At 45.1% G+C, this 576,716-nt stretch overlaps 5 protein-coding genes, 2 long non-coding RNA genes and 1 other non-coding gene across 18 annotated transcripts; 6 read left to right on the top strand and 2 right to left on the bottom strand.

Moving 5' to 3' along the window:
* Positions 1-11,265: 11,265 nt before the first annotated feature.
* Positions 11,266-25,372, bottom strand: LOC106740373 (uncharacterized). Its single transcript, XR_001373874.3, has 3 exons — positions 25,167-25,372; positions 24,317-24,421; positions 11,266-18,343 (listed from the first exon to the last, which is right to left on the bottom strand). It is a non-coding gene; the product is annotated as an uncharacterized LOC106740373 (long non-coding RNA).
* Positions 25,373-25,406: 34 nt separating this feature from the next.
* On the top strand, positions 25,407-45,849 carry GPR157 (G protein-coupled receptor 157). Of its 3 annotated transcripts, none has more exons than XR_001373872.3 (5): positions 25,407-25,846; positions 32,418-32,631; positions 36,793-36,987; positions 38,120-38,398; positions 44,707-45,849. XR_001373872.3 is itself a non-coding variant. In XM_014610407.3 (5 exons), exons 1-4 carry the CDS (start codon positions 25,473-25,475, stop codon positions 38,339-38,341), a joined length of 1,005 nt encoding a protein of 334 aa, XP_014465893.1. In that variant the 5' UTR covers positions 25,407-25,472; the 3' UTR covers positions 38,342-38,365; positions 44,707-45,849. The 3 variants fall into 3 exon arrangements, 2 of the variants coding, with proteins under 2 accessions (XP_014465893.1, XP_014465894.1); XM_014610407.3 differs by having other exon boundaries at positions 38,120-38,365; XM_014610408.3 differs by having other exon boundaries at positions 38,120-38,384.
* Positions 45,850-47,410: 1,561 nt separating this feature from the next.
* Positions 47,411-68,777, top strand: LOC102558086 (solute carrier family 2, facilitated glucose transporter member 5). Of its 5 annotated transcripts, none has more exons than XM_014610373.3 (12): positions 47,411-47,676; positions 55,063-55,161; positions 56,276-56,436; positions 57,209-57,333; positions 60,808-60,960; positions 61,049-61,174; positions 61,728-61,915; positions 62,222-62,332; positions 63,152-63,253; positions 63,761-63,836; positions 66,061-66,188; positions 66,285-68,777. In XM_014610373.3, exons 1-12 carry the CDS (start codon positions 47,623-47,625, stop codon positions 66,519-66,521), a joined length of 1,560 nt encoding a protein of 519 aa, XP_014465859.1. In that variant the 5' UTR covers positions 47,411-47,622; the 3' UTR covers positions 66,522-68,777. The 5 variants fall into 5 exon arrangements, with proteins under 5 accessions (XP_014465859.1, XP_019349597.1, XP_019349598.1 ...); XM_019494052.2 differs by lacking the exon at positions 47,411-47,676 and adding an exon at positions 51,373-51,780; XM_019494053.2 differs by lacking the exon at positions 47,411-47,676 and adding an exon at positions 53,810-54,146.
* A 5,516-nt stretch (positions 68,778-74,293) lies between these two features.
* On the bottom strand, positions 74,294-95,004 carry CA6 (carbonic anhydrase 6). Its single transcript, XM_014610372.3, has 10 exons — positions 94,916-95,004; positions 94,711-94,803; positions 92,910-93,092; positions 86,903-87,051; positions 84,435-84,530; positions 83,707-83,773; positions 80,998-81,155; positions 78,346-78,469; positions 77,802-77,900; positions 74,294-77,305 (listed from the first exon to the last, which is right to left on the bottom strand). The coding sequence occupies exons 2-10, from the start codon at positions 94,787-94,789 to the stop codon at positions 76,692-76,694; spliced, it is 1,569 nt and encodes a 522-aa protein (XP_014465858.1). The 5' UTR covers positions 94,790-94,803; positions 94,916-95,004; the 3' UTR covers positions 74,294-76,691.
* On the top strand, positions 87,058-89,475 carry LOC109284728 (uncharacterized). Its single transcript, XR_009456203.1, has 2 exons — positions 87,058-88,166; positions 88,799-89,475. It is a non-coding gene; the product is annotated as an uncharacterized LOC109284728 (long non-coding RNA).
* A 19,031-nt stretch (positions 95,005-114,035) lies between the features above and the next one.
* ENO1 (enolase 1) lies at positions 114,036-132,062 on the top strand (the record flags this gene model as incomplete). Its single annotated transcript, NM_001287269.1, is given in 12 exon segments — positions 114,036-114,074; positions 118,770-118,863; positions 121,486-121,581; positions 124,619-124,677; positions 125,665-125,734; positions 126,415-126,548; positions 127,200-127,422; positions 129,086-129,283; positions 129,690-129,891; positions 130,468-130,576; positions 131,005-131,063; positions 131,581-132,062. Coding segments are annotated over 11 exon segments (1,305 nt in total). The 5' UTR covers positions 114,036-114,074; positions 118,770-118,778.
* Positions 132,063-159,435: 27,373 nt separating this feature from the next.
* On the top strand, positions 159,436-538,245 carry RERE (arginine-glutamic acid dipeptide repeats). 5 transcript variants are annotated; one of them, XM_059716439.1, is made up of 22 exons: positions 159,436-159,568; positions 289,580-290,050; positions 318,714-318,784; positions 365,160-365,265; positions 367,308-367,404; positions 372,676-372,780; positions 405,129-405,177; positions 411,718-411,842; positions 412,772-412,871; positions 432,733-432,831; positions 465,028-465,108; positions 514,346-514,508; positions 516,799-516,891; positions 517,656-517,855; positions 519,216-519,377; positions 521,783-521,896; positions 522,784-524,174; positions 525,119-525,341; positions 526,713-527,433; positions 532,914-533,060; positions 533,521-533,701; positions 534,835-538,245. In XM_059716439.1, exons 2-22 carry the CDS (start codon positions 289,726-289,728, stop codon positions 534,866-534,868), a joined length of 4,587 nt encoding a protein of 1,528 aa, XP_059572422.1. In that variant the 5' UTR covers positions 159,436-159,568; positions 289,580-289,725; the 3' UTR covers positions 534,869-538,245. The 5 variants fall into 5 exon arrangements, with proteins under 5 accessions (XP_059572422.1, XP_059572420.1, XP_059572421.1 ...); XM_059716437.1 differs by having other exon boundaries at positions 159,437-159,568; positions 526,710-527,433; XM_059716438.1 differs by lacking the exon at positions 159,436-159,568 and adding an exon at positions 246,217-246,493 and having other exon boundaries at positions 526,710-527,433.
* Positions 255,063-255,204, top strand: LOC132244696 (U4 spliceosomal RNA). The gene has a single exon (XR_009456435.1). It is a non-coding gene; the product is annotated as a U4 spliceosomal RNA (small nuclear RNA).
* Positions 538,246-576,716: the final 38,471 nt, after the last annotated feature.

Below are 576,716 nucleotides of genomic sequence, written 5' to 3'. Positions count from 1 at the left end.
CTCGGTGAAAGTCAATGGGCCTAAGCTATCTAAGTCATTGCAGTGCTTTTGAAGATGCTGTCTCCTGTGCAGTGCCTAGGCCACATCAAGGGGAATTTCTTGAAGACGTATCTCTTCTAGTTCCTAGGCAATTACATGCTGACACCCCACCTGGTATCCGAAAGTAGTGCTGGGGTGGGGAGGTGCGTTTTAATTAGAGGGGCTCTGAGAGCTGCTCTAATGAAAGCGCCCAGAGTGTCATGTATCAGCATCCCCACGCTGAAAAATGACAGCGGGGGCACTTTTAACTAAAGCTTGTCGAACGAGCTTTAGTTAAAGTGTCCCTGCTGCCATTTTTCAGTATGGGGATGCTGATACACGTGACGCTGGAGTCTGCTCTGATGCACATCAGAGTAGCCCCGCTGCACGTGTATAGGCGCCAAGAGCATCTCCTTCCGGTGAAGGGCTGCGAAATGCAACTACAGCGCTCTGTAATCAGAAGGCTTCAAAGTGGGGGTGGGTGGGTGGGTGTTTGAGTAATAAAGAAAGGGTTCTTCCTTGTTCCTTAAAACCCAGAGCTGTTATGAGACACTAGTGCACCCCTTTCTAACAGAACTCATTGGGTTAGGTATTAAACTGCTGTGTCCCACATAAAAGGGATACGGTCAGATCCAAGTCCATGAAATACCAGTTGGGGGGGTTGTATTTTGAAGGTAGAATGAGTCACCTACTGGTGACTAGCAGGGACCGTCTCCTCAAGCAACTGGAAGGAGAGTTAAAAACACGGAAGCCATTGTCTTGCTTCCTGTGCGAGTATTTTGGGTGAAAGGGCTCTCGGAGCTGTGTGACTCATGCGAGGCATTTTTTTCCCCCATCTTAATGTATTTTAGGAACAGAGACCTGCATTCCCAATGATGCCCAGCCAGTCTGAAGCACCCTGTTCCCTGAGCTTTGGATCCCTCCCTCCACTGAGAACAGGAGACCATGGTAAGAAAAGTCCTGTTGCAAGATAAACCCAACATGGTTGGGGTTTCTCTCTGTTTTGGTTCCTCTCTTTATAAGCATTCTCCCCCGCTGGTGTTAGCATTATCCCCATTTTTCCACGTAACAGGGATTACAAAGTTCTTGGGTCTTGCTCAGCATTATGCATTGAACAAGTGGCCGTAAATAGAACCCAAGGGTTCCTTGTTCCATCAGCGACGTACATTTGAGAGGATCAATCAAGTCTTCAGATCCCATGAGAAGGGGAAAACGAGACAGCCAGTCTCTCTCATGTGCTGCAGTTCCAGTGGTATTTCCTTGAGCCCTCCGTCCCTTTTAGAAATGCAGCTAGCCCATTCATTCTCCTCCCTTGCTTGTGCCTGACTATCCTCCTCTTGTCTCTTGTTGAGCCTGTTTTCTTCTGATTTTTACCTATGCGAACATGTGTGCAGGGGGATGGGAGAAAAGCCAGTTTCCTGCACTCTAACCTCATACCATAGCTCCCAGCACACACCCTCTGATTTTTCTCACTCTGAAGGGTAGCACTAAACACTTGGCTGCTATATTGTCCCCTCTTCTCATCCAGTGGTGTTGGGGTTGCTGCTGTTATGTTTGGTCCTGGTTTAACTTGCAGTATCTGCTAGGATGCCAGCATACTCTGCTGCTGTTCATGGTTGGAGGGGAGCATTTTTGCTGTCTTCCAGCTGCTGCTGTCTGTGTCCCAGATAGTGCTGCAGTATTGATCCAGGTGACTACCAAAGCGGGGTGCTGGGTGCAGGAGCACAGTGTTTGGTTTGGCATGGCATAAGGAGGACATTGCTGGGGGAAGGGGCATCCACAGGGTGACTTACCCAGCAAGTCTTGGAACAGCCCTTGCCCTGCACTGGGCGCTCTCTGCCAGCACGTCGTATGCTCCTCTGCACATATGCAGGGGCCAGGCCAAGCACAGGGGGTCTACGTGCTTCCTGTGGCAGTGTGTGGTGGGCATCTCCCAGCAAATATGCTCTGAAATTGGTGCTCACCTGGGGCCCGCTCTTGCTAGCTTCTGAAACCCTCTTGCTGTGAGAGAGTGGCTGGCAAAGCTGCCCGGCTGGAAACGGGGCAAGTGGCTTTTAATGCAACCCATCCCAAAAGCAAGGGGAGAAGCAAAGTGGAGGATGGGCCCTGTGTGGCCACATCTGCATCTTGACTGGAGAATGGGCCAAATGAGTTACTCTGAGGTGGGTTAGCTTGGGAGGAGAGCTCTGGAGAGACCCCTTCATGCATAAGTACAGCGGCAAGGATTTAACCCAGGCAAACCCAGCGGGGGTGGCTCTGACCGAATGGAGCTTGTGCCGTGGGTTTGCGTGGTGCCTCGCTCCAGCCTCAGCCCCGGCAGTGTGAGTCAGCAGGGATGTGGGTGGTGAATTCATTGACTCAGATACAGTCACACATCCTGGGGTCCCAAGTTTGCCGCAAGGCTGGGACGGAGGTGAGGCTGCCGACAGCTATTGACTTTGGGCTTATTGCCTGATGATAACTCCCTTGCAGATTGCTTGGTTAATAAGTCACCGAGGCTGAAAGTCCTCTCTTGAAAATCTGTAGCATGCTGGCCTTGGTCCAGGCCTCTCCGGGGATTCGGAGTTGCCGCAGGACCCCTGAACAGACTGGCACTCGCTGCGCGCTTGGCAGTTGGAAGAGGCCGTAGAGCCGAGCCAGCTAGGAGAAGGGATGAGCCTGCTTCCAGGAGACCAGGCAGGGTTACATCCTCGGCCAGCAAGCATCTGCTCTGTGGTGGGAGTTTGCAGGGGCTCCTCTAACACATCCCCATCGGTCAGGGCTGGGTCTGCTTCTGCTATGTCTGTGCTGCAGGCAGACCCTTTAAATGACTGACCTTGACATTGCTGATAGTGTGCTGTCGCAGCACAGAGCTCTGTGTGGTACACAAACCCACCTGCTCTCCTAAGGTGGGTTTTGCAGCCCACACCAAGCTCTGCTGCTTTGAGACATTCTTCTAGGCAGAGCTGAGCAAGCTAGTGCTCAGGCAGGATGTATTTACATTGTGGTCAGGTGTGGTTGTACCATTACTTCCCCATAGCCTGTGTCAGTCAAGATTGCCAGTACCTGCGTGCATGCACACACCTCTCCTTGGGTGAGTGTGCTAGCCCTGTGCTTAGGACCTCCTGGGTTTTCTTCACCTTAGAAGGGGGTCCAGAGCAGTTCTGTGCTGCTCAGACATGCCAATTTTGGCCATCATTGGCACTGAGACAAGGCTTGCAGTGAATACCCAAATGGATGAGAAGATAGCCATCCTGGCCAATGGACTAGTTCAGATAAATGGGCAGGTATGTGGTAGGGCCTCAGCTGCACTGTAAGGCTGCTCTAGTGGTGTTCCCCAGCCTTCTATGCAGGATGCAAGGGAAACAAGTTGCCGGGTGCTTGACGGTGCCATGCGAGGAGTGCCGAGTCCTAACTTTGGTCCCCTTGCTCTTGGTATTCCAGGGGCTGAGACTGGGCAGACCGATGTCATTCCAGGGAGAGATGGCTCTGAGCTGTGGGTACTGCCTGGCCAGCCTGAGCAGGTGAAACACCTTGCTCATGGTTGGTAGGGCAGGGGTATACTCTGCTAGGCACTCAGGTGCTGCTGGGGACTTAGTGCCTCATCAAGCAAAGTGAATAATCATGAGCAGACTGGGCTGTAGGTGGGAGTGCAGCCTACCCAGGACAGCTGAGGAAAGCACTGCTCCATGGGCCCTGTCCTTCCCCCTCCTGCCCTATGGGCTGCTGGCTGGTTCTTCACATCTGCCTGCAAGATGCATTTGCTCCCTGACTGCCTGTGCATGTGACCTCTGCCTGCAGCACAGATCTAGCCAGTCCAGAAAGCACCAAAGGGTGAGGCTTGCAGCAAAGGAAGCAAGCTGTACAGCAAAGGAAGCAAGCTCTGCAGCTCAGGAGCGGGTGCAGCTGGCTCCATAGGCACTTGGCCTACTGAATGGAAGCTAGCACTAAATTTGCTCTACTCCCACAGACTTCTGGTCCAGGCTCTGTCTCTTGGGCTCAGCAACAGGGATACTTACTGACCTGCTGTGACCTCTGACCCCTAGAGTCACCTGGGGCATTGGGTCACTGGGATTCTTGCACTCCAGACTGCATGAGGTCATCGGAGAATTCGGCTTTCTTGGGATAATGCAGCCTATGACAGCATGTGGGTTTTTCTTTCCCCTGTTTATCTGGTTTTCTATGCCCAAAGCATTTACTTTGGCTTGACTTTAAGCCTTGTGTCCCTCCATGTGTTCATGGAATAATAATTGGCATGTCTGCAGTGTTTCTGCTTTCTAAGCATTTTGCAAATGTATTCCTGCCTCTAATTCCTCCAGGAGGTAGGTCATAATGATTCCTTTTTTTTTTTCTTAACAGATGGGGAAATCGAGGCACGGCCAGGGTAAGTAACTAGCCTAGGGCTGCAGGGGGTGAGTGTTGGCAAAGAAATGGCTTCAAAGTTGTGGTGCGTGGCACATGAGACCCCACTCCGCTATGAGCAAAGATTGAAATTCTCTCTTGGGAGCTGTTGGATGTCTAACCTTGGCTGGAGGCCAGTCTGCCTCTTGTGGGGCAGGGGTGGAGGGAGGTAGCTTATCTTGACAGCTCTTTCATTTAAATTTCACAACTAAACAACCAGTTAAGTCTTCTTAAAATGAGGGATCATTGACTTGTCTTAATTTACACAGTCGGTATCATACAGGGCCTGATCTGTTGATCTCAATGGGGTCTGGAGATCTTTTCACCAGTGATTGCAACAGTTTGGATCAGGCTATTGGTGCCAATGAAATGTAGCTGCTATGGCAAATAGAGGCTCGGTGAATGTTAAACAGATGCAGCTCCAGGTGCAGCAGTATGAGATCCTGGACACCCCCACACTGGTTCCCACACTGTCTCAACCTTGACTGTAAGCAATGTCGTTTCTGGGGTGAGTGGTTTGGTTCAGCATCCATAGCCCATTCGAGCCTTGATGCCTTTACCAATTAGTTTCAGCTCTGGTGGGAATTGTAATGATGTAGGCACCCTGGGGATTGGCCCGAGATAAAATAGAAAATTTAGTTTCATGTAATTTCAGAGCTTTGTCATCATTTTGGAGTTTATGCTTGTTTTTAATAGATATCGCTATAAAACATCCCATTTGGAGAACAAATGTTTCTGGTATCTTGTAAATAAAGAGTTGATTTTATGCAGGGGTTTTGCTGAAACTACGTTGTTCTTCAAGAATCTGCGCACGTGAATGGAATTGCCAGTGGATCTTGGGGTGGTGGGGGGGTGGGAGGCTTTGAGGCACCTAAAAGTAGGCACGTTTGAATAAACACATTTACAAGTACTGCTTGGACAATAAGATGACAGACTTGCAGTTTGAAGTCAAGACATGACAAGGCGAGATGTAGAGCAGAGGAAAAGTGTATCCAGGGAGCATGCAACAGTGGGAAGTGGATGCAGATGCATTGGCTAGTAATCATGTACCTTGAGGATTATGTTAAATATATAATGTATAAGGCTTATTATTAGTGGAAGATGAGGGAGATTCTGCTTTTTAGGAGACACTTGAAAGAAAGGCCTGGGCATGTCAGGTCTGGTAAAGAAGGACGGGACCCGGGCTTCCAGACACAGAAGTAGCATCGTGGCAGGCAGCAAGCATTTGCAAAAGGGCCGGGTGTGGAGCCGAGTTGTGCAGCCTGTGGAGGGAAGCAGCTATGGAAAAAACATTTTCACGAGAGTTACAGCTGTGCACATGAAACCTCAGCCTTGTCTTGCTTTGATGTGGAAATATGATTTCTGCCTTAGCCAGTGATGTCAGAGGTACTGGGGACTGGCTGGCCCTTTACAGTGGATGCTTTCTGTGCTATGTATGCAGTAGACTTTAAATATAAAGCACCTGTTAATAAGTGGAGGATGCAGCCAGTCTGGTTAGTCTCTCTGGTGTCCTTTTTAGAGACAACTTTATTGGTTATCTTGGAAAGGACAAGCCCCTGGCCTAGCTGAGCAGGACATGTCTATGTTGCTGGCTTAATGTGGGTGATATGCCCCTTGGGCTGAGCGCCTGCCATGAACAGCCACAGTGCAAACTCATGCTTCAGTTTTGATCCTTGCTGGTGCTGTACCTCCCCAGCTGTCAGTGCTGTGAGGGCTGTCACCCATGGTCCTTACTGGGGCATTATGTTTTACCAGTGAACTGTAGTTGGGGGCACATGATGGGAATTGTGGGAAGACGTTGGAGTGCCTGCAGGAAAAGTGGGTGGGGGGAGTGGCTAGTGGGGGCCGAACTGACTGCACCTGGGGTGCGGCCAGCATGATCCTGGAGCTGCCCTTGGCTCCTTTTTACCACTGTGCCTTCTCCCCCTGACACCTGCTGTCAGGCTAGGACAACTCTGCCTCCTCTGAACAGCAGTGCCCATGTGGGCCAGCTGGCTGACGTGCTGGCATGAGATGGCCCTCCTCAAATAGCCACATGTGGGCAGAAATGCCAGCAGAGATTGTGGGGCTGAGACCCTGCTTCACACTCTGCTGTAGTCTCCCTTCCTTCTGGGCTGCCTTTCCCCTGTTCCTACGTAGGTCCCTCCTTCATCTTGTGCCCTGCAGGCTTTGCCCGCTTCTGCCTCCCCTTTCTTTAAGTGCAATCAGACTGGTGCTGTCCGTCTCCTTTCCCTCTGGTTCCGCTTTATTTTAGGCAGTCAGTGACTCACTGCAAAGGTATCTTCCCTGTTTGCATATCCGCTGAGAGCTCTCCCTACAGGAGTGGCAACTGGGCAGGGTGAGGCTGTTGCTGGGGTGGGAACGTGGACAGCCCCAGCGCAGCAGGCTGAGACGGAGCTGGGCAGCAGGTGGATCCAACTCTTGGGAGCTACCAGTGAGCATTTGAGTCCCGGAGTTGGGAGAGTGGAGATTAGATGGGAGTCCAGAAAGACTTTGCTCAGCAGCTCCCAACAGGAGAGAGACAAATCTGAAGAGCCCAAGGAAATGGGTAATTCTCTTCTAAGCAGGGCCCCAAGAAAGCAGGTGCCTTATGGGGGTGGGAAAATCCTGCTGTGGGTTTAAACAAGTGGTGGAGGGGATGTGAAAGTTTTGGCTTATTTGTTGGGAATCGTCATTTTTTTTGTCTTTTTAGTAGGCCCATTATTTGAACACGCAGCTGGGAGAGAGTGCTGGGACTCTTGCATATCGTGTACCCACTGCTTGCAAAGCCTGACTCTTTGTGGCTGTTGTAAGAAGCCCAGGAAAAATGTTTTCCGCCTGCCTGCCTGTCTGGTATATGGGACTGAACTGCCAACCTCTAGGTGCATGTGGAGGGAGATTATAGGGAACTTGCCTTACCTCTTGCCTTTCTTTAATGAGGGAGTTTTGTCTTGAACTTATTTTCAAGCAGAGTGTGCCTCTATAAGATCTCTGTGGTGCTGAAGTAGAAAAAGGATGGCTTAAAATGGCAAGGTTACCACTGCTTAGGTGAGTCTGATTCTGGGTTTCAACCCACAGACCCTGGGCTGAGGTAAGTGTCCTAAGATTGGTGAGTTGACTGGAAACGGGGAAGTACTTGGAGACGCTTGAGCTCTTCTTAAGCTTCCCGCAGGACCTGGCTGCATCTTTGGAGAAGCATCTGCACTTGTTTGCCTTGGAAACCACTGAGCTTCACGCATCGCTGCAACAGGTCTGGAATTCCCCTGTCATTTAAACTGGTGCTGGTTTAATCGTATGATGCCCCAGATCATTTTTAGACAGCGGACCGGAAGTGACTCTGGAACAGCAAAACGGCGGGCCAGCGTGCTGCAGACCGGAACTAACTAGCCTCAGCCACCCCTTTTTTATACTCGGTATAAAAAAGGGTTGGCTGCCGGTCCACAGTATACTAGTCACTTCTGGTCCAGAAGCCAACCCTCCTACGGACCGGCAGTCAACCCTTTGTGCCATGGCCCAGGGGTTGGGAACCTCTGCCCCAGATCATCCCCATCCTGACTTCAGTTGAATGACACGACCCTGGGAATGCATTGTTTGGTTAAATAGAGGCTTACACCCATAGAGGTATATTCTGGTTGGCAAAATGCCATTACTGCAGATCTTGTCTGAGCAGGTTCCCCCCCCTCCGCCACCCTCCCCGCTTCATTGGAATATGTTCTCTCTAACAGAAGCATCTTTTGGTAATAGCAAGTCATAATTAACCTGGTCCTTGGGGATTCATCTGTTGTTGTGACCTGATTGTTCAGGTAGCTCCCTTCTGCTCGCTGTACTGTTATGGCATGGTCAGAACCCCTCATCTTCATCCAGTATTTCAGCTGGGTAGGCAGAGTACAACAAAGACAGCAATACACTGGAAACAAGATTCAGAAGCAGCATGAGCTGGTGTAATTTGAACCCACAGGGCTCTTTCATCTTGCTCTGTCTTGCGTGTCCTCCCCCCACTGCAAGTCTTGGTGGGCTGCTTTTCCTGATATAAATGCTACCTTCCCGCTCCTCTGGGTTTGCAGGTTCCACTGGTTCATGTGCACAGTTTAACTGCGTGCAGCTGTCGCCAGCACGGATTGCCTCTGTCAGTGCCGGGATGCTGATGGGCAAGATGCTGAAATTCTTGCTGCCCTTGGTTGCAATGCAAAGTATGCACCAAAGCACAAAACTTTCCATCAGTATGTGACCATGGAAAATGTGGACTAGTGAGAAGCGAAACTACTGCTAGACAAGGCGCCAAAGGGAAAAGCCTCTAAAATTACTCTCGGGGAGCACCGTCTCCAAGCAAGTCTCTTCCAACTGTTACTAATTCCGTCAGATTTTTCTTTTCCCCTTAAGACTTGAAAGCTGCTCCTGAGTGGCCCGCCAGAGATAACCTCCGTCTGGCTGGAAATGAAAGAGCAAACAAATGCCTCTCAAGAGCCAGACCCTTTTTTTAAGCGTCACAAATGCCTGCCTTTTCTGCAGCAGCACCAGGGACTAATCTGTCTTAAATGAGCCTGGCTGTCTGCAGAGAAGATGCTTTTCCTTCACCCTGTCAGATAGCATTTTAAATCTCCATTGCAAAGCTTAAAGGCTTCCCCGAGTGACTGTTAACCTGGTTAGGCCCCATTTTGCAGTGGTAAATCCAATCCAGGGTCCTTGGAGGAGGCGTGTGTGAGGAATCCAGCTGTCCTAGTCTCATGCAGCTAAAACCTTTGTGCCACAAGATATGATTGTGTATTCTCTGAAGAGATAGATGTGCGTGTGTGTGTGTGTATACTCATTAGTAGTCTGTGGCAAGGTTCCATTAATAGCTGATAATGGAGATTGTGGGTCCAGCTTTTATAGACATTAAATCCTAATGGTCTGAGAGAAGAGTCAACATGCAGTTGTGTGCAGAATGTCTTGAGTATTGATATTCATTTGGAGATTTAGCTTGCAAACTCTTTGGGCAGGAACACTATCTAACTACGTCACTGAATGGTGCATGAGCTGATAGGGCCCAAGCTGGGTTGCTGTGGTTAGGTGCTACCATCAAACAACTGTACTGTAACTTGAAACAGTTGGCCTTTTCTGTCTCTAATGGTGGAAGATTGTTTGTTTCCCTGTATTTATAAAACTTGCCCACTGAACATGGTATTTTTACATGCTTTTCCTTTGGATGAAGTGGCTTGTACTCCCCCAACTGATTTTTTTTTTTTCTTTTCTTTTTCTTCCTCCTCTGTAGCTCTCTGCAGTCCTCACCTACATGTAATTGCATGCCTGTGTTGTGTCTCTGTTCTATGTGGAACACTTTTATGGCTAGTTTCCCATTTTATGGTGCCTTAAATGTAGCACCTTTTCTATTTCTGCTTCAATGAAGGTGTTAATTAGGGCTGTGTGAAACAGCACTGTTCTGTTTCGCCTTGTGTTTCGACGGTTCGACAGAACAGTGTTTCGTCTCGAATTTCATTTCGAGTCAGAATAGCTGTTCCGTTCCATCCCGTCAAAACAGAAAAGCTGTTTTGACACTGTTTCGAGTTTTGCTAGGGATAGGGAGGCAGCCCAGCTGGACTGACTTCCCATCCCCAGCCTATGGTTGAAACGTTTCGAGGCCATTTCAACAGCCTTTGTTTCGTTCCAATTTTGCTGTTTCAACCTCGAAATTGGTCGGAATGAAACGGCCGGTGAAATTTTGCACAGCCCTGGTGTTAATCATGGCATATATGTAATATGTCTTGGGGGATGGAGTCCAACATGTTGAAGTGGACTGGCTTTGCCAACCCTAGGTCCAGGCAGGGTAGGGGTTTTCCCTTCAAAGGTGCAAAGGTGTTTGGTTATCTGTTGCTTTCAGTTTTTCCTGGTTGCATTATCTATAATGTATTTGCTTCCAGTGCTCTTGGCAACAGCACAACCCCCAGCAGAGATCCCTCTCTGACTGCCAGGAGCTGGACTCTAACTGTTTAGACCTGATTGAGGGAGTAAACTGGGGACAAGTTACAGTCAATTTGCAGAGGGCTACTAGCACTTGAATACTAAACAGCTGAGTAACACTACACACATACAGACACACATGTAGACATGCATGCAAGCACTTGACTGGGCTGCCCTTCTGGTGAGGCTTGAGTAGAAAAGGTGTTGGGGGCCTATTAGGTCAGCTAATGCTTTTCTAGGGCAATAGCAGAGCTGTCTCAGCTGGATGTCTGTACCATCTTGTGACGGAGAACCTTGAGCTTTGCAGATGGAAAATATTGTAGGTGAGTTAAAGTGTCTGGAGAAGTAAAAGATCATTATACTAGTTAGTGGAGATAGGAGATGCACTGCATCTCCTACCTTGCCTCGTTTCCCTATCACTGTCAGATTGTCTTCTCCAGAGCTTTGTCCTGTCTAGCTTTCAGTGGGACCTTGCCATTGCCCCAGAGAGGCTACCGTAGAGTCCCTTTAGCTCTTGCCGCTGGGAACAAAAGCAGAGTGTGCTTTGAGGACATATCGTTACCCTTTTCTGTGTTTGAGTGCTTGACTCCCCTTTATTGGTCCTGTCCCTGAACTATTTATTGCTTCTGAGATAATCTGACTTGCTCTGATACCACAGGGGAATATTGAAGTACTGATTGGGTCATTGTTGAAACAAGGCAGCCAGGTCTACAGCCTGGCTCATCTCTGTTTGGGGAAGGTTTGATCCTTGGATTGCTTGCTGGAGGACAGGCTGCACAAAGAAAGGATTGGTTAGTGGACAGTTGTTGCCTTTTTCCCCTGGATGGAGGAAGTGAACTCCTCATTGGTGTTGATCCTACCTTTTCTCCTTCCTGGTGTGCCTCCTTGGCTAGAAAGTATCCAGGTTGTAGCCCTATTGGTCTAGAGAAAAAAACAATTGGGGGATCATGGTAAAAGTGATATCTTTTTATTAGAACAACAAGATTTTTGCAAAAAAAAATTCTTTAATTGCAAGTTTTCGGACACACGCGCCCTTCATCAGGCATCGGAGAAAAGATTATAAAAGTCCTCCTGGGTAAAAATGAAAGAATACACTTGGCTAGAATATACTCACAGCCCCTTATTTCTCCTTCCAGGCAGCCTCCTCAGACACTTCCTAGCATTTAAGGCTTGAAGGGGCCATTTATAATAATCTGGTCAGGGCTCCCGCATAATCTAAGCCCCAGCATTTCCTTCAGTGACTCTTGCATCAAGCCTAGTCCCTTACTGAACTACAGCACATCATTTAGAACCGACCCAGCCTTGAAGGGAAGAGCCCCAAGCGTGGCAAATACAGCTCAGCTGGGCTGATCTGGTCCAAATACTAACTACATCTGCTGTGCCTATAAAAGGTCTTATTTCTGGCTTGGATTTTTTCTTTTATTCTAGCTTTTAGTTCATGGATCTTGTTCTCCTTCTGTCTGTCAGGCTAAAGGCACCACTGGCATTTGCCCAAAGACGAAATCCAGTTTCACTGGGAACAGAACTGGGTCAGGAAAAAAGGCATCCAAGCTTGTATTCTGATATTTCCCCTAACCTGCCCTCTGTTCACATTCACACTCACTTAGGCATGATGATCCTTTTTTTTTACCTGGGCTGGTATAGAATGGATGGGAAACTTGCACATCTCACAAATGTGTGACTATCCCTCCAAAAAAAAAAAAAGGACACTTTTTTGGATCTCAAGAGAAGCCTCTCTAAAACAAAGGCAGCACCCCATTGTGCTAAAAAGATCCATGAATAGATTCCCTGCCTTACAGGGCTAAAACCATGAGGGTTAGACCTACATTTTAACTTTAAATTTGGCTTACCACATTCATGTGACTCTGGGAGCCAGGGCTTTAAGACTGATATCACAAGAACTAGCAGTACTGCCTCCCTGAGGCTCTCTGGCTGTGTAAAAATACGTTAAAGTAGCCCGATCATAAATCAGAATTGGAGTGCTTTTGCTGTCGTCTGCAGGTGGATCCGTTCCCAGCGAGTTCTCCTCTGATCCTATGCGGAGCTTGGGAGTAGCACTGTGCATACAAGCAAAACCACCAGGAGTTTGAACAAACTTGCCTCAAACTATTTATTAGGCATCTGGAAGCGCTTTGTCATCCCCACTATCTATCTGAGCAAGGCTGTTTGGACCTGGAGGAGCAATTTAGATAAATATGGAATCCAGACAAGTAAGCTGGCTTCTTTCTTAATATTAATTATCTGTAAAGTTTAGAGGCCTTCAGTTGGATTGGAGGAGGGGGGAGGGTGCATGGGAGGGCAGGGGAAAGGGTGTCTGTTGATGTATAGTTGGAAATCTCCACCTTGAGAGCTGATTTCTTATTCTTATGGCTGTTTGACTGTTGCTTTGTTCCCTAGACTCTTGCCTCCTATAGATCAGATGGAGGAGGAAGATGGAACCAACCTCTCATCAGTGGATGCCAGCTGTGAGTGTTTCTTTGGCAGTGTCTTAGCTGGTTGTTGTGAACAATAGACAAGGAAGCAATCAGCAAGTATACTGCCCTAGAAGTGCTGCACATTGTTGGGCCTGCATCTCACCTTGTCTTGTCACCGAGTAAGCCTCTCGGTTGGAGCCCTGCCCGCCCCTGCCGGTCTCGCCCCATGCCCTGTTCTGAATTGGAGGTCAGGGCAGCAAGTGCTTTTGCTGGAGGAAGGGAGAGAAAACGAGGAAGGCTGTCGGGCCTGGATGACACCGTGACTTGCTTCATGCAAACAGATGAGAGAGAAGCCAAGCAAGCTGCTGCTCACTCACTCCACTTCCACCCACCTGTGCATTTGTGGATGCAGCAAAATAACATTTCCAGCCATTGACCGCAAATGTCAGGGATGTCGGTAGCACTTTTACCCATGAGGAATTATCTGGGCTCGAGCCTTGGGCTGGTAACAAGGAAACACTGCTTGTGGGTTTTTTTTCGCCATAGGGCCCTGGAGTGGGGCAGCAAGAAGCTTTCTCCTGTGGCCGCTGCTGCTTCTAGGCTGTGTTCAGCAGGGGAAACAGGCGACTGTGCATCGAGGAAGGTGCTGCCAAAAGTCCCCAGACCTGACTGGTGCCCAACCCACCAAACCTGTTGAGCTGCAGGGTTGTGCGAGTGACCTGTTGTGTAAGAGCAGGCTGTATGGAGACAGGCTGACACAACCTGCCCGCTGCCTTCCTCGGGCTTTTAGCACCGGATTCCGGGAGTGGAAGCTGGACAGCTGTGGCCATGCCAAGTTACTGCCTGGCTGTGTGGGTGGGAGGTTGCTCCTCCCCCTGGCAGTCTCTGGTACTAAACCTCCCCCCCTGCATAGCGGTTTTAGGGTGTTACCCAGCTATTTTTCCCCAACACTTTGGGCATTGATCCTTCTGGGGATGTTTGTGGGGTTCTCGTGCCACACTGAGGCAGGTGATTTGCTCTCCCACCTGCCTATGAGGGATGTGGAGAGGCTTTAGGAAGAGTAAAATATAGGGTGTGGGCTGAGTAGCCCTGAGGAGGGGAGCACTTAGAGCAGCCACTTCTATACCTGGGTTTAAGCTGAATAAGATAAAGATCTTGTTACACTTCTGTGATTTTTTTTTTTTTTTTTTTTTCTTTTAACCCCAGCAAGGGGATGAGAGTGCAGGTTGGGAAAAGCTGTGGCTCCTGTTCCTGTTCAGTGGCTCTGTCTCTGTGATCTGCTGAGTCCTTGGCATCTCCTGGAGATGCCTGCAGGATTCTTGGATCCATGCTCTCCGCAACAGCGCTAGCATTATAACCTTGAGCAAGTGACTCAACTTCCCTGAAACTCATTTTCACTCCTCTTGACAAGGAGGATAATGCACCAAACTATCTGGCAGAGAGGCCTATAAGGCTAAATGCCATGATGGTGGGGAAGCACCCTGTGTTCAAGATGGTCTGTAGAGTTCAAAAGTAGCACAGAGCATCTCTACAGATCCTCTTAAGCTTGGAGTCTACCAGTCTCCAGCCTTCTCAATGCCTAAGGAGGCATTTTGGGCTGGCACATCACCTCTTTATTAGCAAACTGCCCAGAATTCTGCTTCTCTGAGTCCTTTTCTGTTGGCAGAGCAAAAACTGCATTAAAACTCTTAACAAAGTGACAACGGAAGCAAAGTAGTTTTACAGAAACTTGCTGGGGAATGAGGCTGCTGTATTTCACTGCTCCCCTTCTCCCCCCCACCAGCACGCTCTCCCCATGGCCCTGCTGTTCTCTCTCCCGAGTCCCACCAGGCAGGGTGTAGGCTGAATGGAACTGATGAAATGTCTGGAATGTGGGTTGGGGTAAGAGTCAAACACTTTGTCTGACTCTCCCTGTGCACTGCAGATCCCTAGTAATGCCACATGCTTGAATGGGGTTGCACTGATCCTTATACACTAATAAGTGAGATCAGCTGTTGCTCCTCTGTGTTATCCCACCCCCCTGTAACATAGGCCCACATGAGGATGCTTTGTAGGAAGAATGCAGTGGAAGTAAAATGGCCCTGTAAATTAGCTCCTCCTACCTTGGAAAATCTGGGAAAGCAGAGGACGCTGCTCCTTCTAGGTACAGTGTGGGCAGGTGCAAATGTGGGTGGAGCTGAGCTGTGCAGGATCAGTCCTATGTGCTGGTACAGTTGAATGCTCACTAGCCATCCCAGATTGGAGAGGTGTTAGTGGAGACCTGACTCAAGTCATCTCTTTCCCCACATCCCTGACCTTGAACACATACTGTGATGTCTCATTTAGAGGAGAACGAGAGGAGTTGGGAGGCCATTCACCTGCCTCCTGCTCTGGCACAGAAGTTAGGAATTCAACAAACCGGCAAATGTTAAGGGCAGACATGGGACTTGCATCTTTAAAACCAGTCACTCTGCGAGTTCTGCACTTGCGTCCCATGCAACTGCTCTTTCTAGCTTGGCACTTCCTCATCAGTGTGAAATAACCTTGCTGCGAGGCAGTGCTCCTCAGAAGCCAGCAAAGCTGACATTGCTCGACAGTCATTTTTCCTATGCTAGTGTCATCGCTGCATAATTCATTCTTTGCCGCCTTTGTGCTCCTATTTCATCTGTGTTTAAACTGTATAGGAGCCAAACAGTGGAAAGTACCATCAACAGCTAGTGCTACAGAGAGTAAAAGTTGCACAAGAAATTGCCTCTTAAGATATTGCATCCTTCTACATCAAAAGGGAGCGATATTGCGCTTAGAACATTTTATCAGGTGGCCGAATCTCTCAGGCTGTCTTTCTCTACTGCTTTTGTACGTTTTGCTGTAAATGCATAATGATAGCACCACTCTTTTATTCCATAAGTGCAGCAGGAAGGGATATCCCTTACCAATCTTCTCTTTTAAATTTGAAATGGAAACTATTGCAACACTGGGAACATAGTTTAAATTGCTGATTGTGCTGGCCTAATTCCAGTGGCGGAACTAATTACATTCTGTTGGCATAAAATTCCCTTTGTCGCTGATGGGGTTTTTTGTCACTTGCTGCTCGGATCGGTTGTGTCGTCTTGCTGCAGCCTTGCGATGCGCGTTTGATGCTAATGGAAACCTCCCTAAACGTGATTAAGCATCTCTACTTGAGCTGTGCTCACTGGTCAGACTTTATTCAGTGCTGGGCCCATTAGACAGCCTGTACCTTGCATTCAGTGGACTTATACACCTGTCCACCCATGCTTGGGTTGTAAACTAGATTTCATCCAGAAGGTGAAAAGTTTTGCTATGGGATGATTGAGTTTCCACAGTAAAGACCAGGTCATGTGACCTAATAACTTGGAACACCCCCTAAATGTAACGTCTTGCAATATGATGTATTCAAGCGATCACATACGAGTGGCCGAATGGAAAGGACCGACATGTGAAATGGTGACGGACCCAACCCTCAGAGCTGTGCCTGCTGGGCTGAAGGGGCTTGCAGATACCGAGTGCAAAAGCGTGGTGTCCCAGGAGAAACCTGTCCAATCCATCCACAAGATAATGCAGGGCCCTGGAGTGGCTAATTAAAGCAGTTTGTTCACCTGCATTGGAGATGGATTAGACTGATGCAGAGTCTTCTGGCTGTTGGAGAAGGAAAGTGTAGGAAACTCATTCACTGGTGTCATGAGAGTTGGCCAGAGCCCATTGCTTGTGCAGCCACTGTATTCGGTTAAATACTGAACAACGCTGACCTCTGCCCAGTCCTTGGCATTAGCCCTGCCCTCCGTGGGCTGGAGCTGGACTCAGGGTTTTCTTTCAAAGTGCCTGAGCCTACCTGGTGGAAAGGGAGTGCCTGCACCACCCCGTGTTAACCCTTTTCCTTCCAGCAAAGTGATGCTGCTGGCATCCATGTGCTGGGGGACTTTTAACATGCACCCTGGCGGGCAGGCCCTGTATTCTGTTTTGGTTTTTTTCCATCTTACCTGAAAGGTGCTGCTTCTAGCAGGATGGTGCCTTGACCTCCTTACCTGCTTCTTTCTGCAGAGGAGGCTCTTCAAGTTAGATGCAGCAGAAAGAGCTGTGCCTCCTGGATCACAGCCTACCACTCCCTGAAGTCCTGGGGGTTTCCTTTTCAGTTTCCATCTGAGTGCAAGCCTTATCGTATGCCTTATCGGATTAAACATAAAACTGCAAACACTGGAAAGAATACAGACTCCTTACAACTTGTTGCCCTGGTATGATGCCTCCTTGTTCCTTTGGAAGGAGAAATACAAGCCTCTTGTCTCTGCATGTAGCACAGATGCACATGTGACATGCATAACTTCTAGCATGACCCTTTGCCTCGCGTTCGGGTCTCATCTGCAATTTTGACCCCAGTATTGACAGCTAAATCGGCTTGTTCACACTTAGAAGTACATCTTTGTCTTCTAACTAAATACCATACGTGAACTGGCTGTGACATCCACTCCCTGTATCTTTTGGCTGCTGCTCACAATGAAGAACAAATAAGAATATTCCCCCACTTCAGAAGGGGAACATGCCTAAGACTCTCCATGGTCATTAAGAGCTTCACTCTAAGGGTTGAGATTGGGGGAGGGCTCACCCCTATTCAGAGAGCCAGACTGAGTCTCTACTAGCGACATTATTCTCTCCGTAGAGCCTACAATGTTTATAGCCTTAACTTAAGTTAGGACTACTGGAAGGGCAGATCGCAGTGCACACACCACACTAACTAACACCTACCATAATAGCAGAGGAGGCACAAATGCTGGAATTGCCACATCCAGCGCAGTGCCTGGCCTAGCCTGACCTGTGACTAATCAGCTGCCTCTCAGCTGATGCTGTAAAGCCAGGGATCAGGTGACAGCTTGAAGATCACCTGGTTCTCATAAAAGCCAGTTGCTGGGAAGTCGCTGTCTTCCTCCTGCTAGAGTCCCTGAGCCAAGGGGAGAGGATCCTGTTTACTTGTGACATCCAGGCAGCTGGCCTGCATAGCATAATCCTGGAGGGTGGAGACAGACCCTGCAGAAGACCTTGGCTCAGGTTGCAAGGCTGTGAACGATGGGAAAATATGTGGTGTGCTGCAAGAATAAAACCGAGTCCTTGAAGCCAATGGACTGAAATGGGGTGGCTGGAGGAGGGGATGCTTTGTGTACAGATCTGACTTCCTGCCAAAGAGCACAGCAGTGCTGATCAGCAATCAGCCTCTTCTGTTAACCACCAGAAGGGGTGAACTAACTGTTAAAGGCTAGTTTCCATAACTCCTGCATGGAGGACTTGTCTTGCTAGCTCCAAGAAGGCTATGATTGGAGTATGCCTCATGGTACCTTGTCAATGGACTGGGAGGTTACAACACAAGCGGAGCATGCAGGCTGTCAAGTGTAGGCATCTTAATAGGCCACCCAGCTCCTTTGGCTAGAAGCTGGCACTCTGGCACGCAAATGCTTATTTAATGCACTTATCTGAGGCCCAAAGCTGGAAAGCACTGGAGCATGGTCTCGCTGGCAAATGCTTCACTGCTGTCCTGGAAAGAGACACTTTTCTGAATGAAAGTTGGTGACCATCATGGCAACTGGTTGTCTTCTGTTGCTGTCTGGGTTTGTAGACTGGGCTCCATAAGGCTGTGAGTAAATGCAGATGCATAAATGTTACTGCAAGTAAGTGTCAAAGATTGTAAAGTAACATTTATTTTAGGATTCAAGTTAAGTCAAGTCCTCTAACTTGGTGTGCATGTTTTTGCTGTCTCACATGTGCATCCCATTCCCATCTATTGGATTCTGCTTTTTCCCTGAAGAACTTCTCCCCCGCACCTCTGCAAAAAGTCAGCTGCATGGTTTATTCAGCTTCTGCATGTAGCAGAGCTGGACAGAGACAATTGGTTTAAGAACTTCATTGTGAAAACACTTTTTTTGCCTTAATCAAAATGAGCAGCAGAGTGAGGCCTTTGTTTTGCAGTCATCCATCAAGGCTATTTATCAGTATTTGAAAAGGGATACTTCTTGGGACAGACTAGGATTGCACTCTCAGCTGAAATAGTAGTGACATCTTGAGGCCAGCGAAAGAATTGCTGATCTGAGTTCTAACTAGGCGCCAGGGAAAATCTTCAAAATAATTGCGACAGAATGATTTGTGGTCTATGAGAAAGGCAGGCAGCATCCTGAGTCCTGTTCCTGGTAGTCGGGTACCTGCATCACAGAAGTATACTGCTTTGAACTGTGCTAATTCTAGTGTCCTCCATTATCTCACATGCTAAGGGTTTAATGAGCTGGGTGGGCAGGCACACTCTCTCCTTCTTGCCTTTAGAGAGATCCCCTCTGAATAGGCTTCGAGCCTCTCAATATAGCAACGTGGGATGAAGGGGAGCTCAGATTTTCTCCTACGCGTCATCACCATCTAAAAATGGAAGCCAACTGCTCCTTCACGTCCTATCTGGCAATTTTGGTTAAGGTAACACAGTTGGTAGGACTCCCAGATGGACCCATCTTTTCATCATAAAATCAGCAAATAGACTTTGAACTGTGATTTGCAGTGGCCCGAAGCAAGTTAGGCCCTCGGTCTCCTCCGGCGCCTTTGAAAATGGCAATATAAAAGCTTTTTTATTGTGAGTGTAGCTGTTATTAAAATAAAGAGAAAATCAGAAGAAATGCTATTGCAATAGCTAACCCGTCATACTGTTTTTTCTCTGCTTTACTGTATGTATAGGTCTCTGAAGGGGGAGGCTTTCAAGGGGAAGTTTGACCTAATCTGCTGATTTATAGCAGATTACCCCATATTGTCTTCTGTCCGAACACAGCTAAATAGAATGATGCCTGTCACTTATTTTTACTCAGGTTCCAAATATTTCTACTCATCTGAGGACTGCAGCATTTCTTATGCCTGAGAGTAGAAGTGTGTAGTTTGGTCAAAATAGCTGCACATCTCCCGGGGTCAGAAGATAACAACATCAAAGTTAGAAATGAAAACCAGCTACCTGGATATGAAATTTTGCTAGCTGGGAGACTGGGGTAAGAAAGGATATTGATAATCCTTTTCTAACCTGATTGTCAGGCCCGGAGGGGGAAGATTAGATTGTCCCAGCCCAAATAATGTAAAAACACCACAATCTTTGAGGAGAAAAATCCTTGGAGGACTCTTAGCTTTGTTAGACATTTGTAGCCCACAGGAATGGTTGGGAAGATGAACAGAGAGCGGGTTTCCTAACAGTAAATGCAAGAGTCTGAGCTTTGGTGTTGCGGAAAGGACTTTAATTGGCAATGGACCAATGGACTCGGCGTGACTTGGACTTGCAGATCAAGATCAGCAAGAAGAGGCCAGATGCTTCCAGAGGTGATGAACTTGGCTGTGGGGCTTGAATCTTTTCTTGTACAGTGCACCGCAAGAGGAAGCAGCTGCTCTGTAAGTGCTGCCCCGTGTCTGATAAGCAGGGTGGGAAGGGGAATTCTGATCTGATGTGTGACATTTTGGAGTGATTAGTACAGTGGGGGGGGATTGTCCATTAAAAGGGCTGTTATACACACAAGGTTTGCTAAGGTAGAGCCACACAAATGTCATCTGATCTCCCTTCTTCTGGTCAGAAAGTGGGGAGACACCAAAGCAAAGGGGTCAAGCTTGGAGGTACAAGGTCACTCCACAATGTTTGGTGAGATCTGGGTAATAATCATGAATCTCTGGCTCTTGAATGTGTACTGTGAGATGCGTAATAATAAGGGATGCTGGCTCCCTCGGAGCAGTTACTAGAGCAGCTGTAGGGAAAAGGCCGAGCCAGTGAGGAACCAAACTGACCATCCTGACTGGTCCTCGGTGTGCACGGGGACAGGGAATGTGCACCCAGCCAAAAAGCTGGAAAACTGGGTTAGCAAATTGGGCCTCTGGAATGTAAAGTCAGAAATTTGGGTACCTGAGAGAAGGGATTTCTGGGAAACTGGGGTCACTAAACAAATTGTCTTGCATCCAGGGGCAGAAAGCACAACAAACAGCTTATTCATGTTTCTAGGAAAGGAAAGAGGGGGAAGCTTGTTGTGAAGCTGGGTCTCAGGGAAATGTTTCCTGCTTCCAGACACGTCATTCTGAATCGGGAACAGATCCCTGCTCGTTGCTCAATGTTTCCAGCAAACAAACAGTAGGGAAGGCAACCACAGCCCATACAGTGTGGTTCTAGTAAGTGAAGGAAAATTACAAAGGAGAAGACGGATTAGGTGAACTCCTGGAGCTTCAAATGGATTTGTTGGGGCATAGAGCTGTATGCTTAAATGAGGAGGCTGAATGATCTGAGAGAGGCACACAGATAAGCATCAGAAGGTGCTGTGCTGGTCCCTGAAGGCTTGATGCTGCAGGGAAACCTATTAAAGAGTCATTCTGTGGCAAAGGAGTACTTTTCATCCCATCCGGCAAGAGCACACACCAGCTGCTGAAACTTCCTTAGCCGGACAAAGGGTTTTTGAACCCAAAAGCTTGCTTAAAAGTTGTTTTCCAACTATTGAAGTTGGTCTAATAAAAGATATCAGATTCAACCAAAAAACCTTGTCTGCAAAGGAGCAAGAAGGCATTGAGGAAGTGTATTGGGGAAGAGTGACTGAGTCTTCAACCGGTGCTTGGGCCTCCGGTTCTGGTTGAAAAACCACCAGCACCACAGTGCTGCCAGAGTTTGTGTAGACTACAGAAAATTAACTGAAGTTCGTTTAGGGTATGTAATTATCTAGCACACCGATAGCTTCTGTGCTGGCTTCTGTAGCAGGCTGTTTATCATCACTGTAATAATTTGTGTTGCTGTATACCTAGGAGCCCTAGTCATGGCCTTTGTGCCACTCGCTGTATAAACAAAGGACAAAAAAATGGTCCCTGCCCCAGAAAGGTTTCCATTAAAGTGAGACAAGAGATTACATGGGGAGGGGGATGGGGGACCAGAAGGAAAGGGTAGTACAGACTGGTTTTGCACTGGAAGTGTTAAGAGTGGATGCTGGCAAATGGAAGTAGATCCAAAGGTCAGGAGAGAGGCTGCTTCTACATCAGGACTAGGTGTATGGCAATTTCCAGAGGTAACTTCCAGTTTGGGCAACTCCCCAGCCATGTTGGAGAGGCTAATGGAGAGAGCATTGCTTGGCATGTCTGTCTCAACATGTGCACTGTGCCCACATGTTGTCCTGGGGCACTGAACAAGAACTGATTTGGTTATAAGTGCCCTGGGAAACCCTCCATGCTGTCAGCCTGAAACTGAAATCAGAGAAACACAAATCATTTCCAAAGGAGGTGATTTGAGCTTGGGTGCAGTCAGCCAGTGTGGGGAGGGAAGCAAAATAGCACTGCCTGGGCTGGGTGAGAGAGGAATGATTTTAATCTCAGCAAAGTATAAATTAGCCTTTTTAAAGTTGGGGGAGAGACTTGTGACTCCACCTGTGTTGGCATCCTTGTGCTTCAGGGCACAGAAGTGAGATGTGAGCGCTTATGGGTTTGAGGACAATATTGGGACAAGCACAGAAACGCTAGGAAAGGGTAGGGCCTAATTACAGCAGACAGAGAGGACTGTATCGCCCCAGAATAATTCTGGGTAGTGCCTAACTTGGAAAAAAATTTCACCCTCTTCGTATAGAAGGAGGTTTGTGTTCAAGTCAGACCATAACTCCCTGTGGTCTTGGTTAGGAGAAATCGTGCATCTTGAGATTCAGGGGTCCTTAGTGGCAGTTCTCCATTTAGTTGGACCAGTTGCCAGTGCTTAGCGGGAGAGCCCTGAATTTGTTGCTCAAGAGAAGGGCCGCTCTAGGGAACACATGGCTGTCTTCACTCTGCTCCGAAGTTGCCGAAGTATAAATGTTGCCTGATTCATCTATTGAAATGATGGATGTGGGGTCATGGGGATGGATTCCAGAGCAGCTGCGGAGAGGATCTTGGTGTCAGCGTAGTGTATAAATGGGGAATTGCTTGGTCAGTGCAGCCACTTTGAAAGGTTGTCTCACCTCAGGAGACTTCAGTAAAAGCTTTCTGGTCACAGTGTGAAAGCTTATAGTTTCATAGTAGGTAGGGTCAGAAGGGACCTAAGGAGATCATCAATTCTGACCCCCTGCCATGGGCAGGAAAGGATGCTGGGGTCAAATGACCCCGGCAAGGTGTTCATCCAGCCTCCTCTTAAAGACCCCCAGGGTAGGAGCTAGCACCACTTCTCTTGGAAGTTGGTTCCAGCTCCTAGCCACCCTGACAGTGAAGTAACGCCTCCTGATGTCTAGCCTGAATCTACTCAGTTAACTTATGGCCATTGTTCCTTGTTACCCCTGGTAGTGCTTGGGGGAACAGGGACTCTCCCATTGTCTGCTGGTCCCCCTTGGCCAGTTTGTAGATGGCCGCCAGATCCCCTCTCAGCTTTCTCTTGTGGAGGCTAAACAGGTTCAGATCCTTTAACCTTTCCTTGTAGGACCTGCCCTGCTGCCCCCGATCAGGTGGCCCTCCTCTGGACCCTCTCAGTGCTGGCCACATCCCTCCTGAAGTGCAGCGCCCAGAACTGGACACAGGACTCCAACTGCAGCCTGGCCAGCTTCGCACAGAGGGGGAGGATCACCTCCTTGGACCTGTTCGTGATGCATCTGTGGATGCATGACAAGGTGCAGTTATCCTTCCAGACCTCATCCCCATGTTGGTGGCCCGTGTTCATCTTAGAATCGATAATGACTCCAAGATCCTTTTCTGCCTCTGCACTGACGAGAAGGGAGTTCCCCACCTGTAGGTCTGCTGGTTCCTCCCCCCCAGGTGCAGTACCCGGCACTTGTCAGTGTTGAAACCCATCCTGTTCTCATCTGCCCACCCCTGTAACCTGTCTAGATCTAGTTGCAGCCTGTCCCTCTCCTCCAGCGTGCCCACTTCTCCCCACATCTTAGTGTCATCTGTGAATTTGGACAAGGTGCTTTTCACCCCCTCGTCCAAGTCGCTGATGAAGATGTTGAACAGCACAGGTCCGAGGACTGAGCCCTGGGGGACCCTGCTGCCCACATCCCTCCAGGTCGAAAAAGACCCATCCACCACCACTCTCTGGGTGCGGCCCTCCAGCTAATTTGTGACCCATCTGACTGTGTAGGCATCGATGCCACAGTCCCCTAGTTTTTTAATGTGAATGGGGTGAGAGACAGCGTCGAAGGCCTTCCTAAAGTCCAGAAAGACTACGTCCACTGCAACACCTACATCCAATGATTTTGTGACATGGTCGTAGAAGGCCACCAGGTTGGTCTGACAGGACCTGCCTCGAATGAACCCATGTTGGTTGCCCCTAAGCACGATCTCCCCTGCTGGCCCCTTGCAGATGTGCTCCTGGATAATTTTCTCAAAGAGCTTCCCCAGGACCAAGGTAAGACTAACTGGCCTATAGTTTCCTGGGTCCTCCCTCCTCCCTTTTTTGAAAATGGGCACCAGTGTAAGCTTGCCTAGGAGATGGGAGAAACTAGAAAGGGATTAATTCAGCCAAACACTATGTCCACATGGTTCACGTGGCAGGATCAGGGACTGTTGCTTAATTTTAGCTAGAGTAACACAGGTCAGGTTTCACACAGTTGCTCTTCACAAAGCACATGCAATCTGAAAGCAGGAGTGAGATGGGCTCCTTAGTTTTTCCTTACCTTTAGAAGTGCAAAAGCTGAGCTGTTTGTCTTTTCCCCTTGGGCTGAGCATGGCTGATTCGGACATTTGTTTTCAGGATGTTGGTGCCTTGTGGGACTTGGGTACTACAACAGGCAGTTTTGATGTGTGGTAAAATAAATAAAAAAAAAATGAATATGACTATAAATGAGAATAATTAGAAATTTTAGGATGATGAGCGACTAGGGAAAGTTAGCTGGAGAAATAGTGGCTACGCTGTATTTTACCCATTCTTCTAGGGGGATTCATGTCAATTATGTATCAAGGGGGCGGGGAAAATCCAGCAGAGTCCCCTCCAGCCTTTCCTGTGCTGTGTTGTTAAACGCAGTCTTTCACAATCAGATTTCTATAGTCACTTCAAAGGTGACATCCTCCTTGAAGCCTGAGTCTGAAGCAACTGGGATGTTTGGGGGGGGTTTTGGGGAGGAGTTGGGAAGGCTCCGATGTTGGTTTTGACTTTTTGCAAATGAGTTTCTAACTATATGAGCCCTGAAAACGATCTCAAGTCGCATAAGCAGCTAACTATATTGCTTTTTGCAATCCATACCGCTTTTGGCTCCGAAGCAGACCTATTCAGCACTTCTCTGCATTTCTGAATGTACAGATGTCGAGGGAGACTGCAAGACCGGGGGGTTTCCCGGCTTCCTAAATACCCGTCTCTCTGCTCCCCTGGGCAACCAGGACCCCGTGCACTGCCAAAGTGTTAAAACTTTGCGCTGTTAGTAAAAAAAAAAGCTGATGAGAAGGGCTGGCCGAGCTGCCTAAACCAAACCAAGCGGAGGGATTTTTTGGAGGGGGGGGGGGGGAAAAGATTATTTCTTTATTTCTAACCTGTTTTTGGACACCTGCGAGCTGGGGACGCCTCGGGAAGGGTTGCAGCAGCGCTGCTCCCGGGGGCAGGCGGGCTGCTTTCCTCCCGGGGTTTCCTGCCCGCCTCGGGGGTTTAGGAGCCGGGGGCGGCGCCCGCCGGGGAAGGCGGCACTTGCGGGAGCGGGGGTGGGACGGGACGCGGCCCGGCCCCGGGGCAGCCGGGGCGCGGAGCTCACATGATGCAGCGAGGGGCCGGGCCGGGCCGGGCCGGCAGCGCTCTCCTCCTGCCCGCCCGCCCGCCCTGCGGAGCCGGCTGTCCTGTGCACCATGCCGCCCATGCCCCCGACGGAGCTGTACCCCTGGGAGCGCATCACGGTGCTGAGCTCCTGCGCGCTGTCCTTCCTGGGCTCCAGCCTGCTGGTGTGCACCCATGCCCTGTGGCCCGAGCTGCGCACGCGGCCCCGCCAGCTCCTGCTCTACCTGTCCCTGGCAGACCTGCTGTCAGCCGCCTCCTACTTCTACGGGGTGCTCCAGGACTTCGGCACCACGTCGTGGGACTGCGTGCTGCAGGGCGCCCTGTCCACCTTCTCCAACACCAGCTCCTTCTTCTGGACCATGGCCATCGCCATCTACCTGTACATCACCATCGTCAGGGGCGCGCCCACGGGCACCGGCCTGCTCTGCTTCTTCCACGTGGTGAGGTGGGTGAGTGCTGCTTGCTGCCAGGGGCCGTGGACAGCCACCCAGCCCGAGAACCAGTGGCAGGTCCCAGGTGGCCGGTGGGGAGAGCAAAGCGCGGCCTGCTGTGACAGCCTGCCAGGCTTGTGGGAATCCGCCGCTCTTTCTGGAGGATGCTTTGCATTTTTGTAGCTTTGCTCTTCTTTGATCTTTGCTCCCCACCCCTTGTCCTCTTCCCACCGCCCCATATCCCTGTAGGGGGAAATGTAATGGGCTAACCTCAGGAGAATGCGGCTCGAAAGCCAGGAGGTTGCTAGAAAGACGGTCTGATGGCTGCTTGGCATGTTTAATGGGAAGCGAGACAAAGCAGCCCACAGTGCAGCCCGTGTCTGAGTTTTGACTATTTAGCAAGCTGATTTTCCACATCATGTTTAATAAAAGCCTTCATTATGCAACCCAAGCTTGTATAATCATGTGCCACCTCCAAGCTGAGAATAACAGAGTGATCTTTTAGCTCTGTGTATTGCCAAGTTTTCATAATCGCTTATGTGGGGACTAATCTAGTTTGGGGGGAAAAAAAAGGCCCTCTGGGTAAGCTAAATTATGGCTTTTCAGGTCTTTTTCTTCGCCAAATGCTCCAAACTGTCATCTCTCATTTTCAAGCAGTGTCATTTGGAAGATGACTGAAATGCTGTGTTGTGTCAAAGTAAAAGACAGGCCAGAGAAGGCATCAAGCCTAAGTGGGAAGCAAGGGAAAAAGTGGGTTTTGCCCCAGCTCTTAATGAGTGGGACATCTACCCGGCCACCGTGGGAGTTGGAGCGCTTGGACAGTCCTGGTGGCTCCAAGTGTGTTGGTGGATCTTCGCTGTTCGTAGGCTGCAGTGTTTTGGGGTCTCTTTCTTTCTCTTTTTTTTTCATTTCCTCTTCAGGCAAAAAGCACAAAGCGAGATGGGGATATGGGAACCACAGAGAGTGGGTTCCCAGGCAGTAGCAGTCACCTACTGGTTAGGAAACGGGAATAGCAGCCAAAATTCACAGAGCCTGATTCTGCACGGAGACGCGCTCCATCAAAGCGCTGTAAGAATGGACAAGTCGCTGCAGACTCTGGCCCCTTGTTTTTTTCCCGTCCTTATCAGTGACTTACTATGTGGCCTCAGTTTCTCCATGTGCTTAATACTTTCTTACCTCACAAGGCCATGGAAGAGGGATGGGGAGGTTGTGAGGATCAGTTAAATGTTTGCAGAGCACTGTGCAGTGCTATCAACTAGTTAAGCATTAAAGGCACCCCTTCCCCTTCTGAGGTGTGCGGAAGGAGTATACAGAAACTGAACTTCCTCTCTCGACTGGCCCTTGCTGGGTTTTGTTTTCAGGCACTGTATAGTCAAAATCTTGTACTACGCTCTCTCTGCCCTGTTAACAGTCGCCAAGGGGTCTTGGGCTGGGTGTAAATGAACTAACTGCTTCCCTGTTGCTGCAGTGGCAGGACCCTGTCTTGACCTGTGGCATGTTGTAGGGCGGTCTTGATGTTTTGGATGTTGTTCCTTGTAGCTGGGGGCAAGGAATTGAAGTGGTAATTTGGGGGATTTCTTGGGGGATGCTGGTGAATACAGGTTTTCAGCTCCAAATTCACTGGATTCAGGTTTGATTGTTTTCACCCAAACTCTGCTTTTAGCTTCAGCTATTTAGAGGACTTGGCCTCTTTGCACAGCCCATGTAGTGCTCTTACTAGCCTTAAAAATCTTGAAAATCCACAGCGGAAACCTGTGCCGCAGACACACCAGTAGGGACTTGTTCTCTGCCCTCCTCAAGACCTCTCCCTTTTTTCCTCCTCCTCCTGCCTGCGTTCCTTATTGTGGCTTGGGAACCCGATGGTAAAAGCTAAACTAAAGAACTCATGGTGGGAGACACTGTTTTGGGGGTTGTTTTTCAGCACTGTTACCCATGCTGAATTGTCTTCGCAGCATCTCATCCAAGAGGACGGGTCAAATCTGGAGTAGCTACAGCTATTCACAGGGGAAACAAGGGCACATAGTTTAACTAAATGGACAAGAGGAACACAAAAAGGCCTAGATAAAAGTTAAGTGATACAATCAGGATTTAAAGAGAAGATGAAGTCATTGGGATCTTTGTTGTACAACAGGGGGTAGGTGTAGATTAGATAGCAGCTAAAGAATCTTTGCTTCTTTAGTGAGAAGCCTTGATCTTGCAGAGAGCTCTCCCTGTGAAGACCCATTTACGTGGCTTTCTGTGGTGCGTGGGATGGGTCTTTGTGCAGGATTAATTAACCCCAGTCCTGACCTGATTTGTGGTTAATTAATCCTGATACAATGACATGCTTTTAATAAAACAAGTGGTCCTTCCTGTGCTGGTCATATCCTTTCTGATGGAATAGAAAGGGACTGAAAGTCTCTTTTGACATTAAAATGAATCGCTACGAGCCTTGATTACTTTTTTTAAGGCACGCCAGGCTTGGAAGTTTGTGCCTTGGGTTATCCTCTTAGGTAAATCAGAATGTGTCAAGCTTTTCTTTTTTTTTTTTTAAGTTGAAACCTGCCAAACTGGTTTGCTTCATAGGGATTCAAGTGGTAACATGTGCTTTTGTCTTAAGAACCGTTCTTGGGAGTTGCATTGGGCCTGTTCTGTTTTATTTTTAAATATGACTATACTGGGCCTTGAAGCGATGGTGTTAGTTTTGAGAGTCTTTGAATACTTGTCCTGGGTACAAGTCCCTGTAGCCTGAGCACAAAAATCCAAGTTCATTTTGGATCTCTAAGCACAAGGGGATACAGTTTGCTTCCTGTCCTAAACTGTTTAACACCAGCAGCCACCTTTCAGTGATGAGCGATGCAGCTGGGGGCATGTAGGCATGTATGGGTTTGCTCTCTGTGTGGACATGTCTGCAGACTGCTCTATGCTTCTTCCAAAAACAGTGATTTGCACGTTGGTAGATATATTGGTGGAAGGGCTTTTCTATTAGTATGAAAGGGCTCTTCTATTTGTGTAAAAGCACTGGTGACAAATGTGAGTGGTGAGATTTACCTATAAGCTCCCACATGCTACTCAGCAAAGGCAAGAATCTCTTGCAGTTTGGCTTTATGACGCATAGTTTACAAAAGGCTGTTCAAGGCAGCTTAAGCAAAGTGCAAACACTTGGTGGTTGGTTCACTAGCTTGTAAATATGGTACTTGCAAGCCAGGGAGGGTGCTCTGCTGGCAGTGGCACGCTAGATATGTTTCTAGACCTAGCATAGCTGGACTCAGAGACTGTGCTATAGCATCGTCCCCTACGATTGCTAGAAGGGATGCCTATGGAGTGGCCCTGTCATAACGACCACGTTTCACTAATATACGTGCATGCATGCGTATAAAATAAATAACTGACTCTTCTCAGGCCCATGCAAGGTAAAGGAATGCGGCTGTCATCATTTTAAGAATAAGGCGGCTGAGAAAGAGAGCATTGTTTTCACAGGGCCCAGCCAAACCCAGTCTCCATTGGTTTTCATTTAAAACTATGCTTGCCTTTTTTGAAGATTGGATCCTTGGGCATTGTTTCCCTAAAGGCTGTGGAGGAGGGAAAGGGAGTGTCCAAACAGAATTAGCACTTGGGAATTGCTGGCTTTGAGGCCTGTCCTCTGATCCTTTTGTTTCTACTCTATTAGTGCGCACCTTAGCCCATGGCAAACTCATCAACTGCCTGAGTTAAGGGGCATCCCTGTAGCCTATGAAACAAGACTGCATGAACAAGTTGCTTAAGCATGGGTCAGCAAACCACCAGGCTTCCTATCTGAGAGCTCCAGCCTTGCTCAGCCCTCCATGTTCGTTTGCCATTGAGCAGCAGGGAAGCTCAGGAGTGCAATAATACTATACTGGACATTTGAATCGAGCCAGATTTGTAGTCGGAGCTGGCGGAGCTATTAATTGTGAGGATACTCATGAGTTTTTTTCCCCCCATGTGTTCATGAATCCATCTTGATTTAATTATTTTTTTTTTTACATAAGTATTTTATCATTTTTGGGGCCAAACAACTAGTCAGTCATTGGGGTGGTTTGTGAGCTGTTCAGTGGAGGTCCATATTCCCAGAACGGGTTTGGCTGCCAAAGTCCTGTGGGGCTGTGTTCGCTTCCTGTTTGAGTGATTTGAAAAAATGACAGAACGATGAGCAACAAGTGACAGCCTGTGCCAAAATGTGTTTAAACTTTGGAGATTTGCAAACATTTTTGTGGCTTCTTGGCCCTGGTCTGCATATTTTTGAGACGCTAGTTTGGTGGGCCCCCTCTGGGATAATAGCAAGGAAAACATTCTCAAATGGGAGCCTCGGACCAGCTCAGCGAGTGCTAACGCTGATTTGAATTTCTTACTGAAATGTCCTGAATTTGGCATCTGATGTTAGTATTTGAGCATAGTCTTGTTTGAGACACAAGCTGAACATGTTACACAGTAGGGAGTGAGCCCAAGCATGGTTTGTGGGTGGCAGGTGAGGTCCTCTGAGACTTTGCAACACAATACTATCTTGAATTATATCTGGAAAGGAAAAAGGATTTCGGGGGCGGGGGTGTAGAGAAACGCTCCGTGGTTAATACCCTGAATTTCAGACTGAAACCATTTGGGTTCAAGGTCCTAGCTCTTCCGTAGGTACCATGGACAAATCTCTTAATCTTTCTGTGTTTCAGTTTGCTAAAACTGAATGACAGCACGGGAGCACTGTGATAGGCATCAGGCACTTGGCTGCTACTGTCATATGCTCCAGAGAAAACTATATGTTGGAAACATTGCTTTATCCACTCAGATGCATATGGTAGTTATTATCCCTGCCCCCAACAGCTGTATAAAACGCAGGCTGGCTCGCTCAGAAGGACGAGGGGCGTGCGATTGATTTCAAGAGTGGCATCCCTTGTGTATCCTCTGCTGACTGCAGCTGATCCTACGCAGCTGCAAAGGAGGAGCATGGACCTAGGAAGATAAATACCATTGCCTTTACCAAAGACCAGCCCGAATCAATGAAATGCTGGCTCTGGACACCCCAAACTTCATTTGGACTCGGGTTGAAATTTCCTGCAATTTTGGGCTCATCTCTGCTTCTTCGCTATTCTTTCTGTTTGCGCCTAATATTTTTCCCTTGAAGAAATAAGATGATTGGAGCCCTGAGAACCGCACCCCTTTCCAAAATGAGTGCTTTGTGTCCAATTTTTCATAGGCCTTGCCCAGATACGCAGTGGGAGGTGCGGCTCCTTTCCACCATGGGTGCTTGTGTGCTAAATACCAAGCGGGAACCGGACCATAGGATTCAAGTGCTCATGTCTGCACACTGGGTCCCAGCTGACTTGGTTCTGAATTGTCTGTCTCTGAGGAATGTTTCAATTCTAGGAAGTCTTCAGACCAACAGACTGCAGGCAGGCACTTACATGTGGCATGGAGAAAACAGGGAGGACGATACAGCTCACTGCCATTTGCCTGTGAAGAACCAAGGGTGTGTCTGCAAAACTATTGAGTTTGGGCTGGAAGAGAAATAGAGCATGAAAGATTATATTGCTGATCCCCTGCAGCGTGGTATCAGCAAAGGACGGGTTCCTGCGTATGACCATCTTCCTATTTATAACTTGAGTAGGGTGAGTGTTTGACATGGCAGATGGCCTTCAAGTAGCCAATGCTACCAACTTGGAGCAGTAGAAAACTTAAGGGTACGACTACATTGTGTAGCTTTAAATGAGCTAGCTCTGGTCCTGCGAGCAGTGTCGCTGTGGCAGTATAAGCTCATTGTAGGCTGCACAATCTACCCAGGAAATAAATAAGTACTTAGGCGATTAGTCTGAGCTGGGCTTGGTGCTGTGGTGGCCCCCTACTACCATTATCTAGTTAACTTAAAGCTAGCTTGGAAAAACTGCGCTACGCTTGTGGCTAGACCGTCAATTTAAACTGAGCTTTCCTTGTCCAAGCATCTTCGGCTTGGCCCCTGAACACTAGAGTACTGAATGGAGAAATAGCAGTAAGCGTGGTCCACCCTCCCACATAATGTGGTTCTGTGGCCATTATGGTTGTAGCCTGCTTTCTGCACTATTGTTTTCTTATCCACACTTGGATTTCCTTCCTTCAGACTAGGGATGTGCTTTACGTGCTGGCTGGACTTGGTGAATCATCGTTAAGTAGTCTCTAAGGAAAAGTGGAAGCATCAGGACACGGTCACTGCTCCATCGCTGCTTTGTGACACAGGTGCAGCATGGCTTCTTGGCATTCAGCACTGAAGGGGTAAATCACAGCATGGCAAGTCTTGCATATGCCTTGTGTCTTCCAGAGCAGAGGGAGCCCTGCTCCTAGACAGGATTTGCTGGGAGGTCACCACCTGGTCTGCAAGGGCAGAGCTGGAGTTTAACTGGAAACGGTTGTGTTGTCTACCCTGCTGCCTCTTGGGGCTCTCGGGTGCCTTGAGGGCAGTTCCCAACCAGCCCTGTGCTGGAGTCGCCAGCTGGTCATCCCAGGAGACATCCAGTGTCCTCACAATGAGGATTTTCTTACTGCCTGACCTGTTCCCTGCAGCCTGCCTTTGACTATGTGGCATCCTGCCCTACCTGAATCTCCCCTCTTGTTCTTTCTCCTCAGCTGGGGAATCCCACTTTGCATCACAGTGGCTGCCGTCGCCTTGAAAAAGATTGGTTATGATGCATCAAATGTGTCTGTGGGATGGTGCTGGATCAACCTGGAAGCAGAGGATCGGGTCCTTTGGATGCTGTTGGCAGGGAAGATCTGGGAGATTCTGGCCTACCTCATCTTGCCACTTCTCTACATCCTCATCAAGAAACACATCAACAGAGCGGTAGGTACCCTGGCTGCTTTCATTTTGCAAGGATATATTACACTTGCATCCTTGCATGCTTAGAGGACCTCAGGAAGCTATGTAGACAGGAGCCCCTTCACTTGTTGCTGAAAATGTAGCCGTCTTTGGGGAGCAACGGAGCAGCTGATTTAACAGGACACAGCAGTGCCATACAGTGATTCGGCACGGGATGAGTGCAATAGCCATCTATAAGCTCTAGAGGATCCAGGATAGAGACAGGTAGAACATAAGTATTGGAATAGGAATTGATCAGGACTTTGAGGGGAAAATCTGATCTTAGTCTAACTGGATCCACCCCTGGACAGGCAGAAGTTGGGATGCTTCTCCCAACTATTTGTAAACTGAATGCCCCCTCTGCTTTCAAGAAGGCAGCTTTTCTGGCATAAGCCAGGCATCGGCTGGTAATGTCTGTGTTGGAAATAGGTTTCCAAGGCTGAGAGAGAGAGAGACAAGGAATCAAAATGGGTTTGCTGCTGCCAATCACCAGTCACCCGTCTGTAAACTAGAAGGGACTCTGTGTTCCAACAGCTGTCAGATGTCGGCGTGACCGTCTGGAAACCCAATCCGCACCACCACCCCCAGGCCCTCACTCCTGTGCTCTGTGCCAGCGATTTTCAGCCACTCTCTCCCTCTCATGCTCTGGGCTCCGATTCCTCTGCAGGGACAGAGCTGAACGGAGGCAATTGTCATCTTGGTAACTGGGTTCAGAGAGTCCACACGGAGCCAGCTGGACTGCACGCTTGCTCCTCTCCCCTCCCGAACCTTTTCCAGTTGCATTGCACCTTTGAGCTGTATTGAGGCTTGAGCCCTTTTATGGAAGCCCTTCCCTAAAGGGTGCTTAGAAGCAGTGGTGAATGCCTGTGCTGGGCCCGGAGCTGTTTGGAAGCCAGGGTGGGTTTACCAGGCAGCTCCCTCCTGGTGTGTGGTGCAGGTGGCATTGTGAGGGCGGCTTGGTTGTAACAGAAGGCTTACTGGGTGCTTTTCTCCTCACCCCAGCCCTTTCTCACCTCCCACCCCCCTGAGGTGGCAGGAGCTGTACAGGTGGTTGACTCCTCGGTGCCATGTCATCTCAGCTGCACAAACTTTCCCAGGGCAATGACCTGATGCGGGCAGGGCTGCGACTGTGGAGATGAGCAGGGCAGGCTGTAATGATAAAACTGCGTGCTCTGCAGGATGGGGGAGGCAGGCCTAGGTTACAAGGGAAAGAGCCACATGGTCTTTTGGGGTATTCAGTACCACTGCCCATTTTAGCTCATCAGACTGTTCTGCAGGCCAGATCCGTGTTCCCCGTGTTCAGTGGGTGGAGAGACAAAGAAGGCTTGAGCAGATGCCTACACCCACAGAAAGTAACTGCCTCTGACCTGGGGGTAGGCAGCAGGTATTGTTTATTGGTTCTTTGGACACTTGTAGGTACTGAAAAAACAGAGATTGTTTTAAAAGGCTGGGGATTCTTGCTGCCTCTTGCATGCTGAGGGTCACTGGCTCAAGCCTTTCTTGCCGCCAGTTTGTCTAGGCAAGTACCAGAAGCAGTCCGGCTGCTTTAGTTTGGAGCTCTGTCCAGAGTAATTAGCCCCCTTTAGAAAGAAGGTGGATTAGCTTCAAACAAACACCGGGATGCGTGTCTACTGTTTCTGGCACCTGAGCTGCCGCAGGTCTCTCTCCATAGTGCTGCACCCAGAGAGCAGTGGTGTGAGACGCACGTAACGTGCCTCGAAGTATTTCTTCTGCCAGAAACTGGAGCACCAGAGGTGCAGTAGGGGAAGAGGGCAGGTGTGGGTGTGTGGAGCGTGGATCATGGTAGGAGCTAGGGAGGATTCAGATGAGTTTAACCAGGGTTAGAGACTCCGGGGTAAGGAGAGGAGGGGCAGTGGTTGCAACTTGCCCTTGCTTGTTGACTCAGGCGGGTATTTGATTAAATCAAAGTGACTCTATTGACTTGATTTTCTGTGGGTTTTCTATGGACATGGGAGGAAGGGGCACAGAAAGGCTGAAGCCCTCCCATTCTCAAATAGTGGGGGAAGGGCGGTTGGTAATCATGGTTCTCGACTGGGTTTCAAGAGGCTGGATTCAGTTTCTGGCAGTGCTGTACAACTCCAAGAGCAGCCCAGCCCTCTGGAAGATGGCATGGGCAGTGTTAACAGCGCTCGGAGAAGGTCTGGCTTCCAGCTGCCATGTGATGTCAGTGTACGATCCTGCAAAGCTTTTCCAGGGTAATGACCTGATGCTGGCAGGGCTGCGAGTCGCTTCGGGCCAGACTTTCATCTGATACAAATCTGCTTGTGTCCACTGGCTTTCGTGGATCAGTGCAATTTACACTGGGTGAGAATTTGGCCCTTAATATCTCTGGCTGCTTGCAGATGTTTCAAAAAAAACCCAAAACCCCACAAAAAACACTGTGCTTTACCGAAAGCAGAAGCATGTTAGTTCAACCTGGCTCCACAGCATCTGTAGTCAATCGGTTATTAGATAAAAGAACCCCCACCAAAGAAACCCCACTAAAGCGCTCGAGCTATACAGATGTCAAGACAGGCCGGGTCCATCTAACGTGGTACCTCTGCTGGGCACATGTTGGGCTCAGCTCAGGAGCGCATGGAATTAAACCCACCCCCTGGCATTTTAAATGTCTGCAGCCAGCATCCATGCCTCATTTACCCATCTGCAAAAGGGGAGTAATGCGTGCTGGCAGCATGTGGGATGTGTTTAGGGTTCTTGTGCTGCAGTGGTGGTGATCAAAAGCACTTGGATAGGCAAACAGCCCTTTGGCAATGGTGTAGGCAGTAATGTAATGCTTTGCCCTTACCATGTGCTCTTATCTGTAGGTATTGGCTTCACCAAAATGGGTTAATATTACCCCTGTTTCACAGGGTAAACTGAGGCCTCCCTCTAGGCATTACATTCATGCCACAATTTACCTGTTCATGGTGGCATAAATAGGAAGGGTGCTACATGGGAGCCTGATTTAAGGTACTGTAACATTTCCACATGTAGAACATTTTTGTGACTCATTTGTATGCTACTTTAAATGTAACATGTGGCCAGTGGCTGACTGTCACCTGATTTGTTGGCCAGGGTGGAGGCTGGGCGGGTGGGGTAAAGCCAAAGGGCTTTCTCCCCTGGGGACTTTAAATCCTGCACTGAGTCGCTCTGGCTGAACTGTCTAGCACCAGGGAGCAAGCTTCTGTTGGGGGAGAGGGCAGGTAGGGAGCTTTTTGCTTCCCCTGCCAGGGTACATTGAGGAGCTCTGACTGGCTGGGTCTGGGGACTGCACCCGTTTGAGATCTTGGTGAAATCCCCAGACCCAGCTGACAATCAGCTGATTGTGGGCCTAGCTGGAACCATACCAGGGCTGGTTTCAGACCCTGGTGTGGTCCCTGGGCTAAGCTGACAATCAGCTGATTGTCAGGCACCCAGTTTTCAACTCGCTAGTGCAGGGGGAACCTGGTATCGTGATCCCAGGCTCACCTTATACTGGCCAGTATGGTGCAATTGTTGGGATAGGGTATCTGATCCCATCACACCTTTAAGTGAATTCAGTTTCTGGCTGTGCTGTACAATTCCCAGAGCAGCCCAGCCCCCTGGAAGATGGCATGGGCTGTGTTAACAGCTCTCGGAGGTCAGGGGCCTGAGGCTTGTGGAAATTAAAGGTCTTGATCTGAGGCCATGCAACACCTCGGTGGCAAACTTGGTCCTGGAACCCAGGTTTCTCGGCTGCCAGGAAATCTGTATGGAAAGCATTGCCTATATTTACACGGCCCTAGCAATGGCTGACCTTAATTGTGTAGCACCATAGGTGTATGCATGCTCTTCCTGCAAAAGACCATGTATCCCATTTTGTGCCTCCTTCACCTGGGAAGTTCCCGTCAGTTGCTTGTGTCCACGAGGGCTGAATTTGGCGTTCTCTCTCTGCTCTCAGGAGCACAGAGGTAGCTCAGCTGGAGTTACTGTGCCTTTCCAGTCATCCTGAGCATGCCTCTTGATTGATGGTCAATGCATGGCAGATTGCAGGGAGTTAGTTTGGTTTGGAAAGAAGACACTGGTTTAAGTATGCACAAGCAACTGGTTAGTAACTGGATATTGGACCTTTTTGACTTTCCATTACATTCTGTTTTGTTCACTTGTGGCTGCTCCTTTCCTTCAAAGCATGCGGCACTATCTGAATATCGTCCCATCCTAGCGAGAACACCTGCCTTTCAGCCCAGGACATCCATTGCAGATAAGAAGCTGATCCTTATCCCTATCATCTTCATCTTCCTCCGCATCTGGAGTACCGTGCGGTTCATTCTGACCCTCTGCAGCTCCCCGGCCGTGCAGAATTCCCTCCTGGTGGTCCTGCATGTGAGTGTTGCCCAGCTGGTGCTCTTGGTGGATGGGGCGTAGAAGCTGAATAAATCAGAGGTGGTAGCTTTGGGCAGGGAGGCAGGTGGGGCTGTGTGACTGACTGGTTAAGTTGTTTGAAATGGGTGAGACTGTCCTGCCCTGAGCAGAGTTTTTCCTGTAATGCAACATACAGGATTTGCACCGTTCTGAGAAGCTTGAAAAGGGATTGCCATGAATCGGCAAAGCCTTCACCTGTCCCATGGGAGTACGGAGCAGCCACTCTGCAGATATTTTTGCTAATCCCTTTAATTCAGGTGGCTGCACCACTGGTAGGCACAAGGACTTGGGCGACCTGTTGTGAATTGATTTGAGGAAGCAAAGCAGCAAACTTGATTGACACTAGAAGCTGCTGATTCAGCTGTCCTGCTCCGGATGAAGTGAGTCTGGTGTCTAGTGGCCAGAGGAAAGAGCTGAAACCACCATTGTGTTCCTTTAGCCCCAGTATCAAGGAGGAAATGAAGGATCTGTCCGGGGTCAGGAAACTGTGAAGCATCTCACTCAGACTAGAATAGTTGGCCTGTGACATGAGGCACCGAAGAGGACAGATCTTTTAGGAAATATGACTCGTATCACTCCTTTAGCTTGCCCTTCCCGTGGGAGTCCATGGTGCCCACTTATTTTGGGGAGAGAGAGGTTCCCTTCTGTCTCATCAGGCTATAGTAGAAGTTGCTCTCATCTGGAGCTGATGAGTGATCCCCGGTACAGAGCAGCTTCTGCTGCTTTGGTTCCCTTTGTCACGAGCCTTCCTCATCTTCCCTTTTAGGTAATCACAAACCCCTACCATGGCCTGTCTGCCTGACAACAAAGTCGGAGATCTTCCTCCACCTTCATAAACCAGGTCTCCTGGTTAGAAAAGGAGATAGATGGTTCTTCAGGAACTTCATCAGGGTGGAATAGCTTTGCATTGAAATGCATCATAGGTGGCACTGGCTCTGACCCTTGAGTTCTTTCAGGTTCAGGAACAATAGCTTCCCTGCCCTGCCAGTGCAGCAGTTGCCTTGATGGCCTAGGTCAGTGTCTGATTTTAGGGGCTAGGGAGAGATGTGTCCGGGATTCATTTGTGGCTAATGCTCTCTGCCTGCCCCGGCAGGGAATTGGGAACACGTTCCAGGGAGGTGCCAACTGCATCATGTTCGTGCTCTGCACCCGGGTGGTACGGACGCGGCTGCTCTCCTACCTCTGCTGCTGTCGCTACAATGCCTCTAATCAGCCTCCGCAGAACTCAGACGGGCATTACCAGCAGACCGAACCCCACAAGAGCAGAGAAGTGCAAGAGACCGACCGGAGGAAGGCTGTGTTCTCCAGTACCTGAGCCATGGATCTCCAAACCTCAATGGTAGCGTCTGTCTTCCTTGGTAAACATCTAATTGTGAGTCCTCTCTATTGCCTGGCCTTTGCACACCCTGGGTACTGTGCTTGGGGTGACAAGGCCCTGGCAACCTGGAGGCAGAGCAGCTGCTGGTGTAGGAGAGGAAATTCTGCGCTGGCTGGTTCTGCAGGAACCCTGTTTCACAGCCCTCCTGCAGGGTTGCAGCACGTGGTCCAACATGAACAAATTGAACCCACTATGCCCCTGTCAGGCTGGGAAGCCATGGGATTCCCCTCTGTAAAATGAGGAAGCTGAGGCAGAAATAGACCCCTTATCCCCTTGCTCCCAGACTTGTACTCTGGACACTTGGTTGTGCTTTCCCTTAGACCAGTTGTACACACAGCCACATGTAAAGAGGAATCTGTGGTGGGTGCCAGTGTCTGCTGAGGTTGGACACGTGTGTGGCCCCATGACTGTGGTAGTGGTGAGCCTCACAATTCTTAGTCACTTTATCCTCACAGCACCCTTCAAAGTTAGGCACATCTTGTTATCTTCAATTTGCAGTAGGGAAACTGAGGCATAGTGGAGCTAAATGATTTGCTCAAGGGTATACAGGAAGGCTAGGGCAGAGGAGGGACTTGAACCTAGGTTTTGGGGTTCCAGGCTGGTACTAAACTCTCCTCTCTCCTGACTGTCAGGTTTTTCATGTGCAGCAAGGCTTACATAGCCGTATTTAAGAATCCAGTGCAGAGCAGGCAGGGGCTGAGACTTTGCCCATGTAGGAGTCCAGTGGGCCGGAGATGGAGTGAGGTGGAACAGATCACAAGAGCTTTCTGCCTTTATCAGGCAGACACTCTGACGTGCCATGGTGCTAACGCCCAGATTGAGGTGAACTGCCCCAGACTGGGAGCTGTAGTCTCTCTGCAGGGACAGGACATAGTATATCTTAGCCTGCACCTCTGCCATATGTTTCTACTTCTCATTCTGCCCTGATGAACGGAGAGTCTGAGAAACCAAAGGGGGATTTTTTTTTTTCTTCCTCTCTACAATTTTTATTTTCTTTGCATACTCAGCTTTTGCACAAATTAGTTCCTCAGGTGCTGTCTGGGGGCAGAGGGCAGCAGGCTGGCGTCTCTTGCTCCATGCCCACAGCTGTTCAAAGGCAGCTCTCGTTAGTGTAACTAATATTAATACTAAGGACATGCTGGGGTCGAATGATGTAATGGACTCGGCATGGGACCAGGAATAAGCAACTTCTGATGCTAGTCTGAGCATCTCACCCTTAGGCCCTGTGGATATTCTCTTTGTTGTCTCTCCATTGGCATTTTAAAAAAGAAATTGGGGGAGGGACTTGGAGATGCAGTTATTTGGTATTACTGTGGCACAGTGAGACAGCATATGGGCTCTTGCAAACATGTAGGAAGGCAAAGGTCCAGGGAGCTGCCCATCTCGCAGGGTCAGCCATTATGGGCAAAGCACCTGGAAGGCAAGTGCTGAGTTTTATGTAGATGTTATTTGCTGATGGCTTTGGGAGCTTTCTTCTATTGCACATGTCAGCTAGCTTGTTAAGACGCCAGCACCATAGCCATGGACAGACCTAGGATTTTGAAAAGCAGGGTATAGACGGTGTGGCACATTATCACATATAACCCAACATATTTTTCTCCAGTTAAATAGCAACTAGAAAGTTCCCTAATAAGCTAGGAGGCTAGTGCTGTATTATTCAGTTTGCAAACAAAGCAAAAACAAATATAACTATTGGGATGTGCACTACTTTGCTAGATTATACATAAATTAAAGAAAAACAAACCGCACAGCAAACTAGGCAAAAAAGTCAAAATTATTTGTGTCATTAATGCCACGTTCATTGTAGTTAAATGTACGTTCCGTATTCGGATTCATAAAACAAGACCTAGCCCTCTTGGGTGCCTGGAAAGTGCCTCCAGTACTTTGCTGTCAACCTTTTCTACAGATTGAGTTAATATTATCACACCTGAGGTAAGGTTTTTTTAAGAGCTAGAACTCAAACCAGTCTGCAGGGCTTGTAAGTAGAAGAGAGACATTACTAGGAATGGCTAACAGTCAGCAAAATAGCAGAAGAAAAGATGGCATGGATAGTGCCAAGACTATTAAATGGACAGAGGGTTGTTAACACCTGTGAAGGGGAGAGGGATTATTAGGAATCAGGGAGACAATAATGAGCCATGAAGTCAATTGACACTGCCTGAATAGAAATGCCACTGCCCCGCCAGGCAGTTGGTTTTAATGTTTGAGTAGAACAGGAATTGGAGGGATGCAGCTGCCCTGGATTCACCCCAACCGTACTTGAACCTCACATTGTTCATAGTGAACGTTGCATGTGGGTTGGTTGGTGGAAGCTGCAGTATCAAAAGCCTTCATAGATTTCATAGACATTAGGGCTGGAAGGGACCTCAGAAGATCATCGAGTCCAGCCCCCCGCCCAAAGGGCAGGACGTCAGCTGGGGTCATAGGATCCCAGCAAGATAAGCATCCAGTTTCATCTTGAAGGTGTTCAATGAAGGCGCTTGAACAACCTCCGGAGGCAGGCTGTTGCAGACCTTGGGGGCTCGGACAGTAAAGAAATTCTTCCTTATGTCCAGCCTGAAACGATCTTGTAGTAGTTTGTGACCATTCGTCCTCGTCATCCCTTGGGGCGCTCTGGTGAACAAACGTTCCCCTAGATACTGGTGGTCACCCCTGATAAACTTGTAGGTGGCCATCAGATCACCCCTGAGCCTGCGCTTTTCCAGGCTAAAGAGCCCCAGGGCTCTCAGCCTGTCATCGTAGGGTCTGCTTCCCTGACCCCTGATCATGCGCGTGGCTCTTCTGTGGACTCTCTCAAGCTTCTCCACATCCTTTTTGAATTGTGGAGCCCAAAAACTGGACGCAGTACTCCAGCTGCGGCCTCACTAAGGCCGAGTACAGGGGGAGAATGACGTCCCGGGATTTGCTTGAGAAGCATCTATGGATGCAAGCCAGCGTTTTGGTCGCTTTACTAGCCGCAGCATCGCATTGCAGGCTCATGTTCATCTTGTGGTCAATGATGACCCCCAAGTCTCTTTCTTCCATAGTGCTAACCAACATAGCACTGCCAAGCCTATAAGGATGCTGCGGGTTTTTTTTCCCAAGGTGGAGAACCTTGCATTTATCGGCGTTGAACACCATCAGATTCTCGTCCGCCCACTTGCTGAGCCTGTCCAGGTCAGCCTGGATCACCTGCCCGTCTTCTGGTGTGGATGCTTTGCCCCAAAGTTTGGTGTCATCGGCGAACTTGGCCAGTCCGCTTCTGACTCCAGTGTCCACATCATTAATGAAGATGTTGAACAGTATGGGTCCAAGGACAGAGCCCTGGGGGACCCCACTGGTCACAGGACACCACGATGAGTGACTTCCATCAATTACTACCCTCTGGGTCCGACCCCGGAGCCAATTTTCCAGCCAGTGGATCGTGGGGGACCCAAGGTGATAATTGGCCAGTTTCTCCAAGAGACGATCATGGGACACCAGATCGAAGGCTTTTTTGAAGTCAAGATATATGACATCAATCTCATCTCCCTTGTCCAGGTGATAGGTCACCTGGTCGTAGAAGGAAATGAGACTGGTCAAGCAAGACCTACCCGCAACAAACCCGTGCTGGCTATCCCTTAAGATGTTGGCGTCGGCCAGTCCATTAAGGATGGCCTCCTTAATAAACTTTTCTAAGATCTTCCCCGGGATAGAAGTCAGGCTGATGGGCCTATAGTTAGCCGGATCCACTTTCCTCCCTTTCTTGAAGATAGGCACCACGTTGGCCTTCTTCCAGTCTTCGGGCACTACACCAGAGCGCCAAGAGTTTTCAAAGATCCGCGCTAGAGGCTGGGCTATGATGCTCGCCAGCTCCTTGAGTACCCTGGGGTGAAGATCGTCAGGGCCGGCTGACTTGAAGGTATCCAGCTTCTCAAGATGTTCCTTCACAAAGTCAGCATTAATGGAGGGCAGGGGATCACCCTCACCCGGACTTCCCGGCCCTGTAGCAGGCACGGGCGTCCCATGGGGCTGATGAAAGACCGACGCAAAGTACCTATTTAATAGGTTGGCTTTTTCCTGGGCGTCAGTTGTCAGTTGCCCCATCTGGTTCAGCAGGGGTCCAACGTTGCCCCTGCTTTTCCTCCGGCTCCCCACATATCTGAAAAAGGACTTTTTATTGTCCTTGATGCTCAAAGCTAGCTGGAGTTCAGTTGCAGCCTTGGCTTTCCTGGTCTGCTCCCTACAGGCCCGGACCAGTGCAGAATAATCCTCCTTGGAGGTGACTCCCATCCTCCATCCTTTGTAGGCCTTTCTTTTTAGCCTCAGGAGGTCTGCTAGGTCCCTGGAGAGCCAGGGGGGCTGCTGTGCCCTCTTGCTGCCTTTCCTCCGAGATGGAATAGACTTAGTTTGTGCATTGAGGATCGCTCCCTTGAGGAGCAACCACTCTTCTTGAACTCCCCTCTCCCTGCGGTCACAGTCCCTTAGGGCCTCACTGACAAGCCTCCTGAGCTTGTCAAAGTCGGCTTTCCTGAAGTCAAGGACTTGCGTGTTGCTGACTGACTTGCCAGCTTTTCGGCGGATGGTGAAGGTGATCAGCTCGTGGTCGCTGTCACCCAGCTTCCCATCGATCACTAGGTCGCCGATTAGGTCCTCCCCAGTAGCCAGCACCAGGTCGAGCAGCGCTTTGCCTCTCGTTGGCCCATAGACTTCTTGAGTCAGGTAGAGGTCATCCACGCACGAGAGGAAGCTCTGCGACCGCTCAGATTTTGCTGAGCGATCCTCCCACGAGATGTCTGGGTAATTGAAGTCACCCATGACAACCATGGTCCTGGAGCAAGCTGCCTCAGCCAGTTCCTGGGCAAACTCCTGGTCTAGCTCAGGACTTTGGGTGGGAGGTCTGTAATAGACTCCCACCATTGTGTCCCCTGTGCCGTGTTCCCCACGGATTTTAACCCAGAGGGTCTCCAGCCGTCCACCCTGGGTGCCAATATCGGCTTGCAGGGACGCGTAGCTTTCCTTAACATAGAGAGCTACACCCCCGCCCCTTTTCTCTACACGATCCCTCCTGTACAGGGTATAGCCATCTATCCCCGTGGTCCAGTCATGGGTGGAGTCCCACCAGGTCTCCGTGATCCCTATGACATCGTAATTGTTTGCACTGAGCAGGAGGATGAGCTCCTCCTGCTTATTCCCCAGGCTCCTGGCATTAGTGTACAGGCAGGCAAGTGCCCCCTGGGGGGCTCCTTCCTTGCCCACAGATTTTACCAGGGCTGGGGCTGGGGCGGGCTCCCTTGAGTGCTGTGATCCGCTGGCTTTGCAAGGATTGTTCAGCGGGCCAGCAGTGGCGGTCGTCCCCCCGTCCCCCAGCGGGCTTAGTTTAAAGCCCGGTGGAGCAGGTCAGCCAGTCTGGCTGAGAAGAGCCTCCTCCCTAGGGGAGAGAGGTGGAGACCATCTCTTCCTCCCTTTGTACGGGAGGAGAGCATAAAGGTAAAGTTAAAGCTGTGTGCAGCCCCCACCCTGAGAAGAGGAAGTAAGCGTTTTGACGGTCACCTCCGAGATGCTTAAATAATGGAACAGCCCCAAGCCCCTTGCTCTCAGTTCCTCTTTCCTTGTGACACCAGAGTTGAGAGAGACGCCCGGCTTTCTGCCATGCAGGGCTTGGTGAGTGCTAGTCCTGCTCAGAGCTGGTTTGAAAGGTGTGGCAATTTAAAAAGATACTAGGTGTTGTGTACGCTGTGAATCTCCCTTGACAGGCTGCACCAGCACTGACACGAGTGAAAAACCTACCCCGGAAAACCCTTGTGTAGGGAGGCCAGAGAAAGGAAAATGGCTCCAGAGAAGCTGGTGCAAGCAGCTTTAGTTCCTTTTGCTGCAGCCAAGCAGGACTTTAAAATAAGCAGCTGGGTGGCTGTGTGAGAGACCAAGGAAGAGGAAGGTGCTGAGCTAGCATGCAAACAGGTTGGCAGCTGCTAGTGCTTAGTGCTTCCCCTCGGGGACTTCAGTGGAAGTGGGGGCAGTTGCTGATGGCAATGCTCCTTGAAGCTCATGTTGTCTCGGTAAAGAGAGACTTGGGCCACTGTCTTTCTGAGCTCATGTAAAAGTGGGAAGCTACAAAGGGAACCACAGAAAGAGCTGGGGTGGCACAAGTCCATGCTAGGGAACGTGGCCACCTGCTCCAAAGTTAGATTCAGTAGATTGGGACATTCAGTAGGAGCAATGTCATGATGGAAAATGCTCGTCTGTCTGCCAGCATTGGGTGACTTTACTTTGTACACAGCAGCCCCCATGCTTCAGAGTCCACAGCATTTTGGATTTTAACTGTGCGCTTTTGTTGCAAACAGGTATTTGACTTGCCACCACGTGCCTATAGAGGGAGCTAAAGACTGGAAGAAAAGGAACATCGAAGGCAGGCCACGTCGCAGGACAAGCGCCCGGCTGGAAGTCCTATCCCAGCTGAGGCTGCCCTGGCTCCTTTCTCAGGATCTTCTGGAAGATGTTACTACATCATGCTCCAACTTCATCCGTCCTTCTTGTCTCATAGAAACTTAGACGTTATTCTTGGGGTTTGATTTCCCTTTTTTAGGAGGTGGATTGCTCACTGTATCCAGGGAGGAGGAAAACCACGATGATCTGAAAATGCTGAAGCTTCTGAGTGGACCTGTCTTGGGCATGTGATAGATTTAACTCCTGGTGCACAAGGTCTTGAAAGGCACCTTGTCCAGGCCCTGGTCCTCCTCCCTGGGTGGATGGAGACAGTGACTTAGCAATGTCTTCTTTTTTAAAATCCTTGGGTGTTTTCCTTTTGGTGTTTTGTCCCTCCAGCAGGGCAGGCAGCAACTCATCTGCCCTCCTAGATTTGGGGTGTGATGAGTTTGCATTGCCTCTTGGGGAAATTCACAGCTGTGTGGGCAGTTTGTTGTTGAGGGTAGCTAACTTGGGGCGATTACCGAACATGCTCCATCCAATGGGAACAGCCTGTGAATGGACGTGTAGATGGGTTGTGTTGTGTATCCTCCGAATCCAGGGTTTACTGCTTCCAAAGTATGATCTGTTTTTTTTGTTTAATGCTTCCTTTTCCCTAACTGGCATTTTAAAATCACAGCTTGAGTTTTTGGAGACACTATCCTTTTAAGAACGTGTCCTGTTTACAGCTCCTCTTTTTCTATGCACTTTCTAAACCTTTGTCATTTTAACAAAATCTTCTCCTTCCTAGCATTTTTTGTACACAGATGTTGTCATTCACTGTTGTAACAACAGACAAATGAGCCTATTGACCTCTCTCTGCAACTAAGGGTGGGGTGTAGCAGAGAGACAGAAACTGTGCAACAGTGTTTTTAAAGATGACTGGGGTGTCTGTAATTTAACAAATGACTGACATTTTACGGCATGTACAGGAAGACGAGTCACCCATGCTGTCTGTATGTGGGTTGCTCTTCCCTATTTTTCTACGGGACTATAAAGCTCTCATCAGTGTTGTGAGAGAACCTCCTCGGCTCTCTGTGTTTTTTGTGTCGCTTGAAATGCCCACCACCCCCTGGCATAAAACTGAAGGGCCTGTATGAGCTGAGTGGGTAGCATGCAGTCCAGTCCCTAGCAGGCAGGTGCACACACCATGGAGCTATCCCCACAGCTGGTGCAGCTACTCCGGCACACTGAGGATGGGGTGGGCAGCTCATGGCTTCCTAGGACGCTGATACAGGGAAAACATGGCTCAATAAAAAGCAGGTTAACTACCACAGCACTAAAGGACACTCAGCCCTTAGTACAGGCATGGACAAGTGCGTGACATTTTTTCAAAGGGCTGAGAGGCTTAGGTCCTTATAAAAACTTGACCCGTGTGCTATCTGATCATCGTGACTAAGCCTTCACATCCTCTCTGACACAGGGATTCTCCACTGGGTGAGTTAACATGTTTAAAATCTCAAGGGAGGCAAGGCCTCGCATGGATTAGGGTATACATCTTTGAAGGGGACTTCGGGGCAAAGCTGGCAGCATCATCTGCTAATAAGATTGTGCAACGTTTTCCATTCTAAGTGTCAGTTTCTATTCCTTATTGTAACCGAGATGAGTTTTAACCACTTGGCCTGAAATTTTTCATGATGGTTGACTTTTTTTTTTGTCTGACTAAGATGGACTGAGGCAAGGAGACACAGATAGGGAAGAGAGAGATATAATTGGGGCAGCTGGAGAAAATAAGGCAGGGGGAGTCGAGAGCTAAGGGAACAGGGCGATTTGTGCTGGACTAGAATCTATAATGTGTAAGACTTGGCCTGTTTGGGGTTTTTTTGGTTGTTTTTTAACTGTCATCAAATATGTATGAAATCTGTCCTCTCTAGTGCTGGAGGATGACCGCCTACTACTCCTATCAGTTACCCTGTTAGCAACAGTGGCAGAGATCTGTTCGGTGGATCAAAAGCTTCCAACCCTGTGAATGAATCTCAGGGGTGTCAATGCAATGCCATGTGATGGAATTGGGTGTCAATGCAATGCCGTATGATGGAATTGGGTGTCAAAACCTTAACTGAGCCCACTCGCACAGATGCATTATAAGATTATTTTTTTATATAAGCACATTGTTTTTTTCCATAGGAGCCTGTGGGGGGTGGGGAACAGTGCTGTGTTATGAATATTGGCAGTGCCTACAAGGCACCTGCATCATCTGCTGTGCAGCTTTGAAGATGACAGAGGGAGGGTTTGCAGGAAGAGAGGACATTCTCCTGAAAAAGGCAGCTAAATGCTGCTCCAGCAATCTGAACTCTATCCTTGCTTTTACCTGCTGCCACCTCCTCTTGGAAACGTCCTTCTATGAGGGAGAACTGGTCAGATGAGTTCTCTAGTGCTGGCACCCATGAGCCGAATTTGCTTGGAGAGGTCCTGGCTGGTGATACTGGGCACTCCCCTCCAGAGCAGGGTGGATATATTTGGCATCTCCACCTGCTGTATTGAATTCCATGTGACATCTGATCCTATGTAGCTCTGGAGTGAACTGCAGAAATCAACCCTGTGTTACAGTGCAAACACACACGCCCCTTCTTGGGTTCCAGGCACCTACCAGGCAGAGAGACCGCACCAGGCTTGGCAAAATCCACACTGGGGGCAGACGGGCAGATAAACCCACCAGGGTCCAAGAGGACAGTGTAGGCAGTTGGGCAATCAAGTGCTTGTTCAGAACAAAGTGCAGGGGGAGTTTTAATGTCCCGTAGTGTCTTGTCTCCTTGCTGTTTTTTGCCGTACCATCTCAGCTGGATCGTGCAGCCATGCCAGCGAAGAAGGAGGCAGAGGGGTCACAGGGCAGCTTAACCAGGAATGGGGTAAGTTTGCAAGGCTGAGAAAAAGCTCTTTCTGCTGTATTGAAAGGAATGCATGGAGTCTTCTCTGAAGGATGGGGGCTGCCGGCTTCTTGATGGTTAGCCCTGCTGTAGTGCCAGGTCCTGTTCTAACCTCCCTTTTCTTCCACTGCTCTAGTACTGCTGTTCCCATAATAATACCCTCTGGGCTGATTGTGCCCCAGAGTGGGCTCTGTAACTTTAGGGTGCCCTTCACCATAAATATTACATTCTCCTCAGCTCCCAGCTTTGTGGCCATGGAAGTGGGATTAAATGCAAATAGCTCCCCAAACACACATCTCCCACCACAGGCTGCTTAGAGGGTGTGGGAATGCTATTGGCAGCTGAGTTGTAGCAAGCATCTCCAGAGAAGTTCTCCACATGGATTTGAGAGCAGGGATAGAGCATGAACACAGTGAGCTTTGATAGATTGATGTGCGTGTTGGCTGGGAGGAAACTGAAATACCTATTAGGCAGACATCTCTGGTGGTAGATCAGTATTAAGCTATATGCAGTTGGTAAAGGGAATGAACACTGAAACCACAGAGGTAATAGCGGTGCCTGGGTACTTGTGTCAGGACGGCATCTACCACTCTTGAGCAAAACCAGGACTCTCTGCAACTAGGGGCTGATAACTGCAAAGGACCTAGGGACTGATAATTGTAGAGTCTCTGCCCCAGGGATTTTTGCAGTTTAAAATTTAAACACCTGTAGTCTGTGAATGTCCTTCCTGCAGTAAATGGACCGCATGCGTGTGTGTGCGCACGCGCAATGCATGTGTGTGTATGAATAGATTCCCTGTGGGGGGAGTTAGTGCTGTTCACGTGCGAGTCCTTGGCACTCTCCTGCTCCTAGTCAAGGGATTAAGGGAGTCTTTCCGTCCTTGTGGACAATGTTTTGTGTTGCTGAAACGGGGCTGAGAGGCCCATTCGCTACAGGGCTGTGAAGCACCAGGTGAGATGACGGGGGATGAAGTCCTAGGCTGTTGCAAGTGGTGCTATAATAGTGTACCTGGAGGCACCTACAGGAAGCCGCAAATAACAATAAGCTTCTAAAATGTGTTGGCGTCCTGAGAGAAGAGAGGTGGTATGACATTATCAGCCGAGGAAGAGATTGGGTGCTAAGCTATGATACGTTTGGGTCGCTGTTGAGCAGCCCTCCCTGCATCCATGCGTTCAAAGTTCCTTCACCTGCTACTTTCTCCTGCACTGCCTTATGGCTGATCTTCTTTGGCTGCTGATAGGCAAATCTTTGAGGAACTGTTCTGATGCGATAAGCAAATATTTGCTGCTTCTTGAAGGACTCCTGATTGCATCAGACCTCATTGCACTGATTTTTTTTTTTTTGTCATATAACATGGTTAAGTTTTTTTTTTTTTTCTTTGATTAAAAGGAAGGACATGAGGTCCCTCTGATAACTCTGAACTCCCTCCTCCTGTTCTTATCCTGTGTCTCATTGACTTAAAGGGCAAGAGATCTCATTTCTTGAATGGTGTGCAGCAGCAATTCTTTTTATTCCCACCCCACACAGTGAATGAACAGTTTCTGCCCAGACTTCCTCTGAGTCCAGGAGCTAGGAATCAAACTCGAGTCTACTCTCAGGCAGGTCAGGGCATGTCATGGTGGCAATGGGATGGCTTGTGTGCTTTCCGCCCAATGTAAAGCCAGCATCTAAAGGTGTTAATTAGCTTGGAATTTGTTCTATTGCATATGGACTGTCTCTAGTGGTTAGAGAGCCAAGAAATGCTCAGAAGATTGTTGCAACTAATGTTCTGGCTTGTATCTCTGTTTTAATTAATGCTGGTAACAGCTGGCAAAAGCTCTGGGAACTCCTTGAGAGTCGCTGTCGAGTTCTGGGCACTAAACTTTTTGGAATCATATTTCGTTAGGGAAAGATCAACAAAGCATTATCACATCCAGGCTTGCCTTAAAACAAGGTTTTTAAACTGAAGATTGTTCAGATCAAAGGACCATCCTCTGTTGTTTGAACTGAAGTAGCACTTAATCTCTCTATAGGCCTGGACAGACTGTCACCTTTTACATTGGTTTTGTACGCCAATTAAATTCAACCACCAAAAACAGTACAGTCAAAAAGGCCAAGGCTGAATCAATTCAGTCGTTGCAGGTTAGTTTAAGTTGCAGAGCTTAAACTGAGAAACGCCTGGACAGACATTCACTTTTGATTTGGAAAATGCAGCCACATGCCTGCAGTGGCTCAGGCCAGAAGCCAGGGGGTGCTAAAACACAGCTGTCTGGCACACAGCCAGCATGGGCTGTGTGTTTGCTTCCTCTTCCTGCTGCCCCCGGATTTGCAGTCCAGACTTAGAGCAGCAGGACTCTGCAGGGTTGCTCATCAATCATTTCCTCTTCCTGCTTCCAGGTGCCTTTGGGATTTGTAGTCCATAGTTGCAGCCAGCAGTAAGTTTTAGTAAGGCAGCTCTGTACTGGGGGTGGGGGGAGTTTAACCCCCCTCCCTGACCCCAGAACCCAGCTGGGGTTTGCCTGGGAAGGGGAGCAGCCCCACCCCCCACCCCCTAAACACTTCTCTGCTTGAGCAGACAGCACAGCCCAGCCCAGGGCTGGAAAGCATGCCAGGATGCTGGGGAACTGTGATTTAACTTGAGCCAGGAAGGGGTCTGGAACAGAAGTTTCATAAACTGGTTTGACTCAAACCAGTTAAGTCTGATACTACATTCAACCAGGTTTATCTGAAACCATTTTCAGCTGTTTTGAAACTGGTTTACGTGCATGAATTTCTGGTCTGTTACAGTTTTAAGCCAGTTTCTAATGACTTAAACCGGTTTATGTGTAACTTCTGTCCCTAGCCCAGAAGTGCACTTACCATGGCTACCCCAGGATAGAGGTAGACAGATGAAACTTAAACTCAACTGGTATCAGTTATAACAGTTTATCCCGGATTCTTTCAGGGACAGTTCTCCATAGGGTTGGGCAAAATTGACTCGATGTTGTAGGGGTTTCCATCCTCTGTCTGCTACGTTGTTTGTGATTGTGTCGTCTCTCTGTGTACTAATTCTGCTGCACCCGAGAGCTGCTAGCAGTAAAAGACTGTTCTCCAGTGGCTCAGCTATTGCAGTGGGACACTGCATGTTGTTTCCAGTGTTTGCACGTACAAGGTAATTTCCAACGCTGATCTGGTTTTGCTGTTGGAAGGAATTCAGCCTGGAAAATCAGCTTTTCTGCTTACGGGGAATGAAACTAGTTAGGAATTTGTCTGTGATTATGAACCAATTAATCCCCTTCCCCAACCCTTCGGTGCTGGGCACTTTCCTGTAACGTTTGTTCCTTGAGATTTTCCTCTTCCCTCCTTATCTTTTTTCCAGTCGTCTTGCTTGCCTTGCATGTTGTGGCTTGTATTGCCTTCAGTGCACCCCCAGTAGCAAGTAGTATGTTGAGCACCCTTTATATATAGTCTGTACAATTTTTCTAAGCAGCCCTGGGGCTGACTGCCACATGCCAGGAGCTGAATGCCACGGGCACCCTGACCTGCACTATGTGTGGATGCCCTCCCCTCCCACTGCGGTACTGTGCATGTTCTCATGCCCCTCGCCCCCACTGATGGGGGGTGTACTCCCTCCGCGCACCTCCTGCCTCCATAAACCAGGCCTTCCCTTCAGTTCCCCTTCCATGCTTTGCTGCACAGGGGAAGGCAGAGGAAGCAAAGGGAGCACAAAGACTCCTGTTGCTGTTACAGCTGGAACAATGATCAGGCAGGAGCCTGGGGGCCACAGCTTAACCCTTTTTGGGCTGCCAATTAGCCTTGCTTTTCGTATCATTATACCCTCTGCTTGCAAAAAGCTCTTGCATCCATCACATGCACTGTGCAGAATCCCCTGAGTTCCTCGAGTTTGAAATGAACTTTAAGTGAACAGTGACAAGGCTGGCAGTTGTTAAATCAGCTGTGTCCAGAACAAACGCTGAGTGGTGTGTGCATGGGGGACAGCCTGGCTCCAATTGTCATCTTGTTCGCATGACTTCAGTTTGAATGCCGTGTGACTACTTTTACAAGCTGCAAAACAACCCTCAAGAAGAACCGCTTCCAGATGCCAAAAATAGTCAAGGACAGGGAACGGTGAGTGTAAATGGGCGATTCTCAACACTGGGGGGCCGTGAGAGTCATGCGATGGTAGCACCGATAGGTGTGCAAATATGATTCATGAGACAACCCCAGAGATTTCTAATAGGTATCCATAGTGCTAAAAACATTCTGACCTGCTGATCTTTCTGCGTTCTTTGCATCAGAAGAATTGCTCTAGTATCTTTTCAGTCAAAAAACGAGTGAAAACTAAGAGCTTTCATTTCCCAAGGGGGGCCCTCGAGTCTAAAAGGTTGAGAACTGCTGATCTAATCCTTGTGCTAAGCACCTTACACGGGCAACCATAAAGCAGTCACTTGGGCAATCAGTTGGAGGGTCTAGGAGGACAATTTTATTTCATTAATGCAGAGTAATAAAAGGAGCATGGACAAGAATAAAAGTGGTTGTTAATCTAGTCCAGTTTATGGGCTATATCTATGAACTTTGCATATCTCTGATTAACTTGCAAGGGATCTTCGTTAACTAGTAACCAAGTGCTTTGAGAGCCAGACTGCAGAGTAGAGAGCTAGCCCCCTGCCAGCCACAGGTGGCTTGACCCTTACCCCGGTGATAAAAGATCCAAGGAGTGAAGAGGTTAATCTGTTGGGGTGTGTAAGCAACAGGCCAAAGACTCGAGCAGGAACAGCGAGTTTCCCTGAGTTGCTGTGTTCTGTAGGAGGGCCCTGAGCTGTCTGCTTTTTGCTCTGGATTCGATTCCTGGTAGGGGAGCAGGGAGGCAGGGTGCTTCCCTGACCGTGTTTAAACCACATCCAGGTCCCATCCCTGCCAGGCCTGGTGACACCTGCGCTGCAACAGTCGGGAGCTGCCCCTGTCCTCCCTGAAGAGGGTCGATGCGGGATGAGGCTGTTAGGGGAACGTTTTGTAGCCTACGTGGCCCTGAAGAAACGCAGCCAGATGCTCGCTAGGCCCCACGCCAGTCCTCTGTAACCCCTGGCCATGCTGCTGTCTGAGCCCTGCCAACAGCTATTATGTTAACACATAGCAGCTCCTTCCATTGTTTCCCTGGGCAGCCCAAAGAAAGGCTTTCTCCTGGATGAAGGATTCTGACAAACCGGAGCTGACTAATAACACCGCCTGCTTGGCTAAGGTGCCCGGCCTGGTGCTTGGCATATGGAAAGCCTGGTCTTTGGAGATGCTGAGCCCTTGCAATGATTGGGGGCACCAGACTTCAAGCAGGGTTGGCATAACTGGCCAACTCTCACAGGTAGCAGCCTGGGGTGGCAAACTGAAGGGGGTGGCAGGAACGGTGTGCTCATATGCACCACCATGTGCTCCCTTGGGGCAACCCCAGGAGTGTGGGCATGTGAAGAAGCAAGCAGAGCAGCTCCAGTGCAGTTAGGCTGCTGCTCCAGGGCTCTGCCTGGTGCCCACCCTCATCCGGTTCCAGGTACGTTACAAGGTTGGGTGGCAAAAAGGCACCGCTCCTGGCTCCAGAGCATGATGCATTTTTCTTAGTGCCCACCAATGACTCCTGTGTCCAGCTGAGCCCTATCGCATCCTCCAGAAGTGGTGCTCGGCACTGCAGTGGCACTATTGCTCCATGTGAGCTGAGGAACCATTGACAACGCGTAGGGGATGCACATGCACCCCCTGACATCCGCCATGCACCCCCTGGAAGCACCAGTCACGAAACTGGAACTTTGGGCGATCGGCCGCAGAGTGACCCACCCCCCTCGACCAGTGATCTGGTGCCCCCCCGGACTTGGGAGGCACCAGCCGCCCATGTTAGGATCCCTGGGTAAGAAGGGCTGATGGTGAGTGCCAATAGCCCTATTTGCAAGTAGGGAAGCTGAGTCCCAGAGAAGTGAGATGAAATTGCCCCTGGCCAGAAGCAGGCCAGGAGCTCCCAAGTCTGTGCTCCAGTCTCCAGACCAGTGAGAAGCTGTGTGTTTCGCTCCTCAGCATGATCTCCATCTGCAGGGGCAGGGCATTGTGGCATAGGCTGTCTGGCAGCATCAGCCTGCTGCCATAGGCTTGTTGCAGCTGTTGTGAAACCTTGGCAAAAGTCTGGTTTGGCTCAGGGTGTCCTGACTGTCCTTGACCAAGGAAAGGAAAAGCACGGGCACAAGGGAGCCAGGCAGAGCCCTGCAGAGTTTCCACGCTGAGCCCAGGAGGGTTCAGAGGACGGATCATGTATATGGGGCAATAAACAGCACTACTGTGTGCACTTGGGCACACCCTGGCTGTAGCCGGGTTGGGGGGGGGGGTCCTTGCTTTGGAGCCCTTCCCTCCTCTCCTCCTCTGCTTTAAAAGCCCAGACTCTGCTTTGTGCCTCACACGTCACCATGAAGCCAGAAAAGGAGACGCAGGAGAGTCCCAACTTGTGCAAGAGGAGAGAGGGGGTGAGTTTGCCTGGCTCCTTCTTGGAGCCACACAGAGGGATTGTAGCGTCTTTTCAGTGAGGCACCGCAGTCTGGGCACGGAGCTGGGAGCCTCACTCGGGCTGACCGACTCCCTGACCTTGGGCAGTCACCGGACATCTCCCTGTGGGCAATTAAAATCTCTGAGGAAGCTTGAATGAATATTGGGTAAACCAGAGGTCGCTCTGAAAGATCTTCTCATGAAAGAGCCTGTGTCCTCACAGGTGGCCTAAGGGAATCGGGCAATGAAAAGGCTTCAAGACAGTGAGGTTAATGACAGCTGGAGGAAATAATGTGCGCGTGAATGAGAATGGGATTTGATTGCCTAGGGTAGCAATGTAGTTACGGTAGCGAGCTATAAAAAAAGAGCTTTGTCAACAGCGGCACAGCCGGCTCTAGCCCGAGAGCGCGTACTCTAGCGTACTCGACTCGTCGCTACGACTAAGGACCCTGTTCCTACAAACAGCGCCCATTTATCGTCAGGCTGAGTGGATGGAAAAGTTCTTGATGGAGTGGGCTGCTCATTCCTCAAATGCAGATGATACTTGAGTAAAAATGGAACAAGCAAGAAGGGAGGAGACTTTTTGGTTTTTCTACCAAATCTATTTTCCTTTATGTAAGGTTCTGCTGTGTTTCAATGGCCAGTTGGAGAAAAGAGGGTTGGGTTAAAGATTGTAGTTCAGGGACTGTCATTCAGAACTCAGAGATGTGCCACAACGTGACGGGAGACCCAAGCGAACCGCTGACATTTCCAAGGGGAAATCCAGAGGAAGTGGTGCCTACTTTTCATAAGCAAAAGAGGGCAGGAGTCCTATATTTTAAAGCATCTTTTGGAGGTCCCCACTAATGACAGCCTGAAAACCATTCCCAACAGTGTAACTCATCTTCTTCCCTGCAGAAACTGACTGTTTTGCTCGCCTTGGTGACACTGGTGTCCACCTTCGGATCGTCCTTCCAGTACGGTTACAATGTCTCCGTGATCAACTCTCCCGCTCCAGTAGGTAGCAGGTAACAGCCTTGAGAGAAAGGATAATGAGAAGCAGACCCCTACCACCGAAGGGCACGTGGGTGTGCATGTGTGCGATGCACATTCCTATGTGAACAAAGTCTAAGCTTGATAAGGAGGAGTCCTCCAAGGAAGGCGAGGCACGTGTTAACGCTGTTCTCTGCCTAGTGTTTACTGCGTGCAGTGATTTCAGGGGGTTAGGCTGAAACACGATTACAGGATCGCGTTGAACTGGGCTCTGGCGGTGATCCTCCCCCTCTTCCTTTTTGCCGGTATGTCTCTTCGTGCCCTTTGCCTTCCCTGCTCCACCATCCACCACAGCTCTGTACTGAGGCTCTCCTTATCTTCACTGTTACCCTTCTGCAAGGACCACAACTCTCTGTATCTACTCTTGACCCTAAATTCCTATTTTCCTCCACTATCTTTATGTCCATCAGTCCACTGAATGCCATTATCTGCAGGACATTGCCAAAATTAATTCCCTGATGGCCCCGACCTCCCCATAATGAATCCCTGCTCATGCACAAGCTGTTACTACCACCTGTCTTGGTCAGGGGTGCTCAACCCCTGGCCTGTGGGTCAAATCAGGCCCTCAGTGCCAGGTCATCTGGTCTGCAGGGCTCCCCTGATACCAAATTTCTGGACCTCTGGGGAGCCCCACAGGCCAGATAGCGTGGCCCTGCACACAGAAGCAGGCAGGTGGGGCCGATCCTGGCACATGTGGACAGAGCAATGCCTGGTCCTGGCACACAGGGCTTGCACCAGGTGTTGCTAGGCCAGGCAGGAATGGTGCGAGACCTGATCCAGGTGCAGAAGGCCTGATGGTGCCGAAAGATGGAGTCTTGACTCGAGCTTGTCCTCCTGACACTGCTTGCTGAGGCCCAAGAGGCGCAGAGCCCCGAAGCTAAGCCAGGCACCCAGAAGAGCCAGTCTGTCCTGGGCTTCCTGTCCATTTCCTCCCTAGATCCTGTGTGCCTCAACTTGAAGAAAATATAGGGAATTTGTGCTGAGCATTACTCTGTTTGTTCCTGTTGGGCTTTTATAGCAGGAATAAAGGTTTCCATCGTGTTTTCTTGCTCCTGAGCCTCTCTTGGATCTTTTCTAGTTCATGCAAAACTTCTACAACCAAACCTACATGGACAGGTATGGCACCTACATGGACAACAACTTCCAGACGCTGCTCTGGTCTCTCACCGTGTCCATGTTCCCACTTGGAGGCTTCTTTGGGTCCCTGCTGGTTGGCCCTCTGGTGAACAATTGTGGCAGGTAAGTAGCAAGGGCTCTTTGGTGCCATCTGACCAGTCAGCAATGGAGCCTGTTACCCTGTTTTGAATCAAAGCGGTCCTGCAGGTCTGCCCAGCTCCTGGCCACATCCGCTCTGCCGCTATACAACCAGACTAATAGTCACTAAGCAGACCAGGAAGGGATCCCACCTCCTTTTCCCTGTGTGGTTGCTGGTCTGATGGGCTGGGTGCAGAGGGCAGGTGGGGGACTTGGCTACATGGGCCATCTGGACAGGGCTATTAGGCCTTGCTCTCTCACGCTTATATGACCCCTCATCTTAATAATAATCCTTTCTGTTCCATCTATGTGGGGAGCAGCTTAATTTGTCAAAGGTCCATGTGGTTCATTTCCACTGTTTGTATTTTATGTCCTTACCATTCATGATCGCCACTCCTCTCTCCTCAGCCATGTGCTCTTGGGTGTGAAATGATGATCAAGAAGCCTTCAGGAGGGCAACAAAGAAGGGGAGGGTCACAGAGGAAATCCTGGGCTGGCCCCTGGGTTTGATTACCCTGGGTTAGATGCTTCACCTCTCTATGCCTTTGCTCCATACCTGTAAAACAGGATCGTAACACTTCCTTTCTTGATTTTGTCTGTTTAAAAGATAAGATTTCCCTTGGGCTGGGGCCACCGCTATGTTTGCACAGCCCCCCTCCTGACACAGCTAGACCCCAAACTCAGCTGGGGTCTTTAGGTACCATTGTAGTAAAAATGATAATGACCTATAATTGTCACCCGCTTGGTCTCTTCGCAGAAAGGGCACTTTACTGATAAATAATCTCTTCTCCATTGTCCCCGCAATCCTCATGGGGACCTCGGAGGTGGCAAAGACCTTTGAGGGGATTATCCTTTCCCGAATCATCATTGGAATAAATGCAGGTGGGTGAAAAGCTGGATGGACTCATAGGACAAATGGTAGGTTTCTCTGGGCCAGGGAGGGGGGGACGTCACATCAGGTGGGTACATGAGCGGCATATTAGAGTGATATTGTTCATGGTAGTGCTAGGTTTGCTTGTGGTAAAATACTCCATTCAATATTTGACTCTGTGCACAGCAGACAGTATTGATGAAGGTGATCTTGGTGAACAGAAGAGACGAGGCTGGAGCGTGAGCTGTGTGGCAGCATCTCTGTTTGTACATGTAGCTATGTTCTTTAATAGATGTCTCCTTTTTAAGATGGGCTATTAGTCAACAGCTCATACAACCTGCTGCTCTCTGAGTGATGATCCATTTCCTCATATTTTTAGGCCAAATTTATATTCCCTGTTTGATTAAACTAGCAACAGAACACCTCTGCCAGTCTGAAGTCATTAGAGACATGGCCATATGCAGATGTCCATCCCAGGATCTACCTATTTTGACGACATTGAAAATGGCCTTGTTATCAATGCAGGGTTCAGGGCCACTGGGATCTATTATAGTGGCTAGCTATACTTCAGGCACTGTAACGTAGTGTAGGCTAGCCCAGGCTGGCTTTAAATGTGCACCAGCAGGTGTGTGATGATGGTGATATGGAGCTTGGAGTAAGTGCTTTATATTTAGCCAGCTTCTCAGATGGGTTTTGTACTGTGAGAAGCTCAGTGCTCCTGGGGTTTTACTGATAACAGTTTAAAGGATGCTGCAGTTACTGACAGCCCAGGTTACATGGAACAAAATACTGTTTATTACTGTCTACCTGTTGTACAGCACCTTGAATGCTTGCCGCATCTGGTTAAATAATAGTCCTTCTGATCCTAACTGTAGTCACAATCCAGTCACTGACTCTAGTCCAGCACAACCACAAATCTGCTCTGTAGTTTTATTAGAAAACTTGGCTGCTCTGCAAAGAGATGACAGGTAAACAGGGTAGCTAGGATATGAAGCCAATGACTCTGCAGTATAAACCCATCGAAGTCAGTGCATTTGCAGTGGAGATTAATCTGACCCAGTATATTTACTGACTCAGGAAACCTGGCAGCAGCTTTAACATTGGCTCTCAGCAAGTAAATATTCAACGCTGTGCTCTCTGCTCCTCGCTTCCTGTTATTTATAACTCTAAGGCAGAGCAGAGGAGACTCTAACCTGCGTTCCTCTGCCCACCTGACCTGGCCTGAACTATGAGGTTTGCCCAGAGGATGTGGCCAGGCCTGGGCTGGATTTGATTAATGTTGTGCCTTTGCAAACATCAGGCCAGCTTCATTGGATGGTAACGGCAGTAAAAGCCCTAGTGTAGACAGGGCTTCAGGGGCCTGAAGGTATTGTACAGCAGCGGTTCTCAACCTTTTGCATCTTGCGTCCCACCAACCATTTCGTCAAAGAACCCTGGTCCCACCATGATAAAAAAAACCCCACATAAAATTGCACTGCTCGAGATCTGTTGATTCATCTAGTTGAAATGCAAACAACTGATTTTTTTCAATCAGACAATGAGTTGAAGTCCCACCTACACGAACTTCATGTCCCACCCATGGCACGTGTCCCACTGGTTGAGAAATATTGTTGTACAGGATCTGAGTAATCCAGGTCTAGATGACAAGATGCCCTGCCCACTTATAAGCTTTTCTTCCGAGTCCCAAGGATTGGAAATTTACTTTTAAAGAAAAAGAAAGAAAGAAAAAGCTGAATTCACAGCTTTGGGTAGTCACATGGCTCCTGGAGCTGGGGTTTTATTACAAGGTGAAAAATACAATGGTAAGAGCTGGCAACACTGGGTTTATACTGATGAGGCCACAGGGTGTGACATGCCCAAATGACAGCTAAGTGCCCCCTGTGTCTCGATACCTACTCTGGCCCACCACTGGCAGAGATGTATCCCAAGCTGTAAAGGTACAGCCCAGACTGCTTAAGGGCAGCTGGTGGTTCAGAAGTTTTATCAGGGAGGGAATGCCCTCAATCAGATGCACACTCTTTCAGGTCGGGGCTTAGTTTCAGGGCATCTTGCCCTCCAGGGGAAGAAACTGTATCTTGGGTTTTGTTCAGAAGTTTTGTGATGCTTGCTACTGGCCACTGTCCTGCTAGGAGACAGGCGGTTGTTGCATTTGAGAATGTTGCTGTTAGATGCCAAGATTTTATTTATGTATATTATTATGTGTGTATGTGTATATGTATGTATATATGTATGTAACTGAGGCCTGGTGGCAGGGCAGGGCAGGGCAGGGCAGGGCAGGGCAGGGCAGAAGAGTTTCATTTACATATATCAGTTAAGTAATGGCCGTCAGTTAAAAATCTTGTAAATCGTCAGTAAATTTTATATATATCTTATTAGATTGTCAGTAAATAAGATATTTTTATATATAATATTTACTGACAATCTACAAGATTTTTAACTGATAGCCATTATTTAACTGATATATGTAAATGCAACTCAAGTTTATTTTTGCAGACTTTTTGCTGACCGTCATTTTTAGCCTGACACTTTATTGACAGTTGGCAACCCCGATCACAGGTTTGACTTGTCTCCATCCTGCTCTGACTCTGAAGAACAGCTTTGGTATTGAAAAGATGGTGGGCCCAAACCAAGCCCCTCGAAACTTAGGACCCAAATTTTGCTGCTTGAGCCCACTCTAGTGGTTCTAAATGCCCACAGGAAGCATCAAACTTCTCAACTTCATTGCCTTTTTGCTTTTCAACTGGAACCTATCTGCACAGCAGAGAGACCTGGAAACAGCAGGGTAAAAAGCCTATGCAGACAAGACAAAACTATTGAACTATTGTCCCTGTCAAGGAACTAAACCAAGTCTGGGCACACAGTTAGACCCCATCTACACTATGATTTGAAATCCAGAGTGGAACCAGGCCTCTTGACTCAGTTTGAAACATAGTGTAGAAGGGGGTCTGACAACAGGCAAAATTCACGTTACTGCTACCCCAGCAGCTAGTTCTATCCTACTAGAGAGTATCCTACTAGAGAGCCTGGGCAGCAAAAGTGAGCTTTGCTGCCCTGGGGCATACTTTCTGAGGCAAGATTGAAATTCAGCTTCCCTGTCCTTGATTGACCCTGATCCTTTCTGCAGAGATGGACTAGTAAGGGCACTGGTTGTGATGATGGATTTGGTGCCAATGACATCTTCACCCTAGCAAATGAGGTAATGCCAAGCATTCAGGTACTTAGTCACAAGAGGTGGGGGAAAAAATACTGCCAGGTCTTTGGACATGGCTCAAAGTGATCATCATTACATGGCAGTGACCTTCTAGCCTGAGCCCACCTTGGCTAGCCCAGAATAGGTGACTTTGAGGGGGAAAGTAAGCTGCAGGCATCTTAGCTGCTCCTGATCTACTGGACTTCAGCTTGCCATCATCCAGAAAAGCATCCTATCAAGTCAGCCAAGGTAGTGGGTGCTCACATGCTGGACTTATCTCTCTTTGTCTAACTAGGTCTGTCCTCTAATGTTGTTCCCATGTACCTGGGAGAGATGTCCCCCAAAAACCTGAGAGGTGCCATTGGAGTGGTGCCCCAGCTCTTCATCACCATTGGGATACTTGTAGCTCAGATCCTTGGTCTCAAGAGCATCCTAGGAAATCGTGAAGGTAAAGCCACAAGCCAAGGCTCCGGTCCCCAATAGTTACACAGGTGGTCACCGCTCTCATCAGCACCTTGTCCTTTGTTCTCTTGCAGGCTGGCCGGTGTTGCTGGGGCTGACTGGCATCCCAGCAGCTGTGGAGCTCATCCTATTGCCCTTCTTCCCGGAGAGCCCCAGGTACCTCCTGATACAGAAGGGAAATGAAGAACAAGCCAGGAAAGGTACAGCAGCTGCTGCTTTATGGTCCTAGCTAGGTGAGAGGAGGGAGGGAGATGGGTGTCAGCATGGTCTGCATCCAGGGGTGCAAGCTGTTGAGGAGCATGGTGAACCAAAAGCCAGGGTAGGATGCTCTGGATTAGTGGTACCAACAGGAACATGCTACCCAGTTAGCAGCCGGCTGAGGATCTGGAAGCACTTGATCAACAATAGTTAGTGGAAGCATCCCTGACAGTGGATACCTAGCAAGCAACTGATTTTTGCCTAATGCTACCAGGATAAAAAACCTTTCCGGGAGAGGAACACTGGTCCATATCACTTCCTCTATTGGCTTATTTGTACCAGGACCTGCTGACCTGTCCCCACTGTGGGAAGATGACTGCCAACCACCGCCTACCATGTGCTTGCCAGTCGCTCTGCTTTTCCCACCATGCAGAAGTGGCCAACAGGCCCTGTCTGGGACACCCCAAGTCATCTCTTGTGTCTGTTACTCCAGTCCCCTCCCCTTGCTGTGCACCCCTGGGAAGTCCAACTTTTCCCTTCTCTCCTCTCACACAGCACTGCAAAGGTTGAGAGGCTGGGACAATGTGGATGATGAGATTGAGGAGATGTGTCGAGAAGACCAGTCAGAGAAGCAGGAAGGGCGTCTATCTGTGATGAACCTCTGCACCTTCCAGGCCCTGCGGTGGCAGCTCATCTCTATCATTGTCATGATGATGGGCCAGCAGCTCTCTGGGATCAACGGGGTAGGTGGGGGAAGAAAGGCCACCCTAATGCACATGGAGTAGGACGATCCTGGAGCCTATTTCAAATGGGCACACAAGTCCAGTCTAGACCCTGGCAATGGATAAGTTAGCCCCATGTCAGGGAGCTAACATTTGGGAAGATTGGGGTTTGGTCATCGGTCATTTAATGGAGAAAGGAGCTGACCACAGCGACTGGATCCAGATGCACACCTCTCCAAAGCATAGGGGAGTTTGGGGTCTGGTTAAGTGGGGGTCTCCCCCTACCCTGTATGGCCATGCATAACCACAGCTGTGATCTGGGTTCAGGTCTTCTACTACGCAGACAGAATATTTGAGTCGTCTGGTGTGGAGAAGAACGCAGTGCAGTACGTCACTGTGGGGATAGGCGCCGTCAACGTGGTCATGACCTGCCTTGCGGTAAGCGCCTCCCAGAGCCCTAGAGCTTCTAATTCCCTCCCTGTTCCCTTTTTGGTTTCAGTCACAAAATCCCCACAAGCTCAAATCACCTCCCCCACTGCACAGCAAATGGCAAATCAGTGCCATGGCAGCCCAAGGTGGGGCTGCAGCTCAGATGGAGCTTTAAAACACCTGGCCCGAGCACTGCTAGTAATGCAGTGCCTGCAGTATGAAGGTGAGTGCAAAAGCTGTCTCAAAAGCTAGGTCAAATCCTTGGGCAAGCCCAGGGCAGCTAGCACAGTTAGCCACACCTGTGCTCAGATGAAGCTTGCTCTGGTGCATCTATCCATGCTTCAGGGAATGTTTATTATTTACATGGTTTCCAAAATAGGGGGTTTTGTTGCCATGACACATGATTGCCATGGGAACTTCATTGCAGAGAGACCCTAGGAGATTTGATTGAAAATGAAAACTTCTCTATTTAAAAAACACCAAACAACTAAACCTTCTGGAGAATTTTTTGGACACGTCTATCCCGATGTGGACTCCTCTGGGATTGTCTTGGACAGTCCTGTCAAATGGGAACCTCTTCCTCTATTACCATTACCCTATTCTGTGGGGCTTAGAGTAATTCCTGAAGTACACTTCTATACAACTTTTGAGAACTTGGTAGTTTCCTTCCTCTTCTAACTTGAAGGACTCTCACCAGAGGTTGCACAGGCCTTGGCTCAGCAAGCACTGCACTAAGCTGGCAACTTGTTGGCCTCGACCTTGCTTTGGGAGAAGGCCTGGTTGGCTCTCTCAGGGTCTCCCTACTTAACCTCTTGTTGTGTCCTCCAGGTTTTCATCATTGAGCTGGTGGGGAGGAGGATTCTGCTTCTTGTCGGCTTTGGGATGTGCTGCGTCTCCTGCGCCGTGCTAACGATGGCCCTGAACCTCCAGGTGTGTAGCTAGACAGCTTAGCCAGTGGCTGCCGTGTGTTTGTGGACCTTGGAGGGGATGTGAGCAGGGCTGGCATTTCAAAAGCTGCCTCCCCACTTTGCAGGGAGAATATATAAGAACTCCCCTGCACTTACGAGCAAGTAGCATAGGGGACTAATCATTCTGCTGGAAAAGCAGGGAAACACTTGATTACATGGATGGGCTCATTTTGGTAAGAGAACTCAGCAGCTTGCATGCAGCATGGCTGGCTCTGGCTTCATAATCTCACTTGATGAGCCCACAATGTGCATTTCTTGCATCTGCTCATGCAAACTGAGGTTCCAGCCCAGCCAAGGCACTGGGTTCAGATACCAACACTGCCAAGTCCACACTCCCCACCACTATGAACTCTGCCAAATAGGAAACATTCCCGGGGGCTAGAGCTTTCCAAAATCTCATGGCAAACCCTAGCCTGGGTTTGTTGCTTTAGATGTGAACTGGCTCTAACCAGTGACTCACTTTCCTCAGACCAGTGTTTCCTGGATGCCATATATCAGCATAGCCAGTGTCATCACCTATATCATCGGACATGCCATTGGGGCAAGTAAGTATGCATGGACCGGTCTGATCTCCTATGTCAGCACAACTGGGCGGAGGGTTACTTGCAGTGTTAACAGCAACAAGGCGTGTGGACACATGACATATTTAAACCAGTGTAACATACCTTGGGTATCCAGGGCAGGACAGACCCCCAGCTTGCCTAAGGCAGCTGTCTGGCAGTTATAAAACCTCACCACTGTGTGGGATTTTGCTGGCAACATCTTGCATTGATCAAATGATGCCCTGAGATTAAGAGTATAGTTCCTCTTGACTTGGCTAGGGGTAACTTCATCTGGGAATAGATTGATCTGCATCTGTGTAGAGCTGTGCATCTGCTCCGTATTTATACCTGCATAAAGGCAGACTGCCCTGATGCAAACATCATGCGTCCATCCTGGGGGACTGATCCATAGATCTCTGAATGGCCACGTGACCTAGAAATATTGATGCAGACTGCATCAGACAGGGTGAAGCACCTTGCATTTCAAATAGGCAGGCCTCTTAACCCTTAAGCTGAAGGAGGATCTCCAGAGCATGTGTGGATAAAGAAGATCTAATTTTTAGAGGCTCTGCAAAGACCTTGCTATGAGAAGGATGGCTCCTACGGCTTTGCAGGAATGTGGCTCTCTTGGAGTTATACAGCACAAGTAGGGTGATGAGAAGCTCAATGCCTGCCTGCTATAAACCTCATTGTGTGCCTGGCTGGGCTGTGAAGTGGGTGGGAGCAGTGTATGTCTAGCTGGAAGCACAACTTGACCTCATGGTTTTGGTGCACTTGGTGCCTGTTAGCAGGAGCCTGCCTGAGCCATTCTGAATGCTACAACATGTTGTTTTTGAGCTCCAGGAGGGCTTCACTGGCAAATGGAAACTGCTGCTGCCTCCTCCCTCCTGCTCCCCTGGTGCAGTCGAACAGGCCTGGAGTGCCAGCTCAGTGCAGAGTGCAGGGTTGCTGGCTGGGTCAAGTGCAGGATCTTTTCTCCTCTCCCTCCCGATGTATTTCTTCCTCAGCTGTGAACATTCAGTGACTTCTGGCCAGCAAACAGTTCCATCTGCCCTATTTCCCTTTGCTTCCCATTGCTGTTCGGGAAATACATCACCAGGCTAGGCTGGCACTCAGAGCTCTGTGTGACCAAGAGTCTGTTCCATCAGTAGACAGGAGCAGTGACCTTCCTGCCACCTGGCTGCCCTCAAGGAAGACAATTTACCCCATCAGATAGGTCCATGCTGAGTGTGAGATGAGCAATAGAAAATGACCTGCTTTACCTCATTATGCAGCAAAGGGGAAGTGCAGTGATCTCTCGCACCATTTCCCAATAAGTATATGCAAGGGCTAATTTAGATCTGAAAAACAAGGGCTGCCTCGATAATACCTGTAGGAGTTTCTCTAGACCCGTGGTTCTCAACCAGGATGCCACACAACCTTGGGATACCTTTAAATTGCTTCAGGGATGCTGTAGAGTGTCACACAATGTTAGCAGTGTTAGGTGTGCAAACATGATCCACAAGAGAAGTCCAGAGATTTCTAATAGGAATCCACAGTGTCAAAAACATGCTGACCTGCTGAGGTCTTTCTAATTCCTTTGTAATAGAAGAATTTCTCTGCCTTGTTTTTTTCTGTAGTTAAAAAGCAAGTGAAAACTAAGGTCACATTTCCTGAGCGACCTCTTAGGTTTATGGAGTGGTGCCTTGAGTCTAAAATAAGTTGAGAACCATTGCTCTAGAGACCTGCAGATAGCAGTTGTCTCCTAAATGGTACTTGGGCAAGTCTCCTAAAGGCACACGCTGTGTGTTTGTTTGTCTGAAAAACGGAGGTGATTAACCCTGTAATGAAATGGCTCATGTGCACATGACCCGCTGCCCTCCACTGACCAGAATCACAACTCCTCAGTGTACTGAGAACCACAGGAGCCAAGCCCATCTGGACCAGTTAAGAAAGCAAAGTTGGCCACCAGGGTGTTACAGCCCATGGTCAAGTCTGAAAGTGCTCTGTCCAAGCCCAGGTGAAGGCATGAAGTCAGCTCCAGATGGGGACAGAGGTGCAGCTAAAGCTGTAATGGTGATAAGGTCTAGTTACTGTCATCACCATCTACTTTTATTAATCTAATCCTGCAGCTGGGTTATCCAGGCTGGTGGTTCAGCACCTGTTGTCCTCCATCACGCCAAGCCTTCTAGGGATTTAAGCGATGAAAACTGCTGTTCAAACCTGCAAACACTTCCTTTCCCTTCAGGCCCCATCCCTTTTGTACTGATCACCGAGATGTTCCTTCAGTCATCCCGGCCTGCAGCATTCATGGTGGGTGGATCTGTACACTGGCTCTGCAACTTCACTGTGGGGCTCGTGTTCCTCTATATGGAGGTGAGTAAAGCCTGAACCCCAAAGTCTCATGCCTGCATGCTACTGAGCCCCTCTCTCAGCATCACCTGACTTCTCACTCTGGCTCTGCTCTTTCAGCAAGCACTTGGGGCTTACAGTTTTCTCATCTTCTGCGTCATCTGCCTGGCCACCGTCATTTACATCTTCTTCATTGTTCCTGAAACCAAGAACAAAACCTTCATGGAGATCAACCAGATCATGGCCAAAAGGAATGGGGTGGAAGTAGCATTGGGCAAAGAGGAGCTCATGGATATCAACGCTATCCCAGGGACTTGGAATGAGAAGAAAGAGGTCACCGTGAACAGTAGCGTCTAACCCACCTCAGCATTTGCGGACCCCGTGGTGACCAAGGGTTCTCTTCAGTGGGGGAGCAGGTATCTTACCGGACTTGTGCTTTTCCATTTAGACTGTCTCTGCACATCTTCTGCAGCAAGAGTATGTCCAAAGCAGGCAGCGAGCTGTCTCTTTAGCTATCCCCTGCCAGCACTAGCATGAATGTTGCTGCTAGTGAATGATTTTTGAAAGGTTAATCTCTTTCCTCTGTGTTGGCAGCTGACTCAGGGCTCCAGAGTCAAACCCTGCAATGTGTCCAGCCCCTGGGTCCAGAGGCAGCACTTCCAAGATGCTATTTAGACACTGGCTATCCATCGTTCCTGTGCAAGAGGAAAAAATAGCGTCCATCTCAGAGGCAGGGAAACTGAGGCAGGGACGTGGCTGGTCCAAGTTTACAGAGCGAGTCAGCAGTGCAGCCAGAGTTAGCACGCCGAGACCCCTGACCCTCAGCCTGCACTCTGGCCCATAAAAAATGCTGCTTCTCGCAGTTTAATATACCTAGTGTGGTTGCCTGCACATACCAAGTGCCACATATAACAGTGTGGGGACCAGCCAGAGACCAGAGCCAGAGACGCAGGGTTTAGTGAAATCCTAGTGGCAGATGGTCATTTTGCCATTTGTCATGGAGCCAAAAACAAGGACTGTGGCCAGAAAAGGTAGCAAGACCTCAAATTATTAAGTGAAGTGGGATAACTCCGCACACCCAATCTGCTCTGTTCAGAGCAAGGCTTCAACGTGTGTGTGTGTGTGTGTGTGTGTGTGTCTGGGTGGCTCTAATGGAAATGGAGACCAAGAGGACTTGGTTTTTCAGGCAGGTCTTAAGGCTGAGCCTTCCTTCTAGCACCAGCACCTATTTCCATGTGCAATTTAAATATTTTGGGCATCTCTTTTTATAAAAGATGGTGCCCAGGTGCTTGAGCACCTTTCCTATTGGTGCAATCCAGTATTAGCTCTGCCAAGGTGACCTGCATTGAACCCACAAAAATGAGATCCTGAAATCCTGGCCCAAGGGGACATCCAAAGGACTGGGTGAGAATGAATCTGAAACCATCCAGGCGATGCAGGAAAGCAGGCATGCCCGGGAGGGAGAATGGTGGTCTGTGACCATATTGCTAAAGCCACAGTCGATCTTTGATAGACTTTTTGTCTTGGTGCCATTCCATAGGTCCTAACTCCCTTTCATTCCTTCAATTCATTTGCATTATTCCTGATTTACATTGGTGTGAATGAGAGAAGAATCAGACTCATGAAGTGCCAGTCCCCTGAATCAGCAGCTTTCTACAAAACTTCCTCGGTCACGGTAGTCAGAAAACTATTAAACCTCTGAAATTGCCCATGGAAATCAGTCTCTTTCAGTAGAGGTTGGACAGATCCTAAGATTAGTCTTTCTACTTGTCTTCACACCAAATCCACCAGACAGGAACAGCTGCAGCCGTGAAGTGTTTGACATCTGTTTCCCTCTTGGTGGCACTGCGCAATTGTGTTTTTGTAACAAGGAGGCAAAATAAACCCCCTTTGCTTCTAACAACACAGCACTTCTGGGAAATCCAGCGTGTTCTCCAAAAGCGTGACTGATAATTGTAATGCTCCTTTAGTATCTGGAGGAAAAGCCATGACTTTATGAAGGACCCAGAGGACAATTCTCCATCATTGCTTGTTTGCAGTTGCTATTTGCTTAAACATATATATGAAGCGCATCTCAATTTTGATGTTATGTGCAAACAAATCCTTTAAGATGGCGTGTGGGTACTGATGGCTGCTTGCTGCATCGTGTTTCTTGTCTCTTTTTACTGCCAGCATAATGTTGCTCTTAAGCTTGGAAAATGGGAGAAAAACTGTTTCTAATATGCAGAGGGTGAGTTTGGACTCGTGTGCATGGGGGTAATTCTAGAACAATGCCAGGGGGATCTGCAGAAGGGAGAGGAGAATGATAGCGATATATCATATCCCTATGGTGTGTAAGGTTGCTTGTGAAATATGACATCCCGGCTTTGAAGAAGAGAGAGGAGCTGAGGACCCAGTCAAGCTGATTCTTTTTGTATCAACAGATCCATTCTTGTATGAACTTAGACCTGGTGGAAGAGGTCAGACTGGCAGCCCCAGAGACACAATCCCCAACCAAATAGAGCAGGAAGGACTTAAACTCAGGTTCTCCCCATCCCAGGAAAGGAAACTCATTGCTGGTTTGGGCATTTGTCCCTGCTGAAGATGTTGCTGCCCTTCACTAACTTTAAGGTACAAATGAAGGGATGTGAAATGGAGGGACTGCAGTGCTAAGAGCACAAGGGCGGTGGGGAAACTGGCCTTGGGCAAGCTAAAGGATAGTGATATGGCTGCTAATCTCTACCGGTAGTCTGCTGTTTACAGATGCCCAAACTCTAACCTTTCAAAGAGCCATTGTAAAAGACAGGCAGGTTTTTAGGTGTTTAAGCAGCAAGCAGGGGTTTTGGGGAAGTGCTTTGGGATAGTCAGGTAAAAGCCAGGATGCAATGGAACAAAAAGTCCGGGATTAAAATGCAGTAAATGGAGTTCTGTCAGCGATGCTGCAATGGAGAATGAGAGCAGGGTCATGCCCACAATGACCTTTCTCATCTAAGAGAGAAACACTCACCAGTGAAAGGGCAAGATGAACGCTAGCAGGACATCCTTCAGTCCCTGTGGTATCTCCCGCCAAGCCCAGCTCCCTGGGTCCCCCCCATCACAAGTGCCCCCCAGTAAAAAGAAAATACATGGTCTGTCCTGTGGGGCAGGCCATAAATTAATGGCCTGTCCTCTTGGAATGGAAACAAGGGACTTAAATCTCCAGCTTCTCAATCAGATTTGTAGCTTTTCTTTCTGTCCAGAGACCAGGCCGGGGAACTCCACATGCTGAATAAACCTGTTGTTCGGTATCGGTATTATCAGGTAGCACAATTGTAGTTTCCTTCCTTCTGCTCAGCACTGTGCTCTGCTTTGGGTGACGGATCTCACTGCGCCCATCCAGAGGGCAGATACCACTCAGTGTCTGGCTGTTTGGTTTGGCTTGTGAGAATGTATCGCTCCATGTGCCTGCACACAAGTGTTCATATAAGCTGCATTTTTGAATTTCAGCTAGAACTAGCCAAATACTAATTTAGTGCCTTATATGCATCATCTGATGGAGACAGAAGCCTGTGTTGTGGCTGAGCAGAATTCTGGCCGCTCTTTCTAGCAGCTGGATTGCTCTCATCCATGGATGCCAGCTGCATGCACACACCTCTTCGGCTGTGGATTTCAAAGTCTTTTGCAAAGGGTAGGGAAATGCCCCTCCTTCCACTGCTGGAGAAATGAATGGGCTGTCTGCAACAAGCTGAAGAGGGGTGCAGTTTTACAGTGCACTAGTTACTCTGTTCTCTCTCCCCGCATGGATGCTCTAGTCTCGTGTGCACTGCAAGCAGTTCCCTCTGCTCTGAAAACAGAGTAAACTCCCTCTCACCTACCAAGGGGAGTGAGCATGGAGTGGTGTGCATGTACTGGATTCAGTCCTGCACCTCAGTAAGAGATCCACACAGGTCACAGCCTGCATTGGACGCAGCTGCTTGTCAAAGTACCAGCCCTGTTACTTGGACTCCAGCCCTAGGAGAGTGGTAGGTAGCAACCTGTGGTCTGTCGCCTACCATTCTCTGTGCTGTCTCTTCACAGCAGCGGTGTCCCTTGCTGTCCAACTGTGTCTTTGGTCCCAGCCAGGCTCCTTTTCCCATCCCAAAGCTTCGGCTGCCACCTAGCGGTACGATCAATAGGACAGTTAGAATGAGCATCACAGAGCTGAGAGGGAATTTAAGCATAGGTGCCAAGTACATGGAGGCCTGAGGGCAGAAGGCAGGGTGACCACGTGTCCCTAATTGGGCAGGACAGTCCTGAAATGGGAACATCAAGTCTTGGTCCTGGATGGCATGACTTTGAGACAGAATCTGTCCTGGATTCCTAGTATTGTGCAGGGATCCAGGTTTTCCGTTCACCATGGAAAAATGCAGGAAATGGCAGGTTTCCCTTTGTGGACTGGCAGAGCTCCAGCCTGCAAGAGGCTGCCGGGAGCGGGATGCAGGGGGTGCCAGGTGCATGTGTGTGCACGCATACATGCACGTTGCAAGGAATACAGCCCTAGGCAGCGATGGAGAGCAGCTCCCCCAGCTGCCTGCAGGTAAGTCTATGGGAGGGGGTAGATTGAGGCCCCCACAGTGAGGGAGGAAGTAGGGCAGGGACTGGGCCTGGGGCCTTGCCTACCCAGGGTGGTGTATGGGACCCAGGGCCAGGGCAGGGAGTGGGCAGAGCCATGGGTAGTTTGTCCAGGGGGCAGAAGTGGAGAAGAGTGGCTCCCTGCCATGGCATGCACCCCCAGGGAGGAAGGTATGGAGGGTGAGGCACATGCCCACCAGATTTATGCATAGGGCAGGGGTGGATGTGGGCTGCTTGCTACAGCCTTGGGCATCCCCATCCTGCTGCCCTCTCCTGGGAGCCCCATGCTGGCTGTGCCGTCATGGCAAGGCACCCCCTGCCCACCTGGCAGCAGCAGGGGTGGCGGCGCTGAGTTGTGCTCCCTGGGTAGCAGGGTGGGGAGCCCACATCCACCCCCATGGGCTCCACTCAGCTCTGCTCTGGCTGCACCATGGCCGGGGGAGGCGGCGTCATTTTAGGCCTCCCACCCAGCAAAAATAAAAGTCAGTGCCTATGACCTCAAGATTCATTTAGGCTAATCTCTGCATGGACGCGGGCCACTCCGTTTCTTAGGTATCCCTGGAAAATGCTTCTCCAGCCTTGTCAACACCTCCAGTGAAGGAACTTCCCTGGGCAGCTGGCTCCATCATCCCGCTGTTCCAAGAGTAAGGCACTGGTTTTCTGAGACCACATCTAAGTCTGCTTTCTGTTGCAACGTAAGCCCCTTGCTTTACATCTTGCCCTCTGCAATGGAGGAGAGCTGCCGTGCTTCCTTGTCTTTAGGGTAGCCTTTCAACTGTGGAAACTGCTCCTTTCTTCTCCAAACTAAACAGCCTGGTTCGCTCTGCCTCCCCTTGTACAACTGGCATGTTAGCCTCTTTGCTGCTCCCCTCTACATCTTTGCCACTTTTTCTGCATCCTGAGTCAGTAACAGCAAGGAGTCAAGGATTTATTTATTTTTATATATGTGTATATGTATATGTGTGTATATATATATATATATATATAAATTTGTATCCAAGGTCAAACTAGCCAAAACTAATTCCAAATCCAAGAGTCCAGAACCATAAGTGGCCCTACTACTGGCAAACATCCTCCACCTGCACCTGGGGCTTCAGATGTTTCCAAAACCTTTGGCGGGCATCCTCTGTGTCCAAGAAGGCAGTTTTCCTGAACCACCTCACAGAACTGCTCTTCTAACGTGGTTCAATACTGGTCGAGGTGCAGCGGCTTTAAGCGCAGTTTATGGAAATGGGAGGCTCCTCCCTTGCTTGCTCCAAGGGCCTTATGGCTAAGGCCAAGCAAAACTAGGGGGCATGTGAACCCCAAGCCTCCAGGCGTGAGTCTGCAAGCAAGGAGTTAGGGATGAGCTAGTAGTTGACTGATTGCTGCAGCTCCTGTCATTACTGGAACGAGAATTATTTCCCTCTCTGTAGTGGTTTTTCATCCAAGGATCGGCAAGCTGTTTACACCCATGAATAGATGAATGCTCCCATCAGCCCATGCATTAATTACCAGTACATCCACTCTTTTCAGATGGACAAGGGCTGTCCAGGCTGTCAGGCTTAGAAAGTTGGAGAGCCTGACTGTAGCTGGCACATGGCATCTATCACTGCAATGGGAATTAACCCACTTCTCCATCATGCTCCTATGCTGTAATCTCCCCACTCCTCTTATTGGCAGTCACTCATTTGTCTCTGCCAAGAGAGCGAGAGGAAAAGCACAACTGCACACCCAAGTCAGATGTGGTCTCCTCCAGAGACTTATGACTTGTGTCTAGTGAAAGATGGGCCTCGCCTCCAACCAGTGCCACTGTAAGCAAACTGACCAGCGAGGTGCAGATCCTTCAGGGTGTTTACAGAACTCAATGGGAGTGAAGTACCTGCTGGTGAGGGTCTGGGCTGAAAATCCTTCACATCCCAGATTCACAGAAGTTTTGGGCTGGAAGGGACCTCATGAGATCATTGGGTCCAGGCCCCCTGCTCTGGGCAGGAAGGACTGCTGGGGTCAAATAACCCCAGCAAGGTGTGCGTGCAGGCTCCTTTTGACAATCTCCAGGGTAGGTGCCTGCACCACCCCTGCTGGGAGTCTATTCCAGTCTGGTCACACGAACCGTGAAGAAGTTTTTCCTTATATCCAGTCTGAAACCTTCTTCTAGGAGTTTATGACCATTGCTCCTGGTTTTCCCCTGGGGTGCTTTGGCAAATGGCTGTTTGCCTAGCCCTTGATATATCTGTAAGCTGCCATCAAATCCCTTCAAAGTCTTCTCTTTTCTAAGCTGAGCATTCCCATATCTGTCAGCCTTTCCTTGTATGGCTTGCTCTTCAGTCCTCTGATCGTATGAGTGGCTTTTCTCTGGACTCTCCCAAGCTTCTCCACATCCTTCTAGAAGTGCGGCGCCCAGAACTGGACGCAGTACTCCAGCTACGGCCTCACCAATGCCGAGTAGAGAGGGAGAATAACTTCCTTAGTTTTGCTTGAGATGCATTGGCTGATGCATGCCAGCGTACTGTTTGCTCTGCTAAATGTAGCATCACACTAGTGGCTCATATTCATTTTATGTTCAATTATGACCCCCAGGTCCCTTTTGGATGTGGTGCTAGCTAGCACCACACTAGCCTGTGAGTTTGTTGCAGATTTTACCTCCCCAGATGGAGCACTTTATACTTTTCAGTGTTGAACAGCGTCTGGTTCTGGTCCGCCCATCTAACTAATCTGTCTAGGTCCGCCTAGATCATCTGCCTACCCTGAGGCTGATGATCCAGTGGGAAGGGATGAACAAAAGGAATGAGCAAGTGAATAGGATCATGGGGAAGGAAACCTTAATTACATTTCCCTCGGACTCTTGCTCCTGAGGGACATGTTCAGGGAGGGAGCTGGAGTGACAGAACCAGGAAGGGAAATTCCCACAGGACAGGGCAGGGTATGCTATGGCAGCAGCACTGCAGACCTCCCTGCAGCCTCCCCTTGGACTAGGGGGATCCCTATACCCCCATGAACTGGATGGTGCAGAGACTGCACTCACTTTGGTCTCCTGGGGAGGGAAAGCAGCAATGCCAAGTGGGGAGTTTGGACACCCAGCCGCCAGTCCACCAAACAGCTCCGGAGGCATGAGAGCATCACCATGATTTGCCAAGTCGCTACCCTGCAGAGCAAGAGCTGCAATGACCAGGACCCTTGAGGACTTTCTCAGTCGTGCATATGTGCTCATACATGCGCACACACACATGCTTTGCAGCCAAGACACTGGATGTTTCTATTTTGCCCCTGCCAACAGGCAGTCCAGGCATTGGCTGCTCACCCCTCATCAGTTCCCCTTCTCAACTGCAACTCCTTTCCTTCTGCTGCTCCTCAGCCCACATACTTCAGGCTTCAAACTCAGAGGACAAGTCTCTGCAGGAGTTGGGCCTGGCTTCCCTAGAAGACGCTCTGCTGCAGGACAAGCCTCTGGTTGAGAAGAATCCCAGCAAGACAAAGAAATGCATCAGTCCTCAGCGTGCGGCGTCCCACAAACCCTCCAAGCACATTGTGGTGTTACCTCAGCCTGACTTTGATGACACAGAACCAGCAAATCCATGCAATGCTTGTCACAAATCCAGAATTTATTGGCACATGTATTTCATATGCATAGGATACAGCAGCGTCATTCAGCTAAGGAGTCATGACAGGCCTAGTATGTTGGTGTGACAGACTGGACCATCCAGCTCTGTCCAGCTGTCAGTAGTATTCAAGAGGCAAGGCAAATAGGCAGAGGCAGTCCCGAGTATTCACTCCTTCACAACCGCTGCAAGGCTCAATTTGACATAGGGATCCTCTGTACCCAGTCAGCCCACCCTGAGCAGTTCTCCATACCAGCGCTGTGCTTGAGTGTGCAGGCAAAGCTAGCAAGGGCACAGCACTCAGCTAGGGGGAGGTGGCTGGTTCCTTCATTTTAAAACCCTTTTGCTTGAGGGCACAAAAAGCTCTTCCCCCAGAAAACCGCTCAGAAACCACCCTAGTATAAGTCATGCCCACCTGGACTTCTCTACAGGGGTTTCAGGTGCACGCACAGTGCCACACTAATGCAGCCGTGCTGCTTCCAGCTTGGGAGCCAAGGTGCGCCCGAGGAACAGATACAGCCTGTCTCCGCACGGCATCGGTTTGTCTGAGCGCAGCAGAGCGTGGGCTCGCAGGACAGGGGGCAGGGCAGAATGATGGGAGCTTTTTAGCACATTTACTAGACTAGGTTTTGCACAGTCAGTTATTGCACATTTGGAAGCTGTCGTGCAAAACTGAAAGCTTGCCCTTGCTACCCATCGCTAGCAAACACCACTCAGAGGTCAGAAGTGAAGAGTGTGTGTGTGTGTGTGTGTGTGTGTGTGTGTGTGTGTGTGTGTGATTGCTAGCAAACACCACTCAGAGGTCAGAAGTGAAGAGTGTGTGTGTGTGTGTGTGTGTGTGTGTGTGATCGCTAGCAAACACCACTCAGAGGTCAGAAGTGAAGAGTGTGTATGTGTGTGTGTGTGATCGCTAGCAAACGTCACTCAGAGGTCAGAAGTGAAGTGTGTGTGTGTGTGTGTGTGTTGCTGCCATCTGCTGGAAAGAAACAACTAATCCTCGGTAGCACTCATGGGCTTGCTGGTTACTGGTGGAGACAGGCCTTTAGCTTAAGTGCTCTTATATAGCTAGGGAAGGAGAATCAGAGTCCTGTGTCTGCCTTTGCAATGCAAAATGGCCACAAGATGGCCCTGACATTTCTAGGAGCCTGTGAATTTGTTTCAACACAGCAGCCAGTGATTCAGGTCTCTGCAATGCTCTCTGACTGCTCAGTTTTCCTTTTTGTCACTGATTTCCATTCAGAGGAATGGACAATAAACTAGAGAGAAGAGTCTCTGTGCAGCCTCTGTCCCAGCAGGTCTTTGACACCATTTCAAAAAGTCCTTCCTTGAGGACATAATCTGGCTTGACCCATTAGCCAGTGCCGAGGGCAGGTAGGAAAGTTGCTGTGCATGGAGCAGAGAGAGGATTCAATGCCAAAGAGGTGGAATGGGATGACTCTGTAGGTGTGAAGAGGAAGGAGGGTTTAATCCCCATGAAAACATCAATGCAGAAAGATTGGGTCAGTTCTAGACACAAGGCAGGTGGATACCCTGCACAAGGATGCTGGGACCAGAGAGAAGAGGGAGCTGAATGCAGGTAACAAGGCAGGAGGGGAAAAGTAAGCAGTGCATGCAGCAAGAGGGGCCCTGACGCATGGACAGAGGATGATGCCATGTATGAAGCTGCCGTGGGATAGAGTGTCTTTTTCTTCCAGAGACCAGAGAGACATTAGTCAAGTCATACTCCTGGTACATGCTCCTGGACAGGTGTGACATTTGAAGTGCTCCAAAGCACTCCAAAAACCAAGGGTGAAGATGTGCGTGCTTGCAGAAGCATTTCAAAAATGGCCAAAGTGCATCCTGAAATGTCTATGTGGCTCAGTGGTCCTCCAGCACCCCACAGTGCACCACTCCCAACATGCCAGCACTGCGGGAGAGAGGGAGGAGCAAGGTGGACAGCCAGTGAGCACTCTCCTGTCCGCAGGGACCGCTGGAGCCCAGAGGCGTGTGCAGGGATGCCTGCTCTCTGGCTGGAGAGCTGCACTGTTTCATGTGTTCATGGCCATTTTAAAGTGCGTCAAGGGTGAGGGGCGCGTGCCTACACAGCGCTGAATTTGAAGCGCTCGGAAATGCCAAGTGCTTGAAGCGTATGCCTGTCTATGGCAGGGGACACTAGACTGCACTGATTTCTTTGCATCTGGTTTCCCCACCAGCACCCCGATGACAGAGGGTTTAACCCCTGCCTGGCCCTTGCAGAAAGCAAAGCGAAGCACTATGACAAGTGTTTCATGAAGCTAAAAGCAGGAGGTAGAACCACCAGTGATTCAAGAAAAGTAATACACTGTGCTTCCCCTGTTTTCATGAAGCCGGGACCACCTCAACCAGGCACTTGAGCAGAGGATCAATGGCAACTGGAATCTGTCTCCAGCACCACTCCTCCTGAGACACTCATGGGGGTCTCCCCCCAAGCGATGACGTCTCCTCTCAGCTCGTTGTGTTTGCATAGAGCAAGCGCTCGAATGTCGGCGTGACTAAGAACCTTGTTCCAGAGGTTCACGTGGCTCATCCGGCCTATGAACCTGTTGGAGAAGATCCCAAGAAGATTGTCTCTGTCCTTCCCGAGGACAAGAGTCCCTCCGGCCTGGGTCACGTACCCCTTCTGGATACTCTTCTCCCTCCCTACTGCTCCATTAATCCACAGATCTGCTGTCCCAGAGTGGGATGTCCAGGATACACAGTAGTGGAGCCACTCCTCAGACCTATGGTGCAGGAAGAAGTTAGTAAAATGGCCCCCAACCCACAGCCCCACGTCTGACCCCACGGTCACCACCAGCTCATTGTCACTCTCTGGGGTGGAATAGGAGAGAACAGTCTGACTCCCAAGGTTCTGGGTTTGGATCCAGAAGCACAAGGTGAAGGAGTGGAGCCTCATGACATGGCGGGGCCGGACATTCACGTAGCTCTCGATGTTGTCAGCGGGGAAGAAGAACGCTGGGAAAGCACTAGATTGAGCACCTGAAATAACCGAGCAAGGGGCAGTTATTACATATCCTTAAAGGCTCCCTGTGCTACGAGGTATTTTAGGGGACAAGACTAGGGTCTGACCTACAAGCTGTCAGGAGGGACAGTCTTGTGAAAACGTAAGCCAGTGACTCAGGAGTTGTATTCCTGACTGTCTTGCTGACTTGCTTTGAGCAGGTCAGTGAGCTCCCTCTGCGGTTGATGACAATTTATGCTATAGGGATGCCGTAAGTTTTAATTCTTTAATGTTTGCAAAAACATAATGTGCTGAACTTTGGAGACAGAAGAGCAGAGCGTTGTTGCTGTCTCTCAAAACTTCATCTGCACCAGACGAAGAACTGGGTTCTACTCTCAGATGTCCATATAGTGTCCGCTGACATTTAGGCGTCCAGGACAAAGCAATTCTTAGGTCCTCAGTTCAGGGACATAGGGAGTGATTTCTTGTGCAAATGAAGCTCTCAGAAATAATAAGCAGGTGCTCATTTCTTACCCCTCAGGTGCACTCCCCCCAACAGATGCTTCTTCATGTCCTGGAGCTGAGCCTGTATTTGCTCCAGTTTCAAGCTGAGTTCTTCTAGGTGACAGATTTCTAGAGCAATGAAACAACAGCATTTGCAACCAGATCCACAGGTAACAGGTGGACGTTTGTACGTGCCACAGGGACACTTCTTGGCCTTCCTAACGCTGGAAACACTGGGGAGTCTCTCTGTTGCTCAGGACCTGTCTCCTATACAGGGCATGTTGGGGAATCGCACTGGGGGAACAGAGCAGTTGCTGACCACGTGGTCTTTGTCAAATTTTAAGGGAACTATAGTGCAATAGCAACCATGCAATGGGAAGCCAATTTCTGCTCCCACCGATGTTGACGAGAGCCTTGCCGCCAGTCTTCCTGGGATCACAATTTGTCCTCTTGCCTACCCTGAGCCCATGCTCCATTGCCCATTGTTTCTCCTTTTGCATGTCTGCATCTTTCTGTTCATTTCTTTCCTGGCCTCAGCCTCACCTGGAGACACCCGCCCCCACCCCGGTATTACCTTGCTCCACTTTAGCTTTGAAGGAGGATTCCACCACTCTGTCGTTGAGGGGCTGCGCGTGCCGATAGTCGTTTCGCAGGGTTTTATTTTGCCAGTCCAGCAAGGTGTTCTCCAGCAGCTTAATCTTTAAGCAAGACACAGCACAGGAAAGAGAGGGGAAATGAACAGATGACTTTTAAAAAGCAAACTACCCTCATCAGACAAGTGGCTCATGAGCTGCAGATCAGACCCAACGCTTTATTGGCAGAATTGAATGGGAGCTCAAGCCAGAATTGAGACATTGCATGTCAGGATGGAGTTGCATTAGCAAGGCAAAGAAACAAAAGAGTAGAACAGCAGGGAAGCCAGGAGCTAAATCTGCCACTGGCTATAGCAGCTGGAGGAGGAAATTGTTGTGAGCACCTGCCCATCACTATCCATGGAGGGGAATTTTGCAATTCCTCCTATTGTGTTGCTTGACCACAGCTGTCTCTGTCTCTCAGCTTCCCCCCATTAGAATGAACAGCCCCGTTTCAGATGCAAATCCACCTTGCTCACCACCAACAGAGCCCTTCACTCATTTTTTCCTGCTTTAAAGAGGCTGCAGGCAACATTACTCATCTAAGAAAAATGATGACCCATCAATCAAAACCCGCTTATTCTCTCTCTCTTTCTTTTTTTCTTTCGTTCTTTTTTTTTTTTTTTTTTGGTTTTCCTTATTTTGGGGTCTCTGTCCTTCACTAAATCCTTCTTTTTGGACCTTGGTGAGGTACAATGACAGGCAGAGGCTTGTCCTTTCTAAGAGGTTCTGACTGCTGTTTGAAAGGACAATGCATCCATGGTCACCCATGGACTTTCTTGTGTTCGGGATGAGGGACCTGGAACAACTCCGGTCATGTCTAAGGCCTGGGCTAGAGTGTAGATCAGTGGTTTTCAACCTTTTTTCATTTGCAGACCTCTTAAACATTTTAAATGGAGGTGCAGACCCCTTCAGAAATTTTGAATGGAGGTACAGACCCCTTTTGATTTGTAAGTGCAGGTATTCATATAGTTTTGATTGATCATAGTCATCTTTTGTGGACCCCTTAGATATAGTCTGCAGACTGCCAGAGGTCCGTGGACCACAGGTTGAAAACCACTGGTCGAGACCCACCACACAGCCAAAGCTGGCAACTGGCCATTAGCTGAAATTAGCTCATCTATTTACACAGTGCACATGCAAACAAGAGAAAATGGATTTTCCCAAAATACCAGTCATTATTCTGTAATTACCATAATCTGGTCAGAGGCTTCATGACGCTTCTTTTCTTGTGGTAAAGACTGTCTCAGCAGCTTGGCCTGCTTTAGTCTGGGCTTTCCTGCCACTTTATTTTTGTAGGGCTCCTTCACCATTGCCTTTAACTGAACAGGGGCCTTATCAACAATGGCAGCTAAACTCTGGAGCTGCAGAGATCTGAACTGAAACCCCTCTTGCTGCCACGCATCTGCAGCCGCTACTGTGCATTTGGGCAGGGAAAGGGAGAGAACAGGCTCTGCATTCCTTATATCAGACTTACATTTGGTCTACAAAATTCAAACTATAGAGGACGTTGCCATTACCCTAATGTCAGGGCTGACTTGTGCTATGTGCACATAGGGCTGGCAAAGCTCACAGCAGCAGAGGGAATGACAACAGACAGTCTCTGATTCCAACAGGGACAGTCAGGCCATGCTATTAATGGTGTTGCTGCTGAGGTTCGTTTCATTCCCACCTATAAATAATAAATCAGGGGAGCTGCTCTGCCTGCTGTAGTCAAAATGAGGGTTAAGAACATTCAGCCCAACGCTAGTAACATGGTGCAGGGCTCAGTGCCCCCACCTAGCACTGCTCTCAGATGCTTTGGTGCTTTTTCTAACTATTTTACAGATAAAGAAACTGAGGCTCCAGGAAGTAAAGGCCTTGCAGGGAGTCTGTGGCAGAGCTGGGACTAGATCCTGGAAGGCTGGAAAGAGTGATTCTCTCAATGCTCCATGAAGCAGGTAAGCAGTTTTACCGTCGTACAGACTGAGCAACTTAGGTGCACTGGGCAGATTTCAGTGCTGGTCAAGATGCCCAAAGCTGAACTTGGCCCCGAGGGAAATGTCTGCTGCTCTCCCAAGAATCCAGGAGAGTGGGAAGGAAGGAAAAATGCTGTATCCACTTATATGCAGCTACAGCTAATGGGCCTGGAGTTCAGCCCACAATATGGGATTAGTGGTGTTCTAGCTATGGTGCCAGTGCTATGGTAGCCAGGCCCCATGGCAGAGACAGCCCCACTAACACAGAAGGATACTGTGATCTTGGGCACATTATTTACCCTCAGTGCCTCAATTTCCCACCTGTAAAATAAAGATGGCACTACTGCTCTGCCTTGCTCAGTTTGGGGTGGTGAGCCTTAACTCACTGCTGCCTCTGCAGAGCTTTGACTTCCTTGGCTGGAAGGTCGTACAGGAGCGAGCATCATTTTATGGCATCACCGCTCCGTTGAGATTCTCTGCGATGTCACTCAGTGACCAAATGCCCAACAGGCAGACGCCTCCCCGTGACCCTGCTGCATTGAGGACACTTGGGAAATCACCAGAAAATGGAGAGGGGAGGTTGGGGACAAATGTGAAGGAGGAGAAGTAGTTCTTCAGCCACCAAGTGAGCTTTACCTGTGTGGGTGACAGGATGATGGGAGAATCAAAGACGGTCCAGATGACGCTCTCGGAGCATGGTGGTGTAGTCAGTGAGCCTGGGTATCTGTAGAAGTGTGAGAGGTTTTCTGGCAGCATGCCCTGGACGTCCAGTGATGTGAGCCTCATCGATTGCCCTGGGCGGGAGACGTGGAAACAAGGTGCAGATGGTGAGTGCCGGAGGAAAAGCACAGCAGGGCCAGAGTGCTTCCTCACAAGGTAAGCCTTGGGAAGCCGCTTCCCCAACTGCCAGGAGATACTGCCAAGGGCAATGGAGAGGGACTGTCCCTTGTTGTCAGTTCTGTAAATCACCTGGAACAGCGAGGCTAAGATCTCTGTAGAGATCTCCACACAGCACATCGCAAAGCCCTGCACACAACCAAGCTAGCTCAGGTGCCGGCAGGACAGACAGGCACGTGGCCCTACACGTGAGAGAGTGCACACAGGTGGGGGAGTGCCACATTCATGCAGCTAAGCTGCCCCTGGCACCTGAGCTAGCTCCTACTTTACAGGGCGCTGCCTTGTGCCATGGTCCCTGTGTGCTGCCGTACCGTAAACCATTCTCAGTAACAGCACTTGACAAGGATGGGCTGCAGGATTAACACGCCTTCCCAACTCTGGACGCCTCAGTGATGACAAAGCACCATGGAAAGGCCAAGTACAATCAAGAAGAGAATTTTTTTCTATGGTTCGGGCCATCCCAGCTCCCCCAGCGGTTTCCCCCATAAATAGCCCAGGATGGATTTTATGTGCACTGAGTGACACTTGCATTTGCTGGAAAGACACTGCGACTTTGTCTGCCTGGGGGATCCGCAGCAGAGCCGGCTGCCCAGCTGGAGAGTCCAGCTTGGTGTGCTCAGGGTTGCTTAGCACTTGCAGTAGCCAGGTTTTTTTGAGATGCTTCAGGCAGAGTTTTGGTAGACTTTAAATGCCCAAATGGCTTCTACCCTGCTGCACAACCAATGTTTCTAGCATTTACAGATTACAGTCCTGCTCCACATGTGGAGGCATGAAGCAGTCCCCATGACTACTGAGCACGCAGAGCAGGCTGCGTGCTGCCGAGGCAGGTATGTGTCCCCATACTCGCATGCTCTGGGCAAGCATGTGTCATGAAATTATGCCCAGCAAAACCCCTGACTAGCGGGTGGAAGATGATGGATGGCCAAAACCCTCCCAAGTTTAGCTCCAGTAGTGAGTGCCCCCAAGGCCTCCCTCACTTCATCTCAGCACCCAGACTGAGCCACCTCCCCAGCTGACCTCAGGAAACTTGCCCTCTCTGCAGCTGAAAGAGAGATGTGGGCCCAGGCAGCCAAGAGCTAGCTGCAGGTGCATGGTCTTCAGTGTGGGGATTGCTCCTCTAGAAGGGAGAAATCCTTGGGGTCTAACCCAGCCCCTGGTTTCCAGTGTGGTAAAGGCTTCCCCATGGCTCTCCGCCCATTGACTCCAGGGCAAGATGCAGTGGCACAGCTTCAAGAGGAAGGCTGGGGGAGCAGATGTGTAATGCTTAATCTAGGGTATGATGCCTACAGCACTCTGCTGAGAAATCAGAAAGCCACAAAGTCAAACCCTATTGGGTGCAGAGGGCCTAGACCCTGGGTGTCCTTCTTCTCTAACCATTCAGTTAGTGGGTAAAACATGGGGGAAGAGGTCCTGGGTTTTTCTGGGCCACAATTTATCGTAGAACTAATGTTCAGGCACATGCAGACAGAGCCTGCCCGACCAGAGTGCAGCCTACTGCACATGCTCAGGAGCCATTTGCACACTTGTGTGTCCTGACTGCATGTGTAAGAGGATTGCAGACTCTGCCTAAGTGCAGAAGCTGGCCATTATGTGGCTGGGTGAGTGCCATTTGGGCATGTGAAATGAAATGGGGTTCTGCCTTATATTTTCTCCGATCCAAGAACTGAGGATGGAGGGGGAATCTCCTTGTTTTACTGCCTGCAGCGACTCTTGTGACAAGAGCAGGGGCATCCTGCATAAGGATCCTTGTTTCTGGGGTCCACAGGAAGGAGTGATGCCTCCGAGGTGCAGGGATGCAGCATGGCTGAGGATGCCTAGTTATGGAGCACTGCTTTGGTGTTAATATAACTGCAGCAAGCTGCCCAGCAGCCCTCACTCTTCTCAGCAACCGCCACAGCATACAGAGTAGTCGGTGAGCCGACAAATGGGGCTGCCTGAGGCTTATAAAGTGCAAATGAACTGGAACAGCCTTAGCAGCTGGGGCTTGCTGGCTGAGTCAGGGCCCCGACGCTGTCATGCAAGAAGAGGACATGCAAGAGCAGGCTATATTTGGATGTTTCAGGGACTGCCTAAGCTAGTGCCAGCTGCTGGAAAGCTGGGGCCTGCTGCTTCGGAGGTTGTCTCCTCTTGAAATGGTCACTGTGCCCATTCTTCCAAAAAACATGCTCTGGCAGAGCTAGGAACTAACTGAAAAAAATCGGAGGGTATTTTCCTGGGGATCAGACCAGGTGATTTACAGTGGTTCTTTCTTCGCCTTATATTTCTGAGACCCGACATCTAGGCAAAGTACCCCAGCATCTCAGACCATTTACCAGTCAAGCCTGGTCAGGTCTGACCCTAATCAGTCCTCTCTTCTCTCCTTCATCAGTGCTTGTCCCATCCAGCGTTCATGGGCACTGGCATCCCAGACCCCAGGAATGGAGGAAGAAGGACGGCGCAGGGACTTACCTGCATATCTGATTTTGGCCAGGTTGGAAATGAATTTGCTGTAGTAGGTGTTCTCAAAATGTCCATCCTAGAAGGAGAGGAGGGGCGGGTGAATGATGTGCGTTCAGGTCTTACCCTTGCACTTGGACAGTTCAGCTTGGGAGATTCATTGCTGCTGGAACCCATTTGAGCATGAGGAAGGGAAAACTGAGGCATAAAGATGCCGTAGCTGATAGTTTTAAACTTGGGAACCTGAAGTTGGACATGCACGTAGCTAGCTATATGTATGTGCCTAAGTGAGTGATGTGGTTGTCAGAGGTACAGAGCATCTAAGTCCCTGTTGGCTACTCTAAAGATTTTGTGGGTACTCAGCACCTCTGAAAAATCAAGCCCATTATTTCAGTGTTTCAGAGGTGAGTTAGAAGCCCACCACTGGGAAAGCCTGATCTGAAGTTGCACGTTTTCTCTTGGCCTAAATAAATCACCTAAAATCAGCAGATGGACTGAAAGGAAAAACCCAGGAGGAACCCCACTCCCCTCCCAGAAGGGGGAGTAGAAGGAAGGATCATCCCCACCACTGTTCTCTAATCTGTCATGAAAGGGGAAAGCTCTTAAGGACACGAGCTGCCTCCTTATGATGTGTGTGAACAGCATCCAGCACCAAGGAGCTCTGTTCTCAGTTGGGCCTTGCAAGAGCTACTGCAATACGAACAATACAGCCCCATGCCTGTTCCCTCCCTGTGACCTACCACGTATAGGAAAGCAAGCACGGCCAGTCCATTCGGCTTGTCTTTTGCTTCTTCAAAACTTGAGTAGTTGCCAGAGTTGTAATGGACAATGTGCAGCTGCGGGGACAAAATGGGGTCAGTCAAAGAATTGGGACTGATGCCTTCACCACCACCAGCTCTTGAAGGAACAGTCCCAGGCTGAAGAGCTCATCGGTGCCCCAGGCTCTCCAGTGTGCCTGCAGCTATGTGAGCATGAAACCAGGGTTGACTTTGGTTTGCATCCTGCTTGTGTGATGGGGCTTGCACAGCTCTGGCTGGAGAGGTGGTATAGTCCACAGGGGCCATACATGGGTTTTTGGCTTGGCCTGTTGTGTGACTTTGGCTTATTCACTTCATCTCTTCCGTCTCTTCTCTATTTAACCTATAAGCCCTTTCAGTCATGACTTGTATCTTTGTGTTTGTACAGATTATGATGAAGTGAGTTCAGGCTCACAAAAGCTTATGCATCTTGGATTTAATCTATAAGGTGCATTTCTACTCTGCCTTCTGCCTGACTTTAGACTAACATGGCTAAAGTAACTACCTCTCTCTGCACAATACAATACTTGCTTGGCACAATAGTCTCTAGGTTCTACTCAAATGCAGATCTTAGCAGCTGGGCCCATATTCTTCTGCCTGTTCCTCCCTTTCCTCTTCTCCACCAAAGCTGCTAGCTGAAGGTACAGTCCAACTGTTAATGCCAAAAGACCCTTCTGTGTATATTGCCTGCTCAGCTAAAACTCGTGAACAGCTGCCAGCAAGACTGTGCATAGCAGCAAGCCTGAATTTGGTCTGAGTCCAGGAAAGAGAAGCCCAAAGGTAACCATGATTCCCTCTTTGCTGTTAAAAGAGAAAAGGGGGAGGAGAGGCGGGGAACAGATCTGACACCCCTGGGTACAATGATGTATGTTAGCAGGTGGAGGAAACAAACACTTTGGGATTGAACTGAAGCCCATGGGACTAGATAGGAGCTTTTTCTTTAGTTTAAATATTAGGGAGGGAAAACGAGCTCCTGTCAATCAACCCTTGCTAACTGTGTAGCTGCAAGTATCAGGGAGACGAGAGCATTTCGTGTCCCTTTGGCTTTCTAGGGGCAGGTTCTCTGCTGCACGTGACCCGATATGACAGAGTCTGGCCATTCCCTTCTGTCAATTGAACTGTAGCTAAGTGGACCCCCAGGACAAACTGCTTAGGTGGAGGTGCATTTCTTCCACATCCCAGAGCACGCACGAGCTTTAGGCTGACAAGCATGGGCAAGGAGCAGCCAGGCAGAAGATGGTAAGTCTATTCGTCAAGGAACCTTTGATGAATCAGGGATGTTTTATCATCCGTGATAGGGTTTTCATTGCTAAGCACAGCCTGAAAGAGCTCTGAGCAGTGAAATACTAGAGCTTTTCACTCCTCTGTCTCTCGTCTTTCTTGCAAGAACCCCCAGGTCAGTCCTCACCCAATTAGTCTGTCGCAGACAATGGCTTGGACTCAAACATCAGGCCAGACTCAAAGCTGTGCATTGCAACAGTAATGCCAACTCTCATGAAAAAATCCCAGGACTCCTGATTTCCAAGTCAAATTAACTCTGATTCGTGATCTCCTGATAAGAAAAAATCCTGAGATTTGAGCTCTCTCTGGTGCATGTAGAGAGTGGCGAGCTGGTAAGTCTGTGGGAGGGAAGGGGCGGTATCAAGGCCCCCCATGGTGAGAGGGAGTGGGGCAGGGGCTAGGGTGAACAGGGCTCTGGGGCCAGGGCGAGTCACGCAACAGAGCTGTGTGCGGCTGCCCTTCTGTGCGGGTGTGTGTGTCTGCCCCTCACTCCCAAGCCACAGCCTCCCAGCCCTGCTGCTGACCCTCACTCCTGACCCACAGTACCCCACATCCTGCTAGGGTGCATGGGGACCTCCCCTCCACAGGCTTCAAACCCCACAGCCTCCTACACCTTTACAAATGAGGCCCCCCCCCACACACACACTTAAAAATAGCATCTCATGATTTACACTCCAAATCTCTTGACTTTTTAAGAGTTTCTCTCATGATTTTGCACACGGTGGGGTTGGCAATACTGTTGCAAGCTTTGAGGGATTTCTGCCTTGACTTGTCTATTTTCCCCAGAGTGCAGGGGTAGAGCAAGCTTTTTTATGCCCGGAAATAAAGGCAGCAGGCCAATTCTTGTCCCAGAGAGCGCGGAGTATTGGAGTTTATTCTTTGCCACCTGAAACTATTTGTAGCCACCTGGGCGAGATGGGCCCAGAGCAGAATTCGACGCTTAGCTTGCTCTCCCCTGGACTACCTGGGACAGTCAGATCTTTTGATGTCAGCAGTTTGCTGGGTGCTGTGTTTGTCAGCATTGGTTTTCTAGCAAGGGGATTTCCTGGATTTTTTTTATCCAAGTGGAAAAGGCAACCCCGCAGCCAGTCCACTTGTGGGGGGCAGCGTGTCTGCATCTAAACAGGTACCTCTGCAAAGTATCTCATGCCGTCTATGGTGTGTTCAGAACCACTGGTCTCCAGGTCCAGCCCGCCCCAGTGAAGGTGCATCTGGACAGCAGTGAAGAGGCTTGGGAGTCCTTTGGTGATGCGCATGGTGGGCGGCAAATCAATCTGGACTGCAAGGCAGAATCAGGGAACAGCATGAAATCAATGGAAATGGATGCAGCTGGGCCGGGGTGGTAGCTATGTACTACAGGGTGTTGCCCCTTCTGCAGAGAGCATCTCAACTGAAGTCAGTGGGCTTGCTCAAGGCAAGATCTTCAGCCTTCAGTAAAGCACATAGATGTGTGATCAGTGCTGGTGAAGTCATAGGACTCCCTGCAACCTGTTAGGTATGGGTTTAAGCTCTTCCCTTGCCACAAATCATACAAGTGTTGCTAAGAGCAATTATGTGAGCAGCTTCTATTTCTGTTAAGCAGTTATGTGAAGGAGACTAGCAAGATCAATTGTGAGTGTGCAAAGCACAGTAGGAAATTCCTCCAGTCACCATTAGCAACTAAGACGTGCCTAAGGGCCTAGGGTAGAGGAAGTGACCTCTCCTGTATCTGTGATGAAAGGAGTTGTTGGTATATCAGCCTGGCATGCCTATGGGATAGCAAGTACTTGATCTTTCTACAACAAACTGCATAAAGTAGCATTAGGGTAGCATTAGGGAACCTGAGAGCAGAGAGGTTTCTCCTGAAATGCTTTCTACCTAATTGCTGCCAGCCTATTCAGAGCTTTGGCTGTCTGAAGTATGTCCTAAGTTTGGGCTCTGCCTCAGGGAAGCACTATCATGATGACAGTGACTCTGGATTAGAAGGGAAAGTCTCTCCTTTACAAGAAATCCTTTCCCCAGCCTCCCTCATAGCAGCAGGACTGCAGGCCACTTGAAATCCCTGTAGACAGGTTCTTCCCCAGGCCTTAGTGATAATGAATTAATCCTCAGCCCTTACATGCACCTTTCATCTTGTGGGGCTCCTTGCAGTTTGCTTAACAACAGTGTGTCCATTTTACAGATGAGAAAAGGGAGGCACAAATGAATGAAACAGCCTCGCCCCTGATCATAGCGGGGAAAAAGGTTCATTCCACCTCTTGCAACAGTGTACGAACTCAAGGGACCCCATCCCACAGGGCATGATAAGCAGAAATAAATCAATTATTCTGAGAGATTACAAAGAAGAAGTTTGCGGAGACCATTTTGGATGGTTGAAAGAGGATCGTTGGAGTGCCCAATACAGGAAGCACACTGGTAATTATTATACCACACATTACCTTTGCAAAAACAGTATCTACTGAGAGACACAAATCCTAAATATTTGCTTTCCTGTTGAGGTACCCGGCAAGCCAGAGGGTCACATTGGCAATGTGTGTTCTTTGTTCTGTTTAGGTCAAGCAGAGATCCCCACCTTGCTCTCCCTAACAGTAAATCCCAGCGAGTTACAAAAAGCTTTTCATTCCTTAGAAATAAACACAAGCCCCGATTCATAATGTTATGTTTTGGATGCAGAAGGAGAAAGGGTCCTTTGTTCAGGCAGACAAGCTAAAAACATGGCTCTTTCTAACATGCCCAAAGCATCAATATTGTGTTGCAAACAGCTCCATTGCTTATTGTGTAGACACATGCTAACTCTTGTTTCATAATTAGGGGTATTTACTTTACCAGGGAACTCATTATAGGTTGTTCACTCTGCAAAGCAGGGGGAGAGAGCAGCTGAGAACATGTGCTAGGGATAAAATCCTGTCTGCCGTGTAGTTGAGAATACACCGCTAAGACAGTGTGAAAATACCTGAGGGCTGATTCTCCTGCAGCCATCACCCAGTATAGTCTTTTACCTCTGAACTGGTAGAGCCTCACATCTCCTTTGCTCTCATTTGACACAGAGAGAAATCAAGTTGAGTGGACCATCTATACCCGACTGCAGGAGCTCCAGCATCTGGGCAGAGGTCTTACAGTTTTCAGACTGCCACACATCACTGTAAAGCCTGAGCTCAGACTAGGCATGCTGTAACTTGGGATACTGCCCACTACAGGATGAAAACTTGGGGCTTTGTGTGCCTCTACAATTGGTCTCCACAGGGGACAAATATCTTAACACTACTGCTAGCTAATGCCGATTCATCTTCAGCATGAATTAGCCTCTGCAAAATAAGTCACTCTTTAGACTGCATAAGAATGAGCTGATAGGATTTAGGTAAAATGCTTGTAATTGTGTGTGGAAAGGTAGTGTGTGTCCTGGAAGAAGGTGGAAGAGGTATGTCAGCTGGGTGCTGAAAATTTCCCAGCATCAGGTCCCATCCCTCAGAGTGCTGACTGCCCTTTATTCCCCTGGATCAGCACGGAGAGGGATCATTCCCTTAAGAAGGCAAGAGCTAAATGCCAAAATGCTTACTGCAGGGATTCCTAGGCAAGGGAATGCTAGGATACTGATGCCTTGCATTGAGGCCAATCCCTGATGCATGCACGCTGCAGTAGTGCAAATGGACTTTGCTGTAGTGAAATGTGTCCCGGGAATTATACAAGTGAAAAAAACCAATAAAGTCACAGATAGTACTTTGTACCATTCAGGTCTACTAAGGTCCTATGTGTCCAAGGAGAACCTTTCTTCCCCCTGCATTTCACTCTGCTGAGTCTCTCTTGATGTTGCCTAAGGAAAGATTTTCCAGGAGAAAGATAAGACAAGCCACTCCCATGGAGGGCTGAAGGGTGGCTCTAGAATTTGGCCTGCGTCCCTGATTTAAAATGCCCTGGGTGGTGAAGTGAATATCTGCATGTTGACAAGAGTGTAAGAAAATACAACTATGCAATCAGAGCCTGGAGAAAGAAACTGGGAAGAATTAATTTGCAAGTAGAGAAGCTGATAATGCCAGCACCAGAAGCTTCAACAGGAATAGTTGGGTGATGAACAGGAGCCCTGGTTCATTAATGATTCTTAGAAATACAGTCACAGCTGCCTTTCTTTAGAGACAGCATGTCTCACTGCTCTCTTCTCCCCACTTCATGTCTCCAGTCTTCCTTTGAGCAAAGAGGAATGAAAGAAGATAAGATAAGAGTGCTCCAACCATCTTTTATTAATAGACAGATTTTTTTCCCCCTCAATGCCAGGACATTCCTTACTAGCCACTCACTTGTAACCCAAGCCCATCCTCTCAAAGGCCCCTAAGTGATGCATCAGACAGCATTTTACAGTAGGCCAAGTGCTGGGCTGGGCAAGAAGCCAGGAGTCCCTGAATTCCAGCCATAGCCCTGAGCTGGGGGGTGATCACAGGCAAGCCACTAAATCCACTGGGAGCTTCAGTATCTACCCTGTAGAAGTGGGGACAGCAATATTTACCCACTACCAGTGGGGTTATGTGATCTGTTCATGTTTGTAAAAGGGCTTCCAGGACTGCCTTGTCCTTTATGTTGTTGTTTGCACCTGAATCCAAATTACCCCTGGATTAGAATTTTCTACTTAAAGCACAGATGGCTTTGACTCGCTTACCGTGGGTGCAACATGAAGACATAAAGCTCAACACAGTCAGAACAAGGCCCACTAAGTACTAGATAGTATGAGAGGTCTAGCAACATTCCTAGGGGCTGCTGGTCTTTAGGGCTAGGGACAGAAGTTGCGCATAACCCAGATTAAGTCATCAGAAACTGGTTTAAACCTGTAACGAAATAGAAGTTCAGTGCATGTAAACCAGATTCAAAATGGCTGAAGTGGGTTTAAGATAAACCTGGTTGAATGTAGTATCAGACTTAAGTGATTTAGGTCAAACCAGTTTGTGAAACTTCTGTCCAAGACCCCTTCCTGGTTCAAGTTAAATCTGAGTCCCTCAGCATCCCAGCATGCTCTGCAGCCCTGGGCTGGGTTGTGCTGTCTGCTCCAGAGAGTAGGGCTGGCCCCAGCCCTCTACTTCCTAGCTGGAGCATGCAGGGGCTGGCTCACTGCACCCCCGCCCCCCCAGGCAAACCCCAGCTGGGGTCTGCGGCCAGGGAGGGGGGTTAAATTCATCTTCCCCCCGCCCCACAAGTACAGAGCTGCCCTGCTGGCTTACTTTGTGCTGGCTGTGACTGTGAACTACAAATCCCAGAGGCACCTGGAAGCAGGAAGAGGAAGTGATGAACAATCCTGTGGAGTCCTGCTGCTGTGATTGTGGACTGCAAATCCCAGAGACCTCAGGGGCAGCCGGAAGAGAAAGCAAATAAACCACCCATGCTGGCTACATGCCAGAGAGCCGTGGTCTAGCAGCCCCTGGTTTCCGGCCTAAGTCACTACAGGCATGTGGTTGCATTTCCTGAATCAAAAGTGAATGTCTGTTCATTTGCATATTGTTTCAATCTTTGCAGCTTAGATTAACCCGCAAAGACTGAATCAATTCAGCCTCAGACATTTTGACTGTCTGTACTTAGCCTAGGAATGATGATGTACATGCCCTTTTGAGGAATAAAAAGCTGCATCTTCTTTCTGTTGCTTATACATATGCTGCTGACAGGGTTTCCCACCGGTAGAGAAAAATCAGCAAAATTTGGAGAACAGAATTAAATGAGGTTACAAAGTGGAAAGCTCAAATAGCTGAAGTGAGGCGAGGGAGGCTTGAAAAAGAAAGACAACATTGTGCATGTCAGTAAAAATAAAAACAAACCAAAACTTCCAAGTGTCAAAAGGTTACCTGCATGTATACACACTGAATAATCCTCTAAAAGTGTTTGCTCTGCAAGGAGAAAGAAAACTTCCTATCTGACTGGCAGGAGGCAATGCTGCTGCCAGCCAGCTACTGCGCTGGGATGGGCTGGAGAGAACTTACCTGCTGCTCGGCCGTCCAGAAGAGGGATGCAGGGTGTGTTGGCCCAGTAAGGAATACCTAACTATGACAGGATGCCTAAATTAATCCAAGGTACATGTACCTCCTTATTATATTACTGCCTTGTATTGGGTACTGCATTACAGCCGTATCTTCAGTATGGCAGAAGACCTAGAGGAACTTGATTAATTCAATGTTATGTTGTCCTGTGTGTACAGAGATAGACACAGGACCCATATCTACATCTAAGCACACAAAGTAATAAAACAACTGAATTCATACAGTTCTTTGATCTCTTCTGCTTGTGCTGAAGTTGCTCTACTACCTCCTATGCTGTATAGTTCAAAGCCCCAGTGGATGTAGCCCAAGCCCTAATTGTTGTTTCAAAGGTAGGACAGCGCCTGGTTATACAATCACTACCAGCAAAGTTACCCAAGGCAAGGTTTGCTGTCCCTTCCACCTTGCTACAAAGGGTGAGTCTGATCCTGCAGGATAATGAGTCCCCAGTCACATCAGTGTAATATGACAGTCAACAGATCTGGAGAAAGTGGATGGGGGGTTCAAGAGGAGACTAGTTTAAGTGACCTTGAGGTCTCAGGAAGGCAAAGCGGTGACCATAGGACCACTGGACAAACATTGTCCTAGGGCATGCTCAATAAAGAGCATCTCCTTGGCCACTCTGATGCTTATTGCCTTTGAAATGATGGGGGGATGTGAGCGCTCAGCCCTGCCCAGTCATTCTTTTGTGCAGGCAGGCAGGGGCCTGTGCACTACTTAAGACCACAAAGCATAGCTTAAGTGCACATGGGTCTCTGCACAGGATGCCTTGTGTGACAGAGCCCACTGTTTCCTCCTCAAAGAGATGGACAGCCTCACCCTCACTATTCCCAGCACAGCCTGCAGGAGTTGTGGGTGCTCAGTATCTTCCAGGATCAGCCCCACAGAGCTTTGCCACTGACTTCGGTGAGAGCAAACCTAGGCTATACTGATTACTGAGGCAAGTCCATAGAATACCAAAGGTGAAAATATCCTGTTCACAGTTAATACCACAGAGCCTGACTAGAGCTAGTGGTAAAACTGACAGTGAATATGGCAAGCGAGGTGCCCCAGGTCCCATCTGCCGTTTCAAGGCATTGGCCTTCCAGTTCCTGACCTCATCAGCAATGATGCCTTCTTTCAGAGTAACTGCCAGGTCCCTGCCACTTACCCGAGTGCCCATTGTTGGTCATGGTGAAATTCCCTTGCAAGGGTCCGTCGTAACCACTGAGCTCCAGCTCCATCAACTGCGGGTTGTACCTTACCTTCCTCTTCTGAATGTCAATGGGAGATTGGTGCTTGCCAGCACAGTCGGCAAAGTGTCTTCCCCAGTGCTCCTCATCCAGCTCTCCTTCTGCAAGGTGGAGGGGAAGAAGAGCAGATGAATATCACACAGCAGGGAATACTGCTCCACCAGTGATGATGAGGAGGGTTTCCTGTCTTGCCAGCAAGGCAGCAAAGCCTCCTGATTGGCCAATTATGACACAAGGAACTGGGGCTGGTTAAAACTGTAGGGTCTTGTCTTTGTCATCATTACTCCCCCTACTTCTTTTCTTTAAGATGTTTAATAATAAATGCATAATGAATATAACTTGGCACTTACTTAGCACCTCTGTTTCAAGGACTTCTGATTTAATCAATTGACACCCATTATTAATGCAGGTAGGTATCTTTAACCCACTTTGTTCATGTGGGTAACTGAGGCACGGAGAAGATTCTTGTGCAAATCATCCATCGAGCTAGAAATAGATCCCAGGCGTCCTGGGTCACCAGTCACCTGGTCTAAGCTGCTGATTTGACATTCCCTCTCTTTTAACATTTTAAATGTTGATGTCAATACATTTCAGCTTTGGTTCAATCTAAGCACTTAACATTTGCTCCCCTCTTTTTCCCAAAACAATTGTTATCCAAATAGTGAAGCACTGCTTTAAACTTTCAAGGCCATTTGCCTTGCCTCTGTACTCCTATATTTAGGACTTTATGGCTAAGTAGAGCTGTTGATGACATCTCTATCACTCCTCCGGCTTAGAATCAATGTGGAAATCCATCCCTCCCCTTCAACGGCTCCCTTAAAATTTACAATATATTGATCCATTTTGGTCTTTTCTTGCTGAGAAACAGAATACCAGAGTCAAGGTGAAAATCCCAAGGTACTGCTGAAATATTTGACTGTGAAGGGTTATTGCAGCAGTTCAAGAGATGATCTGTTTAATCCTATTAAACATTGTTCTAAGCTCCTTCAGCATCCTCCCAATTTATAATTACTGTCACTGCCCCATTAGAAATCCATTTAGCATTTACCAGACTTTTTCCCTTTCGCTTCACCTCAGGCATGCCAGTTTGCAGGCCATTCGCCTGGTCCCTGACATTCATTCTGGCACGGAGGCTCCGCGATTCCAGAGATAACAATTGCTGGCAGCCCAGTGCCGTAATTGCAATTAAAGAAGAAAAAAATGTGTGCATTTTACTGCCTCTTGGGTGGCAGCAGGAGTCAAGACCCACCAAAGCAGAAAGACTCGCAAAATACTAAGAATTAAGCAACATTTCACCAGGGCGAACATACAAGCAGGCAGGTCTTGCCTCTGGATTGCTGTTCCACACCCTCTGAAACTCAGAGTGAGCAAGCAGTCTCTAATGGGAAACCTATTCTTTTCTTTTCAGGACCAACAAAAGGTCAGCTATTTTTTTTTTAGAGCCCTGCAAAGATTTTTCTCCATTGTTTGCCATCTATTGTTCTGCCTGACAATATACCCCAACAGCACAAAGGAATCAGAGGGGCTGACACTGAAAAGAACCGCGTCCAAGATTACACTGGCATCAATAAAGGGAAATAAATTAGCTGCCGTGTTGCTTTTTTTTTTTTAAACAGAAAAGAAGAAAAGCCAAGCGCTCAAAAGAACAGGACTGCCTTAAGGAAGCCGGCGGAGCCAGTAGCAATTCAAAAGCAGTAGTTTCTTTTGTGGGGTTGTTACCTTTGTATGTCCAGTGCGTGATGTGAGAGGAGCTGAGATGCATAAGAAGCAAGTGGAGGACGGTGCCTGTAATCCTCATGGCTCTTGCCGTCTCTGAAATCAGACCCACGTTGGGGAGCGCATGCCTTTAAAAACCCCTGAAAGCGTAAATAACAATTTACTCAGAGCCTGGCCCTTCCAGTCTCGGTCTCACCCTTCTCCTCACCCTGTCAGCAATAACAGCAGACACCACCACCGCTATTACGCTTGGGCCGCCCGCTACAACTGCTAGCGGCGGGTTATTGATCCGCTGTCAGAGGCTGCCAGGTCTAATGGAGCAGAAGGTCACACAGCTCATGTCCTTCAAACCACCTTGACACGTGCTTGATTGATACTTTTTTGCTCCCTTTTGCTCTCTGATTGTTTCTTGTCAAGGGGGGAAGCGCTGGTGTGAGCTTCCACACAAGCGTACCTGATTGTTTCCTGAAGTGAATGACTTCGTTTTTCCCCAAGCGAGCTTTGGAGGCAGAAAGAGGTGAAGGGGCTCATTTTCAATTGCTCGTATCCACAGCAATATTTGAAATTGGTGGGACCCAGTAGTGGTCAGGCCCTAAGGAGCAGGTTTTCAAATGCTCAGCACCCCAAGGAGCTCCATTTTCAACATGCACCTAGTCTACTGAGCGTGTTTGACTGGCCTTACTGTAGGGGCCTGAACATTTTGGAAAATCCAAGACCAATGGGCTGGATTTTTAACTCTATTTAACACTAAAGATACGGGCAGAAGCATAGAAGGATTTCTGAAGTGCCTAGATGCCTGACCTCCATTGAAGTCAATAGGGATTAAGTACCCAGACTATAGCTTTAGGCACATGAATATCTTTAGAAATCTGGCCCCAAGCAACAGGATTAGGGTCAAACAGCAAATGAGAGGCAGATCTGGAAAGTAGGTTCCCTGTCTGCTCTTCTGGTGTCCTACTACCATCCTATTATCAAGGCTTCTATGCCACTAATATCCTTTTCTGCCTAATATCCCAGCTAGGAGGGAAAAAACAAACCCCTATGGTCAAGAATCAAATCTAAAAGCAAAAGTAAAATAAAACCCTAATGCAAGCAGCTCAAGCAGGTAAGGAGGTGGGAGATCTCACATAAACCCACCTTCTGGGGTTTATATCAGGCTGCAGATAGATGCCGTTTTGCTTTTCAGCTTATCTTTTGTAAGTGAACAGTTAATTTTACAAGCGGCCTTTCCTGAGTGTGTGTCCCACACACTGTGTATTTAAAGTTTGGGAACTGCTCTGCTGTTGAGTCCCTTAACCCAACATGTATTTTCCCCTTTCCTCTAAAGAAGATATTTATTCTGACAGCTGCACTGAACTGTGTAGGGACTGAACTAATCAAACATGCCCTGCAATGTCTTTCGTAATCCGTGTGTATCCAGTTGGGTAAATAGTCCTTGAAATTAGCTGAGGGAGAAATTTCAGGGGTTTATACCTGTTTACACTCCCAAATTGCACACACCACTACACTGAGTGTGAACAGGAGACAAGATAGGAGGCTACGTCTGCATCAGTGTCTCTTCTGTCATCTTGGTTGGCTTGAAATTACTATGTTTGGCTGGATAGCGTGTAGGGACAATCAATTTCCCTGGTCTGTGGCTCATTGATCGGCTCCCATTCCAAGCTACCGCCAATGTCAGGAGAGCCAGAGATGGGGTCAATGTGTATTCATGTCCCAGGGAGCAGTCCCCTGACATGTCAGAGCTGAGAGATGTCATTAATGGCATGGGCCTCTGTGTCTTGCAGGTTGACCTGAGTCATCATCACACTGCTGGCAGTAATATTGAAGATGCTTCCAGTTGGGCACCCAGAAGCAATGGTCTCTTCTGAAGACAAAACTCCATTCCTAGAAGTACCTTGCTTCTTGTCCTCCCTCACAACCCTCCCATGCACCAGGGATTACACTGGCTGCAGCTTCAGAGACTATGCTCTGAGGATCACAACCTCATTGTCCGGCAGAGCCCAGTTGGCGTTTTTCAATGCTAGTGTTTGTTATGGGCCAGATTTGCATCTGGCATAAACTGGCATGGCTTTCAATGACTTGAATAGAGCTACAAGGATCTCCAGCTGAGAATCTAGCACTCTGGTTTTAGGAGCCTGATGTGCCCTCCAGGGTAAGTGCCATGAAGTTTCCAAAAGGTCCATGAGCATTCAACAAGCACTCAGATGGTATCTGTAAACTGGCCCCCTTGCACTCACTGCCTTAGAGATGAGGCCCTGTGTCACCTGCAGCCTCGAACCCAGGGCTTTGGCCAATACAACAGCCTACCCCAACCTGCCATCCACATTACTACTTCTATGGGTTGGATGGGGTAGGGTAGACCTCCATTGATGCCCAAGACCCCATCCACTCTCTGGGAGCTAAGTGGCTGGTTCATAACACCTGACCAGCCACTTCCCCTATTTAAGAAAAAGGAGAGCAACAGAAAGCATCTGGGCAATAGGTTTCTTCTAGTTTCTAGGCTGTGTTTTTGGGGAATCTTGGTTCCTGGCTCAGCTTACTTCTGCATCTGGATTGTCTCCTGGTCCTTCGGGTGCTGACTTGATTTGTTCCTGGATTCTGCTTGCCTGCTCCACCTTTGGCTTTAATGGTATGGTTCTCCAACCTTAATCCCTGATTAGCTACCCAGCTCTAGCACCCACATCCCAGCGCTGACGGTGAGTTGCTTTACACAGCAGTACAGAGAAACAAATGATGCCATACTCTAGCTCCATACATAAACCATTTGCTTTGCACTGATGCCCTAATTAAGAACAGAACAAACCAATTTGCAAGGGTACATGATAAGCATATTTGAATCTCGAGCCCAAGGGGTTGAGGTGTGAAGTAAGGGCCATGGAAGGAATCTTTCTCAAAGTAAATACATCACAGGTGGGCAGGTGCAATATGTGGCCTTTCTACCCTGCTCAACAGCAAGCCTGTTACTGGCAGGGTGCTAGATGATGTGATGGACCAGTGAACTGTACTGCTACAGCAGTGTAGGAGCTAGTCATTTTAAAAAAGAACAATTGGTTCCCAAGAACTACTCTGAAGGTAAGACATGGTTTCCCTGTCTGGGATGTAGCACACAGAAGCAAAGGCACTTGATGGCACACAGGCCCCCATCTGCACAGTTTGGAGCCTAAGCTTCAGGTCTGGTTTTGCAAGCCAGGCCTGTGATTCAGATGTACAGTACGTTCCCTATCAGTTTTGGATGACCTCCAATAGCTGATCACAACAGCTGCAGCGAGACAAAAAGGCTTAGAGGTTCACCTGGGCTATGATCACTGCCCTATTTTGTAGGACGCATCCCTGATTTCTGAGTTATGTGGCTTAGGTAAGGGTTTTGGTGATGAAACAGTTTAGCTGATGCCAGCTAGTTTACGTATAGGGTTACCCGCTGGATAAGAAGCAACAGCTCTGCTATGTGGCAAGTCAGCAAAACTATCTGTAATGATGACAAATACAGTGAGGCAGGGAGACCTCTGAGCTGCCCGGGCTCAACCACAATTTGCTGTGGTGGAGCAGTGCATCTAGTTTAATTAACCTTAATTTTATGGGGAAAACTGTTGCTACACTGGGGCTAGACACAATGGGTCAGGCTTTTGGAGTGACTACCAATAACCTGCATTACTCCATGGGCATGTCATGGCATAGGCAGGCAAATCAGGTCCTTCTGCGGTCCAGTATTTGAACTTGGAATTCAGGCCTCTTTTGGGAAATTTAGCCCCAAGCTTTTAGTCTCCTCCTCGTTTTTAGCTGCTCTGCCAGGTTCATGGAAGTTAGACGTAGAAAAGCCATATTGCATGACTTAACATGCTTCCCCAACCCACATAATCTCTGCAAGACTGATTCTCTGTATGCTATAGTATCATGTGCTTGGCCAAATTTTGCTTTCACTGATGTAAAAACTAGGGAAATCTACTGGAGATCCTGGTCACTCTGCAGATGGACAAGATAGAAAGTCAAAGATCAAATAATCTTACAAAAATATTACTCTGAGCAGAATTTGTCTGGTTTTAAAGAGTGACTGGGCATCCATCACTTCCCGCTGGAGACCATTGCACCATCTAATAGAGCTCACTACTAAGTAACTGTCCTTTATAGTCAACCTAAATGTTCTGTTGCTCGGTTTCTACTCATTCCTCCTATCTGCATGCCCTTGGACAACCTCAAAATGCTCCTCCTCTGGTGTTTATACTCTAAATTCTCATAAACCGTTATCACAACCCCTCCCCCCCCCCAGCCACACAAATGTGCACTTAGTCATCATTTAGCCAAGGATGCAGAGAGGATAATGTGATGCTATAAAAAGAAAAGTGATAAAAGTACTTCTCCATTTCCAGGAGAGCTAAAGATTTCCAGTAATGCTTTGTGCTATCTATGGGTCTGATTGCCCAAAAGATGGGCTTACATTGCTGCAGAGACCATGTCTTTCTGATCCCTCAGTTGAAGATTTAGCTTAAAAGGAATGCGCTGGGGTATATAGAACTGCTACCAAGAGGACTATGGGCCATGCACAGGATTGAAAAAGTCCTTTCCACCCTCTCTCCCATGGTAGGGGAGGGGAAGAGTAGGGGTGATGTGACAGGTGGGGTAGGTATACATTGGGCCATGGAGTCCAGGGGTGGGTTACCAGGAGCTCCTGGCACCAACCTAGCAGAAGGTTGCAGAGCCCTCCAAAGGAACTCCCCACCCACACCCCTCTTGCAGCCAACAATTGCACTGTTTGGAGCACAAATACTTGCACTCCAGAACCCACATATTGGGCTCACAGGTGTACAGAGCCTGGTAGCAATTACCTTGGCAGCATTCCCTAGCTCCTGACCACTCATTAGGAAGGCAATGCAGAGTGAAACAGCTTCTCACCAGCTCTCCAACCCTGTCTGTGTTCCCTCTCCCTTTTTCTGTAGGAGGGACAGGAGGGAGGCAGTCACAGCACAGGAGACTTCCTGTATATCTACCTCTCCTATCCACAAGGTCCATGCACCTATTTTCCTGCCAAGCACCTTACCCATAGTGTGCATGGAAGGTGAGCCTTATGTGGCTATACTAGGGCACAGGTTCTGGCTCTTGTCTCTGGAGAACTCCCCCCTTGTTTGTTCTAGGCTGGGAGACAGGTTTCTCCTTCCCACGCCGTAGAGTATTTGTACTTATTGCTTTTAAAAAGGGCCTCCTTGTACCAAAACTGGGTTTTGGTAAAATTATTTTCCCCAGAACTTGATCTGGAGGTTGGGCTAGTGCCTGCCCATTATGTTCCCTCTCTTTGGGGGCCAGAGGTAGATTCTACTCTTCTTTCCCCCTAACTGATGTGTCTGAATGAAAGTCACTGTTACCCTGTCTGGAGAGATCACTAATGCATTTACGTACCACCTCCAGGTACTATAGCTGACTCCTCATTGGATCCACCATGCAGAGAAAGTGTGCTTACTATTCTGAGTCAGATCAATGAAAGCAGACTAGCAAGAAATGCAAGCTCCACAAACCTCATCACAAATGCACCTTCCATACAAACAAACTCTCTGAGTTTGCTGCTGCTGCTATTCCATTGTCAGATAAGCCCTTTCTCTCTCTCCCTCTCCCTTTTTTTTATTTCAAGTCCACTGTATGTTGAGCAGCTGTGACATCCAGTGGCCAAATACAATAGTTTGGCTTTGTATAGACTCCTTCATACACAATAACAATACCATAGCTCTATATAGCACTTTTAATCTGCAAAGTGCTGTGCAGACTTAATTAACCCCTGCCAAAACCCTGTGGGGTAAATGAGTATGGCCAGCCTAATTGTACAAATGAGAGGTGAGGACAAATTACTGGGAGGTGCGGGAGTTGGCTCATTTGCTTTTTAGACAGGCAAAGAGGGTGACTGGTTGAAACAAGAAATTGTTCAGAGTAGGGGCAGATTAAGGTTTGGATTAGCACATAAATGGTGGAGTCAGAGATACAGAACAAAGCAGATACTTTAGGCTGAAGGTGGAACTCAGTCTTTGAAGCATCTAGGGGAAAGTAACTAAGTGATGGAAGAGCACAATAGTCAAAGTCAAGACAAGGCAGGTACAGGGACAGTAAGAGGATCCAAGACCAAGGCAGGGAGAACAAGGGCATACATTTGATAGGGAAATCATGTCCTGTTCTCCTGCTTCAGCTCTGTTCCTTATAGGTTTGGTATCCTCAGCATGGGCCTATTCTGTACAGAGGAGAGATTCTGGCTTCTGTTGGCCTCAAACTGACACTTGCGCTATAGTATCCAGTCTCCTGCTGGGCTCCTTCCATTCACCTGTAGGTTGGCTCTTCTAAGTTTCATAGTTTCAGAGTCGGTAGGGTTGGAAGGGACCTGAGCAGATCATCAAGTCCGACCCCCTGCCATGGCAGGAAAGAGTACTGGGGTCAAACGACCCCGGCAAGGTGTTCATCCAGCCTCCTCTTAAAGACCCCCAGGGTAGGAGCCAGCACCACTTCTCTTGGAAGTTGGTTCCAGATCCTAGCCGCCCTGACAGTGAAGTAGCACCTCCTGATGTCTAGTCTGAATCTACCCTCGACCAGCTTGTGACCGTTATTTCTTGTCACTCCTGGGAGTGCTCGGGGGAACAGGGACTCCCCCAGTGCCTGCTGGTCCCCTCTGACTAGTTTGTAACAGGCCACTAGATCTGCCTCAGCCTTCTCTTGTGGAGGCTGAACAGGTTCAGGTCCCGTAGCCTCTCCTCGTAGGGCCTGCCCTGCTGCCCCCTGATCATGAGAGTGGCCCTCCTCTGGACCCTCTCCATGTTGTCCACATCCCTCCTGAAGTGCGGCACCCAGAACTGGACACAGTACTCCAACTGCGGCCTGGCCAGTGTCGCACAGAGGGGGAGGATCACCTCCTTGGACCTGCTTGAGATGCATCTGTGGATGTACGACAAGGTGCGGTTATCCTTCCTGACCGCTTCCCCGCACTGTCGGCCCGTGTTCATTTTGGCATCAATAATGACACCAAGATCCTTTTCTGCCTCTGCACTGATGAGAAGGGAGTTCCCCAGCCTGTAGGTATGCTGCTGGTTCTTCCCCCCAGGTGCAGCACCCTGCACTCGTCAGTGTTGAAACCCATCCTGTTCTCATCCGCCCACCCCTGTAACCTGTCTAGGTCTGATTGCAGCCTGTTCCTTCCTTCTGGCATGCCCACTTCTCCCCACATCTTAGTGTCATCTGTGAATTTGAACAGGGTGCTTTTCACCCCCTCAAGTCAATAGGCATTTTGCTACCTGGCTTGCAGTTTGGCTGCCTTGAAGCAATCAGCTGTTCCACGACCTTATTCTAAGTTCAGTATAGTAACACCCCGATGCCCGTCAAGCTCTCTCTCTTTTCCACAGCCCAAGCGAGGTTGCACCCTGCCTGGGCAGCAGCCAACTGTCTGGTTAACTCTTCTCTGACCAGCACCAGGCAGGGTTCTTAGACCACCCCCCCCCCCCCAATCACAGGTGTTCTCCGCAGGGAAGACATGTCCTCGGTTCCAGATCCCCCCGGGTAACGTGGGGCCTCTGCAGGACACGCTAGGAAATCTGGTCATTGCACCAGATAGCAAAGCTAACTTATTTAACAATTTCTTTGCCTCCATTTTTCTGAGCAGGGACTGGGTCACTCCCCCCACCCCCACCACCGGGACCCCCATAGGTCCCAGGGGAGGCGCTGCCAGGCCTAGGGTCAGTGAGGACCTAGTCAGGGCACTTCTGGAGGGACTGGGTGTATTTAAATCAGCTGGTCCTGACGATCTCCACCCCAGGGTGCTGAGGGAATTAGCAGAGGTCATTGCGGGACCCCTGGCACGGCTTTACGAGCACTCGCGGTGCTCTGGTGTGGTGCCGGAGGACTGGAAAAGGGCCAATGTGGTTCCCATTTTCAAAAAAGGGAGGAAGGAGGACCCAGGAAGCTATAGGCCAGTCAGTCTTACCTCGGTCCTGGGTAAGCTTTTTGAGAGTTATCCTAGCACATGTCCGCGAGGGGCAAGCAGGGGAAGTTATGCTTAGGGGCAACCAACACAGGTTCATTCAAGGCAGGTCCTGTCACAGCAACCTGGTGGCCTTCTACGACCAGGTCACAACATCCTCAGACGCAGGTGTCGCAGTGGACGTAGCCTTTCTGGACTTTAGGAAGGCCTTCGACACTGTCTCTCATCCCATTCTCATTAAAAAACTAGGCGACTGTGGTGTCAACACCTACACAGTCAAATGGGTCGCTAACTGGCTGGAGGGCCAGAGGGTGATTGTGGACAGGTCATTTTCGACCTGGAGGGATGTGGGCAGTGGGGTCCCCCAGGGCTCAGTCCTCAGGCCCGCATTGTTCAACATCATCAGCGATTTGGATGGGGATGTAAAAAGCACCCTGTTCAAATTCACAGATGACACTAAGATGTGGGGGGATATGGGCACGCTAGAAGGGAGGAATAGGCTGCAATTGGACCTGGACAGGGTACAGGGGTGGGCGGATGAGAACAGGATGGGTTTCAACACTGACAAGCGCAAGGTGCTGCACCTGGGGGGGAGGAACCAGCAGCATACCTACAGGCTGGGGAACTCCCTTCTCGCCAGTGCGGAGGCAGAAAAGGATCTTGGAGTCGTTATTGATTCCAAAATGAACACGGGCTGACAGTGTGGGGACGCGGTCAGGAAGGCCAACCACACCTTGTCGTGCATCCACAGATGCATCTTGAGCAGGTCCAAGGAGGTGATCCTCCCCCTCTATGCGATGCTGGCCAGGCTGCAGTTGGAGTACTGCATCCAGTTCTGGGCGCCGCACTTCAGGAGGGATGTGGACAGCACGGAGAGGGTTCAGAGGAGGGACACTCGCATGATCGGGGGCAGCAGGGCAGGCCCTATGAGGAGAAGCTACAGGACCTGAACCTGTTCAGCCTCCACACGAGAAAGCTGAGGGGGGATCTTGTGGCTGTTTACAAACTAGTCAGAGGGGACCAGCAGGCATTTGGGGAGTCCCTGTTCCCCCGAGCACTACCAGGAGTGACAAGAAATAACGGTCACAAGCTGGCTGAGGGTAGATTCAGACTAGACATCAGGAGGCGCTACTTCACTGTCAGGGCGGCTAGGATCTGGAACCAACTTCCAAGAGAAGTGGTGCTGGCTCCTACCCTGGGGGTCTTCAAGAGGAGGCTAGAAGAACACCTTGCTGGGGTCGTTTGACCCCAGTACTCTTTCCTGCCATGGCAGGGGGTCGGACTTGATGATCTGCTTAGGTCTCTTCCAACCCTACCAACTATGAAACTATAAAGGACCAGGACAGAGCCTTGAGGCCCCCAGAAATAGAGGAAGGAAAAAGAAGGTGTAAACCTTTATCAGAGCTGTAAGCACAACCTTAAGTGTATCTGATACATGGGGCTTCAGAGTTGGCAGCTATTGTTCATCCTTGTGCCCAGAATTCAGTAGACTAAACTATAGGTACTTGCCAAACTCTGCAGAAGGGCTTGTAAAGCCCCTGACAATCAAGCATCACACAAGAGAAACCAAGAGAGAATTGAATGTAGGATAGACTGGATACTAGCCCCAGGTGCAATTCAAAGTGGGGCAGAGCTTTCTACACCATCTCACCACTCTGAAACCCAACTGTGCTGGTAGTGGTACTTACAGAGTAAAGCCTGGTGCATTTACACATGCATGCAGAAGCCATTATAGAACCCATCAAAGGTAGGCAGCAGATCCAATGCCTATTGCATTTTGAGCACCAATTAAACAAAGCATCTGATTAAATAAACCTTAAAAATGCTTTTGAGGAACATAATACAAAAATCACTGGCCTGGTTACCATGATCCATACAGCTCCTGACCCATCCTGACTAACTGGATAATGAACCTGAAAAAATGACTTCCACACCCAAAGACTAATCAAAACTGCATTGAGGTCAGTGGGCGCTGGATATAACCACAGGTCTGAATGCCTTTCAGTCAGCTTAGATGGCAGATTGAGGTCACTGCCATTGCACAGGGTTTGTGTCTGCTTTTGTAACTATAACAGGATTGATCTGTTTCTGGAGAGCAACTTCTGGCCTGCACACAAACACGTGGAATCATAATGCATGTGTTTGCGTGCATAGGTGCGCATGTGCACCTATGCACAGCCCCTCTCAATCACTTTTATATTGCACTCATTAACTTCCTGTCTGAGCGCTCGTGTGACAGCTGAAAAGATCACACTTGGTTTAGGATCTTCAACTACAACCCTGCTAATTATGCCACAGGTGAGAATTTGATTAGATGAGTAAACAGTCGCCCTCAGGCAGGGCATTTCGAGGTTTCAAGGGGATGCAAAGGCTGGAAAAGTGCCTTCCTGTCTGTCCCTAAGGAACCTGGGTGAGGAACAGCATGAGTTACAAGAAAGGTGAAAAGGAATTTGCAGGACCATCATCCTACCTCACTTCACAATTCCTGTGCATCAAAATCCACATGCTACAGCCAAAAATGAGCAAAGGCTCCAAGATAAAAGCCTCCAAAAGCATGACAGCCAGAGGAACCCAAGTGATTTGACACAAGGAGTCAAGGAGAGGTGGGTACATAAATAAAAGAAAACCTCTTAAATAGTCCTATCAGAAGCTTTTACAAGCAGCCTATAAACAGTGTTAGTCTAACATGCAGCATTACCTTTCTACCACAGTTGCTTGCCCCAATCCTAATGCGGGAGGCAACAAGGGGAAGAAATCAGAATTGCCGTGTGCTTCATGCTGTATCCCTCATGGTGTTCCTCCAGTGACCCCAGACGTAGCGTGTGATGATGAGATGGGCCATGAGATCAGGAAGTCTTGGTTACAAGGATGCTCAGCCACAGCAGGAACTCTCAGCTGAAAAGCAGCAGCACTTCTGTCCAGTGGAAACCATTCAACACGCAGGCAGGCTAGCACTTGCAAGGAGCACTGTGGGATATGCTGGATGACCGTGATACATAAGTAGGAATAAAGTCAGACACATCAGCTCCTTAGGTGTGTGGCGATGCCCACATGCCTGCAGCATTCAGGGAGTGCCTCCAAAGTACCAGCCGAGCTCACACCCTGGAATGCATGTCGTGCTGGCTATATTAACAAATTGGCAAACAGGTCCTGATCTGGACAGATTGCAGGCTTGTGCTAGCATGCTTGGAATACTTACCTAGCCTGCTCCTGTAGCCTTATGGCTGAGGGCAAGCAAAACTCGGGGGCATCCGAACCCCAAGCCTCTGGGCTTGGGCCTGCACGTAGGATGCCTACCAAAGGATTTGGAAACATCTGAAGCCCCAGGCGGGGTGGAGGATGTTTGCCAGTAGTAGGGCCACTTATGGTTCTGGACTGACTCACGGATTTGGAATTGATTTGGCATGGAATATTAAAAATTCTCTTTAAAAAAAAAAAGCATGCTTGGAATACTTACCTGGCAGGGGAAATCCCACAACCAAGGCAATACAATTAAAATGGTACTGTGTAGTGGAGGGTGCACCCTTGTCTGCACGAAGACGGGAATCCCTCATAGTTAGCTTCCCACCGGCCAGCTTCCAGTGGGAGGATCTCAGCTACACGCCGACTTTATGGAAATGGCAGATTTTTCCCTAGCTTGCTCTTGCAGCTGTACGAATAAGGGCAAGTGAAACTCAGGGAAATTCAAACCCCAAGTCTCTGGGCTTGGGCCTACATGTAGGATGCCTGTCAAAAGGTTTGGAAGTATCTGAAGCCCCAGGATGAAAAGTTTGGGGTGGAGGATACTTGCTGATAGTAGGGCCACATATGGTTTTTGAACGATTCAAAGGATTTGGAACTGATCTGGCTAATCTGACCTGGTACACAAAAACATTTCCTTAAAAAAAAAAAAAAAATGCTTGGAAATCTTCAGCAGGCAGGGATATTTGAAACTGGCTCTCAAAGTAGGGGACCAAATCCTTGAACTGGAGCCCATCAAGACAGCAGAGCACGGGGAGAATAAAGGCGAGTAAGATCCTGGCAGCCTGTATGACTCATCAAATGGGCTGCGTCTTGTTCCTGGGGTAGGCAAAATTCCCAATTGCTTTTAAGAGACTGATGCAGAAAGAACCCACGAGTTAAATCAAATGTTTCTTCTACCAGACAGTGAGATGTGGGAGGCAGGGGATTTTGCCTGGTGCCACAGATACCGTATGTTCTGCACCAGCAACAAAGTGAGGCGGTGGATTCGCTCTCATTTCAGCCTCTGCTTCAATACCTCTGTGCAAATCAATACCTCTGTGCAAATCAATAAGACGGAGTGCTCAGACTGCAGAGGAATCAGAGGAGTGTAGCTAAGCAAATGCTTAGATCATTTCTGACAACGTGCATGGAAGGATTCTGCGGGGGTGGACTGATGTGAATTTAGTGCTAGCGGCAGATGCCAGAGCAAGAGGACAAATTGCTTTGTTTAGCTATCAGTGTGTTGTGGCCTCATCGGTAGGAGTTTTCTCGAATGGCTCTGCCCCCCTCCTTGATCCTGACCTGTGGGGACCCCCTTCTGGAACTTCTACAAGCCATTAGCCTCTCTCTCCTGCTAATCTGAAAGCCAACAGCAGTGATGGCTTTGTGTTCCTGTAAGCCCTCTGTTCCCGCTGCCCATCTCATCAGCCATCCAGCTCTCCATGAGAAAGAGTTCTATTATTTTAAATGAGCCTGTGGACTATTTCATTAATTAGCAACAACCCCGCATTCCCACGGAAACCTGTGCCAGTCAGATATCCCACAGCCCCATCGCTGAGGTGCTTAGCTAAAAAAATAGAAAAAATCAGGCAGAGATACATGATTGAGCAGTGACGTTTTCACTATCAGCTCTGACTTTTAATATGTTCTGAATGGAACAGTTAGAAAAAATCTGCTGATCTAGGAGAAAATTATACCAACACCTGAATAGTGCCAGGAATCTGAACACGGATGCCTGCCCAACGCAGCCTCTAGCTGTGCAGGAAGGGTGTCTTCAGCTGCCTCTTCTCACAAAGAAGCATGAGTCAGTGGAGCAGATGCTGTCCTTGGCACAGTACTAGGGGATGGGTTGATAGGGGAAATCCATATGGCTGTGATTTGAACCATGCATGTACAGGGGGACACAGGTTCTCAACGCTCTGTTTGCCATTCGCACTTCGTTGTGTGGATTTAGCTTCGAGCTCTGCTTTGGTTTGTGGGCATAAGGAAGGAGAGGCTTGGACAAGAGGCAGTCTGGGACAGACTATATTAGGCACCTGTAACTTTATGGGCCATGTCTTATAGTCACTCTTTACTTAAACCTACCTGTTGTTTCGGTGGGAGCAGAGGAACTGCTGGATGAGGCCGGATGTTATCCATAGACATTACTCACTTTTCCAGGACTAAATGATTGCTTCAGACAGCACCTTTGTTCCCACCAGCCACATTCTAAACCCTAAAAAAATGCTTTCTAAATCCAAAGAGACCTACCATTCTAGCATGGTCAGGGCTTTTGGGTAAGAGCAAGCATATTTCCCTCAGCCCCACAAGCTCTTAAGCCGCATCTGAATGCTTAGTGTTTATAATGCAACTGTCCATCTATGGGTTTCAAAGCACTTTATAAAGGTGTGCCAGCATTTTAGCATGTTACACAAGTGGGGAAACTGAGGCATGGCAAGGTGTGCTTTGCAAAATCCAGATTGGACCTTAGCACCCAGTCCCACCCAGTCCTATGGACCTGATGAATTATGCTGTCTGGCATCCAGCTGGGAATTCAGTCCCGCAAGGTGCGGGGCCCTGCCTCAGCACCTGCAGGCTCGGATCCCAGGAGCAGCAAGGAGCTGGCACCCAAGGATGCAGAGACTCCACGCAATATAAAACACAGCTTAGGGATTTTCAGCAGGATAAATTATAATTTGCCCATAAATCCACGTTTTAGTTCTGCGGGCCTTTGCTAGCCAATACAGTTTCAGCTCCCAAACTGGATGCAGCAATACAATCCAGTAGCAGTTAACACAACAGCACCCAAAAGCAAAGCTGAGTCTGTAATTCCAGCTATGCACTTTCCTCCAAGGCAGGGGGAGCAGAGAAAGCTTCATGTAAGACTGCAGGGACCCTTCTTGAGGTACGCTGGGCCTAATCCTGTTCCCAAAAGACCCATTCTCCCCAGCAGGAGCAGAACTAGCTGACTCAGGGATGAGGCTACGGCCTCCAGATGGTGCTGTGCCCAGCTTTGTTTGGCCAAAGGAGAAGAGCAGGTCAGCACAAGCTGACTGACTTTGTTTTGAGGGAATTTAAAACTTGCCTCGGTGTTAGGCTCACTGCTGGGATAGAGCTGTCCCCAAAGCAGATCCACCTTGACAGAGACTCAACCTGAGTCAGCTACAGAAGTAATCAGTATATGCCTGAATCTTCCAGCAATTGACAGGCTTCGCACCCTGTCTTGAAGCCAAGCTGGACGCTGTCAGACCGATGTGGAAAGGCTGTTCCAGAGTCAGGGATCCTGATATGAGGACAAGGAGCTATAGTCCTGCACCAGTTGTGCTAGACACAGGATCCTCTTCTGGGAATGCCCTGCCTTGCATCACATCTAGGGCTTTAAGCAAGAGTACAGCTACCAATTTCAAACTTCCCAGCATACGGAGGGAGAAGCACTGTCCCAGATAGCTAGGGCTCATGATGAGAGGAAAATGGGAGAGAACAAACTCCCTAGAAATAGAAGAACTTAATGGGGCCAGAATTCTTCATGGTATTTCAAGCCCAAGGGAGCATCAATCCCTATACCGAGCTGCATGTTTCACATAGCAACATAGGAAGTCCTGATCCCAACAGGTGTGGTAATATAGCAAAGTGGGAGCAGAGAGGGTGAGAACAAAGGACTTCCTTTGTCCTTCCCTAGATTGCTGTGATCCCGGCAGTGTGACATTATCCACTTGTCTCATTTTAGCCTTGTGAAGGGATCTCTCTAATCAAATCATCTTCTCATCCTGTCCATAGCAGTTATGCTGGGCCTTAGCATAGCTTTGTCCTGTGTCCCCTGCATTTTAGCTACAGGTATGTGACCCGGCTGACCTGATCAGAACATTAAATGTCCTTTCACAGCATCTGATGAAGTGAGTTTCAGCCCACAAAAGCATGTGCTCTCCATACACACTTTAGGTAGTGTATCACAGGGGTGGGCAAAATGTGGCCCGCGGGCCGGATGTGGCCCGCCAGACCATTGTATCCAGCCCATGGGGCCCCTACAAAATTTAGAAAATCAATATTTATCTGCCCCGGCTGCTTGTCATGCGGCCCTCGATGGCTTGCCAAAACTCAGCAAGCGGCCCTCCACCCAAAAAAATTGCCCGCCCCAGTCTATAAGGTGCAAAGCTACTCTGCCTTATATTTGACTTCAGACCAGCAGAGCTATCTATGTCTCTCTAATCAGAACAGCCAGTCCAACAAGTACCCTTGGAAGCAAAGTAGTTGGAAGAGACTGGCAGCTGGTAGCAGGAAGAGACTCTATCTTTGCTTATGGATCAGGGTATGTCACAACTTCCGCAGCTCACACTGGCTCTGGCCATAGACTTTTTGGCATGTCAAGCAGAAGCTTTGAGTCCAGTAAGGCTTTACTCAGCTGTGGGCTGGGAACAGCTGATAGTGCAAGATGATCAAGTGAATCCTAGGGGGGAAAGTATTTCTCAGCGGCTTTGTCAATGGGGAGTGACTCGCACAAAACATCACATTCTTATTATACACCATGACAAGGGATCCCCACTGACTCCATAAAAAGCAAGCTATTAATTTCCAGAGCTGGGACTCTGCGCATTTTGTGCACAGTTCAACATCACATGCCTTTCAAGTGTTATCCCAGTAACAAGAAAGAGTAAGTACAGCTGAGTGAATCAGTATCATTGAAAAGTTATCTGATTATTGTGCTTGTCACAAAATGTCCTTGAATGGAGCACAGTTTCTTTGGAAGTATTTATCACATTATTTTGACAAACAGTTTTGATTCCATGGCATGTGATACTAAACTGTCCTGGGAGATCACTTGGCCCTTGAAATATGCTCCTTCAGAATTGCTGCCAAGTTGCAATTGGTTAGATAAATCAGGTGGTATTTTATAGGTGTCCTCTGTCTGTTTGATGCATGAGCCCACCATGAGTGCACATTTAAAATTAATTTATTATGAACACACACACACGATTTGGCTTCCAAATCAGCCTTCCACAAGCATTTGTTGCTTTTGGCTGTTGACGGATAGTGAACCCAAAAGAGATGCAAGTGCTGTTGATATTGATTTGTTCCAAAATCCAAATGCATTTCACAGAACTTGTTGAAGAATGTCTCAGGGATGTATGTGGTAGCCATGTTGGTCTGAGACAAAAAGAAATGCAAAGCTCTAAAACTCTTGGTTCAGAGATGATACCTTTTAACTAAGAAATTGCAAAAATATTATCTTTCTTTGTAAGCTTTCGGGCACATGTACCCTTCTTAATTTCTCCTTAGCCTAAAGAAGGTGCATGTACCCGAAAACTTCCAAAGAAAGATATTTTTTTTGCAATTTCTTAGTTGATCTAATAAAAGCTATAAGCTCTGAACTCCAAAGTTCAGGGTTTTGCATTTCGTTGTGAAGAATGTCTTGCATTCAGAAGCTTGTCTAACTATCCCAACTACAGTTGTTCCAATAAAAGATATCAACCTATGAAATTCTCACCTCTCAGAATTTATCATGGTTCATCAGACAAGGTTCTTTGGGTGAATCTGATATCTTTTATTAGGCCAACTTAAATAGTTGGGGGGGGAAAACATTTAAATAAGCTTTTGGGTTTAAAAACCCTTCATCAGGCTGAGGAAGTTTCAGCAGTTGGTGTGTGCTCTTCCTGGATGGCATGAAAAGTAAAGAAGCCAGAGGCTGGTCTGGTCTGCATGCAAGACAGACAGTCAGTGAAGATGTAAATTGAGGAGTCAGTGGGAGAGAGAGAGGCTGGGTTGGGGGGAGAGACCATGCTTCAATATTTGTTCCTCATCCATTTTTGTGTCTTTATTTCATAGAGAAGTAAGGCTGAAACAATGTACCAAAGTATTTTCTTTTGTCTCTTAGGGACAGTATGTGTACAGGCAACCCTCAACTTACAACGTTTCGAGTTACAACGTTTCGCACTTACAACTTTTAGAAATTGACACCCTGTTTCAACTTTCTGACCTCAGTTTCAACTTTACAATGCTTGATCCGATGCGACGCCATGCCAGTGAACAAGTTCAAGACTTCAGGAAAACCTTCAGCCAAGACTCCTGAGAACACTCCAGCTAAGAGCCCTTCAAAAAGTCCAGCAAAGTCACCTCAAAGAAGTCCTTCCGAATCAATATGATTACTATTTACAGTCTAAATACATTAATCTAGCTATATTATGCATCTATAATTGATTGAGTACAAAATTCTCGGTTATTTTTGGTGAAAATAGGGTATTGGGCCTTGGTTCAGGAACCAATCCCCCATTTATAACATTGCATCCTATGGAAAAATCGGTTTCAAGTTACAATGTTTCGACTTAAGACAGGGTTTTCAGGAACCAATTGTGTTGTAAGTCCAAGGACTGCCAGCAGTCCGTTTTAAGCATTACTATCAGCCCCATCTTGAAAACACACAGCGAGTACCAATAAGTATTTCAAATACCTATCCATTGCAAAATATATATTTTTAACTGGCTGCTCTTGTTCTCACTTACAGGACACAGGCCTCCTAATCCAAAGCAGACTGAAATGAAAAACTTCCCTTGGCCTAAATCCAGCATTTTTTACACATCCCAAATCCCCATTGCTAACAATGCAATGGTCTCTTATCTTCAAATACTTAGGCACGAGCAGTTTTGCAGAGCACGTGCTCCCCATTTGCTAACAAAGAACAGCTCCCCCCTTGTCTTCAGAGTGACCATTTGGAGAATGGAAACATAAACTGTTCAGGGCCATTTTCTTCAAAGACCTTTTCAATTACTTGGCAGTTTTTGTGTTGCCGAAAGAAGATGCTTGTATCTGATTTGTGTTTCTGTGATGCTGCATATTAAAGGGTTGGGTTGGCACATGAAAGGATGCTACATTCACTGAAGTTCTGGTGCATTCTCTGTGCAATATGAAAAAAACCTGCTTTTCAAAGCTCTCGTTATGAGCCAATGCAGCATGTCATCTCTAGACAGGCAGTTTAGTACACTCCTGAGGTGGGGAGGAGGGATTGAAACCTGGCAGCCACAGTGAAATTCCCCTTGCCCATCCCCCTCGCAGCCGCATTCCACCCACCAAAACCTTATGAAGGGCTAAATGGCACTGCACGTGTTAGCTGCACAGATCAGTGCCTTATCTTTTGACCCTAAGGCCTGCATTTCATAAGGGGATAATAGAAGTGCAAAAATTCTTGCCGGCGCCGTGACAAGCTAAACTCACTGAATCCTCGCCGCTTAGCACCTAGCTACATGTCTCCAGCACCCCCCTGCCTTTCTTCTCCACAACTGCTTGCCTACGCTTTGTCCTAGCCTCTTCCTTCATCTTTCCTGCAGCCAAAAAAGAGAAGGGAATGGGACTTGTTGCAATTTCCTGATTTCGTCCATGATAGTGTGGACCAAACTGTTGCTTTTCCAGTTTCCTGAGCAAAATGAAAACCCCGAACGACTTCATTTGGGCTTTTCTTCCATCTGAACCAAAGTGTCAGCTTTTGATTTCAGGGTCCTCACCCCAGTTTTTACTACGAGTAACTTTAGGTAAATTTTCTGAATGAAAATCATTCCAAAAGGCAAAATCCAAACAGAGAAACCTTTCCAATTTATTATTATTTGATTGTTATGAATTTCTGCCCGATGCTGGGCTGCATTTGGGGGATAGTTGCAAATCCATCTGGAGGCCCGAAAGGACCTTCCCCAGCAACTTCGTAGTCCCAGAAAGCCAGGCCTGGCTCCAGTCCCGCGGTGGGCTGCCCTGGGGGCTGCTCCTCCGCTTTACCCGGGGCATAACCCTGCTGGCAGCACCCGGCCGCCAACCAGAGGCACCCAAAAGCACCTCTTTTAAAAAGGGGGTTCGGATTTGCAGGCATAGGGCACCCCCGCTCTTTGGGGCGCTGCTAAACCTGAGGGGGCTTTGCTGTGTGCATAGATGTGTGTGTAGGGGTGTGCATGTTTGGGGGGACACAGGGGTTAACCCTTGGCGGCGCGGCCCGCACGCGGCGCGGGGTTTTTCCACGGCGCCTGCACGTCCCGCACGAGCGCAGGGGCGGGGCGGCGCCAGGCCCCGCTGGGCCAATGGGAGGCGGCCGCCGGAGCCGGACGGACCAATGGCGTGGCGGGCCGGGCGGCGCATCTGCATGGGGCGGGTATAGGCGCGCGGGCGGCCGCTCGGCCCACTCTCTGCGAGCTGCCGGCGGAGACGGTCGTGTCGGGTCGTGTCTGGGCGCTGCCACTGCTGCTGCTGGGTCCCGGTGCGTGCGGGCGGGCGGGCGGGCGGGCGGGCCGTGGGGTTGCAGGGAGCGGGGGGCGCTGCGTCTCTCCCCCGCCGCGCCCCGGGCAGCGGGCCGGGCCGGGCCGGGCCGGGCGGGAGCAGGACCAGGACCAGGGCTGTGCGCTGGGCAGGCGGCTTCCCTGCTCCCATCGTCGTCAGCCCCTTCCTCGGCCCTCCTCCTGCTTCCTAGTCCCCATCCTTCCGCTTCTTCCAGTACTTCTTCACCTTCTTCCTCTTCCCTCCTTCCATTTCCTAGTCCCATCCACCCGCCCCCCACCCCTGCATCTGCATCCTCCTCCTATTTCCCCCCTCTGCATCTTCCTCCTCCTCCTTGTTCCTCCTATTTCCCCCCTCTGCATCTTCCTCCTCCTCCTTGTTCCTCCTATTTCCCCCCTCTGCATCTTCCTCCTCCTCCTTGTTCCTCCTATTTCCCCCCTCTGCATCTTCCTCCTCCTCCTTGTTCCTCCTATTTCCCCCCTCTGCACTTTCTACTTCTTTTCCCTCTCTCCATTTCCTTATCCTCCCCCGTGCCCTGAATCCCTCCCTCCGTCCTGGGTTTCACTCCCCTGCCCGTGCAGGCACTGTTGGGTGCAGAGCCAGGGCAAGGGCCTGGTGTTGAAACCGGAGAGCAGAGCAGCCCTAGCAACCCCATTCTGGGCTGCTCCCCTGCCTCGCATACCAGCTCCTCATCTAATCTGGGCAGAGCTAGGGAGTGATTTGCAAGGCCTGCAGGCCCCTGGGTCATGCTGATATCGGCCAGGCCAGGCACGCTGTAGCAGTCAAGCACGTGCTCTTTGCAGTGGGAACTAGACCTCTAGAAACGGCCTCTTATGACTCAGCCGCAGTAATATATGCAGGTTACCTAAGTCCTCCTTTTCCTATGACGTTAGTAGTGCTGAGTAGGAGTGCACCTCCCTGTAGTGAGAACTGAGTCATGCTGTATCGATGGAAGGGAGCAGCTTTCAGGGTGCGTATTTGTGTGCTGTTCTGCAGCCTGCTTCCTCAAAGACTAGATAAAATGCCCCTCTTAATGATTAACGGCCCAAGTGACAGTTTGTCTTGGATACTGCTCAGTCCCCTGGACCTTCTCCTCTCTTGCGACAGTAGCTGCCCTTCAGCCCTGGTTCTCAAATATTGAGTGTATTGCTCGACCAATGTTCTCTGCTAGCGGCTGTCACTGAAATCTGACCATGAAAATAATGAAATGTCCCATTGCTTTTGGAACAGGGTGGGAGGTAATGGCTGTAACCTGATGGGACTCTCCACTGTCTTGATGCACTAGTGAAAAAATGGTGCAAAGTCTCCTTTTGACTGGCATTGGGTTGGTGCAGGTGGTCAGGAGAGGAATTTTAGTCATCCAGACTTTCCGTTAATGGCTACGCTGAGTCACAGGGCAGGGATGCAGGCTTTGAGCTGTGCAGGAAGGAAGCCCTTGTTTCGCTTCCAAAACCACAAATGGAGGCAATGCAGTCCCTGGCCTCCACTTGATTAAAAACATGGACTCCGAACAGTTGGGCATTTCCTGACTTCTGCATTCCCTGCCACACTGGGTGCCAAGCACGGTCCTAAGGGCTGTTGCATGGAAGGCATACAAATGAATGAGCCACGTGCTGTATGTCGAGAGGTGGGATCTGAAGGAGTCCTTGCTAAGGTCATACTCTGACTGCATCTTATCTTGTGGAAGCGATGTGTCAGGACCTCGCCCTGCTGCATTTGCTCATTACCTGGTGTAGGTGAGGTTGCAGACCTCCAGGAAATCCTGTTCAGCACCAAGTGGAAGTTCAAGCAAACTGCTGGTGGCTGTATAACAAAACCTGGGCCCTGCAGAGAGGCAGGACTCTGCCATGGACGTGCCCTTGCGCTTTGGACTGTTTCATCGTCCTCAGCAGCCTGTCATATTGAGCAGCAACGAGTGGCTGTGTCCATCTTAGACCATATTTCCTTACCAGAACAGGGGCGTTTGCATAATGACTTGGCAAGTGTGAGTTAGCCACAGAATCCTTCCCTTTTTTGGCAGTGAAGATGTGGCCTAAAAGTCTCTTCAATCTGTTTAATCCTGAGGTTGAAATTGGCTTAATTTCCCATGCCAGCTGCTTGTGTGATGTACTGTCCCCATACACCAGAATTTGGATGGGACATAAGACATCTGAGAGGCTTGATGCGACAGAATTCGGGATGCTGCAAGTCCCAGCCTAGCGTGTGTTCCCTGCCTGCCTTTTCCTGTCTTCCTAATAGGAGAATTGACCCTGCTCATAGATCAGGAGCAACTTAGTTGCTCAATGTTTCCCTCTTTTTTTGTAACTACCAAGATACAAAGCTGCAGCTGTGCAGACTTTATATTCATGGCTCCATCTCCAAGCACTGAATAGACTCCAGGAACATTTCTGCTTTCCAAATCCTTTTGTAGATGTTGGCTTCTAGAGTCTTTTCTCCCTGGCATGCAACCAGCAACATGAAGTCAGGCAGGCAGGAGCATAGCTGGGTTGAGGTGGCTCTTGTTCTCCTTTCCCCTTCGTGGCTGAGGTCGAGTGAATCGGAGCAGGAGGCACCTGAGCCATGTCGGGTCAGACTATCTGGCAGACGGCTCTGTGCAGTTGTGTAACGCTGCAGCGCTGGAAACTGCATGGCTGCTAAGGAAGGGGAGGGGCTTTGGGGAGGGCATTTTGTCAAGGACGTTGGAGCAATGTGCCTCCTTGTCCGGGACCTTATGAGATGGCCACAGTGAGGAATGCTTAGGAGAAATAGTCTCCTGCTTGTACAAGGGAGAAGTTCACTGCTCCATTTCCTTGTGAACTGACATCTCTCTTGGAAGGTGGGACATCATTTCTTTGATTGCACTGCAGCCCTGAAAATGAAAGCAAGATGCAGCCCATAGGAGAGCCTAATGAGCTCTGCTGTTTAAAAGCAGCCTCAGTTGGATTATAGGGATTTGGGCACAGGGAAAGGAAACGCTACATCATATCAGCAATCAAACATCATGGGAGGGGAGTGTGGGCCCTAAGCTATCCCTGGGAAAAGGCAAGGGAATATAGAGGGGAAGGAGATGCAAGTCAGGATTGTCACGCTGCAGGACATTTTTGTGCAATCACATCTCTACTGCAGATGGCTGTGCAGTCAGACTGAACTTTGACAATCTGTGGCTCTTGCAACAGAGCAGAAAAAGGTGGGGGTTATTTTTTCTTTAAAAAAACCCCCACAAAACAAACCCCCAACAAAAAAGGCTTCTTGTCCCCTTGCTCCTCACTCCCCCATTTCAGAATGAGCCAGACAGCTCACCGAGTTAAAGGGATGAAACAAAATGGCCTCCTTGTGCTGGAGCAGAAGTCGGGAGAGAGGTGATCCCCTTCCTTCTCTGGGAACCATCAGTTACAGCCCTGATCACGGTATTTTAGCAATCTCCTTAAGGCTCTTTGTCCGTTCCCAGAAGCAGTGACCCCACCCCACCGGGATGCAAATGCTGCTAGATAAAGAGTCCGTGTAGAAACTAGCCTCGTTGCTTAAACCATTGTACACGGTTGCTTCCTGGAGTTGGTTTAAAACCTGTCCAGTCTTGCATAACTGCAATAAATGGCATTTATTCTCCTTTAAAACCTAGGCTGAGGACAAGTAATAGGAGCAGAGCCAATCTGCCATTGTCATGTTACTGACAGCACTGTGCTCCCCAGCACTAGCAGATAATCTTTAAAGATTTTTAACAATGAAGACTGGGAGATTTCCCTTTCCTTCCCCCTTGTCAAATGAATTACTCTCTCCACTGCAAGGTTTTCAGCATCCCAGCTAGAGCAGTGTTACTCTGCAGGCTGCTTGTTATACAGCAGGTAGCTTTGGTCCCTTAATAGGTTGAGACATGCAAAGGAAAAGCATGCCAGAATATCTTCTTTTTTTTGGAGGCTCCCTTTGAAACACAGGGGAGGGAGACCTGAAGGGTATATTCACTGTAGTATGCCCTAGTTAATCTGTGCTGCTAGCTCTCTCTAGGTGGCTGGGTACCAGAAGAGCTTTAAATAGAGACAGATTTTAGAGGACGTCATGGCTGATTTAGTAACTGGAGTAGAAAAGGCACTTACCAAAACTGATCTCTTGATCCATGTAAATCAGCATTTGTATACGGCTGCCCATTAGTACTGTTCTGTACAGTTAGGAGTGAACGAGTGATAGGTGCTTGATGGCAGGAAAACAAATGGGGGGACATGGATGGAGAAAATAGGAACTTATATTCTCTGCACCTGCAAATGAGACCTATGCCATATGGAGTACCGATGAAGCGGCTGTTAAAGTTACTTGCCCTTGACTACAATGAATGGGATTGGCAACCTCTGCATTTCAGAGCTTTTCCTTAAGGGGGCTTTACCTACTACCTGTGTGCATCAAGGATGCTTTATTTTTCTCTGGGCTGGTATTTTTCAAAGGAACGTTTGCTTAAATCATTTTGCCACCTTTTTGAAAACTCTTCGGGCCAAATAACCAGTTATGCTATTTGTGAAACACAGAGAAGAAACTTTTTAGCAAAGGAAAAAATACCTGATCTGTGCTTTTTCTTGTAATTTGTTCTTATGTCTGCTAAAGAAAGTGAGTAGCAATATTGACTACGTTGGTGCCACTTAGTGATACCACATGCTTCTGTTTTGTGTCTCCCCCTCCTTAATATGTACTTTTTTTTTCTGTTTTTTTGCAGGTATTCAAAATGTCGATTCTCAAGATCCACGCTCGTGAAATCTTTGACTCCCGTGGGAACCCCACTGTTGAGGTAGATCTCTATACCAGCAAAGGTGAGTTTTCTTTTTCTGAACTCAACTTGAGCTGTTTCTGGCCAGGAGTGTTGCACACCTGCAAGGTGGTCTTCTCCATATTCCAGGGTCTCTTGGGGATGTGAAACGGACTTACATGGAGAGAGATTTAGGAGGAAGAGCTAGATGGTATTCGGTTGGCATATAAAACTTTTTATGCTGTTACTGTTATCTGAGCCGTTCTGGGGGAGGGGGAAGAGAGAACCCCTGAATCTTATGGCTTATTTTGGAAGATGTACACTCAGAGTTTCTCCCTCCAACCCTTTGTGTCTATTTCTGTGATCATTTTAATAGGTTTCTCTGTAGCATGGAGACTACTACACAGGAACCTATCCAGGGAGAAGCTCTGGTTTCAATACCTATCTAGTAGTAACTGGCAGACAGACCAGAGGTTGGCAAATTATCATGGGGTCTCCACTTTTTAGTTTCAAGCCCTCCCAAGTATGAAAGGGTGCTAATTAGTATGCCACAGGCGAGGCTTTCATGTGTTCCTTCTGCTTTACTACTACTCATGCTCAACTCATTAAGCTACACTGGCTATTGAAGCCCAAGGAAGAACTTCCATCCAATTTCCCCACGATGGACTCCGTTGGCCTAATTAAGCTGAGCATGGACAGTGGGGTTTCCAGTGAGTGTGTGCCCATGGTCACGTCCTGTGCACAGACCTGAGAACCTCCCTGTCCTGCAAGCTTTGCCAGCAAGTGATGAGTAGAGATTGGGAAATTGGACTGACGGGGACAAAGCACACTACCAGTGTGACTATTGCTGCCCTGTGCTTGGGTGTTAGAACAAGCTGATGTGCCCATTAATAATGCTTTCTCTGTCCAAGCTGCTGCCTAATGAGTTTGGAAGAGCTAATAATTTTCTCTACGTGTCAGAAAAGTGAGCACTAAACAAGCTTGCTTTTAGTTTGCACAGCTTCCCTTGCAGTCTTTGTGGTTACCAGCAAGTCTGAAGTAGACCTTTTTTACCCATGTCTCCTACAAACCTGCATGGGAATTTCTGAACTTGAAAACAGGGGCTCTAGGAGGGCAGCTTTTAAATGCACTGCCTAGCCTCAAGTGGCCCAATATGCTGTTGCTGGTAGCTTTGTATGCGGCCAGTGGAGCTTACCCTGCCTGAAACAGGGATGAACTTCACTGAGCACTAACTGGGGCAAAGCCCCCAGGTAAGCAACAGCCTTTGGCTCCATGCTTCAACAGCCACAGTGGTGGTTTTAGCTTACTCCTCTGCTCTGCCTCGCCCTTGCCCCTCCCTTTTAAGGTGTATCTCAAGTTCAGCTCTCTAGCGTTTTGACTTCCCTTCAGAAGTGCTGTCTACCACTTCCTGTAGTTGAGCAATCTCTCTTCCTCAGCAGTTAGCTGACTGTAGGCCCCTGGCTGCAATGCAAGCCTAGGGAAAAAAAAAAAATCTATCAATGCCTTTTGCTCCAACACTGCTATTTCAGTGTGGGATGTTTCTAGACTGGGGTGGGCAAAATGCAGCCTGTGGGCTGGATGCGGCCCGCCAGGCCATTCTATCTGGTTCACGGGGCCCCTAAAACATTTAGAAAATTAATATTTATCTGCCCCTGGCTGCCTGTCATGTGGCCCTCAGTGGCTTGGCAAAACTCACTAAGTGGCCCTCTGCCCGAAATAATTGTCCACCCCTGTTCTAGACACTGCTAGACGGCTTCTTTGCTGTAATTGGGGCTGCATAGCTAACCCCTTTCATCTCCCTTGGTCACTGCAAGGTCAGCTCATGCTTCTTAGTAGGTTCTTTTTGTTTAGTGCCCCATATCTGATGAGATCTGACACTTCCATTGTGCTGGTCCATACTAGGGTGGCTTGGTGGAATGAGCACTTACAATAGCTGTAATACATAAATGCTTTCTCTTAATGAGATTTCCCAGACTAATCTCCCTGGTGTAGTGGGATGAGGACAGAAGATCAGTGGGATCCAAGTGGACTCCTTATTTCTAAAGCAAGTGCTCCCTTATTTCCCTACATAGAGCGATCTCAGCAAGGAGGTGGAGTGCCTGGAGCTTATGCTCAGCCTGAGAGGACAACCCTTAAATGACTAGAAAACAGTTCTGGCAATGGGTGAATCCACAGCATGACCTACCCCATCGGGACTAGTCTGAAACAGTTCTTCTGCTTCTGCTAGGAGCCAAAAACTGTATTTGCATTCTCTGTGTTGAGTAAACCCTGGCAGGGATCCTCTTTAATAGGAATTAAGTGATGCTTCTCTGGCTAACTTGAGGCAATTGCCAGTTTCTGCTAGATGCCTCCATTGCTTAGTGACATATGGGTAGTTTATCCATCTGCCTGTGAGTCATGGAGAGCCTGTGTCTGCTGCAGACATAGAGGAGGCAAACTCTTGGGGTTTGTTTGGTTTTTTGGGGTTTTTTAGTTAATCCAGCCTATCTTCCACAAGCCAAGCTGTCTTAATGGGTTAATCATATAGTCTGAAGTTCTATTAGGGAGGAAAGTTTCCTGATTCAGCAAGGAGATCTTGGTGTGAAGAGGATATCTCTAGTGATGTCGCATTAGTGGCCCAGGCACAGGAGGCTCCCTGGGATCTAATTCCCTGTGAGTTACACACTTTTTTTTCTGTTTTAATCAGGTCTGTTCAGAGCTGCTGTTCCAAGCGGTGCCTCAACTGGAATCTATGAGGCTCTGGAGCTTCGTGACAATGACAAGACTCGCTTCATGGGAAAAGGTAAAACCCCGAATTCACTTATTTCTCTGCAGTGTCCAGCCTGAGCTGATGTGCAGGACATGTTGCTGCCAATATGAGAGCGCCAGTTCTTGTGCCAGCTGCCTCCTGTTAGATCACAACAGAGCTGCTTGACCCTCCATCCCATCCTCCCTGCTGTGCATTAACATGATGGTTACTGGCCTACATGAAGTCATTTTAACAGCCAGTTGGGTTGAATCGCTGCATGGAAATGCTCTGATGCTGTGTTCTCAGAGCTCTAGAACAGCTAAAACTGGCAACAGCAAGCCCCTTAAATGCTTGTACTTGCCTAGGTGAGTATACAGAGCTCAGCCGCTCCTGTTTAGCTGGTCCTGGATATCAAGGTATGCAATAGGCTATTTCATCAGTCAGCTTTTGTGTTGCCTTGCATGTGACTTGACACAAGAGAACACTTTACAGAGCACAGAACAGGTGCTGAATGATGGGGATCCAAGCCACCCAGTCCAAGAGCTCATTATCCAGACTTGCTAGCTAGTGGAATGATCGCTGTATAGAGCCTGGAGAGAGCTTGTGGGCTGAGTGCTGAAAACGCTGTCCCCGGAACCATTTGGTAGCAATCTGTGCAGTCTGGTATCAAGTTGAGGAAGAAAAACTAAAATTTCCTACTGATGGCATCTGCAATCCAAAGCAGCTGGTGGGGATGCTGAGCTAATCTTAAAAGGAAGCTTGCCTGTTGTGCTCCAGATTCTCTGCAGATGTTGTCCAGTTCAAAGAACAGCTGCATTTAGTCAACTCCATCTTGTTTGGGGCAGGAGCTTATCTTGCGGGGAGGGCAAAGTTAGCTTTCAAATTGCAGTCTTTAGGATGGGCCTGCAAAAAATACGACCATGAGCTACTGCAGTCCTGATCATGCTGACTTGGAGGGAACTCTTAAGTGATAACTAGTTCTGTCTATAAACAAGTGAAAGTGCCCACAACCATGAAACACTTGGTTTATAAACCATCTGCTTCAGAGGTGCAGAGCTGTTTCTTTCCTGTTGCTGTAAGTAGCCTGTCAATTGAGTAATTAATGCAATCACTTAACATTATTTGCATTGGTGAGGTTTGTATGTTGATATCTGTTACTTCCATTACTCTGGGGTGGGGGGGATCACACATATTTAAAAGCTTTGAAGGCCTCCATGGTGCTGTATATTCTACATGTAGTCAGGTATTCCTGCTGTATATCAGTCGGGAGTGATTAAACTGTTGTTGGTTTTCACTTGAGTGGTGGTTACTGTCCAGGGGGAACTAGATCCAATATAATGCAACATCCATATTGGGAAAGAACAGGGATCTTCATTGGATTATGCCCTTCAATTAAAATAATAAAAGAGCTTAGCCCAAAAGCATAACAATAAACATGGGAATGCAAAAAATTCCCAGCTGGTCAAGACCTGGAGCCCCTCTGGTAGAACAGAAGGACTTGATGTCTCAAATTTAGCCACATCAAGTGCTTGGAAGCACTCCTAGACAAGGAGGGGAAGTCAGATATTTCTCTGTGCAACTAGGATTTTGAGGGCTTATCTGTTGCTGCTGGCGATTCTGTATATGGAGCCCCAGCCCTCTGCTTGAAATTACATCAATGTTCATCGGTAGCAATCCTGTCTGAAGGCTGTTTTGTATCGGGCAAGGAATGAGATGCAGGAGCAACAGGCTCTCAGATCTCCAATAAAGAATGAAGGGAAATTAACTGAAGTCTGAAGCTTTCTGAGCAGATGGCAGGCAAGAGCCTCTGTTAAATAATGCAGGTTGAATCTGCCTTCACTATTCTTAGCCAGTTTTATTTAACCGACTTGCTCAATGTCCTCTGAACAAAGGAGCCTTTTGTAACAGCTACTAGCTTGCATCTTGTTTGAGAGCCCTTATCACAAGAGAGGGGGGTGTGTGCACTGCTGAATTTTTCTTTATCCTATGCTGATGGAGAAAAAGCAGTCTATCAGGGTTTTGGGGGACTGATCTCTTGTAATGGCAAGCTGTGTATTTTGCAGGCACAACTGACTTGCTGGGTTGTTTTGATTCTGGGTTGAACAGCTGGGCTGATCCTAGCTGTGTACAGAAGTAGCATGGCTGTGTGTGCTGATCCTGCATCTGTCCTTCTCCTTTCATTCGTTTGTTCATTAAAGGAAAATGTTGGCGCATGGGCAGCATCTTGTACTGGCGGGCAGCTGCTTCAGCCAAGGACAGAACTCTGATACCTGCACCCATGTTCTGAGGACATGACCTGGCTGCAGATATTTAAACAAATGCAAATTGGCCCTTTTCTTAAATCCCCATTCCCTTGCCTCCTTTCCCACCCCTGCTACTTAAAGAACCTGAAGGCCTTTCCTGAAAGTTGTCATGATCAGTCAATGAAGGCCTGAAGTGCTGCAAATTTCCTAGTAGGTTCTGGAACTGGGCAAGATTCCTGGGGGGCATAATCAACCAGGATTGGCTGGAGAAGAATAACTTGCACTGTCTTGTGACCTCTTTGCTTCTATCTGCTGCTGAGGATAGGGCATTCTGCTAGCCTGAGATGGCCTGCTAGCCTGAGAGATGGCCACAGTCCTTCCCAGGCTTGCCTCTGACCTTTTTTTTTTCCTCTTCCTCCTTCTGCACGGTCTGCTTTGTTCTTCTATGGGCTTTCATCTCTTCCTTTACTCTTGTCCATTTCACTCTGTCAGGTGTATCCAGAGCTGTTAAGTATGTTAACGAGTTCCTGGCGCCAGCATTGTGTACTCAGGTAATGGATGCGTGTTTCATTGCAACCTGTCACATGGACAGATTTCTCCAGTGCATGGTCTTGCAAACTAACCTTCCAGCAGGCATTCTTAGATGATGGCTATTTTCCATGATATAACTTGCCACACACCTGAGCTCATGACCAGAAAGCATTTAGATTTGGCATTGAAAACCAAGGTTTGATGGGTGGAAAAGAATGGCATAGGGTGGTTGGGGTGGGATTTCTCTCTAGTGATCATCTATTAATGCCTGCTTGGCCTGTGTTTGATCAGTGATTTGATGTGCTTGTTCCTTCCAGGTGTCTCAAAAGCTGTTGCGCACGTCAATAAAACAATTGCACCCGCACTGATTAGCAAGGTAGGAGCATTCATTATTTAACTAACACCAATTAATGCAAATGCAGCATTTCTCAGTAGTAACTGGTTTTGCCCCCCCTAAATGGTCCTTTACTGATAAGTAGCTGGCCTTTGTGCGAGTGCATGAGAACAAGCTCCCTTCTAAGGACAATAACAGCATCCACTCAGTGCAGCTATAACCCGGAGTTACCCAAAATGTCCTCTGACTTAGTCTGTGGCAACATCTCTATGTTGCAGCACACAGATCCACCTTGTGAATGTTCAGTGCACGCTCACTCCTAATGCCAAAAACTCAAAACCCATCTTGTGTAAAACTTGGCTCTTAAAAGCTTAAAGACTGGGATTTCACTTTCAGTGTAGTTTATCAGCCTGGCCTGATTCAGAGTCAGTTATCCAAGCCAACTTATTTTTAGTGGCATCCACAATAAGTGGTATAGTTGCAGTGGCAACAACCTCTGGAGACAAGTCAAATAAGCTTTCCCCCTCCTAACTTTTGATGGGTGTGAAAATTTGAGTGAACTAGAGTCAGTCACCCTTATTTACAGTCTAAATGAGAAATGTGCAGCTGTACTTGTCCCTCTCGTGGTTTGGGGTAGAGATGGAGGGGGAAGGCTTACTTGACTATAAAGTGAGGATTAAGAATTTCCTTCAGAGCTTGGAAGTAATGCATTTGGGGCTCAGCAGGGGTGGGGGGGTTTTCATCACCTGCCTCTTTGAACTTATCCAGGTCTACTTGATTACAGTTTATACCTAACTAGAAGCCAGTAGCCATTCATATAGTAAAACTAGCTTCCCTGCTCTGCCATTGCGTACAGTGTTGTCCTCCTGGGATTGTAAATGACTGGGAGTTGCAAACTTTGCATCTCTTTAGGCCTCCAGCTAATAGCAGCCCTTGAAGTTGAAGTGGTGAAGAAATCCACAGGCTGGCAGGTGACACAGTATGGTTTTATTTCTCAGTGGGGTTTCACCTTGTCCTTCTCTTCTGTAGAACATCAGTGTTGTGGAGCAGGAGAAGATTGACCGACTGATGCTGGAAATGGATGGATCGGAGAATAAGTGTAAGTGGCTTGCTCTGCAGACTTGCTTGCTTGGCAGCAAGTGTGTCCTGGATTGTCATGTGAAGGCAATGCAGTTTCTGAGCAGTAGTCAGAACAGTGTTGTATATGTGCGTATCCCCTACCTGGGGGAAACAAGCTTAGCTCCTTGCAGAGGGGCTGTGAGCAGTGGAGGCTCAAACCCAAGTCTTCATTTATCTACTTGGCTCATCTGCTTATCTCTTCACACTGTGAGGCACCCTTTAATGGAACTTGTGGTACTTCAGGGTGCTCTGGCACACTGGTTGGGAATTGCGCTCTGCACCATGGCCCTCATTACTTTTACCACGATCCCTGTTGGCCCAGAAGAATAGTTATTGATAAAGGAGGTGCCTACTCCCTTTACTAGTCTACCGATAGGATTGTGGGCTCTATGTGCTGGTAGTTTGTTGGTCCATGGGACAGAATTTGGCATGTTCAGAAATAATGAAAGCCCCTCAGTAAATGGAATTGAACCAAGTGAGAGTGAAGAAGGGAGCTTGGGTTTGAGACTACCTAGGTTGTGGTCAGTGGCTCAAACACTGGGTCATTTATAGATTATAAAATTAAAGCCATAATCCCATTAACATAGCTGACTTCCTCTGAGGTGAGGTGGTTTTGAGCTGTATAATACACCAGGTAACAGTTTCCCTGTTCTGTTCCAGCCAAATTTGGTGCTAACGCCATTCTGGGCGTGTCTCTGGCCGTGTGCAAAGCTGGTGCTGCTGAGAAGGGTGTGCCCCTCTACCGTCACATTGCTGATCTTGCTGGGAATCCTGAAGTCATCCTGCCAGTTCCTGTAAGTCTTTAGTTTTGCTGCTTTCCTGATGTTCCTTTCCTATTTTTTGGTGGGAAGGGATTTTCCAAAATGCCAGAAGGACCGAGAGTGTGGCGTTGCAAGATTATGGGACTTCTGCTTCTCGTTGGCTTCTCATAATCTACTCCCCCCCACCCCCCACCCCAAATGACACCAAAGCTGCAGCAGGGTGCATATCAGCACAGTACTGTTGACTTTGGAGAAGAGTTCAACTACTAGCTTGGTCAAAAGGTCCCTTGCTAAATCTCTTTCAGAACCTAAGCTGTGGTTGAGGGTGCAGATAAAGCAGACAGTGTCGCAAGACTTGTGCTGCAACGTTCTTGGTACCCTATTTAGGAAAATGAGTAAGCCTTTAGTGCAGAGTGAGAAGTGTCCAGGGTGAGTGAACCAATAGCTTGGGGGCTTGAGGGCAGGAGTAAGGTCTGTGAGTCATTACCTGCGTTGGCACTGACCTTGGTTAGCCAAGAATTGGACCCAAAAGAATAGCTGGTTTGGACAGCAGACTGTTCCCTGCGAAGGGAAAGGAGCATCATACGAAACCACTTAAATTTTATATTGGTTGTGGATAAAAATGGGAAATACAGTGTTCCCAGTGGAGAGCTGACCCTGACCTCTATTCCTTTCCTTTCGAAGGCTTTCAATGTGATCAATGGTGGCTCCCATGCTGGCAACAAGCTGGCCATGCAGGAGTTCATGATCCTTCCTGTTGGTGCTGAGAGCTTCAAGGAAGCCATGCGCATTGGTGCTGAGGTCTACCACAACTTGAAGAATGTCATCAAGGAGAAATATGGAAAGGATGCGACCAATGTGGGTGATGAGGGTGGCTTTGCTCCCAACATCCTGGAGAACAAAGAAGGTAAAAAGCAGAGTTGAGCTTGGAGAGTCAAACTCTGGTATCACATATTAGTGGCAGCAGGGCTGGACTTGCTTTGGCAGAGCACAGGCTCTAAATCTCTTGGACTGTTGTCACAGTCTCTTTGACTATTGTCCTTGCTGTTCCTTTTTAATGGACTTTGAATGACATGTCAGCTAGTCCAATCTCCTACAGCTTTCTTGGGACAAACTTGATGTACTGGGTACTATTTACTGCCACTTGCACAAGACCAAGCTTCCCACTATCGGAATCTTCCCGGGCTCTGCCTGGATTGTAACTAATAGAGCCATCCCGTGAACTTGTGCAGCTGAAAGGTAGCTTGGATTTTAGTGACTTGCTGCAACTTCATTCCTGTGTTGCCTTCATGGAGGACAGTCATGTCCTGCTCAGGAGCATTGGGGTGGGGGGGGGTACTAGAAAGGGGTAAACATGTTAACATCCATCTTAGTTGGGTGTGAACACTTGAAGAGAATTTGTTGTCGCTGGTCTGCCCTCAACCCTGCCTCCCTTGTGGTGGCGGGGATGTCTTAAGTTACTTTTTGGCAGCATGCAGCCTGACAAGCAGAGTGAAGGAGTGGAACAAACCGACCTCTGTTCCAGTGCCGCAGTTGCTGAGGCAGCACAAGTCTCTGGGAGCAAAGCCGCCTTTCCAGTTATGTGGAAAGTGCCTTCATCTGCGCCTAGCAGCATGCAGCAGCCATCTGCCAAGCAGTGAGGAGGGGAGCCACTTAGCATCCAGTAGGGTGCTAAAGATGTTTCTGTACTACCAGAAAGCTGTTTGCAGTAGAGTCCACAGTTGCCCTCTAAAATGGTGTTCTGCTGAGGTGCCTGAGCAAACATCCAGGGGTTCTCTTTATCTCAAAAGCTGCCATTTCTCCTTAACACTAACTGATAAGATCAGTGCATTTTAACTTTATTCTTCCCTATCCTCCCACCTTTTCTTCCCCTGCCCCCCTTAAGAACTGTGTTAATTATTAGAGTCCTCTTGAATTGTTAAATTCCATCTGGAAATCAGTACTGCTTCTGGTTAATTCTCTTACAGCTCACTCTAGATTACCACCAACACCACTTTACTCTTATCAAATACAGTGTGAAACTTGTTACTGTAAATAATCAGGTGCAGCTGCCACTTGGCTCAGTGTCTGGGAGGAGTGATGGGAGTCTTATTTCTGTCTCATGATGATCACCCAGCAGTCCCCTTTTCAGGCAGCCAAGTGGTGCTGTGTATCAAAGGGCTCTGCAGCCAGGCCTCCTGTCAGGAATAACTGCTTGTATTGCGGGGCTGGAAGGGCGGGGAAGAGCACAACTGCAGCCCTTGGGTTGCGAGAGGAAGGAGGGAAATAGAATCCTGTTTTGCCCCACCACAGAGCAGGCTAAATTTACCACTCCAAACTGCTGCAAGTGGCATACTTTGAAGGGTCTGGGTGCTTGCTGCCACCTACTGTAAACCACCTGGATCTGGAGGTGGATCTTTCAAGTGCAAGTGGGTTTTCACATTCATGTCCATGCTCAGTAGTGTTGAAGGCCGCCATGCGGCTTTCTGTAAGTGGAGCATGAGTCCTCTTAAAGTTTAGATGCATGCACAATACTGAAATGAGCATTAAAGTTTTGGAGGATCACACTAACCCAGGCTCAAACTTTTCAGCTCTGGAGCTACTTAAGAATGCCATCAACAAGGCTGGCTACAGTGACAAAATTGTCATTGGCATGGATGTGGCTGCCTCTGAGTTTTACCGTGATGGAAAGTATGACTTGGACTTCAAGTCTCCTGATGACCCCAGCAGATACATCACTCCTGACCAGCTGGCTGACCTATACAAGAGCTTTGTCAAGAACTACCCTGGTGAGTGGTACTTAGTGGATGGTGATCTGATAAAGGAGTTGCCAAGGGAAAACTATTGGGCCTATGTGCGCTATATTGTAAGACTGGCAAGGATAGAACTACACCAATATTGGAAGTGGAGTTTAAATAGCTCAAGAGAATTGCCTTTCATCTTCTGCCTGGGGTTGGGTATAAAGCCACTAGTTGGGTCCCTTGTGGATCCTGTTAGATGGCTTGTAATGCAGACTCATGTTCAGAGAAGTAGGAGGGGTGGGGAAGAGGCGCATTAGCAGAACCATGGGGCATAACTCAGAGCTCTGCCTCTAAGCTACTCTGCTTTCGTAAGCACCAGGCCTTGTTCAGTGGTATTCCAAGTGGCTGTGGATTCACTTACTCTAACTAAAAGGCAGACTTTTTCTCCTCTCAGTGGTGTCCATTGAAGATCCTTTTGACCAGGATGACTGGGCAGCTTGGAAGAAGTTCACTGCCTCTGTGGGCATCCAGGTTGTTGGTGATGACCTGACTGTAACCAACCCTAAACGCATTGCTAAGGCTGTGGACGACAAGGCCTGCAACTGCCTGTTGCTCAAAGTCAACCAGATTGGCAGTGTGACCGAGTCCCTGCAAGCGTAAGTCACCCTTGCATTTCTGCCCCTGTTCTTCACCCAGAGGAAACAAAGAGGAGGGTTATCCAGTAAGGCCTACAGGGGTTCTTGGCTAATAAAAGCCCTGAAAAGGACAAACCTGCATAGATTTCCTCTCGTTGGCACACTGCAGCTGCTGCTTAATGGAGTAGAATCTATCCAAGCAGTAGCTGAAGCTGTCTTGTTGATGAGTGGAAATTTAAACCAACTTATCCTTTCTGGTGCTAACACTTTTTTTTTTTTTTTTTAATGCAACACAAGTTGCAGACTAACAAATGACTTCCCTGGGTCCTGATAAAAGCAGGATTGAAGTATATTGCATGAAATGCTTCTTACAGCTGTTCCCATTCCACGAGTCATTAAGTGATAGTGGGCTAGACAGTCTCTTCTCAGAATAAGAATAACTATTGATAATTAGCAGTTCATTGTAATGTTTGGGGCAAAATGCACCAACTGCATGGGAGAAACTATTTGTTTGGCACTCATAGCCTCTGGACAAATGTAGACTGTCCAGCAATGGCTTTGTAGCACAGGCTCTTATTCTTATCTTACTCTCTTTAGCTGCAAGCTTGCCCAGTCCAATGGCTGGGGTGTGATGGTGAGTCACCGTTCTGGAGAGACTGAAGATACCTTCATTGCTGACCTGGTGGTTGGTCTCTGCACTGGACAGGTCAGTACCTAGACCTGAAATGACTTTCCCTGTGATTAGTAAGTAAATGGGCTATGTTAGTAGCATCTGATGCACAGACTCTTCCACTCCCACCTCCCCCACATTAATCTTGTGTATGGAGGCCTAACTAGAAGCTCTAAAGAAAAATACCAGAATTCTTCTTTCCTCATAAGCCAAGAGATTTCCTTGTGGCATCACTAATAAATCTGTGACTACTTCATATCAGCTGCTGATTCACTAATTCTTTAAGGCTTGTCATTAGTCTTACTACTAGTTTATATGGCAAAAAGCAGGGGCAGCTTAGCATGGTGTCTACAGGAATAAGATTCCCCACATTTCTAGCATAAGACAGGAATTCAGTCCTGACTTTTCCTGGCAGGCTCTTATTTAGCCCAGTAGGAACTAACTTCCCAATGCTTGTCTTTCAGATCAAGACTGGTGCCCCTTGTAGATCTGAGCGTCTGGCTAAGTACAACCAGATCCTGAGGTGAGGATGGGAAGGGGCATACTGGACAGGGGCTGGCTGGGGGCAAATAAAAATCTAGGTAGTGGCCTTGTTTTAGGAACCAGACATAATGTTCATGTGACAATTGGGCCTCTGGCTGTTCTATGCTACATCTCTGCTGCATCTCTCATGGTTCAGGGAAGCAAGCCATTACAGTGGCAGAATAAGGGATGTGCTAACACAGGCTGAGAACTCCTTACTTAAACTTTAGGGGCATGTAAGAGGATGCTACCATTGATGCAGATCTCTACAAGTAAGCAGTTAAGCACTGGGATGTGGGCTTGTTCTGAAACCACCTAGTAGTGGTAGCATATGCTAGGTTGAATGTGAGGTTTGCAGCAGCAATGTCACAGGAGGAATTTGGACACCACCTGCACAGCTGAGGATGTTAGTCTTCCTAATGCAGCACTGCTGTCGGGGAGGGGGGCTTCACACCAGTTGTACAGGTAGGCGTGCCATATTCTCTGCTTGCACTCAAACCTGTTTCTATCCCAAACAGAATTGAAGAGGAGCTTGGCAGCAAGGCGCGTTTTGCTGGCAGGAACTTCAGGAACCCCCGCATCAACTAAGCTGAGCTTGTCAGGCAGCCGCTGTTCCGGATAAAAGCACTAGTCGCCTAATTAGCTCACAATTCCCTGTACTAGAAGGAAGGGCAGCTGAAGGAACAAGACCTGTTTGCAGGTCCTCTTACCCAAGACACCCTAGATGACTTCACCTAGTATGTTTTGTTTTGTTTTTTTCCCCAGCTCTGACCTGTTGTTCTTAAGCACTTCTGCTTTTGTAGAACAGTCCTTGTGGGGGAGTTTCTGTATTAAAAACCCTCTTGGAACAATGTATAAAGGCTCCGCTCTGACCTCGCGACTGTGGGCTTAAAACACTTTCACCCCCATCTCAATGTGTGGAGCCTTGTAACTTGGCAGTGCAGCCCCAGGTACCTGCAAACAAACTGTAGTGTTCTTGTGAGGTAAAATAAAAGCATACAACAGTCCCAGCAAGGTGTGGCTTCATGTTTTGTTTCATAGAAAGTCTTTCTAGGGGTAGGGGAAGAGATGCATTATAACTCGTGCATGCACACACTCTGCTGAAGGTGCTTTCCTTGGGTATCGGCTCAAGTGGGGCTCCTGGCACTTCTTGATTCTAGGTAAAAGACTGCTTTTACCCTCCATATTCATGGTTGTGCGGTGAGTTCTCTGCCTTCCTGTTCAGAGTTCACTTTGACTCAGTCACTCCCTGTTCCTGTTGTGGTGAAAGACTTGAGACCTCTCTTCTAATATCTTGTATGCCATCTTCTCTTCTTGTCTCTCAATCTGGCTAGTGGCAGTGAGCTGGCATTTCTCTCAAGCACTTGATCCAAGTGGACAGCATGCTCCCAGGTCATTGGCTATTGTATGCCTTGGCTTCTGGGTTTTGTTTCAGTGGGGTCCCTAGATGGGAGGGGGGAATCTCACTGGATGGAAGCTGCTGTGATTTTAGTGGGAACCTCTCCTCTCAAACATGCTGCAGTTGCTTGTATGGAGTTAAGCACTGTTTTAACACCAGAAGGTAACCACATCCACTGCACCTGCCAGCATGGACTGGTGTTCTGCATAACAGGTTATTTTAATGCTGCACATACTGCATGACTTAAGGTGGTGTAGTAGTGTTTTCTTTTTCTATCCACTGCATTTTGGGATGGGACTCAAATACCCGCAGAGGGGAATTGTAGCAACAAACACCCATTCGTACTCCAACCAGGATGGGTGTCTGGTCCTAACAGACAAGGTTGTGAGCCTTTTACTGTACAGGGTTGTTGGTTGGTTGTAGCTGTGTTGGTCTAAGGACACAGGCAGATGTAAAGAACCTTGTTCAACTGTAAAAGATGTCTGTAGCTTTCATCCACAGTAACAGACTTAAGCCAAGGTCTGCCTTCACTGAACTCTGGGATGGGATCCCTTCTTAACCATTATGCTGATTAACCTTTAACTTTTACTTGGCATTTCATGCATATGAATGTTCACAGGGGAGGGCTTGTTAGGGTAGTATCTTTTTTTTATTAGACCAATTGTCTAATTGGGATAAAGTTAGACAAGCTTTCAAATGCAAGACATTCTTCACAGATAGACTTGGCCTCCTTTTGTCAAGCCAGTTTCCTGCCTGGGAGCATTGAAAGCCTCCACGCAACAAAAAAGAAACAGCTACTCAATGACTCGCCCTCTATCTTAAGCCAGGATCAATAAGAAAAAAGCACTTCCACAAGATGCTCTTATTTCCCTTCCTTAGATGCAGGTTGCTGGCCAGGACAAGACTTCTGAGGGTCTGATCTGTGGGTTGTGGGGGACACTATGGGCAAATAAAACTTCTTTAAGCCTGTTTTAGTATCCCGTAATCTGTACAGAAGGTGTTTGCTGTATAAAATGTTTACCTGTAAACTTTGAAGCAAAGAGCCATGCTGATATCAGATCAGCTACCAGCACATGCAAGCCTTTTGTTTCACCCTCAGTAAGAGCTGCCATCTTACCCAATACCAAAAGTCCAGAGAGAGACTCGCTGGCACCTTTTTTTGGGGTGGGGAGGAGAACAATTTGGCTATTAAAACTGGGAAATACCGGTATTAAGTATCTTAAATATTAAAGGGACAGGATGATAACTGGATGGGCATGTGGAGCTAGCTCAGCACTAACATGTGCTGATCTGATTGGCAGGAGCTGTAAGAAATATTAGCAAATTTGCCTCTGAATTGATCTTCCTGGCAGGCTGCTTACTTTCTGGGGGAGACTGGGAGGAAGGGAAATAAACCCTTCTCCCACATTTGGCAACTAACAGTTTAATGTTTTAACTGCTGCTGATTTTCATTTGCCCCATGTGCCTGGAATCTGCAATGCCCTTAAAAAGGGGTTTTACAGTATTACTCCACAGACCAGCAAACTGAAGCCAGTGCACAAAAGCTGAGCAATCCTTGCTACTAGTAGTTTTTATTTTCTGAACTGACTGGGATTGCAAGGGGAAGATTAATCTCCTTCAGATTCACTTTTAATGACTGTTTCACTACTCTTAATGCCAGCAATTTAAAAAAGAAAAAACCCAAAACTCATCACCTAGGTGGAGGGCAACAGTGCCCTCCTGTGGATAGTTCCATTGATTATTGCTAGAAGTCAGTTTTGAAGTAGAAAATTACCTGTTTTTCATATTAAAAGATAATTGGAAGACCATAGACGCACACAATTAACAATGTGTGTTGGAAAAACTGAAAGCACTAATGGTTTATGATAAATGTTTTTACCTAAAAGGCTAGATTTGTGTGCATCTCTTCAATGATGGGTAGAGAAAGCAGCCTTTTAGTAATTGCCGTATAAACCAGGGCAGTATAAAGACCTATAGAATGAGGATTAGAAACATCCTCATATGGGGGACACAATGCATGGATTGTAGCAGCCACCTACCAGCACTATCTAGGTGTCATCCAGATACCTCTGCAGTATTGAATCTGTTTCTTGGTGGTGTTCTCTCTGGGGAGGGAGGCTAGCATAGTCCTGGCTTCCAACTCTGGCTTTGCCGCTGACTTCCTGAGTGACCATGGGCAAGACATTTTACCTCTCTCAGCTCCAGTTTCTGTGAAATGTAGATTATAATCTCTCAAACTACAGAAGCATTGTGAGGAATGAGTAGTGATAAAAATTCATCATTCCTCTGTTTTGCATGCTAATGCTTTTTTGGCTGGAATGTATGTCTCCATTCCACTGTTGCTGCATGCTTGTACCATGACAGATTTCATAGACATTAGGGCTGGAAGGGACCTCACAAGATCATTGGGTCTAGCCCCCCGCCCAAAGGGCAGGAAGTCAGCTGGGGTCAGATGATCCTAGCAAGATAGGCATCTGAGTGGGGTTTGTTTTTTTGTGTTGTTTATTTTTTTTTGGGGGGGGGGGGGTGTTTTTTTAAAGTAGCTAGAGTAGGTGCTTGCACAACCTCTGGGGGGAGTCTATTGCAGGCCCTGGGGTCTTGGACAGTAAAGAAGTTTTTCCTCGTGTCCAGCCTAGAACAGTCTTTCAGCATTTTGTGACGGTTGGACCTTGTCTTGCCCTGGTGAGCAGATTCTCCCAGTTCCCCGTGCACCCCCCTGTGCCTACACTTCTCCAGGCTGAAGAGTCCCATGTCTCTCAGCCTGTCCTCATAAGGCCTGCTTTCTTGTCCTCTAATCATGCACGTAGCTCTCCTCTAGACTCTCTCAAGCTTCTCCACATCCGTTTTGAATTGTGAAGCATAGGACTGGACAGTATTCCAGCTGTGGTCTCACCAAGGCCAAGTAAAGCAGGAGGATAACTTCCCAGGTCTTGCTTGAGATGCATCAGTAGATGCAAGCCAAGTTTTGTTCGCTTTGCTGGCTGCGGCATTGCATTGCTGGTTCACGTTCATCTTGTGGTCTATCATGACCCCCCAAGTCTCTTTCGGTTGTGGTGCTAGTGAGTGTTGCACTGTCAAGCCTATAAGTGATGTGAGTTTTTCCTCCCGAGATTGAGAATGGGAGGTGCTCCGTGTTGAATGCCATCAGGTTTTGATCCTCCTACTTTGTAAGCCTGTTGAGGTTGACCTGGATTGCCAGCCTATCCTCTAGGGGAGGGGTAGGCAGCATTTTTTTGGCCGGAGTGCCAAAGGAACGACAATATCTATCTTGGACAGTGCTGGAGTACCAATGTGCCGGAGCAGCTGTTTGCAGCCTCCCCGCTACAGCCGGCCCAAGGAGCCCAGTTGGCTTGCAGCCTCCTAGCCACCTGCTGAGAGCAGCCTGGGCTCCGTGGCTGGCACTAGCTGCATAGAGCCTGGGCTGGCAGTGGTGCGCCAAGCAAAATGGCCTTGTGTGCCATGCTCAGGACGTGTGCCGGGGGTGGGTGACCGCGCTTCCCCATAGCTTGGTGTCAACAGTGAACTTGGCCAGCTGCTTTCGACACCAGAGTCCAGATTATTTATAAACACATTGAAGAGCACAGATTTGGGCCCAAGGCATGCCACTAGTCCCCACACGCCATGCTGATTCGGTTCCATCATATCACTCTCTGGGTCTGTCCGCGGAGCCCGTTCCCCAGCCATGGGAACGTGAAATTGTCACGGCTGCAATTCCCCAATTTTTTCATCACCTTGTGATGCCCATACCTGGGATACTACAAAGGAAGGGCGAAGGCTGATATAACTGAATGGCTTTGGGGATAGCTTCCCCTGCCGCAAATATAAAATGCATCCTGGAACCTTTTAAAATGAAAACAGAGAGAATGTAAGAGTTGCAGGGTTTCCACACACAAAACTGAGACTGCTACTATCCCCTACAATGAAGAGGAGGAACTGATTGAAGAGGAAACAGGCCAGACAGGTGTGAGAGGTCCCATGGGAGGGTAGAGCTTGTTTAGGAGAAGGAATATTTCTACTGGGATCTCTCCAAACTGGGACATGGATCTTCAGCTGGGGTAAATTCAGATGCTCACTTCAGTCTGCTTCTTGCAAGCCCTGCTGATTGGTGCTGTGTTAGATGCATCATGGCAGTGAATGCATATGCACCTGACTCGGACCAACTCTTCCCTGCAAAAGCACAATAGCTGAGGCAGGAAATAGCTGGCAGCTTTGCAGGACACTCCTCAGCAGCCATTTCTCCTGAACGGGTTTATTTCCTCAGACCTATTAAGTACTGCATGGCCCAGCCTAAGGCCAGTGCCTCTCTCTTGCAGCCTTGTTCTGTCAGGTATTGGTTGAGGCTGGTTGCTCTCTGAGTAGATTTGAAACCCTGCATGCTTTTTACAGGTGGCTGATCTCTGAATGAGTCCTGGTAAATGAACAAACCAGCTAATTACACACCAATCTTAGCATGGGATTTTTCTTCCTGTCAGAGGCAGTCTCAAGATGCAATGGGCAAACTGGGTGAGCAAAACTTAAATGTTAAAAGAGTATGCCCAGCTGGGGGAGGTGTGGACTGTTCATCACCGGCTACCGAGGGACACTTGCAGGCTTCCTTTGCAATGCACTGTGCCTATGCGCTAGGGCTGTGTGAAGCTTTGGGTGCTGATTTTATTTGGAGGAGATTCAACGTGATTCGATGGCCAAATCTCTGAATCCAAATTGGATCGGGACCAATTCAAAGGTCTGAATTGATTTGGAAAAGATTCGAAGAGCTTTGATGATTTGGGCAGTCCCTGCCCACTGCAGCAGGGAGCTGGACCCAGACTCCGAGCTGGTAAGTAGGGGGCAGGGGAGTGGGGGGAGAGGACCATGGGGGGCCCCTGCCAGCCCCTGTCTGCTCCCCCAGACCCCTCGACCCTCCCGCCCCGTCCACCCTAGGTGCTGCCCAGCGGGGGGGCGATCCCCACATCCCCCACCATGAGGGGCTCTTCCACGAGCCCCCTTACTCCACCCCAGTTACCCTACCCATGGCTGCCCTGCCTGCCCCAGCTCTGGCCCTTTAAAAGAAAAAACCCTCTAACTCAACAACCTCCAAGCCTCCGGGCATCCAAGCCTGCCAAAGGATTGGGAAGTATCTGAAGCCCCAGGCTGGGGTGGAGGATACTTGCTAGTAGCAGGGCCACATATGGTTCCTGAATGACTGAAATGGATTTGGACTTGATCTGGCTAATTTGACTTGGTGCACAACAATTTTTTTTTTTTTTTTTTTTTTTTTTTTTAAGTATGCCACTAATAGGGTTTTTGGTATTGGGATAATTGCACTCCCGCTCTGAAAGCAACAATTGTCTTCCATCACCACAGCTGTGCCCAAGCCAAGGGTTTTGTTGGCAGAGATATACTCCGCACTTCCCTCCCTTCCTTCCTTCTCTGCCACCCAGCCCCAACAACAGCTGCCACCATGACCTCTCCCTTTGCCTCTCCCTGCCCTGCACCTGCCCGGGCCTGTGCAGGTTCCCTCCCTCCCAGTGGGGAGGGAAAGTTTAATTTCTTCATGCTTCTTGCCTACATAGCTATTGCCAGTGAAAACTTATGGTTACACCTGCTCTGAGAACAGCAGGTGGCCTTAAAAGAAGTCCTGAAATGGGAAAATGGGTGAAAAAGGCAAAAGATATATGGAGTGACGTACATGGGGAAGCTATGCAACAAAGGGATCCTAGTAGGATAGTCCAAGGTTTGGTGCAGACAATGTCACCTTGGGTGTTTCTGTTGCTCTTTGCAGTGGGAAAGGATGGGTCTTGCTCCAGTAGTATTAATACAGAGTGTGTCTAGCTTGCCTTGACCTGCTCACAACCTACACAGGCAAAAGGAAGGCTCTTATCTCTATCGTGTAGATGATTTCATAGACATTAGGGCTGGAAGGGACCTCTGAAGATCATCGAGTCCAGCCCCCCACCCGAAGGGCAGAAAGTCAGCTGGGGTCATAGGATCCCAGCAAGATAAGGAACTGGATAAGCTAAGTGATGGCTAAGGTGAGGCCAGATGTCCATTATAGAGGCACAGTTTGAATCCAGGTGCCCCAGTCACAGCCTGTGGCTCTAACACCAAACCATCCTCTCTCTCAGTAAACAACAGTTAGTTTTATAAGGCCAGAAGGGACCATTATGATCATCTGTTCAGACCTCCTACACAGCCTGAGCTAGAGGACTTCTCTGAATTTTGTTCCTGTTTGGATCAGAGCATCTGAGTCTCGCATGGGGGTCAAGAACCCACCACAGTACCAGGTGAGCTCCAGGGGTCATTCCTCTCACTGCCAAATATACGTTCCTCTTATTTCTAGCCCGACTTTGGCCACTGGACCATGTTAGACCTCTGTCTCCTAGAATGAGGGGCCATTATTGAAGTTCTACATCCCAATTGCTCGGAGACTGTGACTGATTTACTTTTTAGTTTCACCCTTTTCTCTCCAGATTAAGTTTCTGGAGTCTTTTCCTATAAGGCAAGTTTTAAAATTACTAGTATGGCTGTCCATTAATTTGTCAGCCTCCTTGAACTGAGGCTCAGAGACATGGCACTCTTCAGCCTGAAGAAGCATAGGCTCAGGGGTGACTTAGTGGCAGCCTATAAGTACATAGGGAGTGTGCACTGGGACTGGGAGAGCGACTGTTCACCAGAGCATCCCATGGGAAGACTAGGTCCAATGTTCTAAACTCTTAGAAGACCGCTTTAGGCTGGACATAAGAAAAAACTTCTTTACTGTCCAAGTCTCCAGGGCCTGGAATAGACTCCCCCAAGAGGCGGTGAGGGCACCTACTTTGCTTTCCTTTAACAAACACTTGGATGGATGCCTATCTTGCTGGGATCATTTGACCCCTGCTGACTGCCTGCCCGCCCTTTCGGCAGGGGGCTGGATCCTATGGTCTTGCAAGGTCCCTTCCAGCCCTAATGTCTATGAAATCTATGAAACTGCGGATAGCTGAACAGGGCACAATATGCCAATAGCAGTGACAGCGATACCACATACCAAGGTATAATACCCCCTCCCAGTCCTACTCAATGTGTTGGGATGTCTGACCTTTATCCACCGGGTTGCCTTGAGAGGTCCTGTTCAGCTGGTTTTCCGCAGCCACCCCCAAGTCCTAGGCAGTCCCTGCTTTCCAGGACAGAGTTGCCCATCTGTGAGCATGGCCTGCATCCTTAGTTCCACTTTATCTGGACCATGCAATTGGTTTGCTGGAGCACAGTTCCCTGAGCCTTTCGGGCCTGACTTCTTATTTAACTGGCCTCTTCCCCAAGCTCTGTCATTCACAGACTTCATCAGTGCTGATATGTTTCTCTCAGTTACTAATTAGAAAATATTCAATAACATGAGGCTGAGGGCTGATTCCTACTGGACCTCCTTGGATCCACACCTGCTGGGCAATAATTTCACTTTCCGAGACCTGCCAGGGAGCCAGGTATGATACATTTAATGTGTGCCCTATCCATTTCATTGCTTTTCCTTGCCCTTGCTCTCAGTGATGAGGCCGAACCATCGAGGTACACCAGGCAACCCCTAGTATTGGACTGAAACTACAGAATGAATTTGCTTGTGGTCCCGCTTCAGGCATCCAGCAGAAACCTGAGCTGTTGCACTCTTTGCACTGACTGCTTATGCCCTCTAGCGGGCACGGAAAGGGATCTCCAGTAAGTCTAACTCGGCAGGGGTGAAACCATGTCTTTGAAGAAAATTCATTGACTGCAGTTTCTTGTCAACACCCACTCACTCATTCTCATAGGCAGAGATGCATCAATATACATCCCTGCCCCACTCCAGACAAAACAGGGGGTTTCCCTTCATCTCTTTGAAGACAAAATTCCTGCTTTGGAGAACAAGGGGATAGGATTATGAGGCTGGCTCTTTCTTTTTTTTCTCCTAGGAGTGATATTTTTTCCTTCCCCGCCCCCCCTGCCTATTGCTATTAGTGTACAGTGAGGACAGGTGAGATTTGGGAAGGAGACACATCTCTTATTCAGAGAGATCCCTGGATCACAGGAAGAGGGAGAAGTGCTCTCTGCATCCAGATACCCAGGTTGTAGCCACATTGGTCTAGGCTGAGGCAAAAGCAATCAGGACTCGTTGTAGAGGTGATATGGTAGGATGCAGAGTTGCCCCTACATCCAGAGCACTTGGTCATGCAACTCTGGAGCCCAGGGATTCTCAGCCAGAGTGGTGCAGCATCCCAGGGTGCCAGGAAATCCATTTAAGGGTGTCACACCATGTTAGCACTATTGAATGTGCAAACACCTACACGTGATTTGCAAGATAAACCCAGAAATTTCAAATAGGAATGCCTAGTGGCAAACACATTCTGTCCTGCTGTGGTCTTTCTGAGTTCTTTGCAACAGAAATTATTATTATTAATGTTTTATAGTAAAAAAGCTAGTGCAAGCCAAGAGTTGGGATTTTCCAAGGGGGACCCTTCAGTCAAATGAGGCTGAGAATGTAGTGCTCTAACCAATCTCTCCAACTGGGCTGTGGCTGTAGCCATTTCTTGTGCCAGGATTTCTAAGGGCTTTGCTAGCTATTTAAAGTTTCACAGCCCATCTTGGAAGAAAGTAGTATTATCACCCTTTTACCCATGGAGAAATTGAGGCACACAAAGCTTAAATCACTTGTCTGCTCACATGGGGATGTGCTTTCCTTCACTGGCATCCTCAGAGTTACCGTGACAGGGGTGTGGACAGTTCTGGATAGCTAAAGGAGGTCAATGCCTGATCACCTGATGATCTGAAAGTAAAATCAACCTGTACCTTGAATTCCCTAGGGTTTTGCAGAAAGAAGGTAACTCATGTCCTTGGAAGAAAAAACATACCTCTTAATTGTAAAGATACAGCTACTGACTGTAGATGGAGTCCTGAAGGAAAAGAGAAGATAGCAAGCCAGATACAGCTCCTGCCTGCCCCCTTCCTTCCAAACAAAGATTTGATGCGTGGAAAGGATGCAGTGACCAGTTAGCAGGGATCCTGGACTTTCTCTGATTTAAAAAAAAAATAAAATTCTCAATTCTTGCATTTAAAAGAATGACCCAAAATTCACATTTTTCTGTGATTAAAATTAAACCACATTATATATAGTGATGTTTCATTTTAATCATGGAAAAATGTGGACCTTGGTGGGGGGGGGTTATATCCGAAAATTGGGGATTTTTTTTAAATCGGAGAAAACCAGGATCCCAGTCACTAACAGCAGGGTTGGTGCATCTGTCCCGAACACAAGGGACACAAGTGATTGTTCCAGGAAGCGTCTGGCTTGTCTCCTGTATCCCAAAGAAATGGGTGTGGGGATTGACAGGGAATGGCTCTACTTGGCTGAGATCCATAAAGCCTGAAGCCAAAAGCAGAGCTCAACATTTCTCCCTTTGCCTGTTCTTATGCTCCTTGGAGTGGCTGTGCTCTTTGCCCGTCACCCACACCTGCTTGGCCTCTGCTGGCCCCTTCAAGAGTTCAAATAGCAGGTTGTGTTCTGCCTCCTTGTTAGCACAGAGATAAGCTTTTGGGGCATTTTGTCTGGCTCTCTGCATTATCACTGCTCAGGGTTTTCCCGGTAAAGTCTCATTCTGCTAGCAGGGGTGGCGAAACAAAGAAGCATTGTCGCTTTGTGCTTTGGCAGAAGGGAGGGGAGAGGGAGCTTGGGGAATTTCCTCCACCAGCCAAATTGTTTTTGTTTGTTTCTTTTCCCCTCAATTTGCAGAACAGGCAGCATCCTTTCAGCCACAGACACTAAATCAATTAGGTTTTTCTCAGGAGTGAAAAGAAACTTGTAGGGCAAATTTCCATGTTATGTGGCTAGGAGCTCCAGAGGTCAATCAAAATAGGAAACACTGCGGTCCTGCATTTATGCACTCACACACCTGTGTGCAGAAGGTGTCAAATGCTCCCCTATCACAACACCAGCTCTTTACAAACACCTTTGCAGGATGTAATATGCGGACAACCAGGTGACCTTGTGAGGTCCCTTCTAGCCTACTTTTCTCTGATCCTATGACCTCAAGGTGGAGGACAATGGGAACCTGGGTTTTGTAGAAGGGGGCTGAAATTTTCATTCTAGCTTTTTGTGGGTCCCAATTCTGATGGGATAAAGAAAGCTGGAACAGGGAGGAGGCTGAGACACTGGGCACAGGAGAGGTGATAGGAAAGAAAAATTATAAGGAAGATGATAATTGCCAAGTAGAAGCCACCTGTTTGTGCCAACCTACTTTTGGGGAAAGCAGTGATCTTCGGTTGATTATACATTGCACAGGCTTCTCTCTGTCTAGAAATATACATTAAATTGAACAATGGAGGGAGGGGGATTATGGGTTTAAGTTACAAGGGGCAATCAAGGTTCATCAACACATGCTCTTTGCAAACCAACAAAATCGACAAGGCCCAGGAGTTCTCCACCAGCAAAATTACATCCTGCTGACAACGGGTGTCAGCAGCCTGTGCAGCTGAGCTGTGCTGACTGCCACAAAGCCTTAACCACAGTGTCTATAACCATGCTGAACATGACGGGGCTGTGCCTACGCTTGCAGTCAAACCAAGTTCAGCTCTGGTTCAGCAGCTTCCCTTGCTAACGCTTCTTGTCAGCAACAGGCAATTTTATCAGTGTAACAAACTGTACAAGGTTAACCAGGGAGTTCAAAGAGTGATTTGCAGGGAGAGAGCAAAGGCCTTATGCAGAGCTGTGAGGGTGCATCTTTCCCTCTGAAAAATGATTTTTGGAAATGCACGTTGGTTGGTGCATTTCAAAGGCAGTTTGCTCTTCTTGTGGACTACTTTGTGAGTCAGGAATCACAATTACAAGACGAGGCTGACTTAGCCCCATCCAGACAGTGTTCAAACTCCATTAGAGAGCAGCAACTCTCCTCCCCACAATTGCGGTTCAAATAGGTCAGATAGAAGCACCTCCTAATTGGCAGCAACACTTAGTTAAAGGCCACAAACTGAAACATTTTGCAAATTCAGCAAGTAATTTCAATAGAGAATGCCTGAATTCTGAAAATATCAAATCTATTTTTTTATTTCTTATTTAAATCTAAGCATTTTGTCTTGCTTCCAAACCAGTGTTGCATTTCAAAATTTTCCTACATTTAAGTGTTAAATAAATAGTTTAAAATAAACACATTTATTTTTATATTCACACAAACCTCTTCCCTGAAACAAAATGTTCCAAGTCAAATGAAACATTACCCTCGCAGGTTTTAATTTTTGGTGATGCAAAACATGTTTTAAATTATGTACTACAGAAATGTATATTAAAACACATCAATTATTTGCACAGCTCTTAACTAGCAGCACTGAGCAATTCTGAGCCTTCAGTGAAGTCATTGGCCCTATTTAATATTTAGTCCCTGTTTCTTAGCGAGCGTTTTACAATTATGCTCTTTAAACTGAAATGTCATCCAAAAGCACAGGTGACTTCTATAGCCAGGCTTGCTTGAAAACAGTGTCACTCATTAGGCCATCAATGTATGAAAGCAGCCACATTTATCAAACTAAAGGGCACAGCAAAAACTTCATGCATCACCATGCCAATACAGCTGCGAACGGTCTCTGTGGACGTTTTCTGTGTCTCATTTTAAATACCCGTTCCTCCTTTTCGAAACTCTCCTGCTTTGCAGGATGTTTCAGACTGAGATATATGGGGTTAAGGTCAACAGGAGCAGGAGGTGAACTGAGTGTCAATTCTACGAATCTGACTGTGTGAAAAGATGCCCTTTTAAAGGGCACCGAATGAGTTATGATGCATCACCTGAAGTTTCAGCCACTAAAAGCCTGGGTGTGGAATGGGCAGCCAGTGAAACATGGGCAGGATTGTGCCAGTGGGACACTTCTTGACTGAGCAGTGATTCTGATGGCTGGACCTGGTGTCGGCTTTTGGTGGGGGTGCAGAGAATGCTACTTGTGTGGCATCGTACATGGGGATTTGTTTGTAAAGTCTATTTAGAAAAGACTAGTTTACAGCCGTTGCGGAGAGCTGGTTTTAAATGACTGCAAGTGGCCTGACACCTTCCTGCTTTACCAGTTTAGATTATTCATGGAGATCTAATGCATTTTGATTGAACTGGCTGGATTAACATCCATCTGCCTCAAATGCACCTAACCCAATTTTGTGCTAAAGCTCTGATCAAGATCAATAAGGCCCTAAGGGAACACTGTGATCTTCCAGGATGGCTTCCTGCACTGAAATCAGGTTAGATCAACCTGGTTAGACTATAATATGCTTAGTCTAGACGGATCCTAAAAGCTGCCCGAACTTACTTAACTGGAAGCTATTGTACCATTTTCTCTTTAGTAGTGAGAAGAGGAGTGCAATGCAGATGAAAGGAGAGCTTTCTCAGAGAAGGAACCCTCCTATTCCTTCCTTCACTCACTGCATTGTGATGGGAGCCAGAGACTCTACTAGCCCCTGTATTCATGTACAAGGGAGTGTCTTGAGGTGGGGACTCACAGGCTGAATTTGCTAAACTCCATGCCAGTTTTTCCTCAGTGTCAAGGATGCCCTGATGCCAACCTCTGGGTAGCACTGAGTAAGTGCAGGCTGGGCTCTGGGGTTTTATCACTATATCATAAAAATATACACTAAGCAGGACTTGGGTGTCTTTAGAGGTGGGTATCTGAGGGCAAAGAACCATGCCTTCAATTTACTAGCCATTATACATGGGGCCTTAAAAGGTCAAGGGAATGCCATTAAAATTAACTGATGATCAGAATGGAGCTGTGGGTTGGTGGGTATTTAGGGGGTCATGAAGCTGGTGATTTTTCCATTTGTTTTCTTACTCAGTAATGGCTCACTGAGTTAAGTTCTTTTTTGTTTTTCTTCTGTTCGCCTTGCTGGTTTCAATGACCTCAGAAGAACAAACACTGGTTGACTGCAGCACTGCTCTTTCCTGACTGAAACTGTTGATCCATCCCCCACACACCTGCTTTAAATTAATCCTGGCAAGTGGGATTCACAGCTCAATAGTATTTGGCTTTGCATCCTATCAATAAACAAGGATTGGAATATGGCAAGTCTCAGCTTCTATATAATATTTAATTTGGGTGCTAGAACACTGGTGGCAAGAATGGCTGAATCCATAGTCAAAAGGTCTACTGCACATCAAGGCTAGGGACAGATATTCAAAAAGCCTGAGCCTGAATTGATTCAATCTTTGCAGGTTAGTCTAACTTGGCTATGCTAAAGCAGTTTTGCAACCAGACAGGAATCCCAGAAATGCAGGCACATGCCTGCCATGGCTCAGGCTAGAGCAGCCCTCCCTTCCCTTCGACAGGGCTGAGCTGAAGTGGGGGAGGAGGTGTGGCCAGGCCCCGGCAGGACGCTGTGATTAGGAAGGGGTCCCCTCCTCCTGACTAGCCCAGCAAGGAATGTTTATCACCCCTAACTCAGTGTTTATCAGCCCATTAAGAAAACAACAGAGGGACATTACCAGCTACCTGTTGATTCTGCCTTTGTCCCATCTGCCACAGCTTGGAGGTAGCCAGCACATGGTCTGCCAGCTAATGCTGAGAGGTGTCTCTGTCTGCTTAGCAGAGGGGGGGTGGGGAGGGGAGCAGAAGCCAAGCAGACCTCTGCAGAGACTGCTGAAACTGTAGGCAGGGAGTAGAGGGGAGAGGCCAGCTCTGCTGTGGAGCAGAGACCCCCCCAGCCCAGAGAGCATGCTGGGATGCTGGGGGAGTCTGATTTAATTTAAACCAGCAAGGGCTCTGGGACAGACATTACATAAATCAGTTAAGTCTGATGCTATATTCAACCAGGTTTATCTCAAACTAGTTTTAGGCATTTTGAAACTGGCTTATTTGTGCTGAATGTCTGCTCTGTTTTAGATTTAAATCAGTTTCTGATCACTTAAACCAGTTTATGTGTAATGTCTGTTCCTCACCCAAGACCCAAGGAATGTATGTTCCCTGGTGTCTACAAATCCCTGTAGGCCACATCTGCACCATTAACTTGGTGTGCTCCATAGCACTGTCTCTAAGCTTGGTGCATTGCTTCAAGTCAGCTGATTTCTAAATTGGATACAATGATCCATATATACTTGTGCTAATTAGCATGGGTGTGTGCTAATTTGGCACTGTGCCTCTGCAGGGTATGGCTTTAGCTTCTTTACAGGAATACATCTTTGGAAAGTCTCTTTTGCTAGTTTCTTCATCACTACACAGAGCTAAGTCATTTTGCCATGGCTGCAATGATCAAGCCCATGGGAGGAAGTGGGGAAGACTGATTAGTTAATATTGAACAGTGCTTTGAAGGTATCAAATGCTAAGGGAAAAAGGGGATAGTTATGGAAAAGGTGCTTGAAATGGAAAATGTCCCCATTACCATTGCTATTTTTTTTCCTTTTCTTTAAAAAAAAAAAAAAAAGTATATGAAAATGTTTCATCAAAGGTATCAGTGCTGCAAGGCTGGGAAAAGAGCAACTACAATGGAAAAGTGAAAGCCAAAACCTCCCTCTTCAGAAACAGACATATAGGAGAAAGGACAAAAATGCAAATCTTCAATCAGTCTCTCTCTGTCTTGCACACTTTGGCCATTTATAGGAGTTTAAAGTAAAGTTAGTCACTGACGACAAGGAGGGGGGAGGCTTGTAAATCCATTTACTACTTTCCACACTAGAAGGAAAGCAGTGAGTTTACTGTGGAAATGCAGTAAGTGTGCAGATGAGATGTTCCACATCAGCAGTAAAGGACAAAAGTATCAGAGCAAACCTTTGAACAAATCGCAATTGTGTCAGCTCTAGGAGCCAGCAGTGCCAAACAGCTCGATGAAATAAGTCTCTTTCCATTGATCTGGATCCCAGCAGGTACATCTACATGAGGCATTTACTGATTAGCTCCGCAGTAAAGTCTCAGCGTCTATACATGTGGCTCTATTAAGCCACAGTAAACTAATAAACACTGCCATAGTAAATACAAGTACTATCCTACAGTAGTGTTATTACTGCACTGCAACACGCATGTAGATGCTGATGGGGCTGGCTGAAGCATGAGGGTGCTTCGATGCATGGGCTGCCTGCTGGCTAGCCCCATACTGGAGCCACTCTCATGCCCCAACCAGCCCCTCCCCAGCACACTGAGCTGGGTTGGAGCAGTCCTGGGCTGGCAGACTGACCTGGCCCAGCTCAACATGCTGCAGTCCCAGGTGCACATGCAAATGGTGCACGTGAGGGCGATACAATCCGGCACAACCCCAGAGTTTATTTAGCCATGCTAACTGCAAGTGTAGATGTGCCCGCTAGTGTGCCCCAAAGGCCAGGAAATACCTATCTGGCACCTCCTATTCTGTTTGCTGTCCCATTTCATTGCCAAGGAAGATCTTGGCATCTCCTGTACTTAAACATTTGCTCTGCACATGGGGATGGAAAGCTATCTCAAAAGATTGCATAGAGTCTTATTCCCTGCTGCCTCGTATGATTAAACCCCTGGGGGCAGACCCTCAGCTGGTGTGAACTGTCAGAGCTTGTGTGACTTGCACTGTCTTCTCAACAGTGTGCGAAAATCAGTCAGTTCCTCCTTTCTAGCATAGAGCTAGAAGCATTTCAAGAAAAAGGCCCTCTATCACTCAAAATATGTGTAGGAGAAGGACCCCGGGACAAAGATGTCAGGAAGAAAACTTTGCTCCCTGAGAGATAGAGGGAACAGAGATGTTGTACAGGACTGAAGAGGAGTTTGGTGGAAGTCTGAGTAACCGGCTAGCCCCAGAAGAGGAAGTGTCATAAGGAAAAGTTGATCCTCTTCACCTCTGCCTTTCCTGGGATCAAGCTTATGAAAGGATCTTTATGATCATAGGAGGTTATAATAAGGCACGATTCTAAAGAGCCTTTCATGAACTTAACACCAGGAAACCTGGATATAAACAAGTCTCCTTCATTTTATTGGTAAGTTATCCTTTCTTTATACAATCCTACTTCAAACAGATCAGGGTTTCTGGGTTGTTAACCCATTTTAGATGTTTGTGTTTTTATGCAAGAAAATTATATTATACTGTAAGTTGTTTATAGTAGCCAGTTTTACAATAATTTCAAAGTCAAATAGTCCTTAAATACACTAAGTCATGAAGAGTCAAATAATATTAGTACAAGAAATACGGACGGTAATAGGCTGCATATGTGTGTCTGCCTCACCTTCGTTTACACTACGGCTCTTTTACAGCACTCTGGCAATGCAAAAAAAAGACTTAAAGTGAGAGTAAATTGCTGTTATACCCACTTTAAGGACACTTTATCATGCCAGAGCAGCTTAAGGGAGTCTTCATATGTATAAATATATTTAATCATACTTCCTTTCTGTGGACTTGCCTTGATTAAATAAAATGCTTCAATAGACTAAGGCAGTGGTGCCCAACCTTTTTGCCCTGTGGGTGGTACGTGTTATGTTCCACGGATTGCTGTGTTGTCATCTAACCGGAGGCACAACAGGCTCAAAACTTCAGAAACAAGCTGTGTCATAACTGGGACTGAACTTTTTGCTCAATCAGAGTGGGATTTTTTTCCCCTCTATGCGTGGCATACATCCTGAACTTTGATAAATGAGTCTCACTAATCATTATGGTAAGCCAACTTTGGCTAATACTCATTATACAGAGCCCTCCAGGAAATCATCTGACTTGGGGAAACCTGAAGCCTTCAAAAAGGGAAAAATAAAATCACAATAGCATGTTTTTCTAAGGAAACGAACTTAAAACATTTCCAAGATTTTTAGCATGCTTTCAATCAGAAATGACTGAAGTAGGATTTTTTGTAAATTTTATTTTCCTGTGCAGCTGTGTCATTAAAGCTATTATTTTATGGAAAAAGTATAAAGATCAAAACACATGCAAAAGCTGCCAAAAAATTCTCTCTTACAGAGCATGGACAACATTTTCAAAAGCACCTAAGTCAATTAGGAGGTTAAGTCCATTTGTGGAAAAAACAACATTAGGCTTGGATTCCAAGTCATGCAGTTTAGGACATTTTTCCTCTCTCTAAGGTTCCTGTGTTTCTTATCTTTGCTTCCTTAAGAATCCTTATCTGGGATTAAAATTTACCAAACAGCAAAGCACTTGTACGCCCTATGAAGCATTTGAAGGACCTTGCTCAACTGTGATGGTTGTTATAGTTTCACAAAACCATTCTTAGGTCTCTGTTCAGCACAACTTTGAAGGCTGTGCTTAAATCTTGTTGACTTCCATGGAACTTGATTGCATACTTAAAAGTTCAACACATGTTTAGATTGCTTTGTTAACCTGGGGACTAAAAAATTAATGTTAAACTGTGGAATAGTAACAAGAAATCCATATATAGTCACTCCTGCTCCCGGTGCCTCTTTCAAATGATTTTGTTACATGATTGCTAACTTTGGCTGAGATCATTCTTTGTACTACTTTTTAATTAATTTCATATGCATCTGTACCCCTGTCATGGGCTGCAAGTGGAAGGAAAAGTCCCCACGTGCACGTCATAAAGCAAAAGCCATGCAGTGAAAGCACGCCTGTGTTCACAAAGGGAACAACAGTCTAATTTTAACGCCCTGGAAGAACAATAATCTTGAGGTTGCTTTTTCCACCTCTGTGGAAGGCCATGAGTTTTGCTTAAGTCTTTTCTTAGGACCTCTAGGGATGAATGCATCATTCCTAAAAACAGAAAATGCTATATGTTTTTTTTTTTGGAGGACAAAGGTGAAATATTATTTCGTTCATAATAATATCACCTGGCTCTTATTCACAGATCTTAATGCACTCCACAAACCTTAGCCTTAAGCCTACAGATTTTATTTTAAAGGATACTCCTGAGGAGAACACAAACTCAATTCTGTTTTTGGAGATGGGGGAGACAGGCCCTCTGTTAAAAAGCCTCTCGAATTATAGATAGATGAAAAATATACCCTGTTTTAATAATCAGTTTACTGGTACACAAAAAGCAGCTGATGGACCACACAAACCCCTAAGCCAGGGTAAACTGTCTGATATGGTTGGGAACTGTCCCTGAAAGAATCAGGGGGAAAACTCTGCTAATATAAGTTACATTGGTTTTGGTTTTGTTTGTCTGTGTGCGCCATGGGGACACTGTATTAAAGATAATTAGACAAGATGGAGTAACAAGCACCTACAATGTGAGGTACCACAAAAAAGAGAAACATCCATCCATTCCTCATCCAGGTGTGACTTGCATCGGTGTACAAGCCCCAGGCATCAATTACACCAAGGTCTGTGCTTCTCCATGAGTTCAGAATATTAGTTTCTAAGATGAGCAATGCATTTGCCTGTTTCATGAGAGTCCATTTGTTATTTCATCGTGAGGTTAGAACCTGACTTAACTGTCACAGTCAAGGGCTGATTTTTACTTTCAGGATTGCTGAACAAATTGTCTGTGGGTGTTTCTTTGAACTGGTTGAGTTGCGGAGATCTTGCATCAATTCTCAGGGTTCTGGCAAGGGAGGGAAGGGGAGAGGACAGGGGCTGGTCAGATTTTCCCCTCATTTTGATTTATTTCTTTGGCAAATAGAGATTACTGGAAAATAAGTGACATTTAAAAATAGAGTTCAAAAGAGAGAATATTAAAAGAAAAAACCCATGTATGTATGCAGGCTTACATATGTGGCTTATTACAGAGCTCACAGCTAATAAGGAGGAGGAAAGAATTTATGTATAAACTACAAAGAGCAACCATTCATGCCAGAACTAAGTCAATTATCCATGTAATAAACCTTCATGGCTGCTGACTGCAGAGATAAGATCACAGTCTGTATAATAAAGTGACAGGAAACTTTGTAACTCAAGTAAAGCATCAGGAAAGCATGTGAAGGAACCCAGCATGCTTTCCATTTACCCTAAGCATGTGCTGAAACCTGACAGAGGGCCCTGGGTGGGTGATGGCTTATCCAGCCACAGATGCAGCTTGATTCAAAGGGCAACAAAGTGAGTAGTTCTTCCACTGACGTCAGCGGATGTTGGATTAATGCTGGTAGGAGTGACACTGATGGCTTCTCTGTGCTTCCCCACTGTCTCCGAGTTGAGTACAGGCAAGAGCTGGGGTTTTGGGCAGAACTCAGCAGGGAGCTGGGCACTTAGATGGACTGAGGCTCCCTATGAGTCGCACAAGAGAGAGCTACCAAAGACTCTGCCCTCTGAGAAGAACATGGATCAAGCAAGCTGAAGTTCCTTGGCCATCGAAAGACTTACGGGATAACTTGGGCAATGGGCCACTGAAAGAGTGGTAACACAGAGGTCTCCTCTGAGGGGTGGGTCTGAAACTCCACCCTGCTCTAGGATTTCCTGTGGGCTGCAGGCAGGCACCTCTTCTGCTTGGGATGTCCTCTGCTGACATTAGGCCCTTAAACCCTCTGTTTCAAGACCCAAGAAGGGGTCAGTCCTTTCGGGCATGCCAGGAAGCAGAACTTCAGATGCAGGGAGAACTTTAATGTTGAAAATGGTGGTACTTATGGACCTTGGGTATCTCCAGGATGAGGTAGAGAATCTGAGGATCTATATTTTGAGCAGAGGTACCTACAGAGGCCAGCAGAAACCTAATGCCCAGCTTGATCCCTTGTGGATTTGGTACTTGGCCTGTTCCGTACTTCAATTCTTCATTTGTAAAATAGGGATAATGGTACTCTACCAACCAAGGGAGTTGCAGGGAGATTATGAGGGTATAGGTTGTAGCCGTGCTGGTCTAAGGACACAGGCAGACGAGGTTCTTTGGGTGAATCTGGTATCTTTTATTAGACCAACTAAATAGTTGGAGGCACTCAGGTAATAGGATTCTTATAAGTATCTTAGATGGATCATGTATTAGGCCTGCACGAAGCGGCTAGTATTCGCTTCAGATTTGGACGATTTGGGGGACAGTGATTCGATTCAGTCATTTGAATCACTGTCCTGATTCGAATCCAGCGAATCTGATTTGGAGATTCAGCTGCTGCCAGGCCCATTCTCAACCCACTCTCCCAGCCTGGCAATGACTGCCTTGCCCACCCTTGCTCCCAGCTCTTTGGGGAAAAAAAAGCCACAGCTCACTGGGTACTGCCAGGTGGGGGAGTAATCCCTGCTGCCCCACACTGCATGGGGGGCTCTGCCACGAGCCCCCCAACCCCCCCTCACTCCCATAGGTGGCCTGCCTGGGCCAGCTCCAGCCCTTTAAGAAAAAAAAACAAACCCACTCACTGCTCCTGCCGGGGGCGATCCCCACTGCCCCCCATTGCCCCACACCACGTGCAGAGCCCCCCATGCAGCGTGGGGCAGTGGGGGCCAGCGGGGATCGCCCCCCTGCCTGGCAGCACCTGGTGAGCACTGGGGCTTTTTTATTAAATACTGGGAGCTGGGGAGGGTGGGGCAGCCATGTGTGGGGGGGGGTCAGGAGGGCTGACAGGGGTCCCACCATGGTCCCCTCCCTCGCCCCTAGTACTTAGCAGCTCAGAGTCTGGCTGCAGCTCCCTGCTGCAGCCACCAGGGACTGCCCAAATCATCAAAGCTCTCTGAATTTTTGCCGAAGATTTGGAAAGCTTTGAATCAATTCGGACCTTAAAATTGGTCCCGATTCGATTCAGATTTGGAGATTCGGCCACCGAATTGGGCCGAATCTCCTCCGAATCGAATCAGCACCTGAAGCTTTGCACAGCCCTATCATGTATATTTAAATCAAACTTTTACATGTAGAATATACTCAGATATTTCATTGTGGATTCCACTTCCAGTGGGAAGCTGGCTGTAGAGTTGTGTTAACCCTCAGTAGAGAAGTAACTTTCTACACCTGCAGTATTTGTGTTTCCCTTGTTCTCTCTAGTGTTGAGAAAACCTAGTATGAGTTAGTCTGATGAGAGGATTACCACATAAGGTATATAGCTCCTTTTATTATTGTCCACAGTGAATACCCCATCTGTGCCACAGAAACTACTTCAGGTGTTATTTCTATAACAATCCACTGACTTTCAGAACAGATTGTGGATCATCACCTACTTCTCCATATGAACTTGCTGCCTGAATTTCCAGGTGTATGCAAGAGCATCATAAGGAAAAGCCCACAGATATGCAAGTTTTTGTTTTACAGAAAGCTTCCTAACAAAATGCTAATATTGCTAGGAAATACCTAGCAATCACGTACAAGCAACATGATCATCAGAGAGGGAGAAGAGCTGTGATGAACAACATCCCAATATGAATAAATGAAAACTAGAGATAACTTTTTAGTTGTCTCCGGTTTTAATTTATTCATATTGGGATGTTGTGACATATGACAAAGAACCCAATTCCTTTGGTGCACAGATATCAAAACTACTTGTGTTCCTCCCTATAGGATATACAGGTCCCATTCCACTCTGCTAAGGGCAATAACATGAACAGCTCCAGCTATACCCAATTCTACTATCAGAACCAGCCATCAAGACAGTTTAAAGGAACAGGGAGAGCACACAAACACCAGCAGGCTCTCCTGGTGCCTGAAGAAGGTGTCGGTGCCTGAAAGTTTGCAAAGAACAATTTTTCCAACTATTTAGTTGGTCTAATAAAAGATATCACATCTACCCAAAGAACCTTGTCTGCCTAAAGGAACAGGAAGCACTCACACAAGTAATTAGAGGCAAAATCTGCCATTAGGTAGGTAGCCTAATGCTTTAAAAAAAATGTAGTAATGCACAAAATTTCTCGGATCACTGCAAAGAACGTGCAGCTTCCTTTATGGCCATGTGATTGATTTCACTGGCCCACATTCTTCTGTGGATGAGGTTAAGGTTAAATAGCCAGTTTACTGTATTTATGGCACTGGTACCTTAGTGCTATCTTTTGTGACTATGTGATATCTCAGAGTTGCAGAGTCTTCTAAATCCCACTGTGTATGTGACCAGCTGTAGTATTAATCACTGTGCAATAGTTCAGAGTTTTGCTGTTTTGACAACTTTCTCACCAGTACCAAAGCATCATTTGACTGAGTGATGATACACAGCATTTATCTTCAATCCAACAAAGCACTTGAGTGCAGTCTTAGCTTTAGGTATCCGAGCAGTAATGTTGGCAGTAATGTTCTATATTAAGTATTTTAAGTCTAACTGCTTTCTTGGTTTCAGGCCTCAATACAAGCCAAAGACTTCCAGATAGAGCGGTAGTAATTTCCCTTATTAGTTTAATGCTACTGAAGATAATTCAGACACGTTTTTACTGATAAATAATTATTTATTCATGACACAAGAACAAGTTCCAACTTAGAAAAGGAACTTGAATACATGAGGTACCTTAAACATACAACATTATATGACCACTGTACAAACATAATAGACTGATTTCAACTGAAAGTTACTTCCAAGCCAAATATATCTCCATGCTAGTCCCTGCATCTTCTCCCCAGCTCTTCATCTGCGCACCATTGGGCAGGGCCAGCTCTGTGCTACCCTGTGTGGAGGTACAAATGGAGGCACAGGGCTTGCCTGGCCTGATGGTGTGCAGGAGCCATAGGGAGCCGTGGGCCATTGGGCTAGGCTGGCTCCTCACCTCCACATGCAGCTCCCTGCTGGAGTGCTGGAAGCCCCACATGGAGGCATGGAGCCAACCCAGCCCGATGGCAGGTGGCTCTAAGCTACAGTGCCAGGAACCCCATGTGCTGGCACAAAGCCAGCCTGGTCTGGCTCGAAGATGCATGCCAGCAGCTGGACCAGGCAGCAGTGGCTCCACATCATATGCACCAAGTATCATATGCACCTCAGTTTACCTGTTTAATACCATCCTGCCTGACTGCAAAGAAGTAAACCAAGGGAGGCTGTTTCAGTGAGAACAAACAGGAAACAAAACAATACCAAAGATGAGATATGGTCCAAAGGATACTAAAGGTCCTTGAAGAAACAACTGAAAAGGTATTAGTAGTCTAGCTCTGCCATGTACCACAGCTCATCTCTGTGGTTACTACCAAGCTGCAAGATTTCCTCATCTAAACATAAGTCTGGGATCAAAGGAGAGATATCTTAAACATGCTGGCCAAGTGAGAGAGGGGATGACTTGAATGTCAAGCATGGCTGGAGTTGAGCTTCTCATAGAGATGAGGAGGGAGAAAGAGAGAAGTCACCATAACTATAGTTTGTCTCTTCCAACCTAGGGATGGAAGTAATTGGACTGAATGGAACTTAGTAAAATTAGTGAGGAAAAATTTGGCATTAGCTAAGAGGAAATGTGATCCCAGGACTTTATTATTTTTTTACCCTTTGCTTTCCATGTTACATACTTCTGAGGGAATAGAGTGCTTTTAGTTTGAAGCAGTGGCAGCTATTTTAGTTGTGTTAATCACATGCTGCCACAGTCTCCTGAAAGAAAAAAGATTACAGGTAGCAAACACAGTTAGGCCTGTTGTGTTAATATGGATGGTAAATGGAGTAATGTGGGGTGCTTCCCTCAAACCTAGTCTAACTGTGGTGGTGGTGGGGCATATGATTCTACCATGAGAGGTATGTAAATAGCAGAACTCAAGGGGTACGGTTAAGATGGTTGGAAAGGGGTCTAATGTGGGGGCTCAACAGACCTCTCTTATACCAGCATAATTGCTGACAACTTTTGTGCACAACTACTGAACTAACCTATGGAACTCCAGATACACAACTCAGAAGTCGCATCAAAATCACAGCATAGGTAATCTTCTGCAGCTAACTTCACCGTCTAATACAGATGTATCTATCAGTGAAGACAGCCAGAGTGCGTGTAGATAATTTCAAGTGGCTAGGGCCAACTTGGAAAAACTATGGCATGTCAGAAAGCAGTTTACCAGTCAAACCTTATTTTTTAACTTGTGCATGTGAATGATGGGAAATGAATAATGCTGTCAAGAAAAAACTATAAACATTTGAAATGTGGTGCTTCCAAACTCTCTTGTGTATCTTCTGGATTGAAGACAAATACTTGTATTTATGTAAGTTTGGGTGCAGGTGGAGGCAGGGGAGAATCCCATTCTACTGTTGGAAATCAGTAGGTGCAAACTTGTGTACAGTGGTTACATAAGACTTAGAGATGTGTGCTCAAAGATTGTGAGGACATGTTGTGCCACAGTATCACTCGTATAGTTAAATAGATATTGCTTATTGCCAGTGCCAGGTGGGTTGTATAGGTGTGTAGCTTAATTCTTGATTTCCTGCTTTTCAGACATCTAAAATTTGTGTTACCTAAACTCTATGTCCTGGAAGGACACAAGGCAGCACTACACAACCTTAATTATGCATTGACTGACTGTGGGCATTTAATTGTTTCTGAGTTAAGTCTAAATCCAAGGAAAGGGAACAAAGTCTTATACACTAGCTCTAGGTCTGTGCGCTCTGTTGAAGGTGGGGTAGAGTCTGCTCATTCACAAATGCAAAAAAGCCCCAGTGTTGCCACTCATAGTAAAATGAGCACATTATATAAAAAGCCTGTCTGTATTGCCTCTTACATCCCGCATTTATCAATGTAGGGCTGCTGATCTGAATGAATTTCATGGCTGCTAACACTGGAAAGCTATAAATGGGGACACACATTTAACTCCATTAGAGGTAGGAAAGCATTCTGAAGAGAGAAAATGGAAAAACAGCAAACAACGCAGCATATAAGGCAGCAGTTTAAAACCCTCCTGAGAGTAAACCCATTCCACATATATGCTGCCAAACCCAACAACATAAGCGCAAAAATCTTTGAAAATGACATGAATCATAAAACAAGGGTGTGTTCTATTCATAGCCTGCACACCCCACACAACTGAATGAGATGTGACATCGATGAATATGACCCAGAACTCATCCATACTGGTTTCCTGTGTTAAAAACACAGATACACCAAAAATTACCTATGCAAACCTGGGGCAGGAGGAGTGAGAGAACCACCATTTTCTCTGAAACCTATTTTAGCAATGGCTTGAATTATACCTCACCATATCTGACATATTTATGGGAAACATTTTTACTAGGATTGTATTTAATAAGACGTACTCCTTGTTGTGGTAGTGCTAGAGTGACATTATAGCCCTGATGGTCCTGAAGAAGTATATTTCAGGGGGTGGTATTTCTTACAGGACAAACTGTGTGGCTGGGGGCTTATCTGAAATCTCTCAACTATGAAGCTGGTTGGATAAAAGAGGTCAGCTCCCCAAAAAATGCCCTCTAAAAAGAGGGGCAAGGATTTCTTAGGGTGATCTTTTATTGGGCCAACGATGTAAATAGAAGGTTGACGACGTTTGCGTTTTGAGTGCCGCAGTTTTTATTTCCTTCTGTGCTGCTGGCATGCTGCCTGTTAGGTGGCTCTTGTTGGGATAGCTGTTTCAATTCTTTCTTCTTTTGCTGGATGGCCGTTATCAGGCATTTCCGGTACTGTAGTATGTTTGTGTCTGCTGCATAGTAGTTGGCCTAATGAAAGATATCACTCTAAGAAATGGGGATGAATGGACTAGAGTGGATAGAAAACTGGCTGGATTGTTAAGCTCATCAGGTAGTAATCAATGGCTTGATGTCTAATTGGCAGCCAGTATCAAATGGAGTACCCCAGGGATTGGTTTTGGGGTCAATTTTGTTCAATATTTCCATCAATGATCTGCAAGATGGGATGAAGTACACCCTCATCAAGTTTGCAGCTGACACCAAGCTGGGGGAGTAGTAGATATGCTGGAGGGTAGGGCTAGGATTCAGAGTGACCTCAAGAAATCGCAGGATTGGGCCAAAAGGAATCTCATGGGGTTCAACAAGGACAAGAGCAAAGTCCTGAATTTAGGATGAAACAATCCCACGCACCAGTACAGGCTGGGGGCTGCCTGGCTAAGCAGCAGCTCTGCAGAAAAGGCCCTGGGGATTACAGTGGACGATATAAGATGGATATGAGCCAACAGTGTGTCCTTGGGCTGCATTAGTAGGAGCGCTGCCAGCAGATCCAAGGAAGTAATTATGTCCCCTCTATTCAGCACTGGTCAGGCCACATCTGGAGTACTGTACTGTGTCCAGGCCTCCACTACAGAAAGGATGCGGACAAATTGGAGAGTCGAGCAGAGGGCAATGAAAACGGTTAAAGGGCTGGGGACTGAGGGAACTGGGCTTATTTAATCCGGAGAAGAGAAGACAAAGAGGGGATTTAAGAGCAGCCTTCAACTCCCCGCAGGGTGGTAGAAAGAGGATGGAGCTGGGCTGGTCTCAGCGGGGGCAGACGGCAGAACAAGGAGCAACGAGCTCAAGTGGCAGCAAGGGAGGTTTACATTGGATGTCACGAAAAACTTCTCCCTGGGAAGGCAGTAAAACACAGGAGCAGGTTGCGCAGAGTGGTGGTGGACTCTCCATCCTTGGAGGTTTAAGACCCGGCTACACAAAGCCTTGTCTGGGATGACGCAGGTGGGGCTGGTCCTGTTTGAGCAACGGGTTGGACTAGATGCGGCCTCCCGACGTCCCTTCAACCCGATTCTTCTGCGATTCGAAATCCTGGCCTCTGGCGTCGCTTCCAGCCGGGCAGGGCCGCACCCCAGCCCCTCCAAGACCGCAATCGCCTTCACCCCAGGGCTGCCGACTCCGAACCGATCCTGGGAGGCATCCACGCCGCGACGCACGCATCCATCCGAGTGACACCTCCGACAGAGCAGCATCCGGATAACGGCGCGTGGCCGTGACACCCTGGCTGTGACACTTGAAGGAAAAACAAGCCAACCCCCCCCAAATCCTTGGAACCCGGTGTGACCCCGGGTCAACGCGCAACCTGGGTTTAGCGAGGGCCGCTCAGCACCTCCCGGAGGTGTGCACCGCGCTGTGCCCCGCCGCGGGGCCTGCTCCCACTCCCGCGCCTCCCCCGGGGGCTCCCGACCTTCCCCCTCCTCACGCTCTATTCTTTTAAATCACTTCCATCCACTCCCCTGATTGGCCGCAGCCTCCTGCCGGGTCCCGCGCCGGGGCCAATGGGGAGGCTGCATACTGGCAGGTGGCGCCGGGCGGCTGCGCGCCGATTGGCTGCGCCCCATAGGGGGCGGGGCTACCCGCCCGGCCCCCCGCCCCCCCGGCGGGCGGCGCTAGGCCCCGCCCCCCCGCCGCCGCCGCCGCCGCCGCCGCACATTGTCTGCGCTCCCGGCTGCGCCGCGTCCTCCCGCCGCCGCCGCCGCCCGCTCCTCCCTTCGGCTGCTGCAGCGCGCCCGGCCCATCCATGCTGTAGCGCGCCGGGGAAGGTAGGTGCGGCGGCGGCTGGTCCCTCCCGGGTGCGGGGAGCCGCTGCGAGGCCAGGTGCAGCTTCCCGGGCAGGGCTGAGGTGCGGGAGCGCGGAGCACCGGTCCTGGCCTGGTCACGGCGGGGGAGGGGGGGGCTGTTGGTTGCCTTGTCTGTGCAGGAAGGGGGGGGCGGGGGGGTGGTCAACCTGTGAGGGGGGGGGCTGCTTGAACCGCCTGCCTGGCTGGAGAGCCGGCGCTTTGTTGGGGTAAAAACCCCCAAAACCCGAGTGGGTTCAGTCCAGAATGGCATAATGTGAAATTTGGCACGATTGGATTTTGTAACATATCTCCTGGCAGGAAGTAAGTGTGTGTGTGTGTGTGTGTTGTACACCCCCTCCCCCCCCCTTTCCATTTCTCTTTCTAAAGTGTGAACAAGAAGAAAGGCTCAGAGCTGGACCGAAAAGTAGTGGGAGGTAGACAACATTGCAGGTTTCGTTCCTGCAAGTGGCAGCTCAAGAAATCACTGGGAAGAAAACAATATGATTCATTGTTGAAGTGTTTCTTCCTTCAGGTTTATTTTTACCCACTGGTTGCAGTTATTTCTGATGTATTGCTTTCTTACGCTGCTGGGGTTTGGCCTTGGTTTTTTTTGGTTTTGTTTTTTCCCCCACTCCTGTTCTTGGAGATCAGAAGGCGCAGGACATTGGAGGGGCCGGGTGGGCTCGCTCCGGCCGGCCGGCCGTTGCGCTGTAAACGGGGAGTAACGCGCTGAAGTTAGCGAAGTTTTTTGGGTCGGGCGCGCGCGGGGGTGATCGAGATCAGAATCCGATCCGCTGGGTTTCAATGTTCGCGTTTTTAGGCAGTACGCTGGGTTTTGAGAGAGACCTGAACGAGCAGGGTTCAACTAATAGACGCTTGCAAAATAAAAATAAATCTGATAACTCAGTGGGAGGGGGAAGGCAGGAGGTTATAAAATACGGATGTGGTAAATAGTCGGATTACCGTGCAATACACTAAAGCTTTGAAGCTTTCACAGCTTTCGTATTGTAAGAAATGTTTTTTATGTTTTGTGTACGTTGCTTCCTCCAAATTAGGCAACCCGTGGTGGTAGGGAGTGGGAGAGGGGAAAGAAGATGGGTATAATAATAAAAACATCTGTGGATAAATATTTCATGTTTTGGCTTTGGCTCCCGAGTTTGCCCTGTAAATGACGAACTGGGGTTGATTTTAATGGCTTGGGTTGGGTGGATAGTAGCTGTGCAGATTTCTGTGTTGTTAGTTGGTGAGGCCTGGAGGGAAGAGAGGGAGGTAAACACCACACACACACACACGCACACACACATACACACAATGCCCAGGCTGGAGCTCATTGTTCTTTCTCATGCACTCTCTCATATTTGGGACCGTGCTCGTACACAAACACAGCTTTTCTTCCTTTTCTTTTGAGCAAGGGAGGATCGGGAGAGCACTTTCGCCCTCCATCTCCTCCCCCCCATCTCTGGGATGGCCTTTCTGTAACCTTGCAAAGGTGAAAGAGTAAATCGGAAACTAAAGGACACCCAAACGTTCAAGCTGTCTTCCTCCCTCCTCCCCTCTCGGGGCTGGCTTCTGTTGGGTGGGGGGAGGGAGTATAAAGATAGGAGAGTGCACTTTATATTCCCATCTCATGCACTGCTTTCTTTTTGCATCCCACTTCACCTTCCTTCCCTTCTACACATACAAGACCCCCGAGCTGTTTCTTAGGTGGTCTTTTCCTAGACTCATGTATCAGAAATTAAGATTTATTTGGAGGGAGGTGAAAAGTGAGGAGAAAAAAGAAACATACTTTTGTTCAGGATGATACTTAGGGTTAACGTAGGAGTGGGAAGGAATAAAGAGCAATGGAATAACAGGAGGTTAAAAGGTGGTCTAGGATAGATGCATGTCTTGCTTTATTGGTTTTTTATGGTGAATTTGTGTTGCTTGTTGAATGGTTTGTTTTAACCATGGTAATCGTAAACGGATTATAGTTCTAGGTGTGGTGTCATGATATCCTAGGCTTGCTTCATGGGGTCGGGCTGCACAGCAGATTGGGGTATTAAATCTTTGAATGACTCACCTGCACCTTCCACTGGCTGACAGCATTGAGGTGTACAGATGAGAGGTAGGAATGTGTGTGCATGTGTGGGTAGAGAGGGAGAGATGCTAGTGTACTGGATCCTGTGAGAGGACATATTGAGAGTAGGCAGGCACTACTGTTAACAGCTTTCTGCAGGGGGAGGGGGTTAATGGCATGATGGCTAGAGCACAAGACTTCCATGTTCTGTTTCTGGCTCTGGTTCTGACCCTTCAATGCGAGTCTAGGCCAGGGGTGCACAATTTTTTGGGCCCACGAGCCACATAGGCAGTTCTGGGAAGCTGCCGCAGGCTGGTCAGCACCTTCCCCATCCCCTAACGCAACAGCCAGGAGCCCACATGCCCTGCGTATCCTCCCCACCACTGCAACAGCACGCAGCTCTAGCCTGCCCCACACCCACTCTGGACTTGCCCCGGCCAGAGTGGATCAGCCGGAACCCGTTCACAGAGCCTCGACCCCGGCCCACCCTGCGCCTGCTCTGGACTGCTCACCCGTGCTGAGCAGAGGCAGTGATCAGGCAGAAGCTGCTGCTTGGCACTGTGGGGGGGTGAGCGACCCCTCCCCCTTACTGCTGCCAGGCCCTGCTTGCTGCAGCTGCCTGTGCCCAGGCTGCCCTGCGGCTCCTCTCCACCATCACCTCTGGGCCACCTAGCAGAGCAGTGGTGTCAGTGCAGAGGAGCTGCAGAGCAGCCCAGGCATTGGCTCCAGGTGGCTGCAGCAAGAAGGGCCTGGCAGTGCTGAAGGGGAGAGGCTGCTTTTCCTTGTGCGGAGCAACAGCTTCTGCCCAGCCACCACCACTGCTCAGCGTGGGCAGGCGAATCCAGAGCAGGCGCGGGGTGGGCCAAGATAGGGGCTGCGTGCGCGGGTTCCGGATGGTCTGCTTGGCCGTGGGTCAGCTGCGTCCAGAACGCAGGACAGGCTGGGGTTGGGGCTGTGCTTGGGGGTCCCCACCAGTACCATGGGACTGGGGCCAGCAGTGGGGGCTAGAAGGAGCCACTGCTGCCTTGGCCACCTAGGAAGGCAGTCCAGCCACAGCCCTGCTGCATGCCTGGGGGGCAGCGGGACGCACCATGGGCTGGACAGCGCCTGGGTCAGGCAGGACCAAGGGACTGTTGTGGGCCAGACAAAGTCCCTTCATGGGCCAGATCTGTCCTGTGGGCTGTATTTTACTCACCCCTGATCTAGGCCAATTGGGTTCACCACTGTCACTGTCATGCCAGTCCTAAACTTGGCATTCAATAGAAATACTGTGCATTGCTGTGTTCTTCACAGTTTTCCAGTTACTGGAGTTGTACTGGTATTAGAACAATGGAGGGATGGATGACCTCCTTGGAGCTGCTATGGTCTTTGAGATCCCTGCTTGAAAGATACCACACAAATGCCAGCAGTTACCAATGCATGGCCTGAAAAGGCAGTTGGAGTAAGGAGAGGCAAAGTTGCTGTAGACCTTGATTATGAAATTGAAGCAGATTGCTTTGCACCTAGTTCTGTTGATTTCACTGGGGACCGACCCTTCACAGATTCAGAGCTCTATGCGTTCAGGTCTGATTGTAGAGCAGGGGCTTGGAGATCCATATGCCAACTCCCCAACCCAAACCCATCTTCTGATTACTGCATTTCAGGGTAGAACCCACGTGATTCATAATGCTTTTATTCCCAGTTTCAGGCTTTGCTCAAATAACTATGTATACCATTCCTCTGCTGTTGCACTGTGGTCTATTACATTAATATTTTTCTTAATTATTTTGTTCCTTTACCGGCTTGAATGTGAAATTTGTTTGTAGAACCTTGCAGTAAGGTGGGGAGGTATCTGACTGTTTAAAAAATAGCTTGCCATGGGCATGTAAAATTATTGCAAGCTTGCATTACTCATGCTAACTTCTCACCAGAGCTGCTTACGCATTAAGATTGCCTAGGGGTGGCTTTGATTTCATGGGCTGACTGACTTAGAGGAGGCCATGAGCTTCAGTTATGTGCCTAACATTTTCTTCGTAATGTGGTCATGTAAAGGCAATGCTCATTTCTCAGTAATCCAAGTTGGAATGAGAGAAACAGACTTAGCTGGTTATATGATAAAAGCTCTGATCCTGTGGTGAGATGTGTGGGCAGTCCCCTACGTTTCTCTAAATGTCTGCTTGAAGTTCACTTAAATCATTATTAGGCTCCCTTGTTTCTTTAGTGCTTTTGGGGTTTGCTGTTTCTTTGCAGTATGAAACTAGTTATCTTTTAAATAAGACTTGGGGATTATTATGTGTTCTGCAGATACCTGAAACTTGGTCCCTATGATTCTAATAATACAGTAGAATAAGAGAACCAAAATATTTTTTGAAGCAGATTTTTTCATAGCAAGTGTAACTAACCATCAAAAATATAGACCAATGGTCATCGTGGGTTTTCCATCACTAGAAACTTTAACATAAAAAATGGATGCTTTTATGAAAAATGTGCTTTAGTTGAAGTTTATTTAGCAGTCTTCAAGTAATCATTCAGGGAAGTTCTATTGTCTGTCTTCTGCCAGAGCTCTGACTTGATGATGATGATAGTGGTCCTTTCTGGTCTTCAAATCAATAAATTGCTTTCCATTGTTTCTCTTGTTTGATCTCTTTTACTTCATTAGAGTAAAAACAGATTAGCTGGCTCTGCATTTTAAATTTCAGGTTACTTTAACTTTTTCTTTTAACTGCCATAACATGATGGGGTTGCTCGAGTGTTTCTTCAGAAATGGTGACATCCAAAATATCGCACTTCCTCTTTTGATTTTATGGGAATAAAGAATATTTCCATAACCAGTACATTTTATAATTTGTTGTCTTCTAAATCTAGGATCCAAACTTAAATTGATTGATAGGACTCTTCTAGAATAGGACATTACTAAAATGTATATAATGCCCATGTATGACGTTCTTTGAACCATGAGTGTTGATGATAGAATAGAAAACAAAAATCCTATTAATAATTTCATTTGCTGTTTTTGGGGCTGTTTCTATCAGGTCAGCTTGAAATTAAGTTTGAAGTCCAATGGCTGCAAGTTTGTCTATTAAAATGGAAAAAATTGGAAGTCAGCTGTGGGGGTAGCATCCTTGGAAGAGAAGGTCTAGTGAGAGTTAAGGAATAGTTGTGTGATAGGCTTTCTGGAAGATGGATCTTATTATGTCGCTGGTAAATTACTAAGAAAAAGAAAGAAGTACTATTTTGGGCAGAGAAGAGGTACTTGGGAGAAGGAACTGTAACAGAGTATTGTACTCCTTATACTGGTTTGCTAGTGGCACTTTACACAAGCTTTTATGTTGTTTGGTAACTGTGTCCTCCAGCTCTCTTCAGAAAGGCTGACAGTATCTCTTGCCTTAGAAGCATACTGACGTAAGGGATTACAAAACCAGAATAAAAAATAAACTGAAATATTAATTGACAGTTCTCATTTCATTTGGATATTGAAATAAAACTATCTGCTCAGTTCATTGAGTGTGCAGAAGAATCGATTGACCAAGAGAAAAGCAAAAGCAAAGCTTGGGTAGTGCCATGCATCAGTCTTCTCTCAGTGCAAAACCGGGATAATGACACCTTCTTTGTGAAGTGCTTTGAAATTCATGCATGGTATGCCATGTAAGACTGAAGTGCAGGTGGCTTTGTGAATTTTTCGACATGCTTTCTTGAAAGTGCAACTCAGGAAATGTAGAATAACTTGTGCGCTGTGCATTTATGAAGAATTGTTTCAGAGTCACTTTGAACCCAAGTTACCTTAGAATCATTAATTAGTGAAAATGTTATAGAAGCAGCAGGTAGCCTACTAACTTTGTGCTAGCTAGTTTTATCTTGTTATAAAGTTTGAGGTAAACAGGAAAATCTGACGCTGAAACAAATGAGCACTAAAATAACCTGGATGTGAGCTTCAGTTTGTATTCAAAACCAGTTAATATTGTTAATGCTACACCACTGTCTAGTGCACAAAATGTCCAGTGATAAATGAGAGAACAAAGTCACGATGTTGTCCAGATCAAGAAGGTCTCTTGAATCAAATTCAGCCTATTTTTGGAGTGTAATAGTTCCTTTGAATATTTCAAGTGATGAATTCCTGTGGCCTTATTCACTAGACACTGTTAAATTGAAATCTGTTCAGTAAAAATGGAGTGGTGAGTGGGGGGGAGTTGAATCCATTTGCTCCTGAGATTGCTGCTATTTTTTTTAAATTAATATTATTTAACTTAAATATCTTTCTCTTCTTTTTTGGAAAGAAACACCCACAAAAACAAAAAAACTACTTACCTTAAGTCTTGCATTTGGATTCATGGGGTTGATCTTTGTAGAAGAATGGAAGTCCTTTTGATGTTCGTGGTAGTTGATGTTGGGTGAAAGGGTTTCATGGTAAGATCAGAGTTTATTAGACTGCATGGGGAGAATATAAAAGTGACTATCTGCAAAACTCTGTTAAACGAGCAGAAAAAAATAAACGAATTGAAACAGGCAGAATATTTCAGTTTGTTTCATCTTACTGGTAGGTATTTCGTATAAAATGGTAGGCCCTGGGCAAAAATGTGTGGTGTGTGTTTCCGCCCACTCCATTGACATTGTTTGTCGTTTTTAAATTTTTTGGTACAGCCCCCTCTAGAGCATTTTTTTTTCATTTGTCTGTAGCCGACTTGATTTATCTTGATGTACTGGAAGAATGAGAGTTGATGAAATGTGTTGACTTCGCATTTGATTCCAAAGCGCCTCAAAAGTCTTAGCATCAAAAATGCTAGCTAACCTACTTAACGCTGTCATTAAATATACAGCCTCCAGTCCTACAGTCAAGAGTTGCGTGGGTGGAGTCTAATTGACTTAACTGTTACTTTGTATGCACTTGCAGGGCATTTTCTTTCTTCTTATGCTTCAGATTGTAAGAGATACTTGTGTCATTTTGACTTGTATATCTTTTCACTGATGGTGACAAGAAGCTGATAAATTCTGTAGCTTCTGTCTTAGCTAGTATTTCTTCCATTATTGTGATGCTGACAGGAGGGGCACTAGTGTTTTCTTAAATGCCACGTTGTCTGAGGCTGCTCAGAGCAGGTCTGCACAATGGAGTTGTTCAGATGCTGCAAGTGAATGGTAGTCTGTCAGCATTAGTTCTCTCGCTGTAATTACCACTAGTGGAGCAAGTCCTGCAGTGGTGGGGAGATGGTAATTAATATAGCGGCATGGTTTAGCAGAGCGGCTTAAGTAGGTTGAATGACAAGCATAGATAGCATCCTTTGCTAGATCAGGATTGCGAAGCAGCATGGTTTAGGGCAGTCTGCCACAAGGTTTGGCCCCAAGGTAAGCCTCACACCCTCCCTGAGCACCATTCTGATCTCCTTGTGCCTGATCTGCTGCTTTGCTTTCTTCTCCCTGCTCTATCTGCCACTGCCTTCCTGCTTCTTCCCCAATCTGCTGTGTGCCACACACGGGCTGCCTGTGCCACTTGAGGTTGGCCACCCCTGGTTTATAGAACTGCATGCAGCGAATGGAGCCAAAACTAAGCATGGAGTCCCCCCCCTCATACTGTGTTGCTTTCCAGCTTTGGGCCTAGTCTGTTCCCTGTTTTAAAGCTTAGGGTAATCATAACCAGCATAATGGAGCAATGGGTATGGAGATGGAGGGGCTGAATATTAGTCATAAAACATGTGTTTTAAGATAGAAGACTTCTAAAAAGTGCATATGTGACTTCAGCTGCTAATTTGGAAAGCTAGACAGGCTCAAGATACATGATGCTGATGCCAGAATGCTTCTTTCCCCTTTTCTCTGATTTAGGAGTTTTTATCTATTCACGCATGTTAATATGAAAAATGGTTTGAATCTGAATGAGGAAAGCGACAGTGCATCAGAGACTTCAAGTGCTTTAAGGGCTCTATTTCTCCAAGGAAATGCTCCCAGTAAAAATTCATGGTGGTTGAGCATGACAATCTGCAGATTTGTTTCTAATTCATAAAGAACAGTTGGTATGTGAGTAGGCCCCAGCAGCATGGTTGCTTTAGGGCCATGGCAGAGACTTTCACATCAAACAAATATAGCTGTGGGGAGGAGGGGAAAGACACTTTTTAACTACAACATAAGTTTGCATATCTTTGAGTACTGAAAATGGTGGGATGAAAGGAGGTCTTTCCCCTCCTAAACTTGCTTTTATATGTAATGTAATTTCTTTCTAATCTCCCAGCGATTCTTTTCTTTACATATACTTGTGTTCCTTCTGCTGATCCATGGCAGGTTTCTTCTCATGCTCTCCCCCCGCTTCCCCCCTTTCCAAATATATAACTAATCTCCCTCCAATGAAATTCCACCTGGACTCTTGTAGTAACTTAATTCCATGCCCCCTTTGTTTGCAGTAGTTCAGTAGCTGCTATCCCTCCTTCTGTCCTCTCATTGTGGTGCCATTTTAAGAGTGGACTGCAGAATTTAGGCCAGGGTTTACATGTTAATTGCCCCCCCCCCCCCCCCCCAGCCTGATAATTGAGAGCCATTATGACCTATAAGCTTAACCTCATCTTTGTTTTAAATTCACCTCATCTTTTCAAGTCCTCAGGCTTTTCTAGGTGAACAAAAGATGCTGTGGAATGCATAATTTAAAGATGTTACATGCCTGACGAGTTGGCAGTTAAATGAGACTTGTGGGATCTCTGCTGTCCTAGAATGATGCATCTTCAGTAATAAAATTGCCATATCTTTATCTAGCACAACCCGTTTGAAGATGCTAGGACACTTTGAAAAAACATGTTGAATCCTCATTTTGCAAATGTGTGGATTTAAATCACTTGTCCAAGATCATTCAGGTACTCTGTGGAAAAATATAGGAGAGGCCAGGCCTTTTCTGCCTTTGTCCACAGCTCAAACCATTGAACCATCCTCCAGGCTGGCTGTAGGGAACTGGAGAGCCAGAGGACTTTCACAGATGACAGATAATCTTAAAACGATTTTGTGAGTAGAATGCTGAGTTGGTGAGTACAAGATGGGTCTGAGCTTTAAGATCATCTCTAACTTCCCTCTTCTACACAGTACTAAGAACTTGATTCCGGCATGTTTGTGCCTGTGTTATGTTCCATCATGGCTAGCATGAGTCAGGTGTTGGTGTCACAGGTTGGTGTCACTAGCCAAGGTTTTCCTGCCTTCCTGAATAACTCTTCCTGAGTTGCAGAATCATCTTATTTTGCCTTGTGCTGTACTTGTAAAGAACTGGGAAAATCTCTCTCTATGAATGCTGAGTGACGCAACTTATTCAGTTTTGCTTTACTAGTTGCCAAACTGCTGGACTTAAATCCACAAGAGACCATTGAAGGGGAATGTACAGGCAATGAGACAGTGGTGAAGATTAGCTTGACTGAAATGGGAGTCTTATGCTAAGGATGGGAAAGCTGTTTGTTCAGGTGAACAACTTCTATCTGGCTCCATCTAGGCTAGAATGGGCTATTCTTCCCGATGGTAAGTCTGAGATCAGAAAGGTTTATAAGACTTCAAACATCTTAGAAGATGGGGTGCATTTGGGTAATCTTGGAAAGGCTTCCTAGTAAGCTTGGATAAGGCTTTCCCAGCCAACCTCGAGAAGTAGAATTACTTTATTACACTAGTAGTGATGGGGAGAATAAAAGACTCTGCCTGGCCCAGTAGGGGCAGGTTTAAGTAAGGCAGTGTGCTTATAGGGTTCTGTTCATGTATACTTTCCCCTGTGTACTTCATACTTTTGGGTGAAAGAATAAATATTACTGTGTTCCAAAGACCTTATTTTTGGGGTCACTTTAATCAGAGTTCGACCTGTGTTTACAAGGGAAACTCGACAGTGTCCAAACCCCAGTTTTACCTGCTCTAATAGTCCTAGCTAGTACCTGGTAAGAAACAGATATCATTAAGAGTAGGCAGACTGGTAGAATGCACGCAGTGGCATCCTGAGACAGGACAGCAGCACTGCTAGTCCTGTATTTCCTCATGAGCTTGACTTATCCTTCATCCAAGGTGCTGGACTTAAACTTCTTAATTAAGTAATATTTCTGTTTATGCTTCCTTCGTTTTATACCTTTGGCCAAACCCTTTTGAATTTTTTCTTCCATTATCCCTAGATCCTTTTCCCGTTCAGTAATGTGCATGTTTGATGGTGTAGTTCCGTTCTGCAGCTTGTCATGAGCCAATTGTGAAGTGTGCATGTGGGCAGGGGTGTTTTTTTGTTTTTTTTAAATGAGTTACATGAGCTTCTTATCTGTTCATGCTTCTAGTCAGAATAAGTAATTTGAATTTTATTTCCTACCTCTTTTTTATATTCACTGCATCTTTAGTCTTGTATCAGGAAATGTCAGCCTTTTGCACGCTCTTTCCATGTTAGCGATTACATGAAGTGAATAAAATTGGTCGCAATACTTCTCTGCTTGCACGGTACTTCACTAGTCACTCCTCTCCCTGCTGACTTGCTTCAGTTCCCAAGAACTCAGTTTTCTTACTTAAACTAGTAATTCATCAAATAACTACTTTTATCCCCTTATCCCACTCTCCATGCTGTGCTTGCTTTTCTTGTAAGTCCATCTTCTGTAAAATAGTGTTTCTGACGGCCTGATAACTTATAACCATGCTTTTTCCTGGTAAGACAGTTTTTGAGGCACTAACAAATAGATGTCTTGGGTGTTGTTTCAGAGAAAGTAAGCCCAGAAGGGATCATCAGTTCTGACCTCTTGTATACAGCATGCTATTACCTTTCACCTGCATAGCCTAGCTAAAGCCCAAAGACTTTAGCTAGGCTACATTTCAATCTTCCAAAAAGGGAAAAAAGTAGACAACAGATAAGATGAGGGAGACTCCCTGTTTGTGAATCTATGACTAATCCTTCAAACACTCCCTTCACCACCCCCCGCCATGCTGTTCTTGATTAAAATTTCTAAGTTTATATGGTTTCCTAAATCTTCATCTGATTCATCTTCAGTTACCATCTCTCCAGTGACATCTGTTATGTGGCCCATTGAGGAAGCAGCAGGATCAACATCTGGGACTTGGTGTTGGGAGATGAATTCTGTTGCTGGCTCTGGCAATGGTTTGCTTTGTGTCTTTTTGGACAGTTGTCTTATTTCCTTGTGCCTCAGTTTCCTCATCTGTGAAATGAAGCTGGTGATATTTTCCTACCAATAGTACACCTTAGAGCTATTTCTAAAGGCAAGTAGTATGGAAGTACAAGTTTTTAATATTGACCGGATACTGTTAAGTTGTCCACAGATTACTCTTGCTATTCTTCGTCAATAAAAATCTAGGACAAACTTGGCCAGTAATTCAGCTTTGGACTCTTGCAAAAAATAAAATAAGCCCAACCATTTCACTGTATTTCAGTATTTAATAGGTTGTAATCACAGTGTGTTTTGTGTAATGAGTTTATTCCTGAGCAGTATATTGCATTTTCTTTAGGTGACCAGTAGGCCACACAAATAGTTTTGGTGATGAGGCTATCGAAATACATGAGTTTTATTGTAAAACCCAGTATTTGGCAAAGCTAAAACCAGTGGGGATGTGCAATTCCAATGTGAGAGAGTGGCCCCACTTCATGTGTGTAAACTTGAGCAGCCAGTCCTTCCTTTTAGTGTGGTTTTGCACATTTATCTGTTAAACATTTGTGATTTATACTTTCTAGGTGTTTTAATACATTAACAAACTGTTTTAATCATATACAGTAGAAGAGGAGGGATGGAAGGTTGTATCTGGAAACTGATTAGTGCTTTAGCATCATCTCACTACTTGTATTCATGCTGAGAGATGGAAATGGATATATTTGGAAGTGGTGTGTATTTGCACCCCAACACCCATAAGCTCACTTTACATCTGGTTTCAAATCTTCATTGCTTGGCAATTATCTTTAACTTAAAACAGACTAGCTTTCTTTTTGGTTGGCTTTGAACTGTAATCCTCATGCCACAGTTTGGATTTTTTTGGCCATGTTTCTGTGAAATCGTGCAAGTGATTCATTGCTTTAGACCCCAAGATGTAAAGCGCTAGCACAGTATTATGTGGCTATACCAAATTAGTTATGAACCCTGTGGTAAAGGCTGCTATGGAAAACACCTGGCTCTTTGAACAGTGTAGAGCTGGGATAATTTTGTTTTGGTTTTCAACTGTATTTGGGGGAAATACCATCCCAGGGACTTGTATCTGTCTTTGCTTCTATGGTCAAAATTGGCAGGAGTCACCCTTACAACGTATTTTAAACAAAACAAAGCAAAACAACTTCCAAGATTTTTCTTTCCATGCATGTCAGAGATTTATTTAATTATTAGTTTTTTAACTACTGGTTTGGTTGAGTTTGCCTTTGGGGGGTACCCTTTTGTATGAATTACTTTAACCATTTTTCCCCATTTTAATTGCACATATATGCTATCGGTCTGCAGTAGCAGAATGGGAGCCTTTGGGTTCTCAAATAGAAATATTTATACTCTTTGACTCTCCTTTATTACATACTCACCCTTTATTCGATTAAACTTATTCTTCGCAAAATGTTTGAAATACTGTGTAAAACTCCTTTTTTCCTAGTAAAGTTACTGGGATCAGGATTTTGTTTACTTAAAGGCAAAGATGAAGATATAAATGTTAAATGAGAAGAAAGGAGTTACTTTATAGAACTAATAACCTTAGAAAAGGCATGTGGCACCTAACTGTGTGTGTGTGCGTGCGCACATATGCACACATGTGCATATGCACATAGGTTTTTTTTAAACGGACAGCTTAAACTAGTCTAGAAGCCACTGAATTTGAAATAATTCTGAAGCAAATTCATCTAATTGGGGTGTAGTCCAGTGTGTGTGGGTGGGTGGTGGTGGGGGGGCTAGCATCTAATTAAGCAGATTTGGAGGTGAGGGTTGGGCTTGAGAGAGTATATACTTGCCACACATAAAGCAGATTGTTTTTAGCCTTTCCTACCCAGTTCATTGCTGTCTGTTGAAATCAAGTTGTAAGTTGTTTTTTTTTGTTTTTTTTGTCTTCAACCTGGAGAAGCTGGTGCATGTGCTGAACTCCATGGGTGTGAACAGTCTAATTGACTTCAATGGGAATAGTCAGCTATTTAAAACTAAGCACAGGAACAAATGTTGACAGGAGCCTTGTTCAGAATGTGGGAAGTAGAGCCAGAGTTCTTGGTACAAATATGAGCTATGATGTTAACCTCCTCCAGTGCTGTAGCTCTTATCTGGAGGATCCTCTTTTCCAGCAATGAGAGGTTGATTCAGTCTTCAAGGTAGCCAGACTTATAGACTATTGCTCCTGAACAATCTAAGTTTGGCTCCTGTGAAAAATAGTAGTAAAATAAAAATCTTCTTTTTCTTTCAATCTGTGTGTTTATTTTCTTTTTTTTTTTTCTTCAGTTCTTATTATGTATTCTAGGAAGTTATTTAGAAACCAATTATTATCTGAAGTGGGGCTCTGTGCACAAAGTGTTGGTTCCGGGGCATGCGTATCTCAGGAAGGGTTGTGTCATACAGATCTCAGCTATGTTGAGATTTTGGTTGGCAGCCGGAAGGGTTAGGAAGTCTGACTTCCCTTCATCTGTACAATCCATAACTTCACTGTCTGCTAACAGAAGAACAGCTGTGATGTGCCCTATTGCCTTTGAACTGAGACCACCACGTAGTTATCATGTGATTCAAAACTTTCTTTGTTTAGCCCAAATATGAATCCACATTTTAGGTTTAGAACTTCAAAGCTTGTGGGGTTACCCAGCTACATTCCAGGAAAAGACCGTGGAAATGATTGGTGAAATCCCTGAGGCTTCTTTGGAAAAACCTAATGTTAGAAACCCAGTGTCATTCAGACCACCACCAATCCACAAATGATTCAGTTCCTCCTTTCTTTTCTTTTTCCCCCCTCAAACTTTAATTTTTTTCAGGTATTTCTGGATTTTTTTTTTTTTTTTGTCCGCATCATTTTTCTGTGTTCCTTTGCAACCGTTGTTTCCCCTGTCATGTTGGGAGTTAAGTTTCATTGGTATTTGTCTTATTCAGCCCTTTCATTTAAATTAAAATGTCTTCCCTTTAGTCTTTTTGATGGTTCTTTTCTCGTTACCGTTCCTTTTCATGTCTGATACTTTTGCCTCTCTACCTGAGTCTCTTGTTTCTTTGATTTGTAGTTTTTCATTAAAATGCCTTTTCTGTGGTCTTTAATTAGGTTTTCTGTTCATTCAGCTCTTTTGAGGGAGATTGAATATGGTGCTGGAGTCCAGGTCAACAGGTTCTTCACCGAGTAAGGGCGCAGAATGCAGGTTTCCACTGTTCCTGCAGAGATCTGCTTCTATAAGAACTCCTTGGTGGCCTCGGGAAATTTTTTTCCCAATCCCCATGCAACTCCGAGAGCATGGTTGCTATCATGTACTTTTTTTCTTTACTGTTCATCTCTCTATAGGATTGGATTGCACAACCTCTTGGAAGACACTGGTTTTGATGATTTCCTCTGTAATTTATCCAGTCTTTTGGTGTAATCCTTTTTAATCAGTAGTCGGTTTCTTGCCTGGTGTTTCCTGCAGACAGCATGAATTGTTTTGCAATGGGTATCCAGGAGCTACTTGAAACCCGCTGAATGTCTTTGTCTGATGTTTTCATTTTCGTTGCTATAGTATGTTGTGGCTATTTATTGTACGCGAGCAGTAGCCTGTTTTTGAAGCACTCTGCCAAGATTGCATGTCTTGAACTTAATTTTGCAATGGATAGCAAGGTATCTTTCATGGCTCGTTTAATCCTGGTAATTTTGCGTTTAGCTGCTTATCCTTCATGCGCCAAGTTCTTCATAATTGGGACAGACACAAACAAACACAATCCCTGCAAGGAATGAAATGGAAGTAATAGTCAATGTAAAGACAGCTGATAGGTCAGCAGATGTGCTCTTCCCTTTCACTGCGTACAGTCGACATCAGCTATAATCCATTTAAACTCAACCAGTCTCTTGAGAAATCTGCACAAAACCTTAATCTCAAATATAACAGAACAAATTATTTGAAATTGAGGAAGCATAACAAGAAAATGGTATCCAGAAGGATGACTACACTGAGCCCAGCAATAGCTTGTGTTAGTTAGTTACTATTCCTTTTTGATGGTATCACCATTGACACAAAGCTAGCAGGATGGAGAAATTGAGTCCTGCATTTTTCTATTGCCCTTGGAAGTCTTCAGTTCTCTCTGCTTCCTCTTCTGAGGTTCCTTTTCTCCCTTTCCCCTGTTTTGTGTATTTTTTGTTCATCTTGGGATCTCTACTGTATCTTCAAGTGTAGATGCAAATGTTTTTTTAAAGCATGCATTTATACATTCGCTCTGTGCTTAAGATATTTACAATAAGTATCAGCTACGGTGATAAAGAACTGGTGAGCTCCTAAAAGCCTCTAACTGGAAAAATCTGTATTCAAGTCACCAAAAAAGACTTTCAGTTCTGACAGTAATGCTGTTCTCTGTAAAAATCCATAGGACATCTTTTCCAGATCCTTTAAATTTCTTGCTCTTGCCTGCTTCCTAGCTTCCCAACACTTACCTTGTTTTTTGTGGGGGGGTGTTATGTTTGGTTGGTTTTTTTTTAAGGTCCTGTAGTTGTTACATTACCAGAAATAGGGTATTGTAGGCTAGTTTTTCATTAAAAAACATCTGTTTTTTACAGCCTCAAAACAAGGTCTTAGATTTCAAAAGAGAGTGAAGCTAGAAGTATTCGAGTCAAAGTATTTTCAGAGCATCACATGTAATTGATATGCCTGCTGTAGTGATCTGATTGCCCAGGAATTGAAACCTTTCAGACAGCTATTGTCAAGGTGGGCTTCTTCAGATGATGTCTTAGAATCACTGGACTGAGATGTAGTTTTAAAATCCCTACCATCAAAACCAACCTCTTGCTCCTTTGTAGTTTCTGCAATTTTGGTTTGACTTTTTAGGTTGAAGATAAAATTACTTAGAGAAAAGGGGCAGACAAGTTCTGACATTCTGAAGTAATGTTGAGCAGTGAGGAAATGGGAACCTGACTTTCTGTTAATTCAACTACAATAAGAATACTTTCAGTGTGTAATTTTAAAAGCTGCCATGCAACAGGGTGTACAGTGCCTGTACTGCTCTTTCTCCTTGTTTTTCTTCCTCCCTGAGACCTGGCAACAGTTAACTGTTCAGATGTTTGGACGGATGATTGGCAGAATCATCTTGATTTGAATATTTTCCAATTAGTAGTAAGTATGGGTTACGTAACCTTTGGCATTTGATGGGGATCTAGTTAAGTTTGCCTGCTTAATGAATAAATATAAACATAACCAAATGAAAGTGTCCTGGACTTGGAAGTCATTGGAGGAAAGCTATGTAAACATTTGACTGTATTGGCACAACAGCTTGTAGGACAAGTTCGTGATCTAGATCTGTGGAAGATGTCTGAGAATATTCGTGGTCCTTTTAGGAAGGACTTCAGTTAGAGTTGATGTCTGATGGTGGCATTGGTAGATAAATGGGTTCCAGTACCTCCAGTAAGTAGTTCTGAATAATAAACCTAGATATTTGAGGGTATATGTCGTTCCACACAAGAAGTGGAATCATCTTCTGGTTTAATTTGCATGGAAAGGTAACTTAAGGCAACTGTCACACAATGTAGCATTGAAAAAGGGTAGCAAATGGTCAGGAACATAGGGGTTAGAACAGGGACGGGCAATTTTTTGGGGCAGAGGGCCGCTTACTGAGTTTTGGCAAGCCATTGAGGGCTGCATGACAGGTAGCCCAGGGCAGATTAATATTTTCTAAATTTTTTAGGGGCCCCGTGGGCCGCATAGAATGGCCTGGCGGGCCGCATTAGGCCCCCGGGCTGCATTTTGCCCACCTCTGGGTTAGAATATGGGTTTCAATGGTGTAACCGGTTTTACCTAACTGGAAGAGTTCCTCTGGAGTGTTGGTTTGGGCAAAATTATAATAAATGTGTGTCTAATTGTAATCTTTGTTATCAGAGGAATCCTGTATTGTTACTCTGAATTCAGATACTGTGTGTGAGAGAAGGTAACTTTATATCAAACTAAAAAATAGGTAAGGAAGCAGGAAACTGAAAAGAAGCTGAACTCCTTCAGATTATTATTTTTTTCCCTTGGCCCCCCAACTGCTGGTAATAAATTTGGATTCCAAAATTTCTTTGCTCAAAGTTGCAGCAACAAGTTCATCTCTTCTTTCTCCTTGAAAATATCCAGGCAAGGTATCTTTCATATTTTGTAAAATCGTTTTATTCACTGTTTTGCATCTCTCTCACTTTTTGAAGTTGAAACCTGTTTCCTTCCTGAATGAAATTTATAATTAATTTGCTCCTGTTAGGAAAGCAAAATGACTTGCTTCAGGGCATTTGATTACTGCAGTATTCAAGCAAGAATTCCCATCTTTCCAGCACCGGACTAGATTCCTAACCTGTTTATTTTAGGCATTGTTTAAAGCATCCATCACCTTGTCATCTGGGCACAGAGGATTCTGAGTTTTTTTTTTTTTTTTATCATTTGCAGATATGCAAGTTGCTTTGATTGTTGTTTTCCTGTGATTAATGGCCATGAACAATTTCATAGTAATGAAACAAGATGACCAAGCTGTCTACTCAAAAATGCATTCCTTAATCGCTTGAGCTGTAGGAAAATTTTCTTTGCCTCCTGTAGCATTGGGGCTTGCGGCACAGGGTTGAGTGGGTCTGACAGGCTAGTCAGTAGATGGCAGTTGTAGAGCTCAGTGATCAAAATTAGCATCCACCATTATATAGTTACAGGTACATTAAGACTTTCAGTGCTGTCTGCAGCATCAGGTGTTCACTTATGTCATGGAGGCAAAATAACAGATTTGAAGGACTTGACCCGAAATATTTTGTTTCTATTCCTACTGTGTGTTGAAAGGATAATGCGTGTGTATTTGAGAGAGACTTTAGTTCTCAAAATTACTTCCTTTTGGAGAATCTATATCCATCTGTTTCTTGGCTGTTCATAGTAGGTGAATATGCGACTGAAAAGACCAGTGTGGAAAGAGAATTTCTTATTCCTTTCTAAATGCTTGGTAAACTTTTGTTTTTCTTCCTTTTCTGGGAAACTAGAGCACGGAAAGACCCTTTCCTCTCCTCCTCCTCCATTAGATTTGTTTTTTTATAGCTGAGGCTGAGATCTTTCAGCTTCTTGTAAAAGGGGAAAATATGGTGTAATGCATTTGATCCTCAGAGGCAGAGTACCTGAAACATGTTTTAAAGACATTTGGCTTACAGTTACCATGCCAAGAACTGGCATCTTCTAATCGAGGCATTTTGTACATTGTTGGAACATTTCATATGTGGTTCTTCTTTTTTCCTCTTGTTTTCCCTTCTCAGCTACAAAACCTGAGGTTGATATCTACACTGAAAAAATAAAATCTACTGTGCTGTGTATTCCTTATTGAAGGCAAGGTTGAAGAAGTGCACTTAGCACTGAAAACCAAAGAAATTAAGTTTATGGTATTGGTCTTTGAGTCACAGGAGTTCATTTCATAGTCCTGGACTGTCCCATGAGAGAGTTTGTCTTCTGCAAAAATAGATATTTACTTTGTGATGGACAATTTTATTGTGTTTAAGCAACAAAGTAGGCAACTTTTTAAGAGCTTTAGTTAGTCGTATCCTGAGCCGAGTGCATTGCGCACCTAGAAAACCAAGACAGATTTTTTAATTTGACTCGACTGTACTCAGCTGTGTGTCCAAATACACTGAGAGCTGGCTAAGATGAACCGTTGTAATTCTTACTGGGGCATCATTTCTTTCGTTGCCGTATGGTTTTGAAAATCATGTTAGCTTGATAAGTGTGTTGGTTTTTATATATATATATAATCAGTCAGGCATGCTGGAGCTTTGTTTCTCATTTCTGTCAAAAGAACCGCACTCGGCCCAATATCAGCTCTTCATACAATTTTGGAGTGCGCTCAAATTTTGTGTTCTATAGTTTAACATTGAGTTGATTCTGTAAAGACAGGCATTTAATCCACCTTTGGAGCTGGACAGGAATGAGGGTTTTATAGATTTAAAGAATGTGTTCCTATTGATTCTTGTGATATCTGATCTACTTTTTTCAATTTGTTCACTTCTTGGAATACTTTTTTGTTTTGTTAATTTAATGGACTTGAAAGAAGATATTGTTGTTTTGCCCAGAAAGTGGCACAGGTTCTTTCACCAACTCACTTTAAATCTCTGAAGTATTCTTTCCTGGCACTGGGAAAGGAAAAGAAAAAGAACCAGATTTACTCTCTCTTTCCTTGTGAGCCACAAGTATGTGTTATACAGAAAGACAGCTTAATGCTTCTGGTTTGGGGAGAATGCATTATCAGTGATAAACCATATGAAATCCCTTTTAAAAATAAGTGATGGGTGCAATTAATTTCTTGTAGGGCCTCAAACAACTCAGTGGTGCAGTTTTACACCACCAGAATGTAGGAAAGACTTGACGGACCTGTAACAAAATCCGTTTTTAGAACAGTGTTTCTGTGAGGCAAGTGTCTTTTTTTTTTTTTTTCCTGACATAATGGTTGAAGAAGGGTGCCTGGATTAACCTGGCATTATGGTAACTCAACAGGTTCCCTATTCGTTGGCAGTTGTTCTATATTTGTTTTCTGGCAGTACAGCTTCTATCGCATGGGTGGTAGAGTAGAGTGGTCATGGATACTGAAAGTATGCTTGAAAAATGTTGCTTTTCCTTTAGTTGGAGATTTCTGTGCATTTGGAACATATTGCTAAAATTTAGCTTTGACAGTGGGGAGGGAGGAGGACTATTTAAATAGGCAGTCCAGTTTTCCAATTTTTGAAAACTTGCTTTTAGATTTTTTTACCTACTTAAACCTACCAGAGGGTTTTGGAGAGCCTTATATATTTGATGAAGGCCAGGAAACGTAAATAAAAAGGGTAAGAAAAAAACATTCATGTTCCTACTTTGCATTGTGATTTGGTAAATCTTTTTTTTTTTTTTCTTCAAGGGTAAAAGGAATTCAGAGCTTTGATTATAATGCTGTCACCATTTAAATGATTATAGGACATGGGCTTAAAAATAGCAAATGCTTCTTTTTTACATACAGTCAAGTAGGGTTCTTGGCTTAAAATCCAAACTAAAACTGGTGATTTTTATCTGACAGCCAAGTGTCTCAACTTCTGCTTTTTTGGGAAGGAAAATTGCTTTCTTGTATTTAATCTCATGGTAGTCTGATATAGTGAAAAATGTTTATAGTGAATGTTCCTTGAAATAGGGGAATGTACAACTCTATAAACATGTTTCAGTTAACTTAAAAATAGTATTTGATGATTAAAGTTAGGCAAATTATAATTTGTGGAAACTAATTTTTCAGTGTGAAATGGTCTGTCGAACACTTCCTCCGCTCATTACTGTACACTCCAATTTGTCAGATTAACAAAGCCATAAATAGCAGGAGCTCTTGCTTTTTCAGCATGAAAGAATTGGTAAGCGCACAACTATATATAGTCTTGTATTATCATTAAACTTGCACTGCATTTATTTGGTATTTCTAGTTGCTTCTTGCAAGATCTTCATAGAAGGTTTGGTGGTGGTGGAGTGGAAGAACTAGAGGCAACGTTGACGTGGTAGTTCAATTATGTATTGCACATACAACATTTGGTCGTGCTGTTAATTTGCCAGTAATAGCATGAGACTAAAATGTGAGATACTAGTTTGGGGTGGGTTGTGTCTGATTGGAGAGTAAGCAACATTTGGGATTATTTTCTCTAGTGGGGTATAGGGTTAGATTTTATGTGAAGAAAAATTGCACACTCGCCACACATTAGTTGTTGATTTGAGTCTTGTCTTGATGGGATGACACTGTTCTTCAGTATTAATGTAACAGTCTGAAAAAAATGTGTTTCAGGGGAAAATGCCTAGAAAAATGTTAGCCCACAGAGGAGATAAAGGAACATGAAAATTTAATGGCTGGATTATAACAATATAGCTTCCGTTACAGTAGAGATTTGCAAGTCCCCCGTAATGGTCATTTACTTTTATATTAAGTATGTCAGTGGAATTGTATGCTTAGATAAATAACATGATGAAATCTTGCGCTTAGTATGATTGTATTCAACTAGATCTGTTTAGTATTAACTGTGAAATATGTTGCGGCAGTAATAATGAATGCAGTGGATGCCTTTCTGCTGTTATCAAAATCCATTAACAAGTTTTGCTGTGCTTGAATGCCTTTCATTGTTATGCTTTATGGTTCATACTAAAGCGGTATAAGTAAATGACATCCATTCTGTGCTGATACAAACAGTTTCTATATGCTTTACAAACAATGATGTTGCATTTTGAATAAACATTTGTTTACCTTCTAATAATGGATACTAGGGAGGTTGTGTAATTGAAGGTATTCCCCCCGACCCTTTGTTTTGTTGTTTGTAGAGAGTTTTATCTGGAGAGAGGAAAAGCAAATAGATAAAATATTCTGGGCCCATTGTAATGTCACCTGGTTACGTGAAGATTTACTTTAGAAGCTGAGTCTGCTGTGGTGAACGGTAAAGTGTGTGGTATCAGTGTCTTGTGGCTTTTTTGTAATTTATTAATGGAAAAGCTAAGACCCGGATCCCATATGCTCCGTAGCAGCAGAAATCCACTCCTTGCTGCATAAATCCTTCCCAGGCTCTTGGCTTTCCATTTTGCAGCATTTTGATTGTGAAAAGGACGTTCCACATATGAACAACGTAAATCAATACAGTACAGTCTGCTTGAGTCTGCAAACATTCTGAATTGCTAGCTGTAAGGCAGGTAAGCCACCCCTCTTATCTCTAGGTGATGGTGACATTAACTGTTTCACTGCTCATCTGCTTATCCCACAGTTGCATAGGATCTCTTACCTTGTATTTCATTGGCAAAAATCTGATCACCTGTTCAGTTAGCACAGGGGTGGGCAAAATGTGGCCTGCCAGGCCATTCTATCCAGTCCACAGGGCCCCTAAAAAATTAGGAAGTTAATATATATCTGCCCCTGGCTGCCTGTCATTTGGCCTTTGATGGCTTGCCAAAACTCAGTAAGTGGCCGTCCGCCTGAAATAATTGCCCACCCCTGAGTTCGCAGTACCTTCAGCTTCCCATCAGTAATGCATAGTGCAGCCATGTGCTCAATACAAAAATTTGCAAATTACTGAAAACTTATGAGCCAGGCAAAAGCTTCACTATAACAATGAGAGTGACTCCTAAGGGACCAGTATTCCCTTCTGCAGTTAGTTCATGAAGTACTTGAGAATTTACCTTGAGTAAATCTCAGCATTTCCAGTTTGAGAGGATCAAAATCAGAGGCTTTGCCACGCAACTTCTGAACAGTGAGTCATCATGTGCATCCTTTCATAGGATTGTTATTTATAATGGTCTTTGTCATTCTTCCATGTTTAAAAAAAGTGGTGGGTATAGTGGTGCCAAAATGTCTTAGTAGGTAGGGTAACTGATCCTCTCAGAGAGGAACTCTTATCTCTTGGAAACCAGATTTGCCACTGAAATAAAAGGGCACAAATTAGAAGTCAGTAATATTTCTCTTGATTATTTTGGCAGGAATCTGAGTCAATGGGTATATGAGATCTTGTTAAAATAACAAATAACAAGATGTTCCATCTTCCCTAGCACAGGTCTTATCTGAAAATATAATCTGATGCATTATTAAGGATGTGCAGTTGCTCCCCTCCCCTCCCAATAACATCCCCAACTGGTTGACTTGAGTTCCTTCCTACAAATAGATGGAAACCTTTTTGGCTGCGCTTTGCACGGTGCTCTGCCAGTATGTTACATGAGCAAGGTAACTGCTTGAATCTCCAGCAGGTCTTGCTGGTGGATAGACCTTCTTGTATAATATTTTGACAGAAAGGTCTCATATGCTATTTTTCTTTTTCTTTAACCTCCTTGATCAATAATATTACTTCTCAGTTTAAGATAAACGTGTGTAAGTGTGTGCAGTATCAGAGTTACACTAAAACACTTCGTGTTTGGTATGCCAGAGGAACTGAGAGCAAAATTACATGTTAGAAGGGAATATCAATAAATTAGAACCGCCTTTTGTTTCCTTAATTGAATGTTTTATGTTAGAGTTCCACATCAAGACTTTTAGGATATTTGAATGCTGTTTTTCAATAATGAAGGATTATGGAGGTTTAGAGAATTTCTGGGGTTTTTAAAATATATGCTGTAATTGATACATAATGCAGAAAGCAAAAATTTGGATGCTTAGGGTAAGAATATAAAAATGGAATCAGCTGCAACATTGTGCCACCCTGACTAGGCTTTGTTAATATATTTTAGTAGTAGATTACATATTGATACCTCTTCTCTCTTTCTCCTCCCCAATCCAGTTTGAAAGCCCTTCATGCTGTTTTAAAATCTTTTGTTGGAAGGCTTATTCAAACTTTTGTGACTTTTTTCCTAACCTTATACATATGATCAAGTACTGATGGCACAGCTGAGTACTCATAGCTTTTATGCAGAGGAGAAAAAAGGTCAAGATAATTATTTCTCTAAGTATGGAAACCACCATCTGTGTTAAGTTGAGCTGTTCTTTTAGGAAGTACGTAAGAAACAATTCTGTATGAATTGGAAAGTCTGGAATGTCTTGTGGATGATGCAGAATGGTACCCAACCTCAAGCAGGCAATATATAAAGATCATCTGGTGAGACGCAGAATAACTGTAATTATAATAATAAAAAAACAGATGTTGGGAACCTTGAGATTATTACACTTGATTTGCAAATTATGTAACAATTTGATATTTGCTTGAGCCATATGTTAAAATTGGCTATCACCTGTAAATATTATAAACTGTCGAGAACTGTTCTAGAGTGCTGAGAAGTGTGTTCCACACGCATTTTTATCTTTGGGCTAGGAAAGTGGAAACGCAAGGAACAGATGTAAAGAAATCAGAAAGGTCTACTACAACTGAAATGGTATGAAGAGTGCTTCACTTTTGTAATGCAATCTGTGGTTTCCCAAAGAAAGCATGATTATATACTGTGAATGGTGGAATATGAGGGTGTTTTGCTTGTGTGTGTTATGTCTTCGGATGGAAATGAGCTGATGCACTGTTTTGATTTCCTAATCGCTGGCTTGTGAGCATCAGCAGCTTTGTGCAGTTCCTTTTATGAGCAGTTGGTCTTTTCCTAGATTTGAGGTGTAGAAGTTTGGAGCACCCAATAGATCAGGCCCACAGTGAGTTGAAAATGATACAGTAACACATGGTAGTTGAAGTAGGTTTTCAAGGATCATTAACATATAATTTCAGACCAAAACTTAGGTTTTGTTTTCTTTCTCTATTAAAATATAGTGAAACAGATTCTACAATCTGGTTATTCATGACTTACTACAGCAAGTCATGTTTAAAGCAATGAAATATTGTTGGAAATGAACAGTAGGATTTGACCCAATCCTAAAATGACTGAAAGTTAATAAACAGGATAGAAGGATTTAAATTGTAGTCTTTTCTCATAATGGTGTGTGGTGGGGGTCCTCTTTTTACTGGTGTGTGTGTGCACGCACATGTGGTGGGGGGTTTCCATTTTTTGCTGCTCTGGTGGGTTGAGTTTATCCTTTTTTACTGCGTTACTTCTGACAAGCACTAGCAGACACCTGAAGGTTCAAGGATTTGGGTATGTAAGATTTAAAGGACAAGCTTTTTTTTTCCCTTTAGTCTAAAAGTCGTTGGAGGACCTGAAAGGATTAAACTGTTTTTAAATGAGCCACTTGTAGTGGGCTTCTTCCCCTTTGTCTCTAATTTTCTTTCCCTGATGCTGTAACACACTCCTTCCCATGCAGAAAAGTCTGAGCATTTTTTCAGTATTCTTAAACTAAGGCTTTCTTCCTCCCCACCCAACCCCGGCCAGTTGCCTCTAACATTTGGATACCCAGTTCCAATTAATGCCGTTCTGTTACTGAAGTCCTTTATGGTTTGTTTACCATGGTGTAAGGTACGCTGTGAACTTGAACAATTATAATTGTACCAGATATGTGCGTAGTCTCTAAAGACCTAGTTGTTTTGAATGCAAAGTAAATGGTCATAGTTTTGAATCTTGCAAGACAAGTTGCCCGAGACTGGTTTAGTTTTGTACGTTCTCAACCAGAAGCTGCATTGTGGGCACTGACCCTGTTACCTTAGTTCTTTATTTTCTGTTCTAAAATTGTTTTTGCTCTTTTTGTTTCTTTGTGATGTAGAAAGAAGTTCTGAAAGACTTTTTCCCTGCTTGCTTTTTTTATGTAAGGGAGGGCACTTGGATATAAACTTTTGCTGCTCTGTAATTTTTGTTGGAGGACTTGTAGGATGTCTTTGATCCTTGCTTTGTTGAGTCCTGTTGATTCTTTCGAAAAAAGTTAATTAGTCACTGAAGGGAGCTAATAAAAACAATCGACTTTCAAACTGCAAAATCAGTGCTGTGTTGACATATTGCACAATATCTTACACATTGTATACCAAATCTCAGACTGTAATAGGTCAGATTCAACTCTTGTTGCAGCTAAAAGTGATTGGTTACACACAATGCAGTGGAAGCAAAGGATGCTATGGTATATATTCTCTCTCCTCCCCCCCCCCCCACTGTTTTTCCAGATAACTGTATATGCAGCTTTTCAATGTGCCTTAATAATTGCCCTCCATATCAGTTGGAGGAATCGTAGATTGCTAACCGCTGTCCGCAAATAACTATTTTTACAGCAGCTCATCTGCCATCCAAATTGACCAGATTTTCTGGAATTACTGAAATATCTTCTGCTTCCCTTCTTTTATCTTCCTGCTTCGTGTTGCAAGCCTTAGATCCTTAAGGGTCTTGGCAACTTCCTGGCTGGCTGGTGAGATATTCCAGCAAGCAGATATTACAGGCATTGGTGAAGAGAAAGTAAATGATCATTTACATCATTTTTGATAATTAAACATTAAGAAGCAACAAAGTGATCATTGTCATGAGATCATTTATCAAATAAGGCATTGAAATGTTCTGGGAAGCCCATTGATGACATATGAGTTGGATGCCCTTTCTTCTATGATGCACTAGGGAGCATTGCATATTTTTTCAGGATGCCTTCTTTGAAAACATATAGCCAGAAGATGATCTCATGAATATGTACATGCCATAATTGACTTATTAATCATACCTATACTTTCAGATTTCAGATGCTAGATTCTGAATTATTTTCAAAACTTGTCTGACCAAAGGCATTATTGGACTTGGAATAACTAGTGACAGTTAAAAATGAAAATGTTAATCCTTCTTTCCAGAATTTCTTTCAGTGACTTCTAGGTAGTAGAGGAGAATTGTAGTGTGCATTATATCAGTGATTAAAAATGTTACTTCCTGTGCTTTGTTGGCATCTTTGTATTTTCAATGCAGCCAAAAGACTTTTTTTCCCTCCTTTAATACCATTAGTGTATTCTCCTCAAAATGATACTGCTCTTGCCAGATGCACGTGATCTTTTTTCTAAGGTAAGTTCATAATAATGTTTGGGGTTTTTTTCTTAAAGAATGAGAACGTAAATATTCAAAGAGTGTCTCTTGCTAGTATTAGAAATATCACTATCTTTGTAGATTTCTGTTGACAACTTTTTGTTGCCGTAACCTTTGGAGAAATTCCAAATTTCTATTTTGGTAGACTTTCTTTTCTTTTCAGGGTACCAGTTATACAGGTCTTGCCATTTGGACAAGTTTTATTATCTTTTCAAAAAGTACAGGAATTCAAAGAAGCGAATATTCTTTGTACTTGAATTGAAATGCTTAGTTGAGACATCTGTTTTACTTGTAGATCTTTAAACGGAGATGTCAAAAGGTAGTGACAGTTTAAGAGTTTTAACTCTTACTTTAATCCAATGTTATTTTAAATTGATGAACAAAGCGCTTTACTGTTTCAAATTTAAGCCTGCTGGTAGGATTAAAAAAGGGCCAGGCAGGTGCTCTGCTCTTGAGAAAGGGCAGCTGTTCACAGGAATGAAATCCTCTCACCTCTTGAAACTGTGACCCTTTATGCTTTGTTTCAAGCAGCAAGAAATGGATGTACTGCTGTAATCATAAAGTAATTTAATTTGGGACAGTACCTTACAATTAGCCCCTAAAACAGAAGACTCGGACTGCGAAGTGCGATAAGGGAAAAAGAGCATGTTCCAAAACCAAAGTGTACTTGCAGCGGACATGGCAAGACTCCTAACCAAAGTTTTCTGTGCGGGTGTTCAGTGGTCACACTGGAGTCTCTGAAAAGCTTTTTGGGTAGAATTTAACTGAATGCTGAAATGTTTTAAACTGTTTGCATTTTAAAAAGTGGTCGTGACTCAATGGTCACCAGTGCAGCCTGAGGTTTTAACACCTCTTTGTATGGGGGTCAAGATACACTAATATATAGCAGACTCTTTCTAGAGAAGGATTAAAATGCAAAAGAATTGGAAGTAGAGACATATGGTTGTTCCTTTCCCCTTTCTGGAAAGGTGATGGCTGCTTAAATTTCTTGCCCTCAAAGCCATTGTGGCACATGCCACAATGAAACTAGTGTATGTTTGACTGGTACAACAGGTAGCTGCCTCCTAGTGCTCCTTTGCTGAAGGCCTCATGGCTCATTTATTTATCCATTTATAAAGTACACTTGACATGGTATCAGACAAGGCTGTATGAATTTTACACAAATAATTAAAATGGAACTGGGCCTAGTAGCCTGGAAAAAATCAGCCAGTGTGCTAAAGGAAAATGGAGAAAAAAGACAGTTTCCAGGAAGGAGATGTTCAGAATGGTCAAATTCCTTTTAATAGGAAGATGATCAATGCATGTTAGAGAAGCAAACTTGAGAACTGGTCTTCTTGAAGAAACATGGATAATATGGCTGCTGTTGACAAAAATAATTCTATGCAAATGACCTCATCTGAAAATGATTTAACCTGATGCTTATTTGAACTGTGCTTTATAACTACTTTCCAAACCAGAGCTGCGAAACTCTGCAAAAGTTACCTATGCGACACAAAGTATGCTGTATTTAGCCGATGCCCTAGGAGGGAGAGAGGAAGCAAAACGGTTGGAAGATTCTCCCTAGTCTATGATGATACATTTTACTACTGGTATAACCCTACATTTGCCAGCCTTTCAACCTGAGTATGGGACACCCTTCAGTTGCTGAAATGAACCCAGCTAGATCTAAAATTTTTAGAAATCTCTTCCAAGTCATAGTCTCAGCGTGTCTCTCATGATCAGTGATCATGCTGTATGAGTTGGGATGACATTCAGAAATTTTAGGTTCCGTGTGTCAGCACCTCCATTGTTGCTTTGATTTCAGGGAGGTTAGGAGAGGGGTTAATTGCTTCCTCATGGTGTGGAAACTGATGCTACTCAGAGTCCATACGTCTTTCATCTGGTTTGCCAAGGTTTTGCAGTGGTATTGTGTATGTATTCCTCTTCTATAAGAGTCCTGTAATTTTTTTTGAAGGAGGACAGTATTAAAGCCTTTCTTCATTTTGTCAAAGAGGCCTCTTGGGTGGTCTCTTGGATTTTGTCATACACCCTAAGCCTCCCCTGTAGAGTTGCAAATATGTAGCCTGCTTCTAAAATTGCTAAACCATATTGCTTCTGAACAAAAGGAAGCAAATGACAAGAAGAGCAAAATGATTTTTGTTCTTTTTTTAGGAGTAAAGGGTTCTTGGAAGAATAACCTGTCATTCCCGATGTTGGCTGTGATTTTCTTGTTTGTGAGGATTCATGCAGGAGGATACGAGACCTTCTTAAAGTTGGACATGGATTATTAGCATGACAGTTTCTCTTTTGACCACTATTGTGATATGGGCCAGCATGATGACAACAGTAGGTTCACACTGGCTGACATGGTTGATAACATTTTTTTGTCCTGAAGGAAGCTTATGTTCTCTGATTGCTTCATGGCTTCCCTAAAGATAAAAATGTAGAAGATATACATCATAAACCTTGATTAGATGGTACACTTGTTGCTCGAATTACCAGTTGGCAAGGGACTCTGAGTGGGGATTAGCAGTTGGATAGGAAAATGGATCTCGTTTCCCAGGGTCACCTGCTTGTCTAGCTGGAACTGGTTCCTGTTAATGATATGGGAAATGAAGAGCAACCACACTCTCCAGATGCTTGGTTGCAAAATCCAGGTGTAGATCATGGCTTGGGTTCTCATCCTGAAGAGAAGCATAACATACAAGCCCTGGCTGCTCATTGAAGTATGCAGCAGTCCAACACCTTTTGTGTGTTCTGCATAGTAGCATTGCTGTGGGTGGGCGAGAGGAGCACCTGCCTAAGGCACCAATTTAGGAGGGGTTCTGGAATCACTCCCTACCCCTGGAGAGTCCATGCCCCAGCAGCATGGCTGTACTGGGAACCCTAAAACAGTTCCCAGCTGCTGTTGTTTTAAGAGCAACAGAGCTGGGGTGGGCAGAGCACGCGAGGCCACATCCTTAGCCCAGGATAGTTTCGAAGTTTCTGGCATCAATATGCCTATTATCCCTCATTCCCATCCACTCCTCCCACTCTCCCATAGGATTTGCTCCAGGCACTAACTTGGCTTGTTACACCATTGGTTCTGTATACCCAGACAAGTGCTTCCAAACTCTGTTATGTGAAAACCAAGGGAATTTTGAGTGGGAACGGAGATACCAGCATTCATGTCCATTTCTTCACATAACATAGTGAAGAGGTGTGTGTTGGACTTGGCTCCCATAAAGTCCACCACTTCTGTAGTTTTATCAGGGACTGCTTTGGGTTGTATTGATGTTTTTCTGGCTACCAAAGCTTCCTGCTGAATTGGATAATGTGCCCAAATGGATTCTAGTTATGAGGCCATATTGTTTTCTTGACTTATCCAGGCATTTACCGCTGTGCATATATATAAGTTCCAATTGAAAGTGATTGGAAATCTATTTTTAATCTTGTCAATGGACTATTTGGTAGTTCCCTATGGGTTCTTTCTATTGCCATGGTCAGATGGACTGAAGATAGACCAGTTGTTTGGTCTGGTTAAAGGGGGAAGTGTTGGCTCTTCTGAATCCTCCTAAACAGCTGTTCCTAAACATTTGAAACCATGTCATGAATTCATTGGCGGACTTCATCATTGGAAATGGAAATTGCTTTGACCTGGCTAACAGAAGCAGATCTTGATGTTACATCGACATTCAAGGCAGGACACAATCGGCATTCTCCACTTTTAATGAGACTTGGCAGCTTTTGCAGTGTCAACTAAGGATAAAGCTCGAAGAGCTTTTGTGTTCACAGCTTTGCTATTAATAAGTCTTCTGACCTCTGTAAACCCATAGGGTTTTCCATATATTCAGCAGATTTCTTTCATAAATTTTTGGAGACCCATCCATCTTTTTTTTTTCTTTTCTCATTTTAATGGCTGTATGCATCTTGCAAATCCTTTATTGGTTACTGTGGAGTATCACAGTGACTGACAAGTATCTGCATGTGGCTCAGTACAAGCCCACCAGAGAGAAGGTTGTTCAGGAGAGGAATGAGAGGTGTGGGACAGATTAGATGAATCCGGACTTGCCCTTGCTGCCTTTCTTTATGGAACATTTTGTCCATTGACATGGAAACAGAAGAGCAACTATCTACTAGTGGCTGGCCTCTGCAGGAGCGGGGGAAAAAAAGTGTGAAGAGGCAAAAGAATTGTAGAGTCCATAGCACTTACTACATTTGGCTGCATTGGGAAGGGGAAAATGCCACATTTTCTGGCCACAGAAATTGCAGGGTTGAGTTTGAGCATGGGAGTTGTATACCTCTTTGAAGTATTGGTGCAGGACTGGTATGAATAGGTATCTTGCATTGGCTTGTATTTCTGCATCTATAAGTAGGGATCTACGCAAGTCACAATGAGGTGAAGCGTTTTTCATGGCCTGCTCCTGGCGTGCAGAACCAAATTAATGGGCATTTTGCAGTGGCTCTGCCCCTTGCCGCTGATTGGGAGAAGGGTCCATGATGACCCCTCCCTTTCCTGCTGATTGGCGGAGGGCTCCTTCACTCAGTGTACATCACTACCACTTTTTCTTTGAGCTGATTTTGTGGGAAGTCACGCTGGATTTCCTGGCAATTGCAGGCATTGTTGCTTTTGCAGTTTCTGCGAAACCCGCAAAACCGTGATTTAGATAGGGACCTATCTATAAGGGCTACAAATGTACATCTTTAAGAAAGCATTTAAGGCTTGGGAAGAATTGAAAGGAAGTTAATTGTGGCTCCTGAAGCCAGCTGAGGTCTGACCTACAGGTTGAAGGACCCTGACCTGGAGCTTGGGACAGGGAATTGCAAGTCCAGGGTTGTTTTTTAGTCCTGGCTTGCTGTTTGCTTACTGTGTGTGACATAAGGCTTAAATTGTGTGCATAGGTTTGCTCATCTATAAAATGGGGGTACTTACCTGCCTTGTAGGAGTGCTGAGGCTTGCTTTATGTGAAGCACCTAAAACTTCTGCTTGTAAAGATGCTAGGTGAGCAAAATATAATTTCAGAGTAAATTACTACGATAAAGTAGAATCTGGATGTCTTTGTATCCTAATAACCCGATTAAGTCACCGGGGGTTGCTGAATGAGGGGTGAGCCACTCAGCTGACTGCTGTGGCCCTTATTTAATTTCAAAGGGCTTTGCTGAGTTAATCGGCTGGAAATCATCACAGCCCCCTGTAGACGATTGGAAAAAAGTGCCCTTTGAAGTAAAAGCCACAGCAGTCAGCTGTAGCACCTAGTTCTACACAGCTTTTCGTTGCAGCCAGGTATATACCCCCTACTAGTTGGCAGCCCCTTGGCTAGTTTGCAAACCCTTGTTGTTTTGGCGGGAGGTTTTTCTTTCCCTTTCTTCTTTGTTTTTTCAAGATGACTTTCCCCTTCTGGTTTAGTGTCTTACTGAAAATGGTCTCCTTGGCTTTTGCAGACCTGGACAGAGTTTATCATTAAATCTTAAATGGAGTAGTTCAGTTCTTCCATAACTGCTCACCATCCTTCCTTTCAGCGATATTGGTTTATTTTTTTCCCCCCTTTGAAATGACCTCTTTCAAAAAAGTAAGTCAGGATGTCCTTAACTATCTTGGGTGTTCTATTTTGCTTTTAATTAGGGTTTTTTTTAAGATAACATGTCTTAATATAATTCCTACCCTATTTCTCACAAAATATAAAAGCTATTGCTGTAAGAGCATCAGTTTTCCATGACTTGAACTTGAATGCCACTGGACTTGTAAATATGGCATGAGAACTGCTATTTATTGGTCATATTATAACTCCACGGTGTCAGAAAGTAGATGCTTATGGGGAGGGTAAATGGGGCATGTCCAGAATTGTTCAGCCCTGCTCCTCTCCCACTGCAGCTTCTAGCATTCAGAGGTTTAGGACTGTCTGATTCAGAGGCTGTTACCCCTATTTACCATGTCATGTTTAGCACCTACTGATCAAGCTTTCTTCCATGAATTTGTCAAAATCCCCTTTTGAACCGAATTGAACTCTGCCTTTGCACTAATCTGTGGCAGCGAGTTCCACAACTTCAATTGCATGCTGTGTGCAAAACAACTTCCTTTGGCTAGTTTTAAATGTACTACCCAACAGTTTAATTTCATGTCCTCTTGTTCTAGTACTGAGAGAATAAAAAATGAATCCCCATTTACTTGCTCCACACGACTTAATATTTTGTAAACCTCTATGATGTCTCCCCTCAATTGTCTCTTTTCTAAGATGGACAATCCCAGCTTGTTAGGCTCTCCTTCTATGAAAGCCTCATGTGACGATGACGTTTGGGTTGTCTGTGCTGACTGAGTGCATTTTTAAAAAGAAGTCAAATGACCAAGTAGATTCTTGTGTTTTAAATATAGATAGATACCGACATAAAAAAACAGGGCTTTGTTTCACAGATCATCTTAGTGACGGTGACTATCCCTTGCATATTCAAATCAGTGGCAGTAGGTTTTGGATCAGACCCTTGGCCTCTAACGTAAAGCAGACCAGCAACAAACACTTCCCAGGAAGTGGGCTAGACAAGCACATTGCCTCTAGATACAGTAGTGATATAGAGTAGCCTTACCATGTTGGTAATCAACACACAAACCTTCTAGGAAAGAGCAGGCTCTTTCCTTGCCCTTATGCTGACAATAGGGCACGATCAAAAAGAAAAATTGCTTGCCTCTGGTTAGTGGGTGAACAGAACTGTGCAAAGCTGATCTGAAGGATGGCTTTATAACACTGTTACAATACAAGTCTTGAAAACAATCCTTGTCCACTCGATTGAGGGGAAACTGTACTAGATTCTTGCTAATTAAAGGCAGTTGTTTCTAGCATGGCTTGAACTGTGGTGTAACCTGGCCTATATTGTGCTGTTGCAGTAGGAAGCACTGAAATAGCAGTAAAAGAAAATAAAATGGAAAGTAAAGGCCACAATAGTACCAAATGCTTCAGGGGGATGGATTGATGGGGTTTTTTTGTCCTTTAAATGAAATACCTGCACTTCCTGTTGTTAAGCAGGTGTTAAGCAACAAAGTTGACCTACAGGAAGTGCAGTTTTTCAGAATACTTTTTAAAATAATAGGAAATCCCCTTGCTGTAGCCAATTTACCAAGTCTTTGGACTGCACTGTACAAACATCTGCAGTGGTTAGGTGCTTTGATTTTCATTTTTGGCCTAATGGCTTTTGATCATGTGGTATGTTGGCCAGTTACACAGCTGATTGAAACTGGGGGGAAGGGTGAGAAACACCAGCAGTTTATTTCTTGGGTATCATAATTTTTATTTTTATTGCAGTATTTATTCAGCAAACAAGAGAAAATGAGAACTAGCTGAATTGCCGGGGATGTTCACGCTGCACCAGTTTATTTTAACCCGCTAATTTTATTTAACTAGGACAGAAATGTGTTTACATGGGTCACCTGCCAAGTTTGACACTTTTTTTATGTTTTGAATTGGTCTGAATGGCAAAAAACTTGACTACTTCCTTGGTTTCATTACCACAGTTGGAAACAGGGAAGGAAAAATTATACACATATATAATTTTTAATGAGGGAGTAATTTGAGTTTCAGAAATACTAAACCAAAGTGAAATTTTTCCCCTTACCTTGTCAAATTAACATGATTGCACGTTTTAGTCCTTTATGCTAAAAAGATCCCAATTTTCAAAGAGAACTTTCAAAAAGACTTACACATGTGGCCAAGCAGACTAATATTTTAGAAAGTATATTACCAGTAATAAAAAGGACAGAATTATGGTAGTTTGCATTAATTTTAATAACTTTTTTTACAGCTCTTGAGCCAAGATGTGAAAAGCTAAAGGGAAATATGGTTCTCATTTTGACTGTGTTGGATTTATATCTGATGTATAATGCCATCTCCCACATGCATATAGACAAGTTTCTTCAAGCCTTGTTGTGAAGTTTGCTGTAATGATACCAAGATTAACAATGAAATATTCTACCTACCTATCACTTCAAGCCATTTTGGGTTTCACATAATGTTTGCTTTCAGTTTGAGGGGTGAGTGACATTATTCTTGAACTAGCCAATTGCCCATCAAGAACGACAGGGGGAGGGGGAGCGGGCGGGGATGAGCCCCGTGTGGGCCCCCCCCCCCCCAATTCAGGCCCCCTTCCATCCTGCTGTTTGGGGTCCGAGGCCACTCCCCACTTCCCTGCCACGGCAGTGGGGGGAAGAGAGAAGCAGGCCTGGGCAGGGGGTGTGCAGGAGACCTGAGGGTGGGGGAGAAGCTGGCCTGCCATGGAGGGTGGGGAGCAATAGGCCTGGGCCCGGGCCAGGGCCAATGTGGCAACAGCAGAGGAGAAGGAGGAATGGGCTTGGGGCCAATGCGGGGGAGGGGGGAGTAGTGGACGAGGCCTGTTTCTCCCTTCCCCTCCCCTCTGCTCCCCCCATTGCCACGTTGGCCTCCCCCCCCGACCTCGGTCCTGCTCCTGCACCCTCGCTGCCACATCAGCCCTGCAGGCGGCAATGATGGGGGTGGGGGGCGAGGCCAGTGCTGGTGGCCTTGCCCCCCCCGCAGCATCCCGACCCCACTTCCTCCTGTGCCTGTGCCGCTGCCGCCGCCACCTCAAAGCAGCAAGGGCGCACGGCAATGCCAGCAGTGCTGGCCTTGCCCCTTCCCGTTCCATCTGCTCTGTTGCCACTGCCTCCAGGGAGCAGGGCAACAGGGGGTGAGGGGAAGCCAGAGCTGGCCTTCCCCCCTCCTCCCTGTCCCCTGTGTCCCCACTATCCATGACAGTGCTTCGCTGGGCCGTCACCTCCTGGCCCAGCCCTGTACTTGCAGTCTGATTGGTTGTTTTAATCAGCCAATCAGAGTTCAAATAAAGCATTATGGACAGACAGACAGACTAAGGCTTTTAAAATGTTAGAATGATAAAACTTCTCTTGCAGATGTTCTGCCTTTTGGAGGTAGCCCAGAATTGAATTGTTTAATTTTGGGCATGGATGATTACAGACCACAGGGACTTGACTTTGACTTTACGTTCCTGTAGAAGGGGGAGACGGCATGGACTGAAGGTAGGTCATTTTTGTACTTCTTGATATAGGCCATTGCCAGCTTCTGTATGCACCTGTCGATAACCTCATGTAAGGTCACGTGCCTGACCGAAGGAGGAGCAGCCAGCAGGTGTCCTTTCCGTTCTGTCTGGGTCTGTATGTTGTGATGGCAGCTGGGCATTTGCAATCACCTGTGCAAATTTAGGGCAGTTTCTAAAACTTGGGCCAGTAATAATACTGTGGTCTGTCTTGGCAGTCTGAAGTCTGTGGGTGAGTGTTGACTGGGCTTTTTGGGGCAGAGTGAAGGTTGGTGTGGAAATTGCTGCTAACTTACCAAGTATTAACCCACTATAGTTTGAGATATGTGTTTGGGGTGAGTGGGGTAGTAAGATTTATTTTGTATCTGAAAAAAACAGAAAACCTATTGAAAATTATGACTTTCTCCGTTGCAAAAAATGGGGAATGGGGAGGAAAAAAGTCTGTATCAGTGTGTTTTTATAAGACCCTAAACCATCTATTATTTCTTTGGCATAAGCAAAGTTACATTTACTGTCTGTCTCGCGTTAGTCACTGTTTTAACAAGGGAAGAAATAACATCTTTCTAAACAAATACTTGGGGGTGATTTGATTAGCTTTGGGTTACATCCATGAGATTTTTAAGATTTTAGATTTCCATAGTAGTGCAGTTGACGTAGAATCCTCAAGAAACCCCAGCGCATATGTAACATAATTTAATTGACTGGTAAGAAAGATTGAGACATAGCATGGGAGGCCTGTTGCTGGTGCTGGTTGAGCAGTAGCTGGTGGGTTTTGTTTTGTTTTTTTAACTCCCTTTTCAACCTTTTGTATCTAAGCGATACATTACCCAGTAATACATATTTTTAGGATTTCTGAAGGCTTTCTGAATTTGTCCAAAAATGTTGTTGTGGTTCATGACTGATGTACATGTGTGAAATGTTGGCACCAGCTTATGCCCATCTGTGGGCTTGTAGCCTGCTACTGCCTTTCTTTTTTCTTTTTGTTTGCAGTTATACATTCCTTGTACAATTCAGTGGCATTCATTTTTGTTGTATGCAACTAAGCTTCTTCAGAGAAGATATCAGTTATCCATCTAGTGCGTGTCTGTGCTTTTTGGCTTCTTTTCTTCCAAAGGATGTGAAAAATAAAAACAAACGCAGGTCTCTGGTTTTTGTGGTTTTGCTTAAAAAAGAAAAAAAAAAGCGGGGGAGGAAAAAATGGTGTATAAATAGAATTCTTAATAGGTTCCTGTGAAATGTCAAATTTCATTTATCATGATAACCATCAATAATGCACCAGATGTTTTGACTGGATTTAGGTTTGTATTAAATTAAGCGTAGCCAGGGGCCCATGAAGTCCATCTGTAATGCTGCCAAAGCTGGCACCAATGACAACTGCTTTTTGTGCTTTTGGTACAGCTTGTAACTGTTATTTTTGCCAGTGTTTTGCAGTAAGGAATTGCTGCAAAATAACAAGATGAGTTGGCTTCGTGTAATGAAGCTTACATACTGTAAATGAACAACGTTTTGAACAAAGAGGGTGTGTGCGCGTGTGTTTGCACACACGTATGTGCACAGGCACTATCCTGCTAGCTAACCAGGCACCTCGTCATCCAGTATTAAGTGTGTTTGGGAACATGGTGATTGTTTATCAGATTTGGGTTGCTTTACTGATAGATACGATAATGATAATGACACAAGCAGGAAGAGTGTTTTTTTGTTTTGTTCTTAAATTTAATTTTGTCTCTATTACATTTATATAAAAATATTATAGTCCCAAAGGGTTCAGTTATAGCCTTTGTGATTGCCAAGTTAATGCATCTTGAATTTGTAATACTCCTTGTATCAGAATAACTGTGAGATTTGGTATCAGCTGCACACCCACGAGTGAGGGGGGGGAAAGTAGATCTGCAATATGATTTTTAGAGACATGTGGAAGCAAGAGGATAATTAAGATGGCAAACCTTGTAGATCTAACACCCCCTCCCTTTTTCCTGGAAAATCACCTACACATCACTGAAATTAGACTTGAAAAGCATGCTGTAAAGCCAGAACAAACACCCTGAAATTTTTATCATAATGTTGCTTTTAAAAGTCCTAAATGTCCTCTATTTAAAATGAAATTCTTTTGTATTAACCTGCTTTCATATGCTAGCTTTCACCAGACTGCAGAATTGCCTGATTTGACTTTCTAATGTAACTATAATGAATCTTCTGGGAAACGGAGCGATTGAACACACATACTCTGCAACTCCATTGTAAAATATTCCGTCAGTACTGTCGATGTTTCTGATTTTATAAAGGGGGGGAAGGATCCCTGTCATGTATTAAGCCTAAAACCAAACATACTCTCTTGGGACTCTCCAGGACTCATATGTGCCACAATGCGCAATAGTGCCTTGATTAAATATATTTTCAGTATCACTTACATAAATATACTAACTTGATGGTGTGGGGAGGGTTGGGGGGAGGATGGACACATTGGATTAAAATGAGCTAGGTGTAGGGCAATTATGTTGGTTTCCAATACAAGTATTTTGAGGGAACACAGTGCATTGAGAAACTATTAGCAAAGAGCCTTGTACCAGGCACAAACAGAATTATAATGAACATTATGTGTGAGTCGCCAGCATGGTGAAATATCTAGTAGCCAATAAATGCAGCATCTGTATCCGTGAGACCATGTGGCCATTTCTCTTCCTAGACCTTTTAATAATATGAGCATTATTAAACAGCTGAGGAATCAAAGACTAAAAACCAGGGATTTCCATGAAGCAAGTTTGTTGTTGCTGCTATATCCAGAGTGTTTTATAATTGTGGTGATATAATGCTGTTCTATCTACGTGGAAAAAAAACACTGGAGTTTAATAATTAAGAATTTATTAGTTAAAACCTCATGTTATAATTAGCCAGATGGTACTGTATTGAAAGGCTACTGGCATTAGCATTTTTAAATAGAAGGATCATGCATTTAATACTGTGTAGCCTTGACTTTGAAGATTTCAATCTTTAAGACCTTTTGAAGTCCAATATAGAAAAGGTAGAGTTCCTTTTATTATAATGAAGGACTGGAACCGTATTGAAATAACAAGCTAGGTAAGTGAATCTGAACCTTTTGATTCTTTCTTTCTTTCTTTCTTCCTTTCTTTTTTTTTTTTATACTGCATTGACCTTTATATTTCATCATAAAACATCTTTCCTGAAAACGTTCTAAGGAAGTTGGGGAAACGAGGACTGTAGCTGAATTAAACATTTAATTTTTAGGGAGGGAGGATTTGGTCAAACATGGAAACCTCCGATGATATTTGTTTAGGTAACTAGGCTGGGTATTTGTGCGTGTGTGTGTGTGAGAGAGAATATTACGTGTTTTTTGTCAGGGGGAAGCATTTTTTAATAATAGCAGCTTGAGTGGTGTGATGAAGCATCCGATGGGTCCTCCCAGGAGAGGGTGATTATACTGGAGAGATATCAAACTATGAATCATTTACGCTAACCTCTCACTGAAGCACAGCTTGCATTTTTAATGAAGGATGATTGCATTTCATAAACAGACCTTTAAAAATTAAAATAATATTGATCCTCTTTCATTTAGCTCTATTAAAACATCATACTATACATCTCTAATAGCTACAGGATAGATTATTGTTAAAAATAATATACACACATACACCGGCTTTAAGCAAAGGGTGTATTTGTTTCCATGCCTTCTCCTGCAGCTAGTTTCATACATGGGCTGACATAAGTGCATGAAGACCCTTTGAAAATATTCTCCTTCATGTATTTAATGCATGTGAAAGCAAATGTTTTTCAAATTCTGTGATGCTCAGAGTTTGGCACCTGAGAGCCATTCCTTACATATTTTTATCATAAGACACAAAATGCCTCTTATTTGCACTCTGAGCAGTCTGTTTCCTGGAAAGAGAATGTGCAAAGTACACTCGCATATGGTCTGAATTTGTACATTAGAGGCAATTGGTATTATGTGTAGTCTTGCTATTTAAAATGTATAGTAGTAATATATAATTCTTGGTGCTTCTATTGCGTCTTCTAAGATGACTATCTTAAAAGGCCTTAAAACGTTAAATTAATTTAACTGCATGATGCCCTTGGATGTAAATATTATTCCCACTTTTAGAGCCAGGGAGCTCATGGCAGTGAAGTTTAGGTTTCATCTATACTGTAAAAATTACCCTTTGATTTTTGTGATGTCTGGGAATAATATATTTGCAGCTTTTTTAAGAGAGGTGAACTCTTTGTGGTGCATAATCGTGTCTCTCTCATCTTTCCATGAATATGTGCTTCATTCCCTGTGGGGACTTTTATATTTTTAGTTCTTGAATATTTTTTGGGTGTCTTTTTCTAATATCTCAAATTTAATCATCACTTAGACTTGCTGAGGTGGGCCTAACCTTGATTCAGGAGCAAGAGTTAAGCTACATTGTGGTACTGCAAAATCCAAAACGAAGCAAACGAACAAAGTTAATGTTGTAGCAACATTTGATAATGGCTAACATGGGTGTAAGGATGGTGTACATCTCCATAACAGGCTGTTTCCAGATCTCTTCTACCCTGTGACCCTCTTCAGTATTGTTACTTCTGGAGCTCTCAGATGTGATGTCCGGATCCCATTATTGCTAGAGTTTAGATAGGGTTCAGCAGGGATATCAGTTGTATTTAACAAAACCATTTTCTTGTGCTCGTTCATGGTCCAAGTGTGCAGATTTTGGCTTACTATTTCAACACAGGTAAAGAGAGCGACTGGTGCCTGTTCAGAATTCAATCAAGGTGCTAGTGTATTAATTTGGGTGAATTGATTTTCACATAATGAGATTTATTTGCAAGCCTGTTGCTAGTCTGTACGCTGCGCACCGAAGAAAACACTTTTGTTGTCTCAACTTCAAATTAGTATCTCTGTTTTTTGTCTCATTACATTTTACAGATGGTTTGGGCGTGGTTGGTTTCTGCTTCTGCTGCTGAAATGTATTTTAACCTAGTTGGGTGGTCAGCCTTGTTGCTCAATTATTGAAGTGTAAATGGTTTCTAGAAAGTGGCTCTTGGAGTGGAGATAGGTTGGAGGGCATACTGAAGCAATTGCACCCAACATTTCTGTGCAGCCTCAGCAAAGCAACCGACCCCCTTCCTTGGCTTTGAGGGCCTGCTCATATAAAAATAGGTCAAGCCACCAGTGCAATGGCTTCAGCCAGTATTAAAACCCATTTAATGGAATAAGTTTGTAAACTACCTGGAAGTTCTTCATAATAGCCAGTAGGGCTGTGCGAAGCTTTGGTCCCTGATGTGATTCGGTGGCCGAATCTCCAAATCCGAATCGAATCAGAGGACCCTTTAACCTCTCCGAATGGAGTCAGAACCCTCTGAATCTATTTGGAGAGATTTGGAAAGATTTGGCAATTCAGACATAGAGACAACTTTAAATGTTTTTTCTACAAATGTTTTTCTAGGTATCAGGAGGCTGTGTTGCTGGGGCTCATGGACCATCCCTCAGCAGTGCAGGGGGCTCCCCAGCACGCTCGGCAGCAGACCCAGAAGTGGACCAGAGGCACTTCCGGGTCCATTGGAGAGTGCGCTGGGCGCCTGCCTGCACCCCCCCCCCCCCCCCCCGGCTCAGTGACTGGTGCCTCCTGGGTCTGGGGGAGGCACCCAGAGTCCCCCTGCGGCCGATTGCCAAGCCAGGGAGAAATTAAAACTTGAATTAAATTAAAACCCATTTAATAGAATAAGTTTGTAAATTACCTGGAAGTTCTTCATAATAGCCAGTCTGTCAATGGGCAGCATAGGACCCTATCTCTTTGTCATAGTTCTAGAAAATGGTTAAAACATTCAGGTTCAGCGTGTCCTACATGTTGAAGCCATGGTCAGACAGTGCCTGGTGCTACCCAATTGCTGTGGTGTCTCCGACACGGTAGTCAATTGCCGTGTAGCTGAGACCTTATTTGATCTAACAGCCTGTGCCAAGACATGCTCTCCTCCCTCTGGAAAGGCCTAACTTGAGCTCTTTGCCAATTAACATGTTTGGCTGAGATTTTTCTCCCTAAACGTTAGAAGATGATATTCTATCTGAAGGATATTTACAGAGTCCTGCAGAAAAAAATATAAATATTGTTTGCAGAGTAATAAGGGTGGAGAACTCCTGTTTAAAGCACAAGAAAAATAATCAAAGGAGGAAGGATTCTTTAGACTTCCATGCTGTTTGAATCTATAGTTTATTGTTTACAGCATAACTCTGTCAGTACAGATAATGTTGAGTAACTGTTTTAAGGCATATTTGTACAGGCAGGACTGACCTCTTCCGTGCTTGTGTATACACATTTTTGGTGGTGATGGGGCAGCCCTTGTATTTGTTGTGATTCTGGGGTTACAGTTCATAAAACTTGGAGATTTGGTAGCTGTGCACTTCAGATTTACGTTGCCTTCTGAAACCAAGGATTTCATCTTTACCCCACATTTCCACTTTGTTCCTGGTTCATTCCCTCCCTTCCCATTTGGTGCTCAGTTCACTGCATCTTTTACTTGATCCCCTCTTTCCATTTGCCGCTTTCTGAGGCTAAAGTCTGTGGTTTCCTGGTTCCTTTCCTTCTGTGGCATCTCACTCCTGCTACTGGAAGAACAAGGAGGGCGGTGACTCTTTGGTATGGCTGGATGTTGCATGTGGCTCCCTTTGAATGACACAACTTTAGTCTGTCTGTGTGTGGGGTATTCTTTGCACAAGATATAAGTATGATCCCATGGCTCTCTTGGACTTTGCTGAGATGGCAAGTGAAGTTAGTCTCTGAGCTCCTGATGGCCTAGCAGTGGCGCCTTCAGGCAAATGCTTTTTCTTCCCTTTGTTTCTTCCCTTCATTTATCTCAAATGCTCCATTGCGTCGTGCGGTTGCTTTCTGCTTGTGCTGGTAAACTGATCTTTATTTCTGATGCTACCTCCTTCTCTGTGTACCCTTTCTCCTCCCCACCCTAGTAGCAAAACCAATGGGTTTCTGCAGTACAGCTGATGTGTTCCCTAGTTGTGTGAGCAGCTTGTGCAGTTTAAGAGCAGTCCTTCCTTTGGAGGGACCCTACAGGAATTTACTTTTTTCTTTTTTATTTTTTTATTTATTTTTTATTTGCAAGGGTATCTGTAATCCCAGAGCACACTTAAAACCATGTGTGTATTTGGGGGAGGGGGAAGGTTGATAACAGAAGAATGAGGATGTTCTCGTTTTTATTAAAATTGTTGCCAAGCTCAAGTTTTGTGTTACACTAGCATTTTGAGAGCAGTTAATTTTGCAGCCGCGGTGGTGACCTCTCCTGGGAGGTCTTGCCCATTCAGTGAAGGGCTCCCGGTGCCACACTTGCCCAGCAAGGCAGCAAGATTCCAGCTGACACATTTGTTTCGAGCCCTGCTTCCTGCTATTCCCACTTCTCCAGGGCAGCTCTGATGAAAGTGGCAGTTGACAAAACTAGAAATTGGATCCAGAATAAAATGCTGATCTGTTCCATGTTTACTGAAATGAGAATATCTCTTCATGAGCAGAAGGCCTGATGGATTTAAGCCTAATGTATAGCAAACAGCTGAATTTCACTACATCTTTTCTTAAATTGCACCTGCTAAGAGAACATACAAGCTCTTTTTTTTTCCAGAAGTATTTTTAGTTGTGACTGTTCATGCCCAGGGTAGTAGGGGAAAAGCTGATTTAGTCAACCCTGGAGGCAGCATGGATTTGGAACCTCTCAACCTGGAGACTTTCAGGCTTGCTCATAGGTTTTTATGAAACAAAATGTTCATGGATTGCAATACTCTGAAACTACAGAAACATGAACTCTGACTGGAAATCTTATTAACCTGGGAGCATTCCCCAGCTGACAAATAGCAAAGATTAATTTCAGAACGAAAAAAATGCAGATGCATCTCAAATACAAAAAATATTATTATAAAATTGTAGCTAGGGACGTGGAAATGTTTCTCCATGTCAGTCGGAAATAATAAACGTAAAAAAGAATGTCTCATCAGAGGTAAAAAGGCAAACAGTGCTGTTTTTCAGTAAAACAATGTCTTTCTGTTTGTAGGAAGTGTTTTTGCTTCCTTTGACACACGAATATAGTACCTGTTTAATAGACGAGCATTACTAAAGCTGGACTCCGTTCATCTTGCCACATGCTACTGAATTAACCTTTATCTAATTTATAAACAAATAAGCTAATAAAAAGACAGCAGGGATTTTTAATTTGGAGGTGGTGCGTGAAGCCAGAGGAGGTGTTCAGGAAATCACTTTACTTGCTGCTTAAGTGCGGACATCAGCTTGTAAGTTGAAGATAGATACAATGGAAAGAGAAATCTAAAATAAAATGTCTGGTTCATCTTAAACACAAGTTTTCTAGATCCTCAAGGGTCTGGGCTATGCAAAAGATCATATGTGCTGATATAGTCATGTATTTTACATGGAGGTTGTGTATTTTCTATCAACAGTTGAAGTGAACGGATTAAAAGCAAATGGTGCAGAGGTATTACAAATATCTATGCTGTGGATTTGTCTCCATCTTGTTTCATTCCCTCTCTTGCCCCTCCCCCCCCAATCTAATTTCTCAGCTCTCATTTTAGCAGATTCACTTGTAGCCTCCTGTCTCTCAAATGAGTTGTAAGCAAATCCGCTTCCCTTTAACATGTTTCTAAAAAGCAGCCAGCATTAGGAGCCAAAGGCTTTAAAACCTGTGATGTGTGTCACTGTTTGAGGGTCTGTAGGATTTGTTTTGCTTGTCCCTGTGTGTGAGCATGTCTGCTGTGTGTATCTATAAATGAGATCTCCTTCTCGTTTGTTGCCATTTTACATTCTGTTTTTTGTGATAGTCTTATAAAATGGCTTTATTGTTCACTGATCAGGTGTATCCTGACATTAATAAAACATTGGCAGTAATTGGCTATGACAGATTCTCAGTGCTCCCTCTTCTCTCCAGTGTGTACAGCCTTTGACAGTTACAGAGGGTGTCTATAGAGCCCCGTCCTTGCATAGTAAAGTCCCTGGGGTAATTGGCTTTGATGGATACTGGTTGCTGCAATAATACTGATCCATGAGCTTGTGTGAGCTGCATAATGCCTGAAGGATTCTGTACCCATCAATATGTCCTCAGCTTGCAGCATTTTTTTTTTTATATTCTTTCTGTGGCAGTTTATTAAAAGAAATACTTGCTACATTTACTGTGTGTTTGGTATCTACACAGCCTCAGCTGTCATGGTAGATGAAAACGCTATCCTAGAATTCTGTGCATAACACCAGTGTTTGTTTGAGTCAGCTCAAAGCAGCTGATACAAAGAAAAAGCTTCCTGAAATGGGTGCAAGACACTTTCATTGCACATCTCTCTCTCTCTCTCTCTCCCGTATTTGTGTAGGTACCACAGATGTCTTTTGAAATGATCTGTGCTATTAGTACATGGTAGTTGGTTGGCAAGAGCGTGATTGCTTTTGTTTGCAAAAAATTAAGCTGAGACACAAAAAGGGAAAGAAACCTACAGAGGGAGAGTGGTGTAAATTGGAAGCAAAGAGTGACAGTTTGTCAGCTACAACTGCAGGTGTAGGCGTGATGTCCTATTTGCTACCCTAACTAATAATTCAGATTTCTTTTGTGGTGGCTGCTGGAAACGTCTCTTATTTTCAGTCTTTTTGGTCTCATTTGATCTTATTATTAGGACAACTTGAGAAATAATAAATTGCAACAAATCCACCTGGGCCAGATGGCATTCATATGAGAGAGGCCTGCAGGGATTAAACCAAGTAGGTGCTCTAATTAAACAAAGCCACACACTTTGCATTTTTGTAGTGCTGCTTTTTTGTCTTAGTTTATTAGACCTCACAACCCTGCTGTCAGAAATATGTCAGACCCATCTTAGACGTGGGGACAGCTGAAGCATAGAGAGGTTAAGTGACTTTGCTAGGGTCATACGCTAAGTTAGTGACAGTACTAGAAATAACATCAGGGCATCCTGACTCGTGTCTCCATATTATACTTGCTAGCTATCTCTGCTTTTCACAGCCTGATTGAAGTACCCAGGGCCTGTTGAGTTGTCATTTTTGCATCCCACCTGTATATAATGTGATTATTAAAGAATCCTAGTGAGTCTTGCTTTGTGACTGTAAAACATGTGTCTATAATGTTTTAAGATATTAATTCTTCCCTGCCTAGATGGAGATAACCTGTTAGAATTTTTGTAAGACAGTATATTTTTGGGGGAAGGCAGCGGTGCTCCTTTAACAGAGCGACAGAGAAAGGAAAATAGGATGCAACTAAATGTGAATATTTAAAGGGCTGTAAAGGAAACTTGTTCAGCAGTGGGTCAAAGGCAGAGTTTGGTTGTAGATTTAAAAACCAGGGAACCAGGAGAAAGCATAGAGTAGGAGTGCGTGACCATTCTCAGCATGGAAAAAGGTTAATAGTACAGTGCCCGGGGATCTCTATTAGGACACTGGTTGAATATATTTAGTTGTGACCTGGCAGACAAGGTGAATAGTGAAGTGGCAGATTTCTTGCTGATGCCACAGATTTATTTAGTTTGGGGAGTAAAATTTGAGAATTGCAAGGAATTCCCTGCAGGATTTAGCAGAACAGAGAAATTGAAGAACACTGTGGCAGATGGATGCAGAGGTGCAAGGTAATACAGTATGAGAAGGAACTACTTAAACTAACAGTTCACACAGATGGAGTCTGAATTAGTTCTACTATCTCAGGAAAAATCTCTGCTGCAGTGTAAGACAATTCATAGGAATATAGGATAAGACTAGAGAGCATGGAGAGCTTTCTCTGGCCATTGAGTCCTGTTCTCTGTGCTATGTTAGCACCCAGAAATCTAAAGAGTCCTAAATATTGTCCTCAATGACCCCTCACACATCACAGCTGCAATTCACCCTGCAAGCTAACAAAGCTATACTATCCCACAGGCAGAAAGCAAGGGAGAGTAATGCACTGCCAGTGGCTTACTACTGTGATATTTGTTCTCTTTTCTGTATGGGGGAAATTGAGGCATGAATGAAAATGCCTTGGTTAGTAGCATGCAGTTGCAGATTCAAATGTCAAAGTTTCTTTTTCTTTGTAGCCATGTACATATTATTGTTCAGAAAGAGAGATGAGATAAGATTATGGCAGCAATAAAATTGTAGAGGGAAGATGTGTCTGGTGTACTTGCTTACCTTGTTCCCAAATAGAGAGAGGATTCTCTAAACTTAATGGTAAAATGGACAGATTTCTGTACTTCTGAAACAGTTTACCTGCAGGTCTCCCAATAGGAAATGCGCACAGCCCCTGGAATAATACATGTGCATTGCAGCAGTGGCAGAAACCTGATTAAAACACTTAATTGTACTTAAGAGGTATATTACCAAATTAACAGTGTCTGAGCCTAGTGCTATTGAGTCCATCAGTCATGCTGAGTTTAAAAGCTTTTTATTTTTTTTTTAACTTGTACCTCAGACTTTTTTTTCTTCTTGGCTTATGTTAAGTGAAAGCAAAATTTGAGGAAGTGAGCTGCAACTTAATGTAGTGACTATTTAATAATGAATAGATACCCATCTTGCCAAATATTTTGGTAATTTTGCTACAATAATAAGATTTAATATTTTAAAGCACTTGCCATTAGTCTGCTTGGGAATTTCAGCTTTCATTTTTACATGTGTTTGTCTAAAGAGAAGAAAAGTCTCTAATTCAAATGTACAGAGAAGACCTTGAAAATGTGCATCACAAATGCTTAGAAAGCAGAGGACCAAGAAAAAGAACCTGGGCATTTTTTACTTTTGAAGATGACCAGGTCATGACTTTTTGGGACTGGGATCAAGATTTTTGAAGGTTTGGGCTTGGTAGTCCTGGCTACCAAGTGTGTAAATAAGCTGATCTAGCGAAGTCATCCTATACTAGGTCCTTCTGGGCATTTGCCACTGCAGTAACCTCTCCCAACCAACAACTAGACATACTTGAAGGCTAAAAGTGTGCCTTCTTGAAGCAGGGAACAAGTGCATGGGGCTTTAATCATAGCTGAGCGCCAGCTATTTCATGCATTGCCATCTGTTTGGGCCTCCACGCATCCTTGCTGTTCCTTGACAGAGGAGTTTGGTAAGTCACCACAGAGCAAATGCCTTTTTTTATGGCTGAATAAATGTATTCTGGGATTCTGAGAGCAGCTATTCCTTTACAGTGCCCAGCACTGTTGCAAGGTCAAGGCCTTTTGAGTAATTTCCAGGTGTGAACTAGTTTACAGTGAAATGAACTTGGGAGGACAAGCTGAACTGGTACAGTTGCACAATATGCAGCTTGTGGTCTAGCTACAGCCAGGTTCAGGGTACAAAGCACTTGTGATGGCTGGTATATGTGTGCAGATGCAAAAGGTTGCATGGTCGTTCCAAGAAAAGGTTTATTTAGCATTTTCAGGGCCTTTATCTGAATCTCTGATTTAACTTCAGGGATTTTGGTTTACCCTGAGATGTTTTCTTTTTTTTATATTGGGACAAGCTATTTAAAATTTGTAGCACACATAATGTTCAGTAGGCACAGCAAATGATTAGAGGGTGAATTTGTTGTAATTCTTTGGCTGTGAGCTGGTCAGCAAACATCTTAATGCCAGGCACCTAATGGCTGTTTAATTAGGTTGTTAATAATTGTGTTTGATTTGTTTTGCTCCTAATGATCCACATACCTCTTGTGTACATCAATAATAATTAATATCAAAACCAATCCATCCCTGACAAACAGTCCATTAAATTCTTAGACGAATACACGTTATGTTATTTAAGTTGCTTAAAAAAATCAAATGAGGTTTTCAGTTTTTGTTCAAATGAATCTAGCACAGCAGTTCCCAGCGCAATGCCCGTGGGTGCCATGGCACCCCCCCCCGAGGTTATTCAGGTGCCCGCATGGGATTGATTGGATTGATCTAAATACTTTAATATCTATTGATCGCTAAATACTTTACTATTCATATTGGTGCCCACTGCTTTTTCTTTTAAATTCAAACGTGCCCTTGGGCGCACAAACGTTGGGAACCCCTGATCTAGACGGTCTGGCAATATAATGTGTTCCTGCGAGGTGGTCCGCTCCTGGGTCCTGTCATTTGGGTGTGGACTGTGTTTTTGAAAAACAACTTGTGCATGAAGGATGCTTGGTTAGTGAAAATCCTTTTGCTAGTTGAACTATTGCTTTAGCTCAGTTAAAAAAAAAAAAATAAAAAAAAATTAAAAAGATCCATTCTCACACTTCCAGGGTTGAGGTAGCTACTTGTAGGTCATCTAGAATGAAATTTATGTGGCCAGTCAGCCAAAGAGAGTGGTTACTCTTCTGCCGTCACTGTACTTCTGTGAGAAATACCCCATGATTTCCCCACCCCGCTTTTCCATTAATTCAAGATCCTATTCTTAGGGGATTCATATGGATAAAGGAACCAAATGGCCCAGCGGGGAACCCTATTCTTCATGCTTTCTGGTGCAGAGGTCATAACGGCACTTGGGGTGCAGCCATGGGCCCATCTGATCCCATTGTTGAGACAGTCTAAACTTGTGCACGTTAAGAACGGCTGTGCACCTAAGAGTAGAGTCTGTGTGAAAAAGCATCTCAGAATGACAGTTACTGTTGGGAACCGTGCTTTTCAGCTCCTCCATCTGCCCCAGACCCTCTGCCAGCCCTCTTGTAGCTTTACAATTGTATTCTTTTCTATTTTAATGTGGATTTTCTCCGCCTTGTTGCTGTGTAACAGGCCCACGCAAGCAACAAAGGTCACCGACTCTCCAGGGGAAGACGTGGTAAATGGGGCCTGGGTATTCGGTAGGTCTGGTTAAAGTACTTTCCCTTCTCCTCCTGCTCCAGTCACTTTCAGGTTTAGCAATCTTATGACTCGCTTGAGAGACATTTTACCTAAAATTGTTACACCTCTCTGGACCTAGCTCTGTGTCTGTTAATGTTTTTCCTTCTTACAAGGTTATTGTTACCGTGCAATGATCAATGTGCGTGTCTCTCTTTCTGGCTCAGATTCCCATACAGCTCTGATTTAGCTCGACGAGTGTACCATGCAACTAAAGAGAATGTTTTTAACGACTGTTTTCCCTTTTTATGAGCCAGTCAAGTGAAACCTCAAAGCAACACACTTCTCCTGTGATTTACTTACAGCTTTATTGTTCTAAAGCAGTGATACTCAACCAGTGTGCTGCGGGGTCCCACACAACGTTAGCACTGTCAGGTGTGCAAACATGACATTTACAGGATAAACCCAGATATTTCAAATGGGAATCCATAGTGTTAAAAACATTCTGACCTGTTGGGCTTTCTGAGATCTGTGCCCCAAAAATGTTCTGTTATTTTTTGGTAGCTAAGAAATGAATGAAAGCTAAGAGCTGGCATTTGCCTTGGGTCTAGAATGGTTGAGGACTACTGACCTAGAAGGAGAGACGAGCAGGAGGCAGTCAAGTTCAGGGGGGAAGTATTGGTAACTGTTGACATTTTCCAGCGAGTCCTCAGCACATACTTAAAACTTCCAAGATGGGATTAATTTCTTTCCTAGTACTTGATTTTTTTTCCAGTGAAGTCTTCAGCACATACTTAAAACTTCCAAGGTGAGGATTAATTTCTTTCCTAGTACTTAAGTTCGCTGGCAGAGTTGTTGCAAAAGTGCAAATGGCACTTAAGCCCCCACCTTTCATTCATCACTTTGATGATTTTCCCCTTATGTTGTTACAATCCAAAGTAATTCTTTTTACTCCACCCTGCTTCTGTGTTGCCAAACAGTTAGAACGTGGCACGCTGCGGAGCTTGTCCCAGGGTCCTGGTAGCTTCTGTTAATGGCAACTAAAGCATTTTGAGAGGGACTCAACATGGTTGATCAAAACGGTAAAATCACTTTCAGTTGTATTGGTATTGTTTTGAAGTAAACCTTAATTTAAAAACATATTGGCATTTAAGGTCATTCAGCCTCTTTTGTATTGCAGTATTGATTTTTAGAGCCATGGTACACAGAATATTGCTTTTTCAAATTAACCCAGCACAGCCTTAGGAATCAAAATCATATTGCAAAATGCTATTCCAGGCTAACGATTAATGTAATTACATGTATATGTGACTGAGACTAGATTCTGCAGCATTAGCAATTTAATTACAAAATGCATTATGACGGTATGCATAACGGAAAATGTGTAGCTGATAAATGTAAGCTGCTCTTTCAAATGCCACTGGTGAGAAAGAGGCAGTTTGGTTCCTTCATGAACTGGTTTTAGAGTTTGTTTGTGGCTACAAGTGAGATTTTAATTTGAATCAGAATGAAGCTTGCTTTGCAAACTGCAGCACAGATGCAAAACTGCTTAGAAAATTTTGGCTTGCATTTTAGTTAGAGATTTGGGCAAAGGAGTCCTGATTCCTTAAGGGTTTTTAGACTCTGCTTGCATTCTAAATAGTTTTAAAAAATCTAGATTTTTAGATGCCTTATCATGTGGTAACTCCACTGCAGGCAGTAGGTGTTCCCGTCTTACCTGTCACTTGGGAACACAGAAACCATCTAGGCCAACTTTTTCCCCCACTTGTTCCTACTTCTTGCTAAAGCAGTGGTAGTAGCTGACAGCTCTGCACACGAGTCTCATCTTGCTCTGCTGCTTCAACCCATGTCCGGATTAATATGGACCGCAAATAAGACGGGGTGGGAGGAAGCAGGAAGTGCCCATTATGTAGCAATGGTAGGAGTAGGACCTGTTTGTTTTTTTTTTACTGTAGGCTCTGGACTTTTTTTGTTTCATTCAGACAAGCAGCTCCTGGAGTGTGCACAGGTCAGTACCAGTCAAACGCTTGTTGCTTCTGAAGCAGCAATTGCCTAGGGGGAGTTGCACCAGTTTAACCAAAGATGTAAATTCAGATAAGTTTGTGTAGTTTAGCCAATGCAGGTTTTCTTGTGGATGTTCTTATTTTGGTTTAACAGTAAGTTTATAAGAATGTCCGTGCAGGGGCCAGGCCCTGGCTAAGCTTTAAAACTTGTTTGCTTTAACACTTTGGGTTAAACTAGAGCACCTTACCATCTGGGTAAAGGCAGTAGGCCCTTACGCATCCATTAAGGAGAAAACCCTTTGCTCGCTGGTCAGAGAAATATTGTGAGAATGGTACTACCTGTAGCAAAAGTTTTTTTCAGCAAGGTCCTTGCTAGTGCTTCTTACAGAACTTGAAGACACATATATATATATATATGATCACAATTTCTATTTCCCACAGCCCTGCCCAATAACACTGACAGACAGTTGCCCTGCAGAGGTGATGCACAATTTGTTTAGATCAGGGATGCTTAGCTCCCAAATGGTGAGCCATATCTGGCCCCAGTGCAGTGTCATTTAGCCCATGGGGCTCCCCATGGGTTTGGAAATTTGGTGGCAGGGAAACTTGTGTGCTAGATGAGGCATCTGATTCCAGCGCAAAGGGCAGCACTGGGCTGCCTGGGCCCGACCCAATCCTGGCATGCGTGGCCTGATCGTGGTGCATTGGGTTTGATCTGGAGCAGCCCTATGCCTGTGTCTGGCCTCTGGGGTCAAAAGCTTGAGCACTGCTATTTTAGTTAAATTCCTTCTCCTGCACCTTTACTCCTGTTCTCAAAATCGGGGTGTTGGTGCTTACTCAAATAGCTTTTGTGCTTGCGAGTACACTAATGAAGTCATGCCACTTCTAACCCTTAACCTCTGGAAATTATGAAAGTGTTGTGCCAATGGCAATGATGCTGTTCCATGCCATCATTGCTCCATGACTGCGCTCCACCCTCCTTTGTCATTTGCTTAAGCGTTGCCTATGTAACCTAGGGCGTAAATTGTAAGCACAGTGCTCGCTCCATAATGGACAGCCTTACTCCGTACAAAGAGCACTTTTGTGTGGTTTGGCATAATCCACTTTGGAACTATTTTGAGGTAACTTGCACAAAGGCGCTTTTAATGCGGAGTAGGAGTGTTCATACTGTTGTGGGTCATTTTCCTGTGCAGGCAGGCCAAGCCCTTTGTCTGTTTGATTGCTTTCTTTCACTTTGCATAACAGAATTTTCATGGTATCCCTTTGCCAATTTTGAGAGTTACTCATGCACATAAATACATTAATTTAGTCTGGCATTTCCAAAATGATCTGAGTTGAGGGGCCCCGTGTAGGTTTATTGTGCCCCTTTTGCAGGAGTTGACTTGCAATATTTGGATTTTAATTATGAATATACTTTGTGCTGTGGTACTTACCAACCTGCACATCTCCAAAATCCTACTTATACTCTGCTTTTCCCTCTCTTTTGTTTTTAATCACCCTGTCATGTAAAAGGAAGCCTTTGGATGTTTAGTTTTGAGCTCAGGGTTTGCATGGTCTTCCCTTTAGTATTGGGACAAGCCATCCACATAATTTTTTTCTGAATTTTAATGCGAGTGTTTTGTTTTCCAGTTGCTTTTACTTTAGGTTCATGTTTGACAGTGCACTTGCATGACTGCTTCCTGTTGCCTCCCATTTTGTCCTGTTTTAATTTGGAGAGAATTCCAAGTGTGCCATATTAGCTTTCCAAAAACTGCAGCAAACCCCCTGGTAATAAGAACCATTTTGGCTCTGACTCTTATGTATCATTGCATACTTGTTCTGTCCTGGTTGTGTTGTATGCACACGTGCGCATCTTTACAGTAAGCCCTCTGAGGGAGGAACTTATTTTGCCTCTCATACAGGTCTCCATGCATTTACAGTGCTGGGTAAGTAACTGGCACTTCTTTCTGCACCATCTTCATGCAAGAGAAAGGTACTTGATAAATAATGATGAGCAGTGGATCATAGCCTGTGCAGTGTCTTTACTGCAGTGTACTAATGTGGAGGGTTTTTTTGCAGTAGCCATTACTCTAGTATTAGTATTGGTTATTATCACTGTCAGTAGAGGTCACCGTCTTGCTGATCCGATGTGAAAGCTACACAATCTTGTTAGCAGATGCTGCCGCACGATTACAAAGTGATAGTACTTCCTAGTGCGCTCCTTTTCTAAAGCGGGACAGTTTATTTTCAGCCATGTAAATAATGGTGTAGAGGACGTAACAGTAGCTAAAAGTTTTAAAATGTGGATACATATAATGTAACACTTGAAGGATGCTTTCCTGAAGAGCCTCAGTAATGGTCAACAAGCTGTGTCTTGGTTTAAGAAGATTAAAGAATTAATGTCAAATTACAGACATAACTGCAAATAGCAGACACTTGCATGCATTATGGAAGATGAACAGACAGTTGGCAAAAAGACTATTTTAAGGCTTGGCATAGTACCTTGAGCATTCTTTTTATCGAGAGAAACATTAACTCAGACTTTTTGTATGCTTTGAAAAACAGAAGAGGTTTAACTGGCCATTGAGGAGAGGTGGTTGGTTGTTCTGTGAAAACTTGGCTAAAGATCCAGGCAGATCAGCTCAGTAATTGAAGATGTCAGTTGAGTTTTACATCAGGCAGTTTTCTGCACACGTAAGCAGAGTCCCAGAGAGCTACCAGAGTATGACAGTTTAGGCGTACATGTCGCAGTGGGTTAGTTTTGGGTTCAGATGGTGGCAAAGTGCTTGGGAAGACTGTTTGCGTTGCATAATGATTCTGGAATTATGGCTGGATAAAAAAGTTGATGCAAAAGAGAGCGAAGATGCACAGATTTCAGCTGTGGGAGGCATAGCTGGCTATTGAATGTCATGGTATAATATTTGATTTTCATTACTGGAGTAAATAAACTGGAAATCCTTTGATATACATAGGACTGTAAGAACTGGCTGTTCCTCTTGAAATGGAATGTGATCTTTGGGTACTTGTAACCTTTAATTCAGAGTAACTGCAATGTGGTGGATCTCTTTCTCTCTTGTTAAATGATCATAACACTTAAAGCAATTCACAATCCCTCTAGCTGTGCTTTACCCAGGAAATGTTATGATCTGAATAATAAACTGTTTGTTCACTATCACTCATCAGATGACAGTCATTAATGAAAAGTCAAGTGATTTTTGGGGGTATTAGATTGGGCATGGAGGGATAGTTCAAAACCTGAAATCTGAAGAGGTTATAGACTTGGTTTGGAGATATGTGTATATTGGCTCAGGTGCTTCTAGAAACCAGCCTAACATTTTTGCAGGATTCCTTCTTCAACAACACTAAAACATTAGCGCAGTGGTTTTTAAACTTCCTAAAGTCACAGAACCCTTTCATATTGGAAACTCTTTCATATTGCAAAACCCCTCACAACCTATTGTGGAACCCCAGAGTATTGTGAAATGCCCTTTGATATAGTGCTTTAGGGTATTTGCAACATGATTGTCCTGTGAAAAGCCAAACTATTTGACATGCAGAGAAATCAGTGTTCTTATACTGGCAGATTTTTGGTTTAAGGTACTGTAATTTAGGTACCATTCACAATGAGAAGCTTTTTCTGAATGTGTCAACATACTCTGTTAAAAGTATAGTAGCTATATTTTATATGTGGGAGGCATGTGTATGCTGCTGTCAAGGAGGAGGCTTGATTTCCTGAGCACTGGAGGATGCTATTAGTATGTTACTATTTTGCAAGTTCTTTGTGTAGGGAGAAATAAGCCTTTGTTCTGCGTCATGCATTATCTACAGTCCAGCCTCTTTCCCTGAGTGATCAAACCTATAAAACGTACATGTTTTAACTTCAGTCAAACTGCTACAAATGACTTAAAGCATGATTTTATTACTTTAGCTGCAGATGGTTTACTTTCACCTTTCCTTTACAGCCCAGAGGAAGGGATGGGTGGTAACCTGTAAGGAAACTTTGCAAAGCTTAAGTATAGATATTGATGTCATTTAAGTACATTGAATCCTTCAGCTGCAGGTGTAATACCTTTAAGTATCCGGTGGTTTTCTGTTCTGAGTCTGAAAGCAAAAAACAATGTCTTTGCAAAACAGCATACCTTTAAAAATAATAAACCAGATTCGCTGCCCTGCTTTCAAAAGGGAATCTGTCTTCAGACAGATACCAAAGATTTGAAGCTCAAGATTTGAAGCACACGCTTTTTAGATCTGCCTTTCCTTACAATAGGTGCTTTCCTTAACCCCTCTCAGGGTTTTGTTGGGGTTTTGCTTTTTTTGTGCTCACCTGCAAGTACATCTCTTAAGGATATAAACTTGTCTGCATCAGACCTGGTTGCGAGTAACTCCTCACACTTGCAGCTGTTAGTGGTTTACAGTTTTTTATGAGGTGACAGAAATTAAAGTGGTGTGAGCAAAGAAGTGCAGGTGTGCTAGCAAAGGTTTGTAGCTGTAGCCCCCTCTTTTGCTGAACAGTTAGAGACATCAAGTAGTTGCTAGAATCAAAATAACTAAAAATACTAATAATCCAGTAATGTGTGTAATTAGGTTTGTACTAAAGCTACTATGTTTGTCAAAACAGATTGCTAAAGGTCACAGCTTGAACTGCCTTATTTAGTGGCAGGAGTTGAGTCTGTGTTATGGTACCTTGCACATGTCCATCATGCCTTTTTGTCTTGTTTTAAATTTTCCCCAGGATAGTTGTTCATACGGCGTTGTGTGCTACCTTGATCAAGTCCTGGAAGCGACATCCAGGACTCGGAGGAATCATGTGTGGCTCGAGCTGGAGGTTGAATAGACAGCTATGTTGGGATTTCAGGAAGATGTTTTTGCAGTTGGAGTAGCTTAGTTTTCTGTATTGTATCCAGGCACTTAGTAGAGCTTTTTTACTCTTCAGTAGGTCTATGCCAGCTAGGAAAAGACGATCATCGTTGTGAAGTTAAATTTCGTAGATTTTGTTTAGCAGGCACAGGAATATCAAGCTATTTTTGAAGACTTTCTTGGCAACTAGTATCCTTCTGTGCAAAACTTTCAGAGCATATATGATGATGATCTTACTGTTGACTAACACATTTAGACCCTGTCAAATCCTTCCAAAGGACTCCAGTTTGCATCTGTTTTTCCCAGGGCCTAGTTCTGCTGATTGCCAAAATATGGTTCAAGACAGTGGTAAAAAATAAGTGTTTTTTGGTTCTGCCAGTGTCTGCCACTGTCTTGCTGAGCAAAAAGCCCTATTTTTTTTTAAAGAAAAAGGCTATTGGGGACTATCATTTATAGTTCCTAGGAACGAACTGGCCGAGTGCAAAAATCTCACCAACACCCTGCTTCTGAATCCCTTTAAAGCAAGCATGAATCTCCTCTTCTTCAAAGAAAGATTAGAAGGATAATCATAGATTGTTCTGAAACAGAAGATAAACCTTTTCCTTGTCGGAGGTCTCCCATGTGTGATACCTCAGCGAAGCTCAAGAGCACAGGAAGTGAGAGAGCATGACCCTCTGTTTTTTCCAGTTTCTCTTAGTATAAAATATGACTTCTGGCCAGCATTGGAAACCTGCAGGAAAAAAGTACCTGCTTTTTTGGTTGTGAACTCAAATAATCTCAACAGTGGTCTAGAAAGGTCCAGATTTGTGCAATTTACCTTCCTCTGAAGAATAAGTTCCTGTTAAGAACTGAATGCAGGGCTATCTCTTTTCAGGGCCCGCTGCAACAGTGTCTTCATGGAACTTCTCTGTCATGTAGGCAGTTTGACTTCATCATAATGATCTGTACGGGGCCTTACAATAGTGAGTCTAATATTCTGACTCCCATGATGCTCTGTGAGGTAGGTGTTTTCTGGTGTCAGTGTAACTTTTTTTTTTTCTTTGGCTTGCATCTCTGTACTTTAGGGGAAAACTTTTAAAGCAATGCTCAAAGGTTTAGTCATGCATTTCCACACTCTCTCAAATTAGCATTCTGATCAAAAGTGGAATTGGGCTGTCTCGCACTAGCTTGACAACTCATTGGGGTTTTCTTATTAGGAAGCTGCCAACTTTATGCTCTAGATTCTTTCCTTTTAAAAATAATTAAGCCTCCAGCTCTTTCGGTCATGACGAAAATCTTTAAAAAATGTGAACCATGTAAATGACTCAGTAATGTCTGCCTGAGTCAACAGACAGCCTGAAATACTGATTTGGGAAGTAGCAGCTTCTTTGTTTACCTCACTGAAGTGGGAACTCTGAAGCCTAATGAAGATTATTTTAAATTTCAACATATAACTAGTCAGGTGGATCAGAGCATGGCAAGAAAGAAAGACAATGATATTATGAAGCCTTCACAACTTACTCCGAATAATATCTCATTTTGGCATCTGTGGCACTGGCAGACTTTGAGAGAACATCTCTCTCACCCCCACAACACTTGGACGTTCTCCTGAATGATTAGATGGCTGGACTCTGTTTTTGCAAATAAAGCTGCCAAGGAAATGGGGCTAGTGGTGAGAGGGCCTGCTTCTTGCTTCAGGCAAGCATCCATGGCAGCTCTGAGCTCACTGTGCTGCTCCTCTCTTCTATCCCACAGGCAACGAGGGGGGGCCTCCAAAATGGAATTGGACATGAATCAGGATCCAAAGGTTGGCATCCAAATCCCTGGATGAAATGTAAAGGTTTCACTCTTTGTCAGGTTGCTCAAAATGATTCAGCAGTCATGGAAGACTCAGAAAGAACCCATGATCCCAATGAAGAGACACCTCCTGCCCTGAAAAGTGGTCAGTTTAGGAAAACTGGAAATACTGCTCTAAAAGAAGCGTGCGAGAGGGCTTCAGACACTGCTTTGTGCTTTCTTTTCTCCAAAGGAGTCATGGCTTGGTCCAAGGAGTTCAAGGAACTCCTGCCCATTAGATTCAGGATAAAATATGCATCCTAGCCTCCTTATGGGGAGACATTCCAATATATACTATTTAATTTTCCTCCAGGGCTATGGGGACCAAATGCAGTCTGCAAGATCATGTCTTCATTCTGACTAAAAAGCTGACGTGCCTGGCAACTGCTCTTTTCCAAGGCTTCAGATTGAACAAGAAAAACATCTCTGTATAAACTTGTTTCAGAAAAATCAGAGATGACATGGAATTTAGGAGCATTTTGTCTCATCTGATTCTACAGAGGAAACTCAATCAGTCATTGACCAACATCTAGGAGACCTTCAAATTCTGGAATAAATCAGTCATGTAACCGGGGAAGTTGGCATCAAGGGGGAAGGGCAAAAGAGGAGAGGACAACCTGGGAACTTATCCTTCTGTAATTTTAAGGAAAGAAATCATTCTGGTGCATCCAAAAAATGGAAGGTCCTGTAAACTCAGAGCTATCTGCCTTCCTGTGCATCTGACAAATTAGCCCTCGAAACAGTGGGAAAATAATGGTTCCTATAATGAATTGGACTTCGAAGTCTGACTTAGTTATTCAAGTCCATTTTAAGGCAATTGACCCCTTGGATCCCAAACTGTTGGCATTTTGGGACTTCTGTGGGGAAAAATGTATATTAGATGGCATCCTTCTTGAATACAGAAGGATCAACTTGAAAGAATTCCTCAAGAACTGCACCATCAAACCCATGATATACTTAGATGACATCTTTATCATTTGGACTGAAAATCTTCAATCTTCGATTTGATTTTCATCACAAATTTTCATCACAAATCATCACCCCTCCATCAGACTCTCTCTTGAATACTCCAGCATGAACACTTCCTACTTAGACACTATGATCAATATCCAGAATGATAAAATACATACCACCATATACAGTAAACCCATGGATTAACATACATATCTGCACAGAACTAGCAGTCACCCCAAAGATGCAACGAAAGCTGTAATATACACCCTAGCCCTCCGATACCACCAAATTTACACTGAGGAGAACACCTGCAATTGTCACCTCGCAAATCTCAAAAGGGCTTTCACTCAACAAGGACACTCTTCTGGAGGGATAGATGGCACTTTTGGAAGAGCCGCCTGGATACCACATGAAGAATTGCTGCAGTACAAAAAGAAAATCCCCATGAATCACACACCGTTAGTTGACATAATATCTCTCCCTCGAACCTATATGAAAAATCCTCAAACAATTGCAACTCATACTAGCAGACCCAAATCTTAAAGAGATCTTCTCAGAACCACCCATCCTAGCCTTTAAACAAGCACCGAACCTCGCCAGTCTCATCACCAGAAGCAAACTTCCTATGGCCCGAAACACACTGAATAGATCCAGCCTGGGCCAGGATAGGAAATGTAAAACCTGCCAACATATCTCCCACCACTCCCACAATAACGACATCCCACAACAAAACTATCAGCATTCCTGGATCATACATCTGCACCTCCAGAAATGTAATACATCTCCTCCAGTGCACCAAATGCCCTGATGGAATATATTTAGGAGAAACCAAGCAATAACTGCGTCCCAGAATGAACACACACCAAAAATCTGTCAGACACAAAAAATTCCCCATTACCTGTGGGTTCACACTTCTCACAAGACAACCGCTCTCTCCAATCTCCCAGGTCAAATTTTCAAAGGGAATTTACAAAAGACCTTTCACAGACAAGCCTACAAACTTCACTTCATAAATCTACTGGATATAAAAAATCATGGACTAAATATAAAGGAACTCTCATGGACCCAGAGGAACAGACATCCACCTTGAGTTTCCTGTGTGCTAAATGAAATTTATTTTCTACCTAAGAGGACTTTTATGATCTTTAATTTTTCCTAAGCCTGAAGAAGGGTGTGTGTCTGAAAGCTTGCAAAGAAAAATAATTTCTTTGTGATTTCTTAGTTGCTCTAATAAAAGGTATCATCTCTGAACCGAGAGTTTTAGAGTTTTGGATGACTAAATATAGACATTGGATTTATGGCACATTATAACCTGCCTGCTGTCCAATAACCCCAGATAACCTCTTCACATTTTACCAGCTACATTTACCAGGTCAACATTTACCTTTCCTTCTCCCCTTTCCTTTCCAGGTCTGACTGCCTTGCACTTACATTTTCAAGGACCTTCATTTTATATACTGGCTTGTATTCCATCCAGGAGAGCACAAAATAACAGCACTGTCCCTGTGCCTGAAGAAATGGTGTTTGTGCCCAGAAGTTTGCAAAGAACCATTTTTCCAACTATTTAGTTGGTCTAATAAAAGATATCACATTTACCCAAAGAACCTTTTCTGCTTATGTCGTTAGACCAACACAGCTACAACCAACACCCCCAAAGGATAAGCCCTTAATTCTTGGTGGCTGTGTCATCAAACCACAAGGTCTATATCCCATCTCTCTACATGGAGATTGAAATGAGCTGTAGAAATATAGAGCACTGGTGGCATGCAACAAAGATGCAAACGGAAACATGAAGCTGGAGCTTCCATCCTGATTGAAGAACTGTTTAGAGCTCTTCAGCAAAACATCCTTGTATTTTTATGTTAGCCGATTAAGTAGGTATTATTCTAACTGGTAAAAAGCCAAATTGGGAACACTTCTCATTGGAGAATTTTGTGCAGTTTGGTGCTAATGAAAATGATACCGTGGACCCTGTACCGGTATGTGAACTCCAGCATTTGGTCCTTTCACAAAACCAAGACAGAAAGATCCTTTTCTTTTGGTCTGAACTTCAACACAAAAAAATTCTTGGTAACACTCTCTTGGACATGGCAGGTTTTTTTGAGGACCATAGGACTGAAAGCTGGGTTTTGTTTATAGTTCTGCCATTCATTTTTATGGTATTTGCAGCATGATTGGCTCCCTTTATGTTAACTCATCCTAGATCCAAATATTTCAAAGAGTGGAAGAGTCTTTCAGGAGGTGGACTGTAAAGATTGCCCGTGCTGGAGGAGCTTGCCCAGATTTGGTCTTTCCGGACATTGGGCTGTGTCTTGAGTTGGTTGGAAAATGAGGAATTTTCCTCAAGTGAAGCATTTTGAAACTAAAGGTCTTGTTGGTTTTTTTTCCCCTCCCTTGTATAACTTTGGCATACATTTTACATGATAAATGTTTAGTCAAACCTAATTTCGACAGGAGAGCAGTATGCTTTCCTACATCCTCTTCGGGCTTGTTTTTCCCTTTAATTGATTACAAACACGTTAACTACCTCAAGTTAATTGCCAATCAATTAATCTGAGGCAAACAAACTCAGAAAAACCCTGTAGACATAACCTGAGGGCTTGCTTACCTAGTAAAGTTTTTATCAGATACTGTATAGTTATTCTAAAATAAGAGTGCCTGTGTAGGGATAATACGAGTTAGTGGTTTTGTTTGGCCTAAACTAGGGTGGGCAACTATTTCAGGTACAGTGCCACTTACCCAGTTGAGGCAAGCTGTTGAGGGCCACAGGTGCCCTGCCTCCTGGTCGCCATCTTATGACTGGGAGTCCCGCCTCCTAACCCCTGACCTTTGACATCAGAAGTCCCTCCCTTTGCCCCCCTGGAAGTACTCCTTTCAGCAAGGGGGTTTGCTATCTCGGAACCAGAAAAGTACCATGCTATATTCTAAAAAGCAAACAACTAAAACAGTCATTAATTTGATTTCAACAAGAATTTTTTTTCCTGGTTTACATGCATTTGTGTAGTATACATAGAAATTGTATATTATAGCTTAAAATTAAGTCTTACTCTTGTTTATTGTGGGGGAGGGTGTGGGTATGTGAGGTGTGGGGGAGGGTGTAGGTGTGTCTGTGGGGGAATGGGTGTGGGGTGAGAGAGCATGTGTGTGTGGCTATATGGGTGAGTATGGGGTTTGTGGGGGGTTGTGTGGAGGGGAAGGTGGCTGGGATGTGTGAGGGGGTGTGGGGTCTGCGTGTATGGCAGTGCGAGGGGGGGGTGTGGGCAGGGCTGTCCGTGGGGGGGAGGGGGCAATTGGGGTGATCACCTCAGACCGCATGCTTTGGAAGGCCCCACAGAACTGGGCGCAGCAGCAGTATGGAGCTGGGTGGTGCAGCGGCTTGTTACCCCGCCCCCTCATCCCCCACTGCCACTGCTGCCGATGGTGGCGGCAGCTTCTTTGGGTCCAGGGCTCGTGGGATTGTAGCAGGAGCGGGGCCTCGCATATGTATGGTGGGATGTGCATATGGGATTTATCCTATGAACTCACACTCTCACACTTTCTCTCCCCGCCACCCCCCCCCCCCCACCAATGCAGCCTTACGTTCCCAGGAGTCAGGTGGTCCTGGAGCAGTGTGGGGGCAGGGAAATGGCTGGGGGCAAGGCTGGGCTTTCTGGTCCTGCTGAGGCTCCCTCTGGGCCCTACTGCCCCTGGCTCTGTCATCTTTGCTGCCAGGAGCAAATAAATATTTTCTAAATTTTTTAGGGGCCTCATGGGCTGGATAGAATGGCCCAGTGGGCTGGGTGCGGGCCATATTTTGCCCACCTCTGGCCTAAACACTTTCCTGATGTAACAAAATACAGTTAAAGGCTTAGCGTGTAATTATTTCCCCTTTTGCATCCTCAGTTGCAGTATTCTCACAGTCTGCCTGGCTGTTTTTGGTTCTCATGTTGTAGTGTGCATGCAGAAGCTTGCACGCATAGATTGAACTCACGCAGAAAAGTTATGCACTGGTTGTACATATATACAGCTACATATAGCTGTGTCGTATTAAATCCTGGAAAAAATGAGCAGGCCAGAAGGAGAAGTGGGTTTAGATCCAGGTTAGAATCCTGGGTAAATTTCTCAACCCCTCAGCTCTTGGGGTAAAGCATAGAAAGGCTTTCCTTCTCCTGAGTCTAACATTCACTAGTCATTGGTTTATAACCAGCTACATTTTCAGGGCTTGGATGCATGCATGCATCTATAGTGCATGTATAAACATAGCTGCATATGCATGTGGTCAGCATGTGGCTGACTGCTGATGCTCAGTGTGCGTGTACACACATACGTGTCCATACTGCAGAGACAACAAAATCCCTACCTCCATGTACGTTACGTTTTTGCCACTTACGTAGTTAAAAACCTACTATATAGTTAGGGACCTACCGAAATCACAATTTTACGACTTTGCAGAAACTGCAATTTCAGGAGGCTCTGTAAAAAAAAAAACAAAACAAAAAAAAAACAAAACAAAACACACACACAACAAAAAACCACAAAAAACTGTACGAACTTAGCACTTTTGGTGGGCTCCCTGGGGCAGGTGTGTGGGGGTGGGGCGGGAACCTTACCAAAAGTAAAATGCTGGCCACTTCTGGGGAGTTGGCAGTCCTTGTGCTAGCTGTGGCCCAGCCTGTTGGGGAGGTGGAGGGAAGGGGTGCTGCTGGCACAGCAAGATGGCTGCTGCCTCTGCCCCTCACCGCCCTTTGGCTGTGAGAGCTGTCTGTCATACGGCCCCACCTTTTGCCACCAATTGGCAGTGAGGGGCGGGGGGTCGGACCAGAAGATCTACAAGGTCCCTTCTGACCCTACAGCTATGAATCTATGTGGACAGCCCTTGCAGCAATCAGTGGCAAGGGGTGGACCATATGACAGACAGTTCTCGCAGCCAGTCAGTGGTGTAGAGGGTCCCACCATATTCCACCTGTGAAAACTGCTGCCAGCTCCACTGACTGCCCACGAAATCAGGTGGCATCTACCTTGTTTGGTAGGTCCCTACATATAGTGATGGGATCTGATGTAGGGTTCTAGCAGTTATGTTTCCTGCCATGCCTGGTGTGCATGGCAGGAGGTGCAATTATGGGATACTGCATCAGATCCTATTGCTCCATATTGGCAGGAACGCATTGTGCCATGCCACTTCCTCCCCCCCCCCCCCCAATTCCAATCAGCTGATGGGGTCCCAGCTCCGGGAACACCAGTTAATCATACTTTAAGTATAACATCTGTCAGGTGCCTTAGAGGCACAGAGGGAAATGGAATTGCATCTCTGGTGTCAGACCATGGGCTTCCTGAGAGCAGGCATGGTGTCAATTCTCCAATTAGTGCATCTTGGGCTTTGTGGCTAAACCCCAGGGGACGGTTTTGTTTTGGAATTGACTTCCTCTACCTGGTTTGGAAAAAAAAAAAAAAAAGTTAACTTTTAGGGAATGGTTCAAACAATTTGAGAGAGAGAGAGAGAAATTGTAATTTTGAATGGGACAAGAATGAATCTTTAAGAGAAATTAGAATGACATTGTGTCAACTTAAATTTTATGCCACAATTTCACAAATTGTGTTTATGGCAACATGCATGTTCCTACAAAGATGCTACAAAATTAAAAATATAAATGTGGGGGGGGGGTGTTGTTTTTTTTAATAAGACCAGCTGGACATAATCATGTAATTTTAGCCTGGAATTCTGGTAACAATATAAACCACAAAAACAAAACACAAGGGATTCATCGTTCCTAGAAAACAGATAGAATTACAGCCTTCATTTTAAGCACGTTTTGTAGGTACCTTATTAAAAAACATACGTGGATTGTGATTAATGCCCATGGAGCTGCTTAAAACCTGCTTAAAGGTGCTAATAATTGTTCGGAGCTGCAGAAATCTGCTTCAGGCAGTGAAAATCACCTTTCCAAATGTGCTGATTTCCGTTTTTCCTCCCAGCTGGAAGTTCGCGAGGTGTGTTTTTATTGTCTAGTACTTTTGGTGATGTTTCAAGTTTGGACCTTTTTCTGCCGTCTGGAAAGTACCTTTGACTAAGTGCCGGTGAATAGCCTTTTATAGGCTTTAACATAAAATCTTACCAATTGTAGCAGCTTGCAAGAATGACAAACAAACGTGGTGTGAATTCTCGGATAATTGCATTGGCCTTCGAGTGCCAGCTTTTATCTTTTGCGGCTGGCAATAAAGAAAGGAAACTCTAGAGGGCGGTGTAATTCAACACGTGCGAGAGCTGTTTTATACTCCTCACAAAGCCAAGGCTTGCATTTTGCTGTGTAAAAGTTGTTCTGCATTCCTTCCCCCACCACATGGCATCTCTTTTTGGTGGAAAAATGAATATTGGAAAGAACACCACTGGTTTGGCTTGGAGACTTATTCTGGACAATATATCTTAATTATTTAGCTCTGGGGGATTCCTCCACAAGGCTTTCAAAACATAAGCTCTTAAACATCCTACCTGGAGTTTTCACGCTAACTGAAATCATTTAGATAGTTGAACTAGCTTTTCAGGCATTTGTAGAACATGAATAAAAGGATCGATGGTCCTAACTTTCCCCTTTGTCTGGACAGGAAATAAAATATTGTATCTTGCCTCAAGATAGTCAAGGAGCAGGGGGATTTTTTTGACCTGCTGTGACTTTTTCTTTCTTTTTAACATTCTCTTCTAGCAACTAGTCATAACTCAGAATAAAAGGTCTAATAATGTGCAGACTCCACACTGTGACATCATGTAGAGAGATTTTCCTCCGTTTATAAGTGTCTCAGCAACAGTTTTAGATGCAGGTTTCTTTGTTTCTGCTCATGTGTAATAGTACTTTGTATAATTTTTTTCCTGGGGTCATTTAAAATAAGCATAAAATAGCTGTCCTTGTCAGGCACAGTTCCTGTTTGGAGATACGGCAGACGCAAAGTGCTTGCAGTACAGGATGAGTCTGTCATTTAAAGCAGCTGGATCCAAGCTGGGGTAACAGGTTCCACACCAAATTGTTTCTGGCTTTGGAGCACTAGTAGGATGTGGTTACAATAATTTCTTCTTTTGACTGGGGGAAGGGACTTAGCCAGGGAGAACGATTAAAAAATGGAGTTCTTGCCATATACATGTACTTCTGTTAAAGTGGCATTCTCCTGATGCTTGCCTATATCAGTAAGGCATCCTTTAGTGTTTAATAAAAATCTCTTCCCACTCCACCGCTCAAAAACCATTAAGCAGTATAAACGAGAGAGAGTTAACTAGGTCTCCAGAGCCATAAGTAGCGAATGGTTCTGTTTTTTGTTCTTAAACCTGAAATTAGCAGAAGCTCCAGAGACTCAAACACTTATTTTTTTTATCCATGCCAGCTGATTGAGCAGCATTAGTCCAGTTTTCCACACTTTAACACAGATCTTAAAGGGTGAAAATCACAGTATTTCAGGGAACTGGATGGGGGAAATTTAATACCATGAGGCTTGATTTGAGTTTTAATTCAAATATTATTTCTGTAGACACTGCGCCTGGAAAAAAAATTTAAACTCTTGCTGAAGCTTTTTAATTTTAATTAAAAGAGTTCCTATTGGAAATATTTCCCATTTTTATTTTGTGGTTGTCCACTTTTTTAAGTAAAGGAGAACATAGATACTCTCTCCCTAGTTGATCTTCTAGACAGCCGTACAGAACTTAATTGTATCTTCATTTCTGAGTCTGAGATGGGAGTGTCTGTCTTGATCTAAGTAATAAGCCAGTTATCTAGAATCTAATTGCTCCTTGTCTGAGACGTCCTATCCATATTCCAGACAGTTCAGGTACAACAGCTGGGTAAAAGTGTTCATTGTTTAGGTTGTGAGGAATTGGGCTCCAAAGTCATTTTTTGTCACCAGGTTGACCGTTGGGGTCCTCATTTGTTGCTGAAAGCTTTTGGGTTGCCTAAGTGAAAATCATATTTAGCAATTATGAATCCCTTCCACATGATCTCTTCCCCTGCTTTTGTTTTTTCATAAGTAATGCCACCTTGCACTGCTGTAGTGTCTTGGGGAAAACTGTTCCGTCTCACGAACTAATTTCAGCTTGTTTTGTAGGCTGATAAACTGAGGCAGAATATACAAGGTGTGGATTGCAGCTCAGGAGTAGAATGCAGGCAACTGGACTCGCAGGTCCATTGCTCTTACCATTGCAGCCACCTCCCGAATCGTAAATACAGGCCATCTTGCATGTTAGGAGACATTGCCGTTGGACTGCTGTTTACATGTGGAACTCTATAATTACAATATCCCTGCACATAAAGGAAAAAGCATATATGATGATCAGATACTTTGACTAGGTAGTTCAGGTTGATCTAAAACAATCTCTTGGCTTAGTGATTTTCAAGGTAACAGACATCATTATTCTTAATCTCGGTACAAATTGGCTATAAAAAGATGTGGAGGGTGTTTTACATCTGCAAATATAGGTTCTCCCCCCCTGCCTCCATCTGTTCATGCATGCTACCTGTTAGCAGTATTTTTTTATTGTACATGTAAAAGGTATCTGTCTTCATCTTTAAGGAGCATAGTCATTCTGGGATATTATGCCACAGTCAGGCTGGAGCTGAGCCCCCTCTAGTGGTGTGCCAATACTTCCTTGAGTATTGTGTTTTGACTGTTGCCAGTGCAGAGGGGGGAAAAAAAAAGTTCCCTTTAATATACAGCAGATAATATAAAACAAGTAATTTTTTAACACGGACTTAAGAGAGGTTCTGGGGATAGTAATTGTTTCAACCTGATGGAAGATTAAAACTTGTCTCCCTTGTCAGATATTAAATGTGGGAAATTGCTGCAGGCTATGGAATAAAATCCTTGATTTACTGTGCAACTTGGTGAAAGGCTATAATGCAGGAACAGTATAGATTTGTTTGGTATAAAGGCTTCATTTAAGAGAAAAAAAAAAGTAGTCTACTAAACCATTTCAGGTTGTGATTTCTATTTTGGTAGGCTGAGTCCCAATGTGGTGATTTGTACAGTGTAATGATGGTAATTCAGAGCTTGAAAATGGGCTCTCTCTAATTTTGAGCTGTTCTCGGCATTATAGCTTTTTATCGGCAGCACTAATAAGAGCTGATGTGTCTGCAGTATGCATGGAAATGACTTTCCACCCAAGTTTAAGGTTAAAATCATAACAGGCATGTTTGTTAGCCATTTTTGGCATTGAAGAACGCTTTGGACACTTGCACATTCTCGTTGAAGACATATTTTTCTACTTAACATTGTGAGCAGTTGCTTAATTTGAAAAGCTGTTACTTCTCTTGATCCTGGCTGTGGCAAAAATCAATGCACACAGTGCAGTCTGAACTAATAGGAATCAAACTCATTAAGGCATGAAAATGGTTTAATCAACAGTGAACCACCTTTAAAGGCCATTTCAAAATGTGCTAAGGCAGATTCATAGAAGAAAAATAGTAAAGGTTTTATTCCAAACTAGAAATGGTAATGAATTTCACTGACTATCTGCTTCCAAGCTCCTCAAGAAAAAATATATTTCTTATGGCTTTAGATCAGCTGACAAACATGCAGACTAATTACTGTTTTCTTTGTAGTGGGAGCTGTGAAAGGCACTTTGTCTATTCATTTCAAGCCCTAAGCTACATGCTGATTCAAACAGAGCTGCCAAGACCTCTCTTTTTTTCCTTTTTTAAATCCTGGTTGTCAGTTTGGGGTCTTAATCTTTAAGATAAATAATTTCCCCCCTCCATGGATTGTTATTGGTGTCCACATGGAAAGAGCAGGTAATGTTAGACTAGCTTGATGGAATACTGCATGTGTGTCCCTGTATAACCCTGTCAGTAGATGCTGCCTGATCAGATTAAACCTGAAGTTTGTTTAGTCATCTAAAAATACCTGCCCTAATAGAAATATTCCCATGAAATTGTAAGAAGCTACAGATATTTTAACGGAAATATTTTTAGCCACAGAGTACTCTGAAGTGTTAATGGCTGAGAGCTTGCAGCATTGTGCAAATGCGCAAAAGAACCTTAAAGGTGCTAGGAATTCATCAGTCTCTTTTCATTGAGAAAAATATATCCTGTCTGATGGTTTTGGCTGTAATAACATTAGATGGCTCTAAAGATAAAGAAAACTTTAGTGTGTGCGTGTGTGTGTGCGCGCACGTAACCAGCAGCCTTCCTCTTCCCCTCCCCCCCCCCCCCTTGGTTTTCTTTAAAGAGAAATTGGCATTGTAACAGATGGGGCAGTTTCTTTTGGGCTGTGGGTGAATAGTCATCAATAGAGGTGCACCAATACATTGGTCCCATATTGGATCGGCACTGATATAGGGGAAATTGACAGTATCAGCTATTGTTTGGTTGTTTTTGCCTGAGGTGACCGATAATGTGGCCAATAAATGCCGCATGCATGAGCACAGACACAGTATGCACGTGGCCAGGAGTGCAGCTGGTGGCTTGGAGAGTAGTATCGACTGGTAAGTCTGTTGTTGGGGAAGGGGTGCGAGGAGAGAAGAGGCATGGGGGCGGAGGGTGCAGATTGAAGGTCCTGTGGGAGGGAGGGAGTGGGGCAGAGGCAGGTGCTGCACAGCCGGGACGGGGTAGGGTGTGGGACAAAGCCGTAAGAGGCTTGTCTGGGGGGGTACAGGGAATGGGGGTCGCTCCCGCTGCTGCATGCACCCTGGGGGGGGGGAGGGGAAGGTGCTCCCAGATCTGCACAGGACAAAGTGGGCTACGGCTGAGGGCTGGAGCCAGAGCAGCTCTGGGCTCTTCCTAGCAGTGGGGGCTGGGGTGGGCGGCAGCGGCAGTGCTGGGATGGGACTATCGGGGGGTGGTGCTATGGCAAATTTTGGGGTGGCTGCAGCCCTCCTCACCTCCTCTCCAAGCACCACCACCGCCCGCCTCGAGCTCAACCCGGCCCAGCTTCCTGTCAGGAAGAGCTCAGCACAGTCCCTAGCCCAGAGCAGCACTCTGCCCAGCCCTGCATGCAGATCTGGGGGCACATGACCCCCATGCCCTCCCAGGGTGCGCACAGTGGTGGGAGTCACCCCCCCTCTCCCCCCGGACTCTTCTGGATGAGCCGCTCACAGTTCCGTGCCTTGCGCCAGCTCCTTCCCCCACAACAGACTTACCAGCCTGATGCTGATCTCCAAGCTGCCTAGTTGCATATCAGAAATCGGATCGGTATTGGCTGATGTAGCTTCTTGAAATTGGCCATCGATATCCGCCCAAAAAGTCTCTGTCGGTGCATCTCTAGTCATCAAAGATAAAACAGATCACAATGCTGATTCGTCACTTGTTGCCAGACGGGATTTGAACCTTTATCCCCAGAAATTAAGCTAGCATGAATTCTTATTGTTGTTTGGTGGGGGGGAATTCTTATTTTTTCCCCTTACTTGCATTACAAGGGGAGACCAGAGACCAAGCACTCAAGTGTGCCTGTTAGGTACACGATGGATAGTTGGGGATGATGGAAGAGGTAATGGTGGTATTATGTACAAACTCTCCTGTTTCTCAACACAGTTTCCCATATGGTGGTAACCTGAAGTTAATTGCTGGGCTGACTTGCGTACTTGATTTCCCCTCGTTTTTTTTATTTTTATTTGATTTGTTTCTAAATTAACTGTATGCAGCCTCACAGCCAAGACTAACATACTCAACGCCTCATAGAAATCCAAATATTACCTTGTAGCATATCCTCATTTTAAAACCAAAAGTCAGTCAGTACTGCTGTTTTGGAAGCATGTATCTAGTAGGTCTAAAATGGCTAAATTGTCATCTAGAAGTATGAATAACTCTTTTGACTTCAGCTGTGTCTGCAACCAGTAGAAGACACCGCAATCAGAGTGAATTACTTAAAGGAGACTTCTGAGGACACAGAAATAACTCACTCAATTGAATAAAAGCTAAAATGTACCAAAGAAAGGTTAAAAAAAGCAATTCTGGGGGGAAGATGTTCACAGAGCTAACGAGAATAAAATGAACTTGTTGCAAAAGCTGATGGCGTCTGCATTGAGCCATATAATTCATTTTTCCCCCTGTATGTTTTTGTAAAAGCATCTCATTACATTGTAAAGTTTTAGAACAGTCTCTAAATATAGGGGTTCTTAAGGTCAAAGGAGATCCTGGTGTTTTTAAGACTTCATGGAGTGCATTTTCATGATGTCAAGTTGAGGAACTCAGTGGAGGGTCAGAAAAGGCTTTTGGATAAAAGAGATTCTGTTTTATCTGGTGCATTACTGAATAAACTAGTGTTGCTGCTGTACTAAGTGTAGACGTACCTTATTTAGCTAAGCAGCACTTTCTACATCTAGACTGGCTAATGCCCTGTCTTACTCTGGTGTGTTAAAAAGACGATGGAAACTGTCGCCTCTTCAGTAAGCTGGGCCTAAATATTTCATCAAAATCCCTTGGTTTCTGTAACACGTGAATTTGTCTTGAAATATTAGTTTTTTATTGAAGTGGAGGTTGTAGCCCTGTTGCATAAATGTGTGTAAAGGATTTAGTATTTTTGTAGAGAGTTTATAAATTTGGAATTTGAGTTGCAGCTTCTTTTTTTTTTTAAATGGAGGCCTTTAAGAATCATGAATACTATCATCAGTATTACAGTCTGTACAACAGCTGTTCTTAAGTAAATGAACAAGTAAATGAGCTGTATGAAGGACATCAATAGATACTCCTGTCCTCCGAATATGAGAACACGGGATCATTCAATGAACAGGAAAGGCAACAAATTTTAAAACTGATCCAGTACTGCTTTCCATGAAAGAACACTAACCTGTGTAACTCCTTACCACAGCTTGTAATTAAGACTGAGTGCAGTTTATATGATCTGTATCTACTTAATGGCAGTGATGAATCATTAGTTCATAGAGATGAAGATACTTTTGTAGGCGGGTTTTTCCTTAATTATCCGTTATGGGGGTTTCTCACCCGGTATCAATGTAAGAGGAACTATTTGTCTGACCATATATGTATAGTAATTCCTTGTATGCTGTATGGAACAGAGATCTGAAATGAAGCAAATGGGGGAAAACAAATAACAAAGGAGATTTTTGTGTGTAAATCAGTTGTCTCTCAACCTTTCTAGGCTCAAGGCAACCATCAGATTCAAAGCACCTCTCAAATTGCCAGCTTTTAGCTTTCACTTGGTTTTTGACTACGGGAAAAAATAATTTTCTGTTGCAAAGAACTCAGGCCACAGGTCAGAATTTTCTTGACACCATGGTTTCCTATTGGAAATCTCTAGGTTTATCTTGTGAATCGTGTAGGTGTTAGCGTTGTTGGGTGTCCAGATATTGCATGGCACCCCATGGCCCAGTCACCCTGGTTTAGGATCACTGATATAAATGATGCAGATCACAAACTAAATGAACCTGAGGATAATGATAGGTGATAGGAACTAAGCACGACTGAGTACTGTAGAGCTTTCTCTACCTATCAGAGGAAGAAATGACAGGTGTTGATGCTTTCTGGCATCCGCTCCCAACCAATGCAAGTGAGATTAACCAGTGAAAGAAACTGTGAAGGCAAGTGGTGGGTTCATAATTCCTTGTCTTCTAATCAAAACCAGATGTCTTTCTGGAACCAAGCTTTAGCCAAATGGAAATTGTTGGGCACTATGCAGAGGTAACTCGTTGAAGAGAGGTCAGATGGTTACATAATGGTCTCTTCTTGCCTTAAACTCCATGAACCTATGAAAGGGAAGAGGTATATTTCACAGCAGTTGCAAAATGGACAATTTGAGCCTGCTGCTGTTGGTCTCTTTCCTATTAGCTACCAAAGGAGTAAGAGAGTGTGCGCACGTACGCCAAGTCAGAGATCATCAATGACTGCAGTTCCAGATGAATTAGGGAATAGGCTGAATTTCTATTAAGCTGGTTTATGCTTGTAATAAGAAAAAAACCCAAAACAAAAAACAGGATTTGCTGGGGAGAAAAGGTGGTCTTCAGATTGGTATGGATATTAGGGCACTACAGGTCCTCATTTGAGGGGGGGTGGGGGGGTCTATTATATCTTTGTGTACCCAAAGTCAAGAAGCTGCCAAGATGCTGCTTACTCCTAGTTGAATTTTAGAGAGTCGGCTTTACTGCGTCGTCACCACTTGCATTTCCTGACTATAGTAATGCAAAACTAACTCTTCATATGCAGACTGCAGTGATTTAGTGGTGAATCAGGTAAGCATGTCTATGTAAAAAAAAAAAAAAAAAAAAAAAAAAAAAAGAGCATTTCCCCCCCCCCCCGTCCTTGTTGTTATTTTTTTGTTTAAACAAATATGACCTCATGAAAACTTGATGAGATATAAGATGAGGTTTCCTCTGCACCAACTGTGAAGGAGGAAATGTTATCATTGCTGTAAAAGAACAGTCTTGTGCTTGGTCACTGAATTCACACTTGGTCTACATGAAGTTTGGCAGGAGACCGTAACAATTTAGCTCTATGTTAAACTCCCATATGCTGAAATGTTGAGCCTTGCTTCTCAACAGTGATTAGAAAGTAAGATTTGCTATAGTTCCTCTGATGGTTCCCCTTCTTGGTTCTTTAAAAGTCAGTATTATACAGTGGGAATACAATTAATTAATGCTTGATCACTACAGTCCTGGAGCGCCCGCATACTAAAACATGACTTAGTTATTTGACTATTGTATTTGCCATGATAGGGGAAGTATAGGGTACACAGGGAAGTTCTTGGGGGTGGGGCTGCACATTGATTTCCCTAATGAAGTGATCATTCCAGAGTCGTAAACAATTGCTGTTTTAATCTAGTAAGTACTTGTGTTTAATAGGAAAGGCTGGGGTGGGATTATTGGATTGGTATGATTTAATTTCCAAATGGCTTATTGCCAAAGAGAGTTTGATGTAGATTGCTGTTTTCCCATTTTGAGCCCTGATGATGCAAAGTGCCAATGGCCTTTTGTGCCCAAGCACACCAGGAAGAGTTGGTGTCCAGCAATTCATACAGTTGCGTCTGTCGTGACGAGTGAGGTAGGTTGAGGAGGTTCTTGGTTTGCTGTTGCTTTGGGGTTACAGGGTTATGCTTTAGCTCAGGTTAAAAATTAGAACTTGAAATGTTCCTGGTGAATTAATGATGAACCACTCAGCACCGGAATGGCAGGCAGCACTTTAGACCTTTCTCAAACTCAGGAGAAATTAAGGATTGTATTTGTTGATCTAGGAAACATTTGCCCTTTGAGGGGAGAAAGAAGGTAGTTGTTTGTTGCTTTAACATGGGAATTACGAGAGTTTTTCCTTCTTTCTTCTCAGCCAATTTGTGCCCTGGTCAGGACTAAGACTATTGACTTGTGACATGCATAATTTAACTTTTTAATTAAAATTTAAAATATTTTTTCTTGGTTTCTGTGATTTGCTCCGCCTGCCATTTGTACTGTGCATGGAAACATGCTGAGGTTGGAGAGCATAGGGTGAGACTTGCCTGTAAGGTTTCATTGCAGATGTGTAACTGGCTGCCCACACGTTTGGAAAAATTTATAATTTCCTTTTAGGTTTGCAGGTGGGGTAGAGAACCCTCCCCACTCCCACCTTTTTGTAGGGTTTATAGTTTTGCAAAATGGTGAAGGGCTGGCATCCATTGTGTATATACCATAACTGAAGCAAATGTGGGAGGGAGACTACTGTTAGTAAAACATGTTCCTTTCTTGAAATTGCACGCAGTTCTGATCTTGTTCCTTAACCACTCTTAACTGGGTTTACTATCAAGACTGAAAATGCAAACTTTGATTATGGTTTAGTCAGTTTTTCAGTGTCACCTTCCCCTGGAAATGGATTATTTTTAGTTTAAAATATTACTATAAGCACCCCCTTCCTGTGGACCCTTCAATCACTACTTGAAGTGCCCATGTCAGCATTCTTTATGGAAGCTAAACACAGATAATGCAAGCAGCACAATAGCGCATTACATGCGAGTTATTTGAAATTGTGGCCTGTTTTCTTCCTTTACGCCAAAAGAAGGGGACTCATCCTCCTTGCTGTTTGTTGCATGCTCACATACACCTATATCTTCACATACCTTCGGGGATTTCTTTTATGACAACATTGTAAGTAGAATTCTGTGGGCTTACTAAAATTGCCCTTCTGAAACTTGATAGACTGCAGGTTTAAAGCTGAAATGAAATAGGTACCCTCATGTGTGTTCTGCAACTGCTTAATGATACCTTTATTAGAGATGTTGAAATTAGTTTCAATGTGTAACCTTTAAAATGTGTTTTCACATCTTAATATGCCACACTTGGCACATTCAGTTCTTACAAACCAGAAGAAGCAGATTTTGTTTCATGAGGAAGCTGCCTGCCAAGCTTTAATTTAGGTCTTTTTAATGGATTATTAATGAACTTGTGAAGTGTACATGAATACTTTTCATTGACAAAACACTAGCATTAAAATTCAACAGTTTGTCTGTCAATACCCTAATCAAAGGCTATGCATTGTGTTCAGATGATACTGAAAAAGGAGCTGTTATACAACCCATTGAATACCTTGAAGTTTGACTTATAACTGCTTGAAAACATGTGCTCATTACAGTCTGCCTATATCCTTAGACCAACACGGCTACAACCTAAACCCCTGTGCTCATTACATTCATACAGATCTATATGCGCTGTTCTAGCTTCTGCCTGAATCCATGGTGTGGGTACTGCATTTGCTGACTGAAAATTTTCAACTGCTAAAATCAGTAAGAAAAGCATCTTCCCATGTTCTTGCTTAAACATGTGGGTGGTTTTGTTTGTGTTACTAACTTGAAGCTTTTAGGTGGGACTTTTGTCAGCGGTTGAGAGGAAAATCATAGTTAAAACTTCCCATCAAACCACTAATTCAGGTTTCTGCATGACTTGGTTTCTATAGTACTCCTGAACTTGCACTGAACGCTGAAATGTTTTTTTTTTTCTTCCTTTAACATGATGTTTTAGGAACGTGGCAGTAGGTGGCGTGTTACATCTCGACTGCATTTAAGAAGGGCTAACTAATAAATGACAATTTATTAATAATAAACAACCTACATCCCTGTAACTAATAAATGTAGTTGAATGCTAATTACTAGGAAGCCCTGCTGGTTAAGACAGCACTTCTCATACATGTGTATTTTTGAGCAGTTCTGAAGCACTAAGATGCCTTTTTTTTTTTTTTTTTTTTTTGGGCTATGCCAGGAACCTGTTTTAGCATAAAGCGTGAAATCTGTTATATTCCCTATACCGTCTGTTCCCACCGTCCGTAAATGTTTTGCTTTCTTATACCTCCATGTAGATGTTTTTTTAATAAGTAAATGTGTGTTCTTTGGTAACATCCCTTTTAATAGTCACATGTGTTCATTTTGTGTTTTCCTGCATTACCATCTGTATTCGGGTGCTTTCACCAGAGATGATGATGGCTTTGGAACATAGTGAAAAGCAGGCATTTTACATGTGTGTCTCAGAATGCTGTTTTTGTTTGAAAGATGGGTAGTTTTCTGGTCTATAGGATTCTCCCAGGGAGATTATGAATTCTAAGACCGTATGTGTGAGTGTAAACTGTAAGAAGCATGTCTTCAACAATTTATTTTGTTAGGAACATAACTGTGTGTGCTGGAAATAACCCCCATCAGATCTGGGCAAGTTATACATACAAAATACCTCATTTCCATTGTTCTCGTTAATCAATCAATGGATTCCAGTGTTTCCCTTCCCTTCAGGAAGAGACAACTAGGGGACTCGTATCGTGCCAAATCCTTGCTCTGAGAGGCCATAAAGGAAGGCATCTGGGGAAAAATAGCATAGTCTTTCTAAAAATATTAGATTTATTTACACCGTTTGTGCCAGCTGCATTACTCAGGAGAGGAGAAACAGAGGTAGAGTAGACCAATATGATTTTATTTTGAAATTCCAGAGGAGGTCACAGTACATCTGACTTACAAAATATTCTAAAAGAAAATGGCTAGGTATATATAGTATGTGTGCAGTGTGGACGAGAGTGGGGGCTTTTACTGCTAGGTATTGAGGAAAATATCTGCTGGTAATACATAAATCCATCTACATGTATTATTTTCTCACATCCCAAAAAAACAAGTTGACCTTCTAATGCCCCTCAGTTTTAATTTGACTGTCCAGTATGTTTTACTAATTGAAACCATTCTAAGTTTCTGTGTTGAGTTATTTATCACTTACAATTTTGGAGGGGTCTACGTGGTGAGTAAACTTGATGATTTTGAACTGCATTGCTATTCAGGAGATCTGGTTGCTGATATCGGTACTATAAAAGCAACAGATCATTTCCTGTAGTTCTGTTTTCAGCTTTTGTATGTATGGCTGAAGAATAGTTAGGGCAAAGACGCCATTGTTTGCTTGGTGTGTAAATGTTTGCCTTTTCTTATGTCTCAAAACAAAATAGGTTTAATGCCAGTAAACCTGATCAGATAAATTTACATGACGTAAGGACATCCATGTTGCACTCTGAGCAGTGCAGTTTAAATTTTAAATCCCTTAGCAATCTCTTTCAAAACGGAAAGGGTCATTTTTCACTAGAATAAAAGGTCTAGGTCTCTTACTCTTGATGTTTTAAGATTGTCAGTGTAGTATCAGCATGGAGAAGAGATGAAGCATGTCTCACATTTGGTTGCAGCAGTTAGGGAGCTATTAATAAATAGGCACAGGCCCAAATAAGCAAATAACAATTCTTGACACAAATAGTCATTGTTCCTGTGAACCTGATTTTTTAAAGTTTTCTAAATGAACTGGATGGAATAAATTCTTGGCTTCTCCTTCACATCCCTGTTAAGAAGAAACATTAGATTAGTTCCATCCCCAGGTAACCTTTTTGTAAGACTTTGACATCCCGCGGGTTTCCCCATCATATTTTTGAGGCTCATGATTTCCATGTGTGTGCACCTCCTTTATTCACTAGTCCCCTTGCACATGAATCTATAACCGAACGGTTGTCATGTGGTTCCAGACTGTTAAGAATTTTTCAACATTATAGTAGACTTCCTGTTTTTAGTGCTTATCTGACCCTCCTGAGGGAAAGATTAATATAGCTCTGGTCACATCCTGTGGTTATTGTCATTTTTTAAAAGTCTATTGAATTTTCTGAAGTGCATGAATGTAAAAGTGATTAACACACTAAAAATGTTGAGCGCTGTAGTCACATATCTGATCTCTTCTGCATCTTCAATAAAGGAAAATAAATCCGCAGCAAGTTTTAATGTATATCTGTGTGCTTAGTTTTCTGCTACATTTGTATGTCAGGAAAATCTCCCAGTAAAGGATCTGTCCTATTCTGGAGAGATTGTAAAGGAAGCATTTGGCAGTCATTTCCTTTAGCTTGTGAGAATAAGCATGCTTTACATTATAATAGTTTAAACATACCACAGGCTGTTGATAGAGGTATCATATTTTCCATTCGCAGAGTTACTTTTAGTTAAAATCAGAGGGAAGATCAGGGTAACAGCCATTGTTTAAACTGCTTTGATAAAAGGTTGAAAGAAAAGCATTAGCCTTGCTGCTTTCTTTTCCTTTCCCCTTCTTCCAACAAAAAGCAAATAAAATGGGACAAACCCCAGGTTTCATACTTGCAAAAAAAAAAAAGAATTGACATGAAGGTGGTGACTGTCTTAAGTATTGTTCATTATTTGATTGCAACCTAATATGCATCACTTCTACTAACCAGTCATTTCATAGCTTTAAATTTGTTTAAACTGTGTTTGTGTTTGGCTATCTTGATTTTTTTTTTTTCCCCTCTGTGTGTATGTTTTAAACAATATCTTCTGAAGTAAAAAGTGCTCTTGTTCAGAGTGAGGCTGTGGGTTAGTGCAGAAAGTTGCTGAACAGGTTGGCAGTTCTGTTTTATCTCCACCACGAAAGCCAGCAGACACAACTCGTTTTTGTTTTCATATTTTTGGTTTGCAGTGTGCCCGCACGCTCAGAAAAAGACTGTTTAACTTCTGTGTTAGTTGCCAAGGAGCAGAGGAAACAAACCAGAGGGGAAAATATTGAGTAAGTTAAATTTTCTGATTTGCAAACATGATTGTATTTGCTGAAGTCTACATCTATCCTGGTGTGTTTTGATTTCTTGAAGTGGAGGGTCTAGCTGGAGTTTCAAGTTATCTTTCTCACTACTTGCTTCCTAGCAACTTGGTCAGATTTTCCCCCAACTGAATTTATTACATTTAGTAGATATCTAAGTACATAAGGGATTTCATCTTGAACATCCTGCCAAGTCCCTGAGTTCCTCGGCTCATTCATCCTTATGACCCTCTTTGTCATTTTCCCCACAACTCTTCACTGAGTGAGTTCTCTTCCTAACCGCGTCTTGTCCTTTCAAAGTACAATTGTCTTGGAACTGTGGCTTCATATATCCAACCTGGTCTCTAGTGATTTCTGCGCTGTAAGTGGAAAATGCCATTTTAAGAAAACTTTTAAAAAATATGTGCTGCTTCTTTTACTAGGGTTTTTTTTTTTAGGAAGCTTGAAGGATTGTTTCAAGCTTTAGATCGCAGGCAGAATTATACACCTCAGAATATCACCACAGAGATCCCTGCACTTTGGAGGGTCACGAGTCATGACTTGACTTTTGGTAGTATAGAGATGTCTGTAGTAGAAAGAATATATTGTAGATATTTCATGTGCTTATCCTTTTAAAAAAACCACAAAAAACTTTCTGAGGAAGGGAGATTATCTTTAAGTGTCTCCTAAACAGATGTGTGAGATATCCAAGGAAGTTCCTCCTAGTACTTAGGGAAAATGCCATGTGATGGGGTGACATTACTGAAATAATGCAGTATGTTTGGGACCTAGAACTGGCCCCAGGGCTGGTGTAGTCTAGGGTAAGCGGCATTGTTAGAATATATTGACTAATGTACTTGAATCTACTGTAGGCAGGGCATGCTGCTTTTAATATATGCTTACCAAATGGGGTTAAAGGCTCAATATTATCATGGTCAACTATTATGATGCCTTAGTTCATGGATTTGCATACCTCACCCTGGGCTTGGCTACATGCGTGCTTTAATGCACATTAAAGTATCACAAAAAATATGCTTTTGCTAATGCGCATTAAAATAGGCTATGTGCCTTTTTCTAGTACCTCCCAATGGAGGTGCCTAAATTTAATGCACATTAACAAAAGCGCATTCATGAACGTGTAGATGTGCCCCCTGACAGTTGGTTACTCTGCATTTTAGCTGCTGCTTGTGAAGTGAAGTGAATGTATGGACTGTTTCTCTTTCAGAGGCAATTACAGCCAAGAGCTTGTCTGTGAAGTTTCAGCCTAAGTCAAAGCAAGAAATCTTTCTGATTAGTTAAAAAAAGTTAGTACTTTGTGAATTCCCTTATTGGTCTCTCTAAGCTCTTTGGGGAAGAATGTTTTTTTTTCTCTTTTGCTTTGTATGTCAAAATGCTACGTGCATTCAAAGGTGCTGTATAGGCATCACAGGCAAGGTTATTTGGGTAGATGTGATATCTTTTCCAACTACTCAGTTGGTCTAACAAAAAAAGTTCATGGCAAACTTTTGGGCACAGTCACCCTTCTTCAGGCATAGGGAGTCTCGTATAGGCATCTCACATACTTTATACAGGGTAGCTTTTCAAGGGCATATAAATGGGAATTAGGTGCTGGGCTTGCCCATTGCAGCCAAAGAAATCTCCCTTGCGCCTCTGATCTAGGTGCTTGTACAATCAGTTATTGTTTAAGTACTTCCTGCAAGCCAGTCAGGGGCCAAGAGGAAGCTTGAAGGCATGAGCACTTTTGGCTGTTACCTGTCAGGCAAATGCTAATAAGCGTATTACCACCCACTATTGCAAAATACGTTGGCGGTGCGTGCGCCCTGTCGTCTTCCCCCTTTTTGCATTGGGAGATAATGTTCGAAGCGCGATTTAACACACTGTACAGTCACTGGAAATGAAATGTTCCACTTTCAAATGCCAGGTGACAGTTACGGCGAAGCGAACACTTGGAACGCTCAGGAATAGAAAGGTCTAATTGCCTGAAAATGAGGTTAGGATTTGAGGATCTGGGATTTTGACATGTCAGGTAAGGCCTCCTTTCCCCAGGTATCAAAGTGGTGTCAAAGTTAATAGTTTGAAGCACTTAAGTCTCTGTTTCAGTCCTTGTAGCGGGGTGGAACTTGGTGTTCAAAACCAAAGTACAGGGGAGCAGGGCATGTTTTTCCTCCTATTTAAAAGCCAAAAGTAAAAAAAATACACACACACACACCCCCCCCCTATAGATATAGACAGTAGAAATGGGAGAAAAATCAGTGGTAGGAGGTTGTGGGGCTTTTACCACATAATGGAGAGCTTTTTAAAAAATAAAAATGGAAAGCATTTGTGGAAGCTCATAATGCACAGAGCACCAGGTGCCATCTAGGAATTTTAGGGAGGTTAAAAAAGGTCTGATCTAAAAATTGGCTGCTCTGCATTAAATTAAAAAGAGTGGCAAATATAGCGTGTGCTGAGTTTAGGGAGTGTCTCTGCTTTACGATGACAGCTGACACACCCTTCCATCTTGTACCACAGGCACGTCTCTAATCATGTGTTAACTCTGCCCCACATTCTGCTGTAGCCTGGGACCCTGCCGATCAGACGAAATGGTGTTTCCACCATGTTGGGGCAACGATGGGTGCTGCAGCTGGGGTCCCCATAGAGATGACTTTGCAGTTTAAACAGGACTTTCGTGTAACAGTACAGCAAACTGGCTGTGATGACATTAGTGGGGGAGAGGGAATCTCTTACATTTTTCTCTGCTTCCAGTTCTCTTGGCATGGGTCTAATGGCAGTCATGGAAATGTAGATAAGATTCCTTGTTGCTTCCAGTGTGTTAAATTCTTCAAACCTGCTCAAGCTAGGCGAACAACTATTCACCAAAGCACCCCAGGGGAAAACCAGGAGCAACGGACAAACTCCTAGAAGAAGGTCTCAGACTGGATATAAGAAAAAACTTCACGGTTCATGTGACCAGACTCTGCAATAGACTCCCAGCAGGGGTGGTGCAAGCACCTACCCCAGAGGTGGTCAAAAGGAGCCTGGATGCATACCTTGCTGGGGTTATTTGACCCCAGCAGTCTTTCCTGGCCAGAGCAGGGGGGGCTGGACTTGATCTCACAAGGTCCCTTCCAGCCCTAAACTTCTGTGAATATGGTACGTTCTTCAAACCTGGCTCTTAGGCAAGACCTTTGCCATCTCCTCTCAGCCTTATTTACATTAAGGAAATGACCCATTCTTGACAGCTGGGGAAGAATTGCTTACTTGTACAGCAGGATTATGGCAGTGGTAGAAAGAGCCAAACTCTGCATCAGCCATTGTAAGAAGTGTATTAGACCTTTAATGGAAGGAAGTGTCTAGGACACTTTCTATGGTGCTAAATGTGGTTGGGCTCTGACATCAACTGCCGTCTCACTTTCCTCCACCACTGCGGAGGAATCTGCAGTTAACCATTGTCTCATGTCATTTTTAGTGTAAATTTTTAGCCATAAGCTGTCTCTAGGTTTGTTATTTTTAACCAGCGATTTTCCATTGTTACTGTGACTAGGAACGTATTGAGTGTTAGCACTGGTGAGAGTTTTGGCAAAAGCAGAGGGAAATGACCTGCAACAATGCCAGTGCAGCACCAACAGTGATAGCAACAATAGAAAGCCATCAGCAAAGAACTTGATGTACGCAAAGCTATGAGAGCCATATTAAGTCTGTTTTCAAAAATAGTTTAGCTTAACATGGATTTAATGCCCTGTGCTTGTTGCTTGTGTAAGCCAGACAAATCATGTTAAACCTGCTTTTAGAAAACATTTGTCAAGATCAGGTGTCTGTTTATTCTCGAAAATGGGTTTAACACACTGTGGTCGGCAGTGTCAGGCAGAGTGTTAAATCTGTTTGTGAAAGCAAAGAGCTGTGTTTTCTGGACAATTAAGTATAGCCTGCTACTAAGTATCATGTTGGGATCTGTTAGTGGGGGGGGGGGGTTGTTTTGTTTTTTAAATGTACTCTCATGTGATCTGTCTGATCAGTTTGAGGATTCTCACTTTAAGTTTGCTGCCAAAGTATATATCCTTATCTGGTAGACCTTAAACTGTTCCATTGGAGCAGTTTGTCTAAATGGTTGAAGTATTTATGCGTACCTGATGATAGCTAATTCTCTCTGAAGGAATTTTAAATGCCACACTCCTGTACATCTAGTGGCTTTGGGGTATGTCTGTAGTTAATGTTCTGCAAATTTTGTAAAGCTGTCGCAGAAGTTATGAATTATTTCTTTGCCCTATGAATAGTATGTCTAGGAAACAGTGTCTTTTCCGCCCTTTGAAGGTAGGCTGTACATCACTGCTCTTTTAAGTGCCCTGTCTTTCACAAGCTCAAGCACAGTGGTAAGGTGTACAAAGCGTTAAAGCACTCACAAAAATGTTACCCAAAGAACCTTGTCTACAAAGTGTTAAAGCACTCACAGAACTCAACAAAAGGTGGGAAACTGAAGTTAAGATTAGCTTTCCATTTCTTAAGTGTGTGTGTGTGTGTGTGTGTGTGTGTGTGTGTGAAAACACTTGTACAAATAGGAGGAGTTAATCACTGTGTCAAAGCCCTGTGTATGTATGTGCGTGCATGAAAACACTTGTACAAATAGGAGGAGTTAATCACTGTCAAAGCCCTGTGTGTGTATGTGCGTGCATGAAAACACTTGTACAAATAGGAGGAGTTAATCACTGTCAAAGCCCTGTGTGTGTATGTGCGTGCATGAAAACACTTGTACAAATAGGAGGAGTTAATCACTGTCAAAGCCCTGTGTGTGTATGTGCGTGCATAAAAACACTTGTACGAATAGGAGGAGTTAATCACTGTGTCAAAGCCCTGTGTGTGTGTGTGTGTGTGTGTGTGTGCATGTGTGTGTGTGCGGGGAAAACACTTGTACGTATAGGAGGAGTTAATGACAGTGTGTCAAAGCCTTATCTTTGAATTTCCTAGCTTTGTTGGTTTGTGTCACAACCTTAATGTTACTTAAACTAAGTATTCTATTTAATTATAATGCTTATAATAAAGTCAGATGTCAGCTCACTTGGCTGCATGCTTAGGCCTGTAGAATGCGGAGTGCTTTGCTTGTAACTGCATCCGTTGTCTCCTTTCATTATCTGTTAATGGTACTCAACATGACAGGGTTGTTTTGATAAATGGAGAGTGCTGTGAAACCTGGACTGGAGTTCTCCATGGAGCGGAGTTTAGTCCCTAAATTCAGTTCAACGCAGGGAAACGATGTACTAGACCAGAGGCAGGAAATAGGAGATGCCCTCTTTGAATCCCACAAACTACGGACTATGGAACTGTTAGAGCCGAGTCTGGTTCACCTTCTGTAGTCCAATGCAGGGTGGTTCTTCTCGGGATGCTTTTTCTACCTATTTGGCTAAAATAACAAGAATAGTTTTTTGATTTAATGCATCTAAATGACACGCTGTTATTTTTGTCTCTGTGTGCCTTTTGTCTTGTATTTCCCCTCTGCAGGTCCCGTGCCTTGAAATGATTTACACTGTATAGTTTCAAAAACAATCCATGTTGGTGAAAACTTGAAGTATTATTGCCAAATGAGAGAACAGGTTCAGGAAAACCTCTGGTCTCTATAAGCCTTGGGGTTTGGGGAAATAGAGAGCACCTGTTTCCAAACAGGTTTTGAATTGTTGCAGTTCTTAATTAAAGAAGATTACTAAAGATTAATTCTTTAGTAAATTAAACAGAATTGCTGGTGGAGGTGCTCTTGTTACTTATGACCTTTGGGTACCTATTATTTGTCTGTCTATAAAATGAGGATGCTGCTGCCATTATTTCACAAGGATGGTGTGAACGTTGACCAACTGGTTCTTGAAATTTTGGCATGCGTGTGTAACATCATCACTGGAATGTATGTAATTGCTCTCATTCAGGAATTTCCAAGGTGTACAAGACAGATTAGTGTTAGATCCATTTTAAAGGTGGGAAGACTGGCACAGAAAGACTGAGGTTTACTCTAGATGTGCTTGCAAATCAGGAATATGGCATAATCCTCTTATTTTCTGAAAACCACTGGAGGGTGATTACTCTGGTCTTTTTTAATGTCTTGCACATAAACTGAGTCCAAATTGTAGAGTCAATTATGGAGTTGAAGGACTAGATTTCCAATCACATAGGCATTTGGGGGACTTGTGCTCCTAATCAGTACACTTAGGATAGAAGTAGCAATCACCAAGGCACTTCTGAAAATCCCAGGTAAACAGGATGTCTTTCAAGTAAATGGAGCCAAGCCTGAATTAATTTACTGCCAGAGAACACTTTCTTTTTGAAGTCATTGGAAGTCCACTTTTTCTTAAGTGGACACTGGAGAAATATGTTCCTTTTCATGGGCTGCTGTGTGTTAGGCCATACACTATTTGATTAGAAAAGTGAAGTGAGGATAAATGTAGTGTAGCTGCTTTGTACTTGGACTTTGGGATTGATTTCAGCTCTGACAGGTGTGGAGCTATCACAACGCCACTTGGTTATGAAGCTTATTTTCAACCAGTGCATTCCCCCTAGGATGGGCTCCAATTGAGAAGCTAATGTACAATGGAGCTTGCAACAGAGCCAAGCTTGCACTACGCACCACCTTCAATTTGTATTGCTCACAGCAGCTTTTCAGGGTGGCAGGGGTGTTGTACTTCTTTGTGCGTTAGCTGTGTGAGTGGTTTAGGGAGCTATTTTCAGCAAGCACAACGTTTCTAAATTTTCAGGTTGCACATTTTCATTTTGCAGAAGGCTTTGATGCGAGAGCGGTGAGCACCATACCAATGCCTGCGTGTTGATATGAGCCCTCTCCCCCTACCACCAGCTTACAGCATCTGGAAGAAATGAGACGGGAGAGCAGACTTAACCTGATGGGGATGTGATATAATTGTGTGGGACCATGGTCTTGAACGTCTTTTTGGAGTTGTAAAGCAGCGACAAAGAGGTTAACGGAGGCTAAAATATTGCTCTGTAGCTGTTTATTTGCTTGACAGACAAGATGCTGTGTATCCTTGCCAAGAAAGAGACTTCTTGCAAGTTGTGCATCTCATTCAGAAGGGGGAGACCCTAAAGGGTTTTGCCCCAAATAAAGTTGGCATCTCCCAGAGCGGCAAGATTTGCTGTTGTTGCATGAAGCGTGTCTCTGTGCGTCTTTGTTGCTGCACGAAGTGTCTCGGTGTCTGTGTTGTTGCACGAAGTGCGCGCGCGCGTGTCTGTGTTGTTGCACGAAGTGTGTGCGCGAGTGTCTGTGCTCAGTTGCCAGATTCAGAGAAGTTCCCCGTTGGTTTTAAAGCCACATGACAAGGCGCGTGTATTTATTGCATTATTAGACCAATTTCTATCGAGTCATTTTAAAAGAACAGATGGATCTTTATTCTCTTGTTGGGGGAGGGAAGAGAGATGGTGGAGAGGGTTTTAACAAAATGGCTCACTGGTTGAAGAAACTGCAACAAAATCCTAGGATAGAAACGTCTCTAACGTGACCACACACCAGAGAGGCGTCTCTCATCCATCTTGGCGAGGCGCGGGTCCCTCCACCCCTCCATCTCTTGAGTATGATTTTATTTGAATCTGGTTTCCCCCCCCCGGTGTGTTGTGCTCCGCGCAGGGAGGGGAGGGAGGCGGGTTGCATTCATATTGCCGGCCGCCGGGGATGCTTTCTCCTCTGGCCGGTGTTGCCTGCCGATGCGTGCCCTAGCTGTCCCCCGGCTCCGGCTGCAGGTCTCGGGGGCGCGGGGCAGCGCCGGGCCGGGCTCCGCGCCGCGTTTTGCGCCCCGCCGCCTGCGGTCTCCGGGAGGCTGCGCTGCCCCCGCCGGTGTCTGGGCGAAAGAAAAGCGGCCGGTCCCGGGCATGTGGAGGCGCCGGCAGCCGCGCAGCTGAGCCGCCGCCGAGCCGCGCTGCACCGCGCCGGGGGGAGCCGGGCCGCCCCGCTGCCAGCCCAGCCCAGCCCAGCCCAGCCGAGGGGGCCTCCTTTTGTTCACCCAGTGCCTCCTCCCCCCGCTCCCTCCGCTCCTCCATGGGCTGCGGCGGTGCCAGCCGCCCCCTCCTGCCGAAGAAACGCTCGGGCCGCCGGGGTCAGGCCGGAGCAGCTGCCGGGACCGCGGGGGAGGCGGCGGCGCCCGGCCGCGCTGGGTGAGTGCGTGCGGGGCTGGGGGGCAGCCACCACTAACCCCCCCATCCAACCTGTACCCAGAATGACAGCGTAGGGCTGCTTCATCAAATCCTAACAGCAACAGCAACAAAAACACCCCACCTGGACAGAGGAAACATTTGCCCTTGTATGCCTTTTATGTATCCCCCCTTCCTCCTCCTCCTCCTCTTCCTCCTCCCCCTGCTAGTCCACATTTTTCAGAGAAAGTTGGCTGCGCTGGGTGGGTGATGCGATAGTTTGTGTTGGCCCGAGGCAGGAGTCCAGAGCGCGTCCAGGTCACAGCCGCCCTCTCCAAAGAGCGCACCTCGCTTTGCACGCTTGAAATCTTCCTCCCCACCACCTCCAAGTTGCGGAGCAGAGCACACGTTTTAATGAGAAGTGATTTCACGCGAGCCGGGTTAGGACTGGAGCTGGGTTGGTTTTTTTTTTTTTTCTTTCCCTGTTTTGATTGATCGGAAACCAGCCCCCCCTTCACTTCCCTGGCTGAGATGCAGGAGCGTCTTGGAATGCCTTTTAAGTCCTCCTAATTGGGCGCGAGTTGTTTTTATAATGTTGACTCAAATCTCATTCTCGGATGAAGTGACAGGAGACCTGCTCGACCACTTTCTGTTTCCTGAGAGAGAAACCAGCTCTGCTTCTGTTTTTACAATCGGGTTTAAACCTCTCTTTGAGTACATGTGGCATTGCACTGCATGGGGCATTGTGCGACTGGATAGGCTCCTTCCAACCATCTGGGATGTATTTATTTATTTATTTTAATTGTATGTGAACGCAAATAGCAGTTGACAAGGAGCCTTATTTATTTATTTATTTATTTTTAACTTCAACTTGATTCCTGTTTTTAAACCTCGACTGAAAAGTTGAGAAATCTGGTGGTCTTAATACCTAATCCGTGGAGCCTAAACGCTCTACATCCTAGCAGCGCATTTCTTCTGGGAACTCCAAGTTAAAGTAAACAGGATTTAAAACCCTACAGACAGAGGCACACTATTCCAATGTAAAGCCATTAATCTGTAGGCAATTAGTTCCAGACTTGCAACCAACTCTGCATTTTTGTCAGATTTCTGTTCTTTAAAGGCACTTGCCTTTCTGAATAGTTATATTGCCTAGTAAACTATCACAAGGCAGACATTTTAGATGCTTTACAGCAAGTTAAGAATTGTGTGGGAGCAACATTTAAAAGCTTTTTATTTGTGTGTGTTTTTTTTCCCAACCCTGTAATTTAGTAGTGTTTAAACTATTTTATAAGGATCTCTGGGAGCAGCGAAAGGTGGTTTTGAGTCCAGAGCACTTGAGTGCTTATTGTACTCTGGCAGGCTGGGTGCTTGGCAGGCCATTCTTGAGATGTTATTTGATCTGGCTGCACGATAGAATTGACTAGGATTACACCATTTTTTTTTCCCTGTGGCTGTTGAAAGTGATGCATCAGCGAGTGCTGTTCGGTAGCATATTTTAAGACTTAAACTGCATGTATTCACTTTAAGCAGGTTTCCAGAGAGAGACAGTTCAGCATTTGTCTTGTTTTGTGGTTAGGATTTATGAATTGAGGCAAGGGCTGACGTAATCCATCCTACCACTTCCTTTGTGTGTATTTTATAGTTGGTCGTGCTTTTTGTTTTACTTTAAATAGCTGTGACTTTCTCAAATACTTGCGGATCTCTTTTGTGCCGTTGCCTTCTGTATAACCAGTCAGCTTGTTCCTGAATTATGCATCTTTGAAGGAACGGTTCCTTCAACTTGTCAGTAAGGTTCAGTGAATTGCTTGTACGTTATGTAGACTAGCTTTTTATTTTAATTAATGTGACTCTGTGTACAGCTGTTATGTCAGAATGCATTGACTTCCTCTTGCAGTGCAGTGTATCATGTACTGGAGGTTATGGGGAATTGCTTGGTGGATCTTCTAACCCCCTCCTTGCTCATTTTTATTCATGTGTCGGGACAAGACGGGCTTTTGTTTGCTGGTATCAGTAGCTAATAGCTCATTTGTGAGAGACCTTTTGTTTTGGTTTGGGTGGGGGAGAAGGAAAGAAAACAAGAAGCCATTTATTAATAGACTTTTCATAAACCTGCCTGTTTTGGGGTCAGAGGGTTATGCTAGCTATTGTGTTGCTTAAGAGTAGCCAGAAGGAACCATCCATTTTGTAATGCCATAGGAGGTCATTGGTTTTGTACTGTGAATGAATTACTACTGTAGCAGATATTCTGCATTATTTACACATATATGACCCGGAGGATTTTTAGAGACGGAGAGCAGACCTACCTTTGGAGTGCAGGAACAGACCGCCAGACTCTTTTGCCCCTGGAGTACTTGTCTTCCTGGTCCTGACAACATTTTTATATTCAGTGGGTCAGATCTTCAGCTGAGGTAAATGGGCATCACTCCACGAAGCCCTGGTGTTATGTCAGTATATGCTGTTGATCCAGCTCATCATGGGGATAATATACAAAGTTTGTGCTTGATGTATGGCTAAGCTTTATGACGAGGGTGATTTTTTTTTTTTTTTTGGAGCTTGCATGTTATGTATGTATACTCTTTTCTGTGCAATTTTTTCCACTCGCCTTGGTGACTTGGTGCAGTAAACTCTTAAGTGAGAGAATACAACAAGGGCTTGAGAATGATCAGTTATGGTTTTGAATATATTGTACCTCAGAGATGCGCATTTTTCTTTAATGCATGTCTTGAACCATCTTTAATGGCAGGTCAGTCCCCCCCCCCATACGATAATCTTTGCAGTTGGTGGAATGCACCCTGAATGAGAGGGTAGTTGAGATAAGAGCCTATAGGCTGATATGGGGGGGGGGAACAGTTGGTAAAGCCATAAAAGCAAATGCACATGAAATCTGTTTATACATAAGGCCAATGTGGTGCTCTTATCTGAGACCCAATTAACTGATAGCAGTGGGAAGCGCAGGTGGTAGGAGTGGACATGTGATGAGAGCATGATGCACTAATGCTAATAACAGTGAATATTCCACCACAAAGCAAGGGGTAGATGTTCACTGCAAGAATTAACCAGGGCTCTTCTGTGTTCAAGCTTGGCCCGTTAAACTTTGGGGTTTAGTGAGTACGAGGCTTTCGCTTGGGCTGCCAACTCTTGAGGGTGCAGGCTAACTCCCTTCTGTACTGATTTGTTCTCCACTGTCTTCCCACAACTCCCTCCTGTGCCTACAAGGACAGGCAAGTTCTCACACACTTCATTGAGAAGGAATCAGCATGTTGGCTTATTGCAGAAGAAGTAACCACGAGAGACGCCATGCCTCTGTAGATGTTCAAGACAGGCATGCATAGTTACAGTTGTAGTGAGGACATGGCAGCTGGGGCATAGGTTGGCTTTGTGGCACTTCACAGGATGGCTAGACAGACATATGGGCTCAGACCCAGGTGCTGATTGCTTGAGTTAACTCTGCCCTAAGAACAGAAAATGCTGAGGCAGGAAAAGAGTTTCCTAGCAGATGAAAGGATACCTAACATTAGGAGCATTTTGCATGTTGAGGACAAAACTTAATACAGGGTCAGTGTAAGCCATGCAGCCAGCATTGAAACAAGGTCAGCTCGCACCAGTTTCCAACAAGAACAACAATGTATTAGTATCCAAAACCAGAAAAACTGGGCTGGAGTGTTTAATAAATGCTTCATGAAAAACCTCCAGATAACACTTTTTGCTATATGCAAAGCTCCGTTTGCTCCTGACACATGAATTTATTCACCTTTTTTTTTAATGGATAGTAGCAATAGTGGCCTGAAGGGCACAGCTGGTTTTGAACCCTGACAGGTTTACAGCATAGACCTTTCTTACGTGGTAATGTGTTCTTCAGTAAGTGTCAGTTGAAAATATTTCTTGTATGTGGTACCAGTCCATGGATTCAAGATGTTTAAGGTGCAGTCATGCTCTAACATGAGTTGTCAACCAGAGGTGCGTGTAGTCCTGGGGGGTACTTGGGAAGACCCCAGGGGGTACGTGGCAGCTCTTGGTTGTGCTCTTTTAATACCAAAAAACTCCCTATGTCATATCCCTTCCCCTTGGGAAAACCTTCGCTCTCTCCCATTAATTTTTCCTTTCTTTACTATCATTGTGTCAGCCTTTTAAACAGGGTTGTTTTTTTTCTACTTTGTTTTTGAAACACTCAATCTTGCCTGTTTTGAAATGTCTTTCAAGAAAGAAAGCTATTTCAAATGATATCTTTCTTATATTATTGCCAGGGTGCCTGATCTAGGGTTGCATTAAGGTTATACCCATGGTCCAGTGGAATACAAGTGTTTTGAATGTTGTAATGTGGTTCTTTGACCACCCTGGACAGGCTTCTTTTCCGCTGAAATTTCCAATAGCCTTGCTAGCATACAGACAACCATCACCCTATTTCTCAACATGTAGGAAAGATGCCATGTGACTTTTATAATGTGCATCTTAAGAGAAATATTAATTTGGTCGGAGAAACTGTGTGTTAGGATTGTGTTTGGCATAATTGAAACTGTAGCATGAGCAGGCCCTCACTTCTCTTTGCCCTTTGTAGGTCGGGTTCAAAGATTACCATTGCATTCCTTGTGAGAATGATCTCTGCTTTCAAAGAAGGACTAAGGTTGAATTCAGGTAGCAGCACTCTTTCTGAGGTTGAAGGCAGGCCTTTCTGTGCGTGACAGACGTGCATAACGCACATCTTTGATCAGGCGTAAGGGAAATGATCAGTATCGAGAGTCTACTTTTAACAAAGGTGGAAGTATAATGTTACATTTTCACTGAAAAAGCTCACAACAATTAGAATTTGTTCCCAAGTTTGCCTGAGGTAGCAGTTTGAGTTTTGACCTTTGACTGCAAAGCAAGAACAAAGGGTGTTGAAAAATGTGAATGATTAAAACAAGCTAGGCTTCTTTAGGAAACTTTCATGTAGTTCTGCCAACAGAAAAAAAACATGGTCATTGCATAAATATTGTGTTACGGGAATAAATAATATTTGATTGTGATGTGTGAATTTTGTTGGTTATAACTACACATTTCTCATCCAACGGTGGGGTTAGTATTCTGGCTTTTCCTACTGTTAGCAAAAGCACAGGGGAAATGAGGGCTGTAAATTTTGCATTAGCAGTGCGACTGCACACTTCCTCAAGGGGGAAGTAACAGTGCAAATTTCAGAGGAATGATTCAGTGCGATTAGGCTCTTCTGTGAAAATGGACATAATTCAGATGCAACAATATAAAGTCATACAGCAAACCTGTAATGTTGTAGTATTAATTCCTAGAACTTAGATACCTCCCAATTTTCCTGTCTCTTACTTTAGAAATAAGATATAGTCCATTGTGGAAAGCTACAGGCAAGGGGAAAGCAAATTTTCAAAGTTAGGGAGTCCTAGAATAGATAGGCTGCAGCATTTCCATCTATAATGCAGTGATTTAATTTTTTTTTCCCCCCCTGGTGATACAGATTTATATTTTCTTGACTAAAATGACCAAAAGTGCCCCTAGTATTGGCATGCTGGTCACCTTGTAATACAGTTAAATGTTTTATGAAAAGATCAGAATACTTGAAGATATTAAAGTGCAGTTCTGGCTTTTTGGCTGTTTAGTAAATTGTATATCGCAGCTTTTGGGAGCTTGGATTGTTTACTCTTACAACTTGAGGCAGTAGTTGTTACAGCATTAAATCATTGGTATTCTTTAGTCTTGTTTAGAAGGTCTTGGCCTTTTTTGGTGGGGTGGGAGGAGTGGTATTTTGGCCACTAAATTAAATGACATTGTTCCTTCTCTCCTGCCCAACCCCCACCTCCTTACCACCATTACTCATTTAGCTGGCAAAATGATAGCAGCCAAAGGTTACTGCAGCTGGTAATGAAGTTGTGGCTTTGGATTCTTTTGTTCCTGATTAGATTAGGTGACTGAAACCTCCCTGTTCAGTTGTAGGAAAATTATGTATTTACCTAAAATAGGACCGTGTTACTTCCTTTGACCCTGAGAAAGTTCACAGCCTCTTTGTTGTTGCCAGCTCATTCTTTTTCATAGGTATGTCATTTTGAGGAGAGTAGAAAGTAGGCGTTTTTCCCAAAGCGCGTTAGCCCTGAGAACTTTGTATTTGTGTTTATCCGTGGTGTGAAGATGTCTGGGTTTAGCCACTGACTGATGACTAAGTGTGTCCATGGTAGGTAGTTATGTTACAAGATGGTATGAAAGTGATTGAGCCAAAACGCAAGAGGCTATAAACCTCAAGCAGTAAAAAAAAAAATCCCCATCCTTAAATCTGACATAGTAACAAATCCCTGCAGAATTTACTTTTACAAGCAGTCAAAACATACTGTATTTGCTCCATTTCCTATTGAAATCTAACAAAGGAGCCAAAAATCTGATTTCCCCTTCCTGATAATAAAGCTATTCCTTTGAGATGAGAGCTAGGAATAGTTTCTTATACAGCAGTTCCTTCTGATTAATTGAATGCTGTTAGGTAATCTTGTGTGGAAGTCTGAGTGTGTGTGTGTGTGTGTGTGCACACACGTGCATGTGTATAAGGCCTCTTAACTGCATGTTTTTAATATTAGAATATTGTAATTGGTTTAAACATGGAGTATCCAGCCTCTGTTTATAGTTAAAGACTGATGTAAAGGAGTTAAGAGCAACCCAAGGTTATTAGATCATTCAGAGACTGATTACCCTTTCACAGTATAATAAAGTAATTATGAATAGTGCATGAAAATTGGCTGCAGTCTGTTTCAACTTATTACTGCTGCCTGTCTTTTTAAAAGAAATTGCATTGTCCTCTTTTGCATTGTTTTATAGTTAATATTCAGAGCATGCAAGATGTGTGTCACTTGGTTGCATATGCTAAAGACTACTTAAAAATATAAATTCAGCCATTTGATTTGGTTTATTTTTTTGGTTTTGTTTTTGTGAAGCTTCTTGATTTCTGCTAATATTTCACTCTGAGTCTGTTACCTTTAGAACAGTACTTACCACAGTTGCTAAGGTCGTCTTTAGTACAGTACATCCTGGTTTAAATAAAGATATCTTTCATGAATGGATATAGTAGGAGAAACTGCAAAATCAGCTGTTGACATGAAAATCTATGCAAATACAAACTGAAAAACTGGTGGCATTTGGAAAGGAGAAAGAAAACAGTGTTCTTCCACGTGTGTAACTTGTATGTGATCCCATACACCATTCTGTTGAGAACAGTTTTCTGCGTTTTAGGTTCATGTTCTTTTCTTTTTTCTTTTTTTTTTAATACAGCTTCAACCTGCATTTGGGAGGCGGGGGAGTGCAAAAATTGTGTCAACCAAATTGTCAGATTTGATGTGGGTGCCACTAATCTGGTCCAACTCATTGAAGATGCAGGGTAGCTCTTGCACAAGGGTGCTGACTTAATGCTCAGGGCTGAAAATTTGCTCCCTAAATGTGTTAAATGTTAATACATAGTACGTGAGCAAATATTTTTGGTCCTTAAATATGGTGATAACTGATATTAATTGAAAAGATAAAGTATAAAATACAAATTCTAGATGTTTGGGTTTGACTGTGCTCCTGTACCTTTTCTAGAGAATGACAGCAGAGGTGTACAGTTGTACAGAACGACTGTTTTACATTTAAGGGCATGCTGTGCTATCCAGGATGCCAGAGCCGTTACTGTTTCTCACTTTCTGTGTTGCATTCTTTATAAACAGTGACTTTTAAAATAATGCAATCAGCAGAACAGTGCTATGTACACAACTCTGTGGTCATTTTGAATGTAGTTAGTGATAGTCTTGGCTGGAGATTAGTCATGATCATTACATGCCAGGCAATTAAAATGCTGAAGCTCTGAAACACTTAGACCATTTATTCTACTTGTAACTGGTGCATTAGCGATAATACACATGAAGGTATTTGTTTACATTTGCAGCTACAAAATGCTGAGGGTCCTTTTACACGCAGACTTCCCCTGGTTTCATAAAACCAAAGCAGTTTTAAACTGAATTTTCAGGGGAGTACTCACCTGATGTAAACAGGGGCTGCATTGATTTTTTTTTTCCTCTTTTTTTTTTTTTTTTTTCTTTCCCCTTAAGGATATCCTCATAGAGTTGCTCTGGCTTAGTTAAAATTGCTGTAAAGAACACCACCAGTTAAACCCTGGCAAGTCAAAAGAGCAAATCAAGCCCGAGTTTACCCTTTTTGTGCTGAAAATGTTAAGTTTAGGAATCGAGATTTGCAGGTCTGCTGATAGAAACTTGTCAAATATACCCTGAAAATAGTTAACGAAATGCAAAACGTTTTGCATTGCAGTCATGGATGTCTTTTGGAGCTCAAGAGAACTCCGCCTAGGCCAGACATGCTTCATAAACACTGGTGTTATTTTCTTCACATTTGACTTGTTAATACAGCAGATTTTGCATTTGAAATGCACCAATAGCTTATTAAGTTTGTTTTTAGCTTGCTTGCAGGGAGCTTGTGGAGAATATTAACTATTTATCAGCAGTAGAGGAATAATTCATTTAGTGCTGGAGACAGACATGGGGCAGGTGATGGCCAAAAGAAGTTTAACTCAGGATTATCTTGGTTAGGGTATCTTGGTTAAGATACCCTTGGTTAGGGTATCTTTGCACAGTGGCAGTATTGTAGCCTGTGAGGTTGAACTGAGGCGTGATCATTGCTAGTTGAAAACTTTTTTAAGCTCTCAAAGGTTTCTAAAGTATTCAGGTCACATGTAGCCAGTGATTTATTTGCAAGAGAGCTCAAGGTGGTATATTTAGGGAGGGCGGTGTGGGGGGGAAGTCAGCAGGGTGCTTTGTTGGGATTCCACATAAAAGTTGGCACCCCTTGGAAATACTTAGTGTCCAAACCCGCATCTTTGGGTTTTTTTTGGATGGCCTGGGTTAATTTTTATGCCAGCAGTTGATCATATTCAGCTGATTTGTGCAAAACCCATGCAACCCCTTTAAAATGTTTCTTAGCTTGTTGCTAATAAGTCTATATTTCTATTGAGCTGAGAGCTTGGTATCTGGACCGGCAGCTATCATTTCGTAGTGTGGTTGCTTGTTACCTCTCCCTCTTACTTGCTGTGGATACTCCCATGCTATACATCAGAGGTTTCCAAACTTTTTCTTACCCCGCTTCCAGATTTACTAGCTGCCCTCTTACCCCTACCAGCATCTATTTTATATTTTAACCCCTTAAATGCCCTTAAACCCCTATAATGAAAACTAAATCTGCCATTACACAATTTCTCCTGCATACCCCCTGAGATGTTTTGCGTACCCCAAGGGGTACGTGTGCCACAATTTGGGAACCCCTGCTATATATCACTACTTTCTCACCCTCTAAAATTAGCATAGTTCCAAGTTCATTTTGATTCCTAGGAAAGATTGCAGTCTAGCATATGCTGAGAATTAGTCAGCCAGTAATAAATCTCAACTGGACCTGTAGATATTATCTCATGGGAGAGGTTACATGACTGTTAGAGAAACCGGCTAATCCAGGCAGAGCCGAGTAGATTTAATTGGGTCCCAATTGCTTGGATAACTGGCACTTGGCTAATTTTTTTCTGTAGCACCTAGAGAGCAGTTCTAAAGACCTGAATTTGCTCTGGATTAGGTTAATGTTGTAGGAGAAAAGTTTGTGATTTGGACAGAATTCTTTGATACTTCTTTTATACTTTTTGTGTTTTGTCATAATGCTTTCACGCAGCAAATGATTGAAGCTTCAGAGAGCTTTGAAGGCACACTTGTACAAGTGTAAAACAGTCTCTCGTTAAACTTAAATGACTGCACAATTGTTGTTATTTGTCCTCTGTTAGGATAAAAAAATACCATTATCATAACTTATATTTTAGCATAAAAGCACAGAAGAACTATGTTTCGCTGTACAGGAAGACCTGAAGGGAAGGATACTGTGAAACCCAAAAGCTTGTGTGTTTATCCCAGCCATGCAGCTGGTGCAATAAACTAGATCCCACAAGAAATCTTGCCTCTCACTTCACTGCACGTGTATTTGTAAAGTAGATTGTTGGTCCTTGGTTAATTAAAATTATTTATTTTAACATTTTTAGTCCTATTGGCAGTTGTGTAATGTTTATCCAGAGCCTGTGTTTGACTGCTTTTAACATAATTCTCTTTATTTAAAAAAAAAAAAAAAAAGCATTTTAGAGTGGTTTAGCACATTAATGCTAAAAATACATCCTGAGTGTGGAGCAGGGGCTTCTTGTTGGCCTGGGGACTTCTTTCAGCAGCGTCTCACTTTTTTTTAAGGTACTGATGCGATTTCACTTGTGATACACAGCTTCGACATTCCCACGTGTGCTTGTGCTGGAACATTAGCCTGTATTCATGAAGGCTGAGAGCTTTCCTTCTAATTTATCACTTTAAAAGAACGAGTCTCTAAACTTTTATGATTTTTTTTTTGCACATTTTTATGTGAATTCAGTGCTCAGTGAAATGAGATGCAAATAGCCCTGGTAGGCAAGGTACCAATCTACAGTTAACTGTTTGCCTCTGTCCTTCCCTGCTTATTAGACTTACAACCGTCTTATACAGACGCCGTGATTGTACTGGACAGTGTGGTGGTCTTTTGTGGATTTGCACAGTTGCATTAAGTGACTGCACTTGTTTCACTGGTGTCTTAATGATTTGAACTGAACTGATCAAGAGGAATATGGCTTATGGTCCAATCCTGCAAAACATTGCACTCAGCACTTTGTAGGAGCAGGCCTACATACATTAACCAACTGCATTTCCTGGGCATGTTAGATTTATGTGACCAAACTGCTAGAATAATGCTCTAATAAGCTCAGTGGAGAGGCTTATAAGCAGAAAGTACATTTAATGCCTAAAGGATGGCCTAAGGGCTGAAGTTGGCTCATGGCATCTTAAAGCACATCCTATAACTGCAGGTTAAGGACAAACTCATTGCTTGGAGCCTTTTTCTGCCTTCTTTCCCACCCCCCCCCCCTCCAAGTCTCATAAATAGAAACTGCCAATTGCGATGTTATTACTTTCAATAGAAAAGTGAATTCAGATTCATATACAAGTTAGTAATAGCCTGTAGCCAGTTAGTAAGTTATTAATACAGACCTCCATATGGCACAGATTGGTAACTAATAATTTGAAACCTGACATACAGCAGTGTGCACTATAGACTAAAAGCACCCTTAATGCACATATGCTACTGAATGAGCATCTTTTCATAGGCCCAGCTTTTTTGGGTCTAGCCAGGGAACTGACTATTGGCGTGATAGCAGTCATGCTCCCTGACAAGCCAGCTGATTTTTTTTTCTCATCCTGGAGATTTCACACACACCTTTTGCAAATTGTCTCATAGCTGCCAGATATGCGACTGTGGCAGGGCTTGGGAAAATAGTCTGGAAGACAGTGGGGTGAGAAATTACTTTGGAGGTCGTTGAGCAGTCTGCCATGTCATGTTCATGCTTGGCTTTGAAACTGGAAGGAGCTTTGAGGAAATGCAAACTTTTGTCATCTTAGTGAACTGTCTGGCAGATGTCTCCTTGGAGGAGTTTTGTCCCAGATTTCCCACTACTGCTGGTGGGAGTGCTAGTGTAGACAAGCTTCAGCTGTTCATATGATCTTTAAGCTCTGTATTGTCTAATCTTATTCAAAGGGGGCTTAGACATTTGAAGACCTTTCCTACAATAGCAGTCTCCTTGTTGCTACCACCAGGGGAGCTGCAGAGATTGAAAATTTTGGAGAAATGGGTAGCAATTGAACAGCACTGCCTTTGTGCTTCCTTGCTGTAGTTTGTCAGGGTGAAATAAGCTGTTCAGTCAGTCACCTTTTTGGCAAGCTCTGTGCTGTTTGTTAAAGCAAGTGTAGATGAGTACAGACACAATGCTTTACAGAAATAACTTCTGCCAGGGAAAAGCTACAAATTAAAGAAACTAGACTTAAAAAAATAAATAAAGCCATTATTGAGTCATAATCAGTTTTGTCTAGTATAATTTGTAGTTTCATAACATGTCTCTATTGAGAATTCTCTTTGGAGTATATTGCATTTGGTGGACTAATCTTGAGGCCTTGAAATCCTTAATCTGGAAACACAGGTTCAAACACTGGTGTTAGACTTTCTTCTGAAATAGTATTCCGTGTGATTCACACGTATGGAAAGACAGATCTTTTTCTGGTCTCTACAGATTTTTACACACGCAAAAGCAATTGTATTGGGGTCTGTATGAGGGAATAGGTGCTAGTCCTGGTGTCTGCAGCAAATTCCAGTCTTCTTCCACATGCGTGTGTTTTGCACAGTGCTTTGAGCTGGTTTGTTGCAACCCCTGTTATAAGAAGCACCCTTTCAGTGGTCACGACGTGTTTGTCGTAGTGCAGTGGGAGCCAACCTTTTTGGCACATATGCCACAAATTAAGCCCCATGCCCCCCCAACTCCCCTAAGTGTCACTCAGATCCCTTTCCTTGGCAGATCTGCTCTGCTTTCTACCTCATCTACCGGTACCTCCCGCTTCTGCCAGTCTGTCGCATGCGAGGCTGCCCGTACCGCTTGTAGTACGTGTTGCAGATTGGCCACCCTAGTCGTAGTGGATGCTAGTGGCTGATGTTTAATGTTCTTTTTAAGGATCTAACCGACCTCCTTGCTAAGCAACTTGTACAGCAAATTGAATTTAAGCAAGGAAGGTGTAGCCATGCTCAAAAGACAATGCTCTCTGGCTAATCTTTCACAAGCAGTTAGGACAATTGGGGGCAAGATGCTTTGGCTCAGCATATATAGTTGATCTTCCTTCTGCTTCCCTAGCTGTTTGTCAAGATGGGCATCAACACACATTGGGGAGATGTGTTAGTCTCCTTGGGCTTCAAGCTTGAGCCAATGAGAGCTGGAGCAATTTTTAATTGTGCTGCTTTTTGGAATTCACTGGCCATGAGTATCCTGAGCACTTAGACACAGCTGGTGTTCATATATAAAATATATATATATACTGTTTCTAAATGTACCTAATCATTGTTAATTTGGTTTGTTTCATTGTGGAATATCACATCCCGAGCCAGGCATGTTTTAGTCAGTGTTGCTAGGGGCAGGAAACTAGGAAGTGTCACTGGATGGTGACAAATCTTGCCGTGCAATGTCTGTGTAGATCTTGTTTAATGCTTAGTGCAAAGAGCCTAGATCACTTAGTGTGGTGCTGACCAGAGATGATTAATCATGTGGCACGTGGCTGATTGGGGAAGGGGCAAGGCAGCACAGTGGCAGGGCAGGGACAGAGTAGAGAGCAGAGCAGCAGATTGGGCAAGGAGTGCAGGGTAGAGAGCCAAAAGCAAAGCAGCAAATCATGCAGGATCAGAGTAGCACTTGAGGGTGTAGCTGTGTAGGGCTTAATTTTTGGCTCACCTGCCGAAAAGGTTGGCCCCCAGCAGTGTACATAGTGGAGGAAGGATGGCATTTTTGGGTAAGTCTTAGGGAGGGGAATCTCTGCATTGTTCTATATCTGCCACAAACTGTATGACCTTGGGCAAGTCAAACCTGTCTTGATTTCTGCAGTGCACCTATCTTGACTTTGTGTTGCAAGCATACAACGAACAAAACAAGCAGTATTTCCATACCCTGTGTGCTTCAGCTTTTTATAAATTGGGCTCTACACTTCCCCAGAGGTGTGGAGCGGCTTTAATGGAATGGATGTTTGCATATGGTTTGAAATCCTAGGGTGGAAGGTGCTGTAGAAATGCAGTGAGTGAATTGTTATGTATGTTCACTGTAGAAAGAACTGATATTTGAGCTATAAATCTTTGACACCTGATAAAGTGTGCGCGCACGCTCACGCAGGCATACATGCACACACACACACTCTCCCCAATGTGCTCTTTGAATAACATTCACATTGCCTCATAGCAGAAACTGATTATGTAGTTTGAGCCAAGATCAAAGGTCATGCTTTTGATAGCAAGGTTTTGTTATTTTAAATTCCAAGTATTTATGGTACTATATTCTGTAAACGCAATAAAGGAAGTGAGATGTAATTTAATATATTGCAGTTGTTCGGCATTATGAAATTATGAAGAATATGCGGACCCAGTTTGCTGTAGGCAGCCTGCAATATGAGCGACGGATCAAGTCTCCATTTCACACATGAATAAGCAGACTTAATCTCATGATTACAACAGTGCTACTGTACTGGGGAAGAGGGCTTTGTAGGAGGAAAAAATTCTGACGTCTGCCCTGTCATTAACCAAAATAGGCAGCTCCTCAGAGAAAATGAGACTGATGTAGAAAATTAAAGAGAGATCTTCTCTAGGCATAAGTCTCATTAGGGCTGCAGTGTATGTGAGTGTATTTAAAGAGTGGACAACCAAAAAATAAGGTTTCTTGCTCACTGCTCTTCAATGTCTTCTTTTTCTCCTGGCCTGGGGTTGATTTAAGAAGTGACATTTTTGATGGTGGTGTGGATTTTTCCTGAAGATTTAATAGCGCGGTTATTTGGTTAAAATCTCATAAATATTTCTCTTCATTTCTCAGAGTCCACTTTGTTCAGTTAGGAGTTCTTAGTTTAATTATAGCAGCATCTGAGTGGACAGCCTTGTTCAGTGAACTGATCAGAGGGGCAGCTCTGTCGTGTTTTCTCTCCACAAGTAACCCAAGTAGTGCAGAGACCTTTTAATGCGATTGTTTATGTAGCGGAGGGTTGCAGGATGGGATCCTGTGCCTTTTGAGCAAGCTGCAGACAGTTGGAGTTCTCTCAAAATAGTTTGGTCTAGTTTTAGTTCGGATGCTTTAATTAAAGACGCTTGGGAGGTTCTCTGGTTTCTGGAAGGCGCAAGGATGGGACGGCGGGAGCTGAAAATGTTCTGCTACAGAGATCTTGCTTTTTGCATGCACAGAACTATGTGCGTCCATCTAAAGAATTAGGGCGTTTCGGTAGGTAACTTTCAGCTGAAGTCCTATTTACAGGGGAAAGGAAGGGAAAAAAAAATATATATTAGCATTGATTTAGACCAATATTTGTAGTTTTTCCACAGCATTAAGTGTGTCAAAATCAAATATTTGCGGTAGAATTTAAAGCTAAGTCACGTACGGTGGTGGCTATCTAGCCAGTTTGGAAAGAAGTGTGTGAGTGGAGTCCTAGCCAGGGTCATCTTCAAGGTAGTTAGTCACCATCCTTGTGCTTTTTAGCAGACTCAAAATATCTGTTTGTGAATATTAAGTAAAAAATCATTTCTGATGACTGTAAGTAACTTCACAGACAAACATTGATCTATTATGTCCTAATGACTTTGTTAATAGCATGTAAAATCCGTCTGAGGTTTGCTAGTTCAGGCAGGAATGTATAAATAACACCCTGCTGTTAAATCAGACAGATGCACTGTATTCCTTTTTCTCCCTAATTTTGTTTTTAACTGCTTTATGTAACTCTTCGAATGGGTTTATGGCAGAGAGTCTCTGACATTTTATTGAGAGGAAATAATCCTTAACTTTCTCTGATAGCTAAGGTAGTTTGTTTAGTTAATGTTAGTGGCAGTTGTGTAACGTGAGTTCCCGGTCATGTTTTGACTTTTTTGCTGCTTTCTTCCCCCTTAGAGTTGAGAGGACAGTGGGCACTTATGTCTGTGTCGATATGCTATAGCATGGGTGTCAAACCTATTTTTCTGTTTTGCACGTGCTTTGTAAGTGTTTTGGTTCTGAAATTCTAGCCTCCTGAGTACAGAAAATCATGGACTAAATATAGACATTGGATTTATGACACATTATAACCTGCCTGACATCTGACTCCCCAGGTACCTCTCCACTATTTACCTGCTACATTCATTCCCCTTCTTCCCCCCAGCCTCTCTCACCTGCTGGCTCCTCAATTTACATCTTCACATCCCGTCCAGGAAGAGCACACACCAACTGCAGAGGCTTCCTCAGCCTGATGAAGGGTTTTTAAACCTGAAAGCTTGCTAAGAAAAAAATGTCCAACTATTGAAGTCGGTCTAATAAAAGATACCAGATTCACACAAAGAACCTTGTCTCCCTATGTCCTTAGACCAGCACAGCTACAACCTACACCCCAGTCAACTTTGTTGCACTTTGACCGAGCGCCAAGGTGCCTTGTGCAAGGGCTTAGGCTCCATGGCTGCTGGTACTGGGGTATTTTCTGCTACCACCTTCTTTCTTGGTTCTCCACGCTAATCTTACCACACAATACTTGCATTGCACAATCTACCTTGGCAGTCCAGTCAGCCGAATCATTCAAGATCAGTGTTAGTCTCCTTGCAGGAGAGGTATGTAACCTTAATTGCTGTCTCACATGGATTGCATATGCTTCCCTGTGTTCCTGGTGACTCCCTTCCTTTTTACACTTTCCTTTATACAGCTGCGCAGCATTTAGAATAGGGGGACACTTTTTGTTAACTTGAAATGACATCAAATCCCCTTCATGATGATAGCCATTGTAAAAACAGCAACCCTTTATAGATTGCTTAGGGTTCTTCTCTCCTGAATGATGTTTTAAAGGCAGGGGGACAGAGTTGTGTTGTATGAAGATTTCAAAAGGCTTCTTGTTTTCTTTAACTCTTGTCCAATGTTTGAATTGTTTTCACTGTTCTTATCCATATAGTTCTAACCATTCTTGTAAGAGTGGATGGTTCGTTAGGAAGGGTAGTGGTAGATGGTTCTTTAGGGAAGTGGTATTTGCTGGACTTCATATTTTTCAACCCTACATATGTCAATAGGATGGAGAGACGGATTAAGAACATCACCTTGAACATCACTAGAAGCAGCATAATCTCATGCACTGAGCAAATATGGGACCGGGAGTAGGTGTTGCTTATGTTCTATATGGGGGGGTTGGCACTGTTTTTGGGCACAGTGCCAAAAATACCCGCAGCCTCAACTTGTAAGAAGTTGGCCTGCTGGGGCAGACAGTGGGGGAGCTGCTAGGGGTCTGATATTTGTCGTGCCAGCGCAGTCCCGGCCCCTTCCCCAAGGCATGTATGTCAAGCAAAATGCCTTTGTGTGCCACGCTGTGGCATGTGTGCTGGGAGTTGCCTACCCCTGTTCTGTACACGGCTCTACCACTTGCACACTGGATGGCTTTGAACAGATCATTTGTCTAGCCTACACCCTTGTGTTTGTGTAAATGAAATGAAGATCATTCTTACAGGACATTGGGGCTTGCTTCAGTGTATTAGGGATGTGAAAACTTGGAAAAGATAAACTCTGGGATTACTGAGGCACGCGGGTGTGTGCATTCATCAGCCACGTGATGTGAAAATTAAGATGGAAAAAAAAATGTATCTCTCTTCTTGCCAATGGTGATTTTTGAAGATGACCTTCTGAATATCAGCTAATGCAGTGACGTCTTCATGAGCCTGCAGACAGCTCGGTAGCCTCTGTAGCTTCTCACTCACTTGCCCAACAATGACATTAATGAGACTCGTCAGTTTCACCGTTGGTCTTGAGAATCCCTGTGGGGAGCAGAAAAACTGTCGAGGACCGTATTGATTGTATGCTGCTGCTGCCTGGAGGGGCTGGAGTCGGGGAGAGAGACAGACAGACATAGAAAGTGGCTGGGGAGGTGGGGGAGGGGAGGTCGGGGGTAATAGAGGGTAGAGAATACTTTCATCTTTCCTCTATGCTTTTGGCTTCCAGGAAGTTTTGCAGAAGAGCCTCTTGCCCTCTCTTGCCAGGAGGCCTTTAGGCAGGTAGAAGAAGCAGACAGCCCCTTATGCCTTCCAGCAGCCAGACAAGAGGAGGAGTTTCTGTACAGAATCTAGGGGGAGCACAGTTTTGAGCATCTCAACACTGGGCTTTGCATCCAAATACTGCCTAGACCTTACTGCCAGAGTCTTTCACACTCACCTTTCATAAGAGATGGCTAACAGACCTCTGGTAGACTTCAAGCCCTGATTAGTTTGCTCTTGTTGCCAAAAGGAGCTCTTGGCAGTATTTTATCCTTGCATGTGACTGCCTCTGCAAGAGGCATTCTGTGTGGCACAGGAGCTGGGAAGAAACTAAAGATCCATAGGAGAGAGAAGCTTGACAACTACTCCTCTCCTGTAAGCAGTCTTTGATAATCACCACAAGGGGCAGATAAAACTGGCTGACTGCTTGGAGAATATTTGAAGAGATTTCAAACATCCTTGAGGAATAAATGATTGGAAACATGTGCTTCTAAAAGCTTATCCTCTGCAGAAATACAGAATACAGAGCCTGTCATTTTCTGTTATAAGTACGGAGGTAATTTATCAATTTTATGGAAATAGGGGTTTTGTTTTTCTGTTGAAAAGAAATGCACTGCTAACATTTCCCCACACGCCCCCCCCCCCCCTCCGAGCATCAGAATTGCATTGAAAAAGGATGTACTTATGATTTTATCCAAACTGTCATCGCACGTAGCCCATCTGTCAAACAGACCCTCGACCTGGATTTCAGAATGATGGCATAATATCCAGAGTCAGAGCAGATCAGTACAAAGGTAGAATTTGCAGTGGAAGAGTGCTGATGCATAGGATAATGTAGCCTGTGATTTAGAAACTTTGGCAGATCTGGGCATATTTGATAAAAAGCGTAGTTCAGAAAAAGGAGATCTTCTGCCTTTTTCTTGAGTCAAATCGGATAAATTGCAGTAAGAGTGGGAGAAATAAGGTCAGCACCTGTCATGAGCAACACCTCCATCTCTCCTCTTTCCAGGAAAGATTATCTGTTAACTGTGTGGGAGAGTTGTTCATGGAGTCTGTCCTTGTATTCCCTGGTCTCTCACCAGCCTCTCTGTTCAAGCCCATTTGAGGATGATTAGTAGGGAGTGGTTTGAAGTGAACAAACATGCTTTTAATTGTATGCACTTAGAGAGGGCTTACAGAAGCCACATACTGTAAATATGTAACTCTAATTACTACTTGCGGTCAAATCTCTCTACCAATGTGAGCGTTTCATAGGCTTAAAATGGCAGCGAGGGAAGTAGAGGAGACCACTGACATGGAAGGTATTTGATTCTTGGAAAAATGTATTGAAACAAAAGCTGGAATTCTGTAATCCTGCCTCCTTTCAAAGGCATGCTTTCATCCAGCCAGTTTAGAGCTGTGTTGCATGAGAGTGGCAAGACTCTTCTCACAGGGTAGAGACTTGTAAGAGCAAATTTGCTCCAGCTGCAGTCTTAAAGATGTTCCATGAGCATCCTTATATGCTTAACTTATGTCTTCACCACTTAAACGGTACCTGTGACCCTTGTCCTAGGTAGGAGGGGAATGGTGTTGTGCACTAGACATTTCACCGGACACTACAGAACTGAAGACTGGCCTGCTTAACAGCTGTATTCTTGTGTTGTGGGACAGGCCAAGCTGAGAACATTTCATGAGATGTCTTTGATCTGGTAATAAATCAGGCTGGTCAGTGTTGTTTTCAAAATGTGGTTTTATTAATATCTCAGTATTTTAATCTGTTCATCTGCTTTCTTTTGAGTCTTTCTAAATGTTTCATAGCTCCAGAACTAAGAGTTCCCTGTAGGAATATATTGTAAGAAGTCGATGACTATCAGAATATTGTATTACTTGATTTTCCTCCTCTACCTTTTTACAGTAGATTTAAATAATATGTATGCAGATTAGACAGAATCATTACTAATTGATATCTGTTTTACTGTTGCTAACCCATTACCCACATGATACTTAATACTGGCCCACATAATTCTATTGATGGGATTTTCTCTTAATCAGATCATCGTTTTAACAGCAAACCTCTCAAAATCACAGTCTGATATGCAAAACCTGGATTTGTTTTCAGTTCACCATCCTGGTGAAACTGCTTAGTAACTTGCTGTGCACTGGAATTAAGCATATATAGAATATGCTTGCAGATAATACATGGCTTTAGAGTCTTCCCCATTTATGGGCATGTAGACATGCTTCCATGGGGATATTCCCCATTACTGAAAAGGATGACTTAAGCTTGCAGCTTGAATGGGTGGAACTGTGTCTTGAGTCTTTATCCAGCTCAGCATTGTGGGTTGCCAGACCAGTATTAACAATCTGCCTTTTTAGAGCAGATGGACATCTGTCCACAGAGTCTTAAATCCTGTGCTGTTGTAGTATGGTAGAGCCGCTTATCCTTCTTCTGCAATAGATGGCTGAGAGTGCATGGGGATGAGTTCTTCCTGTTATTCTGTAGTTGTCAGTCTCTCCTACTCCTGGGTGTTACAGGGCTCTTGCTTATTCATCTCTTGTTAGTGATGTGGGAGACATGGGTTTGTTAGTTCTGAGTGAGTCAGGTGTACCACTTGGTCTGGCACGCTTGTGGGTTATGTCAGCCAGTGGGCTATCCTGGCAGCCTGTGCACTGAAGTGTACTCTCTGGCCACAAGCTTCCCATGCTCTCCTGCAGGCTTCCGGTATTATTTCAAAATAAAATTGCTTAAGCATAAGCAAATGACCTCAATCATTGGGCTGGGACCTACCTATTCCTTGCAGGATTGCTTTATAGGCCACCTGCCCAAGAACCAAGGGGAACCTGTCTGCTCCTTTTTCCTTTCAGGTTGCTTCCCTGCAGTTATGTTCCACAGATTGAGTGCTTATAAACTGGGTCTGCTCCAAAGACCTGAGGCTGCATCTGATTTGTTGTAAACAGAACTTGGTCTGTCTGTCCTGTGACAAGCATTGAAAACTGTGGACCCAGCTCACTTTTCCCCTCAACTCCCAACTTCTACGCTTTTAGCTCAAGAGGGGTAGTTAGCTAGTCTGAAGTCAGGAAAAGGGAAGGGTGTATGCGTGCCTTATAAACCAACTAAATTGGAGGGCATAAGCTTTTGTAAGCAGCAGCTTACTTGAGTGCATTTGAAGGAGAGTGCTTCTTTCTTCTTTAGGGAAACAGGTTGGGTTCATAAAACATTGGAGAACATGGACATGGGGAAAAAGAGGGTGTTAAGTACTGCAGAAGAGAAATGGGTAACAGAGGTGTGTCTGTGTCTTGCTTTCGAGGCTCTCAAAAAAAGTATTTTTTTTTTTTTTTAATTCAGCCTTTTATTTTTATTGGTGCTGAAGGTCTTTCCTGCATGGGTAGTGAAGGAGTAGGGAAACTTTCATGCCTATGGCTAACTTTCATTTTTGTCTTTTTGCTCACTTGTTCTGATCAGGCTGAACTAAGATCTTTTGAGAGCTGTATTTACTCTGTCCTTTCAAAACTTCCCCTCTCACCAAAGTTAGAACTGCTGGAATTAAGGCAAGTCTTGGTGTTTTTCCATGAACTAAGGTTAAATTGGTAGCTGCAGCCAATTACGTAGTTATGGTAAGGTCATTTGAAACCCATTCTTGAAGAGTCTTGCTAATGAATGCAACCCCACTGGAAGGCGGACAACAGCCAGACTTTCCCTTTTTTGCTTCCTGGTCGCTGATGCATGAAGAAAATCCTGGTATTTAAAACACCACATTTCTGAGTGCCACCGCATCTTGTTGCTTTTTCTCTTGATGAACTTCCTCTACAGCAGTTGTTTTTAACCTTTAGACTTGAGGCACCCCTCAGCAGCCTTGAGGCACCCGTCAGGAAATGCCAGCTCTTAGTTTTCACTTGCTTTCTGACTACAGAAAAATAATAGAGCAAATCTGTTGCAAAAACTCAGAAAGAGCACAGCAGGTCAGAATGTTTTTAGCACTGTGGATTTCTGTTTGAAGTGAATCATGTTTGTGCACCTAACATTGCATGGCACCCCTTGGTACGCTTGAAAGGATCTCGAGGCACCCCAGAGTGCCGTGGCGTCCTGGTTGGAAATCACTGCTCTAGAGGAATATTCCCAAGCTCTTCAAAGTAAAGGCTTTGCCATGCTCACCTGAATGCTTCCTGGGGTGCAGATTCTTCTATTGCTGTAGAAGAGAGGTCAGGCTATGCTCTTAATTTGTCCATTAGCATCCTTGTTAATTCCTGGGCATCTCCCAGTAGGCAAACAGTTCTTACTCCCTTTCTTTAAGTGATCATATACACATTCCCTGCACAGAATGGGTTCAGCAGAGTACAGTGTTCATTTTTCACATGTAGCCTTAGGTCAGGCATTGTCCAATCTGAATGTTTGACTTTTGCCACCTAAATTATGTTGTTTTTATCCGCAGTAGTACACATAATGCTGCTTCAGGAACCCTGTGATGCTGAGCCACGTGCTGTGACTTATCTTTTTCTTCTGTATCTGGGCATGGGATCCACTTTCATTCCTCTTCCTCATGAACTTGGCATTCATGCTTTACAATATCTGAATGTCCCTTATTTGCTCATGTATTACAGACAACTGTAAGTGCCTGCATTTTACCAATTCCTTTTCTAAGAAGTGCCTATTCTAGGCTGTACAGCCTTTTTTGCATGAAGTAAAGATCCAATCAAGCTTCTTTTTTTTTCTTTAAATTCCAAGGGAAATTGAGGAAAGCCCTGGCTATTAACTTTTCTTTGCTATAAGCCAGCCCCAGGAAAAATGGAGAAAGCTTGAAAAATGAAGCTTAGGGTAAAAACAAGACTCCATATTTATTTAGCATCTTTCATCCAGAGGTTTCAAAGTGCTTTATAAATGCTAGTGAATTAAGAGGCACCTGTGAGGTACAAGGGTATTACCCTTTTGTTTTTATAGAGGGGGGGAAAACAAAGAGAAAATAGATTATGTCCAGGTTAACACAGGAAATGTCAGAACTGGAAGTAGAACCCAAATGTTGATGCTTCTCCCAAACAATGTTACCCTAATTCCTGTTCAGAGATGGCTGGGTAGGTGGGAAGACTTGAAAGTACAGTTTTAATGGCTTGTCTACACGAGGCAATCGTCTGCAATAGCTATTATGGCTGTAGCCATTTGGCATGAGCCCCACATGTGGGCACACTTACTGTGTGCTGAGGGTGCTTTTGTGCAATTCGCTTTGGTTCACTTTCCAAGAGGACTTGGTTCAAGTGAAAAAAGCACTGTTTGCCTGGAATAAGCATCCACACATGGTGTTGGTGCAATTCCAGGCTCTAATACTTGGCACTTTACAACTTCAAAGTGCTGATGGAGGAAGCTGTGTTTAAGGCCACCGTTCCTTCCAAGTGGAGGCCTCGCTTGTAGCTGGTTAATGAGAACACGACTAAATTGGACAGATCAAAGTACTGTATAGAGAAATAACTTTCTCCTAAGCAGATGAAACTGGAGTCCTCTTGTTTTACTTTTTGTTTTTAGCTGATGTGTGCATCTGAACAAGCTTGGATTCCCTCAGCACAATACAATACAGCTGAGTGCTGTTATTCATAAACGGGCTTTTTGGATTTCATTAATACATGCACAGGTGTGGCTATCTTGTGGTTAAATTTTATTCAGTGCTTTTACTTTTAGTAAGACTGACCAAAAAGCACCAGATTTATGGCTGTAATGTTATGCAGTGCAGTGCTTCGTGGGATTAAGTAAAGCAGGTTCCATGTCCCAAAGAGTTTACAGTTTCCCTTCTTGAGAGGGGATCTGAAGTTAGTGTAGAGAAAATGCAATAAAGTGGTGTCAGCTGTCAGAATCTCCTAGTTTTATTCTGTTAGGTAATGGTAGTTAGACATAGTTGCTTGGCTCACACGGCTGTGTAAGCTAGACGAATTTTTCCTTTAATTTTTTGACATCAGAACATGACTTGAATTGGCATTGCTCTGCGTTCGCATTCAGAACCTGGTCTTCATTAACATCTTTTGAAACCATTTCCAGATTGCTTTTTCCTAGTTCATTATCAGGAAAAAAGCCATCTTGCAGCATAGTAAAAAACCTTCCTAGCGAAAAAAAAAAAAGGGTTGTAAACTCAATCTATGCCAAATGCCTGATGCAATTAAGGTGGCAGAAATACTAAACCTGGAGAAGTGGAGGATTAAAATGGTGAAGTAATTTAAACCTGCCCCACTGTAGCAGGAGCAACAACATCACTAGTTTTAAACTATTCTGAAGACAGCATAGGTTTGTAGGCTTGCTTACAGCACGTCTCTGTTACTGAATGGTCTGGCTGATTGCCGAGCTAAGTATTCCATTGAAAGCATATTAAATTTTAAGGGAAAGAGGGCAAAGTGCCACTCCTGAGCTCTTTTGCACCAGTAGCCTTGAATTTGTTTGTTCTCCTATGTCAAGAGAACCCTTTGGAAGAGCTCTTGTTCCTCATTCTGCCCCTGCTGCTGATGCACATGGGGCAAACAATTGGGTTCCCACCTGGCCATTGATTGAAAAGCATTGTTTATAGATTGTTACAGGGTTTGGCTTGAAGGATAATCTGTTTAAAAAAGTCTTGCTGGATGTCACCTGCTGCACTTTGCTTAGCTTCACTTCAGTTTGGTTGCTGGTTTCCACTCGCAGGTCTGCATTTTCAAAAGACATTTGGTGGTTTTGAGCATCTGTAAAGGGTCCTATCCAATCTGTGGGAAAAGTGCTGAGTATCCACTCTGGAAAATTAGACTCCTTTTCAAAATGGGAGGCAACTAAAAATCACTGGAAAAGAAAGGGATCAGCATCCCTCCTTCTTTAAAAAATAGAAAGAGGAAAAAGTCTGGTCTTAAAGTTCCATGCCTGTCCCCAGGGAAGTCGAGCCCATGCTGCTAATCGGCTTTATAATCAAAGGTGGAATTTTTCAAAATGTAAGCTGTTTAGAAGCTACTCCTTTGTGCGCTGGCGGCCAGCAGTGTGTGCATGTTGGAAATACAGTGCTAATGCTGCATTTTCATACTTGCAATTCAGCATTTCAGCCTGTGTTTGTATGTTGCAGTTCTGAGAACTACTTCTTTTTCCTAGTGTTCAATCTTTCCATGCTTACAGTTCTACAAATTATCTGGAGGGCTTCTCTTATCTTTTGTTCTTGAAACTTAAAAAAAAATAAAAAAATCTTCATGCATTTTCAATGTAATCCTTTGCACTTTCAAAGTAAGGCGTGTAAACTTTTAATTCTTCCTTGATGACAAAATTAGGAGAGTTCTGTCAAAGGAACTCTAGTTCCAGCAGTTGCAGCACGTACCTCCTTTAATCTGGCATTTGCTGAACACAGTGCCTTTTTATCTTGCAATATGAGACTAAAAGCTTACAGAAGAATGGTCCTGTTGTGTTTATTAAGACTGGTAACACATGACCAATACAAATCTTGTTAAAAGATTTATCTGTCTGGCTTGCTTAAATGAGAAGCTCTTCTCCATATTTTTAGTTACCCTGAACGCTTAGTTGCCTTTTATATTGCTGGCTCTTAGTATTTCTGTTGGACTTGCTTTCACATTATCTTTAAAACCTGACTCTCTAAGCACATAAACCTCTTAACTGGTATTAATGTGCAAAGAGGTGGTATGTATGCCTTTCCCTCTGATAATGATTTTCTAGGTGTATAGATCAAATTACTGGAGAACTCTGTTTACCATATTGATAACTGCAGTTTTGTGGCATTAATAAGTTGCCCGAGTCCACATCTGGCCATAATTGCTTGTTGTTATCCTTGGTATGTCGACTGGATAAACGGGCGTTTTCACAAATGGCGATACTTCATTTCATATTGGTCCAAAATACGGGGGGGTGGGAGGGAGGGGGAAAGATGACAGAGCTCAGGCAAATGTCTGATCCTTGGCATTTATTAAAAAGTAATCAAAGCTAACTTGTTCAGCTTTTGTTTGGTTTTGTTTTTATTTCTCATGTTGTGATAGCCTAATCTGTGCTGAACTAAGTTCTCATGAGATGCTTTTATTGCACCAAGATAATTGCCGGAAACATTATCTTGTGTATCCAGTGAAACTCCTTTTTGTTCTACCATTTCTGTGGAGTCTATTTTTAAAAAGTGGGATTATTTTCCTCGCCATGGGAGTGGCATGGCATTGCTTTCCCATCTGCTGCCAGGAGATCCTGACTGCACACATCTACTGACTAGCTTGTTTCTCAGTGTGGGTAACCTTTCCAAGCTGGTTGGCTCGGGACCAGGATTCAAAAGAAAAATCAGGGGGCCATTATCTTTGATAACAGTGGCTTCAGTAGTGGAAAATTGCATGCTTTCTCCTACAGATAAAGCTCATGTCTTTCATGGGAAGTTTTGATCCACAAACAGTGCAGTTGTCTGCTTCTTCCTAGTAAGTCTCTTTACTTCCTTAATACCCATATTCCAGAAGATGGAGTGAGATGGTCTCCACTGTGCTGTGCTGTAACTGTTCTGGTTTATCTCCATTATAAACTGAAACTGCTATATATGTAAATGTGGCCTGGTCTTTGAACTTTTGTTTGCATCTGTATCACTAATGTGTTCCTACACTGAGGCCTGACTCTGTAAACTGATGTAACCTGTTCTCACCTACTCTAGGTGCCAGTATGTTTTGGCATCTCAGCTTGAATTTGAAGGCTAGCTTCCTAAAGCAGGGGTCTAGCACAATAGAAGATGCCAGCTAGATGGCACAGTTCATATATATATAACACCGATTCAGTTCTGTTTTTTGGAGAAACGTATATAATTAAATCTTTTGGTCCTAATTAAGGGTTATGCCACTGCAGGCTTGTTTTTATATTTGCTTCTGTCCTTCCTGTGGATCTGCACAAGTGTTGAGAGGCGTATACTTCTTACCATAATGGCATGCAGATGCCACGCTGACTGTCACCAGTGCCTGGTGGATCATTGCAGGAAGGGCTCTGGGGCCTGCTCTCGTTGCCAGCCTCATCATATAATCGGTGCTTGAAAAGGTAAGAAAGCTTAATGTGCTTCTGTGACAGAAGAGGAGGGCTCTCCTACTACCATGTTGGACACAGGTGTAGTGAACTGTTTGTTCCTGTTGTGTGCTTCTCTAGGGTTTTAGATATGGGAATGCTCTAGAAAAGGCCATTCCTGCGAGTGATCTCCTGTGGCCTGGAAGGTGTCCTTGTCTACATGCAGTGACTTCTGGTGGGAGATGCGCCAGTTCCTGATGGAGAGGCTACTGGTGGACAGAATGCTATGGGAGAGGTAAGTACAGAGCTCTCTATTTATGGCGTAGGACGGGAGGGAGCATTGAAGTCGGCTTGCTTTCATCTGTATGGATTGACAAACGTCCTCTTGTTCATCTTTTTTCTCCCCCAGGCCTCAAGAATACAGTAGATGCAGCTATCAAAGCCAGGCCAACCCTGAGCCCTAGGAAAAAATGCACAGGAATGTATTGGCTTAATGCTGTTGCATTCTGCATCTGTATACCTGCTAACATTTATGTTTTCTCTGTGGTTGTGGATGTCTTATCCGAAGTAGGTATGCTGATATAACATATCAACATTTTTAGATGCGTTTTAAAATAAAACTATTGGAAATAAAGCTTTTCCTTAAGCTGCCCAGTGTCATCAATTCTTTCTTGGTTGGGATTGGCGGAAGGAGCTGTGGCCAGTCTAGTACCCATTTCTTCATGGGCTTACTGGAAAAGAGGAGAGTGATACTAGGCAGAATAGGGTTCTCTTGCTGTACTCAAGCCATCCTGGACCCTTGTGCCAGTGATGGATGGGATTGGGGATGGATGAAGGGCTGGGACTGCACTGCCTCTGCTACCTGACTCAACTTGAACCAAAATAGTTCAACTTGAACTTCTGTGGGTGGAGGCATGGCTGGATCTGGTGCAGTTATAACAGAGAGCACATGCGTGTGTGTACATGTACACAGACCATTGTGTAGGCATTTCATGTGCCTGCACCATCACCGTTCATGGTAACATTTCATAATATAAGCAGTGTGTTAGTTTCTGATGCAGCTGCCTTTCTCTTCACGGGCATATTTGGTGCCAGTCCACACCTTGTACTCCTTCACTCCTGGACCAAGATAGTGTTTTCTACTAGAACTCACATTTCCCTTCCATCATTTTCAGTTTGGGAGGATTTATTGCTTTAACAAGTGTGTAAGACCGTTTGATTATGCCTCAAACTTGGTAATGTCTCTTATCTCTTACCAGGAGGTAGGAAACAGTAAACTTTCATTCTAGCAAGGCCGCCTTTAAATGAATTTTGGTTTAATTGACCAGTTTAATATTTATACCTTCTTAGGGAATGAAGACCGTAGTATTCCAGTCGATGTATCCATAACGATTGCTGCTCGGCACTTTCATTATAAATTCTACTTCTAAAGGTTTTTAAGGACATATGTATTTGCTTGAAAGACTATCGCACTTCTGGTTTTTTCCTAGGGAAGAAAAAGTTTTAAAGTGGTACTGTCAATTTTGGGGAGTTGGCTTCCATTTAAAAAAAAAAATAAAAAGTCTTTTGATAGACCACCTTTTAAAAATAATATTTCCTGATTCTTTTTATTTAATTAAGTGGTTATAAGGGGACTATTCTCTTCCTCTTGCTGTGTTCAGGTATGTATTTTAAGGGCTCAGGGACAGTATCACCAGTTTTGCTTAGCTTCTACCTTCTCTCTTTTTCTGCTTCTGTCCCAATGCCTCGTGTCTGTTCATTTTTGGTGTTGCTGCAGCTAATTGTGGCATGTGTCTGTTTGCATGAGGTGTGTAGATTGCAGATGCGAGTGACCAGCTAGACTAGGGAAGGATGACAAGGCAAGTGACTAACAAAATTTGCAAAACTAACTTTACACACAACACTGCTAGGTACGCAGAACAAACGGGGAAAATTTAATTTCCGTAATGGCTCTTCTAGTAGTCCTGCAGGTGCAATGACAATAGTGTGCATGCAGTTACCTTAAATAAGACATCCAGAGATGTTTGCTATTTATAACGCTTTGTTTCTCCTCACTCAGAAGGGTGCATGCTCAGACTTTTCCTCCAGCCTACGGACTTCCACATTCAGCGTGGTATCCATGCCTGTAATTTTATAGGATGTCGGTGGGACTGTTTCCATGAGTAATTTTTTTTTTATATGGTCATGAGCATTTAGACTATGGAGTTCATGCCATAATTGCTGGTATGTTGATTGATGGGGCAGTGTAAAGGTACTCATTCTTTGCCCCAGCCTTGGTAAGCCTTTAAATACTGCTTTAACTTTGTAGTGCTTCACATTTGGTAAGAGAGAGAACCTAGAACTGAAAACCAGTAAGTAAGAACTTGGGGTTGGGAAATGCTTCGATCTGTCGTGTACCAGTGCTTCAGTGACTAGCTTCAAACTATCTTAATTTTAAAAGATTTTTTTCCCAGGCATTTATTCTGTATTCTTATTTGGGACAACATTTTTTTTAGTTCATTAATCTTACCAACTGGTTCTTAACTGGGCATCTTGGAAAGCCAGTGCTTTCCCTGCAGTCTTTAGAACAAGGGATGGCCTGGTAATGGGGGAAGAGTGTGATTTTTTGTTAACTGTTTGTGTTTACGGAGGCTGAGCAGTGTTTTGTATTGTATATTTTAATTCATGGGATAGGTTGCCCATGAGGAGTTATTTTTTCTTTTAATGCAATCAAATATTTGCATGTGCAGTAACCACTCTTTTTTTTGAGAAATTTGGTAGAAGACTGCATTAAGTTATCCCAGCACAAGCGCCATCTTGCTAGTATAAGCTCCATCTGTATTAGGAGTGCCTTTCTAGTATAACATACAGCTATGACTCTGCTAACCCAAGTGTTACTAGTGTAGACCTGTTTTGACTCTCTTATCCTCATTTTTAAAATGCTTCTGTGACTTGAACCTCTGTAAGGCAAGTACTTGACCAAACCAATCTTGAGCAGATATTAAAACTCTTAAGCCTTTGATCTCCCCAGGCTGCAGTAAATCTTTTATCTTCCTGAGTTTAGTTGAGGCACTTTTTTTTTTGTTTGTTTAGCTCTCCAAAGCATTCGCAGCATCTTTCTCCTCTGTACCTGGTTTTGTAACTTTAGGCTTGTGCTATCCAGCATTGAAAGAGTGGAGTTAGGGAAGTGCGTGTGTTGCTTTTTAGGCAACAGCCATGTGATGGGTAAGCTGCAGTAAGTTTCCTCTAGCTACACGTCATACAACAGTTGTGGTCAGCGCTGGGATTTTTTGCTTTCTCCCTCCACCCTCCACAGCCTCTCCGCTTTCCTTCTATGCAGCTGGTATCTATAATTGAGTAGGTTTGATGGGCAACATTTGCATGACTGAGGTTGAACAGACTACAGCATAATACACTGGGTCATTCTAAGTGAATCATATTGATCCAAAAGGGGCCAGCCGTTGGGAGGAGAAAGACGCTCTGGATTGGGTGAGACTTCACACGTTCAGTTGGGGTTACTGCGGGTTGCTGCTTCAGCTACTTATATCTCGTCTGCAGCGGCAGGCTCAGATTTGTCTTGAATTAGCACTTTTGTGCATTCCAACAGTTTATTCGTCTGCAGCTCAAGTAGGCACACGGACCCTTTCTTTCACTGTTTGCATGTTGTTTACTGTTCACTAGGCTTAAAAGTGAAGCTTTGCTGCTTTTTTGTTGTACATTTGCAGGGTAATTACATTGTTGGGGGGGGGGGGGTCTCTGATCTCCTTTTCTGTGCTCTCAATGGGGTTTGCTTATGGCTGTTAGAAGTGCATCTTTTGTATGCCCTCAGCCGTGCTGCATGGGTTTGAGCACAGTGAACCAGGACGGCAGCCTGTCTTGTAGGAAATCATTCTGATCAGGTACTCGGTAGTGAAACGGGCTCCAAGCATCGCAGAATGCTTGCCTGTTCCTTCTCTCTAGCTTTCCTTTGTGTGTGGTTGTGCTGCTTGGGGATAAGTGGTGGTATCCCATCGTGTATATAAAATGTACTAACTTGACTAGACATTAGTCTCTTGACTGTCAGGATCTCGCATAAAGAATTCAATATTTTCATAGCCAGAGTGAAATGTGCTCTTCTGAGAAGTTTTGAGTATTTAAAAAAAAATCAGTGGAAGCATTCCTTGTATACCCATCTCGGCTATGTGAATAACCTTCTTTAGTCTGCACTGTTTCTCTTTGTGAGTCTCTAGGAAATTCCCCACAGATGAGGCAGTAACTTGGTATTGTAGGTGATTAATATTCCTGAACCTGTGGTATTGTAATCTGAGGTTCTTTTCTGTTAGGTGACGATAGAGGCAGCTGCGTTGATGGCTGTTTTGTACAGTGGGAATGAGGAGCTGCCAGTGAGTAAAATTACAGCAAACCCGAGCTGTAGAGCTTGCCAAAAACCACTAAGATTTTCAATGTATTTACTTCTACTGTCCTAATCCAGCTTTAAACATCTGTGTAATTACTGTTTTTGGCAATATACGTGATGTATTAGCACAGTTTACTTTAGAGAACAAAAAACACAGCGCATTATATTTTTGTAATAGCGTTAGTTTTATGGATTCCATATCATCCAGGCGTAATTATGTGCAAAATGATAAAAGTGCTTAACCCGTTACAACATCTGTGACAGATGAATAATGTGAAGTAAGCAGATTAGTTTTCACTGCATATATGTTTCAGTGAAGGGTGATTAGGCCAGAGCATGGCTTCCAAATGTGGAGAAACTTGTTTTGGAAAAAAGCATTAGGGGCATGCATGTATGTGATTTGCAGCATCCATGTTACAGATATAACATGTCATTTTAAATTGGATAATGGAAGGTCCATTCTTAACTTTTTAGTTCTTTTTCCCAGACTATTCACTCCACATGTTGGTTTCCCAGTTCCATCTATAAATTACCATTCTTCTACTGGGAAACTAGGCCAATGCTTTTTTCTTTTTCTTTTCTTTTCTTTTCTTTTTTTTTTTTTTTTTTTTTTTTTGAGAGGTGTATTGTAGGCTTTGGTGAGAGGAGTGTTGACATTTATTGCAAAGGCATAAACTACCCAGGGACCTTTGAAAGATGTTTGACTTGCTGTTCATGTAATAAAGGATTAATTTATTGAGTGTTTCCTCTGGGGGTGACCATAGTTTAATCTTAATTAGGTGCTTGCTGGTGGATCCTTACTTACCCTACTTTTCTGGTTTTCCCACACTTTCTACACAATCAAGGTCCTGTAATTTCCCTTCCCTCTTTCCAGTAGTTATGAGACTGCTCTATGTGGGGTATTTATTACATAGAAAAATAAAAATAGATTCATTGTGCAATGGGAGTGTCAGTCTAATCCCCAAACATTTCTGAAATTGTGAACCATTCTTAGTGAAAAGCCTAGGAAATGTGATCTGTTTCTGGAAAGGAGTTGAGTAGTGCTTATGGTGGTTTCATCACCTGCCTTCTAACAATACTTAACTGTATAGAGTCTCGGTTTAGATGGCAAGGCTCCTTCACTGTTAACATAATCGCTGGTAAGAAAAATAATTTACATAGGTTCTTCTAAAACAAGCTAGGAAGGAAGTGTAAACATTTTAACGGGAAACTTTACAGATGGACAAATGGATGCTTTACTTGAAATAGTGGTACCATATTTACTCAATTAGAAGACAAGTAAAAGCTCCTTGCCTTGCAGTTGGGGGGGGGGGGCTGCTGCAGCTAGAGCTACAACTACTACTGCCTCTCCCTCTGCCCCCCATTCCCCTCGCTACCTCTGCATGCCTACCACTCCTCCCTCAATCCCCCCACCCCATCCCACCTCCCTCCGTCTCCCCTCTGCTGTACTTCTCCTTACCTTTGCTCTGTGCTGGCAGGCTCCATCCTTGCTATGGCCCGAGGCACAAAGCGTGGCTCCAGCCCAGCCCCGTAGCAGTCGCAGGGAGCTGGCACTGCTGTCCCAGCCCAGCTCCGTAGAAGCAGTGCTACCTTCCTGCTGCTGCTGCTACGGGGCCAGGCTGGCACAACGGTGTCACTCTTTCCTGTTCCTGCGGGGCCAGGCTGGAATGGTGCTCCGTGCCCTGGGCTCAGCAGGGGCACACAGCAAAGGTAAGGAGTGCGGGTTGAGGGGCAGGCATGGGGAGAGACTTGGGGTAGGGGGAGAGGCTGTGCGTGGCAAAAGTGATGAGGAGAGGATGGGGGAACGGGAAGGGAGAATCTGGGCAACCTGAGGTTACAGAGGGGTGGTGGGGGAGGTGCAATATGGGATAATTGGGGTGGGGGGTGACAGGCAGCAAGGCGCAAGCTGTCTGCCTGTCTCTCTGTGCCTGCCCCACTGCCTCCACTCTGCTTGCCCTGTTGCTGCCCCCAGCCTGCCCTACCGTATGCCCCCCCGCTACCTCCCCCACTGTCTGTCCCCTACCCCTTGCCCTATTACGGCCCCCCTCGCCACCTCTCCCCCTACTACTTGCAGTATTGGGGTGGACAAATTTAAGATGATCTTCCAGTAATTAGATTCCATACAGGGAAAATTGTAATAAATTTATACATTTTCTGTGTGTAGAATCTAATTATTGGGGGGAGTTGTCTTACAGCCAGGGTCATCTTGTATTTGAGTAAATACGGTATTTCCTGCAAACTGATTATAATTTAGTAAACAACCCTGTAGTCAGAGACTTGTTTTCTTGGATTTATAGCAAAGGGTTGGGGCCAGTTTTCTTCAGTTTGGTCTGAGAGATGGAAAAAAATGAATGCCCCAGGAACTTTGTGCTGCAGCTGTAGCTCGCTGTAGCCCTTAAGCAGGCAGTCCTAGTGAAATGCCTTATCTTTACTTCAGTTTTCCATATTGGGCAACTAGAACTAGAATTCTTGGTTGCTTTTTCCTTTGGTGCAAAATAGGTTGCCTTGTCCCATAACAGTGATAACAAAGAATAAATTGCAGCCAGGGAAAGCGGGTCTGACATGTTCCCTTCGTAAAGCAATTTACAAGCAGCTATTCAAAGTTCAGTCTGTATTCGATGCATTGCTGACGCTCGGCTAGTGTCCAAGTGATTCATGTGAAATCTGGGTCCAAATCCTGCTCGAGCATAAGCAGCTCAAACTAAAGTGGCACCTGTCAACCTTGGCTGGATTTGTTGGTGGAGGCTACTTCTGTTCTTGTCTCCAGCTGCTGTAGTCAAAGATGAGGAGGCTGGAAGGCTTTAGGGTATAGAGAAAATAAATACAGAAGAGTTCAGTAAGAGCAGTTTATTACCCTTCAGTTGTTGCCAGCCTTGGGCTCCTTGCTCCTCCCAGTAATAGTGGGGATTTGTTAAATCCTGCTTTTATTCTTCCTGGGAATTGAGTGGACAAGTTAGTGCCCTTGGTTCCATTTCCTGAGAAGTGGAAAAAATTACCCAGGCTTTAAGCATGTTGTAGCATCAACATCTGCTCCCTAGTTCAACAGGATCTTGGCAGGGGATATCTGGTTTGCTGAACTTAAAAACCGTGACTGTTGAATGTAATTTGGAAGCGTATTTCCAAAAAAAGGCATTCCTCGCTCTGGGAGGAAAAGGAAGATACTCACCCAGCAGGAGTTTCTGCAAGGAAACTTTAAGGCTGAGGCTCCTAAGCAACAATTGAACAGGTTATGAGACCTAAATTCTGCAAATTGGAAGATGGGCTTCTGCTCTTCAGAGAGGAAAGAAAAAGCTACCAAAGCTACTTTATAGTCGCTTCACTGTCTAGTCCTGAATTACTAAAAATTGGGGCTAATCCCAATACAAAATTCAGTGCCATCTGCTCTGGGGGGAAATATATAGGTTATCTACAGATAAGTATGTCTTCAGGGCGCATATTCCTGAAAGTAGATCTCATAGTTATCACTTGGGGAGGAAATAGGTCATCTTTGTCTCTAGAATCCATAGTGGCTGTTATTGTCCAAGAAATGTGAAGGTGGCTTTCAGAAGGTCACTGGATCAAGCTACGTCCTTATTAGTCGCTGCTGTGCACCTGTGCTTATCGTACGTCTTGTTAGAATGGTTCAAGGATTAAACCAGCAGAAAGAAGAGGCTATTTCTTCATGATGAGCTCACAGACCTCTCCTCGTACAAACTACAGCAGCTGATTTAGGCATCTTAAAGGTTTTAGGCTTTCCTGCTGGTAGCAAGACATGAGGTTTGATTGAAGATTCAGGTCTCCTGTGAAATACCGCTTGATAGCCATACCTTTTCCTGTAAGGGCAGAGGGTTGTGTGGGGCACTTGTTTAGCTGTGTAGAGCATAATGTTCCCTTCCTCTTTTGACCTGGAAGACAAAGCAAGGCAAAGCCCTGACTATGTCTGTTTGTCTTCTCTAAAACCATGGACCTAAACTGCCTTTTGGTTTTAGATTGGAGAAGGTAGCGTCATCCTCCCATAGGAGGGATGAGGAGAAGAGGAGGAGGCACCAAAGCCCTCCACATACTTGCAGAAGGTCCTCTACCCTGCGTGTCTGTACTCACCTCACTGCTTGTCCTTGGGGATTTGAGCCAGGGGATAAGAATAACCATGGACAGATGGTTTTAATCAATCCTGGGAAGCTATCAAATAAAACTCTAATGTATGTCCTACATTCTTATAATAGTCTGTGCTGCTTCACCATACAGAGACTATTTTGTCTGCTGCCTCTTGTTTGAAGAGGCTTTATCCCAGGGTTATCAACTGAAAAGCAGAGGTTTATTCCTTGCGTTTATGGTTTTTTAAGTTGCCTCGGGGGAACTAGCCAGTTTGGGGCATAACCGGGACTAAATCAGTTTGCTGTCCAAAATAAATTTTACACGGCTTCAGCAGAACGCGGTTTATTTGAGCCACGAACCCAGGAGAATTATTCACTGTCTCTATACATGCAATATATTTATTACCACATCCCTATAGACTCTTGCCATCCTTGGTACCTGTGGCTTTTCGGGACAGTTGACATCTTCATTGTTGTTTTCTTCTCATTGGACTTGCATTAGATCCCCTTGTGTGTTGTCAGGATGATGGCAGCTGCAATAAGGAGGAAAGAAGCTGGAATCATTTCTTACCTGGATGATTGGCTCACTCAGGAAAAGCCTGAGAGATTCCAGCCCCAGCCTGAACCATGACAGCAAAAGCAATTTGTCTCTCTTTTGGGTATTTCCATTGCTGGGAGTACTAGTCAGCTGGGACAAGAGTGTATTGCAACCTGTTTTAAGAGATTCACATAGGATCTAGGGGAGAAATTTCAGGCACACAGAGCCAGTCCTGTTTCTCAATTGACTTTTAAAAAATCGAAATGGCTTTCTTTTATTATTGCCATTTCAAATGCTTAATGTATGGGGCATTCTGTCCCCAAGGAGCCTCAGTTTTGTACTTGGAAGTAGTAACATGGGCAGGGTTTCAGACTGGAATAATTTAAACCCACAGCTGATCCACCAGGGAATAGATCTCCTTGGAAACTGAGACACGGTCACTTGTCCACCTCAGCTGGTCAAAGCCAATTGACGTTGCTGGGTTCAAAGGCCACATCTGAACCAGGAAAATTACAGTAATTTACAATTGTCACAGCTCCACTGTCAATAGTAGTGGTAGAAGCCATCATATAAACAGGACTTGGGGACCTTTACCACTGGTTGCCGACTGCTGATTTGCTATCCGTCTCCAGACGGCAGCTGGATAATAGCCTTTGATTATCCCCAGTCTGACTCTGGATTTGATCTGTGTAGCCTAAGGTTCCTCATCCTTGAAAGCTGTCCATTTCCTTCGTGTCTGCAGGATTCAGGCTTGCGGGGCTGGGGAAACCTCTCAAGCTCCAGAAACACATGCCTTGCTGCCTGTTTGCTTCTCCTTGTTCAAGGCACACTCCAATACCATTTACTTTGTGAATGTTGTATACTGCGTTGTAAAGACCCAACAATATGGGGTTTTATCTTCAGCTTGGGCTCCACTCGTGGAGTTTGTAGACCAGCAGCAATTCAGCTGTTCACAAAAAAGTATTTCCTTAAGATTTAAGTCATGGTTGTCTCCTCTCCTGCAGACTTTGGCGGGAGTTTTTTCACATTGGGTATGGAAGAAACAGGTTTGCTGGCTGAAGTTCTGTTGGGATCGCATCGAAGAACCCAGTGGGTGCTCTCTTACTTGCTATCTTAAAGGTAGACTGTTGTTCTCAGTGCAGGTTTGTTGTATTGTAGGACAGGTATTTCAGTGATGTTGCCTCATTCTTTCCACTCCCATAAACTACATATTTTTCTCCCATGGAGCTTGAATTTCTTGTTGAAGTGGTTACCTTGCCACATCTGAAGCTCTTACACTTGGTTTCACTATCCTTTTTTTTTAACAGCGAAATGCATTTTCCTGGTGGCAAAAACTGTTGTCATGCGGTAGGGTCACATGAGCTGGCAAAACCTCCCTACAGATTCAACTCCACTTTTGTCCTTGGTTGTTTTTGGTAGGGGTGTCTTCTAGGTTACATTTAAATTGCGAAGTTGTGTTTTTAAAGGTAGGAGTCATTTTGCATTTAAACGTCAGGGGATGTTGGCATTTAAGTAAGTGATGAGCAACTTAAGGCTCTCAGTCTTGAAGTGCTTAAATCATCACTGTGACCATGGATGTCTACACTAGTGAACTTGCGGTGCATGAAGCAGTTGTGATCCAGAAAAGCCATGAACTCCTAATGCAGTCCCAAGATGTAGCTTAGACGTGCCCCAGGTGTGGCAAACTTCTGTCCCAGAGCCAGTCCTGTTTCAGAAGGCCACGGGTTAAGTTTTGTTCGTATATGGTGCCTCCTTGATACAGCTACTTGACTGGGTGTACTGCCTTTCCTAACTGGTTAGGTTCCACCTCAGACTGGGTTGCTGTATTAACTTTCAGACCTCTGCTGCCCTGAGGTCTGGGCACCAAGTGTTGCCTTTCAGATTTTTGTGCATGGATGGATTCTGCCTCTTTCTGCTCAGATTCTGAGACTTCAGAAGCCCCCTGCCCTGCCTTGCTGCCTATAGCCATTATGGCCTTGGGACCATTAAGGAGGCGAGCTGCTCACTGATCCAGCAGCTGAACCTGGGCAGAGATGCAGGGCCTCCTGGGGCTCCAGGCAGAAATGAAGATCAAGCAAGCCCTTGGGAATAACCACAGGAATGTGGATGTCTACAGAAACCTACATCCAAGACAGCAGCCAAGGGGCCTCAGTGTGCTCCAAGGCTAAGGATATTGGGTGTAAACATAATGAGCCTCGTTTGCTCAAGACACTTTGGGGGTAGGTTCTGCCACAACTCTGTGCTACAAGGAGCTGGATTGGATCTTGTGAGGGGAGACCAGCATCAGTCTGCTTCGTGGCAGATTTATGGGTGGACGCTGATGAGACCTTTGTCAGCACCTCTAATGTTGAAAAGGTCTCTCGGAGTCTGCATCTTTGCCAGCCAGAAGCAAACACATTTTTGGAGCATTCCAGGCCAGCTGCGGAGGCCCACTGCCAGTCAACCAGTCCCCTCCACCGTGTCCTTATCAGAAGCAGAGATATGGATGGTAAGTACATCTGCCTTTTGGGTTGGTCATTTTTGCATGTCAACATGCAGTCCATTAGTAGTGTTTGGACAGCTACTGTCATTGGCTGTTGTGAACTAATGCTCCAACTAATGCCCTTGCAAACAGATGTGTGCATGCTTGGGACTGTGCTTCATGCCCTTCCCCTCCTACCCTAACTCAGGTGTGCCGGACTCAAAAAGCAGACCTTTATGGAACAGCTGTCTTAAAAGGCTGTGTGCCTTTGGGATGAAACCTCTTAAGCACATGTGAGCAACACCCTTAGCATGTATGCATGACACATGCCCAGCCCCAGATTAACTGTTTTTTTTAAAGATAAAAATAACATGGACAGCTGCCAGTCACAGATAAGCATTTATAGCCTGGCAGACCTGGGTTTTGTCAGCTCGGGAGAGGATCTGCACTTGACATACAGGAAGTGCTCTAGCAAAATTGTATCACTGCTGGGGATGGCTGGCTTGTCCCTGCATCCCATACGGATAGCTGTGTCATTCCAGTCTCTCAGAACCACCTTTACTGTGTTTTCACAAAGGGCATCCTCCAGCAGTGGGTGTCCCTCTTAAAACTGCAGAATGATTGCCAGCATGATGCTGGCACTCGCACAATCTAGGGCTTATGCCAGCAGATTATGGCCCTTGTTAACTATGATTTGCTACTGCCAACCTTGCAGGTGTGGTCAGGCAGCTCTCTCCCCTCCCTGAGATGGCTGGCTACCAACCTGGATGCTGCGAGCTAGGTTGAAAAGGTCTTAAATTTACCAAAAGCTCCCGGGGCTGGGAAGAAGCTCTGGTGATGGGATCTCATAAATTGTGTGAGGGTTGGGCTTGGTATCTGAGACCTTGGAAACCAAGCCTGAAACGGTGACTACTTGTATATTTTCTTGCCGTCTAGGGCTGGCACCTGAAACTCCCAGGCCCTCCAGGATGGAAGCAGTGACAGCGGTGGAGCACCTCGCTGACTGGAGGGAATAAGGGAGGTGATGGAAGGAGGAGATGGCTAACTCAGCCCATGAGCCACAGCTGCAGCACTGTCGAGACAGTGCACACAAAGTGATTCTTGGACTGCTGTCTGAAGAGGTGGACCATGTCATCCTGGGTGTTAATACCAAGGAGTCCTCCTATCTGGAGTCCAGGATCAGGGCCCAGTGCTCAGCAGTCCAGTTCTGTTCTCTTGCAGAGGTTGAGTCCATTGCAGTTGCTTAGCAGCTCTCCATTCTGGTTTGAGCAATAGGACCCCTGCCACAGCTTCATAAGAAGAATGGTTTCTAGGCGCCAAGCTGATCTGACCCTATCATTTTGCAAGCCGGCCTTCTTTCCTGTTACTCCAGTATACATGGACCCTGGATTTGGACTGGAGGGATGTGGATCATGTATTCTCACTCCATGCTTCAGTCCTAGCCAGCACAGAGATTGAAAGTTTCTCCTTTGCACTAACGTTTTTCCTGTAATCTTAGTTTCCTTCCCTCCTTCCTTACATTTGCTGTTTTGTACTTGTTTAAGCCCAAATTCTGAATCTGTTCCCATGTTCCGTGTTTGGTTTTGTGCCTTTTCTTAAATAAACTCTTTATCGGGGGGTTTAAAAGCTTCATGACTCATTTTATCCAGTAAATACAGAAGTTGGTTGAGTGGTGGTGTTCCTGTGTGACAGTTCATTGCATGTACAATCAGGCAAGCCAAGCGCATCTGCCCTGCTGACACCTGAAGGGGCCACCTGCACAGCAGACACTAGTTTGGTGAGATGCGAGATACCAGTACATGCACAACACAGCCACAAGAGAAGTGGAAAAAATGAAGATGTCCACATAGAGAGCCCATAGGCCTGCTTCTGCTTGCAGTCAAATGAAATGCTCAGAGCAGCTGGGGTATGTGGAGTGCAGAGAAAGTGGCCAAATGTGACTCCAAAAGAATGAGGACTGCAAGCATTTTCCTTGCATTCAATTTCTTAGTGAGACTGGGGCACCCCAGCGTGGAAAGTTGGTAGCAAACGTGTGGGAGCTCATGTGTGTGAATGCACGCATACGTGCCACGCACGTGCACTGCTCACATACTTCCTCAAACTACCAACCAGAGCCTCCTGCGTGACGTCTCCTTGCTGACTGTCAAACCAGTCAGCATTCTGGTTGCTTGAGCTGCTGTGCCCACCTCTGCATCTGCAGTCACATACTTGCTCAGGCCCTTGCTCTTGCAGATGTTGTGCAAGACCGAGCAGATGGTTAAAATCCTGGACAGAGACTGGCTCTGTGCCACCTAGGCTTCAGTCACCTGAAGGTGCATTCAGCCATTATCCTGCAGCTGCTTAGTCTGTAGTTAAAACAGTTCCTTTCTGCTTCATTTAAGGCTTCATAAGAAATGGTAGCATCAGATAGGTAGGATCACTGAATAGGATTGGCATACATGTGGGTGAGTGGATGGGGAAGGCAGTTGCAGCATTTATTTGTTCTGTGAGTTCTAGCAAACCCATCTCATCCAAATTGGGGAAATCAAGGGGGGATTGTTAAAAGCTGTAGCATTGTGTTCTTTCCAGACCACTTTGCATTAATGTGGGTTAACCCCCTGCATTGCTGGGAGGTCTGGTCAACCAAAATGGAGAAAAGCCTGGTGATCTGGCAGTGGTGGGGAGGGAGTAGGTTTGGGATATCAAGATGAGATGCATCCATGCTGCCACTGTCGCAGTTAACTATAGATCTCCCAGAAGGAAATTGCTGTGAGGAATCTTGACAGCTTGGAGCCTTCTAGGCCTGTTTCTCCAAAGGTCCTGCCTTGCTCTATCTCAGCTATCCTGCAAGGTAGCACTGCAAAGGACAATTGGATACCAACGTTGCTGGCTATTGTTAAAACTTGTGGCAGCTGTTGCCTTCTCCTTACTTTAATTTGTGGCAGCTTAGCACAGCCTGCTTGTCTGCACAGCTGCCATGATGCTGTTTGCTCCAGGTGTATGCCTCTGGCTTTGCTTTTCATGGCTTACTCATTCCTGTGTTCATAGTTTAGGATACTGTGAATGGGAGGCATCATGGAAAGATCTAAGGTAGAACTCAAAGGAGCACCAGTGCGTGGTGGCCGATCGTGTATTTCCAAAGCTACCTTAATTGAAGGTGCTTCCTTTCCTGAGAAATTCGGGTAGCAAAAGTCTTGATTAAAGGCAGCAGCTTGGTTGCCTTTAAGTCTTTCCGAGCTTTGTAGGATGAATAACTTCTGTTTGAAATGTGACTTCCGGCTATAGTCTTCTTAAAGCTGCGATACCTAGTTTCCTGGACTTTTTACATATATGCGAGTACAATTAATTGCTGCCCAGATCCCGTTACTCTGGATTGATAAACCATAGAAAACATTGAATTTCTTCCATTTAACTTGCGTGTTCATGCTTCTTGGATCTACTTCTTTGGAATGATCCCATTAAAGTTGGTATGTTTTCAGGAAAATAGTATTTAATGATGCTTGTATAAGTGGCTATAACTGTTCTAGCAAGCAATTTAAAAAGTGCTTATGGATGCTTCAACTGGTGCAAATTCTGTTAGAGGCTTTCCAGAAGAGGGTGCCAAAAATGTTAACATTGCTTGTGCTGCTGGCTGCCACTCAAGGATGTAACATGCAACCTGTCAGTCCAGATTGTTGGACCTGAGTGATTGGAAAGCCATTTAAAGGTAAAGTCTTGGCTTCTGGACTGAGCAAACAAGAGGCTTTCAGTATACCATAGAAAATGAGGGTTGGAAAGGACCTCAGGAGGTCACATCTAGTCCAACCCCCTGCTCAAAGTAGGACCTCCCCAACTAGATCGTTCCAGCCAAGGTTTTGTCTACCCGGGTCTTGAAAACCTTCGAGGATGGAAATTCTACCACCTCTCCGAGTACCCCTATTCCAGTGCTTTATTACCCTCCTCGAGAGAGAGTTTTTCCTAATATCCGACCTAAACTTCACTTGCTGCCACTGTAGAGCGTTGCTCCTTGTTCTGTCATCTGCCCCCACTGAACAGTTTAGCTCCAAACGTGGCAGCGTTCTTTGTCACATTTTAATTAGTTGAATGGAGTGAGGCAAATGTGTGGTGTCTGAGGTTTTGGGGGTGGGATTTATCACAGAATGGATAGGTGACTGATGAAATCTGCACTGCATTCATGGCTATTTGAGGATCTTAAACTATGACATGCCATTCACTTATAAATATTGTTGTAACTGCATGCGTGACTTCCCAATCAATTTGTAGTTGGGCAACGGGGGACCTCAAAGCACAATCTGTCATCAGTGTTAGGATATTATAATGGGAGAGACAAAGACAAGAGGATTAGATTCTTCCTTCTGTTAAAGAAATTTGTATTTTATTAGGAAAAGAATCCCAAAGACTGTCTATTATTCTGATACCTGCAAGCAACTGGCTGATGTGCCCATGACTCCCTTGTGGTGCGAACTCATTAGATCCTGAAAGCTTTCTAGGGTCAAATTTAGTTCTGTTTTGGAGAAGAAGCTTTCTTAACAAGTACTTGGGAGCTGCAGCAAGTGGGACATGATTCTATCTGCTTTGTGGGGCATTGTGCTAGAAATATAGGGGCATAGGCCTGGAAGGGGCCTCCTGGGATCAAGTGTAAAATTTGAAATTTGGGCTACTTGGTAAAGCTTTTATTGTCCTTGCTTTGAGAAGAAGGGTTGTAAACCTTGTGTCTCGGTCAGATTTGTGCTCTAGAAACCTCCCTCCCGCCTACCCTGGAGTCTTTTCAATTGCATTTGATTATGTTTTTAGTTAGTTCTTGGTATAAAATGGTATTTATTCTAAAAACTGAGATTCCACCCCAGACATGTCTGTATGTTGGCAATAGCTATGAAATGGTCCTTGCGCTTGGTTCTGCAAAGAACTCTGAAGAGCTTTTGTGGGGGTGAGAGAAAGTTGCTACATCTGCAGCATCTGAAACTATAATTTATCACGGAATTAATTTGAGTTATTTATAAACATATAAAATACAGGACAACCTGAAATAATTTTCAAAGTCACTTTTTGACTTTGAGAACTGCAGGGCGGGGGAGAAGCTTGGGATTATGAGAGTATTCTGAGTAATAACGTTTCCTCTCTCTTTCTTTTTCTTTCAAGAACCTTTTTAAAACACTGGGGTTATTGGAGTGGTCGAATTTTTCCTGGATTTGAGTGAGAAATTCAGAAGACTGAAGCCCAGGCTCACTGTCTACCTTTCACGGAGGCCCAGCCGTGAGAGGACAGAAGAAGGCACGTGGCGAATCATGACAGCTGACAAAGAAAAAGACAAAGACAAAGAGAAGGACAGAGACAGAGACCGGGACAAGGAGCGAGACAAAAGAGACAAAGCGAGAGAGAGCGAGAACTCGCGTCCTCGTCGGAGCTGTACTTTGGAAGGAGGCGCCAAGAATTATGCCGAGAGCGACCACAGTGAAGACGAGGACAACGATAACAACAGCGCTACCACGGAGGAGTCTACAAAGAAAAATAAAAAGAAACCACCGAAGAAGAAATCTCGCTACGAGAGAACGGACAACGGTGAGATAACGTCCTTCATCACAGAGGATGATGTTGTCTACAGGCCTGGAGGTAAGGAGCTCTAAACACGTGCTAGTTCGGGTTGTAGTTGCATAGCCCCCTACCGTGTCTCAGCTGCAGTGTCCGTGGTGGTCCTAGAAGGGAGGGTGTGCAGTCTCCAGTGGACACAGGCAAACTTTCTTGTCATGTGCTTTCCATATCTCTCTCAATTCTGATTTGGGGGTGAACTTAAGTCCTATTCTTAAGAAAAATACCCCTTTTCCTTACCATTATGTTGTCTTATTCTGTATCGGTGCTCTCTCTCTGCTTTTCCCGTCTTTTTTTATTTTGCATCCTCAGTTCACATCTCCACTCCTTCTTGGCTGTCCTTTCCATCCAATTCCTTATATTCCTGTCTGTAACTGGCCACAGTCTAGAATGTCAGGCTTGCGAAGGGAGTTAAGATTCGCTTGGGCCTGGCCTCGCTATAGTGGAATACGTTATTCTGCAGTCATGCTCCTTGTGGGTACTGCTCTTGAACAAAGGTGGCTTCACTTCCAGAAAGTTCAGCCTGCACTGTAAACGAATTAATTACTCCCAGTGCTCCTTCCATGCAGACTGGCCTTGAGCTGTGTGCCTTGGAACTGCCAGGCTCCGCGTCGCAGCTCCAGAGCGGGGACGAGAAATTCTGATGGCTTCTCCAACTACGGTTCTACGGGCTTCCAGCTTCCCTGCTCTGGAGCTGGGAGCTGAGCCCCAGCTGAGTTGGCAGTATGTAAGGACTCCTTTGAGAGACATGAGATCATTTGCCAGAGTCTGTGACTGAGTCTGATTACCGCTGTTCGTATTACTTGCTTTTAAAGCTCCATTGCCAACTTCACAAGCCATCTTCATGGGAGGAGGTGTTTATAGCTGAGGCTGCTCTAGGCAGTGAACTGCAAGTCAGGGCATCTGGGAGCCTAGTCCTCATAATGCTATTGGCTTGTTTTCCTGACAGACTTGATCACATAATATTTCACGTAGTTTACCCATTGATTAAAGCAAGTCATATGTGCTAGCCTTTCTGGAGCTCTCTGGCTTTCAGTGAAAAGCTGTATATTCTCACTATAAATATTTGTTCTGTGTGAAAACATTGGTATCTTATCAAGGTTGTTTCAGGGCACAGTAGTAGAGGGTAAATTTCATTGTACCCTGGGTATCTTTTGATGTGCCAGTTATGTGAAATCCTGCAGTGATTAAGTTAGCTTTTTTCAGGGTTTAATTTTTTTTTTTAAAATTAGCCCTCCCTGAGGACCCTCTTGCTGTGCCCATTGTCAGTTGATCACTACACAGAAATTCCCCAGGAAAGTGGTTTGTGGTGGTGGTGTTTTTTTTTTGTTTTTTTTTTATTCTGGTTGCCATCTTCATTTTGAATAATAATTTCTATTTGGGGGTAAAAGAATTGTGAAATCTTGATTGCATGAGTAATTGCAGTTGTTTGTTTCACCGTAAGGGGTATTTATTCTTGTCTCTGCTATCAAAAGGATTAGCTTCGGGGCTCCACTATTTTTATCCTGCTCTTCTGTAAAATCGGCAGCGTGCTATACTATGGTAACACTGCTGGAGCAAAACAGAAACTGACTCCAAAGGAAAACAGTGGAAGCTAATGATGGGAAGCCTGTGTAATTTTCTAATGGTCTGTTGCATTTCTAGAGTACTAAAGCTTTATGTGGAAGCTGGTGAAACAGCTGTAAATAGTGTAAAATGTTGGTACTCTTTTTCTAACCTGTCAGTCATCTGTTTCTTTTGGTTGCTGCAGTGTGTGTGGCCAGTTGGGTTGTGTGAAGTTTTGGTCCCTGATTTGATTCGGTGGCGATTCGGCTCGTTTCGGTGGCCGAATCTCCGAATCTGAATCGAATCAGAGGACCCTTTAATTTCTCTGAATTGAATTGCAACCCTCCAAATTGATTCGGAAAGATTCGGCGATTCAAACATGGACACAGCTTTAAATGTTTTTTCTACATACCTCTAGGTAGCAGGGGCTTGTGAGTGCTGTGGTGCTGGGGAGCGTGGAGTGTCCCACGGAGGTGCGGGCGGCTCCCTAGTGCGCTCAGCAGCAGACCTGGAAGTGGACCAGAAGCACTTCCACGTCTACCGGGGAGTGTGCAGGGGGGCTTCCTGCACCCCCCCCCCCCACCAGCTCGGCGACTGGTGCCTCCTGGGCCTGGGGGTGCTCCCAGGGTCCCCCTGCAGCCAATGACTGAGCCGGGGTGGGGTGGGGCAGCCCTCTCCCTGGCAGCCCAGGAAGTGGACCAGAAATACTTCAGGTTCTCTGCCAAGCACACGGGGGGGGGCCCACGTTCCTGTGGGACGCTCCATACGCCCCAGCATCGCAGCATTCACAAACTGTGCTGGTACCTCAAGGTGTGTAGAAAAAACATTTAAAGCTGCGTCTATGTCCGAATCGCCGATTTTCCAAATCGGCATCGAATCTTCAGAATCAATTAATCGAATCACTGTCCCTGATTTGGGCTGAATCCAAATCGAATAGTGCCTGCTTCACACACCTCTACTGACCAACTCCCAGATGAGTGGGGTGTGATGGTGTTTTTTTGCCTTGTGTATAATCGAGTCAAAGGGTTTAAATAATGGTAGGTTCTTTTGGAGGTAAAGTTTTAAGTTGTTTTTTTCTTTTATTCTCTCTTCTATACAAAAAAAAAAATCTTGTTTTTATATAGATGCATCAACTTATTTCCAAGAAGCACACCTCAGATGTGCCAAATTGAAAATATTTATTACGCTGTTTGCTTCTCAATAGTCAGGACTTTTAAATTATGAAATATATGACCAGTGGAGGAGCAAAAGTAGGGAATCCACAGAATTCAGCTTTGGGGTAGCTTAACTCCAATGTCAGTGGATTGGGATCACTTATGGTATATTAAGCACAGCTTTTGCGCGGGTTTTGTGGTGAAGTGCTTTAATGCACTGGCTTTTCATTGCTGAGTGACCTGGCTTAAAATGGAGGTAGAAAATCAGTTTGTTTTGTCGTCTTAGTAGTTCATATAATAGAACTGGGAAAAAATAGGACACTGTAGGTGCTTTCCACTGAAAGTATCAGTCTGACTTTTGGGTAGACATGTTTTGGCAGGAAAGCAGAATTTAGTACAAAAATGCCTGCGTTGTGTCTGGGTCCAATGATCATCAATCTGATTTTCTGACTAATTCTCAAAAAGAAAGTGCTTTATACTCTGCCTGCTGGTGAGGGTGCGGGGGAGCAGGCATAGGGGAAGAGGAACTTGCTGGCAAACAAGCTTCCTTTGAATTTTTTAGGCTGACAGTTTTAAATAGCTCCTTTTAGATGCAAGTCCCATGCTATATACACACAACTGTTAGTTTTATGTATGCATCCTGCATATTCTATAAATATTTGTTGTGCTCCCTTAAACAGCTGCTGCTTGCAGCCGCTATTGGGATATAAAATTGCAGCTCTTGAATAGGGGACTCCAGCATCATCCACCAGTTAGATGGGTCTTTTTCCGTTGTAGTGCAGGAGGATTTTTTTATATCCAGTTTTTTAGTGCCTGTGGCTTTCAAAGGAAGTTTTTTGTTTTTTTTTTAATTTCAGAAAAGCCATAGGAATGTAATGAATTTAGGAAAAGCATTATTTTGAACTCGCACCTCAGTATTCACCAGAGAATCCACACCGGAGCAAGAAGCCTTTAAAGGCTGTGAATGTGGGAAAAGCATCAGCGATTGCTCATGCTTTATACGCTGCAGGAGAATCTACTTGGAAGAGAAATCTTATTTACGTTTGGCATGTAGCAAAAGCTTCAGTTAGGGCTTGTACCTTCTTATTCACCAGAGATCACACAGTGGGGAGAAATGCTATTTATGTACCAAGTGTGGGAAAAGCTTCAATCATGGCACAGACCTTTTTGAATCATCAGAGAACCCACACTCAGTGAGAACTGTCAGCTCTGGCCAAGCATCAGTCAGACCTTATTAGCCACCTGGGAGCACACATGGTTGACAATGTTGGAGAACAGTCTGCTCATACAAATAATAAAAAAAAACCCCTTAATTGAACATTATTTTAGGAGGTGGCTGTTGGAAAACAAGTTCTAAGGGAGTTGAGTGCTTGGGACAGCAATTACTTTTTAGATTGTGATTATCTGGAAAAAGCTGCATGGTCCGGCAAAAGGTGCGGAGTCAGGGAAACCACCTTGGAAACAGCCTCCACCATGTCGATGTGGGCAAGTTAACTGAAACCCTTTGTGCCCATTTCCTCTGTAGGATAAGTGCTGTACCAGCCAAACCTTCCAGGGAGGTTATGAAGCTTATTTTGGTTGCTCTGAGATTACTTGATGAAAGGCGACCCAGAGGAATGTAGCTGTAAGATTACGTAAGAGATTATTCTGGTTTTGTAATGTGAATAGCACGTGTTGAACAAAGTCTGCTTTTCAGTAATTAAAATAAAACACAGCTCCTAATGATCACATTCCGATGACTTGTCTTTTTTGCCCCTTTAGTCATCTCTCTCTCTATCTCTCTTGTTTGCTTCAATGATGCTTTTGGATAGCAGTAAAAATTCAGACCGCTAGAAATCCCCTTGCTGAAGAAGCATGAGCTTAGCTACCCTCTTCAAAGCTGATTAGCCGTCTGCAAGATATTATAAATGACGTCTTAACTGGATTGTCGCATCTTAAATGGTATATTTCCAGTGCTTACTGTATGGTCACAAAGAAGGTTAAGTGCAAATTAAGATTTTATTTGGTAGCTTCTGACTTGCGTAAGAGTTAAACATAGTTGGGCAAATTCATAGGCATTTGGGCTGCTTGTGGCAATTGCACCGTTGTATTGTGCTGCCTTGCCCAGTGAGAGGTGTTGAGCTACCTTGCACTTACAGGATAGAAACAGATGCCGGCAGTTATGGCACAACAGCTACACTATAGTATGTCCGTGAATAAACCTCACAGTAACTCATTTGGGTGCTCATACCCTTCCACAGTAAGCAGTGCATCACAAGGGTATAAATTATGTGGGTGGCCTCTTTTAATGTGCATCTTCAAACTTAAACTTCCTGTTAGTCGCTTTTCAGGAAAGCAGTTTAATTTTGTATTATCCGGGGTCAGCTCTGATTGGTGTAGTTGAAGATCCCATTGCTCTTATTCTATTCTCCTGGCAGTTAGTTCCTGGGTCTTTGGCTAACATTTCTTTCAAAATCAACCTTGCTGCTGTTCAGGCCTCTGTCAACCTATTTGTTTTTCTGTCATCTTGCCCCAGAAGTAGTTGCATTTCACTGGTGGCAGGCAGAAATGATTAACATTTATTGTTTGGAAGAAAGGGATTATATAAGTATATAGCTTATTGTTGAGTATGTGAATGAACACATCTATACTTGATCTTGACTAGAGCATTTCTATATTCAAGTGCTGCTGCTTGAGTCTGAATGTGATTTTTAGCCTTTGTGTTTTTGTTTGAAAATACACAAGTCCATACTACAAACTTGTTTGACCTTGTTGTATTTTCTCCCCTTTCCCTGTCTAATTTACTTTTTCTTCTTTCCTGGCAGCTATTAGCCTGTTTTTTGTTGAAATGACTGTCATGGCAACAAAATGATTTATTGCAGAGAGTGCATCCAGATTTGCTTACAGGCTTCTTCACTGTGTGGTATTGGTGGTACAAGTTGACTTGATCAGGGTTGGAAAATTATTTATTCATTTTTTGTTTCCTTCATATCCACTTAAAAGGTTTAGGTTTCATTTGCTTTCATTTCTAACACAGATTGAGTCCAGCTAGATGAGACATCTACCTAGACATAGCCATGTTCTAACAGGGTTGACTTTCCCATACGGTTTGCATCTACGTGCAATATGGTTAACACATGGTTCCTATTTGTGTGGGTGTAATTTGTTTTAAACTCAGAGTTTAACAGTTCTGCTTGCATGATTGGCAGACTGTAAGCAGCTTCAAACATTGATTTTTTTTTTTTGATTTTTTTTTTTTTTGCTGTGTGGGCCAGACCTCCTCACTCCTTACTTCGGTTAGTCGGACGGTCTTAACTCTTGGTTTTTCTGCAGGAGAACATCCCAAAGGTCATTACTTTATGAGGAAAAACACGTGCTGTCCTTTGTATTGGACATCAGCAGCTGGCACTTTATAGGGCAGCTCCCCAGATTTGTTTGTTCTTTTTCCCCATGTTTCAGTGCTTCAGACTGTTTGGCAATAGACTGGGTGCGGAAAGACAAGCCCAACCCTGGGTGTGGAGAGGCAATAGGGCTGTGTGCATATGTTGAACTTCATTTGGCAGTTTACCTAAGTATATATAGCAGTTTACTATCTTGTTCGTTGAGAGAACGGAACAGAAAAGCAGCTGCTAGCTTGTGCCAGCTGCCCTTTTTTTCTTAGAAGGGAGTAGATGCCTACTGGGATTATTTGTATCCAGTCTGTCATCATGTGTGTATTGCCTCAGTAAGTTCATAATCAAAGAAAGTCATAGGTTTAAGTGGGGCATGTTAGGTTTTGGGTTGTTGTTTTTTTTCTTGAAGAATTTGAAGCTGCAGTTGATTATAATGTGATATTCCTGGTTTTGCTATGGGTAAAAGAGGGCACCGTGTGATGGAAAACGAGTAGTTGGATGGTATACCCTTCACCTGAGTGTGAAAGTCTGGCAACTTCTTACTTAGCTGCTTGTTTCCAGAGGGCACGGACATGAAAGAACACTGAAAAGATATTAAAAATAACTATGCTGCTCTTCTGGACTTCTGGCTGAGGGGGTGGAGCACATGACACATTCACTGTATAGTAAATTGGCGTTACCATGTAGTCAAAGTGGAGCAGACACATGATGCACAGCCCTACTACATAATAAATCATTCAAGTCCATGGTAAAGTTACCATTTGAAAACTGTGAAGTAACTGTACTGCGTGGGAGAGTTACTGTGCACTAGGCACGGCCTCTGCTCCTAGGAAGCTCCATTGGGTGCGTCTACATGTTCAATTAATGCAGCTGAATGAACTCTGGTGCAGTTTGTGCTGGAGTTTATTGTGCTGCGTTTGCACATGCACCCAGGGTGTTGAGCCAGGGTGGAACAGCTGCGGCTGATGAGGGACCCGGGGGTTAGCCTGCCAGCCTGGGCCGGCTGCTCTGACCTGGTTCAACGTGCTGAGAAGGGGCTGGCTGGGGCACGAGGGTGCTTCAGTGTGGGGCTAGCCATCAGGCAGCAGTGGAGCACACTCATGCCCCAGGCGGCCCTGGTAGTGTCTGCATGTGCGCTGCGCCGGAGTAAATAACTCCACTATCGGATAGTGCTTGTGTTTGGCAGTCTATCCTCCAGTGGAGTTAATTAGTTTACTCCATCCTAACAGCACTGTGTAGATGGTGATGTTTTACTGCAGGGCTAATTAGTTTACTGCAAGTAGGCAAGCCCATTCAGTGTTACCTATCCAGACCGAATTATTGCATGGTAGCGGTTTCATGCCTGCATGCGTGTTTTTCAGCTTTCTAATTAATCTTCCTCGGGTCTCCGGACAGATGACCTCTGAGCATGCTTGGCTTTGGGTGGAAAGGGATCAGGCTTTTAACCAAATCGGATTGCAGAAGTTGTTGATTAAAGTTTGTGGCTCCTATTGCAAGTGGATGTTTTTCCAGCTTTTGAATGGGCCTGTCTCTTAACTGAACACCTTTTATACACCTGTCTTGATAAACAGAAGAATCCCAAAATAATCCCTTTTCTGACTTGGAAGGTCAAAAGGGAATGCTGCTTGTAGAAAAACCTGGTGCCTGACAAGGAAGAGTTTTTTCTCTGACTGGGTTGTAGCCATGTTATGAGGATGAGAATTTGGTTGGAATAATGATGGTCCATTTAGACCCATCAACAGAAAAACAAATTATCCTGTATATCACTTGGAAATGAGGGCAGTGTTTTGCTGTAGCTATCCAGAAACATTTAAAAGGATCTACGAGGATTAAAAGGATTTGTAAGGATCCATTCCAGCAATGACATCAGGAACTACATAAACAGCAAATGCAGCAGAAGAACTGCAGGCGTGGTAACAGAGGGGGTAAATGTGTTTCTACAGGAAGAATAATACCTTTGACCACTGTCTGTTATCTTTGAGGATAGTGTGGTCACTTGGGTTGAATGAGCTCACAGCTCGTTCTAGGAGAAGTCACTGTTGGTAGGTGTTCCTAGAATAATGCAAAATCTGAACTCCAGATTGAAGAGACGCTGAATGAAATACCATTTTTAGCATAATCAGGGATGTAGTAGTGCAAAACTTGGTATAAGTTGTGTAGGTAAGAGTACAAACTGCTAAATGACTCATTGCTGATCCCATGAGAATCAGTAAAATATAATCCAAGGAAAGTTACTGCTTGAATAGAAGACCATGGTCTGGTAGATAGAGGCATCTCTCTCAACCAGAGCTCCACCAGTTTTGCAGCTCGGCATCATAGTTCTAATATCGGAAAACAGGTTTCGGACATCATAAATGCCCTAACATCTTACTGACCATAATGGGCAGGAGCCAATTTTTCGTATTTCCTGAGAAACAAGAGTCTTCGGCCCGTAGCTAGCCTTGGCTTGCACCTTGCAAGAATGGACCTGCTTGCAATTCATAGTGACCTGTGAAACGTCATGGATCATGTTTATGGCATTGGAAAGCAGGTCTTCCTTGATCTTGTTATGAGAGAAGGTAACTTGAATGGCACATTTTGAGTGCTACTGCCTCTGAGGATATAGGTGACATCAGTTAAGGAACGAAATCTAACAAAAAAAATTTAAGTGCTGTTTAAGAGGAAGCATTACCCCTTAAGCTATTGTCTGGGCAGGCATCGGATGACCAAAGAAATGCTGAATTAGCAGGTCAGAAAAGTACTCTTGTGAAATACTGCCACACGGCTGTCACAAGATGTGTCAAAGCAAGATCTTACAGACTTTCCACTTTGATATATTCTGTGATTATAGTTCATGTGGTCATTTTTCAAAGCAAGCCTTATGAAATAGCCTGCAGTCCACTCTGGCTTGCTCTGGGAGCCTGGAGGTGTTGGCTTATTGCACTGGTCCAGTGAGAAAGCAACAGAAGATGGCTGGTCAGCTTTTGTTTGCATTTCTAGGCTTGGCTGTAATGTCTGTCCGCTGGACTGCATCAAATAGAATTCCAGTCGCAGTGGAACCCAAATTGTATTTACCTAGCATCTAATTGGACTGAGATTTCCTGCAGTTATGTTAAAATCCACTGCCCTTTTGCTTAGCAAGCAAGCATTTGAACTCCCAAACTCCTGAGGTTTAGCTTTTGCTGGCTCAATTAATTGTTAAATGTTCCCTTTATTATAATTATAGATAGATGCTTTGCCTTGTTGTAACTGAGCAAATTGCTGAGACAGTTGTTTTAATCTGAATTCCTCTATCAGTTTTATAAAAACTCTTAATAAAAATAAAAAGAAGAAGAATGGGGGAAAAAAGGGAGAGGAAGCGGTTTGGTTTTGAAGTGAGCTAGCGGTATCCGAGTTGGAGAACACTAGTGAAATTGAAATGCAGGAATTTGGCGCTTGCCCTGACAGCGATTGGCTTGCATTTGACATTGACCCATGTGTTTGTTATTTTTCCAGATATTGCTTTCTATTTATTCTGACAGCCTCACCAGCTGAGAAGCAGGCGTGCCAGAATTAAAATTTTATATATATGTGTGTGTGTGTGTGTGTGTGTGTGTGTGTGTGTGTGTGTGTGTATATATATATATCTATATATATATATATATATACACACACACACATACATACATACGTATAAGCAAGCATACTCGCACTCTTGCTCTCTCTCTCGCCCTTGTTTTCTAGGAAACTTAACTTGCTTTTCAGTAATTTTTTTTGGGGGTGGGGGGGAATCTCCCTGTGCTGAGAATTTAAATGCTAGTTTCTTTGCTGAGTCATCTGCATAAAATGCAATTTATCATCCCATTCGAAGCTATAAGTGTACCTTCAGAAGCTCTTGCAGGCAGACTTCTCCCTTCCAATTTAGGCTATGTTGCCCTGATCCTTCTTGGGGATCTGCATGGGTGAACTCTTAGGTCTGCCCAGATTTCTTTGCAAGATTAGCACTTTAATCTGCATATGTTCTAACCCCATCTGCTCTCCCTGCTCTTCATGTGTCACCTGTTACTGAAATAGTAATATAACTTCTAAAGAGTTTGCAGTTTAGTATCACATCTTCAGTTGCTGTGAATTATAAACTTCAGAAACCACAGCTGCTTGGGAGTTGACAAGTATGCCCTTTATTTTTCAGATGTATACCAGTGCACCTTTAATCACTTTGAAGCACATGAACAATCAAAATCATCATCATAAAAAAAAAAAAATCAAACAACACCCCTCTCAAAGCATTCCCCTCCCCACTACCACTTGAGATTTTTCTATTTTAAGAGACCATCATAAGGACAACCCTGTCTCCGTTAAAACCGTTCTCTGTTTATCCACCCTTTTTAATAATGCAGAAGAGAGGGAGAGAGGGTCTGGGTAAACAGCCAAGCCTTGCAGCAAGCCAAGAAGGTCAACAAACTGTACAAAGGCAGCCCAGAAGGTTTCTCTTTGAACTGGATTGAAGCACGTAGAGATTGCTGGCATTTCCAAGCCCTGTTAAGTTTGGGTTGCTTAAATGATTTACCACTGGAGCTTTTCATAGGTAGCAGTTGTTTGTAATTTCCTTTTCATTTTCAGGACTTGAAATGTTATGAGAAATGTGTTAATATAGGTGACTAGGTGAGCAATCCTAAGGGTTCAAAATAATTTGAATCAAGGGACAGAATGCATTGGCAATTCATAGGTGTATGGTACAGGCTTTCAGGTTTCTTTTCAGAGGGCATCAATTCCTACCCTGCCTTCATGTTTTAATTGAATATAGACAGCAAACTGCTTGTTAGACTTGTTTACTTATGAACCTCTTTTGCAAGGAGGAGCACTGAGGTGATATTTCTGTATGGCCCATTAATAGGAAGAGAATAAAAACTGCATTTCCAACTTCTGAAGTTCGGTTTCTTTTGTCTTCTATCTAAATGCAGTGGGCATTGTTTTCTTTCTTTTCTGTATGTGGGGCAGCTGTTAATGCTCGACAGATGGAGTCCCACTTAAGGCTGATCAATAGAGGTTGATCCAACACATAGTTTTGTCTTTGTTTTTGCTTTGCTATCTGTGTGGATCCTCAAACCGGGTAATATAGAGGGGGAGAAGCAGGGGAGGGAAGACATTGGGAATTTGTAGGGAAAGAGTGTTAATGTTAATCTAATATGTCATTTCTCATACTGTCCCTTGTACATTAATCTGTAGAATTGAGAGAGTGCTTGATGGATTTCTCATAGCAAATGAGCCCTGCGCAAGTGCGGCGTTTTAGATGAGGTGATCACTCTGTGTGGGCATTTGTCCCCTTTCAGGCATCTTCATCCCTGCATGTCTTATCACAACAAATCAAGAAGATGTTCCATCATTGACTGTTATAATGAAACCTTATTAAAAATCATCTCTATGCTGCAAGTTCTGTGCGTGTGTGGTGGTGCTGCACTGCCTACACCAAAAAAGCTTAGACTCCTAAAATAAAATACCCTGTCAAACTAAGGCATTTTGAGCTTTTGCAAGGTCTGTAGGGTGAAGTTTCACATTAAGACCGTATTGATACATTTTTGGTACATGGCAGCAGCAGTAGATATAATTGAAAAGCCGTGGTTTAATTACCATAGGTACTCATGGTGCACAGATACCAGGGGCTTTGCAAATTGCATTAGGGAATTACTTTTGCAGCTGATGAACATAGGAAGATTGCAACTCCTACACAGAATAACACTTATTAATGTGGAATATAGCACGCCATTATGAAACTGGGCAAACGAAAATGTGAGGTAGAAATGCTACTGGGATTGAGTTTGAATAATTGTCCCAAGGGTGGGGGGGAAAAAAATCTTTGAGCATTTTTCGTGGGATGGAGCTGCTGAATTGCTCTTGTAGTTTCTGTGCTTGATGGCCTCTGAAGATTTGTACTTAACTGTTAAGCCTCAATAGAAAGTTGCGCCTGTTTTGGTCAGCACATCGTTCTGAAGTTTTGTGGGGGGAGAAGGCATTTCTTCTCCGTAAATGGAGTTAACTGGAGACAGTCCTGCAGTTCAGCTTCAGAATGCAGGCTTTGGAAAAGCCATGGTTTTTCAGCATTTCGAGAAAAAAAGATGACAGTGTTGGGTGTTGATTGTAAACATTCCCCTACACTTACAACTCGGATACAATCCTGGAAGTGCGTGAAAACTAATGAGTGAAACAGGCTATAATTAGTGAAACTGCTACTCTATTTTCAGTGTCCAAATGGAGTGTGAAATGCTAGAGGTAAATACAGCTTAAATGGTGAAAAGGAATTTATTTAAAAAATGTTCACATCTCAATGGTGTCTGCTCAGTTGGTTAACACTGGCAAGATAAAATTGAAATGAACTGAATGACATAGCTTGTTCTATAACGTAGGTGAATGCTACTGGACAAAAGACTTGGCGAATGTGTTCACCTTCCTAAAGAAATTTGCACTGAACTAAGGATAACCAAGGGTGGGGTGTTTATGTGATCATGAAAGAGGCAGCCTCAGTCCATCTGTCTGTCCATCTATCTGTGCAACCCTCCTATTGAGCAAAGTGATATCAACCAGAGACATTTCTTTGTCCAGTCTTCCTTTTCCATTCAGAGGTCAAGGCGTTATGGATGCTTTCCTTTCACCTTTTGCTTCCTGTTGTGGCAAGATTTCAGACCAGAAACCCTTCCATTCTTGATCGCCCGGGTCTAGAAAATCTGTGTTCATCTCATCCCAGCATCCTAGGGTTTGTGGTTTTGATTGGTAAGGGCTTCTAATCCTTTCTAAACAAAGAATTCTTGTATTGCCTGGTTTTTCCATTGAGATGTTTGTTGCTTATTTCCAACAAGGAAATGTTCATCTTTATTGTAAGTATGGTAATCCTTGTTTTTAATTCTGTACTGTAGGGAAGTAGGCACACATCTTGGCAGGTGTCTAGGATATTAAGAAATTTTTTCTTTTAAAAAAAAAAAAAGGCAAAACAAAAACAAAGGCATCATGTCGAAATGCACTTCTGCTATAAGATCAGCGTTACAGCAGCTGCACTAATTTGTTCTTTATAAAAAGCATGTCAAAGCCGTTTACAATTTAAACAATAGCAGAGTCTCCCATTTCATTTTGGAGAATAAGTGTAGCACTTAGGTTTTTAGATACAAATACTTTGTTTAAAACTACTAGGTTTGATTATACAAATGGCAGGTGGATGGCTATCAAATTGCGAGCCAACAGGGAGAGTAACAGACAGGCTTACTCACCATAAATGTCTGTATTTGCAGCACAGTGAGCTTTGAAGAGACAGAGAATGCAGCTATTTTAAACACAGAATAATGTGGAAATCTTCCCGATCAGAGATTTCAAATCACTGAAGTGATGCATTCATTTAGTTCTTTACTCCAAAACACCTGTTTCTGCTCCAGCAATTGAGAAGATAGGTTACTCTTTATCCTTTTGCCTAATCAAGTAGCTACATCTATCAGCTGTTCAAATGGGGAAGCTTTTATTATAAAAGCTGTATTGATGTCATAGGTGGTTTTGAAGATCTTAAAAGGCTTTACAGATAAACTGTATTCATCCTCTGAGGCAGAATAATAGACCTTACTTTTAAACTGGACAGGTAAGCATGGAAAAGATGTAAGATTTGTTGGAGTCTGTGCTAGATTTGGGGCACCAGACCTAGAAGCTTGAAGTCCCTCTTCTGTCCTTGTGTGTATGTTCACATGACAAACCACAAAGAAGTAAAGGAGAGTTCTTATCTGCTGAAAAGATTTAAAAATCGTGGCAAATACTTTATTTACAAAATGATTAAGTGACTTTCTTAAAGGCATTTTGGTGTCTCTGGTCAGTAAAATTCAAAATACCCATCTGTAGTTTCTCCTGCTGGCAATGACCGAATACTCAGTAGATCATCGAGTCTGACCCCCCTGCCCTGGGCAGGAAAGAGCCCTGGGGTCAGACGACTCCAGCCAGGTGCATGTCCAGCCTCCTCTTAAAGACCCCCAAGGTAGGGGAGAACACCACCTCCCTTGGGAGCCCGTTCCAGATTCTGGCAGCCCTCACCATAAAGATCTTCCTGATGTCTGCTCTCCATCAGTTTGTGACCACTGTTCCTAGTTACTCCAAAGGGTGTCCTGATAAATGGAGCATCTCCTATTCCTTGCTGCCCTCCACCGGTGCATTTGTAAGCAGCCACAAGATCACCTCTCAGCATTCTCTTGTGGACGCTGACGAGTTCTAGGGTCCTCAATGTCTCCTCTTAGGGCTTTGTCCGCAGGCCCCCAACCATGCGAGTGGCCCTCCTCTGAACCCTCTTGAGGTTATCCACATCCCTCTTGAAGTACAGCGCCCAAAACTGGACGCAGTACTCCAACTGCAGCCTGGCCAGTGCTGTATAAAGGGGAAGTATCACCTCCTTGGACCTGTTTGTCATGCACCTTCTAATACACGATAAAGCGTAGTTCTCTTTACTGATCGCTTCGTCACATTGACAACTCGTGTTCATCTTGGTGTCAACAGTGACTCCAGGATCCTTTTCTGCTGCTGTGCTGCTGAGAAGGTCCTCCCCCAGCCTGTAAAGCATGCTGGTGATTCCTTCTCCCCAGGTGCAGCATCTTGCACGTGTCCTTGAACTGCATCCTATTCTGTACTGCCCACTTTTCCAACCCGTCCAGATCCGCCTGGATTCGTTCCCTACCCTCTAGTGTGTTAACTTTCCCCTATCATTTGGTATCATCTGCGAATTTGGACTGAATGCTTTCCGCGCCCTCATCCAAGTCACTGAAGTGGTTGAACAACACAAGTCCAAGGACCGAGTCTTGTGGGACTCCACTGCCCACGTCTTTCCAGGTTGATACCGACCCATCCACCACCACTCTCTGGGTGCGACCCCCAAGCCGATTTGCCACCCACCTGACCGTGTAATCATCTGCGTCACAGCCGCTCGGTCTATCTGTGAAACTAGGATGAGATACCGTGTTGAAGGCCTTCTTAAAATCCAAGTAGATGACATCTACCTCAATTCCTGCGTCTAAGCATTTTGTGACCTGGTCATAAAAAGAAACAAGGTTAGTCGGGCACGATCTACCTGTTATGAATCTGTGCTGGTTGCCCTTCAGCATTGCTTTCCCTGCTGGACTCCGACAAATGTGATCCTTAATTTTTTCAAAGGTTTTCCCGAGGATAGAGATGAGACTAACCGGTATATAGTTACTCAGATCCTCCTTCCTCCCCGTCTTGAAAATAGGGACCACATTGGCCCTTTTCCAGTCCTCTGGGACCTGACCTGAGCACCATGAGTGCTCAAACAGCCGTGCCAGCGGCTCTGCTCTGACACGGGCCAATTCCTTCAGCACCCTTGGATGAAGTTCATTTGGCCCTGCTGACTTACGCATCCAGCCCCTCCAAGTGTCTCTTCGCTAAGTCAGCGCTAACAGTTGGTAGCCTGGTTTCCCTTTTGTGCCTGTCTATGGTCCAACTGGAATATTTGTCCTGATCTGTGTTCAGGAATAGAGAGGCAAAAAACTCATTGTCGTGTGTCCCCCCCCCAAATCTGTCACTAATTGCCCTAGTTTATCCTGTAGGGGTCCTATGCTACCCTGTGCCTTCTTTTTACTCTCTATATATCTGAAGAAGGACTTTTTGTTGCCTTCAGTTTTTGCTGCCAGCCTAAGGTCCATTTCTGCTTTGGTCTTTCTGCCTGCCTCCCTGCAAGTGCCGGCCAAGTAGGTGTACTCCACGTTGGTAGCTACTCCCTGCTTCCACAGCCTGTATTGCCTCTTCTTTTTTGCCCCTAGGCTTTCCTGGATTTCCCTGTTCAGCCAGGAGGGTTTCTTGGCCCCTTTGCCCCTTTTGCTGCTCAATAGGATTGTCTTCTTCTGCACCTGTAGGATTGCTCCGTTTAGGAATGACCACCCTTCCTGGACTCCCATCGCTCCAATGTTTATTTCTATATCAATATGCTTGATATCTTGGATAAGTCCTATGTATCTCATGTTTCCTCCATGGAAACTTATTTGTATTTTCACACTTGGAGAAACGCTCTGTTTAAAGAAAGCTAGAGACTCTGCTAGAACACTCTCCTGAAGATGCACCATTGCACATTTTATTGTCAGACCACTTTTCATCCAGAAAAGATCCTAAAGCACTTTATAAGCTGTAACCATAAAGAATCATTCAAAGTCGGCTCCTTTTGGTGCGGGCGAATCATAGCCAGGTAGATGTTTGGAAAGTAGCATATTTTACAACACTGGGAAGGGAGTTTTGGCTGACAGTTTTGGAGCAAATGCCTGCTGTCTCTTATGAAATGCTCCACAGAGTCTTTGCTATCTATGGAAATCAGAAAGGACTGTTTTTTTGGGGGTTTTTTAAGGCCACACATACAGTAAGTTTTATCTGTCTGAAGGAAGAGATGTTGAGTCAGCCTAGCTCTTACATTGTTTGGGCGTTTCAGAAAGTTAGACGAGGTCTCAAGGTAATTATACACACATTTAGCCCTGCTGTCTCTGACTTCTCTTTTTATTTAAAAACAAAACCAAACCTAAATGACCTTTTGCTATGCATTTAGTGACTGAGCATGTTGAACATCTATTGATTTTTGTCTTTCTTTTCCCAGCAGCTGATTTGCTTTTTGTAGGAAAATCAGAGGTGTGCGTCAGAGCTGTAAACCAAATACTATAAATTTTGTGTTAGCCTTGCAGGGGGAGCCCTATGAAATATTGTGGGCATGCACAGCAAGTGTAGAAAAAATAATTGGTGTGGGAAATCATGTAGCTTGATGCTTGAACTGCAGAACAGTTGCTTTTATAAAATTGGGAGCTGCAGACTACAATTAACTGTCATTAATTTTGTTGAATAGAAATATGTTCAATTTATTGTACAATCAGGAGCCAGGCTTGAATGAGTTTCAATAGATGAAATCTAAATTATACTGACAGTCCATTAAACAGCAGCAGAAACCCCTTAAAGAAAATGGATTCACTATGATACCAGTTTATAATAAAATCATTTGCCAAATAAGAACTACAGCCTAGGCGTCATGAATACTCCTGTGTGTTTCAAGTGAACACTGCAAATTGGTTGAACCATTTATTGAAGAACAGGGCTCAAGCACATTGTTTTCTGACAAGGAGCCAACAGTGTTGCTTGAAATCTGCTCAGCAGGAAGTGACACTAAAAGATCAGACTAGCAATTTGTTTGTTGTCAGCCATATGGGGAAAAGAGGTAACTTTATACCTCCCTACCTGTCATTGGTGATATTTTTCCTTTGAAAGCCATGCATATAATATTCCCAGCGCATTCCTCTCTTTGTATGTGTTTCTTAAACCTTGGTTATTAAAGCAGCATACTGTTTGTAGCGGCTGTAGTTAAAGGTCTGTTGGTGTTTCCATTTTCAGCAGATTGATAAGTCAGCCTTATTTGGAGAGAGGGCAAGATTCACTGAGCATGGAGAGACTAAATTTTTTTTGGATCAATTGAAAGGTACTGTATTGTAATACTAGCCTCTGCTCAGACTGTAATTTCTGGTATGTAGAATGTGTTTTTCCTTCTTGCTACACAATAAAACTGATTTTAAGAAGAGGGAAAAGGTAGTGCATTTTGAAGGCAGTGTCACTTGTTTGTGAACTTGCCTCCAGCAGACGTTTGTGTCTTCTTCCTCATAATTATTTTATTTTGCTGGGTGCATTCATTGTATGTGTGAATATAGTCCTTACCCCCAGAAGCAAAGTCCCTATTAATAAAAACCACTCTGTTTACTTGCCTGTTTTAAAGAATACATAAGTCTGCTCTAATGATGAGACGGTAGCTTTGATTTCCAAGGCTTCTCTGGAGACTGTCCTTTTAGGATTGCTCTGACCAGCACATAATGTGAACTTTATTTCTACTGCAGTGTTACCTAGCTATGCCACTTTTGGCCAAGCAGTGCATGCAGGCCCCTGTATGTGTGTGCGTTCATGTATGCACATGAACCTGTGTGGGCACCTATGCATGCCCACAGAAGATGGTCCCTCACCCAAGAGAGTTCACAGTCCAAATATGCAAGATGAGACGCAACAGGTGGTTGTAACATGCAGGCAAGGGAAGCATAAAGTTACAGTAAGATCACTACGATTAGCGTAATAAACAGTGGTTGTTACAGCACATCAGCTGGATGGCCCCAGGGCTCTCAAGTGGCGGCACATGTTCTGCTGGGGTATGGGAGTTTGATGTTCCATCCATTTACTTGACAAGAGATTTTTAAGACGGTAGTATGTAAGCTGCTAGGCTAGCCATTGTCCTCATTTTTCTTTTTTATTAAAGTTGCTGAGAAAGGGTGAGGGCAAGATTAGAAATCAAGCCTTATCTTTTCAGAATGTTAGATTCTTGAAGTTAAATATTTGATGGAAGGCAAAAATGAGAGCGCTAGCGATCCTAAGAGGAAACTGGGATGTCACTGCAGGGAAATGTGTATATATATTGGAGCTCAAGTTGCTTACAGCTAGACTTTGAAATGTAAGCTTGTGACTTGAAATGACGGGGAGGGGGGAGACTGTAGACATTCCTTGTTGGTGGCTTTCAAAGAATAGCTTTTCTGTGGAAGAAAATGCAGGACAGAAAGCTTAAGGCTTTTTTAGGCTTGGATGATGCAAGTGTTGACTCATATATTAGCTAAGACCTGAAAGGCTCCTAATTGTGGTGGTGTTTACTACATGCAACACATTAGAGAGAGAGGAAGGAGCTTCATGTACTGGGAAAGGCGAGGTGGTTTTGTTCTTTCCTTTACAAAAGGTTTCCTTAAGCCCATATGTTCCAGCTTTGATTTGCAAAGGAGCACGTGAGCATTATGGTAACCTTTTGGCATGGAGACACCTGGGATGAACACCCATATACTCAAAAGCATAATGAATCGGTAGCATGTGTCATGGAAATGTTTCCTGGCTCCAAATTGGAGGGGGAGATTTGACAGCTGGTATTTCAATCTGTAATGGTTTGTGTGAAAGAAGGAAGAAGCCAAATGCACTGGTGGCAGAAGACAAGCAGTGAATCCCATCAGCTGTGCTTTATGGCTTTCTTACGTTGCAGCGATGAAGGTAATGAAGCCTCTTTTTTTCCTCCTGTCAACTCAGCCAAGGCAGCGCCTTGGAAGCATGGTGGGTAACAAGGCATAGGCCTGGGGAGTGTCTGCCGCCAGCAGCTCTCATCGCCCCAGCTGAGAAGACTGCAATCTGTGCCTGCAGGCCAAAGGACTAGTGCCTTGCGTTTCTACCATCAATGTAGTTTTGTGCGAGGGACAGAAGAGAAGCAAGCAGCAAAAGAGGAGCAAGGATGGAGTAGTGGAGGCCTGGGAACTAAGTAGTGTAGAGGCCGTGAAAGTCTTTAAATGTAAGGATAGTCATTCTGAAGTGGTCCCGGATAAGAACAGCGCGCCAAAGAGATGCTGCAGTCTGTGCTGCTGTGGATACCTCTCGGGCCACTGCGCGATGTAGGGCAGAGGCGTTCTGCAAGGCAGGGCTGAAGACAGCTGGGGCTTGAAGAAAGAGGTTACAATAGTCAAAGCATAACAAGGAGCAAGCAGCAGGTGTGAAGTCAAGACAGCGTTGTTCATGGGCATTTATCGTGCTATCCCGTTGCATTATGCTTTGCAGGAGACTTGGCGTGTTGAAGCTTCTGTGCAGATGCAGTGCCCTGCAGCTGCAAGATGTCAGTAGCTGTGGCTGAGTTAGTCCATTGCTTGTCAGACTGGATTCTGGAAGGACAGACGGATGATTCACTCAACCTAGAGGTGTAGACGCGAACTGAAATGGCTGATTTGCTATTTTGGTCCGTTTTACACAAATGTCCGTGTAATTGAGGTATCTGGTAGGGTTTCCTTGGATGTTCAGTTGTCTTGTGCGTTGTGCATCATACACAACGAGGTGTAGACAGAGCACTGAACTGCTTGATAGCAAGGAACATTTCACTTGGCAAATCCATTTTTGGAGAGCAGTTAGTTTTGTAATGAATTTAGGGCTGTGTTAAATATCTCCCGAACAGAAGGTGATCAAGTGTTAGATAATGGGGGCAGGGGGAAAAAGAAAAGATCTCCCCCCTGCCCCCAAAAGTATCTTGCAAGAACAAGGAAATGTCTGAAATGTGGGGCTTACTGGGAATCCTTAGCTAAATTAGTGGCTGTTAAGGCAAGTGCCCGCAGTGTTCTTTGAGTTGGCTGTTAAGAAGATTGCATACAGGTTCATTGTGTGCTGCAGCATGACAGATGGCTTTAGTCTATGATTTCCTAGGCAGAGAATACCTATTGCTCAATTTATATAAACCTGTTGATCAGCAAAGTGGTTCAGAAGCACCTACGTTTTGACAGCGTGAGGGCACTGCTGTTTGGTTTATGATTTTTTAGAGCTACTTTTTGGCTTTCTCTTCCTCCTGAAGAATGGGTCATCATTTGCAGATGGTGCCAAGTGGCCACAAAACTGAACTGACTTTAAGGTGGTGAGAAAATGTCAAACCTGGCAATTTCATATGAAATGGGATCCTTCATCCTTACTACATTTCATTGTGTAAAATTTTACAGGGATCTGAGATCAGTGAAAAATGGGTGCATATAACCAGGTGTGACTCCATAATAAACTCTGTTTTGTCGACACTTTCATACTCTTAAGTTGCGTCTACCTAGGGATGTTGCATTGAAACAACTAGTTCAGTCTTCTTAATATCCCTGACGTGCATACATACATAGCTATATCCCTACCCTCATCCTGTTCAAATTATTGGGCATCTTGGGCTGTAGTAGTCTTCCTTGGGACAGGAGTAAACCCGCTTTGCTGTGAGTTTCTTCTCTTACTTTTGTGTGGATGACATTCCTAATTATCCTGCTTTTGGTGGTCCTCCCAACTCCCAGAGTCCATTGCTTTGTGCCTATGTCAACATGTCTTCATGCCTGTGTCAGCATGTCTTGCATTGCTTCTGCGTCATTCTGACTGGACCTCTCTTTTTAACTACTACTTTGTGGTGCAGGGCACTTCATTGCTCATGTACCTCTTCTGGCAGGCATGCTTCTTTCACCTTTGTTTCTGTACGGGTCCTTTCAGAAGTCTTGCTCATTTTCCCTCTTTGAAGAGTTGCATCTGAAAAAGTCACAGGCATGTTGGCATTGATAAGACCCTTGGAGCGAACGAAGGCAAGGCGGCATTCTCATAGCTTGTCCCCGCACAGAATCAAAGCACAAAAAAGTTTTGGCTGAAGTACTTGAGGGCAAGGGATCAGAGCAGCACTTATGGTAGTGTTTCTACTAGCTGCCCATGCTATGAAAAACCAGATGATGTTTTTGCAAGTAGTGCTACTGCAGGACCAGAGAATGAAAGCTCCACTCGAGAGCACCTCAGACATCAAGGCAAGCAAATAAATGCCCACTGAAAGTTATTCTGACTCCACATACGTCCTGGGATCCAAACAAAAGAAGAATAGCAGAGAGACAGAAATTATGACCTGTCAGATTTGGACATTTATGCAAGAACCTAATGTGGACAGCCATGCCGAAACTAATAAAGAAGAGAGCTCCACTATCAGCCGGCCTGACAACGTTGCGGCAGGGAGTGGTATCAGTAAGCAATGTGTGTCCTTATAAAATTACACACCAGGTATAAATTACTTTGTCTTGGTGTTATGTTTCCCTTCAGGGCGGATCTATAGGAATCATTTTCTACTGGTTCAGTACTGAACACCTTCCTGTAGGCTTTGAAGGAAAAATGTTTTACAGTCTCAAAGGGAGCCCGGGGGGTGGGTTCCTGAAGGCAGTGTTGTGATGAGATGTTTCCTGGAGCTTCCTCAGAGGTCTGAGAAATGGAGCACAATCTCCTGGAAAGGGTCTTGACAAAACCTAAGTCAACAGCTGTGATGGGTCACCTTTTATTATAGAGATCCAGCACTCCGCCCAACTTCCCAAACGTCCTGCAAACTACTGGGAAACATACCCTTTTGAGGCCAGTGTCTAATCCACCAAATCATGGGGCTTTCCCGTGACATTCACCCCTCCAAAGGAGTTGGAGAAGGTGAACATTTTTAGCCATATCCTTGCAGAAGCTTGAGAACTCCTTATTTGACTGTGCTCCTATTCCTGTGGTCTACTGTTGGCACCATGTTGTTTGGGTTTTGCTCCTTGCAGAAAAGCAGTGCATTCGTTACCTATGACTTTTAATAAGAGTTTAATAAATACTTTTTGGCACATCAACTGAAAAATTTCACTGAGGTGTAGCCAACCCATAAATGACAGAGTAAAATTAGACAAGTATGGTACCTTGATTACTGTACATTGATTAGATAGGGATGCCCCCAGCTTCCATAGTAGGAATGCACTGCAGTCCTGACCTCGCTTCTGTGATTAGAGGCATTTTTGTTGAGGTGCCTTCCTGAGCTTTTCATAATATTCAGAAAGTCTGCTCCCATCCATCCACCAGAATGTCTCCCTGACTTCAAAATGCAGCAGACGTTTGCCACATGATGAACTCAAAGAGAAACATCCCACCTTTGCATAAACTGTTGTCACCTGCCCATTGATTCTTTAGACCAGGGGTGCTTAGCTTTTGGCCCGCATGCCAGTCCAGCCTGTGGAGCCATAGTGTCCAGCCCACAGGTTGGGCAGTTTGTCAGTAGGGTAGCAGTGGCAATACTGCTTCCTTCTCCTGCTTCCAAATTCCCAACCCCTGCATGGAGAATTGGAACTGGGTCAGGCCCCTTCTTCCTGCATGACCAGGATGGGCTGGGCCCATGCCCCATTCTCCTTGCGGGGCTGGGCCATGCCCACATCACCCCCACGTGGTAGGGTAGGGACTGGGCCATACCCTCTTCCCCCTGTACGGCTGGACGGGCCCCGTCACATCTACTCTGGGGGCTGGACTGGGGCCACCAACTGGATCTGGTCTGCAAATGGACAGGGTATCTGGCTCACTGGCCAAAAAGGTTGAGCACCATTGCTCTTGACAGAGCCATCCCTAGGGGTATGCGAGGCCTGAGGCATATCAGCCTGTGTGGGGATAGGGGTGGCAACTGCCCACAGAAGCTGGTGATTCACCCCCTCCCTGCAGGGATGGCCCTTGACTCACACTCCACTGGCCTTCTCCGATTACTCAGGATAAGCTAAACTTGTTGTTCATGCTCTTTAATCCAGTGAAGCACAGTGCAACTTGGATGTCCCAGGATGATGGGAAGAAGTACAGCTCCCTGAATATCCGTAGTAATCTAGGGAGAAAGTGTACTCATCTGTTACAGCAAATAGTTAGTGTGTGGAATGATCCTGGCATTGTGGTCCTTTTCCAGACTATTCCTTTCCAACATTGATGAATCTTCCAAAATGATCAATAAGGCTTTGCTGCCTCATAGAGGAAAAGCCCCTTCTTATTTATGAAGTATCTGGTAGGTGTGGGGGCGAGGAAGAGGCCCGTTCCAAATCAGTAGCTCCTATGTAGTTTGGGAATCTCATCCATAATAAGCTACTGACAAGTTTGACATAGCAAACAAAGTAGCACCTTCCTCACATGGTACTGCCATCACCAGCATCCCAAGACTTAATTTACCAATGCCAAACTAGTTTGCTTGTGAAGAATAGCAGTTGGATTTGGTGACCTTCTATGTCATGACGACACCAAGTCTGTGCAGGGGTTCAGAGCCAGATCCACGTGCCTGCACCATGCTTATAATTCTTCTTGTATGAACGACTGTAACAGTCAGGGATCTCAGGAGTGCTTGACAACAGCTTGAAAATGGTGTCGGAAAAATTAATGGATGCCAGGAAAGGAATTGTGCAGGTTGCTGTCTGACCCCAGTCCCAGAATGCTGTAGTGTCCATTAAGCTAGTCTGTGTTGCACTGTGAGTAAATCATGGACTTAAGTGGTAAAACGTTGCACCACGAGATATTTGTCCAGGATACCAAGCAGTTAATTTGAGTAAGTGCGAAACTGTGTACATGGAGCAATTAATACAAGATGTACCTTTAAGCTGGGATACCAGGGAGGTGTGAGCTTTTTCAGTTTGATGTTGTTAAATTGCTTTACCTAGAGCAAACCAACAAGATCCATGTGACACGCCATTGTAGACATGGCTATAATGATGGCCAGAAAAGCAGTGTGGTGCATGACAGTTTACATGCCTGCTTCTCGGGCGGTGCTGTGAGTTAATCGATTAAAGTTCGCAGAAAGCTTTGAAATTTTGGTGTCATGTATGTGTGTTATTCATTACTAGGATTATGGGTCTTGCACTTCTCATTCATGGCCCTTTATGGTCCATTACATAATCATTTTTTGGGCTTTTAAAACTTGCACTGCTGCTGCAGCTGTTCCTGTCAGTTTAGTAAATACACCATTCGGTTTGGGAAACTTCAGAAATGCAAGCTGTATACCTGATGGCTGGAAACAACTCTGCATAGCTCCTTTGAGAGATTGAGGTCCATAATACAAGAGCAGATTTACACTTCTCCCTTTTTTTTAAAGTGAATTTTAGTTTTGTTTGTTCTTGACCCAACAGATTCATACAGGAGGTGGCAATCTGCTTGCAGCACAGTAGGCTGGTCATGCTGAAACTTGCTGCTAATTTGTTTTGTTAAAAAAGGCTACTGGAAATGAACAGTGGCAGACTTTTAAACATGCATAGCTTGGCTAATTTTCCACAGCCACCTCCTCGGTGACATGAAGCATTTGCTGAACGTGCCGATTTTTAAATCATTTGGCTGCTAACCTCTTTGTGGAGTAGGCTGTAGGAGATGGGGAGAGAGAGATAGTGTCACTTGCCCTCCCAACCATGTCTACCCCACTGCTATAATTTTAGGGCAGTGTTAAGGAGGCAGGTTTGATTTAATGCACTGGGTGTGGTTGTTCTCTCCTCTTCTGTCTTTTCCCTTTTATTATCTGAGTACAGTCCTCTCACTGTTAAGAGAGCTTGAAGCTCACAAAGGCTGAATCCTGCTGGCTGCCTGCAACTTCAGTGATGTCTCCTTGTAGCTGGGTTCTGTCCTCCTTTGTGACATACCGCTACTCTGTTTTTTGGAGTCATCTATAAGCTGACTTGCATTTTGATTTACAACCAGCGAACACCTGGTGAGAGACTGGGAGGGAAGGGGGGGAAGCAGCTGGTTTGAAAGAGATTCTTTGGGCATTTTAACACAAAAGCAAATCTTTTAGAAGATGCCAGAAGAGGCCAGGACTAAACTTGGCTATGAGAGGCAGCAAACATGACTGACGTGCTCCACCATTAAGCCTCGCTGCAAACACCTGGGGAATCCCTCACAATCCAGTGTGATAAAAGCACCGGTTCAAATCCAAGTAGATTTGCAGGCATTTCTTCAAACGGATGCTTCCATTTTATTTTGTGACGGCAAGAACGCATCTCAAACCTTTTACTGAACATTTGTGTATCTGAAGCTGGCCATCGCCATTATTTTTAGCTAACGTAAATAGTTAGAAAAAAACCCTTTTTGGTTTGAGACTCGCACGTCAGATTCCAGTCCGAAATGTCAGTGCTCTAAACCCCTAAAATTAGATGTTTATAATGGGAGCGTCGACTCAAAGCACTGCTATAATTTTCTTCTCACTTTATCTTATAAATGAGTCAAGAAGCTAGGTCAGAACAGGGCATTCTTTCAATTTCTGTTGTCAATTGGAGACAAGCTTGACTGATGCCGATAAAATTATGAATTCAGACTGCTCCAGATTCTAATCCCTCTGTGTTTTTATGACTCTGTCCATAAAATAAGCAATAGGTTTTGTAGCTCTTTTTTTTTTTTTAAATCCATTGTGCCAAGCTCATCTGACTTTATCAAATGCTGCCACAAAATGATTAACAGTCCAAGTCCTGATGGATAGAGACTGTTGTGATAAAGTAGCCTGCTTTACAAATAATAGTGCTGGGTGTAGGAATTTGACATATGGATTTACAGGCTTTGGATCAGTCAGTTGCCATGGTTACTTTATAAACACTCAGCAGGAAGTGATTTTTTGTTCTGTAACAAGGCATAAGCATTTAAGGAAACGGAGGAAGGCTGCTCCCCTCCGCCAGTCCAGATACAGGGCTATTCCTCGATGGGGGGCTATTGCTCGAAGGATTTAACCAGCCACCATTGGTTTTGTTTGCTGCGCTGTTGATACAGCCCATCCCTTCTCTTTGTTCTGCAAACCTAGACTTCCATCTTCCTTGAGTGGATTTAATTTTTCATGCAGATTCAACGCAGCATTTAGGAAAGAAGAAAAGTGTCTTAGAAAGGAAGAAAACCGTCTGTCCATAATTTCAGTGCTTAAAAGGGCTTGGTTTTCTTTTTAATCTGAATAACACTTCTCAGATAAAACTGCCTAGGGTCCTGGACACTTGAGCTCTCACTGTGGCTGGAGGTTGTTATAGGTAGTCTCTGACCATCAAAGTGATTGAGTTGTTTGATACCATACAAGTCCTTTAGGGATGTGGGCCGCTATGAGTGGCACTTGCCAGCTTGGAAGTTACTTGCAGTGCATGAGGGAAGGTGACTCTGCGTTTAATCCTTCATGGGTTTGGATGCAACCCTGAATTGCAACCTTCTGGAGTCAGGGGTCTTTTCCACTCTAGATGAAATACAGCTGTTGTATTCAGGGCTCAGGAGGCTAAGAAACCTACTTCTTGCCTTCTGTAGCTGAGCTGAGCATGCAGTTCAGCTTCCGCTCATTGTGCTTTAGTGCTTGACGAATTGGTGGAGGTTAATTTCCATCATGCCCTGGAAAGCAGCCACTGCTGTCACTGTCCCCTTCCTGCCCTGCATCTCTTCCCTTGCCCTCCAACCCACAACCAAAAAGGTTGCTTTTCATCAGGCAGGTTTTGCCTAGATTGAGTCATGCATCCGGGCCTGGTAGAGCCGACAGGAAATGTGTTAACCCCATGTAACACTTCCTTTCTCAACTGGTGCTTTTTTTAAAATTGGCTTTGATATGTAGGGGAGGGAGCGGTTCTCTACCTAGGCCCATGTGTAATCTGCCTGGAAATGTTGAGTGGTAGTCTGGACACCAAAGTTTTGGGAATATTTAGGGTATACATGGGGAAAAATAGTTGGTTAGGCAGTGGAAAATTCCCTATTACCGCAGTTTGAGCGAAACGATAAAACTGGGCTCCTCACCACTTTCAGTCCTGGAATATACCCCAGAAGTAGTAGAGACGCTTAAAAACTGTCATCCGTTGCCTTTCAGGTTAGATAATTGTGTTCTAGAAACTTAGATCAAGTGTAGGCAAGCTTTTCTGGCTGGAGTAACTCCCCCTGGATGAGATGTGGACGGGCAGGCGCTAGGTCCTGGCCAGTGTTCCTTCTGGTCTCTGCAGCAGCGGGAGGAGAGGTGGCCGCCAAAGTCCTCCAAAGCAAGACATCCACCGGTTGAATCCAGTGGCTCTGTGGACCAAATCCCATAGGTTGACAGTCCCTGACTTAGATGCTTCCTGAGCTGCAGTTTAGAAGTGCTTCTGTAGGGTGCTGTTGATCTTCCTCCCGCCCCCCTCGGAAGTCGCTGCATTTCATTGGGAAGAGAAGGAATTCCTCAGTACCACTTGGTTATTTAGAAACCAGTAGTATTTATGAAACCCCGTGTCCTTCAGCAAGAATGGCTCTGCATCACTGTGAAATATGTATTATTATGACAATCTACCCCCAACCCAGCTATTGGTTAAGCACATGAACTAAAAAGAGCTATTGCTTTTTTTCTTGTATTTTTCTTTTACAGTTATTAGCTTTTGAAGGCAATGGAAAAAACACTGCTTTTATCTTTCAGCACCTGAGGTTTTTGGGGTTTTTTTTCTGTAAGACCTACATTTTTTTTGTAGAAGCGCATGCAATTTTGCGGAGAGTGATAGATAGGGCAGCTCATGTGTATAGCATATTCCAGCATCTGAGCGAGTAGTTATCCATGGGAGTATAAATGAAAAGAGCATAGTGACTTTCCATGAAATATTTGCTTGGCTTTGGGAACAACATCTCTGCTTTCTAGCAAGCTGTGTGGATTTTCCCAATTCTGAAGTCATTACCATTAATCAGGCAGTTCTTTCTCCATTCAGCGCTGTACTTTTTCCCCCTCAGTCAATGCTTTTGCTGTGATTCTTGCCAGGATTGTGTGTGTAACACAACAGACCTCATTTTACAGCAACCTTTTAAAGTCCAGTTGTCAAAAGCAAACACAAATAATTACTCAGCCACTGTCATGTCAAACGTAATTTGAGGAAGGTCTGCTCTTCCCTGAGGAAATCTAATTTAGTTTACTGCATTCCAGCTATGATTGGTTGTCTTGGTTTTCTTTACAATTAGAAAAGAAAATATGCTTGTGTTAGGTTTTTAATAGTGGGTGAACCACAAGGGATTCGCTTAGTTTCCTGCCTTGTGTTGGTCTGGTTCACAGGTTATGACCCGGTCATTATACTAGCTAGATTCCAGACAGTCTTATATGAGTTCATTTGTTTTCCTAACAAAATGTTCATTCAAATCAAAGTTAATTTTTATGCAACTATTTCTTTACTTATCATAATAAAGCATCTAGCTTCTATTTTTAGATGAAGCTTGAAATAAATTACATGTTATGCTAATGAGCATTATGGGTTTTTTTTTCCCCAGTCTAAGCTGTTTTCTGTAGAACCTGTTTTGTATTCTTGCTTTAAAGCACAGAAGTTAATTGCCATTATTTTAAAATCTTTCTTTTTAAAGATTGCGTGTACATTGAAAGTCGCCGGCCGAACACCCCATACTTCATCTGCAGCATTCAAGACTTCAAACTGGTAAGCACTACTTCTTGTGATCCCCCCACCCCGCTCCACCCACCCCCCATCTCTGCCTTTTAGTCTTTTTTTCTCTTAATTCTTCCTTGAGTAAACTAGCAACTGCTTTGTCACTCCTGAGGCAGTAAGCTGCAATAAGAGCCAGCTGGTTGCTTGGGGCATACAGAATTGAAATCACAGGCCAGGGGTTGTCAGCCAGGGGTATGTGTACCCCTGGGGGTACTTGGGAAGCTCCCAGGGGGTACGCGGTAGCAGCGCGGAGCACTCCCTGTTCTGCCACCGGCACTTGTGGTTTTGCTGCCACTGTTTCTGGTTTCACTGCTGTGCACGGGGGACCCCCCACCTCCCTCGTTGATCGGCTGCCAGGGACTCCCTGCTTCTCGACTGGCCGCCGGGGGTACACCAACCAAAAACAGGTTGAAAACCCCTGTCATAGACCATTTCACCAAAACTGTATTCTAATCCTCATACCTACCCTCTTATAGTATTGCCTACTGGCAGCTACTGTTTTTGGCTAAAAACCTGAATTGAATAGTGCCTAGATATTGCAATATGCTGTTGGGTTCCACGTAACCAGGGTGCTAAAGATGGAGATGTGCGGGCTATTGAGCTTTTCTTTTTGGGAGCCTGTCAAACTACTTTGTTACTGACTGACTGTCACTTGAGGACTTAACCCCATCATCTCCTCCGTAAGGGCAGCCTACCTTGGAAATTCTTTGGTGTCATTAAAAAAAAAAAAAAAAAAAAAAAAAAAAATCACTTGAATCCTGTTTCAGTGCTTTCCATCCTTAAATGAATCTTGAGTTCAAGGGCACATGTTGGAGAACAGTTGGAAGCTTGAAAGAGAATATTTTCCATACATAAATTATGCACTTGAAATAAGGTTAAGCAAGTCCCAATATAAGTCGTTAGTAGGCTACACATTTTTATTACAGTGAGAATATTGAAGGAAACCTCCAAGTGCCTTGCCTAGACCTTACAAGGGTGGTGTCTATATTTTGTCCCTTCCTTGCAACCGCCAAGATGCACCGTGTACAGCGAACTTAGGTCCTTAACTGAGGATCTTTTTTGGTTGCTTATGTGTTACAAATGTTTGTATCATTAAAAGTTAAAATAATAAATAATTACTGGCACAGGGTGACACATTTAGTTTAGATTACCCACCATCTGTTTCCATTAAAGGTTTCCTTTCCTTTTCCTGACTCCTTCCACCCCCCCTCCCTTCTGGTTAATTTTGCAAGGCTGTAGAGCAGGAGAACATGTTCTTTCCTTTCCCCTGTCACATTGATAGCTTCAATATTGATGTCCATGTGAATTTTTTTTTTTTTTTGCCTGCAGTTCTCCATTATTTACAGTACTCATCTTTTTAGGTAATTTTCACAACTTGGCATCTCTGAAACCTGGCAGTTGCCTGCTTCCTGAACAAGTTTTTGTTGTTGCTTTCACATTTGCTGCTTTTGCTGTGATCTCTAACAAGTATAATGCTGTTACACCATGAAAAAAAAACTTGAGTGGAGGGGAAAAAAAATGTGAATGTTGGCTTTTATCTACCAGGTTCTAATAATGCGTTAAGCCCCATTTGTACAATTTTTGCACATTAGCAGGTGCCTTCATGTTTGAACAGAATCTCTCATGAAATGCTGAATTACAATGTGATAGTTGCCATTCTGGGCAGAAGTTCCTGCTGAGTTACAGTAATTGCTCAGGGTATTAACAGCAATAAAAGCTGAAGCTTCTGTTGTCAGTAGTGGTCTAGTACAACATATTAAAGCTGTCTGCAAAACAATGTGGGAAGCAGAGTGCAATATGTTTTGATACCTTTTTTTTTTAAATCTCACATAGTGTTGTGTCTTACTCTTACTCTTCCTCCCCCTACTAGCAGAGTATATAATGATATCAATTCTCTTGATCTGTGTATGGAAAGAATATAGCTTATGTATGCTTATTCTCCTATTCACCGACTCTTTAATTCCCCTGATGAGTGTGTCACTGAAGTCACAGGCATAATGATCTTCTAGAAAAGAAACCTGATGTTGGTGTGGCTAACAGAATGGATTTGCATTACGTTTGCCAAGGTTGGTGTGACTGATGTGGGGGAAAGGGTAAGAGGTACAGTGGAAAGGATACTTAATCTCTTTCTCCCCCTGTCAGATTCTAGCAAGAAAACACAATCTTGTTTTGCACTTAGTAAAGCATGCCGAGTGAAGCAGGGAATCAAAAATCAACAGCTTTGAAATGTCACCAACTAATTAAGTATGTTATCTTCTTGGTTATCATAAAGTAAAAGTGGGTTTGGCTGCACAGTTAGGTTATTCATTTAGTAACTATTCCTTTCATCTAAGTGCTCTTCCAGTGCTCATTGTACAGTCCAGGCACAGGACTCTTTCCAGTTTCTTTTGCTGCAAGAAGGGATGGGAAGAAGAGGGAGCTTTGTGTTTTGCCCCCAGAGGTGAAGTGACTGCTCTAAGATGGCAAAGCAGGTTGGAGACAGAGCTGAGCGTGGATTTCACAGCTAGACTTTCGGTTTAGCACTGAGCAAGTTAGGTTAGCCAGTTATCTGCAGGCCATTATGTACTCATGAAATGTACCCAGGAGTTTAAATTAGGCTCTGACCTTCATCTGAGGTCTCAATTCATCACTGAATTGTTCACAGTACTACAAAGTCTGACACCCAGTAATTTCAGTCAAGCATCCAAACCTTCCCCCACTTCAAAAACAGAAAGAAAAATGGAGGGGAGGGGAGGAATGGGAAAACTACCCAAAAGAAGAGTTCAGATGTAATCTTGAATTGGTTGACATCTTAATTTAACAGACTTTCCCACTTTCACTTTAATAAACTTTTTATCAGAATGACTGATGGTGTAATTAAAACTTTTCTGCTGTTTCGCCTCTGCTAATATTGGAGTGAATTAGCAAGAGACGCACAGGGTGAGACTCAGCTTGATGGATTTGTAGGGACTGAGCTGCTGATACCACCTTTGGAAGTGATAAGCTTGCATGGCAAGCGCCAGGAATTATTTTGGAACGGCATCTAGTCTCCTCTCCAGATTGCACTGCTGAGAAGAAAGAAACCAGCGTCATCCTCTTTACATGCTCTTTCCATCTCTCCTTGTCATAGCATGCATAACAGTATGTTTTCTCACATTACTATATTACACTTACACTACAAGTCCCTGTTTTAACACATCAGCTCTGCTAAACGAGATACTAGAGGAACAGCTCTTTTCATTTCCTGAAGCACAATTACATCTCACCAATGGTTATTAAATTCCAGTGATAAAACTTTAGCTGCTCCTGTTGTTCTCTTTGTAAAATGTCTCTACTGCTGTCCTGGTTATGATTTTTGCTTCGCTTGGAGAACAGCACTGAAGTAAGAGTTGTTTTAGTCTCTTCATGAACTGCTTCTCAAGAGTTAGGATAAAATGGAGCTAGTAGTAGTAAGTTGTGTGCGTTTGGGGGGAGCCGATGGGACATTGGTGTTTTGGCTTCCTGGAGCCTGCACCTGTGGTAGGAAGCAGTTGTGGCATGGGGCTACAGGGGAGAGAAACACCCAGGACCCAAAGGTCCTGCCCCCACTCAGGGAGGATAGTGCTGTCTAGCAGGTCAAGCTGGAGCTGCCCCAGGGGATTGGATTCCCCAACATACTGTTTAAAGGCTTCTCACTTGAGATGTGGAGTGAATACTTCAAGCTTTTTCTTCTTTTGTACCTAAAACTCAAGCCAGGACTAGAGGTTGTAGGTGATGCGAGTCAGAGGCACTCACAAAGTGATTTGGCAATTCTAGTAAGACTTTGTCGAGCAGTGTCTTGGATCGTAGTTGTGCTCTTCTGTTTCTGGCATTCCTGTGCTGCCTGTCACCTTCAGTATTCATGGATGCATAAAAATAACCCTTTTGAGTTGTGAAATAAAGCATTATGTACAACATGGTGCAGGGTGGGCAAAACATGGCCCACCAACTGATTATAGGTGAGTGGCTGCAAAGTCATGGGATCCAGCCCGTGGGGAGCTGGCGGCTCCAGCTGCTGGTGGGCGGGCTCCCATGTCCCGGCCCCATCCGGAGCTTACACTAGCTTCCAACACACACCTGCATCCTGCTGGGCAGGCCACCTCCCTCTCGCTGCTGCAGCCACCTGGAACCTGCTGGCAGCATCCACAGCTAATGCCAGTGCCCACCTGACGCTGCTTCCGGCGCGTGGCAGGAGCTGGTGTAAGGTGTGGACAGTGCCGGGACTTAGTGGATTTGGGGTATTCAGGGACAGTTTGGGTGGGGAGTGGGGAGGGAGGAATGGTGTGGGCAGGCCCGGAGGCGACACTGGTGGTGGCGGTGGGGAGGAGCTGCAGTACAGATCTGACGTGGGTTCCAGGCGGCTGCAGCGGTGAGGGGAGGTGGCTGTGCCCGCTGCCAAGTCCTGCTTTTTTTTGGCACCTAGCAGCAACTTCTGCCCATCTGCTGCCACCTCTGCGTCTGGACTGCCAAAGGTAGGCAGCAGCTGCAGCCCCTCCTTGAGGATAGACGAGCTGCACGGAGATGCTCCAGCAGCTTCTGGCCGTTGTTCCTCATCTCCCCAGGCGCTGCTGGAGGGAATAGGGCCCTTCCTATTTGGCCTATCCGAGGCAAAACTTGCATTGACTTCAGTGGCATCAGGATTTCATTCTTTTTTTGGAGCAGTAGCTGTTTAAGCTTCGAAGAATGCAGCTTGTATCTGTAAGCTGGGACTACTAATACTAGCCATTTCCATTTTCTTTTTTTTAATTCGCTTCTAAACTTACACAACCAATAGGATACCTTTGCTTATGTTAAATAGCTGCTTAACACAGAAATAGCCCAGCTGCTTTCAATGGGGCTACTTTTGGGGGATCAAAAAGTCAGTACAAGTACAAGAATTTGACTCTGTGTGGTGGATGTACAATCATTTTTAAAAGTGAACTTATAGTTAGGGATCATTGTAAATCATGCTGGAAATGCCCCCCGCAGCTTTTCCTTTAATGTTTTTCACTTTGCTGGTTGCCCTCCCTGCACCTGATTGGCAGAGAGGTCCCACCAGCTGGGCCGTTTGCTGCTGATTGCTGGGGAAGTGAAAATTGGGGCATATTTAAAAACTCTGCCAATTTGGGGGGGCACTGTGCAGGGGGTTGAGATCCCTACTTATGGTAGACAGACCCTTCAATTCAGTAGTCATGGTATTTTCTTTTGCAATCTATTTTTTAAATTAATTTATACAGTCTTTGATTGATGCTGGTTGTTCTCGTCTCAACTCAGGACAGTACCTTCCTTTTATGGTATGCTGCAGTTAAGATGACAGAGGATGGACCTAGAATATTATCATATGGGTGCAGTGAGTGGTAAAAGTGTATATTAATATTTGCTGTAGCTATGATACTGTAAAGCCAACTATCCTCTGTTACTCCTAGCTAATAGCATAGCACAAAAAGTTACCGCAAAGGCTGAATATACCTTTGGTGGGAGCAGACATGAGTGAACATTTTTATCCCAGGCTAGTCCCATTTGGAACTAAGTTTTGAAGTGTAATGCCTTGATCTACTGTGAACTGGATTAAGTAGGAGCCATTGCATTTTTGGGAATCGGTGCCAGTAAGTAAGTAGTAGCGATGGCTTTTGTACTCTCTTGGTGTTTCTGAAACACAGGTTGTCCCTCTAGGAGTTGCACTGCCTGTTACAAGTATGTTCCGGCATCGTTCATGGTTTCAGGTGCTCAGGAAAGAATCAGGGTAAGCTAAGGTGGAAGAGTGGGTTTGGGATAGAGGGAGGAAACAGTATATTGGACTGTTTTGCTATTTATGAAATATAGTCTTTTCTTGTTCATTACAAACATGTCTTAAAATCTTGAAAAATGGAAATGCTTAACACTCTTTCCTCTCTGTACTTGGATAAATATGCATTGATTCAGTGTTGAAGGGCTGCTTGTGAATGCCAGGCTGCTGGCACTGAAGTGTTTATCTTTCATGTAGGGAAAGAAGCAAAAAGCATGACATGAATTTTACATACTGGTTTTAGGCTTAAGGGGGTTTTTTTTGTGTGTTTTTTTTTTTTTAATGTACTGGTTTTGGCATCAGGCCATAATGTTCCCTTTCCAATAATCCTTTGTGCCTCTTTCATGGGGTCTTTACTTTTTCACCTACTGCAAACAACTCTTTTAGGACTGTTCTGTTCCTGAGAGCCTTTTAAAAAATGTAGTGTGGAGTGGAGGGTGTTTTATCTTTGGGAAATATTAGATGTCACAAAAGAACACCCTCTTCTCACTTAGCAGCATGCGTGAGAGCATTTATACCCAGAGAAGAACCAAGAACAGTTTCTATTCTCCCTAGATGCTCTTTACTTTTCTTGAAAACTTGAAGTATCTTGGGGTTACACATGGCTCATGGGCATATGAAAGATTAACACTCAGACTGGCTTCATAGAGTGCCCTCTTGCCTTTTTGTGCATTAAACGAAAGTTGTGGTCAAGGAATCCAAGCCCTAAAGATTCACAGCTCTGTCCTGCCCATTCCACTTCCAGTTTAGACCTAACATACATCCTAACTGAGAAACAACAGGCTGGATCCTGGGGATCTTCATTTTTTTTTTTTTCTCAGTGTTTTCTTCTTTCTTAGTATCTTTCTAAAGGCCTGATTCTCACAGTTGCTGAGCTTTGACTTCATTTGGAGTTGCGAGCGTGTAACACTTAAGAAAATGAGGCTCTTAATACTGTGCATGGTGTAATTCCATGTGGCTCAGAATCACTGCTTCAGCTCAGCGTGTGGAAATGAAGGGGTTGGCGTGGCAGTGGCAAACGCACTTACCTTGCAAAAGTGGAAAATCTGGCCGTAGTTATGCTGCAGTTTAGATTCCCTGACGCCTTGTTGTGGTCTTGTGTTATATTTTTAGGATGGCTGTGGTCTTGGGATTCAGTTTAATGGCTGGATTTTACAAAATTGGTTAAACATCTGAGATTTGTGTTATCCTCTCCTATTATGCACACTTGTGTCTTCTGTAGATGCTGACTCCACAAATTCTTTTGCAAGAAAAGCTTAGATGTATGTATATTTATCTTAAACTGAAAGACTCTGTGGTGCATCTTAACACAAGAACACTTGTGGGGGAAAAATGTAGTTCTGTTTGCACACAAGTTTGCCATAAAAGGACATTTGAGGGGGAGAAAGGCAATCCCTTCCAAAAGAAAGAAAGAAAATTCCTCCTGTATGAAATGCCACACATTTTTCTTATGACCCAAGTAAAGATTTGGGGGTTGAAAGAAAGACCAGGGAGTGTTTTTTGAAGGGTAATGTTTTAAATCTTTTATCTTATTTACACTCTTCTGACCCTTACTCAAAAAGGCCACTGGTAGCCAGAAGCTGAGAGCAAGTGAAAACTCGCACTTGCACATTTCAGTTGCCGGCTGCCTGCTGAGAGCTTCAAGTGCTGGGTTAAAAACCCAGCTGCAATAGTGTAGGAGACTTTTAACTCCTGAAGTTTGGAGAATTTAAAGATGGAAAGGAGGGGCAGAAACAATATTTGAAAGATGTTGCTTTTATTCCTTGATGCCATGTATTTTCAGAAGGCAGATGAACAAATGTACTGGGCCAGTCAGTGGTGCTGCTATAGTCAGGTACCTTTTCCTACCATCGTAGCAAATGTCCTTTCCCCACCAGACAGTATTCTTTCTCTGCATATTTTGTGTTTTACTGAATTTTCCATATCTGTGATGCTCACTAACTAGGATTTGCTGAACTGGTTGTAAATTTTACCCATTACATTGATTTCGACAAACTTTTTCTCTTTGCATTAATTTTGTGCGACTGAGTCCCCGGGATTGATTACCAATATTTCTCGGTTAGCAGCACAGCGTTCTGTTTACTGGAGATTTAAATGTAAAGATGATTGGTAGTGCTCTAAGAAGCCATCTCCACGGTGTTTGAAAGGGATTCTATAGGAAGCCCATAAATCTTGTGGCAGTTGACACAATGCAGCATAAAGGTAACTTTATTGATTGTTCTTTAAAGTCGAGGAGTGCTGCCAAACCCATTTTAGCCTGATCTGAACCAGATCCAGTTGGCAAAGCTTCCACCATGCGCTGAGATCTAATAAATTCCACAGGCGCGCACAGATCTAATACAGTGTAATGATAGAGCTGCTGGAGAAAAAAATTGATTACAGGGTTCCAGACAATATCATTAACTTTTCTTGCTATAATACACCAGATGTCTTCACTAATAGACTATTTTTTGTTAATTTAGCTTTTATAGGAGAGCATTGATTGCATCATAATTTAAGTTTCTCGATGTAAGTGTTCAGGTATAAATTTAGCACGGGCATGTGTGTGCACACTAATGACGGCTTAAACGTGCAGGTGTTGAGAACGTACAAATGTTCACTTGCAGATATGCGAGCTGAAATTAGATTTATGTTACGAGAACCTTTAACTTCTGAATTAATAACTAATAAGCGGATCTAGTGAATGTTTTCTTTTGAAGACTAGTCGGAGAGCGGGGAGAAGGAAGCCAAAAGATAGGAATGGAAAATATTTTGTATGAATCCCTTCTTGATTGGACAAGGATGATTTTTTCCAGCTGCTTGCAATACCAGGTTGTTTAAATACAAATTACATGGCAGTGAAACAGACGTCTTCTCCAAAGCGAAAAGATGTGCGGCGCTGTAAAACGGGCTTCAAGTGAACATTTGTTTTCTTTGTAAGGGAATGTGCTGCTGTACCGCAGCGTGTCGTTCATTTTTGTTGCACCTGTGTTTCTCTCCATTAGAAGAACAAGATGCCCTTGTATGCGAGTTGGATCCTTTACAGTACCCATTCTTAGCCAGTACGTTTGGTGTACTCTCAAGGCAGCGGTTTTGTTGGAGTGACACAGCACAGAAATGTAAGAATGCAGAGCACTGCTGCAGTGGCTCACTAGCCATTGCATTTATGTTAATTTTGCTGGCATGTTTTCTGTTGTTGAGGATTGCACAGTTGAAACGTTAAATTGAAAGGGTAGTTCTTTGGAACAGGCTGCCATCTTCTCCACCCTCCCTGCCCCCCCCCCCCCCACTGTCGTCTTAAATTTACTGAAGTGGCCACAGCACCTGTAAATGATTTGCCTCTTTGTGAAGAGTGATTTCTGCCTGGTGGGGGGAGGGTGGGTCCATTTATAAGGGGCATAGTTGCATACTGTAAATGCTTTCCTTGTTTGCTTTGTTGCACAGATGTGGAATTGATTGGACACTACAGATTCAAAACCCAAGCAGCCCTTGTCCTTTATTTGCAGGGCTGTGAGAGATGCTTGTGTGTACATAAGTAACTTACTGGGTTATTTTGTACAGAGACTGCCCCAGAGCTCGTCTCTTAGCTTTATTTTGTGCCAGCCCTTTTTGTTGTGTTGGTTATGTTTTGGGCCTTCGGGGCTCAGGAAGTGGTGTTTGGACTTTTGGTTGAGTAGAAAGTTATGACTGACCTTAAGTCTACACTCAGTTATTGTTGTTTTTTATTCCTTCCCTCTTATTTACTGCCTCTTGCAAAAACACCGACGGTATTAAACCCCAGCTAGCTATTGAGTTATTTTGCCAAATGTAATCAAAACAGGAAAGTACTCATTGAAACAACTGAGGAGAGAGGAGTTGTAAGCAGTCGTTTATGAGCCTGGATTAGGCAAGATAATATGTGGCTTTAACTTTGTTTTCTCTTCTATTCCCATGCTCTTTTTTTACCTTGGGAGAAAAAACATTTCTTTTCCTGCACGTTGGAGCGCACCGTGGATATCTTGGGATGAAGCTCTCTAAACGTTACTCTTGGCATGCAACAGTAATGCTGCTAGATAACAGGTATTACTTGGTAGGTAAATAGTAAGGGAAGGCACTGGAATATGTCACTGTGCTGTTGTGGTGTTAATTAATGCCTCTTAGTAATAAGTAAGTACAAGGGAGGCAAAAGAGGAACAAAGTGGGCTGTGAAAAATGAAGGTGGGTTAATGGTTCATTTGCAATGCGGAGGTCATTTTGCTGCTTTTCTACAGGCAATTTTAAGGCCTACCAGCTTTTAGGTTTCTTTGCCCATATAATTTAAGGGAAGGCAATTCGTGCTGGAACGCTCCGTAAAATATATCCCATTTTCACATGTAACCACTTTTCTGAGACTTTCTCGTGCTCTAAGGATATATTATTGAGGATATTTACTTTAAGGGCTGCCTCCTGCACTGCCATCTGCTCCTTTTAACTTAATCCTATAACGCTCTGTAGTCAAACTCAATTTATGACGATACAGTTCTTTCTGCAGCGATGCTGCTGTCACACATGCCATATTTATAATTTCCTTTTAGGACCCAGAACAAAAAGGGGGCTTGTGTTGTTTTGTTTTTTTACCTTCTGCCATACTCAAGTTCGTATTCAGCAGAGCTGACCCTAGCGGGGTGCGGGTCCCAGGGCTGTGGTACCCCGGCAAGGGGTTGAGGAGCGAAGGTCTCCGTGCTTCTTCCGCGGCATGGGGCTGAGCCACCAGCTCCAGGACGGACCTGCTGAAGGGGCTGTGGCTGCTCTGCCTGGCTTCACGGGGCCCTCCCCAAAGTGTGGAGCCCGAGGCAGTCATCGTACTTTAGGGACGGCTCGGATATTCAGAAAAATTAACTAAATATATTCTAGCATTACATCCTTATTAATGCAAACTACATCCACACTGGAGCAATGTTACTAGGCTTACTCTTGTATCTTTGCTGTTTGAACCCTAGTTGGAATGTGTGCCTTCTTTAATTTTTTTCCTACAAAATTAAGGATCTGTACTTTTGCCACTTTGTAATAAATAGCAGGGAAGTCCAGTGTCTCTTCCTACCACTCATTAGAGCCCTTGGAGCCTGAAGGCCTCGTCATCTGTCTTGTCTTTTTTCTGGGGAAACGAGCCCGGTTTCTCAGCGTCCCGCCAGCTTACCGTAATAATAGTCCCTTCTCCTAAATGGAAGTCCAGGCCTTGTCAAGAAGAGGTCATATCTTGTTAATTTTGACTCCTTTTTCCCTTCTGAAATACAAGAGGGAGGATAGGATTTTGAATCTCTAAAGAGTGGGTCTAGGATTAGCTCTGCCAATAGTATTTCCCTTCCTACCTTCAACCTCTGTATTTTCCCTCCATAGGATCTGAGAAAAGAGCATTAAGGCCTCCATGTTGAAATCCTCTCCTGTTTTCCTCCAGATCAGGCCGTTCAGAGGGGTAGCTGGTTAGGGCATCAGTTGTCTCTGCCAGTTGATTATCTCTTAGTATTGGGGTTTCCTAAACAGTTTTTGGTAGGCAGTCTCCAGCAGTATAGATCTCACTGTAGCAACTCTGTATTCTACCATAGGCAAATGCAATATGTGTTTGTGGCATTTTTCCTTTAATGCAGTCTCAAATGAAGCAGACAGACCTGAATTACTGCTATTCAGGCAAATGCCATCCACAAATTGTTGGTAATAATACCATTAACTTCTGGATGGCATTTCCTCCCTGATCACATTAAATTAAATACAGTTAAACCTGCCTTGATGAACATATCTGCATCAGTATTTGAGTGGGAAATCCAACATGAGACTACACTAGCTTCATTCCCTTCCCTCACCCCCGCAAAAAAAGAAAAAAAATGATGTTAGCAAAGTATTTTTTTTAGCTGGCTGCCGTGGGATGTAGGAATTAGCATTGCGCCTGCCTGTCTACTTCAGTATTATGTCCTCTCCGGGGCATGACTCGGGTGCTTCAAGGAGTAGTTTAAGAAACGGCTGCAGTGACAGTTCTGGGATCACTTGGCTACAGGGAAAATTTCCTCCTAATCCTGCTTAACGAGAGGTTGATATAGGTATAAGGCCACAACAGTAGTAATAGCGTTGTAAAATATACATGCTAGTCTAATAAGTATATGCTTTTATTACACAAAACATTTGTATTGTTGTGTCTAGTGATGGCCCCTTTGTCCAGTTTAGGTGTGTAATGTAATGAAGGGCTTTGGTTGCCTTAAAGTAAGAGAGAGAAAGTGTGTGTGTGTGTGTGCATGTACGCATGAGTGCGTATGCATGCGTGTGCATGTGCATTTCAGTAAAATCTGGTAGCAAAAATCAGCATTGGTTCGAGGCGGGGGAGAAACTGTCATATGCAGGTATGGTTCCTCTATAAAGCAATAAAGTATAACCACCAAGCAGGGCCTTACATTTACATGCATACTGAATCTAAAAGAATGGATTAATTAAAAAAAAGACAATAAAGAAATATCTCGTGTAAACGCATAAAAAGCAAGGGGAGGCATCCAGAAAATGAATGAAAGAAAAAGTACACCCGCTTTCAGCCACACAACTTACAAGTTAGGGTGTTTTTGTTCTTTGCTTGCATTTGTGGGATATTGAGAAGAAAAAAACAGGAAGACTTCAGAAAATGTCAAAAAATTGCTATTATTGATGGCCAAAAGACAAGCATAGCTGGTGGGCTGACTAGTGAGGCATATGTGACTACTGCATGTGTTAATGAATCTGAAGAAAAGAGGTCCTGCAAATCTGCCTTTTAACAGTATGATTCATACCTTTTCTTTGGTCTGAAATTCCAGTTTGATGAACGAGCCTAAATTTGCTTTTTAAGGTTTTCCTTTTATTCTTACCAAAAAAATGTTGAACCGCCCAGCAAATGGATTTTAGCAGCATGCTGCTGATTTATCATGTTTTGATTTGATTTGGTGTCCTATTTAAAATGCTAATGGGCTACACTTTGAATCTGAGCATCAGAGAGAAACTTACAGTGCTTTTAAAACACAAAAAAGTGGTGCATTTGCCATACAAAAGAAAACATTATTAGTTGTGATGCAGTTGCCCTTTGTGCCTGTATGTTTACTTGATTGAAGCATCTTGACTGTGATGCTTTCTCCTTGAAGCCTGATTTGAATGGAGTATACAGCTGGATTGCCCCAGGGCCCTGTAACAATTTATAGTCTGGATGGAAAGGCAGAAGTGCATAAAAAGACAGTTGTGAAATGCCGCTAGTGCCCTGTAATAGAAAATCTGTGTATGATGACCTTGGCTATAAGGGCCTGTGGGATCATTTTGCTGTGATCCAAAGGGTTATAAAATGGAAAGAATTGTATCTTACCTGGAAGGGGAAAAAAATTAAAGGAAATCTGGCTTTCTGAACTAGACAAAGTCCATTCCTCCTCCCTCTCCCCCATTTTAGCTGTAATGTAAAATACTGGATCACGGTTCTTATCTGAATACTTCTATGATAGATGATGCTTTTGCATGGCGATTTCCTTGGAGGGGGAAGGCGGGGAGGTATACTCACAAACACGTATTCATTTAATAGCCTCTTTCTGCCTGTAGATGAATTGACCCTCTGTTCCTGTACTGCACCAAAATAAATGCATGGCTAATTTCCTCTGGCCAGTTGTGAAGCTGCTTGACCTTTCCAGTTTGGTGTAGAAAAAATGCTGATGCTGGTTTCCCCCAGATTTTATATATACATATAAATTTCCCCCCTTCCCCTCAGCCTGCTCTTGGCTGTATTCTCTTTTATTTCTAAAACGGTTGCTACAGCAGATGTCCCAGGATTGGCACGATTACCACCCTCATCAAGGATAAGTCTGCTATTAAGATACTGCACAGACTTGTTAATAAAAGAGATGAACGGACGAGCCATTTGAAGCAGCATTAAATTATTTAGAATAAAAAATTTAGTCTGCAAATGAGGATTGACTTCTACCTTTAATGTGAGGCGCTTGAAATGCTGCCGTGGTTACTGAGGGGCAAGTAGGGGAAAAAAATCCCGGTGAAGATGGGGGGGGTTATGAAGAAATGAACAAGGAATGACAAAGAATCAGAGGTGACAGTTTAAGGATTGCATGGCAGGAGCAGCGCAGTGATTAAATTCACTGATGCTGTCATTGAGCTGTAAGGCTGAAGATAACATTCTCTCCCTGTGCTGAAAACAAGAATCAATACAAACTCCTTGACAGGGGCTAAATTATTAAATAGAGCCTTTCTTACAATGTTTCATTATCTGGGATTTACCTCAGCTGGTGATTTGTCAGCAGTGCAGGGAGATTTGCTGGGTATTTTGTATTAAAATTATTCCAGCTGCCTATGAATCCCTTTTGATAATTCCCTTCCTTTTACAGAGCTCTTGATTTACTTTTGCCAAGATGGCACTTTGTATTTTTATACCAGTATTAAACAGAGGATTCAGTGATATGCAGGCAAGGCTAGGGTTATTTTTCTCCCTTCCCTCTCTTCTCTGGTAACAGGTTGTTGTTCATATTAAATACCCAGTCTCCTTTGGTTGCTTTTAAAATGTTACATTAGCACAATGAATTGAATCCTTTCAAATGCAGTGATTGAAATTGGGGATGGGGGGAAGGTACCTGCTTGCTGTGTCCTTTTAACCAGTGCAGAAACCAGCAGTTTTTAAATAGCTGGTGTACAGCATATGAAATTTGAGTAGAAAGAATCTGCAAGCAGGTTTTTGATACTGACTGCGATGTAAAATTTCACTAATGACTTTCCTTCTGTTAATTAAAGATATCAGTCTAGGGTCTCCATGTTCCTGCTTGGGCACTGGTAGTGTTACTTGCAGCAGTGCACCTAAAATTAATCCCGTGAAGAGTGGAAATTTCTTATTTAACACTTACAAAATCATCTCTGGAAAAGGGAGACAGTATTCCTAGCTCAGGGATTTAATACAGAGGATATGAGCATTTATAATATGAGCAGAATCACTGAAAATCTGGGTTCAACCCTAGTTCCTTTTTAGGGTTAAACCCCAGTTCCTTCTTCAGTCATCCCACATGGTCTGGAGACTTTAAGAAGTCAGGATAAATCTATTAAAAAAAAAAAAAAAAAAAAAAAAGCCATCATTTAGGGAGACTTTCCTTCTGACCCCCTCCCCCTGTCTTAGCTGTCACCTGCTGATGAGTTTGCACCACTGAGCACTCAGAAGGCCAGTGCGTAGAAATTTCATTGCTGGCTTTTTGCCAGCTGATAAATAAAAAGCCCTTCTGGAGGCTATTGAGGAATCACCCCCAACTGCAACAAAGGAGCTGTGTGAGCTCTTTCCCTGGCTCCAGCGAAGTCCCTCCCACCGTAGAAAAGCCATTTGCACTTCATGCACTGCTGCCAGTGGTGAGCTGCCAGTTTGCCTGCGTCGATCTGTTCTGCAGGGCCTGACGGAGAACATGGCGAACTCTGCCTTGTAGCAGCAGCTAATGATGGCTGTTAACGCGGAGCAATTTTCTGATCTAAGCAATTTTTTTTAAAAGCTCTTTTGAAAAGTCATCTTCTGTATAGCAACCCAGAAAGGGAGTTCTAAGAACGATGGGAACTTAAATAAAACTGAACTTGAACTCCAAGCTCGTTCTGCAGTAGTCTAATACAAAGAAAAGAAAAGGAGAGAAAGGCATGAGACCAAAACAAACTCCACTGAGATCCAAAATTGTTGCCTAGTTCATAAACCAAGGGGAGAATTGGACACTGGAGGAAGGGGGAGGAGCGAAGCAAGAAAGGTAATTAAGCCTCATGGTGGTGGAATATAATTAGAGTACTTTTGTCATACTGTGTTAGCAAGAGGGAGACACGTGGCCCTTAATTTGTCCACGAGAACACCACTAATGAAATAACAGCAGTTGGCTGTATCTGCAGAGAACTCGCACACATTTATTTGTGTCCATTGGTCAAATCTATTTGTCCGCACTTGTATTATGCAAACCTCTTCCTCGTCACAGTAGAGCACCCACCCCCTTTTGCCTTCTGATTCCCTACTGTCATATTTCCTGTGTTCACCCAATGGAAGCACTGCCGTTTCCTACACCTGGTGTTCCCATAATTGCCTGCTAAATAAAACAGTAGCTGTCTGGAAGACAAAACAAAAGCAAACAAAAACGTGTTCCTCGTGCGTTTAAAAAAAAAAAAAATTAAATAGTACACTTGCAGTTTTACAGCTATCGAGAGCAATTGGAGTTGGAACGAATTTAGCCTTGTCTTTTAGCGTTGAATAGCGAGGGCATCTGTCATGTTTAATAATGTTTCTGACCTTTAGGATTATTGAAGTTGAAATTTTCTCTCTGGTCATTGGGGGGTACTTGAGCACTGTCAGATTTTTTGTGTCTGCATTAAGTCTCCAAAGATACATTGTTACACTTCATAAGTCACTAAAGATAATTCATTAGAGAAATTTGTTTTCCCACTCTCAAATTGGTTTTCTTTACAGGGAAAGTAAAATGTCACTGTGATCACTAAAATGTAATGTTTTTTAATTCTCGCTTGGCTGTGTTTCCTGGGGAAGGATCACCTTGCTGGCTTGCTTTAACTTGCTGTTCAGGGTAAACCGATAGCTTATCTAGTGAAAATGCTCACACGTAGTACAGCTCGTGGATGTGTAAGACATACTAAACATCCTGCCACCAGCTACGCTTTTCCTAGCCATGACTTCATTGGGCAACTATGCTTCATTTCTGCATGCTCAGAGCTGTGAAATTCTGCTTGAAGGGGGTGCATGTAGGTGTCAAAAGACAAGTGCCCGCCTGTGCTTATACAGATTATTAACATGGTGACTATGTTGAGAATAATTCAGAATGTACAAAACAAGCATTTTTCAGCTGCTTTTCAGAAGTGAGACTTTTCCACGTGCGGGTCTCAGTCATGCTTTCTGTACTGGTGGTGGCAGCAGTTTTGTCCAGTCTGCACCAGCATTTCAACAGTTTCCAAAGCCATTTGATGGTGGAGGGGGAATAACCAGTGGCTGACACTTTTTCATGCGACACTTTTCCTTCAGTAGTCCCAGTTGGGGAAAAGAGAGACCAATGGAGTCCCCAACTGAGGGATACATGAACTCAAAGCATATAGCGATTGTATTCTTTTGTCCTAAATCAACTCAAGCTAGAAGATTTTAACCCATGTAGCTAAGGTGTGACCCAGACCTGTAGCAAAACAGCTTCCTCCCCATGATTTCCTCACCTCTCTACCCAGGAGAACTTTTACAATCTTTTCTTCAATGCCTGATGAAGGGTGTTTGTGTCTGAAAGCTTGCAATTGAAGAATTTTTTATTTTTTATTTTTTTGCAAAAATCTTGTTGGTCTAATAAAAGATACCATCTCTACTACGAGTCCTGATTGCTTTCACCTCTAGTGAGATGCATAAGCAGAGGAAGACAGTTAAAGGTACTTGCCTTGTTGTGCTTAGCCCCAGATGTGATTAAATTCTCCTACAAGTCTTTCCTGCTGTACAGTCCCCGGAGCAGGGAGGAACTCCTGTGATGCTGCACAAAGCCAACCTGTTATCCCTCTTCACATCCCTCCTTAAAATTCTCCTTACTTGGAAGCATATAAAAACCTTGCCAGTAGCAAGGCAGCAGGTGTGCTATGATTTTCATACTGTGACCAGAATCTATCTGTTCATATCTGTTGCTTTTTGTGTTGAGTCCACAAGCCCTTCAGGGCAGGGTTTTTGGTGGTAGTCTTACAGCTCCCAGCACTTTGGGTCCATAGACACTACTGCAGTACTGATAATCAGCACAAAGAGATGCCTGTTTCTTAAAAATGCTTGCTGCCATTTGTTAAGGGATGTGCAGAAATTTTGGCAACTTTGGAGAGAGGCAGATCGAGGCTGAAGATGACACAGCCAGGATTTAGGAGCTGGCACAGGTTTTTGGGGGATCCTTCACTGTCTTCTGAGCTCGGGAGATGGTGTCTGAACTGCTTAGACTGCTTAGAAGCAAACTGTGCCCTGAGCAAAAATATGTAAAGTTGGGTCCAGCAGGTGACCCCCCCCCCCGGGGATTTGTCATTTTCTGGTGAAATTTTCTTCTGTTCAGAAGCCCTGTGTGCTGCTAGAGCTGTGTTTGAGGGTGCAGGTGGGCATGGGGTAAAATTCATCTGCACCTGAGTAAACAGGAGGACCAGGTTTTTTCTCCCTAAGTTGGATCAGGAGTAAATGGGGAAAAAAATATTGATGCGCTGCATGCACATTTTTTGGCTCTATAGTCACTGAACAGTGAATACTGATCTGTGGAGAATTTAAACTTGTAATTTTGATTAAAGTGATTGATTTTAAATCAGCTTGTATTCGTTTTGGGCCATTAGAGGGTTTTTAAAAGGAAAATAACTCTTTAATTAAATTAGCAGTGCATGAGTATCCTTCTCCGCTTCCTAAGCTGAATTTCTTTAATGGTATAAAAGAAAAACCTGTGTCGTCTTTTTGGTGACTTGTTTGCCTACATACTTCAAGTTCAATCAGAATACAGACACAGTTAAAATCTTTATTTATATCCCCACTGCATTTAAGTAGGAAAAAAAAAGCTCTTAATTTTATTTTGTCCTTTCATCTTCTGTTCCCGTTTTCTGTACATGTGTATATTAGGTCTCTCTTTGTAAAGCATTTTCTTTTCCAGCCAGCTCCCTCTACACAGTGCTCTCGCACTTCATGTGAAGGATGCCATCCATAACAAACTGCGTTTTCCCTTTCCTGTTTTAAATGCACCTCTGTGCAGAATGCTAGGGCTAATTTCAGCACAAGGTATAAGCAACAGGCAAATGTAAGGATCTTTTTCGGAAATTGCATGCTGACATAGCTAAAACTTCGAAGCGGTAAAAAAAACCAAGCAGGTGTGTTCTGCTGGAGTAGTTGATCAGAACTGAATGCTGGTTAGGGAGGGGACTGGTTTTGGGCTTCCTGTGGCCTAACGAATAGTGTACTGGACCGGGTCTCAAGACCTGGGTTCTGCCCAGATTTGCCACTGGCTTGGTTTTAGCTCTCCATGCTGTGCCTTAGTTTCTCTGTGATGCGGGGACCTCTGTTGAGCTCTGTATATGAGAAATGCTATCAAAACCCAGGGTGGTGGTGTTTGAAGTGAAGATTTTCATCTGAAATTTGAGAAGCGTGTAGGCTCAGAGTACTAAACGATAAAGCCTCACAAGTGAGAAAACCAGCTTTGGCGCAAACGGTGGGTAGCTGAAGGAAGCTGCAACTCGCGGAGTGGGCTGAACGTGGCAGTTGCATGAATGGCGAGCTGGGAGAAATGCAAAAGAAATGGCTCAAAGCACGTGCGTGAAACGCACGTGGACTGGAAGTGCCGAGTGCTGCATATTGTTAACGTAGGGGATGCGCACGGTTGTCCTTTTTAGTAGTGGGAGGCAAGAGTGTTGATGATGGTCCTGTGGATTGTCTTCAGTAAGCTTCCACGTTCTGATCGTTATCGTTTAGTGCAGCAGACAAGTTTTTTGTTTGAAGATGCATTCTCTCTTCCTGCCTCAGAAACCTGCCTTTAGCACTGAATATCTTGATGGAGATCTCAGATAGCGGTACAAATGGCACGTTGTTCGCGTAGAAGACTGGGAGAACTACATTCCATCACGCCGGACCTGCTGGTGATTTGAAACAAGTAACTCCTTTGTCAGAGAAGAGATGTGGGTCAAACGGGCTGAGGGTGTAGAAGAAATGATGGGAAACTGCTAGAAGAACACATGAGGGTGAGCTGTGCCTGCCGTCCATGACTCATGTCCTCTCTCAAGTCCTCTGTCATTGTTAAAAACCATGGCTGCTTCCAGAAGAACAAATACTTGCTGTGGCCAAAAGGGTATCCTTTTCATCTCTATTTGACCAGATGAGCTGAACCTTTTACCACTCTTACTGGCTTGGTTACCATCATCAGTGGTCGTGACCTTGTAAATTAGGTGGTTATAGTTCTAATCAATTCTGTCCTAGGCTACATGGTAAGAATGGTTAGAAATCCAAATTGATGAAAGATATAACACTTTGCGTGCTTAACTGTGTATTACATGAAGAGCATGAAATGTGCACTTTGGAGCCTCCCCTCCCTAAGCCTCTGATACTTTGCTCCTTGGAGACAGGGAAAGCTAAGGCACTTGGTCACCATGTATAAAGTCCTAAATAGTTTGGGACTTGGTTACCTGTGGGGTCTCCCTCACTGCGCGGCTGTCAGAAGGGAGATCAGAAGAGGCATCTAATTGCAGTGCACTTCATGAAAAGGAGAAGCAGTTGCTATTTAAATGGTCTTTGTGAGATTGTCTTTCCACAGACCACTAGAACCTGGGCTTGTTAATTAGCTGGGCTTGCTGCCAAGCGTATTGTTACTTAAAAGTGTTTAGGGAGGGGACTTGTAAGAGGGGAGGGGTTGGAGATGGTGAAGGATGATCTGGTAGCCTTTCTTGATGTGACTGGGTAAACTAATGATCTTTGCATGTGTTAAATGGGGTAGTCTATAAATTGGCATTTGTGTAATTGAAAACTTGAATAAAAATATTGCTTTGATTAAACCTAGATCTTGAAAGCGTGCTCAGTCATGAGAAGTGGCAAGATGATAGGCATCAAATACATAAAAGGCTTCCAACCTTTTTCTGTTGGGGACACGATCCAGTGGTTTTAATCCTCCTTGGATTTACCAGCTTGAGAGGGGCATCATCCTGCCCTTTTGGTTGCGAGTTTTGGGGTATTGTTTTAGAGGCCTTGATGTGTGGGCTAGCATAAGCTTCTGGTGGAAACAGGTCGTTCCTCCCTGCTGCTGCAGTTCCTCATTATTTATCTGCCGGCTGACATATCCTTATCCTGCCACTTTGGCTAGCCAAAGACAGGCTGCATCTGTGGGTTTTTTGGGTTGCAGTTATTTTGTTGTTAGACGCTATTTATTGCTGCACTGCTAACCTGAGACAAGATGGGCAAGAAGCATGCCCTGCCTAAGAGCAATACTTTCCCTTGCTGGAAGAAAGGATGCATAGCCCCAAGACAGGGCTTTCCAAAGAACTGATCAGGTAAGTCCCCTTCTTTCCTAGCATGAGACACCTGCCATATGACTAAGCTCTTCAACAATTTATTGTTTGTTGCACCAGTGAACTTTGGGTATGGCGAGAGATTAGTAACAGTAAGAGGAATTTCCTTTTCATTTACCAGTGTCTCATGTACTTGTCATATCAAGCTTCATTCCTTTGAAGAGGCTGAATGTTTATGAAACGTCCTGGGAAGTCCTTCTACCTCCAGTGGGTTTAAATGAGTCGCAGATGGTGAAATTAGAGCCGTTGACCTTCCCTCTTCTGCAAATATTTATACGTTCCTCAGATGTACCCCTTTACTAATGGGGTTATCTGCATGTCAAACAGATGGCCAGTCAAAATTCTGCACCTCCCCCTTGGTTATCAGGTCAGCTTCCTTCATTTTTTCTAGTCTAACTTGTCATTGCCTGAGATGAATGAGTCTTTTGTAGTCCTGGTTCATTATTTTTTCCATTCATTAGGCCTTGAAAGCCGTTGGAGATAACAGAGGTTGAGAGGAGATGCAGGAAGTGCTATACATTTAACCTAGTGTTGCAGTGTTCTTGAGCCATCTCTCTTGTGATTCCAGAGCGGTACTTTGATGTAAGAGGCTAGATGGAGAAACCCCCTCCACCCTCACTCGAGGGATGTGGAAGGAAGATGCACATCTTTGATGCCACGTCCCTATTGCATAAATGTAATAGCTACAGCCCCAGTTCACTGGGCTTTGACCGGCAACGATACAAATGAGAGAAGCCCAGAGAGAGAGAGAGGATGGTTCTGTTTCCAAGGATCTCCCTTTACTCCTCAGACACTTCATTACAGAGGTGATCGAGCTTTCCAGGTCTAGCTTTTCCAGACTTCCTAGCAACATCTTCGGGGAGAGCTACTACACACCCTCTTCCCTTTTGCAGTCAAGTTTTCAGTGCAGTGGGTTAACCACCATTCTTCGTGAATGCGAGGCTTTGGCAGGTCAGATACCGAGCAAGTCCCATACCACATTGAACTCCGAGATGCCACCTCTGGCAGATACTGCCCCGTGATGGTTGAGAAAAAAGGGAATCTCTTTGACTTCAGTTTGTGGAGTCGAAGGAATCCAATCAATTCAAGCAATTTGGAGAAGATTTTTTCCTCCTCTGATAATACTTGAAGGCCGACCTTTGCCCTTCTCTTCACAGCACGCTGTTTCAGTAGAAAAGCAAGTGAAGAAGATGCAGTTAATCAGATGTGGGTAGAACCAAACTTTTTACAGCTCTCTTCAGAGATGCAGCCATTAATGTGCCACGGGTGTCGTTCTTTATAGCAAGTGAGCATTTTGGGACGCCTCGATTCCATTTTACAGCTTAAGTGGCTGGAAATACTTTCTTCTGCAAACTCTGGATGGAGGATATTTGTTTGGAAGACCATGCAGAATAAATTCTGTGCGGCCTTGTGCATTCAACAGCTCTTCCAGTGCTCAAAGGATCCTTGGCTTGAGTAAGGCCATGTGGCATGGTAGTGAAACAGCAGCCCAGTAGTGCCGCTGCTGATTTGTGCATAGCTTACTGTGCAGCATGGGCTAAGACATAAACACGCATGGTGTTTGTAGGTTTATGATATGTAGAAAAACAAAACTGGGAAGAGGGGGGTAAAAGGGGAGTTTCAACATAACCTTCTAAGAAGGCAAAGGAGATTCAGCATTAATACATGGAACATCTCTTTAGAGGAATGAATTACAGCTGTTTACACCCTAGTGTCTGCAAACATGGCCTGAATATTTCATTTATAGAAAGATTCAAGTAATTAAGATAAAAGAATATACATGCTTCACCACTGTGAAGCATAAAGACATAATTTATGCTCTGTATCTACTGTAGTTATGATTAGTGACCTCAGGCTGTTGAACTTCCTCTTTATGGATTGCCAAAATGCTGTGACTGTTTTCAAGGGAATTATCCTCTGTGAATTTAAAGAGAAGAAAATGGGCCTGCTAACGAGGACCAGCTTCAATCTGTGCTTTCATAGGCTTCATGTTTAAAGAAAGCAATTAGGTGCTCTGGTCCTTTGATATATTTAAGCCGTAGACCCACTGAAACGTTAAGGAAGGTACGTAATCTATAATATCACATGCTGGAGGATAACAATCAAGACATCTAGTGCAAAAATGCAGTTTCTTTTAATAGGTTTCATAACATTTCTATTACCAAAGTTATCCGTTTCTAAACAAAAAGGGAGCTGGCTGTTTCCAGTTGTTAGTTTCCCTGCCCCTGTGTTGTGCGGTGTTGTTGGGTTTGGGGTTTTTTTTGCATATTTGTTTTACAAAATTGCTCCGAACTCAAGTATTACAGGTTCTGTGCGTTCTGTTCATGATCAAGGGGTATCGTTATGGCCAAGGTATACTGTGATTGAGAGCAACTCTTCTTTGCCAGGCAAATTTGTTGGGGGAGAAAAAGGCCTTGGAAATTGTGTAACACTTTTGGGCACTGCTTCTGTGGCTGCTTTTTCCTTTTTAAAGCTCAAAACATTTTTCTAATATAAGCGTTTGTGTTCTGACGTGGTTTGGATCTCTCAGCTAAAATCTTTGCACTCTGAAGTGCAAAATTCCATGAACTGTGGTAAAATATCATCATAAATCTTTCATCTGGAAAATGCAGCCGTCGTTACTCTCTCTGCTCGCTTCTATGTAACCTGCTACTCAGTGTAATTCTGTCTACCGCATCATCTTCACCTCTGATTAGGCAGGGCATGTCCCTTGCACGCCCTTCCACCCTATGTGCTGGTTGTTTTTGGTGCCCAAGGGGAAGTCGAACACAGTAGATGTAGTTGGTGTTAACATTTGCCTTTTGATGCCAAATATAGGGGGAAAATTACAGCAAGGGTGCTGTTTGTCAGCAGAGGTATTGGGCCGGGCATGCAGGCAGCTGGGAGTGTATTTGAAGCCTGTCTGCATCCAAGAAACGTTAACTATGTAAATACATAAAGCTGCCAATGCCCAGTTACACTTGATTTTCTATCACGGAGCATATAAAATATTCTATTAGTATTGTACCTAGTAGAAACTTCTCTTTCCTTAGCATGAGTGCTGTGGCTTTTCATGCATATAAATGCTGAACAATAGCTTGTCATAACATAAATTATTGTGTCTAAATGGAATCATTTTTTTTTCCTCCATGTCGGAGCACTCATCACCTACTAGAGTCAGGTCCTCTTGCCTCCCGAGTTAAGGTGCATGCCGTCTTCAGTCATAAGTGGCATCAGGGCTTCTACATCTGATGTGTCAGCTGCTTTTTGCTGCTTAAAGCCCAAGGGCATGTGAGTTTTCAATGGGCGTTATAATATAATGACGTTGTACTTTCAGATAGATGCTCTGCTTATGTGGGAGGAAGCCCCGTTGGAGGAGTGGACTTGTTGCCTCCAAAATAGAGACATGGACAGCTCTGCACACTATTCCAGGATGCACCAGCTGCATAGTCTTTTAACCCTCATTTCTAAGTCAGACTCCTTCATGCATTTTAAAGGCCCTTGTTTTAACTGTTAAATTAATAAAAAGTTTAAAGAGAGGTTGTGGTTTTTTTCCTCTTCTAAAGAGCACTGGGCAAGTTCTGTGCCAGGGGAAGAATCTGGTTTGAACAGTTAGCTTGCTCTCTAAAATAAACATATAGGACCTTTTCTGGGGAAAGTTTGCTTACTGAAAGTTATTTTTACTTGGGTTTCTTAAAGAGGAAAACCCCCTCCTTTGTTTAAGGTACTCCGCCAGCTTTTGTAATTCTGAACGATGGTTACACACAGAAATTTTTCATCAGGTGTCCTGTTGCTTTTTAATAAATCTTCTAAGAATTGTGTCGATTAGCTCAGTATAAATTGTTTTGTCCAGAACAATGAAAAAATACAAACCTACAAGAGTTACGTGGTCTGCTTTCTCACCAGTATTGGAAGTTTGGAAAAGATCTGTCTTTTGCCAGCGTGCCTAAATAACGTAATGCAAATAGTATACAAGGGCTTTATGGGGAGTAGTTATATGTTGCAGAGTATTTGACATCCATGTCCTTGGTTCATATCTTGCCTAGGCTGGTAAAACTGAAAGTTATCCATACTTGGAGCTATCTGAGTCACGGCCTTGTTCAGAGAGGATTGCAGAAGTCACGCGTTTAGCCCAGTACCGTTGTATCAGGCTGACTGGACTGGCACTCTGCCCACGGCATCTAGCTTCATGCTGGATAAGTGCAGCTCGTTGTCGTATAGGTGTGGGTACATTTAAAAAAATGCTTCTGATTTGTAGACTGTTTTCAGTGCACTTTATATGAGCTAGTGGAACATCATAACATCTTGGACACACACTTTTTTTCTGTGACATTCAACACTTGGGAAGAGGTTGGATTTTTTTTTTTTTAAATTTCCTTCTTCCTTCTAAGTCTTCCTTGGAACATTTTTTCCTTTTATACCAGGTAAACGTGTCCATGTTGTCCTCTAGTGTAGTTATTTCTGGATTTAACATTTTCAATATCTAGTGATTTCCAGATGAATGGAGACCATTTTTCCAATCTACTGGTTTAGATTAGATTGCAGCCTGTGGACCCTGGTTTTGGATTTATTTATTTAGTATTGATTTACATATAGATACAAAGAACAAATACCAAGCCTAGTGCTGTTAATGCCAACTATTGATGTGGCAAAAGATATCAACAGTCTTCTGTAGAAATTTCCTGAACAGTTAAGTGTCTGGTCTCTTGCTTTGTTTAAGGTTGCTTAAATCTACTGCTCTACTTTTGAATAGTTCCTTCAGGTTATATAGTAATTATTTACTCTGTTTGTTTAATTAAGGTCATGACATGGCTTCATTTATCTGCTAAACACCATGCTCTTTTAATGCATAAAACACAAGCATCTGTGGCTGGTGTGGAAAGCTGAGCTTTTATCTGACTTCGACGGGTAACTTTTTTTTTGTACAAAACAATGCACACTAGCGATTACAGCAGATAGGTGGCTTCATTTTCATTTGTGTTAAAGTGTCAGTTCTTTAAATGTTTATGCCTTCTGACAAACTGCAAAGAGGAAATGTTTGCTTTCCAGGCATTAATTTTTCAAATTGCCTTTGTTTCTCTGTATTACCAGCTGTTGGCAGTGATTGCTAATGCTGGTGAAATATCCAAGTATTGTGTTTTATAGCTTTTGTTTTTGTTGGTGTGTGTTTTAGTGCCAGTTTCACCAGTGCAGAACACTTGAGTAGCGTTGTTCAAATATTTCCACTCACTCTAAAATACCCTGATCTACTAGATAATATTTTAGCAGCTATCTGAGCACTCATCCTCTCCGCTGGATTTGCAGAGTAAACTGTCTTCTGACTGTTTATCCTTTCAACTCTGGTAGCTATCTTTGTTAAAAGGGCAAACCCCTTAGTGAGATGTTCAGGGAAATGTGGCCCCTTGATATTTAAAAGGTGAGAAATCTATTTAAACTGTATATGATGGCTTCAAACAGCCCCACTGCTGTGCACTGCTTGTTTTAATGTAAGTGATAGATGCTGTGGCTGGTTGTGCTCAGCAATTAGATGTGAACTATATACAACAAATGACATTTAATGGCAAAATGTCAGGCATACTCTGAGTGGGATCTTCACTTTACCGTTGCCTTTCTTTAGGTTTAAAACTTAAAAACCTTAATGGAATTTAATTACCAGAGTGTATATTCAATGATTAGTTAAATGCATTTGTAATACCATTAGTTGTTAGGTAACTGTTTGCTTATTGTGCTTGACACTGAGTGTATTTGATTTACAATGCCTATCGTGTGCAGTGCAGCAATAGAAATGCTAATAAGGCAGTGTGTTAAGGAGGGTTGCTATCAATACTTTGTCAGCAGCTCACTGCCAAATTTGCTTCTGTGGAAAAGACATAATCTGTAATCAAAGTGGAGTTTGTGGAAGTAGCAAACATGAGCAAAAAATGCCGTGATCAAAAATAGTTCTTATTGCTTTCTTTAATAGTGATTTTAATTATAGTCTATTAATGAATCTCACCCTCACTCCCTTTTTATTGTTTTGTTATGCAGCTTGCATGATACTTGGAGGAAGAAGAGCTGAGATTTGCAGCACCTTTTTGTTTTTCTGTGTTATGTAAAATAACACTGAAAGGCATGCACGTGCATGTGTGCGTGCACACTTGTGTGCGCATGTGTGAAATTGTGATAGCTTAGTGTGGTATGAAGGTTTTATCAGTGTGAGTCTGGGGTGGCATCCTGTGGATATCGTTGTGGACAGGTCATTGGAAATCTGTGCTCAGTGTGCAGTGGAGTTTACACCAGGGAAGAAAAAGCCTTTATAAGAAGAAACCGGGCAGAAAAGAATACTGAAAATTTTATAAATGGCGTCAGAAATAGTTGGCTTTCCATTCCTGGAACACTATGTTCAAGTCTGGTCATGCTATTTAAAAAAAAAAAAAAAAAAAAGCATTTCCCCCACCCCCCAGATATAGAAGAGCTCAGCGTGAGATGACAAAACTATTGGAGGTGCAGAAAGAAACATTGGTATGAAAAGGGTCTGAAAAGATTAAGGCTCTTTAGAGGAGTTGAAAAGAGGTTGATATTAAAATAAATTAATGGCTTACAAAGGTAGGGGCAGTGATAATGATAGCCAGCTGTTTTATATCACTTTCCGTAAGTAGAACTCGATATTCTGCAAAAGAGAAGATGAGTACACCTATTTTACAGAGGAGGAAACCATCATTGGGGGAGTGACCTGGTAGAGGTCACTGGATCCTGAATACTGATCTGGGTTCTGTTTACTGTTTTAGACAAGAACAAGGTGATATTCTACAAAACAGAAAGGCTGGAAATTTGAGCTTCTAAGAGGAAAGTGCATTAGAGCAACCAATTATTAACCACTGAAATGGATTACCACTAGGTATGGAGGGCAAGTCTGAAAATTGCTGCAAGTGGATTGCGTGTGTGTGATTTAATGAGCATGTCCACATCTTCATTAGACAGTTGTAAATGAGCATATGCTTTTGAAAGGGCGTGAGCTTTACCCGACTGCTAACTGACCAAGGTTTGGAAGAAAAATTCTGTTTTGTTTTTTTGGGCTGCTCTGTTTTATATTTGTCCACCATTATATTTGTCCACCATGTAGCTTCATGTACTTTTGATTGATGTTTGATTCTGATTGAAATTGGGAAAATAGACCTTTGATGTATTTGGTGCAATGATTCCAATGTTTTCATGCACTTTTAATACAGGTATGTGTATGTAGTCATGTTCAAGAGTGATATGGGTGTGTGTGTGTGTGTGTAGCTGTAGGCAGACAAGGCTCCTTGGGTAAATCTAATATCTTTTATTAGACCTACTCAAGTAGTTGGAAAAATTCTTAGCAAGCTTTTGGGTGTAAATACCCTTCCTCAGCCCAATGAAGGGTATTTAAACCCAACAGCTTGCTAAGAATTTTTCCAACTATTTGAGTAGGTCTAATACAAGATATTAGGTTTACCCAAGGAGCCTTGTCCGCCTATGTCCTTAAACCAGCATGGCTACAACCTACACTTGTGTAGCCGGAGGTAGTTTAAACATTGGCTAAGCCTGCAGGTTTTCTAAAAGTGTGCGTTCACTGGTATGAGAATAAAACAGACTGTGGTAAAGACTGTATAGTGCACAGGTAGATTATATAGACTGCTGCCTCTCTTCTCCCATAAATGAGCAAGTCTTTTAGGTAAAGGTTTTCTCTTTAGTGTATTAAAGAAGCTTTCACTAAAAAAAAAAAAAAAAAGGGGGGGGGGGAGGGTGGACACACTGTCTTCAAGCACTGATGGCTATAATTAAACAGGCTTGTTCCTGTGTAGTTGTGTGCTGTAACAATGTGGTTAGTGCATGCTTCTGCTCAGCTCATCTGACACCATGCACCGCAGAGTGGAATTCAAAGAACATAAAAGGGAAACAGAGCAGAAAGATACCACAATGGGATTAAATGAGATAGTAAGCAATGACCCATGCCCTTTGTGAAATAGCTTATGATAGTTTTATTTTAGGTAAGTCAGTTATTTTTTTTTTTTTAGCATTGCTGCTTTTTCTTGGCCAAGATGAAATTATCTTTTGTTTGTGATATGAGATTGCAGTGGGTTTTAGAGACTGTCATTTCACTTAGGTATCATTTGTTTATTCAAAAAGAGACTTCTTGCTGGATCTTGCCTTAGTGACCAAATGTGTTTCCAGGGAAGCTGAAAGTTTATAGGAAAAATACTTTGGCTTCTGTTTTAAATGGAACAGAAAACTCATCTGATTATCACCTTAAATATGCTGGTGCGTCCTTTTCTCCTTGAAAATGTGAGGTTAGCTATATACAATCTTCTGTTTATGCATTGCTTAACGGTGGAAAGCCCTGGACACACACAACAGCTGGTGTTTGATATTGTGAGGCATACAGTGCTTTCAGGTCCTTCTCATAGCTATCACAGCACCGGATGAAAAAGAGTGAAATCAGGGTTGCTTTGAGATGACAAAGTTATCAAAATTCCTGGGAGGATGTTTGCTCACCTACATGGGTCTTTTGATCGCTTATGTTATGTGACTACTGTACAATTAATTTGGAATAACTCAAGCTAGAGCAGCCACAGCATACATATCTTTTGGTCACTGTAAAAGGCCATATTTTAAAACAACATTGAATGCTTACCATGCATGTTTTCCCTCTGTAATTACAGTGTGGCAGCAGGGGGAGGATAGAAGGGGCTAAATTGAGATGTACTTGTTTTCTTTGCCCGTAGGTTGGACTTTTCTGTGGCCCACACAGTTTGTTTTCTGCACCTTTGCAGCTTGGCCTGTGGATAAATAACATAGCAAAGGCCAAAATAACAAGCTAGGTTTCCAACTTGGAAAACAGGCTGTAGTGCTAAATCAGGTGCAAACTTCAAAGGCAGTTTATTTTTGAGGTTGAGGTTGGAATAACTGAGCTCTGGGTTCAGAATACCCTTAGGAAGATCATGACCATCTAGAGCGTGGGGTTGGTTTGACAGATTGATTTTTCTTGCTTGTTCAGTTTTTATTGCGCTGCCTCAATTTGATCAGTTCTAGTCTGTGCTTGTTTTCACTCGGCTTATATGCAAGTCCTACACACGTGGCAGAGGATGCAGTTCCACAAATACCTTCTAATGTGGAGCAGCAACTTAAATAGCGGCTTTCTTGGAGCACTCCTGCTTGCTTTGGTTTTGGCAGATAACAGTATGCTTTGTGTTGATAATTTCCTAGCCTCGTGCCTTAGAGGAGAACAGCGTGAAAAAGCAGTGTATTTACTTTAAAACCTATCTTGTACCCGTTACCAACCACGGATTAAAATGGATTAAAGCCATTTTACCATTGGCCCTTTGTGCGACTTTATTTGTAGCATTTCTTCAAGGTTGGATTAATAAATCTAGCTCAGAGTTCTACTTTGTTTATGGTCTCTTTCATTATTGATGCAGGTCTGTGTCATTTTGGTGTTGCAGACACTGCAGAAGAACGCTTCCTCGCTGAGCAGGTTTTGTCTTGGAATTCTCTTTGTTCTTCTTAATGTGCCCCAGCTCGTCTGGCCCCTCATCTACCAATGCACCGATTGACATCCTGTCATTGACATTCAGCATAATCAATGCCAGCTTCACCCTTGTGTTGAGCAGAATTGCTGACACGCATCCACCTGGTTAATTCATTTACAGGCAGACGGAGAGAGGACATTGTTCTGAATATAACCAGCCCAGCCTGCAGAAATAGAGAGTGGGGGTGCCTAAGGATATGCTTTTGAAATAGAGGGGGCCTCTAATCAACAATAACCAGCATTTGAATGGGTGCTGTTCTTGCCAGCATGCTAGAGGTTTTTCTTAAATCGCTGTTTTTGGCATGCACAGCTCTCTTCCTCCTCACAGAAACTTTTTTGGAGCGAGCCGAAGATGCTGCATAAGGGGACGTGTGTTCTGCCTTCTACCCGGAGCCCTTTCATAAATACTAAGCTTGCCAACACTTCCCTGCATGGTGTGTAAATCATGGAGTCGTCAGTTCGAAACATTGTGATTGGGCCAGTCCAAGGTTCTCCTTTGCTAGTGTTAGCCCTTGAACCATCTCACTGAAACTTTCTTTTGTATAACAATTTATGAACTCTAATGGTTGAGGGCTAGTTCTTGCATTTGTGCCTGGCGCATTTCATCTGCTTCCATAAAAAGATAAAGCTTGCTTTCAGAGGGCAGAAATTAAGAGGCTTGTGAGAGGTAGTCAGTAATACAAAGAGCCTGTAGGTAACATGGTAGCTCTAACCGTAGCTGATTTCATGTCAGTAAAAGACCCAAGAGGGGCACAGCAGCAAGATTTTTTTTTTTTTAAAGTTACTTTGGAAAGTGATAGCTTTTTGATTGGAGTATTTCTTTGTGAAAGAGCATCATGTCTCAAGGGACAGCAATGGCCTCAATGAGATTAGTATATGGCACTGCTTGTGTAACCCTTGATGCCTTTTATTTGCTGTTCATAGCTTCAAAACAATAAGAAGATCCTTCTGTAGCTAACAGCACACAAGGCACTTCCTGTATGTGAGGCCAGGTCTGTTCTATGGACTTCTGCTAGCACAGCTGCTCCAGTGGTGATTGTGGAGTGGCGTGATCCCTGCCCAGGGTAGCTGGCAGAAGTTTGCTAGGTAGATTCAGGAATACTGATGCACGTGCACTTTCTACTCGTATACATTGTTTTGCTCACAGGAGCGGATTTCACTGCGTCTGTGCCAAGTGCAACTGGTAAAAGGGGCAAAGCATCCACGCGAGGAGCATTGCTACTCGTGTAGTGCACAAGAATGACTGTATTGGTGAAATACTTCTGTAGGGTTAGATATAACTTAAGCCATTAGCCTGTGTCTGAAGAACTGAAAAAGGTTTCTATTCCATATCTACAAGGGTTGGTTTTGCACGTGATGGAGACAGAGCACGTGCATTTAGCTTTTTTCAGTCCTATTTTAAGACTGAGTTTGATTCTCTTAACCCCCGAAATAAAGAAGAATTTTGGTACGTTCAAAGATGTTGGGTGTAGGGCGACACCTGTTGTTGTGTGTGTACACACGTGTGCATATATAGTTTGAATTTTTCAAAGCATACACGCCTTTTTCCTGATGCTTTATGTTGGTGATAGATCTATCCATGAGCACACACGGTAGAGAGAGAGGCATGCATGTGTGTGTGTGTGTGTGTGTATTATATGTAAAAATAACAGTGACGTAAACATTACAAAAAGCAAGATGTAGTTAATACAATTTTAATTAAAAGTGTAACAAACTGAGAAATCACTATTCCCAGTGCATAGCGAAAACTATTTTTAATTATGTAGCTAGTCTTACAGAACTGCCTGTTTCCAAAAGTGTGGTGAGGAGTTGCACGGGAGAGTAGAAAAGTGAGCATTTTGTGTAGAAAGAAGCAAGGAGGGTGTTTTGAAGAATTAGTGACAAAGACTGCGAATTAATTTCCGCCATACTGAAGTGGCTTCATGAATTCTGAAAGCAGTTTCATCTATTAAAGTTGTGGGAGAAGGGGCCACGAGAGACATTTTTGCTGTAAACAATCACACAATGTCAAGAGCAAGACATTGTGAAAAAATCCTATATTGTTTTGTCAATAAATTATTCTTTCTCCTACATAGATCACAGAAATGGGACTTCGCCCTGGAAACAGCAATATTTGATACCCCAAGCAGCTTATTCCCAGCTCAGCTCACACTTCACTGAATACACTGATCGATTATCCGCGGCTTAACCAAGCCTTCTCATTTCCTGCCTTCCATTACGGCGCTCAATCAAGCCGACGGTTCTTTGTGGCCTGGCTTGTGCACTGAGATAAGCCATCAAGGCATGTTTCTATTAGAAAAGCTCTTGTAGGTGGAACAGTCATTAGATAACACTAACAGGTTTAAAGGTTGCAGTCTTTGTGTTGGTTCAGGTTAAGAGGACAAGAGCCAAAAGGCTGCCTTCTTGAGCTGCTGCATTTGAGGTACAGGGAAGATTAAACAGCATATTGCCATATTTAATACTCTTACTAATAGAGTTAATTCCCTTCTTCCTTGCAGAATCCTGATGGACCTCCTTTTTTTTTGGCAAGCTTATTGTGTTTACTAACAATAATTGGGATTGCCACTAACATGCATGCAAAATTGATGGTAATTGATATGAATTCCTAAATAAATTACCTAGTGGTCTACCAAAGTGCGTATTTTTTTGTTTTAAGAATGACTTTTATATTTCTAAGCTGTTTGTTTGTTTGTTTTCTTTAATTTGGCTTACAAGCCACTGTTCAATATTTTCATAATTTAGTCAAGAAATTAGAGTACAGAAAATACCGGAGCAGACAAGGAACCGTGACCCAGAGGACTCTTGGAACCCACCCACATACCCTTTCACCCTTGGGCAGGAGGAATCTGAATTTTTGCCATTGTCTCTTCAGCTTCTGAATTTTTTTTTCCCCCCCCTTTTTTTTTTCAGAGGGTTAATAAGACCATTTCTAGCTTTCATTTGACAATTAACATATACTAACATGGTTCCTTCTGTAGCAAGAGGGAAAATATTGGTAGCAATTCACTGCACAGACGCACACACACATGGGGAAGGGGGGAATCAATCAGTGAAGCAAGCAAAAGCTACTGCCTTTTGATTAGCAGCAGGTTCTTTCTCTGTTGTGAAGCATAATTAGAACTCTGTTTCCTGAAACATAAAATGATTCCTTTTCAGGGACAACCATTGCCCTGAGGATCCTGCTTGATTTGTATTTGTTAACAATAATAAAAGATAATGTCCATATAAAATCTGGCTGCTGGGGTCAACACTTCTGTACATTGCAATGCATAAAGTGTTTTGTTTGGGGAGAGAGGTCGTTATTCAGATCCTTACCACATTAAAATCTCCTTTTCTAGACTTAGCCTTTGTGTAAGGGCTTTCAGGGCTGAAAAGGAATCTCAGAGGATATTCCTTTTCCCTGTTTTTCACCTCTCTGAGATAGCTACTGCTCACAATCTTGTGTGCCCATCTGTCATCTCCAGTGTTCAGTATATTGGTTCCAAAGCTAGTTGTGATTTAGCATAGTATCTCAATAGGGCAAGTAATGGATATCACTTAAATCCTTGGAGAGAATCTGCAGGACATCTGTGACCATTTGAACAATTTGTGTGTAAAACCTGGGGAAGATAATGTGATCATGTGAGATTTTAATATCAATAGCAATTACTATGCTTAAAAAAACACCACATTAAAAATGGTACATCTGCAATTGTTAAATGAATTCTGTTGAATCCAAAAGAGATGGCGCTTTTGTAGACAGTTTTGATCATGGTTCAACCTTGTGGGTGAAAAGAAGGAAAAGAAAAGATGATTTCATTGTGAAATTGATTAGCTATTTGTGTTGCAAATTGGTCATTTTAGTTCACTTACAAGTCTGATGTAATTGTTATTTTAGGTATCTGCAGTTGTTGTGGAAAGGGCAGTAGATGGTCTCATTTTAAAATATTCCAGCATTAGTCTGCTCAGGGAGGGAGGTGGGGTGAGGGGGGAATAATACCTTTTCGATCCAACACAACAAAACTTTCAAGGCTTTGCTGTTTCCGGTACGCACGCTGATTCTAAATTCCATACATTTCTGACACTGTAGTGCTCATATGGAAAGTTTGTAGCTGATATATGTAAAATATGTTCTGGTTAACAAGAAGAAGCTTGCTCTGCTGTGCACACGTGCTTCCAAAAAAAAAAATTAAAAAGGTCTATCATAGAAGTTGGCATCTTGACACCTCACGCTGCAATCTACTCTGTAAATGACTATAGTCTTATTGGGAAACTTGGCGGGGAAAACAGCTTGTCTAGGAATTTCAGTGTAATGGAGGATAAAAATCTAAGTAACAAGATTGTAACAGACAAGCTGTATTTCCAGTGAGATTGGACGATCAGGTTGACTAAAAAACATTACTGTTGGAGAATAGATATTCAGAATGATTTTCAAGATTAAGCTTTTAAATTAATTGGACAAAAAGCGGCCGTTACAATAACAAAGTACTTAATGGAGAGCCGTGATTGAAAAAATATTTTCTGATATCAGTAGAGTACAGATTGCAGCATGTTAATATGTCAGCATATTTTTAGTTGCATCATCTGTCTAGGGATTGATGTCTACATGGTTATTTGCACGTCTCAGTTGTAAACAGCAATATTTTTGTTGGTGCTTTTTGCGTGTCGGTGGGATGTTATGCCATGTAAGCGCACCACATGATACAAAAGGCTTGAAAACAAAAGTCAGCATTTTGAGATCTACGCTGGTCTTTCCTTTTGAAACATAGATTTGGGCATTTGCTTTGCGTGTGTCTGATGGGCCAGCAGCTGGTAATTTTTCTTTTCCATTGTTTCTTTTAAATTGCATTTTAAATGCCTCCTTTATTGCAATAACTTTCCTTTTTGTCTTTCAAATCACAAAAAAATCACATCTTTTTCTGTATCGTGAAAGATCTCTGTGAATCTGTGATTGTCCAGAGGACTTGGATTTGAAACTTTTCATCTGGTTATGTCATGAAATAATTTAAATTCCATCACCTTCCACATCCAGTTTTTGGTATATTAAAAGTGTATTATTTCCTATAAGTGAGCAGTGTAGGATACTTCAAGGATGGAGGTTTTCTGTGGTGTGAAATCCTTCTAATTTTTTTCCATCTAATATTTTCCCTGGAGAAGACTTCATGCTGAAACTATCAACCTAAAGGAGTCAATAGAGTTGGAATCAATAAAATCTGTTGGCAGGTTTCAGTACAGTGCAAATCATCATTTCCCTGGAAAGTTCTCAAGTCACTCTTTGTCTCTGCATGTCCTTCCTGGTCAAGAGTCTGAATTTGAGCATTTGAACTATGTTGTAGTGTTAAAAAGGCCACCGCCTTGTGGAACATAGTGGATGAAATAGCATCCATCCAAGCACTGTACTAGATTGAGACTGAGAAGTTCCCAAAGGGACACTGAGTTCCTACTGCTAAATAAGGTAGGAAACCAGGATGGTATAAACGGCCTCACCTGACATGTAGATGTAATTTCTTTTTTAGCAGAAGACAGGGCATATTTGTATTTTATAGCCTAACTACAATAAATGTGTGTATATATATATATATATATATATATATATATATATATATATATATATATATATATAGCATGAGCTTTTATCGGATGCTGTAAAATGCCACGTACGGAGTAGCGCATAGAATGGAGAGAGTGATCTGAATGGAGAGCAAACAAGTGAGGAACCCATAGGAACAAAGGAGTCACAAAAGCTAATCTGGGTTATAGGATAAGAATGTGTTGTCCCTGTTTAAGCCATATTTAGTACAATCTAGTTTGGGTGATTTCTTGCTCCACAATTTCATGTTCAGGTCAGTTTTGAAAGGTTTTCAGCCTAAGTCTAGCCAACCTGAGGTCAGCAGTATAGTGTCCAAGGATGTTCAAGCGTTTTGCTGCAGGACTCCATGTCTTTCTGGAGCTGATGTCAGGTTGGTGCTCATTCATTCAATCATGTACAGATTGCCCCATCTGTCCAGGAGGAGTTGGAGGTCATTAATGATGTGTCTAAGGTGTTCAAAGTGGCTGTAGGTGACGGCCAGTAGGTGTCTGTTGTCCTTCTCCCAGGGTTGGTACTGGAGCAGGTCAGTGCAAAGTCTGAGTCTGGCTTGTGTGGGGACTGCATTGCAGTTGTAGGAATCCCTGCTCCAGATGCTGATGGTGTGCATCCCAGTTGGTAGGATCAGAGTAGATATTATTGCCATGAAAAGATTGGCTGTACACCAGGGGTAGGCAAAGTCCAGCTCGTGGGCCGGATCGTACTCCATTTCCCAGTAGCCCCTGCCCATGTCGCTGCAGCTGGCTTCCCTGGAGACCCCAGGAACAGCGGCACCTTGATAGCTCAGGGCCATGGTTTCCGTGGAGACGGGCACCAGCAGCACTGGCGGGGCGCGCAGCTGGGTGGGGAGCTGCTCCGGGGCTGGGATCTTGTAGTGGTGACAGCGTGGTCCGGAGCCAGGGCAGAGCTGCGACCCGCTGCCTGCGCGCCCCGGGCAGGGGCATGTAGGCAGCAGATTGCGGCTCTGCCCCGGCTCCAGACCACGCCGTCATTAGCGCACGATCCTAGCCCCAGCCCCAGAGCAGCTCCCCGCTCCACCAGCACTGCTGGTGCCGGTCTCCATGGAAACTGTGACCCCACGCTGTCACGGCACCACTGCTTCTGGGGTCTCCATGGAAACCGGCCACAGCGACACGGGCAGGGGCTGCCGGGAAGTGAAGTCCAGTTGCCAGCTGGATCTGCCATTTTGCCCACCCCTGCTGTAGGCGACGGATGTAATGGTGTGCTTGCGACGAAAGCTGGTGGCTCGAAGGTAGCTCTGGCAGTTGGCTGGTTTCTAATACAGTGTGGTGGCAATGTAGCCATCCCAAAACTTCACTTTAGAGGCTAGGAATTGAATTTGCTGGCTGGAATATTTCAGGGTTAGTTTGATGGAGGGGGGAAGTTGTTAAAAACATGGTGAAATTTCTGTAGATCCCTTCCCATGTGTCATCTATGTGCCTTGGGCGTATCGGGGGCATGAAGAGGGCAGCTACAGAGGAAACGGGCGTCATACTGGAGGGAATGGTGCATACACGTGCCCATGGTAGCGCCCCTCGATTGTTGGTATAGGGAGTCCCCAATCCTGAAATAGTTGTGTGTGAAGACAAAATGGAAGAGTGTAATGGAAACAAAAACAGTGTCCTCATTGGCGATAATGGGGTTTTTTTTTAATGGCTTATAATCTGTCCTCATGGGGGATGTTGATGTACAGAGACGTGACATCCATGGTAACTAATATGGTGTTAGCTGGAAGCTTGTTAATGGGAGCCCCTATGGGAGTGGGATAGAGTCAGCGTAGCCAAAAACTCCCTCCATGATGGTGCCAGTGCCAGGGACAACAGGGTCCTGAGTTGCCAGGTTTATGGATCTTGAGTAACAAATAAAAATCGCCTGACCTAGGCTCCTGGGAGGTGGAAGCCGTAATCCTCTCCTGTGTTTCCCGAGGTAGGCTCTTCTAGTTCCTCTTGGCATTGTGCCATGCGATCCTCTTTCAGGAGTTTGTAAAACTCCATATTGGGAAATTTTAAGGATTAAAAAATCTTTTGCGAAAGCTGCTTTGTCCACAGCAGCAGTGGCACTCCTCCTCCTCCCCCCTTATTAGCTTGTTGCAGGATAATATCTAGGTTGTTTTGAAGGCTGAGTAAAGCTCTCTATGCTACAGGACTGAGGTTGTAACATGAATGCTGTTGTTGTGAGGTTTTTTTGTTTGGTTTGGTTTGATTTGATTGATTTATTTTGCGAATCTCCGAATGGGCATGGAAACAAATGGTTTATATGCAGGTCCGGAGTACAGCTGTAGGCCTCAAGTGGAGTCTAGGGGCTGTCCTCCTTGGGCTTTATATGGGTCTTATCTGTGGCACGTTGATTGTTGCATGGCTCCTTGTCCTGGAAATACTTCCTCAGTCTTAGGTGGTAGAAGCAAGCCTGGAGGTCTCCATACAGCTGCACTGTACTGAGTTGCGTAGTAGGGCAGAGTTCAGATAATCGCTATGGGTGAATTCATGATAACACTTGATAATACTTTGCGCTTACGTAAACACTTCAAAGCACTTGAATCTTTACAAGACTCATATAAAGCATTTATCTTCATTTTTACATGGAAGGAACTGAGGCATGGGACTTGCCAAAGAAGTCAGAGGAAGAGTTCTACAACATGCGTTCCTACAACCAAGCAACAAAGCGGCAAAGCCGGAGGAAGAAGTTATATTGGAAACCCTTTCTCTTTCTTCATTTAAAAAAAAAAAAAAGGAGTTTTTTTTTTTGAAAAGTGGGCTGACCCGTCGCTTAGAACAGTGGTTCCCAAACTGTGGGTTGTGACCCCAGATGGGGTCACAGCATCAGTGGATGGGGTCACGATAAACAGGGATCTGGGTTTTCCATTCACTATGGAAAAACTGTATTTTCTCCTTTAATAGGGTTTTCGTTTAACGGAGAAAATCATGGATTTCTTCTTTTAAAGGAGAAAAATGTGGGGAAATGTGGGTTTTCCTTTGCAAGCTGGCAGCAATCTGGGCTGCTGGGGGGAGCGGGAGAGGGAGATTGGACTTGGGGGGGGGGGGGGGGGGAGTGCCATGTACATGTGTACATGCACATGTCAGCCAAGCAGCAGTGGAGAGCAGCTCCCTCCAGGTGAGTCTGGGGGTGGGGAGGGGGCACAAGCAACGTGGCGGGGCGGTGGGGGAGCACAAGGCACCAGGGCAGGGGTGCCAAGGTGATGTGGCAGGGTGTGCATGTGCCCCCTCCCCCAAATTTCTGCACCTACAGTGAGGTGTGGGGCTGCAGCAGGGCCGGACCAGCTCTGGGCAGGAGCCTCCTCCACAGGCCAGCAGGCAGGACCCGGCACAGGAGGTAGTGGCGCGCCCCCACAGCTGCCAAGATGGGGCACGGCAGCAGCAGTGGCATGGAGTTGTGCCCCCAGCTGCTGCTGGAAGGGCAGTGGGGGTGCCTCATCTTGGTAGCAACATGGCACTACCTCCCGTGCTGGGTCCCACCTGCTGGGCTGCGGAGCCCCTGGGGTGGGGGGGTAGCAGGGCTCAAACGCTGCTTGGGGGTAGGGTGCTGTGGGCCCCAGCCCTGGAGCACCTCACGGGGGTGGAGGGCTGTGGTTTGGGAATGAGTGGCCACGCTGAGAAAATGGAGTCCTGTTGAGGAAAGGGGGCTGTAAATGGGGTCATGCTGAGGAAAAGTTTGGGAAGCACTGACTCTAAATGTTAAGATGTATTGAGATCTCCTCAATATGTTAATTGCAGAGGAAATAACCAACAAAATTGGAAATGAGCTACAGTCAAGGTTTCATCTTCACCTCTTAAACTTTTGTTCTCTTTAAATCAGGCCCACAGATTGCAGTGGCCTTTTCTAGAGTCTCATTTAAATGCTGCTTTGGGGGTTTGGAGATTGCTGCCTCCTGTTATTCATGCTGACCTGGATCTCTGTGCCACTTCTTGTTGAAACTGTTGAGTTGTAATAAAGTAGCTGGGGAAGCAGTGAGGATGTAGACCTTGAATATATATATTTTTACGTTTGGAAAACAAAAAAAAATACAAGCAAGAGAAACCAGCGGACATGGGAAAGAATCCTCGGTAGATGGACGTGAACAAGCATTTCACATCCTTCGAAGAACCTGGAATATCTTAATTTGTATTAGGGCCCCTTCACACGTGCAGGTAAAGGCGCAATGGGATCTAATGCATGAGCTATGCAGTCATGCGTCCTGCCATGCCACACGTACATCGCACCTTCCTGCCCTCAGATGAGGGGGCTTCTGGGCACTAGGGCACTCCACAGACCCCCGCGGCTGGGAGACCACAGCTGTTGCAATGTCTCAGCCGTGGGGGCACTCCACTGGGATCTCCCAGTCCTAGGGGTGCATGGTGTGCCCCCATAGCTGAGCAATTGCAGCAGGTGCAGGACTCCCAGTCCTGGCTTGTGCATGGAGCACCCCACGGCTGGGAGCCCATTCAGCTGATGACGCTGCCAGTCACATGGGCAGACCTTGCTAAACGGGCAGATTAAAGCTGGATAGCAACCAGCTATAAAGTTAGGACACGTTTTTGAGGTCTAACTTTATAGCTGGTTAGACCTTTTTATGGTGTGATAAGCACTTTGCACTTATAGCTGGTCTCAGTTAATTGTGCAATTAACCAACTAATTGTGTAATAACTGTAATGTGTAGAGGGGGCCTTAGTGTTTAGGCCATTGTGTACTCAGGATGAAGCTAAACCTTTAAGGCCTCTGGCTTTCTGTTGGTAAAAAGGTCTGAGTAAATATGCCCCTTTTCCTTCAGGCTTGCCCTCAAACTTCCCTACAATCATTTTCTTACTTTGCTTGTCATTATTTTCAAATTAGAAAATGATGTCCTGGATTTCCTGGGTGTGGCAGCCTGTGAGCAGCAGGAACAGGGCATTGCACCAGTCATGGATTTGTTTAAAAACAAGCCAGTAAAAACCCCTCCTGGTTCCTTTAGGAAAAGAATGGGCAAGGCCCGCATGCCTCAGTGCAAGACATTGCATTCTGACCTTCCCTGGTATTTTCTCTCCAAATATCTCAGAGTACTTGGTAAACACTAACTGACATTGCAACACCCCTGTTAAAGAAATCATTTGATAATTATGTGATGTCCCTTGGGAAACTGAGGCAGAGAGAGAGAGGTTGTTTGTGTGACTTGGATAAGATTGCAAAGATGATCTGTGCCCAGATCTGGAGCAGAGCCCAGCTATCCAGACTCCTGCTCCTATTGTGTGTTAACATGACTTCTTTGCCCTTGATAAGCATAGTGGAGATTAAACAAGACTGTTATGAACCCCTTCTCTCCATATCCCCACTTGTGAGGTGTCCTCTCCTGCAGTGCTGCTGAGCTCCAGGAGTTTTCTAAGGAAGCAGCGCCCTTTGGGATTACAGCAGTACCCTTCACAGCACTGAGCGGGCTGAGCTGAGGTTATGCAAGGCCATGCACTCTTAACTGCCTCACTTCCTTCCTTCGCTGGCTGGCTTTGCTGTGTGCCAGGAAATCTTTTCCTTGTTTGTTTGGTCCAAAGCTTGCCTACTGACTTCTTGCTCTAGTGCTGCCTCTGGTTTTTAAAGTGGGCATTTGCAGGCAGTTTCTGTTCTGTTGCAGTTTTAGATATAAAGGGACATGGGGGAGGGAAGTGGATTTAAAGAGCAGCATGTTTTATGACCTGTCTTTGTGGTTGTATGTGTAACTGCCTGCTGTGCCATTGAGGAAGGCTCTTCCCCAGAGAGTTGTTTCTCATGCTGAGCCTTCTGTGGTTTGGGCACAAAAGTACAAGTACACTTGACTCCCAGCTGGCTTTCTGATGGAGGTCTGTGAAGCAGGAAGGGCCTTGCGTCCATTCCTGGTTCAGGATCCTGTTCCCATGCTGCAAAGGTGGGAGAAAGGGAACAGAAGTCTTCAGTGCTGCAATTGTAATCTCCATCCAGCACTTCTCCAAAGGAAGGCTCTGGGGTCCCTGGCTTCTGTCATCAGCCTGATGTGCCAGGGTACCTCCTGTGCCCGAGGCACACATGAAGCCCTTTTCTAAACAGGAGATAGGTAACAGGTCTGGTTTTCTTGGGGCTACACACTTTCCCAGCCACCTTCCTTCTGAAGGCAAACCCTTAAGGAGTAAAACCACCTAAGATATACATGTATTGCTCCAGCTTAGGTAGAGCAAATGTGGAATCCACTGGCTTTACAGATTCTGTATTGCATCCTATACCAACCTCACAGTCAGATGGTCTCATTCTGCATTTTACTCTGCAGTCACTTCACCTAGCAATCTTAATGATGTGGCATGGTGTGGCAGGGCACTGTTGGTGCCTGCCACTTTAAGAGTGGAGCCAAGCAGCCAGCAGGTGCTTGATTGCAGCGGCCATTTTAGATCTGTGGGCACCCATATAAATGGGGCAGTTCGCTGCTGGCAGCCCAGGCAGGAACATTGCCTGGCTGCAAGGCTCCATAACAATCTTGGAGGTAAGGGAGGAGCTGTAGGGGATGGCTAGGAGGCTCCTGGTCCTGGGCATGACCTAAAACTGCACCCTGCAGGGAGCGGGTGGCCTGGTGGGGCTCTCAGTGGCTTGGGAGCCCCCAGGAAATACCAGTTTCCAGTTACTACCCCAGTGAAAGGTGAGTAAGGGCACCTTAACCCTAGCCCTCACCTTCAGGTGAGTCATGCAACATTGGTGGTAGTGGGCCAGGCATGGCTGAGGCCACCTGAGCCCTGTGGGGAGTAAGACCCTGCGGAGGAAGAGTGGGGGCCTGGCACGGCTGCGGCCACCTGAGCCCTGTGGGGTGTAGGACCCTGAGGAGATGTAGTTGGGGCCAGGCATGGCTATGGCCACCTGAGCCCACCAGGGAGGGAAGCCCTGCGGCCCCGAGTGAAGGGAGTAGGCCTAGGTATGATTCCGGATGCCTGAGGCAGTAGTTTGGGCCAGAGGCTGAGTAAGGGGGCTCAGTCCGAGAGTGAGGGGTGAGTCCTGACCTCGGTAAGTCCTCCACTGCTAGGAGGTCAAGTGGGTCGAAAGTAAGAGCTATAGGTGAGCACAGAGACCTGCTGCTCTGGGTGGGGGCAGGGAGTGAGAATCCCTGCGAGACCCCGGAGCACCAGTCGTGGTGTGGGATAAGAACACCCTGGTGAGGGGTGCCCTAGAAAGGGAGCAGAGAGGAGGGACCCCGGTGGGGGAGAAGAACCAGAGGGCTGAGAGCCCAGTATGTTTATATGTATAAAGTTGCCCCCGGAAGGGGTCAGAGCAAGTTTAGACCCGGTCGGGTAATTTGCCACTACCCGGGTGAGGGTTGCGGGAAAGGCCCAAAAAGACGGTGTCTGCCACCCAAGGTATGAACTTGGTAAAGCCTGAGGGCCTGCTCCAAGAGGGAGCAAGGCAGTATAAGATGTTGATGTATGAAAGAGACCCTGTGAGAGAGGGTGGAGTGAGAGGCCCTAGTGAGAGGATGGTGGTATGAATGTGTGCGTGTCTGAGGCCTAAGCTTGGTCCGGCTGAAGGCTGGGAGCACTGTCATCTGGATGCCAGGCTTGGGCTGCGGTGTAGGGGAGGAACGGAGCCGCAGATAGCACCCCCTGGTATCAGGGCAAGAATGGGCAGCCTCCCACCTTAATTAATATCCTAATTAATTAACAACAAGGCATGGCAGGCGAGTCAGGTGGGTGGCATACCCAAAGGCCAGTGGGGAAACTAGCACTGTGGCTAGTTGGGGAGTCCCACTTTGCCACACATGGCTAACTTCTGATATAGCCTGTAGACTGTCTTGCTGTAACCCAAGAAAGCTTTTTCTTACTCAAATGTTCCCCCAGTTGGAAACAGCCTTGTCTTTTGGGTCAGCAGATAACAGCCTATTCCCATGCTCTGCCATCATTTCATTCATTTTTTTTGGACTCTCTGGTGTTTTTAAAGTATTTGTCCCAAGCCTGTCTGTCATCAGTCAGTGTGTCCTTATCTGCTGTACCACCAAATGTCAACTGTGAAGTCTTCAGCTTTCCTGTTCTTGCTAGACTCCTTGGAGGACTGGTTAATGTGTCCACCAGTCAGAGAGCCTTTCTCACAAGAGATCTCAATTTTGATGTTGGATATACCTTTTTAACCTTTGAGAGAGTGCTCAAAGTTCTGTCTCTTCAGAAGAGAGTGTTTTAATTTGCAATTATATTTGCTGGAGGAACAGGTTGCAGGTTTGCCGCTGACCTCTTTTCTTCTCCTTCTCTCTGAACCCCTTTCACGGCCGTCTTTCGGGGAAAAAACCTTAGCTTTTGCAGTCATCCAGCATTTTTACCTAAGAGCATTCAGTGTTCCACTTATATCAGGCCACTGATATCCCAAATTAGCATTGGGGAAACATCCTTTCTATCCGATATTTTGAGAGCATTGATTTTTGGTGTGAACTGGTTTATGGTGTTTGGAAAGTCACCTAAAGTCTGTTTAGCCCATATTTATCTAGCAGAGCGCTGGTACAGATTATATGCATTATTCACAATGGATTGTCTCAGGTTGTTAGCTTGCTCTGTCAGGTTACCCTCTGGAGTGTCATCTTAGAAACCCGGGGGACTGCTACTTGCTTTCCACCGCTCCTCAACTGGGCATATGTCGTGGCTGGGGACCGTGCAGGGTAGTTGCACTGTTTCCATCTAAATCCAACTCATCATGCATGGAGGTTTAGAGCATTCACTAGATCCCACAGATGGAAATATGCAGAGGCCACCTTGAAGGAAGGATGCTTAACATTTTTTTTTTTTTTAAAAGCAGTTGCCTCTGCATGCTCACACTTCCTTTCAAATATCACCCCTTCATCCTTGGGATGTTTTGTCCTCTGAAGGAGACTGAGCTGGTAGGAGACGACTTCTCAACCTCTTCTTCTGTGGGGAGTGGTTGGAAACCTGGAGCAGAAAGTTGGTAAAGCTTAGCAGGAATAGGCCAGCGTACGTATCCTCCAACTGGGAATTCCCAGAGCGAACTCTCAAAGAATTGATGTTACTGCCTACTAACCTTCCTTTCCCCCTCACTGCTTGCACGCAACTCTCATTAGCAGCAGGAAAATGATGCACTTGCATTAAAGGGACAACATAACCTTTAGACCCACAGTTATGCTTCCTTTCTTTAAAAAAGAGAGACATTTCATAAAGGCTAGGCAGCCTAGGTTTTTATTTCAAGGTAGTCATGTCAGTCAGTGATCACTTATGGGTTTGAAAGGCAGCAAGAATTCTTGTTGCCTCCCAGACTTGGTTTGTTCATGCATCAAACACATTTTTTTTTTATCTTTGAGTGCAGGTATGCTATTCCTCTAAAACTGTAATAAAATCCAGATTCTTTTATAAAGCCTGGACATATTTTCATTGCTGTTTGTGGGGTGTTTTTTTTTTAATGTTTCTAAGGTTTATGGTGTATGGCACACACGGTATTATTGCTGTGTGTGGGTCCATTTTCTGACACAATGCTGCCACTAGCTGGCTTTTTAATGGTATTACATGTGTTTTTTAATCACTGGCTTAGAGAATCGTGTGTAATTGGAAGACCTGTGTGTTTTTGATTAAATAATCACAGACATTGCTATCACAAGCGAATGTGGGCTGGAAGGACAGCAAGAACTTCCTGACGGAAAAAATCCATGTATGATTTTAACTTTAAATTTGCATTTTTTAAGGGCACTTCTGGAAGTGGTGTGAGAGCCGCAGTGCAAAAAAATAAACACTCTGCTTGCAGTTGCCTCACTCTGAAAGAATGTTAATTTTCCTTTAGGCCTTGCTGTGTTTCCTTAAGTGTTCAGGAGTGGTGGAAAAGACTAGCTAGCCATGGTTTAAAAGGCTCACCGGAGCTAAGACTCTTGTGTGTGCAATCACTTTTTTTTTTTTAAATTATTCTCTTATTGCACGGTATTTACATTTTAATTTTGGATTAAGAAGGGGCTAACCAGTAGTTGGATTGTTGAAGAAAGTAGCACCAGTTCAGTGAGGATATTGTTCTGGGTGAATTTCCAAATCTGACTTTATTAAAGCATTTAAATATGCCAACCCTCTAAATGTTGGGATTAATGTGCAACATCCCATTCTTCTGGGCATAAAAAAGATGCAAGAGAAAATCCACAACACAATGGGTAAAGCAGCCTCTCTGGGGGGGTTTCCAGGATCTTCATTTTACTGCTGTTCACAAGTAGCCCCGCTGGAAGTGATTCTCTCCTCTTGTGTCTGGCTAAAATTGCTTCTGGTTTGTCAAAAGTCGATGGATCAGAAGATGACGTGGTGCTGTTTGAGGCTAAGGACACTGCCACCTCGTTACTTGTATGGTTCTTTTTGTTGAGATTTTTTTCGATGATTTGGTGCGTTTAGTCAGGTGTACATAGCCCGAGTCACATGGATGTGAATGGCATGCTCATTTTCTTTAGTCTTATTCAGCTTGGAAAGCACATGTGCCACAAGTACTACTGCCCCTGGGTTTCATTGTCATGGAAATATTTTTGATTTTCCTTAATTCAGATTTAGCTCAATGTTACTTGAGTTCTGGAAGATTTTTGTGGCAGCCAAGATCTGAATTCCTGTTCAGTAATGCCTTAGACTTTCTCTTTCAGAGTAAACGGGACCATCTGCTTATGAATGTCAAATGGTACTATCGCCAGTCTGAAGTCCCAGATTCAGTCTATCAGCATTTGGTTCAGGACCGACACAATGAGAATGGTAAGTTATGCTCTATAGCGTCAGCCGTAACTTATTTTTGTACAGGACTTAACTGGAGTCGTGTGGTTATGTTGAGCGGTCCGTGGAAAACGTTTGGACCAGGTAAGGAACGATCAATGTGAACAACATGCTAAAACACGAAAGATGATGTCTTTTGGCAACTGTGGTCTACTTCGCTTTGCATATCATCCCTAGCAATAGCTGCAGGTTGATGCATCTCGGCTACGGTTTTTATACTATATTGTAACTGAATTAATGTCCTACTTGAAAAGCTAAATGTGATGTTGTGGCTGTGATAGTCCAGGGAATGTACAATAAGCAAGAGGGTTTTGTTTTGTTTTTTGGGTAATATCTTTTTATCATAGGTAGAAATGTTAAACAAGCTTTTGGAAACTCTCCCATTGTGTTAGTCCAATAAAAAATATTACTAAAAACACCTTGCTGCTTTACTTGGAAAGAATTTACTGATAAAATTACTGGGCTTTCTTGAGTGCTTTTGGGGTATCACACATAGTTACCATTTAGATCAAGGTACGTTAAGGATGAATCAAGAGCCCCTTTTACTTTGGGGTGCCCCTGCCATACTATAATGCGATTTTGAATTATTGCTTACATTTAATTTGGCTTTATCCTATCATGTTAAGGCTTGTCAGATAACATTGCCAAGGAAATGCACATTGTAGTACTAACTGGTTTCCCCCTTCTTTTTTGAATTAAATAATAAACATTGGTTTCCTTAATGGTGTCTGAAAGAGGAATGCTTAAGGCTTCCAGGATAATTCTCCCCACCCCGGCCAGCTGTAAAACTTGGTTCACTTTTGCAACCTGGGAAGTTCTTTGAGGCCGTCTCTAAAACAGTGAAGATCTTGGGAGGTGAACTGTTATATACAATTGTGTTTTAAATATCTGCACAGATGGCACGTAGCATTACAGATCTATGCAGATTTTCTCCTTACTGGTGACATGATGAGGAGCGCTTTTGTGTGCCTCAGTATTTACTGGTCCCGTTTAAATATGTAATGTTGGAGTTGTAAGCATGATGGGAAAGCCAACATGTTTTCGTAACTTTAATGCTTTGATTATGTAACACTGTCTGCATATAAAAAGTATTTTTATGTGTTTAAGTTGGGATTGTAAAGATGTCATTAGTGATCCAACAACTAAGGTTGCATTTAGGATTTTACATAGGACTGGAGTTTTATTCCCATTTTAAACCAGAAAGCAAATGTTCATCACAGCTCAGTGATACCATTCATTGCTTAGTGAAGAGAGAGACAGGACTTGGTGAAGGGTTGAGGTGAAATCAGCTCAGGGGCATAGAAGTTTAAGTTACTTAAAAAAATTAGAGTTGGTGACTCGTGATGTTTCTGGATCAGTTCCATAATGGATGTTGTTTTAATAGTTCATGCTTTCGGGTGGTGGGAGAGAGAGGTGGGGGGTGAGGGAGGTGGAGGCAGAGAACTAAAAATAAATCTTCTTTATAGGATAGTCGTTGAACAAAAACGAGGAACCCCCCATGTTAGTAGCATTAGTGTTCACTATTTTTTCTCTCTCTGCCATAGAAGGTGATAGAAATGTTGATCAAAAAGGCTCATATAGAAAACTGTGTATAATAGACATGGCAGATGTGGGGAGAGGGGCTGTGGAGGAAGGTGCTCACCCAGTAGAGCCTGATAGACCAGGCACTTTTTTCCAGTTGTACCCAGACAATCTGTTTCTCTCTAGCACGCCGCTTAGGAGATGCGAAGTGCTGGGGTTTCTATGAGCGAGCCCTTTGTAGAATTTGGGGGAAACGTTGCTACCATGCCTGACTGGTATGGCAAGTACAAGTTTTTTTATCATCTGTGAGGCCCTCAGATATGCCTATAGTGAGAACCATAGAAAAACTATATTCAAATGATTAAAACATCAGGATAATGTGGACATATTGGCAACTCTGTGTGTTTGTGTTAGCCTCAGGCTTCAATCTACAAAGAGCCTGGGAAACTGCAGAGGTAGCTGGTTTGGGATTCTGCAGCCGGTGTGTCATTTTCTTTTTGCAGACTCTGGACGAGAGCTTGTTATCACAGACCCAGTGATCAAGAATCGAGAGCTCTTCATTTCAGATTACGTTGACACGTACCATGCTGCTGCCCTGAGGTAAGTTGCAGAGGACCCTGTGCAGCATCCCAGAGAAAGATTGTAAAATTAAAAAAAAACCCCAACCAAATGAAAACCTGTTAACACAGAGGAAGAGCTGCCTTTTTGTGTCTTTTCCGGTTTGGGGAGCATTAGCATACTTCTCAGCTTCCTTCCCATCTCGGGCAATAATTAACTTGCGTTATCTGTTTTAATTTGAAAAGAAGCTGCGATTCTGAAATCTTATTTTAATCTCGGCTAGTGTGCACTGCTCGGAGGGTACTGTTTTCCATCATTGCAATTGTAGATTATTGCTAGTTGTTGCAGAAATAGTCACCTTCCCTCCTCTCTGTTTCATTTCACCGTTAACAATAACCTCCCTTTGCAAATGTGACTGTTAGTGCAGCCCTGATAAATTGCATTAAAGACTTTTGCTCTGAGGCAGAAGTCATTGTTGAAGCTCAGTTGAGAGCTCCATTAAAAGCTTGCTATTACAGACAGGCGGTAGCAAACCTCTGCATTGGTCTCTCTGTACTATCTGTCCTTCCCCAGGGTTGCTGCTCTCTTTACCCAGTTAGATTTTATCTTAAGTGGCTAACCTCTGACCAGGCAGAGAAAAGACACAATTATTTAAAAATGTTTTCAAATAGAAACACTAAGACATTATTTTTCAGCAGTTTTTCAGCATGCCAAAACGTGCATGGATATTGTCAAAATGTGAACCGAATAATCTCCCAGATGATAATGCTCAGATGGTGTTTCACTCAAACCATCTGGAGACATTTTCTTTGTTCAAAGCCACTTTGCTGAAGCCACTTTCTTCAAGGCAAATTAGCTGCAACCTCTGCTGTAGGGGAGGGGAACAAAAATCTTTGATACGACTTATTACAGGGTTTTAGATAAAGTCAGAAAATTCCAATGGCGTACTGTAATCTTCTCTTGAAACTCCACAGTGCTTTTTATGTCTCGAGGAAGGTACCCTTCTAGTATTAAATTGGCATGCTTAGAGAGGATAGCAAGCTAATGTGAGGCTGGCTGGCTTGATGGAACCAGGCTTGAAAATTTAATTGTCAGCTTAGACACTGAGGAAACTGAAACGTGTTTGGAATTTTCTCTGAGAGTATTTGAGATGCTCTTCCTCTGTGTTGCCTCTCTTCTCCCATTATAAGAGAAAACAAAACCTAAACAAATATTTTAAAAAGCCAAAACAAAGTGATAACAGAATAAAATGCAAGCAGTTATAGTTTTTTTTTTAAATCCGGCACATCAGCCTTGTGCTACAAAATACTTCAATATTTTCAAATGACTGTTGTGACTGAATTTCCTGTTGGCTTATTTAATTCTCATTCTGGTTTTCCCCGTGCATTTGTGGCAGTGACTGCATGTATATTTATGAGCTACATTTTAATATTAACCCCTTTGAAAAATGCAGCTGAACTTGCAGGGGGGTCACGTTTCTAAATGCTGACGTTCAGGCAAATAATCTGTTTGAAAAATCAGGAGCCGAACCAGTTCTTTCCACTCTTCCTCTACCTAGTAGCGTTTTATTACCATATTTTCTAACCAACAACATGGCCTGTAATATAACAGGCACCTTGTTTTTGAAAGGCGCAGTATAAAGAAGAAAACACTTTTCCAGATTTAGTTATGGCTGCATAGAGCAGGTCTTTAGCAGACTCATCCACTCTTTCCTGCTTAACTAAAGCTGAAACTCTAGTTGTTGGTGCAGACAAGTCCCCTGCATGGATCTATGCTTTTGAAAACAAGTAAAGTGTCTCCAAGGTTCTGAAACAGGAAGAGAGAGAGAGACCAGAAGCAGACAGCAAAATTGCACTAAGAAAGGTTAACTTGATTAGTTGAATGTCGAGCCCATTAAAAAGGAGAGAGGATCTTTAGCACCACTGGAGTGAAGAACAATGAGCCATTAAGACAATTTACTCCCTCAACTGCCTGAACAGTAACTCAGTAGCTGCTGCACTGTTGAAGCTGTCGTCAAAGCTGGGTGCTTCTGTCCTGGGCTTCCATGCTTAATATGTTAGTTTTGGGGGATGGGACGGGACTGATTTTGAGGAAAAAGGTATAGGTTGTATGGGAGGAAATGCAGAACGTGCTGGTAATTGTCACAGGTGCATGCAAGATGCCGATATGAGAAGACTGACTGCTCTGATGATCTTACAACTGGAGTAACAAAAAAAAAATACACTGAAAACATGGGGAGGTCTGGAAGTACTGACTTTGAGTTCTAATTTAGTAATAAATTAGATCATTACCTTACCCTCCACAAACAGATGGCTGTCCAAGGTCATGCAGTAAGCCGGTGTGAAAACGGAACCAGTGCTCCCAACTCCCAGTCCCACACTGTAACCAGTATAACATTTTAAGTGGAAAGTGCTTGTGGAGCCCTATGCCAGCGTGTCCTAAACACAAGTCCCTTTTACCTGAAATGAGTAGCAATACCTGGTCCTGCTTATATGAAAGGCTGTACTGTTTTCGGGAGTTGGGGTAAATCCATATTGTGCGAGAAGCAGATTTGGATTCTAGTTATTAATTACTGGTTCGGGTGAATTTTGCTAAGGCATTATATAAGGGAAAGTTAAATTTCTTCTGCCTTAAAATTTATCGCTTTCCCTGTATCTTAATTCTTGCAGAAAACCCCCACAGATTTCAAATACGGTAGTTCTTCTACTCTCCTCTGTCAGAGAGTTTTCTATAGGAAAAACACTGAAGATCTTGCTACAGGAAACTGTGAAGAAAGAGAGCAGAAGAGCTGCCATTTTTAAAAAATCTTTGTTTCTGTTTATAAGAAATTAAGATGAAACGAAGTGATGAACGGGCTTGTCAGTGCTTCAGTCAGGCCAAACAGTTGATCTCAGCTGTAGACCGTGGTAATGTTCCATTGCAATTTGACAGCAGCTGTCCAAAAATACATTAGTGTTATGACCCTGGAGCAGTGGTTCTCAGCCTTTTTAAACTCAAGGCACCCTTTGTTAGAATCAAGGCACACATTGATATGCCAATTGCCAGCTCTTCATTTTTACTGTTTTTGACTGCAGAAAAATACTCGAGCGATTCTGGTACAAAGATCTTAGAAAAAACCACAAGGTCAGAATGTTTTTAATACTTGGGGTGTTTATACACGTGCTCAGGGAGGGGGTTGGCTTTAATTGGAGCCGCTCAGAGAGCCACTCTGATTAAGGTGCCCGGAGTGTCACATGTGTCAGCAACCCTGCACTGAAAAATGGTGGCAGGAGCACTTTAACTAAAGTTGATCAAACGAGCTTTAGTTGAAGCACCCCCACTGCCATTTTGCAGAGCAGGGACGCTGATGCACGTGCCACTGGAGTCTGCTGGAGTGTGGTAATTACCACTCTCCAGCAGACTCAATTAATTGAGTCTGCTCTGACTCATTGTAATTACAGCACGTTGGAGCAGCCTCAGTGCACGTGTATAGGCACCTGTGGATTCCCATTTGAAATATCTGGGTTTATCTTGCTACTTGTGTTTGCACATCTAACAGTGCTAACGTTGCATGGCACCCTTGAAAGGATTTCACAGCATGATGGTTGAAAATTACTGTTCTAGAGCATGGCTGCCAAGGGAGTTGACTTATAAGGAGGCAATCTCAGCATCCAATTTTGCAGCCCTTACTCACAAGAGTTGTTCTTTTGAATTCTCTGAGAATACTCACATGAGTAAATTTTCAAGACTGGTCACCTAGTCATCTTCCTTTTGCAATAATATGTGGATATAAAAATGTTGCTTTGGGAGAAACCTGACAGATGTAGCTGTTTTGTTTTCAACAGAGCTTTGCCCATGTAAGGTTTGCAGAGAGAAACCCAGTGACATGCTGATCAGTTTTCCAGTGTAAAGCTATTACTGTCTCTACAAAAACCAGAAACAGGCGAAGGAACTCAGAATCCCAGTGGGTAAAATAGGACCAACTACTACATAATAGCTGCTACAAAGCTGAAGAACTTTGGGTGTAATGAAATGAAGGTATAACTAATTGGTGGTCCATCTAGGGCAGTGGTGCTCTACCGTTTAGACGCATGGAACAGAGGAGTGGCTGCCCCAGCCCTGCACCTCTAATCTAGGGTGGCCATCATAGAGGACAGTCCGGTTGTCCTCTGTCCTCTTGAAGAGAAAAATAGAGAATATAACGGCATCAGGTTTCATATCAATAGAGGACAGAGGACAACCTCTGCCCTGTTGCCAGTTTTTTGAATCCTCGGATAGCCCTTTGCGGCAGATAACACTGTTTCATGGGCTGGATCTAGGCCATGGGTTGCGAACCCCTGATCTAGAGGAATGAATGGTCAGAATGATTCAAATGAAAGGAAATGCTCCATATATTCATGTTAGATTTTAGTACTGCTGAAAAGAAAGTCTTGTGACTCAGTGTCTCCACTGGTGTGCAGACATCTATAGAACATTTGGAGAATTGTAGAATATGTGTAAACCAGGATTTCTCACGAACACTGCCAACGAGCGCCCAAGAAGGAAGAGGCGTGCCCCTTTATTGCCTTGGTGCTGGTCTGAGCCTTAACTTAGAACATAAATAATGTAGATAATAATAGTAGATTTAATAAAGATTTTTTAAGTCCTTGTGAATTTTTATAAGTTAAAGAAAACTATATGGGTCTTTTTGGGGAATATTTATCCTATATTAACTCTGTCTAGGCAGTCTTTGGACAGAAGGAATAAGATTTGCCCTGGTGTTATTCCCAGTGAAGTGACGGTGCTGTCAGAACTCCTTTTTTCCATATTGTTTACAGTCTAATAATAAGAATTGCAGTCTTGCAAACTGATGTGAAAATGTATCTGCTGAAACACGAAAACACACTCCAGCCTCATAAGAGTGGTGATTAAGACTGATGATTCACTTTCCCATTTAAAAACAAAAACAAACCAAGCATATAGTTTTTCAGCTAGGTGAATAGTAGAGTTTTATAATGCTGCCTTACAGAGTTGGTTAAAAAACCCCAGATAATTATTCTTATATATTGCATTTGGGGGCAGGTTTTGTATTAGAAGTGTATCCTGTTCATTTGTGACTGCCTCAGATTGACTTCTGGCTGAACAAAAATTAATGAATGGTTGTCAAGTACCTTTTGAGGGCTGTATAATAACTGAATCTTTCATTGACATCAGTGGAATAGTTTGCATGGATGTTGGTGACATCAGTGTTGAAAGTGCACATGGCAGCTCTGGGCTTGTCTTCAAAATAAAGAGGTACTTATTTAATTGAACTGTTCAGCATGAGATTCTAATACAATGTATTCTTTCTTTCAGAGGGAAGTGTAACATCTCCCATTTTTCTGACATATTTGCTGCTAGAGAGTTTAAAGCCCGAGTGGATTCATTTTTCTACATATTGGGCTACAATCCAGAGACGAGGTAAGTGAGGCAACTCCTCATCCCACTAAGGGAAAGCTTTACTGTAGACTTGCGTGGTAGGAATATGGTCTCTACCACAGGAAGGAAAAGTCAAAGCCTAGGTATCAAGTGTGGTACTGAAGGAGAAATTTGTCACATTTGCAGAAATGCACTGTTGCATATAAAAGATAAAACAGCAATTTCTAATTGAGGAGTGTGGCAGTCGCCGATAGCACTTATTGTTATGCCCGCTAGAAATACTACTGAAAGTTTTATCTGTCATCTTTTTCCTGGAAAGACTAGCAGAGATCTGTGTAGTAAGAGAAGAAATATCTTTGGGAAAGGGGGAAATAAGATTGGGGGAAGGAAATATTGATACTGTCTATATATTGAGCAAAAATAAACAGTGGCTGGCAAGGCTCCACAGGAACTCCTGACATTTAATAGGAGAGAGAATGTGCCTTCAAAGTATTTTGTCAAAAATATGGTTAAAAGGGAGTTCTTGGGAGAATTAATAAGAGTTAGCAGGAATCTGCAAGTCCCCCAGTGGGTTTATAGTGTATTGCTAGTAACACCAACACATTTTTCTTGTAAACGCCATTGAAATTACATGTCAATTGAAAGATGTCTCCGTGATTTTCTGCAAGTGAGGCAGCTCATTGTAAACTGGGTAAGAAAGTACCTTTAGGCTAACTATCCTGACCTTGTGCTAATTTGGAGAGAGCTGGACAGAAATGCAAATCAAAATCTATTTAAAAACAGGTGCGTGTCAGAAGGAAGGTGCATTCAGCATGTTCCTGTCATTCTGTGCAGCTCTCTGAAGCTACACAAAATGGGAATAGTATTGTAAATGTAGGTGATGCTTTACACATGCTGTCTTAAAGAGCTAGGAGGGACCTTGTCCTGCAACCATGTGCTTCCAGGGGGAGTGACTCACAAGTGGGAATTATGCCCTGATGAAGGATGTCGTTTTCTTATGCAGAACAAGTAACCTGTAAAACTTGCTATCATTATGTTGAGGGCAAGTAAGATTTAAATAGGGATTAGACATTTATGTAGGTAATAAGCACATCCATTGTTACATTACAGATTAAAAGTTTTATAAGTGCACAGATCTTTGCTTTAGGCTTACAAACCCAACCACCATCTGTCTGCAGTTACCAAGATGCACCCTATGTGGGCAGATCATTGCATTAATTGTGTCATGACGTTTCCTGTACCTTTCTGTGATGCCTCTTACACAGACCACATGTCTGAGTCTAGGTATCAGACTGGCTGGACCGCTCAGTTGACTCGGTTTAGCAGCCCCTACATTCAGAAGGGATGTTTGCAGTAACAGGCCTTGAAGTGCTGTGTATCCCGGTGGCGGCAAGGAGCTCTGGAAAAAGGCATAAAAATCATGTGATGTTTACAAGAGTCTTCTAATTCACTGTACTGCATTTGAGAACATAAACAGCTTTTCCTCTGTTTTATTTGAACAGTATAAATTGACAAGGTCTGCATTATTGTTGTCATGATATACCTTTTGTGATTGACATTCAAGAGGTGTTGACTTAAACATCACACTTCTTTACTTCATTTTTGATTGCTTTTTTAATGGCTTTTAATTTTTAGTGGGAGGTGTGAATATCAGATGAAATATTTCTGTTCTGGTTTGATAGCAATTGATGGCTTCCCTTGAGAAATGCCCCTTGTGTGGCCCAAAGCAGTGCAGTGCAGTTTTAAACCCTTCTTTCTGTATAGAGCTAGCAGCTGCTGAGTTTCTCGTGGTTGTTTGAAAATGACTGATGCTGAGAAGATGAATGGAGTAATGACACTGCAAAGCACTGTTAGACTTGTATAGTGCTTTGAAAAAGTAATCAGCTAATTATGTAGAAAAGCCAGCTCTCCAAATGTGCTTTTTGTCTGATTGGATCCAGCTAGAAACTCTTTTGAAATGCTAGTTTCTCAGAGCATATTCAGTTTTTGATCAGTGCCTTTTAGCTGTTGTTTACACAAGAAAATTAGGTTCAGGTTTGGCTTGAACGTTTCTACTAATTCTGATCTAATCGCAACTTCAAATTTCCAAGTGTTTCACAGGTCCTTTTACCTTGATTAACCAGCTCGGAGTAGAGCCTTATTCAGGGAAGGTGAAAGCATTGCACGGCACCTCTGCTAGGATAAAAGTTGTGGGTGGGTTAAGATGAGTTAGTAAAATCCAACAGTCAAGTTGGTGAAATCCAACTTCTTTTTTCAGGTGGTAATGAATGTGCAACGTTCTCTTCAGATGCAGTTAAAAAGCCGAGTCCTATGATCCGATTGGGTCCTGTTTATAATGCAAATGGATATCATACAGTAGCCCTATTTACTCACATGACCATCTCACTCAGCTGAGCAATCCAAAGTTTCGGAAGTTTGGTTTTTTTATCATAATTTACAAAGAAGTGTATGTTTACTTTCTTTTTTTGGTGTTTAATCAGAGAACTAGTCCTGAGCTAAGGGGTGTCTGACTTGAAAATAGTTTTTATACTTTGTTTTTAGACACCGTCTGTATAGTATTCAACACACACGTGATACAGCATGTGTATTTGTCTTACAGAGCTTGTTCTATTTACTGCTGAAGACAAGTTTTTTTGTGCTTTGCCAGAACTAAGACACAGCTCAGCCTGCTGAGAATTCAGCTGTTTTTGCTTGCTCTTGGAGAACCATCCAGAGCAAGATAACAGGAAGCAAATTCTCATTTATTCTTTATGGTGCAGCAGGCAGTAAAACCTTTGCAGGGTGTATACATCACAAGTGCACCATAAAAGTGTAAAGCTGTAGTATTTTAAAAGAAACACCCAAACGTTTCATGGTGGAGGAGTGATTGATGAACCCTCTTGTCCACGAGTGTCCACAGTGTTTAAAGGAGAGGAAGTACGGTTCTATATTTTCTTTTTAAGAACCTGCTGAGTTGGGATTTTGTAAGGTGAAAAATCAGGGCAGCCTTATTGATGATCATCTTGTAGTTCCAAAGGTGACTTGTGTTTTCAAGTTGCTTTTTACTTCACGAACTGTATCTTGGACAGTTTTGTCCAGCGCATCCTTGTAAGTGATTCCATGTTGCACTTTACTGGTTGACCGCAGGTGAATGGGGAAAAACTAATCTCAGAATAAAAGATTAGTCTTGAATATGTGTAGCAAAGTTATCCACCTTCATATTGACTACTTAAACAAGTCAGTAGATAGGTCTGAAATATAATTCCAATACTCCTGGATCTGGAATGTATCCACTGAACTTATGCAACAAACTCGGAAAGGATGTACATGTCATGCCAAGCACTTCACAATAACGAAGCTAAATAAAGTAGTTGTTAGAGAAGAAATGCATGGGGGAAGAGGGAGGAGAAAATCTGTACAGTAGTCCTTTTATTTTCATGCCCAGTGACATTTCAAAACCAGTTTTAGAAACATGGTTAGTATGTCCATCCAGAGAAAGTTACAGCTGTCGGTGAGCTTTGCAATGTTAATTCTACCCCATTTCACTTGGCTTCTCAGAAGCACCCAATTTGATTCAAAGTTGGAAATCAGCAAGCTAAAAGTTCAGTAGCTTATTTAATTTATTAGCTGTTAACTACAGCTAAATAAGCTAACTTTGAAATGAGTCAGTCACATGAAACGTTTGCATTTTCAGTGCTTGTGAATGTGTGTTTGCTTATTTCTAAGCTCCTATGCTGTAGCGTGTTCCCCGTCCCAGGCTGTGGCCAGATTCTGTTCCACGTATTAGGCATCTGCATGTCATTATTTTACCTGGTTCAAGTCTCTGAAAATCCATCAATGCACCTACTTTTGTAACTCACCGTCATCTTACCTTTAAGAGTAAATCGCTGAAAGGCAGCTAGAGGGAAGAGGATGCACCCACCATTTTGCCTTAATTATTTTTCTGGCATTGAAACAGGGAGGAATAGAATCGCACTTTATTCCCTTACAGCCTTTTTATGTGTGTAAGAAGTGGGCTAGAATCTGGCCCCTGGATTTCCACTGAACTCTTTGAGGGTCTACAGATTTCAGGATTTGGGCTGCTCTTTGCATTACCAGATGGTCAGTGATGACCTCCTATTTTGTTGCTAATTACATTTGTATAAAACTGTTCAAAACTTGAGTTACTTTGAATTGATTAGAATATCTTAAGTGTTGCACTGAAGTTTCCATAGTAATCTTTGGTGTTGGATAACAATACTTTCATAAAGTTAGGTTGTCTTTTGTTTTGTAAGTAACCAAGCTTTAAAATCACCCGGAGGTGCACAAGTGCTAGGGGCTATAGCTCATATAGATGTCCAAGCCTAAATAGAGGATGAGATGAAAGGGTTAACATACTCCTTTCCAAACCTTGCTGTCTACAGTTAGTCTTTCTCTCTCAGGCTTTTGTTTGGAAGTGTTTTTTTTTAATTTCTCTCCAGTGTTGTCTCCCCTTGTCAGAGCCCAACTTTTTCTGCTCTGTCTGAACCTGTGCAGGGTTTTATGCAGGCCAGTGGAGGTGATGGAGCTTTACTTCTTACGTCGTCTGAAGTGCGCGTGCGACAAAATGGGTTTACAAAGCTCACAAAGGCTTATTGAATTCTACTCAAGAAGCATTAATAGGCAAAGCAAATTGGAACTGATGTACCATTTTACAAAAACAGGCACTACGCTGGCCTGAACTAAGTAGCCATTCTTGTCATTTATGAGCTGGAATTCAGCTAAGCCTGTAAAAACAAGAAGCAAGGCGCACTGTTGCACTAACAACTTGACTTCTGTTAGCTCCGTGTTCAGTGTGCTCCCTCCCAGTTCACAAAACCACTCGTTCCTCCCTTGGCCCATTGTCCAACTAGAGAGAGCGAGCATGCAACACAGTGCGTACGTGTCTCTGAAGAGAGAAAAACAAGTTTGTTCTGGCACACAATGCTCCTTTAATTTGGTGGCTAAAGAACTTCATCCCCAACACCAGCTTCTGCCCCTCAGGCTGGAGGCTGCCCTGCTTGGCCTGGACTGCTCTTAACCATCTCAGAACGGGCATTGAACGATTTAAGGTGAGCATGCACTCTTGGAGCATCTCCACTGGCACTGGCTGCAGCAGTGTTGCTCAAGCTCAGATGGCTTACCACATCCTATATGAATGCCCTTATGACCCCTCCTTTGGGCACCCAAGGTCTTATTGATGTTGGCCATTCTACCTGTTGCTGGCTTTCTGGCCCTCACACTTCCAACATATGAGCGTGGCAACATTTGCTTCATTATCACTTGGTGAAAGACCAAATGAAGCCAAGGGAACACCTTACACCCACTATCATTGTTCTGAGTGTGTAGGTTATTGCTGAAAGTGTGCAAGGCTCAATTTGGGATCACTGAGCCCTTCAGATGCATGCATACTCAAATCGTATTTATAGTCAGGAAACAGAAACATTTCTCAGCATTGTTAATGCCAGTTCAGATGAAGTGTTCATCTTACCCTTCTGGAGAACAAGTCCAATTCACTTAATCCTGAAAATGGCATTGGCAGCTGAAGGAAGCACTAGGTCAGCAGAATGCCTAAATAACATTGATAGTGTCAGGGTATTTTCTTCCATGTTTCCTCTCGTGGATAAAGCTTGAGGCTGTGTCACAGTGTATGGGTTGCTGGATGGGGACTTAAGACTTTCTGTTTCCAGGTCCTAAGCTGACTCCCAGTGCAGTCTTGTGCAAATCACTTGGCTTGCCTTTCAAGAAAGTGAGAATGATGCTGAATCATCGATTTACTAAATTTTATGGGAGAAACTTGCTATCTGAGTGCTCAGAGGGGTTAGGGGCTCACATGTGATATGGATGATCAGAACTGAAATCTCTTCCTTTTCAAGGTAAAATTGGGAGGCCTGAAGTACAATGTTTGAGGTGCGTAGGCAGAGAGGCTGGGGTCCTTCTAGAGGGGGGAAGGAGCTGATCACCTGGCAAGGAGACTTGGGTCAAGAGCAAATAATGGAGGGGGCAGTGCCACATGCCTTTTCATTGTGCTCTGCCATCTTGCACTTCCTCATAGAGCTAACGGTGAGCTCCGTTATTCCACAGCATATGTGCTGAGCCCCAGCTTGCTGCCTGTTTGCCTTTGTACTGTATCAAGTACATGAACATAAGGCATTTCAAATCTTGGAAAGGCCCACCTTGGATTTCACTTCTTGTTAACCTGCTGAAGCATGTGGACAAGTCTAGCTAGAGTGTGAACTTTTGTTTGTGAGCTATTCTGTGCTAATTGCCTGTATGTATGCTCTTACCTTGCAGTAAGTGGAAGGTAGCTTACCCCATTGTAATTAAGGGTAAAGGCAAGAACATGTATGCTCCAGTGTAAACAGTGCGTGAGTGCATATGCAGGCTTAATTGGTTGGCTGTGTCTTAAATCGTCTGTTTGCCCCAGGGATCAGTCCTGAGGCTAGTTTTGTTCAATATCTTCATCAAGGATCTGAAAGATGGGATGGAGTGCACCCTCAGCAAGTTTGCAGATGAAACCAAGCTGGGGAAAGTAGTCGATGCACTGCAGTGTAGGGCTAGGATTCGGAGAGACCTCAACAGATCGGAGGATTGGACCAAAAGAAATCTCATGAAGTTCAATAAGAAATCTCATGAAGTTCAATAAGGACAAGTGCCAAGTCCTGCACTTGGGATGGAACAGTTCCATGCACCGGTACAGGCTGGGGACCAGCTGGCTTAGCAGAAGCTCTGCAGAAAAGGACCTGGGGTTACTGTGGACAGTACGCTGAATCTGAGCCAACAGCGTGCTCTTGTTGCCACTCTGGGCTGTATGAGTGACAGCGTTGCCAGCAGATCAAGGGAAAAGATTATTCCCCTCTATTCTATCCAGTTTTGAGTGCCCCACTACCGAAAAGATGTGGACAAGTTGGAGAGAGTCCAGCAACAAAAATGGTTAGGGGGCTGGGGGGCATTGGGCTTATTTAGTCTGCAGAAAAGAAGACGTGGCATGTCTACGTGTACAGTTAATGCACAGAAATCTTTCTGTGAGAGCATGTCTGCACAAGTACTTGTTGGGAGTAGCTCAGGGCAGGGAAATGCCTATGCTGCTCTCCATGTGGCAGCCAGGGGGAGCTCTGGGCTCCCCCAGGTGCCAGACAGCCTGTTTCCCAGCCCTGAACCCTGGGACCGGAATAATGTTCCCTCCCCTGCAGCTCTTTACCAGCCCTCTGCCCCAATTAGCCAATCGGGGCAGGGGACTGGGAAACAGCTATGGGGTAGGGAACTCTTTCCCAGTTACTTGGCCTGGTCTGCTGGTGGGGCAGCTGGCAGCAAGTCCCTGGCTGTGTGGGGAATCCCTGCCCAGTAGGGTGCTTGCTGCCAGCTGCCCCACTGGCAGGATAGCTCCTGCCCAGCCCCTGCCTGAGCTGCTGCTGTGGGGAGCCGAGAGCCCTGAAGCACTGGGACGGGGGGAGGGCAGAGAGGGACCTGGTCCCTGTGCTGATCAGCTTCTGGCTCCTGTGGGGGAGCCGGGTGGCTGAGCAGTGCCAGGACCAAGGCCCCTTGCTGGTGTGTCTGCCTGGGAGCAAATTTGCTCCTGGTCAGCATCTACACAAGCCCTACTATGCAGTATGTACTGCAGAATTAGTTTAGTACCTGTAGTATGTACTAGGTAACTGCACAGTAGACTAACTTACTGTTCAGTAGTTTATGCGCATGGTTACATGGTGATGATTTACTGTGCAGTAGGTTAGTCCAGTGGTTCCCAACCTTTTTAAGCCGTGGACCAACATACTGCAGACCAGAAATGACTGGCATACTGCGGACCTTTTTTAGGAAAAATGTTCTTCTGAGGAGGGTAGGAAAGCAGTGGAACCAGTTACCCAGAGAGGTGGTGAAATCTCCATCCTCAGGGGGTTGGACTAGATGATCTCCTGAAGTCTTTTCCAACCTTAATTTTCTAGTTTTCAGCAGAAAGCATGAGAATAAGCACCCAAGCACTTCATCTTGTGTTCATGGAGTATAACACTGTGATGATTCCAGCAGAACTAGACTCCAGCACAGTAATGTGACAAGTGGCACAGGTTGCTCTACTGCTACCACAGCTAAGCTGTCAGAGTTTGGAGAGGAAGTTTTATGTCCAATCTCCCTGACCTGTGTGACCACTGAAGCCTGTTAAGGAGGCACACTGCCTTCTGCATGACAAGATAGCACAACCCTGGGAGCAATGCAGCCAGGAAGTTTTTAAGCATCTCCCCCTGTCCTCTTTGCTCAGATTTCTAGCAGCAGTCCCCTCTCTGGAACCAAGTACACAGGATGGCACAAAGGGGAAGTGACTAGCAGGAAAAAATACCAAGATCATAACCTTTAATTTCCCCTTATGTCATGCTGGTTATGGCAGATGGATGGACCCAAGCGTCATTTCCTCCAGAAGTCACAAAGTATGCACCCATATGAAAACTAGCAAGCAGAGAATAAGTAGAGACAAAATGTGCTGAGTCCCTGAATACATCAGGTTCCCATCTTTCCTAAAACCTCTGTTTTTAAAATGTATTGGTTCTCTGTAGGCTTGGTACTTGCCACTTTGTTCCAAGATACCCAACAATGTTGTGAAAAACACCATTTCATGTCAGACGATTACTGCCATCTGATTGCATGAAAAATTCTGGTTTCCAAGTACAGTCCAGGCTTCTACAGTTTTGCAGAGCCTAGGCCGGCTTTAAAGAAGGAGAAACATAAACTGTAATAGATGAACCCCATGAACTTGTGAGATTGAGATGCAGGCTGTACATTCAAAGAGGTGGCAGGGATAGGGGAGAGGTCAGTTGATGTACCATGAAGGAAGCGGCAAGTAACATAGCAGAACTGGACATAAACAGTGGCACACTTTAACCGCATGCTGGTGAGAATAGGAAGTCAGTCTACTATTACCAAAGAATGTGCTTTTATATACCCACACATCTAGCTGAGTTCTAAAGAGAAATGATGCATGTGTTTGCCACAGTGAGTTGTCACTAGTAACCTCTACGCTCTCCAGTTCAAAGCAAATTTCCCCCCTCCCTGGCTGCCCCTTTTTTGGACTTATGATTTTGGCATCTCAGAAATAAATTTATTTGTAGGAGTGAGCAGGAAGCAGGTGCTAAATTCAGGGCAGAGGAACACTAGCAAGTGCTCTTGAGTTAACCTCAAGTGCAAACTTACAGTACATCAATTTTGATTCCCTTGCTCCAATTACAGTTGTGCAATTTGCATCACATGCCCAAGTGCCTCTGATTTTGTCCCATTATGTTTAATTCAGCAGCAAATCAGAAGCTGCAGTTTAAAATCTCAGTTTGTGCTTAAGCTTTTTTTGAAACCATGCACCAAGTATTGGAATATCACAGAATTATAGGAAGATAAGGTTGGAAGAGACCTCAGGAGGTCATCTAGTTCAACCCCCTGCTCGAGCAGGGCCATCCCCAAGTAGATCATCCCAGCCAAGGCTTTGTCTAGCCCTGGCTAAAAATCCTCTGAGGATAGAGATTTCACTACCCCTGTTCCACTGCTTTCCTACCCTCCTCAGGAGAATATTAAGAAAAACTTCTAAGTTAAATGCCCCTTGCTGCAACTTGAGATCATTGCTTCTTGTTCTGTCATCTACCACCACTGAGAACAGCCCAGCTCCATCCTCTTTGGAACCTCCCTGCAGGTAATTGAAGGCTGCCATCAAATCCTCCTCTTAGTTTTCTCTTCTGCAGACTAAATACACCCAGTTCCATCAGCCTCTCCTCATCAGTCATGTGCCCCAGCACCCTCACCATTTTTGTTGCCCTCTTCTGGACTCTCTCCAACTTGTCCACATCCTTTCTGTAGTGGGGGCCCAGAATTGAATGCAGTACTCCAGATGTGGCCTCACCAGTGCTGAATAGAGGGGAATAATCGCTTCCCTTGATCTGCTGACAATGTTCCTACTAATGCAGTCCAGGATGCCATTCGTCCTCTTGGCAACAAGGACACATTGCTGGCTCATATTCAGCTTATTGTCCACTGTCACCCCCAGGGCCTTTTCTACAGAGCTGCTGCTTAGCCAGTCAGTCCCAAGCCTATACCAGTGCATGGGATTGTTTTGTCTTAAGTGCAGGATTTTGCATTTGTCCTTGTTGAACCTCATGAGATTTCTTTTGGTCCAATCCTCCAATTTGTCGAGGTCTCTGTGAATCCTAGCCCTAGCTTCCAGCCTATCTACTACTCCTCCCCATCTTAGTGTCATCTGCAAACTTGCTGAGAGTGCACTCCATCCCATCTTCTAGATCCTTGATGAAGATACTCAACAAAATCAGCCCCAGAACAACCCTTGGGACACTCCACTTGATACTGGCTGCCAACTAGACATTGAGCCATTGATTACTACCCTGTGAGGCTAACAATCCAGCCAGTTTTCTTTCCTCCTGAGAGTCCATTCATTCAACTCATATTTCCTTAGCTTGCTTGCAAGCAAGTGGTGGGAGATGGTATCAAAAGCCTTGCTAAAGTCAAGGTTTATCATGTCCACTGCTCCCCCCCGCATCCATGGAGCCAGTCATCTCATCCTAGAAGGCAATCAGGTTAATCAAGCATGACGTGCCCTAGATGAATCTATGCTGACTGTTCCTAATCATCATCTCCTCCAAGTTTGTAGAAATGGATTCCTTGAGAATCTATTCCATGATTTTTCCAGGGACTGAGGTGAAGCTGAGCAGTCTGTAGTTCACCAGATCCTCTTCCGTCCCTTTCTTAATGCATGTAAATACAGTATTTGCCATTTTCCAGTCATCTGGGGCCTTCCCCATGTGCCATGAGTTTTCAGAGATGATGGCCAGTGACTCTGCAGTCACATCAGCTATTTCCCTCTGCACCCTCAGGTGCATCATGTCCAGCCCCATGGACTTGTACATGTCCAGCTTTTCTAAATAGTCCCTAACCTGTCCTTTTGCCACTGTTAGCTGCCCAACTCCTTCCCAAACTGTGCTGCCAGGTGCAGTAGTCTGGGAGTTGACCTTGCCTGTGAAGTCTGAGTTGAAAAAGGAATAGAGTAGTTCAGCCTTTTCCACATCACCTGTCACTGGGTTGCCTCCCCCACTTAATAAGGGTCCTACACTTTCCCTGATCTTCCTCTTGTTGCTGGCATACTTGTAGAAACCCTACTTGTTACCCTTCATGACCCTTGCTAGCTGCAACTCCAGTTGCGCTGTGACCTTCCTGATTTCATCCCTGTATGCCCAAGCAATACTCTTATATTCCTCCCTTGTGGTCTGTCCAAGTTTCCACTTCCTTTTTTGTGTTTTAACTCACTGAAATTCCCTGCTAAGCCAAGCTTGTCTTCTGCCATACTTGCTAATCTTGTGCAGTGAGATAGTTTATTCCTGTGCCCTTAAAAAAAAAAAAAGGGGGGGGGTAGCACAGGGCCTTGAACTCCTAATTTCTGGGCTGCTAGCCTTTTGCCCTAGCTCCTGCCCCACGCATGACAGCCTGTGCTAGACATGGGCTCATTTGTCCTTTGGGAACCGAACAAGCATGTTGTCGCACAGTCCCCCAAATGGCTGTTGGGGGGGTAACCTGTCCAGGGGTTTGAAAGGGTGTCCACTACCGTAGTGTATGGTTGGGGCTGGATTTGAATAGGAGTTCATGAAAGGCTGTGCTCTCTTGTCTTTCTCCAGAATCACTGAATTCTTCATTAAAATAGAAGTCAACCACACAAAAAGGAGCTAACCCTTTCACTGCTTTAACCTTCCTGTATTTTTGTCTACTATGTTAATAGAGTGAAAGCAGATTAGGGATCTGTTGGAGAACCAGTTTCCAGAAAAGGGTTAAGATGACATAGATATAGATATATATTTTAGCATTATAATATTAATTCCTGCAACTTCTGATTAACATAATCCAATCCTGAGGTGAAGCCCCTTGGGGATCAGGAGTGGATGTCTCAAAGGCTTTGACCCTTTCTGGCCTTTTCTTCTCTTGGGAAACAAGTGTGCTAACTTGTGCTAGTTAATAGTAGGTAACAAATACAAGCTAAAATCCTAGTAAAGACGTGCATTGGTAAGTCAGGTTAAGGGCTATGAAGAGGTTCAGTGTGTACCTCAGTCTGGTGGGAAAACTGGAATTTTTCCTTGTGTTAACTGCCATAAGTTAATTAAAAACAGTAAAGAATATATCTTCCCCTTCCCCCCATCCCCCAGTGAAGTCAGCAGCAAGTAAAATAAAAAGAAATATTTTGGAGCTGTTCTTTCTTCCTTCACTCGTACTACAGTATAACCTCATAAATGTGGATATCAAAAATATGGAATTCTCAAAAATCCAGCACTTAAAAAACCCCCCAAAACCCAACCAAAACTTTACACTGGGGAGCAGTGGCAGCCGGAGCAGCAGAGGGGGAAGCTTGCATGTGGCTGTTACTGCTGCCAGTCACCACCCTGTGTCGCCACTCCGCATGCGGCCGCTGCTGCGGGACTTGCCGCCTGTCCGGTTTTAAAAAATCCAGAGTTTTCACATTTCTAGCAGGTGCTCGGTCCCAAGCGTGCTGGATTTATGAGGTTATACTGTAGTCTTAAAGTTCAGATAAGTGGAAGGGTCCTGCAGCATTCACTGATGCATTCTTTTCTGAAATGATTCAAATAGTAGGGCAGTGCACTGCAAGTGGCAGAGACTGTGGATGGTGCTTTCTTCTGGTGAACCTAGGCAACAGAGAAACTGCATAAATTCAAGCAGATCTCCAGGGAAAGGTGCATGAGGAAGAAGAACTTGAAACAAATTGGGTGGTTTTCTTGTATGACTGATGTTTGCATGTTTGGTCATGCAGGTGTAGAGCGAGGGAATCAAACAATCTAAGTTTTTTATTCTTGACTCTGCCACTGTCTTGATGGTGTGATGACTGGAAAATCACTTGGCATCTGCTGTTTTTTTTTCTCCATTTGTAATGGATCCATATGCCTATCTCATAGGAGCATTGTGAGACTTCCAGGATGGCGTAGATCAGTGGTGCTTAACCTTTTAGCCCTATGTATAGGGTCTGTCCATGGGCCGATCCAGCACGGGGTTGGTATTGTATCCAGTCCAGAGTGGCCCCACGTGTGCCCCAGACTGTCATTCAGCTTCCAGAGCCATACCGATTACTGCTGCTGCCCTTCCCCTGCCATCTGATTTTCAGACCTGTGAGTTGCTCCTTGAGCCAGATGACAAAGCCTTTGGAGCCTGAAGAGCGAACACCACTGGTGCAGATAATGAGTGACATGATTTCTATTCAGTTAGGTTTTTCAGTGGTCACCTTTCTGCACAGAACAAGCGGCAAAGTGTCCTTCATCTTGTTTCTCTGCCTGTATGTCTCTGCTTCTGTTTGCTGCTTGTCATGGTGTTGTATGCAAAGTTATATCAGGCACTCAAGAGTGCGTACTTGGAGGTAAATTGCTGATCAGGTAATTGATTCAGCTGGGACTTTTCAAGCTTTTTGGATTTTTCAATGTGCTGTTTGTATTTCCTGTTTGGAATGCTGTTTACCTGCCACTTTGAAGTAGCTGGAGACTTTCACATCAGACTGAATTACCCCTTTTAAGAAACACTGAAAGAACATGTTGAAGTTGTGTGGCATGTTTTAGGCAAAGAGATGAGAGGCCATCTCATCCATCAGGCAGAGTCACGTCTGAAATAGCGTTCACCTCTATGCACCTCGTAGCCAGAAATGCATTGACATCTTGATCTGGGGGTACCTGGATGAGGTGGCTTAACGAACGACTTGTGTTGGATGGTGTTTCTAAAGAGGAATTTGAATGAGGAAAGAGATTTTGGACCTTTGAAAAGGGGGAAGTGGGTTGGGTGGAGCAGACATGCGGGAGCAAGAGGAAGTGAAAAGCTGCGAGAGAGAGAAGAGTGGAGCGGAGGGCAAAAATCTTGCAGCTGAGGTGAGACGAGAAATCTTGGGTTTTGAAGGAAGGTCTGAGTAAGCAGAGAGCAAGATGGTTTTAGAAGCTTTTCTGAGGGGTTCTTAACTCAGTGGCCACATTTACATGAGCGGTGGACTGCACAGTTCTTACTGCGCAGTCAGTCAGTACTGACCCATCACTGCATAGCTTCTTTCCAGTGCTACTGCGCAGTAGGAATGAGGTGCTGCGCAGTAGCATTGTGTCACGGTTAGTGCCCAGCAATACTGCTGTGCAGTAGCAATGAGCTACAGCGCAGTATCATCTCATCTAAATGTGCCCTAGGGGTGTGCGAAGCGGGCCCTATTCGATTCGGATTCAGATTTGGCCTGAATCAGGGACAGTGATTCGATTTGTTGATTTGGATTACTGTCCCTCATTCGATTTGGCTGAATCCAGATGTGAAAATTCGATGCTGATTCGGAGAATCAACGGTTCAGACATAGACACAGCTTTAAAAGTTTTTTTTCTATATACCTTGAGGTAGCAAGCATGGCTCGTGATCACTGCGATGCTAGGGAACATGGAGCGTCACACAGGAGCACGGGGGGCCTAGAGGTATGTAGAAAAAACACTTAAAGCTGTGTCTACGTCTGAATCTCCAAATCTTTTTGAATCTCTCCGAATCGATTCAGAGGGTTCCGATTCGGTTCAGAGAGATTGAAGGGTCGGTCCTCTGATTCGATTTGGAGATTCAGCCACCAGATCAGGCCGGATCAAATCAGGGACTGAAGCTTCTCACAGCACTAATGCGCCCAGTTCGAGATGAACTGTAAAAACATTGCTAAGTGGTTTTGTTACTTACTTAACAATATGTCTGTGAGCTAATGCATATTCACTGTATATGTGTTAATTTAAATGTAATTATGTCCCCTGCAGCAGAAAAGCAGGTTTGGCTTTGGAGTATGTCAGCAGCCTTGAATACATTTGTTTAATTTCCACACTATAAGAATACAACCACAAAGCAGAGATATGGAGTCGAATAAAATAAATACAGTGTGTGTGTGGGGGGGTGACTTTTGTGGAAAAAATTGTCCCTAATTCAACACAAACACAGCCCTTTGGGATTCAGGCAATGCAGGCTGAAAGCACTAGTTTATTTTCATGATGATGACACTTTTACCTTCTTATTTATCTAAAGCTTTTACACTGTCACCCATCAGAATATATTTTGCTTGAAGGATTCTCAAATGCTTTTAGTAGTAGCAAGACTTGTAGCGAACTTTGGGAAGCTTCTGCCTCTCCTCCCTACTCTGCTTGCCATAGTGTTACACTTCTCTATTTTGGGGTTGTCAGAGATGAGCAGAGCATCAGCTGGAGGTGATTTTAAGTGTCTGTGTGTGTCTATGTCCTTCCTGTTATGGCAGAAAGGGTTTGTTAGAAGTGTTTATAGTGTTTTCTTGAAAAAGTACATGGGTTTCCAAGATACAGAAGACAGATAAGTGTTGCCTTAGTCTCTCCTCAAAATACAGAGGAAGACAAGTAATATCTTTTATTGGACCAGTTTTATAGTTGGGAAAAGACCCTTTTGGGCACAAATGTTCTTTCAAAGGAAACTGCCTATGAACCTGGTCCAATAAAAGACATCAAACAAATCTTGCTTCACTTATGTTCCCACCATAGCTACAGCGCTCTTGCAACACCACTGCTTTCGCTATAGAAATACAAGTTTCTGACTCTAGACCCAGTTTGGTGGTTTGCATAGGAGTGTAGCTTGCCTGGGCTATTCAGGTGCATGGGCTGGGGTTTTCAAAGGAGCTGAAGGGAAGTTGGCAACCAGACCTCATGGACTTTCATGCCACCGGGGTGGATGCATTAGGGCATTTCATTAGCAGAACATCTCCAGCCTTGACTAGGGCACATCATCACAGTTGAACTATCTTAGCGTGAAAAGAGAGTGGAATAGAAGTTGTGAAGGAGTTGTGGTTGGGATTTTCTTAAAAACTAGGTAGCCAGCTAAATGCTAGTACTTGGCTTGTGATGATGCTAAGTTAATTGTACAGATTTGTCTTTAAATAAACAGGGCAGCTAAAATGCTCCATGAATAGCATGTAAGCTCATATTTTACATCAATATTATTTTGTTGATGGAATAAGCTTCGTCTGCAAGATTCCTCCTGACTGATCATGCCAACTGAATGGCTCGTAAGAGAGGAATCAAACTCATTTTGTTTGTAAATATATAGAAATAAAATCAGTGGTTTTGAACTATGACTCGTAAATAGGATTCTTAGGGAGCTGGTTTTTAACACCTGCTATGTTTAAAATAACATTAAAAGTGTGAGTTGAGACGGCCACAAAGAATACTTTATTATTCCTTTGTCTTCATCTTTAATTCACTTTGTGTCTGGTTATTACCGAGGGCTCCAAATAAGGTCTGATCCTATACATATTACAGTGCCTAATGCGGTGGAAGGTCGGAAGGGTGAAATTATCACCTTAGCTCTTAATTTACTTGCCTTTGTGCTTTGAATCAAAGCTTCAAAATGAGCTTTCATATTGTGTGCGTGTTTAGCAAAGCGTAGTGACAATTTATGCCACATAAAGTGCAACAGAACCGTCAACAGATGATAAATCACGTGACATTTGTAAAAAAGAAATATTGAAATGGGAAATGAAATATGGCGCAGAAGATGCACAGGGAAGGTTGTGCCTGCTTGAGTGAGTACTTGGACACACTAGCACCTTTCACATTACAGCAGAATGATCTTGTTCTTTGTGCTGTGCAGAGAAAACGCTCCCAAACCGTGCAGCATACCCTTGCCTCCCCAAGCTAGTCGGTTGTGCTTTTCAAGTTAGCATTGCCATCAGTCAGCCTTTGCCTTTTATGCCCTCTGCCAGCGCCGTGTTATATTCTGTATTCTTGCATCTCCTCCTCTCTTCCAGGTGTTTGAGATGTGCATGTGTAACTGGCTTGTTCATACACTTAGTTGTGGGTCTGGAATAGGGACAGGCTGTTGGGAACTGTAATACTGTATTGACACTGTCCGAAGTACTGTTACGTGTTAAAGCAGTGATACTCAATTGTGGGGGGGCGGTGGGATCTTGTTAAGGATGTGGCGGAAAATTAAGTGTGTGAACATCTCCATGCGATTCACAAGATAAACCCAGAAATTTCCAATAGGAATCCACAGGGCAAGGCGCATCCTGACCTGTTGTCTTTCTGAGTTCTTCGCTACAGACAGTTTTTTCCATAGTCAAGAAATGAGTGAAAGCTGGCATTTCTCAAGAGGTGTCTCGAGTACTAACAAGGATCAGGACCACAGTGTTAGAACAATGATAATGGTCATTGCTTGCATTAGAAGGCCCTGGATTACTTCACAAGTGATAATTTGGATACCATAATGATGGGTTCATTATAAAACCTTGCATTGATGAATGTAAATGTTATTAAATGCTTACTCATGGGCTCTGTATGTTCAAAATCTCATTCAGACATGAGCTAGTTGAGTCATTATGGTAAATCACCTCAATGTTTCCATGCCTCAGTTGTCCCTTCTACAAAATGGACAATAATATGAGTGTCCTCAAACTTTTTATCTCGTCTCAGTGATGGGCATTGGATTAAAGGGCTGTGCTGTATGTTTGTTTTATCCTTAGAGGAATTGAACTTCTGTGCTGTACTGAAGGGAACTGTTGCCCAGATATAGCAACTTGCTAAAAATGGCTACTGGAAAAACATCCTGCAAGAAAACTTGGGGAACGGCTGAGAGGAATTTGTTCAGTTTAGTGGTCTTTAGAAGCTGTATTTTAAAGCAGCCAGCTGGGAGATTGTGATGGGTGACATTACATAATAATCCCGTGCTAGTCTGTACCTGTGAAATTTCCCCCAAAGTATCTTGTTTTAAATATGAATTGCATTTCTGTTGTGCGATTTCAGATCTCATGATTTTATTTTATATAAATGAGTCGCTGGAACATGTCTTAACAGTAATTGAAGTGCTTAACAGGACACTAAGCGATAGTTTAATTAGTTTTGATCCTGTTCTGTTATATTCCTGGAATCCTTTCATAAACAAACAAAAAGCCCATTAACAACTGGTTTGCTAACCATTTAGCAAATGTTCTTTTATCATGTTCATTCTGTTTTCAGCAGAGCTGAAGCACAAGCCGGCTCCTTATTTCCTGTATTTTAGACACTGCTCCAATTATTATGGCAATAAAATAATTCCTCCAGTTAAATGGGCATCAGCATCTTCAACTGCTGTCAACGCAGCTCTGGTAATTGTGTTTAAGTGAAATCGTTATTGCAGAGCCAATGGAAAGGAGCACACGGGTGGTGGTGTCCCCTTTAAAGGGCGAACCTGGCATCAATATATTTTGGGATTGCTTGGTTTAAAAGATGAACCCCAACTACATAAGAAGTAGAGATGAATTTCACTATTGGGTTGTCATTTCAAGGCCATAATCTTTAATTTTGGGGTCTTAAAAAGGCCCTTCATAGTATTTTAATTTGAGATACAAAGTTGTCTCAAAACTTTAGAGACTTTTAAGTGATGAGAGCCTCTGGAAGTTACTCCATCTGTAACCCCCTTTGAGGATGTGTACCTGCACTCATTTGAGGGTAAAAACTGCTACTGATTTCAGCGATGGAAGATTGCAGTCGAAATGTCGACATTGGGAGCAGTAGACACCTTGGGACAGAGGTTCAAATTCTTACGGAGTGAACTTGGCCCTATATCCTTCCAGGATAGATGCACAGTGAATTTCATGCACAACTCTGTGCAAGTCTTCTGGATAAGACCGTAGCTGAGATGCTTCTGCCTTGCATGAAAGTTAAAGATCCAAAGGCTTTTGCTGGGGAAAACCTCTAGGAGAAAATGTCCTTGTCATCTTTTGTGGTCGTGTCGGATGCAGTATGTGCATTATCTTCCTGGTTGCTGCCTTTGGGCACCCATTTTGTAATTCCAGGTGTTTTTTTTTTTTTAAAGCTCTGCTTAGGTTCTTTTTGGTAGCCAAATGGAAAGGAAATGTGAAAGATGAAGTTAGCCTGAGAATTGTGAGAGAGAGGGAGGGAGTGTTTTAAGAGATCTCAGCTCTAGTTATGAGTTTGCTACTACCCTGTTAACTTGTGTCTGTTGTCCCATCTGTAAAATGGGAATAATGCTTAAGCTTTGATTAAACAAGGAATTTAGGTAAAGATATAGTTACAGTAATGCCCTGCCTCTTCTACATAGATGCAGGTATATTGATATGAAGGTATTTCATAATGGGCTAGCTATTCCTGCAGAGGGAGAATAATTGTAGTGGTACAAGCCTACAAGGAGGCACCTTTATAGTGACATAGCTGTGCCCACATCAGGCCTTTTACTGTTATGTAACTGTTCTGGTTACAGAATCGGCCATTACCAAATTAGTTACACCAGTAGAATTCAAGTTGGCACAATCACCTTTGTAAAGGGGCTTGAGCTGCCTATCATAAAGGTGATGGTGGCATGCAGAGATCTTTCAGAGCGCTGTCTAAAAGTACCTCGATGCTTACGGACTGACAAATAATGAAAAAGGCTTTAAGAGGCAGCTTGCTGCTTTTACTTCCTGGCAAATGGCTTGCGTATTAAAATGTTCGGAGGCGTCTGCCCTTTTTATGGGTCTTAACAGTGGCTGTCATTTGTATTTGAGACTTTTTGTTTAAAAAACAAAATTGCAATGCAAAGCTGTGGGTTTCCTGATCTTTGATGAATTGTGCCACCATGTTATGGGTAAGCTGTAAAACAGATGCCGAAATGCAAACCCGTCGCCTTGTGGAATTGTTTTGTTCCCCGGCGTTGCCTGTCTCAGATCCCCTAGCCAAGGCCCCACTTCCCCGCACACTAGCTTGGTATGCAGAAGCTGCAGAGTCTGTTCACTGTGCTTTATTTACGGAAACAGCAGGGTTGAGATTGATTGCGTTGTAAGACAGTGTGTGGATGAGGGAGGGTCACAGCACATGCTCAGTCCTGTCAGTCCGAGGGCGAAGTTTCTGCGTTGTGCGTGCAGGCTTAGGTCATAGCACAAGCTCAGTGAAAGCTCTCTGAGGTCTCTCAGACTGCATGTGCCTCCATTTTGAGTTGTTAGAGTGGAAAAAGGCAGAGTTTTAGCTGTAAGTAGAGGTTCAGGAATACATCTAAACCCACCAGAGCCTGTCATAGTCATGGATGATCCATTCAGCCCCTGCAGGTAGGCTACATCACTCTGGCCTCCCTAACCAGTGATGATTTTTGCTGCTATTTCTGACTTCTGCAATGTTTATGAAATCATTTCATTATTCTTGCATGTTCTTCAGAACCTTGTAATCGCATCAGCCTCGCTGTGCAGCTGTATGTCTGGTGCATGAAAGCAGTGTATCTACTGGCTCAGGGATGCACGGACCTGAATGCTGAAGCTGTGCGGATCGGGGTTTTTGTTTTTTTTTTCCCTTCCCTCCCCCCCCCCCCCACCTTTCCCCCTCCTGGTGCAGTTTTAATTTCACTTGCGCTGTCTGCATGCCAAGTCTGTGGCGTGTCTGTAGGGAGCTGCAGAGCCGGTCTGCGGGTTGCAGCGTTGTCTATGTGGCTAGTAGGAAATGTTTGGGCCTGCAAGAGACTGTTTAGATAATGTTGCAGGGAGGGTCGTAGATCTGCAGCCATTGGTTGCCTTGAAGGTGGGTGGAACTTGTTTTGATTGAGAGCCTGTTTGCCTGGGCAAATGATAGTTCTGATGCTATTTCTTTAAGTGTCTAAAAGCAAATAGTCAGCACAGTTCTGCACGCCTGTCGCATTCGTGTGAAGCAGCCATGTCGGTCTCAAACGTGGGCTTGCGCGTTAGAAATCTTCATTCAGAGAAGTTTGTCACGTGACAGTTTTCAGAGCTACCCCCACATCTGCTGTACTGGGCTACTGAAATATTTGTGTAAGAATTCAGACTGGGGGGCTGTATAAAATAACGCCACTTGTCCCTGCTTAATCGGATGCAGTAAATGCTCGATACCTGGTTTGGAGGTCTCCGTGCACGACTGGGTGGAGCGATGGGCGAGTTGTCATTAGTGGAAGTTGGGGGACATTGGGGCGTTCAGGGAAATGAGGGGAAGGGAACTTGATTTGGCAGCGCAGTCTTATTGGAGCATTACCTGAGCTGGTGCAGAGCTCGGTGCGGCGGGGACTGTTGGTGTGATATGGACCTCTGGCTTGCCAGCTGGATTGCAGAAATGATCACCTCTGCAGAAGGACTGCTGCTTCGTGGTACTTCTTGGTTTGTGGTAACTTCTCTTTTCCAGTTGCTGTTTGCAAGCACTGTGTTTTGGAGTGTCTGCATGGTTTGGGACAGGGATAATTGCCGTTGTGGCCTTATACCTACGAGATGCCACACTGACAGTTCACTGGCCTACCTGGAAGATAAGCACGTGCGCAAACGCTGGCATTGCAACAGCACTTACTGCCTGGCTACTGGTCTCACCAGAGGCCAAGGACCACATGGGTTGCGAGTTGTCCTCTCATCCAGGCCGGATGAGTGCATTGAGCACAGAAAGGCTTTGTTCCTTCCTCCTCTCCGTGTACAGTGTCAGGGTGAAATGAAACGGTGAATGTTTAGTAATAGGTGGATGTCGAGGATTTGTCAGTAACTGAGGTTGGTGTAGTGTTAGAAGCTACAGTTCATGCATGATTTTTGTCCATTCTTTTTCCTTGACTGAGGACTTGTCCTTAATCTGGGTGAAAAGTTGCTCTGGAAAGGTACCTCTGAAGCGGTGTCCACCTTGTGTGGACCTCTTGGTTAGCAGGAACCTAGCCTTACTGTCAGGGGGTACTTCCTTCAGGAGGAGTGAGGCAATTGCTTGTACTGTCTGCATCCCTAGTTTTCATGCTATACCTATGCCATACATAAGAGAGGATTTTTGTCCAGGGTGGTCTTTCCAACTCCTTTCCTCATCACTTGCACTTAAAAACCAAAATGGGGCATCTGGAAAGATTCTGGGCTCTAGCGTGGAGCTGAAAGCTTGGCCATGTTTGTTTTTAAGGCGTATCAGGTTAGTTTAAACTAGCAGAGGTGGAAAAAATAAAAACCCCTTTAGATCATAACAAAACATACTTGTCAAACAAAAATGTTGCATTTGGCAAAACAAAAATCTGCTGAGAATGGCATGCTGGTAATCCTCCTTTACGTAAGCACTTGCACGTGGCCGAGACCTCCATTAAGTTGGGCTCACCCAGATCCTGCAGTTGGAGGCGGCCCCTTGCGTTGAGTGCTCTACAAACACAGAATAAAATAGTTTCTGATCAGTTATACTATTTCTTTTTTAAAGAAGGAATGAATGCCTTTTGGGACTATGGACAGAGGTGCCTGCTAATCCACTTTAAAAGCCAGGGGATCTGAGGAGTGTGCATCACCTGTTACAATACAACTGTTAGGTTTGTGTGCTTTTGTAGCAATACAGCTTAGCTAAATCAGGGTTTAGATTGCAACAGTTCTTTTTTTATTCGTATCCTTTCCAGAAGCCTTTACAGGTGGACCAGTTATCATAACATCTAATATCAACACTATATATACTGATAGATAGAATTGTATCCATCTATACCCGGAGCCACCTATTGCTGATATATAATGCTCTCTGTTCTTGTGTGTGATGCTGCACTGTTCTTTGGTTTCTCTGAGCCCTTGATTCATCCTTTGCTTCCTCCCCCACCACACAGATTTCTTCACTACCTTTCCTGTGGTGGTGATGCTGGACTGCCATTTTGGGACAAGCAGCACTCCTGGTAGGTTTGTGGCTGTGAGTAGGAGTTGGTATGCTTTGGTTGGGCAAAGCTCGGGGCCGGTTTGGAAACTTTCAAGTTCCATCCCTGCCACTGACTGTGTGTGTGGTTTTAGACTGCCTCATTGGGATCTCTTGCTGCTTCTGCAAAAAGTGAGTAAAACCTGTCACACGGTAGGTTGTGATGCTGAACCTTCAGGTTGCAGAATTGCCGTAATGACCCAGCCAAGTTCAGGTCCTGTCCTGCTAGGTGCTGTTCAGACAGATAGTGCAGAACACTTTCTGCCCAAGGAGCAGTGCAGTGTGTGTTTGTGCAGTAGTTTGGAAAGATTAGCATGTGAAAGGGAGAGTTTTTACTGAGCCCTAAAGATTTCATAGCTGAGTACAGTGGGTCTGTATTTTTTTTCCTGTTGTATGCCTTGGTTTAGGAGGAGTTTAGTGACTGGTAAATCAGTACGGTTATAGGTCCCCCCCACCCTCCCCTGCAGCTCCATATCTCAAAGTTGTAATTTGTTTTTAATTAGAAACCGTGTCCCTCCATGTCAGCATATCAGTGCCTGCAGTCATCCATGCTTTGCTTACGTCTCCTGTTCTTCAAGCCTTGCATCAGTGTTGTCTGCCTTCTGACCAAGGGCTACAAAGCAAGACTGAGTGGTGTGGGCAGGTTCCTGAAGTGGTCAGAGGGTTTATATTGAAGAGATGTCAAACACCTCCACTCCCCACTATATTTGCTCAGTAGAAGCTGAGCAGGTTACTTCTGAATCTGTTGCAGACTCTACTGACCAGGTAAACTAGACCAGACCTGCAAATGGGAGTTCACTTTCTTGTGCGGTACAACAGAAACCTCATGGTAGATCACCAGATCAGCCCTGTGAGCTACCCTGAGAAGTGGTACAGAGCTCGGCTCCTGGATCAGTGGTGGTTAGGCAGAGCGGGGACTGTAATGACTTGAATGAGTGATCAGTCTTTTTAGTGAGATGTACAAGGATGTTGACCTCTTAAAAACTAGATTGATATAAGCCTGTTTATCCTGATACATCTGTGGCCATATTAGGGTGTTTATACTCGTGTAGTGATTATCTTTTTCTGAACCAATACAATTACAACACTATAACAAACTGTATGTATGCAAGCTATTAAAATGCACCAAGAATGTTCAGTGAAACCAGATCACTTTTTTCCAGTAATTCCTCAGGATGACAGCATTTGGAATCCTCATTTTAAAGAAAATAAAATGAATACCAACATTGGGAAAAGATAATTGGAAACTTCAGAATAGCTCTTATTTGCCAGCAAAATATTAGCCACTAAATTAGCATCTCATTTAGTTTTAAATGCTGCTTAGTTTTTGTATTTCACTCATCTCTCACAATGGAAACGTGGTGATCAATTCTATTTAGGACCAAACTACCTTTCAGCCCTCCGTATAAGTCTAGCTCAGGAATGAACCCAATTTATATTCATATCCTAATTGATACTCCTGAAGATGAGGTCCTTGCCCTGTGTGGTTCAGGAATCTTTCCAGCTTCTTGTCTTTTCAGAGAGCCCAACGGGAACGGTCTTTCTTCCGCCTCCTTCATGTCCTGACTCCTATAGCAGTCAACAGGATGGAACTTGCATTGAAGGCAAAACTGTTGACACAGGTTTGCCTGTTCCTGTTTTCAATTCAGGAGTTGCAGAAACTTCCATTTTGATTTATTAATCTTGAAACATTTTAATTTTTAAAACCAGAGGTGCAATTCCTCACTTAAATGCAAATGTTCATGCACATAGCGGCTTATTCTTTTTCTTTTTTACATACTATCTGCTGTTAAAACAGGATATGAAATTCAGTTTGAAAAATGTCATAGGCTTGTAATCAACTTCACTTTCCTGTTGTATCCTGTGCATGAAGAGAAGAGAACTAATAATTCAGGAATCTAATGTCTGATGGCATAAAGTCATAACCAAATACACTGGTTGGAAGTTGAAACTAGACCAATTCAAAATGGGAAACCTGGATTAAATTTTGAAGTTATGAGAGTTAACTGTTGAAATAATTTTATCAAATGTCTGTAGTGTATTCCCCAGTCACTCAAAGCCTTTAAATGCAGATAAAATTAAAAGGCAGTGGCCATATTTTATGGCTTTAGGCAGGAATTTCTGAGTAAGGTCCTATGGCCTATATCACGCAAGAAGTCAAACTGTACATTGATCATGATCCCTTTTTAACTTAAAATCTATTAATCCTTAAACTATGTCACTTGGGTTTCTAGATTTCTGATTGTTTTTGTTTTGAAAACTGTTAATAGATTAATAAAAATTGAGCATGGATGAAGACATTTCTAATTAGACTTAGGTCTTTACATTCGCACTCCCTGTCCTATCTATCCACGCTCAGACTTTTTCACATTGAAAATCTGAAGCCCAGTCAGCTCTGTTTTGAGGGGAGAAAATTAATTAAGCATCCTTTTTAAATTAGAGCATTGTTATAAAAATATTTAAAACAACCCCTTTGCTTCCTCCCAAACCCTGCCATAGATGTTGCTTCAGAGTATTTGAGCTTTTAAAGGGCAGTGTTTAAGTATGGTGAGCCAGTTGTTGCTATACAGCAACAAGTGTGTGTTGAACTTTATAGGAGGAACGTGGGTGGTGTGGAGTATTTTTGGGGGCATAGAAGATGGCAAGAAACATGTGAGACTGTTTTATAGAGGTTTAAAATTTAAAATGGGAAGAATACCATTCTAGTAAGCGTGTCTTGCCAGTGATATACCCACCATGTCTGTGGGTCCATAGGAACCTCTTGTTAAAATCCAGCCATCCAGGTAGAGGGAAATGGGGATAATTATTCTCCCTTTCATGGGATCGGTCCTTCTGGAGACACAGAACCCCTTCCTTAAATTACTTGTAAAAGTGCGTCTGAGGAACAAATTTTTTTGCCTGGAGAAACAACCATTGATAGCAAACGATAGATATTTTCAGAGTGTTTCCAAGGAGAGCATGTTCATCGCCCCTTCTCTGGGTCACTCTTCCCAGTCTTGTTCTTCATCACATTTAGCCCCAGTGATTAGTGGGGACCTGTTTAACTTGTGGCAAGACAAAGCCATTTTCATGCCTTCTTGTGGCAGGAAGGACTTATTTTGGGGGCATTTTCCAGTGCCCCCCCTAGCCCTAACAATCCCCCGCCAGCGCAGATTAGCAGAGAAGCCCTGCCACTGCTGCAGACAGTCTCAAACTCATGAGAGTGGCTGCAGGATTGCTGCGTTGTCTAAGTATCGTTGTAAAGTTTAAGAGATTCTAAAACAGCAGGTTATGTCAATAGTATGCTGGGGGTTTTTGTTTTTGGGTTGATTTCCTGGGAAATTGTGACCTACGGAATATTTCCTGTGATTGTGGACACTGCCATGATAGTGGATGCCGAGAAACTATGAATTACTGTAAGTAGGTCCCTAGTGATTGGGAATTGCCATACTCCATCATACTCTGTCCATTGAACTTACTGTCCTGTAAGTACTTGAGACCAGCTCCAATACTTCAGTGAAAGGTAGACGAGATGCAGGAGTCAGCATTTTACAACAGAATAGCCTTGGCTATAGGGGGAGCCTCTTGCTAATCCTGATTGACTTTCATTGATTTGTATGTGGGAGCAGGAGCATTTCTAACCCTCCTTAAAATGGGAAGCCTATGTATTTGAATAATTGTGGATGCTCTCATCTTCATTAACAGCTAATTTGAGAGAGAGAGAGAAATACAGACTATAACTGCTGGCAGTAAGTGCTAGTTTTTACCTCTTTTTCCAGGCCATTAGTAAATAACTTTAAATACCACATGCTCTAGAATGAAGCTGCTGAGTACCCCTGAGTTCACTTTTGCCACTTAAGACTGACCCTTTATTCCTCCCATGTTTTCTGTCACTTCAGCTGGTTTCCAGACTTTACTTCTCTTGCTTCTCTTGGATCCTTTGTTTCTCGTATTAATAAAATCATCTGGACTCAACAGCTTGTACTGTCTCTCTCTCCCCAGAGACTATTCTTTTCATCCTCTCCTCTCAATATTTTTCAGGGTGCAGTGATCCACTCCTCCCCAGGCCACAACCATTTTAAATTAGCTTTCTGAAACTTTTCCCATGTGTGGTGTGATGTCTTGGCTTACAGCCGTGCCCGCGTAGCACTGGAGAGTGGCTTGTGGTAGGCAGGTTTCTAACAGCGTTCCCGGAGACCTCCCAAGAGGAGCCAGTAGACTCTTGGAGAGGCACACTGAGCCTGTTTGAAGCCCCTTTTCTGCTTAAGCTTTAATTTGGTTAATTATAGATCATCTCAGTACACAGAGATCAGGGAGGATTCTGTCAGACAGGAGATCAACTTAATCTTCAGAGACAGCCAAGGTTGCTGTTTTGTAAATGGGTTTGGTTCTTTCAAGAAGCACGTTTTTATTAACCGAAAAGCTTATAACCATTTTTGGCTGGTGGCACAGTTCCAGGGAGCCAGTGGCACAAGTGCTTCAGCCTCAAACGTGTTGCAGAGGAGAGGTACCTGTGTGCATGGTGATGAAGGTGCGCATTGCATATGAGATGGAGGTTGTAGTCCCTCGGATTCAATACTGAGATCACCACCTCTCCGTGGATGTAATTTGGTGTAATAGGGCTATGATTCTTGTGTACTGTGCTTTTCTTCGGAGAAGAGCAGGCACGTCCCTGTAGCGGGCAGCATGCCCGTGACTCTTGGTCTCCGAGATCAACCTCATATGTTTCCTCTCCTTCCTTCCGAAAGTCAAAAAATAGAACCTGCCAGGAGCTGTGGGCCTAAATGTTGACATTGGGATTCAGACTAGCTTATCTTATCAAGGCCGGGCAGTGGAGAGAGGTGCTACGTGTGCTTTTCCATTTGCCTTTCAGTCCTGATTGGCAGCTCAGCCCTGTGCTCCCAGTCTGGGGCCCTGCTCAGCCCTAGCAATGCAGTTCAGTGGTGATTTGCAGCACCATTTCTCAGCCCTCTGCTATACTTCAGACCTGCTCTTCAGCACCCCATGTTGCCTCAGTCCTCCTCACCCCAAGCAATATAGGCTGGGTGTGAAAACGTCCCTGCTGCTCCCACACTGCCCCTTTTCCTGAGCAATGCCCGGCGATCTTGCCAAGCTTCGCTGAAGTGGGCCTGGTCGGCTGCAAGCCAAAAAAAAAAAAAAAAAAAAAGACTAACCCAACAGGGTTAAAACTCCTGCTTTGATCAAAGTTAGACCTGAACTGAGATCACCATCAATTCCCCTGCCCCTCCTCCCCATCCTTTCAGCAGTGGTCCACTAACGCTTAGCACCATTCTTGTACCTTTGAACTTCTTTCATTCAGTGGCACCCCTTGGGTTTGAATCCTCCAGCCCTCCTGGTGTCTTAAAATGGCAAGGACAATGCGTTATTCAAGCAAACATCCCATCTCTTCTTTCTGAGCTGTTCAGAACAAGCCTCTCCTGGATTAGAGAATGCCAGTGCTTTGCCCTGCTCTGCTACGGATACTTCTGCCTTTTTGATATTCAGTCGCAGGCTTCCATCTCCTTTCTGTCCAGCCCCTGTTTACTTCATAGAATACAATGTTGCCATGGCAACAGGTTACTTTTCAAAGGGAACATCTTGTCATTATATTTAATCCACTGCAGCTGAAGAGGACTGAAATATTAAGTTGTTGTTGCTATGGATACTGCTTTGTTACATCAGTTTCTTTTGTGTCAGATTTCATATACAGTGTTGGGTCCTGTTTTTTTCCCCCCCCCTCTTTTCTATGGAATAAACAGAGAGCGCCTTTCCATTATTCTTGTAATTGCTCTCCACCAATATAATTTGGCATCAAAGTTTATGATACATTTTAGTTTCCATCGCAAGAATTTTCTTTCCATTTGCAAAACCTTTCCTGGGGCGGTGGAAATTGGCTAAAAAGCATCCATTGGATCTGTGCATTGCTGCAGGGAAGTCAGCTGTGCCCCGCTTTGACTGTACGGTGCCGACAGAAAGAGCTCTCTGCCCTTCCAACGAAATAGGTGGCATGGCAGTTAACTTCTCTCCTTGCCCCCATCCCACCTTTGCCCCTTCAGGAAAAAAAAATGACTCTTCCATTTCCCCACATACCTTTGGGGCATATGGTGTCTGCTGAGGAAACTGTTAGAGGAATGACAAACAAGTAGCAAGAAAATACATGAAGAGACTGCGTACTGAGAGAGATGTGAATAACAGTGGTTGGACGGCCCTGCTGGCTTCCCCCCCCCCCCAACGCCATATGAATGCACTTAGGAAAGTGGGAGCAAAGTTTTGGATTCGGTATATGTTAGCAATTATTTCTAGAATGCTGGAACATATAACATCCCAAGACTTTTATATGAAACGTTTTATTATGTACTGTCAGTGTAAAGCCAATGAAGGAAATGGGCAATTAGAGAAGAATTGCATTGCTACATTTCTTTTAGAATGAATGCAAGGTTAAAATATTACTGGGTTTTTTCCAGGGCCTTTGGCTTGTTTGGAAGTTATCTGTTGATTCATATCCACGTTAGCAGTTTTGCTTAACTGGTTTTTGTTTTAACAGTGTGGAAAAATGGGTTTGTGAAACTGGTTGTAGGCCATGAAAGCAGTGTAAATCTGGAGCACGGTGGGGGGGGGGGGGGGGGGGCGGTGCATTCACATGCATGTATGTACATTTATGACATAGCTTTTGCTGCAGTCAGACATCCTCAGTTTTGTCCCATTGAAACTCACAATTCCATTACAGTTCTGGGTTTCTTCAGCAAATCTTGCTAATCCTGTTGGACTCTGTGATTACTTTTGCAATGTGATAAAAGCAAATTGTGTGTTCTCCACTGAGCACTTGCACTCAGGTCTCCAGCAGCGAGCAACCACTGCCCCTTCCCCTGTTTTAGTAGCTGCTCTGGGGATGCATTTCCTTTTCTCTTTAAGCTTCAGTTCTGCTTATCACCCTGAGACCTGGCTCAGAACAGGCATTTTTCAGATGCAGAAAGGGATCTGTATATTTTTGACAAGGAGAAACCGATGCCCCCAGAACAGCTTAGCAAATTTTCCAGCTCTTTAGTGCCTGATACTCGGAGCATTTATTCAGTTCTGATACGTGCAACAGCAGCTTGACCCCATTGTGCAGGAGCGATATGCAAAGTGGTGTGTGCACCTTGCAGAATGAGCGGAGAAGCTAAGACCCTTGCGCTGATTGGAGCAGATAGGCTGAGCGAGAGCATGGCCAAGGCTGCAGCTGAGGCTCTTTTACAGTGCTCTTTTAAGACCCCATTGAGTCCCTCTTGCTAGACCTCTTTCTGGGCACTGAGCCATAGTGCGGAAAGGTGCTTTGGAATAAAAGAGTGGATTTAGCAGCTTGTTTTTCTCACTGTACTGAGCTGTGGGAATAAAGGCGCAGGATGGAAGAAAGATTAGGGAGAGCAGCCCTTATTCTGTCTCTCTGAGAATATTGGTTCCTTTTTTATTGTTGTTTTTTTTTAAATACAAAAATCTGTTCATGTCTCTTGCTTTTGGTCTGAGGCACCCCACCTGACAGACAATACCTCAGCAAGTCGGGAGTCTGAGTGACTCTGACCCTCAGACACAAATGCAGTTTTATAATGAATTCTGTGAAGGAAGTGGGAATGCCTGTTTTCCCATTATAAATCCCTCTTCTCAAATCGTTTTTTAGGTTGATTTTTTTTTTTTTTTTTTATTGCAGCAGGAAATAGCTATCTTAACAACAAATAAAAATGTACATCTGATTAATTAGGGAATTGCTTCAAACAAATCTCATTTTAGATGATAAGTAGCTTATTCTGAAGCCGTGAAACTAATGAATTTGAAAATGTGCATGTCCTATATTAAAGCCATAGTTCTGTAAATATATACCATGCATATCCTAAAGAGATGCCTTTGAAAAGGGGGAATACCTTTTTGACATTTACTTACTTCCATTTGGATTCCAGTGGTGCGAGGGGGGAATTTTGACACACTTTTTTGGTATGTATTTGTGGGATGTAGAGAAGGAAGCATTCTCTAATGATGTTAAAACATGGGACCTGGATCTGAGAGTAGCCACCATGTGTGATGGCTTTGTTCAAGTCTCTTCAGTCTTTTGCCATGTTTTCCCACCTATACAAAAGAGATATATGTAAGCTTCCCTGTCTTACCAAGACATTGAGGTTCAATTTGTTAATCTCTGAAGTACTTTGAGATACTGGCATGGGAGTTGCTCTAAAAGTGCTCGTGGCCACCTCAAAAATGCCTTTGATTCTTAATGGCCTTTGTGACTTCTGATGATGCTAGTCTGTTTGATCTGGATTTCTGTGGTCTAATACAGGGTTCAAATCTACTGTCTGGGTTTTCATTTCTAGTATTTGAAGAAAGTTTAATTTACCCCGTTTTGCCTAAAGAGGCCGTTGGAAAACACAGGAATAGTAACTGACCTCATGTACTGGTATCGTTCCCTGCGATAGCTAAACAATAAAGGTCAATCCAAATGGGTTGCTTTTACTTTTGGCAGATGATTCAGGTTAAGCTCTTCCATTTTGCTTGCCAGTGAGTTTAGCGTTGTTTTAATATCTTGCAACTACTGAAATAGTTCGCTCAAAAGTGCGTATACCTGCATTTAAATAATGATGGGTATAGTTTGTGGGAAGACCACAGGGACTGCTGTGTTTTCTCATGGTGTATATTCACAGTATATACATGAAGATATATGAATTAATGCAGCACATAAGTAACATACTATTCTTAAAACGATAAGTGAGACCTTGCAGAACTTCAGCCCTTGAGACATTTAAATCTCTCTGAACTTTGCTGTATTCCTTAATGCCTCTCTAGGGGTCCTGCAGCGCAATGCAACCTTCCTAGCTTTGGCTGCATTTGGATCCCACAGGTACATCTATAAGCAGGAACCTTTATTGAGCAGACTACAGACATCATTTTTCGGAAGGCTGAACACCTGAGACACTAAGCAAAATTAGTGGCAGTTCTGTGGAGCTTAGCTTCCCTCAAAATTGAGCTGCATGTGTTAGAATAGTTTTGCCAGACATGACCCTAAAAGGTGGGTTTTTGCCAGTAACCCAGATTCTCAGTTTTGGTGCATCTGTCCCTTTTAAGACACATTTATGATATAACCATCAAAGAAGAGAGGAGGGGTGAGGATGCAGATGCAACTTTCTTGGTTGCTTTCAGAAGTTAATAAAGAAATCATCTCCGTGCTTTCAAAATAATGTAAACTTTTTTTATTCCTGAGCTACTTCCATAAGAGGATAGAGAGAGATAGTAGGAGTTTTCTTCTAAAGCATACGATGTTGACACTTAGGCTGTTAACAGCAATGGTGCAATCAGTATGTTGCTCTTTAGAGCATAAATCTCTGATGCTTATAGACTGATTAAGGGCAGTCCAGGATTCACTGGAAGTTTGTTGTTTGCAGCTGGTAAGCCCTGGGACTGGGATGCTTGGGATTTGAGCGCCACAAATTGGAGGTAGGCAGGTTGACTGACCATCATCTATCATCCTTCTTTCACTGCTGCCTGGATAGGTGGCGCAAAGAAATGATCCTTTTAGAGACTTGCTAATGTGGTAGCTGCTTGACCAAAAATTCCAGATGCGTCCTCATTGGCTTCTGCCATTTGCAACATGTCCCCCGCCCTGCTGAAGAATGTGTCTTCTGTTTTTTGCTTTAATGGTGCATTATTTTTGCTATTTTTCAGTTTGCATTGCAAACAGACATCAAAAGGCTTTTTGTATGGATAGTGGATGTGTGTGCAAAGCTGTGTTACTTGTAACCTTTACTGACTGATTGCTGTTCTTTTTGTCTTTCATGATAGGAGGCTGAACAGCACCCAGGGGGAAATCAGAGTTGGACCCAGCCATCAGGTAAAAAGGGTTTGATTGCGTGTTACATGCTTAAGTGTTCCAGTGACCTGCTAAAGGCATTGAATTAGTTCAAGGAATATTGACTTAAAATTGTGCATGTTTCTAAGTAGTTAACACAGTTACACAGGTGAGCATTCTTTACAATCCTTTGTCACCTTCACTTCAGTCAATGGAGGTGTTTTCTAGTAAGTGCTGCTCTTTTAATGACTATTCCCAATGCATGTGACTTTTCAGTACGGAGTTGGACTAATGGAATCTGGTCTGCTATTGGAAATGAGGAAAAATCAGTTGATAAGGCATGTTACGCATTTAAAAAAGAGTGTATTTAGTTGAATTTAACTTCAGTTAATCAAACACTTAAAAAAAGGAAACAAAGTTTACCAAAAGCTTAAGGTTTCATATTGGTTTTCTCTTAGTGTTCCCATCGTCATATTGCCAAGACGACAACTTGTTGTTAGCTTTATTATTTAAGAAGTTTGCCTTTGGTCTCTCTCCCTTTTTAATGAGAGTACGCCATTTGGAACTGTGGATAAATGAAAGCTCCATTAGAAGCAGAACAAGGCATTGCAACGTGCCAAAAGCCAGAGAACTCTAACTTCATATATCTGAAAAGGTCCTTCTAGGCAGGGAGGACTGCAAGGGAAGAATATACATTTTTGTAGTGAAGGATACTTTTATAATACTGTGTACAGTCCTTTCAGGAACACCTGTTGATGTGCTGTGTAATGATTTCAAGTTTAGCTTTTTACTTTTCCTCCCTCTAAGTGTAGCTCTCCAGGAGTTTGGCCTTGATAGGGGCATTAGATGGTTCTAGGCCCCTTGGACCAGGCCCTAGACTCTGTTGTACCCCATCCATCAACGGTTCTGTTTCTTCAGGTCCAGCTGAGAGTGGGTACCTGTGGTTCTTCACCTTGGGTATCTGTGCTCTGCAGTGTATGTGGCAACAACACAGCCTTCAGAAAAAAGAAATATTGTTTATATTAAAAGCAGGATCAAAGGAACACAGAGAAAAGAGGATTTTAAAATAGCGGTCTACACGCATGTCTATCTTGACTAGTCTTACTGTCCCAAAATAGCACCCTTATCAGGCCTGCCTTCTTCAGACAGCTTAATATGTGCCAGCCTCTGAGCCTGGCTCACCCTGATGTCTTGGCTGCTTCTCGAGAGTGCTGTTTAAAAGCTGGTAGTGTTCATTTGATGTCCTGCATTAGGCTACCTCTCCTTCTGTCCTGGGAGTTTGTTTGAGCCATTCTTTCTCCTCCCCTCACTGATTTTTTTTTTTGTTTTTCTGACAGCTTCCTATTAAAGTAAACCAATATATTCAAAGACAAACCCCCTAAATAACCAAGTCAACTTACTATATTCATAACTTATTAAAGAGCAAGTCCAAATCCATCATAATGGCTGGAAGGGTTAGTGGATTCCTTCTTGCAGACAAGTCTTGTAGACTCACAGGGGGGTGAAAACTGCAGCGGTGGTGGCCCCTGTTGAGGCCACAAAGCCTGCCAGTTGTCAAGGAGATAGGTGCAGGGCAGACCAAACTCTGCTGACAGACCAAACTCATGGCCTGGGTGCTTGTGCCGGGGCTACCATCCCTGCAGCTTTCATCCTGCTGCGCCTTAACACAGTGTCACCCATGTCATGAGTTTTGCCTGTCAGCAGCTTGAGGTGCAGTTTCCCCCAAGCCCTTGCACTTGTCTCCTCGAAACTTGGCAGGCTTCGTGGCCTGAGCAGGGGCCACCACCTCTGCAGTTTTCACCGCCCTATGGTGTAACACACAGACATGACATGAGTTTTGTTTTCAAGAATTTGGGGTACAGTTCCCCCGAACCCCTGCACTGATCTTCTTGAAACTTGACAGGCTTCATACTCTCAGCAGAGGCTACCACCCCTGCAAGGTTCATCCAAATCAGACGAAAAAACAATGAAGTTATAGATATTTCATTGATTCCCCATTATACCCTATGGCCAGATCTCTGAGGTGGCTCCAAAGCTTCAGAGCTGTTTTGGCCGGATCGAAGCAGGAACCCGGTCCAGAGCTCGGATCGGATTGCTGGCATCCGAAGCAGTCGGATCCAACGCCAGATTGAATAGCTGCTTACTTGCCACAGGCCCTGCCGCCCATTTAGTGTAGACCCCCTCCACCACCAAACCAACCAACTGACAATGGACTTTTCTCACTGTTAATAATTTGTCTTCACAATATATTAAATTATAAAATGAGTTGGTAACTTTGGGGCACAAGATCTGAAAGATTATCAAAAGATTCTTCATGTTCATGCCTTTTTCACATATAGGCTTGTATGTCTCATTTGCCTTTTGGAAGAACTTTATGATCCAGTTAATGTTTGACCTTCTGACCCTGTAAAGGCAGAGGCGGTTTAGATGTTTATGATACAGAGGCCGCGATGCCATTGCTTGAGTGCGTTACATGGTCTGTTGGCTGTAGGAAATGAAAAGAACTGGGAATCTATTTAAAAAAAAAAAAAGAAAAGAAAAACTGGTGCCTCAGTGAATTTGGGCTGTTAAAACACAGAGTATGAAAGTGGGCTGGGATGAATTTGTGTGACATCATTTCTGAAGAATTATATAAAGTCAGAGATTGCTCTCACTGATTCTAGGTTATTCTTCTTAATTAACAATAGTGACTAGTATGTGGCTATTTTCTTATCAGGTTTCCTTCAAAATTCTCAGAGCCCTTTGTTACCTCCTGTGTAAGGTATAATTTAATAGCTGAATTTTATAGGTAGAAAAACTTAGGCACAAAGAAGGGTTAGTAATTTGCAATGCCTTCATTTTGGTTGCCCAACTTACGACACGTGTAAGAGCCATTCTCAGACCAGCTTTCTGCAGTAACTTTAGTAAGAGTTGTGGATATTCTGCACATGCGAAGATAAGGTTCCAGTTGGGCACCTGAAACTAGTAGGCAATCAGGACTCGTAGTAGAGATGATACCTTTTATTAGACCAACAAGACTTTTGCAAAAAAAACTCTTATGAAATATGATTTCCTGTGAAATGGCTTTCAGGCACAAACACCCTTCATCAGGCATTGGAGAAAAGATTGTAAAAGTTTTCCTGGGTAGATCTTCGTTTTTACCCAGGAGAACTTTTACAATCTTTTCTCCAATGCCTGATGAAGGGTGTTTGTGCCTGAAAGCTTGCAATTAAAGAATTTTTTTTTTTTTTTCTCAAAAATCTTGTTGGTCTGATAAAAGGTATCATCTCAATTTGTAGTTTTCAAATGAATCTAGCAGGTCAGGTTTATAATGTATCTAGTTGTCCTGTAGTCTTACTCAACCTGCTAATTCAGGTTGGTCACTGAGGATATGTCCTGAGGATTTTTAGATAGTGGAAGACATGAAGACTGCAAACTGCTTTGACTTCACTGGGTTTTTAACTGAAGCTATTCATAGTTGGTAGGGTCAGAAGGGGCCTAAGTAGATCATCTAGTCCGCCCCCTGCCATGGGCAGGAAAGGATGCTGGGGTCAAATGACCCCGGGTAGGTGGCTGTCTAGCCTCCTTTTGAAGACGCCCAGGGTAGGGGCGAGCATCGCTTCCCTTGGAAGTTGGTTCCAGCTCCTAGCCACCCTGACAGTGATGTAGTGCCTCCTGATGTCTAGTCTGAATCTACTCTCAGTCAACTTATGGCCATTGTTCCTTGTTACCCCTGGTAGTGCTCAGGGGAACAGGGACTCTCCCATAGCCTGCTGGTCCCTCCGGTAAGTTTATAGACGGCCACTAGGTCCCCTCTCAGCCTTCTTTTGTGGAGGCTGAACAGGTTCAGGTCTCGTAGCTTCTCCTCGTAGGGCTTGTCCTGCTGACCCCGGATCATGCGGGTGGCCCTCCTCTGGACCCTCTCCATGTTGTCCACGTCCCTCCTGAAGTGCAGAGCCCAGAACTGGACGCAGTACTCCAACTGCAGCCTGACCAGTGTCGCATAGAGGGGGAGGATCACCTCCTTGGACCTGCTCGTGATGCATCTATGGATGCACGACAAGGTGCAGTTAGCCTTCCTGACTGCGTCCTCACACTGTCGGCCCATGTTCATCTTAGAATCAATAGTGACTCCAAGATCCTTTTCTGCCTCTGCGCTGACGAGAAGGGAGTTCCCCAGCCTGTAGGTGTGCTGCTGGTTCTTCCCCTCCAGGTGCAGCACCTTGCACTTGTCAGTATTGAAACCCATCCTATTCTCATCTGCCCACCTCTGTAATCTGTCGAGATCTAGTTGTAGCCTGTCCCTCTCTTCTAGCGTGCCCACTTCTCCCCACATCTTCATGTCATCTGCAAAATTGAACAAGGTGCTTTTCACCCCCTCGTCCAAGTTGCCAGTTAAGATGTTGAACAGTGCGGGCCTGAGGACCGATCCCTGGGGGACCCCACTGCCCACATCCCTCCAGGTCAAAAATGACCCATCCACCACCACTCTCTGAGTGCGGCCCTCCAGCCAATTTGCGACCCATCTGACTGTAGGTGTCAACGCCACAGACGCCTAATTTTTTAATGAGGATGGGGTGAGAGACAGTGTTGAAGGCCTTCCTAAAGTCCAGGAAGACTACGTCCACCGTGACACCTGCATCCAAGGCTTTTGTGACTTGGTCATAGAAAGCTACCAGGTTGGTCTGACAGGACCTGCCTCGAATTAACCCATGTTGGTTGCCCCTAAGCATCATCTCCCCTACCGGCCCCTCGCAGATGTGCTCCTGGATAATTTTCTCAAAGTTCCTCAGGGTTGTATTGAGGTTGAGGACTCCCCCACTTTTCCCTACTGAAGGCCAGACCAGGGACAGATCCAGGACTTGTCCTCTCCGCTGGTGCTCTTATCACTAGACAAGAATACTTCCTTTTTACTTAGATTGCAAGATCCCAAGGGCAAGAACCGCTTCCATGTCGGTACAGAACCTAGTGCTGAGGGCGTTGAATCATGGCGCTTGGGTTCCTAAGCTCTGTCATGAAAAATAATGTGTTTTGTGGTTGTATTAGTGCCCAGCATTACAATTCACAAAGGCAGATAAAGAACAGACCAGGAGTCCTACCTGAATGCCCCAGTTAGTAATTTAGTAGTTTTTTTGTTTGTTTGTTTGTTTGACTATTTCATGAACGGACCCATTCAAGAGGTCCTTTCTTGGGAAAGCAGTGGGAAGAAATTTGTGTCTAAGGCAGTCATTCTCAGCCAGGGTACCAGGGCACCCAAGCTTGCTGTGAGACCCTTCGAAAGGGTGCCATGGGATGTAAGGAGATAAGCAGAGGGCTTAGGCTCAGTCCTTGCCTGACCATTCATTTGCTTACACTACCTGGCACATCTGGAAGGAGGGTAAGCAGCATAATAAAGTTAGTTTTTGAAATGGGGTGCTGCTCAATTCCCAAAAGTAATGGAGGGGTGCCTTGAGCCTAAAAAGGTTGAGAATCGCTGTTGTAGGGCATAGAACAATGCTAGTTCATTGAAAGCACCTTGGGTGCTGAGAACAGGTGCACCGAATGTGTTGGTCTCATACCAGTCTCCACTGGAAGCAATGACCGTAATGTCTGCTTGTTCTTCCACAGCAGAGAATTGCAGTGACCTATCCATTTTCCTAGGAAAGAAGTAAAATAAAGTACAGATTAAAGAGGAGAACATGAAAGACATCTAAACCTGTGACTTGTAATTACTGGTTATGTATAAATATTGCCTTTCAAATATGTTTAGCATTGTAACTGTAAGAGGTAATTATAGGGCTTAAAAGCTGTTTCCAAAAAAGCTCTCAACTATCTCATATCCTATTGCTATAGATGACTAAAGATGCTAATTGGGTCTCTGGATACAGTGTAATACTCGTTTAATGGCAGAGTTCATTTCACCAAGCTATCTTGCTTTCAGCAAATTTCCTTGGGTCATTTTGAGGTTTTAATGATTTACTAAGAATTTCTTTGTAAATGCACTAAATGTCAAATGTGTGGGTTTTTACTGAGGAGTTAAAATGGAATAGATACCTCCCGAGGTAGCTGTGTTCTTGCCTCCTTTCATATTCGTATATTTTGTGCATACATTTTATCCTGCCAAACAGCGGTTAGAACAGTTTCCCTTTGACAAGTGGAAATAGCTTGTTTGCCCCTGCAATTGAGGTTAAACTATCCCACAACGTTTGTGCAGGCGCTTTGATTTTTAGATGATAGAGGACAATGTACCCAGTATGAAACATTTTAAAATGACTCCAGGCTGCAGCACTTCCATTGAGATGCTTATGCCTGGAATATGTGCTGCAAAGGCCTCGTTGTGAATAGAAAGAGAGAGGAGCCTGCCTCTGATTGTTTGCTGGCAGATGTTGCTGTTTAAAAGAAGGTGGGGGGGAAGGATGACAGGAGCCAGTTGATCCAAGTAAGTTTGGCTCCCAGGTCTACAACTAATTTCCTTGAAATCTGCAGCAAGTCTCTTAGCCTTCCTTTTGCCTCGGCTTCTCCTGTAGGTGCATTTGGGATAAAAGCTGCTTCTCTCACAGAGCTCCTCAGCTTAATCATAATTAAGAATAACGATCACACTGAACTCTGTCTCAATTTTCCTAGGCTAAGCTTCCAGATTTGCAGCCATTTCCTTCCCCGGATGGCGGCACAGTAACACAACATGAAGAACTTGTGTGGATGCCGGGGGTCAATGACTGTGACTTGCTCATGTACCTCAGGGCAGCAAGGTAACTAAAGCAAAAATGCCTCTAGTTCCCCCAAGGATCTCAAGCTGTAATGTGGACTGTAGCACACGACTGTTTGGGCTAAAGTCACCCTATTACAGCCTCTTCCAACAGGGCAGGGATTTTGTCATGCTAGAAGGTAGCAAATTTGCTTTGTTGGGCAACTCCAAAGGTTTTTGGAGGCACAGGGGAATATCACGCTGGCCTGTCCCTTTGGACTCGGAGTGTGTGTGTGTGTGTAGTATAGCTAGTGACACAGTAGCTGAAGTATGCAGAACAATTAATACTGTAAATGCTGTGGGTAAATCCATTTTTATAGCAGAGACGTCCTTTCCATAATAAATATTCTCTTGTCAGCCATAGTGTCTATTTCTAGAATTTAGTTAAATCTTAGCTAGTCAGTCAGTTGAAACATAAACTGACATATGAAGATCAGGTTCCAAAAATAGTGGGCAGGCATTAAACTGGAATGTGAGTGGATAAATAGTCATTCTTCAATTGTAATAAAATAGTGACCTTGTAACCTACTCTTAATTCCAAGCCAGTTTGCCGGCTTAATGAAACTAACATTGTTAAGAGAAGTCAGGTGGCCAAAACTGTGCCTTCATATGTATTTGTGCTAATTGAATCACCCCGCTGATTGGGCCTCAGTGCTGTCTTGTGGAATTAATCATGATGGTGTCAGCTTAGGTTGAGTTTGAAACACATTTTTACACAGTTATTCAATACTAAAAATAGCCTGATACCAAAGGCATGCAGTGCGGCAAAAACAGCTGGCTCTTCCTTGTGGTCGCCATGGCAGGTAGGTCTCTGTTACATGGCAGAATTGCAAGGTCCGGAGAGGAATGTTTTACACTGCAAGACTTACCTGCTTATTGATTAATGCGTGATAAAGGATAAAGTATTTCATTTTTGTTTCTTTGACTATAAAGGAGCATGGCAGCTTTTGCAGGGATGTGTGATGGAGGATCCACAGAAGATGGCTGTGTTGCAGCATCTCGTGATGACACTACACTCAATGCACTCAATACAGTAAGTATGTAGAAGTACGGACTCAAAGACTTCCCTCGTGTTGTTGCATTTGAGGGCTAAATAATGCATGCAGCATATAGATAAAATATTTAGTAGCTTTTCACTAGAGCCATGCTATGAGCTCATCAGTAGGCCAGGGCCAGATTACCTCTATGCTGTTGAACACCTCCTAGGAAAGTTTGCAAGACCTAAACACTCTCAGGCGGCTTTAGAAAATGAGTTGATAAATTAATATTCTGTGTTTTCAAATCTGCTTTTGTGAATCTTCTTGGGTGAATTAGTTCCCTATATAATGTGTCCATAAAACCAAGTCTGTGCCTGGCCCAGCCATTGTCTCTTTCAGTCATCTTTCTGGCTTTTCTGAGTGAACAAAACCAGTATCTTATTAAAAGGAACTCATTGTGCACTCATTTGCCCGTTGTCCAAAGTAGCGTATGTGAGGAGACTCTCCTTTCTCACCTTCTCTCAAAGCAGTTTCCATGAATCTCTGCTTGGAAGGATGTGATTAGATCGGGGTGCTCAGCCCCTGACCCGGAGCCAGATCTGGCTTGTGGAATCATGTCATCTGGCTTGGTGGGCTACCCATGGGTCAGAAAACTTAACAGCACGGGAGTGATGGTAGTGCTAATCGCACTCCTCTGTGGCCATATTTCCAGATCCATGGAGAGCCCAGCAGGCCTGATAATTTGGCCCTGCATACTTGATCAGCAGCATGGGGCCACCGCATTGTGGGGCCCAATCCAGGTGTGCAGGGCCTAAACTTGACAGATCTGGCCTGTGGATTGACTCCGTTCCACTCATCTAGTTTGCAAAGCTCAAAGTTTCTGCTGGATTTAGATAATCTTTCTTACATTTTATGGTCAGAGATACATATACATGCTCTACTGTTCTTAAGATCCAGCAATTATAGTTGAGGCTATAACGTCTAGCACTGGACTCTACATGGAATGAAGTATTGTGCTGATAGTTTTAAATTTTAGATTTAATTTAGTAGCGGTCTTTTATTCCTGTCCTAAACTAGAAGCTGAAAAAATGGCCATCATGCCAGCTGTGATACTGAATAACTGAGTGAAGACTCCTCTTGTTGATTTTCTCAAGATAAATCATCCTGGTGTTTGGAGCTTCACCATGAGTGTCGACTGCCTTAAATCTTTTCCATCTCTGCTTTTTCTTTTTTAGGGTCTCTTAAACAAAAACAAACCCACCCCAAAACAAAAAAACCCTGAGAGGTGACGGTGTAAAACTGGCACTGCCTTTGTTTGCACTCTCTATTCAGAGTTAGATCTGTTGACTTTAATGACAGGCTACTTCTGTTTTCTTTAATATCCTTAGTCCTGCAGAGCAAATCCAGTGGGAAATGAGTACTGTCAGGTTATTTGCTGAATTCCAGTACTTCACACCTGTGAAAGTGCACTGATGAAGGTGCTGGGGTTTGTGCATGTGTGAAGTTCTAATTAGGCGGCCAGAATTTTTTAATGGTGATCATGTGAGACGTGGAAAGAGCCAAAGCTGAATTTGCAAGGATGCAAACTAGGAACCGGCAGCTGAGCGTGTTTTATGTTGAATTACCAAGAAGTGGTAAATATGAAGCCTCATGATGTAGTATCTACAAAGCTACTTTTAGAGAGAGATGAAGTGTATTTTAGGAAAGGTTACCATGAATGGAGGGGACTCCAGGTAAGGATTTGTTTTTGAAGTAATGCCACCAGATTTTCTTTGTCTTCTGTTTTTAAAGTCATTCAAACACTCTGTGTTTTTTGTTACGTTGCATATGCAGATCTAGAATCCTGTCCTGCCCACCATTGCTTACTTTCTTAGATTATGATGGGTTCTACATTAGCTGTTACTACCCAGGAAATATATCTGGGCGTCATTGTAGACAGCTCACTAAAAACATTGGCTCAGTACTCAGCAGCCATCAAAAGGCAAAGAAAATGTTAGGAATGAATAAATAAAAGAGGAAATATCATGCCCCTTTATGAATCCACTGTGCATCCATGCTGTGAATTTAGAATAGAGAGAGAGTGTAGAAGAACTAGACGAGGTGCAGAGAAGAGTAACAAGGAGGATTAGTTGTATAGAGGGACTTCCATACAAGGAGAGACTGAAGAGGCTGGACCTATTAGACAATAATGTCAAATTTTTCTTTATAACCAATGTTACCATGACACATGCATACACTCACAGAGTGAGCCTTCAGGACAAGTTGACTTCTATTCCACTGAGTGAAACTACTGACTCAAGACATTTATCAAGCCAGGCATATCTATGAAACAGGCTTAACCAATTTTTAACCAACAATTAGGCATTTTCTTACCGGTAGCTAATTAGAAGACTATTTTGATTAATTCTCTTTGCTTATGAAGTAACCCATCAAAAAATTCCTACATTTTGAAGACAACCTGACTGGTATAATTTCTGCAACCACTCATGATGAATGAGGTGTGCTGTGTTTACATTCATGTTCAAGCTGAAGCGTGCATTTTTGTCATGAAGATGATGCTCTCTCTCTTATGTTAGCTTGTGAAAACCATTTAGAAGATTTTTTTGTTGTTGACATTTTGAATTTCACTCAGCTTTGACAGTGAAAACAGACAGTGGTGTTCCCTGCCTGGTTTCGTGCAACAGGCCAGAATGTGTCAGTCCTTGGGTTTAAAACCTTCCATTACAGTATTTGTTTAAGAAAAAGCAAAGCAATTTAATTCCTCTTGTTTTTGCAGAGTTTCTTTAAAATGAAAAAGACTAAGCAGCATTCGCACTTGAATTTTAGTTGCGACTGCTTCCCTGTTTGGCCCTGGTTTGTGGACTTATTCAAGTGTTACATCCTAGTGTCTTGACCCATTTTGGTATTGAGGGTAGGTTCACCGGTCTTCTAATACCTGGGTTCTTCCTTGGCTTCTTTCCTGAAGAGAGCAGTATGTCAATGGTTCTCTGGTATTCAGTAACTATTGCAGTTTAAGGCTGTATTGCACATCCTCATCAGTTTCTTAGCTATTTTACACTTTATTTCCTTACTGTCCCATGGGGTGGATGCCATCTGGTTCTGGTGGCTTACTGCTCTTGAGTATTTTAAGTTGTTCTGTAACTTTCTACTTAGAGACTCAAATCTCCGTTAAGGCCAATAATCACCAAAGAGCTCTTGGAATTGGAGTTTTTCCCCCTTGTCATCTATAATAAATACTAATGCAGCAAATTCATTTAGCTTCACTGCTTCACTATCCACTTTAATTACCCCCTTTAATCCCTCAGGGGTCCAAAGAACCTGCGGTTATACTTGCAGTCTCCTTGCATTCTAACAGACATGAATTTGTCATGATATATTTGGTTTACCTATTTCTCTGATCGCTTTCCCTTTGCACTTGTAATATTCACTTTGCCTGTCAGCCTATCTGTTTTGAGTCAGTTTATGTTGATGGCATAGGATTTCTTTTTTTTTTAATTTTAATTAAACACAGACCCCTGGTTTACTTGTTGGTCAAGCTAATTTATCCCTCATTTTGCACCGTATCTTTTTAGATTACTTTGAAGGCACAGATGATACCTATACTCCCATGTGGTGTTTTACATATCTCAAAGCTAGATCTTTACACTTGGCAGCTGCAAATCCTTCTCTTCATAAACTTAAGGTATTAGAGATGAGCACTACAAAGCTGTCCTTTATTGATCCATTTTTTGTATGGTAGTCATGGATGCCCAGGGAAGTTCTTGTAGTCACCTCCCACATTAATTCCAGTCATCTCCTAGGAAGGACCTTTTCTCTTGTGGGCATATTGTTCTAACTTTCCTTCTTCTTGATACCACTTTTTCAGCCGTGCTTTTAGATTTGGTAGTTCCGACTAAATATCTTGGCTGCATGTTAGATTAGCTTACACTCCCAGAAAAAGCACACCGAAGCCTTGATCTTTATGCCTTTTGATAAATCACTGAATTTTGTGCTGTTCACTCCATTATCCCCCTTGAATGCAAGTCTTGGAGGTACATTTTTGGAAAAGCCTCTATACTGGGGTGGACAAAATATGGCCTGTGGGCCAAGTCTTGTCCGCCAGGCAATTCCAGCTGGCCCACAGGGTCCCTCCATAAGCCCTGGCCCTTGCTGCCCCCTGCAAGCCAGTGCCTCTGTGCAGGAGGTGCACCTCCACGTGCTAAGCAGCCAACCCCTGCCCCAAGCCAGGAGGCACTGGCAACTCAGTGGCTGTTGCCAGCCTCCCTGCCTGTGAGAGTGGGAATTCAGGTAAGAGCCTCACTGGGCCAGGGCCTCCCACTGGGGGAGAGGGGGCTGGGAGCATGGGGGAGCCATACGTTATGGGGTCAGGCTGGGCTGGCCCCACACGCTGCAGGAGTGCCAGAGCAGTGAGCTATGAGGCTGGGTTGGGCTGGCCCCACATGCTGCCACCATGTGTGGCCAGGGACTTGGATGGGAGCACAGGAACTGCATGCTATGGGGCTGGGTGGGGCTGGCCTTGCACCCTGCCACCAGGTGTGGCCGGGGACCCGGTTGGGAGTGCTGTTGGAGTGGGTGGGGCTGACCCAGCACATTGTCACCATTTGCAGCCAGGGATTTGGGTGGGAGCTGCATTACAGGGCTTGAAGGCGCTGGCCCTGCACGCTGCCACCACCAGCTGGGGACTGGAGTGGGAGTGCGGGAAGCTGCGTGCTATAGGACTGGGCAGGGCTGGACCCGCTCGCTGCTACCATGTGTAGCTCCAGGGACTCTGAACTCAAACCACCACCCTCCCATGCACCCCACCCCAGACACACCCACACCCTTCCTCAGCCCCCACACACACTCCCACCCCCTCGCCATGCCCACACGCACACACCCTGTACACAAGATACAAGAGTAAGGCTGTATTTTGAGCTATTATGCAGTCAGCTGTAGATACACTATGCAAACACATATAAATCAGGACAATTTTATAAAAATAAAATCAAAATAAGTTATAGTAGATGTTTGATTTTTTATTTTTGATTTTTTTTTTTTTTTTTTTTTTTAGTATAGGATTTTTTTTTTTCAGGTTTCAAGATGGCAACACCCCGCAGCTCCCAAAAGGAGTACTTTCAAGGCAAGGGGAGGGACTTCTGGTGGTGGGGTCAGGGACAGGACTTTTGATTCCAAAGTGGTGACCAGGGGGTGGGGCACTTGTCAAGGGGCAGGGCTACCCCTGTGGCCCTTGACATCTCACCAGAATTAGTTAAATGGCCCTCCAGCTGAAATAGCTGCCCAGCCCTGCTCAATACGAATGCTGTGCATGTCATCTTTTAGAATGTGCGGTGGATGACTGTATAGAGGCCATATTTCAGGTTTTTGGTTAAAGATGCAGTTTGAGTGACAGCTGGATACTATCAGGTGTGATTATTTTCAGGAAAAAAAATGATTTAATTAAAAGCAGCTGGGGACTGTTTATAAGGCTCATTTCAGTTGCAGCAGGTTGCACTATGGTGTCCTGGCAAAGGCTGCTTTTCATGCACCAAATGAAAGGCTTTATCACTCACCACTGTCAATAGGACTTCTGCCCCAATTCCACTCGCTGTATGATTGTACCCTACATTATAAGATTCTGCTGCTGGTGCCTCAGCTGTACCAAATAGCATATTCTTCATACGATGCCCTATTCTGTCCTGTTCCAACACCCGTCCACTTATAAGAAAGCTTGATATCCATTTTAAGTAACTTGTGAGCAGCTTATGCTGAACTACATTGCTTTTTTGTTTAGAAATTATGATATGTAGCCCAGAAGATTAATGGAAAAAAATTGATATGCTATGATTTCTTATTATGGAAATCCAATAAACTTCAGAGCAGCACTTCATATAAATCAGTCTTGACAAGCTCCTTTGCTAGTGTTTTATTTATGTAATAACAGGGTGCTGTTGCACATGGAATGATTTATTGTTAATTATAGCAGATAGAAGTGAAGATGAGGGAAGATGCCATGCAGTGTATATTTTCTAGTATAACAACTCCTTCCAGTGATTATTTACTTAATAGCATGGGTAAATTTCAGCTTTCATTCCCTGGTTTTGCTCTCAGGTTTTCATGCTGCATTTTTAATATAGCTCACAGCAAATCAAGAGCAGTAGAAGTTTTCATTTGGAGCTCATTGACCTCCTAATGTGTTTTGGCTGCCTCACTGGGGGGGTGGAAACTGTGCCTTTTGAATTTTATTAACCATGCTTCTATATTAAATGCTGAGAATGTCCTTGCTAATATTGTAGAATGAGTTGTAGAACGAGAGTTGAAACTAGCTGACTTAAAAACCACTTGTTCCTTAAAGGTTTAAGGTTTTATACTTTTTAAAGGTATTTCTTGATACATTAGTGTCCCTTCACATTATTAATTAGTAACGTGCAGTGAGAACATTGATGTTCACGAGTTCTTGTTCTCTAATCTGGCATCCAGCTAAAATACCTCAAGTCTTTTTGTCAGTGAAATGGGAGAGAATGAAATCTCTTAGATTTCTTTGTAACAATATATCTATTCATTTCTGTCTTACCTTGTGCTTTGGAAAAACTCTTTGCTGAAGGACAAGAACTTCAGTACTAAATGAAATAAAATGTCCTAATTTCTATTTATTAACAAGACCTTTGACCCCTCTCAAGTCAGCAGGGCTGACTGAATGACGTATTCATGGAGGCGGGATAGAGTCATAGAGTAGCAGGGCTGGAAGAGGACCTCCAGAGGTCATCTAGTCCAACCCCCTGCCTGAGGCAAGATCATTCCTATCCAAAACATCCTGTAGAACCGTAATCTAAACTCTGCATAAGACTACCCTAAACCCTGACACAACATAGACCTAACACCCTAGGTCTGCTGCAGTTCCACAATATAACAGGGGAACTGCAGCAGCTTATGTCCTACTTCTATAAAATGTTGTTACTATATGCATAAGAGGCCCTGGGTAGAGAGCCGTGCCCCACATTGCAGAGGAAGGCAAACCTCTCCCACAGTCGATACCAGTCTGACCATGGGGTAAAATTACTTCTTGACCCCAAATATGGCAGTCGGTCCGACCCTGAGTGGAGGGGCAAGACCACCTAGCCAGGAACCTCTGGCTTTGCTCCTAGCAGAAGAATTGGCACACCCCAGCTGAAGTCCCCAGCCTTGGCTGTAGCCAATACCGGTTAAGGTTAATTTATGTTAATATTGCAAATAATGGTACTTTTCATTTTAACATCCCTTTTTGGCCAATACTTTGTGAAAACTAGGAGATATCTTTCTTCCAATTTGACAGAGAGGAAGCTTTACGTACAAGAGTTAGGATTTGAAACGAGTCCCCATTTGAAACTGATCCATGTCTGTTGCAAGCTTATGTCAAAATGTATAGTTCTTCACTTAGAAAATAATCTCTTGCCATTTGTCTTTCTTAACTAGGTCAGTTTAATTAACTATCTTAACACTCTTATAGTGTGCATTATTAGTCAACTCGCAACTTAGCAGACCACTCCCGCAGCACATTAAATATGAAAAAGCCATTTGACTGCGTGGATTGGAATTTGTTTCTTCCTGCAAAAGGAAGAGAGAAAAACATTGTTAGAGGAGTATTATAAAATAGCCACATTGAATTAATACACTTAAGATTTAATGATTTTCCTTGCAGTCCTAAATGCATGCATACAGTCAGAGATATCTGAATAACTGTTACCTACCATTTCTGAGATGGCTACATTTCAGCATCAGATATCTTGATCTGTCTGTAGCATCAGATGGGACCACAAAGGGCAGTAGTCCTGACATTCAAGTGAAAATTTGAAGATGGGCAAACTTGTCATCCAGTTTGATCTTTCTGCAGACCTTCAGCATGTAGGGTAAGCAAGTAAATTAGCCATTTATATTTGACCTTTTATGATGTCTCCTCATTTTTTTTTACATCTCTACCAATGCCAAGTTCAGTACTTAATTTTACCAAACTTTCCCTAAAAGTAGGGAACTTGATATGTGGACAACCCCTGTCTTTCTGAAACTGAAAAGCTATTTGGAGGGATGCTCATAGTAAAACTGCCCTTCTTATCCTGTCTTTGTTCTTGCTGCTGGTAAGGCAGTGAAAAAAATTTGCCAAAATATGGAAATTTGGGCTGTCGCTGTTTTGTTGGGTCAGGCAGCTCAAGGTGGGGTTCTTTTTTTTTACGCGTGCTGCTGTGAAGCGCCTTTAAAAAAGTATGTTCTACTAAAATTCTTGTCAGTGTCAAAGGCAGAATTGACAGTGAGTTTGCCTTTATTAGCTCGCAGATCAGCAAACATAAAAGAACAGATTAGCAAGATCACCAGAAAACATACAGACATCATCTTAATAAGAAGGAAGATCTGAAATTATCCTGCAGCATTGGGAAGACGCATCTCAACTGCATACGGATTCATTTTGTACATACGTATTACAAATCCGAAAGAGTATTTGCCTCCAAACATAATAGGATGAGCCCTCTCCTTAATGCCTGGAACCCTGTAAATCATTTCCGTAATTAAAATTCATAAGCGGTAACGACACATTTTACAGCCCTGTCTACATATTGTGTGTCCATGTAATTTACTCCAGTTTAATTTATACTAATGCACTAGGCGTCCCTTCTCATCTTTTCTCTCTGTGTTTGTTCAAGATGGATTTTTTTACATCATAAATAGAAGGAAATGTTTTTATATGAGCTTTTGTGCAATTGGTAATGGGGGAGCAGTGTAAAAACTTAGTGTTTGGGGGGCGTTACTTTTATTTTGCATTAGTGGAGAAGCAATACATTAAAAATAGAGAGAAACAAGGCTCTACTCATCTGTCTACAAAACACATTGAACAAAATAGTCTCCTGTGCATTTGTGTCAAGTTGGTAGCCCCCAAAATGTTACCTGTAATGCATGTGCCAGTGGTTTGTTGAGGTCTGGTAGGTCATGTAACAAGCTCCTCATCCCATATTTTCAGCATCTTAATACTGTAATAACAAATGAAGCTACAGCTACCTTACATGCTTTGCTGATATTAGCCCTCTGTATACGTAATTGCTGTCATTGCCTCAGGAGTGCTGGCAGCCTGTGAATGGGAAAGGAAGAGGTCTAAATGTTCTTTGGAAGGAAGGCAAGCATCCACAAGACAATCTCTGAATTGCAGTGTGATCCATACTCTGAATCCCTATGTTAAGTAAATTCAACCTCTGCCATTTTGCCTGGTGGATCCATGAGAAGTACTTCCTATCCTCTCAAGAACGCTTCAGCAATGTGATGAGTGTTCTTGACTCCTGTTAACGGTGCCAGCAGTGGAGAGTACTTAGCACCTTGCAGGATTGAGGCATACTGCTGAACTTAAGGCATATAACAAAATACAAGTCAAGGATTCCTATTCTTTCCTATCTTCTCTCTTTTTTTCTTCTCAATTGGGCACCAGCTTGCTTTAGATCTCAGAAGTCCAGCATTGTACTTCTTGGGTCTCTTTTTCATATGGCATAATAAGGGAAAAGATCTGGGCCTCTGTGGGTATGCATCTTCTGGAGCTTGTTTTGTGACAGGGCCTCGCCTCTGTCTGAGCTTGGAAGCTAAGAATTCTTGCTGCTGTTGTAGCTTTCATTTTTCTTGAAGGCTAGCAAAATCCCAGTTGCATCCCAGAAATCTTTCTCTAAGGATAACTGCTATTTGATGCTCTCAGATGGCAGAAGACTTGGTTTGTTTTTTTTTTCCTAGTTTGTTTTTCTTGATGCTTGTTTTGTATGCGAAAGCTCAAATCCTGCAGTCCTAGATTTGGTGCAACTCCCCTTGATTTGAAGTGGGGGCTGGCTCGAGTTAAAACTTCAGGATCTGGCCTCTGAAATCCAACCTTTTTAAAGTTTGAAGGCATACAAATGAGTGAGACCTCATTTCCTCCACCCCTTTAGCATTTCCAGTAGGAAAATAGTATTGTGGTTGTGCATATAATTCCTCAGCAGTTTTTGCTGATTGTCTCTTTCGTAACGCTGTGAACTGGCAGAGCCGAGCAGTAGTATTTTGCATTGCTCACCTTAGTGTCAGGTGCCTTTTTATGTAGCACCCTGACATTTGCCTACCAACTAGACCACCCATGGCAAGTGCTCTAATAGCTAGTCTGTTTACCTCTCCATTTGCTTCATTAGTGGCTGCATGAAGGGCACGGTTTCTGCCAAGTTCACTGTCTTCAAAGAAGTGCAAGCTGCTGCTGTCTGAGAGATTTGCCAGAGGAAGGAACGTGGAAGCTGCTGGGGTCTTGGTACTATTGTAGCACATAGTGCCTGAAGCTTTGCCCTCCACTGGGAAGTATTACATAGATCTTTGTGAGAGGTTATATTTTCACAAGATGTGGAGGTAACAGTTTTGGCAACCAAGGTTTGGATATGTGAAAGCAGGCCAGCCAGATTTTAAAATGTTGGTACATGAGGATATGTTGCAAATGCATTGTCTGAACTTGCGAAACCCCACAGCACCATCCAGGAAGGAGCTTGTAAATGCTGCTGCATTGATTTCAGAAAGAAAAATGCCTAAGCGAGAAGCTTAAAAAAACCCCCAGAAATTTTCCTCTCCGCTCTGTGGTAGAAAGCTGGTGTCCCAGATCTGCCAATCTCGGGGAAAAATCTCTGCATGGCGAATGCTGCACATGAATATAGCGCCGCAAAGCAGTAAGAGAGCATTGGGGGCGAGTTGCTGAAAAGATTCTCCACGCAGTGATCACCGATTGGTTTCAAATTAGCTGAAAACTCTCGTCTCTCTTGTGGATTCTGTATTCATCCAAAAATGAAAAATTGAATTTCTCACTTCCTTTTTCTCCTCTCCTCCTCCCACTGACCCAAATGACCATTCAGAGCTTCCCAGGGTACTTTTCTCAGGAAGTCCAGGGCAGGAAGGGCTTACGTTACATTAGTAACACTTGCATTTTTGTTCCCTCCTTGTTTTCAGTAGGACGCCAGTAGAAGGGCAGCTTGAGGCTTCAGCTGTGCCTCTGGTCCCAGTTCAGGATGCATCCTCGCAAGAAAGGTCATGTTTTTGGAAGACGGGATTGTTTAAAGGGGAGCACAGCATGTTCGCAAACTGCTTTTTCCCCCCCTCTTTTGAAATACTGTTTGTCTTCTTAGATGATTACATCCTTCTTCCCCGCAGCCTGCCGCAGGGGGGAATATGGGGATTCCCCGTGTGTTGATGGACCCGGATGCCGTAGCGCTCTTTAGTTGTCGGACAGTAATGAAGATGGGTGGCAGTCAGATATGTAACATGGCAGAACAAAGGAAGGATGTTTAAAATGACAGACTGCACTGTCCTGAAGAGTGACCCCCCCCTTGGGGGGGCGGCAGTTGTCATTTTGACATGCCTGTTGTTACTGTGGAGGGTTGTTAAGAGCCAGCTGTTCCTTGTTTATCCTACTAGATGAGCAACATATCTGTACTTGCTACCGATCCCTCCGTGTATCAGGAAACGATCACATACTAATAATATGGGCTGGTTTCTTTTTATTAATAGGACTGTTTTGCATTTTCATAACACAATATTACATGGCAACATGTCATTCTGAGTGACAAATGTGACAGTGTAATATCAGCTTAGGGAAATTCAGTTAGAAGTAAGATGTCACCCAGACAAATTACTGCCTGTTTTAACTTGCCCTTAGACCAGATTTTCTTGTTCATTAACTACAGAGAAGGTTGAAAGCATAAGAAAACTATTTAAATATATGTTAGCAATAGCATGTATTATTATTGCTAGTTTTCCTTCTGGATGAGTCTTCATTAGCTGGATGAGTTATTCTCATGGTTCAAGTGAGGTAGCGTAACTCTCCAGGAGCTATCATTGTTTGCCTGGACGTGTTGTTGCGAACACTTCAGCTGCTTTTGGTGCACAGGATGGTTCTACCACTTTGAAGTTTCTCTCCTTCTGCATGTTTCTCTTGGGGAAAACCATCTGTGTTTTGTTTCTTTGTAAATGAACTCAGTATTTAAGGACAAATAGGAAAGCTGTTGATGGGTAGATTAAAAGGACGGAGTCATCTTGCAGCTATGGTCTGCTTGAAGTTATTTAACAAGTATATCTCTCCATACATATAGATTTATCTGTAGACTTATCTATAGATGCATACATATACACATCTATCTATCTATCTATCTATCTATCTATCTATCTATCTATCTATCTATCTATCTATCTATCTATCTATCTATCTATCTATCTATCTATCTATCTATCTATCTATCTATCTATCTATCTATCTATCTATCTCTGAAATACTTAAAGAAATATTTAAATATATGTTGCAAGATCTCTCCATAACCAACTCTTCAGTTGACCTGATGGCACAATTTACTAAGCTTGTCAAATGAGCAAACAAACCCCCTCCCACCCCTCGCCCCCCAGGAACGCACCTTTGCAGAGGCAGTGCCCCCTGCTGGTGTCAGCCCCTGGCAATTATGCATTATTTAGTAGTAGTAATGTTTAGAATTGCACTTGTGTTTCACAAATTGATTTCCCGGTTCTTGTGCTTAGAAAGTGTGTATAACGAAAGCATCTGTTTTGTCATCTGTATCATTAGCATTTAGATCAGCATGATGATCAGAGCAATACAGATGCCTAAAATAAAACAGAAATGGGGGTGCTGTGGAAGTTGCTTTTTTGCCAAAGAGTAGGAGGGGGAGATCGTATTTCCAATCTGTTACAAGTCCTGTGAACCATAGATAGTTAAGAGACTAGAACTAGTTTTATTTTTCTTATAGTGAAGTACTTGTGCAGTGATGTTTCTGCTCACCTGTTGAACCTTTCTGTCAGCCTTGAGCTCCGTCAGCAGGTCAGGAAGTTACCGTCAAGCAGTTATAAATAGGGGCTTGTCAGCTACAAGGAGGTCTGTTGGCTAAACAGGTTTCTCAGGTGCCGTCTTCCTGCATTGGGTGGCTTGGCTTCTGAATTGCTTTGAGATACTGTTGGGCTTGGGCACCAGAGGGAGCCCTGTGGAATGACATTGGTGTCCACATTACAGAAAGAAGTTTGCCTGTTCTTCAGACCAAGCTATGCCCTGCATGTTTGCAGCAGATGGGGAAGACTTCAGATTTTGAGAAGGGGAAAATAGCCCTGGATATGAGATTTTTGGGACCAGTGCCAAACATGCTGGGTGAAAACACACCTGTTGGTGGCTGGGAGGATGGGCACTGGAAATAAAACTGAAAATTTCAAATAAGTATATTGCAGTGTAAAGCACTGTATGTATGACAGAGAAAAGTCCCAATGTGCCACGGTGTATTCTTTGGTGATTGGTACTCTGCTTTCCTAGTGCGTCTCCCATTATGCCTCTTAAAGTTGTCTGGCAGTCATGTGACTGGAGGGAGCAGTTTGAATTAAGATCTCTATTAGATTAGAAAACAAGAGGATGCACTGGCAGAGTCTGCTGCTCTGGCAGCAGGAATGCATTTGTCTTTCCACCCCTGACTTCTTTCTGATCTTCTCCTAGCCCCACTCTCTCCATTTATTACCCATTGGTGCATTGAACACTTGGGGGTCCTGTAGGAGCAGTCCAGTGCCTTAAGCAACGTGCTTTGTAGTGAGAGGGGCAAACTCAGCCACATTTTGCTTTCCTCCAGTGACCTCAACCTACTTAAGACTTTAACAGCCTGGCATTCCCCATACCTTCTCCTTGAATTCTAGTGCTTTTAGTGGACCTTTTGGTGAAAGGGTCTGGGTTTATGCACTTCCATGTAAATAACACGTAAGATCTGATTCATGCTGCATCCTCCCCTCGGCCAAAGAGAATAACTTAACTATGCCGATAGAGAGAGCTGGTAGTAACATGAGGATTCTGGATAGACCCTTTTCCGTGTGCTACGAAGCAAAGCCCTCTTCCTCATGAGCCTGTCAGAAGATGGAGGGCAAGAAAATGACCCTTGAAAATGGGAATACTTGGCATCCGTCACATTTTGCATTTTCAGCTTGGTTCATTTAATATCAATCCAAACCTAAAACAGGACAGCAAAGTAGTGATGGCATTTATTTAACATTAGGGCACAAGGGTCAGCCTTCACATTACAGATGTGAAAACTGAGGCGAAGGATTGAAATGAAGCAACCAAGACCACCAACTTCATCAAAAAATGAGCCAGAGCTTGAAATCAAGAACCTTTGGATCTTCCATTATTAGCCTTTATTTGCCGGACAGCTCAGCCTCCTTACAGAGATGGATGTAGCCACTGTTGTCTGAATAATCACTATGACTTTTATTTGGCTTTTCTGGGTACATTTCAAATTAGTTCAGCAATGCTTTATCACAGAATAGTAGCAATTTTTCCCGAGAGGAACAGGCTCTGAAATCTAACGGTGTTCTTAATGGACTCCAATTATTTAATATTGTAGTATGAATGCAGCCTAACTCCAGATAGGCTTTTCGACGGGGATCATAATGACTGTAATTGCAAAAGGATGCCTTGCTGAAGCAGGAGCTGCCAGATGCAATGCCATTCTGATCTAAAAAGGTCACAGTAAAAGGGACATTTAAATTAAGTTATAAATTACAATTGAAGAACAATATTTTGATGTGCGAGACCGGAGATGTCAGAGCGGTGAGATGTAATTCATGGGTTCATTACAGAACAGAGGTGCCTGACAGCTGAGCCATGCCAAAAGGAAAATTTATTTGCAACATCACGCAGACAGAAAATGGCAGCTCAGCTGAGAAGCTGGAGTAGAAACTTGAAACCTTGTTGTAATGTGCAGAGTTTATGCTAATCAGTCTTGCCTGAGATCCAGAGATGTTTAATGATTGTTGTAATATAAATGAGGCTCTCAGACATGTGCGCATGCAGAATTTTCCTTTAATTTAAAATCCTGTGCTTTGCTATAAAAAAAAATAAACTTCTGCATTATGAAGTGTAAGTATATTTTGTTAATTCCTTAGTTCTGTATTGTGTGTAAGCGTAAGATTGCTGAGGGTTTGGAAATTATTTAGACAACAGGATTAGCACTCAAAACAATGATTCCATACATGGCAGCCTTTTGGGGGATAGTAATTTAGTGTTTATAGCAATACCTTGAAAAGTTCAACTAGGAGTTAATTAAACTGTAGGCAGTCATCATTAGCTATTATTTATATGTTCAAGTAGCTTGCCAATAAAGTGCTTATATATATTAAATTACTGAGAGTAATAAGCAGAGAATGATCCATCAGCCAGATTGAAAGTAGTGGATTTAACTCTGGCAATTATACAAACACATTTTTTTTCTCTTTCTGCTGCGTTATCCTTCTACCAGCACTAATCAGTGCATTTTCTATATAGGGAGTCAGAGTTTTCTGGAGGGTGTTTAAAAAAACTCATGGAGGGGGTAGGGAGGGGGGTGTTCTCCCTTGCCTGGTTGGTTTCTGATCAATTTGCATGCTTCTTTTCCTTTCCCCACCACTGTTTAATAAATAAAGACCACCAGCAGAAGAGCTTGGAGCAGAGTTCATTTGGATCCTTTCAGTTGGTGCTTTGGGACTCTTACGTTGGTCTGCTAACCTCTCTGTGCTTTTGGAACTGCAACAGCTGCCTCTTAGTTCAGTCCATTTCTTCCGTTCTAGTCTGATTCTTCTTTCAGTGATTTGAGCTGTTCTTCGGTAAAGAGAAAGGAGAGAAGGCAAGAAAATAAGTTGGATTCCTTCAGGCAAAATATAGATTCTTTCTGAGTCAACAAGAGCTTTGGGCAGAGCATAATGTTGAAGAGGGAGGGCAGGGTGGGGGGGACCCTGTCACTTAATCGCTATGAATTTTTTGAAGGGAAGAGGCATGCTTAGCTTTATAGCACGTGCGCACACACATCATGCAGGCTGATGTGCCATAGCAGCAAATAACGGGTCCTTTTTATTTTCAGACCTACCTATTCCCATGGCTGGAGTGCAGACAAGAAGGAAAATCAGTGTGTGCCCAGTAGAAAAGGCAAAATGTTGTTTTTAGGCTTCTAAGTGGGAATAGTCTGCTTTGGGAGGCTGACAAAAGTGAGAAGAGCGGTTTCAAGTCAGCAGTGCTATTTGAGTATTGGTATTTAAGCACAGCAGGTCTGGCTTTCTCATCATATCATTTGACCTGTGGCTTAGGAAAGATGGACTTGGATCATTGTTTCACTCGCATAGAAGCATGGCCATTGACGTTGACATTGATGTAGGCAGTTGAGGCAGATTTATAAGCCAGTGCTCTGTTGTACATAGGAAATTTTATCAGTGGAGATGCATTTTAAAGCAGTGGTTTCTCCTAAGTAATCACACAGGTAATGCATCTCCCTGACTTAAAACAGTGTGAGGTGGTATTGATGGCTGTGGCATGTTAATGCATCTCTTATAGCAGTAGCTTTCAGAGATCAAGCAGCTGTTGGAGGCTGAAGCACTGTTTTCTGCAGTTATTCAGTGAAGGTATGTGCATTGTCTTCATTGTAATGGTCAGGAAGAGCATCTTTCTTTAATAATCTTGCAGTAGATGGCTGGAAATTAGCCACATGGGCATTCATCTTAGAATGCTGTTTCTGTGTTCGTGAGATGTTGGCCAAGGGCTCTCTTGGTTGCCTACCATCCTTCAACTTACTGTTACCTAAACTGGTGGCAGTGCTTCCAGCATGTAGCCAGGTAAGAAAACGTGTCCTGGTATCAGGCTAATACTCATTCTAGCAAACAGACACAGGTCTCTGCTGGAAGTGATTTTTTTTAGAGGATGGTTCAGACTGTTTGTAACAAACCTTGCTCAGCTGTAGAAATAGAGTTCAGCAGGCAAAGGAACAGGGAATACGTTTTTCTCAAGATAAGTTTAAGAAATGTACCCTTTAATTTTGAAGCTTGTAAGGTCATATCAACTGATGGCTTCGGAGGAACAGTAATGATTCACGCCAGCTTTCATCCATAATTTGTGAATTGCTTCTTTAGAGCAACTGATTAAATGTGAATGAGAGGTTCATGGCCTGGCTTTGAATGGCCTGATAGGCAGAGATGCGTTAGTGTACTCATTGACATTAGTGCACACTGCTACTTCTCAGTATTTCTGGACCTTGTGCCATTTATTTTAGGTGTTGAAATGTGGTGAGCACTAGTTTATCGTTAATGTGGCCTTCCTGTCTTGCTCGTTTAAAATTTAAGTTGAACAGCTGGCAAAATAACTCAGCCAAGATACTGTGATCTTTAATTGGCTATGGTTCAGATATTTGTCCTTTACGAATACAAGCTCGTTTTTAGTTTTAGGCTCAGCTTGGGCCACAGTTGGATTGATGTTCTAGACTGCACCGCTCGTTCCGTGGGCTATGTGACGGGACAACAGAGAGGCTAATAAAGGAGATGGGAAGGTTGCTCATGCTGCTGGGTTGTGTGCAAAATCCACCTTTTCTTGAAGTGTCCTAGCATGAACTTACCTAATAGATCATCATGGCTCATGTGAAACTCTTACAGTCTATTCTGTGCAATCTGGCATCCTTTTATGGCATAGGGTTTTTTATTTAAAGAACAAACTTGGTGTTTAAAAGAGCAGTACACACACAGATGCACCCGCTATTTAAAACCTGTGAAGGCCAAGCTGAGTCGACAAAAGCTAGGAAATCAAAGTGAAGACTGACGCTTTGTGCCCGAATCTCACAGCTGTGCTTTCTTTTCACAGCTGCATGAGCCGTGTATTGAGTGTCAACCTTTGCTTTCAGTTTCTCAGCTTTTGTCGACTTTTGCCACAACCTTCACAGGTTTTAAACATCCTGCTTTGTCAATTGAAGATGCATCAAAGTTTTGGAGCCGTGCTCGCTTTGTTACATCAGGGTTGTCTGTTCAATTGAAATCTAGATATGACATTGTTCCAAGTCAGTGAAGAATGCATGTATGGATGGTATATTTAGCTGCAAATGCCAGCTTAGTAATAGGACTTGCCATTTGAGTTTGTTCCTTCCATAACTTTGTTATCAGCACAGTAACCTCAGTCTCAATGCTCAAGAGCTTTCATAAAGAGCTAATTGGTTGTGGGAGCTATCCAGATCTGGTCTTTGGTGGATGGTACGCTCAGTTTTGTTACCTATTTCCCCCCCGCCACTCTTCTTCTGCCTGCCCTTGTTTTTTTTTGCCATGTGGTTCTTCATTGGAAATCGCTTTTAGAAGGCTTGGGGAGGTTCTTGTCTGTGTTTTTGTGCCACCTTAGCAGCCCCTGTCATGTGCCAGCTACTGTACAAACACAGAACAAAAAGTTAGTCCCTGCCCCAGAGGGCTTGAGTCCAAGTATGGGACAAGAGATGACATACAGCAGAGTACAGGGAAACAGTGAGAGCATATTGGTCAACAGTGGACCAAGCGCACCAACCCTGTACCTGTTGTCGAGTTTAAATGTTTGTTATTTGGATTAGATGAGAGATTTATGAACAGGTGAGGTGAATGGCAGTCAAAGACTACAGCATATCATCCCATTGAGTTTGGGGCTTTTTTTTTTTCTTTTTTTCCTTAAGCAGATCTCTTTTTCAGAATCAGTGGGACACCGTGACAGAAGAAAACTAATGCACAGTTTGGGTATGGTAGTGGTGCCAAGTTAGTTTCTGTCTGATGCTGTGTGTTGTGCATGAGGGTCCCAGCCTGGATCAGGGCACATTCGAGAAAAGAGGTTTTTTCATAGAGTTTTGAAGAGTTCAGGGTTTACAACAGCTCCTAGAGATGTCATCTGTATGGAGGTTGTGGACACCGTTGGAGCGGCAGTATAGTGGGGTTGGGAACACAGCAGGACAAATGTCATTGCATTGTGGAGGAAAAGACAGAGGCCTTGGGAGAGACCTGTGTTTTAGAAGATGGTGGGTGTGAGGAGCTCATAGGACTTCTTCGGCCCCAACCCCCTCCCCAGTACATGAATTGGCAAACTCTTTCGTGCCAGTAGCTTTGGTGAGTCCATTGCTGGTAATCCAACTCCTTAGGCAGCAAAGCTAACACTTGTGTTGTCTACGAAGTTTTCACACCAATCATTTCTCTCTCTTCTGGGTGTGTGCATGGAGAATTGGTTTGTGATCATCCCTGCAATACTGCCTTTCCCTTTTTAGTACATTCTTTCAAAGGCGCGGAGCAGCAGACTGATTAGCTGTCATGTTCCCAAAATCCCACTGTACTTGAAGATAGCATGCTATAGATTTATATCATTTCCATGTTCTCTGTCGAGAGCTAAGAATCAGAGGTCTGTCCCTTGAATTCCTTGTTGAAAGAAGGCCTTTTTCAGCCCAGGTATTTATTCTCCATTACATCCCTTGATTTCACTTTATTTTTCACCAGCGACCTCGGCCAGCCCTCGGTGCATTTGTTGGTGGTGGAAGGTAGCCACACCACACAGCAGGGTGGTGTGTTGTTGAGAGAGTACTGTAAGCTTTATAATGCCAAGCTGTTTCTATGCATTTCTGCAAGAGGTTTTCTTTCCTCTCTCTCTCCTGATGTGGTGCTCCAGGAACTTGTTCTTTGCTGTGCAACGAAAATGAACACAGTCCTCTGGAGGAGTAAGCTTCACGCTCTGTCTCTGTCCCCGAAGCACACATTACTTCCAAAATGCTAGTTCCAGTTGATTAGATAAATATGAGACCAATATTGCTGCATAAGATGCCACTCCCTTTGAAGACTGTTGGGTTTGGTGCCTCTTTTTTCCTTGGAATTTCTTGCGGTAGAAATATTAGAAAATGCTAAAGGGAAAATTTACGATCCGTTATGGTTTCGACTGTCTTCTGGGAGAGACTGGAGAAAGCAGAGAGCAAGTTGACTTGTTTTAATGTTCTCCCTCCCACTAAATAAAACTGAGATTACCCTTCAGGTTCTGCAAATTTCACTTATTTATTTTTACTGTTGATACAGTAAGTGCAGTAAGTCCCATTCTCTCCTTCCTACTCCCTTTCCCTTGGTATTGATTCACCTCCAGCTCTGTTTATTGACATAATTTTGTTTTTCTGCTTTATTATTTAGCTACATGAAAGTAACTATGATGCCGGAAAAGCCCTGCAGCGCTTGGTGAAGAAGCCTGTGCCCAAACTGATCGAGAAGTGTTGGACTGAAGACGAAGTGGTGAGGAGTGATTTATTCCCTTCTGCCATGCAGAAGGGTTGCTTGCTTCTTCCTCAGCTCAGAGGTCTTCTTTAAGGCAGTTGCAAGGAGCCTATTTCACGGGGTGAAGCTTTCCCTTCATTTCTAAGTGAGCTGACCCTTAATCGATAGACAGTAGACACGGCCCAGTTAGCGCAAGGAAAAATATCTTTCCACTGTGGAGATGGGGAGATAACTCTTGCTTCCAGGGGACATCCCGCGACAGATCCAGCAGCAGTAGAGGTCTCAGGCTCTTCATTTCACATCCTGACCAGTATTGCTTTTGGACTGGCCTGGCACTTTATTTAGCAGTTGCAGTCAGAGGGGACATACACTGGGACCAGAGCGTATGACATGGTTTTTGTTGGTTTTGCCTACTTCTCTCAGGAACCTGAGGGAACAGGAGTAAGGATCACAGTCTTCACTTCATGCTGCTCGATACACGGTCAATAGTCGGTGTTTCTCCTAGTTGAGGTTTATATAAGGATTGTGACCGCCCGCCGAAAAATAGGGACCAGCACAGATATTGCAGGCTGGATCTTCAGTGTGACATAAACCAAACGGGGATCCTCTGAAAGTGGTGTTGTCTGGCTATGTGTATCACATCTAACTTGTCAGGAGATCTTCCTGGTCCAGAATGGTACTGAATACAACGTGTGTATTTTATATGCAATTTCCAGAGTCAGGTAAGGCTGGGAAGAGTTGGTATGAGCAGGTAGACCCAAAGCAGGACAGAATCCCTGCATGAGCTGAATGCAGGCATTTCAAAACCTCACAGCCATGGGCCCAATGACCTTCATTTGTAATGTTCAGTTTTGTACTTAATAGTTGTTTTTTGTGGTTGTTGTAAAACCAAATAACTGAAATGGGAACGGTAGTTTAAAGTTTGTGGGGTTTTTTTGGTTTTTAATTTGCCTACACCCTGTACAAAATGGAGAAATGTTCATTGTATCCCCTATTTAATGAACAGCCTTTGTTGGAATTCAAGCGTTCCCCTGCAGTGTTTGATTTCCAAGCCCTGCCGCATTGCAACTGTTTGCTCTTTGCAAAACTTTATAGCAATATGCTACTGCAAGAGATACTTGACTGTAAACAGGATGAAACTGTCTTGTCTATTTTAATCCTCAAAGATGAAAGAAGGGCTACGAGTAAACAGTGCAAGTAAGTTAAAGTAGATCAGAGCCGCAGAGTTGTTTTGCCCTTTAAACCGCAGTGATGTTAGTGGCACCGCTGAGGAAATACATATTTCTAAACAGTGACTTATAATCAGATAGTGTCCCTTTAACAAACTATGCGTAGTCATGTCTGGTTTGATGAGGAAAGGGTAAATGCTGTGTTTCCTAGCTAAGCAATTAAACAGCAGTGTACGTTAAGGCGGGAAGCTCAGACAGTTGCCATTTTATAATTATTAAATATATTTATCTACAAACAGTGGACGACATTTGCAGTTTGTACCATGTGCAGTCTGTAAAGCGTACATCTTCCAACATGTCACGGTAATCTTTCCGGATAAATGTCTTCCGGTGAGAAATTCAGTGTTTGCATGGGTTTTCTTTTGTTGCTTTTTTTTTTTTTTTAACCAAACTTGTAAATGGAGAAAAATTCCTAGCGAGAGAAGCAGATGTGAACCAAACAACATTTGTTTGTGGGAGAACTTCTACACTAGTTAATTTTCTAGATGGAATTAAAGTGTGTTAAGAAATAATCTGGCGGTGGGTGGAACATAGTCTTGTTAATCAAGTTACTAATTAAGCTGGCACCAGAGTCATAAAATAGAACTGATTAATAACGGGTGAAATTTTCCTAGTCTCTTAACATTTTTGAATTATTCAGAAAATGGCTGGAGAGAGATTTTAAAGCTCTAGTTGCTCTGAAAATCTTGCGAGAAGTTTATTCTAGCAAATTATGTGCATGCTGCTCTCTCCGTATATGAACCTTTTTACAAGAGAGAGAGGTAGGTTAGGGGTAGGCCAGAAAACCCCCATATTAAAAGCAGTCTTATTCTGAAATCAAACAAAAGACCTTTGTGGTGAAGGAAATGCCTGAAGCCATGAGGTGAAAGAGGATCTACAGGCTTTCAGAGGAGGGATGGAAGTGGAGAGCAAGGAGCAAACAGCTAGGAACACGGGTCCTTAATAAGACCTAGGATGATCTTGTCATGAGCGGGGCATTTTGTTTAAAGCAGGAACCATTCATACAAATACTTCTGAATATCTGCTCTGGGTTTTGCGCATTTGCTCTGCGAATGTTTATCCCCACTCTCCCTCCACATATGCTTTCCTTAAAAGGGTTAGCTGTGTGGTGCCAATCCCTACTTCCCTATTCAGAAAATGCTGTCCCCTTTTCCCTTCCCTTGTCTTTACTGGCAGGCTGCAGTGGGGCTCTAAGTGTCGTCATCGTTGCAGCTCAGGGTTTTGATCAACAGTCAGTGTTAAATGATGGAGAGCGGAGCCTTACAAATAAGAAAAAAAGCAAGGTTTATTGAAAAATGAAACATTACTCCCAAACAGCGAACAGTATGAGTACAGAATAATGATCATTAACTCTATAAATCATTGTCAGTCTCGGCTCATTTTATCATATTTGCTTCTTGTTCTATTCCATCCAAGTTTCCAGAAATGTTTGGCAGTCATCCAAGTACGGCAGAGCCGGAGATCAGCCTGTTCTCTTATTTATAGGGAGCAGAGCTCCACCCTCGCAACCTCAGAGCCCGCTTCTCTCGGGTTGACATCTTGCAGAAAGTTCCAGGCTAAAGCAGACGCGCCTGGCACTGGGGCATTTCTTCCAAGGGAAAGAAAGTCCTGCACTAGCATTTGCGGGGCTCCTGCCACACATCGCATGTCAGAAATCTTCAGAAATCTTCCACAAAACTTTTTTTTTTCCTCCCTCCCACCAGAACATGCCGGTGCATTGGAAGCAAAACATTTTATGGAAACAGATTTTGACAAAAACTTTTTCAGGACGCTTTCTCACATCCAGGATAGGAGACAGGTGGTGAGGAAAGGTGATCCACGCAGGACAGCCAGCCATTGCCCGATAGTTGAGGGTGCTCACTGCGGTGTGGCTAGACTGAGGGGTATATCCTGTCTCCACAGCGCCTAGTGATAGAGCTGGTGTCGTCTTTGACCAAATGAATATTTACTGGCACAAAGTGATACCTCCCAGAGAGATGTTAGCTAGGTGCTCAGTAGATAAGTGGGTGACCACCCGTCATCAGATCCATGTTCCCGCATTCCTGGCAGATGTCTTAACCATGGGGTTATCAGCTAATCAACAAAGTATTTTTGGCAAGGTCTCATTTGTGCTCCAGTGCAGGAGGAAAACAAATTTGGGGAATTGCAGTATTTTTTGAGACACTCCACGCTTGTCTTTTCAGCCAGCGCTGCTCAGGCTCTTCAAGGCGACTCAGCCGTGAGCCTCCCTGGTTGCTCATGGGGAAGCAAAGCAAACCAGAAGAGTATAATGAAGGGGTTCGAATGGACTGTCTCTAAAGCTACATCCTACAGTCTCTTTTTTCTCTAAGACAGAACACCCACAAACTGGCGGGAGAATAGTTTTGAGTCAGAGCTGCAGGATGCGAGAGCATCCATTTCTTTCCCAGGGGTTGACTTGCACAATTGCACTTGTCAACGTGGCCGTTCCTGAGTATGTGCAGCCTGGCCTCCCATAGCACGCAGTGCTATTCATGATGTCAGCAGTGCTCTTTGAATAGCTCGCATTTGTTTGTTAGTTAACTTCTGGCTCGCATGTGGACTGTTCCTTGTCCAAAGATTAAGGCCTCCTTGTTAATTAAAACAACTTTCTGCAGTCAGTGACTGAATTATCCAGTAAGAGCTGCCTGCAGCAATCAGAGTTGATTAAAATAAAGGATGGAAGTTACGTTGTTTTTGCTACAAATGATGCGGTTATAGAGGTTTAGATCAAATTAAATGGAGGATAAAATTGACCAGTGATTGAATTAAGTGGAGGGCTCTGTAAATATGAAGATGAAGGTTTTCTCATCTCCCTGATGTTTGTCAAACTGTGGCTATTTTTAAATCTCTCTCTCCTTCCAATATGTAAATTCATGAGCATGCTGTGAAAACCACAGTCTGCCTTATAAAAGTGGCTGAAGAAACTACTTTACTGTTGCATCAGTATGAAGCCTCAGCAGCAGCTGCTTCCTGTTTATACGGGTTACTGTTACACCTGGCAACATAAATCTCCAGCAGTGACTTGTGGGGAGGGGTCAGTGGTCCTTGTAGCCCTGATGAATCTGCTCCTCCTGATGAATTGTCAAATCATTGTCATGCCAAGCTGCACATCAGCACCTTCTCAATAAGCATTTAAAAGACTGTCATTTCACCGGGTAATGCAACAGAGTCTCACTAGACCGTCACCCGGTGGGTTCTGGTTTGGGTGGAAAGCTGTGGCTTTCCAACCAGGCTTTTTCTTGCATCTGGGGAAGGTCAGGGAGCTCACAGCTGTCATCCATGTCCTTCATTTTGACGCAACAGCTGGCCGTGCCCTCCTACAAGCTCCGTAACACCGAATGACATGCCAGACACGTGCCATGTGCTGCTTAGTGTTACAGCAAGGTTGCACAGTAGTTGGAAAAGGGGAGCTGCGACTAGATCCACCAGAGATGTTCTAGATATGCGCTCCACATGATATCTGCTGTTAAAATGAGGTTGTAAAGCAGCCAGATGTCTTTCTTCCACTCTTGTAAACCATTTAACCCTGAAGCACTCCAAGACGGGTATTTTTGAGTATATCCTATCAGATCAAAACAGCAGATGTCAGGTTTAATCATTAAAATATATATATATTGAGTAGGGAAACATTCTTAAACCAGATTATAGTGCCACGCTGAGCTCCTGTTGTAACCTAGTACACACAGTTAGGGTGAGTGCAAAGGCCCCTCTGAACAGTTGGTGGGATTGGGATCTCTGCCTCCTGATCTTCCTCCCCTTGGTTTCTTTGTGGAAAATCTCAGCCTTTGAAGGTAAGTTTTATGACCCAGAAAATAGGGAGCCAAAATACAGTGGCTCCAAGTGGGACTTACGGTCATAAGTGTTAAAACACTGCTGACCTTGCATGGGACTGACAAGAATGGGGCAAGAGCCTCAGGCTCAAATCCTTTTTAGTTGAAAAGGAAGAGTAGTCTTTGGGGAGCAGGGTTGGTTAATTTTGCAGATGTGATTCCTCCCGTGTGAACCAGCCCCGTGGTGGTTGTTTCAAAAGCCCTGGTAGGATGTGGTAGAAACTTTCCACAAGAAGTGTGATGGGATTCCAGCCATCTTGGGTGAAAATCTGCTGTGAACATCTTCTAGGATTTCAGTGCCATTTGGTCTCAACTTCAGGCCATGTCTGATCAGAGCAGGAAATCCACTTTACGCACTTCCAGTTTGTACAGGAAATATATCAGAGAGGTACAGTCCGCAAAGGCTACATTCATTCCAGCGTCGTTTATTTAGCAAAACGGCTTTTTTTCTTTTGTCAGCATGTCTTGTTTATCGAGATGAGCAAGGAAAGGAGTAAATGGCTGGCTGTTCTTTGTGTCACCAGGTTTAGCAGATTTGCACTTAAATTCTTACCCTTTATTTGGAATGCACTGTTCTCCTTTATAGCCACAGTCACTGAAAATCGATAGGGCTTACAAAAGAGCGAAATACAAATCAGAACGAAAAGAACCTCTAGTTTATTAGGTTTTTAATTAAACATGATGAACACATTTTAAATAACACAAAGGCCCCAGGCTGAGCTGCATCTAATCGAAACAGATTAAGTCACCCGTCCACACTCGGATAGTTATTAATTCTGTTTGTTTATGCATGCTAGCTGAAGGCAGAGTTCACTGCTGCTGTGTTGCAGTTTATTGCACAGGGATGCTTGTGCTGCATGGCACTGGGCTCTTAATTAGCATTCAGATGTTGGTTATGAAGAACACTGGTGAGGCTAATTGAATTCTCAATTTCAGATTCAGAGCTGGGGTTTTCCTTGCAAAGTTAAGAGAAACTGAGATGAATTGCAGTTTTGCGCTCTGTTGTGCATTGCACCCTTTGCTTCCCCCCACCTCCCTCCTGCCCGTGCAAAATTGTAAGGAGGGAAGATGTCAGGTGTTGCTTAAGGTGAAGGTTTGTTACTCACCATGCTTTTCCACAGTGCTGCTGATGACACTCTGACTTGCTTGATAACTGTAGCTTTTATCATGAAATATGCTGCCCTTTAAATATTTTACACAGCTTTATTTTACACAGCTTTTGATGTAGCCTAGTAGAAGTAAACAACCTAGATTCAAATAACCTCTTAAATTTATATCCCAGGATAGTTGAGCCTTGGTGGTGATAAACTTTAATTGGCCGTGTATGCAGATTTCCAAGTTCATAAATTTAAAATGTCCACACCTGCCTTCAGTTTTTTAAAGCTCATTTGTCATAAATACAAGTGAAAGCCCTTCTTCCAAAAAAGAGAGATGACATGGCAAACTAATTTCCCGACACATTTGTGAATATTTTGTAATCCAGTGAACCATCGTGGCTGGTCAAGAAATTACTTACACAAAGACACACACACATTTATTTGCTTGGCTGCCTTGCCTGAAATCATCTACAAATGTCTCTCATCTGCCCTTTTTGGAATATCTGCTCAAGAAAACATTGTTTTCATTGCTTGCTCCTTTGAAGCCAGACATCTCAGATATGCTGGAAGACAGAGCTGCTTACTAGGGCAAAAATACCATGAATTTTATTTACTGTTCATGTGGCAGCCATAGAAAAGGTAATTCACAGAAAATCAAAGTATAGTTCCTGCCAAAGCAGGGTGGAGGTACAAGAAAACACACAAAAAAACCCCCCAACAAGCAAACCCCTCCCCCCCCCATAAAAAAACACAAAAAACCCACCAAACCAACCAAGGGATCTTTGTAAATGAAGCTGGCATTGCAGGTCTGTGTTTGAGTGATCAAGTGGACTTAAAATGTTAAGATAAGGCAAGTCACTGTTTGGTTTTAATTTTGAATCTGCGGAAAAGTAAACATCACAGCTTCATAATGGAATTGAGAGTTCCTCCTACCTGCACGCTTTCTGGGCTTCAGATTTGAATCCTGCTGTCTAAATACTGCCACTTTGCAAATGTTATTTTAATCAGCAGTCTTGGAAATGCATTGAAAATTGAACCCTGAAACACTAGCTGACTTTGGTCAGGAATATCAAAATGCAAGCAAGTGTAGGACCACAGTCACTTTAAGACATTGAGTCTTTAGGACTAAATAAGGATGGGAGGGGGAGGCGGGGGTGAAAGCAGCCCAGGATAGTTAATTCTAAGGATAGACGATGTAAAACCTCATCCATTACAATATTTAAGTAGCTGATAGAAGACAAAAATCTCTCCCCCCCCCCCCCCCCCCCCAAAAAAAAAAAAAAAATAGCTACTGTCTGAATGTAGTGAGTGGTGATCAATGGGGTTTCATTCTTCTGTAGGTGATAAATATACAGAAACTCTAAATTCAAAAACAGTATACGTCCAGAATTGAGGTGGGCTCTGCCCTGTCTAAAGACAGGCTTGATACAAAAGGCATAAATCTTTTGGGTTATGATTAACTTGCATCAGCCTTTGATCCAAGCCCTTGTTTAAAGAGATCAATATTGCGCATACAGCACAGAGTTTATTGTCAAGTCCTTTCGGAAATGAGACAGTGAATTAAAAATCAATTATACGTGCAGAAAAGTTTGTGTAGGGCAATCAATTTTGTCCTTTAGTTTGCAGAAAGATTCCAGTGTTTAACCAGCTGTAAAGAGGAATGAATTTTAAAAGCCTCCAGCAAATGAGATGGTACAAATGGGAAGAGGAGAAAAAAATTCAAAAAAAAAAAAATAATTTCAGCATTTCATGTTCAGCAAAGACTGCCTTCAGGGATAAATCTATAAATCCTGCCAGTGACCTTGGCTTCAAAATGGGTGACTTTTCTGCTTTTGCTAATCTTGATCTTTCTACAGCTGCCAGATAAGTTAGACTTGCCTTAACAATATTGTTATATATATTGCTTGCTTTGTTTAACCACCATATGTTTCTTGATTCATCGTCTCTTGGCCTCATGTGGAATATTTTTATCTATTAAGCACTTACCATATTGCTGATCCCCCAAAAACGAACATAACAAATATTTGTATTGGCCAGATGCCACAGCTAAGAGGGCTATTTCTGTGAGAGGACAGGAAGCTTAACCTCCAAACTCCAAATCGAACTCTTCTGTAAACTAAATTATTTCTAGGTGTTCTGTGTAGTATTTTTTTTTTAAATTTTTTTAGATCAGAAAAGATTTGTAATATATAAAGACAGAGAAAGACATTGACGTTTTTCATTGTTGCCAAAGGGGAAAATCCGCCGCTTGAAAGATTAATAAATACTATAGCAGCTGATTGTCGAAACCATGTTTTTCATCTCATTTTCAAGGGCATCTAAAAAATGGGGATCGCTTACACTTCCTAGCATTCTCGATCATCTTTCTGTGTTCATTTAAAAATGAGAACAAGGCACAAGGGGGCTTGAGAGATTGCATTTGTTCTCCCATAGGCAAAGTGGTTATTTTATAAAAGAAGAGGGCCAAAAAACCTATCCTTTGTAGTTCCTTAGCAACAGCGCTCAAGTCAGTTTAGTGTGCATGTGTATAATGCATATTCTATGTATAGAAACATTTAGCTGTGCAGCTCCACCGTGTCGCATTTGAAACAAAGACCAGTCACTCTGGGCTTGGGTAGAAATTCCATCACAGCAGTAATGAAGAAATAGAGATCTAACATGCTAGATGGGCTCAGCTGCCTTTTCCCTCTCTTGCCCTCTCCCCATCAGATGATAGTCTTGTCAGGGACACAATTACTGTCTTTACTACAGTGCTGACCTTTTTTCAGTCTTCACTGGCTAGAGGTTCTGGAATCTGTTCTAAATCAAATGCTCTTTTCTTTATTTTGGTTCCTTTCCAAAAGGGGGGACTGGCTTAACAGATTGAGTTATAACATTAACACCAACTACATCGATGATTGAGTTTCCAGCCTTCTGGTGAAGTCTTTGGAGTTAATACTTCAGCAGTAGCAAGACATAAATTTAGTACTATAGGAGTGGTGTCAGCACCTTTCCTCATGTTATGAGGGTTTTTTACATTAAATTTCTTTAATAAAGTATCTTTTTCTATAATAATTTAATTAAAAGGGGTTTTGAATCAGAGGCTTTCCTTCAATTTTACTAATCTCTCTACTCTCCTTTGATTTTTTTTTTTTTAATGTATTTGTACATTCCTTTAATTTCCAAATGCTGGAATTTAAAGAAACCTGTAAGTCATCCATGTGTGTTGCTGGTAACATGCTGGGTTTTAAAAGACCTTTTTTTTTTTTAAATTAATCTACTTTTCAATGTTTTCTTTATCCAGATTTATAAAGAAGTGTGAAAGGCAGACCAAATAGCCAGACTCAGCTTTCTCTCTAAACCATGTCCTTTTCTGGTTCACGTGCACTAGATCTGTACTGCAGTGTTGAGGTTGCAAACACCACAGAAGGTTGCCTAGTTGTGTGACAACAGTTTGCCGTATTTAAATTTGAAAAAGAGTAGAAGCCTATCTGTTAGTCTAGCAGTTCTTTAAAATTATTTAAGCCCAGGAAGTTACAAAACTTAAATTTGGGGCCAGTTTTTTTTTTTCTGAGGGGGCAGTGGTCAAGACTAGTTATGGAAGAAGGAAAATGTATTGCTTACTGGTGAAAGCATGACCGAGAAGGCTTTGTTCCTGGCTTCTCCCTTGACTCAAGATATTACTTGAGTGCTTCAGCAGTTCACTTCTCCCGCAGGGGTGTTCTGGGAGTTGGCTAATTTGACATTAGAGGCTTGATTGTGCCCTCTCTAGGTGCTACTTTAATAAAATGGAACAAATGGCAATAAAATGCTTTGATATCCTACCTTTGAAATGTGCCATGGAAAGTGCATAATGTTAGCTCAGGTAATTGTGGTAGATTCAGAGCTCATAATTAGAAGCAAGACCATGTAGTAGAAGTGCACAGTGTTATTTTTGGGATAATTTTGGTGCATTCCTAGTTGGTAGTAGGCTCTGAAGCTTTTGTTGTTAGATAACTGTTTCTGATCTAGCCCTTACAATATCCTGACTGCAAATGGTCACCTCGTGATGGCTGCCCAGCCGCCTGTGGAAAAGAGTTGCTAGTCTGTCCGTTTCCTGCGACCCGGGTATGCACAGCAAGGGAACAGCCTTCCACTCGTCCTGCAAATAGCTGTTTAAAGAAATACGATGAGATTAAAATAGGCCTAGATCTTACTTGTCTCTCCATCACGGCCAAGACATGTTTGCTATGTGCATCTCAAGATCTCTTCCACTCTTCCTTGTACCCTTGATCTACTGGGTCAGAAGGAGTCTTGTTTTGCATCTTGATATATGGAGTCTTCTTGGCTTCTTGACTTGGAAGATGCTGGCTGATTCTGAGATGATTTGCCTTGTAGAAATGCAGGAGCTTCTGCTGCAACCAAAGTAGCTTTCTGTGCTGTAACGGCATGCTCAAAAATGGAAGAAATGTTTTCTGTGGAGTGTGCATAAGAGTCTGTCTCCATAGTCTGTGCCCATATGGTCTGCTGTGGGGCACTTGCTGTACTTCGTCTCTATGCCTTCCCGTCTTCTCCCTCGGTGCACCTTTTTCTCTTTCTCAGTGTATCATCTTTAGGTGGATAGTTCTGTTTTTATTCATCTTGCTCTCAAAAGATGCCTGACCAATCCATTTAGTGTCAGCAAAATGGAATATATTTCTCTCAAGTTCTCAGGCTCCATGTGGCAACTCAAGAAGAGGCCAGCATCTCTAGAGGTGCCATAGATGGACTGCACTAGTTTAGAAAGAGCCTTCACCCTTAAAGGAATGGGTACATAGTAATATTATGTTCTTAGAGAGCTCCAGGTTAGAGAGAGGGGTGCCTGCCGCCACCTTGTGAAAACTGGGCCTGTGTGAATAGGGAAGTATTCAATTCGGATTTGGCTGTTTTGGAGGACAGTGATTTGATTCAGAGATTCGGTTCACTGTCCCAAATCGATTTGGCAAAGTTGGCTTCCGAAGTTTCGGTGCTGATTCAGAGAGATTTGGTGATTAGGATCGGCTGGGGAGAGGCAGGCACAGCTGGGTGGCAGCAGGTTCTCCTGCGGCTCCTCCAGCTGTGCTTGCCTCTCTCTGGGCAGGGGGAGCTGCAGGAGAAGCCCCTGTGGCTGCTCTGCCCAGCCCCAGCCTAGTCCCTGGACTTAAAAAAAAAAAGCCCCACACTCACTGGTTGCAGCAGCAGTGATTGGGGCCTCTGGGCGCTTGTGGCAGAGCCCCTCCTGCACAGTGTGGGCCAGTGAGGGGCAGCAGGGATAGCACCCCCCCTCCGGCGCTGCTTGGCACCTGCGCAGCAGTTGTTGCAACTGGTGCTTCCTGAGTCTTGGGGGAGCACCAGATCACCAAACAGGGGAGGGGGTCCCCCAGCAGCCAGTTGCCAACTGGGGGGGCCCAGCAGCCGATTGCCAAGTCAGCAGCGAAACCAGAAGTGCACTTCCAGGGGGTGCATGGCCGATCTCGGGGTGAATGTACACCTCCTACGTGTTGACACTGCCCCCCACTGCCCTGTTCTGTGTGAGGGTGGGGCTCTGGCCACAAGCCCTCAGAGGCCCCAATTGCTGCTGCCAGAGCCAGCGAATGCGGGGCTTTTTTAAAATGATATTTTATTTTATTTTTTTAAAGTGCTGGGAGGCTGGTCCGGGGAGGGCAGCCATGGGGGCTTCTCCCGCAGCTCCTCCGGCTGTGTCTGCCTCTGCCCCAGCGAGGGTAGCTGCGGGGGCTATGCCCTGCTGCCACTTGCCCAGCTAGCATTGGGGGGTGGGGGTGTGATGCAGGCGTGGCTCACTCCAGGCGGCAGCAGGGCATAGTCCCTGCTCCCAGCACTGGTGTGGCCGCATCAGCGCTGGGAGTGGGGGCTCTGCCCTGTCTCCACTTGCCAGCTGGCACAGGGGAGCAGGATGTGGGTGAGGCAGTGCTGGGAGTGGGACCTGCTGTCGCTTGCCCCCTTCCACCTGGAGCGAGCTGAGCCCACATCCTGCCCCCCTCCCCTGTCCTGGCTGGGCAAGTGGCAGCAGGGCAGAGCCCCCACTCTGAGCACTACTGTGCCCGCATCCTGCGCACCCCTGCCCCCCTCTCCGAGGAACGTGCCCTCCGCCCCGGCTGGGCAGCTTGTCCCAGCCCCCGCCTCAATCCCACCCTCCCCCATGCCCCTTCCCTCCCCCCTCCCCAACAGATTTACCAGCTGGAGGCAGCTGTGTCAGCTGCCTGTTTAGTCTATGGATGAAGCTCCGAAGCAGCCAAATCTTTTCCGAATCGATTCGGAGCTTTTAATTCATCTCCCGATTCCATTGGGATTCGGAGATTCGGTCCCTGAATTCAGAGCCGAATCTCCTCCAAATTGAATCAGCTACCAAAGCTTTGCATAGCCCCAGTGAAAACTGTACTATTTATTTCCAGTTTATTTTGGGAGTTTGGGGGTGCAGGGAAATAGAATTGAACTGTTTAGTCTGACCTGGACCCATGGAAAGAAACTGGTTTCTCTCCCCTGTTCCTCCCCCAGTCATTCTCATCTCTGAAAAAAAACACAGTGGCATGAGACCAGCAAGGATTGTGGACGGGAACAGCTCAGGAAAATCCCTTGGGCCTGAGCTGGTTAGGTCATGCAAGTTCAGGTTGTTGGCAGCTGATCACCAGTTTTGGCTTCTAAAGTTGTCACATGGATGCAGAATTAGGAAAATCTGCAGTTAAACAGAATTTAGGAAGGGAAGGGAAAAAGAAGAGAGCTGTGAGTGAGTGGACAAGCGGAGAGCCTGCGTTCTGTTGTGTGTGAGCTTGTCATCTTTTGCTTTCTGATTTTTTCCTAATGGACTTTGAGCATTACAGCTTTGAAGAGTTGATTTTTTTTTCAGGCTTCATGCTCTAAAATGCTTTGCCTTGGGGCAAAAGGTTGTCCTTGCCATGGAACTTGCCTTGCCAAGTTGCAGACACTTGCCATAGGTTAACATTAGTCTTGAAATAGCCAGTGAGATCTTATGCTAGTTTAACCATGCAGAGTTAGCTCATCTTCAGAGACTGGGCTAAATGAACAGGGAGACTATTCCCAGTACACAGACTTGCTGTCAAAGGGATCCTCTCAGATTAGGGACACTGGTTATGGGATGGGAATGCCTACCAAGCGGGGAGAGACTGTGGCAAATGACACCATGACATCCAGAGAATGCGAGCAAGAATGAGAAAACAGTAGCCCTTGAACCGATCTCCTTTGTCAAACCATCATTCCCGAGAGTCAGGCAGATAAACTAAGACTCTTCTCAGCAGGCAAAGCAGTACTACAGGCTCAGGTAAGGCACTGAGAAAGCCATTGTGTTTAGAAGAAAAATGCCTGTTTGGCATTTTTAAAAGGCACATTATACCCCACATGGTGCCCGTACCCAGCGGAGTCAGCTGGGACACTTGCACTTAGTTTCTGCATCATTTTCCATAGCAACACCTGCTATCAGTGAGGTGCAACTAAGCTACTTTTTCTTTCACTGAAAGATGAAACCATCTCTCCCGGGTTGTCAATGGCTTCATTCTCTGACTTCCTGTGATAACCCTCATTATCTGCTGAGTTCCCTAATACTTTTTGATGATTCGTGTAGCTGGGGTTCAATTGACACATTGGTGTAAACGGTGTGGAGGAAAGGGTTCTGGCAGATAGCCCTTCGCTAATCCAGATCCTTGCCTCAAAACAGGCTATCGCTTCACATGGCCTCCTCCTGCAGCTTTATCCTTTCAGGCAAATGTATTAACCTATTTTGAAGCCTTTGTAGCTCTCCTGGTTAATCATGTCTAGGACTATGGATATATGTAATATATGCGGTACAGTAATTCTCCCTGGGGGCTTATTGCCATACCTGGCACAGTCCTGTTTTATTTTTGTGCTTATGGAAAGGTGGCTTTTGTCTGGAAAGCCACTCTACTGGGAGAGATGGTCCTTGTTACGCTGTATATGGACCCAAGCGCTGAGGATTGCTTCCCTTCAGGAACGGTGAGCGGAGGATTCTCAGCACCTGGCGAGATTAAACTCCATATGAAATGAGAACAGAGGAGAGAAAAGGTATGGTACTTTAATCAGAAAGCAGGTGTGGAGCTCAAACCAAGCTAACAATCCCTTTTTTCCTGGTGGGATGAACAAAAACGTGTGAGCTCCCCTCGTGGTGCTGCAGGCAGCAGTTGATGAGCATACATTTATTGCCAGAGCAGTGCTTATTCTGCTAAGATGGATGGGGCTCCATGCAGACACACGAGAAGAAACCACGTTGCTTTTCTGGCCCAGATAGGGAAGGGAATGGATCCATTTGTGCCAAATCCTAAGAAACAAGAATTTAAGGAAGTAACTTTTTTCCCCCCAAGTTTGGCTTCCTACAGGGAATTATAAACAGTGAGGAGTTAGAGAAAAAAGAGAAAATGGAAGCGGAGGAGGGTAAGGGGGGGCTGAAAGGAAAGGAAGTTGACTCTAACTGGATTGTGAAGGAGGGGGGTGCCTAGGAATACCGTTTCTGTGAGTCCTATTATAATAAAGGCTGTTTTGAATTACAGCACTTTCCTCTAGCTCAGAGCTTTGACTTCAGGGTTGGGAAAGGCTTGTTTTTAACTAGTGTTTCAATTCTCTAATGATTGTGCAAACAAATATATGTTTTAAAAAAAAAAGGAGAACAAAAGCAGCTTTTTCTGTTGTCACTGGAACTGCTTATGGTCCTGCCTAACAGCTCCTCGGTGACTTATTTCAAACGGACTGGTAACTGCAGCCAAGAATGACAAAAGGCTTTTTCAAATAGTATGGTGACATGGTCCTTATTTAAGAAACTCTGATTACTGTCACAACACGGCTGCTCGGTGCGCTTTCGCTCTCACGACTTATCTTTTTTGCACAAATATAAGTAGCATGAATGCCAAGATGCACCTCATTTGCAAGTTTTGTGTGCCTGATAAATTTTATTTTTCTAATCTTCCCCATCAACAGCAGCAATTTTTTTAATCTTTCAGATGACATAAAAATGCATTTTAATGAAGCAAATTATATAGCTTTGTCTCCTTTTGCGCATAAGCGGGGCGGCCATATTCAATTAGGCTGAAAAATGATCATTTGTTCTATTACAGGCTGTAACAGAGCGGGTGAAAAAACTGTGATCCATCACCAGTTGCTCAGCTTTATGTTACTTAAATCACTTGCCATTTCTGTCAGGGGCTCCAAATCCTCTCTGGGAGCCATTATTTAATTTAAGTTTGTGGAGGTGTCACTCGTTGGCTAATAGGCTTCTTCTGTAGTAGATGCATAGAAACTAAATATTAATCATTTTCTTTATCCATCCAAGGTTCCTAATTAGTTAGAAGGGTAACAGAGCCAATAAAGCTAATGATTTTGCTGCTGTAGGAAGACTTTGACAATATGAGAGCTGAATCCTGAACGGTGCTAAGCACCTGCCATTGAGGTTGATGGTGTCTGCTGGAGTTGCGTAGGGCACAACACAGCAGGTTTTGGGGGGGGGGGGGAGGTTGGGTTTTTTTTACAAACTACTAACAGTCAGGACGGTGCAAGAGACTTCACTGGTCTATAGTGGAGTGTTTGATGTGTGGTTGGGAGTGCCTTTCCAGAAACACATTTGTTCCAAACTCACGGCACCTGCCTGCCTGGCTTTTGAACCCTGTAAAGTTTTTCCCATCCCAGCTGAGGAACATCTGCACTACGAGTTGCCGGTCAAACTTTGTGCATCTTGTATATGGCTTCCGGTGAGCCCTGGCTCTTCTTGCCTGGTGTTGCACAAAAGAGAGCCTTCTCTTGATCAGCCATTGTGAAAGCTGAATGAAACATTACCCGTTGGTACTGCTCCTCCAACTCAGCCTTTATGTTTCATGCATTCATGGTTTTACATGTACTGTGGCAAGGGCCCAAAGTGTGTTGCCCCTGGGCTTGAGGTTTCACTTCAGCTTTTGTTGCCCTCTTGATACCTCACCTTGACTCTTTTCCACTTGTGCCTAATCCTCTGCATGCTTTTTCTTCCTCCTCTTCCCCCACCCCCCGGTCAAGCATACATTCAAAGTATCCTTTTAGATTTATATAGCTTTTAGGCTACGCTGAGAGACTGAGCAGGCAGTAGCTCATGCATTTAGAGGAGCCAATAAGCATCGCACCATATTACCCTCTGCTGGATTGGAATAATTTCAGGCACTCAGATCACGCGTTCTGTTTGTTAGGAAACAGGAGGTGGGGGAGTCATTTTTGACTCATTTTGGTACATATTTTGGACATGAATTTGTCGGTAGAGCAGACCTGGGCAGCATCTTCCAAGTGTGGACAAGTAATTTCAGTATGTAAAAATAAATAAATTAAAAAAAATATTAAATGTGTACTGCCTTTTCAAGTTCTGTCTGCCAATAATCTCTCCTATGCTCTAGAAGGAGTACTAGTCCCTTCATTTTTGCTCTTAATTTTTTTTTCTGTGATTCGTGGGTGACCTTTTCATATTTGGCACAGCTTTTTCCCCAAACTAGATGTTTTTATTCAGAGGCCCTTATACAAAAGCAAAGGGAACTTATGAATCATCTGCTTTTTTTTTTAAAACTACTTTTATATATTACTGCCAAGTTCACTGCATGAGCCAACATCTTCCTTGGTAATTGGATGGCTGTTGCAGGAGTATATCAGTCACTTTGCTGAGATCTTAAATGCTTCTGACAAAAATATAATGGATAATTGAATGAAGAAGATCATACAGCGTCTTTCTCATTGTGTCACATAAGCTCATGTGGGAACTGAAGCCTTGTGCAATGGGACGCACTGGTAAAATAACAACAACGACAACCATTTTTGATACTCGTACACTTCAGTCTGCTTTGTTGCATGCACCTTCCAGGGTGTCCAGGGCCTCCAGTCCTGCTTTTTCTGATGTCTGGCAAAGCTTCCAAAATAGCCAGCGACACAGGACCAGACCCTGGGAGCAGATGGTGGCTGCTCTGTATCTTTATTTGAAATAAAGCTATCTTGGGTTGAGATTTAAATATGCAGAGTTCTTCAGTTTTAAGCTGCAGCTCCAAGACTCGGACCTTGGAAAGAGCTCCTTTCTTCCCACTTCACTAAAACGCAAGGCAGGGCTTGAGTGATTTGGGTCTGGAGTTTTTAGTAAATGAAAGAGATGGCATTGCTCTGAAAAGCTGCTGTGCTGCATACATCATGGTAGAGCCCAAAGCCCTTCAGGTCAAGATCTTAGAAGGGGCTAGTGATTTTGGATGCCTCTTTTTGGGTGTCTGGTCTGGCATTCTTAAGTGGGGTAGGGGGAACAGTTTGGTCTCTGTGGACTAGTCAAATCCTTGAACTCTGCTCGGGCCCAATCTGACCTCCATTCTTTCCTATTTAGGTAGAGACAGGAATACAATCCAAATCTGAGCCTCAGTTTTGCGTTATCCACAAGGCTACCCTTCCTCGGAAACAACAATTGTGCGATGCTGTTTCTGTACTGTCATTTCTGTAGTGTAATGCAGAGTGGCACAAAGCGCCCCTAGGATTACGTGGGAGGGAGAGTAGTTTGTTTGAAATAAAGAATGGTCTTTTCCCTTTGAAGAAATGCTTCTCTCAGGGTAAATGAGCCCACATGGAGTGCTCTTCTGCTGCAGCTAGCCTACCTCTGGTACCCAATCTAGCTCAGCTCTCCCTAGTCCACAGCACAGACGAGCTGAGCGAGAGCCGAGACTCATTTCACCTGGCCTCTTAAGTCAGCAGGGGCCAGTTTTATCCCTGCACCCTCCCTGAGAGATGCTCTGCTCCCCATCCTCTTCCCGGTCTGCTGCTCTGCTTGGTGCTCCCTTCCTTGTGTTCCCTACCTGATCTCCTGCTGTTTTCTACACCCTGCCCTGCGTTCCCTATCCAATTCTTGCTCTGCTTTCTGCTTCTGTGCTGCCAGTCCCCTTCCCTATCCTCCATATGCCACACACAGAGGCTACCCATGTCACTTGTTGCAGGTTAGCCACCCCTGTCTTAAGCTAATCCCTTCTAATTCTTGAGTTTGCAGACCAAAGCTTGAGCTGAAATCTGGGCAAGCTTTGGTTATTTACTTTGACAAGTCACCCATAGAAAAGAGAGATCTGCATCTCAATTTGTCTGATTTCCTTTGGGGTTCTTGCCACCATTGTGTCTAATTATTCTTGGATTTGTTCTTCCTCTAAAGCCAAAGAGCTTTTAGAGTTGTTTTGTTCATCTTCCTCCTGTCAACTGCAGAAAGTCACTGTTTGGAGACGGAAATGCCGTCTTGAGAATAATTGACAATAATGGTCCAAACCCCAGTGGAACGATATTTCTAGCAGAAGCTCCCTACTGCAGAAATATTATGTTTGAGTCCTGAAAAGATCACACAGTATATTTCAAGTCATCTGAGTGCAGCTTTTTTTGTAGGTAATGTTACAAATTGAGGCAGAGGGGAGGGGAAAAAAAAAAAAAAAAAAGGTGTTCACAACAAAAGAGAAACTTCAGGCTTTCTTTGTAGTGTTACTTCAATACATAGACATGCATTTTAGGAATTCAGTGTGGTTTGGATAGCGAGAGAGAAATCTCACAGAAGGGGGAGAGGAATGAAAATATTGTGCTGGTGTTTAAGTAAAGAATCCAACTGGTGGTTTATTTTGTGCAGCCCTCGGGTTGATTAGCCTCACGCTCGGGTGTTGCTGATGGGTTGGGGGCTGGTTTGTGTATCTGTGCTCACCCACCCATGTTATTGCTTGGGACCAAAATGGCTGTTTTAGTATCTGTGATATAATAGAGGTCTGTTTTATGTGTTTGTAGGCAGCGTGGTGTTCCCTTTTATACTGAGAATTCGATAAAATCCTTTAGTTTAAAAAAAATAATAAATAAAAACAAAGGGAAAATATGAAAGTGTCCTTTGAGTTGCTAGATTTGGTACCCAAGTAGGTAATGACACAGGAGAAGAGTCTTCAGCTTTGTGGAGCATGGCTGTTCCTTCTGGCAGTGGGATACTTCCCGGGAAGAAGCTGCTATAACCGTAAGCCCTCACTGGCAGCATTAGGCAGGGCAGTGCGGCACCTTTAATAGACTAACTCGTTGGGAGAGGCATGAGCTTCTGTAGGCTGCAGCCTACTTCGTCTGAGTCTATGGATGCTTTGTTAGCTTTGCTGCAAGAACTTAAAGAAGTTGAGTGGGTGAGAGGGAAGGGTGATCTTCAGACCCGCTGGAGTTGCTCCCTCGGTAGTAAAAGATGTATAGTGGCATTGCTGTTCCGGACGTTCGTAGAAGCTGCTGCTCCGTTCCCATTCGCGTGCATTACACCTTTCCCATATTTTTCCGTTTCTGTATTTGGCATTTTTTCCTTTATTAGTTCCTTCCTCTGCAAAGTTAGCTAGCAGTTGGAAGCACCAGTCATAAGAGCACCCCCCCCCCAAAAAAAAAGAAAAAAAAGAAAAAAGGAAAAAAAACCCTGCATAGATAAGTATACCAAATTCATACGTCTATAAAACCAGGCGGCAAGGAAAAAGTAGATAGGATTTCTGTTCTGACAGTTTACAATTGGCGTGTCTGGCATGTTTAACTTCTACGGCTGTTAACCTTATTAGAGAGAAGTATTTCCAACCCAAATCTCAGATCTGCAAGTTGGTAAAAGGGTGGCAGTTGTTTGAGTTTCTTGAAAATTGTGGCTGTTTCAGCATGTTAAAAGCTGCTTTATCTGATAATTCCATTTTGAAAAGACTGTTTAAAAGCAGCTACAATCAGGAGTGAATCTAATCTGAATTATAATCAGCAGCTTTCTATTATTGCATTGTCTCTTGGCAGCAGTAAATTATTTGTTCTGTTTTCTGGGTCACAAACACACCAGCCCTCCTCTGTTCTTTTCCTCTTTAGATTGCCTTTAAAAAAAATACGTGTGCAAAATCACACTTTCACAGTGTTTTGGCTGCGTTTTTGCAGCCAAAAGCAGGTGTGATTTTTACAGCAAGGTAACGAACAAACATTACCTCACTGCGTAAAACAAACAAATGAAAAAGATACCTTTTTTTTTTTTTTTTGACAGCAGAGATACAGGATTAGTTTCTTTTAATTCCTCCATATGTGAAATGGGAATAATCTCTCTCCTGGTGCTGTGAAACCTAATACGTTCACTTGTTCCGGATGAGAGTGTCTCTTCAAAGGACTACAGATGAGCAAACTATTGAGATGAAGTTTTTTTGGGTAGCACAGTGCAATCAGGATCCTGGGGCTGGATCTGCCCAGGTCGACTGTAGGTCTTCTCTGGGCAGGGACCATCTTTAGCTGTTATGCAGGAATGAGCCTGTCATGGAGGCTGACGTAAGCGGGTGAGCTGGTATGTCCACTGGCTCTTTCTCAGGGGAAATGCTTAGCCTGTCAGTAGACTGATGAAACATCGCTGTGTGCGTCTAATACCAGCAGTGCCTCGTTTGCAGCGGGGATGCTAGAAATGCCGGTCCGAGGGGTTCTGCATTTTCAGCCTCTCGGCAGTACCGACCGTGTCTAGCTCAGGTCCCCGTTGGAAGCCCAGCAATGCACCGTTGAGCCACCAGGGGGTGATCTCCTCGGTCACGGCTTGGAAGAATTAATGTTTTTTCAGCTTATTCTATTTGAAGAAAACAGATTGCAGACTGAGCAGCCTTCAAATAAGATGTGCCCGTTCCCCCTCCCCGCCTCTTCATCTTCCCTGGAAACGTCGGGCCGGCGACTGCAGTAATGTGCCGATGGATAGCAGGGCTGGTAGCCATCCACCAAGCACGCTTGCAAAGAGCCAGAGGTGTTCATCAAATCCTGTTTACTTTCCTCCAGCTCTAAAAAGTCAGCTTTTTAAATTTTATTTTCTTCCACTGCTTTTTCTTTCCACCCCCACCCCCCTTTTTTTTGATCCGCGCACCAGCTTCTGATGTGCCACTGCAGGCTGTCCTTAGATCAGGTTTCTTGGCGTGCTGTTGACTTTATCTCGCTTACCGGATCACATTTCTGTTGCCATACACCGTGTGATCGCAGCCTCCCCACAGCTTTTCAACAATTAGTAATTGAGCAGGAAGTGTGTGTTCATTACAATAGCCTTTTGATTTTGATTTTACAATCACGCAGTGTTTAGCACAGAGCGGAGGCGGGGGAGGCACTTCTCTGAAACACATTTTTGACAGAGAGAAGTCTGTTGTTTCAGCCACTTGGCTATTTGTCAGCAGTTCTCAGACTTCCCTCTTGTGCTGGTTGCTTGGCAACCTGGGGCTGGAGCAATCACACCGTGGCCAGTGCATTTCCAAGAGCAGGTTGGTGGATGATTTATCGGCGGGGCTGCGAGCGCGGTGAGCCCGAGAGGCAGGAACGGACCTTTTAACGGGAGCCGACATGAAACATGAAGGCCAGGAGAGAGGCAGGCTTGAGAGCATTGTCTGGGGAGGCGCGATGAAAATACCCCGAGTCGATAAATAGAGGGTCCGCAATTAGAGCAAAATAAATGCTCTTCATTTAGAGATAATTGATTTTTTTTTTTTTGTTTTTTTTTTTTGTGGTCGGCGTTTTGTTTGTTCTTTTGAGGTAACGTTTCTCGGCTAAGATTTCATATGGAAAAGAGGTGCGTGCAGCAGGGAATGAATAAACGCTTTGCAAACTGCTTTGGGTGCATCTCGGCGTGAAATCTCTCTCCCTGTAAAAATAGCCTCCCTGCAACACTGATGGTACAATCAAGCTCGGGCTAGCACATAAGGTTAGCCGTGCCCTGACAACCCCTGAGCCCACGGGTGACGGACTAGTTTCCCTTCTTTGCCAGCCTTGGAAAAGCCTTGCAGCCATTGTGTCACCTTCAATATCATGTTCTCTTTCAAGCAGACTTTTCGGTTGATCCTTCACGTTATGCAGGGGGAAAGGAGGGGACATTTATCAACTGGCATTTGAGGAGTTCGCCCCGCGGCCAAGCAAAAGCCCTTTCCCCTCTACCCACCGCCTCCAATAAAATACGCATTCTGAAATTTGGATAACCTTTAGCAAAACGCCCCGCTATAATTTCTTGTGCTAGGAGGTGAGGCTTTTCCCATTATAGTTCTAATGTGGGCCAAGTGGCAGATGAATAATCAGTGACAGGAGCAGCATTTTAGGCATTTTAGGAAGGAAGGAGCAGCAAAGGGATGATGAATTTGGCTTGACCTCTTAAATAGCAGCATAAATACTTTATTAAAAATTCTAAATAAATGTGTTTGCAAGTGGTAATCCCACTCTGCATGCAGTCTCATTTAGCCAACTGTGTATGCAAATGTGCTATTAATGTGTTTGCGTTCAGTATAAATATACAAATCTAATCTGTTTATATATGTAATTTACACACAGCTGTGCTCATGCTCACTTAATACCAATATTTTCAGCAGGCGAGAGGTATCATGGGAGATCTATTGTTCCAAACAAAAGCTTAACAGTACAGCACCACGGAGGGGGCTCATTACCATCCCAGGATCCCCTGGCGTTCCCTTGAGGGAGTCTGCTTTAATGATTACCAGTCTGCGTGGATGGCTGTAGCTAGATGGAGCGCACCGGCTCTGGAGGACCGGGATGCACCTTGCGTCTGTGCAGGACTTGTAGCACCAATTTTTTGCGTTCACTTTTGAGGGAGGGTTTATTGCTTCACTTTGTTTAAGGCAAAATACCCCTGGAAAATCGATCCTTTGAGGAGAGGAAGTTGATTGTTCAGTATCCTTAAACTCTATCATAGATGTCATTGTCTTCATTCTCTGTTTGCCAGAGGTGTTTATATGACCCTGGAGGCACTGTGGATAATGTTGGTGGAATATTCCCTAGGGACTTTTAATGCTGTTTTAGGAGATTACCCTACTATGTGATGCCATTAAAATGCTAATAGAAGTATATTTTTAAATTGTGACCTGTTCAAGAGATCTGTTAAGTATCAATGAATGTGATAAAGTGATTTCTTTCTTTCTCTCTTTTTATATTTTTAGTGTGCCATAGAGATCTACAGGCCAAATTCTGCCCTGGGATAGCCCCTCTCCCATTTATAGCAGTCAAGCAAAAAAAAAAAAAAAAAATCAGTGGACTGGCACCGTTATGAATTGGGGTGGAATATAACCCAGGTCCATAATTTGCCAAATTTAGAACCAGGCCTAAACTGTTGTGCATGTTTCAGAAGTCAAGAGTAGAAATAGAGAAACGTTGGATTTTTTTTTTTTATACAGTGATCTTCACCCCTGCCAGCAGCCCCTTCCTCTTCCTGTCCCTGCATGTATCCATGCACATACGTGTGCTGGTGCCCCATCTTGGGCTAGGGTCTTGTGAAGTCTTCCGTGACATCATTACAAGCCACCGATAAATACATAAGCTTTATAAATGAATGCACAGCTCCTAAATTTCTGCGGTACAAGAAAATCTGTTTTGTAACATGAGAAGAGAAGAATTTTGATGCACATTATAGTTATTGCTGTCAGCTTATTTTTAATTCTGGTGTAGAATTAAGTAGCGACAGCTGGCCCCACGAGTGTAGCTGATGTTTTTCCCCGTGCTCTGTTCACACTACTTAACTGCTTCTACTTAAAAGCTCACCAAAGCATATTTGCTTGTCTTTACTCTGTGGTAATGCCTGTTGGAGACCAGAAGAAATGACAGAACTTTTGCATAGCGAACATCAGCTGAGCCCCCCCGTTGAGACAAGGGCTTGTAACAGTTTTCTGTGGATTCCTAGCATACAACCCCGCGGACTCCAAGTCTGAGTCTTCATTGACTTGTGCTCGTGTTATCACTGTTCCAGCAGAAAAGAGAAAAAGGTTTCTCAAGACCTGACCTAGAGCCCAGCAAAACATTTTTGAGGGTTGCCCGGCAGGCATGGTGACTGGCATTCTTATAGGCACGCGCAGCTTAGATGGCAAAACTGGGACTAACCATCCCTACCTCGAGCATGGTAGGGGTGGGAAGGTAGGGTGTAATGTTAAAAGCAAAGAGAAATGAACAATGAAGGCTAAACATTGCCCCCCAAGATCTACTGCCACTGCTGGTGGCTAGCTGGAGATCTGTGCTCCTGCCTGCTCTGGTAGCATGGGCTATTGAATCAAGTATGAGGATGCTCAAAGGAGGCTTTAAAAATGCTCCTGTTAAATAAGCTCTGCGAGCATACTGTAAACCAGCAAAACACAGCAGGAGCCAGAGTATCTGATACTAAGGGTAAAATTGCTGCCTACCTCAAAATTAAATTTAAAAAAATATTAGACAGAGTTATGGTTACAACAGGAAACAATAAAACAAAGGAAGTTCAGATGAGGTTGAAGCATATCCTGTCCTCCCAGCAGCAGGGCAAATTAAAGGGGCACTGCAAGGGCCTGAATGTGGATTTTTCTCCATGGTTTCTTTCTGCCAACAACGTGATGTTGTAAGGGGTCCCCGTGCAGGTGGCTGCATGTGACGCTTCTTTCCTCAAGTACCGTGGCATATTCTTTGTGCATTATTACCCTCAGCAATTGCACTAAGATATAGAGGATACAGGAAGGCCCAGAGTCATTTGGTGCAAGCCTCTTCTCCCGATCTCCCATCTTCCTCGTGCTTTCTCAGTAGTCCTCTGGCACCTGCTGCCCCTGCCAAAGTAGGGCAGTCTCAAGCCCCGCTACCTCCTTGATGGGACAGAGTGGGTGTCTCCGTCTCTCCACTTGCTGCTTCCTCATGTGGCCTCACTGGGCTCCATCCTGGGAAGTTTCTTATCCCAGCTGCTGATTCTCTGAGGCACTCACCCCCCTACTGTATCCCCAGCTCTACAGGGCAGCAGGACTGTGAGCAAGAGGGCCAGCCGGGGAGACGAGGGGGTTACGGGCAGGAGCATGGCAATGCCAATGCAGACTGACTGCAAATAGTTGTCCTCAAGAGACCTTGCCTTTCAGTTGGCGTAGACCAAGCTGGTGCGGGACCCTTCACTGGTCCCAAAATAACCTATGTAAAATTGGACTCTTGCAAGGTGAGAGCCTCCAGGGAGCTACAGCCATTTATCCCTTAGGGCAGAGAAGAACACTGCACTTTTGCAGTACTTAAATTGTTTTTAATGGGACTCGCTGAGATTTCTCACTTGAGCAGGGTTTGGCCTTGCATTTAGAAAGTAAATTGAGATCCTTTGAGATGAAAAAGGCTATACAGAAATTTTGGCTGCTTTGTGCTGCAGCAAGGTTTGCTTAGGTGAAAAACATTACATACCTGATAACACCAAGCTAAGATCTTCAGATACAGGATGTCTGGTCTCCTTTCGATGCAAACATCATCGGTATTCCTTTAGAAAAACAGTGTCAGCATTCTGGTTAGACAGCAGCACATGTGATACCATCCACCCTTCTTGGCAAATGTCTTTTATTTTTAATGTGTCCACATTAAATTCAGTTTATGTAAAAATACGGCCAAGCTCTTAATAAAATGTACCCTGCGTACTGAAATTCAGCCAAGGTGCATATACGACGTCTGCATGCTTAAAAAGTTATTGTTTTGGGCAATCCAGAAATGTGTTTCGCACACTAACAGGTTTTTGCAAATGCAGCCGGTCCATAATTCCTTTTTCAGACTAGGCAAAGCAGTGGGTTTCATTTTTCATCTTGTTAAATTGGTTTAAAAATTAAAAGATGGTTTTATGGATTTTGTGTTTTTACGCTGTTAACTGTTAAGACCATAAAACTTTTTTGCTGCTTGTTGTTGTGAAACCTGTTGGGGGCATATTAAATGGAGATGACCAGGTTACTTAGCAAGGGCTTGGAAAAACATCTCTTAAATGCTACTTGCTTATAGCAAAACTGGTTCACACTGAAACTTCTGTTATAACACCCGCCCTCCCTGTTGTCAGATGACCATAATTTAATGAAAAAGTGTTCTTTGAGGCAGGAACTTTCTGTTCTTGGTCACAGTTAAGAGAGAAAACATTTCTGAAAGTGTGAGGGGAAAATCCTTTCATCTGTTCTTTGAGAAAATGGTTTTGGTGTGTGTGGGGGGGGGTAGGGTGGGGAGGATAGCTTTTGTGGCATGCTAGGGCATGTATTTTCTTTTCCTTTATCTAGGGAAAATTTTCCAAAAGTGGAAATAACATTTCAGTAAAGAGTGGGTCACTTCCTAAGTTTGAGGGGAAAAAATAACTTGGATCTAAAACTGGCTAAAAAAAAACCTCACTACAGAAGTGGTCCAGAAGGTATTTCTGAGCAAGTTAATGTTTCTATAGAATCTTAAAAGTTTGCATTTTTGAAATTCATAGGGTTTGCACCTGAATCTGTAAAATTAAATATACATAGGAAGATTGTTGCCATTTTGCATAATACATTGTTGGGTTTATTGTACATTTTTAGACCTTGCGTAGCCCAACCTGTTTCATGTTTATGCAGTAAACCAAAAAACCCCAGCTGCCCTCAGTCCCGGGTTAAAATCTGGGGTGCTGATTTTCATCAGGCAGCAGCAAATTTTCCCTGCCAAGCTCTAATCCCTTGATAATAGAAACCCTGACGCATAACCTTAACTACAGCATCGTAATGGCATTATCATCACATTGATAAACATGCCATCTGAGCTCTGTTAGTCAGAACATAATGGCTTTGTGTATCTTGTCATGGTATTTGTTTCTTGGGATAAAATATGGGACCTACAAGTAACACATATGCAAACATTAACATGCTTGTTCCTAGTGCTTCCTTGGTTATTTATAGCCCCCTGTTTACACATTGTAGCAGGATACTGTGGAACCTAATAAATTACGTTGGGGGAGCTCAAATTATACAACGGCATTAGGAGACCTTGTGTTCTGACTAGTCAATAGCCATGGCAACCATTTCACAAAGCATATCTGTGTTGTCTATCCACCACAACTGACCCGGTAAGCCACCGAGGTTTCCTAATGCTACCGTGCAACAATAGGAAGAATTCTACTAAGGATGCTTAGCCTTCATTTAGATCCCGCTGCACTCTTCGTTTTCCAGGTGCTGTTCAAATGTTAATTGTGTAACAAATATAATTGTTGCGTGCATTCGATACAGAAGCTGAAATTTGCACCTTGCATTTTTAACCAAAAAAGGGGTAGAAGTATCAACGATTTGTAAACCATTTTGCTCCAGATGCACCTTTTTTTCCTTCTTATCAAGACTCCTCCCTTGCCTCGGCACTTGTAGGATCAAGACTCGCATCTCCATCGTTTTAAGACTTCCGTCTCCCATCATTTTAAGAGGCTCCCTCACTCCATCAGTTACAAAATTCAACATTCCCAAAGCAGCGGGGCAGTGTCTTACACCCTGTTAAAAAAAACCCCATAGGAGCAATGGGTTATTCCTGACTTAGCGGTGAATTGAAAAAGTAGGCCAAGGCAGAATCTGTACAGAAAGAGTATATGGCCATTTTTTAAAAAAGTGCTTAATTTGGCCCACAGCAGACTGGAGAACAACAAGTTAAAGCCTAATTCAGTCCTTTTGACAGCAAAATGTGCATTTCAGAGCGGCCTTAACTGTGCGAGACTAGGGGGTAGGAATGGGAAAGTGGATGCAGGTGGACAGGGAGCAGAGATGCAATGTGAGCTGACTAAAGGGACTAGAGCAGTGGTGCCTTGAGCTCATGGCACTACAGGCTAGACGAGTGGTGCGGGGATGGTCCGTGGGCTGGATCAAACCCTGCATGGCCTTAGCTGCCCTTGAATGGGGGATTGGGACCTGGCTCCTGGCACCAAGCCCTCCCTGCCCTGGAGCCCCGATTCAGCACACAGGGCCCGGGGCTCCCCACAGATCTGGAAATTTGGCAGCGGGGGGTGGTACCTGCTGCTCCTCTACTGACAAATTTTCGGACCCGTGGGGAGCCCTGCAGGCCTAATGAGACAGTGCTAGGGACCAGATGTAGCTCGTGGGCGAGGGGCAGAGTACTGCTGGACTAGAGCAAGAGGAACAGTTCAGCAAGTGAATTGAAATAAAAACACTTAAACATTGCTATTTTGCAGGGTTTTTTCCCTCTATCTAAATTCTGGAGCTGTATCATTTGCCCAAAGATAATTTAGAAGAAAAACATTTGGTTTTTTTGGTGGTTTTTGGTTTTTTTCTTGGGTGGAGGGGGTTGTTTTGTTTTGGGTTTTTTTGCTTCTGTTTGCACAGGGCTGTTTTATAGTTGTAGGATGTTCATGTGGATACAGAAATGATAGCACATCAGAACCAGAAGCCCACTCTTCTTTGTGTGGAACACAGACTGAACACCTGGCGCTGTCATGTTTAATGGCCAGCCACTGTTTTCATTTAATACGCACTACGGGGTGTTTTTTTTTTGGTTGCTTTTTTAGTCTCTGCATGAGAAATATAAGGTGGTTTCAGTTTTGTTCAGCAGCAATCTGCTTATGGCAGGGAAGCTGTAATTAAAATTAACCAGTTTGTTTTGGAAATGGGCACTGATGGGTAAATATGTATGTTAGCTATCTTGTGGCAACTTTTTGTCATAATTTTCAAGCCAGTGCAATCACCTAAGTCTGACCTGCATAACGTAAACTATGGCATTTCACCCAGTGATTTCTGCATCGGCCCAAGTAACTTGTGGTTGAACTAGAACATCTCCTTTGGAAGGACATTCGCTATTGATATCAAGATTGAAACGGTACTGTTCACCATGCCAATTCCATTTAACAAGCACTGTGTCAGGTTGTGTGGTTGGGATGATTGAATGATGAAGCCATATCAGATCATAAGCGTAGACAAAGACGTGCATGGAACACAGAATAATTGGTAAGGTTTTTCAGAATGCCCCTAAACTCCAGACATGACTCCAACTTTTGGAAACCGGGCATTTTCTAATCTGCTGCTCTTGAGACAAGATAGTCCACATTTACATCCCTGATTAGGACTGCTGGTATCTACAAGTAAATGAGAGCAACTTGGGACTGTTGGAAAGTTTGATCAAAGTGGAGGGAAAATGTGAAAAAGTTCATCTGGTAGTTGTTGTTTTTTTTTTAATTTTTAATATACAAAATTGCAAAAGTCAACTCTGAACTCCTTCTGGAAGTAGCTCTATCTTCTTCCTTGGTAGGAAAGCTCCACCTTTCATAAACATACAGTCATTTTGGTACACATCACAAGCAGGTAATGTGAATGGAGAAAGTAATTCATCAGGCTTTGGGGCTTCAGGGTACAAATGTACTATACCCAAACCTTGCAAGCGGTGATTAAACATAACTGCTGAAATCTCTTCAGTGCTTCAGAAAGGAGGCCAAGTCTACAGTGGTATCTTTTGGTTCTGCCCCCAACATTGCTTATGCACTGAATCATGGCGATTCTATTAACCTAGATATTTTTAAATCTGACAGCTGTTGTGGAAAGGGTTGTATTTGGATTGGGAAAGGGCAGCGGATCAGATGGTTGAAGATTATGAGTCCACACTTGCCACTTATATTGTGAGGCCCAGCTGATCCCTTGGAAGTCGGTTCCATTTTAGAGATGGATAAACTGAGGATTCAGTGGTTATTTGCCAGGGGTCTCACAGCAAGTCATTGTTAAAGCAAGTAGAACCCAGCTTTTCTCTCTTGCAGCCCTGTGCCATGGGCCAAGTTGCCTCGACATATAGCACTGGTCCTTCCCTTCCATAGGCAGAGGGTCCAGCTAAGCAAAATGGAACTGTTCAATGACTGCTCTTTGGAACGATTTTCTTCATGTTTTTATTTCTGTAAACTCCTAATATGGACCTTCCCTTCGTACTCTGTTACCTGATGCTGCAAAGGCAGCATACTCATGGTACAGCATGCGGTAATGATGATGTGAAAGTCCTTCCAGCCCCAGGGGCTGCCTGCACATGATTTTGTTGGAAGCACAAAGTGCACTTTGGGTTAGATGCTGGCAGATGATACTGTGACTTGACTGATCTTCATCCCACGCAGTTGGTTATAGAGGTGCATTGCACTGCGCTGTAGAATAGAGGTGTGGGTGTTTCGGCAGTCTTTTCTTTCCATTGCTCCTGCCATCTTTCTCTGTTGTAAAAGCTTGTAACAACATAAGAAGCATGGGCATGGTAGGGGAAATAAATGGGCCCTTGGCAACAGAGCGAAGCATCGCCGTTTTTGAGAGTGAGAAGCGCCAGTGAGAGCAGTGGTCAGAGCAGCGGTCGGCACTCAGTCCTGGTGACATGCAATAGATGTTCTTGTCCGAAATCTGGTGATGGGTGGAGGCAGGTTTCTTCCTTTCGCTCCAATTCCTTGTTTAAGAGCCTGGATGCTTTTATTACTCCTTTCTCTTGCATTTTCGCTGGCGTGGCTGACCCAGTGGCTTAAAAGACATAGAAGCAAGTGAATCGGCTCGCTTACAGGGGTTTAATCCCAAAGTGCCAGTGGCTGGTGGCTGACTCCTGCCTCTGCTTAGGTGGGTTTCCTAGCAGTCGACCCGTAGCATTTTCACTACCATGGAGGGTTGGGATTTGGGTGAGGTTAGTCCTACAGCATCACTGCACACGGGCGTGGGAAGCAGGATGGGTACGGCGATGCGTGGCATGATGCCCTGCTCAACCGTGGGGCCACGAAAGGCCGACCTCCCCTCTGTGCTCACCTTCCTGGGGTCACCTGACCCCCCCCACAGTTATCTTCCCCGCCTGGTGCAGGGGCCTGGACCCGACGATCTTCCGAGGACCCTTGCAGCCTCCGAATTCCCCTGCTCCCCGGCCTAGGGGAAGGTAGCTATTCGCCTGGCACGCTGCCGGGTGCTTGCACCAAGATTTGGCCCCGGGACATGGGAGCCACCTTAAGCCACCCATCCTATGCCTGGGCGCTGCCTGCATGTCCCCCTCCGCCCCTCCTGGAGACGAGGTGCTTTGGGTCAATGTAATCCGCACTTGATATCTTTTATTAGACCAACTAGATTTTTGCCACAAAAAAACAACAACAAGCGGTCTCTCTTATCCGACGGACTCGCGCGGTCCCTTCCAGCCCCGAACACCCCCCAGACCTACGGACTAAAAAAAGTTGGGAAAATCCTTCTCGCGCAAACAGTTTTTTGTGATTATTCCTTTCCTCCCCCAGTGTGCAAGGACTTTTTTGCACCCATCCATTTTTTTTTTTTTTCAGCTGCAAGGGGCGGCGTTCACCCGCCCTTGCCCCACGGCTGTAGGGTGCAGTAGTCGGACCTGGCCCCAGGCAGCGCAGCCCTGTGGCCGGCCGGGCCGGGCTTGGCCCCGGGGCCGGAGTCCGGGGCGGAGCGGATCCAGGCCGCCTCTTGCGGCGCGCCCGAGCCCCTTGCAGCTCCGCGCCGCTCGGCCCAGCACGGATCACATGCTAAGCCGCCGCCGCCGCCGCCGCCTCCTCCCTCTCCCTCCTCCTCCTCCCCCTTTTGTAGTGTCAGAGCCCGGAGTGACAACCCTCCTCCTCCTCCTCCTGCTCCGTGCATGGCACCTTCCCGCTCCGGACCTGTGGCTGCCGCCGCCCGAGCCAGGTCGCGCCTCCCCCGGGCCGGTCCCCGCGGCTGCAGGGAGCGGGGGGGGGGGGGGGCTTGCATTCCCCCAAAGGATTTCCTCGCACCTCTTTTTTTTTGGGGGTGGGGGGGGGGGATCTGCCTTCACACCAGCTTGCAACGCTTTTATTATTATTATTTCTCCCTCCCCCAGTGCGCCAGGACTTTTGCACCCGTCCGGACAGCTCCCCCCGCCAGCACCGGGCATCCTCCGCCGCTTGCCTGCCTGGTTTTCCCCAGCCAGAAAGAGCTGGTCTTTCCCCCCTTCTTTTTTTTCCTGGGCAGGACCCGGCTGCGCTCCTCCGGCCCCGGGGAGGTTTGGTGGCATCTCCGGGTCCTGTCTTCTCTTTTTTTTTTCTTCCCCTCCCTCCCTTCTCCGCGTTCAGCTCCCAAAACTGGAAGTTGGATTTTTTGAAGCGAGCCCACTTCAGAGATTTGTTGGGTTTTTTTTTTTTAATTTTTATTCACTGCTTTTCTTTCCCTTTTTTTTTTTTTGTGGTTTGATTTCTAAAGCCCGGTTTCTCTTCCCTCTTAGTCTCCGGGTGTGTGCACATAGTCTCCCCCTTTTATCCACCATCCCAGAGCGAAGACCATTTTTCCCCCCACCCCCGCTGTTGTGCTGGTTAAAGAGATTTTCTTTCTTCTTTTTTTTATTTTTTTTTCCCCCCCTCTGCTGACATCCGATTTTTTTCATTATCTTTTAACACAGAAACGCTTCATTAAGGGGCTGAGACAGTACGGAAAGAACTTCTTCAGAATCCGAAAGGAGCTACTTCCCAATAAGGAGACTGTAAGTACAATTGCACTTTATGTAACTTGCCTTTTTTTTTTTCTTCCTCCCCTTCCTGCCACTTCTCGCTGTTTGATCTTATGAAACTGTTTCCTTTTAACCCTGAATTGAATCCCCGACTCAGATATTTGGAAGAGAAGGCCACAGCTGACAAAGGTGACTGCAGTTTTTCAGAACTGCAGTTTTTAAGCGTCGGGTATGGAAGAGGGTCTGTCGTAGCCTTGTTGTTACTGGAAGGAGTCGGCCGGTGGTGGTTGGGGGGGGAACGGTATTTATAGAGGCTAAATCTAATTTTAAATACAGGCATTATGTTGGGATAATTCATTTATGTCACCAACTTAGGCTCAAATGGCAGCGGGTAATTAACAAAAGCCTAAATCAAAACAAAATCTAATTGAATCTGGAAGAAGGAGGTATGTGGTGGCTGCTTTTACGATCTGTAGGATTTAGTTGTTGCTGTTAACTCTTTGCGCTCCTGTAACATTCGGACAGCGAGTCTCTGACTCAAGTTGCTAAATTGATTTGAAGGCTCGTTGCTCCTTTCAGACTTCATAAGAGAGCATAACAGTCCAGCGCAAAAAACCTTTGCAGGCATTTGAGCAGGGAGTTAGCCAGGGACGGACCCTTTGAAAGAGGGCTTGGGAAGCTCCGGGAACAAGTTTTCCATTAGTCCTAATTGCCCCGCTTCTCTAGAAGCTTCGGTTTCCGTGCTGCAGGTGTCATTTAACTACTTGCAAGGTGGTGTTGGGAAGCAGTCTGCACTGTTGCCCTGAATTTATGATAGTACAGTGAAAATGGAGTTCGGTCTGCTATTTTCCCGGGTGATGAAGAAAGGATTTGTGTCCAAGTGGCACTTGCCATATTTCTGTAAACATCACCGGAAGAATATACCGTGTGCGTAACCTAACGTGGTGAGGGAGAAGAACGTTGTCATTGCGATTACTTCTCTTGTACAGTGTGGGACTGCTCTAAGACGTGGTTTCCTTTTACTCTCCTGAGAGGTGTTCCCGTGACATTTATATTGTGACATCATAGTCCCTGATGAGTAAAAAAAATTAATAACGTCACTCAAGGCAAAGAGAAAGGGGAAGGGGAAATGTTTCTTGGGGAGTATCTCAATCTGTAGAGGCATTAACTGGTTTTCTGCCAGTGTTAGGAAATACTTGTTACTGTATCAGACGCAGTAACTAGATTTGGATTTGTCTGTGGGTCGAGATAACGTACTAGAGGGAGGTTGAAATTCTTTAAAACCTCACAGCATTTAACAAATCCAGCATGAAGTCTGCATAAACAGTTCTCCCTTTGGTTTTCTTCAAATTAACTCCCTGAAATTGTATTCAAGACAGATTAGCTTCTAGGGCAGAAATGCATTCTGCTTCAAGTGAAGTAATTGATTGTTCAATCTATTTAAAACTACGCTTTAATTTCAGCTGCATCTGTTATGACATGTACTTTTAAAAATAACATGCATTCCTGCTTTCCCAAAGAGGAACAATTAGAGCAAAGAGGGAAAGACAGATGGAAGTCTGGAGAACTGGGGGCATGCATCTGACCCTGCTTTCCTGTGCTGTGCAGTCTGACTTGCTTTTGAACTTGAATTTCACAGACCTTGTGTCCTCTCTCAAAGTTCTGCGAAGTTGCAAGCTATGTGAAATTTGAGACAGGCCATCACTGTTCAAGCATTACATTTTTATTGTGTTAGGCCTAAACTTTTAGTACAGGGAAGATTAAGCATTAAGTCCAAGCAATTTGAAGTAGCATGTAGATGGTATTGAGCAGGCTGTTTTAGCCCCTAGTGGTAACTGATCTACAAGTAACCTTTGACCTACGACAGATTGTTTAATCTGTGTTTCCTATTCTTGCCCACAGGTCTCCCTTCTGCTTTTTCAGTGCTTGGCCTTGCATGCCTTATTCAGGCAAAACTCTCAGTAGAAGTTCTGCCTGAGTAAAGAGTTCACGATCAAGCCCATATTAGCTAATGTTTGACTCCCTGAGTTTGCTGTTTTTCCCTGGGAGTGGAACAAGGACAACTGCCAGTCATATAGCTGCAGATTTAGGTCTGCTGTATCTTTCTTTCATCAGAAAGGGCTCCAAAGTCCTTGCTATTGTTCCCTTCCAGTATGAAATAACATGCCGCTAACCCTGAAAGTGTCTCTGCCAGTCCAGGCTGCTAGACCATCATGAGGTATAGAGAGTTATATGGGCAAGACAACTATGATAGCTACACCTGACTTCTGCAAAACCTGTTTTAAAAAGAGTCGGATCCATTCCTGAAGTGACCTGCCCCAAGTGAAAACAAGGTTACAGGTCCTACAAACTCCTAGTATTTCAGAGCCGGTATCACTTGTGTCTTGGAGGATGACGGCAAAGGTTATCCCTTGTCTGGTATGAAAGGTTTCATAAATCTTTGCTCATTAAAGTCTGCAAAACGGATTTGAAGGCAAACCTTCCTGGTATCATTCCTCTGTCATGTACCCCCTCGTGGATGCCTGCATTCAATTTGCCTGTAGAGTGAGAGACCTCCGGCTAATGCCCGTTCTGGTTTTTGTACAGACTCTGTAGTTGAATTATTCCAAGGGATAATTCAAATAAGGGATTTGATCGGAGAACTTGTGGAAACCTTAAGGCCCCCTTAACTGGCCAGAGCAGTAGAGAGTGGCATTGATGAGAGTTAAGAAATGAACCTTCAGGCCTGTGTTGACTGTGCTTCATTTCCCACAAGCACACTGAAGAACTGTCTGTTTGAGGGATGCCTTTATTTCTTCCCCTGTCCCAGCGCATGTATCATGCACCTCTTAAAGGAAATCTTGCATTTACCAATTTGTGCATTTCAGCTGTGACAGTTTCTTTCAAATGAATAAGCAGCAAGGAAAAGAAGATCCTGATGAAAGAACATATTTACTGTATATCAAAGCTGTGTATTTAGATCTTCTCTCTCCCAGTTTATTTCAAAGCAATTATGTCTGAGAGAGGTTCCCAGTGGGCGTGTGCATAAATAGCTTTAGCATTCTCCTCGAGCTTTTATGAGCAGGAGACACAGGAACTAAAGCTAGTTCTTATCTGAGCATGCCCCCTGCTGAAAGGGAATGCTGAAGTTGATTAAGGCGAGCTAACAAGTTTATGGAGGTTTAGCTGGATCAGTAAATGTTAACCTTGTGGTACCCTAGAGAAGGAGTCTGTATGTAAATTTGGTTTAATATCATTTTTGTAATTTAACTTCATATTTCTCTCTCCTTTCTTCTATCCATCTTTCCCCCCCACCTCCTCATGAATATTTTCCCTTTCACTTCTGTTTAATGCACTAATAGAATGAAATCATCAGTTCTGGAATCCAAGACTCCTGGGTAGCAGTGTTTTTGACTCTTTCTCTACCCCCCCAGTATAAAATTTGCAACCCTCCCAACCTCCTCAAACCCCATTTACTTGTCACTGTAGTCTAAGTCATCTTAGAAAATGGTATTTAGGCCCTAAATGGCTTAGAGCCTCTGGAAAATTTTACTTAAGGTTTGCAGACACAGAGAAAGCACTTTTGTCCATTTTGCTTTGGCTTGACCTGGACATATTCTGTATCTGGTACTTTTGTTAGAGGCTTTGTTTGAGAATGTGTAAGCCCCTATTACCAACCTTTGTTTCACTCTGCATCTCCCAGATGATAGCATTAAGTTACCTGAAATTGCATAGTGAGAGGCCTGAGAGAGAGACTTTCAGGCCTGCCAGGCTGGAAGCATATATCATCCTGTGCCCTTCTAAAGTAGGGAGTTGACTGCTGGGGCTATACCAATGGTAAAGAGAAAGGCAGAAGGGAGTTACACTCTGGAATCCTTCTTCCTGTTGGGAAAGCACTGGAGTTGAAAAACAGGCTAGGCAACTTTGCTATTTGGCTTACCGGAAACTGAGAATATCCCTAGGTTGGAACAGGAGGGAGACAGAGAGAGAACATGGAGTCATGCTGTCAGATAGGGGACATGGTCAGATTTAGCGCACGGGTCATTTTTATTAAAAAAAAATATTTTTTTTGGTCTTTGCCAGTATGTGGGGCCATGGGTAAGACACTCAAGGACACTCAATGTATTTTCATCAGGGTGGTGCTAAGGTGCCTGTTGCTTCCTGGAAAGATGCAGAATCTCCACGAAAACATTGTGGAAATGCTCGCTATCTCACAGGGTCAGGCCCTAAACTTCTTGTAGCTTCTCTTAGCCAGCTTTAAAAGGTGAACGAAACTTACCTTTGGGAAGTGTACCGAGATCCTTAAATGAGTGTGACTTTTGCAGAAGGCAGCTTGTTTTTCCCCATGATTGGGACCCGTCTTGTCCCTGCCAGGCTGTAGCACAACAGTCCTTGCATGGCTGCTGAGTGAAAGGTGTAAAGGGATGGCTAGGCTTTGTGGAGGGCACAGTGTTTAGTCCACACGGGCCACTGAGGCTCAGTTGGCATCTTCCCTTTAGCTTTGCCAGCTAGAAGGGACAAAACAGATGGCAATTAATCTACCCATTTTACTTCCTGGCTGATGCCTTTGTGCTTAGTCTTTGGAAACCACAACATTTATGAGAGTCATGAAAATAGTCTGTTCCCTTAGACCAAAACACCTGCAATGTGTCCTGTTACTTGTACACGTAACTACTGAATATGTATTATCCATGTCTTTAGGCAAACTATTGGCTTATCTGGCAGCAATCTTTTTCTACCCAAATTGAATGCTGTTGAGACTTATGGCTGATAGTGACTATATTGTGTTTGGTTAGTTGGGAGCAAAAATAGCTGCAGAGCGAGTTTTAGGATAAAGTTTTATTTAATTTTAGGTTGGGGGTTTAGATAAGCAATCTTATTCTTGCCTCATGAGCGCTTAATCTAGTGTTACATAATCAGCAGTATTGGCTTCCTGAGCCACTCTTAAAAAAAAAAATCCAGTGCTAATGTATTGCAGCAATGCAATGGCAGCTTGGAAAGGTCACCACACTTAACACACACAGGCTGGCTCAGTTTTTGTCCTCTGTACTGTCAGTTTTGTAGGCAGGCTTGCAAGTCAACAAACAGCCCAATATCTGTGCAGCGCACTTGTAAGTAAATTAAAGGCAATGATTCTTCCTTACCATAACTTGTTCAAATAGCAAATTTCCTTTAATGAAAAGACTGGAGTAATTACTTAGGTGAGGGCTTTTTTTTTTTACTCCCTCAATATAAAGTGATGACTTAGTCCTGCATCAGCTCTTTCACATTAAAATATGTTGTTGTAACTTATTTTCACCAGTAGTGAAGTTTAATTGTGTATACGTGGCAGGGGCATTATTTCTCACTGTCCTCCTTTCCCACAGGAAATATATTTTGTTTGGATGGTATATTCCCCTAATGGTGGGATATTAATATACAGTTGGTCCTGCCACATTATTTCCTGACTTGCCTTTGCTGCTGTAGCACAGAGAATTTCCAAAAGATGAGCTAGGCAAGCTCTTTTTTGTTTAAATGCCATACCTTTTCCCCTAATAACTTCTTTTAGCTCTGATGCAGTCAGAGCTGAAATTTTCCATTAGAGTTTGAAATGACTGCCAATATAAACAGCCACCGCTTCTTTTGGTTTCAGCTCTCCTCGTCGCTTGCTAGTGCTTCCATCCTATGGATATTACAGTAGGGAGGGTTTTATTCTTGTTAAAACACAGAGTAGGCTTCAGTCTATTAAATCTGATGGCCTAACACTCTTCTTTTTTTTTCTGCTTTCATAGCAGATCTCCAACTGGGCTTTAGTCCAGTTTGAACAACAGGCTGCGGGAAGAGTTGGTTGCTTTTCCTGCGTAAGGGAAACCGTTGATTCGTTTGCATAACAAACAAACAAACAAAGTTCAGTAGGAAACATGTTGGCTTGCATGTGAGGTTTTTTTTCCCTCTCCCCTCCCTGCTCCCCCCAAACAGAGCGACTAACTTGGCCGGTTAATGGATCTCAGTATATTAGTATCTCATGTCCTCAAGCTATTCCTATACATGTCGGCCAATCATGCAGTGGTTGACTTTGCACCGTGCACTAGGATCACTTTTATGAAATGCTCCACTTGTAGAAGCCAAGCTCAAATGGAGATTACAATAGACTTAAGTGGTATTGAGCTAAGAGCTGTTTACAGAGGCCAGATATTTATCTATTGACGGTGTTCAATAATGTGTATTCGCTGTGATTGGGCTTGACTTTACATGGGCAGACGTTTATGATGGTTAAACCTAATGCAGACTCCGCCATTTTATTGGCCAGTAAAACAAATGGAAGGTTTGAAACGGTCTTAAAAAAGACTTATAATTTTTGATTACCAGCAGTGTATACAAGGTGTTTATCTCCTGTGAACCTGATTTCACATCTTGGAACAGAGCTGAGTAGAAGTGCTGGTTTTAAACCTGGGCTGTAGGCAGGACAGGCGCTTGGTTTTGGCCACAGTTCTTATTTCATGGTTTATGTCCCATACGTCCTCTTTTTTCTTTTTACGAGCTGGAAAGTATCATTTTTTTTTCTGTTGTGACATAACATATCCTGAAGGCATTTATCACTTTTTGTTTTAAATCCTTTTTCTGAGCACTGCCTTTTATATTAGATGGTTCTCGAAGCTCGGTTTCATGGCCCAGTGCCACCAGTATATGGTCACTTGTTTGAGGACAGTTGTACCTTTTCATAGGGCCAAAGCCTTTCCTTACAGGTGGATGTGTCACTCCCCTTGGGTTCAGTGGATGCATGTAGATTAAAAGGCAGAATTTGGCTCTTATGCCTTGATGTATTTTTTTTAAGTCCATCTCATGCTTTTACTCACTCCTCTCTGCACTTTCCATCATATTAATGCTTTAAAGGTATTTTGAAACTTTGACAGCTCAGGGCCAGGGCAGTTTCTTTGAGTTGCTTGCTGAAGAAACCATCCTAGGTGAAGTACCCAGAGACAATAAAAATAGAAACTGGGTTTGCCGTGCCAGTTGGACTCTGCAATTTTGTTTAGCATAGACAATAAATCAGCTTGATTACTTGCACACCGATTCTGTTTCCTAGTTTACTTATGAGATTGAAAACCATTGTTTATTTTTCTCTGCAGGTTTAGAGGTAGTTAAAAGTAAAATATTGTTGCAACAAAAAGAGAGCCATTAGCCAATTGCATCTCGCTCTGTCACAGAGCCAACGAGTACAATTTTTGCTTTGTTGGAGAAAATACATACTGGGAGATCTAAGCCAAGAATATTTGGGAAATTGATGCAATATTGTCTGAACCTTTCTCAACAATTTAGAGAGAGCGGTGCTTGTGCAATTCCTGCTAATTCTATTACATGCGCTGTATTTTCCTTACCTCCTGGTTGTAATTCACCATCCTACAACATTTTATTGTTAGGGTAGTTTAATTTCTTTTTGACTCGTGAGCTCTTGTTCTCTACCTGTGCTGTTAGGAACAAGCGTCTCCTTGAGCAGAATGTTTTCCTTCCTCAACAGCGTTTTTGATTTAGTATCTTCCCTCTCGGATGAGAAAAGGTGTTAGCTTTTCTTTTTTGTAGCAGCTGTCAGACTGTGCCATGTCCTCCAGTGACAACTGGAGGGTCCTGTGAATCTCAGGTACATAAAGTAGGTGTCTCCTTGGGTATTTACACAACTTCTTCCTCTTTCCCTGTTGAGTGGCATCGAACCTGACAGGCGCCTTTTCCAGGGTGGGTGGGAGTGACAAGCCCTTCATTTTGGTTTGCTTTTCCCCCCCCCCCCGTACTTCAGGAACAAAGGTTGCTTGAGACCTTGGAGGTTGTTTTCAAAAGAGAGGGGAAAACCTCATGAAGGAGCTGGTTCACGTGATCCATCCCATCCCAGCAGCTTTGACTTGGTTTTAAACTTTGGATGTCAGGGCAGTGATGTAGACTTTGAGTAGCTAAGTGGTGCTTGGAGATGGCCCTCCTTTTAGTGCTCTGTGGGAGTTTGTATTTTAGAAAAATATCTTGGTGGCTTGTTAAAGGGAAATACAGATGCTGTCTGCCAAACCTCCCAGTTTCAGTTCAAGTGACAATAGGAATGAAACCACTATGCTAATACTATAAAATGCATCTTAACTGAGCACCTTGCAGTTTTTGTATTCACGCTTCATGTACGCTGTCCTAGTGAGGAGGGAAGTGTCCTTATCCCCATTTACCAGAAGGAGGAATGAGGCATAGATAGGCTAAGTGCATCTCTGAGTTCTCAAAAATTCTCTCTGGCAGAGGAGGAAAAATCCCTAAGCACTTTACTCACTAGAACAGGGCTATGCAACTTTGAAGTGGCTGGGAGCCACTTAATACATAGGTTTAACCACTTGGTGCTGTGTGCTTCGGGGATCAGCTGGGACAGCAGCCCTCTAGGCTATACGTCACGTGTTTCCCCCCTGCTGCGCCACACTTCTGACCTTCAGCTGTCCGGCTCCGGGCTTCTTCCCTGCACTGCACTACATGGGTGTTGTGGGCTGCTGGCTGTGCTGCCCCTGTCGCCCTGCCTTGGGGCAGAGCCATGCAGTGGGAAGCCAGAGGAGAGAAGGGGAGCCCCAAGATCCCAGCTGCTGTTGCAGTGGGAACAATAGGGGCAGCAGTGACTGGGTAGGAGTCTCTAAGGTCCTCATATTTAACCCCTCTTGGGCCATGTGCAGCCCACAGGCTGCCAGTTGGACAGCCTTGCACTAGAGTATTCTTCCCTTATACCAGTCCATGTTCCTAGCCTATGCTCTCATGCTATATGTTTGTTTTTTTTACCCATTAACATCAGAGGGCCTGGCTGTATGGAAAATACAGTCTTGTTCTTTTAGGCATTGGAGTTATCTTTTAGACTGAAGGAGACCCTTGAAAGAATAAATTGAAGATATCAAGAAGATTCCTGACTTACAGGAAGAACATGTCATAAGCTGAACCGGTCTGCCTCAACTCACAGCCATTAAAAGCGAGCACTAAGGGTTGTTGTCATCTAAGACTTCTGATCCTTATTTGTCCTCTTGCATAGCTGGTGGGAATAACGGCAGTTTGGGTTGCTTTGTGGACTGGACCAGGGGGAAGAAAATGCAAGGCTTGACCTAAGTTCATGAGTGCATAGACCATCAATGCACCTTGCTTGATGTATTCAAAACATCAGATTCAGGTTCATGCAACCCATCCCACTCTTGGGGTATTGATAAAATGCACACAATTATTTCAGCATAATGACAACTGTTTCAGCATTATTGCTGTTTTGAAACTGTTTGCTCAAGTGGCAGCTGCCTTAGCTATAACTGTTTGGGTTTTGGCTTTGTGTTTGGAGCAAGTTCCACCCTTAGTTTATATACCAGGAAGTTAATGAACCAGTGACAGGGTGGAGTTTTTGCTGGGCCTGGCTGCTTCTGTATGTATGTGGAATGTGCTAGCTTCCAAAATTTTCCTGACCATTATGCCAGTCTGAAATAATGAGGTTTAAGTAGCAGTGCTGAATAGCTTACAGAAGAGACCAAAGGACTGTAATGTAAATGAAAGGGGAATTTGGCCCAGCGTATTAGAAAAGAGCCACCAAAGTATTACTCAGATGCAGCATCTCATCTCGCCTGTCTCTGTGCTAGACTGTGTTAAATCGCAGGGTGCAGATCTACGGAGGAGATTGCCTTCAGCCCTGAAGCTCCAGAAGTGAAAATACATTGTTGTGACTTCTGACCAGTCTGGGATCCTACGATGACAAGAGCCTTGGAGTAGTTAGGAGCTCTTAGCAGCTGAAGGCAGCCTGCAGTTCCCTTGCACAGACATGCCTCACTCGAGTTTTCAAAACGTGTGGTTCGATGAAGTGCGCACATTTGGGGGCAAGTGATCGTATGCCAGAAAAGGATTATCAGATTTTGGCAGCAAGTAAACCACCTTTTCATGTTTCTTGCCCGCCACACCGGGCATGAAATTAACTTTCTTCTTCTACAACAGATCATTGGCCTTAATCATTGCTTCCTAGCCCAGATGCTCCATAAGAACCATATCCACAGTGTTTTCTTGGCATAGAATCAGCCCCCCAAATACATTATTCAGTCCTAAATATTCCTGTAATATGCTGCTATAACTGTGCTGCGAGAGCGAGACAATAATAATTTTAGTAGGCAGATGCACTCATTTTGTCCTTTTTGTTTCAAACCAGCTGTAAAAAGCGAAAGCAGAGCTTGATTACTGGCTTTTTTTTTTCCCCCAGCCAAGGAAAACTCCCTGGAATTATGTAGCTTTTGGAATAAATTGGGAGTGGAGAATTATGGGGCAGTGGTTTTTTGTGCTTGAGGGGGCTGTGGTATGAGGGAAACTGGGGTGGTTGATTGAGTTTCCAGAACACCAAGATGGCATTTAGTCCCATAGATGTGTTGGTATAATGCAGCCTGCAGAAACCCACCGTTCTCCTCTCTCCAGCTTCCCCTCCCAGGAAAGTGCTTGCTTCAGGAGTACGATAGGAGTCAGCGTCTTGTTGCAGTAAGTGGGTTATGATTGATCATGGGAGCAGCGTACTTCATTGCATCGACATCCACCCCTTTCACTGCAGCAGGCTGCTAAGAAGGGTGAAGAGACGAATCCCGCAGGGTGTTTAGTTCTCGTTTCCACTGAAGCCAGTGGGAGATTAGATTGGATTTGCCCCGCTAACATCAGTAGGAGCACGAGCAGCCCTTTAGTAATGATCACCTTGCCAGATTGGGCCCAGCATTGCCAGTGAGTTTGTATTTTGTGCTTCCAGTAGCCAGGACTCCCTCTGCTGGCTCTGGTTCTGCATCTGTGGTCACCGTCTCCAGAAGTGCACACATTCCTTCCTCCTGGCAAGATAATGCAGCTGTGTAGCGGAGGGGGGAAAAGCAGGATGTCTGCCTGTTGGCCCAGTTAAAAAATAAAAGGATTGGATTATCGCTAACCCCAAATATTCAATAATCACAAGTCAGGTCTCCAAGAAAGTTATGACCTTGGCTTGGACATCCTTCATTTTTAAACATGTGAATTTTTCTGTGCATCAGTCTTTTGAGCCCCTAGGATTCACATTTGCAATCTCTTTGTTCTCTCCTACGATCAAGAGGGGTCTTATTATTAATTTATAATAGAACTTGAGGTTCTTGTCAGAGGCTGGGGCCATCGGAGATGGTGAGACTCTCCAAAAGAACCTGTGAGACCTGGTGATGCTGAAGGTGGGAAATCTTTATTTCTTTCAGCTGTCTGATGAAGGCAAGGATTGGCAGGGAACCGTCCTTTCCCTGCTGCCTTCCCCCTCTGCAACTTCTGAGAGGTTGCGACAGAGAATAAAATATAAACTCTCACCCCAAAGTAGGTGACAAATGCCTTCTTGCCACAGCGAGATCCATCACTCTCTTTGTCTGGACACAGTGTTTTCATTTGATTTTTTGCTCCCATTTTCCATGCTCCTGCCCCCCCTCCAGCTCCTATGACAGGACCTGAATTATTACTCGCCGGGCATCTAAAACCTTAACCTTTAAAGAAAAGGAGAGTACATTCCAGGTAATAAAACAACTCTCTCTCTTTTTTGAGCTCTTGCATCTTGAGAAGTCCTCCCTGTTGTTTAATTCTGAACCTGCTTTGTGCCTAAAGCCGGTTCTGAGTAAGCGCTAGCGCATCCCACAGGAACTCTTGATTTATTTTGCTAACTCTGCCCTTCTCTCTCAGTGGTTCAGAAACCTTTAATGATCTGTGAAGCTCCAAGACTTCAGAGCAGAACAGTAGTAGTTTTAAGAACCTCCTCTACTACATAAAAGTCCTAACACTTTCCACATGCTGGGTTTTTGACCTCATGAAAGGATGACCTCCCACAAATTTGGTTTGTATAGCAAGGCATCCTGGGCAGGGGCTTGCTAATGCTATTGTGAATTTTTTTGGAGGGTGGGGGGGGATATGGTTGTAATGAAAATTCTGGGCTCCTGGCCAAGGAGTAGGATGTGATACAGTGAACATGTTTCTCTTGCCCTTTGTTACTGTTCAAGCTTTGATTAGCTTTGTTTCCAGTAAGCTTAATTATGTTCTCTTTTATTTTTTATGGCTAAGGAGACGAGTGTTGCCAAAGCTGAGTCTCTTTTCATTACCCGAATTGCAGCAGTTGGAGGGAATTGGAGAAATAAATCCTGCCAACCAAAGAACCCCACCAAAGACTGAAAACAAACCTCTGCTCCCTTGACACTTATGCTTTCCCCCGAACGGTGGAGTGATAAACCCCACCAGGCTTTTGTTTTCTACCCCGCGCATCTTCTCCACCTTTGGTGTTAGAACAGACTGCCTGAAAGTCAGCTCTGAATCTGGATCAGAAGGGGAAACAAATCACCACCAGCCAGTTTACTGCTTGGCTTCACTCCTCTTTCCTTCCATCGCGTACTTGAAGGTGCTGACCTGACACAACATGCTCTTTTCATGCCGTGAAGTCAGGTTTTCCCATGTCCCTTATAGAGTCTTGTATTGTCATGCGTGGCTCTGTTTTCAGACTCCCAGATAGGCAGCACAGACGAGCAGCGTTGTACAGGCTAGAGAATAATAGGGCATCCTGAATTCGGGGCGCTGGAGAAGAAAATGTACTAGGAATATTTGCCGAGAGTACTCATCCCAGAGACAGCGTTGTCAAAACAGTAGCACAGATGGAACAGCTACAACTTATTGTTTTTTAATGGTTAATTCATCTGTCTGACAGGTGAATGCTGTCACTTCAGCATCTCAACCTTCGACTGTTTGAGCACAGGTTTTTCCCCGCTCTTGGTGTTTGTGATAAATACTGTGTCCTCCTTGTTCCTCAGCCCTAGGTGAAGGAGAAAAGAAAGATAGTGTCAAGTTTTTAAGAGCCTAGAAATGTGCTAAACTCATCTGTTGTAGGGGGAGGAGGAGTGAGGCGGGGGTAGCACTGGAGCCTTATTCAAGTATTACGACTTTTATTGTCATTTGTGTACCAAACGGGCTGTGCTGCAATGTTTCTTTCTGTTAGCGTGCCTTGCTCTTTGGCTTTGATAGCTGAACTTGCCTGATTTCCTTGTGATTCATATGACATGAAGGGCACGCTTCCTGCTCAAAGTTTCCTTTGATTATGTTAAACTAATAGAGCTGCAATGTTTAATGGTTTATGGTTCTGGAAGACCAGAACTTACTGAAACGCACATTCTTTCTGCGTTGGGACCCGGGTCTGACCTGCGGAGTTTCATCGCATGTCGTGTCGGTGATTAAATAAACGTGTGCAGTGCACCTTACCCAACTTAGCTGGGGAAGAGGCATCTTTTGTACTTTCCACTGATCAGTCAGATCCAACACACAGAATAACTCTGTGGGTTGTGTTTCTGGACTTTCACCTTGGTGCGATGAAGTGATATGGACAAAAGGCCTTCCACTTTCAGTGTTGTGTTAAAGTTTTATTGATTTAACAATTCCAGCGTATGTTGTTATTCTGTGGCATTTGATGCGATAGGGTTTTTTTTGTTGCCCAGTTTTAGAAGTGCATTCCTTTGTTGGAAAGATAAGAGCATTTTTCTGCTCTGCATGGGTACAAAGGATTGGGTTGCTCTGTTTGCATGGTTTTGAAGGTGAAGATCTGTATTTTGGTTTATAGAAAAATCTGTGCTTCTCCTATATGTAAACTTTTCCTTTAAGAAAAACCCATGCAAAACTTCTGCCACTTGAATGCCATGAATTTCTGTGGTGTTCCACCAGCAGAGAAATTAACTCTTCGTACCGTATGCAATATAGCTTAAAAAAAAGAAAAGATCTGATTCTTAGGGAGTGTTGTATGTGGCAGCTCTGTGCCAGTTGTAATTGCGGGTTGTGAGCTGGCAGTTACTGTGGTTAAGGCAGCGAGAAGGCTTTGATATCTCAGGCCTCAATTGTGCAGGGACGCTTAGGAATGCATTTAAGTGTGTTAATTGTTCCACTGGAGACTGTGAAGGCCATGATACTGCTTGCTTGCATCAGATCGGTGTAATGGCAAGGCTTTACTGAAAACTGCCCTGAAACCTTCCCCTTGACCCATCCCTCTTTTATAATAAAAAGAGTACTATAAGCTTCTGCTTTGGATGCCAGCTCATGAGTCATGCCCATCTAAATAACTATGCCGGCATGTAGGAATTGCACATCTGAAGGTCCTGACTGCTTTACTAATTGGTTAAACTTAGCATCTGTCTGAATAAATTGAAGCTAGATTTCACTGCATGCCTAAGTTTCTAGATCTTTCCCTTTTCTAAACCAGTGTTTGGATTTTATTTATTTGTTTCGAGTAACTGAAGCCGTAGTTTTGACCTTTTCAAGTAAACTTGCACAGAAAAGCAATAAGAGAGATTTAAAATTAGGTTTCATTATGCTGCTTATTTTGTGAGTTGTCCCCTTTTTCCACCATAGGATGACAGTCTGTACGGTGGAGATAAGCAGGCTTTCCTGGAGTACTGTTTAGTGTTAGTTTTGCTGTTTCTATAAAAGGCAGATTGAAATGGATGAACGAATACCTGGAATCACTTTCTCCACCAAGTAGAAACTCTGTTGGTTCCAGACGTTTGGCTATGCTCATGCCCATTACTATCTAGGAATCCATCTTGTGTCCTTTGCTGCCAGGAAGACAGGCTTGTGTGGCTTATTCAGAAGTTGCTCCCTGCTCATCAACCCCTGAGTATTGCAGCTTGAAGAATGTGGGAGAAAAGCTTACCAGATTCAACACCTGTTGATCGCTGCGGTTTGGCCTGACCCTGAAGTCATGCATATCCTCTTATGCATGGTCCTTGTCTGTCTAAAAGGGTCGAAAAAGCCAGGTTTGGTTTGGAAAATGAAGCCTAGTTCCGTAAAATAATCCTACCCCCGGCTCCTTTTCACGTAAGAAGTCACCTTCCTCTGCAGTTCGCAGTGAGGATTTCCGTTGTGTTTCATTACAGAGGTGTCCTTGAAAGACAGCGGGGAAATAACTGTTATGTGCTACCAAAGCTTTGTTTCCTCCGTACTGTTTTGCGTCTTCTCATTAATTATTAAAGTGAGCAACACTGGCTTGAAGGCTTGCTATGTACCTTGGCAGCTCTTTTTTTCTCTCCCCGACCCTGCACAGGATCTGTTAGGCCTGGGTTAGTTGCCTTCTGAGAAGCAGACACTCAAATAGTAGGTTGCAGCTACCTGCATCTTATTTGAGCAGAAACACTGGATACCCGTTAATTAAATCCTTTAATTGGGTAACAGGGCTGTGAGAGGTTTATGCCTTCTCTTTTTGCTTTGAAGCCCTTTCCTCAGGACTTCCATAAAACAGCACCTTCTAAATGATTTGCTGTGGACCTGGCAAACTCCTGGCATCAGGTAGGAAAGCAGGTTAATCACCTGTGCTAGGTCCTTGCTGATGATGGGGAATACACGTCGCAAATTTTGGTCAACACGAACAATGAGACCAACCACAAAAAGGCCAGTGAAACTCTAGGAAGAGCATTGTTCACCTGCTTGACATCTGCAACAGTTTTAATCATGGAATTACTTTACCATGGACAGTTAAGTGCTCTCTAGTATGTTTGGTAAGATAAGCAAGTGTTAGTAATACAAGGTCTTGAGTGCAGGATAATCCCTTCTGTGAAATTCTGGCTGAGACAGGGGGCAAGAAACTGCCATTTTAGGTGTGCAGATGGTTCTTTGGAATAGGGAAAAGCAAAGCAGGTTGATTTTTAATTTATTTTAAATTTGATGGTTCTGGGAAGTGTAAGCATTAAGTGGCATATCCCCAGAAGCCGTCTTGGATCGGGTACAGGTCGATATCTTCATTAATGGCTTAGAGGATGGAATCTAGTGCATGCTTTGGGGACAGCACCAGAATAGGGACCCATGGAGCGTTGGATTGGGTCAGAAGGGCCAGAAATGTGAGAAGAGGTTGGCGATCAGTTGTCTTTTGTTCAGGGAGGACAGAACAGCAAGTATTAGGCATAAATTGCAACAAAGGAGATTTTGGGGGAGTGGAGGGAGAGAAGGGGCTGTGGTCAGCACTGGCAAAATCTCCATCACTAGGAATTTTTAAATTCAGGTTAGACAAACACTTGTCCAGGATAGTTTAGATGGGGATAATCCTACCTTGACCAAGTGGGTTGGGTTTAGATGACTTTCTAAGGTCCCTTCTGAGCGTGACTCACTGAACTTAAAAAAACATTTGAGTACATCAGGGCTGTCCAACTGGTAGCCCGGGGGCCACTTGTAGCCCACATGGGGTTAGGTTGTGGCCCCTGGGCTCCCACCTAGCTACAACAGCAGCCCGAGTCTCCCTGCTGCCCTCCATCCTCTGGTGTCTGCGTCCTGCCCCCACCCCAGGGGTTGGTGCAGTATGCGAGGTGCACCGTGGGGTGCTCCAGGTGAGGCCAGGGCTGTACAGCTGTGGGTGGAAGGGCATGTCCGTGTGGCTCCATTATGCTGGTGGGCATTACACTGGGCATCCATGCAGCGTGTAGCCTGTGGTCCTCACTGGTGCAGGCTGAAACACATGCAGCCCTCGGTTGCTCGGTAGGACAGCCCCAGAGTATGTTAACGCATATTATTTGGGTCACTTTTTAAAGTGCTACTGTGGTAGGATCCTTCATAAACAGCTTACTGTACAGGCAGTCCTCCGACTTACGACACAATTGGTTCCTGAAAACCACGGCTTAAGTCAAAACGTTGTAACTCAGAACCAATTTTCTCATAAGAAACAATGTTATAAATGGGGCGATTGGTTCCTGAACCAAGGCCCGATACCCTATTTTCACCAAAAATACCTCAGTATTTTGTACTCGATCAATTATGGATGAGCAATGCAGCTACATTAATGTATTTATATTGTAAATAGCAATCACGTTGATTCGGAAGGACTTCTTTGAGGTGACTTTGCTGGACTTTTGGAAAGGCTCTCGGTTGGACTTTTTGAAGGGCTCTTGGCTGGAGTCTTCTCAGCAGTCTTGGCTGCAGGTTTTTCTGGAGTCTTGTCTGTTGTCTTAAAGAAAGTGTCCAAGGAAGTTTGGACAGATGTTCTCCAGGGAGATGAGCGCCACAGCGACCTTGTTCGGTGGCATGGCGTCGCATCGGATCAAGTGTTGTAAAGTCAAAACTGATGTCATAAAGCTGCCGGTATTAAAAATCTGCTAAGTTTCAAGTGAGCTCTGAGGCTCATCCCTTGGCACATGGAGACACATGAGGCTGGATATTGAGAAGGGGACCCTGAGATTTTTATTTTTGCTATGGATGTTTTCTGGATATATATATACATAGAAGTCAGGAGCGATTTGGAAGAGACTGTTCATATACCTTCTGTTTTAAGGGTGCACAGATTTTGGGGTAGTTGCTATTTTATAACTACTAGTACAACCAAGTGGAATAAATCCATGGCTGCATCTTGCAATCATGTTCCGTGTCCTATCTGCATTATCTACTAAATGCTTAAAATGCCTGTAGAAATGTATACATCTGTGCAGGAAATAAGGCTATTCTCTGTCCAAAGCCAAGTTCCCTTAGTCAAAGGCTAGGAAGGAAATCACCCATTTTTTCGGATCATTAGATTTAATTCTTTAGCATGTGAAACAACTGTTGGTTTCCCGTGCTGTTAACCTCCCCCCCCCCAACAAAACAAAAAAAAACCCCAGCAAGGGACTGGTGAAATAAAATACTACTTTTAGAGTATCACATTTCAGGAAGGAATCTCATCTGCTATTGCTTCCAAAGTTCAAGGCTTGCTAGTCAGATCGCCCTCCTCCTTCATGCAAATACCGTAAGACGCTTTTGTAGGGAAGTCAGGTCTGATGTAGCTCTTGTTCATCACACACAGGTGCCGGATGGTAGCTGTGCTCTCTGGTCCTGTTCTGCTAAGCTCCCTTCCTTATTGCAATACACAATTAATTTTTTTTCCAGTTCACTGTGTCGTCTCATCTCTGTCCTATTATGGAGAATTGTTATAGGATTAGGATGAGTGTGGCCTCCCCACTTCAACCAGGCTCATCATGTGCACTCAAATATGGCTTTCTTCTGAGGAGGCTGCGTGCCTAGTAGAAAAAATATCTGCACCACGAGTCAGCTGCTGATAGCAAAAGAAAATAATTCAGAATGGCTTTAATCTGAAGTTTAGTATGCTTTTTCCATATTGGACATCTCCAGAGCTCTTGTAGAAGATGACAAACTAACGCTGTTGAACTGAAAGCCCCTCCACCCCCTCTTGTTGTTGCTAGTGTGCCCCATAGGGATGATGGGAACAGTGATAGGGAGTCATTGTTCATTTAATGCAGGAGTGGCCAACCTGCAGCACTAATGTCACAAGTGGTACAGGCAGCCTCTCTGTGTGGCACATAGCAGATCAGAGAGGGGACAGGCAGCAGAGCAACTGATAGGGCAGGGAGCAGAAGGCAGAGCAGGAGACTGGGCAGGGAGCACAGAGTAGGGAGCAGGCAGGGTATAGGCAAAGCAACAAATTGGGCAGAGGAAGGGGACGCTGCAGGGTTAAGCTGTGGCACGCCAGTCTACAGATTGGCCTCCACCGATTTAGCGATTGATATAAAGTAGTGCATGTTTCATGGCACCATGATGCTTTTTGCCTGGTTAGACAATGGTGTTTTTATCACTAGCACCATTACCACTGATCTTGTCCATGTGGACAGATTGACTGACTGGCACAACTACCAGGGAGCAGAGTAATTATACTGTAATAAAGTCATTTTTATTCCAGGAGGGTGCATCTATATAGGCATAAGTGTTGCGATATCATTGCACCGTTATGGCCCTGTTGGTCACTTCTTGGGTAGATAAGCACAGACATAGAGGAGCAGACAAGGCTTGAGGTGGCTCAAGACTGTAATATCAGTTTACGTCTACTTGCCCTGAAAATTGGCTAAGAAAACTACAGACTTGCATTCAGGGAGGGGCTGGTGTCAAACTCAAGTAGCCTAATAACCTGTGACAGTATTACGGTCTCTGAAGAGGAAGTTACAAGGTTTTCAAATGTACAGTTAATGTTAGGCTTCCAGAGATCCTTCATTAATGCACCATGAGCCACCCAGTCCCTTTTATCTTTAGATGGAGCTTCTTTTAATGTTAAAAATGTGGAACTAATTACCTTGTGAATGCTTGGTAATCGTATTTTCTAACGTGTGCCAGTGAGGTCATGTGCAGTGTTCCTCGCACCCTGGCGATGCAGCCGTACCCCTTGGAGGTCATTTGTTCTGCATCCTATCATTGCTCTTGAAAGTAAAAGTGTCCTTGAAGGAAAAACTTAACTGGGCCCTTATTTGGCAAGTAAAATAAGTTCACATATAAAATCTGTAGATAAGAAACCTTTGGCCAGGTTATGGTAAGAGATTAGGGGCAGGTGTCTGCATCTGAGTTTCTCTTGATGTAATTCAGCAAGGAGAATTTTTTTTTACTACATTTGCATCTCAGTGCTGGAGCTGTTGTCCAGTGTTTGGCTCATTAGACTCCAGTGTTAGACAGAAACTTCTCCTAGCCTCTCTTCCACTATCCACCAGCCACTTCCCTATTTCCTGGGAAGGTAGTAAAGCACTGGGACAGGTTACCCAGAGAGGTGGTGGACGCTCCATCCTTGGAGGTTTTTAAGACCCGGCTAGACAAAGCCTTGGCTGGGATGATCTAGTTGGGGCAGGGTTTGGACTAGGTGACCTCCTGAGGTCCCTTCCAACCCTCATTTTCTATGATTCTGTGATTAATAGGAATATTGGGGGAGAGTATAAGTAGCAGTGCTGTCAGCAATCCTGTTTTTTGTGACTTGACTGAGAGTTGGACTTGCATGATGTTCAGCCCAGAAAAAACTTGGGTGATGCTGATGTAGTGGATGAGGAGACAGAGCGAGTTGCATGAAGACTCATTGAGTGAATGCGATGTTCAAGCAGGATTTGCAGTCTGGGAGTCTTGGTGTACACACATCCGTTCCTGGTTGCTCCTGTTCAAATCGGTGCTTGGTGAAGCTTGTGGCCATTTCTTTTGGATGCAGGTCTTCCTGCAGCCCTCTGCTTTTGTAACCTCCGGACTGGAGTAGTGTATTGTGTTATAGGGCTGGGCCTCACAACCATGCAATACTCTGCCAAAAGATTCACGGGGCTGCTGCTCTCATAACCAACAATGTGGCACTCTGGTTAGGGCAGGACACGGATGCAAGTAGTTTCTGAGCTAAATACATTGCAAACCAGGTGAGTTGTGCAAGGAACATCCTTTTTTATTTAGTGACGCATGTGGGGCCGGAGAGGGAAAAGCTGCAAAAAAAGTTCAGAAAGCATCCCCTAAAAGCCTGTTGTTAACATATTGAGGAGCTAGCACTCACCACCAGAAAAAATGCCTGGTGGCAGGGGAGGGGAACAATGCTTTCCTCAGCTGTTAGTCCATGTTTTAAGAGGTAGGCGTGATTATCCAGACCCCTACCACCCAGTATGAAGAAATCCCTAGGCACGTACTTTCCGGGGCAGCCACTTTGCCTCTTTCGTTGTTACCTGCACATCTAAATTGTGTGTATATCCGACGGTACGCATTCCTCGCACCGTGCCAGTTGGATGTCATTGCACAGATCCACACAGAATAGAAATCCTTGAGAAAGGGCTGTTGAAATGTTACATTCATCGCAGCAGTGCTAGTCTGTGTGTCATGCAGCCCTCGGAAAGCTGCTCTGCGAGTGGCTGAAACTTTAATAGCAAACATCCCTCCAGGGTTTGTAATTTTCCAGACAAGATGGCCGAGTTGATAGAAATGTTTTCACCACAACCTTGCAGCAGATGTTTGCCCTGGTGCCGGCTTAACAAATGTTGAAGATAATTCATTACTGCCTCCTCATCCCTATTCAGCAGACTCCTTAGCCGATGCATTTTATAAATATTTTGTTTCAGGCTGTAATTAAAGCTACTAAAATGAAGGAGGGCTGGCGGGGGGGAGGAGCAGCGGTCTGGACCGGGTGGACCGTGGGTACAGTTGCAGCAGCTGGCTGGTGTTGACAGCAGAGATCAATTGTTTCAGCGTTGCAGAGTTTTTTCCAAAGGAGGAACGGTGAAGGGAAGGGACAGTGAAGGCGCTATTGCCTACTTTTGCATTTTGGTATATAGGATGTTAAAGGAGCTTTGGATGCAAAATTAACAGAGCTGGGTGAATTTGTTTAGTTGCTCACTGGTGTACATAAAGCCAAGTTTGCAAATAGCCTGGAATTGGTAGGAAGAAGCTTCTTTGTTGGCTTTGAATCTTTTTTTTTTTTTTAAAGCATCAAGTCATTTTCCATCATCAATTTGAGATCCAAATGTGTGTCGGTTCAGCACAGTTGCTGTGCCTTTTTTTGTAGCTCCATGATTGCAGGGAGGCTGAATCATGAAACGAAGGCTGTACAAAACATGGTTCACTTCAGAAATTAACTCCTTCGCTCAAATCTCAGCCCTGCTGCTTTTCACTTTCTTTTATTTTAAAGGGTAAAATTTTGTATTTGTATTATCCGGAGGTTGAAAGCTGCCTGTCTATCTGCCCTGGTGCTTTAACGTCGATCAAGTGTGGGATAAACTAGGTTCCACGCTCTGTTACTACAAGGAGCAGAGACCCTCAGCTTTCATGAACACTATTGTGAATGCTCACACTTTCAGGACAGTAGTGCCCTGAACTGAATTTCATCCAGTGGTGTAGAAGTGAAGAACTGCATGCCCCATTACCTTTCCATCACTGTTTCCCTTTCTTGATTTTAAAGGTATGAGGATATATTGTATTGGCTTGGTTCTTTCATTCCAGGATAACTTGGATATTGCCATTACTCGTGTCATTGCAACGCATGCCATATATTAATTAGACATCCTCAGCTTCCCATATTAAATGTTGGATGTTGTTCAGTGCTGTGTGTGCAAACATATGCATATTCATAGACATATATCTATTCATATGCATATACATGAAATATATTAAAGGCCCCTTAATACTTCATGCAAAACATTTAAAGGAGAAATTCCACTAAACGATGTATCAGTTGCTGAGGTCTATCCTGCCTCTTGTATTTCTCCTCCTTTGTTTTTACTATTAGTAATGTTTGCATGAAAATAACATCTGTGTTTTCCTTAATTTGCTGCTCCCGTTTGCTCCTACCTGAAGACACCAGCCTCTGTTTGTTCCCTTGTTATTATGTCTGCAACAGCTAATTGGGGTGGCTTAAGCACAGCGACTCCCAGTCATGTTCTCATTGCCTTTACTGGGAGCAGGACTGAGCCCTGGTTAGTCCCTTATGTGTGAGATAGAAAGATGGAGGACCAGCCAAATGGTTGAGAAACAAGAGATCCAGTGTGGTTTTTAAGCAATCGCTAGCTATAAAAGATGGGAAGGGAAAAGTAGACAGGGCCCTTAGGTATTTCAGTGATGGTTGCATTAAAAATGCCCATGTAACTAGAAAGATATGCAATAAGAGATGCAGTGTGGAGTTATTTCTAATCGGTGTGTGCATATAAGATATAATCATAATTTACTTTGCAGGCCAGTGGTATATTATTAGATCAGAAGAAGTCCATAATTTTTTCTAAGTGAGCAGTGTTTGGGGCCCAGGTTTTTGGTTTTTTTTTTTAAATCTGTTTGAAGGGATGTTTCCACCAGAGGCACAAAATGTCCGAGCTGCCTGTGACTGCAAGATGGCTGCTTGGTACAGATGCATCAGCTCATTGGGCAAACCAGTATAGTAGTAACCAGAAAGTAGCATGCACTCTTAATCCGTGGTGCTTTTTTTACAACCTGGCAAGGACTGGGACTTGCTGTTGGCAGAACGGGATGCTGCCAGCTCTGAAACTGGGCAGTCACAGACAGGGAAGAGTGAAGCAGAAGGGGGAGGTAGTTGGAAGGCAAAATGTTGCTGTTAAATAACTTGAAGTGACGAATTGTTTGAAGTAGCAGGTGCCTTTAAGAGCGGAGGTGGCTGTCACTGCCATGATTTGCTCCTAATTAATGGAGAACTGCACACAAGGCTGAGAGCATACTTAGCTTATTGAATATTTCATATGGAAATCACAAGGAGTCTGTGTTCAGAGAGGCTGCAAAACGTCAACCAGAAAGAAGCCCTTTCTAACATGTGGCTTTGAAAACATGCCTCTCTTGGATGCATGGCGAGCTTAGCTCAGTTCTCAGTATGTAATGCCTTTGCTATTTCTTAGTGTGTAGATCCTCACTTTAAAAGATTTGTCTTTCCTTCCTAACCCTTCCTTGAATTCCTCTTTATCAGAAGCAGGTGGCAAGCAGGTATAATCAATACTGTCCCCCCCCTTTAAAAAAAATGGTAATGAAACATTTTATAGGTTTCCAGCTATTATGCTTTATTACTGGATGCTTTGAAATGTCCTCTGCTGTGATGTATAGGCAGGGGCTTTGTTTCTTGCCTGTTTCACAGACCTCCTCTGCTATCCCCTTCAGAACAGCTTTCTTGGCTGGAAAATTGTTAAGGCCTCTGGACTTCCATGGATGCCCAAGTCGAGTCCTGAAGCATGGATGTATTATAAGCCATACTTGCAACACCTTGCTGTTTCTGTTTTCCTTTAGATCTAACCAGGGGTGTATTGAAGGAACTCCACCCTTTTTAAGAAGGGAAGTCAGATGGCACCTCTTTAAACTGTAGAGGACCCTCATTTCCTACTATGTGATTGCTGGAACTTCTGGTTTCTAATGGTGAGGCATAAACTCACTGTGAAGATGTCAGGTGGCATGAAGAATATGCATTCCCGCAATCTCAGCTGCTTCAAGATACTTCCCCTTTGATCTGTAGGCAACTTCAGTGTCATCCTGACAGCAGCCCCACACCTGACTTCTGGGAGGACACTTTGGTCTGCGCCCTTTAACTGAGACGTCCGAGTTGGGGTTTCTGACACTTTTGCTGCATTTGCTGTCTCTTTTTAAGCACTGATGTGTTCTGTGTTCATGTAAGACTCATGGGCTAGTTTTACATGGCCTCCAACTAGATAGGGATGCAGAATGAGAACTGTTTGCATTCCTCCACCTTTAAATTAATTGTCTCCATCATTGCAAAGATGGTCCTGTTGGATGCTGATCAGTCTGCATTCAGATGTTTAACTAGATGGCTAGATACAGTCCATTCCACATTTTTGTCTGCATCTACAAATGTGACTCTTTGATTTTTTTTGTAAATCCATCCTTTTTCTCCTCTGCATTAAATGTCACTTATTAGCAGATCCCAGGCCCTCTGTCACAACATAACGTGCTTGTTCTTCAAAAGAAGATTACATGACAGGAGAAAGGCCGCTGCATTGTCAAAAAAGGTGGGATCCAATTGCTTAAAATAAAAATACAAACTTGAGAGCAAAAATGTAAAGGCAGAAAGCATCCAGACAGAATATTCAGCTGTCAAAGGCTCGTGCGGAAAAGATAAGAGCAGCAAAACCCCGACGTGTGAAAGCAAGGGATAAGTAGGAAAGAGAAGGGTTTTTGCAAGATGTACATGAGTGCTGGGGGTATTTTAATTTGCAGGATGTTATTGATGCTTGTAAAATCACAGTTGCTATTACTTGACAAATCTGTCACCAGAAAAAATAGGGGAAAGCTCATTTGGATGATTAGAAAATCATGAAAAATGTTATAAAAATAATGTCCCCCCAAAAAAGGGGGGAGTTCAGCTTCACAATTGAATATATGTAAGTTGACAGATATCAGTGACCTGCATTCTTGAATATTAAAGAGGGAGTTAATTTTGATTGTACTCCTACTTAGTAGATAAAGGTCTCAAGCAGATGCGTGTGCAATTCTCTCCTCTTCATCTCTCTCAACTGAAGTTCAGTTCTGTGCTTTTGCAAACCAGGATTAATGTAAACTCGACCAGGTTTTGTATAAATAAGATCACTTTATTCTCTTGGATGCCTTCACTCATCTTGAACATCAGAGCTCTCAGACCAGGAAGCAGTTATCTGTATCAAGCAGAGGTATATTTCTCTTTCCTTGAGAAATGCCGCCTGTCAACATTGGCCAGAAAATAAATCTTTATCCTACCATGCCTGTGAGATTTCTTTTGACACATTGCAACTATTTCATATTTTTAAGGAGTTGACTGAAGCTGCTTTCTGTAACGGCAGTGCTTTAATAGGAAGCATGCCTGTCACTCGCCCCTATCTATGTGGGACAAAAACATAGTGGGGAGAAACAGGGGGCATAAGGCCTCCAGTGGCCCTTCAGGAGCTTCTTATCCTTCCTTTTTCAAGAAAGATCTTGAAAAGTCTTTGAGAAGAGTGGCAGGAAGAATGACAGAAGTAGGATGGTCAAGTGGGTAAGGGTAGCTAGCCTGGGGCTTAGGAAACCAGTTAATTTCCCTGCTTTGCCATGGACTTTGTGCCAGTCACAGAGCCTATGATTTCCATCTGCATATTGGGGCTAACAGCGCTTCTGTATCTCACAGGAGTGTTGTGGGATATAAAGTGCCATACCATACTGTAAAGTGCCATACCATACTATAAAGTGCCATAGGATGTATCCATACAGCTAGGAGCAGACCTTCCTACAGCTGCAAGCTAGCTGTCATCAGTCGTGTTTTTCTAAAGTAACCTTTGTGCCTTTTTTACTGGAGTGAGCAAGTTAATCACAGCGGGCAAAGAGCACCACAGGAAAAATTGTGTTCAAAAGTTGCAATTATCTAGCATCTGCATGGAAGGTGAGCTTGTGCTGTGCGTGTTGCCTTTTGCTGAGCCTGGCCTAGAGCCCAAGCACTCTTAAATACAGATCATTTTGCAGATGGAAGTCTTTCACAGTTAAAATGGTAAAATATGAGCTTGTCTTTCCACCAAATGTACCTTTGACATCCCAGGTTTCCAACATGTATGTACAACATTGGGGATGTCACTTGCAAGGACCTGTCTGTCGTCTTTAGCTTTGAGAGCACCGAGTGTCCCTAGGCGTGGTCCTCTTTTTGAAGAGGTGTCAATGGAACTGTCCTAGCAATAGTAGAGAGATTAAGTAACGCATTTCTACAATCCTAGAAACAGAGAAAATGAGGGTTGGAAGGGACCTCAGGAGGTCACATCTAGTCCACCCCCCTGCTCAAAGCAGGACCATTCTCAACTACATCATCCCAGCCAAGGCTTTGTCTAGTGGGTCTTGCTATGCTATGCTATGCTATGCTATGCTATGCTATGCTATGCTTCATAGTGTAGTATGGCACTATGGTACAACTGAACACCTTTTCTTCCTTTGGCAACTTTCCCCCAAGACAGCAAGTAGATAGGTATGTGTCTAAGTACATGTATCTGTATGTGCACAAGTCTTCCGTGGTAAGATTGAGAGGCATGTTGCGGGGAGGAAATTATTAGGTTTTTGCCAGCAAGCGAGGCGGCAGGGAAGGTTGCATTGGGAAGGATTGTCTTTTGTTTGTCCGTTTGTTTTAAAGAGAGCTTCTTGAACTACTGATAGGTTTGGAAAGGTAAGAATGAAGCTATGGGTCAGTGACCAGGTGATGTCTTGAAGGTGTGATATTGTACAGGTATGTGACTCATGGCATCTCTGTGTCATGCATTTATCACATTCGTTCGTGTGCAGCACATTCTCTACCTGTGACCACATCTGCCTTCTGGTCCATCTTCCTTCTATATCCTGAAGCAAAAATTAAATGCAAGAAGTTACGACTTCCTCAGAACTAGTCATCCTGAGCTCCTGATATACATCAGCAGAGCCACTGAGAAAGACACTACCTAACACACTCCCACATAATGTCCCAGAAGGTCAAAAGCGCTCCCACAGCCACTACCGTTGACATAGCATTCGCTTGGCTAACTGAGGAAGATTGACGCTCCTGTCTTCACCGAGGCACTAAGTGGAGTTCTGGGGAAAGTTGGGTCTCTGCTTTTACCCGGATTTCACATGAATGTTGTCATGTGTGTGACACGTGAGCACGAAGAGGATTTTGATCAAAATGTAGCACACTCTTTACACAACAAGGAACTCTACAAGAAGACTAAATTTGCCCCAAAAAAGAAAGCAATTGTAAGAAGTCGAAGGGAATTGACAGATTATGGTCGGATGACACTACCGTTGCAGTCTCAGTAGAAATCGGGCTTGATCTAGTTAACGACAAAAAACTGGGACCGTGCAAGGACAAGTCAGAAAAGCAGTTCAGCGAAGATACAGAACCTTTCTCTGTTTTACCCTTCCAACTCTTCTGAGAACCGTGGGTCGCGAGCTAAGATTAGAACAGTAAAATAAGGCTGAATCATAGCTGATGGAGCACGTGTTCCTTATCTCTCTTTTACAGTTTCAAAAAGAAGATCCAGATTCCTATCCCAGATCTATGCAGAGGAGGTTACGCCTCAGTTCATTTAATCAAAATGGTGGGAAAGTTATGAAAGTTAAATTGCAGAAGATAGGACCGTAGATATTATAATCATAATGATAGGCATCTGTGTGTCTCACAAGACCATACAGTTGCACTGAGTGAAGCATCAGTTCATTGAACATCTGGCAGGTGTGGCTGTAAAGCCCAGTTCTTGAATGACAGTCCCTTCTGCACTTGTCACATGTGAAGTTCGTATCCAACTGACCTGAATGTGGTGCTGGGTGCTTCCTGAGGTTTCTTCTTTCCTCTGCACGGTGGGCTCTTTCCTCAAAAGCCTTCATTCCATGCTTTTAATAGACTGTGTCCAAGTGCTTCGATCCTCAGCAGTCTTTGATAGCATATTGCTTTACTGTAATAGACTGAACGCTTTATAGAAAGGAAGAAAAACAGTACATGCATCAATATAAAACTGTGGTCCACCTAGCAAGTTAGTAGTTAGGATTTTGTAGCAGTGTTATTGGAATTTACTTCCAGAGTTGTAGTGAAAAACTTTCATTTTTGAAAATGTGCGTCTTTTTTAATGTTTCCGGTGTGAGAGTATTCTTACCAGCAAAATCACATAGTACATGCTTTCATCAAGGGTTTTGTATGTTATGTCACTGTTTGGGGTTCCTCCAGTGCAGTCCATCGCTGGTTTTCAATTTACCTAATTCATCTTGCAGGTTTATGATTAGAGAGTGTTGGTCTGATGGAAATGGAAAAGCAATATGAAATACAGGGCAGAAGTTGAAAGTCTAGGCTGATAATTTAGTCTTAACTCTCATTAGTTTATGCATGTGAAAAACCAAATGCTGTGAATTAGGGCTAGAGTAAACAATTTCCAGCCTAACTAAATCTATATTTGCTTTGTCTGGATTAAACGAAGACCTATGAATGTCACCTTTCTTCGTAGTGGTGATACTCTTTTAAAAGCTAATATTTATTAGAAAATAGCAGTTTTTTTTATCTTGCATAATTACGTTCTCTTTGCAAGGGCGTATTCAGGTTTGTGACTGAAATGCTAGCTTCTCTTCAAGTACAAACTCTTGTTTGGCGCCACTGTAATTAAGGGATATATATACTGAGGGCTGATTTGTGGTGGTGCAGCTTTGCAAGCCTTCAATCAGGAGTGGAAAGCAATGCAAGAGGTTGAACCGTGCCAAAAAGCAGGAACGTGAGTAAGACATGTGAAGGGAATTTTGGTGGTTAATGGGGAAGAAATAGGAATTCCAGCACACGCTGGCCTGTCCTTGATGGGCGTTTAAGTGGCACGGGCAAGATGCTGCTTTGAACAGCTTCGCTTGTGAACAGTCAGCTTGTGGTTTGCCTTGCTGCTGTTGATCGGTCTTTTGGGTGGAGTTGCAGCCCAGCAGTTTAGAGAAATCTTGTGACCGAAGCTTGTCAGTTCAGTAGTAGATTTTCCCTTAGAAGATGCGTAAGGGAAATTGTATTCCAATAAGTCTCCCTCTCTAGTGAAGCCAACAAATACGTGGAGAAACTTTTTTTTTCTCTTTAAAGCTGCTGATTATAAGTAGTTTCCCTTTAATCTTTCTCACCTTGATAGTTGCATGTGTGCAGGCCTCCAATTAAAAGGACACCTCGGTAGGGCAGCAACACCCTCTGACTATTAGACATGATTGAATACCCCACTGCACTCAGGGTAGGTGGTACGTGGCTCAGCCAGTTTTCAAGGCATATTGATACTAGGGCTGTGCGAGGCTTCGGACACCGCTTCGGATCCAGAGAAGCTTCGGACCCTTCGGGGTCCAAAGCAGCCCGTCCGGGTCGAAGCACTGCCTCTTCCGGCTTCCCGAAGAGCTTTAGAGCCGCCTTGGAGATCCGGCCATAGGGTATAATGGGGAAACAATAAAATATCTATAACTTTGTTGTTTTTTGTTCAATTTGGATGGAATTTTCAGGGGTGGTAGACTCTGCAGAGAGCATGAAGCCTGCCAAGCTTCAAGACGATCGGTGCAGGCGTTTGGGGGGAATGGCACCCCAAATTCTTGAAAGCAAAGCTTATGTCATGTCTAGGTGTTACAACATAGCGGGGTGAAAGCTGCAGGGCTCATAGCTCTTACTGAGGCCACAAAGCCTGCCAAGTTTCAAGAAGATCGGTGCAGGGGTTTGGGGGAAACTGCCCCTCAAGCTGCGGACAAGCAACACTGGTGCCATGGGTGCTGTGGCACTGACTGTGCCCGTCTCAGGGCGGGAGGGGAGACACTGCTGCAGGCCTGGCTGCTCACCTGCTGTGGTCCCAGTTCCCAATCAATCAATCATGATTCAACCAGGGACCAGTGACTCAATACACAGGACCTAGCTACTGCATATAACGACTTAATGAGCATCAATTAGCACCTACAAAACCAGGCTGAGGAGAGGAAAGACTCAATACAGACAATCAGCTGCCCCAAGAGGGACCCAGTCTTGGCACGAGTTTTGCCCGTCAGCAGCTAGGGGTGCAGGGCCCCAGAGCCCCCCTGCACCAATCTCCTCCATAGCTGGCAGGCATCACAGCAGGGGCCACCATCCCTGTCACCCCGTTGCACCTTAGCACATGCACTGTCACCCATGTCATGAGTTTTGCTTGTCCGCAGCTTGAGGGGCAGATCCCCCCAAACCCCTGCGCCTATCTCCTTGAAACTTGGCAGGCTTTGTGGCCTCAGTAAGAGCCACCACCCCTCCAGTTTTGACCCCCGTGTGGTGTGACACACAGCTGTGACAGGAGTTTGGCTTTCAAGAATTTGGGGTACAGTTCTCCCCAAGGCCCCTGCCCCAATCTTCTTGAAACTTGGCAGGTTTCATGCTTTCAGCAGAGGCTACCATCCCTGCAAGGTTCATCCAAATCGGCCAAGAAACAACAAAGTTATACATATTTCATTGATTCCCCATTATAGCCTATGGCCAGATCTCCAAGGTGGCTCCGAAGCTTCAGAGCCGCTTCGGCCGGATCAAGGCGGAAACCCGGTCCGGAGATCCAGATGGGATCGCAGCCATCCAAAGCAGCTGGATCCAAAGCCGGATCGGATCGCTGCTGACTCGCATAGGCTTAATTGATACAGTCTGGTCATAGCCACTAAGAGTTATTAAGGTCCCATAGTTGCATCTAAAACCAAACTAGTTGGTGGTTGCATCAGTGATGCAAAAGAAATGTTCTGGTGCAGCTGCATGTATGAGCATCAGAGCCTTGGTCTGGTGTGGTGATACCATCAGACAGGTCCACTGGATGGGGAAACGGTTAAAGTACACAGCATCGCGTGATGGGGATCTCGGGTTGCCAGGAAATCCTAACGGGTGATTATGAATGAAGCAGTCTCCTACTTCTTCATACGAGGTACCAATTGGGGTCAAGGTTATATTTTTGACAGCTTTTAAGATCCTGAGTGGCTTGTGGCCTTTTCACTCAGAAACGTTCAGAAGAAAAGGGGCTTAGAACTGCGTTTCTCTACCCGTGGGTCACAACCCAAAAGTGGGTTGCAAGAATATATCCAAGGGTTCAAACAAACTTTAAAAATGGAGTCTCCTTTAAAGGGGGAAAATGCGGGAAACCACTGGTTTCCCCTTGCAGGCTGGTAGAGATCCATCTTGCGGGGGGCTGCTGGGGGGAGTGGGAGGAGGCCGATCAGATGGGGGCACCTCATGCATGTGCATGCACACACGGCACATGCATGCGGCATCCAGGCAGCATGGAGAGCAGCTCCTGCAGCTCCCCGCAGGTAAGTCTGTGTGGCGGGGGGCATGGGGGTCCCAGTGGTGGTGGCAGCGATGAGTCTTGCTGCCCTCCGGCGCTGGGTCCTGCGCACTGAGCTGCAGAGGTGGCTCCTGGCCGTGTTGCAGCCCTGTCCCCACTGTGGGTGCACAAATATCGGGGGGCACATTCTTCCCCATGCATCACACACCCACTCCCTGCTCCACACAATGGGGGCTGGGGGTGGGGGGTGGGGGGTCAGGAGTGAGGGGCACTGGGTTGAGACTGGCCATTGATGTTTGCAAATGGGTCCTGGTTAAAAAAAAAAAAAAAATGAAGGTGGGGGGGGTTGAGAACCAGTGGTTTAGACGACTGTGAGCTTTGTAGATTCCTGCAAACCTGAGCGGGTTGATCAATGCAATAATAGTGAGTACCTGTCTGAGGCCCCTGACAGACACTAAAGTAAAGGTATGATGGGATTTGATGCAGGATCCCAACTATCAGGCTTCTTGCCGTGCCACATGTGCATGGCAGGCGGTGCAGTTGTGGGAACCCCCGTGAGATCCCATTACTGCTGATGAAAGGGGAGGCCCTGATCCTAGGCTCCTTCTGCACCAGTAAGCACCAGTCTCGGCTCCCAGCGGGGGAGCGTGCCATGCACTCCCATTACTGGGAGTCCCAGCAGTGGAGGAACTCGGATCGGCTGACTGGGCTCCTAGGAGGCTGCAGGGGTGCATGGTGTGCTCCTCCAGCTGAGACCGCTGATGAGCTGCGGGGCACTCCCAGCCTCTGGTGCGCGCAGGAGGTTTGAAAGGCTCTGGTGTGCTCCAGAGGCTGGGCACCGCCCACAAATTCAATTGTAGCTGGTTCCTATCATGCCTTTAAACTTATTCCACCTTTTATATAATAATTTTGTGGCTTATTCCTTGTTTTATCACACCTTTAATTGAATGAGCGTGTGGCCAGGTCACTACTTAAGAAGTGATTATCCCGTTAATCACGTTTTTAAGTATAACATTTGTCAGGAGCTTGGAGGAAATCAGCTTGACTTCACTTGCCTGATGCAACTAAATCTGTTGAACTTTAATAAGATGTAAAAAGCATTTTAAAGAGAGAAATAAGGGAGATGGAAGAGAGATCTGGGTTAAGCATGTGCCATCAAATGTTGTAAGCAATCTGTAGGAATCTAGAGTTTGTAAGGAAAAATACAGGGCAGATCCTTCATGCAGTGACCAGAGTACTAGACCTCGCCTGATTTTAGGTAACAGAGTTCCCAAGGCTCAAAGATCCAGCCTTTGCTTGGGGTTTCACTTCAGGTGAGAAACGTAGTGTTATTTGCTATATCTATTGTATCATGGTTGCCTCTGGTCATCCTTAACCTGTGGGACCGGGAGCCAGAAGAGATGCAGCCGTTGTATGCTGAATCGCTGTACTTTATAAAGGGCAAGGCGCAGACCCAAATGCATGAAGATGCCTTTTCTGATTTCTCAGCTGCATTAATTAAGCTCTGTGCATTGGCTCGGGTCTTGCATTTTGTCCCATCTTATGAGAAATGCTAATTTTTTAGAAGACAGAATTGTCTAGTCATTGGAGAAGGGAGTTGGAAATCAGGGCTCTGCGGTCCATTCCTGTCCCTTCCTAAGCTGCACAAGAAGTTCCAGTCAAAATCACTTCTTTCTTTGTCCCAGATTCTCTGTCTTGTGAAGGAAGCATAACACCTAATTCCCAAAGATGCAGGGAGGTTTAACATTTGCCAGAGTTTCAGGGAGCTTCCAGAAAGGCAGTGCAGAAGTACAGAGTCTTAGTATGTTTTTGCACTGATGGATGTCACTTCATGTTGGCTTGTGGGTGGAGGAACAGTGGGGAAAGGTAAAACTAATTGAATTCTGTTGCTTCCAGATTTGTGGGCATGAAGATATTTTTCTGAAAGCATCCCCCCCCCCCCCCCCTTTCCATCTCAACTGTACTGGGTCAGGCTATAGTGAACCATATGAAAAAGTCATCTTAATGGTATTCTACCTTTTATACTATTTGTAGCAGTTTTGTTTTTATTTCATTACATTTCCCTTACTTAGGTTTTTTTTTTTTAAGCAAGGAATTTGAGACCGACTGCTGGAAGAAGTGACAACATCTGAGGACCAGCTGCTGTTGTGGCAGCACTTCTTTTTGCTTAGCATGCCGCCTGGAGATTCCCCTTCCTATCCATCACACCCCACTCCTGTGGTACCCAGGAAAAGATTACGAGTGCCACCTGGTTTCCCTGGAAAATCCACTAGCTAAAGAACTGGTTCTTGGACAGGAATGTAAGGAACCAGCTGCTTTAAGCCCTGGCAATTTCTGATTCTTAGTTTGCTTAAATTCAAGAATAAGGAACGAGGTGGTGTGTATATATGAGGAAAATACAACTTTTTCACAGGAAGCCTGGTGCTTCAACCGCAGAACAGACTGAATAGCAAAAAGAGAAGTCCTCAATCTCTGCACCCAGGCTCGTACAACTTGCGTGGCCAATTTATAATTTAGGTGGTTTATGAAACCGTTGCAAACAAACCTGGGTATGGCATAGATGGCTCCGTGCTCTGCTACCCGTTCTCCCCTAGCGTTGTGGGGCTAGCTGCTCTGCAGTGTGGGATTTTTGGGCCACGGAGCTCAGAATCTACCATTTTCTCACTTGTCATCACAAAATATTTATTTTTTTGTAACGGCTTGCAGTGACTTTTTTTCTGAGCGTAGTTTGTAGCTGCTCCTTCCGTCTCCCAGCTGTCACGTGCTTGCTCTCCAGGGTAATGAGAGGAGGAGAGTTTTACTGCGTTTGTGAGGAGTCCCATTTCGTTTTCAGTCTTCCGTGGCCTTCATTTTAAGCATTGCTCTGACGACAGTGCTAGTACTGAACAGCTCCCCTGCAGGTCAGTTTGCAGAGGGAAAAGCTATACTTCAGTGGAGATCCTGAATGCATTTGACAAGCCAAGCCGTTTGTGGTTCATCTCAGATGTGTAAGGAAAACCTAAAACATCTGTTCCACTGAAACGTGGAGTGCAGGTCAGTGCACAAGCCCGTCAGCACTGCCTGTCAGATGTTGCTTCTGTCTGCAGGGTCTCTTTTGAGGGTAGGTGGGAGGTTATTTTAACTACCTACATGGATCAGGGGACCCGAACCATTTTTATGTGGCAGTAAAATAAACACAAAGGCTACAAAATGTGAAGTGCCTTGAAAATATTGATGGCTAATCCTTGGTTATCCATTTCTTGTCCTGTATCCAAGATGAAGGAAAAAGCAACTGGTTTCTTGGAATTAGCAGTTACTCATATATCCCAGAGCTCTTCGTCCTTTACTTTTCTGGCTTGCTTTGGGTTTTCCCATCAGCTGGTACAGAGCTCTTCAACAGATGTCAAATGTCCAGGAAGAAGCAGGGTCAGATGGTGGGCTAATGCAAATAGATGTCTTCTCTTGAGAAGAGAAGTAGAAACAAATTTTTCCAGTGTGACAATAATAGGAGAAAGGGAGGAAAATGTTCCATCAGTGGGAATGTACTCCCAATGAGAATGAGGTCAAGTTTGAGCAAGCGAATATGCCAGTATTTAGAAAATGTAGTCTTTTGATATTCTGCACTGCACAGGCAGAGATCTAATTTAAGAGGACCTTGGGTGCATCAAGAGAGAGAGATTTGTTGCATCAAGGAAGCTGGCTAGACACTTAGCCTTTTGCTGCTTAACAATACTTTGCCCTTCAGTAGCACCTTATTTAACTCCAAGTGCTTTACAAACAATAATTATGTATCTCTTTCTGCCTTTGTCAGATCCGACTTTTATTACTGAGCTTGTGTTGCACTAGCACCTACAGAAGCCAACCATGATTGGGTTGGGCAATGAGTTTATGGTCTAAATAATTCAGACAAAGTATGGGGGAAGGAAGATTATTATAGATAGAGGAAGATTGTTATAGATAGGGAACTAACTCTCAGAGATTAGGATCTTGTCTGCACAGGGAATTGCACTGGTTTAACTATAGGTGAGAATTTAAACAGATATAGACACAGCCAACCCCCTTTTGTGTATATTCTTATTTCAGTTGGAGCGGCTTAAAGTGATTTAAGGAGCAGGTTTAAACTAAATCAGCATAAGCCAGGTTCATACCAGACTCAGGGTGTTCACGATCAGTTTTCATTCAACGAGATCAGCCAGTTAAAGTAGACTCGTGCAAGCTTGTGTGCAGGCAAAACCCGAGTGACTTGTCAAGGGCTGCACAGTTGAGAAGGAAACCTAGAGGCCTGTGCTGCCAGTCCCTTGATATAGTTACTTCATCACATGTCTTCCCCCCGCCATCAGAGGAAAAAAGGAAATAACTCCCAGAAGACAATTTGAGCAGATACATCTTAATGATGAGGACCTGAAACATCTGTACGGAGTGACGTTGGGAAAGTTACCTGAGGCAATGTGACCAAATTTCTGATGCTGACTTGAAACAGGAATGCATTTCAACTTCGCTTGCTGTAGAAAGCTTTAGCCATAAACTTAGTAATGCGGGAGTTCGAAATCAGCCAAGGCAAGGCATGAGGCAGTCACTTTTATAGACCGCAACTAAAATAAAAGTATTTTCTATAATTGACAAGGCAACGATTTGTCTGCGGGCCAGTAAAGCACCGCGGCATTCACGCCAATGAGTGGTGTTATGGAAGAGGCCCCTTGAATTTAGACCTCTTATTTGGTTGGATCTGTAGGATGGCGTAGGGGTCTGATGCTGACCCTCAGGGTAATTCAGCAAGCTGGAGATAACGCTGTGTGCAGGACTGCTGATTTTTGTAGGAAATGCAATAGAACCGTTTTCGGGAAGCAGCTTGTGACGTTGTGACCTCCGGGGGGAGTTAATCTCTGTTTTAAAGGACTTCCCAAATTTGTAGGAACAACACAATTAAACTCCCAAGACCATTCAAGGATGAAGAGGCATCATTGCGCATGATTGATAACCCTGAGGACAAACCCTGTTAGTTAATGCCGTCTGCCCCACTTTTCAGTTCTCTGCTAATGGACCAGTCACTGTTAAACTGGGATGTGAAAACCAGCCGTAAAGAGCCTCTCCACGTAGGAGATTTCTGCGTGCTGGTTTGTGGTGCTTTTGAAGTCACGATTAAAGCTGCATCTCATCAGTTATTCTCCCCTTTGCTATGGTTTGCCTCCAAGAGCTGCCTGTTGCAATTTGAAAACCCATTGCTTTTCACTTGAACACTGATGGAAAAACTCCCCTGCCTTCCAAGAGCCTCGGTATCCTTCTGACTGCGCTGGGCCAACAGCTTGTCTTTGAAGGTGTGAATATTTCTTGCCCATTCCAAATATTCTCTTTAGACTGCTCGTGCCATGGTAATGTATGATTTTCTGGCTCAACTGAATGACATGTTTGCATAGCACTAAAAAAGCCTCTGTCCTAGACATTGGGAAGCAAATTTATTTTTTTTAATTGATGTAGATTTTTATACACTGTTTCTTGAATTTGGTAACATGAAGCTTGATATGCTCTCCCTAGCCCATCTTTTACCTCTGTTACGCCCATTGCAATGCTTTTGCCTGGGTATACACAGTAGGATGAGTATAAGTAATGGTGGAGTGTCAACCTTAACTCGCAGTACCCTGGGTTTGGTAAGCTGTAAGTACTGTTTTGCACTAATGACTGGGAAGCCTACTATGAATTAGCTAGAGAGCAAACAGGGCTAAAAAGCCAGAGTACGGCAACAGCACAAAAATATTCTTTGTTTTGATATGTACAGCTTAGCTTTATTTATAAAGATGCATCTCAGCAAACTAATAAAATTGCTCTCTTTCTAAGTAATGAAGTTTTAGTAACTCGAGGCCTCGTTATAGTGCAGCAAAATTGGAAGGAATGCAGATTAGCCCATTTATACTTCTCTTTACTGCAAGGGGGCTATTTTTAGTGCTGCACTGAACGTAATTAGAATAGTGTTTTTAATGTTTTATTTTCAAAACAGTGCGACCGTGAGAGAGAGAGGCTGTTGCCCTTGTGGTTGGTGTGTCACCCTCTGCCCAGGAAAAAAAATTGATCCTACGGTTAAATTAATTGGAGCTGACAACAGAAAATAGTGCTTAGTCTACAAGATGTAATGACCAAAGTCTCTCTGTATTTTTAAATCTCCGTTTCAAAAGCTGATTGTACTTGATAATTTCCAGCCCCCATATAAAAGCCATAAAATAGAAGAAGTGATGTGGTTGAAGGAGCCTTTTTCATTTTCTGGCAGCCATTACATCCCTCCAATACAAAAACATTTTTCTCTTAACAATCCTTTCCTGAGCTCAAAAATGGATTTCCCTCCAGCCACTGTCATTCAATTATCACCTCGGGAAATGCACAGATATAACTGATGATCCCTTTAAAACATCCTGCAGTATTCCACCCCTCCCATCCTTCATCTTTCTCCTCGCTCCCGTCATTAAATGTAACATTGCCAATGTATATTTTATAGGGTGACCCTGACGGCTGTCACTTTGAGGCTGTGCAGAGATAATAAGATTGCGCATGTAATGAAGGGCAGATAAATAGAAAAATGTTTACGGGATGGAGCCATGGTAGTTTTAACAGCTTTATGGCTGCCCTCCCTTCCTCCTCCACCCCACCCCCACACCTCTCTTCGCTGGTAGAGTCGTGGCTTAGACGCAGGGTGGAGAAAACAGTGAGGAAAGGGACATGGCCATGTAGTCGCAATGAAATGCTACTTGGCCTGCACCTGAACTCCAGCAAGATGAAACCAAGAAATAACGAAGTATTCAGCTCGTGCAGAAAGGAAGCAGAATCAAAGGGATGAATACTGAGAAAATCCTGTTCCACGTTCCGTGCATCTTGCCATTAAGTTTTACATGTCAACTGAATTTAAGGGGTGGCGGAGGGGATTGCAACGCCTTCCATGCACTTTTCTAGGTTCTTATCTAGCCGGGCATTGATCCTCCTCTCATCTCTGCCATTGTGTGCAAGCCCTTCCTTGGGAGTTTCTAGCTACCGGCCACGGGGAGGAAAAAGGTATTTAGCTATTTTACAGAATAGTCCTAAAACCTCAGCATTCTGCTTGGGGCAGTAAATGGGCAAGTGAAAGCCAGGCGGGCTCCAAACCCATACAGACGTCCCCTCCTACCTTTACAGGACCACTGCGTCTCCCATCACCCCCTTCACTGCTGTATTGTACATCATCGGTCTGCCCCACACTGCTCTGCCATTTCATCTTCACAGGGGGCCAGCTAAAGGCGGCAGAGGAGGAACAAGCAGGACGACTATGTCTACATGTATATTTGCTGGAAGGGCTAAGAGGATAACGAGTAGATGTTTCATATTGAACAGCAGGCAGGGAGGAACCTGTGATGTGTGCCAGTCTGAGCCTCCCTATGAGAAGAGATGCCCTGTCTCTGCAGGAGCTAAATTGTATTCTCTGAGCAATGTCAGCATGAAGCTGCGTATACGCCGCACTGAGTGTCGCTTGAACACAAGCAGCCAACATCACGCCGGTGTTGGGTCCTGCTGCTTAGGGGCCCCCCCGTAGCTCTAGGTTTGGCAGCAGAGCCCCAGCATGCCCCGCACAAAGAGCGTCTGGGAGCCGGGGGCAAAGGGCTAGCTCCAGTCATTGGCCTGAATCACTGGATTGACTGAAGTTGTAGGGAAGTTCAAATAAATAGATCTGTTGTGATGCCGCACTCAAAAGCCACTGCCTGTGAGATGCGAACACAGCTGTAAACGGGCTTATTAGATCTGAAATCACTCCGCAAAATCCAGGAATTGTCAGGCAATATCTGGCAGCCAAGTCCTTAACCCCTTCATTGTTGGCAGTCACGTCCGACTGCCATCTTGTGTTGTGATATCCAGTTAATTGGGCAGCTCAGCCGATACGTTCTGCCAGACTTACCTGGCGGCTGAGGCAGCAGTTACGCAGGCTCGTAGAGCTCTAACTGACACTATTAAAGATGGTATCTAATAATTAGTAATGGATGCAGCCAACAGCCTGTGGGTTCCTTTGGGGATTAGGAGACTCTGTTGATTAACAAAGAGGAGACTCTGGAGAGAGCAGCTTTAATTACAAGAGCCTGCCTTTCATTCTGGTACTGTGTACAGCTGGAGAAAGGGACAGCAGCCTCCAGTTCCAGCTCAGGTTTAATGCACCCGTTTGCTCCACGCTATGATTTGGCGAACTTTTGTTAAACCCGGTAGTTTAGCTCCTGGAAGGGGGAGAATACTGTCATAGGACACTCGGACCATGAAACATCTTCATCTGGCTAAGTATCTGACTTAGTTCATCCTGCCAATAATGTAGCTTTGGTTGCAAACACTGCACACTAGTGGTGACCAGATATCACCCCCTTCTTCTAACTTTGGTGCAATTTTAGGTTCTTTCTAGTCAAACTTATATTTTTCTTTCTTAATTTCTTAGAGACAAACACTGAGAGTTGGTAGGAAAGAAAATACAATTGCCCGGACACCGTCTAGAACGAAGGAGAGAAGGTGGCACTGAATTCTTTCTAAGGCTAGTGAGGGAAGGACAGGCAGCAAATGGACCATGTGTAATGGTGGTGGACTTGGGTTTGTATTCTAAAATGGCTTGTATTTGATTGCCAGACCCGTTCTCATGGCTTGTCCTTAATCAGCAGGAGCGCACTTTTCAAACAGAAACCTCATGTTAGTAATAAAATATGGGTCAGTACATTCAGTGCACGTGAAATAACAGCAGAAGTCACTGAGTTTTTATTATGGGCAGGCAGGGAGGAGGGAAGGAAGTTACAGTGACTTAGGAACGCAGAAGATGATCCAGAGACCTGGCTTCTGTTTCCAACCCTACTACTTGTGTGACCTTGGACAAGTTGCTTTAACTTTTTGGCGTATTGTTGCCTTATATGCAGAACAAGAACAGAACTGCGAAAAGGTGTGGCATAGCTTGTATATATTTAAAAAGCCTATTTTCCTCCAGCAGAAGATAGTGGGCAACTACAGTTCATTGCTTCATTATTACAAATGTATGCAGGATCTTTTAAAATTGCAAAGATTTTTTTTGTGCGGTATCCCCTTTTTCTTGACACCCCTTCTCTGTTCTGATACTATTCTTGCCTTTAGTTTTTTCACTCTCCACTTCGCAGCCTCTGCCTCTTCCTCCTTTTTCTTCACTGGTGCCATTACCTTTTTCTGATGCTTTTTCTGTCTCTGTTCACACATGCATGCAGACCTACTGATAACCTGGAGTTTTTCTCCGTCCTCCCCATCCAGCAGACTTTTGCTTTTGATGTAGTGGAATACTAGGCGGAAATGCACTCCAATTGAGATGGTGGATAAAATTTCCAAAACTTACCCGTGTGCCTGGTTCAGAAGTGATTTAGGTGGTGTTAAAAGCCAAAGAACCTATAAGCATCTATGTGCCCAAGGCACTTTTTGAAAAAGGAAGTTGATTGAACTGGTTTGGGAATTTCTGAAAATGTTATCATCCCCTAGCTGTTTGTTGTATTATAGGCCTAATCAAGGTCACCTGTCAAACAGGGAGTGCATCTTCCTCTGGTCTGTACAGGCCACACAGCACTAAATAACAGCAGCAGTTGGTGAACGTAAAGTTGCTTCAGATTGTGTTTTTCCCACTGCAGATTTAAACCAAAAAACAGATGGAGCCTCGGTTGGGCTCCCGAGTAGATCTGTGACAGCACTTGTGTTGAGGAGAGATGATGGCATAACATTTCAAAGGGAGGACATGGATTCCTTAAACATCCGCTCCTCTTTCTGCCCTCCGCTCTCCCACCTCGCTACCCACTGTCACCTGCAGTTTCAATTACAGGAGGGACTCAACCAGTTGATTTTGCTGGTTTGTGAAAGGCGGAAAAGGGCCATTAGGGACCCTGAGCCTGCCACATTATCTCGTATGGCAGGAAGGAAGGCTTGTGAATGGAGGATGGGGAGGCAAGGGAGCCAAATGACAGGTTTAAAAAAAAGAATAAATAGGTAGGGGAATTAGTCTATAAAATATCTTAAGATTTTTTTTTTTAAATATCTTACTGCATCGTGCGATGTGCAGGAAATTCCCTGGGAGCCATTTTATGATTTTTAATAATATTTTTAATAATGCTACAAAAATTCTATTAGGATTTTTTAAAAGCCTGTTTTATAATTTCAGTAAGACGTTTCAGACTATGCAGTATCCCTGTGCACCCAAGGTGGGCATTAATCAGTGCTGCTGCACAATCTGTTGAGACTTATTGCTTAATTAGAACACGCACAAGCCTATTTGTCACTGTTGACAATGGCATGTGGACTAAGATTAAAATGGTAAAAATGCCCAGGTTCAACCCTTTGTGAAGCTACTTTTGGGAAGAAAATAAGGAAGGTTTCCAGACACGGTTAGACTCGGTCTTTCCCAGTTGGCTTGGACTTCTCCCGGCTTTGTTCCATCCTACTCGTTGTCTAACACCACGAAGAGTAGTCGTGCCAGGAAAAGAGAGGTATGAGCTCCCCTGTTGCTGGAAGTCGCTCCTGGAGGACAGCAGCATGGTGTCTACCTGAAGATATTTTCCTGTTGCAAATTAACTGCTGCCATTAATGAAACATTTGTAGGAAACCGTGGTGAATAACTTGGAGACCAAAGGCCGCACAGGCTCCTGTCAGAGGGTATATCTGGACCTAGCTGGCTTTTGGGAATGGTTGCACAGAACCAGCATTTTCAGCCTCCAACCTCCGGCTTTTGGGTTGGCTCCATAGCCATGCTGTAGTGAGAGTTGATTGCGTGAACTTCGAGATCCATCGCAGATTTTTTCCTACAAATCTTGTTTTGGGTTTTTTTTGTTTCTAATTTGTGTGGGCAAAGTTAAAGGCATCAGTAGTTGCTATGTAACACCAAGCAGAAGCAGGTTTTCCCACTCCCCCCAAAGTGGGAACTAGTAAGAATTACATCAAGGGATTCAGGCTTGGGAGGTCCCTTCCTACCACTTAATGCCCATCCCAGTAATGGCTTCATAGTTGGTAGGGTCAGAAGGGACCTGAGCAGATCATCAAGTCCGACCCCGTACCGTGGGCAGGAGAGGATGCTGGGGTCAAACGACCCTGGCTAGGTGATTGTCTAGCCTCCTTTTGAAGACCCCCAGGGTAGGGCTGTGAACAGCCACCTGTGGACACCTATGAGATAAACAGAGGTTACTACACTTTTCCTGAGCTGCTCCTGAGAAGCAGGGTCTCACCTGCTCTTTTTCCCACCAGCTACAGCTGCTCTCAAATGTTCCCCTGGAGCGAAGAAGAATGAAGAGTATGGGGGCCAGTGAAAGCTGGCTGGGGTGGGGACCAGTAGGGAGAGCTGGCACCTGTTTAGCTTAATCCGAGTGTGGTCCCGGATTCAAACAACCGAGAGGTAACAATGCCGTTGCTGATTTCCAGAACTGTGCAGTCACCAAGAACCAAAGCTAATGTAGTTGGGGTGGTCCTGTTTTGGGCAGGGGGTTGGACGAGATGACCTCCTGAGGTCCTTTCCAACCCTCACTTCCTATGATAATTCTGCAGCAGTGGTTGGGCTTGTGCTGAAGGCATCTAGTAGAGCAGCATTTCTCAACCTGTGGGTCGCAAGCATATATCGAAGAGTCACGAACAAACTTTAAAAAATGGATCAACAAACTTTAAAAATGGATTCTCCTTTAAAGGAGAAAAATGTGGGGAACCGTGGCTTTTCCCTTGCGGGTTATCAGACTTGCAGCCTGCAAAGGGTTGCTTGGGGCCTCCCATGCCCCCACACCTACCCCCTGGGGGGCTGGGGACTGGGGGCAGCCAGTCAGGAGCGAGGGGCACTGGGTCAGGACAGGCCGTGGATGTTTACAGATGGGTCCTGGTACAAAAAAGGTTGAGAGCCACAGGGGCGATGCGTAGGGGGTGCATGGGGGTGCATGTGCACCCCCTGACAAGCTGCGCTCCCTGTTTAGCCAGCAGGCAGGGGGGGCAGGCGGGAGCACCAGTGCACCCTCTGCAAGCACCAGCTGTGCTGCTTCTGGCTGCTTTTTGGTGAGATCAGCTGTGGGGGACCCCCTTTCTCTCCCCCTGGCCAGTGTCATCACCTGCCGGGGGATCCCCCTCCCCCTCGGTCACTGTCTCAAGAGGCACCAGACACCCATGAGAGCCACTGCACTAGGACACCCCTTTTGCCAAGTTGTATCTTTGTAGTCTTGTCTTCAGAGCACTTCCCTTGGCATTCGGGCATTTAGAGTAGTTGCTGTAATGACGTTACAGTGGGGTTTGGTGGGAGCTAAACCACTGGAGACAGCGCTTTTAACAGAGGACCTTGCTAACAGAGTGCATTAGCTGGATTGATTTGACTTAATAAAATCCCGATGCATTCCAGAAAGCTTGTGAATTCATTCAGTCCGCAGCTGAACAGCCCAGTCCTCCCTCCTTCCCTGCTCCGTGTCGGGGTAGCCAAGGAGAGCGGTGCGGTTTACCTTTTTTGTTTAATTGCGCTCAAGCCATCCCCCGTGTTTTTTTTTTTTTTCCTCCTGGCATAGCTATGCTCCGGGGAAATTAAACAGCAATTATTATGTTTGCTCGCTGTGTTATACCATAACAGATACTTGAAGGTAAGTTGATGTGTTCATATGACTGGCTGTGCAGGAGCGGTGCCTGCTGCGGCGGGGCTGTCGGAGCCTCTCGGATTCAGAGCTGCGCACACGGCGCTAATCCTTTGTTTACCTAAGGGAAGACTAACCACAAACACAGGGCACAGCTTGTACTGTGGATTTTACTTTTGAAAACCGTCGATAAGAAGTGAGAAACCAGGACGTGCAGCACTCACTTGCTTTCATGTCAGATTTTTAAGGGCGTGGAGTAGTTCATAATGCCGGCCCCGGCGTTTTATTGTTGTGTAGGTCAGGGAGCTTGATTGAGTTGCAGCACAACGCAGGAGGGCAGGGAGAGAAAATGGTGGCAGCGGAGAGAGAGAGAGAGAATGGTGCCTCGTGCCAAGGAAACAACCTCCTAACAACTACAAATGGCCTGTGTGACGGTAGCGGTAATGCTGGGTTACAGAAGGACACGAGCAATTGAGCTGTTCTCAGATCTCATGCGAAGCCTCGGCAGAGCTCGGGAGCGAGTCTCCCAGCTCTGTGCTGCTGGTGCAGCAGATCAATGCTTTTTTCTTTTCATTTTGTTCCTGCTGAACAGTTTGTGCTTGTTGTTTGTCAGTGCAGCCCAGGGAAAAGCCTGGTGTACCTTTGTAAACCCATGCGGCCCTTGAGGGGGTGGAAGTAAGGAGGCTTGAGAGGGAGAGGGAAGAAATTTGAGGGCTTCTGCAGCACCAGGAGCACTTTCAAATGGCATATGAGTTGGGCCACCTGTGCCTGGCCTCCCCGGTGCAAGGTGATGTCTATCATGGGGATGAAGGAGCAGAGCGATGGGGGGTTTACAAACCTGCTGTCTCTGGAGTTCAGAGTCCAACCAAAAGGCAAGGCCAGAAACCCTGGTCGACATCAGTCAGTCCCTTGATGCATTTTCCACTTGCAAACTGGATGCAGTTAAAGGATATAGGGGAGCCGCTTCCTTTCCTGGCCATAATTTCCTTTTCCTCCCTCACTTTTTTGCTGCGAGGCTCTCTCTCGCCGATCCTTCTGTGAATACAGAGCGAAGCCCTCTTTCCTTTCCCCTCCTGGTTGTCCCTCACCATGGAAGGAGGCTCTTGGTGGCCTCCTCTTTCCTTGGACACACAAGACTATGTACCTCCTCTGCTGTCAGACCTGCAAGGAAGTTCAGTGGTTTCCACATTGCCAGGTCAGCTGGCACGTCACTCCTAGCTATGCTTTGTTTAAGTAGGGAGCGTTGCTTTGTGAACACCGTCGCAAAGCCCTGGCACAGAGGAAGCCCACTGTTGGAGGCTGGTGTGTGTGGAAGCAGTGCCCGCTGCCCACAAAGAGCTCCATGTCTCATCCTTCTGGTATAACCTCTGAGCAGTATGAAGCACGTCTCAGCTGGGTGACCCACAAGTATGGCAAGGAAACCGTTTGGAAAGAACGACACGCAGTCCGAAGATGGTGCTTCATTGGCGGCTCCATGAAGTCAACACTTTGCTTATGGAGGAAAATGGTTGGGAGAACCTGATGGGGACACACCTGCGTTTCAGGAGGGTGAAAGGCCGAGTGTGCATTTGCAGAGAAGAGAGAAAATAACTGGGTGGTGGGGTCTCCTGAGGTCATATGAGTTCATGGCAATATGTAATCACTGATCCAACGCAGATGGAGAGGGACCCAACACCCCAAAGAGACCAAATTCATCCTAGACATTTGCCTTGCATCTTAACTCTGGGGCCTCTGAGCCTGGGATGGGGAGCCAGTTTTTGAGGCTAGATGCCACTGATGGGAGCAGGCTACTGCTGCATCTCATTAGGGCTCTTCCCCACACAGACTGGAGTTGTGGGCGAGTGGCACAAAATGAGAAATCAAGAAAGGGATGTGGAAGCAAGCAACCCATGGGCTCTGCATCAATGGGGAGCTAAAGAAAAACTCCACCTGTGGTGTGGCTGGTGGGCCGTTGAGTCTGAAAGATGTGAGCCAGCTGGGTTGTACCCGCTGTGACAGGTGGCACCCAGCTGATGGTTGTGGTGAGTGAAGGAGGAATCTTTCCCCTAAAATAACCTCACACTTCAGTTGCACACCTCCTATCCAAACGCTGCCCAAACTGTAACCACGCATATGGAGCACATTTTTCTTCCGCTTGTACTAAAAGAGCAGCTTCATTAAACAAAAGATTTGTCTGTCCCTTGCATGGTTGCTTCATTGAGTCATGATGTCTTTGTGTCTCGCTTGCACAGACATTGTGCACATCTACCTATGAGCTGTCCTACTTACTCTGTATTTGCAAGCCAGGATGCCTTTGGAGCTGGGGCTCGCGTCACGGCTGTGGTGTCCCACTGCTGAGGATGTGCAGTAGTTAACTGTGCTCTGCCCCAGCATTTTGGTGTTGGCTGGAGAGCTTAATTTAGTTGCAGCAACCACAGGAGGAAAGAAAACAGCAAGAGAAGAGAGAATGGCGCCTCATGCAAGAGAGCGAGCCTCCTCGTAGTGACACGTGACTGATGCCAAATTAGCAGCAGTGCTGGGTTGTAGAAGGAGCAGCAGCGAGTACTTAAATGGCATGTCAAGTCCCTCATCAACTTGACTTTGCCTTAAAAGTTTCCCTCCTTTCCCCTTAGCCAGAGAACTGCCCACAAGTTTTTTTTTTAAGGTCTCATCACTCGATCCTAAATGACGCTTGGAAATCTGGGGATAAAATACACTGTTGTCTGTTAATAGGAGAGACAAGGGGGAGCATGCTCCTGCCTGAGCCACTATCCCAGGTGGTGGGCAGTCCTGAATGTTCAGTCCCCTTATCTTGGGTGAATTCGGTGCATCCACTGTTGGGAATATCCAACTCCAGGCTCACAAAGGCTTTTTTTTTTTCTTCTAAGAATAGACTTTAGTATTGGCAGATTGGTTAAGAGCATCTTCCTGGGTTAGAGCTACTCAGAACAACCTTCCCTCTCTCCTGTCTCGCATCCAGCCTTCCTCTTCCTCTCCAGTGCCCATGCACCTAACCAGCTGAGTCCATCATGCAGTTAGCAATTATAGTGCCGAGATGTGTTGACTGCAAGACCTTGTTGTGAGGTGAGGTGAGATCACCAGGAACAAAACGATCATTACAGGCCATTCATGTCGGCAGCATTTATGCTCCTGTGTTTGCTTGCAAGCAAAAACAGCAGCTAATTTGCAAGGCTGCCTTTTGTAAAAGAGCCTTTTGATCAATGATTGCCTGTGTTAATGTTTCAGTAGGCTATCGATTTCTGCAACAGCTTTTGTTCCCTGAATTTATGTGAGATGGGTTTCGGCAGCGCACACTATGCATGTTTGATTAAAGTTCAATTGACTTCACTGGCGGTGAAGCTGGGAGCTGTTTCATTCCCTGTTTGTAGAACCAAAGCTTTCCCGACATGTTCTTTTGTTTGTGCTCAAGCTCCTGCCACCCATGCAGTCACCAATATGCTGTTCCTAATCCTCCCAGATTCACTCCACTCCAGCATTTAATCCCTTAGGTAGACATTATAGTATTTGATGGCGAGGCAGCTAATAAAACCTGGGATGGAGCGTCAGCGTGTGTGGTGCACATCTACGGTGTGTGTGTAAAACTAAGACTCCTTCGCATCTACTTCCTCATTGACCGTAAGGCCGGGCCTGTGTCAGGAGCTTGAGTCACTGAGTCATGTAGCTGGATCTCTCTGCTAATGAATCCTAACTATAAACCAGTGATTAGCTTTTAAGATCCACCCATCCTTTAGAACTGTCCAAGTCAGCTTTTGAATTAACATTTCAATTTGAACCTGCATGCAAGTTTCCGACTGCAAATTTGGGGGTGTTGCTTTGGAGTCAGATGTCTGTTTCTGAAGTTTTATTCCCAAATACAAGCAGTTTAAAAAAAAAAAAAAAAAAAGCTTAGTTTTACAGCACAGCATGTGCATAAGTAGTTAAACTTCCCTTGAGATGTGATGGGTTTGCCACATGTAGATATAGCCCAAGTTTGTTCTCATTCCTGTTATATGATGGCAGGGGGGAAGATTGATTTGCACTCTTCTGTTACCGTGTATCAGAGGAGAGGTATTAGTCTACTGACACAGGGAGGTGGGATTTACTGACTTCACTCCCTGATCCTGACACCAAGGATTTGATATAAATCAACTTTCCAGGTGAAATGTGGCTGATTTTGTTTGCAGGAAGCTCGCTAGCTCAGGAAAACATGGCATAAACTTCCCGTGGAGTGTCAGTCACCCACTCTCCCAGTTTGTCCTCCCATCACCAGTGCCGAAGAGACTCGGATCCCCTTTCTCGTGAGGTCAAAAACAAATTTGAAAGCCCTTGCATGGAATTTAACAGGAGTGTTTGCAAGAAGGGATGGATGAGATGTCAGGACCCCCGTCCCCGCCTCGGTCACAGACTTGGTGTGTGTACTCCATTAGCTCCCAATCCATGTGCCTGCATTTACCTGTTTGCAGAAGAATGGCAAAGATGCTTGCCTGCTTTCACTTCTAGGGATTCATTTTTTAGGAGAATAAGTAGAGTTTTTTTTTAAGACTTTTTTTTTATTTTAATTCTGCCAAATCAAGGCACTGTGTATCATGCTTCTTCCTCCCACCCCACCTCTCTCACCAAGTATTGCTCTGAAAATGGCAGGCTCCAGGGATCATTTTCATTTCACTGAATCTGCAGTGGAGATCAGGTGCTAGCTACCCTCCAGACCAGTCCCCTCCATCTGCCTTTTCATGGCTTTCAGTACAGAAGATGCTGGTTGTGCTGTTCCTGCTTGTTCCAGGCCATCGGCAGTTTGGACGGAGGGTGTGTCTTTGCAACAGAATTAACCTCCATCTACTCCCAGCAAAGAGCGCCGAATTTGGCGGACAGAGCAAGCTGACTGAGGTTGTGTGATTAGATCACATGTAACGCAGTTCAAAGAGCCCCTTTTTGTGGGCAGTTCAGGCATGTTTGTTCTGATGTTGATTTTCAAGAGAGTGGTTAGAACGGCTCCATTTCTCTTGCAACTTGAAAGAAACAACACCTTTTACCTTAGAGGCAGACAAGTCGCCAGGAAATGATGGGGTTTCAAAGTAAAAGAAAGGAGATTAAAACCACATGCTGTTCTTTAGCTTGGCATTACATCCGCTAGTTTGAATGTCATCTGCCCCGGTTTTTTGACTGTAAGCCAGATTCATTATACTATGGAATTATCACCAGCTTCCCTAGGTGTGTTCTTTTAACTGCCTAATTAATTTAGATGTGAACACATACATTCAGATTAACATTGGGTTTACTTTAATGTGGTTGAGTGTTACGGGTAGATATTTGTCGGCGGGTTTTCATTTGAACTTTTAAGTTTTTTTTAAACAGGAGTGTTTTTAAGTAACGTCATGGGGGGATTTGGATTGTTGCTCTCTGTCTGTTTGAAGTGATCACACTCTTGTTGACAGTGCCATGGGATCTACAAGGGACGTCTAGTAAGGACATAGCTCTTAGAGCTCGTTGGAAAGACGCTACCTCTGGCAGCACAGTGTCCCCTAACACTTGGCCGAGGTATTGCCTCAATGCTTACTCAAAGGAAAGCACCCCCAGTGCTGGCAGTACTGATAGGGGCAGGATGGGGGCTGTAGATTTTGCAGCCCAGCCTTTAAAAAATTAAATGCATTTAACTTCCTCTCAAATAATATATTTTTCTCTTCTATCCAGGGGGACATCTGTGTGCCTGAAAGCCTTTTGCAAACATAGACATACACGCATACCCTGTCCTTCTCTGCGGAGGGGGAAGAAAAGAGCTGACAAGTCAGTTTTGCATGCCCCTCTAACATATTCCTTCTGTGTTTGCAGGGAGAACTAATCACCTTCTATTACTATTGGAAGAAAACCCCTGAAGCAGCAAGTTCCCGAGCCCACCGTAGGCATCGGAGGCAGGCTGTGTTTCGGAGAATTAAAACTCGAACTGCTTCCACTCCAGTCAACACTCCCTCCAGGCCCCCCTCCAGCGAATTCTGTAAGTGGCGGCTAAAAGCAGTGCATTTATCTTTGTTTAGATGCATGGAACTACAGTAATGTAATGGCTCTGTCTTCAACTGAATAAAGCAAGGAAATTGAATTCAGGCCATTCCCATACCATTATGCCCGAGTATGGCAGGAGTCTGTGATCAGCAAGTGATGTTTCCTGTCATGTGCAGTGCGGGGCTTAGGCAACAAAGCCTGAGTAAGGACAGAGATGTTTGTCTGGCTCTGAACATTCCTATTTTTGTCCTGGCTGTAAGCGTTGCATTTTCCCTAGAGTTCTAGTAGGCACAGGACTTAGACAATAAAGCAATCCTCACCCTCCTCCTCCCTTGCCCAAGCCTTCTTTCATGGCCATGCCTTCTGCTACCATCAGCATTGCTGTTTCTTACCATCTCTCAGCAGCGTCGTGGCCTTGCTTTGAGGCAGAAGCACCTTAACAAAGAATCACTGCAAAGCCTAGTGCAGTTTAGCTTGTCACTGAGGTTACGGCACCACTGACGTCAAGGCAGTTGCATAGAATCTATCATTGTATAAAAGGCTAAAGCTTCCCTTAAACTTTAAGCCTTTCAGTGGAATAAATCCAGAGCATTTCTTGTCTTTTGCAATGAAAGAGGATTGGCAAAATCTCAGAAATTGGACCAAACTTATTGAAGTGCTGTTATAGGGAGGATGGGGAATATGTGTGTATGGGTAGTGGGGAATACAGGAGGTGGTTTTTAAGATGCACCAAAGCAAAGTATTATTGCTTTCTGTTCCTGAAAGTTGAAACAAAGGTATTGGTCCTTCACTTGGATCCAGGATGCACAGCTTCCTCGAGTTCAAATGAGTACAAGGCTGCACACAGGCCCACGTCACTGCAAGATCAGAACCAGCCTTAGCTCAGTGGATGAGGTTTTAGCCTGGTGTGAACTTTTCAGTTCAGTGTCAGACATTTGGAGGAGTCTGAATTGGAAGTTAGGATGCTGCCAGCAGTCATTGTTACCATACTATGAGTAAATGAATGGGATCCTGCCTTGATTAGAAGAGTGTAATGGGTTGATGACAGACTCTAATGGAAATTACCATAGCCTCTCCCTCCATATAACACGCACATGACAAAACTTATTCTCTCAGAGCCTTCAGGGAAACGGCATTCTTTCAGCAAGGGCTTTCCTTAAAAGTAAAGATTTGATCATGGGAAGTCACGCATTAAAACGTGTTTTGTGACAGGGCCCTTCGGCTCATGACAGGTTATAGGCACATGTTAGATGGTGAATTTTTAACATGTGGCTGGAGGATGCAATGCTCTCAGCCAGTTACTTACAAGATCCCATAGTACCCAGTTGGTGCAGAGTCTTTCCAGAGGCTAATGAGTTTGCACACTTGCCATTTTAGGCAAGGGTAATGTGTTTTGCAGCTGGTGACGTTGTAATGAGGTGACTTACTCTCAACTGCTCTCCACATGTAGGGTGAGCCTTACAATTGGAAGGCTCTGCAAATCCTCCAAAACTAATATGTATGAAATATAATCCAGCTGTCAGATGCATCCTTTAAGGAGCATTTTCCACAAGAATAATAAAGCATTCCATATTTTTGTTCTGCCTTTTATCCAGAGGGGTCACAAAGCACTTTACAAGCTATCAAACCACACACAAGGACCGTTTCACCCACCAATGAAACCCAGCCATCCCTGGGACAAAAAACAGCAGCTGTAGAACCTATACAGCAGTGCTCTGCATCTAGTTTAGGACAGGAAGTTAAAAAAGAAAAAGAAAAAGTTCTTGTGCGTGTGACATTGCCGGGTGGGATTTCACTGTGGAGGCTATTGTCTGACTGGGAAGTTGGCCAGACTCTTGAGGGAAGCATCCCTAGTTTTGAGTATTACTCTGAGCCACCATTCCTCCAATCCACCATTCCTGAGGCCTGCACACTTTGTTTCATGTAGTACAGCGCCTCCAGCTGCACCGTGCCTCTGCGCAGCATGGGTATTGGTTCAGCCCTGGTGCCCAAGGAAGTGTGCCTGGCACTGGATCAGAAGCACTGTCACTTGCATCACTTAGCATGCTCCTGAGATCTTTTTAAATCTAGGTACTGACCAGGCCTGACCCTGCTTAGCTTGTGAAATTTGATGTGATGGCAGCACAAGGTGGGATGGCTGCAGGCCAGCCTAGGAAGCTGCAGAACGAAGACCAGAATTCTCATCATAAATGGTTTACATTCAGCCAGCCAGAGCAAAGTGAGAACTCATCCTGATTTTTTTTTTCTCTCTCCCTCTCCTTCTCTTTCTCTCTTTGCTTATTCAGTGGACTTGAGCTCAGCCAGCGAAGATGATTTTGACAGCGAGGACAGTGAACAGGAACTGAAGGGCTACGCCTGTCGTCACTGCTTCACAACCAGTATGCACTTGATATATCGCTGTATCTCTCTTCCTTGTGTTGGTGCCTATTTAACATTGGTTCATCCAAGCAAGAGCAGCTGTAATGCACAGAGAGCTGTTCTAAAAATGTAGCGTTGAATCAGCTAAAATATGCAGCTTCCCAGCATAGAGTTAATCGTGATTTACCATTGCAAATTAGTATTGCAGTGACAGGGGAGGATCCTGGAAGATAGACATTTATACAGTGAAGCCGTCAGGTCTAAACAGAGTCCTTTATCTAATCCATTTACTATATAGCAAATCAATATTGAGCTGTGACTGTCAGATACATAACTTGCATTCATGACGCACCAAGGCTTTTCTGCAGCAGCTTTACTCTTATAAGTACTCCTGAAAGCTTTCTGATGCTTGTGCATATGCACTGAGCATGCAAGCAAAAGCCTGGAGGTAAGTAAGGGGAGGGAGAGATGAAATGTTTGTGCAGCATTTATCTTGAAGAAACCAAGACAGACCTCAGAGAACTAATAGCTCCCTAACTCGTAGTCCCCAAATGCAGCAGCAGTCTCTCTTGCTCTCATTTTCAAAGCAGCAGTTGCCTGTTTAAATAAAGAAATAGTCTGTAACCGAGCATGGAAAATGTTCATGGAGACATAAGCCAGCCTGGAACAAGGCAAAGGTTTCCAGAGACGTTTCCGTTGCATTGCTGGGAAAGGTGGGTATCTGTGCTCCGTATCTAATATATTGTATGTTTCCGATCCTCCCCCATCACTTTTCCAACAACAGCCTCCAAGGACTGGCACCACGGTGGTCGAGAAAACATCTTGCTCTGCACTGACTGCCGCATCCACTTCAAGAAGTACGGGGAGCTCCCGCCCATTGAGAAGCCAGTGGACCCTCCACCCTTTATGTTTAAGCCTGTCAAAGAGGAAGATGATGGACTCAGCGGAAAGCATAGCATGAGGACAAGGCGGAGTCGGGGCTCGGTAGGTCTGCATTGTCCATGTCCTCAGCATCCTCTGGGAAAGAGAAGGGACAGTGTAGGAAGTTCTGCAAGTAGAGCCCTATTACAATTAGGGTTTCCAACGGCACTCTCAGTCTCTCCTCTTCATCAGTTCCTTGCTCTGTTAGCCTGCCAAAATGCATGGCTGATATCTGTGCAGAATTTGAGGCTTGTTTGAAAATTTGACCTTGAAGTATCTCCTTGGGGAGGTCTAGTCAAACCCTGTGTATTTTAATGTTCCAAGTCTAAATCTCTCTTTCTATTGACTGGGTCAAGGTAGCAGCAGCCCCTTCAGAATAATTCTACTGCCAAAATCTGTGACAGCATTTGTAGTGCTATATCTTTTCCCTAGCTGCGCTGAGGTAACCCTTAGATGCATTCTGCAGGGAACATTTTAAAAATTCAAGTACTGTTTCTCTGTCCTTGCAGAGAACTCACCTTACAAAGCTGGCTTTAAAACAAAATCTCCTTGCCCAAGTATAGAGCAGTCCTCATAGTCCTCTACACAGCGATTCCATCGTAAAAAGGCTTTGCACATGGTAGTGTACCTGGAGCATTGTTGAAGTGCTGCCACCTGTGGGGACCCAAGGATCGACCAGAAACTTTCGTGGTTTGGGGGCTTGCATTTTTGGCAAGTCCCACGGATGGGCCTGTCAAGCAGTAACAGATTTCTCTTTCTCTCTCCACCTTTTTGGTCGTGTTCCTGTTGTCACAGCTGCTGAATACCTTGTCTGGTGATGCTGTCAGCTCAAGCTGGCTTCATCATTTTTTATGGTAGCCAGTCATCCAAACAGCTGCTAAATTAGGAGGGGACAGATGAAACGGTATTAATTATTGCTGCATAATTGACTGTGATTCTTTGTTGCGTAGCAGGAACACATTGAAGCTGTTAGCTGTTGTTGAAACTGCTCTCGGCTGTCTGTAATGCCTAGCATCTTTAGGTCACTCTCTTATCGGGCTTGGTTTATACCAGCAGATTTATTATTTTTTAAGGTGGAACATTAAGGAGAAGGGAGCTTGGCTGTATGAAGAAAAGCCTGGTATGTGGACAGCAGCTGTGGGAACATCATCTTAATATTCTCATTTCCAGCAGACACAGCTTAATAACATAAGCAGTATTTGATGTTTTTTGGGTAGCAAGTTAAGGATTTGCTGCCTCCTGTTTTAAGCCCAGATGAGCTTTCAAGTACAGGCTTAAAAACATGTAGAGCTCAATTTTCCATTTCTCAGGCGCTAGGCTGGGATGCACGCACCTGTCATAACTTGGGAAAAAAAGCAAAGGTTGATAAGATGCTTCTTGTCAGGTGGCGTTTTTTTCTCATTTATTTTCATTAAACCAATAGATGTCTACACTACGTAGTGGTCGTAAAAAGCAGCCAGCCAGTCCCGATGGTAGAGCCTCACCCATTAATGAAGACATCCGGTCCAGCGGCCGCAATTCTCCCAGTGCTGCCAGCACCTCCAGTAATGACAGCAAAGCAGATTCTGTGAAGAAGTCCACCAAGGTAAAAATCGCGTGGGATTGTTTTTCCTTGTACAACTCAGGACATTGGTCTGTGTTCAGTTCAGTGAGCCAACCTCGGGGCTTGGATCAAATCGGAGATCTAGGCTGGATAAGTAGGATTCTTGCTCTTTTCCTACATGCACAGGTCTGCAGGCAGGGAGATCTAAGCAGTTTCCTTGTTCAGGTGTTTGGGTAAGGGGGTGATTATACATAAAAGCACAGAGACCTCATGATAATAAGCATCATAGAAATATCTGTAAATAATCCCATTGCCCTTATTACAGGCATTAATGCCTCAGTTTGAGACCCAGACTCAACTCTGACCCTCTTGTAAATGTCCATGAGAAATGCTATACTCAACACAGGTATCTAGCTAGAATGCTCTTCATTTATTTACTAAAGGAAAGAATGCCCCATGCATCAGATTGCTGCTTCTGTTGTCTTTTCTGCATAATTACATGCCAGCTTATTTTGGGGAGAAGCCAACATTTTTTACTAAAAGGAACAAGGGCCCCTGCAGGAGACAGCTAAAGAAACTAAGTTATGGGAGGAGCCTTGTCATTGCCCCAAAATGGGAAAAGGGACACAAAACAGAGTAGGAATACATGATTTCATGGCATTGGAAGGTTGACTGCAGGGAGCATCAAGGTCACATAGAAGGAGTAAGGGTGTTTAAAACACAGCTTGTGGTCTGCAAAAGGGAGTAGGCAGTGATGTGGTAACATTTGCAAATAAAATCCAATCCAAAGAGGATCAGGAGGAACCTGAAAGAGACCTGACCAAGCCAGGGGGGTGAGCAGCATGACCAAAAGACAGGTGCAATTTAATGCTGATAAATGAAAACGATGTGCCTTGGAAAAATGTGAAATTTTCATGCACTTCACAGTGATCTAAATTAACTTGATTAACTCAGGAAAAAGGCCTGGGCATTATTTTAGACAGCTCAGTGAAGATGACTTCATTGTATAACTGTGTTCACATAAGAATTATTTGGAGGATTAGGAGGTATAAGTGGTGGGTCACGGAAGAACATATCATAATGCCATTATAGAAACAAATGATTTGGCCCCATCTGGAAGTATTGTACTGCATATGGGCCACTTCATCTCCAAGAAGGATATTGCAGAAGTAGAAGGAATTCAGAGAAAAGTGACAAGAATGTTTAGCAGCCCAGAAAAACTCTAGTGTTAAGAGAGACCAAAAGATTGGGATTTAGAACGGAGGCAAACAAGGAAGACGTGCTAAAAGTACATAAAATAATGGGTGACTTCAGAAGGCAGAAAAAGGGGTTCTCTTCTCCCTTTCTTCTGAAATAGAAACAAGGGGATGTTAATGAAATTGAAAACTAGGAGATCCAAAACCAGTCCAGTAGTGTCCTTTTCCACGCAATGTGTAATCGGTCTTTGCTATTTCTTGCCTTAGGATGTTGAGAGCTTAGCAAAATGTCAACAAATTGGTCAATGATATGAAGAGCAAGGCAGTATAAAGGCTTATCAACATGAGGAAAAAGCCCAGCATAGCTGCTTCAGTGGTAGCTTTTCCACACTGACTCTGTGTGAACTCATCCCCCACTAAGAACATCTCCATAGTGACTTAGGGTAGATCAGTTCTTGTGTCCTAAATGCACTCCCAAGCTATTTTCCAGTAGCGTCTCTATAATCTCCCAAGGCAGGCATGCCCTAAAGAAGTTAACCATTTTGAAAAGGCTATCAAACCTCTGACTTCGGGTCCTGAGCAGCTCTCAGCCTATTAGGACATGACTTTCATGGCAGGCAGATTTTCCCAAGTCAACTTCCTGAAAGTTTCCCTGCCCCTTTTTCTACAGCAATTTGTGCTAACCACTGTCAGAGACAAAATAATGGGCTACGTGGACCTGGGATCTGACCCCGTGGAATGGTTCCTGAGGCTTCATTTTGTATTTGGACTTAAGTATATTCTGCAGAAACATGAGTTTTAAAAACATTAGCCTGATGAGATGCGTCTCAGTTCAGTGCACTGACTCCATCCCAGTAGCCTGCAGTATGCAGGAGATGCTTGCAACCTGCTTCTCAGCTTATTGTCCTCAGAGGTAAAATCCTAGCTCTGTTCTGGGCGACCTGTGTAAATTTGGCCTGCAGAGGGAGCTGGCTGGACTGGCATGTGGATGAAAGCCCATTCAGAAACAGTTTCTGGAAGATGGGAAATGTATCGATAGCTCCAGAATACAGATTCCTTTCCCTTCTCCCTTTTGAATGGGGAAAGAGGCATATTGGATTACCACTAAACATGGACTAATCAGCCTCTGATCAGCTTCCCTGTGTCTGCAGGCACTTTTTTATGGGCACAAAGTCCTGCCAGAGCGGCCAGGGTCTCCTTTTAGCTCCACTTTTACTTCCTTAATAAACCGTGACTTTCTGTTTTTGGCAGAAGATAAAAGAGGAGGCATCATCCCCCCTCAAGAACTCGAAGCGGCAGCGAGAGAAGGCAGCTTCTGACACGGAAGAGCCGGACAGATCAAACGCCAAGAAGTCCAAAACTCAAGTAAGTCTCAGGAAGGAGCAGTCTTCTCCCTGCAAACAGGCTGCTCACGAGCAAAACTGGCTGTCCCCTGTCCTTCCCCATCCCCCTTCCTTCCCAGGGAAGGATAAAATCGAAACCCCAAAACCAATAACAAACCAAATACACAAGATTGATTTAAGCTACTTCAAAGTGCCAGAGCAGCACATTGTAATTGAATTTGCAGCTGGAAAGCAGCCTACTCCTTAATGTGTTCCTTCTGCTGGGAGAGGAAGGAAGCACGTGGGTAGGGATTGGACCCGGGCATCTTGTCTCTTTTTTTAGCGTTGGCATGCTCTTCTGTGTCGGGGCAAAGGTTGGTTTGGTCCTTCCGTCCCTTCCCTTCATTTTGTTAATGAGCCTATGTACAAATGTTGTTTTACTTTAAATTACTCTCCTTCCTCCACTGACTTGCACCTCCACACAGCAATCTACAGCTCAATCTATAGCGAATTAACAAAGCTAGAGACCATTTCAAATAGGCCCAGTTGCACCTTAGCAGCTTATTGCACCTGAGGTCTCTCTGGGACCTCCAGTTTAAAATAGAAGCCTGTCTATGTGAACAGAAACATTCAGAAAACCCATTTAAACCAATAACTGCTAGTTTAACTTCTTGGTGATCAGAGTGAAGATTAATTTACTGCAGGATAGTTTGGCTCCACATGTAATTGCCCAGGTTCACTCCCAAGCACTGGCTTTGGCTATGAGCCCCACATATTAATGTTGCTCATGCCCTGCGAGGTTCCTAGGGGAGGCTGTATGTAATGCAGTGCATCTGGGTATGACCGTGACATGCTGGGGAGCAGGCAGCTCCCCATAGCCATGTCAGAGGCAACACGGAGCACTTTTCCCTTTTCCCCCTGTCTCCACAGGAGATCAGCAGGCCCGACTCTCCCTCGGAGGGTGAGGGTGAGGGTGAAAGCTCTGATAGCCGCAGTGTCAACGATGAAGGCAGCAGCGACCCAAAAGACATTGACCAGGACAACCGGAGCACGTCACCCAGCATCCCCAGCCCCCAGGACAACGAGAGCGACTCGGATTCATCAGCTCAGCAGCAAGTGCTCCAGGCGCAGCCGCAGGTGCTCCAGGCACAGAACGGCTCTGCCCAGGCCCCACCTTCCACCCCACCGATATCCACCCAGCTCCCCACATCGATGCCAGCAGTGTCGAGCGCCCCCTCTGCCGCCGCCGCCCCCCAGGTTTCGCCGTCAGTGTCTCAGCCTCCCAGCCAGCCCCAGCCTCCAGCACCGCCACCACCTCACTCTCACATACAGCAGGCTCCTGCCCTGCACCCGCAGAGACTCCCCTCACCACACCCACCGCTGCAGCCCCTGAGCGTGTCGCAGAGTCAGCCCCAGGCTGCTGCATCAGCACAGCCCCACTCGCAGCCTCCACTCCATGGCCAGGCCCAGCCTCCCCCTCACGGCCTGCAAGCCCAGCCTCTTCTGCCTCACCCTGTACCCCCTCAGCCATTCTCTCTCCCCACGCAGTCTTCTCAGTCTCAGGTTCCCCTCCAGACACAGGCTCCTTCTCACTCTCACGCTGCTCTGCAGGTGCAAGCACAACCTGCCCTGCAAGCGCAGGCTCCACTGCAGCAACCCCAGCCCCCACGGGAGCAGCCCCTGCCCCCTGCACCCATGGCCATGCCTCACATCAAGCCCCCTCCCACCACCCCCATTCCTCAGCTTCCTACTCCACAGTCCCACAAGCACCCTCCCCACCTTTCTGGGCCTTCTCCATTCTCGATGAACTCCAACCTGCCGCCGCCTCCTGCTCTGAAGCCACTAAGTTCCCTTTCCACTCATCATCCTCCTTCTGCGCACCCTCCTCCATTGCAGCTGATGCCCCAGAGCCAGCCGCTGCAGTCCTCTCAAGCTCAGCCTCCGGTTCTGACTCAGAGTCAGAGCCTTCCACCATCAGCAAGCCACCCCTCCTCCGGGCTCCATCAGGTATCCTCCCAGACGCCCTTCTCTCAGCATCCCTTTGTCCCGGGGGGACCACCTTCCATCACCCCCCCATCCTGCCCCTCCACTTCCACTCCACCTTCCGTGCCTGGTATCCCCTGTCAACCTCCTGTCTCCACATCGGCGTCGTCCAGCGGAAACGTCCCAGTGGTCACGTCCTGCACGTTGCCGCCTATTCAGATCAAAGAAGAGGCTCCTGATGAGGCAGAGGAGCCAGAGAGCCCACCACCTCCACCCAGAAGTCCGTCACCTGAACCCACTGTGGTGGACACACCAAGCCATGCCAGCCAGTCAGCCAGGTATGGAGGGTGTCAGCGAGTTTTGTAAGGTGCACTTGGCCTTTCCACTCAGCAGAGCGATTGCTAGACTTCCACGTGTCGCTTGCTGGGCCAGACAGGGTTCAGTGTTGCAGCTTTGATGCTGCCAGCCTTGCAGTTGGGCTTTTGGTCTGTTAGGACATCTGGCTGGCCCCCAGCCTCTAAGTCCCTGATTAACATTTGGTTGAAACTGTGCTTAACAAGAATCTTGTCGCAACATAGTTGTTAGGAGCATAGCCTCCCTAACCAGTGTTAAGCCCTCTTCCCTGCCATCCCTTCAGCAGCCCAGTTGTATAAAGCACACTAGAGGCAAGATCCTGAGTCCCCTGCACCTGAGACTTGCTGTAGGAACTTGTGGATTGTGTAGCAGGAACCTTGCAGTTATGTGCTGTCTCCCTTTGCCCCCTTTGCTGCCCTCCCAGTGTAGTTATTCCCTACAGAGTTCAATTTACTTTGTCACCCCGTGATTTTTAGTCTTCAGTCTAATGCCTCTTTTTGTACAGTAAGACAGTGAAACCAATTACTTAATGGCAGTTTGAATTGTAGGAGATTTTCAAAAGCACAACGAGAAATTATCTACCCTGCAAGCTGGATACATAATTCACATTTGTGCCTTTGGAAATCAGTCCCTGTCTCTGCAGCATGAGTTAGCTATCACCAATTTTCCAGGGAAGAAAAAGCCCCAGCCCAGCACCGTTTGGATCGTAGTTTTCTGACAGGGCATTATAAGTCTCATTTGGGAGCAGAAGCTAAGCAATGCTGCTCCTGCCAGAGGCCAATCTGTAGAGTAACCTCATGGCACAGTTCCTGTCTTGGCATTACTGTAAATCCTGAGTGTTCCTTAATCCTGCTTTGATGTGGAGCTGTTAAAACCCAGATCTGTTTCTTTCTCAGGCCTAAACTCTTTCTGCACATGTCTCTCTCAGGTTCTATAAACACCTGGACCGCGGCTACAACTCCTGCGCGAGAACGGACCTGTACTTCATGCCTCTGGCAGGATCCAAATTGGCCAAGAAGAGAGAGGAGGCAGTTGAGAAGGCCAAGAGAGAGGCAGAGCAGAAAGCAAGAGAAGAGAGGGAGAGGGAGAAGGAGAAGGAGAAGGAGCGGGAGAGAGAGCGGGAGCGGGAAAGAGAAGCGGAAAGAGCCGCGGTAGGTTTGTCCTTTGCATCACAGGGTGCGGCAGAGGGCTGGATTAGAAGGTGGATGTAAAATGTTGTGTGTGCGTTTGCCCACTTGCCTGACCGTGTAGCGCAGGACAAAGTGCAGCCTGGAGGAGACGGCTGGGTACATGCAAAGTTCAAGAACAGAAAAGGGTTGGAGGCAAGGATGGGGGTTGTTGACTGTGGCATTGCAACATTTACCTGGCTTGTCTTAGGCTCTTCCCGCTCCTAGTGCTTTAATGGGAGAAAGTGCAGTCTGGGGGCTCAACGTGGCCTGGGATTCATCCAGCATTTTGAAGATGAGCAGCGATACCTAAGTGCAGTTAGCATCTCCTGTTGTGGGCCATTGGTTCCTTAGTGATGCAGGCACAGGCTGCCTGAGCCTACAAGGCGTATCCTTTAGTTGCTGCCTCTGCAATTCCAGGTCAGGCTCTGGAAATAGGACATAAAGGCCGTGTGAATTTGCAATATATTTGACGGAAGAGCATCCTGGTTTCTGACGAAAGGCCTGACCACACATTTTTAGAGCTTTTACAGTATAACCTCTGATGGATTTATTTTGTTTTTAAACAACTTTACTTTGCTTTTTACCACCAAACCCCGGGGCCTGGTGAGAGACAGTAGAGCACGTCAGGGTTCATTGAGGGCTGGGAGATTGGCTTGCAGTGGCCTCATAACAACGCTGCTTTGCTCTTGTCTTTGCAAAACAGCCCGTGAAGGTGTCTCTTTTCCTGGTTTGCATATGGGACTTCTCACAGGTTTGAGTCATGGCAACTGCACCTCTCGCATGGTCCATAGTAATTAGAAGCAGCAGCTACATATAGCCGCCAAGCCCTTTCACCTGCCAGGATAGGATATGACTTCCCCCAACCCCTTACGGGGGGTGTCTCAATTTGAAACTGATACAAAACCTGAATTCATGGAAACAAGATTCTTTGGATAATCATAGTGTCTCTTTGGGCTCCTCCACGTGGCATGCTTTTCCTCAAAGTGTTGTGGGAGGCTTCAGCTGCTGCAGGTCGTGGAGTTGTGCTCCCTTCAGTTTGCTCCTTTCTAGAGCTTGGTGGGGGGAGGCACTTTGGGGGCAAAGCTGTTGGAGGGGCTGTCTCCACCCATTACTGCCTGTAGAGATGTGCAAGTTCTGTAGGTTCATTGAGGCTACAGAGCCCAGGGGGGAAGAGGGAAAGTCAGGTTTGTCCCTAAGACCCAGAGGAACATGAAGCTCTGGGATGAGTCATTTGAACATACCGGCTATGGTGTATTCTGAACCACTGTGAAAGTGGGAGCGCATCTGGGTTGGTTTTTATTACACCAAGCTGGTTGAACTAAAGTCTCTCCCCTTCTCCATTTCTTGCAGCAGAAGGTATCCAGTTCCTCCCACGAAGGTCGCCTCGGGGAATCCCAGCTCAGCGGACCAGCCCACATGAGGCCTTCGTTCGAACCTCCGCCCACAACCATTGCCGCCGTTCCACCATATATTGGTCCGGACACACCTGCATTACGGACTCTCAGCGAGTACGCCCGTCCTCACGTCATGTCACCAACCAACCGCAACCATCCCTTCTTTGTTCCCCTGAACCCCACTGATCCACTCCTGGCCTACCACATGCCCGGCCTTTACAACGTGGACCCAACCATCCGGGAACGGGAGCTCCGAGAGCGGGAGATCCGGGAGCGAGAAATCAGGGAAAGGGAGCTGAGGGAGAGGATGAAACCTGGCTTTGAGGTGAAGCCCCCGGAACTAGATGCACTGCACCCAGCTACCAACCCCATGGAGCATTTTGCCCGGCATGGCGCACTGACTATCCCCCCAACGGCAGGACCTCACCCTTTTGCTTCCTTCCACCCGGGTTTGAACCCTCTTGAGAGGGAGAGACTCGCACTGGCAGGCCCTCAGTTACGGCCTGAAATGAGCTACCCCGATAGACTGGCGGCAGAGAGGATACACGCTGAGCGGATGGCCTCGCTGACAAACGACCCGTTGGCGCGGCTCCAGATGTTCAATGTGACGCCTCACCACCACCAACACTCACACATACATTCACATCTACACCTTCATCAGCAGGACCCGCTACACCAAGGTGAGCCCAGGGTCGGAGCAGTGCTCTTCCCCAAGGGGTTGGAAGCACCTGCTTCTGCAGTGAATGGTCTGCCCAAAACAGTCATGTCCCAAGACTCTGGAAGTACATGAACAGTGAAATCTCCAGCTCTGTCAACACAATGCTGGTACCTGGGTCTGTGAAAGCATGTGGCGCAGGGGTATGGCTCCACCACATCGTAGCATTGTTTTTCACCTGTGTATAGAAAAGAGAACTTGATTGTGTTTGATCTCACGTGAACACACAACTTTTCTTGACCACATGGGAGAGAAAATCACAGCAGAGGAAAGCTAGACTACAGCCATGCTGAAATACATGAGTTGTTTTTGTCAGTTAGGGAGTGCTTCTCTTCAGAAGTGATGCACTAACGTTGGTACTTCGCACACGGGCTACTTAATACAGCCTTGTGTTGCGATTGAGTTAGAGTCCTGTGCAGCACAGGGCAAGGTTTAAGCAGCTAGGCATACTCTTCACACACTGAAGACTTGTGAGAAATTCTCCCATTGTTGGTCTAGAGCAGTGGTTTTCAGCCTTTTTAGACTTGAGGCACCCCTGGATAGACTAGAGCAGCCGTTCCCAATCTGTGGTACAGATACCACCAGTGGTACACGTTAACAGATTTATTATAATTACTTTATATGAGAAAAAATTGCTGGTGGTACTTAAGGTTGTATCATTTTAAACTGGTGGTGCGCAATCTGTCAGTTTGGGAACCGCTGGACTAGAGGACCCCCTTGGAAAATGCCAGCTCTTAATTTTCATTCTTTTTTGCCTAGAGAAAAACAAGAGAGCACTTTTTTTCTGTTGCAAAGGACTCAGAACGGTCGCAGCTGCAGGTTTCTGTTTGAAATCTCTGGGTTTATCTTGTAAATCCTGGTTGTAAAGCTAACAGTGGTAACATTGTGTGGCACACTTGAAAGGATCTCAAGACACTCTAGGGTCCGTGGCACCCTGGTTGAGAATCGCCGGTCTAGAACACGGGCAGTTGATTTGGTGGTAGCAGCCATGGGCACCTCAGTGTAGACAGCACGTATTAGGTGACCCAGTGGATAAAACCCCTTAGGCTTTATACCCCATTTAGCATTCATCTCCTGTGAGCCTCCTAATGAGCCTGGGAAGCACTGAAGGTTAGCACCATGATGTCATGGGAACATGAGCTGTCACCACCCAGAAAACTGGAGGCTTGGAGTGGTATTACTGTGTTATAAATCCACCGCTACAGCACCATGGGATACAAGCCCATGCACTTGAACACCCAGCTCATCTTTCTGATTTCTCTGAGGTGTGCATATATATCTCATGCCCACTGATCACAGGTAATCACAGGGTGATGACAGTAAGTACCTCGGCTGTCTTGGGAGGTGATTGTTGGTCTAGAGATGGACATTGTCAGTAATCAGCAAGTTAGCCAAGTTGTCCCTGCCCAACAGCAGTGTGTTCATTTCCCAATTCAGAAACCAGGGTGACCTGATGCAGAAGATCCCAGCATACATTGAGTGCTGTAATACCCAGTCAGACAGGCATGAGACCTTTCAAAGTCAGCAAGGAGACAGACTGGCATGTGAAGGGGGTGGGGAGATTTAGTAGGTGCTATGATAACTTTTCTAGGTTTATGAAAAATGAGGAAGGTGGAAGTAGATGAGAGCACTAGGGGCAGTGGGAAAGGGAAGTTTTAAAGAATCAAAGATGCCAAATGAAGCAAACTGGAGAGGAGGGCTATGCAAACTGTCTTGCTGTCCTGTTGGGGTTTCTGGAGGAGGCTGTGGGTCCTTGTCATCACAGTGAAGGGCTACAAGACTCTAGTCATCCTCCTATTTGTCCTGACTGCATCCGTGCATGAAACCAATGTAAGGGCTGGTGCTGAGTGACATAGAGATGTTGTAGAGTTTTCATCTGTGGAAGTTTTTAATTGGAAGTCATACTGATGATTGTATGAGATGATTTATCTAGGGAAGATCCTGCCTTGAGCCCAGGGTTGGACTGTATGACAGACTTCCTAGGCTCCCTTCCAGCTGTCTTGTTCTGTGATTCTCCAGCTTCCTAGCTCAGAGAGATCTGCTTTATACCGTTAACTCCTGCTGGTCATTCATCCTGCTACAGCCCCATCCTTCTGCCTGGGTTGCCAAACCTCTAGGATTGCCCTGGAGTCTGTAGGAATTAGATATAAATCTCCAGGAGACTGCTGAGAGTTACCCAGGAGATAAATGATAGGGCATTCATTAAAATAATATTAAATGTTGAATCTGATTTATACAGTAGTCCAGTGGGTTTTTAAAATGTAATGTGCATTTGCCTCCCTGATGTAAAGTTATTAATGTCATTATGTCATGTGATGAAACCTCCTGGAATAGATTCAACCAGAGTTTGGCCATGTAACTTCAATCCACTTACCTGTATGGGCTGTACACTATGCGATAGCAGTATTGTAGCGCTCAGGAAGTGTTGGAACCTCTGCACAGTTATTGGAAATCAGCACTGTCCGAGGAGCGAGCCAGGCGTGGGTGCCTCAAGCCAGCACAGCGGCAGAGTTGTGTAAGGGCAGCCCATGCACACCAAGACTTGTTCTGCCTTTGTCTTTGGACTACAAGGCCTTTTTGGCCCCATCAGGTGTGTGTAGAGCATCAGCAGAAGGAACGCAGACAGGACTGACGCACGCCCGCGTCCCCTCTGTGCCACAGAAGAGAGTGCTCTGCAGGCTGGCTGTCGGTCGCCTGGTAGATGGTTCCCCATTGGAAAAGCTGTGAAATGGGTAGCTCTGCAGATCCAGCAGCCCTGCTGTGTGAGCTGTTACTAGAGGGGGGCTGCAGCCATCGCAGGCCACGCAGACTAGTGTCAGGTGCAGTAGTCAGTGGGAGGGGTGAGAGAATTGATTTCTTCAGTCCCTCCATATGCCATCCACCCAAATATTTGGGCACCTTGCAGCTGGAGGGAGTTTTTCGTTACGTCTGTCATCACAGAGCTCCTTTATTTAAGCTTGCCATGGAGAGGGGCTTAGGAGAGATATTGTAACGGGCCTTGTTATTTAAAAATATTTTGCAAGCGCATTTTAAGATCGTGAAAAAGGCCTGCTGAAGGGACTTGGTACCTAGTTAGCGGCCAAGGCAGGGATTAGAAAGCTGCTCGTTTGACCGAGCTTGTCATTACGTAGGTAATTTGCAGGGTGCTCGACTGAATGCAGATTTCCCAAATTTTCTGAGAGCAGATGGGTGCAAGCAGGTTAACCGAGGCAGTTAAACAAGACAGCAAAGGATGCAGCTGCAGCCAGGTCAGAAATTAAAGTGATTCAAGTACATGGCATACAGTTCCTTGGACAGCAGGCTGCAAATGTACTTTTTGCGCAGACAAATACAGCATGACGACTCTTGGAGCACATGCATTAAAAGAGAGAGCGTAGCCACTTTCAGAGCTGGGGAAGGAATGAGAGCTGCTGCAGGAAGAGCCACGCTGCATCAAAAGAAGCCAGAGGATGCGCACTTTTCTATAGACACATACCCCAGAGGGGCGGTGTTGGTGCTGTACCTGAAGTCACTGGCTGGCTGCACTGTGAGCTTCTCTAGATGCTGTCTTGCAGATTGTGAGGGGCAGGGTTGACATTGGTGCATCTGAAGTTTTACAGATTGTTAACAGGATGGACTGAAATCAGCTGTATACCTTCAGATCCTGAAGTGATGAAATACGGTCACTTTTCAAGGTGAAGTGGTTACTAGCTCATTTGGAGCATGCTCCCACCCTTCCTCTCCCTAGGTTTATACCTCTGGTTAATTGTTAGCTAATTAACCATCAGGAGCGAAACACATCTGTGAATCTAACATGGACGCTGCACAGATGTTTTTTCTTGGTCATGCACATTGCTGATACACTCTCAGGCCCAGTCTGAAGGCTGCTGTGGACAAACAGTATAGTTACTTTGAGAGTATTTGCAATCAGTTGTGGTTTATCTATGCTTGAAAGTTAATCTGGGTTAAGGTAGGGTGGGAAGTTAAAAGCACGGTAGCTTTTCTAGAATAGCTTCATGCTATTATTTTGGAATAACTCCATGTATAAGCAGGCCCCTAGAGTCAGTTACTGCAAACAGGGAAATCACTGAAACACAATTCACCTGGGACTATTGCTAAACAAAGAGGTGAGCCTCATGAGGAAATAGGGGGAAGAAAGGATCAGTCGTATGGCCAGGCCGCCTTGCCATACAGTTGCTCAGCTTGTATGTGCTTTGTAGCCAGCAGAGAAGTGGGATAGAAATGGTTTTGGGGCTGGGCTGTGCTTCCTGCCAATTTGCCATCTCGCTGCCAACCCTCAAAATTTAAATGCATGGGATTTGTCAAGCTTGGATGGGTAAATATTTTTGTGGTTTTGTCAGTGTCATGTTTTACATCGACTTCATGATGTGACAGTGGAGAAATTGTCTGCAAGTGAGAGCAAGTAAGTGGGGGAGTATTGGTTTCCACCCTCCTTCTCCACCCCTCTTCCCCCACTTTTACCAGCAAGGTGCAGGCAGCTTCCCTGGAGGTGACACTGCCTGGCTAGGGGAATGAAGGCTTTGTCCGCTTTGTGTCTTTCAAGAGCAGTGTTAGTGGAGGTACGAGCGCACAGCTAAACCTTTGCGTCCCAAGCACTGTCTAGGATCTCTTGACCTGCATTTGTGTATAAGCATGAAGCAAGACATTTCTTTCATGAAGTTGACATGAAAATCATAGGAAGGACCCCATAATATGCAGGTCGGCGCATGGAGGAAAGGCAAGAATGAAGAATAAGAACTGAGCAGTGCCAGGGTTTTATGGTGCATTGTCCACTGTCATTACTGAGCATGGGCACGTGACTGGTGCAGAGTTAATATAACAGCATGTTCAAGCTTGATTTGTTTTATTTTGTAGCGTCTGTTTGCAAAGGATGGGAAAAAACATCTGGCTCAAAGGGGTATCTGTTTGCAGGGACAAGGGTTATACCTAACAGTGAATCCACCAGGCTTGTGAATCAAAGGAAAATATAGTTTAAGGGGGCGGGGAATGAAAAAGGAGAACGAGCAGAGATTTTGCAGGACAGGTATCGACAAAAGCAAATATCTATAGCCATGATTCCCATATAAGTCCTTGGGAAAAGTGGACTCTCAGAGCCATGTGGGGCTGATTAGCAGACTCACTGCTGAAGCCTGAGGTGGGAAGGGTGCTAAAAGTGAAAGCTTTAAGTGGTTTTGCTATTTGATTTTTCCTGTTACTTGGTAGATTTGTTTCTCCTTGTTGAGGCTGAAAAGCCCTTGGTTGTTGCTTTAACAATTAAGGCTGTTTGGCAAGCAGATGTCACTTCAAACACTTGAAGATAGAGAAGTGGGTTTCAAGTCGAATGGAGCTAAGCTGGTAATTACACATCAATTAGGCCAAATACTGCTCCAGCTCAAGTGGTAACATGGCTTTTGATCCCTGAACAGTAAACAGTTCATTTACCTTCCTTTTCTCCTTCTTCCCTAGGTTCAGCAGGACCTGTTCACCCACTGGTGGATCCCTTGGCAGCTGGACCCCACTTGGCACGCTTTCCCTACCCACCCGGTACCATCCCTAACCCATTGCTAGGGCAGCCACCCCACGAGCATGAAATGCTGCGACACCCAGTCTTTGGTGAGAACACTTCACCGGCCTTCCTACCAGCAGCGCTCTGATCTGAACCATGGTGGCTTTTCTCTGGGTCCAGATATACAGTTGGAGGGATTGGGGACTCTGAATTCCCCTTTGCAGTTCTTCCACTGTTTTTTGAGCTGAACATTTTTATGCTGTATTTCCATTGAAGTCCCCGCCACACAAACACACACCTCATTACCAGGCCTCTTCTGTTGGAACAAAGTTCTCGTGGTGTGTTTTCAGGAGGCCACGTGGTACAGTGGTTAGAGTAGGCGCGAGTCCAGAATTCAGGATTGTATTTCCTGTTCTACCACCGACCTGCCGTATAAACTTGGGTGGGTTCCTTTACAGTTCTGTTTCCCTATCTGCAGAACAAGAATGAGGGTAACGCTCTGCTTACCTGCCTCGTGAGGGTAGCAAGAGCCAGTTCGTGTCTAAATAAAGATTGTGTCTCTTGCAGGTACCCCCTATCCACGAGACCTGCCTGGTGCCATCCCACCTCCAATGTCAGCGGCCCATCAGTTGCAGGCCATGCATGCCCAGTCAGCAGAACTGCAGAGACTGGCAATGGAGCAGCAGTGGCTGCATGGGCACCCCCACATGCACGGTGGACACCTACCAAGTCAGGAAGATTATTACAGGTGAGAGGCACCAGCAGTGCTACAGGTAGCAGCTTTCTGTTTCTACTTTCCCTGACTGCTTCCCTCCAACCTCCAACCTACCTAGCCTATTAAGCGTGCTGGAGATGACTGTGACGTGTTCATTAAAGGTTATGAAGCTTTCAGGAAAACCTAATCTTAGATTCAGAGGGTCAGGCAGACATTGGGCATTAGATCAGAATACCTGGGACATGCAGTAAATTAGCTGAATCTTGCTCTGCGGGATTAATTCTGCTTTCAGTAACATTCGTTATGATTGCTGCTTCCTGCCGCCTCCTTGTGAGGGCAGGGAAAGATCCCAGAGGCTTTCACCACCATTGTTTGTCAGTAAAAACAGACCTGACGAAGAATGTCTTGCTTTTAAAAGCTTGTCGAACTGTCTCCCAACTACACAGTTGGCCCAATAAAAGATATCACCTTAGAAATCCTTACCAGCCAATAACAAATTACTAAAAAAGAACAGTAGGTGAAATTGTGTGAATAATGTGCACATAAGAAGAGTGGTAGAACAGAGCTGGATGAAGTTTCTCCCAAAATTATGATGGGGATTTTCTTCCCAGTTGCCCTCTTTGGGGTGACCCCTTCTCATTTTGGCTGCTTTGACGGTCTGTCTGCTAAGAGAGGACGGCTGCTGCATTCAGCAGGGTTGCCTTTGCTCTAAGCACCGTAAGCGGACAAATGAGAAGCATGTTGTAAACCAGTCTCCCTATCTCCTTTGGTGTCTGAGCCTTGTCTGCGTTATGGGAATTTGACATTGGCTGACAGTGCTGGAGGCAACCAAGCTGATACTGAAGGCAGTTGATCCGCCAGTATAGATAAGGACAAAGTTTGTTTCCCCCTGTTCTTGGGCTCCTTTTGTCCATAGTTGATGAGCTTGATAATGTCAAGAAGGCCCCCACAGAGGAAGAACCTCAGTTCCTATGACAGACCGTCGTCTTCACCACTATGGTTGTCCTTTTGTTCTGAGCAGCCAGGCCTCTTGTCCCCCTTCATGACATTTGGATACCACTCCACACTGCTTTTGTAGTGACGTGTAACAGCACGAGCAACTGCCTTGTTGCAGCCTCGGGCTGTGTGCCCTTTGTCTGCTAAAATGAGTTTTCTTTCTCTTTCAGTCGACTGAAGAAAGAAGGCGACAAACAGTTGTAATAAATTATTTATTTCTATTGCCGGCTTATGGAAACCCCAGTCCTTGGGAAGGAATGGAACATTTTTACATACAAATAAGAGCTGCAAAAGCAAAAGAATATCTTATAAAAATTTCTTTATATATTTAAAACAAAAAGAAAAACAACCCCCCCCAACAACTAAAGACTTATCAGCGTAAATAGTGTTCATTTGTAGAGAAGATTTCTCAAGACTGGTGTGGGTCTCCCTGCATGACAACCTATTCAGAAGCCTATTGAAAAAAATACAGGACTGTATGGAGTATTCAGAGAACTTCCCTGCAATCTTGTTTTTTTTTTTCCCCTGTTAGTTTTGAGTAGGTGCTAGAATCAGGCTCACGACACAAGTCACTGTATGTGAAGAGACACTCAATGCATCTATATCTATTAAAAAAAAAACCAAAAAAAAAAACAAGAATTGCAAGTAGGTGACATAACAAGCTCTGAATCCAAGTGCTATAATAATAAAAATCTACTTTTATTTTAATACATTGTAGGAAATCTTCATAATTTTAAAGAGAGCTCAGTTCTGCAGCATGGCTTTTTAAGTCTGTAAATAACTTTTTTGGGTAGGGGGGAGGAAAAACGAAACAAAACTCCGCAAATGTTAATCTTGATTTTCAGTAACATCACGAATTGTGAATTCCTACCTGGTATTGACAGAATACAGAGTTGATTTTTTAATAAAAATAAATATATATAATTATCCCTTTAATTAAAGGGAAATGATGGGTGTCAATAATTTCAAATGGGCAAAAGCTTGAAATTTGGTTTGGTATCAGCTATAAGCATTAAAGAGAGTTGCAGGGATAATGTTACAAATGACTGTTTCTGTTTTAGGTATTTTTTTTCCCCATTAGCATTACACCTCTTTCTTTTCTGTCATGATTTTGATTGATTGAGTTCTGTTTCCCAGTGGTACAGATGTCCCTTGGAACTAACTCCCCCGTTCTGTATCTAATATAGGGGTTAACCTTACATTTTGGCTATAATATGTCTCCTTCCTTTACCTTTTAAAACAACCAGGCAATTGGATCACCTGGTTCAATTTGTTTTAAACGTCCCTTTTTTACATGTAAGAAGTAGAAAGAATTTAAAAAAAATATATCTTGTCCTTTTAAAAATGATCCAAAGCTCTGGCCTTTGAAAGTCAGGGTTTTATATGCATGGACAGAACTTTTTTTTGGCCGTGGACTGCTTTCTCTAGTTTTTGTACTGATAGGTTTTTAACGAGAAGGACAAGGCAATTGGATCTGCTGATCAGCTCTGTGTAAAGCTCTTCCGCAAAGTCCTATCTTCATTTCACTTTTTTAAGTGAAGGCTGCCATTCTCTTTTTTTTTTTAAACTGATGCACAGGTTTATGCATCACTTGCTGCTTGGGGATTAGGCGAATCTGTGTACAGTAATGTTTGCCGATTCCCAACACAGCAGGTTTATGCCTAACGGCCCTGGTTGGCTGGTAGCTGGTGTGTGTCAGTGGATGGCAAATGCAGAAAAGAGAAACGGCCCGTGCAGTGGAGCAGCAGGCAACATTTTTGCATGCAACTCTGCTCCGTCTGCACAGACGCACGGCTCTTGCACTTGCCTGCACCCCATATCGAACTTGGTTTTGTTTCTGCTTTAGCCCTCGTGCTTTTGCCAAGGCAGAGGGTAGTGGATCCAACGGACATCTTAATCTGCTGGCCACATTTTCTACTGGTGCACAACCTTTTCCATTCTCTCTCTTAACTCTCGAGGGCTCTGTCTCTGCCGTTGTAGACTGTTATATGTGGTGGTCGTGTCATAGGAGTGTACAAAGCCATGTTAAATAAACTTGTAGTTAATCATTCATCCTGGGTGGAGACAGCAAGGTGTGCGCAGCGCTGTAACCACCACAGACTAGCGTCAGCGCGTTATGGTTAATGGTTGCACTGATGGGCAGATGACGACCTCAGCTTATAAACTGAAACCTTCATTGGGGAATTTCAGTTACTGTCTGCCCATCTTTGTGAAAGGGGAGGAAAAGGCTTGTTGCAATTCTGTCGGACTGTCCTCCCCCCACCTTGGCTTCCAGTTTCTTTTAATTGTTTTTCAGTCCCTTAATGGTAAGTCAGTCCCATGAGAGCCCCTGCGTTTGAACTCTAGTGTTTGGTATCTGGGGGCTCCTATAGACGTGCAGGGAGCCGGCTCCGACGTGCCGGAAAACCAGCGCATTGGAGCAGACTCGATTAATTAAACTTAATTACCGCACTCCAGCAGACTCCAGTGTCATGTGTACCAGCATCCCTCATGCTGAAAACTGGTGGCAAGTTCAAACACCCTGTTGCCATTTTTCAGCATGGGGGATGCTGATGCATGTGACACTCGGGTGCTTTTAATTAGTGCAGCTCGCTAATTAAAGCGCCCCCCAACGTCTCCCAGAGCACGTGTGAAACTGCCTTGGCTTTGGATACCAAGAGATTCAACACAGAACCAGTAACAGTAGCAAGTCTGCAGTTCCTCAGGTTGTCTGCTGTGATCAGGTGAAGAAGGAATAGCACCTGTCTAGTACATACCATTTTGAAGCTCAGCTCATGGTACAGGTGCCACCAAGATTTCCCTGGTCAGAGGAGACGGAGCATCCAATAATACCAAAGGGGGGCTGAATGAAATGAATTGAATTTGAATTTTTCCCCCACAACTATCCAGGATTGTGGGAGGCAGGAATACCACCCATTTCATTTGACCACCCTACCTCCTTACTTTGTTGTCAGATCTGTTTTTACTAACAAAAAGATGCTGATTCATTCATTGTTCTTTCTCTCCCCCTCAGTTTTTCCAAACAGCAAAACTACTGCTTTTACAATCACTATTCAGAAGCAATTAGTTGATCATCTTTTCCGCTCGGCATTCTGACAACCTTTTCTTTTAACATCCTTGAGCGCAGAAGCAACGAAGTCCTTCCTTCTCAAATGGATGATTAACTGCAACTTTTATCTGCAATGGCTTTTGAAACCATCTTGGTGTTCGATGCCCTGTTATAAACCACCCAAATCTTTTGGTTTCCTTTCAGAAAAATCTTTTATTATTATTTTTTTTTCCCCTCTGTTTGGAAGGTTTTATTTTTTAAATTTTGCTTTAGTGTTTTTGAAACGTCTCTCTTGTTCTATGTCGTCATGGTTGAGCTTGTTTCACTGCACCGTTAAGCAGAGTGTACATTCTGACTGCTACATTTATATATATCTTGAAGCTTAATGTATATATGAGTAGTTTGCCATGGGATAACACAGTGTAAACAGAGTAGAAACCCAGAAATCGTGACTTCTGTGTTCTCTCCATTTGAGTATTTTGTAATTTTTTTGAAATATTTGTGGACATAAATAAAACCAAGCTACACTACAGCAGCCAGGTTTTGCCTGTATGTGGAGTGTGTCTGTTACTTGCTGTGAGTGGGAGAGGGTGTTTCTGCCTGGTGTAATAAGGGGGACCAGTATGACGGTGTTGTCCAAACCTCCAGCAGAAAGCAGGTCTGTCTCAAGCCGTGACTGTCTTTGGTTATAGTGGTTAAAAGGGGCAAGTGTAATGCTGTATGCAAGGGCTAGCGTCCTGACCAAATTTCAAGATGCATAATTGCATTATGTCTACCTGAGGCTAGCTGCAGTCCCCAGGGAAAGCCCGGCATAAAATTGACATCTGCTTAGGCTAAGGAATGAAACAGAGAAGCACATACACTTCAGGGATATTTCAAATGCCGTTGTCGCGCATGTAATAGAGCTGTACTGTGCCACTGATGTAGCTATGATCAAACTGGTTGTTAAATCTGAGTGAAGCATGAGAGGGAGATCGCTGCATCAGGTTTGGTGGAAAGGAGGTGACTGCTCTTTCATCTCCCCTTTACATCAACTCGTAGGCCAAAAGGTGTTTGAAAACTTCTGCTCTGCTTTAGAGCGCAGCTTGAATGTATTCCTAATGCAGTTTGCTCTTGAGCACTGCTTCCACACTGCTCTGGTTTGCTTAACCCAGTTTGACCACCATCAAGTTTTAAACGTGGGAGGCTTTGTCAGGATTAACTGGACCAACCAGCAGTCTGTGCTATCCTTAACCAGAGCAGCCAGAAAGCAGCAGAAGTTTTGCAGGGAAAATTCTCAAAAGAAAATGTTTGCAAAAAAATTGAGTAGAATATTTGAAAATCTTCACATATAACTCATACCCCTGAGGCCCAGCTGCCAGCCCCTCTTGGCTTTATTTTCTTGCTCTGAATGTGGTCCTGTGTTGCTCTGAGAACGGCAGAGAAAGGACGTTTGCCTCATTGGCGGTGAGTATTGGGTAACTCATCATCTGTGCCTCGTGATAGATGGAGCGGTCAGGTGTTTGAGAGATTTCTTTGTTCTTAACAATAGCCCTGTCTCAACACAGCACATACAAATGTCGGGTTAATAGTCATTATAAATAGGAGGCATTCTGCTGTGGGTTTAGTTTGTCCCATCCATTTTTTTGTTTTTGGCCTGGGGAAGCTTGAATTGTTTTCCCTTCTGCCTTGCACGGGAAGGTGCAGGTACTACGCAGCAGAGTTGTGCTGTGTGAGTATACACCGCTGTGTGCTCCTTTTGTGAGTCTCAAGCTCCGAGCACTCGGGCTTCTGCCTCCTCTTCATCACTAATGCAGCTGCTAACTTCAGTGGTGTTTACTCCTGATTTTGCACGCAGGTGCAGGGAGTAGTAGGCACAATAGTTCATGAGATGCGACTGGGCAAATCATTACTGACTTAAATGAGCAAGCACTGAAATGCGCCCCAGCAGTCACAATCTTTCCTTGGCACTATAATCTCCAAGAGACGCTTCCTTAGGCTGTAGATTCCTCATACACGTCGGAGCTGAAATAGAAGTGACAGGAGAGGCATTCCAATGGCAGCGGTAATTGTGGGGCTGAGGCTGCATGATAACCAACTTTGTATTTATTGCCTGCTGAAGAACAGATTTGCTTTCAAAGTGCATACCTTGGTGTGTTTGCGTTCGCTTATAATGGCTCCTTCTCCTCGATTTTTAAGGGATTAAAATGCTCTTTTATGAGCTGTTTGGGCGTTACTAGCTTGCAATTCATGGTTCTTAATAATGCCCCCACTAGCTCATGAGAGCTTTTTACAATGCCATAAAGAGAAAGGCAAAGGGGAACACTTGCACAGCAAATGTTAGATGATGAGGGAGACAGTAGGACTGCAGTGTCTTGCTTTTCCTTCATAAGGGCTTGATTTTTTCAGAAATGCAAAACTGCCCTGACTCTAGTTCAAGCTTATGGAAATTGTGAGCGTGCCAGGAACACTGCTGGCTTCTGGGGCCTTGGTCAAATCGCTTTTAACAACTACCAGGTTGCTTCAGACTTCCCCCATCCAGTGAGGATGCCTCCATTTGAATCCTCCTCCATCACCAAAAAGTGCAAGTGTAATTTTATTGAATAAAAAGGGGGGAAAGTTTACTCTCCTGTGCCCTACTTGCAGAATTTTATATATATATATATATATATATATATATATATATATATATATATATATTTTAGAGATACTTTCCACAATGGGTCAGATTCTGACACGAAGCATTTCTTTATCACAAACGTACTGTCATGCATGGGTCCGTTGCAGCATGGGCCTGCACTGTAGGTAGGAAGTACCTAGTTGTCTGTGTCTGCTTGGAGCAGGAGGAGCAGCATTTATGACTTAAGATTGAAAGGGAGGCTAAAGCTGCACGTTTCAAGCAGCCTTTCTATTTATTCCCAGTGGTATTTTCTAGGGGAAGGTCAGTTCTGTCTGTTGAAAATAGCTCCTGAACGTGTTTTTCTCAGCCTGGCCTTGACAAACTTGCTGTGGTATTTGTTGTGACACTTTTTTTAAATTTCCTGTATTTAACATAGCACTTGAATAAGCCTCAGCTGCTCTTTCCACTTGCTACAGGTTGCTGATTTTAGAGCATTAGAATGATGTTCTGTACAGGGACTGGATCAAAATAAGATTTTGCTTTTATTGTCCTGTAAATCAAGTAGGCTTAAAAAGTGTTGTTCCTACCATGGAAATGGCACCTTGGCAATATAAGGCTTAGGGATGAAGGGCACTTCATCATGTAGGCCGGCTGCATGCAGAAACGCCAGCTTCCATTCTCGCACTGTATCAGTCATTAATGGCAGTGTAAATCCAGGGTTTTAGACCCCAAGCTCTGCTTACCATCTGGTAATTGTATGGGGGAGTGGTTGCAGCCGGGTTCTTGGACTAGGAGTTTATCATAGAAGCATAGAAAGAAGGACCAGAAGGGACCTGTAAGACGATCAAATCCGGTCCCCTGCCGTGGGCAGGAGGTAGTAGGCTCAAGCGAGCTCAATGTGGTGCTTGTCCAGCCTCCTCTTGAACACCGCCAGGGATGCCGACAGCACCACCGCTGCTGGAAGTGTGTTCCAGATTTTGGTTACCTGTATGGAAAAGAAGTTTTTCCATATATCTGGCCTAAACTTTTCCCCGACTAGCCTTGTGCCCCCTGGTCCTCGTCCTCCCAGGGGTGCTCTTCTGAAAAGTTGCTCTCCCAGATCCTGGTGTCCTCCCTTGACATTTGTAGGCAGGAATCAAGTCACCCCTCAGCCTTCTTTTACCTTGGAGTTTGACCATGAGTTTCTTGCAAGAAGTACTTCTCTGGCCATAAAGACTCCAGTCTCCTGTCTTTTTTCCTTGCGCTTTGGAAAGGTTTGTAGGCACATGCAGACAATGAAGTCACGAGAAAAGGAAAAGGAGGGGAACCCCCCACCCCCCTTCTGCAGGAAGCTGCTTTTTACAAATGAAATTGGGCTGTGAAATATTAGTTTGTTTAATTAGTCTACCGTAAAGGGCAACGAAATCCACAGTCTAGGCAAGTGATTAAGTTCTCAGTTTTCTGCTAATTTTGATCACGAAGGAAATTAATGCATTGATTCTCATGAAAGGTTTATTCATGGAGCTGTCAGCGCCTCAGTGAGTCTTGGAAGCTTAACTGGCACTCCTCACCATCCTACCATACTTCTGACATTTGGTCGTAAAGCAGGAGGGCTTATTTGCCTGCCTCCTCTGGGGACGAGAGATTAAACCTGGTTTAGGCCACCAATATTAAACTGAACTTGCTCATCGCCCGAGTGCCAGGTGGATTTTTGCTGGCCTCCTAAAGCCCTCTTGTATTATGGTCCTCTTGACGGTCCCTAGCAAGCCCCAGGTTGGAACGGCGGAGCAGATGCAAGGTCAGGGCTGAGGTGTGTGGTTGGAGCTGCGTGGCAGGGAGCTTTCACAAGAACATCCTTGCTTCATCAATCAAGCCTGGCATGATTTAGTTCTGTCGGTGTCTGGCTTCCAGCCTTTCTCTTGCTCTCATTATATGGAAAGGGAATTAGGCAGCTCTCCAACAGCATAGGGTATATTTCCCTGGAATGTAAAGACTTCTCTCTGGGGGGCTTTTAGGCCAGAGTACTCCTGTTTAATTGAACCGCAAAACAATCTCCGGGAACTGAACATAACAAACCCCTTGCAACAGCTGGAGCCTTGGCTGCACAACTGACCACACACTCCGCTTATGAACAAGGTCGCACTGCTTAACAGTATTTTGAGGTCTGCACTGTTACACTGCTGCGTGTCTTAGGTCCAGCCCAGAGCTGTTAATGATGCACAGCAGCCCATGCAAGAAGAGTAGATCCCTCTAATTAGTTCAAGGTGATGCTTGTATAATTATTTGACTTATGCTTCCCCCAAAATGGTAATTTCCTCCCTTGCTAATAAAGTGCAATTTTTCCCGCTACCCTTAGTTGGTTTTGGGAGGGGTAATGGTTCCTGTTCGTGAATGCAGTCACTGGTCGTTGCTGTAGCATTGCGGTAGCCCCTGTACAAACATCGACCGAGACCACTCTGGCCCTCCGAGATCTTACGGCCTTGCTCTTTCCTTCCCAATTCCTGCTACAGCAGGCAAGTACTTCTCAACTGTGCAAGCAGAACTGAGCGTAGGCTCTAAAAAGGCTGGCTGGGATTCAACAAGGTGCTTAGCCCACATGGTTTATCAATAGCAGGCTCTCCAGTATCTGGGTGGATTAGCTGGGGTGCGGATACACTGCTTGAAACTGCCACATGCATATGCCCAGCTGGATCTGCCCGGTGTGCACAGAGACCTCTGGAAATGCGATGTGTCCAAGGGGACAACGTGGTCAGTGCCCAATGCATGGGGCACTGTGGTCAGGATCTCTTGAGCCCGACGGTCCAGTCTCAGCCTGGACACCCATGTTGGTCCTGCCTGGGTCTGGGGTGCTGACAAGGTCAGAGGTGCCAGTTTCCTGAGATGGGGGTATAGCAGCGGGTATAGCGGCACTGGCTACAATGTCGTGTCCCTCGGCCTCTTGGGGACCAAGGCTCGTGGCCCTCTGAGGCATTACTGCCTGTGTGCTGAACGTTATCCGTTCTTTGCTCCCCGAGTGACCTCAGATAACCAAGTGTCAGCTGTGTCAGGCACTGGTTTATCCAGTACGAGGCGGGCACAAGCTGGCTTCACGCTTCGGCTGCTGCTTTGCTCAGTGCCAGTGAAACGGCAGGGGAGTCAGAAGCCCCACAGTGCTTATGGGTGAGAAGCCGCCTTGCACCCTGGCCCTCCCGCCTTGCAGGGAAAGCAGGTGCTTGTAGCCCGATTACAGAGCAATCCCTGCAGCAGCCAGGCTGGAGTTGGAGCGGATGATCTTCACCTGGAGTCCAGGGCACAGCTGGCGCCAAACCCTGCGCATGATCTCAGTCACTGGAAGCAACTGTGTGTGCAACAGCCCGTTACTGGTACCCATGCTCCTGCTGGGTCGGCTCGCTTCTGGCTGTCAACACGGCTACCGCATGTTAATGAGCCCTTATTTCATGGGTTCTGCATCTGGCAATGCACCTGTCTCTGCTATGGTGGGTGAGGAGAGAGCAAGACTTTTGGTTAGGGCTGGACACAGGCATGGGCGAACTGGGCAGGTGCCCAGGGCCCGAACAGAAAGGGGGCCTGAAAATGGTAATTCTTATTATTATGATTATCATTATCTCTGGCAAAGGGGGGCCCGAAACTAAAAGTTTACCTGGGGCTGCCAGGAGCCTAAGTACAGTGCTGCCCCACTTCTCCTTCAAGAGAAGTCAAAGGCTGCTCAGCCACGGTTTGAATTACACTTTGGCACTTTTTGGGGGGGTCTGAAAAAACATAAAAATAGGGCTGCCCATCAGGTTGCCCTAATAAAATAGGAGACCCCCCTCAGTTATGATTTTCAAATTTTACAAGGGGGGCTCTCATCTCTTGGGGGGATGGAGGCTCAGCTCCTCAAGCTCCCCCATACTTTGAACCCTATGCTCAGCTATTTCATAAAGCAAAAAGTCCTTTAATGGGGGTGGCTCCAGCAGCTGCAAGTGACTGCAAAACTGAGCCGGGCTACATTCCCCCACCCCTTTGCGAACCACAGTGTCTGGTTTAGGGCGTGCGGCTCCAGCAGGAACCTGTTTTTCTTGAAGTCCTGACACCAGGCGTCTGTGGTGGCACAGCGGTGCTCTAAGAACCACTGTCACTGCTACAACGCGTAGTGCTTTTCTACTGCTCGCCTTCCTATAACGCTCCAGCAACAGGATAAGCTCGTGCAAACCCTGTTATATTGACTGTCTTGTACCCCGGGTATCCTCTTGCCCAGGATATCCCAGAAAGATCCTCTGGGAAGGACGAGTCTTTCTGTTGCCCTGGTTTCTAGGTTATCCTTTGCAAAGTGTGAGGTTTGTTTTATCGCTTTTTTGGAATGCAAGTTAATCAGGTTGGATTTTGCTCGTGGCTTTGGCTTTACAAAAGCAAACATGAGAGCAAGAGATGAATATGACATAAAACAGGCTGCAAATCCCGAGTGGGCAATTCAGGTGGATTGCCGCTTATTTTTTCGGTAGGGCCTATCTCTGTGAAAGGAGTGATTTTATTCTACAAAGTCAATTGCTCCCATGTGAACACACAGAAATACCCCTTGTTCTGACCCTCACCCCTTTTCCCTGCTCCATCTCCCAAAACAGAAACTGGGGAAGAGGCAGGCAAAAACTATTCGCGCTGCAATGAGCCCCAGTGGGCCTTGCTTTCTTGCCTGCTGAAGGATCCTTGTGCACAGTCACAGGGTGTATTTCTAAGGATTGGGTTTCTTAATCCACCTAGGCAAGTCCTTGTTGGATGTTCTCTACTAAGCATCTTGCAAATAAGGAGAGATGCAGCACTTTCCTCAATGAGTGTGATTAAAATCCAGTTCATAATAGGATGAGACTGATGGAAGAGGGATAGCTTGGCCAGTCAGCAGTCTGAAAGGCAGTCAGTCACTTCAGAGCCTTTGATTTCCCTTAAGTGCCTTATAATGCTATTGGCAAGATCCATAATAACAAGATAAACCCTAAAACCATACATTTTCACAATAAAATTCACATCTAATTGTCCATCAAATGCTCTTTCCTCCTGTAGTCAGAAACACCAATAGGAAATGTGTCCTCTACCGTAGATGTCAACAGTGACTTTAGTTCTTCATGTCTAGGACAAAGCAGGTCGTTCCCATTTGTTTCCTGAGACGACGGTGTCTGTCATGTCCCTGAGTTTCCTTGTGAGCCTTGAATAGTGGTGAATGGTACTTAGCCACTTGAGCTTTCTATTCTTTCACTCTGACAATCTCCTCCATACGGTGAGAAATGGGCAGGATGTGCTGTCCTTTTTGCTACTGTGCTCTAAAGATGGGCAGCTCTGAAATGAGCTCCAAAGAGATAGTCTTCACAACCAAAGCATTGGTAGCCCGGACAGCAAAATATTAAGATACAACTTGACGTGCAGAAAAACTAGACGTGGGGCAGGATTTATTTGATTATTCCATTGCGTGAAAACCCATGAAATGGGGATTAAGTTCAAGGAGCATGTAAATCCCAAATTACTTAAGCTAAATGCAGCTTTGCTGTAAGCAGGCAGCGCTCTGCTGAAGCCAGCGGTGATGGAGTTGCTTACACCTTGGCTTGCCAAGTTATAATGCATCAGGACACCTCGTCTTCAGCACCACCGAAAAGAAAAAGAGCCTGCCAAAGGTCTGAGCAGTGGGTAATGCTACCGCCTTTTTCAGCCTTGGCTGCTGGTGCTGGGACCTTTCTGCTTCTAAGTCCTGCGGAGTGATGCCGTCTCGTTATTGATACTGTTTTCTCGAAAGGCCTGCCCACCGTTCCCCACTTCGGCAGCATCTCTGAAAAGAACCAGGCCCCATAAGCAAGGAACGCAGCATGTAAATGCTGCCTTGTCCCTTGCTCCGGCTCCCTGGCTGAGCCCCCTGTGCTGAGGAATGTGCACGTTAGGAAGCGTGGGAGCAAATTGATGCGCTGGCCTTGGGAGCCGGCTCTGCGTGATGTCAATGGAGCTGCATTTTGTTTTGCCCGGGGACTTGGCTTTGTCAATCGGATGTGTGTGTCGGAAATTTCTTTGGCGTTGCAGGCGTCTAAGCAAACCCTAATTACGAGCTCTGTGCAATTACAAGTGAAGGCATCTAATGTTCTAGGCTAGGGGATTTTGTCACAGATGTTGTGGCTTAACGTGTACCCAGCCGGGCTCTTTCTCTTTGCAATGGGGATGGGCATTGGCATTTTGTTAATAGAGGAGAGGGCGGCAGAGCGCTTTCCCCAGTCTTGCTGAGCGTGCAGATGTGAATGCGTTGAAACTCGTCTTGTGAAGTCCAAAGATTTCTGTCCCCTTCCATGGGTTCCCTGTGCGCTCACCTCCTTGAGAGAGAGGTAACAGAGTAAAGTGAGCTGGAGAGGCTGGCTGAGAGAGGAGTTTCGGCATGCATGAATTCCCTGGATGCTCAAGGGCAATTCCCCTCTGGAATCTCTCAGAAAGATGAAATGGCAATATCCCTGTTTTAGTTGTGGCCTGGGCTCTCTCCCTGCTCCTTGTAATCCAGCCTGCATGCTCCAGGTTAGAAATGCAGGGCTCCCTCCAGGTAAGGGCATGTTGGCAGGGCAGCATGCGTGGGAAGCGAGCCTGCAGCTGCTTGTGGTGTATGGGTTTTCCAGAGGAGCAGACGCTCCAGTCTACAGGGCTGCCGGATGGGCACCTTTCGGAAAGTACAGAATTCAGACAAATTAGAAGAGTAAAGCAAACGTGTTGACTAAAAACTGTCTCAGGGTCTCAGTGATTCATCACTTCTGCACTTTACAACCATCGATACGCTCATTTGGTCTCTCGGGCTGTTCCAATCCTTCTCCTTGGCTTTCTTGGTAGAGGGGTGGTACAGTGCTACCTACGTGTGTGCGCTCTCCAAGCAGGAGAGTTCACTGGGTAAGAGGCCTTGGGAGGGTTTGAAATCAACTGGGGAGTGTCTGTTTTCTTTCTCTTTGCACCAGTGTAGGCCTGGTGTGCATCTGAGTTTTACCTGTATAATAGTACCTGGGGTGTGGGGAGGAGGATTTCTTTTACCAGTAGAGTTCAAGTAGTACAGTCCCCTGTTGCAGACATGATTATACTAGTATAAAAATTATTTATTTCGGTGTAGTCCCACGTGCAAGTAAAGCATGCTTATATCTCTGGCTGCATCCAGATTTAAGGAAGTTATATTGCAGCTACCTCAAACAGCACACATGCCTCGTGCTGGTAGGCCCTGAAACAGCTGCGAGAGCACACCGGTCTCTGCTTTATCACCATTGTCTAAGCCCGTGATTTTGATACAACCTTGGAGCTGGGAGGGTGCAGTGGGGTTCTCTGAAGATGCTCCTCCATGCATGTTTGCAGCATTGTCTCCCCAAAGATGCATGCAAATAAAGTGGCCTTGTACACAACCTTGCACAGAAAGGGGGTGGTAGGTTTCTGCTGTTCCTTTTCTAGACGGGTGCTGTCTGTGTGGTCCCCAATACCTCCTGGAGCTCTGGCCGTCTGTCTTGCGTGCCTTGCTGCATCGTCTGCTTCCTCCCCTTGTCGAATTAGGTGATGGTGCTCCCTGGCCCTGCCTGCAGCTCAGCTTCTGCTCTGGTACACGAATGGTGGAGGGATGCAAAGGCAGCCCTCTGGCAACCCGCGTCCTGGTGTTCCTCCCTCAAATTCTCCATCCCTTCCCCCGTGGCCCCATTTGAAGGCTGTGCCATGTGTCTGGGGCTGCCTTGTCCCTGGAGAGGGCTGCACTTCAGTGTTCATGTGATATTCTGCAGCTCTCATTTGTCCTGGGTGCTCAGCAAGTAATAGATGAAGTGAATGAAAGGACCAGGGCATCTCTCCAGGGGAGTGGGGACATTTTCTACCTGTAGAGATGTTGGTTCCTAACCATCACAGTAAAAGTGACCAAAGGAACTGCTCGATCTGCTTCACGATGGGAGGTTTCTATTGGGATTGCCCATGCACTGGAAGGGTAGCTCCTTGGAGCATGGTAGGTCTCTTGCTGCCCTGGCATAAAGTTGATAGTCTATTATCGCCTTCCTTTCACATGTTGGCATCACCGTGGTGCATATAACTAACGCTACCAAGTGCCTGATGGGACTCCAGCTCACAACACACCTGGAGGCTGACCATGGGGTTTTTCTTCCCTCTCAGTTATCAAATGTTATGTTCCCCGGTCTTGCTAATTTCTTCCCGAGATAATACCCAGTGCCCAGAAACTACTGGGAGAAGCTGCTATAGAAACACCTTCATCTAAATGTAAATGTTGCTTCCCTGCCTCGGGCTGGCTTTAAAAGGCTTTTTCTGTGGGAAGTGGCTATAAGGTAATGGTCCCAATCAATTTTATTCATGTCAAGAAAAGGTCTTTTAAATGCTTATTTGAAATGTATTGTTCTAGGGCGATGGGGCTGCATTCATTTCTGAAGCGGGTGCCTCAGACCCAATGAGAAACAGGGAGCATAAATGGGAAGGAGGAAAAATTGTGTTGGCCTCTGGCTGAGGCATGCTGTAATTTCTGGGCTGAGGCAGCAGCTCCTGGGAAGTGAGGTGCTTTGTGGGTGGGGGCCGCGGCCATGTGACATGCACCGGGAGTGGAGCGCTGCCCCCTCCATGCTCCCCTGCGCCCCAGGCGGCAGCCTGAGAAATCTCTTCTGGCCCTGGGATGCCGAAGGAGGGTCCAGCTCCAAGTGCTTCCCTAAGGCCAGGGGACTGCTACTGCTTTTTTGGAGTGAGTGTCGTGTTTGGCTGAAGGTGCTGAAGGCAAAGCTCTGGGAAGCCAAGTCCCTTTTGGCTGCAAAACATTTTGACCCCCAGCTAGGATAGGGTCATCTAGGGCTTTCCCATCACTGCCTCAAACCTGGCTGGGGTGGGGAGGAGGTAAGAGGGGCTGTCCTGCCAGGGTGAGAGCTGAGTTCAGGCCTTATAGCCCAAACTGTAGGCTATAAGCTGATAGCCATTGGAAAGGTCACTCAAGGCAATGTCGTGTTACAGTCACTGGGCCATTACCAGCCTATTTGAGGCTAGTGGCTTCTTTTACAAAGACCACTGAAGTCCTTTAATAACCAGGGTGAGGCTAAAAGGAGGAGGTAAAGGCCCCATGCCCCTGTGCCAGTGCTTCAATCTATCCCAGCTGGATTAGGGGGTGGTATTTTGGGCAGGTCTGTGCCCAAGAGGTAGAGTTTTGTGCCTCTCCTTTGACCCCAGCCACACACAATCTTCCCCTAATAACAAGGGTGAGGGTCTAATAGCAAACAGCTGAGCAGCCGCTGGGTGCACCTGGTCAGAACAAGAAACAGCACCACTGAGCAACGTACTGGACCTTTGCAGACCATTTGTATTGGTACCAAAGCAAGGGAAAAAATGAAACGTGGCTAACACCAATGTCCTCTTCATTTAGTGGACCTACTGCTCTGCACCTCGGCCAGCACAGGCAATCAGTCCCCCGCTCGGATCCCAGCAGAACCAGCACCTTTCCCTGGCAGGTCAGTGGAATTTCCTGTAGCGACACGTTTCCTATGCAAACCATTTTTAGATCGAGCAGTGAGAAGTGCTGAGTTCAGACTGACTCGGATCTGCACTCTCCTTACCTGGGTGCGGCGCAAAGTGCTTAACTGATACCTACTCGAATTGGCTCTCGGGCGCGGGCTCCAGTGGTCGCCCTTGTTCTGATTGCTTAAGCGCTTGCTCTGGCAGAGCCGATACCCCAGTGCTCCTGACACCTGTAGCATCCCGTCTATTCTGGAGGAAGCGTGTCCTGTTCATACCAGTGCAAATGCCCCTGGAGGAGAAAGTGAGGCTGGGCTTGTCCTGGGGTAGTTGTGAGCAGGCTCCACCTGTGCTGTCTGCTCAGGCTGTAAGCTGTCTAGGCCAGGTGGCTCTGTACCTGGTACAGCTGGAACGCCTTCGTGCTGCAGTAGTGCAATTACACACTGGCTGTGGGCTGCGGAGACTTGACCAGGCGTCCCCTTCCATGACTCCCCCTGCCCACTGGACTGTGAGCCCTGAGAGTGAGGGTCACATTCTCCTCTTCCATCCTCAGGACCTCCCTTGCCCTCCCCACAGTCAGCAAGGAGCTAGTAGAGAGGAGGACCAGGTTCAGAGCAGAGTGGAGAGGACCAAACCAGGGAGCAGGAGCAGACTCCAGGGGGAGGAAGCAGGCTTGCAGGACTGGGGGTTTTCTGCTGAGTACTGGTTGTCCAAAGGTTGTTTCCTGTGGCCAGGAGCCCCCGTTCATTTCCTTATGGCTTAGTCCTTTGTCATCTGTTAAGTGACAGGCCGAGGCACAAATTCCTCTGCTCATGCACATGTAAAATCAGGTTTGGACCAGAGGAGAGGCTGACTCTCCTGTCTGGGTCTGTATAGATTCACACCTGTGCTCACATATGTTGTCAACTCAATTAGGCTGGGATGCCAGGCTTTATTTTAAGGGGGAAGCTGTTTGCTTGTCCGTGGTACTGAAGTTTTGGAGCCACTTGCATGCCATGACCTGTGATGTTTGAGCTATAGTTCCCCTCCCTCACCCTGTGAACAGCCCCCCCCCCCCCCCCCCCCGCCCCTCCTGCCACGGGACTAGTAATGAGGACATTGCCCCTACTCACCCTCTTCCCAAGGGCACAGCTCTCATGGGGCTGGCCAGCTAAGTAACATGGTTTGCCCTTTGCTCCACCTGTTTTCCTACTCTATGCAATTGGCCACTGTCCTGTGAGCATGTGTATTTTAACTTTGGGTCTTGGGGTGTGGTAGAGTCTGCATTTGCCCAGGTTAAAGTTGGCAACATGAGGTTTTATCTCATTTTTTAACCAAGTGGAAGTGGTGTGGTCTGACACAAGACACCCTGCACCCTTGGACGGTGTATGCTCTTCTAAGGTTTGTCCAGGAGATGGCAGCAGGGGCTCAGTAAATGCAAACTCTGCAGCTTTGCCCTTGCTGTTGTAGGGAGTCCCTTAAACCTGAGGAAGGGCAAGGGAGCCTGAAAGTTGGCAAATAAAGAACATTTTTTGCAATTATTTAGTTGGTCTAATAAAAGATATCACCTCTGCCAAAAGTTCTGCATATTTTTTGCCTGAAGATCAACATGACTAAAACCTGTATCCCTTAAACATGTTGGCTTAGACTCCACCACAGGGGTGGCTGCATTTCTCTGGTGTCCTGTATAAGATGCATCAAGATATATAGGAGAAGCTCCCAGCGTGCATGGAGTAGAAGAGAGGAGAGTTTGTTGTGGGAGGGTTTCCTGTAAGGAAGGGAGAACTGGAGGGTCGCCAAGCAGAGGAGTAAAAGGCATCTCCCATCTCGGAAACATCCCTGGTGTCCTCCCGGTCCGGCGTGTGCTGTTTCTAGTCGTCTCAGCTCGAGTCACAGCTAAAGACCTCCCATGCTCTGCAGTGACTGAAGTGCCAGGAGCTTGCTTTGGCCCCCATGTCTGGGAATGCTGTGGTGGCTGCTATATGTCCTGTCCGATTAAAGGTTTTCTCCTTCATTGTATTGAGATGATAACATGGCCCTGCTCAGAAAAGGGCATGTACCCAGGGCACTGGAGAGCTCCATGTCTGTCATCTCGGCGACCCCAAGGCAAAGGTGCTTGCTGACCAAGCAATGGGATTTTTCTTTGCAGTTTTTTTGCCATGGGAAGACCTACAGGCAATCAAAGTGGAAGCAGTTTGGGCTAGTGGTTGCAGCAAGAGACTATCTGGGGCCCCACTCCTGACTGCTGCTTGGCTCAGTGACCGCCAGCGCCCCACTGCACCACCTGGACCTCAGTTTCCCTCTCTGGGTGATGCCCTGGCCTCAAAGAGAAGCAGGGCTGGAACGGGTCTCCAGAAGTCATCTAGTCCAGCCCTCTGCCTGAGGCAGGATCATCCCTATCCAAACCATCCTATACAAATCCATCATCTAACCTCTTGGTAAAACTACCGTCGACCCTGTCATAACACCCAAACCCGCCATAGGCGAAGCAGGTTCAAAAAGACCCGTCAGCTTCCTGGAGGATGTCCGTAGGCAGGCCCGGTCCTCCTGCTTGCAGACAAACTTCTCAAAACACGCAAGTGGCACAGTCATATGTATAGCAACAGACCAGGCTGGCCCCACGAGCTGCTGAACAAACCCAGGGGGTTTGCCCAGGCTGCCTGGCTTTCCGGCTCAACTGTGTCAGCATGCGGCCGGCGGCTGGAGGGAGCCGGTCTGTTCTTGGGGCCTGTCCGTTCCGGTCTGGCGCGTTTCACTGCCTTGACAAGGCCTCGCAGCCCAAACAGGGCCGGTTCCTACTGACTTAGCTTCAGCAATTAAGCAAACCTGGAGGAGTTTCCTCCAGTTCCTCCCTCTTTCATAAGTGGCAGAAGCAAACTCTTGGGAGGGGTGCTTGTCCTGAGATGAATGGCAGAGCTTAGCATGGCTAAAATTAAAATTAGCGAAGCAAGGGTGACGTTCCTGGCGGTGGCGGGTTCTGTTGGCCCAGCTGCAGGCTTGCAGGGGATTTCTAGATGAGCTTTTGAGCACAGAGTTCTCCTCTTTGGGTACAATGTCACTCCAGGGCTCTGTCCTTAAGAGTTTCCTGCTGCTAGCTGGCGATTTCCACGCCGGCGCTTGAACTTGATTCATCAGAGCGGTAGGGGGAGCTCATGGTACGTGCCAGACCCCATCATGTGTAAAGGCAGTGTAGGAGAGCTTTGCTTGGACTTAGGGTGCATCTTACATCTACAAGAACCAGGAGGACATTGGCATGGGACTAGAGCCGGCTTATGGGGTCAGCCTGCTGGGCAGCTGCCCAGGGTCCCAGGCCATGGTGGGAGCATATAGGAGGGCTCATTGAGTGACATAATGCAAGTCACTTGCGTGCAGGTGAGAGAAGTCCATGCCTTTGCTTGGGCCCTTCCCAGGACCCAGCCGTTAGTTGTAGCTTGATTGCATCCCAAATGCTGGCTGTGTATATTGGTGTGCCCAGAGGCAGCCAGCCGGAGCAGCTGGGGGCAGGGGTTCAGACCCCACGAGGCCCTGCTATTTTGGAAGGGGCATAGGGCACTTGGGCAGTGTTCCTGCCTCGGCTGCCCATGGCACCGGGATCATTTTCCTAGGAACCATAGCAGGTTATGCTGGAAGAGACGAGGCAGACACAAAAGCGCAGGGATGCTAAGCTGGTGTTGAGGTTATTTTAATCGCATCCTACCTTCACCTTTGTGCACAGCGATGGGTTAAAGTTGCAGTGTCAGCTCAGCCTGTCAAGGGTAACTGAATTTCCTGGCTCTAGACAGTCCCTCTAAGTGTGTGCATCTTGTGTGTGTGGCAATTATGCAAAAACTCCTTGCACTTTTCCTTTCAGAAGGTGGTTCTGGTAGGGGTGCAGGTAACTGGAGATCAGCTCTCCCTCATTTGCTTTCAGGTTACCAGTTCATTCCCTACTGTGGCTATTGTCGCCTGGCTCCCTTTACTCCACTCCCGTTTGTGCCTTAGACTGGGAGCTCTTTGGGGCTCTTTCCTGTGCTGGGGGTCCTCACAGCAACAGAGGAGGTGGAGGAGCAGGGAGCAGCTGCACAGAGCATGGCTGGGGCTACCTATTTGGAGTCAGTGGCAGAGATGGGACTAGAACTGAGGGCTCCTGCCTCCTGTCTTCCCCCTTGCATTGCGTGGGCATGTATAAATGTCCGGTACATGCGAGCATGATGTTTGTATACCAGAGGTCAGCAACCCCCAGCACGCATGCCAGGGCATGGCACATGAGGCCACTTTGCTCGGCATGCCATAGCCAACCCAGGCTCTGGGCAGCTGCCACTGGCTATGGAGCCCAGGCTGCTTGCAGCAGGCAGCCAGGAGACTGCAAGCCCTCCTGCAAGCAGCTCAGGCTTTGTGGCAGGCAGCAGCTGCCCAGAGCCCAGGCCTGCTGTGGCAAGCAGCTAGGAGGCTGCTAACAGCTGCACCAGGGTCCAGAGCCCTAGCTGGGCTCTGCGGCGACAGCGGCTGTACGTGCGCCTTGGAGCGCGCAGCATGGAAGGGACCCAGGTTGTGCTGCCCCAGGCCCCTTCCCGGCTGTGCGCCCCAGGGCAGGCGTGCAGCCGCCACTGCTGTGGAGCCTGGCTGGGCTCCGAACCCCAGTGCAGCTGTTTGCTGACTCCTGGCTGCCTGTCGTGGCCAGCCTGGGCTCTGGCCACCTGCGGCAGGCAAGCTGCAAACAGCTGTGCTGGGGTCTGGAGCCCCAGTACTGGCTGCATGGCTGGTGGCAGCTGCACGCACGTCTTGGGGTGCATGGTGCAGAAGGGGCTGGCTCTTCTCCCACCACCCCTTCTCCACCCATTGTCCATGGCATGCCAAATTGAGTCATAGGTTGAGTTTGGGGTGTTTTGACATTCTGGCCAAAAATGTTGCTGCTCCCTGCAGGAGTGAATTTGTGGGCAAAGGGGTAAGCTTCCATATGCAGTGTTTAGTCTGGATGCTGAATCCAGCAGGGCATCTCTTTTCCTCCCCAACCTCCCAATGTTTTTCCAGCTCCGTGCAACTGCGTTCTTGCTCCCCTGCCCCCAGCTCCTCTTGCCTTTGGGTGCCGACGCTCTGGATGTTACGCTCAGCCCTTGGCCTGCAGTGCCACGTGCTAGGTGCCCTCACTCTGAACTGCTTCAGCTGGTGCAAGCAGGCTGTGCCCCCTCAGGCGTCAGGGCCACGGACTCTGCTGTTTGCTTGTGTGGGCATAGCAGGAAGGTGTCTGGCTCTTGCTTCCCCCCCATCCACCCGCTGCTGTGCTCAGGAGTGCTGTTATGACCTCCTCAATGGCATTTCTGCCCTGTGGCAGCCAGGCCCCGTCCCACTCGGAGTGACGAGGAAATAAAACTGAACCCTCCTGCACCTGATTTCTGTCCCCGCCTGCACCTTGTATTTGCAGCCTGCCAGAGTCACCGCAGCGGTTTGTGGGTGAATGGTCGGTGCGGAGGCAGCAGCACCCATGTCCTAGATGAGAAAGGGCCCCTTTTAGCTGGGGCCTCCGAAGCCATGGCCAGGCCAGCTTGGGCAGAGGTGCTTGCTAAAGCACCCGTAACAAATGCCTGCAAGTGAGGTGGAGGCCAGCTGAGGGCTTGGCTCTGTTGTGGGTCTGAAACCCCTTTGAAACATGCTAATTCTGGGCTGCCTTTAAGCTGCAAAAATACATGCTGCCCAGGGTATATCCAGAGGGGTGCAGCCGCATGGTGGCACCCCACTTCAGCTGTGCGGTGTGCACACAATGAGCTCTCTGAGCTCCCTGGTAGGTCCTGTTGGAAGCTGTGAGACCCCCTGGAAGACTTGTGCTGTGCTGTGCTGTCCCAGCAGAGGGGAAGTAGTTGCTTTGCACCCAGTGCCACTTTTGAGGGCAACTTGATGCTTCAATGGCCAGGTTGGGCCTCGATGCTGTGCAGCTGAGGCCTGAAGAACGTGCAGCTGCTTGGATCCTGGCCTGGGATAGGCAAATGCAGCCCCTCTGGAGGCCCGTGGGGATCCACCTGCTTTGCACCAGGAATGAATTTAGCCCAACCCTGTTCCTCCTAAAGTGCCTGCCTGCCTTGGCTCTTGAGCTGGACAGCCGCTAACTGAAAACCCCTGCGCCCCAACCCAGCCAAGCATTTGGGATCGCTTGAGCCCCTGCCCTTTGATATTTCGTGCCTCGTCTGCTAGGGGGCTGCGGCTGTAAAGTGAGATGGGGCGAGACTCCTGGCCCTCTTCCCAGCATGTGCGCAGCCTCCAGCTGGTGCCTCCTCAGCTTGTATTTGTAACGCGATGGCCAAAACCCTGCAGAAAGCTGGAGCTTTCTGCCCTTCACCTGCACTGACCTGTGCCATTAGTACACTCATGGGGTGAGTGCCGCTGTGCACCACTGAGCCAGGTGTGGCTCATGCAGCCCACCTGGTGGGTCCCAGTCCAGCATGGGGGTGGCTGCAAGGAGAGCAGCTCATTCATGTTGCTAATGAACGCCCATAGATGAGCTGGAAGATTTATGGCCACCTCTCACCACCACCCCCTCCTTCTCCCCCCTACTTGGAGCAGGAGGTCAGAAGTTTAAACGCTGCTTTGAGCAGCTCTGGACTTGTTTCCCCGCTGCTCCACGCAGCCCGTGCCTTTTGCATTCCCTCCAGTTCCTTTCATCTGGGTCTGTTGCAGCTCTGGCCGAGAGGCCTGGCATCTTGGTTATGTGCAGCCATCGCCCCTCATTGCCGGGACACTTTCTGCCGTGCCCTGGGAGGCTTGGGAAAGAAATTAGCTCTCTCTACTCAGGTGCTCCTTCTCGTCCAGCTTGGCTCTGTGCTTGGGAGCCTGGAGCGTTGGCTTGTGGATGGTCCCTCCAGCTTCCCTCTGGTCCTGTGTCTGTCGGGAAGGTTTCAAACACACAAATGCCAGCTACCCGGTGCCAGGCAAAGGGCTTTGGCTGAGGCTGAGCAAGAAGAAGTTTGGTCTGATGGGCAGAGTTGATCAGATGAACAAGAGGGCTTTGGAGCTTAAGTTAAAGCAGCCCCTGTATTTCACTGGAGCGCATCTCCTGCTGCTGCTTCCTCCCCAGCTCAGCTGAAATGGTTGCTCCTTGATATCGCACTCTCTCTGCATATTTTACTATGACCCTCATGGCTGTACAACATGCTGGCTTGACAGTCTTGGAGAGGGATGTTTCTCTGACCTGGTAAGGCAGGAGCAGTCACATTTATCCAGATAGGAGGAGAGACCAGGCACTTCCAAGACTGAATGACTGATTTGAGATGGTAGAAAACAGGAAATAACACCCTGCACCCATCAGTTGTGAGAGGAGAGTGTTGCGTGTGTGTGTCCTCTGTGATATACTGCATCATTTCTGCCTAACCAAGTAGAGTCCTTATGACTGTAATGCTGTTATCCTGCAGCCCTTTGTATCCCATGTGCAGCAGCAGAGCTGGATGCAGGTGATCGAGTCGATGATCCGGCCACCAAAGAGATGACACCTGCCTGAGAAAGTAGCCAGAACGGCTGTCTTGGGACAAGCGGCACTGTGATGCCTCCCAGCACGGATGCTCTTCCAGCACACAAGTTACTTCTATTTGTGAAGAATTAGTTTGTTTCCACAGACAGTCTTTTCTGTCTCCACTAACAAAAAGTGCTGTCGAGGTCCCTGGAAGTCTTGCCCTTTCCTCTGTAGGTTATTTAATCTTAAAAGAAAAAAAAAATCCACAAAACCACCCAAAGAAACCCATTTATTTCCATGGAAACTGCTGTGAGTTCAGGGGACAGCACAGCAAAATCCACTTTGTAGCTAAAATCTTCCATAAAATCATTTGCAACGCACCATCGGCAATTAAGCTATTTGCTTTGCCCTCTGCAGACTCAAGTCTGGCTCCTGATTTTCAATACCACAAAAGTGTGCGTCTCGCCCCCAGAAAAGAGGCTGGCTGGGGCTTCCTAGACTATGGCAAAGTCAGTAGAGTGCGTCTAGAGTCTGGCTCCTAGCTGTTATCAGGATGTCCTACCTTGGCTCCCTTGTGTCCATTACGATCCCGCTTGCCCATTCCCACTCGCTGAGGGTTGTTGTGGAGGAGCTGGCTGAGCCGATACCTGTTTCCTTCTCTCTGGCCTGCAGGGAGCATGCCCCTTTTCTCAGATGTGGAGCAAATCATTCACAAATACGGATGCAACATCTCTGGTCCCAGGTCTCATATTAGTTCATTATGCATCTGCGATTTCACAGCGGTGGTTGATGCCCTTGTTCTTATGGAAAGAGCCGGGGAGGCTTAGAGAGGAAGGACGGATTTGTAGTTTAGGCAGCAGGCAAAAACTCGAGATCTGGATTTGATGTTTGGCTCTGGCAAAGCACAACTGTGTGACCTCAGGCAAATTGCTTAGTCCCTTTGTGCCGTAAGCTTCCTTGCTTATAAAGCAGCAGTAAGAATATGTCCTTCTTGTTGTGTATGTAGGTTGTAAGCTTTTTGGGGAAGGGGCTTGTGCTGTGTGTTTTGGAAGCACCCAGTCTCTAACACGTCTAGCTTCATGGTCCTTGCTGGGTAAAGCCATCAGGACCTCTGCTTTACACCTCCTCCAGACACCAGTGAGGGGGCAATGAAAGCATCTTGGCGAAGGTATACGTGCACGTGATGCTTGCAAACTCCCTCCAACTCTCTCTCAAGCACATGTTACAGCCCTTATTACTGCAGTATCTCAGCATCTCACAGCTTTAATGTGTTCTTCCTGTAGGGCTTAATTTGCCGCAAAGATTTAGGTTAGATATTAGGAAAAGCTCTCTAATGATAAAGACTGGAACAGGCTACCTGGGAGGTTGTGAAATCTCCTTCACTGGGATTATCCAAGAATAGGTTAGACAAGTGTTTATTGGGGCTGGTCTGGGTTCACTCTTTTTCTCAGTCCAGGGGAATGGACTGAACAGTCTCTTGACATCCTGCTGACTCCATTTACCCTCAAGATGCTCCCGTGTGAAAGTACCGCACTCTCCTTTCTACAGACAAAACTGTGGCACAGAGAGAGACAATGACTTGCCGGAGGTCTCGTGTTTCGAAACAGGTCTCCTAGTGCCCTAAACTACTGCCCTACTCACTGCCCCATCCATCCTTCCAGTGCTTGATGACCTACTCGTGTTTTAAGGAGAGTTTTCTATGGTGGGAAAAGGCTCATTTTTCTTTTGAATAAAAAAAAGTCTTTTTGCCAGTAAATGGCCTGTGTGCCTTGCAGAATTGCTGCTTGCTAATTAACACTGGCTTTTTATTCTTTTTTCCCTTTTGCTAAGAGCTTTTCTTCCTTGCAGCTGCCAGCTTCTGGCGTCTCCTCCTTCACCACCATGTCAATATGATCTCACAAACGCTATGCTGCTGCCGCGCTTGAAAGGATGCAAGGAGGAGGAAGTGCAATGGGGAAGAGGCGCTTGTTGAATCAGAAATGCCTGGTATAGACTTAATGGTGCTTAATGCCTTATAGCAATTCTCTTCCTGGGGTCTGTGTTTTGCCTTCTTAATTTCAACTTTGTGATGCTCCGTGAGCAGAGGTAAATGCTCTCGCATTCACGGTGAATATGTAGGGTGATAACAAGTCTTTGTGGTGGTACTCCACTTAAGGTGGTAACCCTTATGACAGAAGAGGAACTGCTCAGTGCCAATACAGTTCCCATTAAATAGCCTCATTTGCTACCTCTAGAAATGACTAATAGATCAACAATAGAGCTGGAGGGGAATTTCTTGACTTTCCAATGAAAAAGGCACTTTCTGCCAAATCAGAGTTTTCCATCGGGGAATCTGATTTTTTTTCTCCCTTCCACCCAATAAAATAATTGTCCCTTGAGAAAAACGAAATATTTCGTTTTGGGCCAGTTTGACCTAAACTAGAATATTTCATGTTTCAAATTAACCCAGTTTGCTTGTCTTGAATTGGTCCAGCATAACTCGCAATGGAAGGCGCCTCTCTGACCGTTGCTTTATGGGGGTTATGGTTCAAGCCCCCCTTTTTTTTCTTCCATGGGCCAGGCTTCTCTGAACCCTACTTCTTCCTCTCACCCCCTATGGATTTCTTGTCACTGAGCTGGGTAGTGCATTGTGGGAGCCCCACGACACTATAGGGGGACATCGCAGGGGATTGAGGTGGTCCATAAGGCAGAATGAAAGGGCATTCAGCTTTCTGAATTATTGCTGCATGAGGAAATGCCCCAAGCTAACGGGGGAAATGAGGCTCAGTAATAATGAAGTGACTTGAAGTATTTTGGGTCAAAACCAAAAATCAAACACTGATGCTCCCCAAAACTAACTATGTAAAAAAAAAAAGAACACACTTTTTCCTAATTGGGAATAATTTGGTAATTCCATTCATCCAATAATTTTGACACTTTAACTCTTTGTCCTAATTTGGAAACAAGCTTTTCATGGGATGGAAGGAAGTTCCAAGTGTCACGCAGCTCTAATCACCCGAATATCTACCATAGTGAAGGCAGTGGGCATACCTGATGATGGAAAGTGCCAGTCTTGATCCATCTCAGGATACGGCCAGCCAAAGAGTGGTCTCTGCTGTATGCACCTCAAAATCCCGATTGTCAAGAGGCAAGGAGCTCAGACACATCCACATATTGAGAACTAACGTGCTGTGACTTGAATGAACCAAACAGACTTAAGTTACAGACCTCTACTCTTCCCCTTGTGAAATTATGGTGGGGAACTGAGGAGGAAATGGGCTGGAGCTGTGGTGGGTCCCACTGTACTTCCCACCTATTGGGCTTGAGCCCCAGCTGGTTGCAAGGACAGCCCCAGCTCATTAGCAGCGTCTTGGTCCACGTCTCACTAGAGAGACAGATGGCTTATTTTCTATATATATATATATATATATATATTTGAATTTCCACATTTGCAGGATTTGCTGCATTGTAAAGATTTTTCCAGTGTGAAGGTCCTTCTCTCATGCCTGGTGTCCCTGGTCCAAGACCAATATTGATTTTATATACCAGGGGCAGGATTTACTGCTCGCTTCCCTGAGTGATTTCCTTGGATGAAGGTACCAATCTGCCAACTCCCAGAAATGCCCTTCAGTTTTGTCTTTTCAACCCCAGCTCCTACCTGCACCCCCCTCCTCCCAAACCCTGGCAAGGCTGCTCCCAAACCAAGCCGCTACAGATGCACTGCTTCACTTTTCCCCATTCATTGTGGTTCTAGCGTCATGAAAGAGGGGACCAGCCATGCATTTACCTGGAAAGGAATTTTTCAAAGGCTACGTTTCTGGCTCAGAAAACTTCTTGGCAATATCAAAGGCGATGATGTGACTTTGAAATCAACAAGGTGCAATGCTCGGCCTGTAGCCGAGGCTTTGAAACCCACATGGAGAGGGAGGGGGTGGGGGGAAGGAAGAAAACCGACATGGCCCTCGTGCTTGGAGTTGCTTTGGTTGTATCGATACATAAGGATGGGCAGCCTTTTATTACCTTTCCCTGACTTTTCGGTGGAATGCAATATTAATCCCACTTGCTGATACCTGAACTCGCGAAGTAAAATATATCTATCCAGGTGACCTGACCTTTGAACAGTCTGTACGGGAGGCTGAATGCTGCCTAGGAATTGCAAAGCATGTCCACGTACTGTCTGGATGCGCACGCACACGCGGTCTGGAGAGACACTGAGTCTAATTAGCAGCGATTGGGGAAGGAGCTCACTTGTTAGGTCCAGGATGCGATAAATAAAATATTAGCAAGAGGAGGTGGTGAGCCAGGAGATATAAACAGGGCTGTGCAAAGGCATTTTAAAGAGAAACGCTGTGGGAAACCTGCAGTGAAAGGCGAGACTGTCAAAAATGCACGCATTTTTCTGCGCGCTGCCTACCTCTGTGGAATGCTCACTACTGTGCAAGCTTGGGCTTCTGGGAAATCAATCCCATGTACATGACTGCATTTCGGTTTTCCCAGTAGCAAAGAGGGGTTTCAGCACACGCAATGGAGCAGACAGGAGAGGCTTCTGTAACCGGCTGGATGGCGGCTGTGTTTCAGCATTTGTTCAGTTCATTAAATCGGCCCCTTTTAAGGCATTGCTACATGTGCAGATGGTTAACGGTCCAGTGCATGCCATGAATCTTTGACCAAAGGGCTTTCTCCCTAGACTCGCTCCATGCCTCTACTATCTCCCCTGAGTAGTATATAGGGTACACCTCTTATCAGCTTGACAGGTGCCATATCCTACCCCCTGCCGCTATCTTGGACCCAGCTACCCTCTTACAACCTGAAGTCAAGTTCTGGCACACAGTTTGTGATGTCAGAAGTTTCACCCCTGTTGCCCTTACGTGGCTTGTGACATCAGAAACCCCACTGCCAGTCCCTGATCGCATGGTGCTTGACACCAGAAACCCTGCCTCCCCCAGCTGCTATGTTCCCACCCCTTGCCCGTCATATGGTGCATGATATAAGAAACCCCACCCTTCGAGCTGTCATTTCGACAGCCGTTTTGACCTCTGTGTTGGTCCCAGAATTTCCTGCCCACATTACAGGGTGCATGACATTGCTTATCGCATGGTCTGTGACCTCAGAAGGGCCACCACCTGTAAGGCCCCAAAGCTGACCCTTCATGCTGCATGGCCCGCCCTAGACTACATGGTACTGGCATGACCTATTAGGTAGCTAGGGGTTGTGACCTACTACCCTTGACCAAGTGGTGGGGGTTTCTGAAACCTCAGATCTCCCCGAGAATCGCACCGAAGCAATTGGGGTGAGTAGAGGAGTGGGGTCTAGGCTGCAAGCCCCCAGTCTCTCTATTTTCCAAAGCAGACTGTGTATTTTCTGAGACTGTGCTAAAGCAGATATGGATTCTTACACTATGATGGTAAGACCTCCTTGCCCTTGCTTCGCTACCAAGCCTTGTCAGACACCTGCAAAGAAAATGCTACCATAGTGTTAGTTTTGAGAAAGAGGAGATTAAAGACCTAGCCCAGAGACTGCCTGACACAGCTGACCCTGGTCAGGAAGTCCATGCGAGCATGCAGCAGGCCTGCGAGCTGGAAGTCCAGATTCCCAGAGCAGACATTGAGGATTTGGGAGAAAAGGAGTGCCTTGTGCTGGACCCCGAGTGGGAAGATGATGTTGATAAGGCAGCAGAGATGCAGGTAAGAAACTTGAAGCATGGCTATGGTAGGGGGGTAGCACTTAGGGTTTGGGGGTGGGGGTGTGGGGGTCCACGATAGGGTAGGAATTAGCTAAGGAGGATTTATTAAACAGTGACTAAAGGTTTGGTTTTTTTTAATTTGAATCCCCTTTTTATTTAAATGAAGCCTTTTTAGTGATTCCAGAAATCCCGCATGCCAGCATGTCCATAATTAAGCCTGACACCTGAGAAGAGAAGCTGCTTTTGTGATGAACAGAGACCTGTTGTTCCCGAAGATGATGACGATGATGCTGTGACTCCTGGAAGAAAGTTAGGAGTAGAACTAACACGTCCTGTTTTGCATCAAGAACATAAAAGTGTCATGAAAGCTCTTATATGCGTTTCTTTCTATGGCATAATGAAATATTGTTTGAGAATGAGGCTTTTTGACAAGTGCATGCGATGTGTTTTTGATGAGTGCAGTCAAGATAGTCATGAATGTCTTACCTGGTTAGAAGAAGATATAAACCAGACAATTCGGGAACTTTGCGGGGAGCTCTGTATAGAAAGTGTTTTAAATGCTGTTACCCCCAGAGGCTATGCCATGAATTCCCTTAGCCGGACAGAGAATCATTTAGTCCAGGGCACAGTGCTTTTAAATCCTGTTCATTTTGCAGAAAACCCTAACATTGCCCTTTATGGGTTGATTAGGGAGGAAGATGAACCTTTGTTGGGTTTAGCAACTCCCCCCACTAGTAAATATTGTACAGATTTGATGGAAATAAAGACTGTTTTGTAACGCTTTTGCACTGGTGTCATGTGGTTGCTTCAGTCTCTTGGGGAGGGGGGTAGGACCCTGCTGTAAAGATAAAACGTAACTAGAAGCAGGCGCGCGTTAGCTATATAAGTGTGTTTTAAAGATAAAGCAAGCTTACGTAACTAGACGTCCTTCACTTTAATTTTTATGAAAACAATATTTTAATGGTAACTTTGTTTTAAAACAGTTTGGTATATGCATATTTGGAGATAAAGGGATTAACTTTAGGAAAACACTTTTTAAAAATGGTAACTTTCTTTCAAAACAGAGTTTGATTATATATGTATCTGGAGATAAAGCCTTTAACTTTATGAAAACACTTTTTAATGGTGGCTGTTTTAAAACAGAGTTTGGTATATATGTATTATTTTTTCTTTGGCTATAACCACTATTTTACTTGCTGTATTATTTGATTTTTATTACAGAGGCCTTATCTAGTGGGAAAACTGCACACAATTATACCATGGCAAGGTAAACATTTATTTAAAAAATGGAGGGGTTATTTGTGAGGGTGTTAATATAAATACATAAAGTTATAATCCTGCCTGTAACTGTGTTTTTTCCAAACAGAAACCCCTTCTAAAATAGAAAAACAGAACAGATGCATGTATACCTTTGTGTCTGTATTATGAAATGAGTGTATGAAACTGTGTGCACGTGCGTGTGCATGCTTCTCGAGGAGGGGGGTGAATTATCCCCGTGAGTGTACAGATAGGGGGGCTTAAGCCTTTTTTAATTTTTTAGTGCAGTAAGCTTAGCCATTCATTTGTGGAAAGTGAATTCTTAATGCTGAGCTGTAAATTTTATATTTCCTAAGTGATCTCACGCAATACCCCCAAAGAAGAAAGCTCTGCTTTGGAAAATCAGTTTCTATAAATACCAGAAGGGTGGGAACTGGACCGAAGGCCTCTACCAGCGCTAACACAAAACCACAAAAATGCACGGCCTGGGGATCGGCTCGCCCGAGGGCTGGGACGCCAGTAGAGCAGAGCAGAGCAGACAACCACGGTAAAAAACCCCCCCAATAAACGAGGGGGTGGAAGATGGCAGCCAGGCGGCAGGGTTTCTAATGTCATGCACCAGGTCACCGGGATTGGGGGTGGGGTTTCTGATGTCACACACCATATAAGGGGGATGGGGCGGGACTTCTGATGTTGCAAACCATGTGATGGGGCGGGATTTCCCCTTCCCAGGTGGTGGACGGGGCAGGGCACGAGGTGTACCCTATAGACTACTTCCCTGCAAACTGGGGGAAGTCAGTGTATCCTTGCCTTGGAGGGAGCACTGCAAGTCTTGCGTCACGCTGGCAAAGTACTTCGAGGCCCTTTGCTGCAAATCGTCACGGGAAGGTTAAAGCTGAGTTCTGGTTTCCATGTGAAAAGCATGGTGGGAAGTCACCCGTGTGCTGTCAATGAGGTGAGCTTGGTGCTATAATCTGCTCACCGTCACTTCAGCAGTAACCAGCAACCCTGAAAAAGGTTTGGCCTGAAAGAGGTTTAAATACGTCTGGTGACCAGGTGTAGAGCACGGTTTGGCTCATCGCTCCTGGGCTATCCAGCGACTGGAGCTGAGTGCAAATGGCCAGGGAGAAGAGATTGCATGGGGAAGCAATGATGTGCACCGATTATTATTTTTTTTGCCCATTCCATCGAGGAGCAAACCAGCATTTCTCCAAAATGTTGTACACAGCTTGTCTGGTTTTTAGAAACTCAGGGGATTTGGGTTCACTCCTCTGTTTTCTACTTCCATTAGATTTTCCCCCATCCTTTCTCCTGGTTTCCCCACCTATTATTTATTTATTTTTTGCCACTGAAAAAGGGATATGGAATTGGGAGAAAAAGAAAATTCGAAACATTTTTCAGGAGGCCTTTGGAGGGTAGGAGGTTTGCCAAAAATTAGAAAGTTAAGAAAGAGTTAGTGAAAACATCCAGTTTTGTAAAAGGACCATGTACTTAATTGAAAAACTTGAACAAATCTTTCAGCAATGACCTTAGTCACCGAAATCTGATGGTCTCGTGGGGTGCATAGGATGCCAAGACGTGGCAGAGTTGATGGGAGCTCCTGGCAGCTGATCTCAAGTGGTCGCCTCGATGCAGAACTCTGCTAGGCAGGGAGCAGCGAGGCTGGGCAAGGACTTGCAGGTCAAAGGAGTGGTTTTAAAAATCAGTTCAGTGCTTAACAGGAAGGCAGCGAAGCAACTAAAAAGTGGGTGTGTGCACCGAGATCATCTCATCCAAGGACATACCCCGAAGGCAGCAGCAACCATGTTCAAAGCCATCAGCAACCACAGTGAAGCCTTATCAGGGAGAGCAGGAAAAGTGGCCATAATCAGTCCTAGAGGGAAAGCAGTTCTCTTTCTGCATCAGGTGGTGTTGCAAAGCATTTCATGGCTCAGAAGCATGATGTGGGTTGTCAAGAGAACCAGCAGTTGGATGAGACCCCCAGCCATGTGTGGTCATTAACAACCCTGCAGCAGTTTTTACAAGAGATGGAGCCTTGCTCTGGCTTCTCTTCCCTTCCCTGGTTCCCAATGCACAGAAGATAGAGACTCAGTCTGCTACCGCACCCCCTCTGCCATTTTAAGCTGGAGAGCGTGTATGTGGTATCCTGTCTTAAATTGCCGTATAGAGGTGCTGGTCTATGTGAAGAGCTGCCGTAACCCAACGTGCCGGTGCTGCCGCTGGCTTCACTCAACTCTTGCAGCAATGGAGGAGCCGGCAGTTCCATTTCTGCCCTTGCCATTGAGTTCAAGGAGGAGCAGGGATGTTTGCAGGAAGCTGACCCGGGAATCCTCCTGTCGCGTGCTGGTTTAACTAAACAAGCGTAGTTGCACCAGTGCAAAGCCTTCGCAGATGTACTTAAATGGCTCTTCAGCTGGCTTGGCTTCAGGACATTGCCAGATTGAGCTAAACTGTTCTAAGCACAGTTCACACTGTCAGATTGATGCATTTATACCAAGGCAAATTTCCTTCTGTCGACAAACCCTGAGAGATCAGCAGTTTGCTTCAACCTGCTCTCTGTCACCTCAATGCAGCTTCATCCCCTCTCATCCTTTTTTCCCTCCTGCCTTGTCCGCTTTTCCCCTTCCCTTTCTTCTCGGTGTAGCTGGCTCCTTGTGAGTGTGCATGCCTCCCAGATGCCGACATCAAGAGCTGGGAGGAGCTGGCTGCTAACTCTAATGGCACTGCAACCTCAACCAAACAGCAGCTTGTTTCGAGGTAAAGCGTCTTGCCCTTGAATCAGAGAAGAGAGAGCAGAGGAAAGAAGAGGAGAGGAATCCCAGCCTACAGCCTACCCTCCCCTGTGGAAAGACCTGCAAATTTTGTGGATGGATCTGTGGCTCAGGGATTGGACTCTTAGGTCACCATGAGGCCCATCGATGAGCCGTGGTAGAGATCATCCTCAAATTGAGGGATTGCCTGTGCACTTCTCCCTCTGCATCTGTAAAAAGATGCCTGGAAGTAACATGCTGTTAGGCGCTGTCCATGCTCTTGTGTTGTTATATCCCAATGCCCGAATCTGGGCCTGTTTTTTGGGGCCGAGACTATCTGCCATGCCTGCGTGAGCAGTGCTCGGTGTGAAAGGGTCCTGTCTTGAGTCAGCCTTAGATGCCATCATGAGAAACATGATGAATGAGAGAGGGTTGCCTCAGTGCATACATACCAAGAAGACACGTGGAGAAGTTGGGAGTGAGACCTCGGAGCGATCAGCCAGCGGAAAGGTGGATGGAGAGGTGGCCTTGGCTTACCCAGATGCTGCTTTTCGGGCCCACATCATCAACGCTACCCCAGCTCGGATCCTGAGATGATTGGCAGGCCTTCAACTCCCTGCAGGGGGGGGTTCAAAAGAGGATGGAGCTGGACTGTTCTCAGCGGTGGCTGATGACAGAATGAGGAGCAATGGGCTCAAGTTGCAGCGAGGCAAGTTTAGGTTAGATATTAGGAAGAATTTCTCACTAGGAGGGTAGTAAAGCACTGGAGCAGGTGACCCAGAGAGGTGGTGGACTCTCCATCCTTGGAGGTTTTTAAGATCCTGCTAGACAAAGCTTTGACTGGGATGATCTAGCTAGGGATGGCCCTACTCTGAGCAGGTGGTTGGACTAGATGACCTCCTGAAGTCCCTTCCAACCCTCATTTTTCTATGATTCTTTGCTTCTATAAGAAACTTGCACGCTTCGTTGGTCTGCGCGGGGCCCAGACAGCCAGCTGATTTCATTGCGACAGAGGCTTCCATGGCATCAAGCAGCAAGCTAGCAACCAACACAAACCTTGGAGCCAATCTCCCAAGTTTGATTCGCCTTGCAACAGGTGGCAGCACCCTAATGAACTTTGTGACTACCCCAGGCCACATTCTTACCTGGGACTTGTGACTCCAGTAGCACTTTAGTCTGACTCTGCCTTGTAGCATCACCCAGAACAAGGTGTGACCCAAGCTTCCCCTGTGACCTGGGGCAAGCTGCTGGATCTCTCCACCTGCCATTCCCCGTCGGTCCAGTGGGGACAATGACCCTGCTGCTCTCCCACTCCTTTTCTGTCTCGCCTGGACCGAGGGCTAGTGCTTTGGGGCAGGGGGCTACCTCTTGCTCTGTGCACATAGTGCCTGGGAGGGTCCCTTTCTCACCCCGAGTCCACCCATAGCACCGTTGTGTTCCAGATCACGCGGTGGACTTTTGGGTCTGCTCTGAGCCACCCTGGGTCAGATCCTGGAGGGGACCCTGCTGGATGACAGCTGGGCGGGGATAGGCAGGGAAAGGAAGAGCCCACCCTGCTTCACTGCTCGCGTCCTGGGTCCATGAGAGGTACTTGAGGCAACGCGCCAGGGCATCCGAGCTCCCAGGCCACGCTCTGATTGTGGCATGACGGAAGTGGGACAGGAGCTCAATATTACCACTGGCTGAGCGCTGGATAATGAGGGCACCGACAACCAAGTCTGGGCTCATTAGTCATTCTGCTGCCCAATTAGGCTAGGAGCTAATTGCTCATTAACGAGCTCATACCTGCTGAGGCAGCTGGGCTTCTCTAGGACTCGCTGCTGGAGCCACAGCAGAGACCGGGGAGAAAAGAGGCGTGATCCGAAACCGAGGAAATGGAAAAACTCAGCTGCCGCTGAGGAGGGTTTTTGCTGCTGCCGCCACTGCCGCCGTTCCCTGGGGATGGTGGTTCGATTCCTGGCACCGCCGCTGCCTGAACTGCACATCAATTAGCCAAGAGCTCCCAGGACACCAGGGACGGCTGGCTCTGCTGCTGCTCTCCTGCTGCCCCACAGCTAGCAGCAGGGAAGCGGAGCTGCGAAGCCAGAGGCACGAGGCAGCCTGGTGTAGCGTGGGTCCTAATGTCCTGCGTCTCTCCTTGGAGGCCTCTGCCTGAGCGGGGTGAGGGAAGGGGGATAGAGGGGAATACAATTGAAATACTGTCACCAGGGATAAGAGCTGGCACTCTGACAGCGGAGAAAGGGGCTCTGGCGAGACACTGGTGGCCGTGGAGCCAAATGATGACCTGACTCATCAGGGGGTATGAAGCCCATTCCTGTGGGATCTGGGTGATAGGAACACGGCCTCCCACCCCGCCTGCAGCAAGCAGCACGCGCAGTCCAGGGAAAGGGCGACTTGTAGAGCGAAGCGCTTGGCAAAGATGGTGCATTGCTTGAGCTATGCATCCATCCTGTCTCTAGAGGTATTAGAGGTATTTGGTTAGTGTTTTCCCTCTCCCTTCGCCAAAGTAACCATTTTCTTAAATGTCTCGCTGGTGACTAGGCACGTTGGATCATTTATGCATGTGAATAGGCGGTTTGTTGAGAAGTAAGCGTGATCGGAGGTACTGGGGCTAGGCTCTGCGTGTGGCATGGCCATGAACTTGTCTGTTCAACCTTCTGTGAAAGGGGCATAAATAAAACGCCCCTTTTGCGACTCAAAATGCACTGGCATCATTGGAGAAGAGTGAAATACTTTGGGAGAGCATTTGCTCTTGTTTTTGCCTGTTGTGTCTGGTCAAAGAGCGGCTGAGCTAATGCCTTCAGCGCAAGTCTGCTGGAATGAAAACAGTGCGCGCTTTGCATAGGGTTGGTGAACCAGTCAATTAACCAGTCAAATAGTCTATCGACTGCATAGTTTTTGAGTGGTTAAAGATTATAGCCATTTTTCAAAACTATATTTTTTTGTAATTTTCTTGACACATTTTTTAAATTGTTGTTTGACACATTTCTTAATAGAAACATTGTGCTTTTTCTATGTGTTATTTGGACTTATTGGCAATTTTTTTTACAATTTTTGTCCGATGTTCGATCGGTCAAGTGACCAAACTTTATTTGACCAGTCAAATACCTAACCCTAGCTTTGTATGTGTGAGTCTCCAAGTTCTTTGCAATGGATGCACAGTGTTGGTCCCAGTTTACAGACAAGGCAGCAGAGGCAGGAAGGGAGTTACTTAGGGTTACTCAGTGAGTTCGCTGCAAAGCTGGGAAGTCTCCCAGCCCCAGGCCTTATCCTTTGGATCATTGCAGCGGGCATTGTACATCATGCTGTAACTGCTCCTCTTTCTCCATTGTGGGCTTGAGTTTTCTTGGTAACATGAAGTGCATAGGGCCTGGCTTCTTCCCCGCAGTGCTCATCATAAAGCCTCCATCCCAAATGATCCACTGCTAGCTGCGGCCGTGTTGGGGGTGCAAGTTAAATCATGTTAGAGGGGCACAGGCACGGGGGCTGACTTAAACTGAGCTGGGGCAAGGCTAAGACCCAGGGAAGCTGCCCCAGGGTAGCAGAGAAAGCACCTCTAACACATCTAGTGGCAACATCTAGAAAGGAGCAAAGAGGAAGCTGATGCCTGCTAAATGGAGAAGGCAGAAGAAGGAAGGAAAAAAGAAACCAATTAATTAATTAATTAATTTTCAGGCACTTCCATCCCATTTTTGAAAGTCGTCTCACTGCAAGTTGAGGGCTTTCAGCTCCTGAATATCCCAAACACTTTTGCAGGTGGGACGTGAGCTCCTCAGTCACTTGGTTGCTCTCGAATGTGTCAACCTGGGTCTCTGTGTAAGTGCAGGGAGGGGCTTAAAAACCTGAAATGCCCCTTCCAAGCAGATCCCACAACAGCGGAGGAACCGGCGGAGGAAAGCAGGATGCTTGCCGGTTGTAGCGCCCCACAGACCCGAACAATTGAGCTCTGCTTCGTCAATAAAATTCGGAAATGATTTGGCCGGAGACACAAAATTAAAAAAAAAGTTGTGTGAAATTGCAGAGGGGGGCGGGCTGTCTCTGTTCTTCTGCATGCGGTGTGTCTGGTGTAACGCAGCGCTTCCTGTTCGTCTTGGCTTGCGCCTGACTGATGCTGGAGGCAAACTAAGAGCAGCGTCAGGGGTTAACTGCTTTGGTTTGCAGGCCTTTGCTTTGCTCAGCGGGGGACAGGTTTATAAGAGCAGGGAAGCAGGGAGCCTTGGCCGGGGCTGTAAGCTCCCGTGTCCTCTGGAGCAGGCCCATCTGCCCTTTCTGCGAGGAGGTAGTGGCGGGGGGAATGCATTTCTCATTACGTGCTGCAGCCTCTCCACTCTGGCAGCCTGAGAAGAGAAAGCCTCCCACTCTCCCCAGGCCCTCTGCCCCCCTGGAGCTCACTGATTATTTTTGGCTGAGGTGGAAGGCACAGCCCTAGCATTTTTCCCATAAGGGAGTGACCCAGGCAGAAGTGGGGAGAGTAAGCGGTTCTCTTTGTGCTCGTTTAATTAATAATCTTACTTTGCATGTCCATAGCTCTCTCCATCTCGGGGTCCCTAGACTTTTGCAGCTCTTAGATCCTCATGCCCCCCCCATAGCATATATTGAGGTGTAGTGTGGATACTCCCATTTTACAGAGAGCGGAAACTGAGGAATGGCCCAAAGTCATGCAGGCTAGAACGGAGATCTCCCGACTCTGCTTGCCCTCTCTTGATTGTAACCCACTTGGTTGCCCCTTCCTCCCTTGGCCTGACATAAAGCGCAGGCCATTGCTGTACCCACTGAGATGGGAGAGGAGAGGGAAACTTTGGATCGGCTAGCGCTGGGGCCTGTGAGTCGTGCACTCCTTTGCCAGCAGACCCAGAAGCCCTGTTATATGGCTTGAGGGATAAAGGCTGCTGCGGCTGGTCCAGGTTACAAGGGAATGGATTTTATTTAAAATCTTGCTGAAAATTGCACTGCAAAAGCAGAGCTGAATGTATGGTGACTGCAACATCCCCCCTCCTTGCCGCCACCACCTCCGCTTCTCCCACCCAGGGAAAGCTGTGCTGGAGAGGGGTTGAGTTGCCACCCTGCCGAGCGGATAACCCCGTCCCCTGCTGCAGGGCGAACGCCCCGCGCTCGGGAGCAGCCCCGGCTTGTTTTCTCAGCTAATGGAAAGCACATGAGCTGTACAGCCAGGCGCGGCGACAGCTGTGGGGAATGATTCATTTGGGACACAAACAGGAATCGAACGCTGGCTGCTCCCTGAGCAGAGCCTGTCCGCTGCTCCAGGCCCTTCCAGGGGGTGGCTGCAAATGCCGGAGCGCCCCCACACCCCCCCGGCTCCCCAAGCAGTTGACTCACTTCCTCCAGCCTTGGCAGGAGCAGTGTGCAAAGGGGCCAGCATCCATGCCTTGGGGCTACGGGGAGCCTAAGCCTGCAAGGCCCCATCCTGCTCAGATACGGACCCCTCCCTCCCCCGGAGGCACAGCCTCGTCTTTCTGCGGGGCCAGGAAGGGAAGTCACCGAAAGGTCCCCGAGTCCCGGGCGGAGGTAGGCTGTGTGGCAATGCAGACCACGGGCTAGCATACAGCAGCGCAGAAAGAGGATACGTGCGTTGGCGGGGAAGTTACCGAACACTTGGAGTCCAAGGAGAGATCGCCGCTGACCACGTGTCCCACTGTTCAGGGTTTTGCTAACTTGCTTGTCCATGTCTCTTGCTGGTCCCGGGTAACTTCCAGCGGTTTGTCTAGGCATGGCTCGGATGCTGAAAGCAGCCTGGCCTGCCTGATAGATGGCCTGTGTTGGGTTTGGGGTTGCTTCCCGCACCCCCTCCCCTTCTGGGGTAAAGGATCTGGCGACTGTTTTGTCCATGGCTAAGCCATGCAGCAACGGGAAATTCAAGGCCAAGAAATGCAAGTGTCCCAGGGGCTCCTGGAAGCATAACTGGGCTATCCATTGTGGCGGCGGGGATCGTCGACCCTGGGTTCACAATACCAGGGCTATGCTGCTGCAAGACGTGCATGCTCAGCGGCCGGTGAATTTTGTTCAGGCCAGTGACCCGGCTGTCCCTCTGAGCGCTGCCGCCCTCACCTCGAGCAGGGCAGGGGCGAGAGGCAGAGGCGTGGGGACTGAGGACAGCCGAGGAAGGGCAAGTGAAGGAAAGCCGAAGCAGGCGCTCTGCTAGATGACAGTGGAAAAAACCCCCTGACATTTTCCGAAAAGCCAAGACCCCGTATCTCCTTAACACTGGAGCCCTCTGCTTTTGAGAAGCCCGGTGGTGGCGCCCCGGGCAGCGAGCCGTAGGGGAAGAGGGGACACCTGCTCCCCTCCCAACCCACCCTCCGCTCCAGGGCCGCACGCCAGAGCCATGTGTCGCACGGAGGAATTTTAACGGCCGAATGTGAAGTCTGGATGGCGCCGCGGCAGCCCCGCCACGGAGATGAGCGTTGAAATCAGAGCCCCCCCCGTCCCTCCCCGGTGGGCCATGCTGGCTGCCCTGTCAGATGGGAGCCAGCCGCTCCCTTGACAGAGCTGTTGGATCGCCCATCGGTCCTGTCCCCCTCCCTCTGCCCCCGCTTGCCCTTTTGCACCGACGCTGCCCCTGGAGCGGGGCCTGGCAGGTGGGACGTCGTCGCCGGAGCCGGCGCAATATGGCACAGATGAAAAGCGCTCGCGTCTCCCTCCTTCCTCGAGCCCCCGCATTCCTCCCGTGGCCTCCGGGCTGCCTGGATACCACACTCAGCTGTCACGGGATAATAGGCGTCGGAGTCCTAATTGCAAATCTCCGCGGCTGGATCGGAGGGCGGCTGGGGCAGTTCCATCTGGATCGCCTCTCCCGGGCTGTGGGCAGGCGGGGGGGAGGAATGCTACACAAGAGTCGTGATACTCAGAAGCGCTCAGGCCTCCAGCCTGAGACAAAAATAATCAGCCAGCTCCAGGGGGCACAGGGCCGCAGGGAGGCTTACTGGCGCAGAGGCTCTTCAGCGGTACATAATGAGACGTGCCTCCCTCGCCCAGCCAGCACATCCTCACGCACACTGAACTGTAAAGGGCAGATGGACTTGATCCAAATGCACCTCCTGGGGTCCATCCGTCAATCCCACTTGAGCTCTCCCCCCCTTCCCCTACTCCCCCAGACCTCCTGCAGGGAGTGGAAGCTGCGAGGGTTCATTAGCTGCAGTATCGCCAGTGGAGAGTTTGCAAGACCTGCAGAAATTTCCATGACAATGCATCGCCTGTGCATTGAAGCACCTGCAGCGAGCCCTTCCCTAGCATCTTCCCCTAGCCAGCTGGCCACTCTTTTGGTAGGGGGACACCCTAACCTGTGGCCTTTGCCCTCGCATGGCTGGTGCTGTTTGGACCTCAGCTGGGGGTCACACAGACAGTTTGCCCGCCTGCGACATTTAGAGGGTGAAATGATTGTGGCGTGGCACTTACAGGGTTAAATAATTGGGGTGGAGAAGCTTGAGGTTTTTCATCAGTGATTTGGGGGCGAGGGAGGGACTGGGATGGGACGGAGGGACAGCATTTTGTCCTAGGAAGCAAAGAGAGGGTTGTGGGCAATGTCTCAGGATTGGGATCTAAAGAGAGGAAGTTTGGGGTGTGCGTGCACTGGGTGGATGTCAAGGCTGGGGTGCGTACTGGGGGTTGTGTGCATCGAGTCTGCCCGTGCACTGCTCTGTTCGGCAGGGGTGAATTTGGAGCTTGGTTGGAGACCGACTGCGCGGTGGTCAAAGCCAGGTGCCAGGTTCATACCAACCTCGCTGGCCCCAGGAACCACAGTCCCCGTTGCGATAGCTGTGGGCCGGCAGCCCCAGAGAAGGGCTGCCGGCAGGCATCAAGCGCTCATAGCTGTGAGGGGCACGGGGGACATCGGTGCATTTGCTGCTTGGTGGACTCTCGTCTCTGCCCCCGGGTAAGATCGATCCCTGGAGCGTGCGTGGGGACAGCTGATGACCCGCTTTGGGTCCTGGGAGATGGCGAGATGCTTTCCCATGAGACGCTGCCACGGTGCTAATCCCGGCTTGCTTTCTGGCAAGGAGTGCCGCCGGGCCCTTTTGGTCCTGCTTTTAAAAATAGTGATTGTCATTCCTTGAAAGCCCGCGGCGTGCTGCGCGCGCCTCTCGCGGGGCAGCGAGCGCTCTGAAGCAAAAATTGAACGTGTGCAGGGGAACCGTTGCCCCCTCCCTGCTGATCCAGGCTCTTTTCTTCGATATTTCTCCCCTCACCCCCAACTTTTCTGCCTTTCCCCTCCCCAGCCCCCACAGACGTCTCCTTCCCCGGAGTTATCTAAGGCCAGGGATGCGGTGGCGGGGCTGCCGCCTCCACTCCTGCTCCTCTTCCACCGAGTTTAACCCAAGGTCAAGCAACATCACGGCATTTGCAGCCTCGTGAGCTCTGGAGAGATTTAATTTTCCAAGCGCTCCCAACATCCCCTGGGGTAGACCTTGGCTGGGGTCCAGGGCCCGCGACCGCCAAGAGGATCCGCGCTAGGCAAGCCTGACAATAATAGCTTGCTCTCTCTATTCCAGCAAAGAAAGGAAGAAAAGAAGCGACACAGTGGGGGAGGAGTGGGGACCCGGGACCCTGGTGGCCTTTAGCAGGCTTAGCAATGCCTGCAGCAAAGCGTAACCTACAGTTGACACAATAATAAAGCACATGAGGATGAGATGCATGTGAACAGGGTCTTGTCCCTTCAAAGACAGCTGCTGGAAATCTGCTGCCCAGTACTGACATGGCAAGGTGGGGAGGCTACGAGGATTTTCCTTCTCCTGTTTTAATGCAGGGGTGGAGGGGCAAAATAGGGTTGGGTGGATGAAGGGGCTCAGGAAAGCAAGGGGCTAGCCGGGTAACCATCCCCTTGTGCCTCCTCCATCCACCCTGGCAGTGCCCCTCTGCTCCCCCAAGCACAGCTCTGCTGATGCACATCCAGCCTGGCGCGCTACCCCTGCTGCTCCAGCCCCAGGTTGGTCCCCACCACATCTCCAGCAAAGCATCTCGCTGCTGCACAACTCTCCGGCTCTTCTTGTCTGGCCTCGTCTTTGGCTCTGCCAGCATGCCTCGTGCTTAGTCCAGGACACTTCCTGCTGGGTCAACTCCAATTTTTGCAGCAGTTTTCCTCCCCCCTCCTCCTAGCAGCCATATGATCTGATATCCTCATTCCCAACTGAGAACGGCCGTGTTGCATTTTTTTTTTTTGGTGGGATCCCATGCGGTTCCTCTTCATTGTCTACCATGCAGCCCCTGTTGTTCCAGTTTTGGGTCCCTGCACTTTCTGCTATTGCCTTTCTATTCTGGTGCCTTTTAGGCCAAGTCAGCATCCCGTCATGGAAGGTGCCAACATGAGCTGTGTCTTGGGGAGGGTGGGTGATGGGTCGCCTGCAAGCTCCCAGAAAGCAGGAGGGAGCATCAGGAGATGCTGCCCGGTGGGGGCAGATGGAGTACGTTGGGGGGCAGGCGGTTCTGGACAATCCAGGGGCTTCTTCAGGAAGGCAGCGGGCTCTGCAGGGGGTGGAGGTGAGGAAGAGATATCTCCAGTGGTGGGCTGTGAGGATTTAGGGGAGTCCCCTTGGAGCTGGACCCTTCTCAAAGCTGAGCTTCTGGCGCTAGCCTCTAGTATTTCTGGTTCCTGGTACTAGCCTCTTCTGGGATTGATTTGGCGCTGCTCTGTGTGCATTTTGCTATCTGCAAGGGTAGGAGCTTGTGCACTCCTACCCGCCTCGACTGGGTGGGGCTGCCCTGGCACATCTCCGAGCCGGGCCATGCCAGAGCTGCCCCCACCAGTTCCTGGGCTGGGCTGGGCCGCGAATGGGCTCTGCACGCCTGTTTTCATTTTATTCCTTTTGCCGTCCTAGAAGCCAGCCAGGATCTGGGAGAGGAGACGGTTATTTTAGACCTTGCCTGTCAGAAGCCAGCAGGCTGGGGGCGCGGC

Source organism: Alligator mississippiensis, chromosome 13 (genome assembly GCF_030867095.1).
Source record: "Alligator mississippiensis isolate rAllMis1 chromosome 13, rAllMis1, whole genome shotgun sequence".
NCBI classification, from domain to species: Eukaryota; Metazoa; Chordata; order Crocodylia; family Alligatoridae; genus Alligator; species Alligator mississippiensis.
The sequence above is the reverse complement of the archived record's forward strand: the minus strand, read 5'-3'. Positions and strand labels throughout refer to the sequence as shown.

Coding starts and splice junctions, on each gene's coding strand:
- GPR157 (XM_014610407.3), top strand. CDS start 25,473: ATGCCGCCCATGCCCCCGACGGAGCTGTACCCCTGGGAGCGCATCACG. Junction 25,847..32,417: donor TGCTTCTTCCACGTGGTGAG/GTGGGTGAGTGC, acceptor CTTTCTCCTCAG/CTGGGGAATCCCACTTTGCA. Junction 32,632..36,792: donor AGAAACACATCAACAGAGCG/GTAGGTACCCTG, acceptor TTTCCTTCAAAG/CATGCGGCACTATCTGAATA.
- RERE (XM_059716437.1), top strand. CDS start 289,726: ATGACAGCTGACAAAGAAAAAGACAAAGACAAAGAGAAGGACAGAGAC. Junction 432,832..465,027: donor GTTGGACTGAAGACGAAGTG/GTGAGGAGTGAT, acceptor CTTTTAACACAG/AAACGCTTCATTAAGGGGCT. Junction 517,856..519,215: donor CAAGGCGGAGTCGGGGCTCG/GTAGGTCTGCAT, acceptor TTAAACCAATAG/ATGTCTACACTACGTAGTGG.
- LOC102558086 (XM_019494052.2), top strand. CDS start 51,694: ATGCCGTGTGACTACTTTTACAAGCTGCAAAACAACCCTCAAGAAGAA. Junction 51,781..55,062: donor ATAGTCAAGGACAGGGAACG/GTGAGTGTAAAT, acceptor TCTTCCCTGCAG/AAACTGACTGTTTTGCTCGC. Junction 63,254..63,760: donor CGATGGCCCTGAACCTCCAG/GTGTGTAGCTAG, acceptor CACTTTCCTCAG/ACCAGTGTTTCCTGGATGCC.
- CA6 (XM_014610372.3), bottom strand. CDS start 94,789: ATGAGGATTACAGGCACCGTCCTCCACTTGCTTCTTATGCATCTCAGC. Junction 84,531..86,902: donor GCATGAGATACTTTGCAGAG/GTACCTGTTTAG, acceptor TTGTCCCCGCAG/CTGCACATTGTCCATTACAA. Junction 77,306..77,801: donor GGGGGGAGTGCACCTGAGGG/GTAAGAAATGAG, acceptor CGGTTATTTCAG/GTGCTCAATCTAGTGCTTTC.